The sequence below is a fragment of the Monodelphis domestica genome, chromosome 6, assembly GCF_027887165.1.
Source record: "Monodelphis domestica isolate mMonDom1 chromosome 6, mMonDom1.pri, whole genome shotgun sequence".
NCBI classification, from domain to species: Eukaryota; Metazoa; Chordata; class Mammalia; order Didelphimorphia; family Didelphidae; genus Monodelphis; species Monodelphis domestica.
The window spans coordinates 266,162,521-266,634,333 of record NC_077232.1 but is presented as its reverse complement, the minus strand read 5'-3'; the positions used below and the strand labels follow the sequence as shown (position 1 = coordinate 266,634,333).

At 36.7% G+C, this 471,813-nt stretch overlaps 8 protein-coding genes and 1 long non-coding RNA gene across 16 annotated transcripts in view; 7 read left to right on the top strand and 2 right to left on the bottom strand.

Annotated features, from left to right (window-relative positions):
* LOC100016979 (estradiol 17-beta-dehydrogenase 11) overlaps positions 1-28,583 on the bottom strand; it is a 50,963-nt gene extending 22,380 nt beyond the window's left edge. Inside the window, exons 1-4 of the mRNA XM_001370641.4 lie at positions 28,098-28,583; positions 23,373-23,480; positions 16,053-16,184; positions 4,671-4,777 (exon numbers count right to left, since the gene is read on the bottom strand). Of these exons, the coding sequence (XP_001370678.1) occupies positions 4,671-4,777; positions 16,053-16,184; positions 23,373-23,480; positions 28,098-28,307 (557 nt within the window). The 5' untranslated portion in view covers positions 28,308-28,583. The remainder of the gene's footprint in view (positions 1-4,670; positions 4,778-16,052; positions 16,185-23,372; positions 23,481-28,097) is intronic.
* Positions 28,584-60,485: 31,902 nt separating this feature from the next.
* Positions 60,486-118,199, bottom strand: LOC103092505 (uncharacterized). 2 transcript variants are annotated; one of them, XR_008913007.1, is made up of 4 exons: positions 118,115-118,199; positions 101,207-101,345; positions 75,976-76,045; positions 60,486-61,883 (listed from the first exon to the last, which is right to left on the bottom strand). It is a non-coding gene; the product is annotated as an uncharacterized LOC103092505 (long non-coding RNA). The 2 variants fall into 2 exon arrangements; XR_008913006.1 differs by lacking the exon at positions 60,486-61,883 and adding an exon at positions 74,995-75,551.
* On the top strand, positions 70,544-121,406 carry NUDT9 (nudix hydrolase 9). Of its 5 annotated transcripts, XR_008913005.1 has the most exons (9): positions 70,599-71,032; positions 83,751-83,990; positions 85,347-85,442; positions 87,523-87,609; positions 99,272-99,383; positions 104,493-104,639; positions 107,766-107,850; positions 114,155-114,250; positions 116,094-121,406. XR_008913005.1 is itself a non-coding variant. In XM_007495921.3 (8 exons), exons 1-8 carry the CDS (start codon positions 70,935-70,937, stop codon positions 110,425-110,427), a joined length of 1,041 nt encoding a protein of 346 aa, XP_007495983.1. In that variant the 5' UTR covers positions 70,544-70,934; the 3' UTR covers positions 110,428-111,119. The 5 variants fall into 5 exon arrangements, 4 of the variants coding, with proteins under 4 accessions (XP_007495983.1, XP_007495984.1, XP_056659153.1 ...); XM_007495921.3 differs by lacking the exons at positions 114,155-114,250; positions 116,094-121,406 and adding an exon at positions 110,252-111,119 and having other exon boundaries at positions 70,544-71,032; XM_007495922.3 differs by lacking the exons at positions 114,155-114,250; positions 116,094-121,406 and adding an exon at positions 110,252-111,119 and having other exon boundaries at positions 70,546-71,032; positions 83,754-83,990.
* IBSP (integrin binding sialoprotein) lies at positions 82,455-313,846 on the top strand. 3 transcript variants are annotated; one of them, XM_056803176.1, is made up of 8 exons: positions 82,455-82,460; positions 295,787-295,855; positions 303,116-303,181; positions 303,311-303,361; positions 303,972-304,049; positions 308,391-308,453; positions 310,996-311,157; positions 312,741-313,846. In XM_056803176.1, the coding sequence occupies exons 3-8, from the start codon at positions 303,128-303,130 to the stop codon at positions 313,254-313,256; spliced, it is 924 nt and encodes a 307-aa protein (XP_056659154.1). In that variant the 5' UTR covers positions 82,455-82,460; positions 295,787-295,855; positions 303,116-303,127; the 3' UTR covers positions 313,257-313,846. The 3 variants fall into 3 exon arrangements, with proteins under 3 accessions (XP_056659154.1, XP_007495979.1, XP_007495980.1); XM_007495917.3 differs by lacking the exon at positions 82,455-82,460 and adding an exon at positions 296,528-296,648 and having other exon boundaries at positions 295,781-295,855; XM_007495918.3 differs by lacking the exon at positions 82,455-82,460 and adding an exon at positions 296,543-296,648 and having other exon boundaries at positions 295,812-295,855.
* On the top strand, positions 172,645-181,801 carry LOC103092144 (dentin sialophosphoprotein). Its single transcript, XM_007495978.3, has 3 exons — positions 172,645-173,631; positions 178,263-178,349; positions 180,704-181,801. Exons 1-3 carry the CDS (start codon positions 173,581-173,583, stop codon positions 181,799-181,801), a joined length of 1,236 nt encoding a protein of 411 aa, XP_007496040.2. The 5' UTR covers positions 172,645-173,580.
* On the top strand, positions 182,848-187,999 carry DSPP (dentin sialophosphoprotein). Its single transcript, XM_056803171.1, has one exon. It carries the CDS (start codon positions 183,048-183,050, stop codon positions 184,686-184,688), a length of 1,641 nt encoding a protein of 546 aa, XP_056659149.1. The 5' UTR covers positions 182,848-183,047; the 3' UTR covers positions 184,689-187,999.
* On the top strand, positions 192,552-209,141 carry DMP1 (dentin matrix acidic phosphoprotein 1). Its single transcript, XM_056803173.1, has 6 exons — positions 192,552-192,725; positions 198,711-198,789; positions 199,478-199,525; positions 202,487-202,519; positions 202,729-202,776; positions 207,009-209,141. The coding sequence occupies exons 2-6, from the start codon at positions 198,736-198,738 to the stop codon at positions 208,419-208,421; spliced, it is 1,596 nt and encodes a 531-aa protein (XP_056659151.1). The 5' UTR covers positions 192,552-192,725; positions 198,711-198,735; the 3' UTR covers positions 208,422-209,141.
* Positions 313,847-323,465: 9,619 nt separating the features above from the next.
* On the top strand, positions 323,466-342,418 carry MEPE (matrix extracellular phosphoglycoprotein). Its single transcript, XM_007495919.2, has 3 exons — positions 323,466-323,563; positions 327,134-327,199; positions 340,660-342,418. Exons 2-3 carry the CDS (start codon positions 327,146-327,148, stop codon positions 342,106-342,108), a joined length of 1,503 nt encoding a protein of 500 aa, XP_007495981.2. The 5' UTR covers positions 323,466-323,563; positions 327,134-327,145; the 3' UTR covers positions 342,109-342,418.
* Positions 342,419-440,497: 98,079 nt separating this feature from the next.
* Positions 440,498-448,944, top strand: SPP1 (secreted phosphoprotein 1). Its single transcript, XM_007495916.3, has 7 exons — positions 440,498-440,605; positions 441,226-441,290; positions 441,406-441,447; positions 443,210-443,290; positions 444,409-444,450; positions 445,439-445,699; positions 448,102-448,944. Exons 2-7 carry the CDS (start codon positions 441,237-441,239, stop codon positions 448,528-448,530), a joined length of 909 nt encoding a protein of 302 aa, XP_007495978.1. The 5' UTR covers positions 440,498-440,605; positions 441,226-441,236; the 3' UTR covers positions 448,531-448,944.
* Positions 448,945-471,813: the final 22,869 nt, after the last annotated feature.

The window sequence follows — 471,813 nt, the reverse complement described above, 5'->3', positions numbered from 1 at the left end:
CCAAGTCATTTGGCATCTCTGGGACTTAGATTCCTGAAGAAACTAGGAAATTAGGAAATAAAACTATTTGAATGAATTTACTTCAATTCTTTGAAGGATTTGTGATCTCATCATATATATATATATATACACTTTCTTTAGTGGTACATATCACAATAATTTATACCTTCTTATTTTATGCAACTTTTGTTTATTTCTTGCCATATATCTCTTCGAGGAAGTTATTCCCAAGCTTAGGGAATTTCATCTAGATCTTCTGACTCTGTCATTATATCAGTACAATCTGGGCACTGCCCGTGAGCCATCTGTCCCTTTTTGCTATGAGGGGCATCCTTCATTTTCTGATCATACATCTCCCTGATAGATGGTTTGTGCCATTTCACCAATACAGTCTTTGATGGTGCCCATCATGTAGCTTTTGGTAATTATGCTATGGTATTCCATGCATAACCAAATAACATCACTGTAAGAATCACCAAATAACCAAATAACATCATTATAAGAATACTATTTGGAAAAAATGAACCTTTTTTTTTTTCAGAGTCCTGAAAAAGATGATAAAGGCTGCTCTCCTCATATTATTTATGTCTAAGTCAAGCTCTTATTTGTCCAAGAAATATGCCCATAAAGACTATCTCTATGGGTAATCCATCAAATTGCATATCATAGTCTGGACAAAAGGCAAATAATTTTCTTTCACTTGATGTAATCAGAATAATGTCACCCACAGATAGAAACATCTGGAAAGTCTTACCAATTCTATTTGTGCTCCTCATTAGATACATCCCATGGCAATAGCAAACACCAATTTTTTGCCTTGCCTTGATATAAAGAATCCAAGGATGGCACAATAAAGTTATTTTTGTTGTTAAAGAATTGAAGAAATATTTATGTTATTTTCATATTTTTATAGGAGAAATTTTGTTGGAGAGTCACTTACTTAAATCAAATATTTAATAAACAATTAATATACTTTTCAGTTGCTTGTGCAACTGAAGTAAGACCTATGTGTGGTTATTTGAATTTTCTGATCAATTTTTTTTTGTAATAAGACTTATGATTTTTTCCAAGTATTTATTTTCCTGGGATATTTTAGTCATCTTTAGAATTGATCTTTTAATGCTAATTGAGTCAAAATTGTTTCACCTTCTCTTTGTATAATTAAGTCTAATTCAGTAGCTTTTTAAACCATCTTAATTTTCTTGAGTATTATTCCTACATCCTCATAAAACACATGTGATACTAGAGTTGAGGAGTCATTATTATTAAGAGAAAAGAGTTTGTTATAAAAATCTTTGCAAATCTTTTCCATTTTCCTCTGTTCATTGCCTTTCCAATTTCATCCTTAAATGTACTTGGGGATGATTTGGATTAGTTGAGTCTCTCTCAAGCTTTTCCCATAAACTTGTTTTCCCTTATACTGTAGTAATTCCACATAATTCCTATCTTCCTTCTAAGTCACATACAAATTAAAGTATATCCTAAATCAGCTTATTTCTTTGCTTGCCAAGCAATATCTTTTTTTTTTTTTAACCCTTACCTTCTATCTTGGAATCAATACTGTGTATTGGTTCCAAGGCAGAAGAGTGGTAAGGGCTAGGCAATGGGAGTCAAGTGACTTGCCCAGGGTCAAACAGCTAGGAAGTACCTGAGGGCAGATTGAACTCTAGGACTGGTTCTCAATCCACTGAGACACACAGCTGCGCCCTCAAGCAATGTGTTTTAGAGAGGAATTTCTAAGCTTGTTTGGACTTATTGTAGTAACTGATTTATACTGTCTAAACTTCTTTATTGATGTTTGTTATTTTATTCATTTCTCTTTCTTTGTGGTATTACTAACTTGTTTAAACAGATTATATTAGAGCTGACTTATTTGCATTCAATATATAATTATTATCCTAATTGGGTATTGATTTTTATCTTTTTTTTTTCTTGCTCTAATAAGTCTGTGATTGGCTATTTATAGATAGCTTTTTAAAAAACGACTGCCACATCAATAACTATCTGTTTGGAGGGAAATCACTCCCAAAATTTCTCTCCTTATCATTATCTACAACAAATGTTGGCACATCAGTCTTTATGGATAAATTTTAACCTCTTCTGTTTGGCATTGAAAGCTCTTTACAGTTTGGTCCTTTTGAACCTCCCAGTCTTCTTACATGCTATTTCCCTTATTGTGCTCCATAGTATAGCCATGAGAACTTAATAGTACAGAAAGAGTCTCCATAACTATTCCTGTGTATTTCTTCTGGTCAACTCCCATTCTTGGAAGAGTGCTTTCTCCCCTTTACCTCCCAGAATCTGTGTTTCCTTCAAGATTCAGCTCATGGGCTTCCTTCTAGAGGAAGGTTTTCCTGATCCTTTCAGCTGCTTATGCTTTCCCCTTCTATGTTACCTTCTCTCCGACTGGTATATTTTCCATTGCATGTTGGACGCAAATGTGCACATGATTTCTTCAACTAGAATGTAAACTCCTTAAGGGCAGATGTGACTTTTATCTTTATACCTCCAGGACTTAGCATTAACATCTGACACAGAGTAATCAATAAAAACTTGCTAATTGACTTAACTTCAGAGTTATTCATCTGGAGCATCAGAGTTTAGTGTCATAGAGCACTGGATATGGCATCAGGAAGCCCTGGGTTCAGATCTTGTATCAGATGCTTATTGACTGTGTGATACTAAATAAGTTCCTTAATCTCTCTGTGTCTCTGAAGGATATAGGCTCAATATTCTTATGATCCTCTCTAGTCTATGATCTTAAGATTCTTTTAGGATTGAGAGCAAGACCTAGAGATGGGACGTCCTGGGTTCAAATGTGACCTTTTTAGACATTTCCTACTTGTATGACCCTGGGCAAATCACTTAACCTCCATTTGCCTAGCCCTTACTACTTTTCTGCCTTAGAACCAATGCTATTGTAGTCTTGAAATAGATTTGTCATTTTTTTTAAAGGGAAAAAAGTTGTTGTTATTACCTATTTATAATGTATTTGTAGAGATTTGAAAAATTAAATTTTATAATTTGAGAGGTTAAAACACTATGTCAAATAAAAATTAATGATACATTATTGGTTCTAAGATGGGGGATAAAGGTTGTTTTTTTTAAGATTCTTTTGGGAGAACTGCATTACAAAAGATTCATGAAATGGTGCTTTGGTTTACTTTGGCATCACAACAGGACAGAAGCAATGTCTTTATTTGTCTATCCCAGGAGTCAACCTTTTTTTTATCTATAATTTCCTGTTTGTTCTCTGATTTATTTATGGTAATATTGTCAAGATCAATATGAATTTTGTACTTGTAATGTTGTGGATGAGAGATGGGAAAAGCCTGCAGCAGTGCTGGAGAATTGCATAACTGTCAATCAAGGAGGACATTCTAAAATGGCATGATGACTGGGGAAGGACAGTTGAAGAAGGAGAGCCAAACTGAAGAAACTTGGTCTCTTGCCCTTGGGACAGAAAGGAGGAAGGACAGAAAAGTCCTGCTCTCTGGTTTCTCCCTACAATATTCAAGTGACTGAATATTCAAACCTGTTGGCCAATTTCCCAAAACTTAGACTCTATTCCACCATCCTCCAACTTAGGAATTATTTTAGGATTAGGGAAACCTCAAACCCTCTCTCTCCTCAACTCCCCTACTTTTCCCCTTCTCCTAAATAAACCCCTTTTGTTTAAAGTTATCATAGAGTTATCTGTCTGTTATATCAAGATACTCAAAGCAGATTTCCACTGATACCAACTGTAGAATTAATTTGATGGGGGAAAGGGAGGAGGGAGTTAGGAAAGGGAGGAGGAAGGGAAAAGAGGGAGGAGGGAAGGAAGGGAGGAAGTGGCAGATCTGATCTTTAATTCATCATCTCCCTCTCAGAGTAATTCCCTAATACAGTACTCTAATCACTAGATAAGAATCTCAATTTCTAGTACCAAGAGTTAAATGAATGTTTATAGGTGCTTTAAATACTGCAATTCTTAGCAATGCTATTCTGTCATAGCAGAAGTTCTATGGAGCTGCTTACAGGACTAAGGGCTATTATTTCATAATTTTATTTTGTTTTATGGACAAAGAATTCATCACTAAGCAAACAGCATTCTGTTGTTTAGCCTCCCATACTTAGCTAGATTAATACTTGGAAAGCAAGTTATGTTTGTCAACAGAACTATATTTTACCAACCTTGCTGTTCAGGGCAGTAGAAAGAGCAACCCCATTATGCTAGCCCTTGATGAGTGGAAATACATTTACTCCTTCCATTCTTGAATATAAGTGCAGTGTTATATACACTGGAATGCAGGGATATATAATCTACACCCTACATATTTACTTCACCAGGATTTGCTTGGGGGCAAGGAATAATGTTTATGGTACAAACAGTAATCTGCTTGCTTGTGATTCATCAATGTTGAAACAGATGAGAAATATGAGATCTAATTGATTTGGAAATGGATTATTTTCCCTTGTAGATATGACTGGGATTCTATTAGGGAAATCTTGAAAGGGTTTATAGGTCCCAATATCCATGATAAAAATGACTTCAGGGATTGTTACTTCTGCATATTAGCTATCTCATAACCTTTAACAGTAAAGGTACTATTTGTTAGCTAATGGGGAAAATGATATACAGTAAAGAAGAAACAAAGGAAAAATTAGAAAACGAGTTACTAACGTACCAATAAGCCAATAGGAAAGGGACCACTGTATGTCCTCCAGCTGAAGCCACTGTTATGATATGGCCATGGTTATTCTTCATCATTGCGGGGAGGAATGCTTTTGTAGTCTTGAAATAGTTGTCAGTTTTTTAAAAAGGAAAATAAGTTGTCATTATCTATTTATAACATGTTTGAAGAGATTTAAAAATTAATATTTTATAATCTGAGAAGATAAAATATTATGTTAAATAAAAATGAATAATAAAGCTTAGACCATGTAGCATAAAAATTAACACAATAAGAAAATCTAAAAACTTTGAGCATTTACATTGCCTTTATCTCTAACTTTGATTTACCATACTCATTCTTCAGTTTTCTCATGTAAAAATGGAGCTACCTAGAAATGTTATTGAAAATTTTAATTTCAGATCTTTATATAAGAAAAGGATTTATGACCAAACAAGAGAGAGAGAGAACATTATGAGATAGAGAATGGATCATTTTGATTATATTAAATTCAAAAGGGTAGATACAACAAAATGAATGCAACCAAGACTAGAAGGAAAGCAGAAAGCTGGGAACAAATTTTTACAGTAAGTTTTTCTGATAAAGGCTTCATTTCTGAAATATAAAGAGAAATGAGTTAAATTGGTAAGAATAAGTCAGGAATTATTAGGGGAAAATTAAATATTTGGATTTTATAAGTGAGTTACAGGAAGGAATTCTGCTATCCTTTCAGATTGCCGTAGGCCCAGCTTAGAATTTGGAGCCCAATATGCTACTAGAATTCTCAGGTGGATATAAGAGTTGGAGGTTTCCTACTGTCACTCTGGGAACTCGCTCTCTGGGCTAAGCAAGGTCCAAAAGGCAGTTTTTCCTTAGCTCTCTGGCAAATTCCCTGTGAAACTCTTGGGAAACAAATTGGCAGTTTGGGAAGAGAGAGGTGACTGTTTGGTAGTGGCTGAAGTGAAAAGACTGACAGGAGGAAGAAAAAAGATCTTTTTCTTTGATCCAAAACAGCCTTTGCTCTCAAGGAGTTCACATTATAATAGGGCATGGAGATGAGATTCACTGGGGAAAGATAAGGGGTTGGTTAAGAGAAAGGGTAAAATTGGTAAGAGATTGATCCTAAGTAAAACTCCCCTATCATTATAGTTAGGTTCAAAAAATCAACCTCAAAAGTACAAGCTAGGGAGGCCATGATTAGATAGTTTGTCTAAAAAAGATCTGATGAGAAAAAGAAAAGTCTTGAATGTACCAAAATATTTACAGAACTCTTAGTGGTAATAAGGAACTAGAAACAAAGTAGATGCCCAGTGATTGAAGACTAGCTAAAGAAATTATGGTGTATAAATGAAACAGAATATTAATGTGCTATATTAAATGATGATGAAGAAAAGTAGCATAGGGTGATTTGTGTGAATTAAGTATGCAAAGTGAAATATGAAGAACTAGGAAAACAATACGACTACAATAATATAAAGGAAAAGAACCAAACCGAAACAAATACTCTAAAAATATAATATGTAAACTTAACCCCAAAGAAGAGAAACAAAAATGCTTTTCTCTCTCACTTCTTTGCAGGCACAAGTGACCATTATGGCCATAGAACATGACATGTAATACTTGATGTATTAGTTAATTTTGCTAAAATTGTTTTCTCCTTTTTATTCTGTCTCAAAGAATAACTGACTTTGTGGGAAATGAAGGTAATATTAAAAACAAATATGAAAATATTTTGAAATAAAAAGATCTAGGGACACAAATGAAAAACAATTTTGATCATAAAATGTAAAATGTTTTGTGGAAACAAATCATACATAAGTAAAATTAGAAGGGAGACAGGTAAAGACAGGTAACTGAGGAAAATCTTTTAAAAATGTTTTTCTATCATATAAAAGATATATAAGAAACCTATTCGAATTTATAAAAGTAGGAACCATTCCTCAAAAGATCAAAGGTCAAAGTATGAACAGGTAGGTGGTTTTCAAAGACATACGAACTATTAACAACTACATGAAAAAAAATCTCTAAAGCACAAATAAATATAGAAATGTAAATAAAAGCAACTTTGAGATTCCACTCCAAATCCATCAGACTGATAAAAATGACAAAAATGGAAAAGGACAAGTTTTCTTAGAGTATCTGATAGTTGGTAGAACTGTGAATTGGTCCAAGCATTCTGGAAAGTGAGTTGGAGCTGAGCAAAAAAAAAAAATTCAACTGTGTATATCTTTTGACCCATCTCTAGACTTATACTCCCAAAGAGAGACAAAAAGGACTTATAATACAAAAATAATCATAGCAGTAGGAAATCAGCAATGAAAAATAATAGGCTCTCCTTTTGGAAAATGGCTAAAAAATTAAGGTATTTGAAGGTAATAGATGTAATATCCATTTCAAGAAACAGAATACAATGGTATATGAATGGAATATTATTGTGCCACAATAAATGACAAAATAGAAATGTCCTTAGAAAACAAGGAAGACCTCTTTTAATTGATGCAGTGAAGTAATCAGAAACACAAGAACAATTTCTACTATAATATCAATATTGATTCTTAAAGACTAATAAATGCAATGCAGGGATTTCCAAAGGACTGATAATGAAGAATGACATTCACCTCATGTTAGAGAGATTGTGGATTAATAGACAGAATGAGATATACATATGTGGATATGAGCAGTCTAGAATTTATTCTGCTGAACTATTCATGATTATGATGAGGGTTTCATTTTTTGGTTTTATTTTGTTGTTGTTCTTGACTAAGGAGCAGGACAGTGGGAAATATTATAAATGCATGTAAAAATAAGCAAATTTATTTTTTAAAGGACCTGAGGGTTTGGGTGAATTATAAGCTTGATATCAGTAAAGAATATGATATGGCAGTCAAAAACACTACTGTGATCTCTTTTAGCATCTCAAAAATGGCCTAGTTTCCAAGAACAAGAATATGAGAGATATGCTATACTCTACCTGACAAAATCTGGAGTCTTTTGAAGAGTACAGGCAATACCTTTTAGGAAAGACACTGATAGTCTGGAGAAAGTCTGGTGAAGGGGAAACAGGATGTTTAAGGGCCTTGAGTTCATGCCTTTAGTCAAAGGAGGGGTATTATTTGGAGAAAGAAAGACTCTATTTTCAAGGGCTGTTGTGTCAAAGAAAATTTGGTTTGTTTCAGTTTAGTTCCAGAGGGAAGAGATAGGGGGAATGGGGGAAAATTCCAAAGAGGTAAATTTATGGTTGATGTAAGGAAACAAGAAGTGAAACTGCCTGACCTGAGAGTTTTCCCTTCTTGGAAGAAAAAGGCTTAATGACTACTTGTTGAATACACTACAGTGAAAATTCTACAGAAGGGATTCTTTGAGGGTTCAGATTGCTTTGGATGGCTGCTCCCTTTTAAGTCCGAGATTGGTTCTATGATTCATGTGGAATGAGCAAGCTCTGTGCTTTCTCCTGCAAAATATTTTTTAAAAATTCACCATTTCCCCAGAAAATATAAAGTAAAATTTTTAGAAATGAAATAGACATCTACTAGTGGGAGAATGACTGGAAAAATTATAGAATACAAACATAATGGACTATCATAGTACTGAAAAAAGTGACAAGTATGAAAATATGGGAAGACTTATATGGGCTAATATAGGAATATACATGATAATCACAATAATTCAAACAATAATAAAAGATAATTGAATTTGGAAGAATTTTAGTGAAGAATCTTATTCCAGACCATGATGAAAAAAGCAATCTACTTTAGAGAATCAATAGTGTCTGAAAGCCATTGAAGTATATTTTTTTACTTTATTGTCTTTGTAGATATTTTTGATATGCCTTCTTCTACAACATGATTAATATATAAATAATTTTTGTGTGATGTTATATGTATAGTCTAGGGGATAGAGGAAAAAGGAATTTGGAATTCAAAATTTTAGAAAAGGAATATTTAAAGTTGTTTTCAAGTGTAAGAGGAAAAAATTAAATGCAATTAAAAAAACTTAATCATGGAGAACTGATATTTTTTTAAAACCAAGAAAAATAATAAAACTTTAAAAAGTTACTCCAAACTTGCTTTGTGAATACATGAAGAGTTGTGATTTTATCAGCACAGATGATTCTTGATGTGGAAACTCTTTCTCTTGAGGCAGATTAAAAGCCAGTTTGTGACTTAGTTCTAAATAAGCCAGCCTAGCTGAAGGAATAAGCTATTCTGAGAAAGAATGAAGCATGGTGCCCCTTCTTCCCATAGTGTGAACCCAAACTCATCACTTTAATTACTCCTTTGTATACCAATGGAGATAACCCAGAGCTCTATAACCCTATGTCCTAGCAATGGAGGCCCTATACCACCACCCCTGTTTCCAGCCCTACCCCTACCCCCATCATTCAGGAAAGCAAAAGTTATTGAGATGGGGCTGCTAACCCAACCATCACCTTCACCACTGCCACCTATATACCCCAGAAATAGCAGCTCCCTCCCAAGCCCTGCCCCTTAAGTAATCATTCAAGAGAGAGCAACCCTTGTAGACATGCAACCTGGCCTCAGCAGGTATTGCAGCCTTCTCCTCCTTGTCAGCCATCACTGCAAGGAATATAGAAGATAAAGGTCTCACTGGAAAAGCTGAACATCAGAAGGAGATATGCTTCATCAACAGAAATGACACTAACAAAGACTTATTAATCTACTTTGCAATTGTTCTCATATTCCTTTGCCTCTAGGTTATTAATGCTTTCCCTCCAAAAAGACTTTGTATATACTTTACACATATTTTTTAAGGTGGAGTTAATGATTAAATCAATCAAGTCATCTTATGATACCCTGATGTGTGAACTTTAGATTTACTCCACTCTGCTTAGTCTAACAAAACAGGAATGTCTACACCCCTACTTAAGGATTAAGTATTGAGAAGGATAGCCTATGACAGACATGTGCTAGCAAATGACAAATCAGAAACAACTGACAGACCCCTGGGCTGTCCTAAGTTAAGCTTAAGCTACCATTGGTACATGTGAGGTGCAGGAAAATGATGTAAGAACCTTCTATATATTTCACATCACAGCTATTGTCTAGGTTTGGCAGTGAGAGTCCTTGATACACTACTGGGGGAAACTTAGTAATCTAGTTCAGGTGAGGCTTCTTCTCTGAGCTCTCTCGGTGTTTAGGCTGATTCTTTTCTCCTTTACCTTCCAAAACACTATCCTCTTAGGAAAGCCTCTAATCTTCTGAAAAGACCTCGTGGTGTAGGTCTTTGAACTCCCCTTGGCACAGGCCAGGCGGGAGAAACCCTACACCCTTCCCCTCTCTTTTCTCCTTAATTCCTTCCCTCTATATTAATTAAACCACCACAAAATTTCCAAACTGACTTGGGTATTTTATTTGGGATATTCCCTGGCGACCAATTAAATTTAAATTAAATCACAACCCTAAAATTTCCCCTTACAGTCTGGTGACCATGAGGGGTGTGACCAGGACACTCAAATTTCTGTGAACCTCTTTCCTTTCTCTCTTTATTACTCCCTCAAGTCAGCCTTTTAAGCATCTAACTCAACAGTTTGAAACACAGCTGTGAGAACAGGTGAGTAGAAAACATTTTTCCCCCTTTCTCCTTAATTTGAATTGAACACAGCCATTTTTTTTTAAACCTAAAAGTGGCAGGACTGGGGAAGCTGTTTATGTATGAATCCCCTTTCCCTTAGGGAACAAACAACCCAATTAGCCCACCCTCACTGACAATACTGCCTAGATTATTCTTAACTATCTAATAAATTGATAATCTGTGGAGATATTTCTAGTTACAATAAATGAGATGCTCTAGTTGACTAGAGAGATACTAGGGAAACCTGCAGGTGCCTAGTTGTAATGGAGATAGAGATACTTCTGAGAGATACAGAAATACTACTAGAGGGGATACTCTGGGGTTGTCTATTGATCACTACTGATGGTTAATAGATCAAGATATTTTCTACCTTCCACCCTTCACCTCCCAGTTTTTCCACCCACACCCTCCTGCCACTCTTCCCCTCCCCCATTAGTCAGCCACCTTTCTATGTAACTCAAAGGTGAACTGTGAGTTTTAGAGAAGATACTTTTTCCCTCTTTCTCAGGTAAGGAGGTTTATTGGGAAAAACAGGACAACGATGGAAATTGAGGTGAGAGGGATAGGGTTGTCCCTAGTCTATAAGGAGGGTTAGAAGGATTTTGGAAAATGTCAGTCCTGTCACAACTGTGACACAAAAATCTGTCAGGGAGATGGGAGGACAACGGTTTAATCTTCTTTCTTCTTCCTTCAAACTCAAATCTCAAATATACAATCAGTTCTTCAGGTTCAACTACCACCAGCAGCCACACAAAACCTTCTTCTTGCCTCCCCTCTCCAAAGCCAAGAGACTTTAGCCTAGGACAGAAGCTAACAGGGGACCTGTTCCCAGCTTCTTCCCTCTTCAGCCTGGCTTGACTCTCCAACTGACTTTCTTGGGAACATTCTATTTGGAATGTTCTTTCTTGATTGACATCTGAGGTCCTTTACTATCTGTCTTGTATTCATGAAATTCTCTTTCTTCATGCCTCAAACCTGGAGGAAGTTTTGGCCTGCTCCTGCTCCCCACATGTCTCTAGTTTTAAAATTAAGTGAGGAGTAAACAAACAAACAAACAAAAAGAAAACCCCTGTGAGGCTCTCTAGCCAGTAGCAACACCTACTAGCTAAAACCAAGATTTTAAATAACCACAAAATATATATATAAATGAATACTACATTTTATGACATTTGCATGGCGGTTGAAGAACTAGGGACATTAAAGATTCCAGAATACCTCCAATTTCTTATGTTATTAGGTAATTTCATTTTTATACACCTAAATACTGTGATGAAAAATGCTAACTTGAAAAAATTTGAAGCTAAAATGCAGGAAAACACAAAAAAATTTGAAGCCAAAATGCAGGAAAACATGCAAAACCAATTGGATAATTTAAAATGCCTCTTACAGGATCAATTAACAAATATCGACCCCACCAAAAACATGTCTGAACCTGACAAACCTGTTTCTGAACCTCTAAATGAGGAAATTTCCTCCCCTGAAATGGAGTTGGAAAACACTTCTCCTATAGCTCAGCTAACAAATTGGTTCTCTCATGGTCTGCAAATCTTGGCTGAATTTAATCCCCAAGCCCCTTCTCCTGAAACCCAAATTTCTGAAATCCCAGTTTCTCCTATTCCTTCTCCTACCAAAAAAACAATCCCAGCCCCAAGGAAATGTCCTCCTAACCAAAAACCAATTCCAGCCCCAAGGAAATCTCATCCTTCTAAAGAAACTCGTTCTAGTCAAACTGACCCACAGGTACCAAATTCAACTAGAGGCCTTTTTCCTCTAAGAGAAGTACCTGAAATAGGACGCAACGGGGATGTGGTGACTCTAAGGCACAGTGTACTGTTTACTCCCCAAGAAATAAATGAATTCACATGAAATGTTCCCACATATGAATAAGATCCCTTTCTGGTAACAAAAAAGATGACAGACATTTTTTTCAGTATAATCCGTCTTACAAAGAAGTTGAAAACTTGCTACAGGCTTTTTTAACTGAACATGAGAAAAATAAAATAATTTCTCATGTCAATAAAACCCGGGGGCTCAATGTAGCACACTGGCCATCTCAGGATCCCTAATGGGACTATAACAACTCTGAGGATTGTGACAAGGAAATCACTTTTAAAAGACTGATATATATTAATTTAAGGTCGCCAAGGAATTCAGCTATGTAATTCCTTAATGAAAACTCAAGTCAGCCGTCAACCTTTTATGGAGTTTTAATTACAAACAGGAGGAAGAAAGGAATTAGAGATAGAGAGATAGAGGGAGAGAGAAAGGGGAGAGAAGGGAATAGGGCTTAAATACCCCTACTGTTTAGGCTGGGCCAAAAGGCCCAAGCCCTTAGATAGCTGGGGCAATGAAAGGAGATCAGTCCCTATTACTCACGTGACCAAAAATGGAGAAACAGTCTCCGGGGCCCCCACCTTCAGCTTCCTTCAGCGCAAGCTTCTCAGAGCACACCGCAACCACTCCGACAAACTCCTCCACCCTCTCGAGTCTTCAAACCCCCCTATCCTTAAGGAAACCATCCAAGTTCCCTCCCCTCAGTCCTCACATCTACCAATCACCTGTCCATCAATTTCCCTGTGCTAATGGAGGCTCTAGCTTAACCCAGGACCGCCCAGAGGTCTCTGGCTTTGCACATGTCTGTTGAAGGTCATATTTTCAAATAATTAAATCTTTGATCCTTTGCTACAGCCCTTTCTAAATCCTGTTAACCTGAGTAGGGTAGAGATTGGAATAATTAAGGTTTACAGGATTATTTACAACTATACCATTGTAGGGAGGCCATCTTAACAGTCCTGAGAGAATGTGCAGACAGTACAGATAAGTGGACAGAATTTGAAAGAATTAAGCAAAATGAAGAAAAGACACCCTCCAGATTCATGGTCAGAATAATTGAGTTTGGGGGTTGATACCTGGATTTTGACCTTTCTAAAGAAAATTGCATAAGACAAATTAGAAGGTACTTTGTCAATAACTCTTGCAAAGTGATTAGGGATTTTTTTAGAACACATTGCCCAAGATGGCCACAGATAGACCTTGAAAAATTGTGGAAAATGGCTCTATATGTTTCAAAGGGAAACAAAGAAAAGGAGGAAGAGACTAATGATTTCATGGAGAAAATTGAGAAACAATTTACGTATTTAAGAGATAGGATTGTTAAACTGGAAAGAGGGCATGATACTGTGAATTTTACAACTATTCCACCCTATTCAGACTGTACTTTAGAAGATTTGATTTAGCTATATCCTGATTGTAACAATGAAGACACTCTCTCTTTAACAGAATCAGGAATGTCTTGTACTACTTTGCATTACTCCACCCTACTTAGACATACTTTAGGGGAAGAATAAAGTTGTAATCTCCTAATTGAATAATGAAGGTACTTAGTTCTCACCTTATAGTGAAGCTAGAACTTTAAGCTAAGTCTATTTTTAGACCTTAATACAAAAAGGTGTTAAGTAACTATAAAGGTTAAATTAATCACAAAAAGGTCACAAAAGGTGAACTTAACAAAGTATTAAATAACTCAAAAGATATAATCAAAGAAGATAAGAACTAAAAGTATGGGCAGTCCTGGATAAAGCCTTTGATGTGATTGGTAGATGTGAAAATTTAGAGGAGGAGATACAAGGGTGAAAGGTGTATATATTTGGAATTTTTTCATCTCCCAAAACCTCTTTCCCCTGAAAGTTGAATCTGGCTGATCACTTCCTGTGAGCAGTCTGGGCGCCAGTTGGATCCTGGAACTCAGCCTGGAGGAGCTCACTCAGACAACTTCCTTGAGATGATAAGACTGACTTCCTTTTCCCTGGGGCTCAGGGAGGCCCCTTTGGACAAGGCCTTTAACTCCTTCCTGGCTCAGCCTGAGTGGGAGCAATTTAAATTAACTCTTTTTTTTTTCTCCCTCTCTCTTCTCCTTAAATTCCTTCCCTCTATATTAATTAAATTACCATAAATTTCCAGAATGACTTGGGAATTAATTTTATTTGGCAGTCATTTAAATCTAGACTTAAAGTCACAACTCTAAATTCATCTTTGCAATACTCAACCAATGGCACCTGCCCCTCTCCAGGGATCTAATTATCGATTCATTACCTGCCAATTCTATGAGAAGAAGGGTCACAGAATGATAGAGTGTAGAACTTTATTCAAGGCAATCAGAAGGAATATGCAGTTTAATAACAACTACAGAAATGATAATTATAGAAACAACTATAATAATGATAATGGAGACCACAACTTTAGGAATGATAATTATAGGAATAGATATTGGGAAACTGGTAACTCAAACCAAATGACTCCACATCAATATTACTTAAGAGGTGCTTGTCCAAAAAAATACTTGGGGTGCTAATGTCCCTCGGGGGGGTGCCCTTCAGGGGGGTGCCCAAGGAACTTCCTAAATACTATGAAGGTGTTGGGGGGGAGAGCTGGGGCACAGGAATCAGAGGATACAAGCTTTGATTTTCCAGACCTTGATGTTCTACTACCCATTGTCCCTATCCACTGCCCCCCCCCCATACTGATGAGCCCCATGTTACCTTAAAGGTGGGTAACACCTATTATGATTGTGTTTTGAACACTGGAGCTTCCAGATCTGTATTAAAGAGTACATATGATTTACATTGCTATTCCATTGGCTCAGAGAACATAATGGGAATGTCAGGGATACCCCAAAGAGTTAAAAAGCTTTCCTTGAGAATGGTGTCTGTAGAACCCTTAGAAGTATAACATTCATTCCTTTTGAAGCCTGTCTCCCCTTTAAATTTGCTGGGGAGGGACCTTCTATGCAAACTCCTAGCCACAATAACTTGTTCCCCAGATGGTTCCTTATCATTGGAAGTACCTGAGGAATCTTTAAAATTACTCCCTGTACTTCTCTCAGAGAGTCAGGAGGGGAAAGAGCATTCCACCTTTGTAATAATACCTGCAGATATACTGGAGTCTTTTTGGGCCACATCTTCTTCCGATGTAGGCTTACTTAAGTCAGCTGTTCCTATGCAGATAAAAACTAAACCTACCCTACCTCCTTCCATTCCTCAGTATCCCCTCTCAAAAGAGGCAATTGAGGGTATTACCCCAGTGATAAACTCATTAATTGACCAGAGAATAATAATCCCTTGTAAATATGAATATAATTCACCCATCCTGCCCATTAAAAAACCAAAAATAGGGTCCGATGGCAAGCACCTCTATAGATTCATACAGGATTTGAGGGCTGTGAACAACCACATTATAAAGAGATACTCCATAGTTTCCAACATACATATGATTATTTCTCCTATTCCTAGCACAGCTACATACTTTACAGTAGTGGACTTGTGCTCAGCCTTTTTTTCCATACCCATACATAAGAACTACAGGCATATCTTTGCTTTCACTGGGAAGGGCTTTCATTTACATGGAGTTATCTGCCACAAGGGTTTGTGGAAAGCCCGAGTTTATTTGCACAAATTTTGAGCCAAGACACAGATATATAATATTTTAAAGCAGTAAATTAATCAAATATGTAGATGATCTACTCTTGGCTCCAACAGATGCAGAAGCATGTCAGGAAGATAGTAAACACCTTCTTTTGGAACTACACAAAAGAGGGCATAAAATCTTGAAGAATAAAGTTCAGTGGTATCTCCCTAAAGTAGAATATTTGGGATTCATCCTGAAAGGGGGTTGCCAGAAAGATACTCTATTTCCTAAAATATGGCTGTATTGAACTGAAATGAAACTAATTGTATACCCAGTTCTGACTAGAAGTTTAAGCTTAGATCATTTAAAATGAAATGATTTTATAAAATAAATTGTACTTACCCAAAAATGAGCCAGAACATTGACTTCAAATGTTTTTTCAATCTGAGGGTCTTGAGTAGCAAATAAATCTGATGTGTAGACTACACCTGCATTATTCACTAAGATGCTAACATCTCCTACTTCTGTTTTCACCTTTTAAAATAAAATCAAATGAATATCTTATTAATGAGCTATTTACACATAGACTTGGATATAATGATTAGCAAAACAGTATTTCAAGAATATATTTTTCTTTCTAAAGGTGTAAAAAGTTACTAGCTTCATAATGCAATCTTTTATTTTGCTTGACTGTTTATTTGTTACAAATTTCCTCCTGCTCTCCTGAAATGTTTTAATTTGGGAGAGATTTTTAGAGAAGAAAGGAGATCAGTCATATTAAAGCCATGAAGAAGTAAGCTATTGAAACACTTTTTAAAATGCAAAGAAAGATTAGAAGGAAGCAGAGCAATCCTGAAAGTAACATGAAATGTATATATATATATATATATATATATATATATATATTTTAATTGTTATATAAAATGGTGACTAATGGTTTCATATAAATATATACAGCCTCTTTATGTGTTCTGATGTATATACAGAAATTCTGAATTTCAGAGTGTCTAAGTTTAGAATAAAAATTTAGGTAACAGAGGATAAAATATATAAATAGAACATAGTTATGTAAGAAGAGGTTCACTGGGGGCAGGTAAGTGGCTCAGTGGATTGAGAGCCAGGTTTAGAGATGGGAGGTCCTGGGTTTAAATCTGACTTCAGACACTTTCTAGCTGTGTGACCCTGGTCAAGTAACTTAATCCTTATTGCCTAGCCCTTACCATTCTTCTGCCCTGGAACCAACACAAAGTATTGATTCTAAGATGGAAGGTGAAGGTTTAAAAAAAATTAAAAACTAGTAGACCAAAGTAATCTTGTAGATACATTTTACTTAGATTTTAGTAAAGTACTTGAGATACTTTAATACTGATATAATTCTTGTAGAAAAGATGGAGAGATATGGACCAGATACAAACCAGTTATTAAGAGTTATCAATGTAAGGGGCAGCAAGGCAGCTCTTTGGAGAGAGTCAAGCCCTGGAGTCAGGAGGAATTGAACTCAAATCTGGCCTGGCATTTCCTAGCTATGTGATCCTGGGTAACTCACTTAACTCCATTTGCCTACCCTTTGTCCTGCTGTCTTAAGAGATATTACTAAGATGGAAAGCAAAAGTTTTTTTTAAAAAAGAGTTCATTGTAAACTTGGAAGGAAGTCTTCAGATGACTGTTCCAACTTGTGCTTGATTTCAGTTCTGTTGACTATTTAAAAAAATGTATTTTTACAGGAAAATTACTAGATTTTCAGGTAACACCAAGGTAGCTAACACGTTTTGTGCCAGTTAAGATTTGCAAAGGACTTGACAAGTTCAATTACCACTGGGGTGAATGTGACAACGTGAATTTAATAGAATTATCATGAAGCCACCAATTTAGGTTAAGAAAACTCACTTCACAAGACGGAGCATTGTTAGAGGGCAGTTTGCCTTCAAAAGATCCGGGAGTTTTCTTGTTAAGTCCAGTCAAATTAACAAGCATTTATTAAGTACCTCCTATGTTCCAGGTAAATATAGCCATCTTCATTTTCATTACTCACTGGTATCTATATTATATTTTAGGGTTATAAGGTATTTCTCCTTATCTGATCTCATTAAAAGACCAGACTATATCTGGGAAATTTGGGAAAAGTAAAGAAGAACAGAAGGAACAAGAAAGGAGAAAATATGATTTATGAAGAATAAATGAGGGGAGAGGGCGACTAAACAGACATGTTCTAGCTGTGTGACCCTGGGCAAGTCACTTAATTCCACTATCTAGCCCTTACCATTCTTCTGCCTTACTGATTCTGTTGGGGTTTGGGAAGGATACCTTTTGCAAGAATGCAGGACTCTGAAACTTAGCTCAAAAATAAAAAGAGAAATGTATTAATTTGGAAAGTAATGTTGAATCTGGCCAGGATAGGTGGAAGCCCTTCTCATAGGTGGAACAGCATGGATGGGAATGCTGTCCCCCAAAGGTCATCAATTCTGGGGACTTTATACTCTTTACAACAGTGAGGGTATGACTCTGGAGCAAGGGGTTGGGGGAAGGTTTTTTGCCTGAGGGCATGAGGTGCTTCTCATGATTTGGAGGATAAATGAACGGGGTATGTCTCTTTGTCCATCTCAATTCAATGGGACAATCAAAGGAGAGTGATCTTCAAGGTCAGATGCTTTGGGTGGGGAGTCATGAGGGCCTAAGGGAGCAAATAAATTTCCATGATAATAGTTTGCCTGAGTTTCTGGGGGTACAATGCCCATGCCAATTCTAAGATGGAAGGTAAGGGTTTTAAAAAAAAATGAAGAAAAGAGTGGTTAAGATTACACTTGATGGAAGCAAGATGACTAGTGGAAATAAAGAAGCAGCAATAGGTGGGGAACAACAATTACTTAACAATGGGGAAGTAAAAGACATTGTGACAAAGATAGAATATTGAATAACTGAGATCTAGGGGGAAGGAAATGTATCTTCATTTCAGTTACATTGTCCTGGAAGACACCATTTAAGACAAACTTACTGTGTGGGAGGGAAGGCTTGAAGAAGGAGAAAAAAAGAGGCAAATAATAATGTATCTCAATGATACTAAAGGCATTCAATGCATTCATTCATAAAGAATCTCAAACTTGAAATAGTTTTCCCTGAGGGCTAAAGGTAACCAATCAGAATAGTTCTGGGGGCTTGGGTAAAAGTTTCTTGTTGACATTTGTTCAATTACAATAAGTCATTCAGCCCTAGGTCTTTAGCCATCTGCATTTGTATCTACACAGATAGTTGTTCAACTACAATATGTCTTTCAGCCCTGGGTCTTGGCCATCTACATTTGTATCTACAGCTGTATCTGTAAGACAATACAACAGTCAATATTCACAATGATGACCCAGAATCATAAATATAAGTATACTCTCTTTTAAAAGTCTCATATATAGTTTTAGAAAAAGATCCAACAAAAACACTTTTTTTAAGTTTTGGGTATAAGTGGGGAAAATTAATTAAGCTAGAAAATTATCTTACCAAGAAGAGCATATGTTTTAATAATTCATATAAGAAATTTTGATATCTATAAAGAAATAACAGCTGGTAATGTCAATAATTAAGGGTCTCTCAATAGTTCTCTTATATAAAAACTATGAGCATGGCAGTGAAATATAGTAGAAAAAAATCTCTGAATCTGGGGTACAAAGACTACTTTCATACATTGGTTCTGCCATCTCCTACCTGTGTGACCTCAGACAAATTTCTTTACCTCTCTGGTCATCTAGTTTCCTCATTTATAAAAATCAAACAACAGCATTAGACAATTTCAAAGATTCCATCTCACTTTAACAGTTAGCTTTGGAAAGCAACATAAAACACATAAAAAACAAATTTATCTTAAAAAACATTAACAGACCATTCTATTTCTGTTTCTCCCTCTCAGAAGAAAATATGGAAAACAGATCCAATAGTAGACTTTAATAAACAAAGGAGACCAGTTTACACAAGTTATTGTAGTAGACAGTAGCTACAGAAACATGGTCTTATATATACTATATATGTTAGATAGATAGATAGATAGATAGATAGATAGATAGATAGATAGATAGATATACTATATAATAACTGCTAAGGAGTTTATTAGAATTTGTTTCCTACAGTTAGGAATGTAACATAAAAACATACATATGTACATATACATACAGAGCAAAATCCTGAATATTTTGACTCTATTTACTTTAAATTGTGAATCTTAAAAATTCTCAGACCCTACTTCAGAACACTTGGTTAAGACCATTTCTCATTTTAAACAATGAAGGGACTTAGTCAGGAATGTGAGAACTCTACTCCACCCATACATAAGCATACTTTAGGGGAAGATAAAGTTGTAAACTCTTTACTGAACAATGAAAAAAGTACTTAACTCATACTTATAGTGAAGCAAAAGCCTTAAGCTAAGTCTATTTTTAGGAAGGTGCTAAGTACCTATGAAGGTCAGGCAACTTGCAAACTTGTAAGGGACAAGCCTTAACAAAAGAGGTGTGAGGTTTTAGTCTACTCAGGTGTGAATTACTCAAAAGTTTAGTCTACTCAATTAAGAATGGCCTGTCCTTTGGAAAACGTCTACTGTGATTGGTAGATGTGAGAACTTAGGGGAGGTGACATAGGAGAAAATTCTCTTTAAAAGGAGAATCAGAAGGCCTCTGAAAAAAAGGAATTCAATGTTGGAAGCTGAAGTGGAGCTCAGGAGCTAAACTGGTGGGTCTCTCTGAACGCTAGAATCTTGCTTGGGACTAATCTTGTGATGAGTAGATTAAAGACTGACTGATCTCTCTCTTAGGGCTTGGGCCTAGGCTGGCCTAGCCCTTTCCTCATTGTTTCCTCTTACTCTCTCTCTTTCATTAATTCCTTATTTATATTAATTAAAATCTCCATAAAAACCCAGCTGACTTGGGTATATTTCATATTTGGGAAATTTTCCCTGGCGACCAGTTTATATTTGATTTAACTCAAGACAATGTTTGAAACCATATTTTTGTGGTCACAATTTAAGGCAACCACTCTTTTATCTATTACAGTTTAATGGCATAAACTACTTTAATTGTTACAAAATAGAACTAAAAAGTTTGGTGTAATGGACCCATTATTTCTCTCTTGTGCCAGTAACATAAAAAAGTTGAGATATTCAGCATTTTGCAGGACAAAGAGGAGGACTAAACTAGTTATCAAGAGACCTAGATTCTTGTCTGTGTATGACCTTCCACAGATCCTATCACATTTCTCTTTTCTCTTATTTCTTCATTTGTAAAATGAAGATGGTTGGGCTAAAAGACCTATTTGGTCCCTTGCAACTTTTAAGATTTAAGATTTGAATACTTTTGGGGCAGTGAGGTGGCTCAGTAGATTGATTACAGGGTTCAACTCAGACCTTGTCTGGATTGATCTCAGATATTTCCTAGCTGCATGACCTGGGAAAGTCACTTAACCCCCTAATTGCCTAGTCCTTGCTATTCTTCTGCCTTGGAACTGATACTAATCTAAGAACCACCTAAGAACTAGGTGGTTCAGGATGGTATCTATTTCAGAGTTCTCTGTGAGCTCCTAATTATCTAATTCAGATTGTTCCCAGGGAGCTTCTGATTAACTGAGAAATAGCAAAGTTGCCTGAGTTTAAAGAGACTTCAAAGAAGGAGAGAAAAAAGGGGAAAAGAGAGACAAAGCTTGAACTTTTGAATGGCTACATACATGTTAGGAATATATCCCTTGATTCTTGAGTAATTCTAGAGACTGAGTGGACTTCATTGAAGTTGCTCTCTACTTGGTTCCCCATCTCTAACTATTGCTTGATTGAATAAATTTGTTGATAGACAACACAGTATACATCTCCTACATTAACAGTATTGTGTGGGACAAAGTAAAGCTGGCAAAAGTAAGTTATAAATTACCTTTCCTTTGGGCATGATCAGGAAAAGCGACTTTTTTTTTTTGAGCCCTTGTATTTTCAAAATGTGAAAGAATATTATACCCCTAGTCAACCTTGAAAAACACGGAACTGCCAAAGTAATTAGAAGGAACAAATCTTCAATCAGGATAAGAGAGAAAATGCTCTAAAAGCCTTCACACAGTTTCATGTGCAAAATGCCACATAAAGACAAGATCTGGGACTCTGGGAACATTGTCTCTGGGAAAATGCAATTCAAAAGGGGATTTTCCAATGAACTGAAGAACTTGGGATCTTATATAGCAGTGATGACAAACCTTTAAGAGATGAAGTGCTGGGCCCCATCCCCACTCCACTCCAGACCAAGTGCTAGTCCCCCTCCAGAGACCATGTGCTGTGCCCCTCCCCCACACTGAGTGCTAAGTGCCCCCCAACCCCCCTTACCCCACACAGGGGAGGAAGGAAGCATTCCCATTGGGTTGCTGGGCAGAGGGGTAGGGGATGTGAAAAAATGTTATCAGGCATGGGTGGAGAGGGGGAGGGGAGCAGCTCTGTCCAAATCCCTCTGCCTTTTTATTTATGGACTCTGGGGGTGGGGGTGGAGTGGGGAATGTAGCCCTGTGCCCAAAGAGAGTGCCATTTTTGGCACCCATGCCATAGGTTCACCATCGCTGCTATATACACTTTGGGGAATAAAGGACAGGAAGGACAACTGATTGGCTTACATGGAGATAAGGAAAGGAAACTAGGAGAAAAGGAAAGCCAGAGGCTAGACTGCCTGGTGAAAGTCTAGATAAAATGGAAGAAACTTATAAGACAAAAGGATACTTATGATTTGATTATATTTGCTAATTCTATCTAGTCTGAGATCATTGGGTACTTTAAGGTTTCTTGTTCAGTCTAAGACAAGGGTCAATCTGGACAAGTCTCAAGGGATAAAAGGTTAATTTGGGGGTTCCATAAAATAAGGTCATCACTCTAGACTACATATATACTCTAATAGATATAATTCTGGCCCAATATGCCCCTCTTGGAGATAAGGGATGAGAAAGTGAAAGGAATATTGACTATAATACTTGGTAGAATTTGCTCAAGCTGCCATTTTTCCAGGGGTTTCTGATACATGACAATAATCCTTTGTGACTATAAGCTAAGCTTGAGAAATGGGGACCTACCAAATAAACCCTCTCCTCTCTGCATCAACAGGGCCTGGACTGAGAACAATCCTAGGATCCTTTCCTTTAGGGGATGATCATTATCTCACCAAGAGGAGCTCCAGAGATATCCAGATAAGATAGTTATTATGGGACTCATTAAAGTCATTAGAGTTACTGACAGGAATTTGCTGTTACAACTGTCCCTCAAGCAATAATCTTTTTCCCCCTTTTTTTCCTCTTTATCTTTCAAACAAACAAACAAAAAAACTGGTTAATTTCTGTATCTAATGGGCTCCTCTCCTTAGGAGAGGGTTCATGCATGCATGCTTGCTCTGCTGAGAATACATTAGAATACCCTTTGCTTCTTCCTCAGTTTCTAGTATTTTTCACTCTGTTCTAGTGGGGTCAGATGCTACAGAAGAGAATGGATTGACAAGGAAAAAAAGATCACCCAGCCAAAAATATCCTAGATTCTGCCTTTTAATTTCCAAACAATTTTGGGAGATATGTTAGAGTTGTATCCATGGAGTTCCTCCACCTCCCCACAAATGTGGAAATAGAAATTTCCCTTGGAGACAAGATGGACTAGATTCCAGATGAGATATCCATCGATAACCTAGAGGACAGCCAATCTATGTTAGTGGGTCCATCTAAATATTATACTTGAATTGTTACCTTCTTTGCATAATTGTAGATTTCTTCTCTGTTACTGCAGTCTACCACGTAGGCATGAGCTCTTGCGCCCAACTTTCTGCACTCTGCAGCTGTCTCCTCAATGCCATGCTGTAATCAGACAAAAGGGGTGAGGCCAGAATTCAAACGACAACCACACTGCATTCTCAAAATTGAAAATTGTTAATAATTTTATTTAAATGGATTCATCAATTTTTTAAAAACATTTTAATGAGAATAGCATTTTTAAAAATTCAGGATGTAGAATATGAAGCCTCAATTCCCTTTTTCCAAACCTAAGGTCTGCCTTGGTCTGTGGCTATAATCATTCAGAAAGGTAATGCAACATATTGCTTCAGGTTACAAACCCTTAACATAGTCTAACTTTCTAGATTAACTGAATTTTTCTATCCTCTCTAAGCTATAGCCAACCAAACACACCTGTTTACTGCTTCCCATAAATTATATTCCATCCACACACACCCCTTTCTTATCCTGTATTTTCTTTAATCCTTAATCTTCAATAAACCTCTAAAAATATAATACTCCTTGCAGAAAGAAACTAATTTCTACCTCTATCAGTATCTCCCAAATTTTAATCTTTACAGTTGGCGACCTAATGGGAGAAAAGACTCTCAATGTTTTTTAAAGAAGGATAGCCTAGATAATGATTTCTAAGCTGCGTTTCTCCAAGCCTTTTTAGCCTTTTGACTCATCTGACTGCTCTGGCTCCTGGCCCTGCTTGCTTGTGCCTAGACATGTGCTTTCTTATCTTGTATTTTCTTTAATCCTTAATCTTCAATAAACCTCTAAAAATATAATACTCCTTGCAGTGAGAAACTAATTTCTACCTCTATCAGTATCCCCCAAATTTTAATCTTTACACTGTGGGAGTAGAAATCCATATTAAAAAAAAAAGAAACATTTGATTTATCACTTGCTCATATGGGTATATGGTTTGGGTTTTGGGTTTTAAAAGGCTACTCTATTACAAAAAAGAATAATAAGGAAATAGGTTTTGAGTGACAATATATGTATAACCCAGTGGAAGTACTTGTCAACTCCGGGAGTGGGGAGGGAAGAGAGGAGGAAGAAAACATGAATCATGTAACTGTGGGAAAAAAATTTTTTTAAATTTAATTTAAAATTTAAAAAAAGATAATAGTAATCCAAAAAAAAATCCCCCAAACTGCAAACCTTTTTCTTACATTTTAGAATCACTATTGTGTATTGGTTCCAAGGCAGAAGAGGGATAAGAGCTAGGCAATGGGGGCTAAGTGATTTGCCCAGGGTCACATAGCTAGGAAGTGTCTGAAGCCAGATTCTAACCCAGAACTTCCCCTCTTCAGGCCTGGCTTTCTATCCACTGAGCCACCTAGCTCATTAGTGATTTTTATAAGAAGTACTGAAGTAATCTACAAAGAATTCAAAAAATTCTACAAAGAAGGATATTGTACTGTGAGGTGAGTACACACTGCAAACACACCCACTTTACTATTTGAATCAGTAAAACACTATGTTTGTGTTGAGTCAATATGGAGAGCCACTGGAGATGGCCAAATTTGATACTGAATAAATGGCTGCGCCCCAAAGTGTAAGATGGACAAGTTAATTGCTGAAATATATTAGTATTATGGTCTATTTAAATAATTGGTGTCTTTTTATATAATTGCTATTCATACATTGTCAATATTATTAGATTTTTTAAAAGGAAATTGTCTTATATGCATGATTTAGTGCTGAGCTTCAGAACAGAAGACCTGGTCTTGACACTACCAATAGGATAACAGGAGGCAGCTGGGTAGCTCAGTGAATTGAGAGCCAGGCCTAGAGAAGGGAGTTCCTAGGCTCAAATCTGACCTCAGGCAGGCCAGTTATGTGACCCTGGGCAAGTCACTTAACCCCCATTGCCTAGCCCTTACCACTCTTCTGCCGTTCTAAGGCAGAGGTAAGGGTTTTTTAAAAATAGGATGATGGGCAAAGCCTTTAAATTTTCTGGACTCCAGTTTCCTCATCTGTAAATTGAGTAGGTTGGGCTAGTTAACTTCTAAGGCTTCTTCAAGTTCTGTATCTCTGATACTTTGTTCCTAAACTTTGATTTCACTGGTTTATGGACTGTAAAAGAACTTCATCTACTAATTGATACATCAGTGCACTAAGCCCTGAGGATACCAGCAGTTGTTGTTTTTATTTTGAAGAATATTTTTAGAGTATTTTTGTCTTCAGTTCTTTACCCTCATGGTTTCTACCCCCTTCCCTCAGATAATGGAACACCTCTTATTCTTGGTTGAAAGTTTCTATGAAAAGCCTTTCCCAAGATTCTGACAATGAGACAAATCTCCACAAACCTACTGACTATATTCCAAATGCAGAAGAAATGAAAATAGGATGATTCCTAACTCTAACGTAGGTTTCCTTCTAGTGCTCATGATGAATAGTGTTATGTCACCATATTCTTAAAATATGTTTCTGTAAAAATGAATAATATGGAAATAGATTTTGAGTGGAATTGCTTGTCAGCTCAAGATGGGGAGGGAAAAGGGAAGGGAGACAACATAAATCATGTAACCATGGAAAAAAATTTAAAAAAATATTTTTAAAATGGTTGTATAGTTCCAACTCATTTACAAAGATACTGACATACTCAACAGAGCAAATCTTAAATAACATCTCTCAAATTAAAAAAAATCTAGTGAAGTTAATAATCTCTAATATATTGGTTTATATAAGTAAAGGGGGAAAATATTTTGAGACATTTCATATAGAAGATGCTTTTTGGTAGCAAACAATGATAGTCACAGATTGTGATACTGTTAGATTCAGAATAAAATTGTGATTTGAAAAAAAAAATCCTTTAAAATTAGTCCTGTTATTTGAAACCATTAGTGGAAGGTATTTAACTTTTTAAAAAAATATTGTACTACAAGAATTTCCTCAAAAATTTGTTAAAAGTAAAGTTTTCCATTGTTGAAAAAAGTTTTTAGAATGACAGTTTTAGACTAGATGTTGGTCCTTTTAGAGAGCAAATTGTGAGTAACTGGCAAAAAGTTTAGTTAACACTATATTTCAGTTACCAGTTAAATCTTAGAAAGTTACAGCATCAGTCTCAGAAAACAAAAAGGTTTATGGAACTGTTAGTTTCCCTTAGCTTACACAAAGTATTCATAGGATAGTTTACATTTAAGCAAGTTCTAAAACTTCTATTTAAAAAAAGAATGCTCTGTTTAATATTGAAGTCAGCTTATGTTTAGGCCAACACAGTTTTTGAAAGGCAGTTTCAAGAACATTCTGCTAATTACTCAGTATTGATAACTGCCTGAAAAGACACTCTTAAAAAAAAACAATGAAAATGTACTAAATTTCAATGAGTATACACGGGCCAAGTCTATGGTAATATTGTGATGAATCTAAAGTGCTCCTTCAATTGTCATTTAGCCTTGCTTGAAGGAAAAGTTTCTGGAAAACAGGAGTTCGAATGGATGGCATTCACAGTCTCAGCTCATTATGGTAGGTCACTAACCTCTTTCCAAACTTCTTCTTATTACTTCATAGCCATATAAATGAAACAAGTCCCCCTACAGATTTCCTAAGCTGAACGATGATCCTCACAGTTGATTGAAATTAAAAAGTTGCTTCAAACTTTGTTTTGAGTCACCTTGTCTCACTTTAAAGAGAGAATTACCATTTTCTGTCCACAACACTGTAGCCCAGAGACTGGCCTCAGAAGGGCTGAGCAATGCCCCAGACTTGAATGTGCCATGCAGAACTCTTTATACTTGAATGGTCACCATAGACGGGATTGGATAGTCTCAATCAGTACTCTCTCACCTTAGGCTTGTATCTTCACTAGTACTGGTGGAATACATCACCAAACGAAATTATCCACAAATAGTTATTGTTTCTAGTAGGTGAAACATTTAGTAAAATAAGGAAGAAATTCTGAAAGAAGCCTTGGACTTTCTGTTTGCTTAGGGACGTAATCTTGAAAGGTCATTTTCATCAGTAATCGCAAACAGGGATTTGTTTTAAAAAAAATAATAAATTTCCCTTGTATTTCACATGATTCCAGTGGTTTCACCAGATCACAGACCTAGATTTCGAAAGAACTTCAGAAACCAGTGCATCCCATCCGCACATCATCTTCAGAAGAGGAAATGAAAGCCCCAAAGCATCAAAGGAGGGGAGCTGAACTCGGGTTTTCTGATTCCAAAGTCAGTGCTTGAAGAGCTCAAAGCTCACGCAGAAATCTTAGTTAATTTTATTTTATTTCAAGCTTCCTGGAACTTGTGAGGAAAGTAGATCTGTATCAAAGACACAAATGAGCCTAGGGCCAAGCCCTTTATTCTCCAGCTAAGGCAAGACCTTCAAGCGACAGGCATTTCTGAGTCCTTCCTTGTATCCCGGCAGGGACTAAGGTGGAATGAAAAAGGACTTCTTAAAAAACAAACAAACAAACAAACAAACAAAAAAACGGTCTTCGAGATCAGATTTAGGGAACTGGGGAGGAGAAAGCCAGCTGAATAAAATCGTGTTGTATTGCAGAACCCTGGATTAAGAACTAGAAATTGTGGTTTCTCTGCCTATCACATGACCCTAAATAAACACATTTAACTGTTATATGTTTATTTTTTTCCAGTGGTGAAAGAGAAATTCTACATATCTGCCTTACAAGGATGCTGTAGGAGGTTCCTTCCTATAAAAGGTTTAAAAACATAGTAGTACTATTACCTTATTGATATCCCAGAGAACCAGTTTGCTTTTAAGTTTGGCAAATTCATAGGCGGTGAGTCTCCCAATGCCATGTCCAGCGCCAGTAATAAGTACAATTTCTCCACTGACTGATTTTCTCTTCTTAGGAATTAAAAGCTTCACGAAAGACTCTACAGTGGAGAAAATCAGAATGGGGATCAGCAGCAGAAGATCCAAAAGGATGTGCATTTTTTCTGCTAACAGAAGGAGGTACGTCTCTATTTTCAGCTGATCAGTGCCTTGGGCTATTAAGGTTCCCCAATCAAAGAAACAAACAAGACGGAGAAACGGTTCCTTCCGCTCCTTCCGCAGGGCAGGGTTTTGTTAGGTCCGCTGCAATTGGCTCGGGTGACAATGCAGAATGAGTGCTTGCTCGATCGCTAGCCAGCTTCTCTAGCCAGGGAGGGGACAAAGTCCTGATGAGAGCATAGCTTCCTCTCTCCCATTTGCTGAGCTTCAAGGGTTAGGGCGGCCGAAATAGTATTGCATTCAGCTTTTTCGAGCTTTCTTCACTCATCCTGCGGCCTGAATTCTTCACCCTCTCCAATCTTGATTAACAGCTTCCCACTTCTTCCTAGAAACGCGAAATGGAAATAATTTTGGCCCAAACTCCCCATTTTTTGGAAAGTTGATAACTGACATCTCTCTTTTTTTCAGGAAGCAGCTGTGACCTCATGTCCTGAATTAGTGGTCTGTGTAAATGAAAACCCCTAGTTTTGCTCTTTGAGAAAAAAGAAATTAAAATGTCCTACAATTTTCTGTAGATGAATTTTGGGGGAATAGAAATATTTTTCTTGTCAAGGGCAAGTAACCAGGGAGAATTGTAAAATGGAAAACAAGATCGCTCAGTAGTTAGAGAACCCAAGTTCACATCCTACTTCTGGGATGCTGGCTATGGAACTTTTAACCTCATTGAGTTTCACCAGAATCCTTTGTGAAAATGAAACTCTCTTCTTCACACCTGTGACCCTGCGAAGTACTTGGAGGTGGTGACCATTGTGGCACAAAATTAAACCTCAAAAACCAGCAGAATTTCTGTATAATAATAATGATATCCAAGAAGAAAGATACCATTTGAAATAACTAAAAATGCATAAAAAACTTGACACACAAAACAGTTATATACATTAAATACAAAATATTCCTTAAAAATAAGTGGGTGGAGAAATCTTCAGTCTTCATAGCTGAGCCATGATTATATGACAAATTAATTAGTCAATCAATAAATATTCATTAAGCACATACCATGTGCCAGGCAGGTACTTTGCTAAACTTAAGAGGATATTACCAAAATTTTTGTTGTTCAGGCAAAAATACTGGAGTGGTATGCCATTTTTCTTCTCTGGCTTATTTTACAGATGAGGAAACTGAGGCAAACAGGATTAAGTGACTTGTCCTGGGTCACACAGACCAGGAAGTATCTGAGACCAGGTTTGATTACTGGAAAAAATAAGTCTATCCACTGCATCACCTAACTGCACACCAAAATTACCTTAAAAACTTGTCCAAGGTCACACAGCTGAGAAATATGTGAGGCTTGATTTGAACTTAGGTATTCTTGACTTGAGGTCCTGGGTTTTATCCAATGGGCCACTTAGCTATCTCCAAAGTATCAAAGTGATGTTTTATATAATTAAGTAGAATAATAAAATTCATCTGAGAGATCTAACATATCAAGGGAAATAATGAAACAAGGAAGGAAGGAAAAATAACTGGCACTTCCAGAATTCAGATTATGTAATAAAACAGCAGTTATCAAACCATCTGGTGTGGTTAAAACAAAAAAACTGATCAAGGGAACAAACTAGACAAAGAGAATCAGAACCAGTGGAACACAATGATCTGCTGTCTAACAAACCAGAAAACATAAATGACTTAGGAAAGAACTTCATACTTGATAAATCTTGTTGGGGAAACTGGGAAGAAATGTAGCAGAAATTAGGATTAGATCAACACCCTCCTCAATATTCTACAACACATTCTAAATAGATATAAGATAAGACCTTAGATTTAAGGATTATACTACAAAAAAAAAATATGAGATTAGCAGAACAAGTGCCTTTCATAGCTATGAGTAGGATAAAGATTCTAAGGGACAGAAACAAATAAATAAAATGGAATATGATAATATTATAAAATGGAATATGAATGGCTCAAAAAGAAGAGATATAAGGATGCTCTCCCACCTGTTTTGCAAGGAGAAAAGTGTTCTGGTACACTGAACAAACTTTCAAACTCTTTCAATAAATTATATCGATTTTACTGACTTTTTCTCTTCTTTTTCTTTCTTTAAATATTTGTTATTTAGGCTGGAACTCTGGGAAGAGAAAGTCAGATATTGGGAACAATAATCATTACAACTATTTGTTGCTGGTTAAAAAATAGAAAAAAAATTGTTCAGTGGAAGAGATTAGGAACATAAAATTATAAAGCAGCAAAAAATATCATCCCCCTGTAATGGAGGAGATAAAAGGAAGGAGGAAGACAGGGGAAAGGAGAGTGAAGGGTTTGGTTTTCTCCTCCATTACTTATGGGGAGAGGTAAGCCAGGTACTGTTTCCTTGGAAAGGATGTGACTCCAAAGGGATGTTGTTTGAGAAATGGAGGACAGGGGGCTGGAGAGGGATTTGATTCAGTGAGGTGGCACTGTGTCTCCCTCAGAGGAGTTAAAGCCCCTGAGGTCAGAACTGTCTCTGTGAAACAAGATGACCCCTTGTAATTTCCACCTCCCAAGGGGGCTTCAACTGTCAGCCCCCAAGTGTTTAGGTATGACCAACTGACAAGGAAAAAATGGTCAGAGATTCCTGAGTCACAAGAGTTGAAATCAATCCCATCCCTGTGAAAACCTAATCCCCTTGTTTGATCTCTAAAACAAGCCCAAACCCAAAGTCTAAATATTTCCAAATGGTTTATTGAGGTAAATTTGAGGCAGGTGATGGCAAAGGTATGAGGGAAAAAGGAAGGTGGGAGAAAGGTCAGCCCTAATGGTCTGCCCCTCCCAAGCAGATTGGCTCCCAAAGTCTGGAGGCCAGAGGCCACTGTGCCTTGGCCTCTTTCTCTACCAACTGCTTCTTCTCCTACACTTATGCTTAACTAAATCCTAAATTCAGTTCAAAGGGGTAAATAAGGGAGAGAGATTCAAGGGAGATGGATTAAGTGGCTCAAAGTCAGAATGAGTCGACACAGTCCCTGTTGAGAAGTCCACAGATGATGGTTGACTCTCAGTGGAGGTATTTGAGGGTCTCTGGACAAAGTCAGGTCCCAATTGTTGGAGAAATCTGGTTCAGGTCTCTCTCTGCTCCAGGAAGATGCTCCTTTTCCTTGCCTTCCCAGTCAGAAAGACCTTGACTGTTGGCTCCAAAGTTCTCTTCCCAGCACTCAGAATCCTCAGCATTCTCTTCATCCCCTCCACCACTGCTTCCCAGGCAGATCTGTCCATCAGCCTCTTTCTTACCTTTCACCCCTTATGTGGATATTCTTACCTTATAGGTTTCTGTTAATGGTTATGATGCTGATGTTGTTTGGTCATTTTTTAGACCTGTCTGACTCTCCATGCATAATCCCATTTGGTGTTTTCTTGGTAAAGTTACTAGAATAGTTTGCTATTTCCTTCTTCAGCTCATTTTCCAGATAATAAAACTGAGGCAAATGAGGTTAAGTGACTTCTCCAGGGTCACACAGCTAGTAAATGTCTAGGACAAGATTTGAACTCAGGAGGATGAGTCTTCCTGAAGCCAGTCCTGGTACTCTAATCCACTTTACCACTTAATGTCCCAATGGTTGTGTAAGTTCTGCTAAAAGCTGAGCCAAAATTGAAAGCCACTTGGCATTGATTGACTTTGAGTCTACTTAGTATTTCCTTTTATGTTCATTTTTTAAGTTATTGACCTCCAGCCTACCTATTCCCAATTTGGGAATAAGATTCTTCCTCAGTCCTATGGACTTCAAGGTGAGAAATATTCCTCCACAAGACCCAGAAGCAATGAATGTTAGTAGAAGAGTATTAGATAAACCCAAAGACTTCAACTTCTGTGGTAAGGAATCACTTTATTGTATAAAACCTATTGATAAAACTGAACACTGTCCTCTCACATGGATAAAAAGCCCATTCCTAGAACAATACTGATTAAAAAAAAATATTTCTGAGTTACTGAATACAGTTTCCAAAAAATGACTAAAGAAAATGTAGGCTATGAATATAACGTTGTTGCATCATAAGAAAAGATGAATTAGATAAGGTCAGGGATGAAGCCAAGATGCCTAACATTACCATGACTAATATTGTACTAGAAATGCTAATTATAACAAGAGAAAGTAAAGGAATTAGAATAAGCAATGAGGAAATAAAACTATCCTCTTTGCAGATGATATGATGGTATACTTAGAGAATCCTAGAAATTCAACCAAAAAAACTTACCAAAAACAATAACTTTAGCAAAGTTTCAAGATATAAAAGAAATTGACATAAATGACCAGCATTTCTCAACATTACCAATAATGTTCAACAGCAAGAGATAGAGAAATCCTATTTAAAATAACTGTAGACAATATAAAATACTTGTCCATCTGCCAAGACAAGCCCAGGAAATATGTGGTCACAACTACAAAATAAATTTTACGCAATTAAAATCAGAAACAATTGGAAAGGATTTAAATACTTATGGATAGGCCAAGTCAACATATTACCAATCAAACTGCTCAAAAATTATTTCATAGAGCTGGGGAAAAATATAAAATTCATCCAAAAGAACAAAAGGCCAAGAATATCCAGGAAATTAATGAATAAAAATTAAGGAAGGTGGTTAGCAGTACTGTATCTCATACTGTATTTTAAAGCAGCAATCATTAAAACAACTTGGTACTGGTTAAGAAAGAGAGTAATGAATCAATGGGATGAGACATTTAATAAACAGAAGTGAATGAATGATCATAGTTACCTAATATTTGACAGACCCGAAGATCCAAGCTTTTGGAAGAATACACTGCTTGAGAAAAACTGCTGGGAAAACTGGAAAGCAGTATGACAGAAACTAGGCACAATACCACACAGCAAATACCAAGGTAATGCCAAAATGCATGCATGATTTAGAAATAAAGGGTAAAGCCATAAACAATTAGTGGAGTATATAATAGTTTGCTTGTCAGATATATAGAAAAGGGAATAATTTATTTATGTACACATAAGACAAAGAGAAGATGAGATGCAAAAATAGATAATTTTGACTACATTAAATTAAAATGTTTTTGTACATACAAAAACAATGCAACCAAGATTAGAAGAGAAATTTTTAAAAATGGGCAAACTTTTTAGAGTATCATTGATAAAGGACTCATTTCTCAAATATAGAGTCAAATTTATAATATAAAGCATTCTCCAGTTGACAAATGGTCAAAGAATATGAACAGGCAGTTATCAGATGAAGACATTAAAACTGTCTTTAGTCATATGGAAAAATGCTCAAAATCATTACTAATGAGAGAAATGCACATTAGTAAAACCCCAGATACTACCTCATATCTATCAGACAGGCTAATTTGACAAAAAAAAAAAGGAAATGATAAATGTTGGAGGGGATATGGGAAAATTGGTGCACTAATACACAGTTGATGGAGCTGTGAACTGATACAATTGTTCAGGAGAGCAATTTGGAACTATGTACAAAAGACTGTAAAACTGTGCAAACCCTTTAACCTAGCAATAGCATTATAGGATATATAGTCATTATATGATACATTATTCTTGCAAGCCTTTATCTTTTGCCTTTTTGAATACTGTATTACACAATTTTCTTTCTTTTATAGTGGTTGTTACCAAATCTTTTGTAACTCTGATTGGTTTCTTGGCATGTTAACTCTTTCTTAATATGTGCAATATCCTTTATTTGACCTAGAAATTCAAGGTTTGGACAATGTTATTTTTGAAAGTCTTAATTTTGGGTTTCTTTCAGAAGGCAATGAGTGATTTCCCCCCTATTTTCTCTTTTCCTTTGAATTCTAATAAATCTAGGAAGTTTTTATTTCTAATTTTTAAAAATATTGTATCCAGCTCTCAGCAATGCAATGATCTGGGAGCATTCTGAAAGACTTATGATGGGGAATGCTGTCCACATCCAGAAAAAGAACTGTTTGTTGGAGTTGTCTTTCACATCAGTGTATTTATGGTTTTATTTGTTGTTGCTGCTGTTTTTTTATGTATGAGTTTTCTCTCACAACAATGACCAATATGGAGGTATGTTTTACTTGACAATAAAAATAAAATTAAAAAAATATATTGTATCCAGGCTTCTTTTTGGGGTACAGTTTTCAGGGAATCCTATGATTTTTTTTAAACTCTTACTTTTCATCTTAGTATCAATACTGTGTTTTGGTTCTAAGGCAGAAGATCAGTAACTGTGAGGCAATGGGGTTTAAGTGACTTACCGAGGGACATACAGGTAGGAAGTGTTTGAACCTAGATTTGAACCCAGGATGGCCTATCTCCAGACTTGGCTCTTAATCCATTGGGTCACCTATTTGCCCTCAAATTCTGTTATTCTTAAATGATGTCTTCTTGAACTATTTTCCAGCTTAGGTATTTTTACAGTAGCTCCTTCACTTCTAATTTTTCAATCTATTTGTTTTGTTTTCATATTTTCCATTGTTTCACAGAATCATTTATTTCTGTTTTGTTTATTCTTATTTTAAACAATCTGTTCCTTGGTTTTGTATCTCACAGTAAGCTTTTTGTTGTATTTTTAGTTCTTTCCATCAGGGAATCCTGAAATCTTTGAGGTCAAGCTACTTTTTTCTCTGAGATTGTATTTGTAGTTTTTATGGATTTATTTTTGTCTTAAGGGTTGTATTGACTCTTGAACCATAATATTTCTTTATGGTGATCAGTGTTTTATTCTGTTTAATCATATCTTCAAGCTCAGTTCCTTATTTGAGATTTTATGCAATGGCTTTTGGCCACTCCAAGGCAGAAGAGAGGTAAGGGCTAGGCAATGGGGGCTAAGTGATTTGCCCAGGGTCACATAGCTGGGAAGTGTCTGAGGCCAGATTTGAACCCAGGACCTCCCATCTCTAGACCTGACTCTTAATCCACTGAGCTACCCAGCTGCCCCCCTTTTGTCCACTCTTCATGTGGGTGGTAAGACCCTATTTTTTCTTGATCTCAGTTTTCTGGGGTCCCTGACACTGGCTTAAATCTTCACTTGTGTCTATGCACAAAGTACTAGTGAGTTTCATTGTCCCCTTGATTTCCATTCCATTTTGGGCTTCCTCAGTTAGGGAGCTACTATAGGTGCCTACTCTTCCAGATGCTTCTCTAGTTAGGTCATTACTTAGCAAGTAATTGGGCAAGTGTATAATTTGAATCTGTTACCCTAAACACTACAATCCCCAGCAAAACTACAATCCCCAGCACCCTTCTCACTTCCTGTCATTAAGTGCTGACATAGGATATAAATTGGGTGTAGTTCCATCTCTCGAACATTTTCCTTACTCTTGCAGTTTTGGTGGAGTGGGGATTTTTGAGCAGCTAGAAAACTTAGTCATGTGGCTCTATTTTGTCAGATAATAAACTTTATAAAAATAATGCTTTAAATAATGGAAATTAATTTAAATTGGACATTAATTTAAATCCTACACAAGCAACTTGTTTGCCTGTTTCTGTGGTAGCTTCTGCAGCTCAGGTAGCTTTTGGTTACTTTTGTGTGTAGTCCTGGGCTGGATAAAAGAGTTTATTGGTGTTTCTTTTTGGATTTAGGTAATTACTCAATCTGGCACCTTTTAAAGATGATAATAATAATAATACTGGTAATGATATTAATGATATCTAATATATATATACATATGCATATAATTTTATGTGTCACAAAGCACTTTACAAATATCTCATTTTATATATAGAAATGCCCTGTGAATTAGATACTATGATTACTCCCATTTTATAAATTTATAAATGAGGAAACTAAAGCCAAAAAATTTTAAGTGACTTGCCCAAGGTCACACAGCTAGTAATGTCAGATCTGAATCGAAGTCTTCCTGACTCCAAGTCCAGTGCTCTATCTACTCTACCACCTAGCTCCGTGTTAGAATAAAAATGGGAGAGATGATGTCCATCCTAAGTATAAGTCCTTCCTTCTCTTAATTGATCACTTAAAATTTTGTAGGTGGGGAAAGGGTGGTCCAAGTGAATCCAGGTTGGTATGTGATCTTGAGACCTTCAGAAGGACATGATAGTGACAGTAAGTGGCTTTGGGGCACATGAATCTTCTGTGCTATACCTACACAGCCTCTCCTTAGCATCTGAGTAGACAACCCAAGTTTGCCTTTCTCTGTTGGATTATCTTCTTCCAAAAGCACAATAAACCTTCCTTTCTGCCAGCTGCTCCTCATCATATGTTTGCAGTTTTGTATTACTGTATTACTGAATGGTCCCTTTGTATATTGCTCCTGAGCCTGCTCCCAACTCTTTGTACCTGAGTTACTTAGTGGAATACTCATTGGCTGAATGCAATCTTCACATTCCATTATTATTGGGATTTTGGATGGGTTGTCACTGACTGTATATGAGAAGACTTACTGATTAAAAAATTTTTTTAGTTAATTAAATAATTTGTTTTTGTTTGTTTTAATTGTTTTTTTCTTATTTGGTCAATTTCAAACACTATTCCTTGGTTACAAAAATCATATTCTATTCCTCCCTCCCTTCCCCCCCCCTTCCCATAGCCAATGCACAATTCCAATGGGTATTACATGTGTCCTTGATCAGAACCTATTTCCATGTTGTTGATGTTTGCAATAGGATGTTCATTTAGGGGACGTTCATTTATGATCTACATCCCCAATCATATCCCCCCCACCCCCACCCCATGCAGTCAAGCAGTTGTTCTTCTTCTGTGTTTCTGCTCCCACAGTTTTTCCTCTGAATGTGGATTCTTTCTCATAGATCCCTTCCAGTTGTTCAGGAGCACTGCATTGCCACTAATGGAGAAGTCCATTACATTCGATTGTACCACAGTGTATCAGTATCTGTGTACAATGTTTTCCTGGTTCTGCTCCTTTCACTCTGCATCAATTCCTGGAGATGCTTCCAGTTCACATGGAATTCCTCCATTTTAGTATTCCTTTGAGCCAATAGTATTCCATCACCAACATATACCACAATTTGTTCAGCCATTCCCCAATTGAAGGGCATCCCTCATTTTCCAATTTTTGGCCACCACAAAGAGCACAGCTATGAATATTCTTGTACAAGTCTTTTCCCTTATTATCTCTTTGGGGTACAAACCCAGCAGTGCTATGGCTGGATCAAAGGGCAGACAGTCTTTGATCACCCTTTGGGCATAGTTCCAAATTGCCCTCCAGAATGGTTGGATCAATTCACAACTCCACCAGCAATGCATTAATGCCCCAACTTTGCCACATCCCCTCCAGCATTCATCACTTTCCATTGCTGTCATGTTAGTCAATCTGCTAGGTGTGAGGTGATACCTCAGAGTTGTTTTGATTTGCATCTCTCTGATTATCAGAGATTTAGAACACTTTTTCATGTGCTTATTAATAGTTTGGATTTCTTTGACTGAAAACTGCCTATTCATGTCCCTTGCCCATTTATCAATTGAAGAATGGTCTAATTTTTTGTACAATTGATTTAGCTCTTTGTAAATTTGAGTAATTAGACCTTTGTCAGAGGTTTTTGTTATGAAGATTGTTTTCCCAATTTGTTACTTCCCTTCTAATTTTGGTTACATTGGATTTTTTGTAGAAAACCTTTTTAATTTGATGCAATCAAAATTATTTATTTTACATTTTGTGACTTTTTCTAAGTCTTGCTTGGTTTTTAAATCTTTCCTTTTCCAAAAGTCTGACATGTATACTATTCTGTGTTCATATAATTTACTTATAGTTTCCTTCTTTATATTCAAATCATTCACCCATTCTGAGTTTATCTTGGTGTAGGGTGTGAGGTGTTGATCCAAACCTAATCTCTCTCACACTGTCTTCTAATTTGCCCAGCAGTTTTTATCAAATAGTGGATTTTTGTCTCAATATCTGGGATCTTTGGGCTTGTCATAGACTGTCTTGCTGAGGTCACTTACCCCAAGTCTATTCCACTGATCATCCTTTCTGTCTCTTAGCCAGTACCATATTGTTTTTGATGACCACTGCTTTATAGTATAGCTTGAGATCTGGGACTGCAAGGCCTCCTTCCTTCTCATTTTTTTTTTCATGATTTCCCTGGATATCCTTGATCTTTTGTTCTTCCAAATAAACTTTGTTATGGTTTTTTCTAATTCAGTAAAGAAGTTTTTTGGTAGTTCAATGGGTATGGCACTAAATAAGTAAATAAGTTTGGGTAGGATGGTCATTTTTATTATGTTAGCTCATCCTACCCATGAGGAGTTAATATTTTTCCAATTGTTTAGATCTAGTTTTAATTGTGTGGAAAGTGTTTTGTAGTTGTGTTCATATAGTTCCTGTGTTTGTTTTGGGAGATAGATTCCTAAGTATTTTATATTGTCTAGGGTGATTTTTAATGGAATTTCTCTTTCTACTTCCTGCTGCTGAGATGTGTTGGAATTATATAGAAATGCTGATGACTTATGTGGGTTTATTTTGTATCCTGAAACTTTGCTGATGTTGTTGATTATCTCCACTAGCTTGCTTTTTAGTTGCTTCTCTAGGATTCTTTAAGTAGACTATCATATCATCTGCAAAGAGTGATAGCTTGGTCCCCTCACTACCAATTTTAATACCTTCAATTTCTTTTTCTTCTCTAATTGCTACTGCTAGTGTTTCTAGTACAATGTTAAATAATAGCAGTGATAATGGACATCTTTGTTTCACACCTGATCTTATTGGGAATGCATCTAGTTTATCCCCATTGTAGCTGATGTTGGCTGATGGTTTTAGATAAATACGGTATTATTTTTAGGAAAGACCCTTCTATTCCTATAGTTTCTAGTGTTTTCAATAGGAATGGATGTTGTATTATGTCAAAGGCTTTTTCTGTATCTAGTGAGATAATCATGTGATTTTTGTTGGTTTGCTTGTTAATATGGTCAATTGAACCATCCTTGCATTCCTGGTATGAATCCTAACTGTTCATACTGAATAACCCTCATGATGACTTGCTGGAATCTTTTTGTTAGTATCCTATTTAAGATTTTTGCATCTATATTCATTAAGGGGATTGGTCTGTAGTTTTCTTTCTCTGTGTCATAAAAGGAATTTGGTAGAACTCCCTCTTTGCTTATTATGTCAAATAGTTTGTATAGTATTGGGATTAGCTGTTCTTTGAATGTTTGATAAAATTCACTTGTGAATCCATCAGGCCTTGGGGATTTTTTCTTAGGGAGTTCTTTGATGGCCTGTTGGATTTCTTTTCCTGATATGGGATTATTTAAGAATTCTATTTCTTCTTCTGTTAATCTAGGCAATTTATATTTTTGTAAATATTCATCCATATCACCTAGAATGGTGTATTTATTGCCATATAATTGGGCAAAATAGTTTGTAATGATTGCCTTAATTTCCTCTTCATTGGAGATGAGGTCTCCCTTTTTGTCTATGATACGGTTAATTTGGTTTTCCTCTTTCCTTTTTTTTATTAGGTTGACCAGTACTTTGTCTATGTTGTTTGTTTGTTTGTTTTTAAATACCAGCTTCTAGTCTTATTTATTAGTTCAATAGTTCTTTCACTTTTGATTTTATTAATTTCTCCCTTAATTTTTAGGATCTCTAATTTAGTTTTCTTCTGGGGATTTTTAATTTGCTCACTTTCAAGATTTTTGATTTGTATGTCCAATTCATTGACCTCTGCCCTCCCTAATTTGTTAATATATGAATTCAAGGATATACATTTTCCCCTGAGTAAGGCTTTGGCTACATCCCATAGATTTTGAAAGGATGTCTCATCATTGTCATTTTCTTCAATGAAATTATTAATTGTTTCTATGATTTGTTCTCTAACTAACTGATTTTGGAGAATCATATTATTTAATTTCCAATTAATTTTTTATTTGGCTCTCCATGTACCCTTACTGATCATTATTTTTATTGTGTTATGATATGAAAAGGTTGCATTTATTATTTCTGTTTTTCTGCATTTGTTTGCCATGTTTTTATGCCCTACTACATGGTCAATCTTTGTGAATGTACCATGTGCTGCTGAAAAGAAGGTGTATTCCTTTTTGTCTCTATTCATTTTTCTCCATATATCTATTAACTCGAATTTTTCTAAGATTTCATTCATCTCTTTTACCTCTTTCTTATTTATTTTTTCATTTGATTTATCTAAATTTGATAGTGGTAGGTTCAGGTCTCCCACTAGTATAGTTTTACTATCTATTTCCTTCTTTATCTCCACTAGTTTCTCTTTTAGAAATCTGGATGCCAAACCATTTGGTGCATACATGTTGATTACTGATATTTCCTCATTGTCTATACTCCATTTTATCAGGATGTATTTACCTTCTGTATCCCTTTTAATCAGATCTATTTTTACTTTGGCTTTGTCGGATATCATGATTGCAACTCCTGCCTTCTTTCTATCAGTTGAGGCCCAATAGGTCTTGCTCCAACCTTTAATTCTAACCTTCTGAGTATCTACCTGCCTCAGGTGTGTTTCTTGTAGACAACATATGGTAGGATTTTGGATTCCAATCCACACTCCTATTTGTTTTCATTTTATGGGTGAGTTCATCCCATTTACATTCAAAGTTATGATTGTCACTTGTGTATTCCCCAGCATTTTGATATCCTCTCCTACTTCTGTTCTTTCTTCTTTTGCTATATCCTTTTAAACCAGCAGTTTACTTTTAGTCAATCCCCCCTAATCCCCTCTCTTGATATGCTTCCCTTTCTGGCCCCTCCCTTTTTGTTCCCTTCTTGTTTTTTAGTGTCTGTTAAGTTCCCTCCCCCCCTCTCTTTCCCTCCCTTTTTGTACTCCCCCCAACCTCCTTAGTTTTCCCTTCTCACTTTCCGTATAGGATAAGATAGAATTCAAGACCCCAATGGATCTAGATGCTCTTCCCTCTCAGAATTGATTTCACTGAGAGTAAGTTTTAAGTATTACCTATTAGCACTTTCTTCCTCTCGTTCTTATAAGAATATTCTTCCCCTCCCCTTCCCATGTGTATCTTTGTGTGATAAAGACTGTCCCATTTATTTTATTTCTTCAAGTATATCTTGGTGCCATCTTTGATCCCCCCTTTCCTTTTTTTGTATATCATTTCATAGCACTTATTACCCCAATCTCTTCCTGTGAATGACTCTTCTCATTACTATAATAGTGAATATAATTTTTGAGAATTATAAATAACATTTCCCCATATATTAATATATATAATTTGATCTAATTGTAGCCCTTAAAGAAGATTTTCCCCTTTTGCCTCTCTTTCTTATTTACCTTTTCATGTTTCTCTTGATCTTTGTGTTTGGATATCAAATTTTCCACTCTAAAGGATTATTCTACATTGTGACCTTAACTATATTAATTATTGGTCACTATGGATATCCCAAATTAAAAAAATACCCAAGTCAGCTGGAAATTTATGGTGATTTAATTAATATAGTGGAACAAAATTAAGAAGAAGGGAGAAGGAAAGGGTGTAGGATTTCTCCTGCCTGGCTTGTGCCAGGGGGAAGAATAGAGGCTCTAGGAAGATAAGGTTTTGGATAGTAAAGGAGGAAGGAATCAGCCTGAACTCCATGAGGCCTCAGCCAAGATGACTGAACCTGAATTAGCTCAAGCGCAAACCCACCGCCAAAACCCAGACAAATAGCTACCACCACGCCAAGATGTCGGAAAGCTTAGCACACTACCACCCAGAGCTGCCTCTCTGGGAAAAGAGACAGATGAGAGGAAGCCCCACAAAAAAACCTAGACAATTCTATCTCCCTTTCCTACATCTCCTCTGCACCAATCATAGCCTAGGCTTGACTTAGGACAGCCCAGGGGTCTGTCAGCTGTTTCTGATTCATCAATTTCTCTATAAAGGCCATCCTCCTAAACACTCAATCTTCAAGCATGTTTACACACATTCTGGATTTTGTATACAAAGTAGGGTGGAGTAATGCAAAGTTCCCAAAACATCCCTCATGTTGTTAGAATAAGCATCTTCATTGTTACAAATCAGGAGATAGCTAAATCCAATCTGCACACCACTTAGTGTCTGGTCTTTTCTTTACAAATACCTGGAAATCTTCTTTTTTGTTGAATGCCCATACTTTCCCCTGGAAGTATATTGTCAGTTTTGATGGATAGATGATCCTTGGTTGAAGACCCAATTCTCTTGCCTTTCTAAATATCATGTTCCAAGCCTTGCAGTTCTTTAGTGTGGAAGCTGCCAGGTCTTGTGTGATCCTGATTGGTTCTCCTTGATATCTGAATTGTCTCTTTTTGGCTTCTTGTAGAATTTTCTCCTTAGCTTGCAAGCTCTTGAATTTGGCAATTACATTCCTGGGAGTTGTCTTTTGAGGATTTAGTGTAGAGGGTGTCCTATGCACTCTTTTAATGTCTATTTTTCCCCCTTGTTCAAGAATATCAGGGCAGTTTTATTGGATGATTTCTTGTAGTATGATGTCAAGATTTCTATTTATTTCTAATTTTTCAGGTAGATCAATGGTTTTCAAATTGTTTCTCCATGATCTGTTTTCCTGATCTGTCATCTTCTCAGTGAGATATTTTATGTTTTCTTCTATTTTGTCACTCTTGACTTTGCTTTATTAATTCTTGCTGTTTTGCAAGATCATTGTCTTCCAGTTGCCTAATTCTGGATTTTAAAGACTGGTTTTCCTTTTCAGTTTGGTCTATCCTGCTTTTTGTGTCTTCCAGCTGTTTCTCCAGTTGGGAGTTCTTATCCTTTAAACTGTTATTTTCTCTTTGAACTATTTCCCACTTTTCTTGCCAGAAGGCTTCCTTCTTTTTGATAATCTCCAGTCTGAATTCTTCCAGAGCTTGTGGACAATTTCCATTTTGGGGGGAACGTTTTGGTGCATTTATTTGAATTTCCTCCTCTATTTCCTCTGTAGCCTGGGTTTTTTCTCCATAAAAGTTTTCTAGGGTCAATTCCTTCTTCTTGTTTTTCTTGGAGGGAGGTTGTTGCTCCTGTGAACAATTTTCCATCACTGTGGAGATTTTTCCTTCCCTTTTTAGTCAGAAATATGAGTGAGATGAGCAGACTTTCTATGTATGGAGTTAAGGAGGCAAGCTCTTGAATATCTGCAGCTTCTGCTGTTTGCTGCCCTTCTCTGTGATATCTTCCTGCAAGTGCCCATGGTCTGTGCTCTTCAGCCTGCTGGAGTTTCAGGTGTAGCTGCTCTCAGGTGTAGGTCTTTGGTGATCTTAGTCAGCTCCCAAGGACCTAGAAGTGCCCCTTATTCCCTCTAGAGGTTCCCCTCACTCACTCACTGATTCTGGTGCATGCTGGTTCTGACTCTGGCTTCATAGGTGGGGGTGGGGGGGTTAGATCAGCTCACATTTTGGTGGGAACTTTTTCACCCTCTTATAGCGTGGAAATCCCCAAATCCCACATACCTTCAATGCTGCGCCCTACTGTAGAGTCCCTTCGTTCATATGAATTTGGTTTTTCTGGTCTTTTGAGGTAGTCTATATCGGTGGGTGCTGAGGAGAGGACGAGCCTTGTGTCTAGACTGCCACCATGTTTACCCTGAAGTCTCAACTAATTTGTTTTTCAATAATAAATTTCTACATAAGTATTCTGAAGTTACATATTCTGAATTGTCTCCCTCTCTTCCTTCCATACCCCTTCCCAGAGCTGGCAAGCACTTCAATTTGCGTTATACATGTATAACACATTTCCATATTATTCATTTTTATAAGTGAATGGAAGATATATTGCTGAAAGGAGCCTATGATGATCTCATGGTGCTCTCATACATGACATTGACAGGATTTGGCTATTTCAGATATCACAATATGGACATCTGAAATATTCCATATAATCCTTGACCTCCCTGTCATCTGCTAGGAAAAATAAATGATTGCAAATACATAGTTTCTTTTTTATCACATTGTGAAGTACTGATAATGAATGGAAAGTAGAAATGAAGTCTGTTGATGAAACCTTCCCTGTTCCCTTGTCAGGCACACTTAGTTATTTCAACATTTGATGTCTGTAAGGAATGTAATCAGAAAGATTAGACTAAGGACTTTGTGATATCATTAGCTTTAGTTCTACATGAGCGGCAAAGTTTTCTCTTAGGATCTTACTTAATTTAAAACTCTTAACCTTTGTAAATGATTACATTTTATTTATTGATCTCTTCAGAATCCAGTTAGGGTAATCGGTGTCCTTTGGAATATAAGGATGTCCAGCAGCCCTATTCATCTTATAATACTTTTTGTTTTGGGGATACTGGAGATAAGGAAATGTTTTGATAATTCATATTATAAATGATCTCTAAGATTTTTTCCTATTTTTTTTTAAACCCTTACCTTCTGTCTTGGAGTCAATACTGTGTATTGGCTCCAAGGCAGAAGAGTGGTAAGGGCTAGGTAATGGGGGTCAAGTGACTTGCCCAGGGTCACACAGCTGGGAAGTGTCTGAGGCCAGATTTGAACCTAGGACCTCCCATCTCTAGGCCTGGCTTTCAATCCACTGAGCTACCCAGCTGCCCCGAAGATTTTTTCCTATTGCAACATGTGATATTTGATTCCATTCATAAATAAGAAAAACAGAATTTAATAACTTTTGAAATAAGATAACTACTGAAAATAATCAAGTTAAAGGTTATAGCATTAAATTTCAGTCAAGTACATAATTCCTTATCATCCTTTAGTTTTTGGAGGAGCTTAACATGCTCATCAAAGAGGCATATTTGAATAACAGAAATAACTTTCAAGGCTATTTAGCACAGATGTTGGCTTTTTTTTTATGAGTATATCTAACATTTCCTCTATTTGCATTCAGAATTTGATATATGAAACACAATTACTTAAATTGTAATTTTTACTAGTAACCAATTTCAGTTTATTTTATTTTGAATGCAAGTAAAGCTCCTTTGTTATAGGAAAAAAGAAATAAATAAAAAATACTCATTGCCCAACTCATGGTAGGTGGTGATAGCCTATTTTAAAAGAATACTATAGTAACCAAAAGCACTTCATTCAACAAACATTTGTTTTGTTAGCAACTTAAGATAAAAGTATTTGGCTTATCCTTCCATGACATTTTTCTGGAAGAGGTTTTCTCCTATTATGAAAGGTTTTGTTATGTTTTGGGAATTACTCACTTATTTGGCTATTGTCTCTTCTTCAGTAGAACCTGGGAACTTCAGTGTCTGGCACTTCCCTAACGGGTAGTGATTATTTCCCCCTTCCAAGCCCTCAGCTTGCAAAGTCTTAATATCTAAAATAGTTGTATTTAAATTGAGAAATAATTATAAAGGCCCTAAATATGAATTCATAGGGAATCAAAAATCTCCCACCCCTGGTGGCACACTTCCTATGTAGTCCCCTTTACTTACAATACTACTTTAGGATGTGCAGTACCTAATTATATTATTATGGTCATGTACATTGTTTTGCTGGCATTCATTTCTTTGCTCTCCTTAAATTCACATAAATCTCTGCATATTCCTCATATTAGTAATTTCTTATGGTAAAATAATATTCCATTATACAAGTTGTTTAGTCATTTCTCAATTAATAGATACCAATTTTGTTGATATTGTTCTGTCTTCAAAAAGTGCTGTTATGAATATTTTGGCATATAAGGTAACTTCCTGTCTCTGATCACATTAGTGTAAATTCCAACTGATCAGACTTCTGGATCAAAGTGTATGAAGAAATTATTGACTTTTCTCACATAATTCCAATTTCTTCCCACTGTTGCTCTTTACTTATTTGATAGAACTGAACTGAAACTTCTAAGTGAGATTAGTTTCAACTTTTGCTATTATTAGTGATTTAAAGTATTTTTATTACTAGTGATTTATCATTTTTATTGTTATGAACTTGACAAAAGTAAACAAATATGAATATTTCATTCAGGATCATAAATTTAGAACTGGAAAGGACCGTCAAATCCAATGTTATTGGTTTACAGATGAAGAAACTGAAATTGAGAGAGGTTAAATGACTGACTTTACACAAAGAATTGAAAGAGGTTGCATATATTACCATGAATGTATATTAAGCAGAGTTTTCTAAAAAGTATATATTAAATTTAACACAATATTTCCAATATTATTGTATGTGTCTCCCTTTGAGCTTCCTTCTCTCTTCCTTCTTATCCTTCTAATCCCTTTCATTGATTTCCCTTTATTTTCTGTTCTATTTTTTGGTCATTTTTATCACTATCCTTATCTCTTATAACTCTAGTCTTTCTCCCATAAAGATTTCTCTTATTAGTATAGTCAAGTAAAGCTAACCCACACCTTTGTCATATCTGAAAATGTATGTTTCAGTCCATATCTCAAGACCACCATCTCTCCATCAGAAAGTGGAACGAAGTATAATTCCCTAATAGTCTGCTGGAGTTGTGACTGGTTATTGCATTGATCAGAGTCTTTAAGTCTCTCAATTATTTTTCCTTTGCAAGTTTTAGTAACTTAATAAACTGTTCTTCCAGTTCTCACTTCACTACATATCACCTCATACAAGTCATCCCAGGTTTCTTGGAATCAATCTTTCTGGTGTTTTTTTTTATTTTTTATGGAGAAATAACATCATCTTGTATTCTCATACAATGACCCAAGTGATAAATACCCATTGCTTTTACAAATATTTATATACTCATACTTCCATTAATAGTGCATCAATGCCTGGCTTCTCACAACTCCCACAAAACAATTATTTTCCTAGTGGGTCATGTTGTCAATCTTATTGGTATGAGATAGTGCCCTCATTTTCATTTTTCTAATTTTAAGTGATTTGAAATATTTTTCACATGATTATTAATAGCTTGTGTTTATTCTTTGTAGTCTTTTTTAGGAGTTCATAGTCTTTTGACCACTTTCTATAGGAAATGAGCTTATTCTTATATAGTTGCATCAATTTCCTATAGGTCTTGGATGGAAGATCTTTATGATTCATAACAGTAGAAGACTTCTTTGCTATCTATAGTGTGGTATCAGCAAAATTGAAGGTATATTGTATTCTGAATTACCTAATAAAGAAGGAAGAGTGTGGAAAAGGGAAGTAGGAATAAGGAAAGGTAACTCTCATAGTACCATTCCAAAAAGAGGCTGAAAGTGGGGTTAATGTTCTCCCAAGCAAGTTGTTTTACATGTCTCAACAAATTCTCATTCCTTATTTATTTTAAATTTGCAACATTATTTCATATTACTGTTGATGTCTTGAAATTAATTTTGTTTAAAGACTTTTACCACTATCTATTGGGGAATGTCTCTTAGTCTTATATATTTGTGGCAAGTCTTTAGTATATGTTGGGTATCAGGCTTTTTTCCCCTCTGAGATACATAATACAAAGGTGTTTCCCCACTTTGTAGTTTCTATTGTTATTCTGGTCATATTTTTCTGTAAAAACTTAAAAAATTTTACAATACTGTATTGGTTTTTGATGAAATCTCCTCTATCCCTTTCTTTGATTATGAATTTTCTCTATTTTCTATATTTAAAAAATGTTGTGACGTTATATTCAGATTGCTTATCCACAGAATGGTGTTCTAAATCTAATTTTTGCCAAACTGCCTTCCAAGTTTTATAGAAGCTTGATAGTTTCAGTAATCAACATTTTGTAGATTACTTCCAAATCAACATCAATGCCAATCTCGTTTCTCTAATAGACTACAAGGCATTTTTTGCTGGATGTACCATTGTCATCTCAAACTCAACATGTAAAACATGAAACATCCAATAATTCACTTTTACCTTGGGTAAGTCCCTTAAATTCTCTGGACTTCAATTTGCTCATCTGTAAAATGAGGGCATTAGTCTAGATTCAAAGATCTTTGTAGCTTTTGAAATTCTGTTGTGACCTTTTCAAAACCAGTTCTCTTTCCTGACTTCTCTGTAAATAGTGTCACAATTTCTCCAAATCAGAGTTCTTTAGCTTCACCTTCTTCCTTATTTTTGGTATGAAATAATTCTTAATTATCACAAAATCCTGTTAATTTTTCCATTAATAGACTTTATTGTTTCCTCTGATCCCCATTTTTATGCTCATTTCAATCATGTAAAACATTTTTAATACTAATTTTGTGGAAGAACACTTGAACAAAAAAATTAAGAAAGTGATATATAGTATGTTTTGGTCTGGATTCAGATTCCATCAATTCTTTCTCTGAAAGCAACTGCATTTTTGTCACATGTCCTTTGAGATTGTCTTGGATCCCTGTTTTGCTAAAAATAGCTAAGTTATTTACAGTATACCTATCACTATGTACAGTGTTTTATTGGTTCTGCTTATTTCACTCTGCTTCAGTTCATGTAAGTCTTTCCAAGTTTTTCTGAATTCCTCCTGCTTGTCATTTCTTACAGCACAATAATATTCCATTATATTAATATTCCAAAATTACTCAGCCATTCTCCAATCGATGAGTATCTTCTCACTTTCCAATTTTTTGCCACCACAAAAAGAGCAACATAAATATCTTTGTACAAATAGGCCCTTTTCCTTTTTATTTTTATCTCTTTGGGATAGAGACCTATTAATGATATTGCTAAGTCAAGGGTTATATAATTTTATAGCCCTTTGGGCATAGATCATAAATAGATTTAAACCTTTTTTTTAACCTTACTCTCACTTTTTGCCCCCAAATATCCTTAGCATTCAGGGATGCGAGGAGGGAGAGACAAAAAAAGTTCTAAAAAACAGATCATAAAACTTACAGAGCCTTTCTTTCTAAAATCCTAGCTTTCACTCACAGGCAGCCCCAAAAGATTAAAAAAAAAACTGACTTGAAACAGTTAAACTATCCCAAGTCCTACTTGCCTGATAAAAATGTCAAATAGAGCCAAGAATAGATCCCTTGGGTACTCCACTTGAGACTTATCAGTTTGACACTGAAACATTAATGAGCACTCCTTGGGTCTTACCACTTAACCAATTCCAAATTGTCTTAACTGTACTATAGTCTAGCCTTATATTTCTAAATCTGTTCTACAAGATAGCATGAAAACTTTGTGAAACTTTTTGCTAATATCTGGATGAAATCTATATTTGTAGGATTCCTTAATGCTACTAGTGTAGTAACCCTATAGGGAAATGAGATTGATCTGGCATTTAAAAAATGTTTAATTTATGTGTTTTTCTTATGTTGACTGTAATTTCCCACTATTACCTCCCCTTCCCCTAGAAAAAAGAGTACAGTTAAACAAAAGAAATTGACACACTGACTACATATTATGCTATTTTCTAGATCTATAGTCTACCACCCCTCTACTGAGGAAAGAGAACCATGTTTCTTCATTAGTTCTTGGGAGTCAAAATTATAAATTTTATTTTTATGCATTCTGATGTCTTTTAGTATTGTTTTTCTTACTTAATTGTGGTTGTATATATTATTCTATTAATTCTGCCCACTTTACTGCTTCAGTTCACACAAATCCTCTCCTGAATTCTTCATGGATTTTGTTTCTTTTAGTGTCAAATTGAGTTTGTTCAACTATTTTCTCAACTAATGGGCACCCCCATTGGTTTCCAGTTATTTTTGTTTGTTTGTTTTTGCTATATTGGGTGTGTTATTATGGGTACTTTGTTATTTATAAGACCTTTTCTGTCGCTAACCAACTTGATAAAGCTGGAGCATATGATATATAGGGTTGTGGACTTGAAGCCACATGAATTCAACTTTTGTCTCAGATTAGCTATGTGATGCCAGGCAAGTCACTCTTTCAGTCTTATTTTCCTCATATATAAAATGGAACAAATAATAGCTAAGATAACTAAAATAATAACACTTATTTTATAGGGTTGTTGTGAAGATGATTTGAGAAAAAATATATAAAGTACTCTATAATATAAGCTTTAAAACATTATATGACTATTAGTGATGTCTTTATGCCTGATAAGATTTCAATAAACAATCATTTATTAAGTACCTACTATGTGCACAGGCACTAGATCAGAGGTTTCTAAGTCAAAGATATCAATAATTTAGTGATTTTCTGGTAGAATGTAAAATAATCTAAATGACTGTTCCAGTTCACAGCTTCCCCAAAAGCATAATAATAAGCTTGTCTTCCCACAACACCTCTAAAATGGACTATTTCTATTTCTTATCATCTTAGTCAATTTTTTAAAGCATGAAATGAAACCTCAGAGTTATTTTAACTTTCATTTCTCTTAATTTTAGTGCTTTGTCCACATGCTTTTGATCATTTGAATTTCTTTGAAAATTTTTTGTTTATAATATTTTGGGGTTGTTATAGATGTAACTCTAAAGCCAGCACTCTCTTAGTTCAGGTTTGATGTTGGGGTGAAGTGAAGCATTCAAGAGTCATTGAACAAAGGAGATTTACTTTCTTGCTTGTATCTTCAGGTTCTCTGACACCATTGTAGCTTTTTATGACCAGTTTTTTTTTTGTTTGTTTGTTCATTTCTCCAACCTATTTCTTGACTTTGTACTTTGCATTAGAGTCAGGCTCTGCTTATCTCTGGGTAGTGTCAGGGTGGAGGTGACTATTCTGAATGTCAGATTTTCTGCCCTGCTAAATTTAAAAAATATTTTATTTTCCCAATTACATTTAATAACAATTTTTGATGTTTCCCAAAATTATAAGTTCCAAACTGTCTCTTTCCCTCCCTCTCTTCCCTCCTCCCTCCAAAGATGGTAAGCAATTTGATCTGGGTTATATATGTATGATAATGCAAAACATATTTCCATATAGGTCATTGTTGTGAGATAATAGTCTTATAAAACCAAAACCCCCAAATAAAACACAAATAAACTAAAGTAAAAAATAGTATAGTGATCTGCATTTTGACTCCAACAGTTCTTTCTCTGGAGATAGATAGCAGTCTTTGTTACAAGTTCTTCAGAATTATCCTGGATCATTCTATTGCTGAGGATAGTTAAGTCTTTCATTGTTGATCATTGTACAATATGGCTGTTTCTGTGTTCAATGCTTTCTTGGTTCTACTTACTTCATTCTGCATCAGTTCATTTGATCTTTGCAGCTTTTTCTGAAATCATATTGCTTATAATTTCTTATCGCACAATAGTATTCCATCACCATCATATTCCACAATTTGTTTAGTCACTCCCCAATTGATGGACATCCCTTCAATTTCTAATTTTTTTGCCACTATAAAAAGCTCCCATTAATATTTTTGAACAAATAGGTCCTTTCCCCTTCACCCTGCTGTTTTTATAGCTAGGTCTGGAGACCTATAAATTTTTGGTGTTTCCAAGATGATATATGATAAGAGAGAGGTGTGGTTATTGCTCTCCTTACCTAGACTCCTGTCCCTGGTCTCTCATGTCACAATTTCCCTCCTCCTAAGAACTTTGACCTGCTTCCAGTTAAGGTCATTGTTCCCTTGCAACTGTAAGTGTTTCTCTTTGCTCTGGAACTGTGACCTAGAACTGGATAATACACAATGGAATTGTCAAGTGGTGCCTGGTCTTGTGTTTCTGGTAGCTCAGGGGTCCCCTGGAATCTCTGACTGTTCCCTGGTGTTCAATTCCCCAGCCATCTCTGGGAAGTGAGAGCTCCTGGTATCACTGCCACTGCTGTTGCTGCCATCACCACTGTCAAGGACCACAACTAGTATTGCCACTGCACTATGCAGCTAATCAGATCCCATCTTAATGTATTTGAAAATTATATATGTGCATTTGAATTCCCTTTGGATTTGTTTTAGTTTGAAACTTTTCCCCCTTGATTTTATGGTTATTTAAAAAATATAATCATAGTATATGTTATTCTTATTCTCTTTTTAGTTCTTCATATATTTTGCTTATTTTCTTTACACTTTCAATATTTGTCATTTCTAGTAACATAATACTTTACATTTAAATCTATTCAGCCATTTCTCTCATTCATTGCATTTGTATTATTTCCAGTTATTTTGTCATTACAAAGCTTCCTTGAATATTTTCAAACACACACAGCTTGTTACCTTTTTAATAATGTGCTTGAGGCCAAATCCTAGTAATGGGGTCCCTAGGTCAGTGAATATGAACAGTTTTATAGCTCTTAATGTAGATTTCCATCTTTTTTTTAAAGAAACAATCCACAGATGCTCTAGCAATGTAATATTAGATCTGTTTCTCTATGTTCCTATCAGCATTTTATTTAATCAACTTAACATATCTGTTTCTCAATTAACATACATTATCATGGCCATATTTAACTAGATTGGTCCTTAAGCAGTAGACATAATCTGTTGCCAGGACTGTATTCTTTTTAAAGCCAAGTCTTTCCAGCTTGATCATAACTAGTGGAACTTTTGTTCCAAAGCCACAACCCCTCAGGAATTCTCTCCATTGTATGATGAGTGTTAAGTAAGACTTTTACTCACATTATTGTTCCATTAGAAACCATGTGTGGATTATGTGTATGCTCAGGCTTAGCCTCATGCAGGTGTGTGTAGGCTCCCCAGATATCTATCATATTTAACTTATCTAAGCTTTCTATTCATCTCTTTAACTTCTTTTAAATTTATTTTTTTGTTAGATTTATCTAGTTCTGAGAGTAGAAAATTAAAGTCCCCAACTATTATTATTTTGTTATCTATTTCCATTTGTAAATCATTTAGTTTTCCCTTTAAAAATCTGGAAGCTGATACAGAGTGAAAGGAGCAAAACCAGGAGAACATTGTACACAGAGACTGATACACTGTGGTACAATCGAATGTAATGAACTTCTCTACTAGTAGCAATGTAATGATCCAGAACTATTTGGAGGGACATATGAGAAAGAACGCTATCCACATCCAGAGGAAAAACTGTGGAAAAAAAAATACAGAAGAAAAACAACTGCTTGATTACATGGGTTGAGGGTGATATGACTGGGGATGTAGATTCTAAACCAGCGGTTCTCAACCTCTCAATTTGTAGCAATGAGAATACATAATGCATATCAGGTATTTACATTCTGAATCATAACTGTAGCAAAATTACAGTTTTGAAGTAGCCACCAAAATAATTTTTTGGTTTGGGGTCACTGCAACATGAGGAACTGTATTGCGGGGTCATGGCATTAGAAAGGTTGAGAACCACTGCTCTAAATGATCACCTTAGGGCAAATATTGAATAATATGGAAATGGATCTTGATCAATGACACATGTTAAATTAAACCCTGTAGAAGTATGTGCCAAATACAGGAAGGGGTGGGGAGGGGAGGGAAAGAACATGCGTCTTGTAATCATGGAAAAATATTCTAAATCATCTAATTAAATAAAATTTAAAAAAATCTTGAAGCTACAACTCTTAGTGCATACTGTCACTTCTCAATAATTCACCATCCTATACACCAACAGAACCATTCCTTATAACTGAGAAAAGCAATAAAATAAGCCAAATTAATATATTCTCTTTGACACCATATGTAGCATTATGCAACTGTAGAACACTACATCTCTTTAGCGAGGAGTGTGTTCTATTATCTTCCCTTTGGAATTGTGATTGGCCATCACATTAATAATCTGAATGGAGGTATTGTTTAATTTTTTTTTCTTCATACTACTATTGATATTGTATATATTGTCTTCTTGTTCATCATTTTTCACTCTGCATTGGAAGTGCTTTAAGTTTTCACAAATTTGTCTTAATTCCTTATATTATTATTATTTTAAAATTTTAATTGATTTAAAGCATTTTTCTAGGATTACAAAAATCATGTTCTTTCCCTCCTCTACCCCTAACTCCCTCCCATATCCGATGCACAATTCCACTGGGTTTTACGTGTGCCTTTGGTCAAGACCTATTTCCATATTATTGATATTTGTACTAGGGTGATCATTTAGGGTTTATAACCCCAATCATATCCCCATTGACCCTTGTGATCAAGCAGTTGTTTTTCTTCTGTGTTTCTACTCCCACAGTTCTTCCTTTGAATGTGGATAGCATTCTTTCTCATAAGTTCTTCAGAATTGTCCTGGGTCATTGAATTACTGCTAGTAGAGAAGTCCATTCCATTCTATTGTACCACAGTGTATCAGTCTATGAACAGTGTTCTCCTGGTTCTGCTCCTTTCTCTCTGCATCAATTCCTGGAGGTCGTTCCAGTTCCCATGGATTAATTCCTTATATTATTAAAGTCTTCTAGCACAATGATATTATATCACTTCTTTGTAATATAATAAATCACTATGATATGTGAATCATTATTCAGGGATTCACTTAGTTAATGAAACCCATTTTCCTTTCTGCTTTTGTTTCTTTGTTTTTTGCTACTACTACCAAAAAAAAAAATAAATGTTTCTTTTTCAGAGTGGCCAGCTCCCTTTTCTTCTGGAAAAGGTTTTTATCTGTTTTTGAGTTTCAACTGTTCAATGGTCCTTCTTTCTCTCCTTTGTCTTATGTGACATTCTCCTGATATAGGTCAAGATTCCCCTTGGCCTCTCCAGATATTTTTTCTTCCTTATTTATTTCCATTTATTTAAGGAACACTTCAATTTCCCTGATAACCTATAAAGTACCTACTTACCTTCTGTTCCAGGCCCTCACCTAGAAGAGTAGCCTTTGCTTTGAACATAAGTAACAGTAGTTACCTGTTAGTGGTGGAAATACAAACATTGACAGAAATATAAGCATTGCCCAATTTTTCAGATTAGTACAAAAAAATTACTTTAAATAGCTGCTGGAAGCAAGATTCTCAGTATGATTTCTTGCTAGTAGCTGTCCTGGAAAAATTCAGCGGCAAATTGCTATGGAAGCCTTTAACTCTTTTCAGTTCTTCAGCACCTTGTGAGCCAAATTCCTTTCCATTTAAAATTTACTCTAACACAAAGAATGAAATAACTGCAGTACCTAGATTTTAGACTACTGAAGAAATATTAGAAAACTCTGATCGTTAATTCTAGTGACTGGTAAGACATTTCTTCCAATAAAGGAATGATCTAAGTAAGTGCTTTAATGAAAATAAATCAGTAATTTGGTGATTTAGGGAGTACTAAGGAGTTAAATTAGAGCTGGGTTGTCATGTACTGAAATATTAGAGTGAAGTAAACAGAATGTTCTGCCCAGAGTCAAGAAAACCTTTGTTCATAGCAATGTCTGATATCTTCTAGCTGTGAAATTAGATTAGCAGTCTGATCTCTTACTGTATTAAGTCACATCACCGTTCTGTGCCTTCAGTTTCTTCTGTAAAACTTGGAAATTAAAATGGTATTAAGCTTTAGAGCTATAGTGAAACTCAAAGAGAACAATGGATGAAGGGTATATTACAAACTTTAAAATTTCATTTCAAAGTCAATTGTTCATAAACTTAGGGATCCAATCCAGTCATGTTGTAATCAGTAACCTTTTCCCTAGATAGAATCACATCATTTAGATCTGGGGAGAACTTTGGATATTCTAATCTGGAATTTCAGAGTGTTTGTATCTCCTATTCAGACTGAATATTTCAGCTTATGACATTATTTTCCCACCCCATCTTCTCCAGCACTCTCCCATCTAGGATTCTCACTCACTAATTTTCTTTCTCTCCTATTCTAGGGCATCACTGCTCATTGCCCATGAGCATGTTAGCATGGCCCCCATCCTGGTGTCACTGGGGCCTGGGCCTGAGCCCAGCTCTCCTGAGTATGCTCAGAATGCTTAGCTAATGCAACACCACCTGGACTTTGAAGTATATGCAGATAACTGACTCTGTTCTATTTACCATGCGGTAAAAAGGAGCTTCTTGGATTGTACATTCAACTGGAACTATAGTGCATTCAAAAGGCACGAATCAATCCTGGCCCATCCCTTCTAGTCTAAGTCCTTACAGCCTTTCAGTATTATAATGCTTGATGTCCTAGAGTCTAAGACAAATGCAGCCCAGGAGGAAATTTAACTTAGGAGTTACCAGCAGTAGTGTGCTAGTAAATATTTAACAACTAGCTTTCTGAAAAAAAAAAAAGTACACAGGACACCTTTTTACATTTAACCTGCATTATTGACATTTTCTCTATCTTTTGTCTAGATAATCAACAACACAATGACTCAAGCCCTGGGCAGTATTTGCCAATTTCTGAAGTGTAAAACAGCTTAAAAACTGGCTCTTCCAGAGTTTGTGAGCAGGCTCTAGCACCACCTTGAATATGGGACTCTTCGTGTGCATTCTTCTACTTTTTGGTGAAGCAAACTAGAGATAGCTATGATCTTATGCGCTTATGGGGTGAGAAGGGTGAGCCACCCAGCCCCCAGGAATGGCATTCAAGCTAAGTTTTGCAACCAGCTAGTCCAGTATAGGGACCTTAAGGAGCAAGAAGTCACCACTGAGACCCGGCCCCAATATGGGTGAGATGCCACTACTGGGCTAGGCTAAATTTGCCTGGGAACTTGGAGGGACCAATGATGTATAGAAATCCTATGAAGTCTGGGCTCACTCTTTTCAAGGATCAAGGTGAGAAGGTGCCTCCTCCCCATCCCAGATGTCAGACAGGTGTTTATACTTCTGTTTATGCTGTGTCTTTGAAGTGCCATAAAAGATTTCTGGCTCAGGCTTTTTTTTTTTGCCAGCACTATTGTGGTCTCCCGGCCTGCGAGAGGCTGCACAAGGGGGAAAGATAGGATAGAGATAGAGAAGAAGTTTTTAACCCGCGAAGGGCGTGAACGAGCCGACTTTAGAGATGTGAGTAACCGAGTCAGTAGACGAATATTATTTGTATGAGCCACAGCTAAGCTCCGACCACTGGGTGTGATTATTCAGGCTGAAACCACCCAATGATCCCCTTTTAACACCGTACTGGTCAGAGGATAAAGCTAGTGCAGATGGAAAGGAGACTAGGAACTACAAGAGGTAGATAATGCTAGATAGCATTAGGGGAAAGAGAGGAAGTAAGGCAGGCCTGGACTAAGGACCAGGCCTTAGTAAGGCAGGCCTGGTCTAAGGACCAGGCCTTAGTAAGAAAGATAGAGAAGAGAGACAGGGGAGAAGTTGCTACTTGCCAGACCCGGGGATCCTGAACCAGTGGGCGGAGCTTAGTGGAGCAGGTTTATTTATAGTCTTGCCAGCTCAATACATATTGAACAGTTACATGATACCTCAATACATATGGATGAGTTATCTGGGGTACCCCTATTGGATAATACAACCTATGACAAGGTGAAGGTGAGGTTTTACTCCTCAGGTGAGTGGGACACAGGAAAGCAAGGTTTCGCGCCTAAACTTCAGCCATGCTGGCAATAAAGTTCATTGCCATGCACATAATGGCCATGTGCTCACTCACATTCCTGGTTTCCCCATAATGTCTATGGGCTGGGCTGCTACAACTATACTAAAAAAACTCAATACCAGGTATTTAAGAACTTTATTCTGAGCTTCCTAAAACTGAAAACAGGTCATGCATCCCACTGAAGTGTGCAAAGGGAAGTCTGGTACACATACTTTATTTCTTTTTTTAAATTATTCTTCTATTTTAAAATATTAAAAAATTTTTTCCATGGTTACATACTTCATGTTTTCTCCCTCCCCTCTTACCTTCCCCCTCCCAGAGTTGACAAGCAATTCCACTGGGTTTTACACATATTATCACTCAAAGTCTATTTCCATATTGTTCATTTTTGTAAGAACAATCTTTTAAAACCAAAACCCTACATCATATGCCCATATAAACAAGTGCTCAATCATGTTTTCATCTGCGTTTCTATTCCAACAGTTCTTTCTCTGGATGTGGATAGTGTTCTTTCTCTTAAGTCCCTCAGAATTGTCCTGGATCAAACCTAGTCTGATCAGGATCAAACAAGAGAGCGACTAAAAAAAAAAAACCCTTCAAACTAGCAGCTACTAGCATTGCTGCTAGTAGCAAAGTCTGTTACATTTGATTGTCTCACAATGTTTCAGTTACTGTACATAATGTTCTCCCACTTCAGATCACATAGGTCTTTCCAGTTCTTAAAGAAATCATCTGGTTCATCACTCCTTATAGCATAATAGTATGTGGAAAGACATAATTTTTTCTTCTCAGGGTAATATTCCATTAGAGAAGGACAACCTGTTTAGGAGTTTAGAATAACATCTCAAGGACCTTTTGTTATTGCCATAGGCTCAGTAGGTTGAGAGATCTCTTATCTCAAAGAAAGCAAACCATTAGGCTCTCCTACCTTCTTATCTCCCCTGACCTTTAGAAGTCAGAAGAGTTCCTTCTGAAGACACAGCTACCTCTTCATAACCTCTCCTCTCCTCTTGTATGTTGAAACTCATGATGAAGCCCATGCTGTGATGGGGCTCCTGCTGTGTAACCTGTTATTTTCTTCACCTAGATTGTAAGCTCTGCCCCGAGACCATGAGGTATGAACAGAGTGGGTGGGGGTTTGCGCCAGGAATCTATAAAATGCTTGTATCTGCACCCATGCATAAGACATCACCATTAGCCCTTCTCATGATAAAGATTAAACCTTTCCTCTGTTTACTTAAAGGATCTATGTCTTTAAGCCATATCATCTCATACAATAGTATTCCATCACTACCATATACCACAATTTGTTCAGCCATTTCCCAATCAAGAGACACCCCTGCCCCCTTTTCCAATTTTTTGCCACCACAGAAAGCACAGCTATAACTATTTTTATACAAACAGAACCTTTCCCATTTTTTTAAAACTCTTGGGGATACAAACCTAGTGGTAGTATTGCTGGATTAATGGGGCACACTTCAGTTCCAGTTTTGACAAGTGAATTTTTGGACCTTCCTGAGAAATATAAAGACATCTTTATCTTCCCTTTCTGTTGTTTCCTCCTGGAGAAACCCATACTTTCTCCTTCTGCTATATGTAAAATTCCATTGTACCCATTGTTGAAAATGACTTTATGGTAGTGAAGTCTGTGTTTTGAGCATAATAAAACCATAGTTACTACCTCAATGTCATTCATTGATTTGGTGATTGATAACAGTATCTAATCAACAGACTCTTAATTATAAACCTGATTTACGTTATGAGCAATTCAAAATTTTGTATTTTTCCTTTCATTTGATTAGTTCAGTTGAAAGTGAGATTCATGTGTCAGCCACTCTGCCTTCTTTCTTCTTATTTGTATAGATGTTCACTTGAGCACCTAGATTTTATGAGATGATTTTACCTAACTTTCCTTTCCTTTCTTTTTCTCATCTCTCAGTGTATTGCTCTTCTTCCCTCTTTTTTTATGATCATAAAGCTATACAACAGAATCAACTATTTCCAGGTCCAGCTATGACCCCTAAGTGATAATACAGCTCCAAGAGGACATGTGTATCATCTCCCCATATTTGGATTAGGCAGTTTATTCTTGTTTAATCTTTATTATTGCTCATTCAAGTTTAGTTTATATTTCTCTTCAGTCCTGTGCTTGAACTTCAAAGTTTCTGCATAGCTCTGGTCTTCTCATCAGAAATGCTTAGACATCCTCTATTTCATCTGTGCCACTCTACCCCTCCAATAGCATTACACTTAGTTTTGCTGGATAATTATTCTTGGCTATAAGCCCATGTTCTTTGCCTTCTGGAAAACTGCACTCCAAGTTCTCTGCTCTTTTATAGAGATGGCTGATAAATCATGTATGATCCTGATTGTAGCTTTCAGTATTTGAATTCTTTCTTTCTGGATGCTTGCAGTATTTTTTCTTTGAACTGGAAATTCTGGATTTGGGATATGATACTTCTGAGTGTTTTCATTTGGGAATTTCTTTAAGAAGAGGATTGGCATTTATTACTATTTTGTCTTCTAGTTCTAAAAGACCTGGGTAGTGTTTTTAAAAAATATTATCTACAAATTCTTTTTTTGGTCATGGCATTCAGATAGTCCAATGATTCTTAAAAAATTTTCCCCTTGAACTGTTTTCCAGGCCCATTGTTTTTGATGTGAAATACTTTATATTTTCTTCTATTCTTTTCAGTTTTTTGACTTTGTTTTATTATTTCTTATTGCCTCATGAAACCCCTGGCTTATATTTGGTTCGTTCTATTTTTCAAAGAGTTTGTTGCTTGGACAAAGTTTTGTACCTCTTGTACCAAGGTGTTAATTCCATTTCTAATTCATTCTTTCACAGCCCATTTATTTTCTAATTTTTTTCCTCAAACACTCTCGTTTCATAAAAACATTTTTTAATTAAAAAATTCATTTAATCTCTTTCAGGAATTCTAGTTGAATTTGTGCCCAAGCTGTGTTTAACTTTTAGATTTTGCTTATAGATATTCTGGAATAATTTCTTTCTTCTGAGATTGTGTGTCTTGAGTTTCCTTGCTAACATAATAGTTCTTTATGGTGATGGTATTCCCCGTCCTTCCCCCTCCCCCCCACCCATTTATTATTCCAGCCTACTTTCTGGTTTCAGACTTAATGTTAGGGCTGGGTTCTGGGGTCCTTCTGGAAGGATAGTCTGGGTTTTTTGGGGGTATTTTAGGATCTTAGGGATAGCTCAGTTTGGGGATCTGCAAGGTTTCAGTGCTTCCAAAGAGGTCTAATTCAAAGTAAATTTAGTCTGGTTGCTGCCTGTCTGGTCTGACATCTAAGTGCCCAGTATCAATCTAGTAAAGTCCTGTTTTGAGTTTGGAACTTTCTCTGGCTCTACTACCCAGCTTCTCTCTGGGTTCTGGAAGAACTGATCAGCATGATCCTGACCCAGCATTCAAACACCTCCCAGTCTGTCTCTTTAGGCTGAAGTAGACTGGACAAATGACTCACTGTGGCTTTTTTTTTTTTATGGATTCTGCAACTGGATTTGCCTTGCAATCACTCTTGGGAAAAACAGAACTTAGCAGAGTCAGACATATTTTTGTCTCAGCTTCTAAGTGCCAGTGTTCCTTCTGTCACTCTTTATCTTTCTTTGGAATCTTAATGAAGCTATTTTCTTGGATTTTAAATTCTGAGTTCTCTCTAGCTGAGAGACCAAAAAGAAAGTTAATGAAAACATTCGATTTCTATAACAGATTTAAATAACTGTTGAAAACCTGTTTAACTAGTAAGATCTCTACCTGCCAGGATACAAATATGCCAAAGCTAATAAAAGCAGAGTCTAAAGCATTAACATTTTTAAGTCACTTTTGGAAGGGTGCCTTTAGGACAAAATTCTCAACTTCTCCATCTTTCATTCCTTTTAAAAAAAAATAAAAACCCTCACCTTCTGTCTAAGAATCAATACTAGGTATTGGTTCTAAGGCATTGGAGTTATAAGGGCTGGGTAATGTGTGGTTAAACAACTTGCTCAGGGTCACACAGTGAGACTAAATCTAGGATTTCCTGTCTCTAGGCCTGGCTCAATCCACTGAGCTACCTAGCTGGCCCCCAGCCCTTATTCCTTACCTCTATTAGGCAGTTTAAAAAAATTCTCTTACTTTACTGTTCCTATATATAATTGGAAAGTTTTCTCTTGATATCATGTTTCCCCTTTGTCCAAAATTCCATATGAGGAGAGTGCTGGAAGAGAACTTGACTCTCAGGCCCCCTGGGGTTAGAATGATGGGTAGCTTGGGAACAAGAAATGAATCCCAAGGGAGCCAAGACGATTTCTCACAGTGGTAAAAGCTCTAATGTGGAAGGGGCAGGGAGCAGTGGGGCAGACTCTGAAACATCCCAAACAGCATTTGCTGGCTAACTACGTGTTTTGACAGCAGGCTCCACACAGAGGTATGGGTGTATAATGAGAAGTAGCCCCGGCACTCTTGGGAAGGATGACCAGTTGTTAAAGGCAGGAGGTGGTCACTCTGTGGCTTTAGGAAAACCTGAAAAGACATGATGCTAAGATTATAAGCCAGCACATCACTGACGAACCTAGTGGCTGGAAGGCCCCCCAGGGCACCTCCCAGGTATTCCTCTTACATCTAGGGATTGCTGCCCAGCAGGGATCCCTTAATCTAGGTCCAAAAGGTGAGGGGAAGAGAGGTGGTGGTGTTTTGTTAATAGATAAGACTAGTCAAGAGATAAGAGGTAGGGTTCCTTTAAGAACTTTAAGTGTCAGCTCACTGGTGAAAATCAGGAAGGCCTTAGCTCTCTCTGGTCTCTGGTCTCCTGTCTCTTCCCTATGCAAGTATGCCAAAGCTAATAAACCTGGAACCTAGGGTATTTGCACTTTTCCCTTATAAAACTTCCTGAATGTAAAAACAAAAACAAAAAAAAAACAGCGCAAGAAAGGTTAGCTGGGTGGCATTGCAGCTATGAATTCATTGATGATGGGCTGGGTTTCATATTGTATCCATCCAGAAACTCTAAAAATTACTTTAAGAGTAATCTCTAGGAGCATGAGGTGGGGGAAAAGGGACTGAAGAGAGGGAACTCCCCAGAAGCTCCTTCTCAAAAGGTCACGTCCCAGTGGTTGCTGGGTCACAGAGTGTTTTGGGGGCATAAATCAGACCCCTCACACTTTCCTGGGGAAGAAAGATAGATATTAAGGAGTGTTGTTGGCCCAGAAAGACCCTAAGAAGGGTCATTCAGATGGTCAGGGAGGAAAAGTTCATTAAACTAGACCAGAAAAAAGAGAACCCAGGGCTGGGAAGGCACGCCACCCTTAGAAACGATCACAGGTAAATCCTAAGTATCTCAGAGGATGAGGAGAAGACTCCAATGACCTGTGCTCTGGGAGACTGAAATTCATTCCAGTAGAGGGGCAGAAGATAAACCCCAAATATCTGCCCTCCATTCTAAATGTATTCCCTTCAAGTTGCATAAACAGCAGCAAAAGGAGGGTATGATTCCCCAATTAGAGAGGGGATAACAGGCCATCTGCCTCAGGCATTACTTATGAAATTTAAAAACTACTCCACCCTACTTAGACCATACTTTAGGGGAAGATAAAGTTGTAATCTCCTGATTGAACAATGAAGGCACTTAGTTCTCCCCTTATAGTGAAGCTAGAACTTTAAGCTAAGTCTATTTTTAGATCTAATACAAAAAGGTGTTAAATAACTATAAAGGTTAAATTAATCACAAAAAGATCAAGTAACTGACAAAAGGTGAACTTAACAAAGAAGTGTTAAGTAACTCTAAAGATATAATCAAATCAAAGAAGGTGATAACTAAAAGTATGGGCAGTCCTGGAGAAAAAGCCTTTGATGAGATTGGTAGATGTGAAAATTTAGAGGAGGAGACACAAGGATGAAAGGTCTATATATTTGAGATTTTTTGTCCCTCAAGGACAGTCTCTCTCTTTCCCTGATTGGCTGTGGAGAGTTAGCTGAGAGCTGCGTGCTGAGCCTTTCGGCATCTTAGCATGGCTACAAGCTATTGTCTACTTCGGTGGTGAGTTTCTGGCTGAATTTTCCTCCTTTACTTTCCAACTTTTTCCTCTCAGAAGCCTCTAATCTTCAGAGACCTAGAGGTGGGGAATTTAAAACTTCCCCCTGGCATAGGCCAGGTAGGAGAAATCCTATATCCTCTTTCCTCCTTCTCCTTAAATTCCTTTCCTCTATATTAATTAAATTACCATAAATTTCCAGACTGACTTGGGAATTTTATTTGGTGACCATTTAAATCTAGATTTAAAGTCACAACCCTAAAATTATCTGACATATTGAAGGACAAAATGGGGGAACTAGACATTTTCTTGGTATTCCAGACAATGGAAGCCAAGTGACTATAATGCTAATGTGTCCACGTATATGGGATTAAAATAATAGGTCCCCTCACTGATTTAGGTCCAGGCACTAAAAACTCATTACCTTTGTAATTTTAGGTTCACTGTTCTAGCCTATTAAATGGATCGTGGTGGCAATCTCTAATGAAGAATTTATCACTTAGCATAGACTTCCTGAATTGCCTTACAGGGGCAAAGGGACATGGTCATCACTATTTTCTGTCTTACTCCACTAAGGGTGGGATGAGGAGAACTCTCCACTGGCCTGTTTCACTGAGGTGAAAGCAATACAGAATACCAGTTGGGGAGAGAAAGATTGCTGTTCCAATATAAGACCTATTAGGCTATGGAGTCATTCTCTAGCTAGCCCAGGTATCAAACTGATACAAGTGTGGGCCAGAACTAGATTGAAGTGTAATTGGGAAAAGTTTAACAAAACAAACATATAGTACAACATGGATAATGTTAATTTGTGGTTTTTAAGATAACATGCAACCCACAGGGTTCTATTACTCTTTGATTTTGATACCACTGCTCCTGACCATCTCTCAGTTCAACAACTCAAAATGAGAAAGGTCAGCAGTATTAGACAACAAATGAGAGATTATCAGGAGTTAAATTAAGCTGTGGATGTGGTTGACTACTGTGTCAGACATATTGGTATATTAGGTGCTATGCTCTGGCAGACCATGCAGTGCTTTCTTTTCTATCCCACTTGGGGAGAACCAAGATTGACTTACTTTTACTGGGCAAGGAATGCAGAGCTTTATTGTCCTGCCTCAAGGTGATCTTAATAGTTCTGTCAGCTGCCAGCAATAGATAATGACTAAACTCCCATTTGACTCTGACATAGTCTTACAGAATACTGCTAGAGTAGTGGGGGAATAACAATGAAGAAATTATGCTTAACTGGAACAAGATGAATGGGCAATGAACCCAGATAGGATACAAGGACCATCTCAACAGGTCAAGAACCCTGTGGGTTGCATGTTGACTCAGAAAACCACAAATCAGCATTATCCATGTTATCCTAGTCATCTGGTCTGGTCAAATGTCAGCAAATTAATTGGGAAATTGCATCCAACCCATTATGAGGGTGGGTGGGGGAAAAGGAATATCTTTAGAACCACATAGCAGCTGAACTCATTTCACCTGTATATATTCACACTAAGAGAGGAATCCAGTTGGGATGACATGTCTGAGAAAACATGTGCCTGACAGATCATCTCGACAGTACAATAGATTCAGGCCCAAATTAGTCATGAAAAGAATAAACTATGCAGGATAAGGCCCACTAGAGAGATTTCCACTTTACCCAAGAAGCCACGGAAGTGAGGCTACTGATATTTCCTAGCACCTGCATTGCCATGTAGAGAGGGGAAACCTAAGGAAGATCCCCTGGGGGGGGGGTACATTTAGCTAGATTTTGGCAAGTGGATCATGTAAAGCTCTCTTCCGTGATACTTGTACATGGACTTGTAAAATATCTTCTCAATAGAGTGGAAGTACCCCACAAAGGAACATGCAAAGACAATGCAAAAAGCAGAAGGGAGAGGTTTATTACTGGCACTAGGACGGTTCCCCAAAAGAACCGTGCCCTGGTAGGATCGGAAGTGCACATATATAGAGCAGCTGAAAAGAACAGGCCTTGTTCTTGTGGCCTTATCTGTTTCAACAGTTGTGGCCTTGGGGAGGACATCTTAGTTTTTCCTGGTTATCTGTCTCGACTGTGGCGCTGCAGTTTTCTCAGGAACTGTTCATTTGGACACAGTGCAACCCCCCTTCCCTTCATTCCCCAGTTTTTTTTTAATTTTATGATGCTCATTCAGGGGCAAGCGGAGACCTCCAGGAGCAGGGCATTAGGGTAGCCATGGAGGGGGGGGGGCTGTCAAGGCCTGATACTGCTGCCTGAGGACCATGAGCTGGACTGTGTGGACCTGGTCCTTCACAAAGCGGACCAGTCGGTGGGCAATACAAGGCCCTAAAGTGATAAGGAAGAAGAGAATTAACACCGGTCCGGCTATAGTGGAGATGAGGGTGGTGAGCCAGGGGGATTTCCCAAACGCTTGCTGGTACCAAGGTTGGGCATGAGTGAGTTCGCGTTCTCGGGCATCTAAACTACGCTTAAGTTGGGCTACTGACTCCCTCACTACCCCTGTGTGGTCCGTATATACGCAGCACTCTTCCTCCAGGGTAACACAGAGGCCTCCCTCCTTGAGGAACAAAAGATCAGGAAAAATTAAGATGTCCTCCCCAAGGCCACAGCTGTTGAAACAGACAAGGCCACAAGAACAAGGCCTGTTCTTTTCAGCTGCTCTATATATGTGCATTCCTGATCCTTCCAGGGCATGGTTCTTTTGGGGAACCGTCTTAGCACTAGTAATAAACCTCTCCCTGCTGCCTTTGCATGCGTGTTCCTTTGCGGGGTACTTCCACTCGGACCCTAACAATAGGAGATACCTTGCTTGGTTTTGGAGTGGCCACATTTGTTGCCTATCTTGATGTATAGGTGACTATCTCAGTCCTTGAAAAGAAGATTTGCCTTCACGTTGGCTCTCCTGATTACATTTCTAGTGACAATAGAACTCCATTTACCATAGAGTAGATGCAACAATGGTCCTGAAAGCAAGGCACAAGATGGAACTCCCATTAACAATCCCACCCTCAAGCATTGTGGGAAAATGGAATAGATGTTTGTTATAAGCCTAGGCAGTCCCTAAATTTGTGGATTTCCAACCCTAACCCTAAATTCATGCCCTTTCCCTAAAATGGTGAGTTTCCACAGTTTGGGATGGTAGTATAAATTTTCAAGGGGTGAGAGATAAAAGACAATAGGTTATAGTAAATGGTGTATAACCCAATGGTTACACCCAGACTTGCCCAAAGTTTTTTCCCAATCCAGCAGGAAAGTAGATAGTTTAGCAGGTTCCACCAGTAATTGTAAATGAAACCAATTTGAATGTATTGATATCTGCTGGCCATGTCCCTAGCAGACCAAGTGTCTTTTACATTCACCCTGTTCAAGGCCCCACTTCTTGCTCCAAGATTGCCACTGATGGGTCCATAAAACTGGACTAGTCCAAACAGTGGACAAAGTGATTTTCCCAAAGCATAGGTCTGATCATGTTACCCTTCTATTCAATAAACTCTAGTGGCTTCCTATCACCTCCAGGTCTCAAAAACAAAATGCTCTGGTATTCAAAGCTCTTCATATGTAGTAGATCACACTTTTATATGGAAGGAGCCCAGAATACTGTGGGTTTTCTAGGACCGGTGGAATTTGGGAGTTTCAAAAACAGAAGAGTAACCTAAAAAACAAAGCTTCCCCCTCAATGGAACCCAACTTGATGGATGGATCTGTTTTCTTGTGGTCCAGCATCTCAGAGCTCCCTTTAGAGCTCCCTTCTTCCAGAAGGAACCTCCTGGAACATGACCCTGAAATCTTTGCTCTGGGTGACCCTCTCCCTGGCAGTCATCACCATTTTCCTAGTGTTGGTAGCTCTCATTGGAAGGATCCAGAAGCTTCAAGAGGGGAGCAGAGAATGCAAACAAGCTCAATAAACCAGAATATTGATGGAAAAAATGTAACATTTCTATTTCCAGTCTTCTTACACTATCATCTCCTTCCCCCCAACATATTCTTTGATCCAGTGACAATGGTCTTCTCACTGTTTCTAGAACAAGCCTTCACCTCTTTAAGCATTTTCATGGGCTCTCCTCCATGTCTGGAATGCTCTCTCTCCTCATTTCCACCTCCAAGTTTCCTTTAAGTCCCAGCCAAAATCCCACTTTTTTTAGGAAATTCTTCCCAATCCCTTTTAAACTCTGGTCTTTTCTCTGTTGATATTCTCTTTTTTATTCTGCATATAGCTTGTTGTACATAGTAGTTTGTTTGTTGTCTCTCCCACTAGATTGTGAGTTCCTTGAGGCCAAGAGCCTATCTTTTGCCCTTTTAATTAGCATGGTATATATGCGGTGTATGGGGTGCTCAGGGAGGGTTAGTATCTCTGGTATGAAGGGCTTGTCGTGCCCTCCTAGAGCAGCTCTCCAGCCTCTGACCCTCACCTGACACCAGCTCTCACTTGTGGCTCCTAGTAGCTGCTAGCATGCGGCAGCGGCCACACCCCGGACAACAGCTTCAACAGGCTGGCCAAACCTTGTGAGGGTAATCATCGGGTCATTGACCCCTGGTGAACCAGGGCTTTGCTCACCCAGCATGTGAAGACTGCTTCGGCGGAACAGATGGAAGAAACCAATAAGAAGGTTCAATGGCTGAGAGGGCGATGCAGCAAAGCACTGTGGAGTGCTTAGGGCCTGTTGGAGCACAAAGACAACACGGCCATCCAATGCAGCTGAGGAAGTCTCCAGGTATAACGACTTTTTGTGCCACTGGACCCAGGCTTCCAACGCCGAGAGAGTGGGACTGTCTCTGTGCATCGACTTTTCCACTTAAATCTCCTTCACGCACAAGTGTCTTTGTGCACACTCATCTATACACCATAGATGAAAACGCACAAAGACAATCGTCATCCTCGGTTACTGAGAGACTACTACTACTACTATATAAATAAATAAGTAGGTGCTTAATAAATGCTTATTGAATGACTAATGGGTCCTACAGGGCAAGGCATGGGGAACAGAGAAACTAAGTAGTGATAAATGGGTCCCAGCTGAGAAGAATGGACAGCAGGGACCCTTGTCAGTCTTGCCTACTTGTCCAAGTACCTGTGGTGGAAAAGGAAGTGATTAGACCTAGATAATAAGAAATGTACTAGTGGAGATGAGAACCCTGGATTCTGGCTTGCATTCTTCCTTGTTTTATTTTCATAGGTAACACTGGACACTAGGTAGGAATGGACTGAAACTCTCAGACTCCTTTCTCATTGTTCCTGTTGACATTCAATATTCCACGTATTCTTCAAACCATTGGCCATCACCTACAAAGTGGAGGCAGCCAGATCCAGATGGTACATGAAGATGCTCCTGCTTACCGAAAAGACTCTCTTCATTTTAGTTTGTTTTTCCCCCACCTCTGGGTAACCCATTGAGACCATCAAATTCAGCAACTTGGTTGTGAAACCAACAATACCACCTTCTTTTTGCTCCTGTCTCAAGCAACAATGGCACTTAACTTTGGCTACAGATGAATCTATCACTTGGCTTGAGGATAGATCTGAAGTATCTTTCCAAGTCTGGCCTTTCTGCATGCTAGGCATAGCCACAATCCTGATAATGATTTACTGTAGGCTACCATGAGTCAAGAGGTGGCTCACTAATTCCTTCACTGTTAACCTTGTTCATGCCCCCAAAGGGAGAGCTTTTGATCTGACTGATGGGATAGAGGGAAGAGGGGAAGAGAGAAGTGAATTATTATAGTGAAAACTGGCTTGACTACATGGCCTCATCATACAAGTACACCAAGACTTATAAATCCAAAGACTGGGCAGGTATCATTTTTAGGGAAACCATTTGGTTTAAATCCTTGACTTCCTTGCCCCTTACTTCTTATTCAGTAATTTATTTATGGAAAAACTCTTATCTTTCGTCTTAGAGTCAATACTGTGAATCAGTTCCAAGTCAAAAGAATAGTAAAGGCTAGGCAGTGGGGGATTAAGTGACTTGACCAGGGTCACATGGCATGTAAGTGTCTGAGGACAGATTTGAATACAGGGGCTCTCAAACCACTCAGGCACCTACCCATTTCTCTGATTCAGTAATTTAGAAAATATCATTACTTTACTGGTCCTACAGAAAACAGAGCAGTCTCCTAATGGATATATCATGCTGCCTCTTTCTCTAAAACGATGTTTGAGCCCCTGGGGCTCTGAGCTTAGATACTCTTCCCCTCACTTCCCCAAAATGTATGCTATCTCATGGACTACTAGCAAACAGTGGCCATTTCTGCAAACAACCGTTTTCTTTCTCTTGTGAAAGGAAAAATAAAAATGGTTAAAGTTTACCTCAGTGTGGGATACCACAGATCCTCTCTGCTACTGCTGAGAGGAACCTGGCTTGGTCATTTGGATAGTTTTAAATTTGTGCTTTCTTCTTTTATTTATGGAATCTCCCCATTATCCAGGAACTTATTTTCATCTGTGGTTAACCTTTCCTATTATCTTAACTTCTTGGTTTGGAAGGAACATCTAAACAGGTTCCCTAGAGCAAAAGGTTGTTACCGAATCATCCGGAGATTTCAGGAGTCTTGCTTTTCCTGGCCCCACTTTCCCTGCTCACTCCCAACTATGGCTATTTCAGAAATGAGGACATCCATTTTTACTTTTATACAGTATCTTCTCATTATCTTGTAAGTTTCATTTGTTTTTTGTCCCTTACCTTCTGTCTTAGGATTGTATTGATTCCAAGGCAGAACTGTGGTAAAGGCAAGGCAATTCGAGTTAAGTGACTTGCCTAAGGACACACATCTAGGAAGTGAATGTGGCCACATTTGAACGTAGCAACTCCCATCTTTAGGTCTGGCTCTCTATCCATTAAGGCTCCCAGTTTGAAAGATATTACGTTAATTGCATCAAACAGATCTTCCTCTCTCCATCTAGGGAGTCATCCTTGTAACAAAATACAAAATGCCGAACAAACAGGTCAGTAACACCAAAACTGTGACAACATGTGCGGCACTCCGCATCCTGACTCCCCCACCTCTCTAGAACTGGCTTTGTCTCCATTTTTCTCATCAAAATACCACCCGCTTCGCATCCCTAAGTAAGCCCGGGGCCTAGATCCGCTAAGGAATCTCACTCTTGGACCATTCCCTTAAAACGCTCCACTCCTCCGCCTTTCCCAGCCCGGCCTTATGCGCCTGCGCGCTGGAGACCCTGGGATAAAGGGCGGAAAGTCCCACGAAGGCCACTAAGCAGGGTCGTGACGTCACGACGCTCCGTGACCCAGGTCGGGGGTCGGGCGGCGAGGTCGCCGCGGGGTCGGGGGTCGCGGGCACTTCCCCGGCCTCGAGGCTGGGCTGCCCGAGGAGCCCCCACAGACTTGCCTGGGGGTCTCCGCCGGCGCCGCACCGCGGAGCGGATGTGACTGAGATCGATGAGGAGCCCGCCCCCGCTTAGGGGCTGGAGAGCGGCCGGTCCTAGCGCCCGCCGCAGCGGCAGGCCGGGCCGAGGCCGCAGCGGCGGCAGTGGCGGCAGCGGCAGCTCGAGGCCGCAGCGGCCTAGCTTTCTGGAGCGCCTCCGGGACGCTGATGGCAGCACGCGGCCTGGCCCAGGCTTTAGCTACCGTGTCCCTCAGTGTGAGCCTGTGTTGCGTGACCGTCAGGGCCCTGGGGGGGCCGCCCTACAGGTACTTATCGAGCCTAGCCTGGAGCCTCGGGGCTCTTGTTAGTGGCGTTCCCCATCGCTGCTGGGGTCCACCCCAACCCTCACATCAGCCTAGTTTAGTCCAAAGACGATTTCCTGAGTGTCTAACGAACTTCTTCTAGACACCGGCTGCGGGGCGCAGGTGGGAGGAGGGATGGAGATGCTTAGACGAGTCGTAGAAGGACTCGCATCTGTTTTTGATTGGGTAAATCCAGAAAGGACTGTTATATCTTTGAACTTTGTGCCCAAAGTTTAAAATACAATGACTCCATTAATTCCCATAGATACTGTGTTTTAATGTAAGACTTTGTTCCTAGATTTGCTGTCAGGTTTTATTAACAAGACCTAGTAAACTTTACCTTCCATGTTAGACTTAAATCTCAGTATAGGTTCCAAGGAAGAAGAGCACTAAGGACTAAATAAGAGTTTAAGTGACTTGGCCACAGTCACACAGCCAGGAAGTGTCTGGTCAAATCTGAACCCAGGACCTCCCATCTCTAGGCCTGGCTTCCAGTCCACTGAGCCACCCAGCTGCTTCCATCATTACTTTTTTATTTTTATTTTTTAAAAAATCCTTACCTTATGTTTTAGAATTGTAAAATATCTGTTTCGAGGCAGAAGAATGGTAAGGCTAGGCAGTTGGGGTTAAGTGACTTGTCCAAGGTCACAACCATTACTTTTTTTGTGTTTGTATGAATCTTTAATGTACATATGATGCATGCTTATATATGTATATGTAATACGTGGTATAGACACGTGTATATTGTATGTTTATACACATACCGGGAATGGAAGTTGAGAGTCCTATTCTCCATTTTCTCTGCTCAAAACTCAATTGAATAAACAAATAGATCCATAACTATGCCCATCCCTTTGTCAAAAAAAACCTTTGAAAAGACAATCATTTACTATTTTAAGAACATCAGTTTTCACCTAAGGAACTTTGACAAAGTATTGATTCTAAGACAACTCTAACCGACTTATCTTCCTAGTCATTAAATCAACAAGTATTTATTATGTATGGAGCTTTGTGCTAAAAGCTAGGAATACTTAGACAAAAAACAGAATCTTGCCCTCTGGGACACACCTTCCATTGGAGAAGACCTTTTGCAAAGCACTTACCAGGATCTACCTTTTAATGGGAGGTAATCTAATGGGAAAGCATTAGCAGTGGGGGAGGGGGCCGGGAGAAGTTCTTGGAAGCAGGAAAGGTCTCTTGAAGAAGGTGGGATTTGATCTGTCTTGAAGTAAACCAGAGAATCCACATTGAAGACAGAAGTGAGAAGAGGGCATTCCATGAGTGGAGAGATGAGTATTGCCTGCAAGGATCATCTAGAAGACCAGTGTTGTTGAATCATAAATAGAGAGGAGTAAACTGGAAATATAGGAAGGGGACCAGTTTGTGAATTAAAAGCCAGCCAAGATATTTGATGAAAGAGAAAGAGAAAGGGCTTGATGATAACTTGGTCAGACTGTGAGGGCTGCTGTGGGAGAAGGAAAGGAACATACCGATATATAAAAAATATGTGAATTGGCCACAGGTCAGATACATGTGATGAGAGCAAGTGGGGAGTAAAAGATGACTCCAAGGTTTGTGAGACTAGGAATATGGTAGTACTCTGAACAGTAAATTCAGAAAAGAGAAGGGAAAGGTAGTAGGTTCTATTTTGGAGGACATTCAATGCCCTGTCCACAGTTACCAAGAGTCGTATCAATTGGTGATTCTAAACTAAATGTATGGAGAGGGTATATATATATAGGGCTGGGTATATAAAAATGAGAATCAATTGCATAGGGAGAGAATTGAACCTGTTGCATGAATTTAGACATCGATTTGTCTGGGTAATTTTAATAAGCCAGCATGAATCAGAGTACAGGTTTTATTACCCTCAGAGTGTTAGTGATCTACCCCACTAGCAGTATATCCTTCAGAATTAAGAAAGTAGTGTTTATACATCATGAGGTAGCTAGATGGCAAGGTAGATAGACCCCAGGTAGACTTGAGTTCAGATTTGGCCTCAAACACTAGGCTATGTGACAGTGCGCTTCACTTAACCTTTTTGTCTCAATCTGCTGGAAAAGGAAATGGTACAACACTCCAGTATTTTTTCTAAGAAAACCTGATGAAAAGTATTGGTCTGTGGGGTCATGAAGAGTTGGACATAATTCAACAACAACAATTTGTAAATTATATGAAACAACAATAAAAAAAGATGGCTACTCATAATACAAAGCAGTAAATTATGCTTGTTAAGGAGAATATATGTTATTAGCTATAGGAAATAGATAAGAAATAGGTCCTTGTTATAAGCTTGTTTTACTAAAGGAGAGAATCTGAAATCTCCCCCTTCCCCCCTTTTAAAAAATCAATTAAATTATTTTGTATCAGTTAGGAGAGCAGAGAGAATCAATTGTTATAGTTGTTCCAATACATCATTTCAGGGATCATACATAGTAAAATAGTAAATACATAACAAAATGGAGTCAATTATGTTCTCCCCAAAATTCACTTTCAAAAATAGGTAAACCAGACATTGTCTTATGACATTACCCCTTTTGGTCATACATCAGATAATATGTGCATCTCTACCACATTCTTTTATGTCCTACTCATCACTTCTCTGGATACCTTAATATATAGTTTCTGGCAGCCAATTCCATAAACTATACAAGTATTAGGAAGCACCAAGTACAACAATAAAGCAAAGTAAGTTACAAGTTTTACAAAACATAAAACTTCTTCAAATCAACCTGTTCTTGGCAACCAATTCTATACACCCCAATCAGATATCCCTTCAAGTTTAATCTCTACATCCTTCCCTAACTCCCCAGTGCAATTTCAATGCTGGATAATTGTAAAGTCAAACATGCATGTGAAACATTCACTTAATGTACATTTAAGCAGAAGATTTCTTTCTAAACCTAACGGTTTAACTGTTTACTTCATGAAGTTGTCTGTTTTTGGGAAGCATTTTAATAACAACAGCAATAATAACTAACATTTATGTAGCACTTACTATGTGTCACACAGAGCATTTTAATGATCTCATTCAATCCTCTCAATTCTGGGAGGCAGGTACTATCATTACCCTCATTTTACAGATGAGGCACAGAGGAAGTGTTTGAGGCTGTTTTTGAGCTCAGGTCTTCTTGACCCTAGGTCTACTCTCTAGCTATGGTGCCACTTAGTTGCCCCATTTTCCCTTAGAAATTCTGTGTCTGTTCACAGGTTATCCAGTTTGTTCACTCAGACTCAGAGACATGTATCCCTGAATCAACATCTCGGTCTTTTTAATGGGGGTATCAGTTGTTAATGTTGCCTGGAATGGGCCTTTTTCTTAGGTCAGTTTTACAGAGGGGATTCTTTTAATACCATAAAACACAAGTACATTGGCCTTCTAGTAATTAGTTCCTGTGGCAAAAAGCTATGTGGCAAAAAACTTAATGGAATTTACTTGATGAACATTAGGGCTTTAGGAGGAACATCAAATTAAACTATTCATAACATCTGAAAGTTTGGAGAGTTCTAGTCTTCACATATGATATATTCTTTCTATTTTTACCTAAACCCAGCATATCATGGATAAAGCTAGAGGAAGAATCTCAAAAAAAAAAAATCCTTTAGTATTTGACTGTAAAATAAGCCCTTCTGTCTCTTGATGTTATTATCAGAGGCATCTCAAACAGAAAAAAAAAATTATAAGAAGAGCCAAATAAGATACAGATGTGGTTTTTTTTTCCCCTTTTCTTTTTTTAAACATTCATTTAACAATCTTGCACATACTGAAGTGCTTTGGACAACCAGTTCATTTAATATATGAGCTTCAACAAATTAAGATCAATCTTTTCCTAAAGCTAAACCCTTTAGGATTATGTGATTATACAAACCTATTCTGTTTAATGGATCTATATCCAACTATTTTATATGAAACACAGCTACTTTTTCTAAGAGGAGGAGGGGAAGTTATCTTAAGTTACTTGCTTAGGGAAAGCAGCAACTTTTATAGAGTGAGTAATGGAGAATACTAGATTCTGTATTGACTGTTTCCTTGTATATGTAAGTTATTGGATTTTGAATTTTTATTTGTAAAGCCATAAAAAATATATTGCTCATAGAGAATGACATTATTTTACTGAGTCATCATTTGTTTCTCCAGTGTCAAGTTAATGCTTTAAGAATTTCCATTGAACCTTTCCTGACCTATTATATTTTTTGACAAGGGGCTTTTTTTGATCATCCTGAGGATAGATGTACATAAATTTTGACACAGTAGTTTAAGTTGTTTTGTGAAGTATTTATTTCTTTATCTTTGCATTTAAAAATTATGATTTAAAGGTTTCTTGACAACATTAAAACAATACCATTTGTGAAAGTCATAATCCAACTTGAGACTTTAAAACCATTTCTAAAACATATCCAAAGATAGTTATTAAACCATATCAAAATCTTTTTATCACATAACATCTTTAGCCTGTCTTCTTTGAGGATACTTGTTATATTCCTGTAATTCAGAAAGATGTACTGCTGTAAAGATCTAATCTTGAATAACTAAACTTGAATAACTATTATATGAATATATACATGAAAATATGTATTAGCAAGGAGATGGTAAGTTTGAAGACTGATTTTCTCTGGTCTCCTAGAATAGGAAGTTGAGACAAATAATGGCCACAAAGTCACAGCAGTAAAATCAAATTAACTCCTTTTTAGCAATTCAGAGATTCTTGATAATTTGAACAAAAAGTCTGCTTTAAAACATTTGCAGTTCTTCTGCCATTGTCAGAGAAATTTACCATGAAGGTAGGTTCCACATGGTTGTAAGAAAATCCAGCCTAAGCCAAAACTCATAGACTGACTTACTGTGGGTCTGCTAAGGGAAAACTCACTGTTAGTTCTATTTGATTTCAAGTAAAAGTTATAGATACCTTTTGGAGCATAGGTCTTATTTGTAGGGTGTCATACTTGGACTCAGAATCAACCTTGTGGGAAATATTTCTGTTTAGAAAGGAAATCAAACATTAGAAAAACTTGAAGTTAGGGGTCTCTTGTAAGGCTCTCTTCTTCCCAGTCATCTACACACACCAGCAGTATTTTCTGGAAGGCATCCTCTCCAGATAGCTTATTGCATTTCCCTTGAATAGTGGAGTACTGGTTCAATGACAGTTATGTCTGAATTGGGTACTCAGAACAGATCATATTATTCTACCTGACACAGCAAGTTCTGCTGCTTATAGTTTAAAGTGGGTTATATTTTTTTTCTGGTTGCAATAACATTCAGTTAAAATAAGTAATAATGAAAACATTTATCTTGAGTATTTAAGTATATCAGAAGTAAAAAAAAAAACTTTCATATATATGAAAGTAAGGTAAAGTATTATAGACTATAAGAATCAAATACATACATATACATACTATATGTATAAAATTATATGTCAAAATATCCTTATATAATAATCAGTCATTAAAGATTAAGAAAACAGTAACGTTCTGGGGTTTTATATAGGATGTGTACGCATTATGATTTACTCATAACCCAGAAAAACTAGCCACTGTTAGCCTGGCTATGTTAAAGGACTGCATTAAATAATCCCTAAAAAGAAAAAACCTTTTTTAACTGTTGATAGATTAGGAGTGAGATAAAACAACTGTAAATTAAATTTTGCCTATTCTAAAATCATTTAAATAAGCTTTTTTTTTTTTACAATATGGAGTGGTGAGTTAATCTTGACGGTCTTCAGGGAAAGGAAGATTGATAAAAGGGTCTAAGTATTACTATTCATATGTAACTTTCATAAAGTTTAATTTTTGTTAAAAATCCTGAATAATGACAACCCCAGAAACTGACTAGGATAAATATATTCAAACCACATTTTCATTATTATTTTAAGGAATATATTTGGTAAGCAGATTTCCTTTAACTTCACAAATTTAGTCTAATTAGTTTGAAGTGGGGTCACAGTTATCCTAATAGGAAAAAAATACATCTCACTTTAAATGAAACTGTATCACAGTTTTGTTTAGAACAGATCCCATATAAATTTTCACATTAGGGAAAGTTCTTTTTCTTTTATTTTTCTTTCTGATTTTCTTTCATCTTTGCATTCTCAAACTGACCCAAATTAGGAACACAAAAGAGACTATGTCCTTTTGAAAACTTTAAAACTTGTAGCAGAAAAAGCTTCCATTGCATTCCTTTTTCTCATTAAAACTTATCTCCCACTGAACGTTTAATCAAAAGGTCAGTAGAAGTTTCATTTTTGTGTTCCTAATTTGGTCTAGTTTGAGAATGCAATATTTTGGCATTAAAATTTTTTCTTACATTTTTGCAATTAAAAAAAAAAACCCTCTTATTTCTGCTGTTACCATAGAACAATGATAGCGAACCTTTGGAATGGGTGCCAAAGATGGCATGCAGTTGCCCTGTCCTCCCCTCACCCCCTAGTTTTTTACTAGAAACGTAGAGGGACTTGGGCAGAACTCTTCCCCTCCCCCTCTCCACCATGCCTGACAACATTTTTTAAAATCACTCTGCCCAACAGCAAACTGGTAGCACTTTCTTCCTCCCCTGTGTGGGGTAAGGGAGGGGGGCAGGGAGTGCCTGACTTGGCGGGGAAGGGCACAGCCTGTGATCTCTGGAGGGAGCAGGCACAGCACTTGGTTTGGGGGGGTGGGGAGGCACTCCATCTCTAAAAGGTTTGCCATCACTACCATAGAACATAGATGTTTTTTGTTTGTTTGTTTTTACCAGACTTTGACCAGACCCGAGTTTCCATATTAGGAGTAGATTCAACTAGGAGTGATTTTAACTTCTGAGTCTACAGGCAGTTGTCACAAACCAGAATTACCAGGATTTTAACTAGAGTAGAAATTCTAGAACCTAAGAGATTCCCCAAATAATTACTGATTATTCAAAGTAGAATAGATATTTATGTTAAATTTTTATATCCTTAGCAGAACCAGAATCCAAGCCAGGCCAGGACTGCTCAAGAATTTAGATAAGGAGGGTAGGCAAGACAGTATCATAATTACAAATGACAATTAGATAAATACACAAATCACTCATTTGGCTATGTTGATCTCTTAGTTTAGCACAAAGGGTGTGGATGACAACTTTATCAGCTTCTCCAGTTTCCCTTCTCAGAGATTCCTTAATGGTGAACTCCCTGATATATCCTTGGAGTTAGGGATCTGTGAAATTGAGCCATACCTAATTAGGGTTGCCAGAATTGTTGCTATCAGGCACTTAGCAGTTGCTTGGCATGGTAGGAGCTTAAATATGGATTGATTGGTTGTTTGGATCCAGTGACTGATGGTAGAACTATTGTGGGTATTATTTGAAGGTCAGGAAAGATTGAAGATTAGTGTGAATATGAATAAGATAGAGGGGGCAATCCCCTGAAGAAGATGGGATGAATAAAGTCAAGAGTACATGTATAGAGGGGTTTGCTTTGGCAAGGAGAAGGGCCATTTCTTTATAGGAGACTGAGATGGAGGAGAAGGTCATTCCTTAATAAGAGGCAAGAGGTAAGGTGGAAGGAATACAAAATACACTGGGAATACAAAACTGGCAAAAAGCCAGTTCTTTGCTCATGAGGAGCTAATAATCTGATAGAGCCAGACTCTAAACTCATCGAGGCAGAGAGCAGAGTGTTCTCTGAAGGTGGCTATAGAGCCTTGATTGGGTGATAGATTTGGATTGATTGAATTTCAAAGGAGAGTATCTCCCAGGTGGAGATTTAAGTTGTCCAGTACCTGTTGACAGCACTGATGGAGGGAATTGCCTCATAAGAAGTTCAATAAACCACTGAAATCACAGATCTGGGCCATTTCTATCACTTTCTTTGTGTGTGGAGGAAGCAGTGATAGTGATGGGACGGGAGAAGAGAAGAAAGGAAAGGGATAAAGGAGACTTGGAGCCAAGAGCCAGAGCTAGGATTGTTCAAGCCGGACTCCTGGTACACACTAAGTTAAGCATGAAAAGGCACAACCTCTTAGAACTGAGGAAATTTGCTAAGACTAGAGCAGCTAGACTTGTTCATCTTTATTGTTACAGAGAATTTCCTCCCTCTTGACTTCTTATTAATATTCTAGATCACACAGAAAAAAATCTGCATGAACCTACAAGGCAAATGCATCTCTTTGAAGCTGCAATCTTATATTTTTATAAATTTAACAATTAGGAAAAGGTTTTTTCCTTTGTAAAGCAAACTGCTAACTATTTAATTTCACATTGTGGCCAAACTTCTTCATACAGTTGATGAATTAAACAGCCTAAATAGGTGTTGGCAAACCTTTTAGAGGAGTGCCATATTCCACTCCCCCACCCATCCCCCTCACCTCCCCACTAAGGGAGGGACACAGGGGAGGGAGAAAGCACTCCCATTGGGCTACTGGCAGAGGGGTGAGGAATGTGAAAAAATATCATCAGACACAATGGAGGAGGGAGGGGAGCAGGTATGTTCAAGTCCCTCTGCTTTTCAAGTAATGAACTGGGGTCGGATGGCCACTGCACTCTGTGTGCCATCTTTGGTTCGCCATCACTGGCCTAGATTGTAGGAGTATGTATTTATATATTCAGTACCTCTTTTGCTCTTTTGGTTATTGAAAATGCACATGTATGGGTGTGTATATATACATATATACACATATATATATATATCTGTTTCTTCAAAAAATGATTCAGGGTGTCCTTTTGCTGAGAACACAACTCTTAACTATTCCTTCAATGTATTGTGTGTAACAGTAGATAAAACCAATGGCTCTTTTCTTCTAGCTGAATTAAATCATTGAGGCCAAGTGGTATATTTTGTTTTGGTTATTACAAAAGCATTTTTTTTTTTTGGCAGAGGAGAGATACAAAGATGAGGAAGATTCAGTTTTTCTCTTAGGGAGCTAATAGATTATAGGTGTATTGGGGGAGTAAGGGGAGTGGTATCCTTAAGGAGAAAGTGAATACGTAACTATAGTACAAGGCACAACAGAGAAATAATGCTATGGAGGTTCTGAGGCATTGGAGACAGAGGAACAGTAATTTATTTTGAAGACTCCCACAGTTAGATATTGTTCTTCTTTCTAATTAATAACTATATAACTGGTCAAATCATAGTTTCTCTAATGTTTGGCTTTCCCTTCTTTAAAATGAAGATAATCATATAATAAGGAAACAGTTTAGGTAATATATACTGACTTTGTATAGGTTTTATATTGGTTCAATGAGTGAACATACTTTGGAACTGTAAAGGTATACATAAATGCAATTTTTTTTTTAATTTATAAAGTAATATCTAATTTAGAAAATCAGGAAAAGCTCCATTCTAAAGGAGGTGACATCTAAAATGTGCCTTGAAATATGGGTAGGAATTTTGCTGAAAGTAGTAAAGAAAGTCATTCTAGGGCAAGAGGTTCTTAACTTTTTTTTTATGTGTCGGACTCCTTTTACATCCTCTTGAAGTCTGTGGACCTCTTCTTGTTTTTTAAATATTGTAAGAGATTAATGCTACAGTAAACCTGGAAAAACAGATGCAATGAATGGAAGCTTGAAGATCTGCCCATCAAGAAAAATTCCAGAGAAGAATGTGGCCTAGAGAAGGCAGTTGAACAAAGAGACACAAACTGTTTCTTACTCTCTTTTCCTGGGACTTTGGGGAAAGAGCTAAAGGAGATTTCTCTGCCTTTCTGGTTATTGGTTTCTCTCTGACAGATTTGGAGCTTGGCTCTGAAGACCTTTGGAAGCTGTTAATAATATCCCTCTTAAAGACTCTACAACTTTACTTATTCATCTTGAAATTTATAATAAATTAGGGAAATCCTAAACTCCCTCTCTCCTATCCAAATTCCCTTTACCCCTCTTTCCCTAAAACAAATACTTGTTTCTGGTATTTTAGAGAGTGAGTTATCTGTTAAAATTTCAGTCAACTTACCCATTATGAATCCCAGTTTGATTCTAACCAAAAAGAGCAGAAATGGGGGGGTAGAGGGGGGAAGAATTACCTTATCTTTCAGTGTGTTTGCCCAGCACCTCCAATTATCATAAACAACCCAGTAAAGAAACCACCTAATACAATATATAAAATAAAATGCAGGATCACAAAGGAAATCAATTATATTGAAGCAGTTATTAAGTTTTTTTAAACTTTTACCTTCTGTCTTTAGAATGAATACTGTGTATTGGTTCCAAGGCAGAAGAACGACAAGGGCTAGGCAATGGAGGTTAATTGACTTGCCCAGGGTCATATAACTAGGAAGTGTCTGAGGCCAGCATTGGACTTGGACATCCCATCTCCAGGTCTGGCTCTCAATTCACTGAGAAACCCCAATTTTTTTTTTAAAGGAACTAGCAAGTCATATAAATGGGACAAGACATGGCATATAAGTTTAGAGAACTATATAAGTAGAGCCATGAAGCATTAGAAGCCAAGGCTAGAAAAGTTGAATGTAGCTATTATGGGCAATGAGGAGCTGTTGAAGGGCTTTTGAGTGTGGGAAAGAAATGGTTTGACTCATACTATGTGTTTTTAAAGTGTTTTTGAGGGAAATTGCTTTGATAAATGTATTTAATATAACAGTCTTGGGGGAAGTAAATAGGTTCTTATTAAGTGTTTTTGGGTACTTGAAAATAGTTCTCTTAAGCAATATTAACATTTTGATTGGCAGTCCCCCCCCCCACAGATTCTATGAATAAACTTTCATTTATTTCAACTAAAACAAAATTAAAATATATTTTAAGGAGGTAATTTTAGTGTATTTTGAAATCTCATAGTCATTATGTGGATAGGGAAAATTAGTGGGAATGTTTTATTGAAGTAATTTTTGTATTTATAATTTATATAATCATTCTGTGGACAGAGAAAATTAGAGGCATAGAAATTATGCCATTCTTAGTTTTACATTATGATTACTTATGCATACATAAGCCTTATCTCTTGTACTAGAATATTTTCTTGAGGGCAAAAACTGTTTCATTTGTTCACCTGCTTGAGGATCGTGAGCACATAGATTAATCAGTTATTCAAAAGCATTTATTAAGCACTTTTGTTCCAGGTACTCTGTTGCATAATTTATAAATAAGGGCAAAATGATTTTTGCTCTCAAGGGGTGTGCATTCTAAAGGGAGAGACTACATGAAATGACTATGTACTTCAAATATATATGTATCGTACAAATGGAAGGTATTGTCAAAGGAAAGGCACTCAGTGTGTGTAGCGGGGAGAAAGAGGGAGGAGCCACCAGCAAAGGCTTCTGGAAGGGAATGAGACTTGAGGTGAGTTTTGAAGGAAGTCAAGTATAGTAAGAGGCAGAGAGGTAGGGCCGGTACATTCCAGGCACGAGGCATAGCCCTCAGAATGGCTGTTGGAAGTTTAGAGATGGAATGTTGCATATGAGGAATAGCAGATTGTAAAGTACATGGGGGAATAAAATAAAATAGGAAAGGATAAAGAGAGGTTCCAGGTTATAAAAGGCATATACCAAATTATAAGGAAGGCAATTCATTGAGTTAGGAGAAGGGAACAGGACATTTGCCTTTTAGGGAAATCATTTTGGCAGCTCAGTGGACAGTAGTTTGCAATTGAGGTGGTGAGACCTATCAGAAGGCTATTGTAATAGTCCTGATGAGAGGTGATGAGGACCTGATGAGAAGTGTGTAGTCTGTGTGTCAGTTAATGAAGAGAAGGGGAACATAGTAACATTGGGAATGAAGGTAGCCATGACAGCCCAATCTCAGATGGGCTATGTTTTTTTTTTTTAAACCCTTACCTTCCGTCTTGGAGTCAATACCGTTTATTGGCTCCAAGGCAGAAGAGTGGTAAGGGCTAGGCAATGGGGGTCAAGTGACTTGCCCAAAGTCACACAGCTGGGAAGTGTCTGAGACCAGATTTGAACCTAGGACCTCCCGTCTCTAGGACTGGCTCTCAATCCACAGAGCTACCCAGCTGCCCCCTCAAATGGGCTATGTTGAATGAGTGCAGAAAATGAATTGATTTTGAGACCAAGGCTTTGAGCCTTGGTGACTTCAGGAGTGTTGGGAAGGAGAGAACTTGGAAGGAAGTGGGAATATGTTTTGGACATGCTGGAATTTGAGATGCTTATAAGTCATTGTCCAGTTGGAGTTTTTCAGAAAACTAGTACTAAATATATAGTTCTGGAAATTATTTGCCTAGAGGGAATAGAGAAGAGTGCCCAGAAGACAGCCTTGGGGAGCATCTAAGATTAGTACATGTGACCTGGATGAAAATTCACCATAGGGGACTGAGAGAGGGTAATCAGACAGGTAGGAGGAGGACTTGGTATGAGAAGTGCCAGAAAAGCATGGAGGGGAGAGAGTATTCTGGAGAATATTGTGCCTAATTCATGTTTGTTGAATACATGGGAAATATGAGACAGTTGTTAATTTCAGATTTGTTTTTTTAAAATCTTTGTCTCCTATCTTAAAATCAATATTGTTTATCTTTTCCAAGGTGATAAGGGCTAGGAATTGGAGATTAGTCAGGGCCACACAGCTAGGAAATGTCTGAGGCCATATTTGAACTTGGCCTTTTGCCCCTTGCCCTGACTCTAGTCCTCTGAGCCACCTAATTGCCCCCAATTTCAGTTTTTAAAGTGTTTGAAAATGTTTTATTTTCAGATCCTTCTGAGGCAGTTTTTTTAAAACTTTAATTTTGAAGAGTGTCTATATAAATACCTTTTATCTTTTTTCTTTTAGTAGTTGCTTTTCATCACGTTCATTCCATCTAAGCTCAGTCATTATGTCAGGTTCAAATGGTGCTGATGAAAATTCTCACAACAAGGCTCGGACATCACCTTATCCAGGTTCAAAAGTTGAACGTAGTCAAGTACCCAATGAAAAGGTGGGCTGGCTCGTTGAGTGGCAGGAGTATAATCCTGTGGAATATACTGCAGTCTCTGTCTTGGCTGGACCCATGTGGGCAGATCCACAGATCAGGTAAGTAATTTAGATATAAAACAGTATGAGCCCTGATTAAGAGGTAATGAAATTATTAGTATTTTGGGAGTTTGAGTACTGAATTTTGCAGTTGTTAATTTTTCATGTTTGTTTTTAGCTCCTTGTCCATTTGTGAATACTTCTTCAGCTCTTCAATTAGTGAGTGATTCCAGGATTTAATTGATCTTGCCTGTGCAGATCACAACTTATCTATGATTTCTTAATTTCTTTGATTCTGGGTCTCTGGATGAATTCAATTTGTAAACTGTTTATCTTCACTCTCATTGTGTTTTTTCACTGGTAATGCAAATACAAAGAATGAAATAATCCCAGCTCCATTAGTTTTTGTTATGAGATCAACCCACTTGTTTTTCCATCTGTATCAAACTGCCCTCTAAGATATATGTGATGACTAATTTGAACTTAATATGTTCAAAACAGAACTCATTGTTTTTCCCCTCCTTCCCTCTCTAACTTACCCTTTCCAAGTTCCTTGTTTCTTTTGAGAGTACTACCATGGTTTCATCCTCAACAGCTCCCTTTAATCCACAGCATAGTTTGTTCAATTGTCAAATCTAGTCTCTTCCCCAGTACATCTCTTGTATCCTTCCTCTTCTCACCATTTACAATACCACTACTCTAGTTTAGGCCTCACATTCTCTAACATGGAATATTATATAGCTTTTTAGTCTCTCCTTCCAGGCAAGCTCTGTTCAGTTGCCAAAATGACTTTCCTATAGCAACTAAGGATGTCTTAGCATGTTACTCCAATGGATCCTTATTACTTCAAGAATCAAACATAAACTCCTCTTATCTTTCCATCCTTATTACATGTTATCTCCCTTCATGTGAACTGCTAACTAGACAAACGAGCTTTATCATTCCTTGGACAAAACATTCTCATTCCTATCTCTCTTCCTTTGTGTTGGCTGTCCCTGTGCCTGAGATTCACTTCTTTTTCTTTGAAGTCTTACCTCGAACACAATTCTCTTCCTCCACCTGCTGGTGCCACCTTTCTCCCAAGAGTGACCTGTGTCACCTAGCTGCCTTATGATGTTAGGACTTAATTTTAAGATATGATCTGCTAATGACTTTATTTAAATTTATGATGTGTGAACTGTATTTATTTGTAAACTGCACAAGTGATCTATGTAAAAATTATAACTATAAAATGAGTTTTATTCCTTCCTATTTGTAAACAGGATATGAATGCAAATAGTTAACTTTTAAAGGAAGATAGAAATAATTCTATGTCAGCGTTAACAATCTTTGAGGAATAACAGATTGAGTTTTTAAACACTTTGAAATTTTAAATTACCATTACTTATTAGGCATTGATTTTTATTTTCATTGTAGTGAAAGAAATTTTTCTCCTAAGTTTAATGAAAAGGATGGACATGTTGAACGAAAGAGCCAGAATGGCTTGTATGAGATTGAAAATGGTCGACCTAGGTATGTGCTGTGGATGAACAATAAATTGTTTTTGGAAGCTTAACTAATTCATTAAGTAACTTTGCAGGAAATTGCTTTTAAAATTGTAAATTTAGTGTAATTGTCTGATGGGAGTGCATTTTGAAATTATGCAATCTAATGAAATATATTAGAAGGAAAATTAAACTTTTTTTTGCTACTATGTGCAGCAAAACCATATTTTAAAATAGGTTTGGAAATGTTTTATTTTAAAACAATTTTCCATTATAAACAAATGAGTTTTCCTTAAAAGTACAGTTAATTTTGGGGATTCACATTTTTGCTGTGGAATGAATTCTGTCCATATTAAAAAGAAGCGAATTAATTACTCTAGGGAAATAAGCATTTGAAAGAAACCCAGCCTGAAAATGAAATCACACATGGGGAAATCATGGGAACTGGTAGCAAATTGGAGGGATTGTTAATAAGGAAATTTTGTCAGTGTATGACATGGAAACTGGGGTTTTCAAAGAACATTTTAACTGGGAGAAAATTATTGAGTCATCAAGTTACTAATATTTGTTGAGTCTCAGTAAAAATTTTAAGTTATATTTTGTTTCTTATGTGTAAATGCCAAAAACTGTAAGGATAGTTTTAGTGTTTTGACTTAAATTCTAAGTAAGTGGTCTCCTTGGGAAAGCCAGCTGGGATTTATGGAGATTTTAATTAATAAAGAGAGAAGGAAAAAGAGAGAAATAGAGAGAGAGAGAGAGAGAGAGAGAGAGAGAGAGAGAGAGAGAGAATTAATGAATTAATTTAAACTGCTCTGGCTCAGGCTGTTAAAGGCTCCCTAGAGCCTAAGGGAGAGCGAGTTAGTCTTATAACTCACCACAAGACAGTCTCCAAGCAAGCTCCAGTCCTCCACTGAATCTCCTGAACTGAGTTCAGAGTCTTAATTCCACTGGGAACTGACTTCCAATACAAACTGAATTGCTCAACTGACTTTTTACCCTTCTTTTTAAAGAAAATTTTCTCTTATGTCACCTCCCCTAAATTTTCACATCTACCAATCACAGTAGACAATTTTTTCCAGGCCTGCCTATTCTTAGTTTTTACCACTCTTTAGTTCACACCTTCTCTGGTTAGATTATATCTTCTGAGTACTTCATACCTCTTTGTTAAGCTTGCCTTTTTGTAAGTTACTTGACCTTTTTGTGATTAATTTAACCTTTACAGGTACTTAATACCTTTTTGTATTAGATCTGAAAATAGACCTAGCTTAAGGTTCTAGTTTTACTATAAGGTATGAGTTCGGGATTTTCATTGTTCAATCAGGAGTTTACAACTTTATCTTCCCCTAAGGCACTGTCTGAGTAGGGTGGAGTAATTTTAAAAGTTCCCAGTACATTTCTGATTCTTATTAGACCAAGTATCTCCATTGTTACAATAAGGGAATAGCTTAATAAAATACTCATTTCAAGATTTTGCTATAAAATACTTTGTATGATATCACCATTATTATTAAATGTTATATAGCTCTGTGCTGGTCACTGTATCTTCCCATCTAGAAAAAAACTGACATTTTAAAAAGTGAAATAGATTTTACATACTTAATAAGTATTTACATTTTTAATTATAGGTATTACTTTTTTTTAGGGGGGAGAGAATGGAGAGTTATCAAGAAAAGAGAGTAATCAGAGTTATTCTAAATCATCTGGCTAGAAAACTCACACCATTAAAAAGATGAATGCTTATTATCTTACTTGATTATTCTTAGGAGTTCAGTTTTGGTTATAAGCAGCCTGTGAGGTGTGAGGCTAAAGCAGAGAGCTACAGTATATTCTGTGACATGTAGCATCTTTATATAGTGAAGTCTCTCTTTTGGATCAAATCTAGTAGGTAAGATAGAGTAGAGCAAGATATAATTATAAATTATATTATCATAATATATTATAAATTATAAGATAGGATTATAAATTAAATAACTAATAGACACAAACCATAAAATTAGACCCATGATTTTCCTCTATATTTCTTTTGGATTATGCTGATGAGACTATTTGGAAATTAAAAATAAGATTCAATTCAAAGTTCAATTTACTGTCTTATTTTTCTCTTCTAGAAATCCTGCAGGTCGGACAGGACTGGTAGGCCGGGGACTTTTGGGACGTTGGGGCCCAAACCATGCTGCAGATCCCATTATTACTAGGTAAATCAGAAACTTTAAAAGTTTAAAAGTAAAGAAATGAAAGGATGAGTAAAAACATAGACTTCATCCTTAAACTCTTACTTACAATATTTTATAGTGCCCAGCATAGTGTCTTTCTCATTTGTTGTCATTTAATCATTTTTCTGCCATGTGAACTCTTTGTGAACTCATTTGGGGTTTTCTTGGCAATGATACTGGAGTGATTTGCTGTTTCTCCAGTTTATTTTACAGTCTTTCACATAGTTGATGGTAAATATTTGAATCAAAAACTTACCCTAAATACACTGTATTTTATATCTTATTATATAATATAATATCATATATTATTATTATATTATTTATATTATATATTATACTATACATAAAATATTATATATTAATTAAATATTATATATTTATATTACATAATTATATTTGCCCTGTACCTTCATGTACAACATAGTGTAGTGCATAGGTGTGTGATGTTACTCTATATCCAATCCCAAGTGTGGCTAAAACCCCATTAAAATGTAATGGAGGGGGGGGCATCTGTGTGGCTCAGTGGATTGAGAGCCAGGCCTAGAGACGGGAGGTCCTAGGTTCAAATCTGGTCTCAGACACTTCCCAGCTATATGACTTTGGGCAAGTCACTTAACCCCCATTGCCTAACCGTTACCACTCTTCTGCCTTGGAGCCAATACACAGTATTGACTACAAGATGGAAGGTAAGGGTTCTAAAATATAAAAAATAAAAAAAATGTAATTGGGAAATATATAACAAAATAAATAAATATGCAATAGAACAGATAGTATTGAATTTTAAAATTGTCAGTATATGTCCCACAGGAATCCTTATATATAGATTTTGTTATTGTTTAATCATTTCAGTTGTATCTGACTCTTCGTGACCCCTTTTGCAGTTGGCAAAGATACTGGAGTGGTTTGCCATTTCCTTCTCCACCTTACTTTACAGATGAAGAGCTGAGGCAAACAGGTTTAAGTAACTTGTCTAGGATCATACTGCTAGTAAATGTCTGAGAGGTCAGATTTCAATTCAGGTCTTCCTGAATTCAGGCCCAGTACTCTATCCACTGTGGCACCTAGCTGTCCTTATATATGGATTGGTGGTTCCTGATTCTATTTGGATTTGTCCTACTATTTGTCAGAGTTTGCTTTAGAGTCAGAAAGAGACCTAGATTAAAATTTTGCCTTCTGACACATGCAACCCTGTGACCCTGGTCAAATTACTTCTTAGTGTTCCTTAGTTTTTCTCATATAGAATTTCCTACATTAATGAAATCATAGTTTGACCAAAAAGAGAATTGTTATATTTGTCATATAGATACTATTTGTAAGTGAATTAATAGTTTGGCAACAGAGGTAGAAAACCTTTGCATATTAGTATAACCCAAATAGAATTTAATAACTCTTAAGAGACAATAATAAATATTAAAACAGAGTTAAAAGATTGAAAAAAGCAAGGAAAATGTAATAATAAATTAACCCCTGGCAGAGTTAACATAGTATCAGAGCCATTAAAATTAAATGCAGAACATCTAGTAGTCATCACAAAATTAAAGCAATCTTGTTAGCCCCTGCATTAGGAATATCCAAATATAATAAGCCTTTCACATTGCATAACTATGAGAGGAAAGGTGTAGCTTCTGGAGTGCTTACTCATTCTTTAGGTCCACTGTAAAGACCAATTGCTTATTACTCAGCACAGCTAGATCCAGTTGCTGTAGTGCTTCTCCATGTCTCCGGGGAGTAGCTGCCATAGCACTGCTTGCAACAAAAGCTGCAGACCTGGTGTTGGGATGTCCACTATTATGTGTCCACATGAAGTAGAGGCTTTGCTTTTAAGACACAGAACACAAACATTCTCAGATCATAGGCTTATTAGATATGAAATCACTTTGCTAGGCAATGAGAATATTACATTGAACAGATGCTCAATGCTCCATCCAGCCACACTGCTTCCTGATCTGCCAACAAATGGAGAACCTCTACATGATTGTGAAAAAGTAGTGAACATTGCAGAAAAACCCTGTGACAACTTACTTGATATTCCATTGGAGAATGTGGATATAATATTATTTATGGATGGGTCATCTTTCATGAGGGATGGAATTATGTACACCGGTGCTGCTGTGGTGACAGAATATGAAACTCTTTGATTTGCATCATTTCAACCAAATCTGAGTGCTCAAGCAGCTGAATTAATAGCATTGAAGCAAGCATATCTTATAGTCAGAGGTAGAAAAGCTACCATCTATACAGATTCAAAATACGCTTTTGGTATTTGCAATGCAGTAGGAAGTCTCTGTAACAAGAGACTTGTTTTGGATTTTTAACATCATCTGGGAAAAAAGTAGCCAATGCGCAGATTATAAATGAACTTTTAGTTGCTCTACAGTTGCCAAAAATGTTAGCTATGGTTCACTTTTTGGCACATACAGGTGGCAATGATTTTGTATCAGGAATCACAGAACAGAAATAACAGCAAAAATAGCAACTTTGGAAGGTTCTGAGTTAATTTTAAATCTATCAGTCATAAATGAAACATTTGCCAAAGGTATATAATGAAAAAGAAGTAAAAAAACGGAGACAGAATTTTAAAGTATAGCTAATGAATGGTGTTTGTGTTGCATCTCATGGCAAAACGATATTACGAAGTACATTTTACAACCAAATTTGTCAAACTATACACGGGAATGTTCATGTTGGCACACAAGGCATGGTTGATTCAATGAAGAAAACATGGATAGCCCATGGGATTACAAACATAGCATCTAAGGTTTGTGCAGCTTATGGAACATGTCAATCATACAACCAACATGTGTTCAAACAAAAGGCATTTGGTGGTTGACCTGTGGCTTACACACCATTTGAAAGCTTACAAATAAATTTTATTTCAGTGCCAAAAGCTGGTAACTATAAATTTTGCTTAGTGATTGATTGTGTAGATCAATTGACAAGGTGGACAGAAGTATTTCCATCAAATAAGAATACAGCAAATTTCGTGGCAAAAATATTATTAAGAGAGATCATACCAGATTTGGCTTACCCTCAAGAATAGATTCAGATAGAGGAACATATTTCACTGATTCAGTATTACAACAAATATATGAATGCCTTGGGATAACGCCTAAGTTTCATGTGCCTTACCATCCACAAAATTCTATGCAAGTGGAAAGATTAAACAGAGAAATAAGACCATGATTGGGAAACTATGCACAGAGACACACCTGAAATGACCTGAGGTATTGCCACTAGCTTTATACTATATAAAAATCAGACCAAGAGGAGACCTATTTATATCTCCATATGAAATGTTATTTGGAATCAAAGACATTTAACCCTGTGTATAGTTCAGTATTAGCTGGTGATACCACAACTGCTGAATATATTAGAGACTTACAAAGTAGAGTAAAGGAACTTCAGCAATTAAGAGCAATAGTACAGGCTGGACCTATAGACTTTTAATTACACAAGATAAATCCTGGTGATACAATTTATATTAAAAATTTTAACAGAACAGGAGGAACACGACCTGCCTTGGGAAGGTCTGTATCAGATGCTGCTGATTATACCAACAGCAGTGAAAATAGCAGAAATCAGCATGGATTCATTGTTCCCATGTGAAAAAGATGCAATCAGTTGAAGATGATAATCAAGACTAAGAAGACAAAGATCAGTGCAACAACAGCAGGACTGCAACAAGGACAACTACAAAACGACAATGGTATAAAGACTACTACACAATGACAAAAGAATAAGGACAATGGAATTGCTACTGACACTATTTCAAAAGACAATGGCTTATTTTAAGGACACAATTACCTACAAGTAGAGATTTTTCCATGGACACTGAAACTACTATCAAAAGACTATTTGTAAAGATACTAAAAGAGACTACAACTGTGAAGACGGAAGACTGGATTTCTAAAGACACTGAACTTTGAATTTAATGACAGGTTTGGATTTTGGTACAATAGAGGTTTGTATTAAGAATTGTGATAAAGGTTTGCGATTGCAAATCTTTCCATCCTTTATCACAGATGTACATGGTAAGTATAAAAATTTAAGGGTTTAAAAATAATTCTTTTAATATAAAACACAGCATATTAAATAAGTATATGAATAAATGTATAACTAGTTAATAAATATAATTTATACACAAAATAGTAAATGATAACTTAAAACATAAAATTATTAAATAGATTTTAATAAAATATATTAAAAATATAAAAATTAAATTTTAAAGAAAATACCTTACTAAAGAGGTAATTTTTATATCCTACTTAAAGAGGGGGTTCTACCCACCTCAGGGGGGATTTTATATCTTCCTAAAAGGTAACTTTAGGGGGGAAATATTATAAATATTATGTATATTTTGTATAATAATTTTTTGCAAGGTTTTTGTTTTTCATAGTATTGTAAGTTGATTTTGAATTTATATCTTTAGGTAGATTTTTTTCAGTAATAGTATAGTTAAAAGGGTGTTAATTTTATAATTTGAAATGTATATAATTGATTTATCTGTAACTGTAATATGGAATTTGCATTTTTGTATGATTTTTCCTTACTTTCTCTTATTCTCTCATTAACTCTCCCAGTCTCTAAAAATAGAATTATAGAATAAGTTTAGGTTAAAAGATCTATTTGGGAGGAAAATTATTTTCTTCCAAATTTATCTCAGGGGGGAAATGTAATGATAAGAATTTAAATTAGTTAATTAACCTAGTTAGAAGTAAGGATTTAGTATAAGAGAAAGAGTTTTTAATTTTGACCTTAGCTCCTTTAAGCAGGGAAGGAAGGAATTTTCTGTGAGTGATGTGAAGAGAATTTTAGGAAAGGAAAGTCAGTTGGGAAACAGTTCACTCTCTTTAACTTCCTTGCTTGGAGGAGGTGACTGCAGAGTTGGTTCTGATAGCTCTGTGATTTTCATAAGAATTATTTTGGAGAAGACAGGAAATATCTGATGATCTGAGGAAGACTGAGTGAAGTGACCGCTTTTTGAAAGGGGGCGCTGTTTCCATTTTGGCTCCCTGCTGTGAGAAGAGTTCGCAGGAACTGCCATTCAGCTGATAATCAGTTTGAGGCAGCTGGAGGATTTTTAAAATATAAGTAAGGAAAATTATATAATTTAAGAAAAATTAGTAGGATAGCTTAGTAAATTGGATATATCTTTAAATAGAGAGGAAGTTAGGTCTAATCTTATCAGACACGACAAAGTCCCTTGTGAGACAGAGGGGCTCGAGTTACAGTTAGACATTTTATTTTAGATTTAAGATATCCTTTGTATTCCTATATCCTTTTTCTGTTCCTGCTTCTCCTGATAGTGAAAAATAAAATAGGTGTTGGGTTAACTCTGTCCAGCAGCTTCATACACATCTACCACCAGGTGACCATAATAGTTAGCCTGTCAATATCAATTGGCCATAAAGAGTAATAACCAATACAAAGATCAATATCATCAATAACATACTGATACTTATTTTTTCACATTTAGATGTAAAAATTATTGGCATTAATTTTCTGACATTTTCAGTCCCACAATTCCTCTTTCCTTTCTTTTCCTCTCTCCAGCTTTAGGCAGCAAGCAATTAATATTGGTTATACATGTTGCTGTCAATCAAAACATTTCTATATTTATCATGTTGTAGAAGACACATTATAAAAAAGTACTCATTAAAAAAAAGTGGAGGACAATCTGCATTCAGACTCCATTAGTTCTTTCTCTGGAGGTGGATAGAATTTTTCACCATACAGCTTTTTGGGGTTGTCTTAGATCATTGTGTTGCCAAGAATTGTTCGTTCATTCACAGTTATTCATCTTACATTATTACATGTTGCTGTGTACAGTGTTTTCTGGGTTTGTGCTCAGCATCAGTTCATATTGAGCTATCTAGATTTTTCTGACATCCTCCTGCTCATGATTTCTTATAGTACAACAATATCCCATTACAGTAATATGCCACAACTTGTTCAGCCAGAATGCAAATTTCTTGAGGGAAGAAGCTTCCTTACTTCCTGAGAAATACTTAATAAATGTTTTTTTCATTCATCTCTTCATTCACTTCATTTATTCATTCGTTCATGGTTGTGTCCTCAACAATAACAGGGAAGTTCAGAAGAGGGGAAGGTATGTGTGGAAAGACAGTTTTAAAAGCTCCTTGGCACATCTATTTTGAAATGTCCAATAGGCTTCTATCTGGGGATGTGGTGTAGAGATTAGAAGAGACAATGACTGGATAAAAAGATCTGGGAATCATTTATGTAGAAATTGAACCCCTGGGTGCTAATGAACTCACCACCAAGAAAGATCAATCATATAAAGAAGACCCAAAACAATGGTGCTTTTTAATTTTCATTCAGGCCCTCTCTACCATGCTTATCTTCTGTAATTCTTTGGCTCCTTCACATGAGTATATCTTTTTTATATCTGACATTCTGTCATCAACTTTTTTTTGTCTATTGTTTAGTTCTAGAGGTCTATGCAAACGGAGCCATGTTACAAATATGGGTCTTATCCCTCTACGCCCAAGTGATATCTTTAAAGCCAGATTTGCTTTCTTGTTTTAGGACTACTAATTGAACATGCTTGAAGTTTGATCTTTGTGCATTAATATGAACATTTGAAGCTGTAGATTTTTCTCTTGGCTCCTTCCTTAGATATTGTTTGCTGTCATCTTCTGCCTAAACACTTGTTGATTGGTCAAATAAAAATTATTGCAGTGGAGTCATTGTTTTAACATAATTTTCTAGTGGTTATCCAGTGGGTTTATAATGAAGGTAAAATTTTATGACATTGTTTTGGAATTTCAGTAACTAGGTCTCATTTCTCTTGGTAGAGAGCCAGCACATAGTACACAATTTATATATAGACTTAAGTTCTTTTAAATTTCTATAGCAGCTTGTGTTCCTTAGTCTGTTAATTTCCAAACTGCTCTATTCCACCCCAGCTACACACCAAGTTGGTCATACCTTTGATCTTGTTGTTACCCATAAGTGTTCTTCCATGTTTGTGCACTCTGAAATTTCTTTATCTGAATATATCCCTCTGCTTTAAGACTCCTAACCCTATTAGATGGCACAATGGATAGAGCCCTGGACCTGGGAAGGCTTGATATTGACTTTAGATATTGACCCAGACACTAGTTATATGATCCTCAGAAAATCGCTTAGCCTGTCTGCCTCAATTATCTCAGATATAAATTGGAGATAATAATACTTGCCTCCCACTTGTGAGGATAAAATGAGATATAAAGCACTTTGTAAACCTTAGTATTATATAAATGCTGTTTTCTAGTCTTATCTAACTCTTTCATGATCCTATTGGGATTTTCTTGACAAAGATGCTGGAGAGGTTTGTAATTTCCTTTTCCAGCTCATTTTACAGATGAAGAAACTGAAGCAAACAGGATTTAAGTATCTTGCTGAGAGACAAAGCTAGTATGTGTCCAAAACCAGATTTGAATTTAGGAAAGTAAGTCTGAAGAAGGACATTCCAAATCACTCTAGTATCTTTGCTAAGAAAACCCCAAATAAGGTCACAAAGAGTTGGAAACAGTTGAAAATGACTGAACAACAAAATTCTTACTACATGTCCCAATATTCATCATTTTCCCTCTCTTACCCCTTTCTTTCTTCCCAGCTTTCCTGAGGGCACTACTACCCTTCTCGTCATCAGTGCTCACTACCTCAGTGTTGACTCCTTTTTCTTCTTCATCTTCACAGCTAATTTCTTGGCAAGTCTTGTTTCTACTTTCCCATCTATGTTATATGTCCTCCTCTGCTCACTCACATTGTAGTATAGACACTTATCAGTGCACACATGGACTGATGCAATTGTCTGGTATTTGCATATACAGGTTCAGGTATCTCCCTATTGAAGTCACCTTAGTTTGAGCAATTAAAATGATCTTCCTGAAGTCCAAATTTGACCATAGTGCCTCCTTCTTCATTGAGCTCCAGTGGCTCCCTTTTAAATGCAGTATCAAATATAAAATTCTTTGGTCCTCTGTATACTTGTATTGTCAAATCTACTTTAGAAACAGCTAATAAATCTAGTGATGATGGCTTCCTTGCTTTTCCAGAAATAGGGCACATTATGTTTCAACTCTGGGCATTTTCTCTTCTTTTTTTTTTTTAAACCCTTGCTCTCTATCTTGATAAAAGAAGGGCAAGGAGTAGGCAAATGGGGTTAGGTGACTTGCCCCAGGTCACACAGCTAGGAAGTACCTAAGGCCAGATTTGAAGTCAGGTCCTCCTAACTCTAGGCCTGGCACTCTATTTACTGGGTCATTTAGCTGTCCCCTTTGGGCATTTTCTCTGCTTCATCTCCATGTCTTTAATTTTTGTCCCTGGACAGAGTTAGTTACTAGAAAGGCAGAAGGAATCCAGTGGAGCTGCTCCCCTCCCTGCCCCTCTCTGCTTACTCCCACTCCTGAGTGAACACTCAGGCATCTCTCTGGCTATGTGGGGGTGGGATGAGGCACACAATCTCTGTTGGAAGGGAGCATGGAACAATAAATGGTTTCTAAAAGATTCACTATCACTGCCCTAATCCTTACTCTTAATTCTAGTGCTTTCACTCTAAATTATTTTGTACTTAGACTGCATATAGCTTGTTTGTGTGTATTTTTTTTGTAGTCTTCCCCACCAGATTATGAGCTTCTTGAAAGCAAGGATTGGTCCTTCCCTCCTTTTTTTTTAATCTCTAGCACTTAGCACAGTACCAGCCATATGAAGTTATAAATGACCATTGATTGATTGTGAAGAGAGTGATTTGCAAAGAGGAGAGACTTGAGGCAATCAGTTAGTAGGCTTTAGTAGTAGCTAGGGAAAAGGTGATAAAGGATTGAAGTAGGTGGTGGCTCTGAGTAGGTAAAAGGGAATAGATGTGAGATAGATTGTGGAAGTAGAATTGACAAGCTTTAGTATCTGGTTGGCTATGGGAACTGAGAGAAAGGGAAGAAAGGAAGCTGACTCCAGGACAGTGAAATTGGAATAGTCAAGCCTTCAACACAAATAGGGATTTATTAGTTGAGGATTAACATTGCTTTTGGGATAATATTGTATTTGAAATCTAGGATTTTCAGAGACTGAGAAAAACTTATATGAATTTAGCTTTCAATCTAATATGGGGGTGGAGCCAAGATGGTGGCTTAGTAGCAACAAAAGCTCAAAGTGCTCTGACTATTCTTCCAAACCTATCTTTAAAAAGTGCTTCAAAAAGACAGGAGTCAGGGGGCTTGCCTACAGAACCCAACTTGAAAGGTAGGCAGAGAGAGAGTCTTATTTTTATGGGATAGAGGGGAACCAGAAAAAAAAATTGCACATAGAGGATTGCTGGCTGACCCCCCCACCCCCACCCCCCCAGCACACACACCTACTGCGCTAGGTTGTAGGTTAACTTCAGAATCCCAGAATGGGGGCTGTACCAGCAAAAGAGCACCTCAGACCCAACCCTTGAAATTCCAGGCCCTGGCACCAGCCCAAAGTGAGGTCCAGAAGTCGGTGAGGCTGGGCCTTTACAAGCCTCTAGGGCTGTGTTGAAGACTTAGCTCTAGGACAAATCAGCGGAGAAGACATAATCTAAAGTAAACAGCTTGTAGAATCTCTAGTCCATAGCGCCCCTCCCCCCAAAAAAACCCAAACAAAACAAAACAGGCTGGGAAAATGAGAAAACAACAGGAAAAAAAACAATCCTTGAAAACATCTGCAGGGAAAAAAGAAAAAAGAGCAGAACCAACAGAGTAAGGCAAGATTCAAACTACAAGGAAAGCTTCAAAAAAAAAATTGTTCTTAAGCTCTGAAAGAACTCAAAAAGGAATTTAAAATTAAAACAAGACAGGTTGAAGAAAAATTGGAAAAAGAAATGAAAGTATTACAAAAAGAAAATATAGCTTAAAAAGCAAAATTGGTAAATTGAAAAAAAGAGGCACAAAAATCTAATGAAGAAAAGTTTCTTTAAAAATAGAATTGTCCTACTGGAAAAAAAGGCCAAAAAAAAAGTCTAATGAAGAAAAGAGTTTCATGGCACCAAGAATGGACCAAATGGAAAGGAGGATCAAAAAGTTATGGAAGCACTTCAGACTTCAAAAATTAGAATCAAACATATAGAACCTAATGACTAAACGAGACATCAAGAAACAATAAAACGAAATCAAAAGAATGAAAAAAATAGAAGAAAATATGAGATATCTCATTAAAAAAAAAAAACAAATGACCTGGGAAATGGATCCAGGAGAGACAATTTTAAGAATTATTGGATTACCTGAAAATCATAACCTACCCTCCCCCCAAAAAACCCCTAGATATCACATTTCAAGAAATTATCCAAGAAAACTGCCCTGATATTCTTGAATAAGAGGGCAAAATAGAAATTGAAAGAATCCACAGACTACCTCCTGCAATAAATCTCCAAATGACAACTCCAAGGAATGTCATAGTCATGTTCCAGAGCTCCCAGGCCAAGGATAAAGTACTGCAACCGGCCAGGAAGGAACAGTTCAAATATCATGGAGCCCCAGTCAGGATTACACAGGATCAATGAAGTACTACAAGAGTTGGAATATGATACTCTGGAAGGCAAGGGAACTGGGTTTACAACCAAGAATCACCTACCCATCAAAACTGACCATTCATCCAGGGGAAAGTATTGTCATTTAATAAAATGGAAGATTTCAATCTAATAATATGGAGTGAATCTCCAAAATAAAAGCAAATGGTGCAGGGTCTTAATTCTCTTCTTAAAAAATCTAGTGAGTATTAAGTTCAGTGTGAGTTGCCAGTATGATAAGGCAGCCAGAAATGCCAATGTAGGCTTAGGCTGTATTGAGCAAGGTATAGAGTCCAGTGTGAGGGAGATGATAGTCCTGCCATTGTACTCTTTCCTGATCAGACCACCCTAGGACTGGGTTCTCATCTGAGCACTACATTTGAAGAAGGATGTTGATCATGAAAGTTGTTCAGAAAACAAGCATCAAGTCCATGCCATTTCAGAATTATTGAAGGAGTAGGGGATGTTTGATTTGGAGAAGAGACTTGCGGCAAAGATGGGGTGAGGAACATTTTGGCAGAACTATGAACAGTGGTTACAAGTTGTAGCAAAATAGATTTTGAGTTGAGGTATGGAAAATGTTCAGTTAGAGCCAACCAAAAGTGTACTGAGCTGGCTTTAGTATAGGTAATATGATTCTCCTCACGTTGGGTGTCTTTAAGAGAAAACTAGAAAAAAAAATCCCTTTTACAATTGCCAGTTGAACTTTTGAGGTGCTATAATTCTCTGAAAATAAAACCTCTAAATAAAACCTTTTCTTTCCAAATCTATGTTTGTGCTATAAACTAGGGAGCATTCTTCATAGTGCCCTGGATTTTAAAGAAGCACATACACTCCAAATAGAGAACTAATAATAATGACTTATAGTATTAAGTATAATAGATTTTTGCCCTAGTTTTACACTGGCATTAATACATTCAAATTATTTTAATAGAAACAGTGACCTTTGCTTATAATATTAAGTTTACAAATGGAAGCTAGCCAGCTCAAATGAAATTGGATGCATGCTTTGCTTATAATAACAGGTTGCTATGATGATTATTTGTTCTCAAGGTTTATATAGATTCTGATCTACTTTGCTCTAGGTTAAAAGACTTTTAATATTATTTTCAGGTGGAAAAGGGACAGCAGTGGAAATAAAGTCATTCACCCTCATTCTGGGAAAAATATCTTACAATTTGTAGCAATCAAAAGGAAAGACTGTGGAGAATGGGCAATCCCAGGGGTAAGAATTGAAACTTAGTACAATTAATATTTTTCAAGTTTACAAAAATTTTGTTACTGATTTCATAACCACTGATAATCAAATAAACTTATGTAATAAGAAATAAAAACTCAAAATGTGCAAAAGAGAGTTCATTATCTTATCTCCAAACCTGGGTATCTTCTAAAATTCCCTGTCACTATCTAGGATACCACCATTCTCCTTCCTCTCATTCATCTCTTATATTCAGTTGCCTTTTCTGCTCTCACAGAGTCTCTTCTGTATGTCTCTTTCTTCACTTGTGTATTACTATTTTAGTTTAAGCTGTCATCTGTTCTCTTTTGCACTAGCGAGAGAGCCTTGTAATGGAATCTACCTCTAGGTTCTTCCAGTCCATTCTATCCTCCACATAGCTGCCAAAGTGCTTTTTCTAGAGCATAGCCTGTAGGGCTTCCTATTAAATAACTCCAAGATCAAGTGTAAAATTCTTTGGCATTTAAAACTTTTCTTATCCTGGCCCCTTTACACTTGACTCACCTCCATACATTCTACTAAGTCCCATTTGCTATTTTTGCACAGGACACTGTCTTTTTTTTTTGTGCACTGACTGTCTCCCCTGCTTGCAGTGCTCTCCTCCAATCCCTGCAGACTGGTTTCTAAGCTCAAATGCCACCTGATGTATGAAGCCTTTCCAATTTTCCCCTTCCCTTCCCCTCAAGCTTCTGGTTTTCTTTTTTAAGACTATCTTCCATCCATTCTTTGTTTATCTTATGTACCTATTCATAGGCATACTGTTTCCACTATTAGAATGTAAGTGCTTAATTTAGGGCAAATAGTTTTCACGTTTGTCATTGTTTTTCTATTGCTCAGCATTAAGACATACTTGCTTAGGATTGTTTGATTAGTTTAACTTTTTTAAGATCATACAATTAGAACTCAAGAGTTAGTCATCACTTTGTTACTGATTTAGTAAGCACCGATAAAGATAGTCAAATATAGTTATAATAATTACTTTTTTTGATTGTTCAATCATTTTTCAGTTGCATTGGACAGAAAACCCTATTTGGAGTTTTCTTGGCAGAGAGTCTAGAGTGATTTGCCATTTCCATCCCGAGCTCATTTTACAGATGAGAAACTGGGGCAAACAGGGTTAAGTAACTTGCCCAAGGTTAAACTTCTAGAAAGTGTCTGAGGCCAAATTTGAATTCAGGAAGATGAGTCTTCCTGACTCCAGGCCTTATACTCTAGCCACTGAACTACCTAGCTGTCTCAAATAATTATGTTTATGTAGGCTTTAAGGTTTACAAAGTACATTACAACCATTCACTTATTCTCTCTGGGGGAGGCCATAAGATCTGTCACTTTCGTATTATTATTATAGTACAAGTAGTACAAGTATCTTAAGATACTATTATTTGGTAGATGAAAAAAATCTAGATCTAGGCTTGCCCAAATTATACAGAAATGGCAGAGTCAGGTTTTGAATACAGGTGCTTTTACTCTAAATCTTTACATTTCAATATAGAAATTCATTTAATCTGTCCCCAATTTACCTTTTAAATTTTGGAGAACCTTTTACATTGACTTCACTTATTTCTACATTTCAGTTATTCTACTACTATACCATTTTTCATGTTATCACCCACCCTTGAATGGCCTTCTAGCTGTCTTCACTTATCTAAGTCCATTCTATTTCTTGTAACCCAGTTCAGGTTTTATGAAACCTTCCCTAAATACTACAGCCTATTCTGATCTTTTTTCCTTGTTATGCATGTAATTTATTACTCATTTGGGGCTTCAGTATATATTTAATCATTTATTATCTTCGATTCCAGATTACTTACTTGCCATCTTATTTGATCTTCTTTAACATCATTTATTTCCTCTTTAATGTTGATATTTTTCATGCATTCTCTATGTCTTCTTTCCAATTAGCTCTTTGCCCTTATAGAGATATTTCCTTCATATTCTTCATAGCATTTACTGTAATGTATATAATATGTAACATATATAATATATACTTGGTAAATATTGGTTGAATAAATGACTCTTAAAGAAAAGATTCTGAGAACTGGATAGACCTGTTTAGTTTAAGAATTTAGCATTTTCTTCCTATTCTTTCTTTTCTGTCTTTTAATCAGATAAAAGAATATGTAGTAATATGAAACCACCAACAATCACAGCAAGAACATAAGAGTATTTCACTGGGGCATAGGCTTACTTATGTAAGCAAGATAGTTTTGTCACTTTAGTATCAGATTACATACATTTGGATTAAGATAGGAAATGGTATTAAAATCAAGAGTGTAAAATGAATTTCCTGTGTATATTTTTTTACTAACTTCCTTAGCTGATAGGATTGGAAGTGGGTTAAAATGATGTTAGTTTCACTTCCTTTTCCTGAGTATTTCTTCATCTGTAAAATGAGAAATAATAGTAGTTCTACTGCCTTGTGGAGCTGTGGAGAAAATGCTTTGAAATTTTAAAATGCTATATAAATTAAAGTTCAGCAAACATTAATAACCTACTCTGTGCAATACTGTGCTTGCAGACTATGTTGATGCCAATTTGCACCTACCCTGTAGTTCCCTGTCTTTCTAAAGTTATCTGGGGTATTGAAAGGATATATGCCTTGTCCTCAGTCTTAGAACTATTTTGTGTCATCTAGGAAGTACTGTCATCTTACAGGGAAGCATCCTGAGACTCAGAGAAATTAGGTAATTTGCCCACTGCTATGTGACTAGGAAATAGATGATCAAGGATTTGAGCTGCGAGCTTTTGACCACTAAAGACAAGTAGATAGGTTTTTTTTTAATTTTAAATTAATTTGAACTCACTAGTATGTTTTGATTTAACTCTGAAAAAATACATTTCTACTCATTGCCTCTATCTTCCTTATCTCTCATCATTTCCCAGCTTCCCTCTGTTTTCCTGCCAACAGTATTCAATTAAACCTACTCTCCCAAGACCACCAATGTTTCCTTAACTGTTAACTTTAATGGTCTTTTCTCCGCCTTAATCCAACTTCACCTGTCCAGATTTTTATACCTATTCACCATGTCTCCCTCCTCCTGGATCTTCTTTCCCCTCTTGGCTTTTTTGACTTTGTTCTTAATTCTTCTTTCATTTGTCTAACTATTCTTTTGCTGGGTCATCCTTGCTCTCACACAAACTCCATATAGGTTTCTCCTAGATCTCTTTTTGGACCATTTTCTTTTTTGTTCTGCCCTCTTAGTGATCAGTTTCCATGGAGTCAACAATTGTTTCCTTCAAAATCTATTTATCTTTTTCTAACATCTTTCCCTGAACTTTAGTTTTGTATTACCTGATACATATTTCTATCTGGATATATTACTGGCATCTCGAGCTTTCCAAACTAGCCATTCTTTCTCCAAACTTCTTATTTCTAGTCAGGTACAAAATGTTTTTCCAGTCATCTACATTCATAACCTTAGGTCATCTTTGATTCTTTTTCTCCTTCATTCACCATGTACTATCAACTGACAAATCCTACCAATTCTACCTCCACCACAATTCTCACATCTTTCTCCTTCTTTCTACTTACACAGCCACTACTATGGGACATACTGTTATCTCTTCTTGCCTTTCTGGACTGCTGTGGGCACCTTCTCATTGTCCTTTCTTGTCTCCCTTCTCTAGTCAGTTCTCTATGCAAAGCTGGAAAATGGAAAATTATATTCCTGATATACAGATTTGACCAGCTATCTCCTCTACTCAGAAGCTTGCAGCATCGTGAATATTTTGAAAGGATTCAGGATATTTAATGAGACTCTTTGGGCAAAAATACTCAATACCTGTTTTCTGCTTCAGTAGTCATGATCCTCTATGAACTAAACGAATAGCTGGAAGATGAGGCAAAGTTCATTTCTTGCTCTACACCCCAAAAATCTTAACCCTTGATAGGGCCTTCAGAGCTTACATACCAGATACTTTGAGAAGAGAGGAGGCATAATGAATAGGAAACAAGACCAAGAAGGATCTGTGATTTTTTTCAGCATGAGAAACTATGTCTACTAAGCCATTTATGACTTAGTTGATATGTTTTAGGGGCTTCCTTATACCCTCTGGCTCTAAACTCCTGAATTCAAATCTATTGTTGACTCTGCTGCTCTGTAGTCTTCTGAGAAAGGAGAAAGACTGTCATATAAAGACTTCCGTTTACTTTTCTATCACAAAGAATTTGTTCTGAACTATTTAGATTGTCCTTACTGTCTTTAGGATGTTTGCCAAACCTTCCATTGAGATAGTCAAGAGGTATGCCCTACATCCTCTATTGGATGATAAAAAGGCTCAAACAAAAACTTACTACTTAAACTCATCGCATGGATCAAGTAACCTCCTTCTGACAAACTCCTTGACAGGGTTTTTATAGAGGTGTGTGTTAGAATTAAAACCAACTAGCCATCAACATTTAATGTGCTGACAATAGAAAGTTAGTATCTACCCTCAAGGAGTGTGGTTGTGTATATACCCATGAATTTTTTTTTAAATAATATTTTATTTGATCATTTCCAAGCATTATTCATTAAAGACAAAGATCATTTTCTTTTCCTCCCCCCCACCCCCCATAGCCGACGCATGATTCCACTGGGTGTCACATGTGTTCTTGATTCGAACCCATTTCTATGTTGTCAATATTTGCATTAGAGTTTCCTTTAGAGTCTCTCCTCTGTCATGTCCCCTCAACCGCTGTAGTCAGGCAGTTGCTTTTCCTCGGTGTTTCCACTTCCATAGTTTTATCCTTTGCTTATGAATAGTGTTTTTTCTCCTAGATCCCTGCAGATTGTTCTGTATACCCATGAATTTTGAGATGTGTTAAACATACATTTTATTTTATTATTATTATTTTTAAAACCCTTACCTTCTGTCTTGGAATTAATACTGTGTATTGGTTCCAAGGCAGAAGAGTGGTAAGGGCTAGGCAATGGGAGTTAAGTGACTTGCCCAGGGTCAGACAGCTGGGAAGTGTTTAAGGCCAGATTTGAACCTAGGACCTCCCATCTCTAAGCCCGGTTCTCAATCTACTGAGCTACCCAGCTGCCCCCTAAACATACATTTTAGATAGATAAGGAGATACTCAGATGTACTTTTTGAAAATGTATCTCTTAGGGGATGGTGGATCCAGGAGAGAAAATCAGTGCTACCTTGAAACGAGAGTTTGGTGAAGAAGCTATGAACTCCTTACAGAAATCCACTGCTGAGAAGCAGGAGATGGAGGAGCAATTACATAAACTCTTCAGTCAAGAACATTTAGTGGTAAGAAATTGCTTTTCAATAATTAGTCAGTAAACATTTATTAAGTGCCTACTACATGCCAGGCACTACGCTGAGCAAAAACACAATTTCCCCTCTGGATAACCAAAAGTTTCTGAAGTTTTTTAAGGGCTCTAGAGTTCATCCAAATGGTCTTTCCAAACTTAGCTGAAGTTTATAGTTGCTATAAGTTATGAAAATTTTAAATAATTGTCATTCCCAAAAGGAAAAAAACCAGAATTTTTTGGTTGAAGTGATTTATATCACTAGGTATTGGTTGTTTTAATCAATAACTTAGCAGTTTCATGAACTTTAAAAATATGTATATTGATGGTCTACTTGATTTTGCTTTGTTGCTTTATTGAACTAGAAAAAATAATAAAAATTCATTTGTAAGAACAAAATATCCAGAATATCAGAGAAATTAATGAAAAAATAATGTAAAGGAAGGAGGTCCAACAGTACCAGATTTTAAAACTATATTATAAAATAGTAAATTATCAAAACGCTGTTACTGTCTAAATAACTAGAAAAGTAGATCAGTGGATCAGAACAAACATACAAGTAGTAGTAAAAGTTTTGACAAAAGTTAAAATCCAAGCTTTTGGGATAAAAATTAACTATTTGGTAAAACTGTTGGTAAAACTGGAAAGCATTCTAGCAGAATCTAAATTTAGACCAATATCTTGTATCATTTACCAAGATAAGATCAAAGTGATCTAGACATAAAGGGAGATTCCATGTCCATAAGCAAATTAGCAGAATAGGGAACATATTGCCTATCAGATTTATGAATAGGAGAAGAATTTAAGAATAAATTAGATAGAAAGTATTGTGAGATAAAAAAATGGATAATTTTGATTACATTAAATTCAAAAAACTACATCCAAATTTTTCATTTCATTCACAACTACACAATTCTTATAAACTTTGAAAATTTTGTTACAGTAAAACACTTGTGTGCATAAGAAACAAGTGAAAATTTCTAACCTTTTGAGCCAAATGTAGCCATTTTTGGCAAGTTTCGTAAAATAAAATATTTAGATGGAAAAACTGTTCCAATATAGGTTCAGAACTGTTTAACTCACCAATCAGATTCAAACTGGATACTTTTGATAAGACAATCAAAAGTATCCTCAGTGATGAAGTGAAGCTCAAATGTGAACTTCCCTTCAGGGCCAGGTGCAAGGACTAAAGAGACTCTTATAAACATAAACATAAAATATTTATTGAAATATATAAGGATAAATAAAGGGTTTCTAATTCTAAGGGATTTTAAGTCCACCCAAATAAACTCCCAGGTTCCACAAGGAACCGCTTCTCTTTTGTTTCACAGGTTACACTAATCCTCCCTGATATGACTAACCCAAATTTATACTATCTCAATAAAAAGTACCGCTAATATCCTTATAAATCTTAACTTCACCTTCAAATTATAAAATAGCAAAGGCTATTTAACTGACTCCAAACCAAAAACTGACTGAGTCCAAACCAAAAACCAGATCTTTCTTTGGTCTTCTCAGATATAAGCCAATCTATAAAAACTACAATAGAGAGTCACTAGTGTTTCCCAAGTTGGGAAAGGAAAACACTGAGCTCCTTTAGATCTTTCCCTCAGACAGAGAGAGACAAAGATGTTACCTCCTCCAGCCCTTAGAGAGTGTCTCTGAGAGTGTGTCTTTGCCAACTGCCAGAGAGAGTAATTGACATAGCAAACGTGTTATAACTGACAGCAGTTGAAATTAACATGCTCTCTCAGCTCTGCTTCAAACTCCAGTTCTTTTCTCAAGCAGCCACTTTACTTCTTACCTCTAAACTAATAAAACAATACTTGTTTTCTGATATCATTATACCACCAATAACAATTTTCTAAGAGTTCAGTTCAATTTCTTTTCGTGGCCATATCTGCATCTTGTTTTTTTGCCTGATTAAGATGTGTAGCAAGACGAAGAGTTCAATTTGATGTTATATGTTTCTTTCAACAACTTCTAACCATATTTTCCAAATAGAAGATCAAGTCTTAAGCCTTTTAAAACATCAGATATACACAGGCCTATTTTCCCCAGTTTAAAAAGACATATTAAGATACAAACTATATACAGTGAGGCAAAATCACAGTAATTTCAATCCTGTGTCACATTGAGACAGCCAGTCTTGTTTACCCAGATTTTTGAGGAAAATATGATTGTTTAAACATTATCAGGAACAACTTTTTGGTTTGTAACACAACTGTTGAAAACCCAGGCTAGATTCTTGTCTGTACTCAGCTCAAATTTCAAAGTCCTATATCTCTTAAACTAGTAATCTCCTAATGTCTAGGACCACAGTTTTTCATCTCTCATATATAACTTTTTTCTAGTCAAAATGTTTAACCATTTGAGAATGGCCTTTATATTTAAAAAGTTACCATCTTCCTTCCTCCTAGGTTATGTATATAGAATCCATATAGAATAGGGAGCTTCTTAATTATTCAGCCTCTATCAGAATTGCAGAATTTAGTAGAGTGAATTATGAAGAGGTTCTTTTCCTATATTGTTAAACTCCCAAGGGTTATTGAGAATTAACAATGTAAATGCATTCATTCATCTTAAGCTACTGTACTCAGAAGATATTTTGGATTTTTAAAAATATAACACAAAAAAATTCCCATATGAACATTTTTTCCTGGATCTGAACTAGACTGATTGTGACTTTCCCCATCACAGTTTCAGTATTATGGGTCAGCATAAGAAATTAAGTGGGAATTTTTTGAGTTTTGTGGAAGCTGTAAATAACATGCAGAGGTTATTAGTAAGTTACAGAGAAAAAGTTTAGAAACTCATAAATGCATAAAATATATGTATGATATTATATGATATAAATATATATATTTTTAATATATATATATATATATATATATATACAATTTCTTTTACTATAAGTATCTCATAAAAGAAAAAGAAAAAACTCAGACTTCTTTGGTACGAAGGGAGGGCCAAAACATTTTATGTGGATTTTCCATATTGCAGGGGTACTGTGCCCCTTAACCTATGTGAAGTGGAAAAGATACCTATATTAATTTTTCTAGCCTTGGCTATATATTCTTTCTGTTTGTCTTACAATTACTTTATCTATATCTGTTCTTGCCAGGTTTATAAAGGATATGTGGATGATCCTCGAAATACTGATAATGCGTGGATGGAGACGGAAGCTGTGAATTATCATGATGAAACAGGTGGAGAATTTTATTCGAAGTATTGAATGCCTTTCTTATTAAAGGCATTGTATAAATAAACTGCTCTCTTTTGCATTATTGCCCTAATTAGACAACAAAACTTAGGCTGTTCCTTGTAAGAGTGATGAGTGGTTATGGAAAGAATAAGGCCATGTGGGGATCAGACTTATGTACTTAAAATTTTAGTTTGTGAGTTATTAGCTGAAAGGTTTGAAATTGTATAGAACAATCAAAATATAGAATTCTTTCTAATAGAATAAGCTTCAAATTGTTATGCTAATAAGGTATTGAATTTATTTATGCCATAAATGCCTCAAGAAAACGAAAATGGAAATTTAGTGATTTAAAAATGCTGGATCACCGACTAAATCTGTTAGTGAAAATGGCGAGTGAAAATTTCCACCCATTAGTGAATAACTTACATGTCTACATTTGGTATTTTGCCAGTGAAATTGGGAAAGATTTATCTGTGTAAATTATTCTGGAAAGACTAGGATCAGATAGTCTGTTTTGAAGTCCTAATTTTGATACTATATGACCATGAAAAACTAAGTTAACATTTGGACCTTTATTATCTTCTATTTGCAGATAATACCTATCCTATCTACTGAGCTTTAAGCTCATATGAGGTAATGCATATAAAGTACTTTGAAAAGTGAAAAAGTACTAGATGCTATATCTTACTGCTTTTATCTTCCTAGAGAAAAACAAGTGCCACTGTCATTAGTCCTCAAATATTATGCACCTACTGTGTAGCAAGCATCAAGCTAGGCATTAGATACAAAAAACAAAATAAAATAGTCCCTGCCCTCAAGAGCTTTACTTTCTATCAAAATGACTTCTTCCCAAGCTTACCAAAATGGCTTATGTTGCTGGAGCAAATATTTGACACAGAGAAATATACAAATAAAGGGGTAATTCTAAAAAAATGTGTTGAAGGAATGAGCAGATTCATTGCTCTTAGCCTCTGTTGATTTGTCACATTAAAATGTAAATATTTTGTTTTGTGATTAAAACTAACTTGATTTTTCAGAGACTTTCTACTTCACCTCCTCTTTTTATAATTGTAATTAGAAAATTAGAGGGGAGAAAGCAATTATAACACAAATCAGTTTCATTTAGAAGCATTATTAAATGCAGGCCATATATCAGTGTTGTTCTAGGACCTGGAGATATAAAGACTAAAATGTAATCATTCCTGATTGTAAGAAGTTTATGTTCTGTTGTGGAAAATAATACTTTGATAAGTTAAATACAAGGTATAAACAAAATAAATATAAAGTAATATTGGGAGATGGAAGGGGCACACAAATAAATGTATATAGATAGAGATATAGGTATACAAATAAATATGAGAAAAGGTAGAATGTGATAGGGGAAAATACAAAATTTAGGTAGATTCCCTTTAGAATAGAGGTTCTTTACCAAGAGGTTCATAGAGAGCTTTCTAGAGTCTATAAAATTATATAGGGAAAAATATACATTGTTATATTCACTAACCTCTAACAGAAATCTAACATTTCCTTCAACGAATAATATAAGCAACAAAAATCAAAGTTGTTATTAAACTTCACCAGATTCTTAGATTAGTACAAGACCCAAAACAGGGTTTAGGAACTAGCATTCTAGAAACATTTAGGAGGGGAGACATCACTTAAAGTGACATTTTTTAATTATTTCAGTTTTCCTTGTTCAGTCTGAAGGATAATTAAGAGCTTTAATATACAGATAATCTAAATAGAAAAATGCTTATTCTTTATAATTAAAAACAAAACAACAAAAAAAAAACCTTTTCATCTTAGAATAAAGGCTGTTTATTGGTTCCAAGGCAGAAGAGCAGTAAGGGCTAGGCAATTGGGGCTAAGTGATTTGCCCAGGATCACACAACTAGGAAGTGTCTGAGGCCAGATTTTAACTCAGTACCTCTTATCTCTCAGGTTGGCTCTCTAGCCACCTAGTTGACCCACTTTATTATAATACTTTTAAAAACGGATTGGTTTATCTTTATTTAAGGACTTAGTGGGTTTGTAGAATCAGTGGCTTATAGTTTTATTTGTATCATTCACTTTATTTTGTATGATATATACTTGTTTCCCTCATTAAAGTGTACTGATTTAGGAAACTGAGAGCCAGTGAAGTGAAATGACCTGGCCAAGGATTCATAGTGTTGGAGCTAAGGTTTGAACTGAACTCTTGGCCCCAGTAGCACTTTTTCCATTGTACTGTGTTTTAGGCAGTTGGGAGATAATTAATCTGTAGAAAGCTGGGAATTAACCACTCATTCTTACCCAGCATTGAAGTTTAATTGTGGGAATATTGCTTGAAGAAGGACATGGTAGTATTTTTAAAAAAGAAATACTTTGCCTTTATTTTTCAGTGATAGTTTTTGTTTTATCATCAGGTGAGACAATGGATAATCTGGCTCTGGAAGCAGGAGATGATGCTGGGAAAGTCAAATGGGTGGACATCAGTGATAAACTCAAGCTTTATGCCAGCCATTCCCAGTTCATCAAACTTGTGGCTGAGAAACGTGGAGCTCACTGGAGTGAGGACTCAGACACTGGCTGCCATGGATGATAGCTAAAGAACCTCCATGTATATTTCAGGTCTTCAGATGAACAGTTGTGGAGAACACAGCATGAATTAGAAAGGGCAGGTCACTTATTTTGATGGTGGTTTTATTCATTTCTGAAATTGTGTTTGAATGTTTTTGCATCATGGATATGATAGCAAATAGAGTGGAATGCTAAAAGAGAAGAAAAGCTTTCTAGCTATGAGAAGAGGAGTATAAAAAGTAGCCTTTTGTACGTGTTATATTTAGGCATGGCTTAAACCAAATTAAATTACTGCTGCTTTTTGAAGAATTGCAGACCTAAATAAAGAAATGACTGAACGCATATGTGCCTGATGACCGTCTTCTCCACTTTCTTCTCAGCTGGTTGGGTCGTTCTCCCTTGCCACTCTTTTCCTCTTGCTGTTCACTTGAAGCTTGGAGTACTGCTGCTTTTTTTAGGACAACATGTGCTTCAGAGAGTCTCCTATAAAGCTTAATTCCTTTTGTATCATCTACTTCAAATATAGTTTTGGGTGACCATGTGGAAACTGTTTTTAAGAGCTGCACCTTTTGGGGAATTCTCAACTTTAAAAGGATCAATTTTATGAAAAAATTTTAGTTATTCTTTTCGTGAATAATGAGAACCAGAGCTCACATTGTTTCCATTTTAGAAAATTCTTCTCAATAAAGACTTGTCCAGAAATTGAGTAATTTAGATTGATCTCATGTTTTATTTCACTTTTACACAAGTATATGATGAACCAATTTTAAAATTGCTAAAATGGATTTGTAATTATAATAGTTTATATTTTTAGCATTTTAGCTATCATCATCATCATCATTTTATAAATGAGTAAAATTGAACTCGGTGATTAAGTGACTTGCCAGGATCACATAGTAATGTCTTTCTGATATGGAATTCAAACACAGGTCTTTCTAGCCCTCCAACTCTAGTACTTTATCCACTAGACCAGGATACCTCACTAGTAAGGAACTGAAATCAATTAAGGACTAAAGTCAGGTCTTTGAGTTTGGTTTGTTCAATTTTTGAGGGAAATTTAAAGATTTAAGAATGTTAATAATGTGAAATAAAAAAATTTGATTGATGTGTATTCTGAAATAACAATCTCTGGAATCAAGATCAAATTGGTTGTGGTAAATACACAAAGGGTTGCTTTATAAATAGAGATTTTTAAATGGTGTAGGAAGAGAGGCAAGTTACACTATTCATAGCACAGGTAGCTCTCAACGTTTGCCAAAATATAGTTGTAATCGTTTGAAATTTAGAACATAACTTCCTGTAAATACTTTTTTAAATGGCTTTATGCCAGCCTCTAAAATACAGTTTAGACCGTAAGCTAACTGAATACCAATGATATTACAGATTCTATTCCTAACCATATAGTTGTATTATTATAAATGACTACTAACCTCGTTTTAAAATGTTGTTTGGGAAATGTAATCTTAGTTCTAAATGAGGATATTAATGCATAATTGTTTACCTTTGATCCAAAGACAAAAGCTATTCATCTTCTCTTCTACTAGTTCAATTCTTGTGGGATGATGTTGAGGAAAAGGAGTCCAGAAAAGAATTTAGGACTTGGGTGAAAGAGGGTGATTTTGGGTAATTTAAGATGAAAAATCTGCTATAGTGAGTCTTTTGATAGAGATTCTATGCATTGTGGTTATCCCAGAAAGGGCCTATAAACTTTGGAAGCAGCCATTGGTGGTGTGAGAAGACATTTGTTTGAGGAAAAGACATTGTCTTAAGACAACTGAGGGGTTCCTTTTAGCTTCTATTGTTTGGGTAAATTCTGGCAAATGAAGAATATTAATGGGTAATAGCTGATCAAGAAATAGGTACTTGGTAAGGGATTTATATGTTGCTGTTTTTATAAGATTACAAGGCAGTTTGATTTTACTTTTTTTTTGCAGAGAACTTTTTTATACTTCAAGATTATGGAGTTTTTACTTGAACTCTTTAAAGATTGCAGAGTGGTTTTTTTCCTACTGTAAATCACATTTAGACTAGGAGTGTAGTTTAAATTCCCTGATTCATTTGGAAAACATAAAAATATTATTTTAAGAAACTAGAGCATTTTAGAGCATTATTACCACTACTCTATTATTAAATAAAGCTTTTTGTTCTTAAAATCAGTTGTAATGTAATCTCCTGGGGTATCCCACTAGAATGACCACTTAAGTAATTAATTAATAGTAATTTATTAATTAGGATTAATAAAAAAGAATAAATCAGTTCTATGAATCTCTTAGGATTTGTGGTGGAAAGTATACTTGAAAGATAAGACATTTGCTGCTTATGTATCATAATAACTATAAGATAATTACAAATAATTTTTTTAAACTGTAACTGCCCCATTTTCACCACCAAGCTTTTGTAATAGTTTGGTAATGTTTTAATAACTCGAAGGGCCAGATATTTGTCCTTTTGGTATTTTCAAACACTTAAAAGTAATCCTTAATTATTTTTGAACAAACATAACTGCATTAACAGCAAATGTAGTTTGCTTAAGTTTTAATAATTAGCCACTAATCCATTTTCATAGAATAAATGTTTTATTATGCCTCTTTTTCAAGACCTTCAGGGCAAACATTTATGTCATTTTTAATAAACCAAATTTTATTGGCTTAATTGTCTTTGAAAAAAAGTAGTTTATATAGTTGCTATAAACTCATTCATGACTTATCAGCTCAATTTTATACCTCCTTTCAACATGTATTCATTTTCCAGTGTTGATACAACCTGATTTTGAGTTACTTAAAAATGGTCAAAAACTAAAAGCTTTTTTCAATTTTTCTGCAAAACTGCAAAAACTCTGGCTTTTACCAGATATAATGCAACTTTTAACCAATTTCATTTAGAGAATACTTAATTTATATTTTATATTTCATATGCTCCGTGTTATTACTGTCAACAGAAATAGTAAAGTTTGGACTTATTGCAATTATTTAATTGACTTATGTTTTTTTTTTGCCTTCTACTTTTCCCAAAAAATATTTTACTGCTAACAGAGTGTAAGAATTATGCAGGACTGCTACTTATTACAGTGAATGTAGTAGTCTTCTTTTAGGAAGATCTAACTCCCAAAATCTTGATGGCTTATTAGGATTAGTTTGGGAAGTAGGAACAATGTTTATGGTTTGGGATTTTTTTTTTAAGGTAAATATTTTTCATTTAGTTATCTTCAGGTGTTATTTTAAGTCTTTATGGGAGGTCAGATTAATACAAATGAGAAAAAAATTTCCTTTTAAAAACGATGGTAGAAAAAATATACAGAAATACTGTGCACATGAAAAATGTATGGATTTGCTTTTCTTGATTATACATAGTTATCATAATGATTTCCCCCCAAATGGTCACAAGGGTAAGAAGGGATGAAAATCACAATCAGCAATTATGAAACAAAAAAAATGGGTTACTGAAGTATTTAAAAAATGAACAGAAGAGAAGCAAGTTCAGAAGGGAGTGCAGAGAAGCAAGACAACTAATGAAACTAAGGTGTTGAATTTAGTTATGTTTTTTTTTCAAACAAGTCATACATAATAGGACTTCATGGATTCCTATGCAATTTTCTGTTATTCCTATATTTTTATATATCCTGTGTTGTTTGTCAGATTTAGAACAGAAAAATAACTAAAATGTTTAGAGATTCATTCATATAAAATGAATATACCTAAGTCCTAGGAAAAAACTCTACCTAACAAAACACCTATGAATTTCATTCCCAGTTTCCTGCAGGCTTCTAATACAAAGAGAACAATGAAAGAAGATCCAGATGTCCAAGGCAAGGCACTGCTTCTCCCTCACCCAAACTGGATAGAAAGGTTATAACTTATTTTTCTACTTAAACTTTCATTAAAGATTTCCTACACTGTTGGAGCTGTGAACTAATCCAAGCATTTTGGAGAGCAGTTTGGAATTATTTGAGTCTGTTTCCCAAGGAGATATAGGGAAAAAGGAAAAGAATCCATGTGTTCCAGAATATTTATAGCAACTTTCCTTGTGATGACAAAGAGTTAGAAATGAAGGGGATGCCCATCAATTGGGAATAACTAAAATTATGATATATGATTTTGATGGAATACTATTGCACCACAAGAAACAGTGAGCAGGGCAATTAAAAAAAAAAACTTGGAAAGATCTACATGGGACAATGAATGGCAAAATGAATAGAATGAAGAGAACATCATAGACAGCTATTGAAAAATAAATTGTCAGTAATACCTCTGGAGAGTGAACTGAAAGGTGGAAACATGAAAGACATAATTTGTATGGACATGTTTATCTCCTGGATGTTGCCTTCTGTGATGTGGGGAGGGGAGAAGGGAGTGAGATGTTTGTGGATAAATTCTATTAAAAATGAATTTCCTTGATATACCAGAAATCTTCATTAAGTTTATTACAAAAACACATGATTAGTTGATTGTATTTATTGAAAAGGTAGAACTTTTTTTAAACCTCTGGTTCAAAGAGCCAAATTAGAATTGTACACCTTGTGTATCTAAATCTATTCTGAAATTCATCCCTGATAAATATGTTAACAAATATGCTCAGTATTTCTAATTCCTTTCTCCCTTAATTTTGAAAAGAAAATGATTCATTTTCTCTAGCACCAGAAAAACTTCATTTGGAGTGCTTTTAAAAAGTAGAAGGGGGGTGGGGTGGGCAGCTGGGTAGCTTAGTGGATTGAGAGCCAAGTCTAGAGACAGGAGGTCCTAGGTTCAAATCTGGCCTCAGATACTTCCCAGCTGTGTGACCCTAGGCAAGTCACTTGACCCCCATTGCCTAGCCCTTACCACTCTTCTGCCTTGGAACCATACACAGTATTGACTCCAAGATGGAAAGGTAAGGGTTTATTAAAAAATAAATAAATAAAAAGTAGAATGGGCTACCATGGGAAGCTCTCCCTCATCAGAGGTCTTGAAGCAGAAGATGGGCTTGGATATGTTGTAGAGAAGCCTAGCAGCTTCTGAGTTGCCATGGTTCTTTAATTCTCATCTGTTTGCCCTGCTTGCAGGAGATGCTTACAGCTTCAACCAATCAGTACTAAGTACGGGTGTGTTCCCAGGGGAGCACTGTCTACACAGGCAGATTCTCTGGATCATTGTACATAAGTATCTCAGCTTTGTCCATCTTGGCCTCACTTTGTGCTTCTCAAGATTTCTCGGGTTTGTTAGGAGACTAAGGAGGTTCCCTGAAGGGATAGGACTTTGTTCTGAGGTAGATGAGATGAGGACAGAGAAAAGAGAGAACCTGCTCAATTCCGGCTTGTGTTATAAATTACCTTTACATTGGAAACAGTGGTCTAAAAATGACTGGGAATTGATACCCAGAATAAGTGAGTTGATCATGAGAGAGCACTGTGCTTCCAGTTCCTTGGCCCAGAGAAACCACATTCTAGTGTCCTGAAAGAACCAAAAGTTGTGATGGGTGAGCCAATGTTAGTAGTCTGTGAATGATATGGAAAATTGGGAGAAAGAGCAAAAATTTCCATTTCCAAAGAAAGGGAAGGAAACCAACTATTCACATTATATGCCAGTGAGCTTAACAGTGAAAATCCTGGAACAATCTTGGAAGAATTAAATACAAGGTGATTGGTGAATATTTAGAAAGAGGAAGTCAAGAATTCATGCCAGGCTAATTTCATTTCCTTTTTTTTTTTGACAGGATTGATAAGGAAGATGCTGTGGATATAGTTTACCTAGACTAGCAAAGCTTTGATTCTCCAGGTATATGTCTAGCCCCAACTGTCTTCTGGGCTCCATCCAATCTTATAGCATTCTCTATGTTGGACATTTTAAACTTGATGTCCTATAGAAATCTAAACAGGTCTGAAATAGAACTCCCAAAAGTACTTGACAAGCTAGAACTTTGGTTGAATCTATTATTGTTCAGTCATGTTTGAGTCTTTGTGACCTCATTTGAGTTTTTCTTGGCAAAGATACTGAAGTGGTTTGCCATTTCCTTCTCATTGTACAGATGAGGAAACTGAGAAAATAGTTAAATGACTTTCCCAGGGTCACACAGCTATAAGTGACTGAGTTCAGATCTGAACTCAAATCTTGACTTTAGGCCTGGTGTTCAACCATTTAGCTGCCAGGTTGAGTCTAAGATGAAGTTCAGTTGCGATACGGGTAAATTCTTTTACTTAGTTACCCCAAATACCACAAATTTAAGTTAGGTGGGTAAGTTAATGAATGGATAAATACTGGTTCTGAAAAAAAGATCCAGAGATTTTAGGGGGCTGAGTCAGTGATATGATGTGGCAGCCAAAAATTCTCATGTGATCTTTCTCTCCTCTGATACTGCCACCACCTGTGTATAGACCATCATCACCTCATACCCAGACCCTCTGGCGGGTCTGCCAGCCTCAAGTGTCCTCCACTCCAGTCCAACATCGATTCAGCCTCTAAGTGATTTTCCTAAATATAAGTCCAAATGTGTCACCCCCCCCCCCCCCAATGTGGTAAACTCTGGTGGCTCCCTTTTGCCTCTAGGATCAAATACAAAGTCTTCTATCTGGTTGTACAGAGCACTTCCTGAGCTAGGCCGTTCTTACTTTCCCAGGCTTCTTATCCCATACTGTCACCGTATGTATACTCTGTCATGTGTTGGCACTGGCCTTGCTGTTTCACAGATGATACTCTATCTCCCAACTCCATACATTTTCTCAGGCTCTCTTCCTTCTCATCTCTACCTTCCAATACCAACTAAATTCCCATTTTCATATAGGAAATAATTCTAGTGCCTTCCCTCTGTTAATTGTTTATTTATTTTGTATGGAGCTTGTTGGTACGTATTTGCTTCTTGCTTTCTCCATTGCATTGTAAGCTCCTTGGGGGCAGGAACTATCTTTTGCCCATTTTTTTTTTGAATCTCCAGAGTTTAGCACATAGTAGATACTTAATAAATATTTATTGACTCAGGGGTCTTTTTGGTGTCCATCATAGTGCTTAATGTCATGCCTGGCACATACTCCTCAATCCACTAAGCCATGTTGCTTTTATTCAATGATAAAGTAGTTACAATTTAGTCTTGTTACTCAAACTTTCCCAAGACATGGCAAGGAAATGGACTTGTATAATATATAAGTTCATACTAAATTTAGAAATGATGGCATCCCAGATCTGTAAGGTTTTTTTTCCTTTTCCTGCTAAAATATGAGTTGTACTACTCTTAACTGATTTGTCATTTGGCAATTCCTGTATTTAATCACTTATTAAAGTTCCAGACAAAGTTATTACAGTAGCATTGTGGATTGTATAGACCAAATTCCTGCCCTTCCCTGTCCATTTGCCCAGAGCAAAAATCAACTGGACCTGTGAGAAGTTTTCAGTGTTTCTTTAAAATAGTCTCCAATCAAGATTACCTTTTGATAAATCAATCATACTAAATCTGTCATATTTAGACATGACTTCTGTAAAGGGTGAATATTATGGTTGAGACTGAAAAAAATCTAAATTTAAATGGTCACCAAGGGAAATCCCAAATAATAAAATACCCAAGTGAGCTGCCAAATTTTTATGGTGTTTTAATTACAATAGGAGGAAGAAAATATTAGAGGGAGAGAGAGAGAGAGAGAAGGAAAGAAGTTTAATTCAGAACTACTCTGGCTCAGGCTGAGCCAAAGTGGGCATTAAGGCCTTGGAGAGCCAAGGCAGGGAAAGGGATCAGTCCTTATCACTCACGTGACCAATCTGAAGGAAAGTAGTCTCCAGGGCTCCTCCAATCTCAAGCACCAGCCTCAAACTGAACTCTAGCCCTCCTCACAGGAAGTCCCGAGAACTCTAGAGGCTGTTCTCTACCTCACTTCCTGTGTCTCACATGTGCCAATGGTGGCTCAAACTTGACCTAGGACTGCCCAGAGGTCTGTCCTTTTTTTTTTGCACATATCTGTTGAAGACCATATTCTCAAATAATTAAATCTTGAGTTTGCTGCAGCCCTTCCTAATCTTGTTACACTGAGTAGGGTGGAGAATGTAGTTTCCAAGACCTGATTCTGTTATTCCAAGTATCACTATTGTTATTGATCAGGAAATAGCTAAATCTGATCTTCTAAAGAATGGTCTGAATAGGGTGGAGTAGTTTTGAAATTAACAATTCCTGGCTACTGTTTCCTCTATTGATAATTAAATAGAAGCTTGACATATGCTTAAACTAATCTTTCCTAATATGTAAATATGGTAAGAGCACTCAAAGCTATTTATGTGGATTAATTACTCTATATAAATGGCCATGCTTACAGAGCAGAAAGGAATGAATTATTTTTAAAGGTCTGAACCAAAATAACCAACTTATAGAATATTGATCTCACTTTGACTTCACCAGTACTATGGACTTTAGTATCTATATTTTGTATTCCTAATAGTTTTGCTTGAATGCAAAAGCTATTGTTATATAAAAGGGCAGCTTAATATATTGTTGCATCATCCTCTCCTCTCTAGAAGAGACTCTAACTATACCTATTAAGTTCTTTCTTCAAGGCACTTCTTGACTGGCCCACATGGAGATATTACCTATGTAGACAGTCTATGGGATAGTACTCCATCCCATTATAATAGTCACTTCCTTTATATCCTAAGTATGGAGACTCAGACCAGATAAGTTCTGATGGAAAGTGAAATGTGTGCTCTGAAACATGTGCTATTTCTACTGTGTTTTGAGACCCACAGGCAATATTTTCTATTGAGAGAACCTCTAAATTATGAAAGATCACCTGGTTCCACCACTTACTAACACTGCATCCTTCTCTGTGGTCTGGTTTCCTTATGTGCAAAAGGAGACACTTGTACTAGACTATCTAGTTCATTCTAGCTAATAGCTGGTCACTGATTTCTTGAAATTTTTCTATTTGTTCACCCCTTCCCCATATAAAGTTGACATACCAGAGAAATAAGCCTGCAACAAGGTTATTAATAGTTTTTACCTGGCAACAGGGTGTTGACCAAGCTTCCTGAGATGCCAAAGCACAGGATACATCTACAAATGGCATAAAAAGATCTCTTAGCATATTTCAGTCAAATGATCTCCAGCTAGAAGCCTCTTTTAATCCAGGTAAATAAAAATGAAAAGATCTTATGATCCTCTTCCTTTGGAATAATAACACAAACCTTACAACCAGGATAGCCAAAATATTCAACACTTAGACCACACCACAGTGTCTTCCCATGGGATTGAAGTTCCCTTTGCCATAAACATTTAAATGGATGAAATAATCAAGTGAAGACCACTACCTCCATGAGATCTCAGCTAAAAGCTGAGAACATTTATATGGGACACAGAGGCTAGAGAGCTGGCAGGAAGACCTACCTCTGATGAATATGTGCTATATGACTCTGAAGTCTCTTCTCTTCCCCTCAGGGCACCAAGAAACTCTCTTACATTATAATTTGAAGAGCCACTGTTAAACTGTATTGTTGGATGGAGTATACATATTTGAAGTTCCCTATATCAAGGTCTGGTTATATATTTGTTATCGTTTTCCATTCATGTCAGATTCTTTGGAACCCCATTTTCTTGGCAAAGATCCTGGAGCGGTTTGACATTTTCCTTCTCCAGCTCATTTTACAGATGAGGGAACTAAAGCAAATAGGATTAAGTAACTTGCCCAGGGTTGCACAACTATTAGGTGTCTGAGGTTAGATTTGAACTCAGAAGATCAGTCTTCCTGACCTCAGACTTGATACTTTCTTGACTGCACCACCTCGCTGCCCATACATATGCAAATACATGTATACATACATATACACACACAAATAGATAATTCCCCATATGTGGATTTTAACTCTCAGTCTTAATCTCTAGGAAATAGTACTTTTTATTTTATTATATAATCCATTTGATTTTTTAATTATTGATTTTTAAAATTATTTAATTCATTAATGTCTCTAGTATTGGGAATTTCAGCCTGGTTATGGAGGCATTGGGTTGAAGATAGGCCTTTTGTAAACACTCAAATCTTGTTATGTAGAACAGTCCTGAAACATACCAGGAAAAAGTCCATAGCATTTATATGTGATACATCAATCATGAAAATTATTATTGATCTATTTACATAATACTCTTTAGCTTACAAAGTATTCACATATATATTAACCCATTTAATTCTCACAATGGACCTGTGAGATAGTGTAAGTATGATTATTCCAAGTTAATAGATAAAGAAGATGAAGGTTTCCCATGGCTAGTAGTAAATGACAGCATTGGACCCAGGTCTGAAATCTGATGTAGGGCTCTTTGCATTTTCCTGCACTCTCTTACTGGTCCCCCCTCAGGGTGTGCTTGGGGTGGTGCTGAGTGTTTTGTGCACCAAGCTCCATGGTAAGAATTTTGATGAAGGCTGGTGATGAGTGGAAGGTAAGCTGGAGCCAGAAAGTAATTTGGCACTAGAGGTCCTATCTTTGAATAGCAGCTTTTCCCCCTGCCACTGGATGACCAGTCACTTCATTTTATCTAGTCCTCTTTTTCCTCATCTATAAGATGAGATGGTTGAACTCATGTGACTTCTGAGTTATTTTTTCAGATCTGTATCCCATGATGGTGCGGAGAAAGGGGAAAATGTAGAGAGAAATGGAATTCTTTTTCTTTCTTCAGGTTCTTTTCCTTTGCTTCTCCATTAGATAGCCAGAGTATTCAGGAGCAAGGTCATCGGATTGAATAAGAGTGTCCTTGAGCTTAATCTCACATCTGCAGAGGAGTCACTTCAAAGTTAATATAAGAAGGTATAGGAAAAAACTATTCTTATTCATAGTTCTTATTTCCTTTATGGTGTTATCAGATGGAATAAGTTAGCAGGTTTGGATGTTTTCATTATAGAATTGGAATTTTAGAGTTACAAGGGACTTCAGATGTATTCATTGCTAATATACTACATCCTGATAGAATATAATTTCTTGAGGATAGGAACTGTCTCACTTGTTTTGTATTCCCAGAACCTAGCACAACAGCTGGCACACAGGAGGTACTTAAATGCTTGTCTGTAATGGGTGGGTGGGTGGGGGGGCTTATGAGAATGCAACGAAGAATCAGGCTGCTTGTGTTTTTGTACTTAGAAGTGAGGAGATGTAGAAATATTTTGGAAAATCCTTGGGAAGGAATACAATGTTCTAGAACCTCAAGATTCTAGATCTAGAAGAATTCTGAAGTTTTTTGGCAGAAGGATCACAAAGATAGAAAGGAATACAGAAGAAGTTTCAGAATGAGAGGAAAATAATGTAATTTGTTGAACTATCAATATATCATCTTCATATATCCATAGCTGTGATAAATTATAGAAATCTGGAGAGGTTTAGAAATCTATTTCATGTTTAAAACTGATTTCACTTCTCTTAGGAAATAAGAATTAAACATTTTTTTTCATGATCTGCTGTTAATTAAGATCTCACCAGGGGCCACCTTTACAGTTATGTAATATACAGCTCCAAGAAATGATGATGAACTCTACAGGGCTTTAAAAAAAAAGATGACCTGAGTTGTAGTTGTGAAAGGAGATTTTGGGAAGGCAATATGATTACAAGGAGAGTGTCATAGAATGCTGTGAAGCAAGACTGACAGGGGTTAACTCTACTAGAATCTTGAAGGAGAGAAGGATGCTGGGATTCCAATGGCCAGCCAGGAGAGTTGACTCTGGAGGGGCAACCAGCTTCCACACTCCTGCTCCAACTCTTGGAAAGTAGAAATCATTCCTGAAAGAGATTTTAACAAGAGCCTGAAAATGCTGAGACTTGTAACTCTCCTGTGACTCTGTGAAGAGCAAGATCTGAGAGGGAGCTGATCGGGCTCTTCAGTTTGCCTTTGGGGGTCATCCCCTGGGGTAGACTTGATTACTCCTGAAGCCTGACTTTGTTTCTATTCAATCTACAATCTAGAGACTTGTTCCTAAGTGGGTTTAGCCTAGGTTTAGCTAAAAATAGAAGGGAAATATCAGGTAGAGGAAATATTTAGCATAGCCTCAACTTTGGTTGAAGACTGAAGAGACTTTCCATCAAAGTCAGATGGTGGGGAAATCAGTTAGTTTTATAGAGGTAGGAAATAATCCACAACCTGCTTCCCTCATCCCATACCCAGTTAACAATGTTATTAAACCTTGTTATCTCAGAGAAGCAGTCAGATTGGTTACTTACTGGCCTGAGGCAGAGAGGGCAGCCATTTTTGCTCTCTGACCTTGAAGAGACTACCCTGTCTGACCAGGTTCTACCAAATCCTGGTCACTTAATTATACCATTCTTCTCTTCACCCTAACATTGTTGAAGACTCACTAATGAGGGACACCAAGACAGTCACATATCATTAACCTGATATAAACAGTCATGATGCATACTGGCTTTCCAGGGTTCATATCCTGAATATGATCAAGAGCCTTTTGAAAAGGATTCTATAAAGCACTGCAAAGGTTTTTGAAACCCTGGGCAAGAAACTAAGGATGGTTGAAACACAGGTATTTTCATCAATGTTGCAGATTGAAAATAGCGGTTTTAGTAGAGAAGTAGATGTGGAAAGATGTTTGAGAATGACATATGGCTTCCTGGTCCAGGTCTAAGATAAAGAAGTTCATCTAAAAAGGTTTGGTTGTGTGTGTGTGTGTGTGTGTGTGTGTGTGTGTGTGTGTGTGTCTTTGTCTTTCAGAATTTGAAGTTGAAAATGAGAGGGGGCAATTAGGTGGCTCAGTGGAGAGAGAGAGCCAGGCTTGGAGATAGGAGGATCTGGATTCAAGTATGTTCACAGATACTTCTTAGTTGTGTGATCTTGGACAAGCCACTTAACCACCATTGTTTAGTCTTTACCTCTCTCCTACCTTAGAACCAATACACAGTATTAGTTCAGAGATAGAAGGTGCAGGTTTAAAAAAAAGAAAATTGAAAAGAAAGAGAAAATTGCCCACAAATGTCCATCCAGCCTGATAGAGAAAAGTCAGGACAACAGAGAAGACAGAATATTTTGGACTCAGTAAAACTTGTTGCTATTCCTCTCCTTTTCCCCCTCAGGTAATGGTTTCTCTTCTGATTTTAGTTGCATTGGTTTTTGTTTATGCACAAACTTTTATTATTTTGTAACCCAGATTATCCATTTTATCTTATGTTCATTTCTCTTATTTCTAACTTAAATTCCAGTAAAGCATTTTACATTGTGGGTCATTCTTGTGGAAAAGATGGAGACTAGACAATGTAGAAATAGAAGTCATTAATAGATTTCTATCCATTATGATAGGGATATAATTTAGATATACAACAAATAAATAAAGAACAAATAAATTAAAAAAAAAACAACAGTTTTCCCAAGTTGGCCACTCCAGGATGGCTGCTGGGGGGCCTGTGGTGCAGTCTTAATAATCTCTCGAAGGAATCCAAGCCCTCAGAATTCTATTTGGCTTTCCCCTAAGCTCCTAGCCACCTAAAGATAGATTAGAATGTTGGCTCAAAACTGCTCTCTTTATACTTAAAAAATACTACTACAGTAAACATACAAATAAACTTAGCCTTTTCCCCCTATCTTTGATCTCATTAACATACAGACCTAGCTCTGTCACACTGTTATGATAGGGAATTTTGGTGAGGAAAGAACAAGAGGGAACATATAAAAAATATAAAAATTATCTTATTAAGCTAAGAAGTAAATTTCCCAGTATCCAAATCTCACACAAGGAGTCCAATCAAATGGGCCAGGATCTTTAGTTGATTAGTGTCCAAACAGGTCCAGAGATAAAGTCTGTCTTCAGTCTTCTTTACTGAAGCTGCCAGCAGCCAGATTCAACAGATTTCTCTCTTTTTAGCTGATCTCAGGAGAAGCCAGAAACCTCTTTTTCTCCAAGCCTTCAACCAAGGTCCTTCCAGTAGAGACATCTGTCAGTTGGGGCATAGAATCTTATCCCAGATCTCCAACCTTAGGTTTCCATGTGACTCTTGGTCACATGCTCCTGTCAATGACTCACTCTGACTTATGCACCACTCAGTTTATTGCAAAGCATTCATTATCACATATCACTTGTAAGGAAATCTCTAATGAAGAACTTTTTGGCCTCAGGCTATTTAACATTTTTATCAGTGACTTGGATACAAGCAAATGACACAAATCTAGAAAGGACAGCTATATGTAGCTTCATAAATTTGCTTGTCAAAAATACAATAATTTTTTTCTTCTCTAATTTTTTTCAAAGGCTTTATCCCTCTCCCCCTAAGGTAAGAGCTAACAGCTAACTTAAGGAAGATTGTTTTTGTTTCTGGACAAAGGGTTTATTTGCCTGTGAGATTTTCATACCCTAATGTAGCGCTGGCAAAGGTTTTCAAGTTTGCATGCCCAGAGTGCAATTTCGAGCTGCCTATGAGTCTCCCACATTGCCCCAAAGAGTGGAGGAGATGCTTGCTTTGGGCAGCTGGACAAAGGGGCAGGGCATGCAAAAAATGTCCTTGGGTGCTAGGAAGTGTAAAAATTAAAATTAACGTCAAATAATAAAAAATATTATTTGACATTAATTATTTCTAATTACACAGAAGAGGGAGCAGCTCCTCAAGTGCCAGCTCTGCACATGTGCCAATACTTTGCCAATGTGATCAACTTTTGTGAAGGTGTCATGAATAGGTGAAGAATTTCATCTATTCCCATTCAGTATTCTCCAGAGATCTATCATAGCTAACTTTTCAAAAATTCTACTCATCTCCTTAACTTCTTTGTTATTCTGTAGTTTGATATATCTAGGTCTGAGAGAGGTAAATTGAGGTCCTCCACTAAGCTATTTATACAGATATATTTGGTATTAGTATTATTTTGTTTTCTATGATACCTCTTTAACAAAATGTAGTTTTTGATTATATCCCTTTTAATTAAGTCCACTTTTGTTTTTGTTTTGTCTGAGATCATGATATTACTACTGCATTTTAAAATTTTATCTGAGGCTGAAACTGCTCTAGCTAGCCTCTTGCTTAATTCTTTGTGTATCTTTTAGTTTCAAGTGTGTGATTCTAGTAAACCCTATATTATTGGGTTAACTAATCTGTTTTGTTATCCTCTTCTATTTTATGGGAGAAATCATCCCATTCACATCTACAATTAGGATTGCTGTGTATTTTCCTCCCTTCTATTCTCTTACATTTACTCTTCTCTCTCTTTTTTTTTAACCTTGTTTCCTCTTCAAGAGTCTCTTTTGCTTCTTACTCTTTTTTTCTGTCAATTTCATTAATCTGTCCTTTGATTTTTCAGAATTTCTATTTTGGTATTCAAATACGGGTTTTTGATTGTTGTTTGTCTAGGGGTTTTTTTAAGTTGTATACCCAACTAATTTTTCTCTCTTTTATTGATGAAAGTGTTTAGAGACATAAAATTTCCCTTAAGTATCGCTTGTCGCGATTCCACCAATTTTGGTATGTTGTCTCATTGTTGTCATTTCCTTTAATGAAATTATTGATATCTCTGGATTGTTTCTATGATTTGTTCTTTGACACATTCATTTGTTAGGATTAAGTTATGTAGTTTCCAATTAATTTTTAATCTATATTTCTCATGCCCTTTATTGAAGGCAATTTTCCTTGCAGTTTGTAAAAAAAAGTACAGGTATCCCTTCCACATTGTGGAAGTTAGGGGCATGACATCCTTGTGATTTTTTGAAAGTCTGTGTAAAATTGCTATAAACCTGTTGGCATTCCCAAATCAGCGTGTAGAACTACGGTTTTTTAACTACAAATTTAATTTTGAGAAAAAATTGTGTATGTTTGTTATTAAACATTAAAATACATATTATAAGGTAATATAACAGTATATACATTTTATGCATTTCTGAGTTATTAAACTTTTAAAAATTAATTCTAGTTTTTGTGTGTTTTTTCGTAAGCTTTAACTATTTTTATTTTTAAAAATTAATTGTCTTTTTATACTATTAAAAGATAAAATATGTTGATACCATACAGTACTATACATATATTTTATGCAATTCTGAGTTTCCAAACTTTTTCTTTGTCATCAGCTGGACTTTAAAAGTATCTATGGTTTCTGCAAAACTCCCCCCAAATTCACATTTAATTTCTTATGCTGGCTCATGATATATTGAAATTACAGTGGGAAAAGTCATAATGTGGAAGGGATACCTATATTTAATATTTATGCTTTTCTGCATTTGTTTATGAGATTTTCATGCCCTGATACAAGTTCAGTTTTTATGAAGCTTCCATCAAAATATTTATTTGTCACTTTTCGACTTCCTCCCCACTCTGTAAGGTAAGAGGATTGGAGAAAGTAGGGGACCAGTTCAAGACTAGTCAATACTTCGTCTTCTTGTAAGACACAGTCAGGATCTATTCTCCTGTCAAAATCTTTAATACTCTTCTGGCCATGCTTTCAGGTCAGACCTCTGGGTCTTTTCCAGCATCTCATAGTCAATCATGAATTTTTACATGGTGTCTGATCAGAAAATAAATTATTCTTGTAACTACCCAGACATATTCCTCACTAAACCCTTCTTATTATTAATTTATTTACAATTAGGATTGGGATTGGGGAGGAGAGAGACAGAGACACAGAGGGAGACACACTAAGAGAAAGTAAATTGAACACATCCTTCCCATGTATCCTCTGGCAAAAGGAACATGTCAACATTAGAAAAGGAAAGGAATTAGATCTGTCATTTCATTGGTATAGGTCATTCCTTAAGGGAAGAAGCTCTATCCTCCAGAGCAGATTGTATTGTCTAGTCTCAGTGGTGTCAAAATAGAAATGGATCCCTTTGGCAGCTTATTGACTTAGAAAACTCCAGTTAACATTGCTGTTATGATGGTATTTTTATTGTTTTCTTAAACATTTCCTGAATTTCTCAGTTACTTTAGCCATCTTAGAGTCTAGAAGCTACCATGTGTCAGAAGGGAAGACTTGAACATGTCTTGCTGTTATCCACTCTGCCATGTTGCCTCTATTTCAGTACTTATGGATCTCTCATAAATCAACTCTAATTCCCTCTCTACCCCCACTCAGCCTCTTCTTTGAGAAACCCTATCTACATGTGAGAAATTATTTTATTGATTGCCTTGAAAATATTTTTAGAAATTTGTTTTTAAATATTTAATAAAAAATTATTTCACCAACAGAAAATTTAAAAAATGAACCCTTCTTTGTCTCACTGACTTGAGGAAATTTCCCATTTTCTCTTACTTTACTCTGGATAGGATGAGTACATGTGTTCCTGAAATGGCCACAAGAGGGAGATATGACCCACTTTAAAATTTAACTTCTATGAACAAATAAGCCCTAACAATATTCAATCCAAGTTTGCATTTACAAGCAGATATTATTTATAATAAAATGAAAAATAAAACAACTAGAAAGAACAACTTTCCAGAAAACTGGGTTCTGTTCCACTCAAATGTCTTTGGCAATCCCAAACATGTTCTTTCTTCCAGGCTATATTATCCTAAGGTTCTGATTTTATAACATGTAGCATAATCAGAATGATCTTTTTAAGGATAATAATAATATCTAGCATTTATATTGTGTTTTAAGGTTTAAAAGGTGCTTTACAAATATTATTTCCTTTTATTCTCAAAACTACCCTGAATTTTGTCATTTAGTCATTTTTAAAATCATGTCTGATTCTTTTTGACCCTACTTGAGGTTTTCTTGGCAGAGATACTGGAGTGGTTTGCCATTTTCTTCTCCAGCTCATTTTACCGATGAGGAAACTGAGGCAAATGAGGTGAAATGACTTGCCGAGGGTTAAGGCTTGATTTGAAGTTAGATCTTTCTGACTCTAGGCCTAGGATCTTATCCACTGTATCACCTAGCTGCCCCTAACTGCCTTGTGTAAGGGAGGGTGGTTTGATCTGTCAGGCAGAGCCTGTCCTGAGGTAACAAACACAGACCACTATATAACAGGGATGGATGTTGGATTTATTATGACAAGGAAGATGAAAAGGGATTTTGGATAATTCTAAGGTACCTAAACCTCCCCAGATCTAAATGTCTTGTCACTGAGAGTCTTCATAGATTTTGAGCTAAACTAATCCTTATCTGTCTAAAGATCCAAGTCCCTAATATAGATAAACATACACCAACTCAATCCCTCCCTCCCCCTTGATGGTAATAGAGGTAGTGAGTTTTGGCAGTTTGGAAGGACAGGGCACAGGGAGAAGTCCTGGATCCAGAAGGACCACAGACCTAATCTTACAGATAGATGGCCCAAATGGTTCAGGATCACACCAGGAAGCTCAGTAGGTGACAACAAGCCAGCAGATAAGCAGGTAGAATAGGAAAGACAAGTTTGAAACAGCCACCAAGGGAAAGCAGCCAGTCCTTCCAGGTCAAACCAGAGAAAGACCCAGCTCCAACCTCAGTTAAGTGTCTCACCCTTTCCCCCTCACATTCTAGAATCTTTTCCCTGCATCAGCATCTTCCTGTAGACCCACCTCATCTGTTCTCTTACTTATAACAGTTGGGAGAAAGGCACTATTATCTCTGTTGATATTATTTATTCATTTCCAGTATTTTAGCCATAAACTGTCATATTACTAACCCCTCAGGATAGTAGTTGGATAGAATACTAGACTAGGAGTCAGGAAGACTTATCTTTTTGCATTCAAATCTGGCCTCTACAAGTCACTTAACCCTGTTTGTCTCAATTTCTTCATCTGTAAAATATGTCAGAAATGGCAAATCATCTTTGCCAAGAAAACTCCATATAATCCAGAAAATCTTCATTTTGGGATTTCTTTGAGGAGGAGATTGCTGGATTCTTCCAATTTGTATTTTGCCCTATGGTTTTAAGATATCTGGACAGTTTTCTTTCATAATTTCTTTTTTTATTTACTATTTTATTTACTATTTTTTTAATTACTTAAAATATAGAACATAATATACAACACAACAATAATATGATATACATGTATGTATGATTTTTAAATATGAAAATTTATAATAAATATGCCTATCCAAGAGAAACTTGCAATATGTTTAGACTATTTTTTAAAAGATAATTAATATTTTGTTTTCCCCAATTACATGTAAAACAACTTTATTCATTAAAATTTTTTGAGTTCCAAATTCCACATTCCAAATTCCCTCCCTTCCCAAACCCCTCCTTAAGAAGGTAAGCAAAATGATAATATATGTGTAGTCAGGAAAAGGATATTTCTAGATTATTCATGTCGTGTCTGAAAACAAAAAATATAAGGATGATATTAGAAAAATAAATATTGTTTTACTAGTTTAGAGATAAAAAGTAAAGTGACTGGCTTGAGAAAAGAACAAGAGCTTGAAGCAGATCTGAGAGACTGTTAATTTTAGATGTGACAGCTACAACCGTTTTTCAATGTCAATTACTCTCTCCGGCAGTTGGGAGAGACACACTCTCAGAGACTCTTTCAGGGCTGGAGGAAGTAACATCTTTGCCTCTCTCTCTGTCTGAGGGAAAGATCTGAAGGAGCTCAGTGTTTTCCTTTCCCAAATTGGGAAACACTATTGACTATCTATTGTGGTTTTATAGATTGTTTAACTCTGAGAAGACCAAAGAAAAACCTGGTCTTTGGTTTGGACTCTGAGTCCTAACTTGATTCTTGTTGAGACTCAACCAGCTAGCCTTTGCTATTTATAATTTGGAGGTGAAGTTAAGATTTATAAGGATAATAGCAGCAATTTTTATTTAGATATTATAAATTTGGATTAGTCAGATTAGGGAGGAGTAGTGTAACCTGTGAAACGCAGGAGAAGCAGTTCCTTGTGGAACCTGGGAGGTTATTTGGGTGGATTTAGAATTCCTTAGAATGAGAAATTCTTTATTTATCCTTATATAATTCAATAAATATTTTATGTTTATAATAAGAGTCTCCTTAGCATCCTTGCACCTGGCCCTGAAGAGAAGTTGACATTTGAGCTTCACTTCATCACTGAAGATACTTTTGATTATCTCTATCAAAAGTATCTGAACAATTTTTGAAGTTTTGAACAGTTTTTCTGTCTATATTTATGTAGTTTGCCATTATAATTTATTTTTACAGTTTGGCAAGCTATATGGGACAAAGAACCTAACTGTCTGATTTTAAGGGTTCAATTGTCAATTTAGGTAGTTGGAACCGCTATCTCAGCAGAGGGTCTGTGGAAGCAACTAGGAGTTGACTGTTTCGCTGTGAGCTGAACTCTAGGTGGATAACAAAAACCATCTCCCAGTCAACTTGATACAAAAAATCTCTACTCTCAGAAAACCTGGTGAATTAACTACGTAGAATCACCATGGGATTTTCTCTGTTAGATATGACTTCTCTCATTTTCACTATTGTACTGGAATATATACAAAATGTACTTGCCTATGACTTTCTAATGCCAGTACTCTCACTGACACCCCAACTAATTTCTTATGTCCCTGTGCTACTATTGTTTGTCATGTGTTTTTGCATGATAATCAAATCTTTGGCAGTTGTGTTTAAACATTTAAAAGTAAGCTACTGCAAAGAGTGATCTAATTAAGATCACTAATTAAGATTAGATCAGTGATCTAATCTTAAAAGTGAACTATCTTGAGACTAAACTAGATAGAATGCAAATTCAATATGAGGAATTACTTAAGGCTAAGCAGAAACTAAAGAACATGATGCAACTAAATTAGAGGGTGCAACTAAATCAGATAATCCAACTAAATTAGAAATGGAAACTGGAGCATTAGAAAGCAAACCAACTCATATGTTCCCTCTAAGGGAGGTACCTATTGTGTTCCCAGAGCGTGGTATAATGAATCTTATGTGCCACAAAAAAGTTTACACAGACTAATATACAGTTTTAAGAAAAATACTCCATTATATGAAGAAGAACCCATGGCATTTATAAAGTAGTTTAAGTGCTTAGTTAAGCATTACAATTCTCCTTATTTGGACTTTGACATCCTTATGGATGAATTATTAACAAAAAGGGAGAAACAGTAGATTATACAGGACACTAATAATAACCCCCAAATTGCTGATTGGCCAACTCAGGATCCTGATTGGGAATATAACTCTTTTGTGGGATTCAGAGACTTAACTACAACCAGGGAGGCAATAATTGAAACTATGAGGCAAAATTCCAGAATCCCAGGAATCTGGTCTAAATTTGAGTGCCTAAATTAGGAAGTGAGAGAGACTCCCTCCACTTTCCTTGATAGAATTATTGACTGCAAGAAAAATGGATTGACTTGGATACTTTAAGAAATGAAAACAAATCACATTTGCAGGCAGTTTGTAAAAAATGCATGCCCTGTGGTCTGAAATTATTTTCAGAGTAACTGTCCAAATTGGTTTGACAAGGGCCTTGGCAAGAAATCTAGCACAGATTAGACAATCCAGAAATAATTACATCCCCAGACAATACAGACAAATCCCAAGAAGTTTTCTTTGTAAGAGACTTGATCATCTCATAAGAGAGTGCAGATTTAGGGGACAATTCTTTGGACAACGCTTCAGAGGAAACTGAGGCAATAGATTTAATTGCTTTAATGGATTCAAACAAAAATGGATATAGAAATTATGGGTTTACTAATGGGTTTAATAATGCATTCCAGTATGGGAGACCAAACTACCCAAATTCTTTTGATATTGGAGGCTATCATAATTCACAACAAGCCCCAGACCTGAATACCATGCAAGAATATATCAAAGCAGGTGCTCATCCAAAATGTCCCAAAGTAGCTGATGGGAATCCCCCAAAACTTGATATGCATAAAGGTGCAACTTCATTATGAAGGTGTGCCAAGACCTGTACAGTTAAAAATCTAATATATGGAGAAAATGGACTAGGAAGTATGGGCCATGGAATAAAAACTAATGAAAATGACAAAGAGATTTTAAAAATATGGGAAATTAGTGCAGGAGAAATCAATGAAGAATTAGAGAATGAGGAACAGGAACAAGTGTTGATTTTTCCTGATCCTATTGTGTTAGCTCCTGTAATACCTGTCCATTCGCCAGAAAATAGCACAGCACCCCCGTAACCCTAAAAATAGGAACACAAGTTTATGACTGTCTCTTAGACACAGGTGCTGCCTAATCTGTGTTGCAGAAATCCCCTGAGGAGTGCAAAGCAGTGGGTTCAATAGAAGTTGTGGGTATGATGGTGTGGAAAGGAAAACTGGAGCAAGTTTTAGACTTTCTGCCACTCAGGTGGAACAAACAGCAGTTGGAATGTTAGAGAGATGATATTGACAAGAATGACAGTTGGTGGGGGAGGGGGAACTTGGAAAGTGACAGTTGGTGTTGTGACTCTCTTTTTCCTGGCCCTTGCACTGGAAGGAGCACTCTCTCCCTGTCTCGGGATAGGAGTACCTCTATTCTTGGATATTTCCCAACTGTGTGCTCTACCTGGATTCCTGTGATCTTGTCATTGAACAAAAGGATTTTAGGGTAGTGGTTTGAATTGTAAGGTCAGTCTTTCGGGGAGTCAGCCTGAAGAGACAGGCCCAACCAGCCCTGAAGATCAGAACCTTTTCTTCCTCTTACTGTCTACTGCTAAAGACTTTGAATTTAAGATATCTAGCACAGATTAGCATAGCCAAGAATAAAAGAAACCCTCCACCAGTCTATGAGGCCTGGCCTCAGCTCTAAAGCTGAGAGAGTCTCTAACCCAATCTAGGGAAATCCAGATTCCCTCCTCCCTGATACCTCCACAGTCCAAACTTGTTATTAAAATTCATCTTTATTTAAATAAACACAGTCAGATAAGAGGACTATCATTTCAGGGGGACATAGAGGGAGCTGAACCTAAGCACAGCCATTCAACTATAAACAGTCCTTATAGGACCCCTGCTGGGCCACCTTGGTCCAGGGAGAGTCTTGTCCCTCGGGGGGTCCATGCTTACCTGCTCTGGGGTATCTTCAATAGAGAAGACATCCCCTCAGGCTATCATAGTTGGCCCACTTCTCGGGAACCCCATTTTTCAAAGATAGCCTCTCAGCAGGAGGCACCTCTCTCCTTTTCTGTCACCAGCAGCCATAGTCCCTCTATCCCTTTAACTCCTCTATTCTCTGTTACAAAACCTTCCTTATTCCCAGTACCTTTTCAATCCTCTAACAATTCCTTTAACTATTACAATGGATGTCTATTAGATTATGCACTCCATATGATAAAACCTGGGGATTCAGTTTACATAAAAAAGTTTAAGTATTAAGTGTATTAGAGAAAGAATAGTGGCTGCATTGCTCGCATGTGAAAAACAGCAGCGGAAGAAGAGATTGCATTAGACAACACAGCAGCAGTCAAAAAGATATCAGAAGAAGAAATTATTCAAGAAGAATGAAATGAAGACAGATCAAGATCAAGAAAAGACAACATAAAAGAAACATAGATGATAGCAAAAAGGATGATTGAATTGCAACAAAGACATTGCAGGAAAAAAAATCAACACAGAGAAGAGGAACACAGACTGATGATGGACATGAACTGTAAGATTTTTTTGCACCATTCTAACATTATACACTTTCATTATAATTGCAAACAAACATTATATAGTAACAACATGAAGACAGTAGCAGAGGAAGAGACTTTAAAGATTTGGTAAGTATTCACTACAAAATAACATACACATATAGGACACATTTTTTACAAACTCTGCAACATGATGACTATCCATATAAAGAAATAAATACAGATAAATCACTTTGGGAAAATAATAATAATTGTATACATTAAAATAATAAGACCTTATCTCACAGGAAGACTATATGTTCCTAAGAGATAAATCAAGAAAGCATACATATCTTTCTAGAGAAAATCTTTTAAGTTTTTCTTTGACTATCTTAAGGGGGGAAGTTTATTTTCTTTCAGTAACATGTAAATGGTTTGTATATAACATATACATAGGTATAGAAATTGTACAGATTTGTATATATAGATATGTATATAGTATTATTTAAAAAGTTTTGATTTTATTAGTATAGTAAGTTGATTTTGAGTTTTAATGTAGTTATTTTTGGTTTTCTGTATTAATGATAGGATTAGGTCTTAGCATAGTAAAAAGTTTCATTTGAATTTTTCAAAATGGATTTGTAAAATGAAGTTTGCTTGAGTTTTGCATAATTATTATTTTAGATAGACTTTAGTTTTTTGTAAAACATGTTAGTTTGTAATTGTATTTTATTGTTTCAAAAGTTTTCCAAAAGTTTGCATTTTGTATTTCTGTAATTGTATGTTTTGCACTTGCATTTGTGCAAATATGTTTTCATTGATTATTTGTTTTTTTCTTTTTTTTTAAACATTATTTTATTTGGTCATTTCCAAACATTATTTATTGGAAACAAAGATCATTTTCTTTTCCTCCCCCTCACCCGCACCTCTCCCATAGCCGATGCACCATTCCACTGGATAGCACATGTGTCCTTGATTCGAACCCATTTCCATGTTGTTGGTATTTGCATTAGAGTGTTCATTTAGAGTCTCTCCTCCATCATGTCCCCTCAACCCCTGTAGTCAAGCAGTTGCTTTTCATCAGTGTTTTTACTCCCACAGTTTATCCTCTGCTTGTGGATAGTGTTTTTTAGATCCCTGCAGATTGTTCAGGGACATTGTATTGACGCTAATGGAGAAGTCCATTACTGATTATTTGTTTTCATTGAAATTTTCTTTACTTTCATTTATAGCCCTAGTACAGGTTAGCATAGATAAAGTGTAGCAATAAGAATAGGATAAGATAAACATAAGATTAAGACTATTTTTAGGAAATATAATAATAATAGGGTTAGGTATAGCTTTAGAATTACATAGAATAGCAAGCATACAGGACAGATTTTTCATCTCTCCATATGCTCGAAGGGGGAAATTAGGATGATATTAGAAAAATAAGTATTGCTTTATTAGTTTAGAGATAAAAAGTAGAGTGACTGGCTTGAGAAAAGAATTAAGAGTTTGAAGCAGAACTGAGAGAGCATGTTGATTTCAGATGTTGACAGTTATAACCATTTTTCTGTGTCATTTACTCTCTCTGGCAGTTGGGAGTTGGTCTCTGGCAGTTGGCAAAGACACACTCTCAGAAACTCTCAGGGCTGGAGGAGGTAACATCTTTGCCTCTCTCTCTATCTGAGGGAAGGATCTCAAGGAGTTCAGTGTTTTCCTTTCCCAACTTGGGAAACACTATTGACTATCTATTATGGTTTTTATAGATTGATTTAACTCTGAGAAGATCAAAGAAAAACCTGGTCTTTGGTTGGGACTCTGAGTCTGTTGAGACTCAGAGTCCTAACTTGATTCTTTTTTGAGCTTCAAACATGCTATTTATAATTTGAAGGTGAAGTTAAGATTTATAAGGCTAGATCAGGGAGGAGTAGTGTAGCCTGTGAAACACAGGAGAAGCAGTTCCTCGTGGAACCTGGGAGTTTCTTTGGGTGGATTTAGAATCCCTTAGAATTAGAAATTCTTTTTTTATCCTTATATATTTCAATAAATATTTTATGTTTATAATAAGAGTCTCCTTAGTGTCCTTGCACCTGGCCCTGAAGGGAAGTTCACATTTGAGCTTCACTTCATCACTGAAGATACTTTTGATTACCTCTCTCAAAAGGATCCAAACAATTTTGAACCTGTATTGAACAGTTTTTCCATCTAAATATTTTATTTTTACAATTTTTACAATTATTCATGTTGTGACTGAAAGCAAACAAAAAACCCAAGAAAAATAAAGTTAAAAAATACACTTTGGTCTGCATCCAGACTCCATTAGTTCTTTTCATCTAAGTCCTTCAGCAGTGTTTTGGATCATTGTATTGCTGAGGATAGATATGTCATTCATAGTTGATCATTTGACAATATTTCTGTTACTGTGTACAATGTTCTTCTGGTTCTACTCACTTTACTTTCCTTCATTTCTTATAGGTCTTTCCAGGTTTTTCTGGAAGAATCCTGTTTGTCATTCCTTATAATACAATAATAATTCACCACAATCATATACCAGACATTTCCCAATTGATAGGCATTTCTTCAGTTTCCAATTCTTGCCACCACAAGGACTGCAATTTTTGTATACCTAGATCCTTTTCTTTTTTGTTTTTTTAGCCAATTTAAGAAACATGGCATTGCTGGGTTAAAGGATATGCATGGATTTATAGCCCTTTGGTCATAGTTACAAATGGCTTTCCAGAAAGGTTGAATCAGTTCCCAACTCCACCAAAAATGCATTAGTGTCTCAATTTCCCCCCATCCTCTCTAATATTTGTCATTTTCCTTTTATGCCATATCAGACAATCTGACAGGTATGGTGTGGTATCTCAGAATTGTTTTAATTTGAATTTCTTTAATCAAGAGTGATTTAGGGCATTTGATTACTTTATCTAAAAACTGCCTGTTCATATTCTTTGACCATTTATTAATTGGGGAATGACTTATATTCTTCTAAATTTGACTCAATTTTCTAAGTATTTGAGAAATGTCACATTTATCAGAGACACTTCCTGTAAAAGTTTTTTTTACAGATTATAACTACTGTGTTTTGTCACATATCTTATTTTCCACCTATTTATGCTTCTGTCTGTCTCTCCCTCTCTCTCCTTTCACTCCATCCTCAAAACTGTTTTGCTTCTGACTTTGACCTCTTTCAATCCACCCTCCATTCTAGCAAGTTCTCCCTCCTCCACCCTTCTCTTATCTGCCTCCCCTCCTAATTTCCTGTAGGTTAAGATAAATTTTTATATCTATCTGAGGGTGTAGGTTATTATTTCTTTGAACCAATTCCAATTAGAGTAAGATTCAGGCACTACCCCTTACCTTTCCCTTTCCCATCTTTCCTTCCACTCTAAAGACTCTTTCAAGTCTCTTTTAAGTGAAATAACTAACCCCATTCTACATCTCCCTCCCTCTTTTGCCCTCTGTATTGCTTTTTTTCCACCCCTTAATTTTATTTTTTTAAATATCAACCCCTCATATTCAAGTCATAACCTTGCCCTCTCTCTATATATATATATGCTCTCTCTCTCTCTATATATATATATAGAGAGAGAGAGAGTATATATATATATATATATATATATGTACACTTTTTTTAACTGCTCTAACAATGATGAAGTTTTTAGTAGTTACAAGTATCACCTTCCCATGTGGGAATGTAAACAGCTTAATCTTATTGAATAACTTCATTTTTCTGTTTTCTTTTTACACTTCTTTTAAGTCTTGTATTTGGAACACAAATGTTTTATTCAGCTCTGGTCTTTTAATGAAGAATGCTTGAAAGTCCCCTATTTCATCAAAAATAATTTTTTCCCTTGAAAGATTATACTTGATTTTGCTGGGTAGGTGATTCTTTGTTGTAATTCTAGCTCCTTTACCCCCCCCCCCCCGAAAATTATATTCCAAGCCCTTTAGTTCTTTGATGTAGAAGCTGCTCAATCTTGTGTTATCCTGACTGGGCTCATGGTATTTGAATTGTTTCTTTCTAGCTGCTTGCTATATGTTCTCCTTGACCTGGGAGCTCTGCAATTTTCATTTTTGTATCTCTTTAAGCAGGTAATCAGTGGATTCCTTCAATTTATATTTTACCTTCTGGTTCTAGAATATAGGGTAGTTTTCCTATCTAGTCTCTTGGATGGATTATGGTAATAATTTTTTTTTGTAACCCTTACCTTCCATCTTGGCATCAATACTGTGTATTGGTTCCAATGCAGAAGAATGGTAAGGGCTAGGCAATGGGGGTTAAGTGACTTGCCCAGGGTCACACAGCTGGGAAGTGTCTGAGGCCAGATTTGAACCTAGGACCTCCCATCTTTAGGCCTGACTCTCAGTCCACTGAGCTCCCCAGCTCCCCCTCGTAATAATTTTTTTAAACCTTTACCCTCTAACTTTGTGAGGCAGTCTCTGTGAATGCCTCAAGGAGAGAGAGAGAAAGAAAGGATAGTAGATTGGATTCTGTGGGGGGTGTGATGGAGCCAGGTATGAGATGGCAGAAATGAGTCAGAAACCAGGCTGTATTGATTACAATGGAGCCACAGCAGAACTCAGATCTCTGGACCACACAAAGGCATAATTCATCCAGTGATCCAAAATTAATACCACACAGGTCATGAGAAATGATATAGCTAGCTGAGGGACCAGCCTAGGTTCAAGCCTAAATCTTGTCCTTCTGTCTTAGAATTGTTACCAAAAAAGAAAGGGTAAAAAAATAGAAAGAAATATTTGTAGCCATTCTGTGGTGGCAAAAGACTGGGAAACTAATAAGATTCCAACAACTGGAGGATGTCTGAACAAATTATAATATGAAAACATAATGGAATGCAATTGTGCTGTAAGAAATAAGAAAACAGATGATTTTTAAGGTACATGGAAAGATTTGTATGAACTGATGCAGAGGAAAGTGAACAGAATCAGAAAAAAATTATACTGTAATATCAGTATTATAAAAATGAAAAATTTTGAAGACTTATTTAAACTGATTGAAGTGAGCAAAACCACTAGAGAAATATTAAAAAAAACTTTGAAAGCTCATCAACTCAATCCATGATTTCAGAGGGAAGATGATACCATATATATGATAAACATTTCTTAAAGTGCCTGCTGTATGAGACATTATGCCAAGGTACTGGAAATACAAATAAGAAAAATAAAGATGGTCCTTGTCTTTGAGGAATTAAAAAAACTATTGATAGAAGATAATATACAAAGGGAAGCTGGATATTATAAAGGGTAATCAGCATAATGAAGATGATGATGGAGCTGGAACTAAGCAAATGATGGAGTGGCCAGCATTTTGAGCACTCTGTAAAGAAAGGCTATGGGAGGGATTTTTTGTTCCTCTGACCAGAGACAGAAGTGACTGAAGGTGCTGATGAGGTGTAAGTAGCAAAGCAGAAGGGATCTCCAGGGTGATGAGTTTCTGGATGACAAGTTCATTTGGAGAATGATGAAACATCTCATACATTTGACAGAGTTGATGGACTTGGTACAGAAAGAGACAGATTTTTTTCGGACATTATCTTTTTTTTTTCCAGTGGAGTATGTAATGGGTGGAGAAAATAGATCTGTTTATTTTAAAAATACAATGTTAAAAAAAAAACAAATAGAAAAAAGAAAGGACTCCAAGACCCAGGCTCAGCTTACTTAGCTCAGTCCCTACCTTATTTACAGTATGCTCACAGATGTCATATTATCAGCATAGCAGGGGTAGACACTGCTCTTCTCTTACCTTCTAACAGGAAGATTAGCAAGGAATTTGTCATGTGGATAAATTGAAGAAAGACATTAAGCAAAAAGCTATCTTTTATTTTTAACTGACAGCACAGTAAGATGCTACCTTTTTGACCTTGGAAATGTCACTTAACTTTCCCAAGGTTCAATTTCCCCCTCTATAAAAGGAGAGATTAGATGACCTCTAAAGACCTTCTTGGGGCAGCTGGATGGGGCAGTGGATGGAACACTGGGCCTGGAGTCAGGAAGATCTCAGTTCAGATCTGCCCTCAATATACTAGACAAGTCACTTAACCTGTCTATTTACCTCATCTCTTCATCTGTAAAATGGAAAGATACTGGAGTCAGAAATGGCTAGCCATTCTAGTACCTTTGCTAAGAAAATGCCATGGCACTCTCACATAGAGTTGGACGCAACTAAATGATTGAACAATGAAAAGAGCAACAACAAAGTCCTTTTCAGCTCTAAATTTATGATCCTGAAATCCTATGATCCTATTTTGTTTGTTTTACACTTTTCAATTTGTATAATGGTAAAAATTCTATTATAGAATATCACTTAGAAAAGGTCTCCTGTTTCTTTTGATACCTTCAAAAAGGATGCCTTTGATGTATGTGTAGATTATTCTAAGAAAATATTTATATAAATGAGAAATTAGACATAGTAAGGTTGGATATTGTTTTCATATCTTTGATTTCTTCCCTTCAGATTCTTTGAGAATCAATCACTTAATGTCTTCAGAATTGTGCTACAGCATAAAGCTTCTCCTTGTTTACTTGGCAAATCCCTCTTGTGCTTCCCATTATTCCTCTTATCGGTGCCATTTCTACCCCCTCTGCAAATAAATCCAGATCTTGATTTGAGTCTATGTGTTATGGATCCTCTCCTTATGATGGTGAAAAGTGTGTGTTTAAACATTCAAATATCTTTTATCTTATTATGGTTGTATTTACAACAGTATCATTTACTAAACTACCTCTTAAATTTTTTAACATTTATTTTTTAATTTTGATTTCCAAATTGTCTTTTTCTTGAGCCCCTTCTGTTGAAGGGCAAATAATATATATGTGAAATTATACAAGATATTAGCCATGTTACACAAAAAATAAAAAAGCAATCAAGAAAGTGGGAACAAAAGCACTTTCATCTGGAGACTGTAAGGGTAATTTTAGAGTTGTGACTTAATCGAAAATAATTTGGTCACCAGGGAATATCCCAAATAAAATACCCAAATAAGTTTGTAAATTTTATGGTGGTTTAATTAATAGAGAGGGAAAGAATTAAGGAGAAGAGAGAGGGAAAGGGTATAGGATTTTTCCCACCTGGCCTGTGCCACGGGGAGTTAAAAGACATATGCCACAAGGTCTTTTCAGAAGATTAGAGGCTTTCCTAAGAGGAGAGTGTTTGGAAGGTAAAGGAGAAAAGAATCAGCCTAACTCTGAGAGAGCTCAGTGAAGATGTCTCACCTGAACTAGGCTACTAAGCTTCTCCCAGTATTATATCAAGGAAACTCACCACCAAATCCAGACAATAGCTTCCGCCATGCCAAGATGCCAAGACACTGAGCACACTGCCACCAAAGCCACCTCTTCACGAAAAAAGGCCAAGAAAGGAAGTGATGCAAAATATATAGACTATTTTTACATCACTTTCCTGCGTCTGACATGTATCAATGGTAGCTTAAGCTTGACTTAGGGCACCCCAGGTGTCAGTTGTTTCTGATTTGTCATTTGCTAGCACATGTCTGTCATAGGCCATGCTTCTCAATACTTAATCCTAAAGTAGTGTAAAAATGGAGATTTTGAACCCTAGTCTTCAATCCCCAGAAGTCTTTGTTATTTCCCAGAATCCCCTATAATCTCACCCGAGTCTCCACCTGGGCGAGATCACAATTAGTATTTAACTGGCCTACCTCTTGCTCTTCCATTGCAATGTTGTAGTAAGTAAGCTAATCACAAGGATTCTGAATTGCCTAATCAGCCATGGGCACAAACGTGGTTATTATTTTGTATCCTTGATTTTCTAATAATCCTTAATAAACTTCTTTTAAAATATAATATTTTTATCATTACTAGATACTAATTTAATTTTTACAGTAGGGGGTTAGACATTTCTGTTTTGTTAGACTAAGCAGGGTGGAGTAAATCTAAAGTTCACAACTCAGAATTCAATTCTCATTCTGTAGGTGGATAGTATTTTTCATCATGAGTTTTTTGGAATTGTCTTGGATCATTGTATTGATCAGAGTAGTTGTCTTTCATGTTGATTATTATTAAATATTAATGTTACTGTCTACAATGTTCTCTTGGTTCTGCTCACTTCACTTTGTATCAGTTATCTTCCCAGATTTTTCTGAAATGATCTCTTCTTCATTTCTCAAACCACAACAGTATTCTATCACAATTATATACCACAATTTGTTCAGCCATTCTTCAATGATAAGAATTCCCCTAGTTCCCAATTCTTTACTACCACAAAAAAAGCTGCTTTAAATATTTTTGTACATAGAGGCCCTTTTCCTTTGGTCTCTTTGGGATACAGATCTAGGAGTGATATTGCAGGGTCAAAGGTTAGGCACAGTTTTATAACCCTTTTGGAGTAGTTTCAACTTGTTCTCTAGAAAGGTTGGACCAATTTGCAATTCTGTTAGTTACCTATTTTAGTATTCCAGTTTCCCCACATCCCTTCCAGCATTTGTCATTTTCCTTTTTGTCATGTTAGCTAATCTGAGGTGTTTTAATTTGCATTTCTCTAATCAATAGTGATTTAGATATTGAATTATTCTTAAAATATTCTTAAAATAGATCCTTGGGAGGTAGAGTGACAAAACTCTATTTAGGTTCAATGAGATCACTGCAGGGCCAATTTGTAGATCCAGGTGGTCCAGAAACAGTTATAATATGCTGTTCTTAGTATTAAATCAAATTATTATTTAAAGTAACTCAATGTGCCTCTGTAGTATTTATTTATTTTTAAAACCTTCCAAACTTAGATTCAATACTGTGTTTTGGTTCCAAGGCAGAAAAGAGATAAGAGGTAGGCAATGGGGGTTAAGTGACTTGCCCAGTGTTGCACAGGTAGGAAGTGTCTGAGTTCAGATTTGAACCCAGGACATCCCATCTCTAGGCCTGGCTCTCAATCCACTAAGCCACTCAGCTGCCCCATCCCACTGTATTTAGAAGTGAATTCATTGCATGTCATATTTTTTTTATTAGCTGAAATCACTAGATCTGACTCGTACAAAAATGAAAAATATTGAGTACCTTTGAGGAAAACATCTGATTATCTTAAAAGATAAATTATTTATTTCTTAGTGATTTTTCATGGGATTCTTTAAAGCAAGTTCCCTTAGTAGATATGATAGCTTACAAAAATCTATCTATGCACATATTTTTTAAAAATCCACTTCAAGTATAAAATGAGGTGCCCTTGAATGTGAATGAGATAGCCAGCTAAACAGTTACAAAGGTTCCTTTAAGTTGCTGGCACACATTTAAAATATCTAGCCACTAAAGGAAATCCAGTCCCATTTGACTTGTATGTATACCACCTATGCAAAAGATTTTTGTTTTTCCCAAGTAGTCACCTTCCTCTATGGTAGCACCTACACTGTACCAAAATAAACACCAGAGGGAGAATTTAAAAGAAAACAAACATCCAAACCCAGGCCTGAAACTCACTCTTTGTCGTTGTTCTGGCGATGCTATTTTAGTGCTCAGACACAGCTTTTTTTGGAACTCCAGTCAGACAAGACTTAACTACAGTTCAAATGATCATGTGTGTGTCCTAACCAGTCCTTTGTTTCAGTTAAGGAGAGAGACAGAGATACAGAGAGTCACAGACAGAGACAGAGAAGGAGAGGGAAGAGGAACAGAAAAATGTGGGAAAAGTAGAGAGACAGAGAGATAGGTGGGGAGGGAGGGAGAGAGGAAGAAGGAGAAGGAGGAGGAGAAAAAGAAGAACAAGAAAAATAATAAGAAGAAGAACAAGAACAAGAAGAGAAAAATAAGGACAGGAGAAGGAAGAAAGACAGAGAAAGAAATAGAAATATAGAGAACCAGAGAGAGAGAGAGACAGGGACAAGGAACTTCTGTCCTAGCTGAGACTCAGTTCTCTAATGACTTTAAGCTAGGCACACTTCTTGATTATACCAATAAAGAACTCATAGAATTGATAGCTGGAAAGGATCAAGTAACCCACAATATGTTCCAGTTTAAAATAATGTGTTAAAGCAAAGTTTGATAAGATATTAATCAATCTAATGGGCTAATTATTTCTAAGTCCTTAAATGATATAAAGTAGGTTTTTTTTTTTTTGCTGGCATATTTTGTTTACTAAAATTATTTAATTAGTTACGGGTCATATTAGTGAAATTAGGTATATTTATTTATTTTTAAATTAGGTATATTTATGCGCTCTCTCTCTCTCCATATACATATATCTATATCTATACATCCTTGTCATTTTTCTCAAACTCAAACGTAGGTGTTGGAATACTTTGATGCCTTAGTGGTTTACCCTATGAAAAAGTAATCAGGCTGTGGGATGCCTCCTAAATAATTTACCTTCCTCCTGCCTTGTCATTCTCCTGTCTACCACAGTGATAATAGTCCCTGACCACATGTTTCTACGCCTCTCAGGGATATGCTGAGAAGGGTGAGCTCATGTCTGTAAAGAACAACTAATGCTAGAGAACGGAAAAAGGAAATGGGGGCACAAAGGCAAACTTCCCTCACTTCAGAACTTTGTCTAGGCCTGGCTGAGCTGCCAGTAGAAGCAGTGGAAATCTCTATAAATGGGTTATTGGTGTAGTTATTTCCCTTGGATTGCTGGAAACCTGAGAGAAGGGGAGGTGGCAAAAGCAGGGCGGGCAGGGAACCTGGCTATAGTGAATCAGTACAGGTGACCTGTGGTGCCTCAGCCTACTCAGCCATGGAGCTTTATGCCTCAAACATACAGGATGCCATCTGTTCTTATTTATAAGCTCCCACAAAAATGACAAACAAGATGCCTCTAGATGGAACTTTAAATAACTCAGGACTGCCACGAGACAAAACAACTTCAGTTTTGACAGACACAAAACAAAGATGACTCATTTTACAAAATAAATTTAGCTTTACAAAGATACCTGTTTAACATGCGGAAGCTGTTTTAGCTTGAGAATATTGTATTTCTGTGGAAAAAAAATCAGCAGCTTTAGGGTTATGAGAGTTTAGGAAATTTATTATATATATGTCTATAATAATGATGAAAGTCAATAAAATACAAAATGCAATAAAAATAATGAACTTCCCTGTAGTTCATAGATTGCCTCTTTATGTATATTCCAAGTCACTAGTTTGCTTAAAACCCCAGATAGAATATTAGAAATATAACTTGTTCCCCATAAGAAATGTAGTGTCCTCTGAACCAGCAAGAATTATTGAACAGGACAGGCGGTAGGTGACAAACCTCTGAATTGAAGCCAAGAAGGAATTAAAGGAGAGAATATTTGGACATTTCTAACTAAGGGTCTCTGCCTTCTTGAAAAAAGCCCAAGAGTACTTCAGTTGAAAAGATTATCTTAATACTTTAGGGGGAAAAGTAATATGCAGAAGTTGGAGGAAATGGAAATAGCACTTGTTCATCCATTAGTGAGCCCAAGGAGTCTCGTAGATTGACCCTTCTGGCAGGGCATGTCTTCGGAGGAGTCAACTCAATTTCAGAACAACCTGACTACCTCAGCCTGACAGTGGTCCAGTGGCAAAGTGACCTGCTCAATTTCATGGTGATGTCTGATGAGGAGTCAGTCAGTATGCCAGATGGTGACAGTCAAGTAGGCAAGAACCTTTCTCCAGACCAGCAGCAGATCACCTAGATAGCCAAGATCAGCCCAACCTAGAAGTGGAGAAACTATTCTGCAGAGATGCTGTATTCTAGTACTTGACTGGCCCAAGATTCTAAAGTTTAAGCAGCACCTTCTTTAATTAAGCTTTTGCAAAGCCTCTGGCCAAACTGATATGGGTTCTTGGTCTCCTAAGGCCATAAAAAGGCTCACCCATATAGAAAGGATGCCCTTTTGGACTTGGGATACCTGAAGACCATGCAAATCATCATAGCCTCCCCTGTTAACCAGAGGCAAGGAGAGGTCTTGTCTACTCAAGCTAAGTTCTCTGATATTCTTATCAAATATACTTTCTATAATTTAACTAAGTAAATCTCTTTTTGTTAACTTTTGAATGGCCCATGCATGTCTCATTTTGTTCTGAATAGCAAACTAATAGGGTATCAGACTGAGTTGGGCAGACCATCACATATCAAGTCTGTATTTTTCTGAAAACTTGCTTCAGAACTTTTTTTTGTAAGTACTTTGTAACTATGATTTTTGCCATATCATTTGAAAAAATGGGAACGTGATTGGGATAGCTGCTTGATTCCTGATGGGAGCTCATGAACTATGAATAGGAGGATCCACTTATAGGATCGAATAATCTGAGAGAATGATCCCCTTCTGACAACTCCCAGGAAATCAACATGAAAGGTTATCTGTGAACATATTGCTTCCTACTTATAGAAAGTAAGCTCCTTAAGGGTAAAAGATTTCTCACATTTGTCTATCCCTAGATCCCAAGGACTCTTTTATTTATGGTTACAAAAGACATTTCCTCCCTTGCTCATTTAATGTGTTTATTGGGTTTATTGGGTGCCTCTGCTATGAGGGCTTGCCAAACTCTTTAAAGGTCTGCTCATCCACTTTTGGTGTCTACCTTTCACCCTACTCTCAACATGCCCAGCAACTACATTCCAATAAAAGTATCTCTGTAACTGGCTAAAACAGATTGAGGGTAACCAACAGGTCTCAAATCTGTCTGAGTTAGGGAGGGTGTCTCCCCCAAGCATTTGAAGTCTTCTCCCATTGGAACAGGCAGATGAGAACAATTTGTTCCAATGGCCATAAATTCAGCTGAAGTGGAGCCCTTAGAGTTAGTCAGACATCAAAAATGTCAGTCATACTGAGCCATGATCAGTCATTCTAACTAAAAGGTTGATATGTTTGTGCAACTCTGCCTCACTTAAATCCAATCAGGAGTCAATTACCCTGTGATGTCATTGGTCAAACAATACAATAATGCAATTTTTTAATTTATACCATTTAAACCTGATTTATAACATATTCTAGTTTCTCCAGTTGTTCTTATCAGGTAGTGACTCTATTCAAATAATTGATGTCTTTGGGCTTTATGAAATACTATGTTTTTTTTCAAAATCCCATAGTCTTAATTATCTCCTTAATGCTAATGATCATCAAATCATCTCCTGTTTTAAACTCTCTGCTGATCTCCAATCTCACATCTCCAACTACCTTTCAGATATATCTATTAGACATCTGTAAAAATAGACTCAAACTCTGCACTTCAATCCCCAGAAGCCCTTGCTCCACTTCCCCAGAATGCTTTGAATTCTCACGTGGGCAGAGATCGAGAAGGGATTTAACAGGATTGCAAAGGCTTTTGTGTCTCTTTTGGACTTCCGTTTTTGGAGCAGACGTGTCTCTTTCCATAATGTAGGCGAGGTCTTGTCTAGGCCTCTCTGGCCTAGGCATGTGTTTCTTATTCTGTATTTTCTTTAATCCTTAATCTTCAATAAACCTCTAAAAATATAATACTCCTTGCAGAGAGAAACTAATTTCTACCTACCTCAGTCTCCCCTAAATTTTAATCTTAACAGTTGGCGACCTAATGGGAGAAAAAACTCTCAATCTTCTGATTTTTTTCTGATCTTTAGTTCAGTTTTAATAGCTAGTGCCTAGAAATTTTTTTGAGCCATGTTTCTCCAGCCAAGGTTTTTTTTTTACCCTTGCAAAGCTGCTGCTCGTTCCAGCCATTAGATAGCTCACAGGCTCGCTCCTGACCTGTTTTCTGCCCACCTGGTCCTGGTCCTGGTCCTGGTCCTGGTCCTGGCCCTGCCCACCCTGGCAGCCCACTCCATCTCTGGCTCCTGGCCTCTCACCTGGTGCCCGCTCTCCCGGCCCTGCCTGCCTGTGTTCCTGCCTACAGCCATCCGCTGGCCGCTGCCTGCCTGTTTATGTGCCCCAGACCCATGAGCACGACCCTAGCCGGCTCATCACCCAGATCCTTGGAGCAGATCGCTCAGGATTCATTCTACCAGCTGGTCACAGGGGATTGGGCTCCATGTGGGTGGAGTGGATCGGAGGAGGGGAAGAGACTAGAGAGAAGAAACCGACTTTTCAAACAGAAACTTAAAAAGCAATGGGCTGTTTAAAAGGATACCTTTTGACTGTTCTGGTAATTTCATTGACTTCACCTGTGTGCCAGAAGAAAGATTCAGCCCAAAGATTCAACTTTGAAGGGGCAAATGGGTGGCTCAGGGAACTGATAGCCAGGCCTAAAGACATGTGGTCCTGGGTTAAAATCTGGCCTCAGATACTTCCCAACTTTGGGGCCCTGAGCAGATCCCTTAACCCCCATTGCTTAGCCCCTACTACTCTGCCTTCAGACAATAGACATTTAAATGGATAATTAAAAAAAACACACCCAAGGAACTTAAGACTGGAGGTTCAAAGGCATTTCAGACTCCAATGGTTTATAAAAAAATCTCTGTATTTCTATTGCATTTTTTGTTTAAGGTTTAACTTTGTGATTTTAAGTTCATATATTACTGGATTCGATATTATTCTGTTATACTGTTCATTTTCATGTACTGAGTTTTGACTACTGTTAAATTCTGTTGTTTTTCCCCAATAACTGTGCTGAACAAATATTAGTGATTAAGCCCATATGAGAAAAAACAGCTTTTTTCTATTTTTGCCTTTGTAAATTGTCACATAGAGGATAGATGGACTTCAGAACTGGTTACAATTGTATAACAACCTTTGGAAATTTTAATGTGCTAAATATCTCAAATGACTTTAAGGGTTTTTTAAATATGATTTTTGGAATTTTTTTTAACAATCTCTGGTCATTTTTGCCTGCCCCTACCACGAGGTAAGGCCTGTAGCTGAAGTGAAATACATTTTATTTATAACCCCTAACCTTCCCGCATTTCTAAATATGTGAATGGAAGTTGGGCAGTTAATCTCAGGGCATTTGTATCCCTAAAAAGTCTCCAAAAAAAGGAGCACCCCTTTATTTATACTCTTTAGCTCACTACTTTACTTGCACCAGAATGATAGATTTCTTGATTATGTTCTTAACCCAAGATGAGTTTTACCTTGTTTAAAAAAAAAAAATATATATATATATATATACATATATATAAAGACATATATATGTGTTTATTACCAAGGTTGAAAGATTTGCTACGTTTGTAAAAACTGTGACAAATATCCATCAATTCAATGGTTTTAAAAATGCCTTGCAGCAACTTATGTGAAATATGATAGTGTGATTGTTTGCTATTGTAATTAATTGGGCTATTGAGAATTTTGGGGATATTGATATCTACATATTTGTACTACTGTTCAATTCATTTGCCTCATACTTACAGTGGAGCATGGCCAGATATTAAGAGGAAATGGATCTCATTTTTGGTGAGAAAGCCTTGTAATCTATATTTTCTTAGCTGACACAGAGTGTCAATGATTATAAGTTATATTTTTGAATTTTAAAAACTCTTTTTTATTATATTTTTATTGCATGTGCAATATACTTTTCAGGTTTTTTATTTAATTTTTTCTCTCCTTTTTATATTTAAAGCACATGTCACCACCATTAAGGTTTTGATTTTTCAGCACTACAAGTTTAAGATACATTTGCTAATGCATGCCCTAAAAAGCTTGTGACTATAAAAATGATGCCACTAATTATTTAAATAAATTATGGGACTTTGCTTAATGATTCTGTCTGATTCTAGGACAAGATATACACAAAAGAGCCATTGCACAGAGCCAAAGAAAAGCCAATCCAGAATGGATTGATGCACTTCTAGGCCAATACAAAGGTTTTGAACCTAGTGTGAGACTTGGGGTTGTGACACTTGACTTAGGTTAAGATGTATGCCTTCCTTGTGTCCACACTCACTCTGAAGATACTCACAGACAAGTATCCCCAAAACCTTGGCTCCTATAATCTGGTCCCCTTTTCTGCCTCTCATAGTGTGGTACCTTTCTGTAGTCCTGGCTACTGACTGGGTAAATGCATCATTGCTTTGATCATTTTAATTGGGCCCTGATAGAAGGACCTGTTATAGATTTATTTTTCTTTTTACTTAGAATTTTTACACATAAGACTTTGATAGTTTATATTTTCATCCAGAGTTTTTTCTTTTATTTGGATTTTTCTGATATCTTTTTAATATCTCTTACCAATTGATTCATATACCTCATACCTCAGCCATGCATCCCTAAGTGATAATGTATTTGTCAATCACCCTCTTAATGGGGAAATGTAAAAAATATCAATATTTAAATTACAAAGTTTAAATTCCTTTTGAGAAGAATTTTAGGTAAAGAAGATGCTACTTCCCTGAATCCAGAACTGAACTGTTGGAGAAGTCATAATGAAGATGCCTCCAGACCACAAGCTACACAAAAATGAACTTTGGGTGTAGTTGATTGAACATTTATTTGTATGTATACTTTCATGCCAAAGGGGACTGCCCCCTAACTGGCTTTTTGTCAATGCGTCTAGCAATTATTGGTTGTTTTCTTTTCTTTTCCTCAATCTCAAATTATTGTAATCTTTAAGTTGATTATGTTTTCATGATCCTTTTTGGGGAAACTTCTCTCCCCAATAACGATCAAACGGAGGTATGTAAAAATAGACTCAAACTCTGGACTTCAATCCCCAGAAGCCCTTGCTCCACTTCCCCAGAATGCTTTGAATTCTCACGTGGGCAGAGATCGAGAAGGGATTTAACAGGATTGCAAAGGCTTTTGTGTCTCTTTTGGACTTCCGTTTTTGGAGCAGACGTGTCTCTTTCCATAATGTAGGCGAGGTCTTGTCTAGGCCTCTCTGGCCTAGGCATGTGTTTCTTATTCTGTATTTTCTTTAATCCTTAATCTTCAATAAACCTCTAAAAATATAATACTCCTTGCAGAGAGAAACTAATTTCTACCTGCCTCAGTCTCCCCTAAATTTTAATCTTAACACATCTTAATCTCAATATGTCCAGAATGGAATTCATTATCTTTCCCCCAAACCTTCCCACTTTCTGTCTCTCAGGCTCATTGTCTAGGAGACATCCTGAATTCCTCATTCTCTCTCACACCTCATATCCAATGTGTTAATATCTGTCGATTTCATCTTTGTAATAGCCCTTCAATAAGCCCCCTTCTCTTCTCTAACATTGGCCCCCCTTATGACCTTACCCCTGGATTGGTGCAATAGCCTGAGGTAGGTTTGTCTCAAGCCTCTCCCCATTCTAGTCCATCCTGAAATCCCCTAAAATTCAGGTACTACCATTACATGTGCACGCACACACACACACACACACACACACACATCCCTCAACAAACTTCAGTTGCTTCCCATTGTCTCCATGATCAAATATAAAATTATCTGTTTGTCACTCAGGACCTTCATAACCTATCTGCCTTTCACTACCTCTCCTGCCTTTTGTTTCTTTTTATATCCCCAGCACTTAGTATAGTGCTTGGTACATAGTAGGCACTTGACAAATGTTTGCTAACTGATTCATGTGCTTTGAGATGTTATCTACTTGATCTGTTCTATTAATAATCTTTAATTGTTTACTGATTAATAGCAAAGTTTAAAATCTGAGATTTAGGTCCCCTTCCTTCTCCACTTTTTTCATTATTTCTATTAAGATTGATCATTCTCCAGTGGAATTGTGAGGGGAGGGAAAGAACATGAATCTTGTAACCATAGAAAAATATTCTAAATTAATTAAATAAAAATTTTCAAAAAAAAAAAGATTGACCATTTTAGATACATTATAAACATTTTCTTCTATTTAGTTCTATTGAATTTTCCTCTTTCCTAAATTTTCCTCTTTTATCTGTCATATTGGCAACTTGGTTTCCTCTCTCCTCTAAAGAAAAAATAAGATTAGTTGATAGTTTATCTACTTAATTAGGTTAAAATGCCAACTTTTATTTATTAATTCAATGTTTTTTCTTTCAATTTTGTTAATCTCTTTGTAAATAAAATTTTCTATTTTTCTATTTAGTTTTTTATTTTGTTGCTGTTTTGTAGTTCCATGCATAATTTATCAGTCTGTTCTTTCTTGTTTGTTGTTTTTTTTTGATGAAAGTATCAAGAGATACAAAATTGCCTCTTCAGATTGCTTTAGCTGCATCCTTAAATTTTGGGAAATTATCTTATTATTGTCACTTTCTCTGATGAAATTATTGTTTTTTTTTCATTCTGACATTTATTCTGTTGGGCTAAGTTGTAGGGAGAAATATCAACAATGTCAGATAAGCAAATGATACCACTCTGCCAGCAGCTCTTTATGAAGGTGAAAGAGGAGAGTGTAAAAACTGGCTTGAAGCTCAGCATTAAAAAACTAAGGTCACAACAGATGGTCCCATCACTTCATAGAGGAAGAAGAAATGAAAGCAATGTCAGATTTTATATTCTTGGGCTCAAAGATCACTGTAGACAGTGACTGCAGTCACAAAATTAAAAGACACTCCTTGGAAGTATAAAAAGGAATTCTTTATTCCTTTTTTAATTTAATGGGGAACCTGGAGGTCCTCTTATCATAGAGATATGTAGGGATTAACCAGCCCACAATGACAGGAAGTAGAAACCATAGAGAGAGGAAGGAGAAACCATGGAGACAGGAAGGAGGAACCATAGAGACAGGAAGAGAGGTAGAAAAAGGGGATAAAAGAGATCAGTTGCTGACAGTTAGGCTGCTAGGAGTGAGTAGGGTTGGTGGTTGGCATTTAGTTGCTAGAATATAAAGGCGGGCCTGAACTTACTGAGAGGGCCTTTTGACCTTTTCTGGGTTGGAAGGTGACTGGTCTAATTGGGGTTGGATTAAACACTGATTGATTTGGTTTTGATTAGGATGGATTGGGTTGGAACTTTGTGGGGTGGTTGTTATTAGTGGTAGTTATAGGCAGTTATAGGTATAGGCAGTTTTAGGTTTTTGCACATACTTGTGGATATAGTATTAAAGGGCCTAGTGTTCTATTGTCTATAGGGTCATGAAAAATTGGGAGAACTGAACAAATAAACAAGAACAGGATATAGTTAAATTCTGGTAACATAAAATAAACTGCTGAGACAAATGTAATTGTTTTATTTCATTATTCACTAAAGAGCTATTATATCTAACTTTTTCAAAATTCTATTCAAATTCTTAATTTCTTTAATCTTTTTGTTAGATTTTTCTGGGTCTGACAGGGCCATATTGACATCTTCATCAGTGATAATTTTTGCTATTAATTTCTCTCTGAAATTTAATTAGTTCATTCTAATATTCGGTACTTAAATGCTACATCTTGATCTTATTTAGTGTCTTGCATTGCTTTTACTTTCCTATTTTTCATTTTAAAAATTCTTTAATTTTAAAAATTGTTACCTTCTCTGAGTTCATGATTATGACCCTTGATATTTTTTAAAAAGTTCATCTGAAACTGCTTTACTTGATTCTGCCATCCTTTTCCATATTATGTGTAAGTTTATCACATTATTATCACATTATTCAGGTTTATACCTAGTAGGCATTTTCTTCAATTATATTTTCTTCTATTTTTCATTCTTTGTCCCCTGCACCTCTTTATTAAGAAGGGGGAGGGAAGCAATGAAATAAAAGAAATTCATCACTGTTGATCTGTAATTGATACAATTTGCTTCTTCTGTACTCTCTCCTCTTTTGCTCCTATCCAAACTTTAATCCCTAGTTATTTATTTTTTAAGAACTCTCTGTTTATTAGTTTCAAAGCAAAAGAGAGGTAAGGATTAGGCAATGGAAGTCAATTACTTGCCCAGGGTCACACAACCAGGAAATGTTTGAGGCCAGATTTGAATGCAGGACATCCCATCCGTAGGTCTGGTTCTCAATCCACAGATCAATCCAATCTACCCCCCTGCATTCACCTGGTTTTTACACTTTTCCTATCCTTTAAATCACCTTTTATAATCCACTCACTAAATTTGAAGTTTGTTTTGCTTGTGACTATTCACTTCTCAACTATATGTTTCCTCATAAACAGCTCTATCCCCTTTCCTTGTCCCAACCTGTTTTCCTGTTGACTTTATTATGCTCAAACTATGTGTATTCAATTCTTCCTGATCCAGTTCAGAGATATCATATCATATGATATTCTCCCCAACTCTTCTTCCATATTTGTATACTCTAGGTCCATGCCCTGATTATGAAAAATGCTAACTTCTATCCTCATTTCCCCTAGTGTTTTCTTTTGTTCTTCCCTTTTCTTTCTTCTTTTAAGAATATCAAAGAAGAACAAAATCATGCCCAACCCTTTTCTTTCTCTTATTTAACTTCGTGTTAACCTTGAAGACATTGAGATTCTAAAAGGACACATTTTTTTCTCCTATTAGAATGTGAGTATGTTATCAATATTTAGTGCCCTTCTAATTGCTCGAATATATTTACCTTTTTAGGTTCCTTTTTATTCCTATATTTCATTTTGAACTTTTTATTTGCTCTGATATTTTTACCAGGAATTCTTTTAAAAAAAACATTATTTTATTTGGTCATTTTCATACATTGTTCATTGGAAATAGATCATTTTCTTTTCCTCCCCCCTAACTCCCCCCACCCCTTCCCTAGCCTATGGCCGAATCTTCTGGGTATCGCATGTGTCCTTGCTCTGAACCCATTTCCTTGTTGTTGGTATTTGCATTAGGGTGCTCATTTAGAGTCTCTCCTCCATCATGTCCCCTCAACCTCTGTAGTCAAGCAGTTGCTTTTCCTCGGTGTTTTTACTCCCTCAGTTTGTCCTCTGCTTGAGGATAGGTTTTTTTTTTTTCTCGTAGATCGCTGCAGGTTGTTCAGGGGCATTGTAAAGCCATTACTGGAGAAGTCCATTACGTTCTTTTGCACCACAATGTGTCAGTCTCTGTGTACAATATTCTCCTGGTTCTGCTCCTCTCACTCTGCATCACTTCCTGGAGGTTGTTCCAGTCTCCATGGAATTCCTCCTTTTAGCACAATAGCATTCCATCACCAACATATACCACAATTTGTTCAGCCATTCTCCAATTGAAGGGCATCCCCTCATTTTCCAATTTTTGGCTACCACAAAGAGCGCAGCTATGAATATTCTTGTACAAGTCTTTTTCCTTATTATCTCTTTGGGGTACAAACCCAGCAGTGCTATGGCTGGATCAAAGGGCAGACAGTCTTTTATCGCCCTTTGGGCATAGTTCCAAATTGCCCTCCAGAATGGTTGGATCAATTCACAACTCCACCAGCAATGCATAAATGTCCCTACTTTGCCACATCCCCTCCAGCATTCATTACTTTCCTTTGCTGTCATGTTGAACAATCTGCTAGGTGTGAGGTGATACCTCAAAGTTGTTTTGATTTGCATCTCTCTGATTATAAGAGATCTAGAACACTTTTTCATGTGCTTATTAATAGTCTTGATTTATTTAACTGAAAATTGCCTATTCATGTCCCTTGCCCATTTTTCAATTGGAGAATGGCTTGATTTTTTGTACAACTGGTTTAACTCTATAAATTTGAGTAATTAGACCTTTGTCAGAGGTTTTTGTTATGAAGATTGTTTCCCAATTTGTTGCTTTCCTTCTAATTTTAGTTACATTGGTTTTGTTTGTACAAAAACTTTTTAATTTGATGTAGTCAAAATTATTTAGTTTGCATTTTGTGACTCTTTCTAAGTCTTGCTTGGTTTTAAAATCTTTCCATTCCCAAAGTTCTGACATGTATACTATTCTGTGTTCACCTAATTTACTTATAGTTTCCTTCTTTATATTCAAGTCATTCGCCCATTCTGAGTTTACCTTGGTGTAGGGTGTGAGGTGTTGATCCAAACCTAATCTCTCCCACACTGTCTTCCAATTTTCCCAGCAGTTTTTATCAAATACTGGATTTTTGTCCCAAAAGCTGGGGTCTTTGGGTCTGTCAAAGACTGTCTTACTGAGGTCATTTACCCCAAGTCTATTCCACTGATCCTCCTTTCTGTCTCTTAGTCAGTACCAAATTGTTTTGATGACAGCTGCTTTGTAATATAGTTTGAGATCTGGGCCTGCAAGGCCACCTTCCTTTGTATTTTTTTTCATTATTTCCCTGGATATCCTTGGTCCTTTATTCTTCCAAATGAACTTTGTTATGGTTTTCTCTAATTCAGTAAAATAGTTTTTTGGTAGTTCAATGGGTATGGCACTAAATAGATAGATAAGTTTTCGTAGGAAGGTCATTTTTATTATGTTAGCTCGTCCCACCCATGAGCAATCAAGGTTTTTCCAATTGTTTTGATCTAGTTTTAATTGTGTGGAGAGTGTTTTGTAGTTGTGTTCATATAGTTCCTGTGTTTGTCTCGGCAGATAGATTCCTAAGTATTTTATATTGTCTTGGGTGACTTTAAATGGAATTTCTCTTTCTAATTCTTGCTGCTGAACTGGGTTGGAGATATATAGAAATGCTGATGACATGTGGGTTTATTTATTATTATTATTTTTAATATATTTTATTTGATCATTTCCAAGCATTATTCGTTAAAGACATAGATCATTTTCTTTTCCTCCCCCCCACCCCCCATAGCCGACGTGTAAGTCCACTGGGCCTTAGATGTTTTCTTGATTTGAACCCATTGCTTTGTTGATAGTATTTGCATTAGAGTGTTCATTTAGAGTCTATCCTCTGTCATGTCCCCTCAACCTCTGTATTCAGGCAGTTGCTTTTTCTCGGTGTTTCCACTCCCATAGTTTATCCTTTGCTTATGAATGGTGTTTTTTTCTCCTGGATCCCTGCAAGTTGTTCAGGGACATTACACCGCCACTAATGGAGAAGTCCATTACGTTCGATTATACCACAGTGTATTAGTCTCTGTGTACAATGTTCTCCTGGTTCTGCTCCTCTCGCTCTGCATCACTTCCTGGAGGTTGTTCCAGTCTCCATGGAACTCCTCCACTTTGTTATTCCTTTTAGCACAATAGTATTCCATCACCAACATATACCACAGTTTGTTCAGCCATTCCCCAATTGATGGGCATCCCCTCGTTTCCAGTTTTTGGCCACCACAAAGAGTGCAGCTATGAATATTTTTGTACAAGTCTTTGGGTCCATTATCTCTTTGGGGTACAGACCCAGCAGTGCTATGGCTGGGTCAAAGGGTAGATATTCTTTTGTCGCCCTTTGGGCATAGTTCCAAATTGCCCTCCAGAATGGTTGGATCAGTTCACAGCTCCACCAGCAATGAATTAATGTCCCTACTTTGCCACATCCCCTCCAGCATTCCTTACTTTCCTTTGCTGTTATGTTAGCCAATCTGCTAGGTGTGAGGTGATACCTCAGAGTTGTTTTGATTTGCATCTCTTTGATTATAAGAGATTTAGAACACTTCTTCATATGCTTGTTAATAGTTTTGATTTCTTTATCTGAGAACTGCCTATCCATTTCCCTTGCCCATTTATCAATTGGAGAATGACTTGATTTTTTGTACAATTGATTTAGCTCATTATAAATATGAGTAATTAAACCTTTGTCAGAGGTTTCTATGAAGATTTTTTCCCAATTTGTTGTTTCCCTTCTGATTTTAGTTATATTGGTTTTGTTTGTACAAAAGCTTTTTAGTTTGATGTAGTCAAAATTATTTATTTTACATTTTGTGATTCTTTCTATATCTTGCTTGGTTTTAAAGCCTTTCCCCTCCCAAAGGTCTGAAATGTATACTATTCTGTGTTTACCCAATTTACTTATGGTTTCCTTCTTTATGTTTAAGTCACTCACCCATTTTGAATTTATCTTGGTGTAGGGTGTGAGGTGTTGATCTATTCCTAGTCTCTCCCACACTGTCTTCCAATTTTCCCAACAGTTTTTATTGAATAGTGGATTTTTGTCCCCAAAGCTGGGATCTTTGGGTTTATCATATACTGTCTTGCTGAGGTCGCTTTCCCCCAGTCTATTCCACTGATCTTCCTTTCTGTTTCTTAGCCAGTACCAACTTGTTTTGATGACTGCTGCTTTGTAATATAGTTTTAGGTCAGGGACTGCAAGGCCCCCATCATATGTGTTTTTTTTCATTATTTCCCTGGATATCCTTGATCTTTTGTTCTTCCAAATGAACTTTGTTATGGTTTTTTCTAAATCAGTGAAGAAGTATTTTGGTAGTTCAATGGGTATGGCACTAAATAGATAAATAAGTTTGGGTAGGATGGTCATTTTTATTATATTGGCTTGTCCTATCCATGAGCAGTTAATGTTTTTCCATTTGTTCAAGTCTAGTTTTAGTTGTGTGGCAAGTGTTTTGTAGTTGTGTTCATATAGTTCCTGTGTTTGTCTTGGGAGGTAGATTCCTAGGTATTTTATTTTGTCTAAGGTGATTTTGAATGGGATTTCTCTTTCTAGTTCTTGCTGCTGAGCTGTGTTGGAGATATATAGAAAAGTTGATGATTTATGTGGGTTTATTTTGTATCCTGCAAGTTTGCTAAAGTTGTTGATTATTTCGATTAGCTTTTTGGTTGATTCCCTGGGATTCTTTAAGTAAATCATCATATCATCCACAAAGAGTGACAGCTTGGTCTCCTCATTGCCAATTTTAATACCTTCAATTTCTTTTTCTTCTCTAATTGCTACTGCTAGTGTTTCTAGTTCAATATTAAATAATAAAGGTGATAATGGGCATCCTTGTTTGACTCCTGATCTTATTGGGAAGGCTTTGACTTTTTCCCCATTGCAGATGATGTTTGCTGATGGTTTTAGGTATATACTGTTTATTACTTTTAGGAAAGGCCCTTCTATTCCTATACTTTCTAGTGTTTTCAATAGGTATGGGTGTTGTATTTTGTCAAAGGCTTTTTCTGCATCTATTGAAATAATCATGTGATTTCTGTCAGTTTGCTTGTTTATATGGTCTATTATGTGGATGGTTTTCCTAATATTGAACCATCCTTGCATTCCTGGAATGAATCCTACTGGATCGTACTGGATAACCCTTGTGATGACTTGCTGGAGTCTTTTTGCTAGTATCCTATTTAAGATTTTTGCATCTATATTCATTAGGGAGATTGGCCTATAGTTTTCTTTCTCTGTTTTTAACCTGCCTGGCTTTGGGATCAGTACCATGTTTGTGTCGTAAAAAGAATTTGGTAGAATCCCATCTTGGCTTATTCTGTCAAATAGTTTGTATAGAATTGGGGTTATCTGTTCTTTGAATGTTTGATAGAATTCATTTGTGAATCCATCTGGACCTGGGGATTTTTTCTTAGGGAGTTCTTTGATGGCTTGTTCAATTTCTTTTTCTGATATAGGGTTGTTTAGGTAATTTATTTCTTCTTCTTTTAGTCTAGGCAATTTATATTTTTGTAAGTATTCATCCATATCACTTAGATTGCCATATTTGTTGCCATATAATTGGGCAGAGTAGTTTTTAATGATTGCCTTGATTTCCTCTTCATTAGAGGTGAGGTCTCCCTTTTCATCTTGGATACTGTCAATTTGGTTTTTTTCTTTCCTTTTTTTAATTAGACTGACTAGTACTTTGTCAATTTTATTTGTTTTTTCAAAGTACCAGCTTCTAGTCTTATTTATTAAATCAATAGTTATTTCACTTTCAATTTTATTAATTTCTCCTTTGATTTTTAGGATCTCTAATTTAGTCTTCATCTGAGGATTTTTAATTTGTTCACTTTCTAGCTTTTTAATTTGCATACCCAATTCATTGACCTCTGCCCTTCTTAATTTGTTTATATATGAACTCAAGGATATAAATTTCCTCCTGAGTACTGCTTTGGCTGCATCCCATAGGTTTTGAAAGGATGTCTCACCATTGTCATTTTCTTCAATGAAGTTATTGATTGTTTCTATGATTTGTTCTTTATCTAGCTGGTTTTGGTGAATCATATTGTTTAATTTTTTACCAGGAATTCTTGAAAATCCTTTATTACATTAAAACTTCTTTCTCTTCCTTGTCAGTTGTTACTCAGTTTTACAGGCTAAGTTGAGCCTTTATTTTCTGCTTTGTGGATTATCTTCTTTCAAAATTTTCTGTTATAGTTGTTGATGACAAGTTTTGTGTGATCCTCTGTGAGGTACCTTCATGCTTGAACTCTTTCTGTTTCCTTGCAGTAATTTTTTTTGTCATAAAAATACTGTATGTCAGTTATTTTAAGGTTTCTTTTGGGAGGTAATTGATGAATTCTTTCTATTTTGACTTTGTCTCCTGATTCTAATAAAGCTGTGCAGATTTATCATTTCTTGAAATATGGCAGCCATTTCCCAGGAAGTCCAATGTTCTTAAATTTTCTTTATCCAATTTTAAAATTAAATTATGTTATTTTTTCAATTAAGAATTATTTGTTTTCTCTCCTACTTATCTCCTCCCACCACTTTTTGAAGAATGAATCAAACTTTCTTTGTCTATCAATCAGTGATTTTTAAATTAATCAGTCAAAAACTTAAACACCACTACTTAACACTAAGTAAGAGAGTTTGCAAGTCACTTATTAAAGTGCTTCTGGGCAATGCTAGTCAAATTGGAAGACTGCAATTGGTTCCTGTAAAGGGAAGGAAGGGACATGAAGTGATATGGAAAAAGGACTGTAAAAAGTCCTGGACTTCCTGTTGAGGGGGTCTTCACCTTCACCTTGGACCTTGGACTGTGGCTCTTAGACTGCTTCTTAGAGGACTATTCCTGGATCTTCTCCTTTGGACTTCAGTGCTGGAGGACTCCACCTTGGGACTTGGCCTTCAGGCTTCTCCTTTGGAGTTCATCTTGGGTGGGTGAGTAGCTGACCTTCCTTTCCTGGCTTCTGGAGAGATTGGTTCTAGAGATCCTGGCTGTGGCTTTGGAGGAGGCTGTGTTGGTGGAATTCCAGCTGAAGAGACCACTGGATGTGGGGAAGCTCCTATGGGGCAGAGTCTCACTTCACTGGAGAAGGACTAGTAGGCTTGTTAAAACCTGTCTCTTTAGCTACCTTTTCCATTTTCACTCTTTCTATAGCTTTGTAAATAAAACTACTAAAAGTCATTTTTGACAAATTATATCTTTAAATCAGTGACCACAATATTACTATAGAATTCTCATATTTAAAATAAAACCTAAATTTATATTCTTACAACTTCCACTGGGATAAAAGAAAACCCTTTTAAACAAATATGCATAGCTAAGTAAAACAAATTAATATGTTGACCATATCCAAAAATGTATCTTAGTCTATATATTTAGTCAATCACCTCTCTAATAGGAGGTAAGTAACATTCTTCACCATTGGTCCTCTAGGAAAAATGATTGATTTTTATAATATTTCTACAGTGTAAAACTTTCTGCTTCTGCCAATGTCACTGAGCATTGGTTAATACAAATCCTCCACGGTTTTTCCTGAAACTATCATTTTCATAATGTCCTAGAACACAATATTCCATTATGTTGGAGGCAATTAGATTGGTGCAGCATACATGTTGGACTGTAGTCAAGAAAATCTAAGTTCAAATTCAGCCTCAGACACTGACTAGCTGTGTGACTCCAGACAAGTCATTTAATATATTTTTGCCTCAGTTTCCTTAATTGTAATATGGAAATAATAGCATCTATCTTGAAGAGTTGTAGTGAGGATCAAATGAAGTAGTATTTATAAAAGGTACTTAGCACAGTGCCTGGCACATAGTAGTACTATATAAATGTTTATTCCACACCCACCCATTTCATATTTATATACTATTTTTAAGCTATTCTCCAATTTACCCACTTAGTTTCTACTTCTTTGCCACCTCAGAAAGAATTGCTAAAAATATTTTTGCCCTTTTTATGTCTTTGGGATATAAACCTAGGAGTACTATTGCTGGATCAAAGAGTATATGCAATTGAACAACATTTTAAGCATAATTTCAAACTTTTTTTTCTAGATTGTCTACACCAACTTATAATTCTACCATAGGTCTACAATAGTTCTACCAAATTGTACATCAAAATGCCTGTTTTCCCATAGGCTCTCCAAAGTATCTAATCCCTCCCTATCCCACAATATTTGTCAAACTTATGGATATGAATGTAGCCCTTACCCTTGGAACCAATACATAATGTTGATTCTAAGACAGAAGATAAGGCTTTGTTTTATTTAAATTAAAGAAAAGTCCTCACCATCTCCATTGTGATATAGTGGCATGATGTAAAGCAGTGACAGGGAACCCACCAATGTCACACAATATATTTGTGACACTTCATGCATGGATCTATTTCAGCACCAACTGTTCTCAAATCTGCCCTTAACCTAGTTCATACAGATAAATCACTACCAAAAACACTTACATACAAACTCTCTCAGGATTCTAGGGGTAGTCTGTAAAGGGGAATATATTGTGCCCGTTCACCACTCTAATTCTTGATCATTTATTTGATGCATTTTCTATTTATTTAGTTCCCTACTTACAGGGTAACATGCATACACAGAAGCAGCAATTCTCAATAATATTTTTAGATCTTAAGCCTAACCATGTACTTAACAAGAAGGCAAAATAAATAAAACTGTGGATATTAATATATCAAAATTAATGCACAAATAATAAAATACACTAGAATCTATAGATAAGCTCTCCAATTTATTCAATTCTATGGCAGAGTAAGTACATGCTAAAAAGGAAGCAGGCAAAAAAAAATCTGAAGGAGGAAAACCCATTATCTTAGGGGAACTAACAACTCTAGACCACAGGCCTCAATCATATTGGCCCATTTAGGAACCACACAGAATACCATAGAAACACCTGTTCACTGTATGTTGAACCTCACCAATTTTTAGCTTAGAAAGTCCTCTTCTGTTCTCCAAATGCTTTGTTGACCAACCAGAATGGAACTTAGAGCAACATACTCCATTGACTCCTTAAACTAGACAAACATAGCTAGCAAATCCAGGAAATCAAAGATACTATAAAATTCCTTCTGTTTTTCCCTTTCAAATGAGAAGTGGAAACAGAGAGCACCTTCTGAGAATCATCTCTTTCTACCTCTAGGTGGAGATGAAAGGACATGAGTAGTCATGGAAGCTCTTGGTCAATAAAACCATTTTTTTCAGGACTTTCAGTAACTTTGCTTAAGCCTTTTGTTTACCAGCTACCTCTAACTCCTGCAGTTCCTACAGAACAGTTTTTCAGTTCATTTTATATATCTTCCATTTTTCTCAGATTCCTATGCCAGATTTTTCTCACAAGTTCTTATGCTCAGATCCTATACATCCCAGTGATTTAAATGAGACCTTCTTCAGTGTCAGACTCATCTTTCATATAAAAATAATACAGCCCCTCAAGTTTCCTTGCAAAATCCTCTTAAAATCACACATTAGTTTTCATATACTTAAAAGATTTCTTTTTTCCCCCTTCAGTTTTGCCTTCTTTAGCCATAACAGTTATGTGCAGTCTAGTTGGGACATAATAATACTTCACAGCTGTGAAGACTTTAACATGGTTGAGCATCTCTTGAATGTCCTTGAAACTACATTTATTTGAATTTACAGTTTGCCAATTTTCAATAAATAACAAACCTTTATTCCTTTTATTACATCAATTTATTTCCATACAAGAGAGACATCATTCTACATTGTTCACAAAGACTCTATATTTATACCACATTTGATTTTCTGTTGAAAAATGTCCAGGTCCTATTTCTTTTCTATGGACATTTGGGTTTTATCAGTCTCTTTTCTTTGATTTTGTCTCCTGTCAACATCTGAGTGACTCTGCTGCCAGCCCTCTTCTTTCATTGTAATTATTCTGTATGGCATCTAGCTTAGGGGACATACACAGATAGTTTCTCACTTTCCCATACTTTTTAGTTTAAAGCTCTAGATCAGACTTTCAGTATACCTGGCAAATACATTCTTATAATAGGTATATTCCATCACTGGCCAGGATCAATATTCCCTGTACTTTAAGTTATGGTCCAGAAATCCAAACCTGATTCCCAGACCACACCTTCTTAGCCATCTCTTCATTTCCCTAATCAATTTGTATCTTCCTCCTCCAATCCAATGAGTAATAGTGAGGAAAACATAACTTGTTCCTCTGTGGCCTTCAATTTCTTGACCCAGATTCTTTCTGGTCCTTATCTTCAAGGAGTTTACATTCTCCTGGGAGACAGTTTTCTTATCATATCTTTTCTTTTAAGACTTACAACAACCCTGTAAACAGGTGCTTTAATTTATGACCTCCATTTTACAGATGAGGAAACGAGGCTAAGGGAATTTCACTTGTCCAAGTTCACATGTCTTGGGTCATAGATTGTCTTCAAATCCAACTCCAGGTCCTTTCTAATGTATGCCACACTGCTTTTCATGATATTTTCTTCAATAGGTTATAAAAAAGCAGATTTTATTTTTTTAATCTATAGGACCTAGCACATAATAATAAATTCTTGTTAATTTATTGTTAGTTACATCACTAATGCCAAGTTACTCTAAATAATCCAAAGTAGATAGCTAAAAATGTAAGAAACCTTTATTTGTTGACATGAGTATTTTCCTTTCATCTCAGATCGTCTGAATTTCTGTTCAAATGAAAGCTGGGCATTCATTTTCTGTGCTCTAGACAGGAAACTGCTCAAATTCCACCTTCCCTTGTTTCTTCTGATATGCATGACTCAGGAGACTGAAACTAGAAATAAACTGCTAAATAAAAACATCCTGCTACAGCCTCTGTTCCTCTGAGACCAAGAGATTCTCTTTTCTCCTCTTTTTACTACCAGTATTGTAAAAATATCCCCATTAACTTACAAACATAGCAATAAAAGGGATGTATGAGAAATAACTAATACTCCAACTATTGTGATCCATGCCTTTTTTAGGATTTTCCTGATATGAACTTTTCGTTGCTGTCTCTCATCAACTTTTTACTTGTGTGTCTTTGTGGTCTTCATTTTCCTTAACTAAAGAATGCGTGTCTTGGGCTGGCTAATATGCCTTTTGGCATCTAACTCCTATGTGATCCTATGTGCATATAATTCAGCTGGAGATAGTTCTGAGTATTTTTTCTATTGGTATCTACAACACCACTTTACTGTTAAACATTTGAACAAGTTCTCCAAGCATTTTACTTACTACACTGTCTACTAAGAGGAAAAAGGAAACTAATGACAATTTTGTTAATAGGTAATTAAACACAGGGAAAGAAAAATACTAACACTTTTCTGAGATGAAAATTTTTAAATGTTTGGATTAGACTCCCTTGGCTTCATTTCTGCCTTGTTATGCATAGACATGCAATGGGGATATTGAGAGGAAAGAAAAAAAAAGCTGCTACTGAGCTGAGATGAGAGAAGCCTGGAGAGAGGAAAAAAGAGTTCTTCAGTGCCTTTGCGGTCTGGGGCACTTAGGTATTTGCACCATTTATCAATGACAAAGGATTTTTTTATGGTGTGTTGAAATGTGAAGGAAATCCAGTGTGGGATTCAAACTTTCCCCGACCTTAAAAAGAGGTGGATATTGGTGAGTCTTCACTTCTTTTTGGCATTGGTGATAGACAAACTAATCATGGACCTCTTCCACCAGCTCCATGCATCTCAGAGTCATCAGAGGGGTGTCTGGTGGATCAGCAAAAGTCCGAGTTTGAAGCTAATTTTATCACTTACCATTGGGTTGGGTCGGGGTGGACTTGGGCAAGTTTCTTTACCTCTCTAGAACTGTTCTCTCATTTCTGTTGCATGTCCTTTGTTTTTGAAGGGCACCAATGACACTATGATGTGTGTTCAGCTGTGGCAAATCAGTCCAATATGAATTGGGAAGGCTCTACCACAGGCTGGGCACTAAGGATCCATTGGAACATTTGGGATGAAGATGTCCCTGGATTTGTGTTGCTCACATTTCCTTTGTGCTACTATGTTTGTGCTTTGCTCAAGGAGTACAATAGCTTCTTTGATGTAGGCAAGCCATGCTGGGTGATCCTGTGCCAGAATCTACCATGTCTCACAATCTATACTAATGTTGTAATTAAAATTAATGTCTACCTATTATTATTTTTTCATAACGTTTATTAATAGAAAAGGTATAAGCATAGAGTTAAATCTCTTTCTGACTCAGACCACGTGTTTCTATTCTACTGGCATCTTCTCTTTCCCCTTCACCTCTCTGCTCTCTCCCAGAGTCTCTGCCCAAAGCCCCTGTGAGTTCCACCCACTTTCTTTTATTGACCTTCAGGATGTAACTCTCGTGCAACCCTAGCACATAAAGAATGTTGATGGACCAATTTGGCTACTAAGAAGGGGTAGGGGATAAGATCCCCTCAGCACCCTAAGATTCTTCAGAGAGACCTTGAAAGTGTCTTTGTACCACATCTGATCAATGTATGAGTGCTTGCTTTGTGCCAATTCTCAGTAAAATAGTCTTTTAGGTAAGTGTGTATTTGGCATTCAAGCTACATGGCCAGCCCAGCAGGATGGTACTCCCTGTGGAAGAGTTTGAATGCTTGGCAGTTCACCTCAGTATCTGGTACCTTAGCTTGCTAGGTAATTTTTGGAATCTTCCCAAGACAATACAAGAAGAAGTGGCTCCATTTTCTGGCACGGCGCTGTCCAGCTTTCACAGACATACAATAGTGAAGTCAGCACAGTGACTCAGTAGACCTTCAGCTTAATGTGCAGCCCAATACCTCTTCTTTCCCACACTTTCTTTCACAATCTCTCAAATGCTGAACAATCTCTGACAATGCATATATCAACCTCATCACTTTGGTGGACCTGGAAAGTATACTGCCAAGGAAAGAGAAATACCTTTCCACAGCATTCGAAATTTCACTTTTTTTCCAATTGTTTCATATATAAATGGTGTGGTGCTGGCTGGGAGAGAACTTCTTCTTTTTTTTTTTTGGTGTTGATTATCACACCAAAATTAGCACAAGTGGCAGAGAATACATCCAGACTTTGTTACATCTCAGCCTCAGTTCACAATCATCTCTGAACAAAAAGTTGTGTACCATCTCTCACTTTGTTCTTAACTTGCAGCCTTTTCAATTTATATAGCTTGTCATTAGACTTTGTTGCTGTTTTCATCCTTGTGGAAGGAATATGATAACATCTCAAAAACCATCCTGTTTAAAAAACCCCATGCTTTGTAGATCTCTACTGGTATGGAATCTGAGCCAGGTGCTTTGCCAGCCCAGAAGAGACCAATGGCATTTCATACTTCTTCTTCAGTTGAAATTTCAGCTAGAGAGGGATTGGCTACAACCTGAGGCATAAAATCAGTAGTTTCAACATTGTTTGATGATGGTTTGTTGAGAACACTATAGAAATGTTTAGCCTTTCTCTGCAAGATCATGTCCTCATAATTGAAGGACAAGGAAACATTAGAGGTCTTTGGCCCATAAGTAGTCTTCAGGGCATCATAGAAATACTTTGGATTGTCAAGCTGTTGGCATAAAATTGAATCCAATCTGCCTAATTACTGAGCCAAGAATCCTGCATTTCTCTAAGCTTTGCTTGAACTTTACTTTCAATGGAGTTAAATGCTGCTTCTTGGAGACTGATGAGCTGTCCATCTACTGGTAAACTGTGTGGAGTTCTTGTTTCTCATTTATCGGCTTCTGAATTTCTCAGTTTTGTCAAACCAATTCTGATGTTTGAGAGTGTTCTGGCCCTTGGTGCTGAACACCAAGTCTCTGAAAGCTGCCTACTCTTTTCTTGTTCCTCTGTGGCTAACTATATGCTCACTCAACTTCCTCTCCTGGCCAATTATATACTGTTTATACACAGAGGCACCTTGATCTGTGGAAGTTGTGTCTGGGCTAATGCTTTTACTAAATGCAAATGTTTAGTTTCAAAAGGATAATTCTCCAGGCACAAGGGGCCACATCTCACCATCTTGGATCTCACATCCTATCTGTCTCTTCTCCTTACAATGACAGTCTGTTAAATGCCAGTGCTTGCTTCAAGGTTGCTTCCATGATGGTTTTTTTTTTCCCATTTGAATTAGTTTATTTAGTCAATTTAGAACATTACTACTTGGTTACAAATCACATTGTTTCCCTCCCTCCTCTTCCCCCACTCTTCCCACAGCCCACCACAATTTCATTGGGTATTACATGTGTCCTTGATCAGAACCTATTTCCATGAAGTTGTTTACACTAGGATATTCATTCAGAGTCTACATCCCCAACAATATGCCTTCAACCCATGTATTCAAGCAGTTGTTTTTCTCTGGTGTTTTTACTCCCACAGTGTTTCCTCTGAATGTGGATAGTAGTTTTTCTCGTTAGATTCCTCAGTCCATGATTTTTTGTTTGCATAAGTAATTAGAAGTCAGTGTTGGAGATGAGAATGTCATGAGTCTTTAGCAGTAAGTGACCATTACTATTGCTATTTCTGACTCCATTCCTCTCAAGGATTCCTTGCCATGTCTGATAGTACTCATTCTGGTGTAAAAGTCACTCAGAATTACAAGCTTGTTCTCTTTCAGCACATTGATGATGAGTGTCTCCACATCTTTGTAGAATTTTTCTTCCTCATCAGGAATATATGTACTGATGATGATGGCATGATACTTTCCTGCAAGTGACAGTCACATTGTCACGAGCCTGTCGTTCACTCCAGTTGGTAGCCATACAAGTTGGCTAAGTTAGATTTTAATGCAAAACCAGTCCCAGTTTCATGTTACTCCTCATCATAGCAGCCACTCTAGAAAAATGTATATCCAGTTGCAACTTCAGTAAGCTGGCTTTCATTTCTTCAGTTTTGTTTCCCTTAGAGCTGCTATTTGGAGCAGTACCTACTGAGTTATCTTGAAACAAGAGCTATTCATCTCCCAGGTCTACTAGATTTCGTGTTGTCCACATGTGTTCATACATTCCATGTACCAGTGGTTAGTGCAATCATCTGTACAAAGGTTTTTGTATTACTCTAACTTGCTTGGGATGGGGTCTTAGGATATTGCTCTAATCAAGAAAGGACTACTTTGGACTTGTTAAAATAAGGGAGAAAGGTTTCCAGTAGGATGAAAAAACAAAAGGTATTAATTTTTTTAAGCAAGGAAAAGCATTTATAAACCTTTAAAAAGAACTTGTTTCATTCCACTCATAGTGCTTCCTTCCCTAACTTCTTTTCTTCCTTTCCTCTCTCCCTTTCTCCCTCCTTTCCTTTCTTTCCCTTCCTTCCTTCCTTCCTTCCTTCCTTCCTTCCTTCCTTCCTTCCTTCCTTCCTTCCTTCCTTCCTTCCTTCCTTCCTTCCTTCCTTCCTTCCTTCCTTCCTTCCTTCATCATATCCAGCCAGGATTTGATTTGATTTCTCTTTCCCATCCTACTTCCCACTTCTTTCCCTCCTTTCCCCATGGAGTGGCCCATGAGTTTTAAGACTGAAGAACTTGATTTGACATTCTTCAACAAAACAAAATTATAAATGTGATTAAAGAGTTTGTTTTAGGACCTGCAGTCAAAAAACAGTAGTAATGGTGTTGTTGGGTCCAAAGGATATAAACAGTTTTATAGCCTTTTGAGTATAGTTTCAAATTGTTCTCCAAAATGGTGAAATTAGTTTATAATTCCACCAACAGTGCATTAGCATCCCTATTTTTCCACATCCTCTCAAGCATTTATCAAGACACTTCTCTCGTGATTTTCCTTTGACTTGTCTGACTTCTTTTCAATTTTGTTTGCTTAGTCTTCATCTATGCCATGCACAGCAACCATGCATGTTTGTGGGACTTTATCCTTGACCCTTTTCTCTTATGCCTTAACAACATTTTATATTTGTAATTTTTTCAGATCTCATGTATCTAATTATTTTTTCTATACCTTTAATTCTTAAATCTCATAGTTCTGTCCTAAATTCTCTGATGACCTCCAGATTTATATTTCTAATTACTTATTAGACATCTTAAACTGGATATCCCATGGACATCTTAAATTCAATATATCCAAAATTGAGTTCACTATCTTTCTCTCCAATTCTGTTATTCCCAACCTTCTCTGTTACTGTTGAGGGCATCACCATCTTCATGGTCCCCCAGGCTTGCAACCTGAAGGTCATTCTTGACTCCTCACTATCTCTCACTGTCTCCCCACTGACATCCAATCTCTTGCCAAGGCCTATCCATTTTCCCTTCACAAAATCTCCTATATATGTCTCCCTTCTTTCCTCTGATATTGTTATCACCTTGCCACAGGCCTTTACCATGTCACACCGGACTGTTGCAATAGTCTGCCAATTTTTACCCTTGCCACAAATCTCTATCTACTCTAGTCCATTCAGCTGACAAAGTGGTCCTCTTAAAGAGGAGGTCTAACCATGACACATGCCCTACTCAGTAAACTCCTATGGCTCCCTATCACTTCTCAGATCAAATACAAAGTTCTTCAAAGGGTTTCAGAGTCCTTTAAAACCTCCCTCATCCTTTTCCAGTCTTCTTCCTTCCTTCATTGTGAGCCAGTGACACTGGCTTCCTGGCTATTCCACAAACAATGCACTCCATCTCCCATCTCCAGGCATTTTTCCTGACCCTCTCCCATCCCTGGAATTCTCTCCTTCCTCATTTCCACCTCCTGACTTCCCTGGCTTCTTTCGATTTCCATGTTAAATTCTACCTTTGCTAGGAAGGCTTTCCAGATTCCCTTTCATTCCAGTACCTTCTATCTCTTCATTATTTCCAATTTAGCCTGTATATAACCCATTTATAAGTAGCTGTTCTCATGTTATCTGTCCTATTAGAATGTGAACTTCTAGAGGAAGGACTGTGTTTTACATTCATTTGTATGTCTGGTGTTTATCACACATAGTGCCTGACACATAGCAGGTGCCTAATAAATATTTATTGACTATTGAAGCTGTAATGGATGAATGTGAAGGTCTAGGGGATATGGTATCATTAGTCTACAAATTGAATTTCAAATAACATTCCTCAAATTAGAAAAGTTTTCTTAACTAATTAATCATAATTGGCAGCCTGCTTTCATGCCCCGAAATGATTTGGATTTCAAGTCCACATCCTAGAACTTTTTTTCTTCATTTTTGAACTTGTGGTAGGTAGACCAATAGTAAGTATCTATTAAGCTTTTATTATATACCAGGCAGTGTGCTGGGAATACAGATAAAAGCAAAAAGAAAGACAATTTCTATTCTCAAAAAGCTTATACTCCAATAAAATATATTCTTTCTGGACATTCTTATATTCTAATAAAAATAAAAGGAGGCTAGATAGTGTGTGTGGGGGAGTAGAATAAAGAGTGCCTGTGAGGTGCTGAGGAATGATGACAAAGTCCTTACAGTCTGAAACATAGCCAGGCGCAGAATGAAGCATGGATAGCCTTGGGCTCACTTGAAAAGAACTTGTCAGTGGGAGAAGAGGTCAGTATAGCAGAAGAACATTTCAGAGTAAGAAAGTCCTAGGTACTGAGGGAAGTAATTGAGGAGCAAAGTCCATAGAGTAAAAAGCTCAGCTTGGAGGAGAATGAAAGATGGTGAACCTCAAAAAATGCTAGGCCTAAAAAAAAAAAGCCCTTGCTTGTATAGTAGATTACTATTTCTAAGTTATTGTCACACACACTAAGACATCCATTGTTTATTTGCAATCCTTTGTTTATAAGTTGTTTAATTAAATAATTAAATAAATTTTAATATAATCATAAAATGATGTCCCATGAAAGGATGATCTTTTTTGTTAGGTTAATCCCTCAATTGGATAGAAAAAATGACTTTCTATGGATAATAGAATCCTTTTTTCTCTTTTGCTTCTTGGTTTTCATATTGACTCTTACTACAAAAAATTCTTCATATTTTGAAATTTTTTCTGAAGTTAATTCATTTTCTATTCTTGTGAAGACCATCAGTATGGACAAAATTATTTTTTTGTGTGTGAGAGAGGGGCTATTGTTTTTGTGTTTCATGCCTTACTGTTCCTTTAGAACAGGAAGGCTTCTCCACACTTACTATTTATAGATTTTCAAAGATTCCCCCAGGCAAAGTCGTTGCCACTGTTTGAATTATAGTACAGTAACTTAAACATCTACCTCAGGAATGATAGGGGTCTTAAATAGACAGTCATATTTACTTATGAAACCTAGAGTTTTCTTAGATTACCAACCCTAACAGGAAAAGAAATGTTGGGGTGACAGAGTTAAGTGGTGCTCTGGGTGCTGGGCCATGCTAATTCTCTATATTTAAGATGCTAAACTAGCCAGGCAGGAGCTATTTAATTAAGTAAAAGTCAGTCTAGTCACTTTGCAACCAAGGATTTCAGGGAGCAAACATATAGCAGTATGTGGGAAGTTAATATGAGCTTCCTGGTCCCAGCCACACCTCACAACCCCATATCAGGTGGGCTTCCAGATGATGATTGGTGGATATAATTTTGAAACGGAGTTTAAATTTCAGTAGCTACACAAGAGTCATACAAAAATACCATACAACACCTCATTACTGCTCTTCTTCAAAGAAAAAGATCAATTCTGGATTTTCATGGTTCCTCTGAAGACTTGTCAAGGTAGGACCAGAAATGTTCCTGATTTTATACTGTATAGTTTCAAAGATAATTTGCTCAAGGGACAAATTTGAAGTTTAGATAACTCTTAAACTTTGGACTCCCCCCCCCCCCCCATTATAACTTATCAAATCAAGAGAACATAATGGGGTGGGGAGCATCACAACCTCTAGGAGAATAAATGCTAAATTAATCTAGGTACCTTAAAAAACACTGACCTACTGGCTATCTAAGCATAGATAGAAATGGATTTGAGACAAATCAATAAATCTGACAGTTTGTTGTTCCAGAAATCTGAGAAAGAAATCCTTCACTGTTTAAGTGATTGGAATTCTCATGCAGGTGAGGCTGAGGTTGCAGGTAGATGCTAGCAGGGCAAACAGAGCTTCTATCTTATCTCACATCTATTATGTGTTTCAAATTTAAGAGCTGGATTAAATTAAAATGTGTATATGATATGGAATAAATGTTGAAAGACCTTTGATAGATGTAATAACAAAAAGATAAGAAAAATATTTATATCATTTATTGATTTTATCAGTATTATATACAACCAATCTCCTCTAGGAGACATGAATAAGATGTGGTTGGATTTCATGATTTTGGAGGTGGGAATTGTATAAGGCAGGAGGGAAATGTAGAGTCCTCTTTTCTTTCTTCTGACCATAGTAATATTTGCAATATTACTATGCAATGTAATGTAATACACATAACATTGGAGATATGTCACAAGACATTGCAATAAAAAAGAATTCTATATCTTTTTGTCCCCCATGAGATTGGGCAGACTTTTTTTGCCTCCTTTTTGCCTCCTTTCTGTATCCCCAGTGCTTGACACGGTGTCGGCCAAGCTTAATAAAGAAGCTTAATAAAGCTTATTGATGTACTAACAGACTGGAATGGCCAAGCTTAATAAAGAAGCTTAATAAAGCTTATTGATGTACTAACAGACTGGAATTGGATATCAGAAGAGCTGGGTTAAGACCCCATCTCTGTCACTCCATGTGTGACCTCAGGAAAACATTCAGTTTCTGTATCTTTTACTTTTTTGGTAAAGATATTTTATTTTACCAAATACACATAAAGCAGTTTTCCACATAACTTTTCTGAAATTATATGATCTAAATTGTCTTCCTCGCTTCCTTATCTTTTAAATGAAAGGATAAGAGTGGATAGTCTTTAATCAACAAACATTTAAATATATACCCTGTTTCATAATTACATTAGAATGTAGGTTTTTCTAGAAATCTGTTTTGCAAATTTCAATTAAGCCACTGTTACTCTGTTAGCATAAGCAAACAGATGGGCATTTGGTGCTAAGGTTGGTGGATTAACTATACCACCACCTTCCCTTGACTTTCTGACCATGTTTCTGCCATATTTAAGACACAGCTGGATTAGGGTGAAGTTGAATTTATGCCCAGTGCCTAAACACAGGACAGGTTTTTAAATAAATTTAAATAAACCAAATTCTGATGAATGTTTATTCTGCTTTGCAATTAAAATTGTACTATATATTTTTCTAAATAGCCTCTTCCTGCCACCAAAGAAAATGAAGACTATCATAATTTTCTTCATCTTGGTAACAGCAGAGGCCATTCCGGTAAGCATTTCTACCCCTTCTCAAATCCACCCTTCCCAGGAAGCTACCTTAAGAATGTTCTTTATCTTAGAATTTTTGTCAAATGTTTCCTCATGATATCCACTCTTTATGCAGGGGGAAAATAAAATCTAAAAATGTATAAATGTAAAGTGGTTAGCAGAGTGTCTGATATTTAGCAAGTACTATATAAATGTTAGCTCTTATTAATAGCAGTAGTCAAGATATTGTAAAATATCTTAAACCACTTTTTTAATATTTGGGGATTTAGAGTCATGGAATCTTTGAACTCAGAAATAATACCTAAAAAGAATGCCTGAAAAGAAAGTGATCATTCACTTTGCAGATGTCTATTGTAGGCTATCTCTGTGCCAGTCTTATGGTTTGTTTCCTGAATTCCTCATCTATTTTCTCTTTCTGTACAGGTCATCTATGAAAAATATCACCTCTGCTTCTTCCCTCATTGAGCTGCAGCCAAGTGCTCAACTAAACTCTGACTTCCTTGAGTTCCTCAATTTCCTGACATGAATATATTTTACTGTCCCTTTTCTTTCAAATAATACCCTTTCATACCCAGACATGAGTCCTGGCCTATCAAATCTTAGTGATGGTCAAGTTTACTCTCTTGTGTTAAGGCCCTTAGTTCATTTTACTTGTTAGTCCTATTTGATACATTTATGAAGGTTCTCTTTTTATATTCCATCTTCTGCCATCTTCTGTTGATCTTTGTTACTATTCTTCCTACAACCTATCTATTTTCTGTGATGTGTAGTTTAGAGGATTTATAGGTATTTGTACTCTAAAACATGGTCCAGAAATCCTATTCCTGGGCATCATCTTCTTCACCTACTGTTCACTGTCCAAATTTGCTTTTCTTTTATGAATCTTTTGTTTTTAATGGTCAAGAATGGTGAAAATAACACCAGCACTTGCAAGAGTTACAGTGTCTTTTCCAAGACTTAATACTTGGAAATGCTTTCTTTTTTTTATTTAACTTTTTTTAACATTCTTTTAGAAAAATGTTCAGTTCCCAGTGCTAACCCTCTCCCACCTATTAAGAAGGCAAGCAACATAATATCAATTACACATATGAAGTTATTTTAAAAGGCTAAGTTTTCTCTAGAAGAATTTGTTTCTAAATGAATGACCAGAAATGAATGACAATTATTCATTTTAACAAGCCTTGGAAAGTTTTGTTACACTTTAGATACATACTTTGAGAAGAGACAAATTGTCCTTTATTGCTATCATATAAACAAATGCATGCCATAGCCTTTGTCATCTGGGAATCACCTACACAATATTTGTTTCTTCTTCTGACTTTTACTGGATGATCTCTCACCTGGAATCCCCTTTAAACTAATTTCATCATTTTCTTTAGTGTTAAATGTCCTCCTCTTTGGGAAGAACCTCTTCTTAACTTGAAGTGTTCCATAGTCCTCCTCATTCCCCTTTTCCTACTTTCTGACATTATTCTATTATCCTGATACAAGTCAGAATTTTCCTTTCCTTCTATAGATCCAGCTCTGTGTGGGTGTGTGTTATTCTGTTTAAGGAGCATTTCATTATCAATTTTCTTTGACTACCTAAAGAGTAGAGAGGTATTTCCTAAGCCTCCTCTTCATTAGCAGAGCTAATGAAGCTTTTTTTTTTTTGAGCCAATGGATACTTGATTATGGTAAAAACATAAATATTACACATTTTAATGAGGAGATAACAGTATACTTCATTTAGTTGTTCCTCCAAAGTAAAACTAGATCTTTCATTCTCATGTCGTTTGCCTGAATTTTCAACTTCCTGCCTTGTTAGAAGGTTAATTGAAATGATTCATTCCTATTAATTTGTTTGCTATCCTCAAATTATGTTCAACTCTTGTGCCCATTATTTGCTTTATGTTCTATAATCTGAATTTTAAAATAAATTAAGATAAACACAGTGGCAAACACAGGAAATTATAATAGTAACAACCACATTTTCCCCATCAATACTCCTCTCTCATCTTATATGAAAGAAAAAACAATTGCTTTAGCTATTGAAGAGGAGATATCCCAGAGAATCTTGGAGTAGTTGACACAGGATTAGAGGAATATAGGATTAGAGTTTGAAGGGAACATATAGATCATCTGAACAAACATTCTCATTTTACAGATGAGAAAACCAACACGAGGTGGAGTGACTTATCCAATGTCTTGCAGGGAGTAAAAGACAGACATTTGACTTTTTGGGGGGCATTTGAATATTTGAACAGGTTCTAGGACTTCGAAGCACTCCAAGATGTCTTTGATTCATATCTTAATTCATTCTTGGCTACACCTGTTTGAGTACACATGCTTTGTCTCTGTGCAATGTCATGAAGCTCAGTGTATAGCCAAAGTATTCTTTCATGTCCTTATGAAAGCTTATTTACCACTCAAACCCTTCATAACAACGAGGATATTTGTGTAGCCTGTGCTGCTTGGGGGGTAGGGGGGCTTTTTGTTTCTTGTGGATGTGGTAAATTTTCAGATGTGAAGTAAGGCCCATCTTGTATGATCTGACAGTCCCTGACAAAATAAAGAACCCATGTAGGCTCATGCTTAGATGTAGTACAAACCACGAAATTGTTTGATCCTCTTAGGCTACTGGTCTGCCCAGCTGAAAGCAATCAAATGCAGTTAGGAGCCTCAGAGTGTACCTAGGATCTGTCTTAGATTCTAGCCACCCAAAGCAATGGAATGAAAAATACTAAACTTAATATTGGTAGTAAGAGGCAACTAGGTGACTTAGTAGATAGAACACTGGACTTGAAGTCAGGAACACCCAAGTTCAAATCTGACTTCAGATACTTATTAGCTAAGGGACCTTAGGCAAGTCACTTAACTTTTGTTTCCTCAATTGTAAAATGGGGATTATACTAGCGCCTGACTCTCAGGATCTTGAGGATCAAATTAGCACTTAGCACAATGCTTGGTATGTAGCTTATATAATTATAACATCAATATAAAATGCAAATTACATATAATTTATACTATATTAATAATTAATAATGTATAACAATATATTATAAGAAATATAACATTATTATTTTTGCCCCTAACTAAGACTGGAGAAAATTCTAAAGATGACGGAGAGGGTAGCAATGTAGAGTACACAGATACTTCAAAGAATTTCTTCCCCCAACTTCCCATTCACTCCTCTTCTACCTTGATTATGACAATCAGGACAAGGGAAGGCAGCTACAAGGTACAGTGGGTGGAGTGCCAAGTCTGAAGTCAGGAGGACCTGAGTTCAGATACTTACCATCTATGTAATCCTAGGCAAGTCACTTTATCCTGTTTGTCTTGATCTCCTCATCTGTAAAATGAGTTAAAGAAGGAAATAATTGAATCACTCCAATAGCTTTGCCAAGAAAATCCCCCAAAGGATCAAAAACAGTTGGACACAATTGAACAGTAACAATCTATGGTTGTTGTTGTTTTTTGGTTTATGTATTTTTATGTATTTTGTTAAAATTTTTCCAAATTACAGTTTAATCTGATTTGGGTAGCATTATGGACTGTTCTGAGCCACATGGCCAGAGACCACATGTTTGACACCTCTGCTTTGGAAAGTAGCTTTAGGAAAAATGGTTGTTGCATTTTTGAAAGAAGACATCATAGATCTCACTGTGGCATTTTAAATGGTGTGTGTGTGTGTATGTGTGTGTGTGTGTGTGTGTGTGTGTGTGCTTGAAAAAAGCAATCCTATTGATAAGACAATGAATAAATAACATGCAAAAAATTAGGGAGAGACCTATGAAAAACTGGGAGGAAAATTAGGTAATAAATGTCACTTTATCTAGGAACATAAAAGGAAGGCAATAAAAGCAATCAGAGTAAACTAGGGGCCATGATATAATGTCATGTTAAAAGGGAAATAGACCAATATGCTCAGAGGAGATTCTCAGATATCAATGCTCTTAGGTTAACAAAGAAGGCCACCAACTGTATTATAGAATATTGAATGTCTATACTTAGTCTGGGAGATAAGTACTGAAAATCCTTTTTTTTTTTTGGATGAAGGAAACTATGAATGTGGAGTATAACATGTACATGATTAATATGCTGTTAGGTTTTGGTAAAATACTTTTTTATGCTTTAAAAAATTCCTTGTAACAAGCAATGACATTTGGAAGGGGAAAGGATATATTCAGAAATTAGTTATATAAAAACAAAATGTATAATAAAATATTTAAAAATCTTTATTAAAACTCTTCATCAATGATTTTTATGAACTTGCAAATCTGGAGGACCAGAAGGAGATGTGTGTGTGTGTGTGTGTGTGTGTGTGTGTGTGTGTGTGTGTGTGTGTGTGTGTATGTTTGGAGGAGTGAGGTAGAGGCACTATCCCAGAGAAGACAAATCCCCAGAAAATAACTCAGACCTTTTTTGCCACAGGCATCCCCAAACTAGGATTTTATTTAGACTGATCAATTTTTCAATAAAATTTGGAGCTGTATACAATACTTTTTATGTTTTCTAATCCAAGACTAATAATAATTTGTTTATCTTCTGTTTGTGACTTATCTTTGTTTCCTTTGTATTTTTCACAAAATCATTTTTAGAAGGTTAAGCATATTTCTAACATACTTCAATATTGTATTTTTAATTTGACAGGTTTCTCAGAACAGACCCCAAGAGAAATATGCTTTTAATAAACCTGTGGATTTAGATTGTCCAGGAAAACCAGAAGTGACCAAACAGGTATCAGACATTAGGAATGTGTTTTCTTTTTCGTTTTTAGTTCTATGGGTACTCCATTTGAAAATTATCATTTGGAGAAGCTGATTTTCTCCCTTCTTCCCTTTCCTCACTCCCTGAGGTGAAAAGTATCATTATATCAGTGCTTTCATGCAATACATGTTTCCATCTAATAGGCTCTCAATAAAAGCTTTAAATTCAGTTGAATCCTAATAAAATTGTTGTCTATATTTTGAATTTGTGCTACTATGCTTTAAAATAACTGTTCTACATTGAAGCACTTTTTTCTTTTATTATCTAAGTATCAATAAAAGGAAGTAAATAGGGGTTAGTACATCATTGATATTTCCCATACACAAGCTATGCTTACAAATGCATGCCATATCTAGTCAATTCTGTGGGGGCATGGTTTTGGGATAGTCACAGTTTGCTAAGAATACTAACAACATTGGGCTAAGAGCAATATAGGGTTCAAGCACAGTAGATGTAGATACATCTTTTGCAACAGTTCGCTAAACTTTGAAGTATATCTTTTATTAATGGACAATGAGTTGATTGCAGTCATGAACAAACAAAATTATTTATTATTTTATTCATAAAAGTTTAAAAATTATTAGGAAAGCTATAAAAATCTTAAAATTAATTTTGAAATGAGAAAAATTCATTCAATTATGAATTATAAAAAATCAACAAAATTATAAGTAGTTCTTCTATCTGAGAGAATCAGAGGACTCAGTCTGACTCAGTCTGAAGCTCGGCTCTGCCTCTAACTAACTTCTCTGGTCCTCAGTTCAATTAACTACATAATGAGGATGTTGGAGTTGATGACTTCTTTTTTGTTTTTTTTTTTTAACAAACTTTCCATCTTAGAATCAATACTGTGTGTGTTGGTTCCAAGGCAGAAGAATGGAAAGGGCTACACAATGGGGGTCAAGTGACTTACCCAGGGTCATACAAATAGGAAGTGTCTGAGGTCAAATTTGAACCCAGGACATCCCATCTCAAGGCATGGCTCTCAATCCTCTGAACCGCCAGCTGCTCCCAACTCAATGACCTTTAATGACTCTTCTAGATCCATGATTCTATCACTTTGATCAATTCATTCTTCCTCCTGGATCTCATTTTGCTAATCTATAAAATTAGAAATCTGATTAAAACTTCTTTTATTCTAAATAACCAGAAACATATAGCATGAGCACATTTCCCAAAGGAAATGCACTGGTCTTCTAAAAGTATAGAGATGACATCTCTTAGAGCAGGTATACATACAAAGTATATTTGCCAGAAATACTTTGTATCCATACAAAGGCTCTCTATATTACTTATTACTATAAAGCATTCTCTAAATACTATTTGTAATAATTAAGTAAGAAAATTTCTCTTTTGATCAGAGTATATTGGAAATATGCTCTTTAAATTTTTTTTTGGCTGATTTGTCTTCTTCAAAACCTATTTTTAAAGTGCTTTGTAACTTTAGTATTAGCTCTTGATTTTAAATGGAATTTATAAAAACAGCAAAAAATTGTAAATGTGTATGTATGAGTGTATATGTGCATATATACATAAAATATATGTTTTATTTTTATTCACCACACACAAGGATGGCAACCCCCTTCCCTTATGCTTCCTATATCATGTTAGAAAGTAGGTGCTTTGAGTATTCTTTTGAAAAGCGTATTCATGTTACATATTTCTGATGATTTAGAATTTCCTGTCTTCTTACATTTTACTCTCCAACATATGCTCTTCAGACCAATAACACTGGCCTCCTGGCTGTTCCATGAACATCCTCTATCTTTTGGCCCCAGGCATTTTCTCTGGCAGTCTCCCACACATAAGGAAGCCTTTCTCAATTCCTAATAATTATAATGCTTTCCCTCTTTTAATTTTTTTCTGAATATAGTTTGTTTGTATATATTTATTTGCTTATTGTCTTCCCCCTTACGCTGTGGGCTTCTTGAGGTAGAGACTGTCTTTTGCCTCTTTTTATATCCCCATTGCTAACGTAATGCTTGGCACATCGTAAGTGCTTAATAAATGCTTATTGACCAACTGATTTACAGATGAGAAATCGAGGCCCAGATCAATTAAGTAACTTGCCAATTTTAAATCAGTAGTAAGAGGTAGGTTTAAAACTAAGGCTTCTCTTGCTTTGAAATAAGTTCTCTTTCTAATGTCCTATACTTCCTCCATCATTTAAATGAGTCACCAATCAAAAAGAAATTTTTTTTCAGTTAGATTCAGGATTTTGAATTACTCCTAGGTAGAACAACATAGCTTTTATTTAAATATATTGTAAATGGCTAGGATATTAATTTATTCTTCTAATTTATTTCCTCCCCCACCCCTGCTTGTAGGATCAGATAACTGTCAATGTCACTGCCAAAGGAAGTAATGAAACAAATGAAGACCTCACACATCAAGATGAAAAAAGCATGCAACTAAATAAAAATGGAAGTAGCAAAGGAGAGGAGGAAGTTATTAAGAATGCAGAGACAGGAGAAAAGGGATATTATACCAGTCTCAAATTAGCCAAAGGGGAGGGATATACTGGAGATATACATGAGGAAAAAATCTATCCAGAAACATTAGACAGAGATGAGAATGGAGACAATGACTTAATAAATGGTTTAAAAGGCAGCATTTATAAGGCAGGAAATGTCACTCATAATAATAATGAAACCACTACTAGAAATGTCAAAGAAGAGAATGTTACCAACACAAATCAAATTGAAGTTACTAGTGTCCAGCAAGAAAATATAAACAAGAGTAGAGGCAATGAAGATGAAGGAAATGGAAACACTGATAAAAATGAGGATGGTCTAATTGAAAAAAACCCTTACAAAGGAGATGGGAATGGAGATAATCAAACCAAGGCTCCAACTGGAAAAAATGAAACTAAAAATGTCAATGGAGAAGATGAAAGCTGGAATGACATCGATGGTGGTGCTAGTGGCAATGGAGATGATACCTATGAAGAAAATGGTTCTGGTGATGATGAGGGAGAAAAAGCAGAGGAGAAAAATGAAAGCACTGCTGATAATAGGGATTCAGGCTTTCCTAGTAATGAGGCTCCAGATAATGGAAATGATTATGACAGTGATAATAGCTTAAGCAAAGCTTCAAGTGATGCTAATGAAGAAGATGAAACTGGAGACAATGACGATTTCCTCCATGGAGAAAATACTTCAAAGAGTGATGAAAATCATGATAATACTGTGGAAGTTACCATGGAACTGACTTTACCCCTTAAAGGTGGTAAAAGTGGACTAAATGAAGAATCAGGTCCTATTGTCATTAACAAAATTCAAGAAAAGGTAGGTTTTAGCATCAGAATCATTTCTTTATCTTTGTCTAGTCAGTTAGATGGAAACATTTTTTTCTCAAAAAGTTTTCCTCCAAATCAATCAAAAACTGCATTCTCCTACTTTGACCTTCCATGCTACTCAAATTAAAAGCTATAGAATCCTTGATGTATTGACACTGTTCAACTTTGGAAGTTAAGGTTTCTCCAAATTTGCTGAAAATCTTGTTAAAACTGTGCCCTGAACAATAATGAACTTACTAAGTCATTGCTGACAGAATTCCATAGAATTAAGAACTTGAAGGAACTTAGAATAATCTAGTCCAATGGCATTAGATAAAAAACCCTTCACCTTCACCTTAATGTCACTTCTAAGACAAAAGAGTGGCAGGGCTAGGCAATTGGGGTTAAGTGGTTTGCCCAGAGTCACACAGCTAGAAATTGTCTGAGACTATATTTGAACCCAGGACCTCCTGACCTAGCACTAGATTTTACAAATGAAGAAATGGATATAAATGGCTAGGAATGGTAGTTAGGTGGCTTGCTCATGATCACCAAGGTAGAGAGTAGTGGATTTAGAATTCCCATCTAGCTACTTGTAAGCATGATCCAACTCTCTTTCTACTCTAGCAAACCCCTTCAGATTTCCTCTGGGGCAGAAAATTTGAAGTGACTCTTAAGGAATCCAGAGAGGGAAGATCTTTCAAGATTAAACAAAGTTTTAAAAAAAGTCATAAATGAAAGCATTTTTTTAAAAGTCCTTTTTATTTAGTTATTTTAAAAATAGAATTCATTCCCAGGTATCTCAGCCTCTCTATTCCCATTACAAAAAAGTAATCACCTGATAAAAGGATATGTGTACATAAATTATATTTTTAATATTTCTATTTATCAGATCTTTCTTTGGAGATAGACATTCACAAGTTATTCTTCAAATATTAATTCTGTAGAAGTATTCAATGTTCTCTTGGATCCACTTATTTCATTCTTCATTATTTCATGAGAATCTTTCATAGTTCTAATATTAACCTGCTCATTGTTTCTTATGGCACAATACTATTCTACTCACAACAATAGGCCACAATTTGTTCAGCAATTCTCCAATTGATGGCTATCCCCTCAATTTACAGTTCTTTGCCATCATAAAGAAAACTGCTATATATATTTTATTTATCATTTAAACCAATTTTATGTAGGTGAGATAATATTTCAGAATTGTTTTGATTTGCATTTCTAAATGAAAGGTTTTAAAATGTAAGTTAGATTAACATTATATCAGAGTAACTGATACAGTCCAATTTTTATAATTTTATGGTAGTTTGTTGCTTTATTTATATTTTCTTTCCTCTGTCATTTCATAGCAGGTAGAAAACAATGGGACCAACAACAACAATGGTATGGAAACTACTAAAGAAACTGAGAAAGTAAATGATGCTTTTAGAATTAAAGGAGATGACATTATTTCTGACAAAGGATATGGAAAGGATATGGCAGGGAAGTTTAACAATGAACCTGTTGGAAACAACCTGAAAATTAATCTTGGAGGCAAAGGTGGACCCAGCAACACTGGCAGTGAAAGCAATAGTGATGGATATGATGAGAGCTATGATTTTGACAATGAATCTATGCAAAGAGATGACCCTGATAGCACTAATGATGATGCCAAGTCTGAAAGTGAGGATATTAGTAATAGTAAGAGCAATGATTCTGAGGAACCTGATGAATCAATTGGTGATAGCAATGGCAGTGACTCACCAGAAGGAGATGAAGATAGTGACAGTGCATCAGACACTAATGATAGTGATAGTACTCATCATGGCAGCAATAGTGGTGACAATAGTAATGGAAATGGTGGTAGTGATAGTAATGACAGTGATAGCAAATCTGATATTGATAACAAATCTGATAGCAATGACAGTAGTGACAGCAGTGATAGCAGTGATAACAGTGATAGCAGTGACAGTAGTGATAGCAGTGATAGCAGTGACAGCAGTGATAGTAGTGACAGCAGTGACAGTAGTGACAGCAGTGATAGCAGTGACAGTAGTGATAGCAGTGATAGTAGTGACAGCAGTGATAGCAGTGACAGCAGTGATAGCAGTGACAGTAGTGACAGCAGTGACAGTAGTGACAGCAGTGATAGCAGTGACAGCAGTGATAGTAGTGACAGCAGTGACAGTAGTGATAGTAGTGAAAGCAGTGACAGTAGTGATAGCAAGTCTGATAGCAGTGACAGCAGTGATAGCAGTGACAGCAGTGATAGCAGTGACAGCAGTGATAGCAGTGATAGTAGTGACAGCAGTGATAGTAGTGATAGTAAATCTGATAGCAGTGACAGCAGTGATAGTGACAGCAGTGGTAGTGACAGCAAATCTGATAGCAGTGATAGTGATAGCAAATCTGATAGCAGTGATAGTGAAAGTAGTTCTGATAGCAGTGACAGCAGTGATAGTGATAGTAAATCTGATAGCAGTGACAGCAGTGATAGTGACAGCAAATCTGATAGCAGTGACAGTAGTGACAGCAGTGATAGTGACAGCAAATCTGATAGCAGTGACAGTAGTGACAGCAGTGATAGTGACAGCAAATCTGATAGCAATGACAGCAGTGACAGCAGTGATAGCAGTGACAGCAGTGATAGTGACAGCAAATCTGATAGCAGTGACAGTAGTGACAGTAGTGATAGTGACAGCAAATCTGATAGCAGTGACAGCAGTGATAGCAGTGATAGTGATAGCAAATCTGATAGCAGTGATAGTAGTGATAGTGAAAGCAGTTCTGATGGCAGTGACAGCAGTGATAGTGATAGCAAATCTGATAGCAGTGATAGTAGTGACAGTAGTGATAGCAGTGACAGTAGTGACAGCAAATCTGATAGCAGTGACAGCAGTAGCAGTGATGATGACAGTACATCTGATAGTGATAATAACAACCATCAGGGCAAGGGCAAGTCTAATAACAGAAATGACAGTGACAGTGACAGTGACAGCAGTGTCAGTGAAGGCAGTGACAGTAACCATTCAACAAGTGATGATTAGAACAAAGGTCAGGAGGTAGAAAAGTTTCTTCTGTGAAAAGTCCAAGTAATTTCTAAGAATTAAAATTTTCTGGAAAAGTACAAGCAAGAAGAAAGAATGAAATGAAAGTCAGGTATCACCTCGGACACAACTACAAAAATTATCAAGCTGTCAGAACTGGAGTCAAAGAAAAACTAACTCAGAAGTATTCTGAATGCTTGATCTGGATGTGTTTTAAGTTAGTAGGTAAAAATGTTACATAAATATAGATGTACTCAATGATAATGAAATTTCTTTGTGTTTTAACTTAAATTCAAAGGCAAAGTAAAATATGAAACAATAGTGGAAAAATACTGTTTAGGTTCACAATACCTAAAAGCTTAAATCTTCACTGGGTTGCCAAATGGCAACTTACATTTCACAAATTACAGGTTCCAAAAAGTTCTATAGAATGCTTCCCATAAGCAATAACAGTTACAAACAAGTATGCGGCATTGTCATGCTCCAGAAAGCATGAATTCTGTATGACTACACTCAATCAAGGAAGGTTTATTTGATATCTAGATGCTCTGGTTTTGGCACCATTATTTGATCTAATACCCTACTTTATGTAAAGTGGAAGGATAATTAATCTCTGTAAAGAATATATTCATCATAGTCTTCAGAGCATTATTTTGACAAGTGCTTCTGATTCTAAGTATTGAAGTATAACATTTTAATGAAAAAGTATAGCTGTAAGCCACCAGGAATTTAGCATAACTTTGTTTATGGAACTCAGGGAGATTCACGTTCTAAATCTAGTGCTGTGATCTCCATGTATAACTTTAAAAATTAGCCACACAATATTATGTCTTGGTTATCATAAAATGATTTGTCTATATAAGCATTGGCTGATTTAGAATAAATTTATCTTTTAAGAACTGAACCTCTCTTAAGAGTCACATCAAGTTCTCAGATATCTCCCTGGTCTAGACACGGTCTATGGTCTTTAAGTCAGTAGCAGTTTAAAAATCACCTGGAAATGTTCTTTTTACTTCTTGGATAATGTTTGCAACCAAAGGTCACAGAAGACCCTTTAATTGGTTTTCAATGAATACCAGTAATTTTCAGTCAAGGATGTATTCCCAAGCCCTTTCAATTAGAGGAATGCTATAACCTAAATAGCATTTTAGAAGATATGTAACTCACAGATATATTTAAAGATTCCATTATGATCTAAACGATGGCATGGGGGAATCCCTTCACTTTTCCCTTATTTTATTTTAGATTTGGACTTGAGGTTTCATCTGAGAACTCTCATTGTAGAAACTCCTTTCACAGATCAGCGACTCAGCCACAATTTGCAGACTTAGAAAGCTGCCAAGTTAAATGAAAACTAATGTGACTTGTATAATTCTGGTTATGGGTCAAAGATGATAGGAATCCAGTCTTCTTGAGTTCAAGTCTAGTACTTTACCTTCTCTAACACGATGCCTCCTTTGTACAACTAATTATCCTTTTGACTGATTGCTCTAATAGAGTTTCAAATATAGTTTGCTCCCTTCCTTGACTGATTCTAAAACTTAAAGAGATGGTCACAGGTCATAGAGCATTTTGTTCACTACATGCATTGGGGTCTGGGAGCGTGAGGCAAGTATTCTTAATCCTCTCTTACAGATGAAGACATTGAAGCTGAGAGAGGGTAAATGACTTGGTGATTAGTACCATAAGTGCCACATCTCACATTTGAACCAGCCTCTTAAATTCATTGTCCTTTCCAATAAGCTAGGTTACTGTAGAGGTGTATTTTATTTTCTTTGTTGATTTGATTTGTTTGTTAAATTTCTAATGAAATCTTACTCTGATGCCTTCAAGTGATATGTAAGAGATCCTAGCTTCTCAAAGGCTATGCCAGTAAAGTCTATGTTCTTGCTGGTCCTACCAAGCTTGGAAAAGTTACAAGTAGACTAGGATTGAAGTGCCAAATATAGTTGGAATGGCTATATTGAGATTTTTATTGCATTGTGGTATTTAAAGGATGCAGTTAATATTTTCTTTTGTGCATAAATTTATAATTTCTCTGTGCTCTGTTTTGTGTCCTGTAATTCAAAGGGTGGGTTCAATTTGAGCCAAGAAATGAGTTCTGATTAGAGGGAGAGGATGCTTCTGGAGGCCTTGTTCTCCAAAGAGGGATAGTGTTTCTTGGGACTACTTTCCACCCCAGTAAAAGTAATATCAGCATCCTAGGGGGGAAAGGTTACAGTTATCCCTTCCACATCTCAGCTTTCTCTATCGTGGTTTTGATATATTGTGGGTTGGCATAAGAAATTAAATGGGAATATTTGAGGTGTTTTGTGGAAGGTACAGAGGACATTCAAAGGTCAGCAAAGGCAGACAACCCAGAAGAAGTTTAGAAATGCATATTTAACCCCAAATTTACAATGAGGTACTGTAAATATACTCTAAAAGAAAAAAAAATTCAGATGTCTTTTCTGGTACTAAGGAAAAGCCAAAAAATTTTACATGAGTTTTCCAGATCATGGGGATGCTGTACCCCTAACAACTGTATTATGGTCCCCAGGCTGTCAATTTGACAGAGAATGAGAGAGAAGATATTAATAAAAATATGCTTAAGGGATAAGGGACTTGGGGTGGTTGCTTCTATAGGGGTAGTGGAAGTAGAGACTAAGGGAGGAAGATAAAACCACAATGACTAAATGCATAAGTAAGTAAGAAAGCATAGACTTAATTATATGCTTAAATGAAAATGGATTTAACTCTTCTATAAAATGAAGGAAAATGGAATAATGGAAAACAAAAAACTCAACAAACTGTTGTATACAAGAAACACCTGTAAAACATATAGAAAAAAAATTTTTATCTGTGTTATCTCTATCATTGTTATTCATGTAGTTATAGCTTCTTTGATTTGTTTTTGTCATCAATAATTTTGATTTGCATCTTTTGCTTGTGCTCTCTAAATTAAGATTTTCAATAATTTTGCTTTTTGCAGAAATTAATAATTTCTCTGTGCTCTGTTTTGTAGCATATAATTTTTATGTATCCTATTCTCTGTGTCTGTTTATAAAAGTCACATAGTAATATTACCATTCAGAAAATTCTGTCTTTCAGATGTAGTTTCCCATTATTTGCTCACTTCCATTTCTCTATTTTTTTGGGGGGTTGATCTTTCTGATGTATTTATCCAAGTCATGGAGAACATTAAAATCTCTTCCTATTATGCCTCTCTTTTTTCTGAATGTATACATTTTCATTGATTAGGGCATATTTTGTAGGGTATGTCATTTGGAGTTTCAGTCTAAGTTCCTTTTTTTTTTAACATAGTCTGTTTCTTTTTGTAAATTTTCATGGCTATGGAATAATCTCTTGTTATTCAAGTATCCTGTCTTTTATATTTGAAAATATTTATCTTCATCATTTTCAAAATTGATTATTTAATATTGAAATTGTAAAATTTTTCCATTGTGTCTAGGCAGCTAAAGAAGCCCGGACAGGAAAAATATATCCCTAGAAATTCTAGCGATAGAAATGATAAGAGAAATAAATTTAAAGTAGAGATGAGGTAAAACCATTCTTACTAGTTCATGACATGATAGTCTACTTAAAAAATCCTGATGAATTCATTAACAAAAAAGATTTGAAATAATAACTTCAGTAGGAAGGAAACATAATAAAACTATAAAAAATGAAGAACAATTCTATATGGCATTAAAATACAAAAGAGGATAAGCATATGGGGAATAAGCATACAGCTGTGAAGTATAGTAGCTGTATGATTTTGAGCTAATAATTTAACTTGGTTCCCTCATATGTACTATTCAAAATAACTACAAAACACATAAAATATATGAATCAATCTATCAGACTACACTCAAGGCCTTTATATATACAATTAAGAAATGTTTCTTAAAGAAATAAAGTTATATAACTGGGAAGGTTTCATTGCTCTTCAGTAGGTCATGCCAATATAATAAAAATGACAATGCTAATTAAATTAATTTATAGTTTTAATTGCATAATAATTTTTAAAAAGCAGATTATAGAGAAAATGGAGAGGGATGGGGTACAGTTATTTGGATTCAGAATTAGCAGGATAATTTAACTCAAAGAATACATATAATAATGGCATTTGTATAGTTCTTTTATGTTTATGTAGCATTTTACATATATTTCTCAATTTATCCTCACAACACCACTAAGATGTTAAACATCATCACCATTTTACAGATGAGGAAACTAAGGTTCAAAGAAGTTAAATGGCTAGCTCAGAGTCATATAGCTACTATACCCCATGGTTCTGTGCTTATCCCCTTAATTAACCAAAAATGTTAGTCAAACATTTTTTAGTGATTTAGATAAGGATGTAGATATGATGTTCATCAAACTTTTAGACCAGTACAAAACTAGAAGCAATCTTTATCACTCTGAATAACAGAATTGGAGACCAAAAGAATCTTGATAGGTCAAGACCTACCAAATTAGGCTGGATGAAATAATATGAAATTCAATAGGGATAAATGTGAAGTCTCACATTTACCAAAAAAAAAAAATCACCCCAAGTCCAAGATAGGGAAGGCATGGTTAGACCAAAGGTGTTCTGAAAAAGATTTGGGAGTTTTAGTAGATTGCAAGCTCAACAAATCTGATGTGATTACCAAAAAATGAACGCACTCTTGTGCTCCTAGATTACTGTGTTCAGTTTTGAGCACCCATAGTTTAAGAAGAGGAAAGAAATTCATAAGCTGGAAAATTTCCAGATGAGAACAAATAAGATGGAGAAGGACCTTGAGATCATGTCTTGAGTACTGGATGAAATAACTTGGCATGTTAAACCTGGAAAAGAGAAGTCTTAAGGGGAATTGGGAATTTGAGGAGAGGGAACAAGATAGCCATCCTCAGTTCTCTGCGCAGTTGTTACATGAAGGATTAGACTTTCTTTGGCTCCAGAAGACAGAAAGAGGAGCTATGGGGAAAAGTTACAAAAAAGCCAATTTGGGCTTGATATAAGGAAAAAAAATTCTAACAATCAGAGCTCTCCAAAAGTGGAATGGGCTGTCTCATGAAGTTCTCCCTCTGTGGACATCTTTGCACAGTATAGGAATTGGCTCCTACAGCTCAAGCCTCTTACAATTCTCAAATTCAGTGATTTGATGAGTTAGACCAGGAGAAAGAAGATAATCTGATGAATTCATTAGTATCCACACATTTTCAAGAGTTTTGTCAAGTAGACAGACCCTCTGTGAAATATTTATAGGAGGACAGCTAATGTCCAACAAGAAAAGGAGGCATTGATTGACTAGGTTTTGCATCACTGGAGGGAGTACCCACATCAGCGTATTAAAGTCTTTGGTTAGCAAGATTCTAAGGATGCCAGATAATTCATGTCTATCAATTTGCTTGAATTCAACCATTATATATATACATATACAAATATATATGTACATATACGTACACACATACACATTTCCCCATGGTCTTTCCAGGTGCCTGATAGCTAGAGTATACATGATAAATGTCAACAAGATGCCAGTTGCCCCCATGGCATGCAGTTTCCTAAAGAACATGGCCTTCACCCATGGCCTGTGTAGGGTGAGCCCTTCCCACAAAAGAGTTTTTCCCTGTGGGCTTAGATCCGAGGTTCAGTCTTGGGGGAGCCAGATCCCAAAGACAAGGATCAGTCTTTCCTCATAACCTCTTGCTCACCATGCCCCCATTCTAGGGTTCTGAGAGAAATATATTTTTAAAAGTAAGTTTGAAAATCTCTTTTAAAAACATTATTTTTATTCTGAACTTAAACGCTACAAAAATATCACCACCATATGCATAGCAAATCACAAAAGAGGATTCCATATGAAGCCATGAATCTGTATTTCATGCTGTTTGCTTTTTATTTTAAAAAGTCCATTTCCCTCCCTCCTCCAACAGGATCATATTCAGCTTTTTGGGACAAGTTATTCAGGATTGTAAACATATGTTGCCTCTTAGAATACAGGTTTTCCAAGATCTTTTATGGAAAATGTCATGTGTGATCCTGATTGGTTCTTTTGTATTTGAATTGCTTATTTTGTGATCTGCTTTTATTTTTATTTGACATAAAAAATGTAAATTTTGAGGTTGCATTGACCTTTTTGTTCCAGAAAAGGGAAGTAGAAATTTTCTACAAGTTCTTATGCCCTACTGAGGGTGACTCCTCCTGGCATAATTGCCAAGCATTTTCAATATACTCCCAATCAGAGGACACACCAAGACCAATCAGGAGCTTCTAGGTCATATGTAATTTTTAGTAAAAACTCAGAACACAGACCTAGGTCCAGGCTCCAAGGGATGGTTCCTGGATCACGGGTTTGAGTCAGGACAGGTATGGGGAATTCCTGAACATCTTAGGTGGATCTATTTTGGATTCTTCATGTGGATTAGACTCCTTCAGTTGCAATCCCAGAACCTCATTGTTCCAGCTCAACTTGATGCCAGATAAAATTTTCCTTTTTACCTTTTCTTCTTTTTCTCTTTGTTTTCTTGTCTGTGTTAGCCTCAAGCTATTCTGGCAGTTTTCCTTAACTTGATCTTCAGTTCATGTCACTATCCTCATAAAGAAATTAGCAGTCCAGAAGTCCCTTTTGGAGAGGTCTTTAGACATTGGCATTTTGTTATCCAAATAATAGATTGGAATATCTTTTGTTTTTAAATCTCCTAGATTTTCCTCAGAATCCTTTTCTCTCTTTCTCTCAGAGAGCCATTCCTTGTAACAAAGAAATTTTTAAAAAAAGAAAAAATACAAATCCCCCCAAATTGATAAATATTTTGAAAAAAATGTTATCATATGGACCCAAAAATCTCTAGAACCTATCACATCTCTTGAACTTTCTCTCCACAAGGAGTGGGAAGGAAATTTTCTTTGGAGATAATTCTTTATAATTTTGCAACATTCACTTTCCCTTATTTTGTGGTGGTTATTTCCATTATTGTAACCATTGTATATGTTGTTTTTATGCTCTGCTAACTACTTTGCATCAGTTCATATAAAATCAATTTACATTCCCAAGAGTCTTTTAGGGCCTTAGGGAGGCATCATGGAGGTAGAGACAAGAAGACTCAACTTAATTTTAGTCCAAATACATAGATTTGGCTCCTAACTGCATGATCTTAGGCAAGACTCTTAACCTTTTGGAGCCTCAATTTCAATATCTGTAAAATCAAGAATAACAATATTCTTCTTTCTCATAGTATTGGGAAGATCAAATGTCATTAAGCAGATAAAACTTTTGATTCTAATGTATTATGGAAGTCTGATCTATGACTTTTCTAGGCTCAAACCCTAATTCTGGGGATGATGCTGTCAGACAAATTCTCTCTAGTAGTAATTAAAGGTTTTTGTGAGTGAAGGGTGGCGGAGGATGTATGTTCTGAGTATTAGAGGTGACTAGGCAACAATGGACAGTGAATCACCTGTCAGATCTCCAGCTGCTTCCCAGCACTTGGCACAGGGAGTAATAAATAAGGGCTAGGCATTCTCAGCATTGATAGTTGAAAAGTGTCTACTATTTTCAAAACCCAAACATAGAGCTTCCTTCATGTACAACCTAGAAATGTACATTAACAGGAAACCTACCCTTCTATCCTCCCTCATGTCTGACAGGATTTGTCAGTGTGTGGGTGACACTGTCATTGCTTATAATGCTCATAAGCCTTCTTGGATGTGAATGACATATATTTAGAAATCAAAACAAAACTTTAGGAAGATATTCAATTTAATGGAAACTAGTCTAGTCATTTGGGAACCACAAGAGCTTTTTAGGGAAATCTGCCCCTGCAGGATAGAGGAAGTGTGGGTGTACCGGAGTCCCAGTGACACTTTATGACATCAGATATCCCAAGAGGAAGGTTGATTGGCTACTGAGGAGCTGAAGCAGGGTTTAAATTCTTGTGCCATCCATGTAATTTTCAAAAACCAGCTAAAACATATCTTCATTGACCCCACATATTTCTGATGAGATCTACAACCCAATATTTGGTGAATTGTCTAGAGAAAAAATTTTCGAACTGAAGAAACAGATAAAGGTAAGGAATCACAGAATTCATATAACAATAAAATGAAGGAACTAGTTCATTGAAAATTTTTTATCTGTGCTTTGGGGCAAATGACAGGCAAGAAGAAAATGAGAAAAAAGTAAAGATGTAATGGTTTAACTGGGTCATTTTTTCTGTAAAAATATCTCCATGTGCCATTTCTCTTGCTCTTGCTCTGGATACATAGATTCACCAAAATATTAGGGGATTGGTACATGTGTTCCTTTTTATGATACATTAATCTCTACAGAGTATTTGAATCTGGAGTCCATCACTTTCAAAGAACTTTCTTATTTATTTGTTTTTTCCAAGGAGCTTTCTAAGTTATTTAGTATTTAGAGGAAAGTTGCTGAAAATGAGGCTGGAAGGAGGTAAGATTGAGATTTGGTTTGAATGAACTCAACAAAGGAAACTTCACATTCAGGTTTTACATTCTTGGATGATAGATATTGCCTGTTAGACACTGAAAACACTGTATTAGAATGAGAATGAGAATGAAACAAATTCTTTAGAAGGCAGTTAGGTGGCTCAGTAGATAGAGAAGCTTGGCCAGAGATGGGAGATCCCGGGTTCAAATGTGACCTCAGATAATTCCTAGGTATGTTATTCTGAGCAAGTCACTTAACCCCCATTGCCCAGCCCTTACTGCTCTTCCATCTTGGAACCAACACATAGAATATTAATTCTAAATTTTTTTCTAAAATTCTAAAAAGGAAGGTAAGGGGTTTAAAAATTATTTAATTAGAAGCTATGAAGGCAAAGGATATTCACTAACTACTCATTATATACATGCATAACCCAGATTGAATTGCTTGCCAGCTTTGGGAAGCAGGAGGGAAGGGAGGAAGGGAGACAATTTGGATCATATAACTTCAGAAAACTTAAGTAGAAATTGGTTACTACATGTAATTGGTAAAAATAAAATATATTTACAATAATAACTAGTCATTATAGAATGAGTAATAGTGAGAACTCTGAAAAAGAAGAGGAAGACTAATGAAATTTCTTATTGTTGTTGTTTAATTGAATATTAGAAAAAAAGGATTTCTTTACTGACAAATAGAGAAATACTTTGTTGTTCATTTATGGTTTGGTTTAAAGGTTCCTGTCTTTCAGGAAAAGGAGAAAGGAGATGAGGATAAAAGCTATGTGGTATAGAAGATGGAAGACAAATTATTTCACTTCCCACTTTGGACACATACTAAATAATCATGAGCAGAACCTTTGACCTCTCAATGCTCCCAGCAAATTTCTAAGACCTTAAATTATAAATTAGTTGCTGATATCTGCCAGGGAAGGCAATCTAAAATTGATGAAGTCACTGGTCTAGAATATTCACCCTCTCACTTCACGCCACCCCCCACCCCCATCTTGAAATAGTTCCCAAGATTTAGAACTGAAAACAACCTTAGAGATAATGTGGATGAGGAAAATGAATCCCAGAGAGGTTGTAACTCATATAAGTACATTTTTATCAATATTATGTTTTTTTCTTTTTTACCAATTACATGTAATAACAAATCGCCACATAAGTTTTCCTAAGTAATATGATTGAACTTATCTCCTTCCCTCCTTTCCCTTCTCCATCCCAGTACTGGCAGGTCATCCAGGCTGGAGTATTCAGTATTCCTGGGCTTTATTCAACTTTTCCTTTATAGCACAGCCCCAGATGTAAGATGTATAATATAGAAAAGTCTGAATTCTCAGGGTTCCAGATAACTGGATTTTCTTGTTAACTGAGGGCTAAATAGAAACCCCTTTCTTCAAGAGTCAAAACTTTTAAAAATATTCTAAAATGTTCATTATACTTAGAACATGATTGTAGAACCTCCAAGCTCATCACTTCAAATTCAGATGTATCAAGTATAGGGGACTGGGGCAATTTTTATGGATGGTGGGACAAAATTGTTGAATACAAATTTGTATTGTTGTAATTTATGCCCTCAAACTACAGAGCAGAAACTTATCCAAGCAACTGAGATCCCACCAGATGCCTAGGTTTTCCTAAATGCAGATTTTACTTTGATCTGTTTGTAAAATCAAGGGTCCATGATTCTGTTAGTGGGAGCTGAGGGCTTGGTCCAGTGATGCACACTGAACCTCCTTTAGGACGTGGCTTTTTTTCTACTCAATTCTATAAACATTCATTAAGGGTTCACTATGTGCTAGTCTTTGAAAACTGGTTGTGCCTGAACAATTCACCCTCTGAGCTCATCTGATGAAAAGTCTCTATGAATATGGCCAGTCTTCTTCCTGGCCAGTAGATGGTCTGCCCAAGACCCAGGGCTTCCAGAGTGCCAGCAACTGCTAGAGCTTGCGCTTTCCTTCCATTGCCTTTGACACCCCAGTGGCATGACTTTGGGAAGTAAAAAAAAACATTTCTGTTTACATGTGGCTCTTCTTAACCCTCCAGATATTAAACTGGCATGAAAGATTACATATTGAATTCATATCAACCTTTTTTAAGGAGTGAAAAGAACTTGACTTTTTTCCCCCTTATTTTTCTCATTTGTGCTTATTTCTTCCCCTTTGAATAAATATGAAAAGGAATATTGTATATTAGATATGCAATTAGAATCAGGAAAAACCTTGGTTTGATTTTTGCCTCAGACAGTTCTCTGAGCCATTCATGACCTCTCTAAGCATCCGTTATTCATAAGAGGAATAATAATTATTATCTTCATTTTGAAGATCAACTGTTATAATACTCTATATAAATGTCACATGTTATTATCTTGCAAGTGAATCTTGATTTTACAGAATTTCTGGCACAAATTTGAACACAAGCATCTGAGATGAGAGCACTTGGCATAGTGGATAGAGAACAAGCCTGGAGTCAAGATGATCTGGGTTCAAGTCCCATCCTTGACACATACTGGGTAAATTCCATAGCCTGCCAGTATGCCTCAGATAATCTCTAAGGCAGAATAGATATCAAGCTGTATTAGTAGAGAATTTTCTCATGGAAATTTTCCTTTGATAATTAAATCACAAATCTAGCCCAAAATACCACCTGACAATGTTTTACCATTTGGAATGCTTTTCTTATCCAGAGCCTTTAAAGGGTTTTCTTGTTCCACAAAAGTACCTGAAAAATGTAAGGATGTTATCTATTATAAATTACATCATTTAAGTCTATATAGCATAGGGCCTTTAAGAAATATTGTTTTTAAACTATTGTATAGGACTTTTTTTTAAACCCTTGTTTTCCATCTTAAAATCAACACTGTGTATTGGTTCAAAGTCAGAAGAGCGTTAAAGGGTAGGCAATGGGGATTCAGTGACTTGTCCAGGATCACACAGCTGGGCAGTATCTGACATCTGGAAGCCTGGCTCTCAGCCCACCAAGGTACTGCACTCTATAGTACATTTTAGCATCATTATAAAGTGATTTTTTTTTTACTGATGGCAAAGATCTAGAAGGCAGGTCTCCCATTTGTGCAGCAACAACTTTGCCGGTTTCTATTTATTACTTTGCCCAAATATAGAATAAAATCCTCCTTTACCCAGTTCAAGGCTATTTCATTCTGATAGCTGATATTCACGCAATTTTCATCTAGAAATCCATAACCCTAGAAAAGTCAAATTCTTCCACCAAAAACGATTAAGTTAAAATATAAATTATGGTGGTCATACTAGTGCCTGTCAAGGTTACCATACTCTTAGCAAAGTGTTATTTTAGTAGACTAAATATCCCCAGCAGCCAAAGGGAGTAAGTTAATGGTCTTGAAATGATCAATATGTAGCTTTTGAAGGAGTAAATTATAAATTTTTTGATACCATGTTATTTCCTACTCCATCCTCATCTCCACCTCAGTTTGAATTGACAACATCCTGTTTTCTTACGAGATAAAAATTGGAGATTGAAAGCAAGATGAAACTCACATTTTCAATGACCTTTTAGTTAGTACTAGAACAATTACTATTTCCAGTTACACTAATATAATTTCACCAATGATCTCTCTATTTCTTTCTTTAAAAGTTCATATAAAAAAGGCCATTGGCATTTGAAATTTTGAGCATTGTCTTTTTTTCCCCAGACATTGCTAAACCATTACTTGGCTAAGGGAAACACTCTTTGCAGTTCTCTGTGCATATGTGAATGCTGGGGTAACCTGTGACTTCCCTGGATCTTGGTTTTCTCATCTTTAAAAGACATATTTTAGATGACCTCGAGCTTCTTGTCAGCTCTTAATTTATGATCCTACTATATATAACACTGGGAAGCCAACAGGGGCTGGTGTGACATCCATTCCCTCTCTCTAAATGACCCCTCTACTCTGGAGTCATGTACGCTTTCTAGACAGGGTTCAGAATAAAGGAGCCTGATCTCTAAGGAGAGGAAATCTAGGCTTTCTTTTGTCATAGAATTTGGCTTGTTAAAACTCCAAGACAAATTTACTCAAGTCTTAGCTTTAGGCTTCTGACTAGATTTTCCTTAAAGGGGAGAGTAGAAATGTACAACATGAAGGTATTCATACAAAAAAAAATGGTAAAACACAGACAACTCTGACAAGTGAAAAGGAAGGTTTAAAACAGGATTCAACATCATAATTTAGAGTCATACTCTTTCTGAAGACTGATTCTTATTTCACCTTGGCTCTCTGGATGTCTAAACAACTCTTTGTACATTGACATGTCTGCTGGGAAAACAGCCAGGCTCAGAGCTATCCTCTTTATTGTGGAAACTTTTCTTTTAAACAGCCAGCTTTACTTATTGGTGCTACAATCTATGACCCTCTCAAACTCATGAGGACACCTGCAAGCTTGGACACATCCACCTCGATGTTATTGTTTGTTTATCTTCTCAGGAAAAGTAACAAAGATGAAAATACAGCCAGGTTCATCAGTTTGAATTGATCCTCCATGTGGTGGCACCCATCAAATGTGTATAAAGAACACAGATGATCCCTTTACCTCTTGTCATGGCCAAAGTTGAGGCATAACATCCAAATTGCCACATGAATCAGACAAAGCTGGGGACTAAATTATAAGTTATATTTCCTTCTAAGGTCTACTGACTTATCATCATCATCTTCCTCCCCTCCCCTTTCCTCCTCTTCTCTTCCCTTTTCTTCCCTTCTCTACTCTTTTTCATCTCTTCCTATAATTCAACTATCATGAATTGACTTATCATATCAAGGTAGATGACTTCCAAATTTCTATACCAGATATTTACATTATTTTATTGCTATTTTTATCTTAACAATTTACTTTGAATTAATAAGACATTTTAAACTCTGAACTTATTTTTTTCATGTCCCTCAGAATCTTGATTATGAATGAAGTCATATGGAGGGGGAAATGTCATATTTGATTATATTTCTAATACAGATTTCTAAAAAATGGGAAATCTATAATGATTCTTAAAATTTTTATTAATCTGGAATGTATTTACAAGTAATTAGCACAGCATAATTAGCATAGCCAAATGGACATTAAAACTTTCTGCAACTGGAATATTTTGTATGTCTACTTATATCCATATATATGTTTGCTTAGTGGATTTATATAAATTTGTAATAACATATAGCTTATAACAACTAGGTACAGAGGGTACCTGCTCTCAAATTAAAATAGAAACATGCCCTCTTTTGTCTGTAAATTATCTCTGTGCATCTAAAATTTGAATCTGGAGCACCAGTGGCATTTATGTGAGGAATAATGGTCATGGGCATATGCTTAGATTACATATTAGGTGGACTAGAGTGAATTGGTTAAGAACTTGGCATAGTATTCCTTGGTTGCACAATCCTCATGTAAGTGAAAAGGCTTAGATTTCTGATTTCCAATTTATTCATCTGAAAGCAAGGGAAAACAATAAGTGATGGCTCCTATTTCAAAGTGTTTAGATTTTTGAAACAGAATTTGGCAAAAATGAGACTTGTTCATCAAGAGATGAAAAGTTCAGAATGTTTTTATATGATGAAATATTTAATCCTAGATAGTATATTTTATGTACATTCTTCCTTATAGGTTGGAAGTTTCCTAATTATCAACTATGAAGACTCCTTTCCTGCTCATCGTCTTCTGGGGATTATCCTGTGCTCTTCCTGTAAGTACTATTTTCTTGGTGATTCCTGAATAAACATAGAACCTTCAAATTTTCATCACTCAGAACACAGGCCATCCAATTTGCTCCATTTGGATAAAATAAAGGATACTTAGTAAAAGGCATCCATGTGTGATGCTTTCTGATTTTTTAGGTGCCAGCATCTTGTATGGAATCTGAGGTTTAATAAAACAATAGTTGGCCTTGGAATAACAAAAAACTAGTTTTTTTTGTTATTCTGTTGTTTGTAAATATTTGTAAATCTGTTGCATCACTGATTGGCTAATTCTAAACAAATTGCCACAGTGGCCAGTAAATGAGAATTCCGTCCCTCCTTTCCATTTTGGGTGGTATGGAGTGAGTTTCACAGGTATTCCTTCTTCCCAGTTCAGTTCATGACTCCCATACTGGGGGGTGAACTCTGTGTAATCATTTGCCTTTGGACACATTAGGAAAGAACACACAGGAAAGAAAGCGAGACTGACCCAATCTGGCAGTTTTCTAAAAATACCATCTTCCAGCTACATAACCAATGGAAGAAGACTTACTCAAACCCATTTGATTGGGGAATATAGGAAGCAGCATGCTTCCACATTGGTGGTTTGGGCATGTCAAAAACAAGTCATATGTAAGTAACTGCTTCCTTGAAAATTACTCTGAATATTTAACTCTGTGTTTTACATTGATTTAGGTCACCAGATATCTAAACACAGATTCTGAGAGTTCTGAAGAATTGACGGTAAGAAGAGCATGAAATGTTTTTAAATAATAATAATAGCAAAAATAATAGTAATAATAATAGTTAGCATTTATATAGTACCTACTATGTGACAGGCACTTTTCAAATATTATTACATTTGATCCTCACAACAATATTGGGGGGTAGGTGCTATTATATTTCCATTTTTATAGAAGAAGAGAGTGAGGCAAACAGAAGTTAGGTGACTTTCCTAGAGTTACATAACTAGGAAGTGTCAGAAACATTTGAATGTTATAACTGGTATGAATGCTGTTGTTGTTAGGTTTTTTTTTTTATGGTGACTAGATTGATGGATTAGTGAACACAAAGGATAGTAAGAAAAGGAAAATGGTTTGGTGTAGCAATAGTCAATCTTGAAGTCAGGAAGATTTGGATTCAAGAAAAGCTTATGAAATAAATTGATTAAGTGATCTTGGTCAAGTCAGCCTCTCAGTGCTAATATATCTATCTCTCTACTATATATATTATATAATACATAATATAGTTATCACCCTACAACATCTCTTGCATCTGTGCCCTTCTCTCTACTCACATAGCTACAATCCTAGGCCAGGCTCCCATCACCTTTTGTCTTGGACAGTGGCAATACCCTCTCCCAGATGCTAACATGATTTTTCTTAAAGTCTCATCATGTTACTTTTCTATTCAGCAAAAATCTAATGTCTCCCCATTAACTAAAGGGTCAAATGTTATTTCTTCTTTATCTCGTCCTTTAAAAATGTATATCTTTTGTGTAAAACTATAATATTTATAGTTATCATTCACATACTGCTACATTTAATAATTCATAAGCAAATTTATAAAGATATTTTATAAGTAAAAATAACCATATTAGGGTGCATAATAAGAAAAATTTTAATGCTTATGGGCTTGGAATCAATATAGTTTGGAGACAACTTCCTTTTATCAATTAAATCAGTGATTCATACCCCCAACTCCCAAAATTCTAGGTACTAAAGACACAAAGATGAAGCAGTGAAATAATTTCCGTCCTAAAGAAGCTTATATACTATTGGTGTATAGAACATTTGGTCTAGGGAAAGAGAGATGAATCTGGATTTAGGGGGCCTTGGTTCACATTCTAGTTTTTCCATTTACTATTTGAATGAATGACCTTAGCCAATTACTTAAACTCTCTGAGCCTCAGTTTCTTCATGTGCTAAAAAAAGAGGTTTGGACCTTAAATTTCCTTTCAACTCTAAATTTATGGTCTGTGGTCAAATACAAATATATATATAAAGTACATACAATTAATCAACCAGAATTTCTTAATGTATGTCTAGTGTGTGCCCAGCATCAGGGAAAAAACAAAATAGTCCTTGGCTTCTAGAAGCTTAAATTTTATTGGACAACCTACAAAGTTTTTGTTGTCATTTCATTGTGTCCAACTCTTTATGACCCTATTTGGGGGTTTCTTGAAAAAGATACTGAAATGGTTTGCCATTTCCTTTTCCAACTCATTTTACAGTTGGGGATTGTGACCAATAGAGTTAAATAATCTGCCCAGGGTTACTCAACCAGTAAGTGTCTAAAGCTATATTTGACCTCAGATCCCACCTAACTAATCTACAAAAGAACAATATCTACAGTCTCTGTGGGAAAGCCAAGTGAAGCAGTCAATAAAGAAATATGTACAAAATATGTACAAAAGGAATCCAAGGTTCTTTGTGGGAAAGTTTTTATGGAGAAGCTGAATTTTGAGGGAATAAGGGATTCTAAGAAGAGTATTTTAGATGTGGAGAAGAGTCAGTGCAAAGGCTGGGAAATGGGGGAGAGAATATTTTGTAGGAAGGGCAGTAACCTATATGCCACATATATGTAAGGTTGGAAAGGTAAGTCAAGGGGACTTGTGAAAAGGGTTTTAATGACAGAGAGGCATTTCTATTTCATCCTAGAGGTAAGAAGAAACCAAAAGAATTTGTTGAGTAGATAGGTGACCTTCATTTTAGGATTTAGGAAAATCAGTTTGGCAGCTGTAGAGAGGATAGATTGGAGAGGAGGGAAATGAGGCTGGGAGACCATTTAGGAGGTTATTGTAATAGTCCAAATGAGAAATGAAGAGGTGATGGAAATCAAGATTCATCAGTAGGTGAATATATATATATATATGTATATTTTTTCATACATATTCACCTACCGATGAATCTTGATTTATATTGATATATTTTCATATATATATATATATATATATATAACTGCTGATTTTTCCTGACATTATCATTCAATAAATTATCTAATGCAGAATAACTCTAGAATCATAGACACATACTTCTCTTTATTCTCTCTTTGATATCTGCCCTCCCACTCCCACCAATTTTCCTCTTAATTACACACTATCATTGACTACCATCACCTTCTTTCAGATGGTCCATACTCTTAGTGAAACAAGGCATAGTTTAAGCCAGTTATTACCTTTTCCTTAGATATGTCCAGTCTTGGATATGTTATACAAGGAAACAGGCTCCAGTTATGCAATGTGGTTGCTTCTGCCACACTTCAACAGATGTCTCCAACCCAACCTGCCCCTTCCAGTAATACAGTGTTGTATCAGCATTTTAAACATATCTTGCACAGAGGAGGTACTTAATAATGTTTTGTTGAATTTCACTTATGACTAAAAGGATCCTTGAGTAGCTTTACTGGATTCCTCAGTCATTTACTATTAAATTTCATGTTGAAAATGGCTGCTCTTTAGATTACATAATTTAGATGGATTCTTCTTTGTTTCTTATCCTGCCTTATCTATTCAGTCCCTTAAGGATCTCAATCCTGGTTCTAAAATCATGCTATAATAATATTTCCAGATTTCTCATGTAATATGGGATAATGTCAGGCATGCATTAAGGAGGTAGAGAATCATCTAAGATTATTCTAAACCTTTGTAGTGACATGAAATCTTTGTATAAAAGTAAGTTCCTTTTTTCTTTCTCTTCTTTTCAGGATCACTTGACTCTGACACCACCTCCGTCCTTGGTAATTATCTCCTTGCTATCATATTGGCTTATACCCTGTTTTCCCCCATGCGCTGTCCCCCACTCCAAGCAATCATTATCACACCTTGAACCACCTCATGGCCTTGGGAGATATGGTACACCTGGACTTCAAGCAAAGGAGATGATGCCTTTTTTTTTCTGTTTCCTATGGAAAAAAAGTAACTTGGAATTATATTTCCCTTCTTTCAGGAGAGTAGTGAGTCATCAGAAGAAAGTAAAGATAGCTCAAAGGAACAGGTAATTAAATCTTTCCTAACATTTAAGTTATTTATGCATTGAGGGAAATGGTGATGACTTAAATTATATGGAAGCAGTTCTAAATATAATTTTTTAAACCATGAAAAGTCAATATTTCTGAGTGCCAAAAAGGGAAAAACAAGTCATTTCTGTTATTCTAACACATTTTTGGTATTTATTTTGAATGTTGGGGTGAGGATGGGGGAAGCAATCTATAGACTTTAGCAGTCTGAAGTTTCCTTCAATTAAAATATTTTTTAAGATTTTATTTATGGCTACTAATTTAGACTTGGGGATATGATAGGTGAACTCAGAAAAGTGATGGAATATTTGTTCATGCTAAAATTGTAGATTTTATAATTGAGTCAGTATGCATCAATTAAGGAAAGTCTTCCTAGTCAAAGTGGAATGGCTGCAGAGAGAGGGGGCAATAATAATCATATTCCTGATGATTAAGATGATGATGATAAAGGTAAAGTTACAGGGAAGAATTTAGTGAGACAATGCCATTGGTAATAAAATGTCACTCTTTTATAAGAGGGATACTAGAGTTAGGATTGTTGACTTGCCAAGAATATTTTTGACATGAGAGGTAGAAAGTAAAATCTAGGGTTCAGAATAGGCTCTATCATTGATTTCTTGTGTTACCTTGGACAATTAACCAATCAACAAATGATTATTTAGCACCAACTATGTGGATGAATGAAAAAGCATTTATTAAATTTTTATTTGGAAGTAAACACTCTGCTAAATCTGGGGGATACAAATACATAAGGAAAGATATTCTCTACCCTCAAGTAGCTTATATTCTAAAGCCCACATAGGGAGTGACCAGGGAGGGCTACCTTTTTCTGGGAGTTACAATGATGATGCATAGAGCCCAAGGGTAGAAGAGTGACACATTAAATGCAGGAAAAATGTCAGTCAGTTGGTCCATTGTTACAGAGATGTGGTTGGTGGAGTGGGGCAGGGCATAGTGAGTTGGAGAAAGGGCACTAGGAAGATCAAGGAAAGCTAATGGCCCTAAGCAACTGGTGAAAAAATCCCCTGAGAGTAAGGAGTGACTCAGGCATGTGGCTTTCATCCAGAAGAAGCAGGCACCAGTCAGGATGGTGGAAGAGCAGGGCAGGATTTTCTGGAGATGAAAAGCTGAAACCTTCCAGGGAAAGGTCTCTGGAGTGGGCAGCAAGGTTGTGGAGGATATGACCAAAGAAGTAAATAAGTTCTTTGGGAAGGCTGGAATGGGAGATCTAGGCATTGTCTGCAAAGGCAGAAATTAAATAGTCCCTGCTGTCAGGAACATATATATATGTATATATATATATATATATATATATATATATATATATATGTGTGTGTGTGTGTGTGTGTGTGTGTGTGTGTGTGTGTGTGTATGTATGTATGTATTATCAGGAGAAATAGATTTAATTATATACAAGGTCTTTTTCTTTGGTTCAAACATGTGGTTCCACCAGTGTTAGAGAACACCTGGTGAGGCAGCTCTCTCTACCAATAAATATTTGCATTTTCTTTACAACTTGAAGTCTTAATGAACTTTACACTATCAAGTCAAGTGACTTGGAAGGAACCTCAGAGACATTTTACAGGTGAGGAAACTGAGGCCCAGGGAAGGTTAAGTGGCTTACTGAGGATCACAAAGCCAAAACAAAGTCAGCTCTCTAACCACAGTGAAAGACCAACTCTCATACAACATAAAGACAATATAATATATCAAGTAACTTCAGCAGCTAAGGGGTTTAGGAAAGGTACGGCTTGGGTTGAGTTTTGAAGGAGTTTGGATTCTAAGAGATGGAGTTTCAAAGGGAACACGGTCTAAAGGGGGAGCACCTACAAAGGCACAGAAATGGAAAATGATATGTGTATAAAGAGCAGCAACATGATGAGTTTTGCTAACCTTTAGAATTTGCAAAGGAGAGCTTAGAAAAGTAGTACCTTCCACTCAGTTTCCTCACATATAAATATGGAGGTTAGACTAAACTACTGTTGAGACCATTTTCTGCTTCATCATTCCATAATTTCACTGCTACTTGTGGCAGAATGCTACCAATGCCAGAGAATTATTGCTTATTGTCCCATTATGAAGTAAACCTTAGAAATGCTCCCCAAAATTGTTACTTTTTACTTCATGAAAGACTTTTCAATTTGCCACAGGCTTTTCTATTCACTTTTGTTATTTGAGTACCATTATTGAGGCACCTAGTCCTAGGACCCAGCTTCCAGTTCTTCCTCTGATTACTGTGCAACTTTAAGCAAGTCCCTTATTCTTCTGGGTCCTGTTTTCTCGTCTGTGAAATGAATGAGGAGGGTTGAATTAAATGACCTCTAAGGCTCCTTCCGATTTTAGATCTATGGCCCTATGATATTAAACCAATGAGTACAGAGTTGGTATGAGGGATGCTAGAAAACAGGACTCTAGTAAATAAGGGGGAGAGCCTCACCTGATTAATGGAAAAGCCAGGAAAAGGCTTTTCAGAGTCTAATGAGTTCTGAGTGGTCCACCTTGAATGAGTTTCTCAGAACGTTCTTGATGATCAGCATTGTGATATAGTGACGTAAAATGGCATCTCGTATCTCAGCCCCATGCGCATTTTTCATGACTGAAAAATATGAGATGCTAAAGCTTCTTTTTTTTAGCCCCTTTCTTCTTTCTTAGAATTAATCCTTAGTATCAATTTTCAGGCAGGAACTCAGCCACGGCTAGGCAATTTGGTAAATTGGTCCAGGATAACACATCCAGGAAGTAGCTGAAATCATATTTGAACTCAGATCCTTTCATCTCCAGGCCAGGTTCTCTATCCACCAACTACCTAAGCTGCCCTTGAAGTTTCTTTCTACAACAGTAGCTGTCCATACTAATGGCCCGATAATAGGCAGCTTTTTAGTGCAAAGAACAATTGCCTTTGACCTGGGTCCTGGAGACCTGACTGGCACTTATTAATTGTTTGACTATGTCAAATACACACACATCTGTTTATATATGTCACTTAATTTACTGAGTCCCAGTTTCCATTTTTGGTAAAGCTAGGATAATCATAATTTAACTCTACTGCACAGGGATTTCATGAAGAAAATGTTTTGTAAACACCAATATGCTATTTGAATGAGTTATTTTATGAAACTACCTCTGATGCTTTTATTTAATCTTATTTAACCTCCTCCCCTGCCAAAGTCTTTCTTTACTCTGGTTGCTAACAAGTACAAATGTACCTATTATTTGCCAAACTCTATGCTAAAGACAAAAATGAAAAAGTCCTTGCCCTCAAGGAACTTATATTGTTTTGAGAGAGAGAACAGGTACACTTAATACAAAATGAATTCGAAATAAATAGGTAATGAGGTGTTGACTGCTAGGGGAATCAGAAATGACTCATAGAGACAGTTGCATTTGAGGTGAGCTGAAGCTAGAGCTACCAAGAGATGGGGATGGTAAGGAAGCACATTCCAGATGGAGAAATATGGGGAACAGCTGGTATAAAGATGGAATTATTTTTCCTTGTTCAATTGTTCCAGTCATATCCTATGTTTTGTGACCCCATTTGGGGTTTTCTTGGCCAAGATATTGGAATGGTTTGCCATTTCCTTCTCAAGCTCATTTTACAAGTGAGGAAACTGAGGTAAACAGAGTTAGTGACTTGTCCAGGGTCACACAACTAGGAACTGTCTAAGGTCAGATTTGAACTCTATCTACTGCATCACCTCACTGCTTCTTTTTCCTTACAAAATAATTTTTTACTTCACAAAATGATTAACTGAAAAGTTTCTCTAAAGAATAAGTTCCCCTAATGTGACTGTAGTGTATTGTGTAAAAAATGTGACCTGGATTAAAATCCAAACTGCTATAGCCTAGATGATATGTGTCTCTGGGCAAGTCACCCAAACTTTTCTGCACTTCAATTTCCTCATTTGTAAAATAAGAAAGTTGGCTTAAATGACCTTTAAGATCCCTTCCAACTCTAAATATGAAAGTAGGATGGAAATCGTAGACATTTAATTTCCACATAGCTTTTTCATGAACTTATATATTATAAAAAATGATAAAGTGGGGGTCGATAAGAATTTCTCCTCTCATAAACTCCCTGCAGAAATGCCAAGGAATAGTAAAATAAAGAAGAAGGCAGAAGGAGAAGTAGTGGACTTAGAGAGTCCACCAATTAGATGACTTGACTCTTAATTTTTGTGTGCTGACTGTATCTCTTGATTCCTCTGTGTAGATGAATGAGAGTAAAAAGGACTACAGTGATAGTATTGAATCAGAGGAAGACTTGGGCCTTACTGATCAAGAGTCTGTATATCTACAATCTGACAGCTCCCTTAAGAGTGGAATAAAAGAAGATGATAAGAATGATGATGAAGATGACAGTGGAGATGACACTTTTGTTGATATAGACAATGGCCAGGGCTCCATGGAAAGGCATCAACAAGAAGATGATGATTCTGACACCACTCTATCCAATGAAAATAGTACTGCAGATGGGGAAGATGGCAATCATAATGTGGTCAGTGATGAAAGCAGTCAGAGTGAGAGCAGAAGCCTTGAAGAAGAAGAAAATGAAAGTCATGAGGTGGATGTCCATGACAGCAAAAGTGATGAGCACAATGTGGAAGTAGGAAGTGAAAAAAGCTACAGCAGTTCCAGCGATGAGTCTGCTTTAGATGAGGAAGGAATGCAAGGTGATGACCCAGACACCATTATGAGTGAGATAAGCAATTCCAGAATGACTGGTCATAGCGTCAACTTGAAGAAAAAGATTCACAAGACAAGGCATCAGGATGGGAACAGAAAAGATTCTGATGTGAGCCAACTGGTGGGGCAGTTTGGCAGAAAGTCTTTCCAAAAGGCCCACAGCTCAGAAGAAGATGATTGGGATGAAAACAATGAGAGCAACACCATGGAAGAAACCATGAGTGACTCGACAGAGAAGAGGCAATCCAGTGAAAATGGTCAATCTAATGAGAACAGCAAAAGCAAATCCCAAGAAGATAGCAACAGTCAGTCTCAGGAAGACAGTCAAACTGTGAGGGATCTTAGCAGTGAGTCTAGACCTCATGACAGTGATGAATCATATGAAAAACAAAGTAAATCCAAAGAAGAAAATGAAAATGTTTCAAGAGGAGATAACCCTGATTCTGATGGAAAGAGTGTTGGCCTATCTGAAGATAATAAGGAAGATAGTAGTAATTCCTCTGAAGAGGATGACCTCAACACATCCTCCAAATCAGACAGTGAATCTGGGGAGGCACAAAGTGACAGTGAATCTAATGAGAGTGAGAGCCCCTCAGTGGAAAGCAAGGAGTCAAGTGAGGAAAATAGTTCCAACCAGGAGGGCTTCCAGTCTCAGAGCTCGTCAACCGAGAGCCAAAGTGTCTCCAAGGAAGACAGTGGGGAAAGCAGTTCTGAACAGCTACAAGAAGAGGAAAATAGTCAGTCTGAAGAAGATGCCAGAGCACTTCAGGAAAACAGTAAGCTTAAAGAAAATGAGAGTTCCAGTGAAAGTAGATCAGTCAGCAATGAAGAGAGTTTGTCTAGAAGCATTGAGGTGGAAAGCAGAAAACTGATAGTTGACACCTATCATAACCGACCTACTGGGGACCATGATGACAATGACTGCCAAGATGGCTATTAGCATTAGCTCAAAAGTATATTTTTGTAGAAAGGAGGGAGACAGAGAAAGAAATAGATGGTGCTTTGATTTAGTCATCTTACCAGACTTAGGATGATCTGAATTTATTTCTTTTGGAAGATAATTAATGGGGCATCATAGTCATTTATGGGGAATTACTCTTCCAAGGAAGTTCACAGAGTGTGAAATGACTCTAAGCCACACTATCCATGATAGTGGAAACAAGAAAGAATTTTGTGCTATAGTTTTACAGCTTGGGTTTTGAAAAATTACCATGAGGACTCTTTCATGAGTGAGTTTTAAGTGATTAAATATTTGGTTGGAGAAAACATTAAAAAATTATAGGCTAGAGCTGTGTTTTGGTTCCAGGAACAAGATTTCTTTCTGTCAACCATTTTCTATTTTTCAATGGGGTTCTGTGTAAAATATCAATGTTAAAGGGAGTTATTTTGGGCCACAGGTGGGGTGGGAATGGGTTATAAGAGTTGCTAAGATTCCCTTTATTTGTTAAATTATGTGTTTAATATAATTCGAGCTTCTGTTCCTTAATTTGGCTTATGTGCAATGCCAGAATTGAACCTGACCAGCTGTAACTTTTTTGCTCATAGCAAATAAAGATTGTGTACATAGGTTCCAATTGAATTTGTGATGGATACTTTGGAATGTTACCTCAACACAGGATATATTTAAGTTTTTGTAATAAAGGTAATAATATCTAGAAAAGGTGTGTGTTGTACCTTTTTACATTGGTGATTATGCACATATGTTTCTAATTTAATGAACACTTTGTTTTGCTCCCATTTCAAACAATGCCCAAGTAGTTCTTAAGCTTTGTCTGAAAAGACCTTTCTTCCTATACAATGCAATAACAATAGTTCCTAATTATCACCACACAAGATTTTTACTTATATTCAGGTAATTATTTATTGTTTTTGTTTCACAGACAATTATGCCTTTTCACTAATTTTTTTTTAAACCCTTACCTTCTGTCTTGGAGTCAATACTGTGTATTGGCTCCAAGGCAGAAGAGTGGTAAGGGCTAGGCAATGGGGGTCAAGTGACTTGCCCAGGGTCACACAGCTGGGAAGTGTCTGGGGCCAGATTTGAACCTAGGACCTCCCATCTCTAGGCCTAGCTCTCAATCCACTGAGCTACCCAGCTGCCCCCTTCACTAATTTTTAAATAACTTCCATGTACTACTTTCATCAAATGGAAGAATAAGATAAAATGTTAACTTATTTTATAATGGCATACAGATTCATATAGGAATAGATTCCCAAGCCACAGTTATTAGTTTTTTATTTTTATTTAAGAATTTTTCCATGTTTACATAATTCATAAACTCCCCTCCCTCTTCCCGGAGCCAACAAGCAATTCCACTGGCTTATATATGTATTATCACTCAATACCTACTTCCATATTAATCATTTTTGTAATAATCTTTTAAAAGCCAAACCCCCATATCCAATACCAATATAAACAAGTGAAAAATCAAATGTTTTCCATCTGCATTTCTATTCCTACAGTTCTTTCTCTTGATGTGGATAGCTTTCTTTCTCATAAGTCCCTCAGGATTGTCCTGGATCATTGTATTGCTATCAGTAGCAAAGTCAATTACATTTGATCATCCCACAGTGTATCAGTCTCTGTGTACAATGTTCTCCTGGTTCTCCTCATTTCACACACCACATCAGGTTATGGAGGTCTTTCCAGTTTGTATGGAAATCAAGTGGTTTATCTTTCCTTATAGCACAATAATATTCCATCACCATCATATAACACAATTTGTTCAACCATTCCTGAATTGAGGAATCTCCCCTCGTTTTCCAACTTTTTGCCAACACCAAGAGCGCAGCTATAAATAGTTCTGTACATTAAAAATTTTTTTTTGGATACAAATTTAGTAGTGGCATTGAAAGGCATGCATTTAAAAAAATTTATTTAATTAGATGATTTAGAATACTTTTCCATGGGGGCAGCTGGGTAGCTCAGTGGATTGAGAACCAGACCTAGAGACGGGAGGTCCTAGGTTCAAATCTGGCCTCAGCCACGTCCCAGCTGTGTGACCCTGGGCAAGTCACTTGACCCCCATCGCCTAGCCCTTACCACTCTTCTGCCTTGGAGCCAATACACAGTATTGACTCCAAGACAGAAGGTAAGGGTTTAAAAAAAAAAAAGAATAATTTTCCATGGTTACAAGACTCATGTTCCTTCCCTCCCCTCTCTCCATCCCCCTCCCGTATCTGAGGTGAAATTCCACTGGATTTAACATGTGCCATCGATCAAGACCCATTTCCTTATTATTAATATTTGCACTAGTGTGATCTTTTAGAGTCTACTTTCCCAGTCATAGCCCCACTGACCCTTGTGATCAAGCAGTTGTTTTTCTTCTGTGTTTCTTTTCCCATAGATCTTCCCCTGGATGTGTATAGTGTTCTTTCTCATAAGTCCCTCAGAATTGTCTTGGATCATTGCATTACTCCTAGTAGAAAAGTCCATTACATTTGATTGTACCACAGTGTATCAGTTTCTGTTTACAATGTTCTCCTGGTTCTGCTCCTTTCACTCTGTTTTAATTCCTGGAGGTCATTCCAGTTCCCATGGAATTCCTCCACTTTATTATTCCTTTGAGCACAATAGTATTCCATCATCAACACATACCACAATTTGTTCAGCCATTCCCCAATTGAAGGGCATCCCCTCATTTTCCAATTTTTTGCCACCACAAAGAGCTCAGCTATGAATATTCTTGTACATCTTTTCCCTTATTATCTCTTTGGGATTCAAACCAGCAGTTCTATGGCTGGCTATGGCTGGGTCAAAGGGCAGACAGTCTTTCAGTGCCCTTTGGGCATAGTTCCAAATTGCCCTCCAGAATGGTTGAATCATGTCATAACTCCACCAGCAGTGCATTAATGTCCCTACTTTGCCACATCCCCTCCAGCATTCATTACTTTCCTTTGCCATCATGTTAGCCTATCTGCTAGGTGTGAGGTGATACCTCAGAGTTGTTTTGATTTGCATCTCTCTGATTATAAGAGATTTAGAACACCTTTTCATGTGCTTATAAATAGTTTTGATTTCTTTAGCTGAAAACTGCCTATTCATGTCCCTTGCCCATTTATCAACTGGGAAATGGCTTGATTTTTTGTACAAGAGATTAGACCTTTTCATTTTCAGCTAAAGAGATCAAAGATTCCAAAGTGGTACTGAATACCAGTGTAACCTCCTATTGTAGGCAATAGGTAAGCAGCCTGATGCCTTGCCTGGTAGATTTGTTTTGAGATTAGACTGAAATATAAATTAATAGTCCATCTCATACTTAACAAAAGAAGGCTTTGCAGTGCAGCCCTAGGTTGGTGGAACTGGTGCAGCTTTCCGCCACACTCCTCCCTCCCTTCCTTCCTCCCTCCCTTCCTCCCTCCTTATATCTCTTCCTTGGTTCCTTGGTTTCTTTTTTCCTTCCTCACTTCCCCTTTCCCTTCCCCTTTCCCTTCCCCTTTCCCTTCCCCTTTCCCTCCCTCCCTCCCTCCCTCCCTCCCTCCCTCCCTTCCTTCCTTCCTTCCTCCCTTCCTTCCTTCCTTCCTTCCTTCCTTCCTTCCTTCCTTCCTTCCTTCCTTCCTTCCTTCCTTCCTTCCTTCCTTCCTTCCTTCTCCTCCCCCTCCCTTCCTCTTTCCCTCCCTCCCTCCCTCCCTCCCTCCGTCTCTCCCTCCCTCCCTCCCTCCCTCTCTTCCTCCCTTCCTTCCTTCCTTCCTTCCTTCCTTCCTTCCTTCCTTCCTTCCTTCCTTCCTTCCTTCCTTCCTTCCTTCCTTCCTTCCTTCCTTCCTTCCTTCCTTCCTTCCTTCCTTCCTTCCTTCCTTCCTTCCTTCCTTCCTTCCTTCCTTCCTTCCTTCCTTCCTTCCTTCCTTCCTTCCTTCCTTCCTTCCTTCCTTCCTTCCTTCCTTCCTTCCTTCCTTCCTTCCACTTTAAGACCAGCGCTAGTCCAAAGGGCCCGACAGGCAGCCACAGCACCCCCATCACTTCTTCATGCTCTAATGGTTTTCAGTCCTCATTCTACTTAGCCAAGCCCCGTGCATCCAGATGGCATAACTCAACGTTGGTTTTATTCCTTGATTCCTAAGAGCAGCCCTGAGTGACCCCTCTTCTTGCTGAGACAAATGGTCAATTCTCCTAAAGCCTGAGATGACCAAATCAGATCGGAATCAATCCTGGATCTAGGGGGACGGCGGGCCCCAGCGGGGGGCGCCAGTGCTCAGGGCTAGCGGCCTCGAGGTGGGGACGTATCTGACTCAGGCACTGGCGGTGATGATGTTTGTTTCTTCCTCAGCTCCTCAAGTCTCCAGACTGCCTTGCGAAACTATCGTCAATTGCCTTGCTGATTAAAGGCGCAGGAAAGGAAACAACTACGTTGGAGAATCGAAAGAACCTTTATTTAAAGTAGCAAAGTTTCAGAGCTGAAGCGGGACCTCAGGTCCCCAATGGGAATCAGTTTCTCTCCAAAATTCTTGGCAATTTCGGCCTTCATCAAGGGGCTTTGAGTGATGGGAGAAGTCCGGAAAAAGTGGTAAGAAAGTTCCCCTCCCCCGCCCCGCTTCCAGCAAGCATCCTTCCAATAGCCAACCGATGCTGCTACTTCTGCCCTGTGAGGCCACTCAGAATCTCCATCATTCCTTTTTTAGACTGTCTTTCTATTTGTTCGTGAGGACACTTGTCATTCCTCACCAAAACTTCCCTTTCCAGGCTAAACATCCACAGTTATTTCAGAAAACCCGCAAGTGGCATGTTCTCAAGACCCTTTGCCATCCTGGCCACCCATCTGTGGACCTTCTCAAGTTTATTGTTTTCCTAAAACGTTTCAACCTGAACTGAGCATAATCCTATAGACGAGGTCTAGGGAGAACAGAGAACTGAGTAATGGAGATAGGGAGAAAAAAATGAACCTGGCAATAGGGAGCAAGGAATATTCCAGCTCCCCTGCCTCAACCACCTAGCTGAGGGGAAGATTTTCTAGGCATGATGTTACTTCTTGTAGTTTTTAATTGGATTTCTTGATTCAGTCTGGCAAGAACTATAGGAATTTACAGGTATAAGATGTAAGAGGTGGATAACCTGCCACCTGTTTAGGTAGCCATCTTTCCTAATAACCTGGGTGGTTTAATTCTCCTTTTCCACCATATATTGGCGAAATTGATTTTTAAAAGAACCTTTATGTTAGACTTACTGATATTCATCTTATTGGCCTTCACCAGATGTAACCTATCAAGATATTTTCAATACTCTCACACCCTTTACTAGCAATTTATTTTATAAATTTAATTATTTGCAAATTTAATAAGCATTGCTATATAAACCATTGATAAAAATGTCATATAGCCCAAGATAATGCACAGATCTCTAGAATACTTCATTGGAGAATTCACTCCAAGTTAACTTTGAAAGATTAATGCTTACTATTCAGGTCTTGCCATTATTGAGTTCAGAATCTATGTAATTCTACTAGCCTATGTCTCAAGTGAAATAGACACCATTTAGTTGCATGCATCATTAATACATCATCATTATCAATAAAAAAGAGATCATTTTGTTTTTTCTTTGTCCACGTTTTTAGTTTTGTGTGTGTGTCATTGAGATAGCATTTATAACAGTATTTAACAAGGGACATAGTTTCTTTTTTAAAAAAATCATTATTTATTTTTAACATGGTTTAAAATATTTTTGAATTCCCAACTCCCAACTCTCTCCTGTCCTTCCACCATCCATTGAAGATGCAAACATTATATCAATTATACATGTGAAATAATATAAAACATATTTCCATATTATTCATGTTGCAAAAAAAGGAAGAAAAGCAAAGTAAAAATTATACTTTAATTTGCGATCTGAGTTTGCCATTTCTCTGTAGGTGGATAGCATTTTTCATCATGAATCTTTCAGAATGATCTTGGATGACTGTATTGATCATTTATTGATAATGTTTTTTCTACTTGATCATAGAAAAATCATTGCTGTTTCTATGTACAGCCATCTCCTGGTTCTGCTCACTTTGTTCTATGTTAATTCATATAGATCATTTCAAGTTTTTCTGAATCTATACTGAAATATTGTCCCCAATAGGGATGGTGCGGATGATGATATAGAGACACTATGGTTAGTGAAATAGGCCTGTGAGCCTGCCTCACTGGAACCAGTTCAATCTACCAGGCAAGTTGTTGAAAAAAAAACAGGAACAGGGATTTATTTTTGAGAAAACAATGTATTGTAAAGGGAGGATTAAAGAATAGGGGTCCCTAGTTCTAAGGGATTTCTCACTAGCCTCTCACCTTCTAAAACCTTATCAGGATGGTGTCTTCTTTATCTTGATACTCCCTTGGCCCTAACCTGTCTTTCTAGATTTCAATGGCTGACTAGCTAACAGGTCTTCAGATATATCAAGGAGTGAACTCAGGATGGCTGGATCCACTCTAGCTGGGCCAGGCTGGAGTTGGGCTCAGGCCTCACCAACACTGTAGTTTTGCTCAGGCTAGCTGGTCACAGATCTTCTTAGTAGACAGGAACACTTATCAACAATACAGAACAGTTTGATTTTGAAGCAAAGAAAGGGTTTCTTCAGTCAGGAACAACAGAGGTAAGCCTATTCAGCTCCATGGGACAGGAAGTCAAAAACTCCTCAGCTCCAGAGAGAGGAAGTTCAATTCTCCAGTCAGCTCAAGAGTCAGGAAGTCCAAGAACCCCCAGTTGATGTTCACTCTTTATCCCTTCTCTGTGTTCCAGAATCCAGCATCATTAGTTCCTGGCATGCAACTGGCTCTTGCAAAATGTCTCTCTTACTGTAATCCATTTCTCTTCTTCCCTTATTACATTCCACCCTTTGAACAAAACCAAGATTCATTTTGAAAAAAATGTTTTGGTATTTGTTCACCAACAAAATTTAAATTCTCTCAATTATAATCCTATGCTAGTATTTCTACCCAAAATAACAAACCTACACTTACCTTATCCTAGTCCCAACACTACCTTACCCTAAGGAATATAAACAAGGGAAAGAAAGGAAAAGGATTTACAATAAACAGTTACAAAGATAAAATCAAAAGGCAAACATTTGCAAAAACAAAACAAGTAAGATAAAATTCAAATTACAAATACAAAATGTAAAGTATAAAAGAATGTACTAAAAAAATCCAAAAGTTCAAAATGCCAATATAAAACTTTTGCAAAAACAGTTGTTTAAAAAAATCAACTATGATGCTAATACACAAAACAACCTTATCTAAAAAATATTATAGCAATGGATAAAATGTGAAAATGAAAAAAATTACAAAAAACACAACATAGCATAAGCTTTTTTTTTAAACATTATTTTATTTGGTCATTTTCATACATTGTTCATTGGAAACAGATCATTTTCTTTTCCTCTCCCCCAACACCCCCCCCCCCCTTCCCTAGCCGACATGCGATTCATCTGGGTATCACATGTGTCCTTGCTCTGAATCCATTTCCTTGTTGTTGGTATTTGCATTAGGGCGCTCATTTAGAGTCTCTCCTCCATCATGTCCCCTCAACCTTTGTAGTCAAGCAGTTGCTTTTCCTCGGTGTTTTTACTCCCTCAGTTTGTCCTCTGCTTGAGGATAGTTGTTTTTTTTTATTCTCGTAGATCTCTGCAGGTTGTTCAGGGACATTGTAAAGCCATTACTGGAGAAGTCCATTATGTTCTCTTGTACCACAATGTGTCAGTCTCTGTGTACAATGTTCTCCTGGTTCTGCTCCTCTCACTCTGCATCTCTTCCTGGATGTTGTTCCAGTCTCCATGGAATTCCTCCACTTTATTATTCCTTTGAGCACAATAGTATTCCATCACTAACATATACCACAATTTGTTCAGCCATTCTCCAATTGAAGGGCATCCCCTCATTTTCCAATTTTTTGCCACCACAAAGAGCGCAGCTATGAATATTCTTGTACAAGTCTTTTTCCTTATTATCTCTTTGGGGTACAAACCCAGCAGTTCTATGGCTGGGTCAAAGGGCAGACAGTCTTTCAGTGCCCTTTGGGCATAGTTCCAAATTGCCCTCCAGAATGGTTGAATCATGTCATAACTCCACCAGCAGTGCATTAATGTCCCTACTTTGCCACATCCCCTCCAGCATTCATTACTTTCCTTTGCTGTCATGTTGAACAATCTGCTAGGTGTGAGGTGATACCTCAAAGTTGTTTTGATTTGCATCTCTCTGATTATAAGAGATCTAGAACACTTTTTCATGTGCTTATTAATAGTCTTGATTTCTTTAACTGAAAATTGCCTATTCATGTCCCTTGCCCATTTTTCAATTGGAGAATGGCTTGATTTTTTGTACAACTGGTTTAGCTCTTTATAGATTTGAGTAATTAGACCTTTGTCAGAGGTTTTTGTTATGAAGATTGTTTCCCAATTTGTTGCTTTCCTTCTAATTTTAGTTACATTGGTTTTGTTTGTACAAAACCTTTTTAATTTGATGTAGTAAAAATTATTTAGTTTGCATTTGGTGACTCTTTCTAAGTCTTGCTTGGTTTTAAAATCTTTCCCTTCCCAAAGTTCTGACATGTATACTATTCTGTGTTCACCTAATTTACTTATAGTTTCCTTCTTTATATTCAAGTCATTTGTCCATTCTGAGTTTATCTTGGTGTAGGGTGTGAGGTGTTGATCCAAACCTAATCTCTCCCACACTGTCTTCCAATTTTCCCAGCAGTTTTTATCAAATACTAGATTTTTGTCCCAAAAGCTGGGGTCTTTGGGTTTGTCAAAGACTGTCTTACTGAGTTCATTTACCCCAAGTCTATTCCACTGATCCTCCTTTCTGTCTCTTAGCCAGTACCAGATTGTTTTGATGACAGCTGCTTTGTAATATAGTTTGAGATCTGGGACTGCAAGGGCACCTTCCTTTGTATTTTTTTTCATTATTTCCCTGGATATCCTTGATCATTTATTCTTCCAAATAAACTTTGTTATGGTTTTCTCTAATTCAGTAAAATAGTTTTTTAGAAGTTCAATGGGTATGGCACTAAATAGATAGATAAGTTTGGGTAGGATGGTCATTTTTATTATGTTAGCTTGTCCCACCCATGAGCAATCAATGTTTTTCCAATTGTTTAGATCTAGTTTTAATTGTGTGGAGAGTGTTTTGTACTTGTGTTCATATAGTTCCTGTGTTTGTCGCAGCAGATAGATTCCTAAGTATTTTATATTGTCTCTGGTGACTTTAAATGGAATTTCTCTTTCTAATTCTTGCTGCTGAACTGGGTTGGAGATATATAGAAATGCTGATGACATGTGGGTTTATTTTGTATCCTGCAACTTAGCTAAAGTTGTTGATTATTTCGATTAGCTTTTTTGGTTGATTCCCTGGGATTCTTTAAGTAAATCATCATATCATCCGCAAAGAGTGACAGCTTGGTCTCCTCATTGCCAATTTTAATACCTTCAATTTCTTTTTCTTCTCTAATTGCTACTGCTAGTGTTTCTAGTTCAATATTAAATAATAAAGGTGATAATGGGCACCCTTGTTTGACTCCTGATCTTATTGGGAAGGCTTTGAGTTTTTCCCCATTGCAGATGATGTTTGCTGATGGTTTTAGGTATATACTGTTTATTATTTTTAGGAAAGGCTCTTCTATTCCTATACTTTCTAGTGTTTTCAATAGGTATGGGTGTTGTATTTTGTCAAAGGCTTTTTCTGCATCTATTGAAATAATCATGTGATTTCTGTCAGTTTGCTTGTTTATATGGTCTATTATGTGGATGGTTTTCCTAATATTGAACCATCCTTGCATTCCTGGAATGAATCCTACCTGATTGTAGTGGATAACCCTTGTGATGAATAACCCTTGTGATGACTTGCTGGAGTCTTTTTGCTAGTATCCTATTTAAGATTTTTGCATCTATATTCATTAGGGAGATTGGCCTATAGTTTTCTTTCTCTGTTTTTAACCTGCCTGGCTTTGGTATCAGTACCATGTTTGTGTCATAAAAAGAATTTGGTAGAACCCCTTCTTGGCTTATTCTGTCAAATAGTTTGTATAGTATTTGGGTTAGCTCTTCTTTGAATGTTTGATAGAATTCATTTGTGAATCCTTCTGGACCTGTGGATTTTTTCTTAGGGAGTTCTTTGATGGCTTGTTCAATTTCTTTTTCTGATATAGGGTTGTTTAGGTAATTTATTTCTTCTTCTTTTAGTCTAGGTAATTTATATTTTTGTAAGTATTCATCCATATCACTTAGATTGCCATATTTTTTGCCATATAATTGGGCATAGTAGTTTTTAATGATTGCCTTGATTTCCTCTTCATTAGAGGTGAGGTCTCCCTTTTCATCTTGGATACTGTCAATTTGGTTTTTTTTCTTTCCTTTTTAAAATTAGACTGACTAGTACTTTGTCAATTTTATTTGTTTTTTCATAGTACCAACTTCTAGTCTTATTTATTAAATCAATAGTTCTTTCACTTTCAATTTTATTAATTTCTCCTTTGATTTTTAGGATCTCTAATTTAGTCTTCATCTGAGGATTTTTAATTTGTTCACTTTCTAGTTTTTTAATTTGCATGTCCAATTCATTGACTTCTGCCCTTCTTAATTTGTTTATATATGAACTCAAGTATATAAATTTTCCCCCTGAGTACTGCTTTGGCTGCATCCCATAGGTTTTGAAAGGATGTCTCACCATTGTCATTTTCTTCAATGAGGTTTTTAATTGTTTCTACGATTTGTTCTTTAACTAGCTGGTTTTGGAGAATCATATTGTTTAATTTCCAATTAATTTTTGATTTATCTATCCATGTACCCTTACTAATTATTATTTTTATTACACTGTGGTCTGAGAAGGTTGCATTTATTATTTCTGCCCTTTTGCACTTGTTTGCAATGATTTTGTGCCCTAGTACATGGTCAATTTTTGTGAATGTACCATGTACTGCTGAAAAGAAGGTGTATTCCTTTTTGTCCCAATTTATTTTTCTCCATATGTCTACTAACTCTAATTTTTCTAAGATTTCATTTGCTTCTCTCACCTCTTTCTTATTTACTTTTTGATTTGATTTATCTAGTTCAGATAGGGGAAGGTTCAGATCTCCCACTAGTATAGTTTTTCTATCTATTTCATCCTTGAGCTTCTCTAGTTTCTCCTTTAAAAATTTGGATGCTCTGCCATTTGGTGCATACATATTGAGTACAGATATTTCCTCGTTGTCTATACTGCCTTTTATCAGGATGTAATTACCTTCCCTATCTCTTTTAACTAGATTTATTTTTACTTTGGCTTTGTCAGATATCATGATTGCTACTCCTGCTTTCTTTTTATCATTTGATGCCCAATAGGTTTGGCTCCATCCTCTTACTTTCACCTGCGTATCTACCTTCCTCATGTGTGTTTCTTGCAGACAGCATATGGTAGGGTTTTGGATTCTAATCCACTCTGCTATTCGCTTGCGTTTTATGGGTGAGTTCATTCCATTCACATTCAGAGTTGTGATTACTAGCTGTGTATTTCCCAGCATTTTGATTTCTACTCCTGGTCCTGCCTTTTCTTCTTTCACTATTTCCTTCTATACCAATGTTTGTTTATAGTCAGCCCCCCCCCCCCGTTCCCTTCCTTATTTTACTTCCCTTTCTACCCCCCTCCCTTCTTATTCCCTCCCTTATTTTCCCCTGTAGTCTTTTTAAAATTCCACACACACACACACCCTCTCCCTCCCTTGTATTGCTTTCCTCCCCACCAGTCCGTTTTTTACCCTTCTACTCCCCTATAGGACACAAATCTATTCTCTTCCCCAATGGATTGGGTTGTTCTTCCCTCTTTGGGTCAGTTTCAAAGCACATAAGAGTTGAGTATTTCCTGTCTCCAACCTCTTTACCCTTCCAGTGTATCGATGTTCTCCCCCCTCCCGCCATGAGCTTCTTTGTGACATATAAATTTACCCCCATTTGTTTCTTTTCCCATTTCTTTTAGTCATAACCTCTTTTCTTTTTTAGCTCTAGTCATGTATATATATATATATATATATATACAGTAGTTATGTATGCATATATCTATATACCTATTTATGTCTTGTCCTTTCATCCTGTACAGTTTGTCACTATTCCCTCTGAGTGTAATTCTTCTAGCTGCTCAGGTGATAGCTACAGTTTTTAAGAGTTACCAAAGACCTCTTTTCTTATAGGGATACATATCATTTTAACTTATTGAGTCTCTTATTAAATTTTTGTTGTTGTTTTGTTTGTTTTTCCCCCTCTTTTTTAATTACCTTTTGATGATTCTCTTGAGTTCTGTGCTTGGACATCAAATTTTCTGTTCAGGTCTGGTCTTTTATTTATGAATGCTTGGAACTCTTCTGTTGTGTTGAATGACCATAATTTCCCCTGTAAGAATATAGTCAGTTTTGATGGGTATTTTATTCTTGGTTGTAGACCTAGTTCCCTTGCTTTCTGGAATATCGTATTCCATGCCTTTTGGTCCTTCAGTATGGATGCAGCCAGATCCTGTGTTAACCTCACTGTATTTCCATGGTATCTGAATGGCTTCTTCTTGGCAGCTTGTAATATCTTTTCTTTCATCTGATTGTTTTTGAATTTGGCTATAATATTTCTTGGTGTTGTCAGTTAGGGATTAAATACAGGGGGTGATCTATGGATTCTTTCAATCTCCACTTTCCCCTCTTGTTCTAGGATCTCGGGACAGTTTTCCTGGATAATTTCCTCTAGTATTATGTCCAGGCTCTTTCTTTTGTCATGTTCTTCTGGTAGTCCAATTATTCTTAAATTGTCTCTTCTTGAAAGATTTTCTAAATCATCTGTTTTGTGAATGAGATGCTTCACATTTTCCTCAATTTTTTCTATTCTTTTTGTTTTGTTTTATAGTATCCTGCTGCCTTGTGAGGTCACTTGATTCTAGTTATTGTATTCTGGTTCTTAAAGATTGGATTTCATCTCTGGCTTTTTGGTTCGTCTTTTTCCTTCTGGTCTGATTTTCTTTGAAGATCGTCTTTCATCCTCTTTACCTCATCTTTCATCTCCTTTGCCTCATTTTCCAGCTGGTTGATTTTGGCTTTCAAGACACTATTTTCTTGTTTTAGTTCAAGTGCCTCTATTTCCAGATGACTTTCTTAATTTTTAAGTTCTTTTTCCAATTGTCTTCAGCCTCTCTTAGTTGTGTTTTGAGTTCTTCCACAGCCTGTATCCAATTTGCTGGGAATTCTGGTTTATTGTTTACTGATCTCTCCCCCTCTGTTCCATTTGCTGAGTAGTATCTGTCTATTGTAGTTTCTTTCTTCTTTTTCTGTTGTTTGCTCAAATTCACCCCTTCTTTACTCCCTGTATTTGTCTGTGTTCTTGTTCCTCTCATTTTTTTGTTTTTTTGGAACTTCTATCAGTCTCCCCTCTTGGAGCTTTAACAGAAGATCTCTTGGTGTAGTCTCTGGGGGAGGGTTGTTGGGGGTTTGAGCTTCCCTGTTCTCTGGAGGCTTTTGATTGGCTTAAAGTCCAGCAGTCAATGAGGATGGGTGGGGAGCCTGGCCTTCCCTGAGTTCTGGAGACTTTTGATGGGATTAGATTAAGCTGGTTCTTTCAGAAGACTCTGCTTTCTAAGGGGGGAGGGGTTGTGGCCTCCCTGGGCTCTGAGGGCTCCTGATGGGGTAAGGTTCAGCTTGTTTGTACTGAATGAGCCCTAAAGCAAAAAACCTCCTCCTCCACAATCTGTGTTGAATGCCCAGAGACTGGCCCAGGTTGCTTTCAAGGTAAGCCCTTCACCGGTCCTGTTTCTGTTGTTTCAGAAGCTCTGAGGGCTCCTGATGGGATTAGGTTCAGCTGTTGTGGGCCAAATGATCCCCAAGCCAAAAAAAAGAAAAAAAGAAAAAAAAAACAACCTCCTCCTCCACAATCTGTGTTGAATGCCCAGAGACTGGCCCAAGTTGCTTTCAAGGTAAGCTTTTCGGAGCAACCCCTTTGCCGGCCCTAAGGTTTCTCTCCTTTCAGTAGCTCTCAGGGCTCCTGATGGGATTGGGTTCAGCTGGTGCCCTAAAGCTGGGACCTCCCTTGAGACTCAGTTGGAAGGACCCAGGCAGGGGGCTACAGGCTTCCCCCCTTCTCTCTATGTTTCCCTGCCATCTGTGTTGGGTGTCCCAGAGACTGGCTCAGGTTGCTTTCAAGGTGAGTCCTTCAAAATAGCCAACCCTGGGGCCCTTTTGCCGACCCTGAAATTCCCACTGCTGCCGTGGGCTCAGCACTCTGGGTTGGGGGGGATGGGTCCTGGGACCTTCCTTCTACCTGCCCCTTAGATCCAAGTGATCTAGGGTTTTGGTTTTTGGGGGGCCGTACCTTTTGATCCAGGTCCGGGAGGAGGGTTCCCTGGGTCTGTCCTGTTGTTCAGCTTGAATTTCGGTGTCCTAGGAGCTCTCAGTTTGCGATCAGTAAGGAAGGGTTTCTGAGCTCTGAACTTTTGCAGCTTCTAAGCCGCCATCTTGACTGGAAGTCGTAGCATAAGCTTTTACAAAAAATAAAATCTATCTGACTAAAAAATAAACTTAGACAAAATGCAAAAAATCTAAGTTGAACAATTCACAACAAAACTTTTCCTGTACTAAAATCCTATTGCTATTACAGAAAACAAAACTGTGTCTACATAGAACTTGAAACTGAGTTTTCTCCTAAGAACCCTATTATAACATTTTAAACTATTCACACATCTATTTTATATAGTCTTTACATATATACATGTATATTTACACAAATGTATGTTATATATATGCATACATATGTAGAGATTTGTAAAAACTTTTGCACTATGCCAACTATGGACAATCATACAAGATATACAGAAATATCTTTCAAAATATACAAAACTTGTTTAGCCATTCCCTGACTGATGGGCTTCCTTTAATTTTCCAGTTCTTTGCTGCAACAAAAAGAGCTGCTATTTTTGGACACAGACACAGACACACACACACACACACATATAGTCCTTTTCCTTTAATCTCTTTGTTACACAGATCTAGTAATGGCATTGCTGGGTAAAACTGTGGCCATAGTTCCAAATTGTTCTCTAGAATATTTGGACCACTTTACAACTTCATCAATGGTGCATTCATGCCTCTTTCCCCTTCACATTCCCCCGCAGCATTTGTCATTTTTTCTCTCTCATGTTAGCCAATTTAATGTATATGAAGTAAGACCTTAGAATTGTTTTAGTTCTCATTTTTTTAATCAATATTGATTTAGAAAATGTTTTTAAATAACTATTTTTTTTAGGTTTGATGTAAATTTATTTCAATTGCATAAACATCAAGTGCTCACTCTATCTATCCAAAGCACTGTGTTAATACCACAGACAAAAACAGAATAGTCTCTGTTCCTAAAGAAAGCCATGAGACACACAGAGAAGATAGAATATCTATTGTTGTTGTTGTTGTTGTTTTTTAATTTAAGTTAATTTATTTAGTCAATTTATAACCATATTTCTTGGTTACAAGAATCATATTTTTTCCTCAAATAACTATTGATAGTTTTGATTTCTTCTTCTGAAAACTGCCTGTTGATATCCTTTGTTCATTTATCACATGGAGAATGGTTCTTATTTTTATAAATTTTATTTAGTTCCCTATATAGTTGAGAAATATAATGATCAGAGAAAGTTGCCACAGATTTTTTTATATTACTTGGTCTATAGTAATTTGACTTTAGCAAAATGTAGTTTCCTGATTGTCTCTTTTAATTATGTCTCTTTTTTTCATTTTTGCTTTGTCTGAGAGCCTTTTTTTTTTATCTTAGCTGAAGCATAATGGATTCTGCTCCAGTTCTTTATTCAACTCAGTTTTCTATTTTTTTCTTCTTTTGATTTTTAAAATTTTGTTTTATTGTCTCTTGATGTCTCATGGTGTCATTAGCTTCCACTTGCCCAATTCTAATTTTTAAGAAATTATTTTCTTCAATGAGCTTTTGGACCTTTTTTTTACCACTTGGTCAAATTTTCCTTTTAAGAAGCTCTTTTCTTCAATGAACCTTTGTATTTCTTTTACCATTTGGCCATATTTGTTTTTTAAGGCATTATTTTCTTCATTATAGTCTGCCCCCCTTTTACCAAACTGTTAACTCTCTTTTTAGAACTTTCTTACATTATTTTAATTTCTTTTCCCAATTCTTTCTTTACCATTCTTAATCTCTTCTTTAGCTCCTCCAGGAATTCTTTTTTGGGCTTGTGTCAAATATATAAATTTGCATTTTTTTCTTTGAGACTTTGCACAAAACTGTTTTCATGTTGTTATTTTTTTCTCTGTTTGACCTTGATCTTCCTTGACATCATAGTAGATTTTTATAGCCAATTTTTTTGTTGTTGTTGTTGTCATTTGCTCATTTTTCTGGCCTATTTCTTGATGGGATGTCACTATCCCAAGCTGTAGGCTTTTTGTTCTGCTAGTTTTGGGGTTTTTCAGGGTTTTTTGTGCTTCCAAGGTGGTATGATCTTTGGAGAGGTCTGGGCACTGTTCTTCTAGTCTGAACTATGGTCTTTACCCAGAAAGGTCTCTTGATCCTCTATCGCCACATATACTAGTATTCCTCTGTGCCCTGGAACTGCAATGAAGGCCCCTTGCTCCCTTTTGAACAACTACAAGTGTTCCTCTTCACCCTGGAACTATAACCCAGAAGTGCATAAGGGAAGTGGTATTGCCAAATAATACCAAATCCTGTTCTCAGTGTCAGATTAGGGTCCCCTATAATCTCTTTCTGACAAGTTATCTAATTCCCTTATTGTTCCTGGACTCAGAGTTCTTAAAGTTACTAGTGCTCTTATTGATATATACAAGATTCCCCACTGGGGTTACTGCTGTGTGCAATCTGGGCTGGCCTATATCCCAGGGTTATAGACCTCTCCAGCCATCCTCCTAAATTTTCTTCATCTGGGAAAATGTCTTACTCTTATCTTTTATTTACTGTGACCATTCTGGCATTTAATTTGATGCATCATTTCAAAGTTGTTTGGAGAGAAATAGTGGGAGATGGGTTCTATAAGGATGATATTAGAAAATAAGTCTTTTTATATTAGTTTAGAGATAAGAAGCAGAGAAGCTGGCTTGAGAAAGAATTGGAGTTTCAAATAGCTGAAACAGTGTCAGTTTCAAGTATAATGGTTTTTCTGTGACAGTTACTCTCTCTGGGTGGGACAGTTGGTCTCTGTCATTTGACAGTCACTTTCTCTAAGGGAGTTGGGAGTTAGTCTCACTCTGCAGGTTTGGAGGAGGTAACATCTTCTCCTCTCTCATTATCTGAGGTAGAAGGAAAGGAGGGAAAGACCTGAGGGAGCTAAGTATTTTCCTTTCCCAACTTGGGAAACACTAGTGACTCTCTATTACTGTTTTCATAGATTGTTTCAACTCTGAGAAGACCAAAGAGATACCTGGTTTATGTTTTGGACTCTGAGTCTGTTAAGGCTTTAGAGTCCTAACTTGGTCCTTGCTAAGGCTCAGCCAGCTAGCCTTTGTTATTTTTATAACTCAGAATCAAAGTTAAGAAGTATAAGGATAAGAGTGTTAGTTTATTATAGAATAAGGAAATTTTGTGTTAGTCAGACCAGGAAGGATTAATGTAACCTGTGGACACAGGAGAAGCAGTTCCTTGGGGAACTAGGGAGTTTTATTTGTTGGAGTTAGAATTCCTTAGAGTTAGAAATCCTTTTTATCCTTATATATTTCAATAAATATTTTATAACAAGAGTCTCTTTAGCATCCTTGTACCTGACTCTGAAGAGAAGTACACTTTGAGCTTCACTTCACTGATATAAACTGAAGATACTTTGTAAGCAAAACAAGCAGAATATCTAAATCAGTTTATGTCATAATCAATTCATTGTTATATTATTTTTACAGTTTGCCTTTTTATTTTTACAGTTTCTACATCTCCTCTGCCATTTTGGATCCATTCACATCTTTTCCTTATGTTTGATCTTATTGGAAAGGACTTTTGTTTTCCCCATCTAATATAATGATAACCAATAATAATAATAATTAGAGATCTACTCATTGTTTTTAAACGTGTGTTATTTACCTTTCTTTAACATGGTAAATATATATATATTACATATATATTATATAACATTTTCTTAATATAGACATCTTTGCATTCCTGGTACATATCCATTGTGGTCCTAATGTAAAACCTTTGTGATATATTGTTGTAGCTTTTTTGCTAATATTTCATTTAACCCTTTTTTTAATCAATATGCATTAAGGAAATTGGTTTATTGTTTTGTTTATCTGTTTTGAATATTCATGTTTTAGGTAGCAAGGGAGGGTTTGTACCATAGAAAGTACATACCCTTTCTATGATATAATATAATTAATTGCTTTTTTCATTCATTAATTCTCCCCTTTTCATTTTTATATTGTTAATTTGATTTGGCTTTTTCTTCTTTTTAATCAAGTTAGTGAAGGGTTTTCTTTATTTTTTTAAAAAGCCCCTAATTTTATTTATTAATTCTATGTTATTTTTTAAACTTTGTTAATTTCTTCAACTTTCAGGATTCCTCTTTTGATATTTGATTAGTATTTAAAAAATTTTAATAGTTTTTTTAGTTGCAAATTTTTCTTCATTTTATATATAAAAGTTTATAAATAAAAATATTACCTTAAGGACTGCTTTGGGTATATCTTTATAATATTAGTAGATTGTCTCATTGTTGTCATTGTCTTTAATGAAATTATCTTGTTTCTATATGTTCTATAAGCCATCAGTTCTTTAACATTGAGTTTCTCAGTCTCCAGATAATTTCCTCTATTTTTTTCAAAAGATTGAATAATCATACCCTAAGTGAGAAAAACTGGTAGTTGAAGATTTAATAAATCTTTCTGTCTTGAAACAGCAATTCTAAAGGCTTGGGATAGACTGTTTTGGGTTTGACTGCTTTAGGGTAAGTGGGCACAGTAGGTTTGTGGTCAGTGGGCTTAGCAGCTTTGGATTCACTGGACCTTGTAACCTTAGAATCGGATTTGGTAACCTTGACTCCACTTTGTGGCCTTGAGATCAGAGCTGGTGACTTTGGTTTCAAACTTGGTGACCTGAGGGTCAGTAGGCCAGTATCCTTTGGTTCAGTGGACTTGGCAGATTCCAGGTCAGTGGGCTTAGTCACCTTAGAGACTGTGGTGTTGGCAATATTAGCATCAAGCTTAGTATTCTTGGGACCTGGATGTTTAGTGCTGGTTTTGAGGCTTGGACATCTGGTGGCAATTTTGGGGCTTGGACATCTGGCATTGGTCTTGGGCCTGAGGAGTTTGGACTTGGAAACCTTGGTTCTCAGAACCTTGATGGCCTCTGTTCATGCTCTGATGGCTTTGGAATTTTTGTCTTACATCTTAGACTTAACAAACTTTATACCATTGTCTGTATTAAAAAGCAACACACAGACCATAAACAGTTGGAGGGAGGGAAGAAAATAGAGAGAAAGGGTGGTGGTGGAATTGGAGGCTTCTCCAATAATCTCTAGGACTAAGGAATTTATTTCTTCAGTGACTCTATACAGAATATATGTGTACACACACACATACATTGTGGTCAGTAAAAGATATGTTTAATGTATTTTTTCATATGTTTGTTAAGGGTTTTTTTTCCTACTTTTATACATGGTCAATTTTTGTAGGTAGCTGAACAGCTGAGTAATATATGGCCTCCTTTCTAGTCTTATTCAATAATTAGCAAAGATCTCTCCTATTGTACTTTTCTAAATTTCTATTCAGATCTTTAAATTCTTTCTTGTTTACTTCTTGATTTAAATTTGGCCAGCTCTGAAAGGTTCCTCACTACTTTTTTCTATTGTCTCCCTGTAATTCATTTAGCTTTCCCTATTTTTAAATGCTTTGTTATTCGGCACATTGATATCAAGCACTGATATTAATTAATTGTCTGTGATACCAAAATAGAGTTTCTCTGTTTTTCTCTTTTCATTTTTATTGAGTGATCTTAGTCATGTCTTGTGGTCCCTTTTGTGACACTCTTTGGGACCCCATTTGAAGTTTTCTTGGTATAGATATTAGAATGGTTTGACATTTCTTTTTCCAATTCATTTTTAACAAAGGGAAAAACTAAGGCAAACAAGGTTATGTGGCTTGCCCAGGATCACACAGTAGGTATTTGAGGACAGATTTATGCTGAGGAAAATGAGTCTTTGCTCTATTCACTCTTTGCCCTATTTCTCTCTTTTAATTAAGTCTATTTTTGCTGTTGTCTGATAGTTAATTTTTACTACCTTTTTTTAGTTTATCTGAGGTATAATAAATTTTGTTTTAAACTCTTATTTTTAACTCTGTGTGTCTTCATATTTTGAATAAATTAAAAATATTTATATTTATATATTTCTTGTAAACAACAACAAATAAGGTCACATAGGATATATCTGAGGCCAAATTTGAACCCAGGATCTCCCATCTCTATGCCTGGCTCTCTATCAATGAGCCACCTCAATGTCCTTCACATCTAATCTTTATGATGGGTTCTTACCTTTTTTCCTTTCAATTCTTTTTTCATTATCCTTCTACAAGTTTAGTGTTTTGTTTTGTTTTTACTTATGACTAATTCCTTCCTGATTCTATCCTCCCTCTTATTCTCTACTCCCTTCTCCTTATTCCTTCTTGTTTCCTTGTTAAATGGAATGGGTTTCTACACCAAAATCTTTGTCTATTTGTGTGTTCTACCTTACTTCAATTGGTTCAGCTTAGAATGAGGTTCAGTGATGCCCATTGACTCCTAACCCCTTCTTTATCTGTATAGGTATCTACTTGCTGATCCTGCTTATGTGAGATAAGTTCCCCCTTTTCTTTCTTTCTTTGCCCCCTTTCCCTTCTCTTTCCTTTCTTCATCCAAACATAACAAAAACACCCATAGGTCTTCTGTTTTAATGCACTTCTTCAGTGATCTCTGATGATAAAGTTAAAGTTCTTAAGGCACCCATCTATAACTTAGCAAATGGTAAGACATTTGCTAAGCTATAGATGTCTTAAAGACAATCTAGGGGCAGGGAGCCAATTTTGGGACAGATTATCTTTTCTCTTAACGTTTATATTTTCATTAATATTGAAATTATAGAAGGAAAGAAAAGCCATACAGAAAAAAAAATGTCTACCTTATAAATAATCAATTGTAAATGAATTCTCTTGGTTTCGGAATCAGTTTACTTTAAAATGGCATATCTTAGGTATTAAATTATTAGGAATTGTCCCATTTCATCTTCATAAGTCCATCCATTTCCCCTCTATTAGTCCACTTCACTTTATCTTCATTTAAATAGAAACCAGATTAAAGCTAGCAACATGCACAACTTGAAAGTCTGATTTTCTTAATGCTTCACATTTACATAGCACATTAAGGTAAATGAAATACTTTATAACAACTCTGTGTCCTTTTTCATTATGAATTTCTTAAATGAATGTGTGAAAGGAAATTTCCTGAAACCACGAAGTTCCAGAGAAATTATAATGAACTTTTTGCAAAGAAAGATAAATCATTCCACAGATGAAATTAGGAATTGCTTATGGAGAAAGAGATCAAATGCCTGAAATAGTTTCAAATGGTTTAAATTAGAAAATACAAAATTGTCTTTAAACAACAAATCTAGTAAATAATTTGCTTTTTTTCCCTGTACATAAGGATAGTGTCTTGCCTTGAAATTACTTTGTATTTATTTAGGGTATAATAATATGTTTGTTTTCATTGATATTGATTATGATGGTTTCTGTTTTCATCATTTTTTTTTCATGAAAAATTTGTCTTGGTTTTTGTGGATTGCCTTGATTTTCGTTGGTGTGCCCACTTGACCTTGATGCTAATTTTGCAAACACAAAGGGCAACTGCATGTTCTCCTGCTCAGTGTGAGCAATACATGTATTGAAAAGCAAATAAATCCATTTATCCATACAGATAGCAAACGAAAATCAGATAAAGCATATGGAGGACAATATGTACCTGACAACATACAAAATGAATGATATAGTGCTACAGAATGAGATATCTCGTCTCAATCAAGTAGAAGTTCTCCCATAATATCTCTGCTGAGAAGAGAGACGTAATCAAGGTAACAACTCCTCTAGGTGTCAGTTTCTTTCCAAAGTCTTTCCAGATAGTGCCTTGGTAAGGCCAGATAAGGTCCTTATGGAGGGGGATTCCCCTTCCAAATAACATCCTCTCTCTCTCCTCCTCTCTGTCTTCCGTACACCAAGAAGAGTCTTCACAAAGGTAAATGCCATGTTAAATATTCATTTATTCTTTATATCAGTCTTTTGTATTCATTTTATATTCATTTCTTATTGTTTTTAGTACTAAACACTATATTTATTCTCTATAAAATGTGTTTTTGGTATGTATTTTGGAGTGTCTAGAACAAATTAATTGGATTTACATAGATTCATATGGAAATAATTGCCTTGGTTTTTGTTGGTTTCAGATTTCACCGATTGTTTTCCATGGGATTATTAAGGAAAATGGAGGTATTACTGTACTTATATATCTGTGTACTTATTTAAGTCCCAAAGTCCATTGGTATAGATTCTCACCAGTGGAGAACAATGCTACTCTTCTGCATGAGGAGCAAGGTGGAGTTTGGAAGAGCAAAAAAGAGGAGAATGTTGCTTTCTTCACAAATATGGACCAACTTTGAGTCTCTTCAGGTCTTTTCAATCTCCTTGGGCCCTACAGTCTCTTTGTTTGCTTCTATCTAATAGATTAAAAAGAGAAGATAGATAGTGCCAACCTCACTTCAGGTTGCTGAAGGAAAAGACCAGGAAGAAGCCGAGACTTGGCGATCTGCATTACGTCCATATCACCTATTTGCTAAAGTAGACCCTGGAGAATTTCCCCTTGTATGAGATCTGGAACTCTGTCTCTTAGTTGAATTAAGTTATCTGGGTACATGTTTTTCTATGTATATGTTCTCTGATTTACTTTTTTTTCCCTATTTACTTTGGATAAATGAATTCCTTTGATAATTGCTACTTTCTGTGCGATCATTGAGGAACTGGCATTTGGTGTAAAGTGAGCCAAGACTTGTATATGCAGCTTGGTGTCCTGCTCCCTCAATTAATGAAACAGCAATCAGAAGTTAGCTTGAACCTAAAAACCACATACCATAGGCTGATCAGAGAATCCTCTATCTCTAAAGAGAGCAAAATAGTCCAGTGTCTGGCCCCAACATTCAGCTTTCCCTCTTGGCAGAAATTAAAAAGTCCCTTGGAGAAGGGGTGAGTGGGAGAAGAGAGGTTAGAGATATTCATTCTACCTCCCTTTGAATTACACAATGGCACCACCATGCTAATGTGGGGGCCAACTATAGTTACACCTTTTTTTTTAAACCTTACCTTCTGGCTTAGAATCAATACCAAGTATTGGTTCCAAGGCAGAAATGTGGTAAGGGCTAGGCAATGGGGGTTAAATGATTTGCCCAGAGTCATATAGGCAAAATTTGAACCCAGGACTTCCTGTCTCTAGGGCTGGCTCTCAATCCACTAGACCACCAAGCTGCCCCTACACTTATTTTTTGTTCTATTCTTTGTCCTAGTAGAATATCATTTTTTTGAGGACAGGAGCAATAGGTTTCAGCTTACTTTTGTATTCCCAGTACTTAACACAACATCTGACATAAGGTAGGCATAAAATACTTATGCCTTTATAGGATTGTATAATTATATAACAATAGATAATTATATAAATAACATATAGTACTTACTGTCCATACATCTATCTATAATTGTGTATAGAGAGAGAAAGATGTAGATACCCTCTGTGGGAAATGGACTAAGCTCTGTCCCCCATGCAAGGCAGTCTGATGTTTCATTGAAAGGTATTAAAACTGCCCTCAAGATAGGCTCAGAGGATTCAGGTTCAGGCTGCTGACATCACTTCCTTGCCATCTGTGTACAAAGCAGCTTTGAAGAGCTCCCACAGCTTTTTTTTTGATGCTTGGCTGGATAGAAAATGGCAAATAACCCAGTTTTGCTCCCCTGAATGGATTCAGAGTTTGCTCAGTGCCTGTACTCCCTCTGTTGAATATCTTGCTCCTCCTATTAAGTAAATCTTTTGTTATGTACAGATGAAAAATCTGCCACATCTGAGCTACATTCTCAGCATCCTTTTCATTTATGTCCTCATTGTACTTAAGGATGCTGGGGAGATCAATTTGGCTGAGGCCCACGCTGTGGGGCTCTTTTTTCAGAGCTTGTGCTTTTGGTAAAGAGCTGCAGGTATGAGTCTCTGGCTCTCTTTGCTCTGCTCGTTTGATGGAAAGAACCCTTTTTCTTTTCCTTCTCTTTTAATTATTATTAAAATCCTACAGTTACTAGCTGAATGACCTTAATCTTGCTCATTTTGTTCCAGTATTGAACCAAACAACCAGGGGTCTATCCTGAGTCAAGCCCAGCCCAAAACACGTTCAAAGCCTACCAGTCTTATGTATGACACTAGAGTCCACATTAAGAGTTTTGTTGATCTCAAGCTTAAAGGTTTTCACAAGAGGAACTGTCTAGAACTCCGTGTCTAGAGAAGGGAGCAGACGTAGGACCTTCTCATGGCTGCGGCTACCTAAAAGAACTTCAGAGCCCCAAGAGTAACAGGAACAAGACTTTATTCAACAAGGAAACAGAGCTGCTTGGAAGAAGTAAAGAAGAATCTTATGTGTCATTCTTTAGATTTCTGTAAATTCTCCCACCTTTCTCAAGATACTGTATGCTTTGGTGAGTAAATTGATCCCAGGTTTTGGTTGGATTCTGATGTTTTGATTATTCCTGGTTTTGCCTTCTAGTTAGTTTTACATCATGATTTTTATTCATTTTATCTTTTAGTTTGGTAAATTAATGCATTATTTTAAATACTTTGTATAAATGGGAAACATAATGGTGAGGCACTGGAACCATATTTGTGGATGCACACATATTTCTCACACTTCAGTTTTCTTCAAGGATGTGAGAAGGGGGACTGGACACAACCCCTGTGGCCATGCCCGGGCCTCACTTTTGGAAAGCCCAAACCAACATAGTGAATACAGGTTGGGTGAAGGAGCCAACTCCAAAAGAGGACAAAGGTGCTGGGTTCCACACTGGACATCATACCCATTATACTCATTTCCTGAACTCGTATATATACCCCAAACAGCCCTTTATTCCTGACAGAGCTGTTCCCCCCAACCTCCCTTGGTTGCCACATAGCTGAGAATGACAGGTTGAGTGAAACAGATGGTTTGGTTTAGTTTCCCACACAGTTCGTTTGTTTGGGGGTGGGAGAGCATGGGCTCTGTGATCTTGGGCTTGACTTTCCCACATTTCTCCATGAGATGAGGAGAATGGAGGTGGTTTGGTTAATCTTTTGATGCCCAAATATGTGCTAAATCCAGTGCATAATTCTGCCACCGTGGCATTAATCTTTGGAATTCAGGCTTGAATCTTGAGATTTTAAGGGGAAAGATCCACAGCCAAGAGGAGTCATGGAGGTAGGAAGTAATAGAGATATATTTTTTCCTCATTAGAGAAAAAAAAGTTAACTTTTTTAAGGCTCCATTCTTCCTCACTTGTCTTTTATGGATACCTTTTATAAAATAGTCTAGAAAAAGCAATGTGTTCTTGTACCTAAAATTTTACTACTTAATATAGCGATGTACCATGTACCGTTTATTTATATCTGTACTTCTTTCCTTCCTACAGGTATTTCCATCAAGGGAAGGCTAGTTTGATATTTGTATCCCCATGATTTAACAGGAGGGTTCAGCAGGTTGCACTGTTTACAAATGGCTCTTTTTTCTCAGTGAAATTTCAAGTATTTATTTTAAAAATCTCATCACTATTTTTGTTCTTTTTTTATGGGATCATCAGTCCCTGCTACTTGTGGAAAGAGGGAGTTGCCTGTACACAGAGTTTTCTGTGCTTAAAAACTGTTTGGTTTGCTTTTTTTTTTAATAAATGTAATTAAGCTAAAAGATGTGCACAAACAGTGGTGCTGGGCTTCTTTGCCCAAAAAGCAATGGAAGCCTGTGTTTCAGTGTGCCATAGGACAGCAGAATCCCAGGAGAAAGTTTTTGCAATATATGCTCTTATATTTAAAAGCCTTGTAGGTTCCTTCCTCAATGCTGGGAGAGCCAGTTTTGCAATGAGTCAGCTTCCCACAGGCTCCCACAGCTTACCAGCCTGAGACTTTCAATTTTTTTTTTCTTGTATACAGCACTGTCTATAGTGTCTTCCCACTTTCTAAAACTGCTCTTCCCGGATGGCCTTGGTCTAGAAGTGGTTTGTGCTGCCTGGTTTTGAGGTGGGTTAAGAATAGCAAGAACAAGAACATTATTATTTTTTTAACCCTCATCTTCAAAAATACCACATTTTCTCAGCGTTTATTATTTTGTTGTCAAAATGGTAATTCTCAGGAAAACTTCAGGATTTTGAAGAATTAATTTTGAGCTAATAATTATGAGATTTTCATCCTAGTCTTATTTGGGAGTGTCTTTTCATGTCTTCACCTCTGTGGATCTATTTATTCATCAGTAAAATGGAACAATAGAACTAGAAGAAATCTAAGGTTCTATTGTCTTCTAATAGTTTTCTATTGGTAGATAAATGAAGGACAAGAAATAGACTTGGTTCAGTCAATTCATCAATTGTTAAGTATTTATAAAACAGATTAGTTGTTTATTTTATTTTGTTTTTTAAACCCTTACTTTCCACCTTAGAATCAATACTATGTATTGGTAAGGGCTAGGCAACAGTTAACATGCTTAGGACTATACAACTGGAAGTGTCTGAGGCCAAATTTGAACCCAGAACCTCCCATCTCTAGGCCTGGTTCTCAATCCACTGTGTCACCTAGCTGACCCTCATTTATTTTTAGCATTAAAAAAAATTTCATTCCAAATTCTCTCCCTCTCTCTAGTCCCTTGCCTCCCCATTGAGAAGACAAACAATATGATATTTAATATATTGCATATGAGCACATGAATTGTTAAGTATTTATTTAGTACATACTATGTGCTAGGGACTTGTGATCACACAAAAATATGACTGCAATATCCAATAAAATACTTTTAACCAAGAAAAGATTCCCTAGTAGTACACTCTGATTTCATCAAGGTGACTAACCTTGATGCTGCAGGAATGTCCCATTTCAATAACACTTTGCTAACTCTTTATTATTTATTGTATTCTAGACACTAGGCTAAATATTGGGAACACAAGTTTACAAAAATGGTCCCTGCCCTCAAATAGCTTACATTCTAAAGGGGGGAGACAACATGGATTTAAATGAGGTACAGATGAGATTCAAAGGTTAGAGAACCTTTGAAGAGAAGGTACTAGTTGCTAGAGAGACCAAGGAAGGCTCCTTCCTGTATTTGAGCTAAATCTTAAAGGAAGTCAATAGGTTTCTAAATCAAAGATTCTGAGGCAGAGAGAAGGAGATGGAATGTTCTGTGCTGTAAGCAATGAGAACGGCTCATTTGTAGTGTGTGTGGAAGGCAATAAAGAGTAAGGCTAGCTTAAAATGCCAAAGGACTTCATATTATATACTTGAGGTATTGGGAGTCATTGGGATAGACAGGTAGGTTAACGAGGGGTGTTACATGGCAGACATGCTTAAGGAGAATCACTCTGGTGGTTGCAAGAAGAGTAAATTGGAACTAGAAGACAGGGAGACAATAAGATGACTGCAATAATCTAGACAAGAAATGATGAGGGCTTGAACTATGGTGGTAGTTGTGTGAGTGGAGAGAAGGGGATGTACATAAGTGATGCTGGGAAGGTAGAATGACAAATTTTGGCAACTTACTGGATATGCAGGATATGGAAGAGTGAGGAGCTGAGGGTGACACTGAAGTTACAGACTTCCTGGGAAGATGGAGGTTCCATCAATAGGAGCAGGAAGGTCAGATGACAGGGAAGGGAAGATAATGAATTCTGTTTTAAACATAATGAATTTGAGATGGGATAGTCAGTTTAAAATGTCCATTAAGAGGTTGATATTGGGGGACTTTCTCAAGAGAGACTAGGGTTGGGGCTGGTCGGGAAGTAGCAATGGGGAGCCAAGAGTATTCTGACTCACACACCAGAACCAGTGAGATTTAGGAGCACTGGATTTTGCCTATGGTGTTCCTGAGACTTTTAATTTTAAGGTTCCTTTTAGGAGATGATTAATGGTTTCTTTTTATTTGAATTTTTGTCCTCTGCTTCAAATAGATCTAGGAAATGTTCATTTCTGAAATGGTTTTTCCTTGTATTTCTTGATCTGGTCTAATTATTTGGTCTGGTACAAATTTCAGGTTTTTGCTTGAGTAATGAGGGAAGTCATGCCACCTCCTAGCCCCTAGCCAAAGTACTAGAAATACATTTTTTTCTAATATAAAAAGTAACTGCTAACAGATGCTTAGTATGCTAGGTATTCATACAATGAATGCTTTTTGTTTTTGTTTCTTTGTTAGCTGTAATTTGGTGCATATATTTCTCTAGATCACAAAAATTTATTGGTGACTAGTAGGAAAATGGATAATTTTCAAAGATGAGGCAATATCTTGAGTTATAGCCACCTTATTTAACAAGAATTTATGGTAAAATTCATGGAGATGTAGAGGTTAACGGTGCTGTGGAGTCTAGCAATGTTAAATTCATCCTGGCACATTTTCTTAATTCACTCACTTGGTATAATTTCTTAAACATTTGAAATTTATGTCAAGAGCTAAATCAGATTTTTTATCATGTCTTAAGAATTTTTCCTGAAATCATAATATAAATTTCTTATAAATATTAGGAGTTGTATAGCTTAAACTTGGGCAATTCAGCTGAAAATATTTCTAATAGTCATCACAGTTAAATGATTTAAACTTAATTGTTTTGTTTCTGATGACAAATAATTTTTTAGAAGGAACACTGTATGTCTTTTGGTATCTAAACTAGACATGAAGAAAAAAACAATTTCCTTACAAGTTGCTTGCAACTTGATTTTCCCACATCACCCAATAATAAGCAAATAATTTCATGAGGATAACAAAGGCTTTTTTTTCCCCCTTAATGCATACTTCTTGGCTTTGATTGATTTTAGTTTGGTGTTACAAACTGACATATATGGAGGAGGAGGGGGGAAGAAAAGAGGATTTCTTGAGAAAACTATACAGAATTGGGAGTATATAGGGGATAGAAAATGATTGTCTGTGGTGCAAAGTAAGAGAGTGGAAGATCTAAGAAAGGAAAAGTGGACATGGGGACATACTTTTTGAAGTAGAAGAAACAAAATGATGGGGTAGGAAAATGGAAGTGAAGGTGCAAAAGTGAATCTTGAACTGTGACAGGAGGGAGGGAAGGTAAAGGAATGTCATAAAGAGGTAAAGGAAAAGAAGGATAACTGAACTTGGAACATAGAAATAAATGTGAGTGGAGCAGCTAGGTGACTCAGTGGATAGAGAGCCAGGCCTGGAGATGGAAGGTCCTCAGTTCAAATCTCCTCAAATACTTCCTAGCTGTGTGACTCTGGGCTTAACCCCCATTGCCTAGCCCTTACCTTTTTTTTTTTGCCTTGGAACCAATACTTAGTATTGATTCTAAGCCAGAAGATAAGGTTATTTTAAAAAGAAAAAGAATAGGGTATGAGATGCCTGGATCATATGACCAAAAAGAGACGCTTCTAATTGTCTTGACCTAAAACCTGTCCAAAATAGGCTTATCTCCTTTATTTCTACATTCATTAGATATGATGCAATTTTGGCTGTCTTCATGGTTTAAGACACCAAGATCCCTGCGAAGAAACAAACTCATTACCTAATATCTAATCCCTCATTTGATAACTTAGCCCCCTCTCCTCACCAACTACTACACTCTGGCAGAACTATGGGCTTGCAACAGAACTCAATTGTAACTCCCTCCTTTATGCCGCACAGAAGCTTGCTCTGAATAGAAGTTATATAATAATACTCAGCCAGAGAAATGAAGAACAGAGGGAACTGAGGCAGGATACCAGTGTGTGTGGGGGAGAGTGGGGGGACACCCTACGAGATCCGAATGAAAGAAGACTGGCTCTCAGCTGGACCCAATTATGGTTGGGTGATTAGCTAAAGAGATAGAAATCACAGAGACTGTGGCTGTGGAAATGTGAATTCCAAAGTGTGGTAGGAGATTGAGACAACTTTGTAGTTCCCCTAGGGTGACTGCCAATGAATGAGGAGTCAAAAGGTGAGTCATAGAGAAGTATAAAGAAAAAATATTGAAATGACTAAATACCTCAGGAGGAAGAAAACTCAATCTAGCATGAGCAGATAAACCAACAGGAAGAAAAGGAAATAGACTTTCTGATCAGATTAGAGTTCAGATAGCTGTGAGTAAATATTATAAGTCAAAAGAAAATGAATCAATAACTTATGAGGCAGAGTATCAGTGGATTCCCAAAAGGACATGGAACTATGGTAATAGTTTACTGAGTGATTTAAAAGGAAAATGAGAATTGCCAGAGCAGAATTTATAAGCACATTAGAAATAACTAGTATAATAACTTGAATCCATGGTGGAAAACCTCACTAAAGAAATAAGAGAGAACAATGGATTGGGAATGAGAATGCACAGAAGTGAAGGAACATATTGTAAAAATTAAATTAGTCTCTAGTAATAAAAGTATTATATTTTGTGAGGTTTATTAAAGATTATTAGAAATCAAAGAATAAAGAAAATACAAAATAATAAACCGTGCCTAGGGCTGATTAGCCCATTCATAGCCTACTTACTACATGTTGCAATCTCCGTGTCAAGGAAGAGACTCTTGGGAGGCAGAGAACCATTAAATACTAAATTGTGATCTTGTCCAGGTGAAGACTCAGATGAGATAATAGGGAATTCTGGGAAGTACCAAGGACTTCTGGGGATTGAAGTCTAGGGTTCAAATCCCCATTTTTGCATATCCCCCTGTGATCATATTGGGAAACCAGTTTCCCCAAAAGGATCATGGAAACATAATGAACTTAAAGATTGCAATAATTTGTGGGCAAAAGGAAAAGAGAACAAAACCAATGATTGCTAGGTGCACTGACAAAAAGCCATTTAGGGGGCAGTCCCTTTTGGCATAAGAGTATACATACAAAATAAATGTTCAATCAACCTTCAGTTCAATCAACTGCACCCCAAGTTCATTCTTTTTTTTTAAACCCTTACCTTCTGTCTTGGTGTATTGGCTCCAAGGCAGAAGAGTGGTAAGGGCTAGGCAATGGAGGTTAAATGACTTGCCCAGGGTCACACAGCTGGGCAGTATCTGAGGCCAGATTTGAACCAGGACCTCCCATCTCTAGGCCTGACTCTCAATCTATTGAGCCATCCAACTGCCCCCCAAGTTCATTCTTGATCTACCCTTGCACAGCTTGTGGTCTGTGGAGGCATCTTCATTGTGTCTTCTCCAAACAGTTCAGTTTCTGGATTCAGAGAGGTATCATGTTTCTTAACCTAAATTACTCTCAAAGAAATTTAAACTTTGCAATTTAAAATAATAATAATTTTACATTTTTACATACCCCCCATGAAGAAACACAGGAATCACTTAGGGTTGCATGGCTGAGTTATGAGGTATATGAATCAATTGGCAAAGAAAATTAAAAAAACATCAGAAAAATCCAAATAAAAAAGATAATTTCTGGATGAAATATAGACTATCAAAGTCTTATGTGTAAAAATTCCAAGTAAAGGAAAAATAAATCTATAACAGGTCCTTGAATCAGGGACCAATTAAAATGATTTAAATAATTAAGCATTTACCCAGTCAGTAGCCAGGACTACAGAAAGTTGACACATTATGAAAGACAGAATAGGGAATATATTATAGGAGCCAGGTAGGAGCCAAATTTGAGATACTTGTCTGTAAGTATTTTCACTAAGAGTGTGGATACAAGGAAGGCCTACATCTTAATGCATGTTAAACATCGCAACCTCGATTCTCACACTAGGTTCAAGTCCTTTGTATTGACTTAGAAGTGCATCAATCCTACCTGGATTGGTTTCTTCTTTTTTAACCTGTGTGCTCTTTTGGAACAATTCTGGTTTAGCTTTATGCCTCTTTGGCCCTGTGTAATGGCTCTTTTGTATATCTTGTCCTGGAATCAGACAGAATCATTAAGCAAAGTCCCATAATTTTTAAAAAATAATTAGTGGCATCATTTTTACAGTCTCAAGCTTTAGGGGCATGCATTGACATTATAGCAAATGTATTTTAAATTTGTATTGCTGCTAAATCAAAAAAGTTAAAGAAAATCTCAATACTGGTGACACATGCTTCAAATATAAAAAGGAGAGAACAAATAAAAAACCTGAAATATGTAAAGGTTAAAATTATGGTTGAGACTGAATGTAATAATTATATTTGGTCACTAAGGATTTTATTTATAAAATCCTAATGAAACACCCAAACTCAATTGGAAATTTTATGGTGATTTAATTGATATAGTGGATTAAGAAGAAGGAAGAAGAAAAGGGCTAGTACCAGGCAGGAAGATTAGGAGATCTAGAAAGTAAGGTTTTGAGTGTGAAGGAGGAAAGAATCAGCCTGGCCTCCAAAGGGGCTCAGCTAAGAGGCCCAAACCTGAATCAGCTCAAGGGCAAAACTCACCACCAACACTCCAAGATGTTAAAACACCTAGCACACTCTCAACCACTCTCCAGGGAAAGAGGAAGAGACAGGACATGACATGCCTTATATAGATGGTTTTACATCACTTTCCTGCATCTCATCTGTACCAATGATAGCTTAGCTTGACTTAGGACAGCCCAAGGGTCTGTTAGCTATTTCTGCACATGTCTGTTGAAGGCCATCTCCTCAGATAATTAAATCTTGAGTATGGTGCAGGCATCCTGACCTTGTTAAACTGAATAGGGTGGAGAAATGTGGACTTCCCAAGACCTGATTCTGTTATTCCAAGTGTCTCTTTTGTTATTGATCAGGAAATAGCTAAATCAAATCTTCTAAAGAATGGTCTGATTAGGGTGGAATAGTTTTAAAATTTACAAATAGTATATTGCACATGTAAGAAAAATATAATAATAAAAGATTTTTTTAAATCTTATAATCATTGACACACTGTCAGCTAAGGAAATGTATAATACAAGGTTTTCTCACCAAAATGAGATCCATTTCCTCTTCATATCTGACCATGATCCACTGTGAGTACAAGCAAATGAATTTCAGAAGGTAACAAGTTTGAACAGTAGTTCAAAATCCCCAAAATTGTCAATATCCCAATTAATTACAATAGCAAACAAACCCACTATCATATTTTACATAAGTTGTTGTATGACATTTAAAGAAAAATGGATACTTGTCACAAGTTTTTTAGGTGTAGCAATGTTTCAACCTTTGCAAACATATTATAAACAAAGTAAAACTTATTTGGGTCTAGAACATCATTGAGAAATCTAGATTTCATTAACAAATATGATAGAGGAGTCTAGGAAAAAAAAAACCCCAAACTCTACTGTTGATGTTGGGTAAAGTGAGCTGAAGAATTATAAATGAGAGATGCTCCTCTTTTTGGAGTCATCCAGAGGGGTACAATGCCCTGGGATTAACTTCCCAGCTCCTTTGTTATGAGACTGTGATGTCCCATCCATTCACATTTTTATAAATGTGGGAGGTGGGGATTATAATTGTATTTCACTTCAGCTACTAAAATGGACCTTATCTCATGTTAGAAACAGGAAAAATGACCAGAGTTGTTGGAAAAAAATCTAAAAATCATGTCTAAAGACCCCTTAAAATCAATTTGAGATATTTAGCTAAAACTTATTAAATTTTCCAAAAGTTGTTATACAATTGTAACCAGTTTTTATGAAGTCTATCCATCCTTTAGGTGACAATTTACAAATTCAAAACTGTAAAAGGGCTGTTTTTATATAGGCTTATTCAATAATATTTGTTCAGTATGGTTATAGGGGAAAAGCAACAGAATATAACAGTAGTTAAAACCCAGTATATTAAAATGATTCAGTGTAACAGTATAGTATTGAATACATTAATATATGAACTTAAAACCAACAAAATTAAATCTTAAAGAAAACAATCAGCAAAATGCAATAAAATACAGAGGTTTTTATAAAACATTGGAGTCTGAAAAGTCTTAAAAATATAACCTCCAGTCTCTTTAAAGTTCATTGGTTTTGTTTGTTTGTTTGTTTTTATCCATTTAGATGCCTATTGTCAGAAGGCAGAAGACCGGTAAGGGGTAGGCAATGGGATTCAAGTGACTTGCCCAGGGTCACACAGCTAGGAAGTATCTGAGATCATATCAGAACCCAGGAACTCCCGTCTCTAGGCCTGGCTCTCAATCCACTGAGCCACTGAGCTGCTCCCCCATAGTAAGGGTGGGTTTTGGAATCTCAAATTGGGCCAAAGAGTTGCAGGGAGATGAATTTCTCCCCTGATTCTCAGGTGAGATAAGTAACAGAATCAATGCACTCAAAAGATATCCTTTAAAATAAGCCTTGCTTATAACTTCCTGTTTGGAAAAGTCTCTTCCTTCTCCTCCTCCCCTGTGGTCCCTGTATCCTAAGGAAGAACACACCTGTTTTTACTAGCTGGTGTTTGTAAATCCTGAAGAAACTGGGACAGCTACCACCAGGCTGGGTCCTGGGTTTGGGCCTGAGGTGATGAGCTATCTGGGTTGGAGGCCAGAGTTGCTGGGGCCAGGGCTGGGGCTGGGGCCAGGGCCAGGAGAGCGATCTGGGTTAAGCAGGTCCAGATTGCTGGAGCACAGAAGCAGGAAGCAGGAGCCGGGCGGGCAGGGTTGGGACCAGGTGAGCGATCTTGGTCAAGAAGGTCGGGAGGAACTCAAGAATCAGCTTTGCTGAAAAGCCTTGGCAGGAAGAACGTGGCTTAAAAGCATTATCTAGGCTATCACATTAAAAAAAAAATTGAGAAGTTCTCATCCTTTCGTGGTTGCCATTAACTGTAAAAATTAAATTAGTCTCTAGTAATAAAATATTATATTTTGTGAGGTTTATTAAAGATTATTAGAAATCAAGGATACAAGTTAATACACCACATGCCTAGGGCTGATTAGCCCATTCACAGCCTACTTACTACATGTTGCAATGTCCGAGTAGAGGAAGAGACTCTTGGGAGGCAGAGAGCCCATTAAATACTAAATTGTGATCTCGTCCAGGTGGAGACTCAGTTGAGATAATAGAGAATCCTGGGAAGTACCAAGGACTTCTGGGGATTGAAGTCTGGGGTTAAAATATCCATTTTTACAATATGGAAGAAGAGAAGCAAAAGTCAATAATATTAAAATAAAGCATGCTCTCCGTGGAAATAAAACAAATTGTTCCTGACTCCTGAAGACAGGGTACATAGAGACAGTTCAGAATTATAGTTCTCCCAAACGTAAAAAAGACAAAAACCTGAAGACCATAATGCAAGAAATAATACTAGAGAACTTCTCAACAAAGAAAGCAAAGAATATATCATCATCATCTCCAGGAAAACATGCAGCAAATCATAGGGATTTAAGAAACAATGAACAAAATGATTTAAAAACACCAGGAAAGAACTATACAAGGTAATGAACAGTGAAATAAGTAGACCAGGAGAACATTATACTTAGTCATAAACCAATACTGGAAGACTAAACAGAGACTTACCTCCAGAAAGTGAACAAAAAGATAAAACATAAAAGACTTTATTTATATGAACATGTTGACTACCTTGACTATAGGTTTGTGAGGGCTTGGGACACAAGTGGACAGGATCCATTATGTAGATATGAAGGAAAGTAAGTTAAATATATAGGGGATCTGTGGTTTCATTTTTGTAATATCTTCTTTTTCTTTATATATGAAAATGCTTGCTTTGTTTGGATTTGTAAACATTTGGAATAATAATGAAATTAAAAATTTTTTAAAACAGGAATTAAATAGAACAATTCAAATAACAATTAAAAAATTCTGAAAGTGACAAGGAGAAAGACTTTCAAATATAAAGGAAATTTGAATAAAACAAGACTATTTTTGCCCACAAAAACTGCAAGAGGAAGAAGAATGTTGTGTTATAAACAAAGGTTCTACAATGTAGTCCAAAATAAAATAACACACCCTTTGAATCTGAACCTAACCATTTATGAAAAGTCATTTAATAAACATTTATTTAAGTGTCTACTTACTCTGTGCTAAAGATTATGCTAAGCATAATAAGAAACCAAGAGAAAGGAGACCATTGGTGTTGGGAACAGCTGGTGCAAAGGCCTGGTGTGAGGGGGATGGTGTGCTTGAGTTTGAGGAATAGCAAACAAGCCAGTGTCACTGGATGCAGAGTATATGAGGACAAAAATTATAAGGTGTAAGAAAATTGAAAAGGTAGTAGGGGAAAGTTAAAAAGGGCTTTGAAGGGCCAATAGAGGATCTTTTATTGTTGTTGTTGTTGTTGTTAATAAAGATGTTTTATTTAGCCAATTAAGCATAATAACAATATTCTACTTAAGTTTTCTGAAGTTATATGTTCCAATTTGTCTCCCTTCTTCCCTTCCCTCTCCCTTTCCTGAGCTGGCAAGCAATTCAATCTGAGTTATATATGTATTATCATGCAAAAATAGATTTCATATTGTTCATTTTTGTAAGAGAATAAAGAGAATATAAAACCAAAACCCCCAAATAAAAGCCCAAATAAACTAAAGTGGAAAATTATATGCTTTGATTTGTACATCTGACTCCAATAGTTCTCATAGGTCTTTCCAGCTTTTTCTGAAATCATTCTGTTTATCATTTAGAAGATCTTATATTTTATCTTGGAGGTTATTGAGAACAGCTGAAATTTACTGAAGAGAGGAGTGACATGGTCAAGTCTGAACTTTTGGAAGATTACTTTGACAGCTGAGTGGTGGATAGACTGGACTAGAGGGAGAAATCCATTGTAAAAGTCCAAACACTAGGCGATGAGAGCCTGCAACCATGGTAGAGGCAGGGTCAGAGGACAAAAGGCGTGTCTGAAAGTGAAGGTAAAATTGAGGAGTCTAGGTGACAGATTGGACATGAGGAGAAGGGGGAAAGAGTCAAGAATGACCCCTAGAATGTGAGCCTCAAGTTTTGGGAGAGTAGTGGTACTCTTAAAAGTAATAGGGAAGTTAGTAAGTGGTGAGGGTTTGGGGGAAATGATGACAAATTAAATTATGGCCATGCTGAATCTAAGATGTCTATAGGATATCTAATTCAAGCTGTCTAATAAGAAGTTAAAGATGTGAGCCTGAGGTCAACAGAGAGCTTAAGGAGAGATAAGTAGATTAGAGAATCATCAGCATAGAGATGATTGAATCATATGAACTGATGAGATCACCAAACAATATAGTATGGAAGAAGAAGATAAGAGAGAGGGCCCAGGACAGCCCCATGTAATATCCATGGTTAGTAGATATAACCTGAATGAAGGACTAGTAAAGAAGCCTGAGAAGGAATTTTCAGATAGGTAGAAGAACCAATAAAAGATAATGTCTTGAAATCTTAGAAGAGTATATCAAGGAGAAGCAGTTGAACAACAGTGCAAAAAGCTGGCAGACCTCTCAGGAAGGATAGAGAAGAAGTCATTAAATCTGAAGAATCGTTAGTAACTTAGAGAGAGTAGTTTCAGTTGAATGATGAGATCAGAAGACAGAATTTCCTATCTTGCCTTCACTTAACTTTTATAAAGTGATTTTTTTTACTGATTTATCTTCATAAGTTAGAAGTCTTCCATTACTAGTTTATGCATGAACCAGAAATAGAATGGGCAAATTGGTAATGCAAACTTCTCCCACACAGAGCTAGAAATATTCTTTAATTTTGTTCTGAGTAGACCACCCAGGGAGAGTAAGCCAGTAGTTTCATTCTTGGTCCCTCTTCCAGGAAGACACAAGTCAAGGATATAATTAACATCAAAGAAGATAGGGTTGCCTTATTTTTTTCAGGACACCAATATCTTTCTTTTAGACCAGCATTTAAAGTCAATTATTTCTGGAGAGGCCACCAACTACATTCATTCTTGGTCATTATTATGCTTCCTGGAGAATTCAAGAGTGAACCAATTATGAAAGAACATAAAGCAAGGTAAAGAGAAAATGTCTTAAAACTGCCCTTATATATACTCATTTCCTTATCTATAGCTATATGAGTAAATCGAAGTCAATTGAAAATGTGAACCAAGGGGTGGGAAACAATTTGGATCTAATAATTTTGGAAAATGTGTATCAAAATTTTTTATCACATGTAATTGGGAAAATAAAATATCTTTGAATTTAAATCAGTTAATTAATTTTTTAAAAAGAAAAAGAAAATGTGAACCAAACTACTAAATAATAGCTGTTTTAAAAATAGAATTAAAATGAGATAAACATGGCAAATACTTGATAGACTTAAAATTTGCTAAAACACATATGCCTTTTCTGTTCAATTAAAAAAATTTATTGAACGTTTGCTTTGTACAAAGCAATGTGCTTCAACTTTGCCACAAGGAGAAAAGGAAAGGGCATTTACAGAATGTTATTATTATTTGTCATCAATAAAAAGAAAGTATTATTTTATGAGAAATTAAAGAGATTTTTAACAAAGTTGATGATGCCAAAGATTCTTACCAAGCCTAGCTCACTTGACAGACAACAAAGGAATGACGAAGTTTATTAGGTGAAACAAAGATGTGACAGATCCAAAGAAAAACACCAGTTTGCTACTCCATCTAGTCCAATACCATACCAGGAAATAGTTCAAAGCCTGTGGCCATCTCAACTGGGGAGAGTGTGCTAAGGACAACATTAGCACTAGGTCAGTTACACCAGAAGAAGGGAAAGGAACAGCTTGAAATCCTGGCCTAAGAAGCAGTGGAAAAACAGGTGAAGTCTTGCTACCACCCACTTGCTACAGAAGGTAGGGCTTAAGTCAAGTCAAGCCAATAACAATTTTTGAAGCATTTACAGTGGGCCAGACACTGAGTTAAGTACCAGAGATGCAAGAAAGACAAAAATTTGTCCCTGCTGTCAAGGAGCTCACAGTCTAATGGGGGGAGAAAATATGCCAACAAATTCAGGTATCCCTTCCACATCAAGACTTTTCCCATTGGAGTTTTGATATATTGCGAGTCAGCATAAGACACTAAATGGTAATTTTGGGAAAGATGGATTTAAAGCATTCCAACCATATTCTAGTGTAATCTTGGAAACAAAATCACAGAAGGCAAGTTAAACATAGAAACAGCTCTATTCCTCATCACCTCTTCACTCTTGGATCACATCACTAAGGGTCACATCAAAAAACAAATTAGAAGAGCAATGAAGACATTAAGTTTCTGATTTATCTATAGAAGAAGAATTCACGGCAGTGGTGGATCAAAAGAAGGATTAAAGACTTTTATAGAAAATAAAATGGACTGTTCTGAGTACATGAAATGTGAAAGGTTTTTCACAAATCCAATGTAGTTAAAATGTGAAACAAACAAAAAAAAACCCTCTTACAATATATTAGTCTGAGTAAGAGTCATTTCCCAATTGATAAACTGTCAACAAACATGAATAGGCTGTTTTAAAGAAAGATAAGTGCTTTTGGGTTTAATAATGATAGAAACAAAAATTGAAACAAGTCTGAATTTTTGTAGCTCACATTCATCAAATTGGCAAAGTTTACAAAAAAAGGAAAATGACAAATGCTAGAAGGGTCTATGGGAAAACAGGTGCATTAATAACTCTGCTGCAAAGATATGTCTCCAAAGTTATTAAACTATGTATATAACTTTGATTCAATAGTACTACTAGCAATACTATGGGCAGCTATGTTTGGTCCCAGTTATTAAACTGAGGGGTTGGCCAGCAACTGGGGAATGGCTGAACAAATAATGATACATAATGTAATGGAATAATATTGTATAGTAAAACAATGATGAAATTAATAGGCAGAACAAGAACCTGGAAATTTTCCTGATGAATTTATGTAGAAGCAAGTGAATAAAATCAAGAGAACTGTTTACACAATAACAACAACTTACTAAAAAAAAACTTGGAGACATTTGAAAGCTTGGCAAGACCAAGTCTAGTTCTAGAGGACTGATGATGTAGCATGTTATTTAGTCTCTTGAGAAAGAGGTAATGGATTCATGATGTAGAATAGATACATCTCTTCCCACCAGGTGGTCTTTTATTTTGCTTGACAAGGGGTTCTCCCCCCCCCCTTTTTTAATGGCGTGGCAATAGGGATATATGATAGCAAAAGAAATAAAAGAGTAATTGAGGCATTTTATATATATATATATATATACATATATATATATATATATATATATTTAAAACACAAGGAAGGCTGTAGAGAAGCTTAGACAAGAAGTTCGAGTTCTGAAAACTCTAGGTGGAGGGGGCAGCTGGGTAGCTCAGTGGATTGAGAGCCAGGCCTAGAGATGGAGGTCCTAGGTTCAAATCTGACCTCAGCCATGTCCCAGCTGTGTGACCCTGGGCAAGTCACTTGACCCCCATTGCCTAGCCCTTACCACTCTTCTGCCTTGGAACCAATGCACAGTATTGATTCCAAGACAGAAGGTAAGGGTTTAAGCAAACAAACCAACAAACAAAAAATTCTAGGTGGAATTAAATATATACTTAAAATAGAAAAACAAATTGTTCATAATAAAGATCTACAGTTTTGGGTGCAATCCCATTTTTTGGTTCTACTATGAATATGAAAATATCTATTTTATTTGGTTTGTTCAGAATAAAAATGAGGAATTTTTAAAAGATGTGGAAAGTATTAATTTATTCATAAAGGGGTGGGGATCAGTAAATTAAAAAAGCAGAATTGGAAAAAATATTATTTACAAAAAACATACTTGCAACACAAATATTCACACATACTAGAAAAAATGAATGACTCAAATGAAATCTATTGTGCATTTGAAAATGCAAAAAGCCAGAGTGGATATCATGATTTTAGACACAAAAGTAAAAATGGATATGATTTCGTTCACTAGCATTTAGGGATATAAACAAAATCCAGACAGTCCTTACTCTCAAGGAGCTCACAGTTTTTTGCAGGGGAGGCAACAGGCAAATATGTGCAAACAAGACAGAGATAGGATATGTGGAGAAGGTAGTGTGTAATTTGAAAGAGGGAAGGTATTAGGATTAAGGAGGACTGAGAAAAGCTTTTTGCAGAAAGTGCAACTTTAGCTTGCACTTAAAGGAAGCGGGGAGGTAGAAATGAGAAAAGTGAGCATTCTAAGAATGAGAGACAGCCAGCCAGTTAAAATACCAGGAGTCCTAAGATGGAGTGTCCTGTGCAAAGAACAGCAAGGAGGCCAGTGTCATCTGTTAGGGTCCGGGTTTCCGCCCACCACCACGGAAGACCAATAGACAATGCAATTAAGCAAGAGGGTCGTTTACTCAGCCAAAAGAGTTCCCCCGTAGCTCCTCACCGCTGGGATTATATGCCCTCCAGCATGTATGGCCCCCCTAGTCCTTATTTGGTACATACCATTGTTGGAATGTTGCCGGCATTTATGGCCCCTAAATTCTTATCTGGTACCTGCTGCTGGGACCTTGACATATTAACTTCCAAGGCCTGACAGGTTCCTGCTCAGGCCTCCCTCACATCCACTCTGTAAAAGAGATGTTGCAAAAGTAGAAATGGCAAGCCTGATTTGATGAGGCAGGGAAAGAGAGAATGTGAGCCTGGATGTCTGGGAGGGTGGAGTACTCTTAACAGTAATAGGGACATTAGAAAAAAAGGGAGAGGGTTTTGGGGAAGGTCATTTTAATTTTGGACATTTTGAGTTTAAGGTACCCATGGGATATCAAGTCAAAGATGTTGAATAAGTGAATAAAAAAGAAGACTGGAGGCCAGAAGAAAGCAAATCTCTCTGCATAGAAATTATCATTGGAACTATGAGTTTGGGGGGTAGAGGGAGAAGGGAAGGGAAAAGAGGGAACAAAGGAAAAAGAAAAAGAAGGAAAAAAAGCCAGATGGGTCTGTACCCCTTGGTGAATTCACACTTTGGGAGCATAACATGGAGGAGAAACCTAAAAAGGAGAAAAAGATAGGGCATACTAATGGGAAAAAAAACCATCAGAAGAGAATGTCACAAAAATCATGGGAGGGAACAGTATCCAGGAGGTAGTAATATTTTGTGTAAAAGAAAGAAGTCAAGAAAGATGAGACCTAAAAAGGGGGTCCCTGGATTTATCGATGCTTTCTTTGGAGACAACATTTTCAGTTGAATGAATGGAATCGGGTTAGCAAGGGGCTGGGAAGTAATTGGAAGGTAAGAAGATGGAAGCAGTAAATGTGGGTGGTGGTGTGTTTTGCCAAAGCCAGAGTTTAGCTGTGAAAGGGAGAGATTTAGAATGGCGGAAGGGGTCACGGGAAGATTTTTTTTTCAGGATATGGAAGCTAAAGGGAATGTTTACAGGCAGCAGGAATGAAGTTGAAGGACAAGAAAAAGTTGAAAATCAGAATGAGAAAGGATATGGTCAAATGAGAAAATTTTGGTCCTACCTAGACTTCAATTGTGGTTGCTCTCTATGTGTTTAAAGCCTTAGATATGGTTCCTATGAGAGGAACTAAACTGTCACAACCAAATTGACTTGGTATCTTGGAATCAGAGGACAAAGTAAAAATAGAAAGAATCCACCAGCTACCTTCTGAAAAAAAAAGAGCCCAACATGACAAATCTCAGAAACATTTTAGCCAAAATCTAATTATGCAAGGTCAAAGAAAAAATTTACTACATGTACCTGAGATAAAAGAATTCAGGACTGAAGTATGATAGTCAGCATTATTTGCTATTTAGAAGCCACAACTATAAAGGGGCAAAGAGCTATAAAAACATACCCATCAAAACTATAATTTTGTAGGGGAAATAACAGATCTTTAATCAAAAGGACTTCCAAGCATTCTCAATGAAAAGACTAGAGCTTCATAGAAATTTTGAACTGTAAACACAAAAATCAAGAGAAGCATAAAAATGTAAATATGATAAAAATAATAATAAAGGACTAAACAAAGACAAATTTTTATATTTTAATAGGAGGAAATAATCATGGGTCATTAGAGCAAGTCTAATTAGAAAGAGGGCCTGGTTCTTTTATATTTTGATGATCTAAAAAGAAGAATGAAAACAAAGGAAAAGAAGGATACAATGGGAGAGAGGAAAAGTGAGGAAAAACTGGGAAAACTATCTCATACAATAGGAGTAAGAAAGGAATGGGGTAAGGCTTGAACCTCTCTTTGTTCTAAATTCTTCAATAGAGGGAAGAATACACACATACACAGAGTTGGAAACAGGAATACATTTTACCCAACAGGGAAATAGGACTGAACGGTGCTGAGGGAAAAGAGTGGGCAGCTTAAGGAAGGGCTTAGTCATAAGCAAAAAAAGAAAGGACTAAAAACAAAGAGAAGGAAATAACAAGAAAGACAATAAGTTGAGTATTACTAATATATAATTAACAGTCATAACTGTTAACAGGATAAAGAAGATAGCATATTTATAAACCAGAATTGAACTTTTTGATCATATGGAGGATGTTTTCTCTGATCTTGCACAACTCAGACATCTCTAAAACAGAAATTATGCACCAGAGATAAAGCAACTTCAGCTGTCTCCATGGTCTAGGATACCTAGAATACAAAAGATGGCTAAAAAGAACAAAACCCATGAACTGAAGCCTACATTGAACTCACTCATCATTCTTTCCATCCTTCCCTTCATCCCCTAAGTTATTGGTAGTGAGGTTGCACTAGCTGACCCAAGGACTTGACACATGTATTTGCAACAAAACTCAATCTTGCACCCTGGAGACCCTGGCTCCAGATGGCAAAAGTTTGCTCAGACCCCAACAGACATTCAGTGCTATGAAAATCCTTCAGGAGAAAAAGCTTCCTGAGAGCCAAGACAACCAGCCAGTTTTAGCTGCATCCTGGAAATGTTGGTATATTGCATCATTATCATTTTCTTTCACATAATTATTAATTGTTTTTATTATTTGTTCTTTGACCTACTCATTATTTAGGATTTCATTTTAAATTTCCTTTTAGGCATGAGTCTTTTGTTTGTGGTTCCTGAATCAATAATTATTTTCATTATATTATCATATGTAAAGAATGTATTAAACATTTCTGCTTTTTTACACTTGTTTGCTCTAGTATATGGTCAATTTTTGTAAAATTCCATGTGTTGAGAAATATGCATATTCTTTTATTGTCCCATGTAGAAGATGCTATATCTTCCCTTTTGATTATCTTTCCGTTAGACCTATCCAAAACAGAGAGGGATATTGAAGTCTCCTATGTCTGTGTTTTCTTATAGCTCAGTTAATGCTTCCTTTATGCTTTTGGAAGCTAAGATATTTCAGTGATTAAATTTATTATTGAAACTGGTTTCTTTTGGCATTCCTTGTTTATCCTTTAAAATTTTTTGAATATTTGTTTTTACTTTGTTAGACAATATAACCATACTGCTGTTTTGAGTTAATTTGATGTTCAGTATATGTTTCTGTCCTGTTTTATTTTGTCTATGTCTGTTTTTAAAATATATTTCTTGTAAGATTGTAGGGTTTTCTTTTCCTATCCAATCTGTTGCTCTATTTTCTTTTGTTGCATTGTTTAATCCATTCATATTGAAAGTTATAGGAGTTAGCATTATCTTTTCCTCTATTTGTCTCTAATATTGTTTTTATGATTTCATCCCTTTTTTCATTGCAAATACACAATTATGTCTCTTCAGTTACTTTGACTTAATCTTTTTTTTAAGATGAGTTTTTTTTTCCCCAGGGCAGTTAGTTGGCTCAGTGAAGAAAGAGTCAGACTTGTAGAGAGGAGGTCTGAGTTCTGATTTGGCCTCAGACACATTCTAACTGTGTGACCTTGGGCAAGTCACTTAACTCCCATTGCCTAGCACTTACTTCTGCTTGGAACTAATACTTTGTAGCAATTCTTTTTTTTTTTTTGAAAAATGTATTTAGTCAATTTAGAACATTACTCCTTTGTTACAAGAATACTATTCTTTCCCTCCTTCCCCTACCCCCACCCCTTCCTGTAGCCGACGCACAATTCCACTGGGTTTTACATGTGTCCTTGATCAGAACCTATTTCCATGTTGTTGATGTTTGCACTAGGATGATCTTTTAGAGTCTACATCCCAAATCATATCCCCCTCGACCCATGTGATCAAGCAGTTGTTTTTCTTCTGTGTTTCTACTCCCACAATTTTTCCTCTGGAAGTGGATAGTTTTCTTTCTCGTAAATCCCTCCAAGATGTTCAGGATCACTGCATTGCCACTAATGGAGAAGTCCATTACGTTCTCTTGTACCATAGTGTATCAGTCTCTGTGTACAATGTTCTCCTGGTTCTGCTCCTCTCACTCTGCATCAATTTCTGGAGGTCATTCCAGTTCCCATGGAATTCCTCCAATTCATTATTCCTTTGAGCACAATAGTATTCCATCACCAACATATACCACAATTTGTTCAGTCATTCCCCAATTGAAGGGCATCCCCTCATTTTCCAGTTTTTGGCCACCACAAAGAGAGTAGCTATGAATATTCTTGTACAAGTCTTTTTCCTTATTATCTCTTTGGTGTACAAACCCAGCAGTGCTATGGCTGGATCAAAGGGCAGACAGTCTTTTATCACCCTTTGGGCAGAGTTCCAAATTGCCCTCCAGAATGGTTGGATCAATTCACAACTCCACTAGCAATGCATTAATGTCCCAACTTTGCCACATCCCCTCCAGCATTCATTACTTTCCTTTGCCATCATGTTAGCCAATCTGCTAGGTGTGAGGTGGTACCTCAGAGTTGTTTTGATTTGCATCTCTCTGATTATAAGAGATTTAGAACACCTTTTCATGTGCTTATAAATAGTTTTGATTTCTTTGACTGACAATTGCTTATTCATGTTCCTTGCCCATTTACAATTGGAGAATTGCTTGATTTTTTGTACAATTGATTTAGCTCTTTATAAATTTGAGTAATTAGACCTTTGTCAGAGGTTTTTGTTATGAAGATTCTTTCCCAATTTGTTGCTTCCCTTCTAATTTTGATTGCATTGGCTTTTTTTTTGTACAAAAACTTTTTTATTTAATGAAATAAAAATTATTTATTTTACATTTTGTGATTTTTCCCAACTCTTGCTTGGTCTTAAAATCTTTCCTTTCCCAAAGATCTGACATGCATACTATTCCGTGTTCACTTAATTTACTTATAGTTTCCTTCTTTATGTTCAAGTCATTCACCCATTCTGAGTTTATCTTGGTGTAGAGTGTGAGATGTTGATCCAAACCGAATCTCTCCCATCCTGTCTTCCAATTTTCCCAGCAGTTTTTACCAAATAATGTATTTTGGTCCCAAAAGCTGGGGTCTTTGGACTTATCATAGACTGTCTTGCTGAGGTCCTTAGTAGCAATTCTAAGACAGAAGGTAACCATTAAAAAAAATGATCCTAGAATCCAGACAGAAGGGGACTCTGAAGCTTTTAGTTCAATTTGTACCTAAGAATCAGTTCTGTGATTTCCTAATACATAGTTCTCCAGAAGCCTTGGCTTGAAGACCTTAAGTGAGAAATTCCACCACTTCCTGAGGCAGCCCATTCTACTTTGAATTCGAATTATTAAGGAGTTGGGTTTCCTGCCCAAATTTATATAAGTCTAAATCCACCTTTATTGTGTGTTCCCAACACTTAACACAGTGTCTGGTACTGCTTAGTAAATGTTAATTGATTATAATTAATGCTACCAAGCTTTGGTCAATTTTCCTGATGGACAATCCTGTGACCTGTACTCAGGACACCAGGTACCTCGGAGTATGTGTGAGATGTGAGTCCTCATTGTATGAGAGAATTCTGAGCCCTGTAAAGGGAATTCATTTTTGTTGGAGACACTTGGAGAGGACTTCAGGAGAAATGAGTCATGAGGGGGCAAGGCAAGAATGCTTCAGTGACAAATAGAAACACTGGAGCCACAGACCGGGAGAATTATCCACCATTATAAACCCTGAAATCTTGTACTTATAACCATAGAAAATGGATTCCCTTTTGTGAGATTTTCTTCTTCTCTTCTTGGATGAGCTTAGATTTCATCTTATAATTAAAGAGCTCATTTACTTCTTAGCATTTTAAATAATTCTAATCTATATAACTTCTCCAATTTCTGTTTGCTGTTTTATTTGATAAGAAAGAATACCACTGTGGCAAACTTTTGTGTGGGTAGGAAAGAATTTCCCCTTTGAGAGCAATTAGAACAATAGTTTTCCTTCTTGCCTTAACCTAGAGATATTTGAGGGGTGGCAGATAGACATAATTATAGTCTGTTACCCCTCTTAGAGCCTAGAGAAGAGACTGCTCAGATTTTTTTTTAAATCTTAACCTTTCATTTTAGAATTAATACTGTGTATTGGTTCCAGGGCAGAAGAGCAGAGCAAAGGGAGTTAAGTGACTTGCCCAGGGTTACACAGCTAGGAAATAACAAATTTGAACCCAAGATCTCCCATCTCTAGGCCTGACTGTTAATCCACTGAACCACCTAGGTGCTCCCAACTGCCTAGATTTAATGATCTTAGATCCTGACTATACTTCCCTCTGGCTAGGATACTAGTGATGTTGTGGTAGTCTTTTGAATCTATCTAGACAGCCAACAGGGTATGTATACACACATACATGCATACTACATACACCACACTTTTTCATTTATATTATATTCAGTCTTTGTGTCATTGTTATACTTTTGTAATTTTTTCCTTGCTGAGGAGAGTGAATGAATGTATGAAAATTTACAGTGTATCTTCCAGAAAAGGAAGAAAAGTAAAATAATGACTTTGTGGAATTAGAAAGGATGAAAGATGAAAAAGGGGGCAGCTATAGGGATACTTGTTCTGTTCCTGTCTTCCAAGACTTTTATGAACTATACAATGAGGGACTTAGATTAAATGACCTAAAATTTGAGGATTCTGAGCAGAGCAAAGAAGAAATCATGGAATGAGGAAGAGGTGGAGATATCATAGAGGAAAGACCTTTGAGTTGCTTAGCTCCCCTGTTCAGGTATCTCTTCTGGACTGCTGTGAAAATTTAATACCCAGCCAAATCAAATATAAAAAAGCATTTTTTTTCTACTTTGAAGTCTCAGGGGAAAAATATCTTCACAGAATCAAATATTTTATCCTAATTGAAGCATATCATCTTTTATTTAAAATGCACGACACTGTATTTTCTTCTTTAATTTATTTCTGGAATCATGTTTTTTCCAGGGTAGAAGTATGCCAATGAACCACAGTTAACACACCTAACCTATTAAAATGACAACCATAACTTTGGGACTGAGAAGTGGCAAAAATAAAAGCTTATTTTTTATTTAACTAAGCTATAAAAATAACCTCAAGGTTAAATAAGTGAGGAACAGAAAGAAATCTCTACATGTAAATACTTCTAGGGAAAGCCAAGAATTTATTCAATTCTGACCTGAAAAATATTGGTAACTGAAATGAATCTCATGCAAACATGTTGTGTGCTAAGTGTATTGTTTTAAGACGCTATGACACCCACTTACAGGCATAATTAAACTTTTAAATACCTTTTAAAAACAAAACATTGAAATGGATACTTGTTATGCTGAATTGAAATTTTTAAGATTAAAAGATTTTGCACAAACAAAACCAATGCAACCAGTGTTAGAAGAAAAGCAGAAAATTGGAGAAAAATTTCACAGCAAATATCTTTGATAAAGGTCTTATTTCTCAAATATGTAGTGACCTAAGTCAATTTTATAGGAATATACATCATTGCCTAGTTGGTAAATGGTCAAAGGATATGAATAAGTAATTTTTAGAAGAAGTCAAGGCTTCCTATAATTATATGAAAAAAATGCTCCAAATCACTATTGTCAACCTGAAAAAACACAGAGCTACCAAAGTAGTTAACAGAACAAGGCATTAATGGGGCAAGGAGACAATGCTCCTATGACTACCACACAGAGTCATATTCACATCACACAGAGCCAAGCTCTGGGATTCTGGGAATATTGGCTCCAGGAAAAGACACAAATAATGGGAATTTCCGTTGAACTAAAGAACTTGAAGTTATATTTATACCTTAAGGATACATAGGTATATCCCATATTAGGGAGTATAGGCAAATAAGAACTGGCTGATACATAGAGGCTAGGGAAAGAGGTTGTAGCCCAAGGACAGCCTAAATATGAAAAGAGAAACTAAGAAGACAAAAAAAGTGCTGAAGATTTGACTAAACCCACTACTTCTATCCAGCATCCTCAATGAGTGCTTGATGGTTTATTGTTTGGTTTGGGACATGGGTCATTCTGGAGGCTTCTTGAAGGCAAGTTCCCATTGAAAAAGGGTAAATTTGGGTTTTTCATAAAATTAAGTGGTCACTATTGATTGGAAAAATGCAAATTAAAGCCAATTCTGAAGTACCACCTCACAGATTGGCTACAATGACAGAAAAGGAAAATGATAAATGTTGGAGGGCATGTAGAAAAATTGGGATACTAATACGTTGTTAGTAGAGCTGTGAACTGAATAACCATTCTGGAGAATAATTTGTAACTAGATCCAAAGAGCTATAAAACTGTTCATCCCCTTTGATCTAACAATACCACTACTAAATCTGTATGCCAGAGATCAAATAAAAATGAAAAAACCTATATGTATAAAAATGTTTATTGAAGCTCTTCTTGTGGGGGCAAAGAATTGGAAATTGAGAGGATACTCGACCAGTTAGGGAATGGCTGACAAAGTTGTGATATATAATAGTAATGGAATAGTACTATACTATAAGAAATGATAAGCAAGATGATTTCAGAAAAATCTATAACGATTTTCATGAACTGGTGCAGAGTGAAATGAGCAGAACAAAGAGAACACTGTACAAAGTAACAGCAATATGGTACAATGATCAACTGGGAATGACTCATGATAAAAAAAAATGCCATGTGCCTCCAGAGAAAGAATTTATAGGGTATGAATGCAAAACAAAACATACTATATTTCAATTTTTCTTCATTTTTTTTGTTCAAGTCCTTTCCCACAAAACAGCTAGTATGGAAAAATATTTTATGTGTAAAATCTAGAGATGGAGAGGGAGAGAGAATTTGGCTCAAAAAATTTTTAAGGGTTAAATAATGTTTTTACATGTAATTATGGGGAAAATGTTAAAATTATTTAAAAGAAAGAAAGAAAGAAAATAGTCTGTGAGGTAAACTACTATAGAAATATTGAGTTTCCTTGAGGAAAGGGTGGGAACATTTGATTGTAATCCCAACTCCTTTTCCCTACCCTCCCACCAGCCCCAAAGACCACCAAATTAACCCATGGGCCTCAGAAGGCACTAATTTGCTAATGGCCGGTTTCAAACAATGGTAATCCACAAATTTGCATGTTCTTCCTTTTTAGGCTATGTAAATGATATGCTTCCAGGGATGGTGGCTGCTCCTTTTTCTTTTTCCTCCCTAATTTTCTCACCAAAATGTTTAATCAGCAAAAAGACAACATATTTATAGATATAATAAAACAGTAGAGGAAAAATGGTTTAAATATACATACTGCATGTTATAGTTTGTATACATATGTATGTGTGTATTGTCAAGTTCTGAAATAAATCACACTCCCACATAAAGAAGAGAATTAAGAGGGGACAGTCTTGCACTTGTGTCCCCTGAGAGGGTGTCCACTGAGAAAAGTAACAAAAAGATTTTTATGGACTCAGAAGGGGGAAAACAGGGGTGATGTCATGTGAGTAGTGGGATTGGGTCTTGAGATTTTAATAGCTCTTGGCAATCCAAGCAAAAAGATTATTAAGCTTTCACCTCCATGAACCAAGTGCCACCCATCTCAGTGTGGGGGACCAAGGGTAGAAGCTCATTGCCCCATGGGAGTATCTGGTTTGGGTTGGATTCTGTTTACAAAGAAAACAGAACTCAAATTCCCAATTGGGTAGGGCCCATCCCAATTTAGCTGGAATGAAAGGACATTTCTAGGACTGTCAGGGAAAGGGCATCCTTTATAGTCAGAGAAGACTTTTTGAGAAGGGAATATAACAAATTGATATTAATAATCATATGATATAATATTAACATTAGTTTTTCTCAGTATTTGAATGTAATATATAGATAAATTTACATGTACTTCCCTTTTTGACTATCCAATGGACATTTCAGAAAACTATATGTAATACTGATGACTAATCCCCACTGCCTGGAAGGCCAGAGTATATATATTTCATCTTACCTCTTCCCCAATGTTCTCCAGTATCCTTAGAAAAGATTTGGGAGTGTCTAGGCTCTCTAGAAATTGCTCTAGAGCCCACCAAAGGGGGATTCCTCAAGAATAGGGATAGTTCCTTGCATCCCAGTTCCATTTAACTACTAATGGACAGATTCGTTTTTACAAAGAAATATTTGCTTCAAGAGAACAAACAAAAATACACAAATTTATCATCTAATAATTTGGGTTTAATTCTCTCCCTTTCTTTGAACTACCTCTCAGGCTTTGGGGAGGGGAAGGGGAATTTGATTCATAGTTTAGCACATCTCAGTTTCTAGTTCAGCCCCTCCGCCCGTCCCCAGTCTTGACTCCCTGCCAGGATGGCTGTCTGCAACAAGCTGTTTGGAATTTTGGCTGCAAGGTCACCATGGCTGGGACTCCTGGTCTAGAGGACCTAAAACTGAAAAGGACCACAACACAGAACCAAGACTCCAGGCCCATTTCTTGGATCCAGAATAAAAGAAAGGGAGGATTCCCTCCTCCCGGCACAGTTCATGGTGCCTGCCCTATGTTTCACTCTCTGGAATCAGCAGGAAAGAGCCCATAGGAGAGAGAGGGAGCCAGAAAGAGACCAACAATTTAATTCTGGACAGTTTTAAAGACACACACTGTTCTGGCCTATTCTAGCTACCCAGTCAATCAAATGCTAGGGATCACAAGTGCCTTCATATTGGGTGATCTCAAAATCTAGGGTCCTTTCAGGGTGCTTCCATGTTAGGCAATCTGGAGATGCTCCAAAGACCATTGATGCATTCATTCCCCACTCCCCAACCCCACTGAAATTTGCTGTCCTTGGCAAAGAAGTGGGGATGCATTTTTAACACAGTTTTCATCCCAAATTCAGGTCCTTGTCAAAAATTCATTATAGTTGTCTGTGGTCTTTGGAGAGACCAAAGCAATGCTTAAATGCTTCCCCAGGGCTACACAGGAACATGTCTTGAGACAGCCAATGTTGCATGATCATATACAATTCCATATGCACAGATGAAAATCACAATTGTCCCCAAATACGATGTTTTACAGATTCAACAAAAGAAAAGGATTTTACAAAGTTTACTGAGTAGCTCTGATAGGGTGTGGGTTTCCCCTGGACACTGGAAAATTTCAAAGGTATCCCAAGTCAGAGAACTTCCTTTTCTTGAATTCCTGCAGTGTTGGTTGTAGGAAGGTGACTTTGAGCAACAGAAGTCAATATAATAATAAGAAGGAGCATCAGACATCAGAGTGAGACATTCCCTTTGTCTTCTCCCCTAGTTTTTGGTAAACACAGATATGCACTTCCCAGTCTGTTCTTGAGAAGTATCCTTTTGCATCTCCAATATCAATCGTCCCCTAAACTGCATTAACTCCCCCTCCTGGCATGGAACTCTGGGTTTCCCTTTGTACACCCCATATCCTAGAAGTGCTTCAGGTCAAACTGTAAGCAGGAAAAGTCCTTTCCTTCCTTGTTGTTCTTGGGATGCTGAGGAAAAGGTGACTGGGCCTCAGAGACTCCGGATAAGGCAAGACTGAGCGAAATATTCCCCGTGGGTTCCCCCCAGATTTTGAGATGGACACAGATATACATCTTCTGGCTATGCTCTGATAGCACCGGGTTGTGATCTAGGATATCTGCTTGTCCCCTACACTATACCAGTCACCCCCTGTGTCTTTTGGACACAAACCCAGGCAGATAACAAACATCCTCCACTCCTGCCTAACCTCATTCCATTGCCTCATTCCTGGTCACCAGCCCCTGTGCAAGGCAGCATTCCGCCTATGCTGACTTCCCAGCCACTTCGACATGAATTCCAAATGAATCCATTTCTTTTTATTTCTAAGCTGTTTTGCTTTCTTGCAAAGAGAACACGAGGGGTTCACCTCAAGCCTCCCCTAAGACTCCTTTGTATCGGGACTCCACTCCTACCCCAGATACCAAGACCCCTCATAACCCTATAGCACGACCCCCCTCCCCATTTTCTGTCATGTAGTGCCTGACCCCCTTAAGGTATAAGATTCCTCATGGAGACAATATTCCACCTGCACCTGCCCCCCCCCCCCAGCCATTCAACTCAGTCATTCAACTGAATACATTTCTCTATTGATAAGAGAATCATTAGAGCCTGTCATTCTTGAAGAAAGCATCCTTCCGGGCTCAGGTTAATCTGAGCTCTCTCACAACACCTCTGTTTACTTGCCTGGAGCCTCATAGGACCTTTCTCAGGCCATAAGCAAAAGCAAGAGCAAAGATGAGGAAAATTACCTTCCGTGTCAAACAGAAATCCACTCTACAATGAGTTTTCGAAATGCCATGGAGCTGTTCCTACTGGGATTTGGGCATGGACTTGCTTAAGTAGCATTCCTTTATCTAATGACCAGAATGGCCTGAGTAGAAACTTTTCTAATGATTCCTCACTGCACAAGGCCTTCCAAATAGGCTCTGTATCCAAAACATTTTCTACCCAGAGCACCCACATTTCTCTTGGAGTCCCTTTAGCATAGACGATCCCCCCCCCCAAGGTAGTTTCCTTGGATCCCTTATCCCAAAGGATACCTCAAGTTCCCCTGGGGCTCTTTACTTCAACTGGCTTCAACAAAATTGAATTGCAAACTCACTCATCAATACAAAAGATAAGCAGCCCCCCCCCCCCCCACACACACACCAGAAGTAGCAAAGAATATAAGCTGCTTGTGGAGTTTAGGCATAAGCCCTGTCAACTGAGTCTTTGGGAACCCCAAGTTTGCCCCGTCCCCTGAGACCTCACCCTGAAGGAAGTCCCAGACTGACCTGTTTCAGACTGAACAATAGACCTTAAAGCATTTAATGATCCCAGTTTAGGTGGGACAAGTAGATGGAATCAAATGTCGGTTAGTGGTTTCTCATTATATCAGTCCTTTCCCAGGAAGCGTGGCCCTTGGCTGGCCTCTTTCTTTAGTATCCCTTTGTAAGGATTTTATATGAAGAGACGCGCGGGTGTTACTTTGAGGAATGGTATCTGAAGGTCTACAGGAGCTTGTTGTGGAGGCGAGGTGATGAATGCTAAGAGCCTAGATGAAGTGACTCCTCCTTTCCCTCTTTCTCTCTCTTTTCCTGTGCTGTGCTTCAAAGGGAGCTACTCAAGGAATAGGGATTCCACTGTAATAAGGCAGTGATGGGGAGATGAAGGGAAGTCACCCCTGTATGTTGATGTAAGAGGTACCCTCGAATTCCCTTGCACGGTAAGTCCAGAAAGATAAGCCTCCCCAAAGTCTGATGACTCAGCGGGGGAGGGGCTAGATTAGCCCTCAGCTATGGCTCATCAGTAGCCTCAGCGAGTTCCTCTTTACAAGCTCCTTTGAAAAATTCCACTTCACTGCTGTCTGACTGCGGTGAGTTGTTTTAATAGGTATTGAGCAGTGAAATAGAAGGGAGCTGGAGAGAGGGTACAGGGGTCCCTGTTTCCTATGTCCCAATAGGTCCTTAACTCTGTTAGCTTCAATGCCGGGCAGGGTTTCACCTTCCCACTATTTCTCACTCCTAATTTAATGCTCCCAGGGTCAAGGAATAATCAGAGCAGGTGCAAAAGCCTAAGGGGAGAGAGTTGGGCTCTCAGAATGAGTCCACGACCCTCTCGACCCTCTCGGGTCCGAAGAGAATGGACACTCAGGTTGGATGTTCTCAGAGGTACAATAATGCTGAAATAATTTGTAGGAGTAGCCTCATGACAAAATCTCCAGCATGGAAAATGCTTCCTGCCTCCTTGAGATCACAGTTCAAAAGCCCAGAGTTCTTCTTGGAACTCTCCTAAGCCCATCCTTCTCTCCCATCATCCTCTGCTACCAATGGTCTTTGCTGTCAATCATCTTTTTTCAATGTTCCAGCTTTCCTTTTCCAACCTGCTCTCCCACCTTTTAAATTAGGCTTCTCCCTGACCTCTGGCTACAGCTTCTTTCCCAAGCCTGCTGATAAACTGTCAGTATATGTTTCCTGTACTTAATTCCCTCAAAGGCATATAAGATCCCTAAGTTCTATTATTCTTTAGAGAATCATCCAGTGAAGAGATATTGTACCCAGAGCACCAGGGTTTCAACTGTGTGCAATATTTGGCACTTTGCTCTATGTAGCTGCCAATTATTGTGGACCTATTTCTTTCCTGATTAAAGATTTGGTTTTGCTGACTATTTTAGTGGTTCTGTGTTTTTTCCAGGTTGACAACACTCTCACCAGGTACAGGTAGGTGGTCCAGTGAATTGAAAACCAGGCCTACAGTCCAGAAGAACTGAGCTTAAATCTGGCCACAACACTTTTTAGCTGGATGACCCTGGGCAAGTCACTTAACCCTGTTTGCCTCAGTTTCCTCACCTGTAAAATGAGCTGAAGAAGGAAATGGCAAACTACTCTAGGATCTTTGCCAAGACAATTCCAAATGGGGTCCAGAAGAGTTGGGCAAGATTGAAATACCTGAATAACAATAACAACAACACAATTGTCACCCTAAGATTTCATCTGTTTCAATGAAAAAGAACAATATGAACCTTTCTGTAAAAAGTATCAAACCAGTGATTCTAGGTTTCTCACATTAAACTTAACAGCAATAGCTAAACAGAGCTCAGCAGTAATACAGGACAGCATCAGTATCAGTGGCAGCCCCCTTCTCAGCATCTCCTGTCTAGCAGGCCTCTAAATGAAAGTACCAGGCTCTAATCCACCCATTTGGGATCAAGGGATAGCTGACTTCTTTGGATATGGGGGATTTCTCTACAAGTTCCTCCTGAGCAAGAAGAGCTGTTGCTATGTCTTCTAGTCATAGCCCTCTTCTCTTTTCCACCTGTATTTTTTTTTTTGCTGGCCCAATTATGGGTGTCAGGGAAAGAAAGCCAGTAACTATCATAAGATTCCTGCATTTTGTCTGTGAAGATATAAGGGGTGAAGGGGCCTTGCCAGTAAAATCTCTCATCTTCTCTTTTCGATTTATTCTAAAGGGGGAGGATCAGCCCCCCAATGAGCTGGGGTTTCAGCCACTATGTGTTACTATCCTGTATTTATTATAAGGGGTAGAGCAAAAGAAATTCCACAGCCATTTCTTTCTCCACACTCAGCCTATTCTGGCTTCCCAGTCAGTCAAGTTGGAGAAGACAATGCTAGGGGACACAGAGTTGGACACCCAACAACTTCATGTTGGGTGATCCTGGAAATGATGAATCTATAAAATCCACTTGTCCCTCATTTCATGTTTTTCTTGTAGGAAAGTTAAAATAAACCATTAGGAGGGACTTCCAGACTCTTTGGCTATTCCTTTCCAATCTGCACAGATATGCTTTGTACCCTTTCTCCTACATGTCATACTGCCTTATCTTCTCAAGGGAAGGAAAAATAAACTCTCTCTCTCTCTCTCTCTCTCTCTCTCTCTCTCTCTCTCTCTCTCTCTCTCTCTCTCTTCTCTCTCTCTCTCTCTCTCTCTCTCTCTCTCTCTCTCTCTCTCTCTCTCTCTCTCTCTCTCTCTCTCTCGATAGATGTGTGTGAAAGAAATGACTCTCTAAGTTAGATTCTTCCAGCTTCTGACTGACCTCAACACTGGAATACAGAGTTTCTCTAAAAATAGGTAAATACTTTTCAAATTAATATATTAGTATCAGATATATCATTACTTATACAGAAATCAATATAAAAAGTATCAGAATTTTAATAGACAATCAACAAATAAAAAGTTTGTAAATTAAATTAGTGGAACTGAATTGTTAATTGTTAAAACAAACAAACAAACAACTATTTATTTCCCACTTAATTTTTATGTGTGCACCATTTTTTTTCTGTAATCTGACAAGTTTAAGATATCTCAAAAATTAAGAGAAAAAATTCTAGACAGAGAATTCATTCAAAGGTCCCTGCAAAGGGCCCAATTTAATGCCAGGCAAGACCCCATATGTAATATGGCTGTCTTGAAATGGCTTGTAAGGAGACCAGAATAGCCATTTCTAGTATCTCCTCCCTCCAATCCTTCTCCAAGGGATATTTTCATTCCTGCCAAGAAAAGAAGCAAGAGGGTAGAGCCATAGACTGGCCATTATCTTTTCTTTAGAGAGTGAGTACCAGGCTAGAATTATATCACTCAGCCTCCTTAAATATCATTAGTCTACCACTCATAGTCTTTTCTCCTTTTTTCCTTCTCCAGCTCAGATTTGAACTCAGAAAGATAAACCTTCCTGACTTGAGGCCCAGCACTCTCTCCATAACAGATGATATATCATTCATGGTGAGTAAGATATGTCAGCTCCACCAAGTAAGTTCTAGATCTCACCTAAGGGGAAACTTCCCTGAAGTTTCTAGTGTATAGTAAGCTGAAGATAGAGATAGGATAGAAATTGCCAGCTCCTTTCATGATGGTTTCTTCCCAAGGACCTGAAGAGAAGTTAGGATTGCACATCTCTCTTGAAGCTAGAAGAACCCTAAATTTCTCTCCTCTCTGGTTCCTGCCAACTCTGCTCTGGCTTAAGTCATTGATATCTACCAATGAGGAGAGCATCCCATACCAATAAACATATATATATATATATATATATGTATGTATATATATGGCATGTGTGTATGTATAGAGACACATACATATATACACACAAATTATATATATGTACACATATACATATCTATGGAGATTTTTCTAAGGTGTGGATATTTCCAGGTTAAAGGAGATACAAGTATGGGAATTTCAAAGTTATATAAAAGACTGTATTCTGGAAGGTTCAAGTTCCAGTCTAATAAGAGATAGAAAGATGAATCCAACTACCTCTAATATTTCCATGGTTTTTCCCAATGTGTGTTATTAGGACAATTTCTTGGAGTAGCCATGGATTTCACAGACAAGATCCTATAGTACTTTAGAGCACGGAGTAATTGCCCCCTAGGGTTAGGGATAGGGACTATACCTGTGATTTCACTGATGTAGAGAACTGCCAGATGAAGAAACTCCCTCTATCAATGCAAGACAGTACCTGCTCAAAGAAAAACATGATCGATCACGTAGTTTGATAGGGATATGGAGTTTTAATGTTAAAAGATGACTCTACTGCAAATATGAATAACATGCAAATAGGTTTTGAACAGTGATACACATATAATCCAGTGGAACTGCTTGTCAGCTCCAGGAGCAGGGGAAATCATGAATATCATGTAACCATGGAAAAATATTCTAAATTAAAAAAAAAAAAGACAGCACCTGCTCTGGAACTTATTGTTAGAAAATTGCCCAGGTTACAGAGAGAATAAAAAACTTACCCAAGTTCCCACTGCCTGTTTGTGTTAGAGTGTAGACTAGAACTCAACTCTTCTTGGCTCCAAGACCTGCTCTCCAATCACTATAGTAAGCTCATAAATATCCTTAATCCCTTTTCTATTCAGGCTCTGTACAAAGGCATCTTGTATGGTATGAAATTCTCATCTTTGGAGAACACTGCTGTTTTATTCCATTCTTTATACTGATAATCAGAGGATTAGTGAAAAAAAGTTATATCTATGATTATTGACATGAAGGATATGTTCTTTCTTTCTCTTCAAATAGAAATTTCCACAGTTGTGAGACTGAATAGATGGTCTACTGCAGAGAATCATTTGGTTATTTCCTTCTCAAATAATGATAATCATGATTAAATTCAGCATTTTATAGTATTTTATAGTACTTGCTATGAACCTAGCACTGTGCTAAGTGCTTTACAAATACCCTCTCATTTAATCATATATTTACTAAGGAGTCTTTTAATAAGGATATAGATTATTTTCATTAAGACATTTAGACTCAAGAAGGCATACATATAAGTCAGTAATTCTGATATTTTTAGTCATCTTTTTAAATATTTATTAACTATAATTTCTCTAGGCAACATTCACATGAAAATATTTACAATATAACTTTCTTTTTGTGGTAATAGAGAAATGGAAACAAAATTGATGCCTATCTGACAGGAAACAGAAACATCAATAAATATGATACATTATATATATGATATATATATTTATGTTCCATAATTTCTTATTGTGTAAGTAGATCATATTTTTATCTTTTTATTTTTTGAGTGTTATCAAAATTGTGACCTTCTGCTGGAAGTCTTTATGAATCCCTCTTAATTATAGTGACTTCCCTTTATAGGTTGCTTCTAATTTATCCTGTTTATAGCTTGCTTGTTAATAGTTTTTTGCATGTTGTCTCTCCCAGTAGACCTTTGTGAAGATTGGATTTAGCTATTTCCTGATTGTAACAATGAAGATATTTAGTTTAACAAAATCAGGAATGTCTTGGGAACTTTAAATTACTCCACCCTACTTAGACGTACTTTAGGGGAAGATAAAGTTGTAATCTCCTGATTGAACAATGAAGGTACTTAACTCTTACCTTATAGTGAAGCTAGAACTTTAAGTTAAGTCTATTTTAAATATCTTAATACAAAAAGATGTTAAGTAACTATAAAGGTTAAATTAATCACAAAAAGGTCAACTAACTAACAAAAGGTAAACTTAACAAAGAAGTGTTAAGTAACTCTAAAGATATAATCTAATCAAAAGAAGATGAGAACTAAAAGTATGGGCAGTCCTGGAGAAAAGCCTTTGATATAATTGGTAGATGTGAAAATTTAGAGGAGGAGACACAAAGGTTGAAAGATCTATATTTGGATCACTTCGTCTCTCTGGAACCTTTTGCGGTGGAGAATTGGCTGAAAGCAGCGTGCTGGCTTTTCGGCATCTTAGCATGTCTACAAGCTATTGTCCGATTTGGTGGTGAATTTCTGGCTGAGTTTCCTTCCTTTACTTTTCCAACTTTATCCCCTTAGAAGCCTCTAATCTTCTTTAGAGACCTAGAGGTGGGAATTTTAAACTCCCACTGGCACAGGCCAGGCAGGAGGAATTCTATATCCTCTTCCCTCCTTTTCCTTAAATTCCTTCCCTCTACATTAATTAAATTACCATAAATTTCCAAACTGACTTGAGTATTTTATTTGGAATTTTCCCTGGTGACCAATTAAATCTATATTTTAAGTCACAACCCTAAAATTATCTTGACACCTTGTCCCATGAAAGCAGCAACTGTGTTCCTACTTTCTTCATATTCCTAGCACTTAGTGAAGCACTTTATACATTTAGGCACTAATAAGTGTAATTAAGCAATTATTTGACTGAAATGAGGAAAACTGGATGTAGTCTGACATACATTTGTAGAAGAGAGAGAAATTGGGAAAGCATGCAAAAATACAGGAATAGCTGGGACTGATGACCTGTCATTCAAATGAGAGTATTCTGATTTGGAATGTGACTGGGAGAAGCATTTGGAGGCAAACCAACTGAAGACTGAATCCTTTTGGCTTGAAAGAGGGAAGGAGGCTGTTTTCTCTTGACTTGGAGACTGAAACCTGAAAATTGGCTTTGGCTTTGAAGACAGAACAAAGAAGGACAAAGTCCAGCTCTCTCTGATTTGCTCTGTTGTGATAGTGACTGAACTTCCATACCTATCAGCCTTTTCTCCCAATTGAACTATATTTCACCATCCTTCAACTTAAGCTTCATCTTAGTATTAGGGAAACCCCCAAATCCTCTTTCCTTCTATTCCTCATCCTTCCCTATCTTCTCTTCCCCAAATAAACCCCTTGCTTAAGATGAAGAAGAGAAAGAGTATTTCATTTGAGACATCATAAGCCTCACCCTGAGTTGATTTAGAGAAAACACAAAAAGAAAGGAAGGAAGGAAGAAAGGAAGGAAGGAAGAAAGGAAGGAAGGAAGGAAGGAAGGAAGGAAGGATAGCATCCTGATCTTTAGTTATCAATTACCAATCAAAATAGTCCCTTATTACAATTTGGCACCCAGACTGACTGAATTCACAATTTCTAAAGGCAAAGATCTGTGGGATAGTTGTGCTGGCAGCTATTGCAGGTTATTGGATTTACAATATCCTGTATAGAAAAATTACAAATGTGATTGTTGATTCTGTGGAATACATAAGCAACACCACAATGTTTATACTCAACACACCACTTCAAAAATAAACCATTTTCTGGCAAATATTGACACAGATCTGCATCTTTTCAATGGCTGCAATACACACCATGACCTACCTTAAAAATATTTACAGATGTGTGATTCCTAAAAATACAGCACAGATCATCGTAGTGGATGTCAACTTAGAGACATTAGTTAATAACATATTTGAAGAATTCCTGAAGGCAAAATGGCTAGATCAGATAAAGGATAAGGGAAATGGTCAGGCAGACAATGCAGTTAAGGATAAAGACAGAAAGGCCAAGAAAGCAAAGTCCAGTGCACAGGGCAATGACAGTGGCAAGGACACTAAGGCAAATAGTGAAGCTGAGAATTCCACTTGAAGATGTTACCAAGATATCTAGTACAGCTGGTGTGATACACTCAAAGGTTCATAGGCAATTTACTACCCAGGAATTAGATTCCATGAAGAAAAGGTTCCCAAAGTTTATCAACAAACCCAATAAAACTCAGAAGGAGCTAAAACGTGCTTTTCAAATTTTTAACCCAGTTTTGAGGATGTGGAATTTCTTTTGGTAGAACTTTTTAGCCCCCACGAGCATCGTCAGTTTATTGAAAAAACTAGATCAGAAAGTGCCCTGACAAGTTGGCCTACAGAGTAGCAAAGAGAAGACTTTGATTTCTCTAATTCCATCAGTATGACCTATCTAAGGAAATGCAGGAAGGACTTGCTCCAAGCCATAAAAATGTGTTGCTCAAAACCAAAGGCTTGGGGAGAATTTGATAGACTAGTGCAAAATAAAGGAGAACATCTAGTTTCATTTATTGATTGCTTGTCTGAGAGGGCTGAAGCTATAATGGGCATAGAAACAAACATGGAAGAGTATGTAGTGCACATGAGAAGACAATTTCTAAAAGGATGCACACCATACCTAAAATTTTTTTTCAAACATAATTTTCCTAAATATGATATCATGAATTTGACTGAATTATGAGATGCTGCATCACATATATTTGACAGTAACACAGATCAAAGTAAATAGTTGACATATTTACAGCAAAAGTTGGAATAATCACAGAAAATTTTAAGAGACAAGGAGATTGAAGAAATTAAGAATTTGAATTCTGTTAGAACATACCCAAAACCTGTTTATAAGCCAATAAAAGTGCAGAGAATGACTAGGCAATGTTTTTTTCTGCCATAAAACTGGACACCTGATCAAAGACTGTTTTCTAAAAAAAGAAGTATGACGTTAATAACAACAAAAGCACACAAGGAAAATACAATAAGCAAAAGCCTACTTGTTATGATCACTGTACGTTGAATTCCACTCAACATGCAGCAGATTTGCAGGAAATGAGAGAAGCTATAAAGGCAGAAACTAAACCCAAATATGCAGACATGGTTATGAGAGAATTATGAAGCCAGGATTATAATGTGTTTAATTTGGTACATGGAGATAGAGAAAATAGCGAGACAGACTACTGTTAAACTTAAGAGAAAACAGATAAGAAACAGTGAAAATGTGGTTCAAGAAATTAAATCTGTGAGTGCTGAGAAATGCAAACCAAGCAAAAGATCAAATGACAGGTAGAGATAAGTAAAAGAGCTTGATGAAGAAGTTAAAAACGTCATTTCTCAAATACAGAGATAGGAGACTTAGAGAAAAACCTATATAGTTCACACATGAAAAAAGTAGAAATCAAGTCAAAACATACTTGAAAACTTTTTTCAGTGAAGATTAGGCACAGGGATTGAATTTTGTAAATGAAAAAGTCACATGAACTCAAGCAGGAGTTAGTGAGAGATACAGAGAAACAAAATTTCAATTCCCTGCAGCAGAATGACTGTAGCAGAAAATCAAAGTATAAGTTTACTGTTACCAATGAGGTTACTGTTAATGCAGCTGTAAATGATTTTAAAACGTTCACAGATTTGTATAACATCCAACAAAACACAGTTAATTCTTCAAATAGTTATATGGCATATATTTCTTTAGAAAAAAACATCTAATTTGAATCCTGAAGCTGAAAGTTTCCACCCTGCAATGACTAATTTAGAAAATACAAAACTTAATGAAAATGAAGCTGACATTACATTTGAAAATAATAATAATATTTAAAGTAATAGACATGAAGTAACAGTTAAATTTGAACAGATGAATGAAATGAAAGACTTAGTAACTTATAGAACAACCAAGGATTCAAATGGCAGACTTGGAACCAACATTCCAAGTGGAGGAGGGGGATCTGGCTAAGTAAAATTATATGAGATTAACCATAGATATGATTTAAATTCATTTTCCAATGAAGTGGAGGATATATATAGTACAATCAACCTCAGATGAAGATTTCATAGTAAATGATTTAAATAAAGAAGATTTAACTAACCCAACCATACAGCTGGCAGAAGGTAGCAAAGAAATGCACAGTGATTCAGTAACAATAAACACCTTAGCTACACAGAAGCCAGAAACATGTATGGAGTACTGTGAGAAAGAATGAAGGTACACATCCTAATGATACTGGGGAAGATGCAGCTGTATTAAACTTATTCCCAGAAGGAAACATCTAACTTCAAAAAACATGACAAATACCATTCATGCATTAAGAGTGAAACCAAGATTAGTTTGAGCTTCATAGGATAACATACAACACAAAACCTTGTGAGAATAAAGAATAGTCTTAGGTTGAAAAAGAAAAATATTCTGACAAAAAGAACAACTAATTAATTTAATCACAACAAGAAAAAAACTCCTAAGCTTTTAGTAGCAAACTCCAAATTCATAACGATGACAAATACAAATGTTATTGAAGCATCTATTCACATTGAATGAATTTATTATCAAATTGTTATCAAAGACTTTAACATCAAGTTATAGATGAGAACGGAAACAGGTTATCCATATCTCTCAACCTTCATCCTAAAACAATCTCTACGAGGGAAAGAGGGAGAGGGAGGGTATACCATGAAGAGATTACCTTATAGTTTCAGATATCTCACAAGAAATAACAATGTGGTAATGTCATCAATGCAGATACATGCATATGACATCTTATAAAAAAAAGCCCTAGTCATAAGCAGCAACATGAATAGCCCTAGCAATAATCAATAATAGTCCTTATGAATGGAAGCCTGTGAATAGAAACATATGAAAGGAAAGCACACAAGAGTACAAATCAACAGAACATACAGACAAGAGAGCATTGCACATATTTAAATGATAACAGTAAAATTCTGCTAAAGCAAATAAAACAGCTCCAGAAAGGAATATGTCTAGTAAAACAGATAAAAAGAAAATAGACATTTTAAAAAATTAGCTCCAAATTAAAGTCTCTACATAATCTATACAAAACCTCTTCCAACAATAGTAACAACAAAGAAAGTAACAAAGTTATTTAACATGAAAGCATAACTCCATGACCAAATGAAATACATTATATCCAAATTCTATCTCCAAGATATAGCTGAAAGATAGCAAACAATAAATCCTCTTGTGAAAAATTCAAATATCAGAAGATAAGAAAACTTCAAATTCATATTCTTAACATACATCTAAGAACTGCATACTGCATACACCCACTCATGAAGATGATCATATATAAAACTTACTTCCACACAAGTAATGAATACTGACAAGCACTCATGACAAATTCATATGTTACTTCCATGCACAATGAAAAATTTCAATCTTACATACATGCACATGTAAAAACCTTATATGCATGCATACTCCTGAATATTAAAGGACACAAGGCTTCAATCAAGAGCGACAACAGACAACATGTGGCATGCAACACAGATGAAGAGACCAAGACACATAGTTTTTTACAATCAACATCAAAGACATGGAAGGACTTTGAAATTTTGGACTTGTGATCATGAGGTTATGTAATAATATGACATATATCTCAACATCACTTATATACATACATATGCTACACATAAATAAAAGGTGGAAAAATCTCATGGAATGGGTAAGTATACAACATATGCATAATTGCAAAACACAAAATTCACACTGATATATAAATTTCTGTGCAAAATTCAAGCAAAGAAATTTCTTATCTGCATGAGTTTGCACAGAAATCAAAACAATTTATTAATTTGTACATATGTAAATATGCTTAGATGCAACTTATGGACATATGTAAATAGTAGTAGTCTCTCGGTAACCGAGGATGACGATTGTCTTTGTGTGTTTTCATCTATGATAGATGAGGGTGCAGAAAGACACTTGTGCGTGAAGGAGATTTAAGTGGAAAAGTCAATGCACAGAGACAGTCCCACTCTCTTGGCTTTGGAAGTCTGGGTCCATTGGCACGAAAAGTCGTTACACCTGGAGACTTCCTCAGCTGCACTGGATGGCCGTGTTGTCTTTTGTGGTCCAACATGTCCTGAGCACTCCACAGTGCTTTGCTGCATCGCCATCTCAGCCGTTGAACTTTCTTATTGGTTTCTTCCGTCTGTTCAGCCGAAGCAGTCTTCACATGCTGGGTGAGCAAGGCCCTGGTTCACCAGGGGTCTACGACCTGATGTATGTAAATACATATGTAAATACTAATGTACTAACAAACTAACTATATTAGAATAATTTATTAATGTTCTAATGACTAACAATAGGGACAGTTTAGAGAAATTTGTTCAAAGACTTAGGGAAGTAGGGACAGAGAAATACTTAAGTATAGAAGTTAGATTATATTATGGTTTTAGGTTAGCAATTGTTAGTAATAGAAATTTTATTTAGTTGAATTTATAGACATTAGGAGATAAGAGAGTTACATATTTATTTATTTCTATGTATTTATTTATTAATTTTTTCCAGATTACATGTCAATATAATTTTTAATATTCATTTTCTGTTATTTTTTATCCTTGTTCTCTTCTTGTTTTCTACCTCTCCGCTCTCCCCAAGAAGCAGGTTATATTATATAGGTTGAACATATATTATCACATAATGCACATTTCTATGGTCATCATGTTGTGAAATAAAACATATTGTTTACCCTAGAGAAAAACTCTAAGAGGAAATAAAATGAAGAATGATATGTTTCAGTCTGCATTCAGAATCCATCTGTTCCATCTGTGGCAGTGGATATCCTTTTTCATCATGAGTTCCTTGGAATTGTCTTGGATTCTTGCAGTGCTGATGATAATAGTTAGGTCATTCATAGTTGATCACCATACATTATTGTTATTACTGTCTACAACATTCTCTTCGTTCTACTCACTTCACTTTGCATCAATTCTTTCCAGGATTTTTTGTGTTCATCTTATTTGCCATCTTTTATGGCAATTGCTGACGGAAGTTTGGAATTCAGGGCAACATTGTAAATGCTGTCTTTTGTTGTCCCTTCTAGTCTTGCCCTTACAGATGATAAGTGTGCTATTGCATAGTCATTCCTGTCATATCCAAATCTTAGGGACCCCATTTGGGGTTTTCTTAGCAATAATATTAGATTGGTTGGCCATTTTCTTCTCATTTTATGGAATTGAAGAAATGGAGGCAAACAGGGTTATGTGACATGCCCAGGGTAACACAGTAAATGTCAGAGGTAGTATTTGGACTCAGGGCTTCCTAACTCCAAACCCAGCATTCTACCACTCTGCCATCTTGCTTCCTGAGAAGATAAGCACCTCATCCACCATACCTCTCTTCTTCTCATTTCCTTTTGTCGTTGGCAATGAAACCAGTCAACTAACTCACTTTCTTCCTTGAGAAGAAATGTAAGCCCTCCATCAATCTGGCTACATTTTCTGTCTTCTGATTTACTTATAGCAAGGATGTTCAGTTCCTCCAGTAGTGAACCTATTCACTAGTGGACAGTAATCACTCTGTGCTTCTTACCACCTTCTTGCTATTTTCCTCATTTCCATGACATGATGTCACAGTGCAAGCAGAAGACCAAGGATTATTTTATATTATCTGTCTTGGTCACCATGACCAATATATTCATAACCTGGTCATTGACCTGCTGGTGATGTTTCCTCATGTATGTAATGAGCCCACAGAGGTCATTCCAGGGAACATCACTAACACTTTACCTGGAAACTTCTGGAAACTCGGAGGATAAGGTGATTGCTTGGGCCTTTGGGAATGAGAACTACCATGTTGGAATCCAGTAGTGAAAGACCTTTTAAATATTGATATGCCAGGGTGCTAAATCAGATAAAAAATAGGACTTCAAGCTGGTGGGCTTCTTTGGGCCCAGTTTCTCAGACAACAGGATGTGATAGTCACTGAGGGATGAAGAAATACAGGGTTTCTTTCTAATCCCAGATCCATAGAGATGTCACCTACATATCCTTGATGGTCAGGGTGCTTCATAAGGTAGACCAAAGGCCCTGGCTACCTTTGCCTTCCTTGTTGTGTTTTTTCTTTTTTAGCAGTGGTTGAAGCAAGGGCAAGAAAGTGGCTCTAATGTCAACAATTGCCAGGGTAATTGTGATTATAGCAGCAATAAAAGAAGACTGGCAACAAGGATGTCATTACCATCAAGGGGAGAGGTCCCTGGAAAGTTAATTCAAATGGAGTTTATTCAATTGTGCTTAGTGAAAGTAAAATGTAAACCCATTGATTTCAGAAGTTACCAAGCACTGTTGATGACCCTCTCAGACTTACCTTCTGTTAGATACTGCAAGGGATATGTTGGGATGCCCTGAGCTTAGACCTGACTCAGGTCAATTATGTGGTTCAAGCTTGGGTTTAAAACAAAATGAGACTTGTGGGCAATATACAGTTCAACAAAAGGAGCTTTAGCAGCAAAAGAATACTGTCATAGGGCATTGACTCTTTTTTTTTTTTTTAAATATATTTTATTTGATCATTTCCAAGCATTATTCGTTAAAGACATAGATCATTTTCTTTTCCTCCCCCCCACCCCCCATAGCCGACGCGTAAGTCCACTGGGCATTAGATGTTTTCTTGATTTGAACCCATTGCTTTGTTGATAGTATTTGCATTAGAGTGTTCATTTAAAGTCTATCCTCTGTCATGTCCCCTCAACCTCTGTATTCAGGCAGTTGCTTTTTCTCGGTGTTTCCACTCCCATAGTTTATCCTTTGCTTATGAATGGTGTTTTTTTTCTCCTGGATCCCTGAAAGTTGTTCAGGGACATTACACCGCCCCTAATGGAGAAGTCCATTACGTTCGATTATACCACAGTGTATTAGTCTCTGTGTACAATGTTCTCCTGGTTCTGCTCCTCTCGCTCTGCATCACTTCCTGGAGGTTGTTCCAGTCTCCATGGAACTTCTCCACTTTATTATTCCTTTGAGCACAATAGTATTCCATCACCAACATATACCACAGTTTGTTCAGCCATTCCCCAATTGATGGGCATCCCCTCGTTTTCCAGTTTTGGGCCACCACAAAGAGCGCAGCTATGAATATTTTTGTACAAGTCTTTGTGTCCATTATCTCTTTGGGGTACAGACCCAGCAGTGCTATGGCTGGGTCAAAGGGTAGATATTCTTTTGTCGCCCTTTGGGCATAGTTCCAAATTGCCCTCCAGAATGGTTGGATCAGTTCACAACTCCACCAGCAATGAATTAATGTCCCTACTTTGCCACATCCCCTCCAGCATTCATTACTTTCCTTTGCTGTTATGTTAGCCAATCTGCTAGGTGTGAGGTGATACCTCAGAGTTGTTTTGATTTGCATCTCTCTGATTATAAGAGATGTAGAACACTTCTTCATGTGCTTGTTAATAGTTTTGATTTCTTTATCTGAGAACTGCCTATCCATTTCCCTTGCCCATTTATCAATTGGAGAATGGCTTGATTTTTTGTACAATTGATTTAGCTCATTATAAATATGAGTAATTAAACCTTTGTCAGAGGTTTCTATGAAGATTTTTTCCCAATTTGTTGTTTCCCTTCTGATTTTTGTTATATTGGTTTTGTTTGTACAAAAGCTTTTTAGTTTGATGTAGTCAAAATTATTTATTTTACATTTTGTGATTCTTTCTATATCTTGCTTGGTTTTAAAGCCTTTCCCCTCCCAAAGGTCTGACATGTATACTATTCTGTGTTTACCCAATTTACTTATGGTTTCCTTCTTTATGTTTAAGTCACTCACCCATTTTGAATTTATCTTGGTGTAGGGTGTGAGGTGTTGATCTATTCCTAGTCTCTCCCACACTGTCTTCCAATTTTCCCAGCAGTTTTTATCGAATAGTGGATTTTTGTCCCAAAAGCTGGGATCTTTGGGTTTATCGTATACTGTCTTGCTGAGGTCGTTTTCCCCCAGTCTATTCCACTGATCTTCCTTTCTGTTTCTTAGCCAGTACCAAATTGTTTTGATGACTGCTGCTTTGTAATATAGTTTGAGGTCTGGGACTGCAAGGCCCCCATCATATGTGTTTTTTTTCATTATTTCCCTGGATATCCTTGATCTTTTGTTCTTCCAAATGAACTTTGTTATGGTTTTTTCTAAATCAGTGAAGAAGTATTTTGGTAGTTCAATGGGTATGGCACTAAATAGATAAATAAGTTTGGGTAGGATGGTCATTTTTATTATATTGGCTCGTCCTATCCATGAGCAGTTAATGTTTTTCCAATTGTTCAAGTCTAGTTTTAGTTGTGTGGCGAGTGTTTTGTAGTTGTGTTCATATAGTTCCTGTGTTTGTCTTGGGAGATAGATTCCTAGGTATTTTATTTTGTCTAAGGTGATTTTGAATGGGATTTCTCTTTCTAGTTCTTGCTGCTGAGCTGTGTTGGAGATATATAGAAAAGCTGATGATTTATGTGGGTTTATTTTGTATCCTGCAACTTTGCTAAAGTTGTTGATTATTTCAATTAGCTTTTTGGTTGAATCTCTAGGATTCTTTAAGTAGACCATCATGTCATCCGCAAAGAGTGATAACTTGGTCTCCTCCTTGCCTGTTCTGATACCTTCAATTTCTTTATCTTCTCTAATTGCTACTGCTAGTGTTTCTAGTACAATGTCAAATAGTAGAGGTGATAATGGGCATCCTTGTTTCACTCCTGATCTTATTGGGAATGCATCTAGTTTATCCCCATTGCAGATGATATTAGCTGTTGGTTTTAGATATATACTGTTTATTATTTTTAGGAATGACCCTTCTATTCCTATGCTTTCTAGTGTTTTTAATAGGAATGGGTGTTGTATTTTATCAAAGGCTTTTTCTGCATCTATTGAGATAATCATGTGGTTCTTGCTAGTTTGCTTGTTGATGTGGTCAATTATGTGGATGGTTTTCCTAATGTTGAACCAGCCCTGCATCCCTGGTATGAATCCTACTTGATCATGGTGAATGATCCTTCTGATCACTTGCTGGAGTCTTTTTGCTAGTATCCTATTTAAAATTTTTGCATCTATATTCATTAGGGAGATTGGTCTATAGTTTTCTTTCTCTGTTTTTGACCTGCCTGGTTTTGGAATCAGTACCATGTTTGTGTCGTAAAAGGAGTTTGGTAGAACTCCCTCTTTGCTTATTATGTCAAATAGTTTGTATAGTATTGGGGTTAACTGTTCTCTGAATGTTTGATAGAATTCACAGGTGAATCCATCAGGCCCTGGGGATTTTTTCTTAGGAAGTTCTTTGATGGCTTGATGGATTTCAATTTCTGATATGGGATTATTTAAGAATTCTATTTCCTCTTCTGTTAGTCTAGGCAGTTTGTATTTTTGTATATATTCATCCATTTCTCCTAAATTGGTGTATTTATTGCCATATAATTGGGCAAAGTAATTTCTAATGATTGCCTTAATTTCCTCTTCATTGGAGGTGCTGTCCCCCTTTTCATCTTTAATGCTGTGAATTTGCTTTTCTTCCTTCCTTTTTTTAATTAGATTGACCAGTACTTTGTCTATTTTGTTTGTTTTTTCAAAGTACCAGCTTCTTGTCTTATTTATTAAATCAATAGTTCTATCACTTTCGATTTTATTAATTTCTCCCTTAATTTTTAGGATTTCTAATTTGGTTTTCTGCTGGGGGTTTTTAATTTGATCGCTTTCGAGTTTTTTCAATTGCATTTCCAATTGATTGATCTCTGCTCTCCCTTGTTTGTTAATATGAGCTTTCAGGGATATGAATTTGCCTCTGATTACCGCTTTGGCTGCATCCCAAAAGGTTTGAAAGGATGTTTCGCCATTGTCATTTTCCTTGATGAAATTATTAATTGTTTCTATGATTTCTTCTTTAGCTAAACGGTTTTGGAGTATCATATTGTTTAATTTCCAATTGGTTTTAGATTTGGTTTTCCATGTACCATTACTAATCATTATTTTTATTGCCTTGTGATCTGAGAAGGCTGCATTCATTATTTCTGCTTTTTTGCATTTGTGTGCTATGTTTCTGTGACCTAATGTATGGTCAATTTTTGTGAATGTGCCATGTGGTGCTGAGAAGAAGGTGTATTCCTTTTTATCCCTATTTATTTTTCTCCATATGTCTATTAATTCTAATTTTTCTAAGATTTCATTCACTTCTTTTACCTCTTTCTTATTTATTTTTTGATTCGATTTATCTAAATTTGATAATGGTTGGTTTAAGTCTCCCACTAGTATGGTTTTATTGTCTATTTCTCCCTTCAATTCTCCTAGTTTCTCCATTAGAAATTTGGGTGCTATATTATTTGGTGCATACATGTTGATTAATGATATTTCCTCATTGTCTAGAGTCCCTTTTAACAAAATATAATTACCTTCCCTATCCCTTTTGATCAGGTCTATTTTTGCATTGGCTTTATCAGATATCATGATTACCACTCCTGCCTTCTTTCTATCAGTTGAGGCCCAGAAGGTCTTACTCCATCCTTTAATTCTGACCTTGTGGGTGTCAACCCGCCTCATGTGTGTTTCTTGAAGACAACATATGGTAGGGTTTTGGATTCTAATCCATTCTGCTATTCGTCTACGTTTTATGGGTGAGTTCATCCCATTCACGTTCAAAGTTATGATTGTCATTTGTGGACTCCCTGGCATTTTGATTGCCTTCCCTAATTCTAACCTTTTCTTCTTCGGCTCTACCTTTTAGTCCAGTGATTTACTTTGAATCAGTCCCCCTTGTCCCCTCCCTTGATGTTTCCCTTTTTAGTCCCTCCCTTTTTGTTCCCTCCCCCTCCCCCCTCTCTTTCCCTCCCTTTTTGTTCTCCCTCTCCCCCTCCCCCCCTTGGTTTTCCCTTCTCCTTACCCTTGTTGGGTAAGATAGAATTCAAGATCCCAATGGATCTGGATGTTTTTCCCTCTCAGAGTTGATTTCCCTGAGATTGAGGTTTAAGTAACCCCCCCCCCTCTCTTCCTCTCCTTCTTATAGGAGTTTTCTTCCCCTCCCCTTCCCCTGTGAATCTTTGTGTGAGAACCATTATTCTATTTGGTCTTTCTTTACCCCCTATTTATACATTACATTTTCCCCACATATTAGTATACATAGGTTGATATAAATGTAGTCCTTATAGAAGAGAGTTTGAGTAAAAGAAGATAACATTTTTCCCCTTTCCTTAATATTTACCTTTTCAGGTATTCCTTGCTCTTTGATTTTCGGTATCAAACTTTCCACAGAGCTCTGGTCTTTTCTTTGCAAAAAATTGGAAGTCTTCTATTTTGTTGAATGCCCATACTTTCCCTTGGAAGTATATAGTCAGTTTTGCTGGGTAGCTGATTCTTGGTTGGAGACCCAGCTCTCTTGCCTTTCTGAAGATCATGTTCCATGCCTTACGATCATTCAGCGTAGAACTTGCAAGGTCTTGTGTGACCCTGATTGGCATTCCTTTATATCTAAATTGTCTTTTTCTGGCTTCCTGTAGGATTTTTTCTTTTGTTTGATAGCTTTGGAATTTGGCAATTACATTCCTGGGAGTTGTCTTTTGGGGGTTTAGTGTAGAAGGTGTTCTGTGAGCTCTGTCAGTGGCTGTATTGCCCCCTTGTTCTAGAATCTCTGGGCAATTTTCTTTGATTATATCTTGTATCACCATGTCCAGTTTGGTGTTTATTTCTGGCTTTTCTGGGAGTCCAATTATTCTTAAATTTTCTCTTCTCCCCCTGTTTTCCAGATCTATCACCTTGTCGGTGAGATATTTTATGTTCTCTTCTAATTTCTTGGTGTTTTGGCTTTGCTTTATTAGTTCTTGCTTTAAAGCCTGGTTTTCTTTTACAGTTTGGTCAAACTGGTTTTGTAGATGCGTGAATTTCTTTTGCATCATTTCCCACTTTTCCTCCCAGAGGGCTTCCATCTTTTTGGTCCTTTCTGATTCAAATTCTTCATGGGTTTGTGGAGAGTTTCTATTTCCTTTGGAAGATTTTGGAGAATTTTCTTGTATATCTTCTTCTATCTGCTCTGTATTTTGTATTTTGGCTCCATAGAATGTGTCCAGAGTCACCCCTTTCTTCTTATTTTTCTTGGTATTTTGGGGCTTCTGTGCTTCTGTGGAGTTTGTCATCTCTGAACGTGGAGGATTGGCTTTTCTTGTCTTTGTCTGGTGATCAGAGGCTTTAGTCCTGGGCAGATGGTTCTATGACTTTCCCTGGGTTAAACTGAATATGCCTCACTGGAACTGGAATGGAAGGGTCGGACCACGAGGCCACACTCTCCCCCTGGCTCGATTTCCGGAAGTTGCCTTCAGAATCGCTGGCCGTGAGGCTGTTTCGTCGGCCTGCGGGGGGATGGGCTGCCGCTTCCCCAAGCTCCGAGAGCACAGACTTTCACTGAGACTTGGATAGCAGGATCCAGCCCGTGAGGCTGTCTTGCCCGCCCTGAGGGTTGCTGTTGTTTTGACCAGCTCTCTGCAGCGGAGGCCCCAGGCAGTAACTTTCACCCAGACCGACCAGCTCTTTGCAGCGGAGGCCCCAGGCAGTAACTTTCACCCGGACCGAAGGGCTCTCTGCAGCGGAAGCCCCAGGCAGTAACTTTCACCCGGACTGGGACTTGGGTAGAAGACCCTGAGGGTTGTTGTTCCTCAGACCCTGCTCTCTGAGCCCCGCGCGGCTGCCGCTTCCGGGAGCCTTGGACTCTGCGCTCCTACCCCTGAGGTCCGAGGGATCTCGGGTTCTGGCTTTTAAGGGGAGTCGTACCTTTTGAACCGGGTCCAGGTCCAGGAGGAGGGTTCCCAGGGTCTGTGCTGTTGATCGTTTTGAATTTCGGCACCTTAGGAGCTTCTAGTTTGAGATCGGTCGGGAAGGGTTTTCCGGAGATCTGAACTTCAGCTTTCTCTAAGCCGCCATCTTAACCGGAAGTCGGCATTGACTCTTTTTAAAAAATTTAGAATATTTTTCCATGGTTACATGACTCATGATCCCCCACCACCCACTGCTCTTTCCTCCCCCCTCCCGAATCCAACAAATGGTTCCACTGGGTTATACTTGTATTATTGTTCAAAACCCATTTCTGTGTTATTCATATAGAGCATTGCTTCTTTTGAGAGCAGGTCCTTGGCTTCCACATTTACAATGTTGAACAGCATGTGTCAAGCCTGAAGTGCCGGTGACTCCTTGTGTTGGGATCATTTGTATTTACGAAATCTGGATTTTATGTCAATCTTCTCAACCAAAAAACATCAAGGATGTTTTCGAGACTCTTTAGGGAAAAACTAACCAAGTTTAAGTAGCAGGGAACTCAAAAGATGTGGTATCATAGGGGAAAGGAGAGGTCAGAAGACTCAAACATACCTGAGAAAAGCTATCTAAATGTGAGTCATTTATATCATTGATGATGGTGGTAGTGGATTATGGTGTTGATGAATAGCAGAGATGAACAGGGAAATGGTGGTGCTCTCAACCAATAGAAAAAAAGAAAGGGGGGAATAAGCTTTCCAGTTAAGGTTTAGGTACCAGTGTTCTAACCTAATTGTTGCTTAATTTAAAGTATAGCTAAGTACAATTCTTTAGGCTGAAACTGTTTGCAATCAAAATAGGAAGTGGAATGAAATAATATTGCACTCCACTGGGAAAGTTGTAGATCCCAGCATGTTTTTGACCATTAGAAACATATTTCAGCAAGTGACCTTATTGTGTAATACTTGCCATATATGACCAAAAGCATAGAACCACTGGTCTAAGAAAGTTATAATTTGAGGTGGGAAGATCAGTGCTTTCCCAAAAAAAACAAAATGAAACCAAAAAAACCCTAAACTCGTCTTCTAAGGTACTATATGCTCACAAAATCAAATGAAAAATCAAGACCCCGTGGATTAAAGAATGGTGTTTTCTTACATATTTGATCCTGCTTCTGAAGGGTAACCATGTTCAGAAACATCACTATATGCTAATGACCTGACATATTTTTCATGTAGTATATGTGATAACACATATACATTAACTGTGACTTCAGGTGGTGTGATACTGCATGTGAAGGCCAGAGACTTGAGTTCTCATTCTTCCTCTTGGATTTACTAATTGTGTGATCTTTTGTAAGTCTCTTCAGATCTCAGAGGCCTCCTCTGTTAAATGAGGATAATAGGATAATAAAAATGCCTGTTGGAGGATTGTGAATTGTTTCAGATTATCCAGAATTTTGATTTGTTTTTAGAAGAATTTAAGTTCCAGTCGATCCTTTGGGTAAACTGTTGCTTTTTGTTTTTCCTTAGAAGTGTTGATTGTAGGGTTTTATTGTGGTTGTTTTTTTTTTAAATAAATAGTCAAAAGATATGAGCAGGTATTTCTGAAGGGAAGAAATTCAAAACTATTTACTGCCTTATTAAAAAATATCCGAAATTATTAATTATTAGTTCTTTCTGTTTCTCACTGGTGTGATGAAGGGAGCCAAAGCTAGGAGTGAATTGCAATTTCAAGCTCTAGAGTCAGAGACAGAGCACAGGACATTGTTCAAGAGACAGAGGGCCACTGCCTAGCTCAGTCAGTCTGGCCACCTTTAAAGATGAAGGAGGCTACCCCTACTCATGTGAGAGGGAACACAGTGGCCTCCATGTTAGATGATCTGGGACTTCCCAGGCAAACATCTTTGCATAAACATGGAATAATTTTTTTTTTACTCATACATTTTGTTATTCATAACATTCACCCTGTGGGGCGGCCCTATTATTATATCTAAATTTGTAGGAGTCAGAACTTGAGGCTTAGAGACGGAAAATAACTTGCTCATGACCAAACAGCTAGCAAATGTTTGCGGTGGGATTCTGATTTAAGTCTTTCCTAAATCTGAGTCTAGAGCTTCACACCACAACGCTTCAGAATCAAATTTTAGGCAATGCATTCTTTAGGAGTGAACTAGAGAAGGGGCAGCTAGGTGGTTCAGTGGATAGAGACTCAGGCATAGAGACTAAAGGTCCTGCGTTCAAATCTGATCTAAGACACTTCCTAGCAAAATGACCCTGGACAAGCCATTTAACCTCCATTGCCTAGCCCTTTACTGATCTTCTGCCTTGGAACCAACACACAGTATTGATTCTAAGAGGGAAGAGAAGAATCTTTTTTTAAAAAAGTAATTAGAAGGTAAAAAGGTGGAGGCAACACATTTAGATAACTCCCTACCTCCCCTTCCCCACAGCAGGAGGTTGTGAGAAAAGATGGCAGCTTAGTAGCAGTGAAAGCTGAAATCTCTCAGAGAATCTTCTCAAACCTAAGAGTTGAGAAACTGGGGAAACTAGCACCCAGACAACCCAGGTTTTCTGACTATAGTCTTCTATGCTAGCTAGGTAGTGCAGTGAATAGAGCACTGGACTTGGAGTTAGGAAGATCTGAGATCAAAACAAGCTTCAGATAATTACTAGACCAGGGGCAATTTACAACCCCTATTTTGCCTCAGTTCTTCATATGTAAAATGGGAACAGACTGAAGAAGGAAATGACAAACCATTCCAGTGTTTTTGACAAGAAAACTGTTTGGAGTCACAAAGAGGTGGACCTTACTGAATGCCTAAACAATAATAATGCACTTGTTTCCATTTCCTTCACTTACCATTTACTTCTCTCAATCCATTGTATGGTTTCTGACCTACCACTCTGCTAAAATTCCTCTCCCTAAAATGACTGATGATATTATAATTGGTCAGTCTGATGGCCTTTCAGAATCCTAATGCTTCTGGACCTCTCTGAAGTTTTTGAAACTGTTAACCACCACTTTTCTGATATCTCTTGTCTCCCATTGGCTGTTATGGCACTGCTCTTCTGGTTCTTTTCTTACCTGTTCCAATGTTTCTCAGTTTTATTTGCAAGATCATTGTCTCTGTCATGCACCACAAATGTAGTTTCCCCCCAAGACTGTCCAGAGTCCTCTTTCCTTCTTCCTCTATACCATCCTCCATGAAATTGTCAGTTCTTCAGTGACCTGCTAGATATCTCATAGGTAGCTCATAGAGCCCATAGGTAACTCAGTTTCAACTTATCTTCCCCCCCTCCTCATCAACCATGTTATGGGGAGTCTACTGCTATTCTGTTGCCCTACAGCTCTCCTTACCACAGGTCCTGACCCAGGACCTAGTCCAGGATCCAGGAACGTGGAGTTAGTGTTTGAATACCACTCAGATGTTTATATGCTTCTTTTTCTGAGAACCTACTGGCCCAAGCCTATTATTCTGTTTGAAGGCTACATCTACTCTGCTGACTGCAGCTCTCCAAAGACCATAGAACATCTAGAGAGTTAAGGTCTTCAATTGACACTAAGGTTTCTGTGCAACACAAACTTTTTTAATCTCCAGTACTAGAAGAATAGGGATAATTTCCTTTCCCTCTGGAATATGGAATCTGGAAGCCTCTGGTCTCAAAATGCGAGGAAGTTGCATTTACTCTGCCCCCATGGATCACTACAATGGTGACAACTTTTGATTACCAACAAGTACTCAAAACTAGACTGGGAAGCTTGAATCTATTATCATATGTAGGTAAGAAGATGCTCCCAATAATTTTCTTGCTTTAAGGCTGAACTCACAGAGTACTATATATGGGAAAAACAATGTCTCATTCCTCTATTACCATGGAGTGACCAAGAGCCTCAAACAACAGGCCTCAACTCCAAGGTTCCCACCACAAGAGCAAAACCTCAGATTCCAGGCATAACATCTCCAGAACCCTTGCTAGACTTACAATCTTCAACATGAAAGAGCTTTTCAACTCAATAAATATTTATTAAGCACCTATTATGTTTTTTTTTTAAAAACCTTTACCTTCTGTCTTAGAATCACTACCACATATTGGTACTAAGGCAGAAGAGTGGTAAGGGCTAGGCAATGGGGGTTAAGTGACTTGCCCAGGTTCACACAGCTAGGAAATGTCTAAGGTCAAATTTGAATCCAGGACCTTCAGTCTCTAGGCCTGGCTCTCAATCCACTGAGCCAGCCAGCTGTCCCCAAGCACCTATTATGTTTTTCAGTTCTGGGACTTGCCACTAGGGATCTTATTCAGGAGTAGGAACTTGGATAGCAAGCTAGACCCAGAATCAAGTGTGTGCTCTATGTTCAGAGTAGTAGTTTGCTGCTTTAGATGTAACATTCAGGTAGAGACAAATAAAATAATTTCATGGATTAAAACATTATATAATTTAAAAGATTGATATCATGGTCAGAGAGACTTTGAGCTATTTTGTGAAGTAAGAAGTCAAAAAAGACTAGTTTGCCAATATTGTCTATAAAAGGAGTCAGAAATGGCCAAAAATTAATCAAAGGAAAGGGTGGGGACTGAGACAGAGGATAATCAAAGTTTAAAGAAAACCTAAGTAGGAAAAATTATAACAAAATGATTATGTACATACACGTTTTTATTACACATATTTTGTAACATAAATTTTAAATATGTATTCAGGAGAATACATATTCTGCTATGGCATTGTTGTAGTGACTCAGGTCAACAACATAAATGCCGTTTTTTATGGTTTAGAAGTGAGGAGGCTTCCAAATTCCATATTTAAGAGGGAAAGGAAATTCTACCCATTCATCTGTAATAATTAAAATTGGGTGGCCAAATGTAATAGTTAAAAATTTGGTTTGACAAAGATAATAATGGATAAAAAGAAGTATTGTTGTGGTCACCATTTATAAAAGTTAAAGTTAAACTATGAGTCAGTAGGCTGTCAATAGCTTTATTTACAGCAAAGTAGACATATTTAAGTGGAAAATATATGCAACAGATAAAAGAATGGTTGCCTTAAACTGTGACAGATAAAAGAGTGGTTGCCTTAAACTGTGACCACAAAGATATGTATTTTATATTAAAAATAAAGTGGTCGCCAGGGAAAAATTCCCAAATATGAAATATACCCAAGTCAGCTGGGTTTTTATGGAGATTTTAATTAATACAAGTAAAGAATTAATGAGAGAGAGAGAGAGAGAGAGAGAGAGAGAGAGAGAGAGAGAGAGAGAGAGAGAGAGAGAGAGAGTAAGAGGAAATAATGAGAAAAGGGCTAGGCCAGCCTAGGCTTTAAGCCTTAAGAGAGAGATCAGTCAGTCTTTAATCCACTCACCACAAGATTTGTCCCAAGCAAGATTCTAGTGTTCAGAGAGACCCAGTTACTCCAACTAGTCCAAGCTCCAAATCAGCTGTGGCAAACTGAATTCCCAGAGGCCTTTTCTGACCTCCTTTTAAAGAGAATTTTCTCCTATGCCACCTCCCCTAAGTTCTCACATCTACCACTCACAGTAGACATTTTCCAAAGGACAGACCATTTGTAATTCACACCTGAGTAGACTAAACTTTTGAGTAAGTTCACACCTCTTTGCCCCTTACAAGTTTGCAAGTTGCCTGATCTTCATAGGTACTTAGCACCTTCCTAAAAATAGACTTAGCTTAAGGCTTTTGCTTCACTATAAGTATGAGTTAAGTACTTTTTCATTGTTCAGTAAAGAGTTTACAACTTTATCTTCACCTAAAGTATGCTTAAGTATGGGTGGAGTAGAGTTCTCACATTCCTGATCTAAATCCCTTCATTGTTTAAAATGGGGAATGGTCTTAGCCAAGTGTTCTGAAGTAGGGTCTGAGAATTTTTAAGATTCACATATAAGAAGGATGTAGAAAATATCACCTGCCTAAAAATACCCTAAGTCCTAATCCTACTGCTTCCAGACCACAAATATGAATATGAATTCGAATCTCACCAGAATCCAAAGTCTGGATCAGAAAGCCAAAATCCAAAGAGCCAAAGATGCTGAAAAATCACCAAGAACCTTCAGCACACACAAGGCCAAGACTGCCAAGAATAAATCCAAGAATTCTCCAAGCAATGAATGAGCTCAAGAATGAAGAGAGCAAATCTCTCTCAGGCTCCTGCTTATATACAGTTTTCTCCATCCATCAGCTCGCCTCATCACATCTCAGGAATCATTCACAGGCTTTCAATTTGCCTAGCACTGGGGGGGGGGGGGGAGGTAGTGCTTGTGGCTTGTTAGGCGTGAACTTTCTTTGTTAGTGACTTACTAAATGTTAAGTAAGGATACTTTACATTCTTGATTGATTAACTTAAAATAGACAAAGGGAATAAAAATTCCTTTCACACTTCCATTTAGGTATGTGTATGTCCTTATGTTTATGTGTATGTATACATATATATTTTTATGTATCAAGTAGACACTTTTTTAAAATTATGAAAGCTTTATTTTGGTAGTCAGTTTGAAGCAAAATTTCTTCCTATGGTCCTCCAAAAGAGATAGGTGGAAAACTCAGACTTTAAGTTTATGGACCTATTGTTTTCCTTAGTCAACAATCCAGTGGTGAAATAATTAGAAAACTCCTTCTCAACTTTACATACTTAGGTGCTGCGGTCAGGATCCAACCTCACTGAAGACTCCAGGGTTCCCAATTGGTGGTGAACGATCAGTCAAAATAAATAACAAATGGAAGACAGCTTAATCATTTTGGTCATGGGACTTCTTTGCATCTTGACAGCTGCTCTGCCATTCCCAGGCTTGGTTTTTATTTTTATACCCATTTTCTTGGCATGCAGATTACATTACCTAACACACATGTTCAAAGAGAGATAATTGGAAAAGTGATACATTAACTTTTAACAAATCACTTGATTAACATTCTATATTTTGTATTGTGATTACAGACAGAATACAAGATAAATGATTTCATCACAGGTGGCTTACTAGGGAGTTTCTGAGTTACTGATTTATATAATTGAGTCACTGAGGCATATTGAAGCTTAGCGTACCTGTACTGTAACTGTGTGTATGGGCCTCTATGATTGATTTGTGTGCTGGCTTCATGAGAATAGGCTTCTGTGAGTGGGAAAGTTTTGGGCTTGGCCTGTAGCTATGGTTTTGCTGGGAATTATGTACCTAAATGAAAGTTAACCCATGATAGTCTTTTTGGGATTGGGTTTAAGGGTCGGATCTTTTGGTGATGTTTTGGGGAATCAGGGTACATGTGTTTTGCTCTTGCATTATTTCTTTTGAGAATAGGGGGAATAATAATCATGTCAATTCATAGGTAAGGGGCATTGATGAAAGAAGTCATGTAAAGGGGATAGAGTGGGCAGTCACATCTCTCCAAGGACCACTCTGTGGTCTCTCCAGTTACCAAACATGACTTTGTCAAGGTGTCATGCTCTGATGGCCCCCAGCACTTAGGTAAGAACTATCTTTGCCACCCCTCCACATGGCTCAGCAATAGACCAATATCTGGGGTGTTTGATGGAATATATTCCATTTTAAGAAATATCTAGATCCTTGAGGAATGGTATTCACCTTCATGAACTATGAACTTCAAAGCAAAGCTGGTGCCTTTGGAGCTATTACAGGAAGATATAATTACAAGGAAGACCTGGCTCTGGTTTTAGGCTAGCTTGAAATCGAAGGCAAAATCCCAGACCTCCCCTTCCCTAACCCTAGTCCTAAAACCACAAGACCAAAATATGGCTTCATTCCTTCTTGTGTCATTTTAGCAGACCCTAAATAAAAGAGGTGACATCTATATTATATATATATGTATATACATAGTATATAATATGTATATTTCATTTATTCAATATAGGACTTGATCAGCAGAAGAGATTTTACCAGAATAAAGTGCTTGCATTTGAATAAGAGAAATAAAGAGAAATATTTCAGAACCCTAATGTCATCATAAGTCATAGAAGGAATTAAATAAGACAGAGGATCAATTAAGTACAAATTGTGTATTTACACGTTCTCTCTCTGTGTGTGTCTCTCTGTCTCTCTCTGACTCTCTCTCTCTTAGAATGTGAGTTTCTTGAGGGAAGGAGATGTTTTGTGTCTTAGTATTCTCAGGGCTTAGAATAATGCCTGGTACATAAAAAGGGTTTAATAAATGCTTTTTAATTGATTGATTGATTGATTAATTGATCTGCTCAGTCATATTTGCTCATTTCTTTACCATAAGCATAAGAAGAGAAAGATCACTATAAGCCTAGTCAAGGAAAAAGAGTACAGAAACATAGGCAGATGGGAAATGAGTATCAGGCAACCTAATTGGCATGATAGAGCAAAATTCAGACTGGTACATTTTAAATCATTCAAGATGAAACATTCTTCTGAATTCCTCTGGTCTCAAATATCATCTGGTCAATATTCTTGTACCTTTTGAGCTGGTGATATATATATATATATATATATATATATATATATATATATATATATTTAATCCTCATGCTCATATGTTTTGCATGATAATACATGTATAACCCAGATCCAGTTGCTTACTATCTCCAGGAAGCAGAGGGAAAGAAGGAAGGGAGACAATTTGGATCATATAACTTCAGAAAACTTGTGTGGAAATTTGTTATTATATGTAATTGGTAAAAATAAAATATTTTTGTAAAAAAAAAACCTTTATGGCCCATCTTAGAATAAATACTATGTATTGGTTCCAAGGTAGAAGAGCAGTAAGGGCTAGGCAATGGAAGTTAAATGACTTGCCCAAGATCATATAGCTAGGTAGTATCTGAGGCCAGATGTAATGTATTTTTAAAATAAAATTTTGTTGGTGTATTTTGTTTTTATGTTACCTTCATTCTCCACATCTTCCCAATTCTCTATTATGAAGAATTTTCTTTTGAGAGATTGGAATTCTTTTTTTTTATTTGTATACTATCAGTTAAATCCCAAAGATAAAAAAAAGTGCAATCATGGTGTCAGACAAAGCAAGGAAATTACATCAATACTTAAACCAGAATTATAACCTTAATTAGATATGAACCAATGTCTATATTAAATGCATGTGCTGTAAATAGCACAAGATTTATAATCATAAAGAAAAAGATAGCTGAATTGCAAACAGTCACAACTAGCAAGAAATTTTACAAATTCAACAGAAAAATAAAAAATAGAGAAATATGGGACTAAACAACTTGTAGAATTTAGAGCTGGAAGCTTTGTGGCCTTATGAATGGCAACTTAAATAATTTATATACTTCTCAGCATCATATTGTGGGAGAGCTTTGAGGTGAAACCCCAGATTTGGGACAGAAGGATGCAAGACTCCAAAACTTAGTTTAAAAATAAGAAGAGAAATTTATTAATTTGGAAGCCATGTTGAAAGGCCAGAATACAGTATGCAGTTTTGACACATTGCCTCTCCAAGGAAATAGGGTATGGGGATTTTATGCCCCAGTATCAACTGGGTTTTTGGGAAACCCAAGTTTGCCACTGTTCCTTGGTGAAATACCTTAAGGGGAGTCCCAGACTGACCTTGTTCCATACTGAAACAATAGACCTTAAGTACTTAATGATCCCTGTTTAGGTGGGACCAGTAGATATAATCAAATATTAAGTACCCTTTTTGTCTTAGAAGTTTCTCCCATTTCATCAAAGTCCTCTCCTAGGTCCTTGGCTGGACTCTTCCTTTTGTATCCATTGTAAGCCTTTCCCTGATATTCTAGTCTTGGATTTCTCATTTCCTTATAGCCATTGTAAAGCCCAACAATCATACTTCCCAGTCCTTAGTTCCCCAAAACATATATAAGATCCTTATGTTTTATTGTTCTTTGGAAAATCATCTGGAGTGGTTATTCTCTCAGAAACACAGTTCCCAGAGCCCCCAGGGTCTATATAGTATTTAGCATTTGGCTCTGTGTAGCCGCTGATTATTAAGGATGTATCTCTTTCCTGATTAAAGATTTGGTTTTATAACTACTTTAGTGGTTCTATGTTTTGCCAAGTCAACTCTGGATAAGAAAAGGAGGATGGGGTGAATCAGGAATGAGGTAATTCACTGAGATTGAGAGTATAAAGGATGATCTGTGGAATTCAAAGGATGATTAGATTAGGTCCTACCCAGGATGCTCATCAGAGTGGAATAAGGAGGTACATATCTATGTTAACTGAAGATCTAGAGGAAAGTCCAAAGGGGTGCAGGATGCTCCTAGAAAGGAATCAAAGAATGTTTTTTTTAATAAATGAAAAAGATATAGAAGCGGGAAAAAAAATCAGCAAAACTAATCAGTAAATTGTAACAATCTGATAGTATATGTAATATTCCACATGAATCAATCCATTAGCTCTGCAAAGGAAATGGGACAGCTATCTTCTCATACCTTTTCTTTGGGATCAAGCTTATTCTTTGGTAATTCTCAATATTAATTTTCAATTTTTTTGAGGTTATTCTATACATTTAGGTTGTTGTATATTGTTTTCTTGGCTCTGCTTATATCACTGCACAAGTTCATGGAAGTCTTTCCCTGCTTTTTTGGTATTCATCACACCTATTATTTGTTAGAGAAAAGTGATTCACTATTTCATTCATGTACCATGATTTATTCAGCCATTCCTGAGTTGATGGACATCTACTTTGCTTCCAGTTCTTTGCTACCACAAAAAGTGGTGTATGTGAAACTTTTCATTTTACCAATATACTCTTTAAGTTGAAGTATACAGATATTTTAATCACTATATTTATATAATTCCAAATTGCTTTCCAGAATGGCTATACTAATTGCAGATTGGTCAACTATGTCTATCTTTCCAAAACACTTTCAATAGTAACTTCTTTTTTGTCATGTTTGACAACTTTTTGCATGTGAGGTGAAAAGCTTCAAAGTTGTTTGATTGGGGGCAGCTGGGTAGCTCAGTGGATTGAGAGCCAGACCTAGACACAGGGTCCTGGTTCAAATCTAGCCTCAGCTGTGTGACCCTGGGCAAGTCACTTAACTCCCATTGCCTAGCCCTTACCACTCTTCTGCCTTGGAACCAATACACAGTATTGATTCCAAGATGGAAGGGAAGAGGTTTTTTTTTTTTAATTGTTTTGATTTATATTTCCATTATTATTGGGGTTTTGGACCATTTAAAAAATATGGAGCCTGAATTGATTCAAGTGAAGTGAGCAGAACCAGAAAAACATTGTACACAGTAACAGCAGTATTTTTTTTTTGATGAACAACTGTGAATGGCCAAGTTATTCTCAGCAACACAGTGATCTAAGACAAAAATGATGAAAAATGCCATCTGCCTTCTGAGAAAGAACTGGTGGAGTCTGAATGCTGATTGAAACATACTATATTTTTTCTTTTCTTCTTTCTCTCTTTCTCTTTTTTCTCATTCTTTCCTCCTTCCTTCCTTCCTTCCTTCTTTCTTCTTTCTTTCTTTCTTTCTTTCTTTCTTTCTTTCTTTCTTTCTTTCTTTCTTTCTGTTCTTTCTTTCTTTCTTTCTTTCTTCTTTCTTTCTTTTCTTTCTTTCTTTCTTTCTTCCTTCCTTCCTTCCTTTTTCTTTCTTTCCTTCTTTCCTTCTTTCCTTCTTTCTCTTTCCTTCCTTCCTTCTTTCTTTCTTTCTTTCTTTCTTTCTTTCTTTCTTTCTTTCTTTCTTCTTTCTTTCTTTCTTTCTTTCTTTCTTTCTTTCTTTCTTTCTTTCTTCTTTCTTTCCTTCTTTCTTCTTCTTTCCTTCTTTCTTTCTTTCTTTCTTTCTTTCTTTCTTTCTTTCTTTCTTTCTTTCTTTCTTCTTTTCTTTCTTTCTTTCTTTCTTTCTTTCTTTCTTTCTTTCTTTCTTTCTTTCTTTCTTTCTTTCTTCTTTTCTTTTTCCTTCCTTCTTCCTTCCTTCCTTCCTTCCTTCTTCCTTCCTTCCTTCCTTCCTTCCTTCCTTCCTTCCTTCCTTCCTTCCTTCCTTCCTTCCTTCCTTCCTTCCTTCCTTCCTTCCTTCCTTCCTTCCTTCCTTCCTTCCTTTCTTCCTTCCTTCCTTTCTTTCTTTCTTTCTTTCTTTTCTTTCTTTCTTTCTTTCTTTCTTTCTTTCTTTCTTTCTTTCTTTCTTTCTTTCTTTCTTTCTTTCTTTCTTTTCTTTCTTTCTTTCTTTCTTTCTTTCTTTCTTTCTTTCTTCTTTCTTTCTTTCTTTCTTTCTTTCTTTCTTTCTTTCTTTCTTTCTCTCTCTTTCTTTCTTTCCCTCTCTCTTTCTTATTCCCTCTCTCTCTTCTTCTTCTCTTCCTTCTTTTTTTGTTAAATTTTTTCCCATAAAATGATTAATATGGAAAAAAAGTTTCACATAATTGAACATGTAAAATCTGTAACATCTCAGGAAGGGGAGGGGAGGGAACAGGAGATGGAGAGTAGGAAAGAGGGAGAGAATTTGGAAATCAAAATTTTAAAGAAATGAATGTTAAAAATTGTTTTTACATGCAATCCAGGGAAGTAAAATATATTTTTAAAAAATTAAAATTTAGATCTCTTCACACCTTTGTATGTGAATGTCTACCCTTAAGTGAAGAAGGGCCTTAAAAATCTTCTCTGGATCCCACCAATTCAATTCCAATGTTGCTGGCATGAGTTCTGCAGCCATGTGTTCTGAGAAATACATCTTATCAATAAAAATGGCGTAATCAGTTTTTTCACTTGAGTATAAAGAAATGTGGGAGCACAAAATTAGTCTTGCAATGGAAATTGTTAGGCTTGTATATTCTCTAGGCTGAGATTTCCATACAATTTTACTTTGTTCATTCAGTGCTGCATCTGTGAAGGTGACCCCCAGCTTCCTTTCCTTCTAACACTGCTTCAGTGGAGAGGAATTATTTTGTAAAAATCATTTTCCAAAATGGTCTGATGCCCTGAATATTTATCTTAATTCAATCCCGAACATTATTATGAACATTCAGAAGCCAAACCATTCATCTTAACTTAAACCTTCAATTAAATTCCACAATGCAAACCTCCTGGCACTAGAAAAGCATTTCATGTTTATAAACTAAACCTAGGACCAGAAAAAGTGAGGAAGGTTGGGTTTTTTTTTTCATTTTTTATGAGAGTCCTCTTTCTGACATCACATTGGCAGTAGTTGTGATTGGCTGCTACAGAACAAAAAATAGTTTATATCCAGCAGGAACGGATGAGCAGAGGAAAAATTAAATCTGTGTCCACTCATTCACTCCTGCTGGCTTGTCCGCCCAACTCAGCGCTGCAGAAGGGTGAGTTTTACTCCACTGATTTGGAATGGGGTGAGAGGGAGGGAGGCTTTGGTTTTGGTTTCTTAATGTCAAATTCTGAAATCTTTTTCTTTTCTAGAATGCAATGTAATTTAGGGATTTTTTGGTTGTATCTTCTTAATTTTTAGAGTGTGTCCACAAGGATGTGTTCTTCCATCTAAAGCCCAAACTCCTTGATGAAAGAATCAAAAGTTCACTTGGAAATCACTGATCTGATTCTTGCTTCTGTGTTACCAATCCTCATTTGTGATCTTCCCTTTCCCTTCTTCCACTAATCATTCCTGTAGTGCTAATTTGATACAACCAAAGAAAAGGGGGAAGAAAGCTGTCTTTGCATTTCATTATGCCATAGACTTCAACCTATTATGCATCAAATGTTTCAAAAATTATATTCTGAGCACTGTGGTAGGCCCTGGGGACACAGTGATAGAGTGAAAAGTCCTTTAATTAGGGAGCTTACAGGATAAAATGCTGCATACTCCCCTTTCCAATGATATGCTTAGAGATGTATACGTGCAGTCTTGGCATTTCATCTATGGACACAGGTATTGTAGGTTGATTGTTGCCTTTTAGATCTTGTTTCCCAATGTATGCCTTGTTTTTGTCTCTTGTTTCATCTAAAAGCTTTCTTAATTGAAATCAATTCCATTTTAGTCAACTTTTTCTCAGTGACAAGTGACAAGTGGCGAAAAGAGGAAATAGGGCAGCCCATACCTTGGTGCACTGAAGAGTTTACTGGGAAATGCAACATTTATGCAGATAAATATAATATAAGGTAAGGGGGGGGGGAGAGTCCAGAGAGCCAACATGATTTAGACAGAAAGCCAACTGACACCTGGGGAGATCAGGGAAAAGGACACCAGAGAGATGATACAAGCTACCCTTTGAATGAAAATAGGATTGTGATGGGCTGAGATGAGGAGATTATGCTCTTAAGGACTGAATGCATGCACACTATTTCCCAATAAAAATAAAATAGAGCTCTCTTAAGGCTCCAAAACTAGACTGGCATCCATTTATTGAGACTTACATGTCATATTGACAAGTTTGCATTTTATTTTATAGACAATAAAAAAACCCTGCCACTGCAGAACTTTTAAGCAAGACTATACAATGTACAGGCCAGCCCTGTACATTAACAAGACAATTTGGGCATCTGCCCAGCACTCAGGGTGACAGATGAGATGACTGGCTTAGTGGTTTGAGAATCAGGCCTAGAGACCAGAAGTCCTGGGTTCCAGTTTAGCCTTTACCTCTTCCTAGATATGGGACCCTGGGCAAGTCACGTAACTTTAGTTGCCAAATTCTTACTGCTCTTCTGCCTTAGAACTAATGCTTTGTATTGATACCAAGACAGAAAGCAAGGGTTTAAAAAAAAAAAGAAAGAAGTTAAAGATCTGAACCAATGACTGTGCAAGTAAAAAGAAAGTTAAAAAGAGAGAGAGATTCTGGAGACACAACTGGCAGAACTTAAAATTTATTTACATTTGAGATAAAGGGTAGATAGAAAGACCAAGGTTGATTCTGGGGTTTGGAGCCTAATTTGGAGGAGGGCTAGGTTTGCAGCTGCTTTCAAAGGTACAGGTTGGAATTGTTAAGTTTGAGATGCTTGTGGGACTTCCAAACAGAGATCCAGGAATGCATCATCACTACCACCCCATACATGGAAGGAGCAGAGCAAATTCTTTTCAAAACCATATTCTAGGTTATTGGTATTTGCCCTTAAAAGCATATATCTTTTCCCTCTTTATATCTTTTCCCTCTTTTCTAGATAACATTTTTCCTAATCTCCAAAGCTACTGGAATGTTTTTTAAACCCTCACCTTTTGTCTTAGAATTAATACAGAGCATTGGTTCCATGACAGAAGTGTGTTAAGGGCTAGAAAATTGGGGTAAAGTGACTTGTCTAGGGTCTGAGGTCAAATTTGAATCCAGGACCTCCAATCTCTAGGCTTGGCTCTCTATCCACTGAGTCACCCTGTGGCCCCTAGAACTATTAGAATATTAAAAATCAAAATAAAATCAGCTACCTTCATTGTGTGTATTTATTTTGCATATATTTTCTTATATTTATAACATCCCACCTATGGGTTACTTCTCAAACTTGCATTTGCACTCAGAGGGCAGCTGTTGTCTCAGATTCAGTATTTCTAAAACTGTAACTCATGAGAACTGTTATGATAGGAATTTGGTGAGAAATGAACAAAAGGGAAATGTTGCAAAGCCTTCATTCTTTATCACAGAACACATCTGCGAGTTTCCAATTAAGGGGCAGTCAGATAGCACAGTGGATAGAGCATGAGGCCTGGTGTCCAGGGAAACTAGTCTCAGACCCATCCCAGCTATGTGATCCTGGGCAAGTCACTTAATGTCAAACTTTAAAAAAGAAAAAGGAATAAAACAATAGGTACAATTAATTTTTGTTGTTATTCATTTGGGTCCAACTCTTCATGATCCAATAGACCATAGCTATCCATGGGGTTTTCTTGGCAAAAATGATTCACCATTTCCTTTTCTAGTGCATCATTTTGTCAGACAATCAGAGGTTAAGTGACTTGCCCAAGGTCACATAGCTAGCAACTGTCTGAGGCTGGATTGAACTTTCTGATTCCAAGCTAGCACTCTATCCATTAAGTCAACCATCTATCCCCTATGCATACAGAAGTTAAGTGACTTGCCCAAGGTCACACTAGGATGTGACTAAGATCAGATTTGAACCCAGACTTTCAATCTACTGAGCCACAGAGCTGACAACACCTCCTCTCCACCAACCAGCAGCGCTGTTAAACCTTTTTTCCCTCTTTCTATTTACATTCAACGTTTTTTCATCACATTATTTATTACAATAGGCTCTATTACCTTGGTGGGGAACGTAAAAAAACAAACAACCTCATTAGTGTGGAATATTTACTTTCTAGCCCTCTGCGCTGTCTTGAATCTAGTCCCAGTGTTCAAAGCCTGTTCTTTCACTTACAGAAAATTGAATCTTAGTTCCACCCATTCCATATAGAAGAAGAAACTCTCCTCTCTCCCGCCTTCAAATTACATCAGTGCCTAGAGAAATCCCTCCTCACCCAGGACACTGGGTGTGTGGATACTGAAAAGCTGGAAAAGTGCTTCCAAAACATTCTCCTATTCCACTGTCCTCATATGCCTGCAGTCACTGGGATTGTATTTAACTGGGAGCCTCCACTAAAGCTTTACCCAGAGACTTCTTTGTGCTGTGTAAATATGTCTAGCTCTGAGTGTGGTTGTGAAGAAGAACTGAGTCAATTGTTGAGTACCAGACTGCCCGGCTTCCTGCTGATGCATTCTGGGGGAATGGCAACATTCACAGAAAGAACTGCTGCAGAGTTTCAGAGGGGCTGCAGTTTGGTGGATAGGTAGAGGGAGTGCAATCACCACTGAAATTGCAGATCTTCAAAATATTTAAATATTTCTTGGGAAATGATCATTTGTCATTGCTAAAGCATTGGAAACTACAGTTTTGTTGTGTTTCTTTTTCATACAAGAGAAAATGTACTCATTTAGCTTTTCCAAATAAGTATTATTCAAACTTCTTGGAACCCTATGAAATAAAAAAACAAAAAGTAAATAGGATCTTCCATATCTTCCCCCACCCATGTAAGGGATAAAAGAAACTGTATAAGAATATCATTGCCAAAGTCCACATGATATACTACGAAATGTATAATTTGGATTGGTTGGATAACTTTTTTTTTAATCCTTACCTTAGAATCAATACTGTCTTAGAATCAATACTGTGTATTAGTTCCAAGGCAGAAGAGTGATAAGGGCTAGGCAATGGGGGTTAAAGGACTTGCCCAAGGTCACACAACTTTCAGAGGCAAGATTTAAACCCAGGACCTCCTATCCCTAGACCTGGCTTTCTATCCACTGAGCTTCTTAGCTTCCCCTTATTCTTTTCAATTATAAGGTTCAAATATGACCCTCTTCCCTCCTTTTTCTTATCTCAAATCATCACTTTTTATCTCAAATAAAAACATGAGCTTTCTGTCACTACTTCCTCCTCTACCCCCATCTCACATAGTAAGGTGGCCCTTCTTGCTAAGGCAAAGTCTTCTTTCTCCCCGCCCCCCCCCCCATTTTTTATTGTCATGCAGAATATACTTCCATATTGGTCACTGTTGTAAGAGCAAACTCATATACAACCAAAACCCCCAAACAAAACCATAAATACACTGATATGAAAGACGACTCCCACAGTTCTTTCTCTGGAGGTGGATAGCATCCCCATCATGTCTTTTCAGGATTGTCCCAATCAGTGCATTGCTGAGAGTAGCCAAGTTTACACAGATGACCAACATCCAGCAAAGCCTCCTTTCTATTTTGCACAGATGACCCCATTCCATCCTTCCTCCTCCAATAAAATATCCCTCTGTATCATTCACTTATTTTTCAGTTTCTTCCTATCTATTAGTTGCTTCCCTCCTGCCTACAAAATGTCTCTCTCTCCTCAATGCTCCAGAAACCATCACTTGACCCATCCTACCTTGATACCTTTTGTTTCCTTTGTCTCCTTTTTATGGTTAAACTCTTTGAGAAGCCCAATTTGGGAATTAGATGCTTCTACTTCCTTTCCTTTCATCCTCTTCTTAATCCTCTACAATCTGGCTTCTTTTCATCATTCAGCTGAAACTACTTCTCTCCAAAGTTATCAACAATATTTCTATTGTCAAATATAATGACCCGTTCTCAATTCTCACCCTTCTTGAACGCTCTGCAGCCTTTCCGATTGTCATTCAATCTCTTCTCCTAGATGCCTTTTTCTCTCTAGTTTTTCATGATACTACCCTTTCCTGGCTCTCGTATCTGACTGCTCCTTCTCTCTCTTCTTTGCTAATTCTTCATGCAGGTCAGAAACTGTCTCTATACTTGGTGACCTCATCAGTTCCCAAGGATTTGATTACCATCTGTATGCTAATGTTCCTACTTTTCCAGACTTTACCTCTTTGCTGAATTTCTGTCTCATATCTCCAACTGTCTGTTGGGCATCTTAAACTGGATACCCTGTAGGCATGTTAAAGTCAACATGCCCCAAACTAGACTCATCATTTCCCCCTCCTTCTTCATAATTTCCCTTTTATTGCTGTTGTTAAGTCCCAGGACTTAAAGGTAGTTGGTGTCTGCTAGTTCTAGATTTTAGCTGTCAGCTTTCTTGGTCTTCCTCAATGTAATTAATTCCCCACAGTTCCCTAAGCTTTGCAGGGTGGCTGTTGTTCTTCCACTGTCTTGACAAAGCTGATTGCCTAGAAGAAGTTCTGTGGGCAGCTTCATTCCTCAGAGCCAAGAGAAAGGAAGAGATTGGGCAGCTGGCAAGGAAGCAAATGAGTCTGTGAGCTCCTTATGTCCTTTCTACATGAAGGACTTCACCCATGTGGGTTTTATATTATACAACAGTCCATAGTTTAGTTGAAAAATCTTTGCTTCTATTCTTTGAAATCTCAACCCTAATACAAATATGATCTGAACTATGAAAATTCACACTAACACAAGCATTACTCTCCTAGCAGAAATGACTGCCATTGCGATGAGCCAAGTCTCTATAGAGCTGGGTTCCTCCCAGAATTTTCCCATTATTATCCTGTATCCTTTGTCTTTTCTTTACTACAAGGGCTAAGTGAACAAGAAAGTCTAGGTTGGGGGTGGAGACAAAGCCTTTTTATTTTTTGTTCCCCATTGGTTTGGGGAAGAATTTTCTTAGGGGTTTTTTGTTTTTGTTTTTGTTTTTTTGATTTGTATAGACTTTTTTTTGGGTCTGGGCTTGTGAGTTCATCAAGGTGGGGAGTTCCCAGTATAGAGTTTGCTTGTTTGTTTGTTTGTTTGTTTTTACTGAGGCTCAACACCAACTCAAGAGTAACTTAGAATTACCACCAGCTTTTCCCTATTTGCATGTTCAGGTAGATAAAGAAAGAGAGTAAGTTTCTGGTGTCCAAATGGTAAATCAGAACATATTTTCTCATAGGACCTTTATTATAGTTAATATGCTCAGTTACATCGATTAATCAACAATTAATCACTTCATAAACACTCATTAAGCAGGTCTGCTACATACTTGGCATTATGCTAAGAGCTGAAGATACAAAGAAGGCAAAAGAGAGTCCCTATCCTCAAGGAGCTCCCAGCCTAATGTGGGAGATAGCATGCAAACAACTATGCACAAACAAGTTATATATGAATGTTAAATAATCAACAGAGGGAATTATGGGAGGTAGTGGTTAGGAGGAGAAAGTGGCAGAAGGCATATGGCTAATATGAAAAGAGAAGAAGGGGAGAAGAGGGAGTTCTTGGCTAATGGCCTCAATTTTTCCAAGAATGGCTGTGTGTCCTGTGTAGAAATGCTGAAAAAAAATTAAAACAAAACAGCAACTACAGACCCTACTTTCAAGGGGATTCAATTCTATCATAGAACCAAGTATGTAAACACATACTGAATAAATTAAAGTAAGTGAGTACATAATTATAGGTAAAATCGAATTCCTATGTTATAGTTTCTCTATATAAAGCACATCTTCTACCCCTTTTTGCCTCTCTTTCCCCTGCCAAAATGAGGTGTTTTAGGTGGTTCTAAATCAGAATAACTGAGAGGAGCTGGGTGTTATATCACTATTTACCATCAGAGGGCACTTAAAGCTTGCTTTTGTAGCTACTTCACCCAGCTACAAGAAGTATTTAAGGGAATATCCTCCTCAGTGTCTTCCTTGATCCATATCTAATCTAGAGGTTTTAGATATTCCTGTGGATATATGAATATTCCTGTTACAGTTTTTTACACCCATCTCATTGGATCTCCTTATCTTAATTACTCTTCTTAGCATGACCCAAGAACTCTTCACTCACATCCAGATTAAATGGAATTTCTCAGCAGAAATGAAAGCCATGAGATCTTAAGGGTCTTAAATCTTGAATCTCCCATCCTTCTGTTCTTCACTTATTTTTCCTTAGGAGCACACAAAAGCCTTTTAGATGAAACACTTTGCACTTAGGTTGTCCAATGTCAGATTCACAGTAACTAGCACAGGAGACAAACACAAAATGAAAAATTATATACAGGACCACGTAGAGTTAGCTGTCTGTGGGGCCAATATATAGATCAATATATTTTAAAATAAAGAGTGAAAACAAGTGAAATCCAATGAACAGATTCCTTTGGGGCTGTGGGAAGAAATGTAAAAACTGTTTATTGCAATGATCATACATTTGCAACCTGCTTAATTTCAGAAAGTCAACAAAATGAAGACTGCCCTAATTTTGCTCAGCCTTTTGGGAATAGCTTGTGCTTTCTCCGTAAGTCCTTTTTTTACTATCTTCATTTTTCCATGGTCAATATGCAGACAGACAGAAAGACAGACACACAGTTAGATAGATGGATGGATGGATAGATATATACATTTAATACTGATTTTTCCCTTCCAGGCAAAACATTTATATCGAAGGGCCAAATTAGAGGATTCTGAAGAAAATGGGGTAATTTAAAAATTTTTCTTTTTTATGGACTACTCAACGTGTAAATCTCATTATAATGTGATATCATTAAGGTGAATATTTCCTCCAATGGTATCTGTAGCAGCCTGGACATGCTTACCCATCATTAGGGACTTTTGTCCATGTCCTTTCTTAAATCTGACCCAGTGGGACCCATCCAAAATACTGAGGCCTTCCTCAATTTCTCTTGACCTTAAGAGGCTCCCAGTGGAGCAGACAGACTATCCATCAGTAATCTCTCACCACAAGACCACCCCATCTTCGATTTCTAATATGCATTTCTTTGATGATATCTTTCACCTGGGTCTTCTTCATGATTTCATACTATGTGTCTGTTTATACCTCCAACTATCCTCCAGGGATATATGTTTTTGGTTATTCAGAGGCTTCTATGACAAATGACTCATAGCTGACTATAAACTGGTAGAATTTAGTTTAAACAATCAGAATTTTTTCTTGGAGAAGTTTGAAGTCATTAAAGGAGCTTTGTAGTTTCCAGAAGGGAAATACGCTCATCTTTCCACTTAATTTAGAAACCATTTCATGCATTTGTATAGAAAATATAAATATTTCATTTTGTTTTCCCTCCTAGGTCTTCAATCACAGACACAGATATTATCTTAACAAATATTCCTACTTTTACCCACCTCTAAAACGAATTCCAGTTCAGGTAACTACCTCAATTAATTTTCTTTCCCATTATAGTTGTTTTAAGATCTAAATACTTGAATGATTCTTTGAAAATATAACAGAAACAATTTTTACCAATGAGTACTCAAAGAAATTTTGAAAACTTGCAGCCTCCAAAATGGCCTCAGCTTACTTTGATGTCCACAACTTACATTATCTCAGCACAGGGCAGATGGCAACAGAAAATCTACCATTTTTACAAACAAACCAAAACAAGTACTCAACTAGCTGTATTCTCAATGTTTAAACACAAAAGGATTTTGTTTCTGTTTTAAAGCAAGACTATCAATGACATGTCTGGAATTTAAAAGTAGTTTTCCACAAGTTACTGGACTATCCAGTTGATGAATTGCCAAAATTTAACCATTTTGTATAATCAATAATAAGAATAATTTATATTTATATAATGTTTCACCATACATTCCATATTTCATTTGAATTACACAATAGCTCTGCAAGGTAGGTAGTGCACATATCATTATTTCCATTTTACAGGTGAGGAAACTGATATTCCAAGAGGTAAAATGGTATGCCTAGTGTCACATAGAAAGTAAAAAAGCCAGAATTTGAATGCAAGTCTTCTACCTCCAAGTCTAGTGATCTTTTTATTATGGATATATGAAATGATCACAGCTGATTCAGCAATATCATAAAGAAATGCTCTAAATCTTAATTTACTAAAGATTAAAAATTCAGACAAGTTTAAAGTTCCTTAAGGGTGAAGACTATTTGGATGTTGTCTTTAAATGTCTAGAATGTAGCATGTAGTAGGCACTAATGAATTGAATATGTGCGAAAAGTCAGTGAACCAAACATTGTTAAGACCATGGAAATTGGGGAATGACTGAACAAATTGTGGTATATGTTGGTGATGGAATACTATTGTGCTCAAAACAATAATGAACTGGAGGAATTCCATGGAGACTGGAACAACCTCCAGGAATTAATGCAGAGCAAAAGGAGCAGAACCAGGAAAACATTGTACACAGAGACTGATACACAGTGGTACAATCAAATGTAATGGACTTCTCCATTAGTGGCAATGCAGTGATCCTGAACAACTCGGAGGGATTTACAAGAAAGCTAATTGACAGGGGATGAGCTTTCAGGAATAAAAACATTATTGTTCTAGCGTTCTCTAACCTGGCCATCTGGAGAATTATGTTCAATTCTGAGCCCTGTAGTTTAAGGAAAGAATTATGCTAAAAATGGAGTGTTATAGGGTGTGACTCAGTAGGTAGAGAGTCAGGCATGGAGACGGGAGTTCCTGGGTTCAAATTTGGCCTCAGACACTTCCTAGCTATGTGACCCAGGTCAAATCACTTGACCTCAGTTGCCTAACTCTTAATGTTATTCTGCTTTGGAACTGTTACTTTGTATCATTTCTAAGAGTGAAGGTAAGGATTTTATTAAAAAAAATTAAGATGGAATGTTGAGAGGAAGTCAATCAGAATGAATAAAGATGATAAAGGAACTTGCATTTAAGGACAGGTAGGAGTAATGAAATATATTTAACCTGAAGAAATGAAGACTCATCAGAGACATTGGAAGTAGTTTTAAGTATTTGGAGGGCTTTCATGTGGAAGATGGATTAGATTTGTTCATTTTGGCCCTAGAACACAGAAATCAGAACAGTATATGGAAACTGCAAAGAAATGGCTAATTAATATCAATAAAAACTATCAATAACAATTAGAATTGTACAAAAATGGAACATGTTGCTTCAGGAGGTAATGGGTTCCGCTTCACTGGAAGTCAGCTGGATTGATTATTTCCTGATTGTGTTAAAGTAGCAATTCCTTTTTAGGTATGACTTTTTGTAGATGACTACTAAATTCTCTCCTGACTCTAAAATTCTGAGATTCTGTGATCCAACAGCAAGGGAATAGTACTTATATGGTTACATTTTCAAATACCCTGTTTGCCTTAGTTTCCTTAACTGTAAAATGAACTAGAGAAGGAAATGGCAAAACCACTCCAGTATCCTTGACAAAAACATCCCTAAAAGGAGTCACAGGAGAAGACATGGCTGAAAATTAATAAACAAAAACAAAATTCAAAACTAAGTCATTATAACCAAAGCTTGAATTTGCTAGACATTTATAGGATCTTGATTCTTACTTTTTTTTCTGGTGCTTGATAACCTTTTTTTGACAATTTTTTCATCTTGACAGTCAAATTCATTTTGATTTGTTGTAGGGAAAGCAGAAAGAAGTATGTCCCTGATAACTAAAAGGTCATCATTAACCAGGAAATTCTCCATTATTCAGGCAATAATTAACCCAATTTATGTATTATATTCAAGATTTTTCTTCTTTTTTTCTCTTGCTTTTTACCTTCAAATGCCCCTTGTAAAGATAATTTTAGGGTTGTCACTTAAAATCTAGAGTTAATTGGTCACCAGGGAAAATTCCAAATAAAATACCCAAGTCAGTCTGGAAATTTATGGTAATTTAATTAATATAGAGGGAGGGAATTTAAGGAGAAAGAAGGAAGAGGATATAGGATTTCTCCTGCCTGGCCTGTGCCAGGGGGAGTTTAAAATCCCTGCCCCTAGGTCTCTGAAGAAGATTAGAGGCTTCTAAGTGGATAAAGTTGGAAAAGTAAAGGAGGAAAATCAGCCAGAAACTCACCACCAAAACAGACAATAGTTTGTCGCCACCCTAAGATGCTGAAAGCTCAGCATGCTGCTCTCACCTGCTAACTCTCCACCACCAATCAGGGAAAGAGAGTGTTCTGAGAGACAAAAAATCCCAAATATATAGACCTTTCACCCTTGTGTCTCCTCCTCTAAATTTTCACATCTACCAATCACATCAAAGGCTTTCTCCAGGACTGCCCATACTTTTAGTTCTTATCTTCTTTGATTATATCTTTTGAGTTACTTAACACTTCTTTGTTAAGTTCACCTTTTGTGAATTACTTGACCTTTTTGTGATTAATTTAGCCTTTATAGTTACTTAACACCTTTTTGTATTAAGACCTAAAAATAGACTTAGCTTAAAATTCTAGCTTCACTATAAGGTGAGAACTAAGAACCTTCTTTGTTCAATCAGGAGATTACAACTTTATCTTTCCCTAAAGTATGTCTAAGTAGGGTGGAGTAATTTAGAGTCCCAAGACATTCCTGATTTTGTTAAACTAAGTATCTTCATTGTTGCAATCAGGAAATAGCTAAATCCAATCTTCACCCCCTTTACATGTTTTCCATTAATTGGAAAGAAGAGGAAGAATATAGAAAATATTGCTGTATATTCTATATTTTGATAGTGATTCTAGTGAAAGGCTTGATGGGGAGAAAGTTAAAATTAATAGCTAAGGTAAAGTTTTTGGATTACATTTTAATTACCTATGCAATCTATGTCCCTCATTAATAATGAGAAGCAAGAGTTACTGAACCTAACAATCACTCTGAAATTATCAGTTAGTGAAAAACTATAATAATAATTGCTTGTTAAACCAATGCCACCAAATATAACTTTTTCTTGGGTCACATAAAAACTAAAATTTTCTTGATTTTAACATTACAAGTGAATATGGTAGTATTTGAGGTTCCCTTAAATCCTGCATTGTTCAGTGATCATAGCACTCTTGATTTAAAAGTTTTACTTTGATTTTGTCATTCTCTGTATAAGTGGAGGAATTCTTTGATAAAGAAAAATCATGTGTGAAATTAATAAAAAAATTTAAAATTATTTCTTTGACAAGAGATCAGAGAATTACAGAATAATGAAAAATAAAATGACAGAATTAAAAGGGGAAAAGTTCCACATGATGAAAGAGACATAGGATGATTAGGTGACATGCAAATTGAATCAAGTGCTAATTTAAATGCATTAAGTATGAATGTTATTTTTAGAGTTAATTATGTTGCTATCTTATTCTCCTACAAGACTGTGAACTCCGAGTGGATATCTTATCTGAAATCTCTATCTTTCTAATCACTTATTAAAATGCTTTGCACACAGTAGGCACATCATAAACATTCTATTATTGATTCCTTCTGAATTATGAAAAGAATTGTGTTGATTTTTTAAAAGATTCATTAAAATAAGACTAATTATAAACTCTAGTTTCAAGTCAGCCACAGGCAAGTTATAGTATCTCCCTGAGCCTCAATTATCTTATCTACAAAATAAGGGGGTTGAATTTGATGGACTCAAGGTCTCTTTCATCTCTAAAACTCTGTAACTCTATTCTCATTTTGCTAGGTCAATATTAACTTTAGATACAATCTAGCATATACATAACTACATTGGATATTTCTGTGTTTATGACCAGCTGCTGTAGACAATTCTGATTATCTTTTTATGTATTTTAGCACAATGGTGATTCATCTGAGGAAGGTGATGGTGATAGCTCAGAGGAGGAGGAAGAGGAAGAGGTGGGTAATTTCTCTGGCCAATGTCAAAACAAACTGAAGAGCACAAAAATGAACAAGAAACTAGAGATGCTGTCTGTACTCAACAAACAGTCATTCCAGAATTACTTACTGCCTACTATTTTCTATTTTAGAGAGCAGTGATGTTAGGTAACTTATTCCCAACTCAGCTAAAAATTGAAACAACTTCCCAGACACTGCCACAACTTTCCAGTTAGAGTTACCTGGGATTGTTATACAAACTCAGAAATACTTCCACTTTTGAGTGACAGTAAAAAAAAATTTTTTTTTCAATGAAAAAGCAATCAACTGAAAGCCTCTAACAAGACCATGACAATAGAGGTTGAATAAATGACAATTCCAGCATTGTTAGAATGGTAAATATAAAATAATTAAACTTTAAAATTCTAAAAAAGTTCTCTACCTATGCCTCAGATTGGCATGCAAGTAACCCTGGGATTTCAGATTATAGGTTTAGAGATTGAATGGACCTCAAATGCCATCTTGTCCAAGACCCTCATTTTAGGGAGGAAGAATTTAACTCAGATGCTTTGACTCCATAACAGGACCAATCTGTACCTGTCACCATCCTATGCTAGAAGGCAATACCAGTACTCCAAGCTCTGGGAGCCTTTATTCTGATGCTTGGAAAGAGTACCCTTCCCAAAAGAAGTCTGAGACATTTTTCTAAGAGTCATCTTAACTAAATATAGACAAGCTCCTCACCAATAGGCTAGGAAATGCTTTAGTAATGGGCACCCATTAAACAAAGAAAGAATACAAATGGCCCTCAGTCTTATAGGCCCTCCTTTAAACTTACACAGTAGCTATGGCAGATTGGCTTGATACCTAACACTTTTTCTGCTCTTTTCATCATTGGCTGCTTCTTTTGAAAACAGACTTAAAGGGTTAGAGTACCTTACAAAACCAAAAGTGGAAATAGGTGAAGATAATTGTTTTTCAAGTTGGAAAATATGAATTAGAAATAAGAATTGAAGAATATTAATACACAAAGCTTTACAATATACATCATGAATATTTTTCCAAGAAAAGAATCATGAATATTTAAGTATCCTTAATGGACTTCTTGGCTACTGATTACCAAAAAATATGGTAGGCATCCACTTTTATGTAAAAAGTGTTGCAATAATAGTAAAGGTCACACAGTTAAATTATTGCAATCTTTGGTTCCACCTCAAGGCTGGCACCTTCAGAATATACTAACATCCAAAAGGCCCAGATAAAAAACTCAATTAAATGCCACCTACTCAAACCCATAGTTTTTGTTATTAATTTATATATATATATATATATACATATATATATATATATATATAAATTCTTCCTAGTTGCATTTTTATTGTTTAGTTGTTTTCAGTCTTGTCTGACTCTCCATGACCTTCTTTGGGGTTGTTTTTGACAAAGATACTTGAGTAGTTGGCCATTTCCTTCTCTAGCTCATTTTATAGATTAGGAATCTGAGGCAAACAGGGTCAAGTGACTTGCCCAGGGTCACACAACTAAGTTTCTGAGACCAGATTTGAACTCAAAAAGACAAGTCTTCCTGATTACAACCTTTCCTACTATGGCACCTCACTGCCTCCTAGTCACATAATTATATATAATTCTATAATTCTTCCTATGACCAAGTGACTGTATTTCAGTTATTGTAAGATAAGTGCTTTCTAAATCTAAATGTCCTTTATGAAATCAATTATCACTCTTAATTATATGTCAATTTTCAAATATTATATGATTTCCCATTTTCTTAATATTACCCTTTATAGTCATAAAATGCATTGGCAAAACAATGCCATCATGTTTTGAAGCTCTAAAGTTTTCAACAGAGGATCTTATTTTAAAAAGTATAAGCTATGGGGGCAGCTGGGGAGCTCAGTGCATTGAGAGCCAAACCTAGAGATGAGAGGTCCTAGGTTCAAATCAGAACTCAGACACTCCCTAGCTGGGTAAGTCACTTGATCCCCATTGCCTAGCCCTTACCACTCTTGTGTCTTAGAACCAATACATAGTATTGATTCTAAGGTGGAAGGTAAGGGCTTTTTTTAAGTATAATCTGGGGGATTGTTTAAATTAAAACTTACTTGTTGAAGAAAACCCCATAAATGTGATATAATCAGTTCATCTGGATCTAAATCTGAGAGCCATCCAAGTGAAAGATAGCTTTCTATCAACAGCAAATACTTCATGCAGATTTCAACAAGAAAGACAATAAGTTCATTGATTGAAGACAATCAGTAGATATCATATTATACATTGTAGTGACTGAATTGAATTCCTCAGTTACTTGATGTGTAAAATGTGGGCATTATCTGGGAAGAAATAGATTTTGAGCTGAATTTATAAAAAGAGAAGGATTTATAATAGCAAAAGGCAGGAGAGGGTATTCCAAGTTGGGAGAATGTGACTAAAGAATAATAGACATAAAGTTCATCTTTTTGTTAGTCTGTCAAAAAAATTTGAAGCATTGTTTATTCATTATTATTGTCTAAAACATAAATATGTTTACTGTGGGCTTTCTTACCAGGAGACTTCAAATGAAGAAGAATCAGAGACTAATGGAAGTGAAGATGAAGAAGAAGAAGGTGGAGAATCTACCACTCTTTCAGCTACTACATCTGGATATGAAGAGGAGAATACGACTGCAAGTGGGGATGTGGGTTTAGCAGCAATTCAAATTCCAAAGAAGGTGAGAATGCATTTTTTCCAAAGTTAACATGACCTTGCTCTCCCACTTCCATGAAATATTGCTTCTTCCTATTGTCTTTAGTTGATTAACACTTCTAGTGGATGTTTTGGAAAAAAACAACAACAAAAAAACCACCTATCCTAAAACTTCAGTTAGCTAGAATGCTTTAGATAAGTGGATGTTCTAGTTCTAAAATTTGATAGTAGATTGATTGGATTTGTGGTGTCAGAAACAGAGGCATTAACTATAGTAGTGCTCTTCCAAACCTTCTTCCTTCCTAAGATGACTCTTGTCCGTGTCCTCCTGTAAATCTTGGTTAAATAGCAAGTTATTAACCTTAAAACCCCTTAATTCAAAATCTTTCCTATATACTATGTAGTCCACTTCCCTGCCTTATTGACTACAGCATCTTGACCAGAATTGAGTCTTTCTCAGTTGATTGGTCAATATTCTGATTGCCAATGATTATTCAGTACTAAAGAGTACACACACATGAGATCAGAAATCTAGAGCAAGAGCTCTAGAGCATTAGGAATCATTTTGACCAGATGAGGGCATAGTGGCATGAGGATTGAGGATTTTAAATTATTTTCCCAGTGTTGCCTTGGTAGTAAGAATTAGAGATGAGATTTGAACCTAGGCCATCTGCCTCCAGAGTCCTTTATTCCTGTATACATTTAGGATGCAGGTCTGTGTGTATGTATGTATATGCATATATATATGTATCTATATGATATAAACACATATTATTAAAGATTTTAAACCAATTACATATAACAACAAATTTCCACATGAGTTTTTTGAAGTTATATGATCCAAATTCTCTCCCTTCCTCCTTCCCTTCCCACTCCCCAAACTGGCAAACAATTCAATCTGGATTATACATGTTATTATCACACACAAGAGTACATATATAATATATACAACACTTTCTAAGGAATAAGAAGACGAATAAAATACAATCTTTGCTCTTAAGGATCACTTAAATCTAATAGATAAGATTCAAAGGGCACATAAATGTGCAAGGCAGAGTCCTTGGGTTTGGGTCCCAGTTTTACTTAACAGCTTTTGGCCTCAGTTTCCTCATCTTTGACATTAGGGGCATTATATTATACTATTTCTATAACTACTTCTGGCTTTGGGGATCAGGGAAAGTTTCATAAATAATGTAATATTTGATCTGGATTTTGAAGGATACTTTAAAATGACTGGGGAGAAAGCGTGATAAGAAATAAGCAGATCATATCAGACAATACATTCCTCTAGAGGTGTTTTTTCAAAATCCATAATGACAGTTTATTTCACTGTAGTTTGTCTCTTTCTCCTCAATAGAATATAGGAAAAGAAAATCAAGGATTTGATGTACGTATATATAATGCATGTTTTTGTATAAATAGTATTAGATAAAGATACAGATATAGATAGTTTCAACTTTGGATTTCATTGATCTAGAGCAGCTAAAGTTGGCCTAGTTTAAAATAAAATCTGAAATGATGTAACCCACACAGAACAAAACCGAAAAAAAAAGCCGATTCTTAGTTATTTTAAAATTTATGTTTAACTGAATTAAATATTCATTATAGGGTGAAGACAGTAAAAATAATACCAAAAAGGAAGAAAGTGATGAAGAAGAAGAGGAGGAAGAAGAGGAAGAAGAGAACAAAGAGAGTGAAGCTGAAGTAGATAAAAATAAAGAAGTAGTTAATGGCACTGATCATGGTGATGGAAATGGGACCAGTGGGAAAGAAGATGGAGAAGAGGAAGAAGAAGTAGAAAATGGCACTGAATCCAGTGTAGACAAGGACAACAACAGCACTGAATTGGCCACATCTCCAAACAGTAGGTATGAGTCTACTACTCCTCTAGAAGGGACCTATGAAGTTACTTCTCCTCCATACGAAGAAAGCACTAGCAATCTGTATGACAGCGGCTATGAAGAACCAGTCACTAATGAATATGATAATGGATATGAAATCTATGAAAATGAGAATGGAGAACCCCGTGGTGACAATTACAGAGCATATGAGGATGAATACAGCTACTACAAAGGGCACCCATACAATGGCTATGAAGGTCAAGATTACTACTACCACCAGTGAAAACCAATAAAAGGATGAAGTCATTCATACTAATGGTTTGCATGGTTGTTGTTTTTTTTTCCCCAGTTGAACTCAGGAAGATGTAATATAAGAAATCCGCAGTATGATACGGAGTGGTGCTGCTGCTTTGAAACTTTCTTTGGCAAATAGGTCAAATTTTCAAGTTAACTGAATTCGTAGTATTTATCTGGGGGGATACTTATCAAAGCTCTTATAAATTAGTTCTACTTCTTAACTAGCAGGAGTGATCTTTTGATATTATAATAATGCTTGAGAATGTTTGGAGTCTGCTGCACCCTACCTATTTTTTTTAATGTTTTTATTGGGTGGCACGATTATGAAATGCTAAAATGTGATGTTGTTTCAGAATCTGCCATCTCATGATGCTGTGGACAGTATATGACAAATATGTAAACTTTTATAATGTTGCCTATCAAACACTGTTCAAGTGGAATTATTGCTACAATTCCTAATGTACACCATATGTTTATACTCTATTGTTTCTATTAAAATCAAATGCAAGTCACAAAGCATATTGGAATTTAAAAGAAATGTGGTTGACTTTAATAATTAAATTCTTACTGTGCTAATGAACTTGACTGATGAAATTAATTCAGCTCTGAAGTGGAATCAACCAATTAATAACCATATCATTGAGTACAAGATAGGTGCTTGGCACTATGGGTTGGGGATACAAATAGAATGGACTTAATTACTGTAACTACTATTAACAGGATACCTATGAATATAGTGCAATGTTTTTATAAGCTGAAAATAGTAATTAGAGAAGTCCAACAGTATAAAATTACAATGAAAATTGTTATTAATTATTTTTCTAATGTAGAATATACCTTCATATACTTATGATACCCAGTATATATCATTGTTAAATGTCATTCTCTAGGTGGAAAAATGAAGTGGGAAAGAACCCTTAACTGGAGATATTAAATATTTGGGGTAAAATACAATCCAATCTGTTTGTTTGTTTTTAAGTGGCACTGAGGTAGGAATGTGTATAGGTGAAATTAAGTAGTCAGTTTGGCTAGAGTCTGAGTTCAGAAAAAGGAATTACTAGCCTTGAAATATAGATTGAAGGCATATAGTAAGGAGCTTTAAATTCCAACAACTAGTTTGAATTTTATCCAAGAGACAACAGGGTATTTGAGTATTGGTTGTCTTATTATTCACAATGACCTCTGATTGTTTATTACATGCATCACTCTGGTGGTAGGGGAGTGGACTCAGAAAGACAACTGGGGCAACCATGCTACTGTGATGTTACCCTGATTTTGAATCCAATACTTCTCTCTGGCTGAAAGGGGGCTCTCCTCTGACTGAGCCAAAGCCATTTTAACACTTCATGGAGAAGTAATAAAAAGAGTCCTCTGCTGTCTGATAGGACTAAGTACTTTTCTTATTTGAGAAATTTATCTTTCCAAAATACATGGCATGATGAAGTGGTTCTAATGAACTATTTTAGGACATGAGAATCAGGGGGATCAATATTGCCTATTAAAAGTTGTGGACAGAGGGGCAGCTAGGTGGCTTAGCAGAAAGAGAGCCAGATATGGAGATGAGAGGTCCTGGGTTCAAATCTAGCTTCAGATACTTGCCTGTATGACCCCGAACAAGTTACTTTACCCCCATTACCTAGCTCTTAGAGTTCTTCTTCCCTGGAACTTATACTTAGTATTGATTCTAAGACAGAAGGTAAGGGTTTGTAAAAAAACAAAACAAAACTGTGGATATATTTGGTCTAGTTAGTGCCTTATGAAAAATACCATCTCTTGGTTATGAATTGTTAGTATAGGTTTACTTACTTTTGGTCTTCCAATTCTATCCATCCCTGCTAAAATAGCTTTCATAGAAACCACAACTTCATAGCTCTAAACTAAAGCTCAGTAAACAACAAACTAAAAGGAAAATGTTGGGGTTTTATCATGCTAGTGTACCACTAGTCACTTATTAAAAATTAAATAGAAACAGAAGTTAACAACTCCTCTAAGTGACTCATTTCATAGGCCATCTAATTTACAGAGGAATGAATAAGAGTTGAACCTTATAGGTTCCCCCCCCCCCCCCCGCCCTACATTGGTACAAGCATCACTAGCATTATCAATAGGATACTGGACAGACTAAAAAAAAATGGTTAACTATTCTAGATTTTTTTAAATTTTAAGTAATTATTTGAGGGTTAAATGGAATGTCTTCAGTGACTAAAATAACTTCCTTATATACAAAAACACTTCAAGGTTCTCAGAAGGAACTGTTGTCAGTTCTATAAAAACTTCTCAGCCATAGACTTCATACAGTAAATATTAGTGAATAGAAAAAAAGACTCAAAGGAAAGTCAGTGTTTAATTCTGAACAAAATTAGCTTTTGAATCCTAGCAATGTTGTTTATCTGCTTCTATTCACAGTAATTTGCACTACCCTCAACCAGTGACATCCCGATCCCATATAACTATGTGTAACTGATTCAACTTTCAAAACATCTGTCTCTTCTTTCCACTCACACAGACACCACCAAAATTTGGGCCTTCTCACGCCCTGTTAGGACTACTACCCTCTTCCTTCATCTTTCACATTGTTGCCAAAGTTGATCCCAAAGCATAGATCTGGCCTACTCAATAAACTCCAGTATTTTCCAATTATCTCTAGCCTGGAAAACAAACTTCTCTGTTTAGCATTTAAAGTCTCTCTCAACTTGCTTCCAACCTACCTTTCCAGGGGTCTAGGCTCTAGTCAAACTGGCCTATTTATTGTTCTTTACACAACACACCATTTCCTTTCTTCTTGCTGTGAAACAGATTGCCTCTCATGCCTAGTATCCACTCTTTTTTACTTCTGTTAGAGTCTATGCTTCTTTCAGAGCCTAGTTCCAGTGCCAACCTCTAAATAAAGCCTTTTCCAATCCTAGTAAATGATAGAACCTCCCCACCAAAAAATTCACTTGTAGATATATTTTATACGTATTTTGTATATACGTGTATTTTATATATATTTGTTATGTGTGTTACTTTCCTTTATAGCATTTAATATATTTGAGAGAAGGAATTGAGGGAAAGAGCTCACCAGTGTAAATCATCCGGTCCACTACAATCCAACAAATGTCTATTAAGTGCATGTTTTATGCAAGGCATAGGGATATAAAGGCAAAAGAAAAAAAGTCTCTGCCTTCAAGAAGCCTACTTTCTATTCAAGTAAACTATTCCTGTGGATGAAGTCCGCAGATAAGTATTATGATTGAGGGTGACCCAAGCACTAAAAACCAAAGGAACAAGACTTTCCTGTAGGAAGTGGTGTTTGAGCTGAGCCTCAGAGGAACCTAGGGATTTGAAAAGGAAGAGGTAATGGAGGAAGGAATTCCAGATGGCAGTTTGTAAGAAACAGAGGCAGGAGATGAAATGCTGAGTTCATGGAACAGTGAGTAGGACTGTTTGGCTGGAAAAGAGAATACATTAAAGGAATCCTGGAAAGACAGCCAAGAGCCAAATCAGGAAAAAAAAAAACAACTTTAAATGAAAAACTAAGAATTTGTACTGTAATCTTGAGGTAACAGAGAACCGTTTGAGTTTCTTAAGCAGAGGACCTATTTTAGGAAGACCATCCTGACAGTTTTGTGCGAGATAGGCTGAAGGATGGAGGTACAAGAAGCTAGGAGTTCAATTAAAATGCTATTATAATAATCCAGACTCATTTAGATTGATGGCTGTGTGAATGAAGAAAGTGGGATGTACACCATGAGACCGATGCTGTGAATATGGCATGATATGGCAACTGGATTTGGACAGTAAAGAGGAAAGGATGATTCTGAAGGTGGTGTTTCTCAACAGAAAAAGGGAAATTTCCAGGAAGGGTAAGCTTGAAGAAGATGATGATGAGTTCAGTTTGGAGCATGTTGGGTTTGAGATCCTTTTGGCCTATATATATATATATATATATATATATATATATATATATATATATATATATATATATATGATTTGCAGTCCACCAAAACTTTGCAGTTTAGGAGGGGATCAAAATGTTAAGCAGAAGAACTTAGCAGTCACTAAACAAATATTCATACTAGGTGTCATACATTATACTAAATATTAGAGGGCCCAAAGAAAAGCAACATCAATATCCTGTCCTCAAGGAGCTCCCATTCAAAAGGAGAAGAAAATATATAAATAACTAGATACACATAGGCTATATGAAGAATAGATAGTAATTTCAAAGGGAAGGTAATAGCAGCAGGATGACTGATTAAAAAAGACCCTCCTAAAAAAGTTGGATTTTCAGTGGACTCTTGAAGGAAGTCACAGAAGGAAATTCACAGAAGGTATAGTTGAGGGAGCAGAAAATTTAGGCTTCAGGGACAGCCAATGCCAAATCTGAAAACTGAAAATCATCTGTGAGGAAGCCAGTGTAGATTTATCACAGGGTGTGTAGAGGAAGTATTTGGCCTGAGAGGCAAGAGAATGTCACTGGAATTGATTGCTAAGGAAAGTAAAATGACTTGATAAACTTAAGGAAAATCACTTTGGTGACAGTGTATAAGGACAGATTGCCACAGAGAGACTTTTGCAATAATGTAGCTTGAGGAAATTGGGTTGGTTGGTGCAGTAGGACACTGAAGAGCCCAGATCCTTCACGGACACCTCAGTAAAACTCCATAAATGATACAGAATAGAAAAATCTTTTTTCCAAGACCCACATGAACATATGCAGAGTGAATCAAGCAGAACCCACAGAGCCTTATACAAATTAACAGCAATATTGTGGAATGATTAACTGTGATAGACTTAGCTACTCTCAACAATTAAATTTGGAGGGACTTCTGACAGAGAATGCTATCCACCTCCAGAGAAAGAACTGGCGGAGTCCCAATGCAAATGAAAGCATATAATTTTTCACTTTAGTTTATTTGGGGTTTGGGTTTTATATGATTATTTGCTTACAAAACTGAAAAGTATGGAAACGTTTTGCATGATAACACAAATATAATCCAGAGTGAATTGCTTGCCTACTCTGGGAAGGGGTAGGGAAGGGAAGGAGACAATTTGGATGATAGAGCTTTGAAAAACTTCTGTGGAAATCTGTTATTACATGTAATACATAAAATAAATAAATAAAATAACACCCCCCAACCCCAATAAATAAATTCTTTCTAGTCAAAGACTACATAAAAAGAGTCCTACAGAAGCTTGGAGAAGAGACAAGTTAGGGAAGATGAAAGTTGAAGCATGAAATGTCCTGCTGACAGCAGAGGACAGGACCAGACCAGGGCTTGGGTCAGGGTGACCCAGGGACAAGAAATAGGATCAAGCTAGCATCAAGACAGCATGTGTCTGACCCAAACCAGAGCAGGAAACAAGAGTAAACAATTACTTCAAAAGATCTTAGCCACCCAATTCAGGACCAAGCAGAATCTACCCATAGCATTGAGCAGTATGGGAATGTAACAGTCATACTCTCAAGAACACAAAGACTCTGGTAAAGAAATATATTAAACTCAGCAAGAAAATAGATAGGATCTGAGAGAAGAATATGTGAGAGAGAGAACAGGATGGGTGAAGTCAGAAGCAAAAGAAACTTCAGTGTTGAGGAAGAGAATGGGAAGGTATGATTAAAATGAAAATTAGAAAGAGTACTCAAGTACTGCCATCCAATAACTAAGGTTAGAGATAGTTTATAGAGTTCTAGGCCTGGAGGCATGAAGAGTCATCTTCCTGAGCTCGAATCTGGTCTTACACTCTTATAGCTGTGTGACAAATTGCTTAACCCCATTATCTTCAGTTTCTTGATCAGTAAAATGAGGTGGAGACAGAAATGGCAAATCACTCAATTGTCTTTGCCAAAGGGGAAAAAAACAAACAAACAAAACCAAATGGAGTCAAGAAGAGTTAGATATACCTGAAGAACAACAACAACACAAAGAGCTTGCTTTTGTAGGGGGCAGAACCAAGATGACAAAGAGAGGACAGAAACCCTCCTGATCTCTCCCAGATTACCTTTGAACCACTTTGATAACATGCTTTAAAATGAATTATGGAGCAGCAGATCTCAAAAAAAGCATAGAGTATGTGAAGAAAATTTTTAGTCTGAAACAACATAGAAAGTTGCCTCAAAAGGTCTGTCACACCAGGGAGTGAGTAGAGTGCAGACCAGGTCCCCAAAGCAGGTTCCACCTCAGCAAGCCAGTGCGGGCATTGGGGGCAGCTAAATCAGCAGCACCATCTTCTACAGCTCTCAGCCACAGACATAAGATGGGGTCAGACAACTGGTCAAAAGGAAATTACAGGGGATCTATGCTGGTTACATTAACCATGTACAGATCCAGGTTGCTTTTCTGTGTCTTAATCCCAGGATAAGGAAGAATACTAGTGTACCAATGCTTGTGGCAGAGAAGCGGGGGACTCTGCTCATCGTTCCAAGGTAGAAAATATTTCTTGTGCTCATAGACCAGAACATAGGGTAGGAAAGTATTAAATACACCTCTCCTTAGATCATACCACCTTGGAAGAACTAAAAACTAATTGATAACTGGAGTTAGCTCTGAAAGAAGCTAAGCAAAGAATCTGAAATTTGTATCAGTGCCCTCCCTTTACCACAGGATCAGAGACCAACTTTAACAATTTCTTTTTTATGCCCTTATCTTCCCTCTTGGAATCAATACAATGTATTGATTCAAAGGCAGAAGGGCAGCAAGGGCTAGACAAAGGGGGTTAAATGACTTGCCCAGGGTCACACAGCTAGGAAGTGTCTGAGGAAAGATTTGAACTTAACACCTCCCATCTCTAGACCTAGTTCTCAATACACTGAGCCACCCAGCGACCCCCAACTTTAACAATATTTTTAAAAAGTTAAAAGTCAATTATGACAGGGAATACTATCAACCTCCAGAAAAAGAACTGTTAGAGTCAGGTAGATGTGGTTCAAAGAATAGTATCTTTCAAATCAATATATTTAGGGTTTTGTTTGGGGGTTTGGGTTTTACATGAGTGTTCTCTTACACCAGTGACCAATATGGAAATGTGTTTTGCATGATAATACATGCATGGCCAAGAAAAAAATTGCCTACCATCTCTGACTGAGGGGAGGGAAAGGAAGGAGGGAGATGTTTTGGGTCTTTTAATTTTAGAAAATGTATGTTGAAGATTATTGTTACATGTAATTAGGAAAATAAAATATCTTTGAATTTTAAAAAAGTAAAAGTCAAGAAAAAGGGTGGGAAAATGAATAAACCAAAAAATAAACAACATAGAAAGTTATTTTAGTGACAGGAAGGACTGAAATATAAACCCAGAAGAAAACACCAAAGTCAATTCTGGCACATTCAAAGTCTCAAGGAAAAATGTGAATTTATTTCAAGCCCCAAAAGAATTCCTTGAGGAGCTCAAAAAGATTTTAAAAATCAAATAAGAGAGATAGAAGAAAACCGGGGAAAGAAATGAAAGTGATGCAGGAAAATCATGAAAAGAGTTGAAAGCTTGGTAAAAGAGGTACAATTTTTTTTCCAGAAAATAATATCTTTAAAAAAACCAGAATAGACCAACTGGTAAAAGTGTTACAAAAATCCAATGAAGAGAACTCTTAAAAAGCAGGATTGGTCAAACGGAAGAAATTTAAAAGTTCACTGAAGAAAATAATTGCTCAAAAATTAAATTTGGAAAAGTGGAAGCTAATGATTCCATGAGACATCAAAAAATGATTAAAGAAACTGAAAAACAAAATGAAAAATCAAACAAAATGAAAAAAATATATAAGAAAATGTGAAATATCTCACTGGAAAAATAACTGACCTGGAAAAGAGATCCAGGAGAGATAACTTAAAAATAATTGGATTACCTGAAAGCCCTGATCAAAAAAAGGGTGTGATCATTATCTTTCTTTTTTTCTTTTTCTTTAAAAAAAAACACCTTAATTTCTGTCTTAGCATCAATACTGTGTGTTGGTTCTAAGGCAGAAGAGTGGTAAGGGCTAGGCACTGGGGGTTAAGTGACTTGCCCAGGATCACACAGTAGGAAGTGTCTGAGGCCAGATTTGAACCTAGAATCTCCCATCTCTGGTCCTGGCTTTCAATCCACTGAGCCACCTTGCTGACCTCTGGTCTTTATCTTTTAATAAATTTCAAAGGAGAACTGTCCTGGTATTCTAGAGCCAGAGGGTAAGATAAAAATCAAAAGAATCCACCAATAACCTTTTGTAAGAGATCCTTAAAAGGTAACTCTCAAGAATATTATAGACAAATTCCAGAATTCCCAGGTCAAAAAGAAATTATTTCAATAGGGCAAAAAGAAAAACAAAACCTCAAATTTAGGAATACACAAGATTTGTCAGCTTCTACATTAAAGAATTGGAGGGCCTGGAATATGATATTTTGGAAAGCAAAGTAAGTAGAATTCCAACCAAGAATCACATACCCAGCAAAACTGAGTATAATCCTTCGGGGGTGGGGGGGATGGGCTTTCAATGAAATAGAGGACTGTCAAGCATTCCTGATGAAAAGACCAAAGTTCAATTAAAAAAATTGACTTTCAAATACAAGACTCAAGAGAAATATAAAAAAGCTATGCAGGAAAAAGAAATCATAAGAGAATCAATAAAGTTAAACTATTTACATGGGAAGATATTTGTAGCTCCTATGAATATTATCATTATTAGGGAATGTAGAAGGAGTGTATATAGATAGAAGGCAAAGGTGTGATGGAATCATATCTAAAAAAATAAAATGAAGGAGTAAGAAAGTAGAATGCTTTGGGAGAAGAGTTAAGAGAGAGGTAAAAATTGAGTAAATTATTTCACATAAAAGAGGCATGAGGGGCCCCTAAGTATCAGATATGGAGTTGGAAGGACCTGGGTTCAAATCAAGCCTCAGACATTTCCTGACTGTGTGACCCTAGACAAGTCACTTAACCCTGTTTGACTAGCCCTTCTTGTTCTGTCCTAGAATTGTTTGTAAGAACAAAAAAAAGGGGTTTTATGGAAAGTTAATATTAATCTGAACTGTTTTTTTTTTACCACTAAGACAATATTTTGATTTTAAAGCAAAAAGTCTTAGGGCTAAAACTCTGAACTGTATCTCCCTAAGACCATGGAAGGAATTCTCCATCCTTTTGTCTACCATGCTAGAGAACATTGAACTATGCAGTCATTCTAAACATCACGTAAATATTTCTAGCATCTAGAAGACCATCTTGAGAAAGGGACATCACACAAAAAAGTATAAATTGGTGGAGGGGACAAGAAGTCCCTCTCTTTTCCTAGGTATTGACTCATCCTCCTTGTGGAAGAGGCAGCTGAAAGAGCTAACCATCCACATGTGGCTCATGCTTCTTTCTTTCTTTGGCCTGATTTTTGCTATTTAATAAATAATAATTATAAAATTAAGATATGGCCCCCAGAGTGTTTTAATCATAACAGTTTTTTAAAGATTTCTCCCCATTTCTGTCTCTCACAGTTCTTAAGTCATAGTCCACCTTCTCCTTGAACTCCTTGAATTAACTCCCTCTTTCTCCTATCTCTAGACTGAAGGTTTTCTCCACTCCCCAATTCTCCTTAGTACTTCACTTGTACTTATCCCTTTCATGTAATCCCTTGACTCATATGTGACTTTATTTCCCTACTTAACTCCTTATAGGCAGGGGCCATGTTGTTTTTCATTTTTCTCTTTCCAAAGCCCAGCACAGTACCTTCTACATTTTGGGGATCAGTTCTGTAGGATCAGATCCTACACACTGATGTAGAAAAAGCCAATGAGGACATTTCCTCTACCAGTACAGGTCAGCATCTGCTTGGCAATTTATAATCTGCAGTTTACAATAGCGTGAGATATAGAGAAGCTAAGGCCAAGTAGCTGGAATATGTCAGTGACAGAACTGGAATGCAGATCTTTTAAATGAAGCCAATTCTTCATTTGCTAATCCATGTCATATGTAGTAGGTGCTTAATATGTGTGTTTCACCGACTATTTTCTCTTTGCCAATATCTAGTGGTTGACTGATTCTAATAGTATGAACAATATCCTACCCCCTAAAATCCTTTCCAATTATCTGGCAATATAACCTCTCAACTGGAGTATTTATACACTTTCTATTTATCCAGCTTGCTGGAACATTTGATAACTGCTTCCTACCACAAAAACACATTTTTAGATGAAAATTACTTTACTCACCCTTCTCTATCCCATAAGCTATCCCTGCTCTGGGACTAAGCCAACTGAAGCTGATTGGTTATTTAGGACCAGAACAAACTTTAAATTTCAGCAAAATGCCCAAAGTTTGCAGAGCCTACTGAAGAGCACAGACTGAAGATATCAGGTAATTTTGACAACTAATGTCCTCAATAGCAAATAATGCTGTTTACAGTAGCTATTTGGCTTATTTGTATAGTAACACCATCTGTACCAGAAAGATATATGTTCATTGTGTAAGTTAAATGCAGATTGAAATTTCACTAAAATGAAAGAACAAGAGGAATGAAATAAAAGCAAGCCCCTGGCATGAGGGGGATGTTGTCCCGTCCTCCAGCTTCTGGGAAAATGACATTTATAAAATGTTTGGGGCAGATGCTTACTGGGTATGGATACAAAGAGTTTGTGAGGGCTGTGGGCTCTTCCTCTTGTACAAGTGGCAATTCACTGTGGAGTGATAAAACCTGGATGACTGAGTTGTCAAAAGACAGGGATGCATACATCTTACCATTTCCTACTAAAGGAGTTTTAGGAGATCTGACAAGGACTATTGTAACTATTTTTCTGTGTGAATATCCCTATTGAAACTTCAGGTGTGGGGTAGTCAGTTTGCTGTTTTATATTATGTACAATTTTGTCACAAAATGGGAAATATATAGCATTACAATACATTACTTTTAAGCTGGCACCATCTATGTGAACTTGAGCAAGCCTCTGAAACATTCAGGGTCTTGTTTTCTTTTTCTGTAAAATTAGTAATAGATGATTTCTAAGGTTCTTTCTAATTCTAAATTCATGTTCCTGTGACTGGATGTTGAAATAAGTTTTCTCTCTCATGATTGACAATAGGGTAGCAAAATAGAAATAAATATCAGTTATCTATGTTGTATCCCTCTAATCAGGGATACAAAAAATCATTTGGTTATTTTGATAAACAGAGTTCATCTGTAGCAGTTAGCAATTTGATTTTGGGCATTTGTTTTCATGGTTCCCATCATTTCCATCAATAAAGTTCTGGAAAAGTTAAATTGTGCTCTGATTACTGAAGAGGAGCTCTAGGAAAATTATGAATTCAGAAGGAAGGACTATTTTAAAGCTAGGACTTTAAAAATAATCTTACTTCCTTGAATGAATGGAATATCTATTACATTAAAGGAATTATTTAAAACATTTAAAGATGACATGCAAGAATATTTTGATTAAACATTTTAATAATGGATTATTTTTACATTTAATAATGACATGATTATAATTTAATAATTACTTTAAGTATTTAAATGTAATGACAACTTTATTACTATCTTAATATACTACTACTGATCTAATTTAGCCCAGCAATAATCAACAAATAACACATTGTACTTCTGTTAAATTCAGAAACACAGAATATTTACCTTATTGGGGCTATTAACACACCAAAAAAGTTTGAATGAACTTTTAAAGGACATGATTATAACATTGTGGAGACTTCTTCAGGAGACTCTATAACTTATCTGTAACTTGGAGTCTTAGGGACTTGCTTGAAACAGAGAGAATTTAAGTCACACAGCCAAGATGTGTCGTAAGCACCCGAATCCAAAATCAGCTCTCTATTAATTCAGTATAACTGTGCTAAAAAGTGATAAATTGTGCTTTCCCCAGGGGGTCATTTACTTAGTCATTTTGTAAGTATGTTTTTGATATAGCTGTCTCTCACCCAGATCTGTGATTTCATTACTAAAAAATTGTGAAAAAAGAAACTCTCCACCATGCAGAGGGCAACTATGCTACAATTTATAGCCTTAGAGAGTCCCCTGAACACTGAATCACCAATTCAAGTGCCTTGTCCAGGGATGCACAGTTAGCATATGTCAGAGGAAGGACTTGACCCCGAGTCATTCATTATTCCTGGCTCTGGGACTGGTTCTCTATTCTATTTTGCCTTTTCTAGATTGTATGTGTATACAAAATAAATTCATTGAATACTAAATATAATGTTTCTCTACAATGAAGAAAAGGCCCAGAAATTTTGTTTAAGGGTTATAGAAAGAGATTTAGATAGCCAGTCCAGTCCCTTCATTTCTTAAAAGATAAGGAAACTGAAGTTGAGAATTTAAGAGAATTGATCAAGGTCATATTTGTTCCAATAACTTTGCATTTCATTTCTGCTTGAATTTAAGTAGCCTGGAATTAAGTACACTGAAATAGGTGATTTTCAGTCTTGTTCTGCCTTTAATCAGAAGTGGATCTGCAAACTCAAAATAAGGAATTGTTAGTTTTCCTGGCTATTATGTCAGATGGAGTGATTTTCAAGGTGAGGTGGGTTGCTTAGTGATATATGACAGGACAGCTGGGAAGACCACTGCTTAGAGAATCCTTTTTGTGGGTCCAGAATTCCAAGATGAATGTCAAGAGCTACAGATACCCAATTGGCAACAGGAAGCAAAGAACCTGAAAAAGTAGAGAGAATGAAGAGGAAGCGCATAGTTTGGGCCAGACAGGGAGTAGAGGGCCAAGATCTCCTGTTTCAGATTCTAGGAACTAGACTAATAATAAAATGATTCTTACTTTCCCAAGACTATAAATATGAGAACTTCTGCATGACATTTCTATTTCTAGACATCAACTTTTATATTTGTACTGGAAGTTTTGTAATAGTATGTCAAAAAGTAATTATGGGTTGAATTTTCAACAAAACAAATTATAGACCCTTGGAATGAATTTTTGATGCCTCTATACTTCACTTTCTCTGGTTCTCCCAAGGTCTACTATCAGGAAATGAGTTTAATAATAGATCAGACAGGGGCAGCTAGGTGGCTCACCAGATAGAGAGCCAGGCTGGGAGATAGAAGAGTCCTGGGTTCAAATCTGACCTTAGATACTTCCTATCTATGTGACCCTGGGCAAGTTACTTAACCCACCTGCCTAGCCCTAGTCCTTACTTGAAGGTTTGAAACCAATTCTTGGTATCAATTCTAAGACCAAGAGCTTAAAACAACAACAACAACAGAAAACAAGTATTAAGCACATACTATATGTTAGCTCTGAGTTAAGTGCTGGGGATACAAAGACAAAATGAAGGAAGGGATTCTCTGGCTCTCAGGGAGATTGTATTTCATCTGGAGAAACCATATAGACACATAGGTAGACAGAAAACCTATACAGAGAGAGAGAGAGAGAGAGAGAGAGAGAGAGAGAGAGAGAGAGAGAGAGAGAGAGAAGAGAGAGAGAGAGAGAGAGAGAGAGAGAGAAAGAGAGAGAGGAAGGCATTAGTAACTGGGAGGACTCAAGCAGTCCTGAATTTTGAATGAAGCCAGGGATTCCATCAAGATAAGATGAGGAGGAAAGGATTCTGGATTTGGGGGGGAAGGTCTACGCTTGGGCACAGAGATGGGAAATCAGTGTGAAAAACAGCAAAGAAACATTAGCATTTAATAGTGTACACTATGAAACACTTTTATCATTTGAGTGATTAAACCACAATTGTTTCTTTTCCATGTATTGTTTCTTTATTTTTCTTTTTTAGTAATAATCCTAAATTGCCAAAACTTGTTATGATTAAAGGGAATATTGGCAAAGTGATGACATGGTGATTAATAATGAAAAAAGAAAGCCATGACATTTGAAATAGGACACTGTAACTTGTATTTTTAACTTTAAAAAATCTGGTTGTTGTGGCTAATCATTAACAAAGCAAATAATTGCTGTCTTTTATTAGAAATCCTCAAAGATGCAAGTGATCCTTTTGAGCCTGTGTTTTCTAAGTCTCGTCAGGTCAGCACCAGTAAGTACCCTACAAGAAATGTTAGTGACTCTTGATTCCTTCTAGAAGCCAATACAAACTCCTCAAGTTGTCATTTTAGCCCAACCTGACTACAACTTACTTTTCAAGCCTAATCTGATATAACTCACATTCATATGCTCTTGAATTGAGCTAACTCCTTTCTTTCTGCTTCTCACAAACAACATTTCATCTCCTATGGGATACCCCATTCCTGGACAGCTTCCTCATTTCCACTTCTTAGCATATCTACTTTTCTTTAATATTCAGCTCAAGCGCCACCTCCTACAAGGAGCTTTTCTGTATTCCCCCCAATTGCTACTATCCTTCCCCAAACAATTATCTTGTATTTATTTTGTTTATACTTACATGTATACATGGTATCACCCTCCACTTCAGTGGAGACCTTGTTTCTTCTATGTCTTTGTATCCTCAGGACCTGTAGTGTTCCTTGGCACATTTGCTATTTTTCAATCATAAGCAAAGATAACTACATATATATTGCTATATACTTATAAACAATCAGCCACTTGTTGCTCAGTCATTTTAGTCATGTTGACACTTCATGACCCAGTTTGGAGTTTTCTTGGCAAAGAAACTGGAGTGCTTTGCCATTTCCTTCTCCAGTTCATTCAATAGATGAGGAAACTGAGGCAAAAAAAAGGTTAAGTGACTTGACCAAGATTACATAGCTAGTAAGTGTCTGAGGCTGGATTTGAACTCGGGAAGATGAGTCTTCCTGACTCCAGGCCTGGTACTTCTAGCTGCCCACCCTGGCACATAGCTTACTAGCTATATGACCTTGGGCAAGTCATTTAACCCTGTTTGCCTCAGTTTCTCATCTGCAGCATGAACTGGAGAAGGAAATGGCCAACCACTGTTGTATCTTTGCCAAGAAGACCCCAAACTGGGTCATGAAGTGTCAACATGACTAAAATGACTGAACAACAAGTGGCTGATTGTTTATAAGTATATAGCAATATATAGGTAGTTATCTTTGCTTAATAACAAGATTAGTAGCACTACCTAGGGGACTAGCTTCACATAACTAAAACATGTCACTAAGCTGCCTTTTTAAATAGCAGAGGAGCTCAGAAGAGCCGATTCCAGAGCAGTATAAAGAATCTTTAAACCTCCCATGGCTAAAAACAATCCCTAGGTGTCAGAAGAAAATCTCAAAGGAAATTCTATTTGTCAAACTATGCTAAATGCTAAAGATACAACCAACCAACCAAGAAGCCAAACAGTCTTTGTCCCCCAAAGGTTTCTTTTTGTTTCTCATGCAAAAAGTAACTTTTTAGCATTTACTAAAAGCCTAGGTTTTCATTTTAATCTTTCAAGTCCTTGAAAATTGCATAAATTCCAAAGGAGTATTCGAATATAAGGCAAAGAAAAGCAATTGAATGTGTTTGCTGCCTATAAAGTTCTATCCATGCTGCCATTGTATTGCAGCCTTTCCCACTCATCTTTACAGTAATTTTGCCTGTGTCCAGAAGCAGCAGACATTAACATTAGTTGGATATAGCCTGGATTTTCTGGAATAATACCAATTTCATAGCGATTGGGGGAAAATGTACCTTTAAATTGAAAGAGGCTTCAAAAAAGGAGTGACCTTGTCAAACTACATACCTTGACTTTTGATTGAGATCCCTTTTACTAAATGACAAGGAACTCGGGCTTCCTTTATATAACGTCTGCTTCCAACTTTCACTCTTCTCTCTGAATCATCCCACTGAGCTGCCAGGTATGACCAAATTCTTCTGAAGCAGGCCGGAGCATCCTTTTTCCCCGCACTGTAGACATAGGACCAACTAATTAGGTAATGTCTGAAGGGATGTTGACCTTTTCAGACTTCTCAGTTTGATATACAAAGAGCTGCCATTCCTTTGCCACGGGCACCTAAATATAGGGTTTAGGTGAGTAACCCTTCTTGGTCCCCGAGGGAGACATCAGGACATCTGGCCAGGAGGGTACAGTTTGGGGAAGTACAATACAATACTTAGGGCTCCAACTGTATCCCCTGGCAGTTATGTGGGAATTTCATGGTTATTTGAAGTCAAGAACACTCAGAAACTGCAGCAATGGTAGCACCAGAATTTGGGCCGAGCCTAGCATCAGGAGAATTGAGGAAGAATGGGAAGGGATTTCAAGCAAATAAACTTGAGGCTCTTTCTGCAGTTCTGAGGAGGAGACAACTGCTTGTTTTCTAAGGAGAAGAGTCACAGAAACTAGTAGATGAGAAATCACATTGTAAGGGTCAGGAGAGGAAGACTCCCTGCTCAGACATACTTAAGTCAGCTGTTTTCTGAGAAGATAATAATGAAGTCGATTGTGTTTCTGAGTCATGTATCTAAAATATTAACAGAGGCTTACCAAAACAGATGTCTATTATTGTACTCATTTAGAGTGATTCATATAAGCACAAAAACATGCTGGGTCCAGGAGGACCCAAAAAGTATTGCCAAAAGTTACTAATGCTTGGGCAAGAAACTAAAGGGCCTAGGGACACAGATTCCTCATTTTAAAAAGAAAAAAAATGCTTCCTTTCTGTCTCAGTAACAACTCAGTAACAGTAACAACAAAAGGACAAGGGCTAGGCAAATGAGGTTAAATGACTTGACTAAGGTCACATAGCTAGAAGTGTCTAAGGTCACGTTTGAATTCAGGACCTCCCATATCCAGGTCTGGCTCTTCAACTAATGAGCCATCTCACTGCCCCTATAATGTTCTCTTTTTGTTTTGGTCATTTGATTTTTCATGATTTCATGTAAATTTTTTTATGTTTTTTTTCCCCAAAATTAACTTTTTATCATTTCTTATGGTTCAGTATTATCCCATCACAATCATATGCCACAACTTGGTTAACCATTCCCCAACTGATGAGCATCCCTTCAGTTTCCATGTCTTTGCCACCACAAGGACGGTAGCTATAAATATTTTAGAACATATAGTTTCTTTTCCTTTTCCCCTGATCACCTTAGGAAGCAAACCTAACAGAGGCATCACTGGGTCAAAAAGTATAATAGTTTTATAACTCTGAGCATAATTCCAGATTGCTCTACAAAATGCTTGTGCCACCAACAATGTATTAAAGTCCCCATTTTCCCACAAGCCCTCCAATATTTGTCATTTTGTCCTTTTATCATTCTCATACCTATTAGATTGGCGAAAATGATAAAAACTAGCAATAGATTTTTTCAACACAGTGACTAAGTGATTGCTAACAAGTGTCTATACAGAGGGAGAACCTGCCTAGATGAAACGAGAAGTTCTTGAAGCAGTCCCTGTGTTTGACTAAATGAAAAAGGCATGGAGGATTTCTATTTCCTTATTGCAAATAATTCCCAGTGTAAGTCCAAATTACCCATCTTCCTAACACTCAAATGGCCTTTGGCAGAACAGCTATTAGTTTTAAGTGGCCACAGAAATCCTTGTTCCTTCCCACCTGGCAGCATGAGGATTTCCTTCTCTTCCACCCTTTCTCTTCTCATCTGACTGTTGCTACAGACCTCAGTGCTGCTCCACAATTCTCCATCCTGACTACATTTCCCATCTTGCCTCAGGGACAATCCAGGGGTCTAAAGTGACAGAAATCAGTGATAAAAATAGAAGCATGGCTACTTCTGTCTCTTCTCCAAATGGGCTCATTAAATCTCTTCTTGTCCCTGCAGTAAAATCCTTGATAGCAAAGATAGAACAAAGACATTCTCCCAGGAGGACCACATTTTAGAGGGCACATATATGAAAAATATCTACTTTAGAAGATTACACAACTTTTAATTTCTTAAATTTACATTTTCCAACTCTTCACTTTTGTAGTAGCTTAGCAAAATCTGAGGTTAGGATCTATTTGGCAAAATAAGTTAAAATTGAAAATTATTGGTTGATATTTGTTATTAATAATGTCTATTGGTCACTTCGGCAACTATTTACTCCTCCTGAATTTTCCTGAGCATTTCCTGTACTCTTTCCAGTCATGAGTTGCAAAATTAATTAGAGATTTTTTTAATGCTGTTCACTTCACTTCTTGTTAAGATACCATAATGGCTGGTCCTGGATGTCCTTAGAAGGCTATCAAACATATCATACTTCAAGCATTTGTCTACTCCAAAATATACCATTGGCATCTATATTAAGTTTGGGTTTTGTCTTGTAAAAAAAGAGAAAAGATTAAGCAAGTCCTAGAAAGCATTTTTTTAATTACTTTTAAAAATTACTTTTAAAAAATTCTGCTAAAGGCAGAATTTCTCAGAAAACTTTAAGGGGCAATGTGCATATTCAGTGACAGGAGAATACAAGGAAATCTGTTCAGCTGCCTTCTTTCCTTCCGGAGTCTAGGGAAGGAGAGAAAGCTTCATGGAACTGGAAGATGATAGAAAGAATCAGGCAGGTCAAATCCTGGCACCCAAGAAGAAGAAAGAAAGAGATTACAGAGAAGTAGCCAAGGTTGATAAATGTGCCAGCCTTATAATCTTAGAAGTCTTGTGAGATGAGCATCTCTTTTCATCCTTCTTGGAACCTTTCCTCAACCCCACCTGAGCAGCCTTCCTCTTTCTAGAACCCTTTTCCTCAGACTATTGGGAGTTACTCTGACATTGGCAAGGAATCAGGAAATCTCTATTCATAGCTAGAGAGACAATGAGTAACCTCTTCCCAACACCCCCTCCTCACATTTCCTTCTACTCACTTTGGGTTCTAGAATGCTATAGTTTTAGCTTTCCATGTAGCAATGAAAGTCTTAAAGCAATGTCTAGATAACCCTTTGAGAGTGGAGGGGATCCTTATTTTGGTACAAATCAAACTTCCCCTCCCTTCCCCCCTACCAAGAATATAAGAAAATTGGCAATTGGTATGAATAGAGTTTGCATCAGGCCTTGTAGCTGTAATAAAAAGACAATAATATTGTGGTACAATAAAATTTTACCTTCAAGGTCATTACTAACTTCATTGGGTCAAAGGGGTGATTGGAAGAAGCAGGAAAAATGAATAATTTTGGTTACATTAAATTAAAAAGGTTTTGTACAAACAAAACCAAATGCAACCAAAATTAGAAGGGAAACAATTGAGAAAAAAAACTTTATAACAAAACCTCTGACAAAGGTCTAATTTCTCAAAATTATTAGAAGCTAAATCATTTGTAAAAAAAAAAAAAAAAACCCCAAGCCATTCCCCAATTGATAGTCAAGGGACTTGAATAGGCAGTTTTCAGATAAAGAAATAAAAACTATCAATAAACACATGAAAAGTATTCTAAATCTCTCATAATTAGAGAAATGCAAATAAAAGCAACACTGAGGTATGACCTCACACCTAGCAAATTGGCCAATATGACAGCAAAGTTAAGTAAAAAGTATTGGAGGGATGTGGCAAAATTGGGACACTAATGTATTGCTGGTGGAATTGTGAATTCATCCAACCATTCAAGAAGGCATTTTGGAACTATGCTCAAAGGGCTTTTAAAAATTGCCTGCCCTTTGATCCAGCCATACCACTGACGTGTTTGTATCCCAAAGAGATGATAGGGAAAAATACATGTACAAAAATATTTATAGCTGCACTCTTTGTAGCAGCAAAAAACTGGAAAATGAGGGGGTGTACATTGATTGGGCAATGGCTGAACAAATTGTGGTATCTGATGGTGATGGAATGAATGCTATTGTGCTGAAAGGAATGATGAACTGGAGGAATTCCAGGTGAACTAGAAAGACCTCCAGGAACTGATGCAGAGCAAAAGGATCAGAACCAGGAAAACATTGAACACAGAGACTGTTACATTATGGCACAATTGAATGTAATAGACTTTTCTACTAGAAGAAATGCAATGATCCAGGACAATTCTGAAGGACTTATGGGAAAGAATGCTATCCACATCCAGAGAAAGAACTGTGGGAGTAGAAATGCAGACAAAAAACATATCATTGATCACATGGTTCAATGAGGATATGATTGGGGATGTAGTCTTTAAATAATCATTCTATTACAAATATTAATAATATGGAAATAGGTTTTGAACAATGATACACGTAAAACCCAGTGGAATTGCTCATTGGCTCTGGGAGGGGGTAGTGAGGGAGGAGAAGAACATGAATCTTGTAACCATGGAAAAATATTCAAAATTAAATAAATTTATAAAATTAAAAAAAAAAAGAAGCAGGAAACCAGGAAAAAAAAAGGTTTCTCTAAGGCTTATTCACAGAGTTTGAGGACCTTGTTCTGAAAGTAGATCAGTCTACATGATTTAATTAATTAGATTTTATTCTTTTTCTTCCATGGTTTTGAGTAAAGAAACTGTATGGTTATACTATTATTCTTGTGATTGACACCATGGAAACAATTAGCAAAGAGGAGAGAGGAAGAGTTTTTCCAGTTCACAGGGGCATCAAAACCATGAGACTAATTGAACCAATATTTTTTTCCTTGAACTTTTCTGTTTCTTTTTCCATTTGGCTCATTCTAGTCTTTAGGAAATTGTTTTCTTCAGTATTTTGGGAGGCCCTCCATTTCCATTTGACCCTTTCTAGTTTCTTGAGTCATTGATTCTTTCTTTTATTTTTTATTGTTTGATTTTTTTTCTACTTCTTTTCAAATTCTTCCAAATATTCTTTTGGGGCCTGATATTCCTTCTCACTTTCTTTAGAGGTTTCATGTTTCCTTTTTGCTATTGTTGTCCTCTTCTGATTTTATATTTTGATCTTTTTTGTCATTAAAGTAACTTTCTAAGGTTAGGTTTTTTCCTTTGTCTCTTGCTCATTTTTCTAGTTATTATTTTCACTCCTTATTATCTTGTCTATATGTTGAAATTCTTCCCTGTTCCTAGGGTAAAAGGCACTATTCTAAGCTTATAGTATAACTTCTCCAATGCTTCTGGAAGTCCCAGTTGTGTTTGAGTATCTCAGTGTGCACTGACGGGGTGGTCCGGCTGGTTTCTTATGGAGAGGCTTTTGGTTATTTTGTTCATCTGGATTCCATTCCCTACTATCTTTTGTGCTGAGCTGTTCTCTCACTTTGCCTCTTTGTTGCCTCTTGCCACAGGAAAACACTATGGTAAGCCTTGCAGTGCTCCCCTACTCTATATAGACTCATTGCTTCAGGCTGTATGGCAGCAGTAGGGCTGGTCCAGGTTCTGCTGCTCCCCTCCCCCCATGCCACACTCCCTGGGCTACTTTCCCTTCTTGCCCCAGTGAAATGTATCCCTCCTGCTTTTCTTTGTTTTTAAACATCTATTTTCTATTTTTGTATGTTTGGAGGGTTTGTGCAAGCTAAGTTTCTCTTACTTTCCCATCTTAGCTCCTGTATCTTTATAGGAATGTTGTCACCCCAAAAAGGGTAGACTCTAAGGATAACAGTGCTGACCCTGAGCCTTGGTTTCTTTAATTGGGAACTGTTTATTTCAACAGAAAACCTTCTGGTTTGGGATAAAGCATATTTACTGGAGAAATATAGGATTGATGGGGCTTATTTTCCATTAGAGTACAGGATCATGAAAATGGTCAGCAAAGACACTGATACTGGTTAGAAAATGATACAGTAAGATTCCAAATACTGAAATGTTCATTTAATTTGAGGTCAAGTCAGTAGATTGAGAGCCAGAACTAGAGACAGGAGGTCCTGGATTCAAATCTAACCTCAGACACTTCCTAGCTATATAACCCCGGGCAAGTCACTTTAGCCTTTACTACTCTTCTGCTTTGGAAATAATACAAAGTATTGATTCTAAGATGGAAGGTAAGGGCTTAATACATACATACATACATACATATATATATATATATACTTGTATATGTACATGTAATTCATTGGAGGAGAAATGAGGGTAAAATGATAGCTTACTGCATAAATTATTTTATGTTTATAATATAATAATAAGTATATATGTTCATAAGACTTTGTTATTGCTTATCTTTCTTATTAAAGGATCCACATATATTGGTCAGTTGTTTAAAAGCACATAAATGTTTATTACTCCACACAGCACAACTGATTATTTTAATGTTGAAAAACAATTAATAGAATAATAGTGAGACAATTCAATCATAAAATACTGGCTTAAAAGAAAATTGCCTAAGTTATGCCAAGCTGAGAAGCCTAGTCCTACTTTTTTATCAAAGCAATTAAACTTATTCTTGTAACACCCTTCCCCTCCTTCCAATAACTGTGGAACTGTTTTCATGGAGACTTATGAAAATGGCACCCATAGTCATGTAGGTTGGTGGAAAGGGCCATACGGACACTTTCCAAACCTACAAACATAAACAGGTTTTGGTAGACTGTGAAGGTAGAAACAAAAAAATTCATGGGTCTTTCTAGCATCCTCCATCTGGAGGTCATATCTGCTACCAACACTTAACAAAGTCAGAACTATATTATTGTTACTTAACAGGAGCTGACAATCATACCATCACGTGTGCTTTCTGTGAGTGTGTCTTTACATTTATTGAGAGGAAAAGTTAAACTCATTAAAGGCAAAATAAATCACCAAACTCATTTTCTGTCTTATGACTTCAGACCTCAGGTTGAGCCCAAGGCAAAAAAAAACCTTCAGAAGTCAGCAGTTCATAATAAGTGCCCTTCTTAATTCAGGACTATGGTGCTCTCTGGAGAATTTTATCTAGGGCTTCAGAATCATTATTCTGCACCCGATTTCCCATTCTTCTGGGACATCCTATGATCCAGACTTTCTCCACTCATTAACAATTATCCTGTGTCCAATTCGGTCAGAGCCCTCATTTGGGAATTTGATAAAAATGAGTCTGGTAACATGGGAGTTAGAACAGTGACTTTCCTTAGACTGAATACTTTAACCAAAAAATAAGTGTATGATTTATTAGAGTTAAAAAAAGATCTCAAATGAGATATTTATGAACCGCATAGTACCCACTTTCTGATACTTAATAAATGCTTATTTTCTTCCTTTCCCCTTTTGGGGAGTAGGGGAGGATCAAAGACACTTTTTGCTGTCCTCAATTGACAATATAGATATCTACCCATTCTGCTTATGTGTAAAGGTTGGCATGTTGTTCAAAGAAATGGGTGTCATCATCAAAATCATAACCATTACATTCATTTCACCCCTCTTTGTACCCCTATTGGCTAATGATCTGCTAAGAATTAAAAATCCACATAGCAGACACTTGGTAAATTAATAAATGTAAATAACTTCAGAATAAATGAATGTAAATGATCAGTGGCAAAATAGCAGTAGATTGTTCCATTTCCCTTCATATTCAATTTGACTCAAATTGAAATTTTTATCTCTTCCCAGAACAGCTTCTCTTTCTGACCTTCGCATTTTTGCTAATTTTGTCATAATTTTCTGAAGATACTTAGCTAAATTGAGTTTTTGATGCTCTCCTTTGGCTCACTTTCTCTTCGTCTCACTACATGCTGGCTATCTTGTCTTACTCATTCTGGACCCCTATCTTTACCCCTCCAGAGACTCAATATCTCCACAAATGATTCTTCAGGCTCAACGTGAAGAGTTCAATTAAAAAAGAGAATCACAACCCTTTGCAACAGGCCATTCCACTTTTGGACAGCACTAAGAATTTTTTTAATTTAAAAAATGAATGCTTATTTGTAACATTAAAAAAAATCCTTTTAGTTCACATTCTCTCTTTCCTATACCTTCCCCTACCCACTGAGAAGGTAAGTAATAAGATGTCAATTAAACTCATGAAATAACATAGAACATATTTCCATATAAGCTATGTATTCTAAAAAACAAGAAAAAGAAAAAGTTATATTTTGATTTTCATACAGAGCTCATCAATTCTCTCTCTGGAGATATATAACATTTTTAAATCATGAGTACTTTGGAATTATCTTAAATCATCATCATATTGATCAGAGTAGCCAAGTTTTTCACAGTTGATCATCATTACAACATTGTTGTTACTGTGCACAATGACCTCCTGGTTCTTTTCATTTCACTTCCTATCAGCTCATATAAATCTTGCCATGGCTTTCTGAAACCATTGCCCCCATCATTTCTTTTTTTCCTTCTTTTTTCTTTTAGTTTGAAAATGTCCCCAAATCATTTCTGATAGCACAGTAGTAGTCCATGATTTTCATATGCCACAACTTGCTCATCTACTCCTCAACTGATGAGCATCCCTTCAGCTTCTAATACTTATACAAATATTTTTGTACATAGAGGTTCTTTTCCTTTGATCTCTTTGGGGGTACAGACCTAGGAGAGGTAGTGCTGGGTCAAAAGACATGCACAGTTTTATAGCCCTTTGGGTATAGTTATAAATTGCTTTCTAGAATGGTTGAACCAGTTCATAGCTGCACAGTTTATTAGTGTGCATATTTCCCCCTTATTCCTTTTAGTATTTGTCTTTTCTAATAGGTGTAAGGTAGTGCCTCAAAGTTATTAAAGGCATTTTAATGCCTTTAATTAATCAATAATGATTTAGAACATTTTTCATATGGTTATAGATAGCCTTGATTTGGTCTTCTAAAAATTGCCTGTTTATATCCTTTAACTAGTTATCAATTGGGAAATAATTCTTATTTTTATACATTTGACTCAGTTCCATATTCAATTTATATTTGAAAACTAAGGACTTTATCAGAGAAACTTGCTATAAATTGTATTTATATTACTTCATTGTCTATGGTAACTGTTAGCAAAATATTGTTTCCCTAATTATCTCATTTAATTAGATCTAATTTTGCTTTTACTTTATCCAAGTTCATGATTACTACCCCAGACTTTTTACTTCAGCTCTTTAGCATTCTTATCCACCTCTGTGTGTCTTTCTTTTACAAGCTGGTCTCTTAGATTCTTGTTTCTGATCTATTCTGATATCTACTTGCACCTTATGGTTGAGCTGATCCCTTTCACATTCACAGATATGACTACTGAGTATATTCCTTCATCTCATTTATCTTCTGTTTCTTCTCTTCTCTCTGTCTTGTATCCAGTCACTCCTCAAAAGTATTTTGTATCTAACCATTGCCCTTTTTAATCCATTCTCCCTTTTATTATTAATATCTTTTCTCTTTTCTTTAATAATTTCTTAAAATATTATGTTTAGGTTCCTTTTTTACATCATGGCTTTCAGATTGTTCACTCCAGGATCTATTTTCTAGGAAACTTATTCTTCCAATGAGATAGCTCAAATTTTCTTCTATTTTCTTTTTCATTCTTTTGACTGTTTTGTTGTTTTTTAATGTCTCATGGAATCATTACCTTCCATTTTCTCAACTTCAATTTTTTAGGAATTATTTTCTTCACAGAGCTTTTGTATCTCCTTTTCCATTTAACCTTTTCTGCTTCCTAAAAAATTGTTTTCTTATGTGAATTTTTGTGCTTCTTTTACCATTAGGCCAGTTCTGTTTTTTAAGCTATTATCTCCTTTGATATTTTTTTTTGTTTCTCTTTTACCAAGCTGTTAATTCTCTTCAGAACTGCATCACTCTTGCATCACTCATTTCTTTTCCCAGATTTTCCTCTACCACTCTTTCTCTTTCTTTAACTTATCTGAGAATTCTTGTTGGGCATATAGCTAATTGACATTTTCTTTGAGATTTTTTTAAACCCTTATCTTCCATCTTGAAATCAATACTGTGTATTTGTTCCAAGGCAGAAGAGTGGTAAGGGCTAGGCAATGGGGGTTAAGTGACTTGCCCAGGATCACATAGCTAGGAAGTGTCTGAGGCCAGATTTGAACCTAGGACCTCTTGTCTCTAGCCCTGACTCTCAATCCACTGAGCTACTCATCTGCCCCATTTCTTTGAGATTTTTAAAAATAACTATCTTGGCATTGCTGTCTGCTTCTGAGTTTATATCTTTGTCTTCCCTGCCACCATAGTGGCAAATTATTTTTGTTGTTGTTCGTTCATTTTCCCAGTCCATTTCTTAACTTTGAACTTTCTATTAAAGTTTGACTCCACTCAACTAGGTCACTCGGCAAATTTCAGGATTTTTTGTACCATATTTTCAGATATACTTCTAGTGGTCTGCAAGTTTTTAGTCCTTCCAGGGTCTTGTAATCATAGGAGAAGTATCATAACTGCTCTTCTTTTGAATGTTCTGGTTTTTACCAAGGCACCAAGCTACATGTGCTAGTGTACTTTTCTGCTTTGGTTCTGTGGCCAAAGCCCGAGTTTCCTTGTGACTGACCTTTTGAGCTCTCTTTGATCTTAGAAGATCAACCCAGAACTACCCATGAGCAATAAAATTGCCATTCAGCATCAGCTGTATCCAGTGTCAGCAAAGGGATTGCTGTAATCTCATTCTGAGTAGTTGTCTGACCTCCCTCCCCCCCACCGCCCAACATTTTTGGACTAAGAGTTCCCAAAACTGCTGCTGTTACCTTTGCAGTGGCTGGTGTTGCTGTTGCCATGTTGTGGGAATCTGAAAGATCTCCTCCAGACCTTCCTCTCAGTGTTACAAACTTTTCTTGTCTATCTTTTAAGTTTTGGGCACAAAAAGATCTCACTCTAACTTTTTGTTGGTTTTGCCACTCTAAAATTGTATTTGAGGCATTATTTTTAAATTTGGGGGGAATTTGACTCCTTTTGAGCTACTGATTTTTTGCTCATAAAGTTTTTATATTTATCTCCTTTAGTACGGTGTAAAATCTCATTTGCTTTGGAGCCAGAAGACCTGAATTCAAGCCCTGGCTTTGCAATTTATTACTTATGTGATCTTAGTCAAGTCATTTGTCTACAGTCAATTATCAAGGATATGACAAACCACTTCAGTATCTTTGCCAAGAAAGCCCCAAATGCAGTTACAAAGAGTCAGATATGACTTAAATATACAAACAATAAAAGTTCATTGAGTAAAGAAATGACATGTAGACAAACCCACACTTTCAAAAAATTACTTTGACAACTTAGTAGAGAATATATTGGAAAGAGGGAGATTAATTAGAAGGTTATTACAATAATCTAATTTTAGGCTTTAGTTCCTTTATCTATAAAACTAGGGAATTATACTAGATAAATTCTGAATTTAGTTCCAGTTCTAAATTTATGAAATTGTATTTATTATTTAAAGATTGCTCATCCTTCAAGGTTTAGTTTCTCAGGTAGAAATCTCACCCCCTTTGTTCCTTGACCAGCCTAGATCTCAGCAAACTCACTTTTCTCAGAAGTCTTACAGCAATAAACTTGTCACTCATTTAGCATTTAGTCATATACTCTGATATCTGATTTATTGTTGCTTAACCCATATTTTTCACTTTTCATAGACAATATGAGTCTTATCTATTCAATGATTATAAACTCCTAAAGTCCCAAAACAGAGACTTTGTATTGCTTCCCGTCCTCCTCTCCATCATCCTGGCAAATACCTCAGTATTATAAATATAATAAATACTTGATAAACATTTGTTTAATTACATAATTCATGTTATTAATCATATAGTTACTAATTTATATAGTCTAATATTTGACACATTTCCAAATTTAATGCAGAATAATTTCTTATTTTTACAAATTCAATTTAGCATAAAGAAGGCAACAAAGGCAGTGTTCCAGTTTACCACTTCAACAAGGAAAATAAGCAAGAGATATCTCCTAAAGGAAATGCCATCCAGGAAAGTGAGAAATCCCAAGACATTTCTGCTGGCAAAAAAATACTGAATAAAGATGAAGGTACTCAAACTAGCAAGACCTCCCACCATGACTTTGAGGTTACCATTTATATGGGGTCCAATGGAAATGCCAATACTGGCCATGGGAGGAGTGTTAGCAAGGAGCTACCTAACCAAGAAGTACGTGGCATCATTCTCATTAACAAAAATGTCCAACATGATAGAAAATATGTAAGTGCTAAAAGATTATGGTTAATTGAGAAAGGTGAAGAAGATAATAACACTGAGAATTCCACACACAATAAGCCTGAGGGAGCTCAGTTTTCTGAAACTCAAGGCAAAAGAGATGAGGACATTACTAATCATCAAAGAGGCATCCAAAACCAAAATATTCCAGGAGACCACAGAGCTAATAGCCTTGGCCAATATGCCACTGAATACTCAAAACTGTCCCCAAAACACATAAAGTTTCCATATGATTTTGAAGGTAGTGGTCAAGAGGAAGAAGACAATGACTTTTCTTTTTCTGGTGGAGGAATGGTTGATCCTGACAGAGAAACCACAAGTGGTTACACAAATGTTCCAGATCCAGACAAAACTAATGCAATTAAAAACAACTCTAAATTTCTCATAGGAAAGGAAGACAATAATGAAATCCCAGAGAAAGAAGAACATGATCTGAATTCCAATGGTGGAAATTCCACTAGAGATATTATTGGAAATGATGTCAGTAAAACACAAAGAGAAGAGAAAAACATTGATAATAAAATTTTAGGAGGCAGTAATTACATTAAAGGAAGTACAAATTATAGGAAACTTCCTGGAAAAGAAGGAAATGATTTTGATGCCAACACTGTAAATGCCCATCAAGGGTCAGGAGGATTTCATCACTCTCAACAATCCTTGGAAAAGCAAAGAATTATTGGCCAACATGCTAATAAAAGCAGTATTGCTATAATTGAAGGTACTGATTACAATGAAATTTCTAAATATGGCAAAGATAAGACTAAGGCAGGTATAGGAAGTTCTAAGAGAGACCAAAAGACCAAAAATGATAAGGAAAAAAGTTTAAGTGAAGGAAAAGGTCAAAGCCTATTTATTCCTTCTTATAGTCATACCTACCCTTCAAAGGGAGCAAATGACATAAGAAAAAAACATTATGCAACACGTAGAAAATTCAGCTCTACCAAGAGTCACCAAGTAAATGGAAGGAAAAGGTTTTGGGGTTCTAAAAATGTCCATTCAAAGAAGAAGTTTAAGTCTCCTAAAAGAAATGACAGCAGTGATTCAACTTCCAGTGACCACTCAAGTGATAGTGATAGTGACCAATCCATGGAATATTTTGGAGGTAGTGCTAATTAGTCATTAATTAGATTAGTGAGATTAGAGCCATCTGACAGTGAAGATCGTGATTAATTGTTTGAATAGGATACTAGGTCTTCTCAGGGTAATTTCCAACACTATTATTATAGGCTCCAGGAATAGAATATTTTCAAAGTTGACTATGGTTTGATTTTTAGTTCTTTAAAGGACAAAGTCCATTGTAAGATATATATTTGAATAGGTAATGTTTCATTTTATTTTCTTGTTTTACCTATGTCTTATGAGGTGAAAATGTTTAAAATAATAATCTTTATATTATAATCTACTAAAATTAAATACTTTATACAGATACCTGCTGTCTGTAGTAGTTCTTCATATAGTAGTGGTAGTCTCTCAGCGATCAAGAATGACTATTGTTCTTCATATATTTATATGTATACACATATACACACATATCATATATATATATATATATATATAATTCCTTCTATTTATGCTGTAAACAGAAGTCACGACATTATTTAGGCTAGGAATCAAATAAAAAAACCAATCAGTTGAATTATAATTTGGCCTGGTTTTCTTTTCCCTCTGCCTCCAATAAAAGCAACCTTTTCTTCCTCTACTTTTATGATTATCCCACTTTTGTGACCATTTCTTTGTACAATTTCTTATGTTTTCTTCTTCTTCCCAATGAAACCCCACTTCCTTCAAGACATAGAGATAAATGCCCTAAATTAAAAACTAAACATGTACACCTTGTCTTTGATTGCCATTAAAGAAGAGAGAAGAAGAGCAGGAATGGGCAAGAAACAAAATCAGTATTTTAGATTAATGTCTTCTATAAGTAAGAATTGGCATAAAAGACATCATGTAAGTCTATGCATAAAGGGAAATGGTGTTGCTCTTGTCATACGATGAAAATAAGAGAAAAAGCGCAACCATTTATCTTTTTAAAATTTTAAATGAATATGAATTTGATTCATTACAATGGCATCTTTTGTAACATTTGAAAGGTAATAATACATATTTGTGGGAGACATACTTATTTATTCCGTCTACAGAAGCTGCCTTATTTATGACTCTGAGTCACTTAATGAGACAGAAGGCTGAGACTGTCTTGCAGCTTTCAGGGACTGGAAGTCTGGTTGAAACAAACAACAAAATTCAGTTCTACACATGTTGCTGGAGCTAAATGAAGATCAAAATTATTGGGCTTGGTAGATCCTCTGACAATAATCTCATGGACCATTTAAAAGAACCACAAGAAAGCTTCCATTGCAGTCAGCCAGTTAGTTACCTCATATTTATTAAATGCCTACTGGGTGTCATACTTGAGCACTGGAGATAGAAAGATAAAAAACAATGCAGGCTCTTAAAGAGCTCTCAACCTAGTGGGGAAAACAACATGCAAACAACTAGGTACAAACAAGAGATATACATCCTGAATGAATTAGGAAGGCACTCAAGTTAAGGAAAAGATCTCTGACAAAAAGTTAGATTTTAGCTGAGATTTAAAGGAATCAAGGAGGCACAGATGAGGAGAGGAGAGAGAGCATGCCAAGCATAGAGGATAGTTAGTGAAAACAAGAAGTGATAGAGGAACAGCAAGGAGGTCAGTCATTGGATCATAGAGTATGCAGAGGGGAAGAAGATGAAGAAGTGTGGAAAAGTAGGAATCAATTCAAAATCAAATAGGATTCTATTTTTGATCCTGAAGGTTATAGAACCACTAGAGCTTATTGGGAGGGGGAGGAGGATGTGAGATAACTTCCTGAACATTATCACAAACATTCAACAAAAAAGATTCACCACAAAAATTTGGATAGCAAAAAATTAGAGGAAGGAACTTCCAAAGAAAAAGGATGTGCATAATTTTGCAATAAAATACAAATTGGTTCAGAAAAAGATAGAAAGCTTGCAAACAGTTAAGAAAGAAGAGTTTATCTCAAGAATGGTGACTGACTACCTTCTCTGAAAAACTGGCAAGTAGAAGGGCTGTTTAACTATATCAATATGTATAACTTTAACTCACAGTGGTCCATTCCTAATAAATGACTTGTCTAGCTTCCTTTCAGACATATATCGGATCCCATGTTGTTGTTTTAACGTTAGAGATATATGTTCTTTTAACATTATAAACATTTATGGATTACTTCCAATCAAGTGTGCTGGAAACAGCTGGAACCTCCTCAAAAAAGCCAATTGTTAAAACTGGGATGATGGTAAATGTTATAAATCAGACTTGCTTTATTATCTTATTGATTGTCAAGACTTAAGAAAGTGATAGACAGGATATTGTTATTATCATTATTATTTAAATCCATATTTTCTGTCTTAGAGCTGATACCAATGCTGGGTCAGAGAACTAAGGAACAGAAGGAGCAAGCCAGGGAAGCAAGAAAGGACACTGCGGTGTGGGGGGGGGGGGGAGGAGGGGAGCTGTTTAGCAGCCAGGTAAGCCTAAGAGAGAGAACACAGCATCTAGCTTGGACCAGGGGGGCAGTTCTGATACCCAGAAGTCACATGACCTGGTGAGTCATTAATTGCCTACGTGGGAAGAGGGAGAGATGTTTTGAGAACCAACCAACACCCAAAGGAACTACAATTAGAGAGGAGGGAGTCAGAAATCAAACAGGGGTAAATCAAACAAGGGAACTTAATTACAAAAGAATTTTGGAAGAAGAAAACTCAAAGACCTTGGTTATAAGTAGATAAATTAATAATGAAAACAACAGAAGGAAATATGACCTGATATCTAGTAAATAAATTTAGGTATCTATGAATAAACAATACAAACAAAGTAAAATTATTCAACACTTGATAAGACAGAGGACCCTGTGGAATTTGAGAACAGAGAATCAAAACACTGTTCCGGAGTGGTTGAAAAGATAAATGTGAAGTATGAGAGCAGAATTTACTTGCATAGAAGTACTGAGTATAATTTTAAAAACAAAACAAAAACTTGAGGGGGCAGCTGGGTGGCTCAGTGGACTGAGAGCCAGGCCTAGAGATGGGAGGTCCTGGATTCAAATTTCGCCTCAGCCACTTCCTATCTATGTGACCCTGGGCAAGTCACTTAACCCCCACTGCCTAGCCCTTACTGCTCTTCTGCCTTGGAATCAATACCCAGTATTGATTCTAAGATGGAAGGTAAGGGTTTATAAAAACAAAACCAAAAATTTGAATTTGTGATGGCAAGTTCTGCCAATGAAAGAAGAAAGAACAATAGACTAGGAATGCAATGCAATCATTGAGAAGTAGAGGACAACATAGAAGAGAAGCAAATAATAATAATAATAATCACATTAAAAGAAAATGTGCAAGGTGGGGGTGTAGCTAAGTGGATCAGTAGATAGAGAGCCAAGACTTCAAAACAGGAGGTCCTGGGTTCAAATTTGACTTCAGATACTGCCTAGCTGTGTGACTAGGCAAATCACTTAACCCCAATTGCTTAGCCCTTACTTACTGTTTTTCTACCAGAACCAATTGATTCTAATGCAGAAGGTAAGGGGTTTAAATTTTTTTAATAGAGAAAAGAAAATATGCTCACTATGTAAAGAAAACATACTTACAGAATATAGGTCTTCCAGGAGAACATGACAGGACAAAGAATCTTTACACCAGCATACAGGAAATACTAAGAGAGCTGCTTACAACTTCTGAATAGAGAGAATAAAATGACAATTGAAAGAATTCACAGATCTCCTCCAGGAAAAAAAAAATTTTTTTAAACCTGTGATTGCAAACTCCAAGACACATAGTGGTTAAACCTGACAATTCTATTCAATAACCAGTTCTGCAAGTTGTCAAATACAAAGAAAAAGAAATTCAAATAACACAAGACTATTCTAAACCTGCCAAAAATAGGAGGGAATAGAAAAACATATTCTGAAGAGCAATGGAACTCAAGGTGACCTATACTGCAAATCTGAGCTTATACATGAAAAAGATACATGCGTAATAATAAAGAAGCATCTGAAACATTTTGAGAAAGAAAACCAGAACTAATGAGCTTATTTGCTTCTGGAACACCCTAGACAACAGAAATGCAGGAAGAATAAATAAATGCAGAAGCCAGGATAGAAATAGCAACAGAGTAATAACAGAAAGAGTAGTAAAAATAATTTCCCCCCAAATATACACAAGGAAACAAAAAGGAAGGTGAAAGCTTGGTGTTGATAACAGTAGAGGCAGAAATGGGGCATTATACATGGAGCCTGGCAATACCCTGCTATAGGTATGAGAATCTATGTTTGTTTTTTTTTTGTGGGACTTCATTGCAATATGGGAAGGCATATAAAAAAGGGAAGAGAGGAATAAGAAGGATAGATAGCTAGATAGATGGATGGATGGATGGATGGATGGATGGATAGATAGATAGATAGATAGATAGATAGATGGATGGATGGATAGATGGATGGATAGATGGCTGGATAGATAGATAGATAGATAGATAGATAGATAGATAGATAGATAGATAGATAGATGGATGGATGGATGGATAGAAATGTATGATGTGCCAATGAGGGGAAAGTGATCACTCTGGTCTCAGAAAGAGAATAAGATATAAGAAAACAGAAGAGGAGAGGGAGAAAAATTGAAAAGACAGGGAAAGGGAGGAAGTCTTTCTTTGTGGTGGGAAGGAGTACTACTGATGAATGTTCCTATCAGTGAAGAGACATGATATGTAAAAGGCAATAGGCACCTTGTGCTTAGCATGGTCTGAGGAATTTGGTCTTTGAAAAATCTACTTGTCCTTCCTCTGGAGAGGAGGAGTTGGAATTCCTGGGAGCAACTGGCAATTGGGAGGAGTGGGAGAGCACAGACCAATGGAGGAAATTTTTAGGTAACTAAGGAAAGAAGAGGTATAGATTAATGGTAGATTTCATAATCAAGGATGTGATGGAGGGAGGGACCCTACCATGGGGCAATATCCTCTCTGACATATGAATTAATTGACATTGTCCTAGAAGTAAGGCATAATGGAAAAGGAGAATCCATGGAGCAAGCTTCACAAGGCAATGGAACCACCTACAGGGGAGAACTTTGAATGAATTTCTTGGACACTTTGATTGCATAAGAAATACCAAGAAAAGGAAAAGACCACATAATGATAGAGATTATGAATCAGAGAGCACAGGTCTAGAATAGAAAAAGATGTTGGATAATGAAGAGTGAGAAAAATTCTCTTTGTAAAGGGGTTTAAAAATGAAATTTAAAAAACTAATGAGGAGAGCTAGATGAAAGAGGAGAAGAAGGGAAGATGTGTTTAACTGAGAGAAAAAAAGGGGAAGGAAAGAATTATATAATTACATAAAAGCAAGAAAAAAGAATGAATAAGTAAAGCTTCAAAAGGAAAAGGGTAGCATAGAGATGAGGGAATTAGAAGTGAGGGGAAGAGTGACAGTGGGAACAGAGCCACCTTGAAAAATTATATTATTATATTATATAAATATATGATATTAAAATTATATTGAGCGAACTGAGGGAACATAGTATTATGCTTACCAACGAAGGCAAAAAATCATAACTTCTCCTTCCACCAAAAAAAAACAACCCATAATAGAGACACATGGAGGAAAAATATCAACCTAATTCTCATAACTTTAAATGTGACTGGGTTAAATGAGGCAATTAAATGAAAAAGTGACATTAGATTAAAAAAACCAAAACTCTACAGTCACATGCAAGAAAAAAAATGGAAAAACATAGACAGGCATACAAAAATAAATGAGAAAATGGAAAAAAGATTGCTATACATCAAAAAAGCAAAAGTTGGAATGAAATTATCTGGCAAAGCAAAAACAAACATTCAAAAATAAAAAGGGATAAACAAGGAAACTGTATTCAACTTAAAGGAATCATAAACAACAAACCAATATCAATAATAAGTTTATATGAGGGGCAGCTAAATGGTTCAGTGGACTAAGAGCCACGCCTAGAGATGGGAGGTTCTGCATTCAAATTTGACCTCAGACACTTCCTAACTGTGATCCTGGGCAAGTCACTTAATCTCCATTGCCTAACCCTTATGCTGTACTGCTTTGGAACCAATATACAGTATTGATTCTAAGATGGAAGGTAAGGGATTTTAATAATAATACAATAATAAACTTCTATGCTTCAAATGTCTTAGTGTCCTAATTCAAAAAGGAAACATTTTCTGAGTTACAAGAAGATATAAACATTAACACAAAAATGATAAGAAGAAAAGATAATAAGAAAGAGTTATTAAAGCACTTTTTAGGGTAGCTTAATCATTCTGAAAGACAAATTCTCCTCTGTAACTCATAGCTCCTCAGATCATTTTCTACCCTGGTTAGGACTTCAATATCCACTATGCCAAGTTTCTTCCCCCACTTTCAGCTTCTTTTTCCATGTTGCCTTTTCCCATTGGATTGTAAGCTCTTGATCCTCAGAGCTTAGTACAGTGCTTGGCACATAATAGGCACTTACATGTTTATTGATTACCAAAACATCAATCTCAATGAACAAAACTGGAAAGTTAACGGGGCCCTAGTAGCTCCATGTTTTCTGCTTCCTCTGCTGGGTGGTATAAACATCTTTCTTGGAAAGGAGAAGGGAGAAAAGCTAGAAATATGTATAATGTCTCCTTGAGAGGCATATGAAAATATGTCATGCTACAGGCATGGGATCAGTCTTATTGGACTGTAAAAAGCTCTTTCTGATGAAATGCATTGGTGAAGTCTCTGTATCCAATATGGAGCAAAGTCTCCATCTTTTGGCAATTTGTGTGAATAGCACTTATTTGGAAATAAGTCAGTAAAATGTCCATAAGGCATCATAGATCCTGCCTACAACTATAACTGCAGCCTATTATCATACTATACTAATACTAGAGAAAGAATTTAAATCAAAATCTTATTACTTCAATAATTATTTCTGTCATTTCTAATGGCATGTATTTAATAAACTCTAATGAAAAACTTTGTCCTCAGTTAAAGAATTTCAACCTGATGAGGGCAGTAGTAGCATTTTTGGAAACCTTTAAATCAACCCCATTGGCATACTATGGGGATCATTAGACTTACTTCCTAATTTTGCTTTTGTTGCGTACTAGCTACATGACCATGAGTAATTCATCTTATCTCTCTAAGTTTCAGCTTCCTTATCTCTATAAAGGGAATAATAACATTTCCCTTTTGGGGAGAGTCTTTTGTTTCTACTCTTGGTTCTTTAACACTTTCATAGGATTCAGCCTGACTTTCATTTATATTTGAAAAATCTAGAAAATGTCTCCATTCGTGGAATTGATTATGGTTTGGTAAAGGGTTATTTGTTCCACAGGGGTTTTTGTGGTGTTTTCATCAGTTTGTTATGGATTAATCTTCTTCCTTTCCTGGCTAGGAAGCATCTCAGGGGTAATGTGCTCAGTGTTTTATTCCGATTGTAGGGAGTTTTGTTAGGATAATTTCGAAATCGTATATTGTCCATTTTTCATTTCAAAAAGTGTTCATTAAGACTGCTATTGCATTAGCTCTTATATTTGTGTTCTGAGCACCGACTTTTGATTTAAGGATGGAGAAAACTTTCTTGACATATATAGCCACAGCTTTCTCTTTGAGAGCCTTATGCTCTATATATCTTTCCCCTAAGAAAACAAAGAATTCCTAATTATCACCTTCATCTATTAGTTGACTTCTGAAGTCAAATTCAAAGCTTTAAATTTCTACTGTTTCTAGTGTGCACTAAGAATTTTATACTTATCAAGTTCAAATGATATTTTGATAACATTGAGAAAGATTCCATGGATATGGTATTATGATACTATTATATTAATAACTATATTATTATACTATGTATTCATGGCTTAGTATCCTCTCGATCTGTTGTAATAAATATGGGTAGTATTTATTGTTGTAATTATTCATCTAGCATATAGGGGATGTTCATGGAAGACTTGTACCTCCAGTGTGAGCGCTTGTCAAAGAAACTTTTTCAAATGATCATTTGTTTATATGAGCATATGATTTGGGGTTTGGGTTTTAAAAGATTATTCTCCTACAAAAATTAATAATATGGAAATAGGTACAAGTGATAACACATGTATAACCCAGTGGAATTGCTTTTCAGCTCTGGGAGAGGGGAGGGAAGAGAGGAGGGAGAGAACAGGAATCATGTAATCATGGAAAAATATTTAAAAATAAATTAAAAAAATAAAATAATGGGAAGCTCTCAAACAACAACAACAACAGCGAAACAAAGAAATCTTTTCAGGGTTGTTTTCCTTTTACTGTCTACTTGCTACCCAGCTCTCATCTGTGACTCCAAGAAACTATAGCATGTACTGCAGCCAAACTCCAGAAAACCATCTGAGCAAATGGGCTAAATCAAGTTAAGGATAACAGATAGGCCACAAGCCCATCAATAAATTAGCAGGATGTCTACCCCAAGCATGTGAAGATTTCCTCCAGTAGAATGGGCAGACCAAGAACAATTTGTTCCAGTGACCATGATGGCCACTAAAGCAGGTACTTGGGACTTGGTCAGACATTGAAGATTCTATGGTCACCCACTGCATCCTGAGAGCCATTGCCAGTCATCCTGACTTTTGTCTTGCCACTGGGCTTTGATGACTCTAGAATACAGACTGAGGCTGATGACTGTGCAATTCTGCCTCACAATCTAATTCACAAGTAAGTGTATGAGGCAAGATTTTAAGGTCTTTAAAAGAGTTGTGAGATGAGGAGAAAGAGAGATGACAAATAACTTCAGTTTTTTCTTAGTGGATTATGATGAAAGATCTTCCTTTGAGAAAGTGGGGAAAAGGAATATGGTGGACAAATTAAGGAGAAATGAAAATATTTAGACCATCTGCTGTAATGAGTAGGATAAAAAACTGATTGTACATGAGATAGTATCATAATACTATTGAAAATCTAGTAGTAGGTAGTCTCAATGTATCTTTATTTTTCAACTGTATTTCCAATGCCTTACACATAATAGATGCTCACTGATTATTTATTGAAGTATTACCAAACTTCCTGTCTCTACCTCTTCTCTTTGCCGTGTCCTAATATAAACCTCTGTGTTGGAGAGTTTCCATGATAGTAACCTGCATATCCAAAGCAAATAAAGACAAATTTAATTTTCATTAATGTGTTTCCTTTGGCCGGGAAGAGAGGAAAGTAAAAGGTTTAGGAATGCCAAGGAGAGAATTAGCCAGTTAAAAAAAAAAAACGAACTCTCCAATCAGATTTTATTTACTAGATCACTATGGGAGGTCAGTAAGTCCAGACTACTGTATTTGGTAGCTCATTACCTCAAATATAAGTAAACAAAAAAGCCACTTCCATTATAAATAGGGTTTAGAGAACACCCAAACTTTCTTCTAGATACAGGGACACTAGTTTAGTATCATCCCTACCTTCTGTCCCCCACCCACCCACTATTTTATTTCCTTTGCTTCCTGTGGCTACTAAGTCTAAGTCAATACACAATTTAAAAAATCCTGAATTCAGGATGCAGCATTCCCTCAGGAATCTTTGAGATTATTTGATATTCATAACATTTAAAAATAATAACTGAGCTTTCATATAGTTTTCAGTGTTGCAAACACTTAATGGTTTTGTAAGGGGGGATGTACATGTACCAAATCTATCAAATGACTCAGCTGATGCAACTTCTCTACCAAGAGGATGCTGGAAAGCCACTATTCAGGAAAGTCATGATGACTTATGGGAGAGGTGTTTGGAAGAGTTCTGAAAACATAGATGTTGTCACTAGTTCTGGGTAGCTAAAGAAATGATTGAGAGGAACTTCTTTTTTTGATTGACAGAACTAAACATCATCAGAAAGCAGCTTTAGTTGTTTCTTTTCTTGATTCATAGCCCGAGTAGTTTCATGATTTTTTTTGCTCATGGTGTCCAGTGAGAGATAGATCATGCTTTAGTGATCTCTACTCCTTTGAGGCCATATGGCCCCCAGGAAATGAAACTTCAATACTAGGAGGCAAAGAGAATGAAGCCTTTGTGATTTTATGAGTTTGAGGAGTTGAGAATCTGTGATTGGGAATTGAGCAAGAGGAAGTTAAAAGAAGCAGTATGACATAAGCAAGTTTTATTTATTATAGATAGTTCCATGATAGAGCTCAGAAGATTACTGAATGGGAATAGAAATAATGTTTATTTCTCAGCTGCTTATAGCACTTTTACAAAAATTGAGCATATATTATCACATTCAGTCAATGGGCACTTTTATTTATTTTGTGCTAGATATTTTATTAAACTCTATTATTAATTAAACAGTACTAAACTCTGGGGATGCAAATATAAACAAAAAGTAACACAGTCCTGACCTAAAGGAATGTACATCACAATGAGAAAGATAACACATAAAGGCAAGCTGAAAGTGAGAAGGGAAGAAGATAACTAGATGGGGCATGATGGAGAAGTCCAAAGGAGTGTATCATAAGAAATTAATAACTACCAGGACTGGGCATTAAATGGAAATTCTGAGAGAATCCATCCAATCAGAGGCAGGGGCTCCAGGCGTAGGGGGTACTTTAAGTTCTAGGCTAAAGTGGTCTTCCAGAATAAAAAGGTTTCTGGAGCAAGATGAAAAATTCCAGAGGAATATAACGTGATGGAAAATGAAGAGGGGTCTAGCCCATGTGCCTTCCTTTAAGTAGAGGTTCTGAGAGAAGACTTCATAAGTAAAATAATCTCATCGACATATTTAGAAAAGAATAGTTATTAAATATCCTTTATTGACTACATCTATTATATTCAATAATAATATTCAATAAAAAGTTCTTTATTAAAGAGTTAAAATGGATGAAATATTAAATATACTAACTAAACCTAAAGAATTAGGGTATCAAGTAACAAATAATAAAAATAGTTAATTAATTTCATCAAAGTAAATGACAACAATGAATCACCTTCCCAAAATTTGTGGACTGAAGCCAAAATAATTGTTAAGATAGGGGCAGCTGTTTCTTCATTTCTTTCACCTACACTTTCATTTCAGTCACCTACACTTGAAACCAAAGTGCCATCCTCAACTCTTCACTCACTAATCACCCTTCATATCCAATTAGTTGCCAAGTCATGTCGCTTCTCTCCACTGACACCTCATCCACATCACCTTACACCTGATGAGGCAATAATAATCTTTTGGTTGGGTTCTTTCCTTCAAGTCTCTTTCCCACTTTGATATATCTTCCATCCAGCTGTCAAAAATGATGTTCTTACATCTCAGATTTGACCATGTCATTGTCTCTCACCTCTCCCATTCAATAAACTCCAGTCGCTCTGTATTCTTTTTCATAAACAAGTATAAAATCACCTGTCTTTTAAAGCAATTCATTACCTGACACCTTCCTGCCTTTCCAGTCTTATAAAACCCCAATTACCTCTACATATTCTATGAGCCAGTGTTGCTGGCCTTCATTCTGTTCTTGGAACTCAATACTTTTCAGACTCCAAACATTTTTACTGGCTATTCCCTGTCTGGAAAATTCTTCCTCCTCTTCTCTACCTACTCACTTCTTTGGCTTTTTATAAATCTCAGTTAAATTGTTACTTTTGAAAAAAATTATTATTTCTTTATGAAATTCATTTTTTATTTTGAGTTCTAAATTCTCTCTCTCTTTCATGCCTCCCTTACATGTTGAAAAGTCAAGAAATGTAATATAAATAATACATGTAAAATCATGCAAAACATAATTCCATATTGGCTATTGCAAAAAAGAGCAAGAAAAATAAAGCTAACAAATTATGCTTTAATCTGCATTTAGACTCCATCAGTTCTTCTCTAGAGGTAAATAACATTTTTATCAAAGTCCTCTGGAATTGTTTCAAATTATTGTTTTGCTGAGAATATCTGTCATGCATAGTTGATCACTATCCAAGATTGCTATTACTGTGTACAATATTCTCCTGGTTCTGCTCATTTCACTTTGCATCAGTTCATAAAAGTTGTCCCCAGTTTTTCTGAAACCATCCTGCATGTCATTTTAAAATAACACAATGGTAATCCATCACAATCATACGCCACAATTTGTTCATTCATCTCCTAATTGATGGGCTTCCTATTAAAATTTCAAATACTTGGCCACCACAGAAAGAGCTGCTATAAATATTTTCCTTTTTTCCCCTTTCCTTTGATCTCTTTGGGAAATAGACCTAGTAGGGGTATTGCTGGATCAAAGGGTATACAGAGTTTTATAGCCCTTTGGTAATAGTTACAAATTGCCCTTCTGTCTGAATGGATCACTTTTCAACTCCACCAACAGTACATTAGTGTCAAGGTTTTTCCACATTCATTTGTCATTTTCCTTTTCTGTCATGATTGTTTTAATTTGTATTTCTTTAATAAATACTGACAGAGCATTTTATATGTCTACAGATAACTTTGATTTCTTTTTTTGAAAGCTAGCTGTTCATATTTTTTGACTATTTATCATTTGGAAAATGACTCATTCTTACAAATTGAGTCAGTTCTCTATCTGCTTGAAAAAATGAGACTTTTATCAAAGAAACTGGCTGCAAAAAATATTTTCCCTAGCTTTCTGTTTTCCTTCTAATCTTGGTTGCATTGTTTTTGCTTGTGCAAATCCTTTTTAAAATTAATGTAATCAGAATTATCTAGTTTTCTTTCTTTGAAAAAAGCTTCCTTCTATATCTCCTGTTTGGTCATAAATTCTTCTCTTATTATAGATGTGCTGGGTAAATAAATTACTACTTTCTGAAATAATCCTTTCTCAGTCCTTTTTTAATTTAATGTCTTCCCTCTAAGACTACTCCCAATTTATCCTGTACATTGGTACCTTGATAAATAAGCAACTTAAATCACAAGCAATGTGAGATACAAGCAGTTATGATCAGAACTTTTTGCTTTAAGTTACGAGCAGATATTTGTATCATGAGCTTCCACCACCCTTCCACTAAATAAACTGCCAAACGTTTGGTTTCACAAGTTATACAAGGCTGTCTCATAGAGTTCAGTGTTTATCTGATTGTGTGAGCATCTATATTGAATTGCTTTTGCTTTCTTCTTTATTTTTGTCTTTATTATCAATTATTTTGGCAAATTTCTTAACTTTTAACCATAGGTCTTAACGACTGAGGAATTGAAGGAGTTATAGCAACATACAGAGGTTTTGCAGGAAGTTAGTGGGGAGGAGTCCACAGTGGATGAGATAATCAGTACAAGTGAGATAAGGAAATGATGGGGATTTAGGAATAAATTAAACAGTTTATTGAAAAGACACATCCAGAAAAAGTTGCAACAGGTCATGCGTTGGAGCTGTGTAATGACACTTGTTTCACACATTATTGAAATGTTCTGAAAGGGAGGAAGAAACAAACTTTCATGGAAAGGTTTTTGTTGAAACGTCCTCTAAGTGAAATTGAGGCAAGTGTGGCAAAACAGCCAAAATTCAGTGAAGAAAATGATAATAATTTAGTAAAGTTAAAAAATAGCAATTAAGTTTAGTCATAAAGTTATATATCATAAGTAATATGTAAGGTCATTTTTGTATTTAAATGTATTATTATGTGTGTAGAGAGTAAGTTATATTAAGTGATAGCACAGGACATGGAAACCTTCTGGGCCAGCATCTTTGCCTGACTTTGAAGGTAAACATTTCATAAGCAAGTTTATTCCTTTACATTCTTTCTTATTATCTATAAATATATTTATTATTTATAAAGTACATTTTCTTATTTAAAAGCATATTAAAAATGTGTGTTTTTTTGGGGCCGGAATGGGTTAATTGCATTTTTATTCATTTAAATGGGGAAGTTCAATTCAACCCATGAGCAAATTAAGTTACAAGCTTGGCCATGGATCAAATTAAACTCGTGTGTTAAGGTATCATTGTATATGTCTTGTTCGTGGGCTGTGAGGTGACACAGTAGATAGAGCACTAGGCTCATTTTCATGAGTTCAGATCCAGCCTCAGACCCTAGCTTGTGACCTTGAACAAGTCATTTAACTTTGGCCCTCATCTGTGAAATGAGCTGAAGGAAATAACAAACTACCACAATATCTTTGCCAAGAAAACCCCAAATGAAGAGCTGGGCATGACTGAACCCAGTGAACAGCAACAAAACATATCAAGAACAAAACCAAAATAATGGCAAAAATGTCTTGTTCAGAAATAATAATCTAAATATTGTCTTCCCCATTAGACTGTAAGCCCTTGAGGACAGGGACTACTTGGGGCTTTCTTTATATCCCCATGGGGTAGCACCATGTCTGGCACATAGCACATGCTTTATTAATTTTTGTTGACTTAACCTGACTTCCTATTTACAGAGTGTATTGCTGCAAAAAGGAGAAAGGGCGAGAGAACATTCTTTAGTCATTATGACCAAAGCAGCACAAAAACCCATATCAGTGTCATGCCCTTTGTCCCTCCCCAAATGCTCAGGTATTTTATCTTAGTTAGTCAATGAACCTTGAATATGGTATGGCTGCTAAAATAATAAGCATTATGTGTTATAATATTATTGTCATAATCTATTATTTGGACTTAATGAAGCCTTTTCCTCACAAAAACCCTATGAGAGCATGAGGATAAATATCAACTCCATTTTACAAAGAAGAAAACTGAAGATGAGATGAGTGAAATGACTGGTGCATGGTCAAATATCTAGTAAGTGTAGGAATAATATCTCAAACCCAAGCTCTGAACTTCATGCCTGGATAGGGATGGAGGGGGTAGCAGTGGGGAGGAATATGATCATAGGCTGCTGAAATAGAAATATTTTCCAGAGACTTTAAATAAAACTGGCTGCTTAAACATGGACTGGCCAGCTCCAAACAACTATTCTAGCAAAAAAAACAAAAAAACAAAAAAAAAACCCAAACCCTTGAAATTGGCCCAGACAGAATTATAAGAAACTAGAGCGAGAGATTTCTTCCATACCAAAACTTCACAAGTAGATGATCATTAGACCACAGGCAAAGTTGTACACCAGCAAAGCCAAGATTAGCAGAGGCAAACTGGTCATCTCCCAGCTCAACCAGAGACAGTCAGCCTTAAAGTCTCTTTGTCCCACGGCAGTATTATATGAAGCTTCCTCCAGAAAGTCCCAGGGTGGTTAGAAATTGTCTGGATGATCAGTAACCCACAGTGGAAATCTTGGAAGCCACCAGAAGGGGCTGTGATGAGTACAATGTAGCAATAGTCAGACTAAGGCAACCTGAGGAATCTAGGACCTTGAAGGTCCCTAGCACTCTGTCTTGAGATGCCCTAGAGGACTCTGAAGATCCTGAATGATGAACCTGAGATCCAAAGGGTCTTATCTCTGGAGGCACAGGAACCCAAGTGACCCAGGGGGAGATCAAGCTGTTTTCTACTATCCCACTCATTCATAAGGACAGGAGACAAATTCTGGCCCTAGCACAAAACTCTATTTCAAGAAATAAAGCTATCAAGATGGGTGAACCAAAGGAAAACTAGCCAGTGCTGGGGTTGTAGACATTAAGAAAAACCTTGGAGGTAAGGGAGAAAGGTAGAGACAGGATAGGAAGCAGTAAAGTGGCCGATAGTTCTACCTGTCTACTCACCAGCTCAATTTCCAAAGCAATTCATCATTGTTATGTAAGTGTCTATGAAATACATATAAAAATGAGTGATTCTTGGAAAGCTCCCCAATATTGAATTTAGCCCTTATAAACGCAGAGCTTAATGTTCTTATCCATAAAGTTGTTAGGATTAAAATTATTTCAAAAGACTGATTTTGGGGCAATACTATAGTTTATTGATTAGATCAGTTTGTTGATTAGGCTAACATGATGTATAAGTCAATGGTCCTCTCGGATGGCCAGAGACCACAGATCTTGGTCAGGCAATTTAATAAATAGATTTTTAGGAGCCATTATTCAGCCCCTCCCTTGAACATCCCAAGATGTTCTGTAATCTGTAATTGGTGAATAACTAATTCAGAGGTGATACATCAAACCCTCAGCTCTTCCCCATACCAACAGGTGGGCAGGTGAAGGTTTGCACATACACCAGAAAAGAATCTTTGTCACTTTCATCTATTAACAAAACTCTATTAAAGGGAAGACATTCTTTGGATTTCTAAGGACAAAGAAAATGCAAAAAGCAATAGACTGGATGGAATCTCTGACCCATTCCAGACATAGACCAATTTCCCAGACATAGAAAAAGATAGTAATTTAGTAATTCTCCTGTGATATGGAAATCACTTTAAAAGACTGATATATATTAATTTAAGGTCGCCAAGGAATTCAGCTATGTAATTCCTAAATGAAAACTCAAGTCAGCAGTCAACCTTTTTTATGGTGTTTTAATTACAAACAGGAGGAAGAAAAGTATTAGAGGGAAAGAGAGAGAGGGGGAAAAGGGAGAGAAAGAAATAGGGCTTAAATACCCACTCTGTTTAAGCTGAGCTAAAGGCCCAAGGCCCTGGATAGCCGAGGCAGAGAAAAGAGATCAGTCCCTATCACTCACGTGACCAAAATGGAGAAACAGTCTGAGGGCCTTCACTCCAAGCATCAGGCTCCAACTACCACACTCTCCTCCACACAGGAAGTCCCAGCCTCCTCAGCTTTCCTCTACCTCACTCCCTGTGTCTCACTTGTGCCAATGGTGGCTCTAGCTTCACCCAGGACCACCCAGAGGTCTGTGCCCTTTGCACATGTCTGTTGAAGGCCATATTCTCAAATAATTAAATCTTGAGCTTTGCTGCAGCCCTTCCTAGTCTTGTTACCCTGAGTAGGGTGGAGATTGTAGTTTCCAAGACCTGATTCTATCATTCCAAGTATCTCTATTGTTATTGATCAGGAAATAGCCAAATCCCATCCTCTAAAGAATGGTTTGAACAGGGTTGAGTAGTTTTGAAATTCACACTCCCTAATATACAGGAATTGGGGTCTTTCTACTCCAGGTCCTAATATAAGATTTAATACAGGATATGGAAAATAGGTTCTCCTAAGATATAATAATAGACAACACTATAATATTTTTGACATTTTTACAAATTTTATTTAATTGATTAATTTAGAGTATTTTCCCAGGATTATAAAAATCATGTTCTTTTCCTCCCCTCCCTCAAGCCCCTCCCATAGCTGACTCACAGTTCCACTGGGTTTTACATGTGTCTTTGGTCAAGCCCTATTTCCATATTATTGATATTTGCACCAGGGTGATTGTTTAGGGTTTATAACACCAATCATATCCCCAAAGGGGATGCCCTTTGATTGCGGAATGCCTGAACAAATTGTGATACATGTTGGTGATGGAATACTATTGCGTTCAAAGGAATAATAAACCGGAGAAATTCCATGTGAACTGGAACAACCTCCAGGAATTGATGCAGAGTGAAAGGAGCAGAACCAGGAGAACATGATACACAGAGACTGATACACTGTGGTACTATCAAATGTAATGGACTTCTCCATTAGTGGCAATGCAGTGATCCAAGACAATTCTGAAGGACTTATGAGAAAGAACGTTATCTACATCCAGAGAAAGAACTGTGGGAGTAGAAACACAGAAAAAAACCCTATAATATTTAAATGTTTTCTAAAACCATTGAATGCATTCTCACTTTAATAATTTGTTACAATAGCCTTGGGAGATGGGCACTCTGTGTATTCTTATCCTCATGTTATAGATGAGGAAACTCAGGAGTGTCAAAGGTAGGGTTTGAACGAGCTCCCTCCTTACTCCAAATTCATACTCATTTCACTATACCAGATTCATTTTATGATTCTAAAATATAATGAACTGCAAAGTAATAAGTAATCCTTGGGGCAACCACCTACTCTAAAGTGGCCTGTGATATACAGAAAAGTAGAGGTCTTTCAGCAAAGTGAAGGATGAGGTCTCTTATTCTCCCTACTACCTCCTCTGCCCAGGACTATTCAGGTATACACACACACACACACACACACACACACACACACACACACACACACACACACAGTTTATGGAAATAACTATATTTGTCTGCTATCTGACTATATTTATCTAATGAAATTTTTACCTGCTATTTTGACATATAAAAATACACCCTCCCTTGATAAATCCTTTTATTCTAACTGTAGAGATATAGTGTCTGAATATTTAAAGTTTTACATACAAAAACACTGTTTTTGCCAGTTGCATAGAAATTGGAAAGTGTGAGCAATATTGTCAAGTCTTATAATCCTGAGACTAAGCATTTCTATTTTCCCCTTATTGTACACTCTTAAAGTTACTTCTCTGTCCTTTGCTAAATATAGGTGATTTCCTGTGCATTTCTCAACAGTTGGTGGAATTTCATTAGGAAAGTAGAAAATAAGAATCTAACTTTGGCAAGTCAAAGGGTCACCTGACATCTTACAACTATGAGGGAAAAACTGATCTCTAGAGGTTATGAAAGATTGTCTGCCAGAGAGGAAAATTCAGTTAATGTGGTTAACATCCTAATGGGCAGGCAGGCAGAAGGGGAAGAGTCTTTCACCACTTTATCAGGCTGAACATTTAGCCAAAAAGCTAAATGAGGAAATCAGATACACGAGAGAAAGCGAACCATCTTAGTTCTTTCCTACCCAGTAGTATAAACTACAGGATTTTGTTTTTTAATCATTTCCAGTCATGTCTAACTCTTTGTAATTCCTTCGGGGGTTTTCTTGGCAAAGAGATTTGAGATTGCCTTCTCCAGTTCATTTTATAGATGAGAAACTGAGGCAAACAAGATTTAGTGAATAGCCCAACTAGTAAGGTCACAAAGCTAGTAAGAATCTAAGACCAGATTTTGAACTCAGGAAAATGTTTTCCTGACTTCAGGCTAGCACCCTATTATGCCATCTAGCTTCCCTATAGCTGTAGGACTGTAGCCATTAAAAAGGAAAGGAAGATCATTGACTTGAATTCTTCTATCTATCACAAATTGAGGCTCCTTTCCTTCATTCCTATCTTATATGAAGCCTTTCTTAAAAATGAGTACTACCTCACCAAAAATATCTTTTATTAACTTTGTAAATATTTTATATAGGTATATATGCTGGCTTTCCTAATAGAATATAAATTCCTTGAGGACTTTTTGTCTCTTAAGGGCTCGCACTTAATGAACAAATGCCTACTGATTGATTCATCTGACTTGGCTTTCTTTTATCTGAAAATTAAAACAAATTCCATAGTTTGTCATTCAAGACTTTCCAAAAATTGATTCCAACTTCAATATTATATCTTAAATATTCCCAAATGGATTTGCTATTATCTATGCTTTCTGTTATGACAGTAACACAAAATCAGACATACCACTAAGTAACTATCTATTTCATGCCCCCACACCTCTAAGAACAAACCATCAACATCATTCCTAAAGGTTACAATAAGAATTTAGTATACTGATGCTTATGACAAGGTTTCCCCTCTGCCCAACCAGAAGCTGTATGTCTCCCTCCAAAGTGTCATTCTAGCAAGCCTTCATCAATCAGCATCCACTGAATTTCCAAGTGAATGCTCAAATTTCCAAGTTCAGGGAATGTCAGATGGCCCTAGTCACAATCCAGGAAGACAGTCATAGCTTGTACCTCCACTGGATTTTCATGGTTCTGACTAAGCATGTTTATAAGTTATATCTAAGGGGTGGATTTCTATCAAATTACTCTCCAAAAATCTATAATATAACACCTCAAAATAAACTCTGGAGCAGCAAAACCCACAAAAAGTCATTTTTAGCCCCAAACACCTTAGAAGGCCAGCATGAGGGATCCAGTGTAGGGCAGTCCCCATTGAAGCAATAAACCTTGGCAGTAACTGAAGCAGCAGGGAAAGCTTCCAGAACTCTCAGACAGATGGTAAGGGGGGGTTAAGACAACTGTTCAGAAGGAGATCACAGGGGCCCCTTTGTTGACTCTGAGCACAAGACTCTTGTCACATTGTCTATATGCAGAACCAGTCCTAAAGTGAGTGCAATTGCAGAGTGAGGAGAACACACTAACAGTCACAGGGGAGCAAGGGACCTTGGTCACAATTCCAAAGGGTAAAATAGTGTTTGGGGTTATTCACAGACCAAAACGCAGACCTGCAGAGAATTAAATATACCTCTTCTTGTATTGTACTGGCTTGGAAGAACTGAAAGCAGATAGATTCCCAGAACTGGCTCTGAAGAAGAACCTGTAGCTTTGAACAATATTTCCTTCACCATAGTTACAGAACCCAACTTAACTTTAACAGTTTTTCTTTAAATAAAGGAAAAGAAAAAGGCTAGAAAATGAGAAAAGAACAACAACAAAAAAGAACCTCAACATAGAAAGTTATTTTGGTGACAGGGTAGACTCAAATTCAGGAGACAACAGAGTCAATAGTACTGCATCCAAAACCTCCAAAAAATATGAATTGCTCTCAAGTCCATAAATAATTAATAGAGGAACTCAAAAAGGATTTTAAAAATCAAATTAGAGAAGCAGAAGAAAGCTGAGAAAAGAAATGAGAATGATACAGGAAAATAATAAAGAAAAACTCCCATGAAGATTATAGCCAAATTCCAAAACTGTCAGGTCAAGGAGGAAATATTGCAAACAACAAAAAAGAAACAATTCAATATCATGGAACCACAGTCAGGAAAACACAACTTCTACATCAAAGGATTAGAGGGCCTGGAATATGATATTTCAGAGGACAAAGGAGTAAGGACTTCAACCCCAAATCACTTACCAAGAAAAACTGAGTATAGTCCTTCAGGGGAAAAAATGGGCATTCAATGAAATAGAAGACTTCAAAAATTCCTGATAAAAAGATCAGAGCTGAATGGAAAATTTTACTCTCAAATAAAAAACTCAAGAGAATCATAAAAAAGGTGTATAGGAAAGACTTAAAGATATTCAATAAGGTTAAATTGTGTACATCCCCATATGGGGAGATGATTTTATTACACCAAAGAATTTTTTAATTATTTAGGCAATTAAATGGAGTATACAGAAGGCAAAGGTGTGAGTTAAATATGATGAGTTAAATACGATGGGATATTATAACAAATTAAATTAAATCAAGGTGTGAGAAAGGAATGAATGCACTGGGAAGAGGAGAACGAGAAAAATTAAAAGGAGTAAATTATTGAACATAAAAGAGACATGAAAGAGTATTCACACTGCGGGGGAGTATGGGGCAGGTAGGGAGAAGAGCATATGACCCTTGCTCTCAACAAAATTGCCTCAGTGAGGGAAGAACATATATACTCAATCAGGTATAGAAAGCTATCTTAGCCTACAAGAAAAGAAGAGAGAAAAGAGATAAAAGGTGTGTAGGGCTAACAGAAAAGAGAGCAAATTTGGGGAGGTGAAGATCAGAAATCAAACAGGGGTAAATAGTATGGAAATTAATACACAGTAATTAAAGGAGTACAAATTTTTTTACAAGTTTCTTTAATAAAGAGCTCATTTCTCAAATACATAGAGAAATGAGTTGGATATACAAGAATGTATGTCATCCCCCAGTTGATGACTTGTCAAAAGATATGAACACACAGTTCTCAAAGTAATTATAACACAGTATTGACTCCAAGATGGAAGGTAAGGGTTTTAAAAAAAAGTGCTTGAAATCACTATTAATTACTCCAATGAAAATTAAACAACTCTGAAGTACCACCCTACACTTATCAAATTGGCTGTTAAGACAGAAAAAGAAAATGGCAAAACTTGGAAAGGAAATGGAAAAGCTAGGACACAAATACATTGTTGGGAGAGTTGTGAACTGAATCAATCATTCAGGAAAGCAATATAGACATACACTCAAAAGGCTATAAAACAAAATTGACCCAGCAATACCATTACTAGGTTTGTATCCCAAAGAGATAAAAAAAGGGAGGGTGGGACCTATGTGTACAAAAATATTTAAAGCAGCTCTTTTTAGGGAGACAAAGATTTGGAAAGTGAAGGGATACTCATCATTTGGGAAATGCTTGAGTAAGGTATAGGATATGATCATAATGTAATACTATTATGTTATAAGAAATGGTAAGAAGGAAGAGCTCATAAAAACCTGGAAAGATTTATAGAAACTGAATCAAGAGAACCAAGCAAAACCAAGAGAACATTGTACAGTGACTAGAATACTGTACTGTGAACAACTGTGAATAACATCTATTCTCAGTAATATCATATATTCCAAAGTGATCCCAAAGGACTTATGATAAAAATGGCATCTACATCCAGAGGAAAAAGACCTGAGTCTAAATCTAGACCAAAGCAAAATTTTTGGATTTTCTTAATTTTCTTTCATTTTGAGTTTCCTTCCAAAAAAAGATTAATATAGAGAAGTGTTTTGTATGATTGCACATGTAAAATCTAATTGGTTATCACCTCAAGGGGGATGGGGGGGTCCAGGGGAAAGAAGAGGGGAGAGAAATTAAGACTCAATATTCCTTGAAAAATGTTGCAAACTGTTTTTACATGTAATGGGAGAGGAAAATTAAATTTAAAAATAAATTATATTTAAGTTCTGATTGATGATCTAAGATTACTACTTTTATTCCTCAGATGTGTGCATATATATTCTTCGGGCTCCCTTTCCTTTTAAAATTACATTAAGTTTGATCTGGCATCTGTGTCTTTGAGAAAGTCTGGAGGAATATGCTTCAGAGCAACTAGTACTATTCTAAGGAAGGGAAAGTATTAAAATGAAAAAATGTGTTCAACTTCACATGAAGTAACATGGTAAAGTTGACAAGAGAGAGAAATATTTAGTCCACAAGAGACTAGGGAAAGAAAGACACACGTATACTGTTGGTGAAGTCATGAATTGGTCCAACTAGTTAGCATAATTTATGATTATACTAAAGAGAAAGTGACCAAAAGGTCCATGTACCCTATCCCAGAGATGCCATTTCTTAGGAATATACCTCAGAAAGAAATGTCTTATACAACAAAATATTCAGAGTGACTTTTTTTTGGTAGCAAAAGAAACAAAATAGATGCCCAACCTTTAGGGAATGACTAAAAATGCTACAAGAATATAATATAATATTATTATATATTATTAGAATATTAGAACATAAGGAAGAATACAAATATGAAAATTCAAAGGAGAATAGGAAGAACTACATGAATTGCAGTCCAGTGAGTTAATCAGAAATAATGAGTGAAGGAGCAACAAGAGTGTAGATATTAAGAATGCAAATGCTAAAATGAACACAGATGCCATTATAGTGACCAAGCTTGGCCCTGGAAAAGAACTGAAAAAAACTCACGTTCCTCGCTTTTTTACAGAGTGTGTAATGGATATGGAATATATTCTCACATACATTGGATGTATTGGATGACCTTTTTGCTGAACTGGTGTTTTTCTTTTAAAAAATTCTTCTTTACAAGGAATTGAGCAACAAATGGGGAGGGAGACAGATTTAGAAATTCAGATAATATGAAAACAAAAAAAAATCCATAAGTTTTTAAAAGAAAATTTGTGACTTAGGTCAATTAATGCTTTGTCCTTGAAAGTACTTTCTGAATTACTCCCCAGTTTGTCTGTGATATTAAGAGTAAGAAGTCATAGAAATCCCACCACTAGTTCCTTGAGATGATGAGTAGGGTATAGTAGGAATCCCATGCAAATTAGACTAGATTTTTTCTTCAAAGATATTGAAACCATTATTGACAATTGATTGGCTCAGGAATCTAAAAGCTCAATCTGTTGACATCACATCCTGGTTACTTGAGTACAAATTCTTGGCTAGTAGAAAATGATGAGCAACTCAAGGACATGAGTTTTACTCTGTTGAATAAGCCAAAAGTATTGCCAATTTTCATCTTTGTAAATAGCCTTTTCTCTACTTTTTGAAGTCTCAAAGTCATGAAATCTCCTTTACTTATCTGTTGAATGGCCTATGACGATCTCATTTTATTCAGTTGTTGAACCTAAAGTACCAGGGACCTGGTCTGAGTCAAGCCAAAACAATTGATGTTGATAAATGAGATTGGAGCAGAGTGATATTAATGAAATGAGGACGTAGGCAATGCAGAGGAAGGTGAACCCAGACTGGCCTTCAGTTTCTGATAGTGGTTTTGATGATGTCTCTAGAGCTGGTAGTTATCACCATCTTTTTTTTTAATAGTATTTTATTTGATCATTTCCATGCATTATTCATTAAAGACAAAGATCATTTTCTTTTCCTCCCTCCCACCCCCCTGTAGCCGATGCGTGATTCCACTGGGTATCAAATGTGTTCTTGATTCGAACCCATTGCCATGTTGTTAGTATTTGCATTAGAGTGTTCGTTTAGAGTCTCTCCTCTGTCGTGTCCCCTCAGCCATTGTAGTCAGGCAGTTGCTTTTCCTCGGTGTTTCTACTCCCTCAGTTTGTCCTCTGCTTATGGATAGCGTTCTTTCTAATTACCTTCCCTATCCCTTTTGATCAGGTCTATTTTTGCTTTGGCTTTATCAGATATCATGATTGCCACTCCTGCCTTCTTTCTGTCAGTTGAGGCCCAGAAGGTCTTGCTCCATCCTTTAATTCTGACCTTGTGGGTGTCTACCCACCTCATGTGTGTTTCTTGGAGACAACATATGGTAGGGTTTTGGATTCTAATCCATTCTTCTATTCGTCTACGTTTTATGGGTGAGTTCATCCCATTCACATTCAATGTTATGACTGTCACTTGTGGACTCCCTGGCATTTTGATATCCTTTCCTAATTCTAACCTTTCTTCTTCAGCTCTACCTTTTAGTCCAGTGATTTACTTTAAATCCATCCCCCTTGTATTTCCCTTTCTACCCCCTCCCTTTTTATTCCCTCCCTTATTTTCCCCTGTAGTCTTTTTAAAAATTCCCCCCCCCACCCTCTCCCTCCCTTGTACTGCTTCCCTCCCCACCAGTCTGTTTTTTACCCTTCTACTCCCCTATAGGGCGCAAATCTATTCTCTTCCCCAATGGATTGGATTGTTCTTCCCTCTTTGGGTCAGTTTCAAAGTACGTAAGAGTTGAGTATTTCCTATCTCCAACCTCTTTACCCTTCCAGTGTATCGATGTTCTCCCCCCTCCCACCATGAGCTTCTTTGTGACATATAAATTTACCCCCATTTGTTTCTTTTCCCATTTCTTTTAGTCATAACCTCTTTTCTTTTTTAGCTTTAGTCATGTATATATATATATACATACACATGTATATGTATTTATGCATGCATATATCTATATACCTATTTATGTCTTGTCCTTTCATCCTATACAGTTTGTCACTGTTCCCTCTGAGTGTAGTTCTTCTAGCTGCTTAGGTGATAGCAACAGTTTTTAAGAGTTGCCAATGACCTCTTTTCTTATAGGGATACATATCATTTTAACTTATTGAGTCTCTTAAAAAAAAAACCTTTTTTGTTGTTGTTGTTGTTCCCCTCTTTTTTAATTACCTTTTGATGATTCTCTTGAGTTCTGTGGTTGGACTTCGAATTTTCTGTTCAGGTCTGGTCTTTTATTTATGAATGCTTGGAACTCTTCTGTTGTGTTAAATGACCATACTTTCCCCTGTAAGAATATAGTCAGTTTTGATGGGTATTTTATTCTTGGCTGTAGGCCTAGTTCCCTTGCTTTCCGGAATATCATATTCCATGCCTTTTGGTCCTTCAGTGTGGATGCAGACAGATCCAGTGTTATCCTCACCATGTTTCCATGGTATCTGAATGGTTTCTTCTTGGCAGCTTGTAATACCTGTTCTTTTATCTGATTGTTTTTGAATTTGGCTATAACATTTCTTGGTGTTGTCGGTTGGGGATTAAATACAGGGGGTGATCTATGGATTCTTTCTACTCCACTTTCCCCTCTTGTTCTAAGATCTCGGGACAGTTTTCCTGAATAATTTCCTCTAGTATTATGTCCAGGCTTTTTCTTTTGTTGTGTTCTTCTGGTAGTCCAATTATTCTTAAATTGTCTCTTCTTGAAAGATTTTCTAAATCGTCTGTTTTGTGAATGAGATGCTTCACATTTTCCTCAATTTTTTCATTCTTTTTGTTTTGTTTTATAGTGTCCTGCTGCCTTGTGAGGTCACTTGATTCTAATTGTTTTACTCTGGTTCTTAAAGATTGGATTTCATCTTTGGCTTTTTGGTCGTCTTTTTCCTTCTGGTCTGAGTTTCTTTGAAGATCGTCTTTCATCCTCTTTATCTCGTCTTTCATCTCCTTTGCCTCATCTTTCATCTCCTTTGCCTCATTTTCCAGCTGGATGATTTTGGCTTTCAGGACACTATTTTCTTGTTTTAGTTCAAGTGCCTCTGTTTCCAGATGACTTATCTTAATTTTTAAGTTCTTTTCCCAATTGTCTTCAGCCTCTCTTAGTTGTGTTTTGAGTTCTTCCACAGCCTGTATCCAATTCGCTGGGATTTCTGGTTTATCGTTTGCTGATCTCTCCCCCTCTGTTCCATTTGGTGAGTAGTAGCTCTCTATTGTAGTTTCTTTCTTCTGTTTCTGTTGTTTGTTCAAATTCACCCCTTCTTTCCTCCCTGTATTTGTCTTTGCTCTTGTTCCTCTCATTTTTTTGTTTTTTAGGGACTTCTATCAGTCTCCCCTCTTGGAGCTTTAACAGAGGATCTCTTGGTGTAATCTCTGAGGGAGGGTTGTTGGGGGTTTGAGCTTTCCTGTCCTCTGGAGGCTTTTGATTGGCTTAAAGTCCAGCAGTCAATGAGGATGGATGGGGAGCCTGGGCTTCCCTGTGTTCTGGAGACTTTTGATGGGATTGAGTTCAGTTTAGTTGGGCTGGGTTTACTCTGAGTTTTAAACTTCCTGGACGGCTGGAGCAGATATGGAGGATCTCTAAAGCTCTGGCCAGGCTGCCAGGTCTATGCTTCTTCTAGGCTGCCATCTTGACTTCACCTCTAGGTTTCTGTTTTTTCAGAAGACCCAGCTCTCTAAGGGGGGAGGGGTTGTGGCTTGCCTGGACTCTGATGGCTCCTGATGGGATTAGGTTCAGGTGGTGTGGGCCGAAGGATCCCGGAGCCAAAAAAAGGAAGAAAAAAAAGCAGCAACCTCCTCTTCCACAGTCTGTGTTGAGTGCCCAGAAACTGTCCCGGGTTACTTTCAAGGTAAGCTCTTCGGAGCAACCCCTTTGCCAGCCCTGAGTTTTCTGTCCTTTCAGTAGCTCTGAGGGCTCCTGATGGGATTGGGTTCAGCTGGTGCCCTAAAGCTGGGACCTCCCCCGAGACCCAGAGGGAAGAACCCAGCCAGGAGGCCACAGGCTTCCCCCTTCTCTCTATGCTTCCCTGCCGTCTGTGTTGGGCGCCCCAGAGACTGGCTCGGGTTGCTTTCAAGGTGAGTCCTCAGAGCCCTGAGATTCCCGCTGCTGCCTTGGGCTCAGCACTCTGGGTTGGGGGGGATGGGTCCTGGGACCTTCTTTCTGTCTACCCCTTAGATCTGAGTGATCTAGGGTTCTGGCTTTTGGGGTGTGGTACCTTTTGATTCAGGTCCAGGAGGAGGTTTCCCCAGGTCTATCCTGTTGTTCGGCTTGAATTTCGGTGGCCTAGGAGCACTCTGTTTGCGATCGGTAAGGAAGGGTTTCCGAGGTCTGAACTTTCACTGCTTCTACACCGCCATCTTGACTGGAAGCTATCACCATCTTTTTTATAAGGCACTTCCCACTCCTGTTAGAATAAATTACCTGTGGCCATTCAAGAAGGAGTGATTGATGTGAATATGCTATATGCTTAAGTCCTATTTCCTTGAAGATAATTGCAGTAAACTATCAGCAGCATGATATATATATATATATATGCATATATATACACACCAGTATATATATGTGTGTGTGTGTGTGTATATTTGTACATATATAGCAGTATTTATATATGTACACACATATGTACACATATATATTTAGTATATATACATTGATATCGCTATTATATACCAGGTCTTGCAGACTAGTAATTTAAGGTTCCTCCAAGATCTATCAGGGGATTTTTTCATAACTCAGTTGCCCTTCAAAGCAAATAAGAAGGATTGATTTTTTTGTAATTTGAAGTGAATCTCCTTCACTAGAAAGGATAAAAGAAGGAGATATGATCTGTCATTGATAGAACATATAAGTCTTTTGATAAGGCAATAGGAAACAGAGAAAAATTGCCAAATTATGATTACTAGTGGGAGTCAGTGTGGAAAGACCTGATTCAAACCCCAAAATATAAACACACTGAGCTGTATGACCCTGGCTAAGTCACTTAATCTCTCTTGATTTCCATTTCTTGACCTGTAAAATGAGTGGGCTGAATCTGATGACTTCTATGGTCCCTTCCACAGCTCTGAATACAGGATTCTATAATCCCAAATGTCAATGAAGTTTGGACTAAGAAAAAGAGAACTTCAAGTAAACAGGAATTAATAACTGAGAAATGGGTTTAGGCAAAAGCTACTGAGTATTGAAAAAGTTCACTTTAGAAAGCTGTAGAATCTCTTTTGTTGAAAGCTTAAGAGGTTGGTTTTGGTGTAAGCCTTGTTCCAAGATGCATTGGTAGGGGCTCCTCTCCATATTAGTGAAGATGAAGGCTCTGCCTTTGTGAGGAGCCTAGTGAAGTCAGAGACAGAGTTTAAGTTCTCAACCACCCCACCCCCACCCCCCACCCCCACTATTAGGATTTCTCTAAGGACTTTCCAAACCAAAACCTTTTTCAAATATAGCATAAAATCAGGTTCCAGCTTAGAAAGAGAGGATTGAAGAGGCTAGCCCCCATTTCAGATTGCTAAAGGAAGACTCTAGGGAGACAGGTAAGTAGCAGGCAGTCTCCATCATGTCTCTATCTCCAGCTTGCTACTCTAGAGACTTTGGAGAGCTTCCCCTTGAGTGGGATACAAGGCACTGTCTAGGCTTACCTGAGTTGTCTCACTCCTAATTGGAGAGCTCCTTTATTCTGTATAGTCTGTTATATATTCCTATGTATACCTTCGCTCATCTCTATTTTGCCCTGAATTAGATAAAAAGGGTTTCTTTATTCACCATATATATTCAGTATGGAACTGGTTTAGGTGCGGAAAAGGGACAAGCCTTAGATATACAGTTTGGGGTCTCCCCTTCTTTCCCCCAAATGACAAAGTGATCGAAAGTTAGATGGAACACAATTGCAGCTCCTGGAAGAACAATATTTAAAGAAGCCGATAGAAGTAGTTCTAGCCTAGAACCTCCTGTCTCTCAGAACTGTGGCCTCTGGCTCCAGCCTCCTGGCCAGAATGAAAATCTCCCTTGGAGAAGTGGAAAGAAGAGTGTAGAGATGTCTATTCTGCCTTCCTTCTAGTCACACACAAGGGCAGCATGCTTCTTACCACTAATGGAACCTCACTACACATGTAGGGCACCTCCACCCTATGGCACATTTGGCAATAGGTTTGAATAAATGAGATTTCCTGTCTAGAACTATGCTATGTGATTTTGGGTACAATATAGTAAAAGAAACAGATTATACAGAAAACATGCTTACAAGTATACTCATGAAACAAATAAAAGCTGTAATTTGGTGAGAAAAAAATTGAAGTGTCCTCTTTGGATTTGGAAGGTTTCTTAACCTTGGAATGGTCACATATGGAGTTTCAAAATAAACATGTAATCTTTGGCTGAGACAAATGGACCCTCTTGTGGATGATAATATGTGGCACTATCCATCACATCTTGCCACATCCTTCCTGACAATATTGTTTTCCTCTTTCCCCTTAAATACTCCCCATACCCCTCTGGCTTGTAGCAAAAGAAAACATGAAAATAGATAATCACATAGTACTTAACACATGCTTATCAAGTTATTGGCATTGTCTCTGCTCTGAAGAAACTTAGAGCCTTATTGAAGAGACAAAATTCACATACAAGAGGGACGGAAGTAGCCATATATGGCAATGTAGAATAGTCTAAGACTAGAGAACAGGGTAGAGTAAATTAGTTCATATATCCAGGTCTCGTTATCACCCCATTGTATCTAACCAAGTTATCCAATCAAAAGTAGGTAAATAACTAAGTTCTATATCTGCTATATATAAAATGTAATTTCAACAAAGTATTGCAATGGCAAAAAAAAAAAAAAAGCATTGTCAATTGCCCATTGACATAAATCTTAGCTATCTTGAATTCCATAATCTGGAGTATCCAAAGCCATTTGCTCAACTTTCCCCCCACCCCATATCTCCATCCCTATCAGACAATACCCTATTTCTTCTTTTGTTTAATATTACCTGAAGTGCCCATCGAGGAAAGAACATGAACAAAGACGAATATCTATTTATTTCACTCTAATTACTCTGTGAGTCAACAGGACACAACAGAAAGAGCATCTGAACTAAAGTGAGTAGACTTGGGTTCAACCATGAGCTTTGCTAATTACTGTCTGTGACTCTAGGCAAATTATTTAACCTCTCTGGACCTCCACCTCATCTATAAAATGAAGGCTTAGACTACATTCCCTTTAACAGTTTTTCAAGTCTAAATCTATGGCATATGAGCTTTCACCCAGAGAAGACTGAGAGAAGAATATGATAGCTGTCATTAAGTGTTTGAAAGACTACCATGTGTAGGAGAGATCAGACTTGTTTTCTTTGGGCACAGAGGAAAATTTAGATTTGAGACAAAGAAAAATATTCTAACAATTAGATCTACCAATAAGTGGAATGATATTCTCTCTCTCTCTCTCTCTCTCTCTCTCTCTCTCTCTCTCTCTCTCTCTCTCTCTCTCTCTCTCTCTCTCTCTCTCTTTCTGCCTGACTGTCTATATAAATTTAAACCTTTATCTTTCATCGTAGAATCAATACTTTATATGGGTTTCAAGGCAGAAAAGCAATAAAGACTAAGCAATGAGGGTTTAGTGACTTGTCCAGGATCACACAACTAGCATGTGTCTGAGACCAGATTTCAACCCAGGAACTCCTATCTCTGACTCAATCCACTGAGCCACCTAGCTGCTGATAGATAGATAGATAGATAGATAGATAGATAGATAGATAGATAGATATGTATATCCATACATATATAAAATATATTTTAAAGGAATTTATTTACAATTGTCTCAACCCCTCTCTCAATTCCCTATATCACAGAAGGTATCATCCAAGCAACAGATATGTATATATAAAGTATGTCTTTCTCATGTTTCCATTTTTCTGTGAATTCATAATTTATTCTTCAAGTATTAAATCTATAGCTGCATGATGTTCTCTTAGTTCTATTCATTATCCTGTGTAATTCTTTCCAAAATTTTTTTAATTAACCTGCCCTTTGCTTCTTATGATGCTACAGAGTGGTATCCTTTTCATGGCATCTTTAATATCATAAAATTGTTAAATGCTTATATTTATTATAAAATAAATGAGACTCTTTGAGTGGTTTCTTTTCAGCCAGTATTTATTCTCAGTAGAGGGTTCTTTGTTTTTCCCCAAACCCTTACTTTCTATCTTAGAATCAATACTACATTGGTTCTGAGGCAGAAGAGCAGTACAAGTTAGACAATTAGGGTTAAGTGACTTGCCAGGGTCACACAGCTAGGAAGTGTCTGAGGCCACATTTTATTTAGAATCCAGGTTCTTGCTTTGGACTTAATTGAAAGCTGGGCTAAGATTCCTGATTCTCAGAAAAAAGTATTATAAATGTAATTAAAACCTTGTGACCACATTTAGTAAGGAGAGGAATAAATATACTTCTCCGAAGATACAGCAAAAATTTTGTAGTTTCACTGATTGGAAATCAATTTGAATTTTCTTGTTATTGATGAAATCAATGAGTTCTTTTCTCACTAGGTTGTGATTGATTTTTTTCCTAGCTTACTATGAAGAGATTTTAGTATCCAAACATCATCCATTTAAAGGATTTCGTTAGTTCATTAGGAATTATTCCCCCAGCTGTTTCTTTCAAATTTTTCAGATGTACTAGAGTGCTTCCTACTATTCCTACCCCCCCATCTATTGTTCTCTCCCTAATCCATGGCATATCTGTGTGTTTTTGTTAACAGTACTAGTTTTCAAATATGTCTTTAGGATTTTTTTAAATTTAGGATATTATATATTATAATTTTTATTCTATATTGTCTCGCCTTGTCTCCATCTTTCTTCTTCTTTACCACTCTATAGCCTTTATGTCAATTCCTTTTCCTTGATACTGTCTTACCTCTGGATTTTCAGAATCCGGTCTCCTGTTTCTCCTACATCCTGTTCAGAAAACACATATTAGGTGTAGTAACTAAAAGGTATAAGGACATAACATGAAGTTAAGGTTTTCCATTTTTCAGTTCATTCATAATTTTCCCATTACATCGTGAGCTCCTTGGGAACAAGGAAAGCACTTACCAGAGAGCCAGGCACATAGTAGGTGTGTTTAATTTTGAATGTTGAATATTGACTGATGATTAGTCAAATATTTTCTGTAGCCCCTTGCTAAGTTTCTCATTCTTAAATTGGGACTCCCTGCCTGAAAATAACACTGGGATTATAATCTTTTCTTTCCTCAATAATTTAACCTCCACACCATTCCTAAAGGAAGGAATACAGGGTTGCCAAGTTCTGTTTCTATTTTCAGTTTTGTAACCTTAACTTCATGTTAAGTCCTTACACCTATTAGTCACTACACCTAATAGGTGTTTTCTGAACAGGAGAGGCAATTCCCCCTTTCCTTTTGCTAGCAGGAAAGAAAACACTGAGCTGACATGTCTTGTTGGATTTAAACTCTGTCTCCAAAGGAGAAAGGAAATTGCCCACACAGAAAAAGCTACCAATTTTCTATAATTATCTTCTCCCCGACACAAACCCAAATAGAGCAAGCATTCATCTCAGGACTTACAAACCACCCTGGCAGGGGGAGGGTAAAAGGGAAGAGATGATTCATTCTAAAGAGTCCAAGCAGCCAGCCCCTCAGCTGACCTGGTGAAAGTCAATGAAGCTGTGAGCTTCACTCCTGGGAGAGCCAGCGAAGAAGAGTTCCAGTCCTCTGACAAGCCCCATTTTAGAAGGAAAAGCCAAACCGATGAATAGACATTCAGAAAGAAAGACAAGACTACTCTAGAAATGATATCAAGTGGGGAGCTAGGTGGCTTAGTGAATTGAGAGTCAGACCTGGAGGCAGGAGCAACCTTGATTGGAATCTGGCCTCAGATACTTCCTAGCTGGGTGACATCACTTGATTGCCTTGCCCTTATCTCTCTTCTGCCTTGGAACAGATACCTAGTATTGATTCAAAGTCAGCAGGTTGAAAAAGAAACCCTATTCACAGCATGCACAAACAGTTCTTTTTCAACTTCATCATGAAAGCATTCCAAAAGCAAGCCATTAATAGTGGGTTATATTCTTAGAGCTCTGGTTTCTTCAATAATTTTTCTTTTTGGAGACATATAAACAAAGACTTGGGAAGCACCACTGAATTGGAACTGGCTGGAATCATCAAATTAGGTTCTTGAATTTAGGCAGCTAAGTGGTACCATGTGAGAGAGGGCTGGCTCCAGACGAAGCAAGAGGAGTTCATATTCTTCCTCCTCAGACATTTAACCTTTCCTGGTCCCAACTTTTCCATCTGTAAAGTGGAGATGATAACACTCATCTCTAGGTTGTTGTATGGATCCATGAGATAACATATGTAATGTGTTTTCCAAACATTAAGTACTATTATTATTATTTTGGAATGAGGAATAAAAGAGATGGTTGTTTTCTAAAAATTTTCAAGTTTCTATATTCCAGATGAATGGAATGGATGATACCTGAACAACTTTTTGTTATTACATCCTGATAATTTCTTAACCTTACTTTTGCAGACACAGGTACTTTCTCCTTTAGATAAAAATTTTGAGAAGTAGATAAAAAAGAAATGTTAATCTAAGCTTAAGGGCTTAGGATAAACTGAATGGACTAGTAGCTTATAATTTTCTTAGAATCCAAAACAAGAATTTTAGGGAAATCTTGAGGATTCCATGGAACTTCTTTTCCTTTTCTAATTTTGTCTTACTGCTCTCTCCTCTGCAGTCAATGAAAACCCTGGCCCATTGCCAGTGTCCTTCTAGCTTGCCTTTGTCCCTCAAAATACAAACAAAAAAAGCCCCAATAATTTACTTTGCCTCCTGGATTCTCTGGATTCCTTTAATATTTAGCTCATATCCCACCTTCAACAGGAAACCTTTTCCAATTCCCATTCCCCCACTCCACGTAGGTCCTTCCTTCCCTCTGAGATAACCTTTCATATATTTATGTTGTATCTGTCTATGTAAGTAGGCACACACACACACAGACATTTTCACCTTATCTCCCCAGGAGAATGTGAGCGCTTTGATGCCAAGAACCATGTTTTTCAAGTAAAGTCAACATACATTTAATAAGAAACAGGCACTTTGCTAAGTGATGTAAATACAAAGAAAGGGAAGAAAACAGCTCTCGCAATCACAGCCAATTGGTAGAGATAATGGGCAAATAACTATGTGCCCCCCCCCAAAAAAAGTAAACAGTACAAGATAAATTGGAGATAACCTCAGGGAGAAGCATTGATATTAAATAGGATCAAGAAAGACTCCAAAGAGAAAGTGGGATTTTGGCTAAAATTTGAAGGAAGCCAGGAGGTAGTTAAGAACAGAGAATATTCCAGGCATGGGGAACAACCAGTTACAATTTTAGGAGTCTGGAGATGGAGGTTTTGTTTGAAGAACATCAAGAAGACCAATATCGGGAGTGAAGATGGCGGCCTAGAAGGAGCAGAAGTTCAGACCTCTGAATACCCTTCCTAACCGATCATAAACTGAATGCTCCTAGGGGACTGACAATCAAACTTAACAACAAGACAGAGCCAAGGAACCCTCCTGCTGGACTTAATTCAAAAGGTACACTCCCCAAAAAGCCAGAATCTGAGAACACTCAGGTTTAAGGGGAAGACAGAAGGAAGGACCCAGGACCCATCCCCCCTCCCACCCAGAGCGCTGAGACTCCCAGACCCCAGCAGCAGTGGGAACTTCTGGAAGGGCAAAGTTGCTGGTCTGGAGGGCGTACATTACATACAGGGCTGTGATAAGTTCAGAGTCTCCAACACAGAAGGCGGGGAAGGAGCTAGAGAGGGAGCATAGACCTAGCAGCCTGGCCAGAGCTGTGGAAATGCTCCATATTTGCTCCAGCCTTCCAGGAAGTTTTGGACACAGAGCACACCCAGCCCAACTAAGCTGAACTTAATCCCATCAAAAGTCTCCAGAACTCAGTGAAGCCCAGGCTCCCCACCCATCCTCATTGACTGCTGGACTTTAAGCCAATCAAAAGCCTCCAGAGGACAGGAAAGCTCAAACCCCAACAAACCTCCACCAGAGACTACACCAAGAGATCTCCTGTTAAAGCTCCAAGAGGGGAGACTGACAGAAGCCCCCCCCCAAAAAAAATGAGAGGAGCAAGAGCACAGACAAATATGGGGAGTAAAGAAGGGGCAAATTTGAACAAACAACAGAAAAAGAAGAAAGAAACTACAATAGACAGCTTCTACTCAGCAAATGGAACAGAGGGGGAGAGATCAGCAAATGATAAATCAGAAATTCCAGTGAATTGGACACAGGCTGTGGAAGAACTCAAAACACAACTAAGAGAGGCTGAAGACAATTGGGAAAATAACTTAAAAATTAAGGTAAGTCATCTGGAAACAAAGGCACTTGAACTAAAACGAGAAAATAGTGTCTTGAAAGCCAAAATCAACCAGCTGGAAAATGAGGCAAAGGAGATGAAAGATGAGGTGAAGAAGATGAAATATGAGAAAAAGGAGATGAAAGATGAGGTAAAGAGGATGAAAGATGACCTCCAAAGAAAATCAGACCAGAAGGAGAGGAATGACCAAAAAGCCAAGGATGAAATTCACTCTTTAAGAACCAGAATACAACAACTGGAATTAAGTGACCTCACAAGGCAGCAGGACAGTATAAAACAAAATGAAAAGAATGAAAAAAAATAGAGGAAAATATGAAGCATCTCATTCACAAAACAGACGATTTAGAAAATCATTCGAGAAGAGACAATTTAAGAATCATAGGTCTACCAGAAGACCATGACAAAAGAAAAAGCCTGGACATAATACTACAGGAAATTATTCAGGAAAACTGTCCCGATAACATAGAACAAGAGGGGAAAGTGGAGTAGAAAGAATCCACAGATCACCTCCTGTACTTAATCCCCAACTGACAACACCCAAGAATGTTATATCCAAACTCAAAAACTATCAGACCAAAGAAAAGATATCACAAGCTGCCAAGAAAAAACCATTCAGATACCATGGAAACACAGTGAGGATAACTCAGGATCTGGCTGCATCCACACTGAAGGACCAAAAGGCATGGAATATGATATTCCAGAAAGCAAGGGTCTACAACCAAGAATAAAATACCAATCAAAACTGACTATATTCTTACAGGGGAAAGTATGGTCATTCAACACAATAGAAGAATTCCAAGCATTCGTAAAGAAAAGAACAGACCTGAACAGAAAATTTGATGTCTAAGCACAGAACTCAAGAGAATCATCAAAAGGTAATTAAAAAAGCGGGGGAAAAGAAAAACAAAACAAAACAACAACAACAAAAAAAATTTTAAGAGACTCAATGAGTTAAAATATGTATCCCTATAAGAAAATAGGTCATTGGAAACGCTTAAAAACTGTTGCTATCACCTGGGCAGCTAGAAGAATTACACTTAGAGGGAACAGTGACAAGCGGTATAGGATTAAAAGACAAGACATAAATAGATATATAGACATATGTATGCATATGTATATATGTGTGTATATATATACCAAAACTAAAAAAAAAGAGGCTAATACTAAAAGAAATGGGAAAAGAAACAAATGGGGTAAATTGATATGTCACAAAAAAGCTCATGGCAGTAGGGGGGAGAACATTGATACACTGGAAGGGTAAAGAGGTTGGAGATAGGAAATACTCAACTCTTACATGCTTTGAAACTGACCTAAAGAGGGAAGAACAATCCAATCCATTGGGGCAGAGAATAGATTTGCTCCATATAGGGGAGTAGAAGGGTAAAAAATGGACTGGTGGGGAGGGAAGCAGTACAAGGGAGAGAGAGGGTGGGGTGGGAATTTTAAAAAGACTACAGGGGAAAATAAGTGGGGATAAGAAGGTGGGGTAGAAAGGAAAGTAAAATAAGGATGGGATCTAGGGGGACTGATTATAAACAAATATTGGTGTAGAAGGAAAGAAGGAAAGAAGGAAAGGCAGGACCAGGAGTAGAAATCAAAATTCTGGGAAATACACAGCTAGTAATCACAACTCTGAATGTGAATGGAATAAACTCACCCATAAAACGCAAGAGAATAGCAGAGTGGATTAGAATCCAAAGCCCTACCATATGCTGTCTGCAGGAAACACACATGAGGAAGGTAGATACACATAGGGTGAAAGTAAGAGGATGGAGCCAAACCTATTGAGCATCAACTGATAAAAAGAAGGCAGGAGTCGCAATCATGATATCTGACAAAGACAAAGTAAAAATAAATCTAGTTAAAAGAGATAGGGAAGGTAACTACATCCTGATAAAAGGCAGTATAGACAATGAGGAAATACCTGGACTCAATATATATGCACCAAATGGCATAGCATCCAAATTTCTAAAGGAGAAACTAGAGGAGCTCAAGGATGAAATAGACAGAAAAACTACACTAGTGGGAGATCTGAACTAGATGAATTAAACCAAAAAATAAATAAGAAAGAGGTGAGTGAAGCAAATGAAATCTTAGAAAAATTAGAGTTAGTAGACATATGGAGAAAAATAAATAGGGACAAAAAGGAATACACCTTCTTTTCAGCAGTACATGGTGCATTCACAAAAATTGACCATGTACTAGGGCACAAAATCATTGCAAACAAGTGCAAAAGGGCAGAAATAATAAATGCAACCTTCTCAGACCACAGTGCAATAAAAATAATAATTAGTAAGGGTACATGGATAGATAAACCAAAAATTAATTGGAAATTAAACAATATGATTCTCCAAAACCAGCTAGTTAAAGAACAAATCGTAGAAACAATCAATAACTTCATTGAAGAAAATGACAATGGTGAGACATCCTTTCAAAACCTATGGGATGCAGCCAAAGCAGTACTCAGTGGGAAATTTATATCCTTGAATTCATATATAAACAAATTAAGAAGGGCAGAGGTCAATGAATTGGGCATGCAAATTAAAAAACTAGAAAGTGAACAAATTAAAAATCCTCAGATGAAGACTAAATTAGAGATCCTAAAACTCAAAGGAGAAATCAATAAAATTGAAAGTCATAGAATTATTGATTTAATAAATAAGGCTAGAAGCTGGTACTTTGAAAAAACAAATAAAATTGACAAAGTACTAGTCAGTCTAATTAAAAAAAAGAAAGAAAAAACCGAATTGACAGTATCCAAGATGAAAAGGGAGACCCCACCTCTAATGAAGAGGAAATTAAGGATATCATTAAAAACTACTATACCCAATTATATGTCAACAAATGTGGCAATCTAGGTGATATGGATAAATACTTACAAAAATATAAATTGTCTAGACTAAAAGGAGGAAGAAATAAATTACCTAAACAACCCCATATCAGAAAAAGAAATTGAACAAGCCATCAAAGAACTCCCTAAGAAAAAATCCCCAGGTCCAGATAGATTCACAAATGAATTCTATTAAACATTCAAAGAACAACTAATCCCAATATTATACAAACTATTTGACAGAATAAGCCAAGAAGGGGTTCTACCAAATTCTTTTTACAACACAAACATGGTACTGATCCCAAAGCCAAGCAGATTAAAAACAGAGAAAGAAAACCATAGGCCAATCTCCCTAATGAATATAGACACAAAAATCTTAAATAGGATACTAGCAAAAAGACTCCAGCAAGTCATCACAAGGGTTATCCACTATGATCAGGTAGGGTTCATACCAGGAATGCAAGGATGATTCAATATTAGGAAAACCATCCACATAATAGACCATATAAACAAACAAACTGACAAAAATCACATGATTATCTCAATAGATGCAGAAAAAGCCTTTGACAGAATACAACACCAATTCCTATTGAAAACACTAGAAAGCATAGGAATACAAGGGCCTTTCCTAAAAATAATAAACAGTATATATCTAAAACCATCAGCAAACATCATCTGCAATGGGAATAAACTCGAAGCCTTCCCAATAAGATCAGGAGTCAAACAAGGATGCCCATTATCACCTTTACTATTTAATATTGTACTAGAAACACTAGCAGTAGCAATTAGAGAAGAAAAAGAAATTGAAGGTATTAAAATTGGCAATGAGGAGACCAAGCTGTTACTCTTTGCAGATGATATGATGATTTACTTAAAGTATCCTAGAGAATCAACCAAAATAATCAACAACTTTAGCAAAGTTGCAGGGTACAAAATAAACCCGCATAAGTCATCAACATTTCTATATATCTCAGCAGTAAGAATTAGAAAGAGAATTCCCTTTAAAGTCACCCCAGACAATATAAAATACTTAGGAATCTATCTGCCGAGACAAACACAGGAACTATATGAACACAACTACAAAACACTCTCCACACAATTAAAACTAGATCTAAACAATTGGAAAAACATTGATTGCTCATGGGTGGGATGAGCTAACTTAATAAAAATGACCATCCTACCCAAACTTATCTATCTATTTAGTGCCATACCCAATGAACTTCCAAAACATTTTTTTTTACTAAATTAGAGAAAACCATAACAAAGTTCATTTGGAACAACAAAAGACCAAGAATATTCAGGGAAATAATGAAAAAAAAATACAAAGGAAGGTGGCCTTGCAGTCCCAGATCTCAAACTATATTACAAAGCAGTGGTCATCAAAACAATTTCGTACTGGCTAAGAGACAGAAAGGAAAATCAGTGGAATAGACTTGGCGTAAATGACCTCAGCAAACAGTCTATGACAAACCCAAAGACCCCAGCTTTTGGGACAAAAATCCAGTATTTGATAAAAACTGCTGGGAAAATTGGAAGACAGTGTGGGAGAGATTAGGTTTGGATCAACACCTCACACCCTACACCAAGATAAACTAAGAATGGGTGAATGACCGGAATATAAAGAAGGAAACTATAAGTAAATTAGGTGAACACAGAATAGTATACATGTCAGACCTTTGGGAAGGGAAAGATTTTAAAGCCAAGCAAGACTTAGAAAGAGTCACAAAATGTAAAATATTTAATTTGGCTACATCAAATTAAAAAGTTTTTGTACAAACAAAACCAATGTAACTAAAATTAGAAGGAAGGCAACAAACAGTCTTCATAACAAAAACCTCTGACAAAGGTCTAATTACTCAAATTTATAAAGAGTTAAACCAGTTGTACAAAACATCAAGCCATTCTCCAATTGAAAAATGGGCAAGGGACATGAATAGGCAATTCTCAGCCAAAGAAATCAAAACAATTAATAAGCACATGAAAAAATGTTCTAAATCTCTTATAATCAGAGAGATGCAAATCAAAACAACTCTGAGGTATCACCTCACACATAGTAGATTGGCCAACATGACAGCAAAGGAAAGTACTGAATGCTGGATGGGATGTGGCAAAGTGGGAACATTAATAATGCATTGGTGGTGGAGTTGTGAATTGATCCAACCATTCTGGAGGGCAATTTAGAACTATGCCCAAAGGGTGATAAAAGACTGTCTGCCCTTTGATACAGCCATAGAGCTGCTGGGTTTGTACCCCAAAGAGATAATAAGGAAAAAGACTTGTACAAGAATATTCATAGCTGCACTCTTTGTGGTGGCAAAAAATTGGAAAATGAGTGGATGCCCCTCAATTGGGGAATGGCTGAACAAACTATGGTATATGTTGGTGATGGAATACTGTTGAGCTAAAAGGAATAATAAAGTGGAGGAATTCCATGGAGACTGGAACAACCTCCAGGAAGCGATGCAGAGTGAAAGGAGCAGAACCAGGAGAACATTGTACACAGAGACTGATACACTGTGGTTCAATCAAATGTAATGGACTTCTCCATTAATGGCTTTACAATGTCACTGAACAATCTGCAGGGATCTATGAGAAAAAAAAAAAAACCTATCTTCAAGCAGAGGGCAAACTGTGGGAGTAAAAACACGGAGGAAAAGCAACTGTTTGACTACAGGGGTTGAGGGGATACGATTGAGGAGAGATGCTAAATGAGCACCCTAATGCAAATACCAACAACAAGGAAATGTGTTCAGAGAAAGGACACATGTGATACCCAGTGGAATCGCACGTTGGCTAAGGTGGGGATGGGGAGGAGGAAAAGAAAATGATATATGTTTCCAATGAATAATGTATGAAAATGACCAAATAAAATAATGTTTAAAAAAAAAAGGCCAATATCCCTTGATCTTAGATTATGTGGAGTAGAACAAGGTATAAGCAATTGGGAAGGATAGGAAGGGAGCATGTCATGAGGGGTTTTGAAAGCCAAAGAGGACTTTAAATTGATCCTAGAAGTACCAGGGAGCCACCTAAGTTTGTTAAATGTTAGGGAGGTGAGTATGTCACATGGGCAGACGTTATATGCTGGGAAATCAGTTTGATAGCCAAGTCATTACATTGAAGTCTATCTTTTTCTACTAGATTTGAATTAAAGAATACTACACAGTCCCTTGAACTCTAGAAATACTCAAATATTTGTTGATTATTCGATGAATTTCCCCTGCTTTCTCCAGTAATAAGTAGAGATTTATTCAGTTCTGCCAATGTTTGTAGTATTGTGCTTACCTTTGAAAACCAATAAATGTCTTAACTTATCCCACTAAAAAATGTCCATCTTTCCCTAAAATGTTGATTAGTCATAGTACCTATTGATCTTAAATATTTTAGGGCTCTGCATATAAAAACTGCCAAATTATATGCTTTTGGTGGAGTGGACATAGAGGACCATATACTTTATTTGAAGGTTAGTTAGTCATAGTAACCTGCCTGCTTCCTGAGCAACAATGAATCAAAAAATTTTAATAGCACTGGTGGAAAGACTAAAACCAGAGGAAATATTTTGTAATATTTCTAATATTCCAAGCAGAAAAGAAACGTTTTCTCTGTGTGAGCTGTGCCAACATGGCCAATTCACTCCCAGCTGATGCTGATTCACTTCCTTCTTTCTTTTCCATCTCTCTGTTCTTCCCTTGACCCCTTGCCCCTTCTTCACTTTTTTTCTCTTCTTCCCCTCCATTCTCCCTTTGTTGTTTTACAAGTTGGTGATCCAGATGGGAGGGAATCAAAACTAAAAAGTTCACCAGTTTTCAGGATAAGAAGTAAAGGAACAGAACAAAGCTTAAAGAAGTATTTCTACTGTGGTAAAAACACCTTTGGACTTTTTTTTTTAAGTACAAATTTGTGACTTCATCACTGTGGCTCAGACTCTCTGTTTGGAAACTCCTTCCACTGATGCAGAATAGCAATATATCTGTCTTATGAGCAGTCCAGGGTCACAAAGTCTGAAACTGGGTCTTCCTGACTCTGAGATCAGTTCCCTGTCTACTAATTCATACTGCTTTTCAGAACACTCAGACAATGAGTAATTTAGATTTTTCCATAACAATGAATAAATTGATAATAAACATTTGACTCTTAGAGAAGTTAGCACTACTTTTGACAAATTTCTTACAAAAGCAATTTAAAACTGTATTTACCACTGCTCAAACTGTTACAACCATCCCCACTACTCTATTGAAATAGGTTTCTCATATGTCACCAATTACCTCACTGACAAATCCAAGAACTTCTCAGTCATTACTGTCCTTTACCTGGAAGCAGCATTTGGCACTCTCCTTTATCCTTAACACCAACTTCTTTCTTTGCCTCATTTGTTGACTCCTCTTCCTTTGACAAGTCTTTTATGATGGGTATTCCTGGATTGTCCCAATCTTCTTCTCTTCTCTCTCATTCAGTCATATAACTTTAGTGATCGCCTCTACACAAATCTGTATCTCCAGCTCGAACTTCATTCTTTATGACCAGACTTATCAATGAATATACTGGTTCCAATAAAAGATGAATTGTGTTAGTAGGTTCCACCTAAGCCCAGTTCTCTAAAATCATCTCAAGAACAACAAAATGAACCAAATGAAACTAAGTCAAAGTAAATGAATCAAAAGCATCTATAAAAAGGTAGGCCTCTGAAAAACTATACTAAAAAAGGCCAAATGACAAATCAGCATTCTTCCAACATACAGTCTTCTTGTAGTCAAAACCAAGAAAGGAAAAAAAGATAAAAGTCCATTCACCAACTCTTGCACCCACCTTGTGATCTTGTAGTCAAAAGTTAGATTACTAGTCCCTTTTACCCCTTGATTGCTCTAAATGATCACAGGGAGAGAGATTGATGGTGATATGTTGATAAAAATTACCATTTGAGGACCAGAAAAAAAAAAGAACCAGGAGGGATCAAAGTAAATGCAAATAAGATATGAAAGAAGAAAGAAGTAATCTCAAAAAGACACAGAAGGAAAATAAAGTTGTTTAAAAGAGAAGCTAACAAACTTTGAAAAGTAGAAACAGAATTTTAAAATTCAATAATACTGTAAGTACTACAAAGAAATTCAAAAGGTCAGGAAATTAAGATCCATGAGATAGCTATCAAAATCAATAGACTTGGAAAAATAGATAAGGAAATATTGAGAATACCTGGACTCCTTGAAGACCATGATGAAACAAAAGACATGTACATAATAGTTAAAGAAATAAAAATGAAATATCCAAAAGAACAAAAGAAATATCCAAACTGCCACATTTAAAATAGAATTCACAGATAACTTCCTAAAAGAAGCCTCAAATCATGATACCCAGAGATGTGATTAACAAATCCAGAACTTCCAGATCAAAGAAAGAATACTAGAAACAGCCAAGAAGCAACAAGTTATATATCAGTGGTATGGGCCACTCCTGCTTATTTTCTCTCAACTTACACACATTCTGTAAATTGGATATCCTAGGAGTGAGCACTACATTTGGTACATTTGATCACTCATATACCAAAGGTTCAGAGAAGCGGTTACTTTAAGAAAAAACATACTCAAGAACCCTCAGTTAAAAAGTGCCTACAAAGAAGTTTAAAACAATCCACAAAGAGGGAAAAAGAATTCACAAAAATAATGAACAGGGATCTAAAAAGTTTAAGAAACCCTATGGATGATCTTTGTTGGAAGTTGGACTCTTCTGTTAGTTTGAGCTACTCCTCACCTGTTCTGAACTAGCTTTCCCAGGGTGTGATATACCCTGGAGAGATGAAGTTCAGTGGAACTGCTCTGAGATATTCCTCTGCTCAAACTAAATTTGCTCTTACAAGCAGCTGTAGTCTCTAGCATTTCCCACCAGTGTCTTCTGCGAAGGTAATATCATAATAATATGCTCTTTTAGAAAAAGTTTAGACCATTAGTATAAGATGGACAAAAGTCTCTCCTATTTTGTTCCTTGGATGAGCTCGCAGGTTCTTCAGCTCATAGGCACTAGGAGTCATGGCAGAGAGAAGCACAGCCTCTCTTTGACCAACCATCTCTTCCAGGAAACAGATTGCAGTTCCAAGACTTATAGTGTCTTTTTCACACAATTCTAATGCCTTTTACTTTTTGAAAAAATTTTAATGTCTTTCATTTTAATATCTTTTTACCTCTACTTTCACTAATCTAAACTCTGGTTTAGAAATGGAACCTTACAATGAGAAATGCTTACTCTAGGATATGGTATATAATGAAATCCTTTGGCGGATCAAATTAGATAATATAGCTAAAGTGCTTTGCAAAACTTTAAGGGATATGAAATATTGACTGAACTTCTGGGTCACATGAGCAACAAAATGGAAGACTAGACATTTTCTCCAATGACTAATGACCTCTGAAACTTTTCCAAAACCAAAAGATTAGTACCTAAGATAAAGCAACTTTAGTTGTCTTCATGGGACATCCAGGATCCAAAAGAAGGTTAAAAACAAAAAACAAAAACAAAAAAACTAAAGCTAAAACCAATGAACTAATATTACTAAGCCTGAATTCACATAGAACCCCTCCACTAACTCCCATGATATTGGCAGTGAGGCTGTACTGGTAGATGGAAGGATGTGATATAGACACAACAGAATTGTCCCTCCACCTCACTGCTCCCTTCTTCCAATGCCATGGAGAGCTTGGATCCCACCTTTAGAAATTTGCCCTGGCCACAACAGACAGCCAGTATGGCCACAGCTCTTTAGGAACAAAAGCCTTCAGAACCACAACCCTGTAGCAAAGCTCAACTTCTTTTACCACAAGACAGAATCCCATAACATCAGCAGAGCCAGAGCTGGGGCACCCCAGTGCTGCAAAGCTCTGAACTGCTGGTGACAGGCCAAAGAACTGAAGAACAGAGGAAACAAGACAGGACACCAGGACAGTATTCATGTGTGTCTGGTGTGAAGGGCAGATTTTGGAAAGGAAACAAGATTGCAAGCAGAGTGACATGAAATGCAGTTGAACCAGGAGAAGCAAGAGCAAACCCTTTTAGAATTTTGAGAGGAAGGGAATCCTGGGACACCAATGGTCAGTGGGGGAGTTGGATCCTTGCTTTGAAGAGAGAAACATTCTCCAGGACCCAGATCCAACCTTCTGTGAATAGAAAATTGTTCCAGAAAGACATTTAACAAGATCCTGAAGACCAATGAAACTCCTGACTCTGCTGTGACATGGAGAAGACTAAATCTAAAAGGGAGTTGATTGAACTGCTTGGTTTGCCTTGGTGGGGGTGTTAGCCTCACCTGGGAGAGACAATCACTCCTGATACCTAATTTCATCTTTGTTCTATCTATACTCTAGATACTATGTGGGTGTCAGTCTAGTAATTGATTAGGATAGAAGGAAATCACTTGGGCAGAGAGAGTATTCAGTGTAGCCTCAGGTGGGCTGAGAACTGAAGAGACTTGTGGGTAATAAGATAGCTTTATTAGTCATAGGGAAACCTCTCAACCCACATTCCTAACCCCATCTCCAATTTACAACTTTTCAGTAAATCTTGTTACTTTGAAAGCAGTCAGATTGGATACATTCTGGCTTAAGGCAGAGAGCAGCCATTTTTGCTCTCTCCCATTGAAGAGATTGTCTTGCTTCCTGGGTCTAGCAAAATTCCCAGTCACCTGTCTTAAATTTCTCTCTTCCATGGGGTCTGTGTAGTACTCCACCAAGCCTAAGGTAAGTAGCATCTGATTCTGATGACTCCAAAATCACTTGAGGGCTGAGACTGGCTAGTGAACCATGAAAGACCCAGCATGGGAGGAGCTGAGATGCTTTGGAATCCAACTCCTAAGAAAACCACCACCGGAGGAGAGAGAATCATATACTGAATGACAGGGGGAAATAAACAGAAGGAGAAGGTCTGAAATTACAAAAGATTTCAGGAAGTAGAAAGTGTAAAGACTTTTCTTTGAACACAAGCAAATACATCAACAGGGAAAATAGTAACAACAAAAGGAAGCATGGTCCCCTTATCTAGTAAAACTAAGGAATATGACCACCATTTGATAGGAGACTATGGAATTGGAGGAGAGTATGGAAACATAATGTACTATTCCTAGGTGGTTTAAAAGATAAATGAGAATTCTGAAAGTACAATTCATGGTCTGTGCAGTAAAAATAATGGAAAGAATTTTTTAAATCCTAGAATCTACTATGGCAAAGCCTCACCAAAGAAAGAAAAGAGAAAATAATACATTGGGAATGTGAAGGGCAATCTAGAAGAAAAGAAGCAAAAATAAAAACATTAGAAGAAAACAGATTGACTATTCAAGGAAAGCATGAACTTGTTTATGGTATAATCAAGTCACAAATCTATTTGGATATAGTACAGTTTGTCAAGAGAGTATACTGCATCTCTGCTGATGGGAAATCCAAATTCTAGAATGACAGGATACTGAGGAGCCCTCTGAACCTTTCAGATACACAAAATAATATTCTTACAAATCTATATTATATAGACTTTTACTGGTCTATAACTAAGGATCTCCTTTCCCTTCAGAATATTGAGGCAAAGAGGAGTTTAAGTGAAAATGGCAGGACTTGTTAAACACCTCTTCAATCAAAGAGCTTTCTCTTATTTCTTGGTTAGCCAACCAGAACCAGTTAAAGAATGCCCAGGTTTTTAATTTTTATTTTTATTTGATATAGGGTGTGTAAAGTTGATGTAAAGATAGTTTCTTCCATACTATTGTCCAATTTTCTAATTAGTTTTTATCCAGATAGTGAGATCTCATCCTAGTTGTATCTATCCAATAGTATTCTACTAGGTTCATTTGTGTTTGTATGCTGCAAATCTAATGAGTTCTACTTATTGATCTCTCTATTATTTAATCAGTGTAATACCATCTTGAGAATTTACTTCTTTGTTGTGTAGTTTGAGGTCTACTTTAAAAAATATCTTTATTTTATTTCAATAACAAATTTACATGTAAGTTTTCCAAAGTTACATAATTCATATCATCTCCCTCCCCTCTTCTCTCTCCATTCCTAGAGCAGACAAGCGATAGTCCTCCCAAGACTTTACTTTCATGTTTACTTTAATCCTTTAGTGGATTTAGATCATATCTACCACTTAGAGAGATGAATTGTGTGATTATTAGTGGTGAGTGAGAATTGAGCTATACTAATTTCTTCTCTACTTTCCACTGAGTAACTTTTACAAAGGACTATTGACTCAGAATTAGCAGGAATGAACATACAAACTCTTTTCCCTGTGGTTGGGGGGATAGTGCATAACTGCCCTATCCCACTTTGAACCCCGTGTTTGAATTAAATACAAATCTTAGTTCAGTTCCTATATAGCATTGGTCCTACAAAATTGATGTCCACGTGTGATATTAATGGCAGCTAAGCCTGAACTGGGCTGAGTTCCTGAAAAATACTTCCTTAAATCACTTCTTGTTCCTCAGGGGCATCCATACTAGCCTGACTGGAAAACCTGTGCTCTAGAAAAGAGGAAGCTCTATTCTCTTCATACCTTACTGTACTATTTTCAATCCCAAATTCTAGAAATATTGGATGCTAAGGATTCTGGGTCTTTCAAGCTCCCAAGATCGTAAGCTTTTCCTTTACTCGTCTCCAGGCTCCCCAAAGAATGTTGTGGCCAAGAGGAATGTAACTGAGCTTAATTAACTAAACTCGTTGGATTAGCTCTGGAGTCAATCAAAGAGCTTTTTCTTCATCACATGGTTTAGCCAACCAGAACCAGTTACAGAATGTCTAAGCCTGCTCCAAGTTTTGTTTTGTTTTTCCTCCATGGTACTTCCTTTACATGTCATCTCCCAACAGCAGCTCTCTGGAATACCCCATGTGGAAAGACACTAGTTCCAGGAGTGCTCCAGCTCCAGGACCCAAACTTTTCTTTGACCACAGTCTTTGGTGGACATCATGTCTCTCCATGGAAGTCAGCAAGGAGCCAGTCTGGGATCTTCTATCTACCTCTAAAGTGACTTCCCCTGGAGAGGGAGTCTACTCCTTGCTACAGCCTGATCTCCAAGCTCAAGGGAAAAGAGGAATTAAACTTTTCTCTGACCAGATGCCTTTCACCTTCCATCTCCTACTGCACAGTATGTCCCCTGAAGAAAGTTTCAAGTAGCTGGCCCAAAGGAATGATTTCCATCTGTGCCAGCACAAGGCAACTTACACTTCCCACTGTCATCCTGATCCCCCAAGAAAGATGTGAAGAACTAGCAGGAACAACTTTCTCTGATCTCAAGACCTCCAACTATTGCTGTTCCTTTTCCCTGAGGAAAGAGGAAGAGGAAAATTGGGGGGTAATAGGACTTCTTTCTCTTCCTGTGCAGGTTCTGCTCCCCTCTTATGATGTGCCCTTTCCTAAGCAATTTCCTATCCTTTAAAGGGAAGAGGAATATTGAAGCAAGAACTCCCATCTGACCATGTGCCCCACCTATTTCACGCTATTCTTGTTTCTAGTTCCATTATCAGCAACCTTTGGAAAGAGGAGTGAAGTCTTCCACTCAGTGACAAATATTCTTATACTAGGTTATACCTGCACATCCCAGTGATTCTGAACTTCTATAAATCATCATCCAAACCCCATCCCCCACCCCACAAATGGATTCCTTACTTTCATACTCCTCAACTATCCCATCCCAAAATGGAACCACGTCATCATCCAGCCCTAACACTGTGCCCTCTGAAATGCGTATATTGTAGGCAACAAACTTCCCTTTATATCTTATGCCACATCGCCCATCTACTATTACTGAAACCTCCCTGGCTACCCTTTCCAGTACTAGCTACACTTTTACCCATTCCCTTCAGTTCACTGGCTGAGGCAAGGGAATTGGAATGGATACTCCATGCTTCCTGTTGCCACTTCCAGATGCCTTCTCTATAGCTATACATAGAAATCTCTCCTCCTTTGTAGTTCATGCAATTCATTTCTACCACCCAATCAAAATCTTGATAGCTGTTGTTTGAAGACCTCCCAGGTTACTCCTCTTCCTTCTTCAACATGTTCTATACATGGCTTGTAATTTTCCTCTCTTTTCCAATTCCTGCCCTAATGCTAGAGGATTTCAACATACAAATTGACTCTCCCTCAAACACCCTAACCACTCAGTTCCTCCACCTACTCACTTCCCATGAACTACTCCTCCACCCTGCACAGCCACATACAAAAATGATCATACCTTTGATCCTGACATGACTCACAAATGTACTGCCTCCCCAGTCAATAATTCTAAAATCTCTTTACCTGACCATAATCTATTGGTTTTTCACTTCTCCTCTCACCGTCACTTACCGAACCTCCAAAGCCCATGCCTCCTCAATTCTTTCCTGCACCATCTCTCTTGCACTAGCTGCCATCTCCTCTTTTCCTTATCACCCTCTTGATGAATCAATTCAACTCTATCTTGTCTTCCTCTCTTAAATACCTAGTCTCCTTAACATTTCCTTAATTGCATCCTGCTAAGCCTCAGCATTAGATCACACAATTTTCCAGCTTCACTCCTACATACATGTTGAGGAACAAAAATAGAGGTGCAACCATTCTGATAGGGTCCATTCATCTTTGCAATGTCTTTCCATTTTGCCCCCCTTTTCTTCTCACTCCACACTCTGGTACAGGCCCTCATCACCTCATGCTTGGACTATTGCAATAGTTTGCTGGCATGTCTGCCTGCTTTATATTTCTCTTGCAATCCAGTACGCTCTCCATTTGGCCACCAAAGTGATTTTCCTAAAACACGTTCCCCCCTCTCCCCCTCCACTACTCAGTAAATACAAGTGATCCCCAGCCATTTCCAGAGTTAAATAAAAATTCTGTTTGGCATTGAAAGCCCCTCATATCTTAGCTCCCCCTACCTTTCCAGTCTTCTTATACCTTACACTGCTCCCCTCCCCATGTACTCTTCAATCTAGTACCACTGGCCATCTTGCTATTCCCTGAACAAGACACTCCATTTCTCACCTCTGACTGTCCTCAGTTCCTGAAATTCTTACCCTCCTCATCTCAGCCTACTTACTGCAGTTCTTTACATCTCAACTAAAATTCCATCTTCTGCAAGAAGCCTTTTCTAACCCCTCTTAATTCTAGTGCCATCTCTCCCTTAATTATATCCTCTTTGTCCTGTATAGAACTTGTTTGTATATATTTGTTTGCTTGTGGCCTCTCTCATTAAATTGTGAGCTCCTTAAGCAGGGATTGCAATTTTGTCTTTAGCACAGTGCCTGGAACATAGCAGGTGCTTAATGTTTATTGATTGACCAAATGACTCCAATCCTGGAACACTCACATCAACAAAAAAGAGGTTAATTAATTGAATGTGCAACTTTTTTTTAAAAATCTAGAAAACAATAAATTAATTAGACCCAAATAAATGCAAAAATGTACTTTCTGAAAACCAAAAAACTATTGAGCTAGATAGAGGGGAAACCATTTCCACTCTTCGGATCTACTAACCATGTCTATAACTTTCCAAGCCAAAATATTCCCTCCTAGCCGCCACTCCCCTTTGTCTATCATCTCTCTCTCTTTTAGTTGTCAAGCTCCTTAAGAAGAGCACTGTCATTTCCTTCCTATTTGTTTATCCATTGCCTGTCACTGTACTTGCCACATGGTAACAGATGAAGGCAAATTTGTCTTCCAGCCCAGTTTAATGAGCCAATGAATATGAGAAAGGACAGCAATCTTCTCCTACTTACAAGACATCCCCTAGCACTGAACCCAATACAGAAACATGTAGTTGGATACAGGAAAGGGCAGGGCAGGAACCCCAGACACTGAATGCTAGGAGCATCTATATTATATTCTGATGATAAATAGGAAGGTTTAAAATTCTTTTCCTCCTTTGATTGAAAATGAGTGGTTGTATAGCACCATCATCCATTTTTGTTTTGCTTGGCAGAACCCACTAACCAAAATGACAACAAATACACTGAATTGGGGACTGGCCATATGACATCAGTTTAGACCTCTTAAAATCAGGGATGTTTTCTTGTCTGATACATACATCCTCCATCCACAAATTAAAAGCAGATGTTGTAAGTTTCACTGGAGAGATTTATAACCCAGAATCTATACTTCCAGGCATTCTTTAGACAGCAAAACATTCTGATTTGGTAGTATTCATGCACCAATGGCCCACTCTAGATTTTTTAGACTTCTTTTTAAAATGAGATAGTCTTTTTTTGGTCTTTCCTAAAGAGAGGATAAAAAACTTCTGCAAAATGAATTCTACTTTATCACAAATACGAAAGACCACGTCTTATAAACTAACTCACACATATAAACTAAGTGTCCCCTTCTGCCCACTAGTAAGAGTAATCCCTCCCCCCAAGATCCTGACCACCAGAGCCCAAGATTACACCCTACTCCCAGCAGTCATTCCATTCTACTTTGGGACATTGTCTTGGAGCTGAGCTCTCCTAATTGTCAGGTGACTACTCTACCCTGGCACATTATATCTAGCTTTTTTCTAACTAGGCTGAATATGCCATCCAGCCATTCATCAAGACACTACTCAGCCCTGATATCTTGCCATCAACCTTGTATTTACCACCACTCCCTTCCCCCTTTCCTTGCTTTTCGTCTGGAAACAGGGATAAAATCAGCACTACCATGGCCAACAGCAGAAAATAATGTGACAATCTAATACACAAGGCTCCAATCAGAATCTCCATGACTGTCCAGACCAGACCCACTTCCTTGGCTACCACTGCCATAATACATATACTATTCTTTTCTATCTGAATATAGGCTCCTGGTGCTCAGGAACTGTCTCGCTTATGTATGTATATCTTAAGTGTCTGTCTACAAGTTTGTTGACTGGTTGATTTCCATATGCAATTTGAAATCCCCAAATCCCCACCATGTTCTTCTGTATGGTATGTTCTAATGATCCAAAAATGCTCCTTTCCACAGAAACCTATTCTTTAAAATCAATGTTCTTCCAATAATGATATATAGCTATGAACCATGGAAAACCTATGTCAAAAGGATTAAAATTGTAAGTGACCCAAAGGGAAAAGCTAATCATGCGTGTAAGGGGTAGCTCATTATCAGCAATGACAAGTACCAAAAAGATATCGAAAAAATGTTGTTTTTGTGTTATCCAATTCTTTGTGATCCCATTTGGGGTTTCTTGGTAAAGATCTGGAATAGTTGGCCATTTCTTTCCCCAGTTCATTTTCCAAATGAGGAAACTGAGGCAAGCAAAGTTAAGTGAGTTTCTCAATATCACACTAGTTAGCTAGTAAGTGTCTGAGGCCAAATTTGAATTCAGGTAGATGAGTCTTCCTGACTTCAGACCAAGTACTCTACTATATCCACTGTGCCACCTAACTGACCATCAAAAATTAGAAAAGGAGATGAGTTAACAGAACTTTAATCAGAGTGAAACCATCAAAGCTTTTCTCTGGAACACTGTTACCTAGGAGGACATATTTCTTTATGCCAGAATATACTTCTCTCTAGTTTTGATTCCCAAGCTCCACTGAAATTGCCTTCCTAGGGTTTACTATCTCTGACCTACATAGCACAATCCTTATCCCTTACCCTTTGATTCTAGCTATTTAGTGGTATCTGCAAAAGCTGCCTTAAATATGGCTGCCTTAAATGTCCTATCCCAATGGCATCCCAATCGGGTCCTTTTATCCCCCATAACTGTCCTCTACACCACTGTTCCACACCAATCCAAGGTAAAAGAATATAGCTATGTGGTGACAATTAAAGACCATAAATAGATAGCCTGGTAACTAGAAATGTTAAAAGACTTAAAAGCAAATCTTTGGCATGCTGGGTAGATATTCTATGGAGTACTAATTTTTTTTAAATATAAGCAAGAATCACACAGGATAAAAGAATAAGTTATGATATATGATAGTCAAAAAATAAGCAGACAATGATGATATCATTCAATTAAAAAATAAAAAATCTATCAAAGCAGCTTGGTATAGTGGAAAGAGCTCTGACTAGAAACAGAGAATCTGGGTTGGAGTATTATGTACATTTTAAATTCATCTAGTCCTAAATTGAACTTATATTTCTCTGAAAATCTTCCTTTCTTCCTAATTTCCTTATTACAATCAAGGGCACCATTGTCTTCCCCAACAACCAGGCTCTCAGGTATCAACCTCCACTCCTTATTCTCAATCTCCATATCCAATTAATTGCCAATTGCTGTCAACTTTACCATCTAAACATCTCTTGTTTATGCCTCTCTCCTCCTACACTGCTACCACCACAGCACAGGTGTTAATCACTCTAACTTGGACTGTTGTAATAACCTTCTGGTTGGTCTCACTGATTTCTCTCTATCTCCTCCAGACTATCCTCCACTAATCAGTCAAATTGGTCTCCTATGAGTATGATCTGGCCATATCACCTCACTATTGAATAGACTTCAGGGTCTCCCTGTTGCCTTTGAGTCTGTATCCCAAAGAGATGTTTTTAAAGGAGAAGAGGACTTATTTATACAAAAGCATTGATAGCTATTTTTTGTGGGAGCAAAGAACTGGAAATCGAGAGAATGTCCATGAATTAAAGAATGCCTGAACAAACTATGGTGTATGCTTATAATGGAATATTACTGTGCCATAAGAAATGATATGATTTCAGAAATGTCTGAAAAGACTTACATGAAATGATACAAAGTAAAATAAGCAGAACCAGAACATCATACACAGTAACAGCAACACTATATGATAAACAACTGTGAATGGCTTAGCTATTGTCAGTAAAAGAAGGATCCAAGACAATCCCAAAGGACTCATGTTGAAAAATATTCTCTACCACCAGAGAAAGAACTGATGGAGTATGAATGCATTATGAAACATTCTCTTCACCTTTTGTCTTCATTTTTTGGTTGTTGTTGTTATTGTTCAAGTTCTCTGCCACAAAATAACTAATATGAATTTTTTTTACATGACTGCATATGTAAAATCCATATCAGATTGCTCAGGGAAGGGGGCGTGCAAGGATAAAGGGAGTGAAAGTATTTGGAACTCAAAAATACTTTTTAATGTTTTTACATGTTATTGGGGGAGGGAGGGGATAAATGTTATTTTTTAAAATCTCCTGGCTTTTAGAGCCCTTTAAACCCAGACCCTTCTTCAATTTCTAGTCTTTTTATGCCTTGTTTTCCCTCCCCATATTTTGTGATCCAATGGCACTGGCATCCTTGATGTTCCTTGCAGGAGACATTCCACCTCGTGACTCTGAATACTTTTACTAACTGTACTCCACATTTGGAATTCTCTCCCTCCTCATCTCCACCCCCTGGCTTCTTTGGTTTCCCTCAAGTTTTAATTAACAGCCAACCTTTAAGGCTTAAAGAAGCCTTTCCTAGTCTTTCTCTCTGAGATTACCTCAAGTTATACAAGACATATACACACTACCTAATATGTAAATATTGTTATATATTCCTCAATAGCTGTCAGCTCTACCATCTAAATAGCTCTTGTATATATACCTCTCTCTCCTGTTAGATTGCTACCTCCATGGAATAGGTGGTAATTCCACATTTGGAATGTGTGTCTTATTTATAAATAATTGTTTATATCTTCTCCTTTTACATTATGAGTTTCTTTATAACTGGGACTATTATCTCTTTTCTTCATAACTATAGCTCTTAGCACAGTATCTGACATTTGTTGTTGTTGTTTGTTCGTTTCAGTTGTGTCCAATATTTCATTACCCCATTTGGGTTTTTCTGGGCAGAAGTACTGGGATGGTTTGCTATTTCCTTCTCTAGCTCTTTTATAGATGAGGAAACTGAGGCAAAGAAGGTGAAGTGACTTTGCCAGAATCACACAGTTAGTAAATATATTAGACTGGATTTGAACTCAGGTCTTCCTGTCTCTAGGCCTATGTACTTTACCACATAAGGTTTACAAGAGTATTAATAAATGCTTGTTTATATAACTTGACTTGATTTAACACCATCCTAGGCTCTGTGAAGCATAAAAAGGAGTATAATACAAGGTTTTTGATCTCAAGGAATTGGACAAATTAATGACACAAGTTATACTCAATATAAATTAGTCAATAAGCCTTTATTAAATGCCTCCTACATATCAGTGAAATAGGAACACAATATTTCAGTATAACTCAGGCTTGTCTGGGCATAGCCAATTCTTCTAATATGGATGTAAACTGAGTGGCCTTTGAAACAGGTTAAGATTGACTAATATGGAGACTTCTGCATCCCTTGCCACATGGATGGTTGTGGCCTCCTTGTTTGATTGCCTGTGGCCTTAAAACTGCCAAGTCTGAGCCACTCTTTCCCCCCATTTTTTCTGCTGCTTTCTTTTCAGCTACTCTCCATCCTCAGTCCAGAGGATAAAGATCATAGTTTCTTCACAGCATGGGCACCATGAACTGGACCTGTGAGGGAGGAAGGAATTTCTTCTTCCGCCCTTCCTCTTTTACCTCTAGTTCTGAAAAACGGGGCTGCCTGTATTTGATTTCTCTTCTCAGTTGTTTGGCCTCCTCAATTTCAGGTTCTGGAGATGATCCCCACCAGACTTAAGAGTTCAGACCATGACAATCTGGGAGCCAGGATTGCAGTACGGATGATACATTCAGCTAGTCTAACAGAGGAGCCTTGTGCAGAGAAACCAGAATTCCTGAGGAGGGTTTTTAATTTGGAATTGAGATTATGTTTGTAGGTACCAAGATAAACTATGACCCAAATTACCTTCATCTCCCTAGAGTCCAAGATGGTGCAAAGGAAGGGGCTTATGTCTCTCGTATTAGGAGAGTAAGTTTGTATATTTGTGACTGTGCCTTTTGAAGTAAATAATCCTTTGAAAATGTGAATCCAATTGTTAGAGATTAGATGGAATTCAAGTGCAAGGGGACTACTCCCTATAATTAAGGGAACATTGATGGGGGGCCAGAATCATTTGCATAGAGCCTACATCCTCTTCAGGATAGCAAAGGGGAGGAATGAAGTGTAACATATCTGCCTTTCTTTCACTCAGTAATCTGTTTTATATAAGTATATATGTCCTTTTTTCAATTATTAATTAAATTTTTGTTAGTTACATTAAAAATTCCCATGTAACCTTTTGCCTCTCTCCCTTTCCACACTAGAGAAGGCATCACTAACAAAAAGATATGTGGGTATATAAAACTATGTCTAGCATGTTTCAATTTATTAGTTCTTTCTTTAGAGATAGACATACCCAAGTCATTCTTCAAACAATATTTCTGTTGTATATAATGTTTCCTTGGTTCTTCTTGTCTTACTCTTCATAACTTCATATAGATCTTTCCCTATTTTTAAAGAATTAACATTGTCAAATTTATAAGAACATGAGTAAGTTCTATAGTGGTTGCCCAACTGGTGTGCTTCCCATGGAGCTAGGCATTTGGTGTGGCCCATTCCAGTGGGACATGCAACCCGACCCCTTGCTGAGGAACATGCTTAACCAGCATAATTGGTCCCTTAATCTTTATGAATGAAGGGTTGTGATAAGTAATACTTCTCAATAAGCCAGAAAGAACCTCCTACTACAGTAGATTTATAAGAGATGTAGAAAGGCTCCACCTTTTCTCTTTTGAGCATTTTGCTTGGGACCCTGACAGTTCTCCCTTGGACATCTAATGAAGTGAGGAGTTTTCTTTCCTTTTCAGTCATTGCAGCTATAAGCATATGGAATTGAGAATGTATTCTTTTAAACCTCAAGTCCTTCCTACCTCTTCTAGGTGTTTATTTCTCTGAGCACAGGTCACCAAGCAGAGATTCTAAGAAATGGATATTCCCAACCTTGATAGGTTTTGAAAGTTCTTGGGCTCCCAAAATAATTCCATTTGCCTCAAAAGAGATGAGTCCTACAATCACACTGTTTCTCAGAGATGATGATCACTATCAGGACCATCCTGACCCTGAAGGGACTAAAGAGCCCTGCCTTCCAAGACAGACTTTCTAGGAGGAGAGAATGATACCTATTAAATGGCCTATGGAAGAATATTGGAAGGAAGGAATAGGAGTAGGGTAAGATCAGAAAAATGGGCTACTTGACAAGTCAAGTTGTCTAGACCAGGTTCTCTGGTGCTCCCAAACAACACTATTCATGCTATACTCTACGTGTGCCATTCCAAGCTGAATCTTCTTTCTTTCATCTTCTAGTTTGATTGTGCCCTTTTAAAAACTTTTTTTCAATTATATGTAGGAACAATTTTTTTTCTGACCTTGTTTCTTATTTCCCAATCAGTCTTTCCTAAGGATCATCAAGATCTATCCATTCCATATTCCAATCAACTTGATTCTTCCCTTACCTTCCATCTTAGAATCAATACTATGTATTAGTTCCAAGGAAGAAGAGTGGAGAGGGCTAGGTTAAGTGACTTGCCTAGGATCACACACCTGGGAAGTGTCTGAGGCCATATTTAAATCCAGGATATCCTATCTCTAGACATGACTCTCTGTCCCTTGAACCATGGAAGAAGAGTAGAGAGGGCTAGGTTAAGTGACTTGCCTAGGATCACAAACCTGGGAAGTGTCTGAGGCCATATTTGAATCCAGGATATCCTATCTCTAGACATGACTCTCTGTCCCTTGAACTGCATCTCTGTACTAGCTGCATCCATTCTACCAGTTTCTTAAATTCGGTTGCCCACTCTATCCCTTAAGCAATTTATTTTTCAACCAAAGGGAGAAAGTGGGATTAATACTGACTCTAAGACTGAGACTTTGCCTCAAGGAGTCAAAATTTAGAAAGTGCTGACAGAATTCACAGTACTTCCCCATACAGAAACAACTCTTTAACTCCTTTTAATTCCTATTTAAGAAATGAAAATAGAAAACTCCAGACTGCTTCCTAGCTCTGCCCACCCATCAGCCACTAAACAGGTGAGGTTCTTTCTGGTCTGTAGGCCTCTTGCCCAGCACTCCATGGACTCAAAGAAGTATTTGAGGTTTTATTTCATGCCATTCGCCTCAGGAACATTCAGTGCTACTTGTTCAAGTTGCAAAAATTGCTAATTACCGGCCATTTTCTACTCCTACATGCAAACCACACACTGCCTTTTCTAAACTAGCAACTCCTTAAGTTCTCTTTATTCTCCAAGTTATAAAATGGAATCAAGTAATTACTTATACATAAATAAGCTCTTTGTGTTTTTACTTTATGTATATATTAACACAATGTCTGTATTGTTGTCTTTATATTCTTTTTAAGTATGTTAGTGTTTGTTTTGTAACATTAAATGGGAAATAACAATGAGTGTCATAAAACCATTAAGAGTACAGGTATTCTAGAGGGTGGTAAGAGTTACAAACAAATGAATAAATTAGAAAAGTTAAGAAAATTTAAAATTTTGTTTTTGCATTGAAAAGATATCCATAAAAACCCAACAAGAATCTCCTTCCTATGATTAAATTTGACACTCTTCATTCAAAAAGCATTTATTAAGCACTTGCTCTGTCTGACTTCTGGCCAACATTGTGGCCAGAGATGGAGGTAGAACATCCATCCCCCACATTCTTCCCCCAGCAAAATCTAGCCATTCATACCAAATGGAATAATGATCAAGAAGTTCAATGAGTGGGGCAGCTAGGTAGCTCAGTGGACTGAGAGCAAACCCAGAGATGGGAGGTCCTAGGTTCAAATCGAACTTCAGACTCTTCTTAGCTATGTGACCCTGGACAAGTCATTTAACCTCCATTCCTCAGCCCTTACCACTCTTCTGCCTGGGAGCCAATATACAATATTGAGAATAAGAGAACAGAAGGATTTAATTAATAATAATAATAATCTTTAAAAGAAATTTTATATCACTAAACATCTTCAACAAAAATTAATTTCTGATATTAAGCCATATAAAAGGAACAAGTCATTCGAGAGTTATGGTTTCATTTCTTAAAATTTGAATGACTGACTGACTAAAATGTTCAGCATTGGCAAGTCATTTCTCACTAAAAAATTGATAAGGGCAGCTAGATGGCTCAGTAGATATAGAGTTAGATCTGGAAATTGGGGGTCCTGAGTTCTAATATAGCCTTAGACATTTCCTATCTGTTTGACCCTGGACAAGTCACTTAACCCCCATTGTATAGCCCTTATTCTTCTTCCACCTTAGAACTGATACAGAAGGTAAGGGTTAAAAAAAGGAATCTGTGATTTTAGAAAACAGGAATAAATATTAGAACAAAATAAAAAAGATTTGAAATCTGAAGATGTAAAATATCTGATATTTACCTGGAAAACAACTCAAGAAGAAATAATTCAAGAATCACAAGACTCCTCACCCAAAGACACAGCCCAGGACAGTGTGACTGGTCAGGGGGCCTAAGTCCCCAGCAATCTTCCCTGGTCAGCCTCCAATCCCCTACATATTAGTTGGGCTGAACTCTCAGGAACTGAGACTATCACCTACAAAGCTGCCACTAGGGCTTATTTGTTGATTCAGTGGTACTTGTCCTGGGCTGTTTGCACTTCAATGAAGCTAAAAGCTTTGAAGGAATTCCTGGAAATTTTCAAGTGGATTCTGTTATCATTTAAAAAAAAAAAGATAAAAGAGTTTATACAATAGAAGAGAATGTGTTCTGTTTCAAGCTATGTCCCAAGAGTAGCCTGGGGGAAGGGGCAGCCACTTCCTTGCTTTCTCTGGACATTGCTATGGTGGTAGATGCTGCCAGCAGTACCTTCCCAGATCTTTTGACCTTTAACACTCAGGGCATCAGCTACTGAGAAAAGAAGACCAAAGAAGAGGACATAAACTGAAGCTCAGATTTGCCTCAGGAGGACATATACTCATGGCCCCATGAAGGTCACATGGAAGATGGAAACCCCTTGGAATAGATCATTTGGCAACAAAATCATACAGAGTAGTTGGCTGGAAGCATCTGAGCAGGATGTTCAAAGAGGGCTTGGGTTTTGAGTTTAATGATAGTTGAGACAAGTTGAATGGAAAAGGATTCATTAGCAATGTAATCACATAATTTTATTTGTGATGATGTTTAAATATCAGTCCTCCAGAAGACTGTAACTGTGGCTATATTAAATGAATAATTATTCTGTTAATGTACACTGGGTTTCTTTTCATGTTTTATCATGACTTTTGTAAGAATACACAATTTATGTTTAACACTGAGAACCTTTTACTTCTCCACTTTTGAACAACGACTTAAACTTGTAAGCTATAATATAATTTACAATAAATAATCACTGGTGAAAAGCTTAACTGGCATTTATTTCATTTAATTTCTTCTTTTTATTACTTAGTAGAAAACTAATTCATCTTTTGTAATCCTTTACGTAGTGTGTGTATATATAACTAGAATGTTAGAAAGGCTAGTGCCAGTTGTTAATTAACTGTGATAGATATGGGGAGAGTTATCCCAAAAGCTTCTGTTGTTAAGTACATGTCTTTACTATCTCCTGATTCTTTTTTTTTTTTTTACGTGATCTCAACTGGACCTTTATTGCAGTAAAGCAACCTTTCTTTTTTTTTTTTTAATATATTTTATTTGATCATTTCCAAGCATTATTCGTTAAAGACATAGATCATTTTCTTTTCCTCCCCCCCCCCACCCCCCATAGCCGACGCGTAAGTCCACTGGGCATTAGATGTTTTCCTGATTTGAACCCATTGCTTTGTTGATAGTATTTGCATTAGAGTGTTCATTTAAAGTCTGTCCTCTGTCATGTCCCCTCAACCTCTGCATTCAGGCAGTTGCTTTTTCTCGGTGTTTCCACTCCCATAGTTTATCCTTTGCTCATGAATGGTGTTTTTTTTCTCCTGGATCCCTGAAAGTTGTTCAGGGACATTACACTGCCCCCAATGGAGAAGTCCATTACGTTCGATTATACCACAGTGTATTAGTCTCTGTGCACAATGTTCTCCTGGTTCTGCTCCTCTCGCTCTGCATCACTCCCTGGAGGTTGTTCCAGTCTCCATGGAACTCCTCCACCTCATTATTCCTTTGAGCACAACAGTATTCCATCACCAACATACACCACAGTTCGTTCAGCCATTCCCCAACCGATGGGCATCCCCTCGTTCTCCAGCCCCGGGCCACCACAAAGAGCGCAGCCATGAACACTCCTGCACAAGTCTTTGCGTCCACCACCTCCCCGGGGTACAGACCCAGCAGCGCCACGGCTGGGTCAAAGGGCAGACACTCCCCTGTCGACCCTTGGGCATAGTTCCAAATTGCCCTCCAGAATGGTTGGATCAGTTCACAACTCCACCAGCAATGCATTAATGTCCCTACTTTGCCACATCCCCTCCAGCATTCATTACTTTCCTTTGCTATCATGTTAGCCAATCTGCTAGGTGTGAGGTGATACCTCAGAGTTGTTTTGATTTGCATCTCTCTGATTATAAGAGATGTAGAACACTTCTTCATGTGCTTGTTAATAGTTTTGATTTCTTTATCTGAGAACTGCCTATCCATTTCCCTTGCCCATTTATCAATTGGAGAATGGCTTGATTTTTTGTACAATTGATTTAGCTCATTATAAATATGAGTAATTAAACCTTTGTCAGAGGTTTCTATGAAGATTTTTTCCCAATTTGTTGTTTCCCTTCTGATTTTTGTTATATTGGTTTTGTTTGTACAAAAGCTTTTTAGTTTGATGTAGTCAAAATTATTTATTTTACATTTTGTGATTCTTTCTATATCTTGCTTGGTTTTAAAGCCTTTCCCCTCCCAAAGGTCTGACATGTATACTATTCTGTGTTTACCCAATTTACTTATGGTTTCCTTCTTTATGTTTAAGTCACTCACCCATTTTGAATTTATCTTGGTGTAGGGTGTGAGGCGTTGATCTATTCCTAGTCTCTCCCACACTGTCTTCCAATTTTCCCAGCAGTTTTTATCGAATAGTGGATTTTTGTCCCAAAAGCTGGGATCTTTGGGTTTATCGTATACTGTCTTGTTGAGGTCGTTTTCCCCCAGTCTATTCCACTGATCTTCTTTTCTGTTTCTTAGCCAGTACCAAATTGTTTTGATGACTGCTGCTTTGTAATATAGTTTGAGGTCTGGGACTGCAAGGCCCCCATCATATGTGTTTTTTTTCATTATTTCCCTGGATATCCTTGATCTTTTGTTCTTCCAAATGAACTTTGTTATGGTTTTTTCTAAATCAGTGAAGAAGTATTTTGGTAGTTCAATGGGTATGGCACTAAATAGATAAATAAGTTTGGGTAGGATGGTCATTTTTATTATATTGGCTCGTCCTATCCATGAGCAGTTAATGTTTTTCCAATTGTTCAAGTCTAGTTTTAGTTGTGTGGTGAGTGTTTTGTAGTTGTGTTCATATAGTTCCTGTGTTTGTCTTGGGAGATAGATTCCTAGGTATTTTATTTTGTCTAAGGTGATTTTGAATGGGATTTCTCTTTCTAGTTCTTGCTGCTGAGCTGTGTTGGAGATATATAGAAAAGCTGATGATTTATGTGGGTTTATTTTGTATCCTGCAACTTTGCTAAAGTTGTTGATTATTTCAATTAGCTTTTTGGTTGAATCTCTAGGATTCTTTAAGTAGACCATCATGTCATCCACAAAGAGTGATAACTTGGTCTCCTCCTTGCCTATTCTGATGCCTTCAATTTCTTTATCTTCTCTAATTGCTACTGCTAGTGTTTCTAGTACAATGTCAAATAGTAGAGGTGATAATGGGCATCCTTGTTTCACTCCTGATCTTATTGGGAATGCATCTAGTTTATCCCCATTGCAGATGATATTAGCTGTTGGTTTTAGATATATACTGTTTATTATTTTTAGGAATGACCCTTCTATTCCTATGCTTTCTAGTGTTTTTAATAGGAATGGGTGTTGTATTTTATCAAAGGCTTTTTCTGCATCTATTGAGATAATCATGTGGTTCTTGCTAGTTTGCTTGTTGATGTGGTCAATTATGTGAATGGTTTTCCTAATGTTGAACCAGCCCTGCATCCCTGGTATGAATCCTACTTGATCATGGTGAATGATCCTTCTGATCACTTGCTGGAGTCTTTTTGCTAGTATCCTATTTAAAATTTTTGCATCTATATTCATTAGGGAGATTGGTCTATAGTTTTCTTTCTCTGTTTTTGACCTGCCTGGTTTTGGAATCAGTACCATGTTTGTGTCGTAAAAGGAGTTTGGTAGAACTCCCTCTTTGCTTATTATGTCAAATAGTTTGTATAGTATTGGGGTTAACTGTTCTCTGAATGTTTGATAGAATTCACAGGTGAATCCATCAGGCCCTGGGGATTTTTTCTTAGGAAGTTCTTTGATGGCTTGATGGATTTCAATTTCTGATATGGGATTATTTAAGAATTCTATTTCCTCTTCTGTTAGTCTAGGCAGTTTGTATTTTTGTATATATTCATCCATAGTACCAAAATTAGTGTTTTTATTGCCATATAATTGGACAAAGTAATTTTTAATGATTGCCTTAATTTCCTCTTCATCGGAGTTAATGTCCCCCTTTTCATCTTTGATGCTGTTAATTTGCTTTTCTTCCTTCCTTTTTTAAAATAGATTGACCAGTAATTTGTCTATTTTGTTTGTTTTTTCAAAGTACCAGCTTCTTGTCTTATTTATTAAATCAATACTTCTATCACTTTCGATTTTATTAATTTCTCCCTTAATTTTTAGGATTTCTAATTTGGTTTTCTGCTGGGGGTTTTTAATTTGATCGCTTTCGAGTTTTTTCAATTGCATTTCCAATTGATTGATCTCTGCTCTCCCTTGTTTGTTAATATGAGCTTTCAGGGATATGAATTTGCCTCTGATTACCGCTTTGGCTGCATCCCAAAAGGTTTGAAAGGATGTTTCGCCATTGTCATTTTCCTTGATGAAATTATTAATTGTTTCTATGATTTCTTCTTTAGCTAAACGGTTTTGGAGTATCATATTGTTTAATTTCCAATTGGTTTTAGATTTGGTTTTCCATGTACCATTACTAATCATTATTTTTATTGCCTTGTGATCTGAGAAGGCTGCATTCATTATTTCTGCTTTTTTGCATTTGTGTGCTATGTTTCTGTGACCTAATGTATGGTCAATTTTTGTGAATGTGCCATGTGGTGCTGAGAAGAAGGTGTATTCCTTTTTATCCCTATTTATTTTTCTCCATATGTCTATTAATTCTAATTTTTCTAAGATTTCATTCACTTCTTTTACCTCTTTCTTATTTATTTTTTGATTTGATTTATCTAAATTTGATAATGGTTGGTTTAAGTCTCCCACTAGTATGGTTTTATTGTCTATTTCTTCCTTCAATTCTCCTAGTTTCTCCATTAGAAATTTGGGTGCTATATTATTTGGTGCATACATGTTGATTAATGATATTTCCTCATTGTCTAGAGTCCCTTTTAACAAAATATAATTACCTTCCCTATCCCTTTTGATCAGGTCTATTTTTGCATTGGCTTTATCAGATATCATGATTACCACTCCTGCCTTCTTTCTATCAGTTGAGGCCCAGAAGGTCTTACTCCATCCTTTAATTCTGACCTTGTGGGTGTCAACCCGCCTCATGTGTGTTTCTTGAAGACAACATATGGTAGGGTTTTGGATTCTAATCCATTCAGCTATTCGTCTACGTTTTATGGGTGAGTTCATCCCATTCACGTTCAAAGTTATGATTGTCATTTGTGGACTCCCTGGCATTTTGATTGCCTTCCCTAATTCTAACCTTTTCTTCTTCGGCTCTACCTTTTAGTCCAGTGATTTACTTTGAATCAGTCCCCCTTGTCCCCTCCCTTGATGTTTCCCTTTTTAGTCCCTCCCTTTTTGTTCCCTCCCCCTCCCCCCTCTCTTTCCCTCCCTTTTTGTTCTCCCTCTCCCCCTCCCCCCCTTGGTTTTCCCTTCTCCTTACCCTTGTTGGGTAAGATAGAATTCAAGATCCCAATGGATCTGGATGTTTTTCCCTCTCAGAGTTGATTTCCCTGAGATTGAGGTTTAAGTAAACCCCCCCCCCCTCTTCCTCTCCTTCTTATAGGAGTTTTCTTCCCCTCCCCTTCCCCTGTGAATCTTTGTGTGAGAACCATTATTCTATTTGGTCTTTCTTTACCCCCTATTTATACATTACATTTTCCCCACATATTAGTATACATAGGTTGATATAAATGTAGTCCTTATAGAAGAGAGTTTGAGTAAAAGAAGATAACATTTTTCCCCTTTCCTTAATATTTACCTTTTCAGGTATTCCTTGCTCTTTGATTTTCGGTATCAAACTTTCCACAGAGCTCTGGTCTTTTCTTTGCAAAAAGTTGGAAGTCTTCTATTTTGTTGAATGCCCATACTTTCCCTTGGAAGTATATAGTCAGTTTTGCTGGGTAGCTGATTCTTGGTTGGAGACCCAGCTCTCTTGCCTTTCTGAAGATCATGTTCCATGCCTTACGATCATTCAGCGTAGAACTTGCAAGGTCTTGTGTGACCCTGATTGGCATTCCTTTATATCTAAATTGTCTTTTTCTGGCTTCCTGTAGGATTTTTTCTTTTGTTTGATAGCTTTGGAATTTGGCAATTACATTCCTGGGAGTTGTCTTTTGGGGGTTTAGTGTAGAAGGTGTTCTGTGAGCTCTGTCAGTGGCTGTATTGCCCCCTTGTTCTAGAATCTCTGGGCAATTTTCTTTGATTATATCTTGTATCACCATGTCCAGTTTGGTGTTTATTTCTGGCTTTTTTGGGAGTCCAATTATTCTTAAATTTTCTCTTCTCCCCCTGTTTTCCAGATCTATCACCTTGTCGGTGAGATATTTTATGTTCTCTTCTAATTTCTTGGTGTTTTGGCTTTGCTTTATTAGTTCTTGCTTTAAAGCCTGGTTTTCTTTTACAGTTTGGTCAAACTGGTTTTGTAGATGCGTGAATTTCTTTTGCATCATTTCCCACTTTTCCTCCCAGAGGGCTTCCATCTTTTTGGTCCTTTCTGATTCAAATTCTTCATGTGTTTGTGGAGAGTTTCTATTTCCTTTGGAAGATTTTGGAGAATTTTCTTGTATATCTTCTTCTATCTGCTCTGTATTTTGTATTTTGGCTCCATAGAATGTGTCCAGAGTCGCCCCTTTCTTCTTATTTTTCTTGGTATTTTGGGGCTTCTGTGCTTCTGTGGAGTTTGTCATCTCTGAACGTGGAGGATTGGCTTTTCTTGTCTTTGTCTGGTGATCAGAGGCTTTAGTCCTGGGCAGATGTTGGTTCTATGAGCGTTCCCTGGGTTAAACTGAATATGCCTCACTGGAACTGGAATGGAAGGGTTGGACCACGAGGCCACACTCTCCCCCTGGCTCGATTTCCGGAAGTTGCCTTCAGAATCCCTGGCCGTGAGGCTGTTTCGTCGGCCTGCGGGGGGATGGGCTGCCGCTTCCCCAAGCTCCGAGAGCACAGACTTTCACTGAGACTTGGATAGCAGGATCCAGCCCGTGAGGCTGTCTTGCCCGCCCTGAGGGTTGCTGTTGTTTTGACCAGCTCTCTGCAGCGGAGGCCCCAGGCAGTAACTTTCACCCGGACCAAGCGGCTCTTTGCAGCGGAGGCCCCAGGCAGTAACTTTCACCCGGACCAACCGGCTCTCTGCAGCGGAAGCCCCAGGCAGTAACTTTAACCCGGACTGGGACTTGGGTAGAAGACCCTGAGGGTTGTTGTTCCTCAGACCCTGCTCTCTGAGCCCGGCTCGGCTGCAGCTTCCGGGAGCCTTGGACTCTGCGCTCCTACCCCTGAGGTCCGAGGGATCTCGGGTTCTGGCTTTTAAGGGGAGCCGTACCTTTTGAACCGGGTCCAGGTCCAGGAGGAGGGTTCCCAGGGTCTGTGCTGTTGATCATTTTGAATTTCGGCGCCTTAGGAGCTTCTAGTTTGAGATCGGTCGGGAAGGGTTTTCCGGAGATCTGAACTTCAGCTTTCTCTAAGCCGCCATCTTAACCGGAAGTCTATCTCCTGATTCTAAATAAAGATAATAGAAGTAATCAGAATCAGTTGTAAAAGTAGGACTATTATTTGCTTTTCTAGGAATGTATGTCAATAGTAGAGTCCTCAGATTTTAGGTCTCAAAGAGATAGCTTTGAGTATCTTTAAGTTTCTTCTTGTGAGTTATTGTCTGTGACAATATCAATGTCTTTTCCTAAAATATTTTCTGAAGATAGTAATGACAGGATCAAGAAAGCTCTTTTACCTTGAACTAGAATTTATTAACTGTAGTTCCATACTTTGAGTATGTAGGTTTTGTTTATCAATGATTTGTATCAACTGTCAAAAGCCAAAAACAGACTTCAGGTCAAGATGGCAGCTTAGAGAAAGCTAAAGTTCAGATCTCCGGAAACCCTTCCCTACCGAACTCAAACTATATGCTCCTAAGGCACCAAAATTCAAAACAATCAACAGCATAGACCCCGGGAATCCTCATCCTGGACCTGGATCAAAAGGTACAGCCCTCCCAAAAAGCCAGAACCCGAGATCACTCGGACCTAAGGAGTAGGCAGAAGAAAGGTCCCAGGACCCATCCCCCCCAACCCAGAGTGCTGAGTCCAAGGCAGCAGAGGGAACCTCAGAGTCTCAGGGCCAGCTATTCTGAAGGCCGCTTCCTGAAAACAAGCTGACTCAGACAAGGGGGCACCCAACACAGACAGCAGGGAAACAGAGAGAGATGGGGGGAGCTTGTAACCCCCTGGCTGGATCACTCCATCCGAGTCTCACAGAAGGTCCCTGCCTCAAGGCATGCTCAGTTCAACCCAGCGAAAGCTAATCTTATCAGGAGCCCTCAGAGCTCCAGGAAGCCAGACCCCTCCCCCTCAGAGTGCAGCCTAGGCTGGCCGGCAAAGGCAGTGAAACATCTGACGGAGAGTGCCGAGCCAGGCTCAAAGCATGGAAGTAAGGCAACGGAGAAGCATCGGGAGGGAACAGAGGAGGGCAGTAACACGGAAACACCAGCAATTCCTGGCTTCCCCGGGAAGACAGAACAACAACTGGATAGAACAGATAATCTGCCTAGGGCTAAAACCTCTGAACACCAGACAGAATAAGAAAAGCTAGTCCTCCCCACTCAGATAGAGATGGCAAACTCCACAGAAGCATAAAAGTCCCAAAATTCCAAGAAAAACAAGAAGAAGGAGGGTGACTTTGGACACATTTTATGGAGCAAAAATACAAAATATAGAGGAGATAGAAGAGGAAACACAAGCAAATGCTCCGAAACCTTCCAAAGGAAATGGAAACTCTCCACAAACCCATGAAGAATTTGAATCGGAAAGGATCAAAAGATGGAAGCCTACTGGGAGGAAAAGTGGGAAATAATGCAAAAGAAATTCACGCATCTACAAAACCAGTTTGACCAAACTGAAAAGGAAAACCAGGCTTTAAAAGTCAGAATCAGGCAACTCGAAGATAACAAGCAAGAATTAATAAAGCAAAGCCAAAAGACTAAGAAATTAGAAGAGAACATAAAATATCTCATTGACAAGGTGACAGACTTGGAAAACAGAGGGAGAAGAGACAATTTAAGAATAATTGGACTACCAGAAAAGCCAGAAATAAACAGCAAACTCGACATGGTAATAAAAGATATAATAAAATAAAATTGCCCAGAGATTCTAGAACAAGGGGGCAATACAGCCACTGACAGAGCTCACAGAACACCCTCTACACTAAATCCCCAAAAGACAACTCCCAGGAACGTAATTGCCAAATTCCAAAGCTTTCAAACAAAAGAAAAAATCCTACAGGAAGCCAGAAAAAGACAATTTAGATATAAAGGAATGCCAATCAGGGTCACACAAGACCTTGAAAGTTCCACTCTGAATGATCGTAAGGCATGGAAAATGATTTTCAGAAAGGCAAGAGAGCTGGGTCTTCAACCAAGAATCACCTATCCAGCAAAACTGACAATATACTTCCAAGCAAAAGTATGGGCATTCAACAAAATAAAAGATTTCCAAGTTTTTGCAAAGAAAAGACCAGAGATCTGAGGAAAGTTCGATATAGAAAAACAAAGAGCATGGAATACCTGAAAAGGTAAATATGAAGGAAAGGGAAAAGGAGAAAAAAGTTATCTTTTTCTTTTACTCAAACTCTCTACTATAAGGACTACATTTATATCAATCTATGTATACTAACATGTGGGGAAAATGTAATGTGTAAATAGGGGGAAACGAAAGACCAAATAGAATAATCTTTCTCACACAAAGATTCACACGGGAAGGGGAGGGGAAGAAAACTCCTATAAGAAGGAGAGGAAGAGAGTTTTTACTTAAAACTTACTCTCAGGGAAATCAACTCTGAGAGGGAAGAACATCCATATCCATTGGGATCTTGAATTCTATCTTACCCAACAAGGGAAGGGAGAAGGGAAAACTAAGGGGGGTAGAGGAGAGGGAACCCAAAAAAAGGAGGGAAGAAGAGGGGAAAGGGGGAGGGAACAAAAAGGGAGGGACTAGAAACAGAAACATATAAAGGGAGGGGACAAGGGGGACTGATTTAAAGTAAATCACTGGACTAAAAGGTAGAGCTGAAGAAGAAAGGTTAGAATTAGGGAAGGATATCAAAATGCCAGGGAGTCAACAAATGACAGTCATAACTTTGAACGTGAATGGGGTGAACTCACCCATAAAACGTAGACGAATAGCAGAATGGATTAGAATCCAAAACTCTACCATATGTTGTCTTCAAGAAACACACATGAGGCAGGTTGACACCCACAAGGTCAGAATTAAAGGATGGAGTAAGACCTTCTGGGCCTCAACTGACAGAAAAAAGGCAGGAGTGGTAATCATGATATCTGATAAAGCCAAAGCAAAAATAAACCTGATCAAAAGGGACAGGGAAGGTAATTATATTTTGTTAAAAGGGACTTTAGATAATGAGGAAATATCACTAATCAACATGTATGCATCAAATAATATAGCACCCAAATTTCTAATGGAGAAACTAGGAGAATTGAAGGAAGAAATAAACAGTAAAACCATATTAGTGGGAGACTTGAACCAACTATTATCAAATTTAGATAAATCAAATCAAAAAATAAATAAGAAAGAGGTAAAAGAAGTGAATGAAATCTTAGAAAAATTAGAATTAATAGACATATGGAGAAAAATAAATAGGGATAAAAAGGAATACACCTTCTTCTCAGCACCACATGGCACATTCACAAAGATTGACCATACATTAGGTCACAGAAACATGGCACACAAATGCAGAAAAGCAGAAATAATAAATGTAGCCTTTTCAGATCACAAGGCAATAAAAATAATGATCAGTAATGGTACATGGAAAACCAAATCAAAAATTAATTAGAAATTAAACAATATGATACTCCAAAATCATTTAGTTAGAGAAGAAATCATAGAAACAATTAACAATTTCATCGAGGAAAATGACAATGGTGAGACATCCTTTCAAACATTTTGGGATACAGCCAAAGCGGTAATCAGAGGTAAATTCATATCCCTGAGTGCATATATTAACAAACAAGGGAGAGCAGAGATCAATCAATTGGAAATGCAAATAAAAAACTCGAAAGTGATCAAATTAAAAAACCCCAGCAGAAAACCAAACTAGAAATCCTAAAAATTAAGGGAGAAATTAATAAAATCGAAAGTGATAGAAGTATTGATTTAATAAATAAGACAAGAAGCTGGTACTTTGAAAAAACAAACAAAATAGACAAAGTACTGGTCAATCTATTTTAAAAAAGGAAGGAAGAAAAGCAAATTAACAGCATCAAAGATGAAAAGGGGGACATTAACTCCGATGAAGAGGAAATTAAGGCAATCATTAAAAATTACTTTGTCCAATTATATGGCAATAAAAACACTAATTTTGGTACTATGGATGAATATATACAAAAATACAAACTGCCTAGACTAACAGAAGAAGAAATGGAATTCTTAAATAATCCCATATCAGAAAATGAAATCCAACAAGCCATCAAAGAACTTCCTAAGAAAAAACCCCCAGGGCCTGATGGATTCACCAGTGAATTCTATCAAACATTCAGAGAACAGTTAATCCCAATACTATACAAACTATTTGACATAATAAGCAAACAGGGAGTTCTACCAAACTAACTCCTTTTATGACACAAACATGGTACTGATTCCAAAACCAGGCAGGTCAAAAACAGGGAAAGAAAACTATAGACCAATCTCTCTAATGAATATAGATGCAAAAATCTTAAATAGGATACTAACAAAAAGACTCCAGGAGGTGATCAGAAGCATCATCCACCATGATCAAGTAGGATTTATACCAGGGATGCAGGGCTGGTTCAATATTAGGAAAACCATCCACATAATTGACCACATCAACAAACAAACCAACAAGAATCACATGATTATCTCAATAGATGCAGAAAAAGCCTTTGATAAAATACAATACCCATTCCTATTAAAAACACTAGAAAGCATAGGAATACAAGGGCCTTTCCTAAAAATAATAAACAGTATATATCTAAAACCATTAGCTAATATCATCTGCAATGGGGATAAACTAGATGCATTCCCAATAAGATCAGGAGTGAAACAAGGATGCCCATTATTACCTCTACTATTTGACATTGTACTAGAAACACTAGCAGTAGCAATTAGAGAAGAAAAAGAAACTGAAGGCATCAAAATAGGCAAGGAGGAGACCAAGTTATCACTCTTTGCAGATGACATGATGGTCTACTTAAAGAATCCTAGAGATTCAACCAAAAAGCTAATTGAAATAATCAACAACTTTAGCAAAGTTGCAGGATACAAAATAAACCCACACAAGTCATCAGCTTTTCTATATATCTCCAACACAGCTCAGCAGCAAAAACTAGAAAAAGAAATCCCATTCAAAATCACCTTAGACAAAATAAAATACCTAGGAATCTATCTCCCAAGACAAACACAGGAACTATATGAACACAACTACAAAACACTCTCCACACAACTAAAACTAGACTTGAGCAATTGGGAAAACATTAACTGCGCATGGATAGGACGAGCCAATATAATAAAAATGACCATCCTACCCAAACTTATTTATCTATTTAGTGCCATACCCATTGAACTCCCAAAAAGCTTTTTTACTGAATTAGAAAAAAACCATAACAAAGTTCATTTGGAATAACAAAAGATCAAGGATATCCAGGGAAATAATGAAAAAAAAACCACAAATGATGGGGGCCTTACAGTCCCAGACCTTAAACTATATTACAAAGCAGCAGTCATCAAAACAATTTGGTACTGACTAAGAGACAGAAAGGAGGATCAGTGGAATAGACTCGGGGCAAGCAATCTCAGCAAGACAATATATGATAAACCCAAAGACCCCAGCTTTTGGGACAAAAATCCACTATTCGATAAAAACTGCTGGGAAAATTGGAAGACAGTGTGGGAAAGATTAGGTTTGGATCAAAACCTCACACCCTACACCAAGATAAATTCAAAATGGGTGAATGACTTAAACATAAAGAAGGAAACCATAAGTAAATTGGGTAAACACAGAATACTATACATGTCAGACCTTTGGGAGGGGAAAGACTTTTAAAACCAAGCAAGACAAAGAAAGAATCACAAAATGTAAAATAAATAATTTTGACTACATCAAATTAAAAAGCTTTTGTACAAACAAAACCAATGTAACTAAAATCAGAAGGGAAACAACAAATTGGGAAAAAATCTTCATAGAAACCTCTGACAAGGGTTTAATTACTCAAATTTATAAAGAGCTAAATCAATTGTACAAAAAATCAAGCCATTCTCCAATTGATAAATGGGCAAGGGATATGGATAGGCAGTTCTCAGATAAAGAAATCAAAACTATTAATAAGCACATGAAGAAGTGTTCTAAATCTCTTATAATCAGAGAGATGCAAATAGAAACAACTCTGAGGTATCACCTCACACCTAGCAGATTGGCTAACATGATAGCAAAGGAAAGTAATGAATGCTGGAGGGGATGTGGCAAAGTAGGGACATTAATGCATTGCTGGTGGAGTTGTGAATTAATCCAACCATTCTGGAGGGCAATTTGGAACTATGCCCAAACGGCGACAAAAGAGTGTCTACCCTTTGATCCAGCCATATCACTGCTAGGTCTGTACCCCAAAGAGATAATGGAGAAAAAGACTTGTACAAGAATATTCATAGCTGCGCTCTTTGTGGTGGCCAAAAATTGGAAAACGAGGGGATGCCCATCAATTAGGGAATGGCTGAACAAATTGTGGTATATGTTGGTGATGGAATACTATTGTGCTAAAAGGAATAATAAAGTGGAGGAATTCCATGGAGACTGGAACAACCTCCAGGAAGTGATGCAGAGCAAGAGGAGCAGAACCAGGAGAACATTGTACACAGAGACTAATACACTGTGGTATAATGGAATGTAATGAACTTCTCCATTGGTGGTGGTGTAATGTCCCTGAACAATCTGCAGGGATCTAGGAGAAAAAACACTATGCATAAGCAAAGGATAAACTATGGGAGTGGAAACACCGAGGAAAAGCAACTGCCTGACTACAGCGGTTGAGGGGACATGACAGAGGAGAGATTCTAAACGAAACTCTAATGCAAATATTGACAACATAGAAATGGGTTCGAATCAAGAACAGATGTGACACCCAGTGGAATCACGCGTCGGCTATGGGAGTTGGGGGGAGGAAAAGAAAATGATCTTTGTCTTTAACGAATAATGCTTGGAAATTATCAAATAAAATATTATTAAAAAAAAGAAAAATTATCCATGTCAAAGAAAAAATAAATGTCAAGAAAGAGACTTCAAATACCAAGAAATTTCCATCACAATTATACAAGAGTTAAGAAGTTTCTACTATAAATAAATGACAATATTCCAAGAAAGGGGAAAATATATAGTCTCATAACCCAGAATAATTTACACTAAAAAGCTTCCTATAATTCTATAGCAGGGAGAAGGACCTTTAATGATACAGAAGATTTTTTTATTTTAATTTTATTTAGTCAATTTAGAACATTATTCCTTGGTTACAAGAATCATATTCTTTCCCTCCCTCCCCCACCCCACCCTTCCTGTTGCTGACACACAATTCCTCTGGGATACAGAAGGTTTTTAATCATTTCTGATGATTTCTGATTAAAAGAGCAAAGCTGAGTACAAACTTTGCAATACAGAGAAATATATTCCAAAGAAATTTCACTTTACTACTATAATATAAAACTATTTTTTCAAATTCCATTCCCTAAAAATGCCAAATTACAGACTGACCTATTAAGTTTTATTAACATGAAGGTGAAAACACAAAATATCATGATAGGAACAAAATAATAATGATGATAACAATAGCTAGTATTGATATAATTTATTACATTTCTAAGCACTTTTGTTATATTACCTCATTTGATACAACAACCCAAGGAGGTAAGGCTGCTATTATGTCTATTTTACAGTTGAGCACCATGGAGTGTTTAGGGCATGTTGGAGCACAAAAGACAATACGGCCATCCAATGCAGCTGAGGAAGTCTCCAGTTGTAATGACTTTTCGTGCCACTGGACCCAGGCTTCCAACACGGAGAGAGTGGGACTGTCTCTGTGCATCGACTTTTCCACTTAAATCTCCTTCACGCACAAGTGTTTTTGTGCACACTCATCTATCATAGATGAAAACGCACAAAGACAATCATTTACCAAGAGACTACTTCTACAGATGAGGAAACTGAGGTATGAAATGGTTAAGTAACTCGCCATAGACCGCACAACTAGTAAGCAGATGAGACTTGCTTTGAACTCAGGTCTTCCTAGCTCTGGGTCTAGTGCACTATTTCACTAAACCACATAGCTGCCAAAATTGTGGAGCAACAAAGCCAATAGAGTCAAATTTTCTCATCACCAGTCAATGAAACAAAATCATCATGTTCATAAAAGAAAGGGAAAAAATCTCACATTTTCAGAACTTTGGAATGAAAAATAAGCATTTATGTTTACAAAATAGTACAAATGACTTGCAACACAAGAAGATGAATAAGAATATAAGGATTGTTCAATGGGCAGTAGAAAAGCATGTCCATCTATCCAAGGAATGGAGGCCATATTTAGTAACCCCAAATGGTTTATATATAAAACTATGAGTTGTTTCTAAAAAATTAGGGAACATGATGTTTCCAAAGCCCATAATAAAATTCAAGATTTATTCAAAAAGAATCAACTAGTGGCTCAATTTCCAATAGAGGGCATTAGCTTAGCAAGAAAATTATTAATGCGACTATAAATGTTTTCAATACTGTTTCAAGTTAAGTAAAAACACAATACAACTTCATCTGATATTGACAGGATAATGAAATTATAAGAGACAAGTAGAATGAATACAGTTGTTTAAATATGTGATAGAATGCAACAAGAACAACAGGCCATTTTAAAAGCAATTCAAATAAATATTTTATATTATAGAAGAGTATGTTATATACATATATAATAGGAGAGATTGTCAAAATCTGTACCATAATAGACAAGACATGTACAATTTCAAGTGATTTATCTTTAGTTTGCAATGCAGTCTCCTCCTACACAAGTAATGTTATTTGTGACTTTAAATACATCTGTGTCATTCATAGCAGAGTGTAGATTCAATTAATTATTGTCTGCTTTAAATTAGAATGTGATGTTAATAATGAATATTTAAAAACAAACTTACTTGCATTTTGTTCTGATTCTGCTAATACAATTCTGAGAAGAAAGTCTAGAATAGCTACAAAGTGTTTAGAAATTTTTCTTTAAAAAATCACATGACATTGTTATATAGTTTATTGCAAATAAACTTGATGGTTCAATATCTGAAATAAAATCAAATAATTATTTCAAAATATTTCTGAAGAATGTTTATTATATTTATCATCAATCTAATAAAAAACAGTGGTCTAGTAACTGTAGCTAAAGAACTTGAATCTGAATTGATTAAAATTGGTTGAATACTGGGACAGAGATGGGCAGGATGTAATTTATGAGCTGTATAGTGCTTATAACCTACATCATATATGCATTTTTCATTTTTTCCTTCTGTATTGGCAAAGAGGTCATACAAAATTAATTTCTAGCAAGAGTATATTTCAAAGATTGTCATTTTAGAAGAATTTTCATTACTTCCTATGGAATTATAGTCAAGATCAATTAAAAAAAACAATGAAAACCACCATGAAAGTTTGGAAGTTTAAATTTGGTAAAAATGTATTACTTGAAAACATAAATCTCAAGGTGAAGATCTGATTAAGGTAAGATGAATTGAAAAATACCAGAATTCCTTCCACATGGCAGGGTTTAGGGGCCTGCCCTTCAAATAGAAATTTTTGGCCCTTTTAAGAAGAAGCCTGAATTTCTTCTTCTTTTATGGGGTATTTACAGTATTTTTATGAATTACTAAACCTTTAAAAATATCTCTACATTTCTAGTCTTTGTGTATCATGAGAGCATTTCCTGTTCTTTTTGCAAGCATTCATTTTTTACTCATTATAAATTGGAAAAAGAAATTGTACATATTTATGATATTAAAATGTATTGATATTGTACAATACTATACACATGTTTTATGAATATCTGAGGGGTTTTTTCTGTGTCATCTGCTAGCCTTCACATGCCATCTGTGGCTTCCACAAAACTCCCTCCAAAGTCCTATTTAATGTCTTTTGCTGATTTGTGATATATCAAAATCACAATAGGGAAAGTCGTGATGTGGAAGAGACACAGTATTCCATTTACCACTGCATGGTCCACTGCAAAATGGCAAAGATTTAGGGCTGAAGTTAGACATTTTGAAGTTTAGCCTCAGAATCTTATTAGCTATGTGACCCTAAACAAGCCTCTTAACTTCTGTCTTTCTCAGTTTCCTCAACTGTAAACTGGGGATCAAAATAGGACTTATCTCCCAGGATTGTTGTGATTATCAAATGAGATAATATTTGTAAAATACTTAACCCTGTGTTTGGCACACAGTACATGTAATCAATAAATGCTGAGGTTTTTTCCTTCCCTAATGCTCCTCCTAGGAACATTTTCCTATATTAAAATATAATACAACACATGATCTTTTATCAAACGAAAACAATAAATCATTTAAAATTATTTTATTTGAAACATCTTGTAAAGAGTTAACTTCATGAATAGCTGGTAAAAATAATATGAGTGAAATTTTAACACATGAAATTCATTTGAATGATTTCATAGATAAATCATAGAATCAGTCAATATTCCAGGCCCTGTAGCCAAGAGAGCCCAAACTCAAGAGTTCACATAATACCAGGTAGAGGTCTTGAAGCTAAAAGAGGTATCAACTTAAGAAATATAATCTGTATGAAGGTGAGAAATTATTTACAGATTTAATGATAACTACAGTTTGGGAGGAAAGAGTTTGAAAATCGAAACACAACCCCATTTGTCATATCTTGATTGAATATTGGCTACTGATACAAGTGTTCAGCAAAAATCAACAAAAGCATTTTATGAGAATCAATAGTAATTTACAATAAAGAGTATTGTGTATGTGGTTATTGTTTGTAAACTGTGTGCTAGGCACTTTTTATATCAGTAAAATTTATAATAAACTTATACACATCCTTTTTTTCAGAGAGCCAGTTGTTAGACATTTATTAGCACACCACTGACTGAATTGAAACTAGTCACCCCAAGAAAAAGTGGAATGATTTCCTGAGGAAAGCAGCTTTTGAACCAAAAAGGATTGTTGAAAAAAGGAGCAGGATTTCTCCCATCTCCAGTCTGAAGGTGTCAAGCAACCTCAGAAATAAGAATCTAAGAGAATCAAAATGGAAGAATGTTCTATCAATCCTAAACTATTAGTTGCCCATGATGAAAGCATTTCTACTGAAAAGAGCACTGGTAACACAGAAGATAAAGATAACTGAACGTAGAAAAGACTGCAGCTGCCCATTAAAGAATGAGCCCAGGGAAGCCAAGAGAAAGATGCATCCAACAGGGATCCCATGTCCTACAAAGAGGCTAGCACCAAGAAAACTTCCCAGCATAGCATGGCACCAGTTGTCCAGTAGCAAAATGGCCTGCTCAGCCTTCTCTGGCAGCCACCATCTAGCAGTGACTGAGCCAGGTGAGATAGCAAAATGATTGTTCCACCCATCAGCAGATGGGCTACTCCAATGGAGATATCTCACCCTAGGAAAATAAAGCCTATAAGGAAAAGACCTATAAGACCCTGGAGCAGTTAGAATGATTTGTTCTTCACTGACATGGTGTCCTTCTGAAAATCTGATGAGAATTCTCCATAGAGAGAAAGGACATCAAGGCTCTGTAGTTCAAGAGTTGTGAATTGCCTTGACCATGTGTATTACCAACACAAGTACCTCACTACCAAAATATTTCAAATTCATGTCCTCTCTTCCTTCTACCCCAAGACTATGGATATGGGAAGAATGTGCTTTGTAACTATTATGTTTATGTTGCTGTTGAGTAAGTTCCTTCACTAAAGAACTAAATACATTATATGACTATTAAGTATGGCTTCCTGGAATTATACTGGGAGGATCTGCATCCACAGGCTTACTCCTCGAGTCCTGAAAATACTAACAGCCACTCTACTGGGAATGACTTGACCCATCAGCTCCAATGCCAATTGCATGAATGAATCCAAGGACAACATTACATGTTCTACCTAAGAGAATTGAAACATCAAATTCAATTATTAATCCCACTCTCTCACTTCACATGTCCAATCTTGTTTCTACTTCTATAACATTTCTCACATTTGTCCCCTGCTCTCTACTTAAATAGTGGCCAAATGAGTTCAAGTCCTTATCAAATCTCTCCTGGGCAATTACAATAGCCACCTAATTGATCTCTGCCTCAGCTCTCTCCCAACTTCAATTCATGCTTCACGCAGCTGCCTAAGAGATCTTCCCAAAGCACAAGTCTGACCATGAGCTCCAGTGGCTCTCTATTGCCCGCAATATAAAATAAAAAATCCTCCTTTGGTACTGAAAGCCCTTCAAACCTGGTTCCAACCTACCTTTCCATTCCTATTATATATTACTTTCCTGCATGAACCTCATTGCCCAAGGCAAATTGCCCTTACTGCTCCCTCTCTCTCATTTCCATTTGCACTACTTATCCGAACCCACTTCTAGAACTTAAAATATCTTGCAGCCTTTTAAAGGATCATGTTGCTTACTTCCTGACATAAGGAAGGGGCAAGAAAAGATGCCCGCTTCATCTGACCCTGACCTGCTTATCCCACCCTGCAATTAAAACACCAAAAAATGCACAAAAACTTTTGAAAAGATGATTCCACTCACCAGAGGCACATGGAATGTGTGCACATTTATGGACAGCATGAAATCCAGAAGACATGAAAGATGAACAGCTTTTCTTGCAAGAGAACTCAGCAGGTATTGGGGGACAGAAGAGGTATTAGGTTGCCTAGCAAAGTGAAGGTCTACAGAGCTATTGTGCTAACTTCACTGTTGTATGCCTGTGAAACCTGGATGGTCTACCAGCGCCATGCCAGAAAACTGAACTGCTTCCATTTTAATTAAATGAGGAAGATTCTGAAGATTACCTGGCAAGAGAAAGTCCTTTCTTGAGTCAAACTGCCAAGCATCAGAATTCTCTAGCAAGAAAGCACAACTCTGATGGGCTGACCAAATTGTTCAATTGTCAAATATTGTTGTTATTAACAATGTTTTGTTCATCCTTTGTTTTCAAAGAAGACCCATGATACCACTGTGTGATGGTGCACATGAATGTGCACCATAACATAACTTGCACATGAATTGGATTTAAGGGAGTCAGAGTTGCACAGGATCATCAGCCTCACTCTCTCTTTCAGAGTCATTGAAGTCCAGTGGCAAGACAAAAGTCAGGACTACTAGAGATAATTTAGTATAGGGAGGATGATCTTCAGACATCTCCAGTGTTTGACAAAGCTCTAAGCACTCCACAGAACCTACTTCAGCTATCTTCATGGCTACTGGAACAAATTATTCTCATCCACCCATCCCCATGCTCGGGTAGACAGGAGCAAAACCCATCAGTTACTCTCTGCTTAGTTTGGCCTATTTGCTGAGAGTTGTACCAGGGTGTAGCCACTACACATGCTACAGCTTCTTGAAGCCATGGATGAGAGTTGAGTGAAGGGTGGATGCCAAAAGTGGATAAGCAACCCTGAAAAGGGCCCGGCAAGCCTTCACACCAGAAGTGTCCTCCAGGAGCACCCCATACATCCCAATGCCAAACATATATTTGCCTAAAAGACCATTTTACAGAGTACTCACACAAGATAAACATTCACATAGGGTCAGAAGAAGCAAATCAAAGATACTCTCAAGGTTCTTCTGAAGGTCTTTGGTATTAACTATGAGATATGGGAAACACTGGCACAGAATATCCAACCTAGTATGCCCACATCAAAGAAGTCACTGTATAAGCAAAATAAAATTTCAATAGCTTAAAAAATGTGAGTACAATATTTGTATCTGTAGCTCTTACTATAGTGACTGGTATATGTCTGGCTCTTTTTTTTAAATTTACATAGAAATAATTTTTGACAATTATTTTTTGACATTTTAGGATTTATATTTTCTTCATCTCTTCCTTTCTACCTGTCTCCCCCAAGGCAGTAAATAATCATATAAGTTCTACCATAACATATTTCCATATTTCTCATGTTGTGATAGAAGACATACAATAAAGATCTTGTGAATGCTTTGATATGCACTCAGATTCCAACAGTTCCTTCTTCAACATTGGATACTATTTTCATCACGAGTTCCTTATCTTGGCAACTTGCTTTGCTGACAATGACTTAGTCCTTCACAGCTGATCATCATATAATATTTCTGTTACTATATACATTGTTCTCCTGGTTCTGCTCACTTCACTTTGTATCAATTCATATATGTCTTTCCTGGTTTTTCTGAACTCATCCTGCTCATCATTTCTTATCATACAAAAGTATTCTATTACAACCATATAGCACAACTTGTTCATCTGTTCCCCAAGTGATAGACAACCCCTTAGTTTCCACTTCTTTGCCACTACAAAGAGAGCTGCTAAAATATTTTGGTACAGATTGGTCCTTTTCCCTTGTCTCTGATCTCTTTGGGATATGGACCCAATAGAAGTATTGCTGGATAAAAGGGTATGCATAGTTTTATGGCCTTTTGAGTATAGTTCCATATCGCTTTCCAGAATGAATGTATAAGTTCTGCCAACTTTATATCAGTGTCTCAATTTTCCCATATCACCTCTTAACATTTATCATTCCTTTTTGATCATGTTTTCTAATCTGATAGGAATGAGGTGTTATCTCAGAATTGTTTTAATATTAAGTTCTTAATAAATGTTTTTTCTATTTATCTTATGGAAGTAATGGTGCTTGTCACAAATTCCCAAACAGGGTTAAATTTCATTCTTGATTAACAATTATGTCAAAGGTTTGGGCTTATTGAGTCAACTCATCCTTCTGAGATCACGTGACACTTTTTTGTTGTCTCCTTTTTGTTGCTGTTCTCATCACTGTTTTTGGCAGAAAGTTTCAAGGAATTTTCCAAGATGACCTATAATTCCTGTGAAGTCTTTCCTACATATCACAGATGTCCCAAAAAATGTTTCTTAACATAAAGTGTCATACATATGGTTTGTAAAGTCAGTCAAAAAATGCTAGGAAATATTCCTGCCCATGGAACACAACCTAACAATTGCCTAGAAAAAAATTTTAAGAAGCCTCCAACACGCAACATGTTTTATGTAAATGCTTATTTACATAGGATAAAAACATGTATTTAGAGAAGTCTTACCATATCAATATAACAACATAGAAATAATATATAAAAAGCACAAGGTATTGGGAAATGTGATAACCACCAAAGTATAAGAAATCACTATTTATGGACATGCTTTTCACTTGAACCAAAGATGTAATGTATGGGAAGTGGGAACACCAAAAGTGGGCAGAGACTATGGGAACAGACCCAAAGCTTGGGAAGGGTATGTGGGAAAAGGACAGGACTGAATGCTGGTAAACACCTCTTCACTGGAACCACAGACTATGCCCAAACCCTCCCTTGCAAATTTTATATTCATTTAGAAAAGTGGAGAAATATGTTAATATAATCTTCGAAACGTCATACCTAAACAAACCAAAGGTATTTTTTTTTTGCTGCCCCACACAGAAATAAACCAAAACACTGATTCGATGTCTTGTGCTACCTATGGCAAAATTTTTTCCTCTTGTGCATGCCTCCAAATAAATGTCCCATTTAATGGTTGGGCATTATCAACATAGAGCTATATAAAAACTTAGAAAAACATCACTCTTTCCGGATATACTCTACTCAAACAAAAACAGACTCCCACTACTTATGGCTGATTGCTTTACCAGTTACATTTCCTGCTGGTTGCTTGAACTCGGGGTATTGTCAGTTTCCCAAACAAAGCAGATTGAAAATAGATTTTGGTCAGTGCTAGGAGAGTTAACATTTGATTTTTTCTTAAGTTCTGATAAAAAATCACCCAGTCTGGGAATTTCTCTCATAATTACAAGTGTTGCCACACCAGACATATGAGTCATTTAGATGACTCTCATTAGCCACCCACCCTCTGGCTATGTTTACCTTTATGAACATGTCCTTGACAAAAATGTCCTTACAAATTGGTCAGTTAATAGGAAAGCTACTTGGGTAGACATTAAAAAGCAAAACCAGACAAAGAAATTATTTAACTGGACCCATTCCTTCTGATATTCTGGTAGAGAAAGAAAAAACATACTTGTATAAGTCACATATCTTTATGAAGATGCAATCATGAAGCAAAACATAATTGTAGTTATTGAGAATTGGATCAAGAACATAAGGGATGGAAATACAAATTATTTCTTTGGGCATTTATGCTAGGATAAGTGGGAAGTAAACAAAACAAAACAATTTAGGTTGGTATGTGAGAAGTTGGAAAAGGTGAGAATTCTCTGAACAAGGTGTGAATTTTCTAGATAATGTGTGAATTCTTCTTACCCTTGGTCCTCATTGCCCCACTGTGCTTTCAGGATTTTTTTCCCTTCCTACCATTGATATAAGTTCATGGCTTCTTTTTTATGGTAGCAATGAGAATTCTTGAGTTCACATGATAAAATTAGTGTTCACATACCTATGATCTTTGGGTTGACTTTTTAAAGGCCAAAGATACAAAGGCACAAAGAGAGAGATCATAATTGAGTTAGACCCACACAAATAGCCATAAAGACTGATTTCCAATGAGAAAGTCAATATGGAAAGGAAGGAAAGTATTCAGAGCCTGAAAAAAAGGTGAGAGAAGTGACAAACATCCTTAGATTCAAGTGGAACTGGGAAGAACCCCCAGGCCACACTATAAGGATATTCCTAAAGGAGAAGTATAATCAACCAATCCATAGGTCAAGCTTAAAGCAGTAAGCACCAGGCATAGAGAATATAAATACAATAAATGGATCAATCCTTACTCTTAAGGAGTTTACATTTTAAGAATAAGTAAAGCAAAAAGCTACGTGTGCTCAAATACAACCCAGATCTATTCCTTCACTAGTACTCTGATTATAGGAGACTGTAGAGATCCCATGAGATAGTGGGATCCAACTGAAGTTAGCTTATTTGATATCCCAAAGGGAAAATTATTTTCTTAACTATTTAGGGTTCAGATATGAGTTCATTCTGTACTTTATATCAGGTTTTTAAAATCCTGTCCTTTATTCAATAACTTTGTACTTGCAAGAAAATTGAGTGCTCTTTTTGGAAGAAATTTGAGCCAAATTCTGATGCTCCCAGAAAAACATCTGATTAATTGACTGACACAAAGAAAAGTCATTAATGGTTCAAGGCCAGCTTGAAAAGAAACTTCTGCTTGTGTTCTCTAGGAATCCGTGCTTGTTTAATTTTTTTTCAGTGACTTGGAGAAAAGTACAAATCATATCATTTTCAAATTTGATGGCATAAAGCTGAAAGGGCAGTTAGGACATTAAATGACAGATACATGACTCAAAACTACACATTCAAATAAATTATGGCCCAACTATTTGGCCCATTTGGCCCATTCTCTATGCACTTCTGTGTTAAAAAACAATCAGGCATATGACAGTCCTAACATCAAAAGGAATCTCACAAGATAAATTTAAATAGAGACAATTATAGTCCTAAAGTTACAAAAATCAGCTTCACAAGTAGAGGATTGGGAGATACAACTAAAGAGCAATCTGAAAAAGATGTGAGGCTTTATTGGAATGCACACTCAATGAGCCAAATAGCATGATGTGGCAGCAAAAAATCCAATATAGTTTTGGGATGAATTAAGTAAGAGATAGAAATGAGGATAGAGATTCTTCGGTCTTCTGTCCCTGCCGCCACACTAAAGTAATCAGTTCTTGACCCCATAGTTTGGAAAAGAAATTTATGAGCCATAGAATGTTCATAGCAAGGCCATCAAGAAAGTGAAGGGCCTTGAATTCATGCCATATATAGATAGGTTAAAGGAATTAGCTATGTTTAGCTTAGAAAAGGTTTAGTTGGATGAGATAACTGTGTTCAAATATTTCAAATGCTGTTATATGATAGAGGAATGAAACTTGAATTTTGTGTCACCTTCTTGATGACTCATGGGGACAGTAGTTCATGAAAAATTTCAAAGAGATAAATGTAGCTTGATGTTAAGAAAAATTTGAGAGAAAATTTCTACTCCCAAAGTAGGATGAAGTGTTTTTTCTTCATTGGCAGTCTTCAAGCAATGCGATTGGATAATGCTTAGTCAGGTATCATATAGATTCCTTATTCAAACTAAATAGCCTCTGAACTTCTTTGGACTCTGAGATACCAAAATCTTAGGTGAAGGATTGAGCCAAAGAGAGTTTGTGAAAGATCTCCCACTCCCACATTTGATCCATAATATCAGATTGGAGTCCAAATGAATGAAACTCAATAGGGATAAGTGAAAAGTCTTACACTTGGTTTAAATAAATCTACCTCAGAACTACCATATGGATGAGGCATTGGTAGTGATTTTTTTCCCTAAAAAAAGATCTTGAGGTTTTAATGGGCTATGAAATCAGTATCAGAGAACAGTATGATATGGCAGCTAAAAAACTAAAGTGATCATGGGCTACACTGAGAAGTATTGCTTCCAGGAATATGTGGCACAATATTCTCCCCTTTTTAGAGCATATTTAGAGTATTGAGTTCAATTCTAGGCACCTCAGTTTAGAAGTGTAAAGTGTGTGTGCCTCTATAGATATATGTATGTCTATATGACCTTGTTTAAATGCAGCTTAAGAGATACATTGACCGATATTTCTGGCATCTTGCCCATCTTCTTCAAGGGCAATTTCAATTCCTACCTTGAGGAGAACAAAAACACTGATCTTCTCTGAGAGGAGTCTTATGCTAAAATCATATTTATCTAGCCCCCCTAAATACTCCTGATATAAGGGCATGATTGGTTCAGAATAAAAAGCTTTTTTCTAACTACTCTCTTACGTGGGGTGGGAGTGAAGGAGTGGGGAAGGTGGATAGCATTTAATTTATCCCCACAATCTTGGTCCCTTCTTAAAAAATGTGAACTGCACAAAGGACCATCATAAATAGTGAATAAAATCATTTGTATAACCAAATAGCAAATGGGAATCAGAGAAGTCTTATAGATTAGAATATATCAATTTGAATACACACTTTCAATGGGACAACCTCTTTCTCAAGCATGAACTGCTTATATTTTTTAAAGCCCTTCACAGGCAAGATAAGGAGAGAAAGTGAGTGAGCAAATGAGCCCACAATGTCCCCAAAGCCCAAGAAAGGCAGAGAACAAAGGAAGAAAGGCTGATCAATAGTACAAGGCTGAGGAAATATCTGGAAGGATGAACACTGAAAAGGATCATTGGATTGGACAATTAAGAGATCATTGTTAACCTTTGAAGAAGGAATTTGGTTTGAACAGTAAGGCTGAAAACCAGGTTATAAGGATTAAGATATAAGAGGGAGGTGAAAAAGTGAAAGCAAGGAACAAAGACAGCTTTTTCTAGGAGTCTATATGAAAGAGAGGTGGAAGATGGTTTGGCAGTAGGAAGGACAGGAATAAACTTGTACACTATTAGTTTCAGAGAAGCAGGTTATCCCCAGGTAAAATAACCCTTGACATCAAGAAAACAGAAAATTTGCACTTAACTTCCCTTCCATTGACAACAACCAAATGAACAAGAATGATTTCATTTATTTATCTAAAATAATTCAGTATCAGTTCCCAGGCACAAGAGCAGCAAGGGTCAGGCAATTGAAGTTAAGTGATTTGCCCAGGATCACATTGCTAGGAAGTGTCTCCAGATCTTGCCCTCTATCCACTGAGTGACCTAGCTGGTCCTAATGATGTTATTTTTTTAAAGAACTTCTACCATTTTCAATTCAATTCCATAAACCTTTATTATGCATCTACTGTGTGCCAGCCACTGTGCTGAGCATTAGGGACACAGATAAGAAAAAGAAAGTCCCTGACTAATGGGAGAAGGCAACACGCAAAATGATGCTGCTAAGGGGGTATCTGGGATAGAAGCAAGATGTTCTGTAAAGTGAAAAACAAGCAGAACTGCTAAAGAAAAATTTAAGAGCTGACTGAATATTCCAAGTCCTCTATAAGGAAGGCTTTGCTATTGTGCTTCATTTATGCCTCACTTTTTGAGACACATTGGATCATCCTGTGCATAGGATTTTCCCAGCAAAGAGACTAAAGTGTTTTGCCATTTTCTTTTCCAGTGGATTAAGGCAAACAGAGATTAAACCAATTTGCCAAAAGTCACATAGCTAGTAAGTGTCTTGGGCTAAGTTTGAACTCAGATCTTCCTGGGTTCAGACCTAGCCTAGATACTGAATCATCTAGCAATCCAAAAGAAATGCTTTAGAAGGACTCCTATCATCTAGCCCCATGAAGCTGAGGGAGTTGAACATAAAAAGCTGATGAGACAGTTAAGGGGCACCATAGTGCATAGATTGTGGGACCTAGAGTCAGAAGGACCCATCTTTTTTAGTTCAAATCTGGCCTCAGACATTTACTAGCTGTGAGACCCCGGGCAAGTCACTTAACCCTATTTGTCTCAGCTTCCTCATCTACGAAATGATCCAGAGAAAGAAATAGCCAACCATTCCAGTATCATTGCCAAGAAAACCCTAAATGGGGTTATGACTAGTCAGACAGGCTTGAAAAATAACAATTCAAAAACTGCGTCAGTCTACATGGTGATGATTTAATCCAGGTGATCAGTTTGTCATCATGGAGGCATAATTTTCCCTGGAGTTAAAGCCAAGCAGAGTAACTGAAAAAGTAATTTCCTACCCAAACATGGAATTCTAGAAATACTAGCCATAGAGAAATAGATTTCTCTGACCTTTAGCAATTCCTATGACCTAATGGCTTGCACACTTCCACTATTTCCACTTTGCCACAAAATACTGCCAATTGGCTATGTACTCTAAGCTAGCCTAAAAAAGCTATAATAGTACTATATGTATTTTATAAAGCTGAAGTTGCTTTAGACCTACGTGGTCTTCCTTAGAGGACTCCTAAATTTATTTTCCTTTCCATCTGTGAACTAACTTTTTGATCCCCAACTCTTAAAGACATCATGTTGGGTGAGATTCTCTTTCTCATGAACCCTAGACTGGTAAACTTCCATTATAGTCAGGTTACGTGAAGGGTATTTTTTAGGTGTAATATACCATTCTAGGTAAACAGAACTATAATGCTACATACCACTTACTAAGAAAGTCAGAAAATAGAAAAGGAGAAATAGCAGAGAAGTTTAAGATTGAGAGGACAAGAGATGAAAGACATATTTTTAAAAATGGTAGGGGGAGCCATTTAGGCAGACACTTAGGGAAAACCCTCCTCCTCCCCAAGAGGTCCCTTGATTCCATTACCCATAATTCTACTCTTCTTAATGGACTTCTCCATTAAAATAGTTTGCTTGAGAAGAAAGTTTCTCTCAATTCTTCCCTGAAACTTTTCCAATTCCTGTTTTACAGTACAGTGTCTGTCACATAGAAAATACAATTAAAATGTTTGTTGACTGACTATTTGGACTAATGTGTTTCCTAACTATCCATGACTGTCTTCTATGTAACAAGAATTTTGAAAGGAGACAAAATTAGCCTGCAATGAATATGATAAATTCATTCAGTGCTGAGATCAGGGGACTTGTTCCTAGGGCAAAAGTGGTGATTTCAGAAAAACCTGGGAAGAATTCTATGAACTGATGCAAAATGAAGTGAGCAGGACCAGAAGAACACTACACAGAAAAAGCAATATTATTTGATGAAAAATTGTGAATGACCTAGTTATTCTCAGCAATACAGTGGTCTAAGACAATCCCAAACACTCAAAATGAAAAATGATATCTACTTCCAGAGAAAGAAATGATGGAATTTTAAATTTATTTGGAGACAAAAATCTTTTTTGTTTGGAGACAAAAAAAAAATGGAAAGGAAAAGATAGTAATGACAGGAGGATAGCACTTTCAGTCTTTAAACCATATTATAAAATAGAAGTTATCAAAACTATTTGCAGTGGTTAAAGGGAAAAGGGGATATTAGAAACAAAAAAGTATAACTTAGCATTCAATAGGCCAAAAAAAAAATTACTTGGCAAATAATTCCCTATCTGGTAAACAAACATGCAAACAGTAATTAAAAAAAAAAACCTGTAGGGAAACAGAAATTAGGCTTAGATTAACAATTTATTCTATAGTCTATAATCATGAATGATAATAATAAAAGAAATGAGAATCAAAACAACTCTAAAGTTTTACCACACTAAGAAAATAGAAAAAAAATAAGAACAGTCAGTGTTGGATGGGTTGTAGAAAGACAAGCTTATATTATGTTGGAGGAGCTATGATTTAGTACAACCATTTTGAAAAGTAATCTCAAATTATAGTGACTAAAAAAGCAAACAAAGTGACCAAAATATCCATACCCTTTGACCTGGAGATTTAGTTACTATGGTTATCTACCAAGAAGGTTATTGATAAGAAGAAAATGCCCATATATGCCAAATCATTTCTTGTAGCACTTGGAAAACAGAAAAACACAATCTGATGCAAAATGAAGTAAATTAATACAAGAAAAGCAATGTTCACAATGATTAGAACATTGTAAATGGAAAGAAGAAACACAAAGACATCAAAAGGAAATATTTCATGGGTATCTAAGTGACTTAATGAATTAAGAATCAGGTCAAGAGACAAACAATCCTGGGTTCAAATCTAACCTCAGATACTTCCCCAGCTGTGTGACCCTGGGCAAGTCACTTAATCCCCATTGCCTCCTGTTTTCCAGTGTTCTGTCTTGTAACAAATACATAGTATTGATTTCAATAAAGAAGGTAAAGGTTAAAAAAAAAAGGTAGTGTTTAAAAAACACAAGGAACAAATATGACCTAAAAGACGAAGTATCAGAAGACAGGGGCATGTGTATATGTGTGTGTATAAAAATTAGATAGATAGATAGATAGATAGATAATTGCATATATTTTCAGACTTAAAATTTATTGATCAACTTCCTGGTGAACATGGCAGCAGTCTAGACGCAGCACTCTTCCTTTCCTCACCACCTACTGATATAGACTACCTCAAAAAGCCAAACAAACAAACAAAAAAAACCCCAAATTCATATAAATGAAGGGACTCTACAGCAGGGTACAGCATTGAAGGTAGGTGGGATTTGGACATTTCCACACCATAAGGGGGTGAAAAAGCTTCCACCAAAATGTGAGCTGATCCACCCTCCCCCACCCCACCTATGAAGCCAGAGTCAGAGCTAGCTCACACTAGAATCAGAGTGAGTGAGTGAGAGGCACCTCTGGGTCCTTAGCACCTGACTGAGACCACCAAGGACCTACCCATGAGAGCAGCTAGAACTGAGGTCCCAGCAGGCTGAGGGGTGCAGACTGTGGGCGCCGGCAGGAGCAGCAAACAGCAGAAGCTGCAAAAACTCAAGAGCTGGCCTCAGCCAAAATACTTGCTTCTTAGCTCCATACACAGAGAGCCTGCCCATCTCACTCAGATTTCTAACTGGAAAGGGAAGGAAAAACCACCAAAGTAATGGAAAATAGTGCCCAGGAACAACAACTTCCCAACACCAAGAAAAACAAGAAGAAGGGGTTGAGCCTGCATAATTTTTACAGAGGAAAAACCCAGGCTACAGAGGAAATAAAAGAGGTAATCCAAATAAATGCACCAAAACCTTCCAAAAAAAAAAAGGAAATTGTCCAAAAGCTCTTGAAGACTGTAAATTGGAGCTTATGAAAAAGATGGAAGACTTCTGGCAAGAAAAATGGGAAATTGTTCAAAAAGAAAATAACAGTTTAAAGGACAAGAACTCTCAATTGGAGAAACAGCTGGAAGCCACAAAAAGCAGGATAGACCAAACTGAAAAGGAAAATCAAAAGATTATAGCAGAAAATCAGTTCTTAAAGTCCAGAATTAGGCAATTGGAAGCCAATGACCTTGAAAAACAGCAAGAATTAATAAAGCAAAGTCAAAAGACTGACAAAATAGAAGAAAACATAAAATATCTCACTGAAAAGATGACAGATCAGGAAAACAGAGCACAAAGAGACAATTTAAGAATCATTGGTCTACCTGAAAAACCAGAAATAAACAAAAATCTTGACATCATACTACAAGAAATTATCCAAGGAAACTTCCCTGATGTTTTTGAACAAGGGGGCAAAATAGACATTGAAAGAGTTTATAGAACACCCTCTACACTAAACCCTCAAAAGACAACTCCCAGGAATGTAATTGCCAAATTCAAGAGATTCCAAATGAAGAAGAAAATTTTGCAACAGGCCAAAAAGAGACAATTCAGATATCAAGGAGCACCAATCAGGATTACACAAGATCTGACAGCTTCCACACTAAAGGACCACAAGGCATGGCATATGATACTCAGAATGGCAAGAGAATTCTGACGATATACTTCCAGGGGAAAGTATGGGAATTCAACAAAATAGAAGATTTCCAAGTATTTGTAAAGAAAAGACCAGAACTAAAGGGAAAGTTTGATATCCATACACAAAGATCAAGAGAAACATGAAAAGGTAAATAAGAGAAGGAAAATGGGAAAAATGTTTTTTTTATTCAAACTTTCTTCTTTAAGGGCTTCAATAAGATCAAATTATTTACATTAGAATATGGTGAAAATGTTATTTGTAACTCTCAAAAATTATATTCACTATTATAGTAATTAGAAGAATCACTCACAGGAAGAAATTGGGGTAATAAGTGCAATAAGATAATATGCAAAAAAAGAAAAAGGGAGGGGGGAATCGAAGATGGCACCAAGAGATACTTGAAGAAATAAAATAAATAGGATAATCTTTATCACACAAAGATACACATAGGAAGGGGAGGGGAAGAATACCCTTATAAGAAGGAGAGAAAGAGAGTGCTAATAGGTAATACTTAAACCTTACTCTCAGTGAAATCAATTCTGAGAGGGAAAAGCATCTAAATCCATTGGGGTATTGAATTCTATCTTACCCTACAGGGAAAGTAAGAAGGGAAAACTAATGGAAGGTAGGGGAGCAGGGATTACAAAAAGGGAGGGAAAGAAAGTAGGGAGGGAACATCACAGACCCTAAAAAATAAGCAGGTAACAATAAGGGGGGGGAAGCTTATTAAGGGTGAGGATTAGGGGAACTGATCAAAAGCAACCCACTGGTTTAAAAGGATATAGCGAAAGAAGAAAGGACAGAACTAGAAGAGGATATCAAAATGCTGGGGAATATACAAATGGCAATCATAACTTTGAATGTAAATAGGATGAACTTGCCCATAAAATGAAAACAAATAGGAGAGTGGATTAGAAATCAAAATCCTACTATATGTTGTCTGCAAGAAACAAACTTGAGGCAGGTAAACACTCACAAGACTAGAATTAAAGGTTGGAGCAAAACCTATTGGGCCTCAACTGATAGATAGAAGGCAGGAGTTGCAATCATGATATCTGACAAAGCCAAAGTAAAAATAGATCTGATTAAAAGGGATAGGGAAGGTAACTACACCCTGATAAAAGGCAGTACAGACAATGAGGAAATATCACTAATCAACATGTATGCACCAAATGGAATAGCATCCAAATTTCTAAAGGAGAAACTAGTGGAGTTGAAGGAGGAAATGGATAGTAAAACTATGCTAGTGGGAGACCTGAACTTACCACTATCAAATTTAGATAAATGAAAAAAAAATAAGAGGTAAGAGATGTGAATGAAATCTTAGAAAAATTAGAGTTAATAGATACATGGAGAAAAATAAATAGGGACAAAAAGGAATACACCTTCTCAGTGGCACACAGTACATTCACAAAGACTGACCATGTAGATCATAAAAACATGGCAAACAAATGCAGAAAAGCAGAAATAATAAATGTAACCTTTTCAGATCATAATGTAATAAAAATAATAAGTGAGGGAACATGAAGAGGCAAATCAAAATTAATTGGAAATTAAATAATATGATTCGCCAAAATTGGTTAGTTAGAGAACAAATCATAGGAACAATTAATAATTTCATTGAAGAAAATAACAACAATGAGACATCCTTTCAAAACCTATGGGATGCAGCCAAAGCAGTACTCAGGGAAATTTATACACTTGAGTTCATATATTAACAAATTAGGGAGGGCAGAGGTCAATGAATTGGACATGCAAATCAAAAAACTTGAAAGAAAACAAATATAAAATCCTCAGATGAAAGCAAAATTAGAGATCCTATAAATTAAGGGAGAAATTTAAATTTATTGATCAGTTTTCTTAAGTTATTTTCTCATGATTTTTATTATTTTTCTTTAAAATATATTATTTGCTGTATGAGATAGCTGTCTAGGAAAAACATTGCAAAAAATGTCAAGAGAAATGTTTAAGATATAAAATATATATTATTAAAGTTATTTTTTAAAAGAATGTAAATGTTGCCATTATTAAAAATAAGTCTGACTGCAAAGAAGAGACAGAAGAAGACTCTACCCCAGTATTTTACAGAAGAGAGAAATTCATAAGTGTAGAACATTGCATATATTTTTCCATATGTTGATCAGTTTTGCTGATTTTTTCCTCTTCCTTTTTTTTCTTTAAAAAACATTCTTCATGGAAAGTAATGAATGCTGGAGGGGATGTGGCAAAGTCAGGACATTGATTCATTGCTGATGGAGTTGTGAATTGATCCAACCATTCTGGAGGGCAATTTGGAACTATGCCCAAAGGGTGATAAAAGACTGTCTGCTCCTTTTATCCAGCCATAGCACTGCTGGGTCTGTACCCCAAAGAGATCATAAGGAAAAAGACTTGTACAAGAGTCTTCATAGCTGCGCTCTTTGTGGTGACAAAAAATTGGAAAATGAGGGGATGCCCTTCAATTGGGGAATGGCTGAACAAATTGTGGTATATGTTGGTGATGGAATACTATTGTGCAAAAAGGAATGATAAACTGGAGGAATTCCATGTGAACTAGAATGACCTCCAGGAAGTGATGCAGAGTGAGAGGAACAGAACCAGGAGAACATTGTACACAGAAACTGATACACTGTGGTACAATTGAACTTAATGGACTTCTCCATTAGTGTCAATGCAATGTCCCTGAACAATCTGCAGGGATCTAGGAGAAAAAAAAACACTATCCACAAGCAGAGGACAAACTGTGGGAGTAAAAACCAAGGAAAGGCAACTGCTTGACTACAGGGGTTGAGGGGATATGATTGAGGAGAGACTCTAAATAAACACCCAAATATAAATATCAACAACATGGAAATGGGTTCAGATCAAGGACACATGTGATTCCCAGTGGAATTGTGTGTCAGCTATGGGAAGGGGGGGAGAAAATGATATTTTTTTCCCAATGAATAATGTTTGAAATAAAATAATGTTTAAAAGGAAAACAAAACAAAACAAAACATACTTTATTATATGGGTTACTACTCTGGGAGGGTAGAGGAAAAGGGATAGGAGGGATAAATTTAGCCAATATAAATGCAAAAGATATCAATAAAAATTTATTTTAAAAAGTAATTCATCTTTGTCAGGTAAGACTTCCTAGAGGCTAAACTAAGAAAATGCTGGATGAGAGAGCTTTCCCCATTCTTTGTGTAGAGTCTTTTTTCCCACATATATGGGTAGAAAAAGATAAAGATAGGTAAAAAAAAAGATGATAGAAATATAAATACAGATTCCATAGGTGTTTACTCATCTATAAAAGTGTCACATGCCTTCAGAAGAATACTAACTTTTTGAGGGCAAAGACTCTCACATTTTTGTGACTATTCCCAGTGCTTAGCACAGAGCCTGGCAAATAGCAAATATTTGATACATGCTTATTGATTGATTAATATGATTTGTTTTCATTATTTTTATATCTATCAATACATATAACTATAACTTGCACATTGTTAGCTCCCATACTCTTTTGTGTCATTCACATACATGTTTAAGAATGTATGCACATATATGCATGGTATTTGTGTGTATATATGTAAATTAACACATGCCTGTTTGGGGGGGTTTGTGTCTTTTAAAATCTATGTTCTGCCATCTTCATTCCAGATAATTTGAAGAAGTCCACGCTTCCTACTGGCCAGAAGCTCATATGGATACCTGTATATTGATGCTATCCTCATGACTGTCTCTTCCTTGAGTAAGACTGTAAGGGTGTACAGAAAAAGGAAGTGAGTAACTCAGTAATTGGGGCCATGGGTCCAAATGCCACATGCATTTTCAGTTTTTTATTGCCCTGGGGACCACCATGTTTCTAGTAATTAGGAATGCATATTGGGCTAGAACAGTCTGTGACTGTTTGGATGGCCTATTTTGGACTTGCTGTGCTTCTATGTACTACCAAAAGTTGCAGAAAAGAGAATAGCTTGTATTGGTAGAGGATGTTTCCTCACCAGGAAAAATACAATTGAATCACAGAGCCAATACCAAATCTTATGTATAACATTCATATGCTTTAGACAAGGAATGTTAAATTTATGGATGTGTTAAAAAACAAACAAACATTTTGGGGGATAGCTAGGTGGCTCAGGGGATTCAGAGCCAGGCTCAGAAATGGGAGGTCCTGGGTTCAAATTTCACCTCAGCCACTTCCTAGATGTGTGGCCCTGGGCAAGTCACTTAACCCCCATTGCCTAGCCCTTATGGCTCTTCTGCCTTAGGACCAATACATAGTTTTAATAACAAGTTTCCATATACATTTCCAAAGTAATATGATCTATATTGCCTCCTTCCCTTCTTCCCTCTCTTCTCCAGGAGCTGACAAGCAATTCAGAGAACACATACATACATAGCTTTGAAAAAACCCCAAACCACACTCTCTACCTTCCCATCTGTAAAGCATTCCAAATAAAGTCCTTAATTAAAAATGTACATTTTTACTCTGTAGACTTTCAGAACCAATATCATTTTTGGTGAGTAGCAGCAAAGATGGCAGAGCTCACCAATGGAGACTCAAGACAATGCCTGGAGAAGAAGAAATAATCTTGCCCGGACCTGTTCATTCCTTCCCACTGCTTGTCTTGTTGGGAAAAGTTTCTTTCAGTAAGTACCAAGGGAAGGGGTTGTATATTAACTAATGCCTGCAATCCATGAGTGTGTCTCCTTCCTAACATGAACCTCCACAGAAACCCAGCACAGATATTGGCTGGAAAGGTGATGGTTAGAAACACTGCCATCTGGTGGAATTTGATGGACAGGCTCAAGTGGGGCCACATGGTTCAGTCAGAGATCTATTTTATATGACACTATAGCAGAGGGCACAGAGAGGGCACTGCAACGAGTGCTGAGGCGCCGTGGTGCTGTTAAGAATATCGGCATTCGCTCCATAGAATTCATAGCATGTCAGGCCTCTGGAGATAATGTTTGTAAGAAATAAAGTCATTGCAAATGTAGCAAAAATTCCCCAAGTTTATCATAAAATGTGATCAATTAGAAGCATTTATATAATGTGTATTATTAAAACATGAACCCCCTGGGGGCAACCCATTGACAATTGCCCTCAGTTTTAGGTCTTTTCTTTCTTCCTACTTCTAAAAAAAGGCTGATGGGGTTTTCTTCCTTTCACATTGAAATACAATCTGGAAAAACATCTGAAGGAATGGCTTTTGGGGTGGCTATTTTAAAACACTGCTTGGCATCATTTCAAGTCCAAAAGGAACTGACCTGTGAAAATGCTAATAAAGACGCCCATTTGTCTTCCATCTCATTTTGCACACAATCCTTGAAACAATTCTGCAGGCAAATGACATTGTAATTCCCATTTCACAACTGGAAAATGAGACTGAGGCTAAATGACCTCGAATGACAATGAAACACTGTAGTCAGAAACAGATCTCCAAAACTTCTGTTCCTGCGTTGAAATTGTATCCCCAGCCCATTCTCACTTGAGTTTTCTTAAAGCCTTCCAGTCTTTACGTATATGAATTTTTTTAAAAGGCTGACAAATTAATTAAAGTAGCATTTATATAAGTCGTGGACACAAAGCCAGGGAAAGCTGAGTAAGAACTCATGAGGTTCTGTGCTCCAAGGGCAGCATCAAATAAAATAATATTTGTAAAAAGCTTAGCACTTAGTAGGTGTTCTATAAAAGTCAGAGAAAGCTGAGTGCAGGGGAAGCTGAATAGGAGGAACCCACAAGATATAGTGCTCAAAGACTGCATCAAATGAGATAATTTATTTTTTTTTAAAGCCACTAGCACTTAGTAGATGTTCTGCAAAAGTTCATTTCTTTCCTCCTTTTTCTAATTCTAATTTCAGAGTAAAAGGGCTTGGAGTCAAATCCCACCTCTTAATTTTATAGTGTGTATGATCCAGACAAGTCACTTAACTCCCCTGGGCCCCAACAGGCTCATCTGTAAAATGGGTGGATTCATTAAATGCCTCACATGTTCCCTTCAGCTCTGATTTAATTTCTAAGTGTGATTCAGAATCTGTTTCCATTTTTCAGATATGTTCTATTCCTAGTGTTTGAGATGTACAGATTCTAAACACAGGACTCATTCTGGAGATAAGCAGCACCCAAAGGAATGTCACAATTTCCCCCAAAGCACAACTATAAAAATGTACATCTCTATTTTAGCAACATCTGGAATAGACTTCTACTTTTTCTGATTGATATTGATATTGTCAAATATTCCCTAACAATTCCTATTGTTTCACAGGTCCGAGGATATAGGAGATACTGTATTTGCATATAGCTATCTAGAGATACTCATATAAAATGTATCCAGTCATACATATGTGTATATACATGTATATATGTGTCTACTGTGTTTATTGTCAAGTTAATGCTGCTCTTAAAATACAGAATGGATCTTAAGCATCGCCAAATAGAAACAGTTGAACTCTTCGTCTTTCTGTCCAATAACACTACTCTGAGGCATGGCACATGATGAGAACTTACGTTCACATGATACTTAGTGATTTACAAACCCTCAGGTGTGAAAGATAGAATAGAAAACTAAGTGGCAGAACCAGGATTCAGACCAAAATCTCTCAACTCTAAGCCCAGTGCCTTTTTAAATCCTACCTAAACTTAAGCCAGGAAAGGTTGAGAGACTTGCCCAAGGTCACACAGGTTGTAAGTAGAAGAGTCAGTATTTGAAATCAGATTCTCTGACTCCAAATCTAGCATGCTTCCATTGTCTGATTTCTTTTTTTAAAGTTTTTTTTTTCCATTTGAATTAGTTTATTTAGTCCATTTAGAACCCATTGTCTCATTTCAAGACTTCACTTGCTCTGAAAGCTCCACTAATTAATTTATCTTGTTTATGATTTGTTATTGGCTTGTTACCATGAAAATCTATTTTCTCCTTATGCCTAGGTAATAAGCTAAACATTTCCAGAAACCAGTCTTCTTTCTTTTTATATTGTTTATTTTATGTACACCTACCCTTAAGTCTCTTACATAATGATGTGTTAAACCCTAAGAGGAAACTGCTAAGAAATTACAGAGTATGTAAGTAATGTTTTAACTATAGGGTAGTTTGTGTTTGCTTTATAAAACCACAAAACCAGAAGGAAAGTGTGGGAGAAGGTGGGCTGGACAGTGGCACAAACCTCATGACATTTTTCTCCAGCTCTCTGTGATTGGCTGAGGACAGCTGGGACAGCACTTAAATTCCAGGAGGTCACAACAATTGAACAAACCAAAGAGGAGCAGAAGGAGTATCTGGACTTGAACAGGATCTGAACAATCTTCTTCCTAATTCCAGCTTTCTGGCCAAACCCCAGCTCAGGTAATTGGATTTGTTTGTTTGTTTTCACTACTTTGCTTCTTCAAATTTCCACTTGGGTGATTAGTTGAAGCTATTTAAAATTTGTTTTAATTTATAAATTGTTTTTTAAAATATTTTTCTACTACAAAAATTCATCCTGTTTAAAATCTAGGCTTAAAAGAGAGTTTTAAAAATTTTATGTTATTTTAAAATGCAAACTGAAAAGAGCATAAAAATAAATTTTATTTCTCTTACATCTAGAGAAAGATATATGCCACATAGATGGTTGGCATTTAGATCCTATCCATGTTAAATTTAAATTATTATCTACTAATTTCAGATGGGAATGAATCTAGAAGAGAGAATTAAAACTATTACAGAATTGTAAAAATGTATCCATGCCCTTTCAGGGCTGGATGACTCAGTTTTAAAAATCCCTTTTGACAGTTAGGAATGGAGAAAAATAGTGGCATAGGATATGAGGACTCCTTTTTAGATTTCAAGTCAAAAGAACAATGCATGATCAAGGTATAAAGCATGTTTATGGAAGGGAAAGAACCTACAGCTGGTAGAATCATTGTGCTTAAATTAGTATCACAAGGCATCACTGGAAAGACTAAACTGCAAAATCCTTTCCATAGAAGGCTCCACAATGAGGACTGCAGTGATTTGCTTCTGCTTACTTGGCATTGTCTCCGCATTGCCTGTGAGTAAATATTCCACTTCAATTGCATCATTAAGCCTGAAAAAATTGTGTATATTCTGCCCATGCTAGAAATAAATTTGGACTATCATCTCTTGTCATCTTTCTTGTTTCCAAGGTGAAACATCAGATCAATTCTGGGAGCTCAGAAGAAAGGCGGGTGAGTTTCCTTTAAGGTTCTTCTTGTTAATTTTATTCATGCCAACTTTTACAGAATTCACTGAGCAAGATATTTGTTACAATTATATATGTTCCCTTGAGAGCCTGGCCCAGAGATGGGAGGTACTGGGTTCAAATGTGATCTCAGACACTTCCTGGCTGTGTGACCCTGGGCAAGTCCCTCAACCTCCATTGCCTATCCTTACCACTCTTCTGCCTTGGAACCAGTACTCTGCATTGATTCCAAGACAGAAGGTAAGGGTTCTTTTTAAAGCAATTATACCTGCTCCAAAAAAAAAAAAACAAAGTAAAATTCCATGTAGAGTAGGTCAAAATTGAGTTATCTAGAGGCATTTTCATTGTTGCTTAATGAATGGGCCAACAGAACATGAACTTTTTCCTATAATTTGCATTTAATAATTCATGAACATTTGTTGAGTTTGGGCCTAGCAATGCATGAGCAGTCAGAGACAGAATAAGGATCAGATATAGTCAGGTCCCTTACCATATGATGATTGAAGCTTTGGGGAGGAGTTTACCATCTGTTTAAGAATACATAGTCTTTCCTTTGTCAAGTTAAAACCAAACTAGTTCTTTTGAAAAGCAAGTGTTTCTCTGGATCACAATGACTCATGAATCCTTTCTGTTTAAGTGAGTGACTTATCCTTTTGTGAGCCAAGATATTGTTTTATAAGTTCCATCTATTGTTTACTCTCCCTAATAGAAAGCAGAATTTAAAATACACTTCTGACATTAGCCTGTAAGATTCGATGCATGGACAAAAGCACAGACAGCATTTCCTAAGACATTTGTCACCAAGTTCATTGTGTGTGTGTGTCTATTGTGCTTGTTGTCTGATTGCAAATCACCTTTTCCCAATAAAATTGAGATCAGACCAAATCATATGCATATACTTTCACCTGGTCTCCTAGATGAAATAGTGCCACACAGCAAACAGGCATTGCCTCTGGGAACTAAATCTATAGAACACAAGGAATACAATTCCAGATGGAGAAGGGGCCAAAACTGAGTTCCCTGGAGTCATTGTAATTGTTGCTTAATGAAGGGACCAACAGAATTTTTGATGTGTTGGTTTTTCCTAATTGACTCATGAATATGATGACTCTTGTCATCATAAAGAAGTAAGAAAGTTAGCACTTTTAGAGAAGTAATCCCTCTATTTTAGGCACAGGAAGTTATCTTTGCCAGAAAATATAAACTAAGGCAAGGAGGCATCCTAATATGGTTTCTTGATAGGAACAAGAAGTCAGAGACCAACACAAATTCAAAGCAGTAACTAGTACTAGAGTGCAGGGAATGTTATTCAGATGTGAAAGAACAAACTCAAAGTGCTTTCTTCTGTCATCACCTCCCCCACCATCATCTCTACCATTAACATGGTCATTTTCCATATAAGTGGTGGGCACAGAACAAATGCAACTTCCCTGACATATTTGGTAACCAGAAGAATATTCCAGCTCTCAATGGAGAAGGCTTAAGTGAAGAACTTTCATTTATTTGTTTATTTATTTAAGGTTATCTCTGCCTTTAGCTAACTTTGACAGAGAAGTCAGTGAATAGGAATATTTAGCAAAGAAGCTACTGTTACTGTTACTAATCAAGGGAAAATACAGATTCCTTAGATAATTATATTTTTATTCTCATGCAATTCACATAGATAAAGCTCCCTACTTTGTTAATGTCCCTTGTGGGCACAAATGTTTCCCTCTTAATAATGACAGGCATGCATTTTTTCCTGATAGCTTTATAACAAACATCCAAACCTTGTGGCAACATGGCTGAATGCTGATCCTTCCCAGAAGCAAACATTATTGGCCACACAGGTATTTTTCAACTTTTATGACTAAACACCTAATTCAAGTGCTTAACTCTGTGTATACATAATGTAAAAATGGAGATTTGAACCCTAGACTTCAATCCCCAGAAGTCCTTGGTACTTCCCAGAATTCCCTATAATCTCACCTGAGTCTCCACCTGGGGCAAGATCACAATTTAGTATTTAAAGGGCTCTCTGCCTCCCAAGAGTCTCTTTCTTCCTGTACTCAGAAATGGCAAGATGTATTGAGTAAGATGTGAACGAACTAATGTACCCTAGGGACGTGTTTTATTATTTTGTATCCTTGATTTCTAATAATCTTAATAAACCTCATAAAAATATAATACTTTTATTTACCAGAGACTAATTTACACACACTAATTTACAATACACACATATATCTGTCATCCAAACTAATCGATCTACAAGTGTTTATTAAATTCTTTTGATGTGACAAACATCAGGGGAAAAGTAAAACCAGTCCCTGCCCTCACTGAGCTTATATTCTACAATGGAATAAATGCATATAAATAACTATTTATACATATATATGTACATGACATCTAAAGTCTAGATATAAAATGAACTCAGAAGGGAAGGCACAACTGTGCAAAGTGTTTGAATATATTAAACCAGTGGGTTTATTCCTGCTTATCCTTCAGACATGTTTCCAAGGCAATAAGGTACAGAATATTTAGCAGTCATCATTGTTAGAGGGTGGTTCCTCACTTGGAATCCTCAATATCAATGAAATCACTGGTCCACTTAAAAAAAAACTGTATTGTATATGAACAAATGATATGGATGCATGGTTATACATTTTCTTGTTTATGGATATTAACTTTTGATTCAGGTGATGGTTAGAAGCTGGAATATATCTACACATCAATTCAGCCAGAATTTTTAATCACCCAAACTAACGGGTAGTGGGCCAAAAATAGTTTATTTACAAAATTTACAAAATGTCAGGCATGTTTGAAAAAGAATATATTTTGATGTGAATTTTCAGACAGAATTTAAAAGCTAACAATTATATAGATTTCCATGTTGATGAACAAAAATTTTCATTTAAATGCCAAAGTCAGAAATAGATAATCCACTCATTTTGGCCTTCTTCCTTTTTAGAATTCAGTGTCCTCTGAAGAAAGTACAGAAGACTTACAGCAGGTCAGTTCTCCCCTTATTCAGTGACTAAAAAAATTAGTAAACCTCCTTTCTCCTAATAATACCAGGCTAAATATTCTACTTCTGATAATCCACTGGCTTCTAATTCCCCTAGAATTATTTGTTAAATACTTGGTAAGCCTTAGAGTGCCATGTGGAGCGGTTTGTTTTCACGAAGGATGATAATAATAAGAATCTAAATGCTAGAACTGGCATAAAATTCTGGCATCAAAGCTAAGTGTGTAGATGATCTTAGTTTAAAAGCACACTTTAAACTTAAGTAAAATCAGATCACATATTTCTAAAATGTTCTCATCATCAGTAAGGAATTAATAATATATGTCTTATCTATTTAGCCTTGAAGGAAAGATTCACTAATATCAGTGAGAGAAAAAAATACCATCTCCCCATGAATATGAAGCCTAAACTAAAAGCTTAAACATTTTGTTTGAAATACTAGGAATACACATGATCTCATGTTCATCAAATGGCAAATTAATCCTTTTGAACAATAATCAAATGAATATTCTTGTCTTTATTGATAGTTTCATTTCCAATTTAAATGTTCATTCAATCACTGCTGCCTCTGTTAGGATTGTTACTATGTTCTCAATGATCACAATAACATGTTAACTTTTCTTATACTATCATTTTGATATACTGAGATTTCCTGATAAAGAAGCTAAATAAACCTCTGGATGGAGACCAGAGTGTCAATGCAAATACATAGCTGACCTTTTTTTAATTATGGATATTTACTGATTGATTTGGGCAATGGATATAGGATGGACTATATCTATATATGCATTCAGTCAAATTTCAATTTTTTTAATTAATAAGCAATAGTATACCAGAAATAATTTACTTATCAAATTTACAAAATATTAGGCATGTTTGGAAAAGGATATATTTTGATGTGGATTTTCAGACAGAATTTAAAAGATAACAATTATATAGATTTCTATATTTTAAAAAATCTTTTGACTTTCAGACACTCCCAAGTAATTCTAATGAAAGCCCAGATACTACTGACGATGTAGATGATGATGATGATGATGATGGGCACAAAAGCACTGATTCTGATGATTCAGATGAATCTGATGAAGTAGTTACTGATTTTCCTACTGATATCCCAACAACATCAAGTTTTCTACCTGACGGACCAACAAGAGGTGATAATAGTGGAAGAGGAGATAGTGTGGCCTATGGACTGAGATCAAAAGTGGGAGCACCCGATATATCATCAGCAGAGGTAAATTATCTTGATGAATATTTTAGATGCCTATGAAGAAGTCTCCTTTTTAAGAAATAAGAAATGAATGAAAGCAGTGTGCAATATAAAAATGATTAAAATGTCTTATTTAGTGCTTTTGGAAAATTCAAATAATTTCCTATATTTTTCTTCTCTAAAAAAGCTCTACTTACTTAAAAATAGTGGTCCCAAATCCCTCATTCCATTTGGAGTTTCTTGGGAGAAAAGTCTCTAGATGAGTGATGGTGAACCTTTGGAATAGATACCAAAGATGACACTCAGAGTGTTCTCTGTGGGCATGAGTGTTGCTCCCCCAAAGAGTTTGTTACTAGCAAGGTAGAGGGACTTGGGTAGAGCTGCTCCCTTCCCTCTCTCCATCATGCCTGAGGATATTTTTTAACATCACCCATACCTCTGCTCAGCAGCCTAATGGGAAAGCACAGAGGGTAAGGTGGGTAGCTCACAAGTGACAGAGCTGGAGGGAAGCAGAGCACTCAGGCCCTCCCCTCCCCTCTTCACCTGTTCTGAGGACATTTCTCTCATTATCTTCCCCTTTTGCCCAGCAACCCAATGGAAGTACTTCTTCCCTACCCTGTCTGGGGTAAAAGGGAACCTAGGGGTAAAGGAGGGCAATGGTGTAGCAATTGGTCTGGGGAGGGGGATGGGGATGAGGCCTGGCACTCCATCTCTAAAAGGTTCACCATTACTGATCTAGATTATGGCAATCATATCCCCCTCAAAAAAGTTTAGGATAAAAAGTCTACATTTTAAAAATACAATCATTATGTAAAATATAATACCTAAAATTCATCAACTTCCAAGTTTAACTATACACAAAGTTTTTAAAAAATGTTTTCACTAATTCTCTTGACATATTAAATGATCCAACCAAACTGACCTTATTGCTGTGCTTCACATACAATGTTTCTTCTCCCATTTCTGGGTCATTCATTGAAGTTTCCTGTGGCAGAAATTCCTCTTGAATTCTACTTTTTGGAATTCCTTGTTTCTTTTGAAGATCAATTCTGTGCCATTTTCTTTTCTTTTCTTTTTCTACTCTTACCTTCTGTCACTGGAAGTATCTGAGGCCAGATTTGAGCCCCCAAACTCCTGTCTCCATACCCAGCTCTCTTGGATACACTGAGCCACTTAGCTGCCCCTCTCTCATGCTATTTTCTACATGAAGCTTTTCCTGATTCATAAGGGCTACTAGTGCCATTCTCTCTCTGAACATGATTTTATATATATTTACATGTGTGTCAACTTTCTCCTCTGATGAAATGTGAAGTCCTTGAGGGCAAGTCAATTATCATCCACTTACTATGTGCCAGGTCACTGTACTAAGAGCTAGAAATACAAATACAACTAGAAAGTCAGTCCCTGTCCTCATGGAGCTCACATTATAGTGGGGGAAAATAACATGTAAAAGAAAGCCAAGGGGGGTGGGAGGAAGATACCCACATAGAGACATGATAGAGGAAAATCCCTAGTCAGGAGTAGAGCCTGGAGAGGAATGAAGATACAACTGGTTTGGGTACTTTCTTTAAATTGGAGGTTCTGCAGGAGAACGTTATACACAGAGACTGATACACTGTGGTACAATCAAATGTAATGGACTTTTCTACTAGCAGCAATGCAATGACCCAGGACAATACTGAGGGACTTGTGAGAAAGAACACTATCCACATCCAGAGAAAGAAAGAAACAGAGAAGAAAAACAACTGCTTGATCACATGGGTCAAGGGGGATACAGTTGGGGATGTAGACTCTAAATGAGCATCCTACTTGCAAACATCAACAACATGGAAATAGGTTTTGATCAAGGACACATGTAAAACCCAGTGGAATTGTCAGTCAGCTACTGGAAGGGGTAAGGGAAGGGGAGGGAAAGAATATGATTCTTGTAACCAAGGAATAATGATCTAAATTGACTAAATTAAATTTAAAAATTTCAGAGATTCTGGAAGGAAGGAGATGCAGGAACAACCTATTCTACCAGTATGAGAAATACTAGGATGAGGGCAGTTGGATGACTCAATGGATAGAGGGCTAGACATGGAGATAGAAGTCCTAGATTGAATTCTTGGGTTTGTGATCCTGGGCAAGTCACTTAACCTTAATCATTTAGCCCTTATCTTTCTTCTGCCTTGGAATGGATACTTAGTATCAATTTAAAGAATTTTTTAAAAGAAATAATAAATTTTAAAAAGAAAAAATATTAAAGTATAGTGAACTTCTAGTACTAGGAGTCTGAGAAAGTCCAGAGAATCAGAAGAGAAGGAACTATTTTATTTTTGCCTTTCTCTCCTGAGTGACAGTTGTGGCAATACACATACATGACTTGTTGATTGATTAACTCCTATTCAGATGTGCTTTGAAATCTTCTTTGCTTGTTTTGACAGACTCATGAAGTCACCGAAGAGGATCTTACATCCCAAATGGAAAGCTATGAATCTGAAAAGGCACACAAGGCATTCCCTCTCTCACAAAACCTACCTAAGGTTTCAGCTTGGGGCAGCAATAGTAAGGAGAGTAATGAAGCCAGCCACCCAGATGAATATAGTGTGGAAACCTACAGTCATGAGCAATTTAAAAGCTACCAACTAGAAGAGACTAACCCTGACAGCCAGCAGCAAGGTGACTCACATGACAGTCAGGAAAATGACAAAGTCAGCCAAGAATTTCGCACACAAGAAGTGAATAAGCTCAGTCAAGAATTTCAGAGCCAAGAAAGTCACCCAGTCAATGACCCTGAGAGTGTGGAAAATACAAAATATCTGAAGTTGCATTCTTTTCCTGAAGCTGATAGTGCATCTTATGAAGCCCATTAATAGGGGGGAAGAGGAAAAAATATCAACTGTGCCTCTAGAAAGGACAGAAAAATCAAAATATTGAAGTATGACTGGGGCAGTGGGAAGAGAATAGCCAATACTTATTCCTAAGCTTTCTGGGTAAATCTGTTTGTATGTGCATTTGGAAACATAAGGAGCTTGATCTCTAGCTGTAGTTCAGTGGTAACAACAATGTAAGTGAAAGTTTGCAGTTTTCCTTTCCATTTCTTAGCTAAAAAGAATATTAGTGTTTATTTTTCTGTTTTGAAGAGAATATATAAAGGCAGAAGGAATTTATGCATATATCAATGAAACATCATCTTTATGATACTGTACATTTTGTTTTTTAAATCAATGTATATTTTGTTTTGATTTTATTTTAAATAAAATGTGAGAAAAAATCCTCAGACAAAATGAGAACAGACTTATTTTGTGCACTGCATGTGTTTAGTGAATACTGGTTCAAAAAGCATTTATTATGCCCCTGCTATGTGCCCAGCACAGACAAAAATGAAACATTTCCTGTCCTTAAGAAATAAACATTCTATTGAAGGAAAACATTTACCTAGGAAATTAAATACAAAATAAGTCCCAGGGAGAGGAAAAGGGTGATCATAAAGTTTGTTAATAATAGAAGAGTGGGAGGTACCACCTTACACCTAGCAGAGTGACCAATATGACAGTAAAGGAAAATAATAAATGTTGGAGGGGATGTGGCAAAATTGGGACACTAATGCATTGCTAGTGGAGTTGTGAATTGACCCAACCATTCTGGAAGGCAATTTGGAAATATGACCAAAGGGCTTTAAAAGATTTCATGACCTTTGATCTAGCAATACCACTATGGGATTTGTATCCCAAAGAGATTTTTTAAAATGTGAAAGGTCCTATTTGTACAAAAATATTTATAGCTGTGCTTGTCAAAAAATAGGAAAATTAAAGGATGTCCCTCAATTGGGGAATGGCTGAACAAATTGTGGTATATGATGGAATGGAATACTATTGTGCTTGATTTCTATGCTAATTGAAAAGGCCTATGTGAACTGATGTGGAGTGAAATAAGCAGAACCAGGAGAATATTATACACAGTAACTAAAACATTGTGATATGATCAAATGCAACTGACTTTGCTACTAAAAGCAATACAATGATCCAGGACAATCCTATCCACATTTAGAGAAAGAACTGTGGGAGTAGAAACACAGAAGAAAACATGATTATTCACTTGTTTATTTGGGTCTATTGTTTGGGGTTTTGGTTTTAAAAGATTATTCAAAAATGAATAATATGGAAATAGGATTTGAGTGATAATATATGTATAACTGAGTGAAATTGCTTGTCAAGGCTGGGAGGGGGGAAGAAAGAGGAGAGGGAAACAACAAGAATCATGGAAAAAATAAAAAAAATAAATTTAAAACATTTTAAAATAGAAGAATAGGAAATAGAAGAAAAGAATTGGATAGAAAAACCAAAGGGGTAATGGTAACATGGTTGGATATGTAGGAGAGGAAATGAGAAGAGATCTAGAAATGTGTTTTTAGCCCAGGCAGCCTACATCTCAGAATCTCATGTATTTTGAGTAAAGCTACAATACAGTAAATTGTCAAATATATATTATGCCCTTTAGAGTAGCAATGGTAATATTGATTTGATGATCAGGACCTGAACAAGAGGTAAAAAATGGTCAAAAGGAAGGGAAGAGGCAGGGAATGTCCAACCATAGCATTGGGTCCCATTATATTAGATCCCAAAGATCTTTAGCAAGCAATATGAATATCATATAATCAGAATCCCTATTTGTAACATGTGGAGACTTTTAGTTATATAATTTTTTATTCTTTTGATTAATTTTTACCTTTAAAATCCTTTCATAAATTTTATGGCATTTAAGCCTCAAAACTCCCTTGCAAAATATAAAGAGTAGATGTCATTTTATATATGAGGAAACTTTAAAGAAATGTGGTGTAGTAAAAAAAAAATGGAATTTGAATCTAGAGAGCCTATATTTGAAATTTTGGGCTGCTTACTAACAGTCCCCTTGGTCAAGTTATTTCAATTTCTCTGAGCCTTAGATAATATTTGTAAAGTGCTTAGCACATAGTAGGTGCTACATAAATACTTATTCCCCACTTGCCCAAGAACTCAAGTTATTAAATGTAAAGATGAAGATAAGAATACTTGTCATGATGCTCTAGATTTTTTTCAAATAAAATGTTCTCCAATGTAACAAAATTTATCCAGTTTAATTTCTACTTTTTTCAATTTCAATAACTATCATGTCACGAATATCCTTCCCTTAGCTTTATGAAAAAGAGACTTTTTAGGGGAAAAGCAGCCAGAAGATTATAGGGTTTCACTAGATGATCTCTAAAATGTATTACAGATTTAAATATTGATGTGTAGAATGATTGAAAAACTTGGGACAGATAAAGAACTGTACCTAGTTAGGAAGACCTGAATTCAAATACAACTTCAGACACCAATAGCTATGTAACCTTAGGCAAGTTACTTAACCTCAACTATAAAATGAAAATAATAATAATACTTCCCAGACCTGTTGTGAGGATCAAATGAGATAATGTTTGTAAAGTGCTTAGCATAGTGCCTGGCATATAGTAGGTGTTATTTAAGTATTTATTCCCCAGTTGCCCAAGAATTCAAGTTATTTAATGACAAGGTCAAGATAAGAATATTTGTCAAGATGTTCCAGATTTCTTCAAATAAAATGCTCTTCCACATAATAAAATTTCTGCAATTTGACTTCATTTTTTTTTTCAGTTTCAATAGTTATCATGTCATGAATAACTTCCCTTAGTTTTTTGGACAGGAGACTTTTTAGGGAAAAGCATTAAATTATTAACTGTGTACAAGTATATGTTTCTTTTTCCTCTCCCCACATTTCACCCAGTAACATAATTTTAAGTCATGTGAAGGTTGAAAAATGAGTTAATTGATACACTTCTACCTATCATCTCTTTTGATACAAAGCCTATTTCTCACTGAGGACAATTAATGTTGAATTTTATTATTTATTAGTAATATTCCTTTATAAAATCATCCTCTCCTTAGCCTCCCAAGGTCAGGTTGCCTACTTCCTATCTGCTACAATTACAATTATCTTGAGAGGTTGATTTTTAGGTACAAATATAAGTTTATTGATTATATTAGGTTTATTGATCAGGTCAGCATCATGAATGATATAGGTCTCCATGGCTCCCTCAGGGACCAGGGATTACCTGAGCAGTCTAATAAATAGATTTTTGTAGAGCTCATTAGTTAGACCCAGCCCTTTCCCCAAATGAGAGGTGACATATTGAGTATTTGCCAGAAAAATCCTTCTCCTCTTCATTTATTAACCAAATTCTGTTAAAAAGGAAAACACTCTAACCCTAAATTCGTGCCACCTAGGTGCCCCAAGGATCAGAAGTCCTTAAGAACACAGAAAGTAAAAAAAAAAAACCTGAACTCTTTAATGAAAAAAAAATACAAGAAAACTGCTCATAATTTCTGAAAACAACAAAAACATGCCAATGCAAAGATCCTACAAAGCACTCCTATACTGCAAACTGCAAGAGAGTTTATAGCTGCTCTTATTTGGTGGCAAAAAAAAAAACAAAAACCTTAGAAACTGAGGAGATACCCATCAATTGGAGAATAGCTGAACAAGTTGTGGTATATTAATATGATGGAATACTATTGTGTCATAAGAAATACTGATGCAGATAATTTCAGAAAAACCTAAGAAGAACAGTATGAACTGATGCATAGTGAAATGAAGAGAATCAGGAAAATGATCTCTACATGAACAGCAATATTATGAAGATAATCAAATTGAAAAACTTAGTTATCAATCCAATGGCCCACCACAATTCCAAAGGACTCATGATGAAACATATCCAACTCAAGAGAGAGAAATGATGGCCTCAGAATACATGTGAAGCATGTTTTTTTTCTCTTTTTTTCTTGCCTTTTTCTGGAACATGGCTAAAGCATAAATTTGTTTGGCATCTTATGCATATTTGTAAACAAAGAAGCATTTGAAGCATTCTTACAAAGAAAAAAAAAGACCTAAACAAATTGTTTGCTTTACAAAGACTCCAATCAAAAGAAACACTCACAAAAAAGGTAAGTAGTACAGCGACCAAGGAAGGCACAGTAAACAAAAATAAATTATCCCCCAAAACCGAGGGGGAAAGCTCAAGAGGAAAAGACCCCAATGGGGCTAATAGCAATAACGATTAAATAACAATAGAAAGGTTTCTTGCTAAAAAATACACAAGGATACAAAGATGAAAGAGAAAATAAAATAGAAATGATGTTGGTGAAACTGGTCTGAAATTTCACACACTTCATAATATCTTTCTTGCAGATAAATTGATATTTTTGTTTGTGTGCTACTAAATTGCTAAATGGGAGTGTAAAAAGTAGAGAGTTGAAAAAAAAGATTAAGAGAAATATGTAATGTATCCCAATTGTATAGAAAGTTGTCAATGAAGGAAAAATTATTTCAGTGGTCTCTTAAGAAGAAGAGGCTTAGAGAAAAGCAAGTTAGGAACCAAAGGGAATGATTTGAAACAAGAGGAGTGAAAAGAGAAACTCTTAATTCACCAGAATAGGGTCCCACTGAATAATGTTCCTATGCTGGGAGGCAGATGTTCTATAAATGGAGATGGGGATCTTAAATAGGTATAATTACAGAAATGTGGTGCCTTTTGTAAGTTCACTTGTTCTAACTTGATAGATAGGAAACTGATGCTCAGAAGAGTGGGACAGAATGAACCCAGAGAGGATATGTGGTAGGAAATGGTATGAAAATGATCATGAGGAAGGCACATGGATTGCATTATCTTTGATTCAGACACTTCAGATACTCCAGTATATTTATTTAATCACTGGGTTTTGCCTATACTTATTTTACTTTCTGTTTCCCAATCTCATTTTCACTAGATATAATGTTAGAAGATCAAGAGTAGTTATTATCATCCTATTGTTTTGCCCCGCTTATTGTATTGTTGTCTAAGCAAAACACAGAGAATTCTACATTTTGGATCAAGAAGAATTCTATATCTTGCTATTTATTAGCAAGTACAAAATTAAAATCCCAGAATTAATCAATACAGATTATGCCTTATATGTATTATGTTTTGCATAAATTGTACGGAGAAGCAAACAATGTAGAAACAATGGGAGTATATTAAAAATTCTTTTTTAATTCAACTAGAAATATTATGAAATAAATATATCTCTGAGACTAAAAAAAAACACAAAAAAAGCCTTCAAAGGATACCTCTTATCCCATTAAATATTCTTGTCTTCCTAATTCCCTAAAGTGATCTTATTTTCCTTCTCTCTCCCAAAAGTACTATAATATATTGATCCTCAAAGAAGGTGCATTTTCAATTCCAGGCAGCAGCTGTCTAAGAGGAAAAGGAAAAGTGATTTTTCTATACTAAAAAACCCTGGTCAGTATAGGCATTGAGGGATCTTTTTTTACATATAATTTTAAAAATCTATCTACAGGGGCAGCTAGTGGAAAGACCTTCATGAACTGATGCAGAGTGAAATAAGCAGAACCAGAAAATATTGTTCATAGTAACAGAAATGTTGTGGAATGATCAGCTGTGATAAACTTAGCTTTTATAAGCAATACAATGATCCAGTTCAGTTCTGAAGGATTTATGACAAAGAATGCTATCCACCTCCAAAGAAAGAACTATTGGAGTCAGAATATAGATTGAAAACATATAATTTTTCACTTGTTTATTTGGATTTATGTTTTAGGGCTTTGGTTTTATAAGATTACTCATTTACAAAAATGAACAATATGGAAATAAAAAATTAATGTTATTTTGCTTCACATAATCATGAAAAATAAAAATAAAGGGGAAGCTAGGTGGGTCAATGAATGAAGCACTAGGCTTGGCAATGGGTGGTGCTAGGTTCAAATTAGGCCTTGTACCTAGCCATGTGACCCTGGGCAAGTCACTTAACCCCAATTGCCTAACCCTTGCCACTCTTCTGCCTTGGAAGTTATAATTAGCTTTGATTATAAAATATTTTTAATCTGTCTAAACCAAAAACCAAGCATCATTTGAATGGAGATACACTAGACTTTGTCCTAACAAATTAGTCACAATCATACACAATTTAATAACCACCACTATAAATGTAGAGTGTTTAACATCTTATTAAAAATTTTTTTTTGCCCCTGTAAGATTAAAATTTATTTTTCTGGGTAAATAATTCTTTGATATAAACTTGTATCTTTTGCCTTCTGGAATATGGGTGATCCAAGATCTCTGCTAAATCTGTATGATCTTAAGTAAATTCAGGATGTCTACTATCCCCACTATTTTTAACATAGTTCTGGAAAAACTAGCAGCATAAAATCAAAGAAAGAAATTAAAGGGCTCAAGATAAATAAAGAGGTAAAATTATTCCAATTTGCTGACTGATGATGGAACATTTGGAAAATACTAAGGAAGCATCAAAAATACTAATTGTGACAATAGCTTCATCTTGCAGGCTACAAAATAAAGCCTCTAAAATTAACTGCATTTTTATATTATAATAATGATATCCAATGGACAATAATAAAAAGGTAAATCTTATTGCAAATAGTTACAAAATACATAAAATATCTGGAGTAATCTATCACAACCCACAAAATATTGAATATTGCAAAATTATAAAGAATAAGTATGGGGGGGGGGGTCTGGGGCAGCAATGTGGATCAGTGGATTGAGATCCAGGTCTAGAGATGAGAGGTCTTGGGTTCAACTCTGACCTTAGACACTTCCTAACCCTAGCTGTATAACCCTGGGCAAGTCACTCAACCCCACACAGTCTAATTCTGACCACTTTTCTGCCTTAGAACCCATACAGTATTGATTCCAAGATAGAAGGTAAGGGTTTAAAAAAAAAGAGAAGAAGAATGATGTCTTAAAAGAAGAGATATGAGAAAACATTCCCACCCAATCCTTTTTGCAGAGGTAGGATACCTACAAGTATTGCACAATTTCATGCATTATTAAACTTTTTTCAATGTATTAATATTATGCTTTCTTCCTCCCCTTCTTTTCCTTTCTAAAATAATATTACTTGTTATATGTGGTGGTTCTGTGAGGGGGAAGGGGAAGGATACTGAGAGAAAGTATGGTCATACAAAAAAAGTCATCAGTAAGTTATTTTTCATGGGAAAATAAGGATGATATGAAAACTTCTAGGTGTAGAAAAAGTAAGCAAATGAATTAATGAATGAACATATACATACACACATGTCTGCATAATTAAAGCCTTAGTCATTATGTTCCTGGAAGGAGGGTGATTCTCTTCTTTAAGGGAAAAAAGGGTAGAAGAATCTTTATCTCCAAGGAACTAAGCAGATTGCTGAGAAGTTCAAACAGAAACCTGATGAGTGACTGAGTGTAGCTCCTGAAGATGTGGAGAGCCATTGCTAAGATGGTCTTTGCAGCTAAGTTTCATAGACTGAGGATTTACACTGTCAGCTAAATCAATTAGAGGATCCAGACCATTTTCTGTCACTTTGGGGGTAGTTGAGATGGGAAATTATTCACATCTGGCCCCATAAAGAGGAATCCTCCTTCCATTTGCAGGTGGTTCCCAGATGGGCAGCTATAGAGGAGGGAATTAAATTCCTAATGGAAATGCATTTAGATTAGATCTACATACACCACCATGGCCTGCCATACCCTATGGCAAAGAGTACTTTGGAGGCAACTATAGCCTGCCTTATAGATGGAGTCCCACCAGAATTAATTCAGACTCTAGCTATAAGTCTCCCCTGCCACACAACTACAGGTATGATCAATCCACTTGAGCAGGAGATCAGGACAGGTGTTGGAGCAAATACTACTGTCAGTGCATGTAGATAACCTGGAAATCGAAAAAGGAGTCACAGAGCCCACCAGTTTCACAAATTGTCAGAAGCAATGACATCTCCTATGGGGAGTTTTAGGTATGGCCTCTGAAACATGGGATTGATAAGAAAGCAACTGACAGCAGGCCTTTGGGTGTTCCAGGAAAAATGTACAAAGAAAGATGTTCAGCACCAGGGCACTATGGGCCTTTGAACCCCACTCAAGCTTAAGACATCACCTAAAACTTCTGCCCCATTGAAACACTTTTGGTTGGTGGAGAGGGACTGCTGATTGCAGACCCAAGAGAGAAAGGGTGTCATAAAATCAAGGACTCTTGGAAATATCTGTACAGGTCCTTTTAACAACCTCTTTGCAGTGAGTATGGACAGAACCAAATGGAAATCCTTAAATCTAAAATTTCCCAAACCATCTCTTATAGTTCACAGCCAATTAATATTGAGTTTCCACACAGTGAAAAATATTTCTTCTCTAGTGATAGAGATGAATGGAGTTAGAGTTCTTCATTATAACAGATCCCCAAGGTGGGATTGATGCTGTATTTTCTTTGGGACATCCCCAAGAATTCTTTATGGAAGTTCAGTGAATGATACAATCTCCCAAAAAATTGCATGGGAAGCCAGCAAACAAGAGTGGGGAAAAGGAGGTGGGAGACAACCAAGTGCATAGCAAAAAGAGAGAAGGGGAAGAGAAGAACTCCAGATCCAGGGGCTGACAACTGACTGTATGTCCTGTTCTCATGTCTGACAGATATTGAAGCATTCCCTATCATTTCTGCTGTGTGGATGCTGCTTCTATCCTCTATCACCAGTCTCATGCCTAATCTCCAACCATTATACAAAGAGGAGAGGTAAATTTGGGCTTTCCACCTGGCCTTGGGTTTTCCATGACTTCTAATCTCCTGCTATGCATGAGGCAAAGGAAGCAGAAAGGTAAGACTTCCCTCTTCTACTATACCATTTCCTATCTGATCTTCATTCTCCACTGGAAAGGGGAGAGGAGCCTTATATTTAATGATTAACACACACACACACACACACACACACACACACACACACACACACAGAGTCATACCCTACTACACAGGCCAGAGATTCTGAACCCTTATAGATCAATCATCCAAACTCTATTCCCTATCCCCCCAATACCTGATTCCTCATTCCAATCCCTCAATCCCCCAAAGTCCCAACCAGACACTACCTACTTCTTCCACTGGGTCTAATGGAATGCCTGCTCCAAAGGCAACAAACTTGCTTTCATCTCAAATCTTTTCTTTTCCCCCACTCCTTCCATCTTTGGCTCTCACTGTTTCTACTGGAGGCATACCCCAATAACAGCCTTCCTTTCCAGCAACTGGCTGCATTTTGCTTATTCCCTTTGACTCAATGGTGGAAGCAGGAGTTGAAGTCTTCCTTGCTCCCTCTTGCTACTTCAAGGTTCTCCTTTTAACTTTCATTACTTAGTAATCATTTCTCCTATAAGGTTCTTACAAGCCACACCTTCCAATTAATTGAAATTCTGATAGTTGTTATCTACAGACTTTTAGGTTACTCCTTTTCCTTTTGCAATATATTTTGTACCTGACTTACAATCTTGCTTTCCTGATCTCAAAATAAATAATGATACTCCCTCAAATTCCCTAAGCTCAAAGTTCCCCAAACTTTTTCTATGACCTATTTCTCCACTCTACCTCAGCCATACATACAAAGCAATTCCATTCCATCTCATCTCCTTCATTTTACCACCATCCATAAATGCCCCACCTCCAGTTTAAGAACTCTGAAATGTGGGCAAGGAACATGAATAGTCAATTTTCAGTTAAAGAAATCAAAACCATTAATAAGCACGTGAAAAAGTGTTCTAAATCTCTTATAACCAGAGAGATGCAAATCAAAACAACTCTGAGGTATCACCTCACATTTAGCAGATTGGCTAATATGACAGCAAGGGAAAGTAATGAATGCTGGAGGGGATGTGGCAAAGTAGGGACATTAATGCACTGCTGGTTTTCTGGAGGGCAATTTGGAACTACGCCCAAAGGGCAATAAAAGACTGTCTGCCCTTTGATCCAGCCATAGCACTGCTGGGTTTGTACCCCAAAGAGATAATAAGGAAAAAGCCTGTACAAGAATATTCATAGCTGCGCTATTTGTGGTGGCCAAAAATTAGAAAAGGAGGGGATGCCCTTCAATTGGGGAATGGCTGAACAAATTGTGGTATATGTTGGCGATAGAATACTATTGTGCTCAAAGGAATAATATACTGGAGGAATTCCATGGGAACTGGAATGGCCTACAGGAACTGAAGCAGAGTGAAAGGAGCAGAACCAGGAGAACATTGTACACAGAGACTGATACACTGTAGTACAATAAAAAATAAAGGCCTTTTCCATTAGTGGCAATTCAGTGATCCTGGACAACTTGGAGGGATCTAGGAGAAAGAACACTATCCACATTCAGAGGAAAAACTGTGAGAGTAGAAACACAGAAGAAAAACAACTGCTTGATTACATGGGTCAAGGGGGATATGGTTGGGGATGTAAACTCTAAATGAACATCCTAGTGCAAACATCAACAACATGGAAATGGGTTCTGATAAAGGACACATGTAATACCCAGTGGAATTGCACATCAGCTATGGGAAGGGTGGGAGGAAGGAAGGGATTCTCATAACCAAGGAATAATGTTCTAAATTGACAAAAAAGAAAGAAAAGAAACAAAAAGAAAAAAGAAAAGAACTCTGAAATGTCCTTATCTGATCATAATCTCTGCCTTCCCAAAATAAACCCTACCTTTAGTCAGCACTGTGATCTCTTGACTTCTCGGTTCTCTCCCAGGCCATCAACCCTGCATTAGCCACTCTCTCTTCCTTTCCCCAACTTTACTCCATGGTGAACTAGTTCAACGCTATGGTGGCCTATATACTCAAGTCCCTGGCTCCCTTATCACTAATTGTCCCCTACCTCAGCCTTGGATCATTCCTGCTGTCCACTGACTTCACTCTGATGGGCAAAGGTGGAGAAAGACCTGCAATCATTCTGACTAGATCCACTACAAATATTAATTTATACACATCCCCCCCCTTTTAAATACTGGAGTGGTTTGCCATTTCCTTCCCTACCTCATTTTACAGATGAAGAAACTGAGGCAAACAGGTTTAAGTGAGTTGACTAAAGTCCCACAGCTAATAAGTATCTGACTTGAATTTAGGAAGATGAATTTTCTAATTCCAGGCCTGATGCTCCATGCACTATGCCACCTATATGCCCCTTGCCCCTGTTTTTATATGAGTGTGATATCACTGTTTTGGAGAATCTTCCATCTCTTAATTGGATTTAGGAATGTTATTGGTCAGTCCTGATCTCAGGAAATCTAGGCTATCTAAAAAATTGAAAATATTTTCTCCAACTTCAGTGGTTGCCATTATTGTAAAAATTAAAATTAATATACAATAATTTTAAATTATATTTTGTAAGATTTATTAATCACTAGAAGTAAGAAAACAAAAAGGTAACAAAATAAAACCATGTGCCCTTGGCTAATCTACCTGTTCAAACAGCCTGATCCACCATAGTTGCCAACAGGAAGCAAAGAGAGCAAGACTAGGAACCCCACCAAATTAATTCTCTGTCTGCATCAACACGTAATGACAGGAAGTTAGTGGGCTCCTGGAAAATGTAGTTCAAAGACACAAGATTTCCAATTACACATTTCCAATATTTAAGAAGTCTGATACAGACAACACTAAGAAAAAGAAAAACACAACTATAGCAAAAATAAAACACCAAAATATGGGATGGAAATCCCAAACTTTGCCTCTCCTCTTCCCTTGAGAAGGATTGAATGCTGAATGTAAATGGCCAGGTCCATGTGGTGGTTAATCTTCACACTAGGTCTTTCACTGTAAGGAGCTGACCAATGGCCATAGGCACTAGCAGCATTGAGTAACATCAAGTCTAGTTACAAAGATGATGACCCTTTGTAATGTGACAGATCCATTTTGCCTAGACTATGCCAATTATAAGGTGGCATATTATCCAAAGGAATAATCCCATTATAATGAAAGAATACTGGAATATGGAAGAAAGAGGGACAGCCTACATCATCATGGAAGTAAATTGACTTTATTTGGGGAACTAACTGAAGAGACTCAGTCTTTTTGGTAGGAGGACAGTAATAGATTTCCCTGCCAACTCCAGATCAGGCCAGATATTAAAAGAAGGAATGACCCAGAGGTGACCCAGGACCACATGAAAGTGCAGCTTTTGCTATTTATATTTACCATGAAGAGATTCATGATATCATTGTTCATATATAAAATTAGCACATGGTATTTATAATGAAAATGTACAAATTATTGAGGAAGATAATGAAGAAGAAGTGAGAATCATGAGTCAAATTGAGCCTGCAGTCAGAAAGATCAGTAAGGGGAGGACCATTCCAGTGGAAGAGGACATTTGGATGGAAGAGGACAATGCAGATGAAGAGGAGAATTCAGAAATTAATGGACATTATGAAAGACTGAAAAACTTATAAATATTTAGACAAAGACTTTGAAGGAATTTGCAATGAAGAGGAATAAGTAATTAATGGATTAAAACAACATAACATATATTCACACAAACATTCATAAATACATGAATTTGGAGGAGAATTCTTCAATAAAGATGAGATGAAAAGAGAAGGAAAGTCTGAAGACTGGGTAAGTATATTACATGCAACAGCAACATAACACTAACTTAACAGTAACACTGACATAACACTAGCAAAACAACATAACATAGCAAAAATAACAACATAATAAAAGCATAAACACATATACATAAACATGGGTAGGTTACATTGATTCACTATTTGAATGAGTGAATCAATGTATTGCTAGGGTACTAACAATGTTATAATTAGCTAGAAATTAGTTACTAACAAAAAATAGTTAGATACTTAGTTTACTATAGGAATACTTGTAGACAGAAGATTTTGCAAATAGGGTTTTAGTTAGATAAGATTAAAATTTAAGATAGATAATGTAAGATACTAAACTACACTACAAAATACATTACAACATGCATATAATATATAACTCAAATGACATAATATTACATACCACACAAACTTGTAAATATATATGTATTTATGTGCATGTATATGTAAATAGTGTACATAATAGGATTATAAAAGTAATTGTCTTATAGTGTATAAATATATATATGTAATATGTGTAAATATAAAGTATATGTATATAGCATGGGTGTATAGTATGTTTGTATTATGTGTATATATGTAAAATGTATGTAAACAGACCACTTATGTTTAATTTTATCTATTGTTACATGTATTTTGCATAAGTGAGTTTGATGTTTTGGTTTAATTTTCTTTGTAAAACTTATGTGTTTACTGTAATTTTTGAAAGTTTTTTCTCTAAGTTTGATGTTGATGCATTACAATAGTAGTAGAATGTTCTGTATTAGTTGATAAGAGTAGTATTTATGAGTTTAATGTTTGCATGAAAGTTGTGTTTATCTTTTGCTTTTTGTGTTATTTGCTTGTTGTGCTTTTGTGTATGTTTGATCTGTGTTTGAAATTTGTGATTGTTCATTATTTAATTCCCATTTTTTCCTTTCCTTGATTAAAACCTTAGAATAGGATAGTATTAGATAGGTTTAGATAGGTGAGTATAAATTGTTATTTTGGGTAGATATTTTAGTTTAAGTAATATGTAAGTAAGTTAATTAGTGCACAAATGCCAAAATAGTGTCTTCAACACAATTTTGGCTTTGTGCAAAGGGAGGACTGTAGCAAAGGATGTTGCAAAGGATTGATTATTGGCTCTAAAGCCAAGGATTCTACAAGAACTGGCTGGGTCAGAATTCTAAGGGGTTAGAGAAAGCAGTTTTTCAACTGACTCTCAGTCTGCCTGGACCTGGAGTTCAATCCTAAAGGTGTGGATCTGGACTCTTGCTGGATAAACCCATCTATCAAGCTGCCAGTCTTATAATAATATCAAGCAAAGGTGAAGAGGAAGTTTCCTCATTCATTCCGGTGGACAGAGTGAATTGAAGAGGATTTCTCCATTCTCTGAAGCTTCCAAGGACTGTACAGCTAAATCTCTGCTGCATGACCCACTAAGGACTCGGTGAGAACCTGGGCTTTTTGAGTGGACTTATCCTTACCTAGCTTTAGTGTAGTTTAGTTTAGACAAGCTTAGAAAATAATGGCAGTGGGTTAAGTATCTTATTAGTAAGCTAGTCCATTATCCTCTTCCCTTCCCCATCATTCCTTATTTGTTAATAAACATAATTTTTAAAACTAGATTCTCCCTTTCCTAAAACCCTTTTCCCCTTTCCCTAAAATCCTTATAACACAGGCCATTCCTCAACTGGCTAGATAGGTCTGTATACAGTTACAGGTCTGAGGACTGCTCATGCAATCACATTGCCATTTCCAATAAGCTATTCAAAAACAAATGGTTCTTTTCCATTCACACAAAAATTTGACTCCCTTAAAGCTAGCAAGAACCTTCTTTCAATAGGCATCCTCTAAAGTAATTAGATAACAATGACTCAGCTTTATAAAAGCATTTAGTTCTTAGGTATTTGTCCTTTTTAATTATGGGAAAATAATTTTCCATTCTAAGTCCTCCCGAATACTTTAAAAGCAAATTGAGTTCTTGGGAAATCTCCTAATAGAACTTGGTAGAATTTTGAATTATGTGTTGAAAAGCCCATAAACCACACAGTTTGTGGTTCTAAAAGAGAGTGTAGTGCAATGATCTTCAAGGTATAGTACTTATGGGAACAGAGAATACATACAGTGATCTCTCCCTGACTGGCTGAATGGCCACTGGTAGTTTACTTTTTAATTTCCAAGGGATGAGAGTAAGAGGTTGTCCTCTCTATAGGCATTAGGAAAAGAAACACCATCCAAAACATAAAAATCAATCTTCATGTTCTTCTGTACTGCCCAACCCCCACTTCAATGAGACAATTTTATTCTTACTGGAAAAACCATGCCAATCACTGTGGGTTGGGTCTGACTCGGGCCAGTGCCCTGGTAGTTTATGTTCGATACTGGAACAAAATGAGGCACTAATAAGTCATCCCACAGGTAATATAGATTTACTTAGCCAAGGCAGGCAAAGTAATTTCTTAAGGGTACATGTTTAAGGACACAGCTTAAGTTCATTCACCTGGGTGAAGTTCCCTTGCCATTTCCCACCAATTGAGCATCAGAGGTTACCTGGAGCTCCTTGTGGCTATTTTGTATTCATTCAACCAGTAAGTAAAGTCAATAGCCAGAACAGTTTCTGAGAACAAATCATATCTCAAAGATGATTTCAATATTTTTTGAGAAAAAAAGTTGACTAAATTGCTGTGATTAAATGCCTGGATAGGAGTCAGGGAGGCTCTGGCCTCAGAACTTATAAGCTATATGACCCTGGGCAAGTCACTTAACTATGCCTCAGTTTCCTCACCTATTAAATGAGCAGGAGAAGGAAATGGTAAACTATTCGAGGATCTTTGTCAAGAAAACCCAAATGTGGTCACCACAACAAAGTCATTTATCCCTAAAACCACTAACCAACAAAGCTTAGGTTGCAAAGGAGCAATGGTTAGGATTTTGTACCCAGCATGCCCCCATCTTAGTTCAGGTTCTCATCACTTCTCTCTTAGTTATAATAAAATCTTACTTGACTTCTCTGCTTCAAAGCTCCCTTCTCCAATCCAAAGCCAAACTGACTTTCCTAAAACAGAGGCCTAATTCCAGCACTCACATGATCTAGGTCACTCTATTAACTGCAAATTCTGCTGGCATTTGAATGTGTTAATAATTTATCTCCATCCTACAATTGCAGGCTTATTCCATAAGGGCATGCCCAGAGCACTAGATGGACCTCTAGAGAATGTTACTGCGCACTGTATGGAAAGTGACATTTTTTGTACAGACCTTAAACACTAAAGGAATCATTGGAAGAGTTTCTACTCAAGACAGCTTCTCATTTGAGATTGGGATGGTGCCAAGTTGACATTAGGTCCAAAGTCTCCATATTCAGAAAGGTAAGGGTTTTAAAAAAGCAGGCAGAAGAGTCAAGGTAATGGGCCATGAGTGATTTGCCTAGGATCTGAGGTCAGGTTTGAAACCAGTTCCTCCCATTTCTAGGTCTAGCTTTCTTTCTACTGAGCCACCTAATCCTCCCCTTTTAGTTTGCAATGGATAGTCAAGGATACTGCTTCAATTGAAGTTTCTACTCTCATTCCTATACTGTGAATGGTAACAGTCTCTCTGAAACTTTCAGGAAGGGCTCCCTGCAGAACTCAGAGCCCTCTCCCACCCCAGATAAGTTGAGTGACCATGAGCTATAGTTTGGAAAGCTCAGTGTAGACCAGGTTTCTTTCTGGCACAGAAATCAGTTTTCTCTGGTTTTGCTCTTTCTTTTGTTTGTGGGTTGAAAAAGACCCTGTAAGACTAAGGCTAAGTAAGCAGAGATACTTGGTAAGCTTAGTAAAAGCTTAGTAAAAGGCTTCTTATTTTGTGGTATTTAGCAATAATTGAGAATTTTATCTTTGTATGTGATCCCGTAACACTGGCTGTTTTAAGAAGTAGGGAAACATGAGAATTGCTTATGCCTTTCCAGAGATCACCATTCTGAATTTGAGAAAGGGACTGTTGAAAAATATTCCCTACCCTGGAGCAGCTAGGTGGCTCAGTGATAGAGCCAGGACTAGAAATGTGTGCCCAAACACACACCCAGGTATCCATCCCTGCCTATTTCTTGGGAAGGCAAATTTCAGACAATGGGAGATGTGTAAGGAGGGTTCTCAAAGCAAGCCTAGATTGCCTAACATGCATCCCCTTCCACAAGGGTAGGGGTAGCTTCCTTATGACAGGCTGCATAGCCAGGAAGATTTCATCTTTAAAACTAGCCAGACTGAGTCTTTCTCTTCCTGGCTCTTGCCCTTTCTTACATGCCCCTTCCTCCTGTCTTCAGAGGGGGAAGATCACAGTTAACCCATAGCAAGGATGCTATGAATTGAACCTATGAAAGGGAAAGACTTCCTTCCTGTTCTTCATCTTTTATTCTTGCCCTGAGAAATGGACCTGAAGGGATTTGTTTCTATTCTCTTTCATTTACCCTTCTCAGCTTCAACTTGACTATCTAATGATCCCCATTGGAACCAGGAGTTTTAGCCATGGCAACCTAGGAGGCAGGATTGCCAGTAGGATGGTAGAGCCAGCTGGCAATGGCTATCCCACCAAGGAACCCTTGAGAAACCAAGAGTACCTGGGACTCAAGCCTAAGGGGGATCTTGACTATGCTCTATAGGAACTAAGCTAAGCTATGAACCCGATTTCCTTCCCCATCTTGTGAGGCAATGTAAGCAGGAAGGAAAATTAAGGAGTAAGTTTGTATAACTTTGTAAAAGTTCATCTGAACTTTAAGTCACTAATTGGTTTCTCCTTACTGTGCTTGAAGGAACACTATCAGTGGGAGGTGCAGCCATTGGTAGTAAGTCTAGATACCCTACCAGTCCTTTCTAGGACTACTAGAGAACCTTGAGGGAAGAGTGAAATGGAACATACCTGGCCTTTAGGGAATGAAAGCCTAATGAATGAAAGTCAGTATCACAGAGTTCACTTCACCGACTGCATTCCAGCCAAACTGAACTACTTTTCCCTTGATGTTCCACTTCCATATCCATACCTTTCCCTTAAAAAATTACTTTTTAAACCACCACAAATGCCCTTTCTCCCTCTCTTTCCTCCACTGAGAATGAAAGAAAAACAAAACTCCTGACCCAAACATGCAAAGTTAAACAAAAGAAATATCTATTGAAAATGTCCAAAAGAAAAAGTGTATGTTTGCGTGTGACAGAGACAGACAGAGACATAGAGACAGAGACAGAGAAACAGGGACAGAGAAAGAGACAGACAGAGACAGAAAGAAAGAGACAGAATGAGAGAATGAGATAGGGGAAGAAAGAGAGAGAGAGAGAGAGAGAGAGAGAGAGAGAGAGAGAGAGAGAGAGAGAGAGAGAGAGAGAGAAAGAGAAAGAGAAAGAGAAAGAGAAAGAGAAAGAGAAAGAGAGGTATTCTCTCTTTTGGGTCTTTTACAAGGGTAGTATGTTTCTTCATTAGTCTCTGGAATCATTGTTGGTCATGCTGATCATAATTTCTAAGTCTTTCAAAATTGTTCAGATAAGAGTGAGGTTCAAGTGTTTAGCTAGTTCCCCAACCTTCTCTTTGTTTGCATAGATTTATACATCCTGATTATATGAGATATTTTCCCCTAAACATCCTTTCCCTTCAATCAATAAATATTAATCACCTAATGCATCAGGCAATATGCTAAGTGCTAAGGATGCAAAGAGACAAAAAGAGACAAAAAAAATAGCTCCTGACCTCAACAAGCTTACTTAATGGGGAAAACAACATCCAAACAAATATAGACAAGGCAAACCATATATACAGAACAAGTAGGAAATAATTAACAGAGTGAATAAACACTGGAATTAAAAGGGTTTGGGAAAGGCTTCTTGTAGAAGGTGGGATTTTAGTTGCATCTTACAGGAAGCCAGAGAAGTCAATAGAGAAGGAGGAAAGGAGAGTATTTCTAGGCATGGGGGACAGCCAGAGTGGATGCCCAGAGTCCAAAAGGGAATGTTTTGTTTATAGAGCAACCAGGAGGACAATGTCACCAGATCAAAAAAATACATTTTGGGATGTAAGAACATTAGAAAGACAGGAAACAGCTAGATTATAAAAAGCATTTTTTTTTTTGCTCCTGGAATCAATAGTAGTGTCATTGGAGTTTATTAAGTGTGTGTGTTTGGAGTAGGGATGGGGGAGTGTCATGATCAGATCTGTATCTTAGGAAAATCATTTTAGTGATTAAATGAATGAGGGATTGGAGTGGGAGAAAGAGAAGTAGTCAGATACGTAGGAGGAAAATCATAGAAGAGTAGTGTCCTAAAACCCTAGAAAGAAGATACTCTCAAGGAGGAGAGTGGTCAGATAGGCAAAACAAGAACCAGGAGAAGATGGGGTCCTGAAAATCTAGAGAAAGAGAATATCCAGTAAGTGATCAACAGTGTCAAAAGCTACCAAGATATCAAGGAGTTGAGGACTGAAAAAGGATTGACAACTAAGATATTATTAGTAACTTCAGGAGGAGATGTTTTGGTGGAATGATAAGGTAAGTGACCAGATTATAGAAGGTTAAGAAGACTGAAAGGAAAGGAAATGGAGGTTCCAAGGGCCTTTTTTTAAATAAGAAGTTAAGCTAAAAAGGGCAGAAAAGAGAAAGGATAGTAGCTTTCTGGCTACTTAGACTCCCCTCAAGGATGCTGATAAAAGATCATAAATGTTGATAATAGGTAATACATGTATTCCCCAATGATTCTATGAGGTAGCAAAATATATCAAATCAAAAACCTGGAGGACTTCCGGGTAAGCATGGCAGCAGATTAGACATGGCTCCCTTCCCCTCCTCAGACCCAACAATACAGATGACCTCAAAAGACCCAAAAGACCCAAAAAAACCCATCCTCATAAGAGCAGAGGGAATCTACAGCAGGGAGAAGCACTGAAGGTACGTGGGATATGGGCATTTCCAGGGAAAGAAAAAGCTCCCACCCAAACCTAAGCTGACCTGCCCTCCCCCACCACACCTACGGAGCCAGAGTTAAAGTCAGCGCGCGCCAGAACCAACGAGTGAGGGAGGGGTTCACCAGGAGTGAGCAATGGGCAGCTCCAGGTCTGGGGAGCTACTAAGACCACCAAGGACTTATCCCAGAGAGTAGTAACACATGAAACCCCAGCAGGCGGGTGAGGGGAGCTCAGACCTCGGGCGCTCAGAACCTGCGCACCATAATCAACGAGAGAAACCTATTTGGGAGTTAACTAAGACCACCAAGGACTCACCCCTGAGAGCAGTAACACCCAAAATGCTGGCAGGCAGGGGAGGACAGACCTTGGGCTCCCCTGGGAAGATAGCCCAGCTGCAGAGAATTGAGAGTTGACCCGAGGCAAAAAGCCTTGAGAATTAGATCCATACACAGAGATCCACCCCTCCTCACTCAGATTCCTGCCTGGAAAGGGAAGGGAAAACCATAGAGATGGCAAACAGTGCCCAGGAACACCTTCCAAACACCAAGAAAAGCAAGAAAAAGGGGTTGACTTTGGATAGTTTTTATGGAGGAAAAATACAGAATACAGAGGAAATAGCAGAAGAGGAAACCCAAATAAATGCACCAAAATCTTCCAAAAGAAATGGAAATTGTCCACAAGCTCTTGAAGAATTTAAATTGGAGGTTATCAAAAAAGATGGAAGCCTTCTGGCAGGAAAAATGGGAAATAATGCAACGAGAATTTAACAATCTGAGAGACAAGAACTCCCAATTGGAGAAACAGCTGGAAGCCTCAAAAAGCAGGAAATACCAAACTGAAAAGGAAAACCAGTCTTTAAAGACCAGAATTAGGCAACTGAAAGACAATGATCTTGCAAAACAGCAAGAATTAATAAAGCAAAGTCAAAAATTTAACAAATTAGAAGAAAAAATAAAATATCTCACTGACAAGGTAACAGATCAGGAAAACAGAGGAAGGAGAGACAATCTGATAATCACTGGCCTACCTGAAAAGCCAGAAATAAACAGGAATATTTATATCATAATACAAGATATCATCCAAGAAAACTGCCCTGAGATTCTAGAACAAGGGGATAAGATAGACATTGAAAGAGTTTATAGAACACCCTCTACAATAAATCCCCAAAAGACAACTCCCAGGAATGTAATTGACAAATTCCAAAGCTTTCATAATAAGGAGAGAATCACACAAGAAGCCAGAAAGAAACAATTCAGATACCAAGGAGCTCTAATCAGGTTCACACAAGACCTGGCAACTTCCACACTGAACAATCTCAAGGCCTGGAACACGATATTCAGAAAGGCAAGAGAGCTGGGTCTTCAACCAAGATTCAGCTATCCATCAAAACTTACTATATACTTCCAGGGGAAAGTATGGGCATACAACAAAATAGAAAATTTCCAAATATTTGTAAAAAAAGACCAGAACTCAGTGGAAAGTTTGATATCCAAACACAAAGAGCAAGAGAAACATGAAAAGGTAAATATGAAAGAAAGGGAAAAGGAGAAAAATGTTTTTTTTAAATTTTTTTCAAACTCTCTTCCATAAGATCTACATTTAAATCAAATTATATATATTAATATGTGGGGGAAATGTTATATGTAATTCTCAAAAATTGTATGCATTATTAGAGTAATTACAAGAATCACTCATAGGGAAAGATCGGGCATAAAGATGATATGGAGAAGGGTGAAAAAAAGAAAGAAAAAGGGAGGGGTGAATCGATGATGGTATCAAGATATACTTGAAGAAATAGAAATAAATTAAGTAGAATAATCCTTGTCACACAAAGATACACATGGGAAGCGTAGGGGAAGAATTCTCTTATAAGAATGAGTGGAAGAGAGTGCCAATTGGTACTACTTAAACCTTATACTCAGTGAAATCAAATCTGAAAGGAAAGAGCATCTAGATCCATTGGGGTCTTGAATTCTATCTTATCCAACAGGGTAACGGAGAAGGGAAAATTAAGGGGGATTAGGGGAAGGAGGGAGTACAAAAAGAGAGGGAAGGAGAGGAGGAAGGGAAATTAACAGATCCTAAAAATTTTTTTTAAAAATTAAAAAAAAAACAAGGGAACAAAAAGTGAGGGACTAGAAAGGGAAGCATATCAAGGGAGGGGATTAGGGGGGGACTGATTTAAAGTAAACCATCAGTTCAAAAGGTTATAGCAAAAGGAGAAAGGTCAGAATTTGGGGAGGAGACCAAAATGCCAGGGAAGTCACAAGTGACAATCATAACTTTGAACATGAATGGGATGAACTCACCCATAACATGTAGATGAATAGCAAAGTGGATTAGAATCCAAACCTCTACCATATGCTGTTTTCAAGAAACACACATGAGGGGAGTAGATACAAGGTCAGAATTAAAGGTTGGAGTAAGATCTATTGGGCCTCGACTGATAGAAAGAAGACAGGAGTTGCAATCATGATATCTGACAGAGCCAAAGTAAAAATAGACCTGATTAAAAGGGATAGGGAAGGTAAATACATCCTGTTAAAAGGGAGTATAGACAATGAGGAAATATCACTAATCAACATGTATGCACCAAATGGTATAGCACCCAAATTTCTAATGGAGAATTGAAGGAGGAAATAGATGGCAAAACTATATTAGTGGGAGACCTGAACCAACCACTATCAAATTTAGAAAAATCAAATAAAAAATAAATAAGAAAGATGTAAAAGATGTGAATGAAATATTAGAAAAATTAGAGTTAATAGATATATGGAGAAAAATAAATAGGGACAAAAAGTAATACATCTTCTTTTCAGTAGCACATGGCACATTCACAAAGATTGACCATGTACTAGGTCATAGAAACATGGCAAACAAATGCAGAAAAGCAGAAATAATAAATGCAACCTTTTCAGATCATAAGGCAATGAAAATAATGATCAGTAAGTGTACATGGAAAGCCAAATTAAAAATCAATTGGAAATTAAATAATATGATACTCCAAAATTGGTTAGAGAACAAATCATAGAAACAATTAATAATTTCATTGAAGAAAATGACAATGGTGAGACATTCTTTCAAACCTTATGGGATGCAGCCAAAGCAGTACTCAGAGGAAAATTCATATCCCTGAGTGCATATATTAACAAATTAGGGAGGGCAGAGATCAATGAATTGGACATGCAAATCAAAAAACTTTAAAGCGAACTAATTAAAACCCCCCAGAAGAAAACCAAATTAGAGATCCTAAAAATTATGGGAGAAATTGATAAAATTGAAAGTGATAGAATTATTGAACTAATAAATAAGACTAGAAGCTGGTACTTTGAAAAAACAAACAAAATAGACAAAGTACTGGTCAGTCTAATTAAAAAAGGGAAAGAAGAAAAGCAAATTAACAGTATCATAGATGAAAAGGGGGACCTTTACCTCCAATGAAGAGGAAATTAAGGCAATCATTAAAAACTTCTTTGCCCAACTACATGGCAATAAATATGCCAATCTGGGCAATATGGATGAATATTTACAAAAATATAAATTGCCTAGACTAACAAAAGAAGAAACTGAATTCTTAAATAATCCCATATCAGAAATAGAAATCCAACAGGCCATCAAAGAACTCCCTAAGAAAAAATCCCCAGGGCCTGATGGATTCACAAGTGAATTCTATCAAACATTCAAAGAACAGCTAATCCCAATACTATATAAACTATTTGACATAATAAGCAAAGAGGGAGTGCTACCAAATTCCTTCTATGACACAAACATGGTACTGATCC

Bases quoted from the DNA above. Each gene is read 5' to 3' on its own strand.
- NUDT9 (XM_007495921.3), top strand. From the start codon at position 70,935: ATGGCAGCACGCGGCCTGGCCCAGGCTTTAGCTACCGTGTCCCTCAGT. The intron at 87,610-99,271 runs GTAAATCAGAAA...TATTATTTTCAG, and splicing joins GCAGATCCCATTATTACTAG to GTGGAAAAGGGACAGCAGTG. The intron at 107,851-110,251 runs GTGGAGAATTTT...TTTTATCATCAG, and splicing joins GAATTATCATGATGAAACAG to GTGAGACAATGGATAATCTG.
- LOC103092144 (XM_007495978.3), top strand. From the start codon at position 173,581: ATGAAGACTATCATAATTTTCTTCATCTTGGTAACAGCAGAGGCCATT. The intron at 173,632-178,262 runs GTAAGCATTTCT...TTAATTTGACAG, and splicing joins TAACAGCAGAGGCCATTCCG to GTTTCTCAGAACAGACCCCA. The intron at 178,350-180,703 runs GTATCAGACATT...CCCTGCTTGTAG, and splicing joins AACCAGAAGTGACCAAACAG to GATCAGATAACTGTCAATGT.
- DSPP (XM_056803171.1), top strand. From the start codon at position 183,048: ATGGAAACTACTAAAGAAACTGAGAAAGTAAATGATGCTTTTAGAATT.
- DMP1 (XM_056803173.1), top strand. From the start codon at position 198,736: ATGAAGACTCCTTTCCTGCTCATCGTCTTCTGGGGATTATCCTGTGCT. The intron at 198,790-199,477 runs GTAAGTACTATT...ACATTGATTTAG, and splicing joins GATTATCCTGTGCTCTTCCT to GTCACCAGATATCTAAACAC. The intron at 199,526-202,486 runs GTAAGAAGAGCA...TCTTCTTTTCAG, and splicing joins AGAGTTCTGAAGAATTGACG to GATCACTTGACTCTGACACC.
- IBSP (XM_056803176.1), top strand. From the start codon at position 303,128: ATGAAGACTGCCCTAATTTTGCTCAGCCTTTTGGGAATAGCTTGTGCT. The intron at 303,182-303,310 runs GTAAGTCCTTTT...TTTCCCTTCCAG, and splicing joins GAATAGCTTGTGCTTTCTCC to GCAAAACATTTATATCGAAG. The intron at 311,158-312,740 runs GTGAGAATGCAT...TATTCATTATAG, and splicing joins CAATTCAAATTCCAAAGAAG to GGTGAAGACAGTAAAAATAA.
- MEPE (XM_007495919.2), top strand. From the start codon at position 327,146: ATGCAAGTGATCCTTTTGAGCCTGTGTTTTCTAAGTCTCGTCAGGTCA. The intron at 327,200-340,659 runs GTAAGTACCCTA...AATTCAATTTAG, and splicing joins GTCTCGTCAGGTCAGCACCA to CATAAAGAAGGCAACAAAGG.
- SPP1 (XM_007495916.3), top strand. From the start codon at position 441,237: ATGAGGACTGCAGTGATTTGCTTCTGCTTACTTGGCATTGTCTCCGCA. The intron at 441,448-443,209 runs GTGAGTTTCCTT...TTTTCCTGATAG, and splicing joins GGAGCTCAGAAGAAAGGCGG to CTTTATAACAAACATCCAAA. The intron at 445,700-448,101 runs GTAAATTATCTT...TTGTTTTGACAG, and splicing joins CCGATATATCATCAGCAGAG to ACTCATGAAGTCACCGAAGA.